The sequence below is a fragment of the Vulpes lagopus genome, chromosome 3 (genome assembly GCF_018345385.1).
Source record: "Vulpes lagopus strain Blue_001 chromosome 3, ASM1834538v1, whole genome shotgun sequence".
Taxonomy (NCBI): Eukaryota; Metazoa; Chordata; class Mammalia; order Carnivora; family Canidae; genus Vulpes; species Vulpes lagopus.
Window position 1 is genome coordinate 112538010 of NC_054826.1, and position 576716 is coordinate 113114725.

Here is a 576716-nt window from a genome sequence, read left to right on the forward strand (position 1 = left end):
CCTAAAATTGTCTGCTTCATCTGCTTTTTAAAAATTGAGTTCCAAAAGGATAGGGCCCTTGTTTGTCTTGCCTACTGTTGTGTCCCCAGCATCGGTACAAACCACAGAATGGGCTTCCAGTAAATATTTGTCCTGTGAGTGAATGTGTGTGGGGGAGGACAGATTATTTTGGAAAAAAAAGAAGGAAGAATTAATTCCTCTCCTAATCGTGACTCATTTTTTTTTTCGAGCCATCCTTGGCCTTTCCTCATTCAAAACATCCACGAAAACAGTGCAGTTCCAGAAACAGTTGGAATTGTTGATGCAACAATATTTTAAAATACCATTATTGGGAGCACAGCAGGGGCTTCTGTGCTCTTCTGTGGTCCTCTCGTTATGATCCCCCTCTGCAGACCATTTCGTGTCTTTGCCACATCCTCCTCTGTGCTTTCTCCATCCTCCCCACCTCAATTGTTTTCCAAGGATGGATGATGGACCCACTGTGAGCCAGGCGCTGCGTTACCTAGGCCCCCCCCTCCCCCTGCACAAGTTCTGTTTCTCCACCAAAGTGTTCCCTCCACTTGCTTTCCGGGGTCCACTGAGGCCTTGTGGCCACACGGTCGCCCAACTTCTGCCCCCTGGCGGCCATCCCGAGAGCAGCGCCCGAGAGCTTCCTGCCTCCCCGGGGTACCCCGTGGTCCGCTCCCGCCCGGGCCCGCAGTGCGCCGGCGCCTGGAAGGTTCGAAACAGTTGGGAGTTGGATCCACTCCAGCTTCGGCTCCGGGAGGCCCCCCTGAGCGGCCTGCCCCCCTGGGGCCATGAAGAAGGCCGCAAACAAGAACCGGAAAGGTAACGGGGCCGTGGGCAGAGGGGGCCGCCCTGGGACAAAGGCTCCATCATTTTGCCTCGCCTGTAAAATGGGCACATCACACGCTTGGCCTGGGAGGCGGCCGCTCTCCATCATCTGTTCACTTTACATACTACTTTACATACAGTAAGAGCCCCCTCCCCATTCTTAGTATAGCTTCGAGTTTTGACAAACGAATACCCACGTTAAACAGCCACCATCATGGCACGATCAAGATGTGGAACGATTCCCCACCCCCCCACCCCCGACCCCGTCCCCCAACCCCCCAATGACTGTGCTGCCCCTTTGCCGCCGGCCCGCACTTCAGAGCCTGACCCCGGTGCCCATCTGCTTCCCGCAGTCTGGCCCTTTTCACGGAGAATGTCATAAAAGTGAAATCCTTGGATCCACGGAGGCTTTTGAGCCTGCCTTCTTTCAGCCTTAGCCCCGGCGTCTTCTGAGACTGGGCTTCCTAGGTTGGTTTATCCCATGCACGTTTATTTAACTTGCAAGCTGAGGTTGGAACTCAGACCCTGCCTGGGAGGCCACTTCTCGGCATGTTCAGGAAGGCCAGGCTGGAGAGGGTATGACGGCTCCAAATCGCTCCTATAATCTGGTCAAGTTTCCAAAGGTGGTACCTTCTTTATATGGGGTTCCTTTATTTTCTAGAGAGGCTCTGTGGTTTGCGGGAGAGTGAGGTTGAAGATGAGCAAGAACGCTTGCCTAGAGGGAAGAGCCATGAACCCTCCCCAGACCTCCACACCTGGGGGTAGGGACTGGGGGACCCCTCCCTCAGCAGTGGGGGAGGACTCCAGGGGCCCTCAGAGCACCACCTTCAGGTGGATTTGGCGAAGGTTCTTGCCAAGTAGCAGTTTGTCACTTGGCCTTAAGGAAAGGTGTGCTGAAAGTGAATGTCCCCCAGAAGTTTCCTGTGTTCTGAAAATGAGTCTTCTGAGAAGCTTCCTCTTGGGAAAATAACTTGTTTTACACCACCCCACAGTCCTTGAAACTTTCCTTGTGACAATTGGTTCTGTAGAAAACATGTTTCGACACCCTTCCACCACCACCCATTGTCCCAGATTTTCCTGCCAAATGATCTTTTCCTACTATTTCCACCGTCATTGCCATGGCATGCTTGGGTGATTACAGCAACACTGATTTCCCACTTCCAAACTGGACCCCACAATCCATGCTCCACACAGAAGCCAGAGGGTGGGTTTTGTTTTGGTTTGGTTTTAAGAAAATGCAAATCTTACTGTGTCCTGCTCAAATTGCTCCTAAGCTTTTCCAGTGAGGTAAGCCAATGAAGCAGCCCAGGTTGGCTCTGCCTTTGCTCCTGATGCCTCCACCACAAGTCTCTATGTTCTTTCTTGTCCCAGAGCCTTGATCCCATGTGATCCCTCCCACCCTCCTTTGTCTAAACATTTCCTGTTGGTCTTTTGGACCTCAATTCAAATTTGACTACCTTCCCTACAGGATACCCGGTCCTTGTGTCAACTCCCCTCAGAGCTCTCTGTACTTCCTAGCATGTGTTACAGTTGGTTACTCAACATACATTTACATGACTGATGCCTATCTGTCTCTTCCACAAAGCTGGAAGATCCATAAGGGCAAGAAACTGCTCTTTCCTAGCACACTGCCTCCTTCAAAAAAAAAAATCATCAAGTGGACAATTGATAACGGACAGTGATTAAGCACTCGGCAGGTGCTAGGCGCTGTGCAAAGCCCTTGAGTGGTCTCGTTTACACTCCCAACAAGCCTGCAAGCTAGACACATGTTGTCTTCACTTTACTGATGGGGAGACTGAGGAATAGAGAGGTTGAGGAACAGCCCCAGGCATCTGGCTTTAGGATCCCCCTGGTAACTGTCATGCTGTCGTCTAGGTGACTGGAATGAAATGTCTCCCTCTTTTTTATTAGACAAACAAATCGACTTCAAGGTCAAGTCATCTGTACACAAGTTGAGCAAAACTCAGCAGACCAAACTCACCGTTGGGAACCTGGGCCTGGGCCTGATCATCATCCAACATGGGCCCTACCTCCAGATCACCCACCTCATCAGGAAGGGGGCTGCGGCCAGGGACGGAAAACTCAAGCCAGGTGACTGTGGTCTCCCCTGCCTCCCTCCTCTGCCTTTGAGGAGGCTCCAGTTAACAGGTTTCCATGTAACCGTAACAGTGATGCTGATGTTGTTTGGCAGCCGATTTCTGTGGGCCAGCCAGTTGCTATCACTTCTTTGGCTCTTGCTGTTGTGTGTTTTTATTCATTGAATGCTTACAAGAAGTCTCTAGGTAGGAGCCTTTATCATCCCCCTTTCACGGGGGACAAAACTGAGGCTCAGCGCGATTGAGTTCTTGCCCAGGTTCACCCCACATGCAGAGGCACAGTGGCGCTCCAGAGTTTGAGGCTCTCTGTGGAGAAACCCTTCTTTAAAAGGCAGTATCATTCATTGTTACCATTCAGATGCATGAATTCAGAATTATTCAGACCCTCCTGACAATCCCTGAGCTAGGTTCTGCAGTAAACCACCTTATAGATAACGAATTAGGTATTAATAACTTGCCCATGGTCACACCAGGGATCAGGGGCTGGACCCTCTCTGTTAGACTTCGGAGCCCAAGGGCTTTATCCACACCTCTCTGCTTCTCTTGTCCTTGGTGAATTTTCCATTCAGCGTAAGACATGTTTTCTGGTGTCTGCTCCAGTTTAGCAAGTCAGGGAGACGCAATGGGCTGGAAGGGTGCTAAGAGGGAAGAACCATCCAGTTTCAGTTGGGCCTGAATTCATGCCCAGGCGCTGCCACTTTGTAGTTCTGTGACCTTGGGCAAAGTCATGTAATCTTCCAGGTGTATCCTAAATCTCTAATTTAGGATAATACCACCTTCATCAGAGGGGACAAGGATTTGGAGAGATAATCTTTATGAAAGTGCTTTGAAAACTATAGTTCTCTGGGAATACTGGCAATCATTTCTCTGAGGCTGTTCGAGTTTCCAGACTTGTGTCTTTTTTTTTTTTTTTTTAAATAAAAAATGATTGTGGTACAGGAGCCCCCATGGATTAAGCCGCTGGTTTGTAACTCTCGTTACCTATTAGAATCATCTGGGAGTTTATAAAACTGAGATGGTTAGTGCCCATCTCCCCAGAGGTTCTGATCCAATTGATCCGGGGCCAGGGATGGTTTCAAAGCCCCTTCTGTGATTCTAAGTGCAGGTCAGGTTAGAAGCAGTGGATTAAAGATGAAAATAATTAAATGATGCCATTATGAAAGTTTACCTCACCTTAAAATCCAAAACATTTTTCTCCAAATGTCACTACCTGGTGCCGGGGCACGAAGTGCCAGAAAGAGAGTTCTGGACTTTCCAGACCAAAAAAAGTCCAGGAGAGGTTGTGTCAGCTTTTCTGCTTGTTCTCCTCAGCTTCTCTGGGGTCAGGCGACAGATGCTAGTTGATAGCCAGAGTGCACACTGGCTGGACTGAGACAGGAGAGTGTATTTATGCACAGAAAGTAGGCAGGACCTCATGGTGTGGTCATGGGCTCTGTGAGGTCAGAGGCAGTCTTTAATTCGTCTTTTAAAGCCAGGACTTAACCTACAGTGCTTGCACAGTTGCTATGTCTGCTTAATAAACAAATAATGAGTATTTGTCGCAGCCATTGTGCAAGGAGTTTCCGCACCTATGATCTCATTCAATCTTTGCACCACTCCTGGAAGGGAGGTAAACTAAGCCAGAGGGTTAGAGAGATGAAGGAACAGGGTTGACACACAGAGCTGGGACTCAAGTCCATGGCCCCTGACTGGAAGTAAAATTTCAGTACCAGAGAGAGTCCAGAGTCCCAAATCTCTTCAGGATAGGTCAATCACTTCTCTTCAGGGGCTTGGTTTCAAAGACCCGAATTCAGTGCTTTTGACATTGATGGAGAATTTCAGAGGTGACAGTCCCACAAGCCTGCCATTTCTTTGACCCTATGACCTCCCGTTCCCATATTTGTTATTCAGGTGCTTCACATTTTTCTTTTCTGGTGTTTCAAAATAGGGTTTCAACTTGATTTCCTAGTTTAGTGTTAGTGTATTCTAGCTAAACTTTAAATTCCTTTTGCCCAGTATGGCTTTAAACAGCCCCTGGGGGGCACCTGGGTGTCTCACAGTCAGTTGAGCATCTGCCTTGGGCTCAGGTTGTGATCCCCGGGTCCTGGGATCGAGTCCTACATCAGGCTCCCCAAAGGGAGCCTGCTTCTCCCTCTGCCTATGTCTCTGCCTCTCTGTCTGGGTCTCTCATGAATGAATAAATCTTTAAAAAAAACAGACTCTGACACCTAGAATCTTAAGAAATTATTATAGCTTTGAAGGCAAACACAGGTCGCTCACTGGCCACATTCAGTAAGTGTTTCCTGAATGCCTACAGTGTGCAGGGGTCCTGCGAGGCACAGAGGTATACAGGTGAGCCAAACAGATACGGTCTCTAACCACAGGGAGCTTATGGAACTCACAGCCTCATCGGGAGAGATGAAGAAGAAACAAAATCTATTTTTTGGTAGTGGATTGGCTTCCATAAATTTGATTTAATATAGGTAATGGAGACAATGTTTATAATAATGTAGTTCCTAAAGCCCATTAAAAGAGGAAAAAAAAGTGTAATGAGGTTGGTGTTCATAAATAGCAGATTGGCATTTCTTTATGAAGGGCAATGTTAATATCTATTGCCGGAGTAATCACATTCATACAATGACATGTTTGGTTTACAGCCAGGATGGTCAGGGAATGAAGCTGTTTATTTTCTGCCCTCTTGATAAAAAAACACCCTTTAACAACGTAATTAAGCAGAATGCCAAACCATAGCTTTTAGCTATAAACACCCCTTTTAACATTAGGCACCTAAGCTCATCCAGTGAGGGGTTTTTGTTGTTGGTGGTTGTGTTGTTTTTTTGCCATTGTAATTAACCTCCATAGGATGAACAGCTATTTCAGACTGCACACTCCGCAGGTAGCTGGGAGAAGCTGGTCTCATTTTGAAGTTAGCTGCAGATACTTGGCTGGTTTTACCCTCTTACTTTCTAAGACCCAAGCAGGTTTTCTCCACTCTTCTAAGTATTCATTTTCTTTACTACTTTGAAACTGAAGTTTCTGATAGGATCTAGCACTATGGGAGTTTGTCCTTGGCATTCCCTGGAGGCTTCCTCTGAGATTAGCATAATTCTCAACTACACCACAGTGGGATGTGGTATCAGAGAAGGTACTTCATCCTCTTTTCTCCTTGGAGGTTAGGCTTCAGCTCTCTTGGAATAGGGGTGTTTGAGGGGGTCCTGGCTTCCCTGGAGCAGAGAGATGAACACACCCTTTGGGACTTCATTGGAGTCCCTTCATCCAGTGTTAGCTGTAAAGCCTCCATCACCATTTGGCAGGCTGTTAGTTCTAGTGAGATCTAGCTAAGACTTTACCCAATGTGAGCCCTTAAAAAGTAATTTCTTTGTATCCCTTCCTCTCTTGCTGCGCGTCCTTGTAGTCAGGATTATTTGGTGCCAGCAATAGAAAACAGTTTTTATTAAGGCACTGAATTTAGAACACTCAGTCTGACAGAACTGCCAGAAAGGCTGGAGAACCAGGCTTGGAAAATGATGAGAACAAAGGACCACGCATAACCACCCCTGGAAGCCGGGTTGCTCCTGTCATCCCTCTTCATCGCCTTGCCTGCTTGGGGTTCAGGGACCCAGGTGGGAGTGTCCAGTGGCTGGATCTCTTTACGTGTCCCTGCTGTGCCTGCTGGCGGTAGAGATGTGGGCACAAATGAGTATCATCCACTTTGGGGGTCCAGGGGCTTGCTGTCAAGGTGTGGTTTCCATCACACTTGCAGGGGTTTCAGAAGCTCCACACTTGACCATCACACTTCTCTCCAGGTCCAGTAATGCCCCAGAGTGGGCCGCCTAGCTGTCAAATCCCTTTAACCAACATACTCTCTGTGTAGACATCATAAGCTTAATTATTATTATTATTTTTTCGTAAGCTTAATTAAAGCATGCTGAATGTCCAGTGTTTTTCATGCAGAATTATTTGCTCAACTAATACTGTGCAAGACAGAAAATTAAAATCAAAATCTTGAATCTTAATACCAGAGGAGGACACTGGATATTGCCAGGCAGGTAGAATAAAAACTAGGTCATTTATATGCTTAGTATAAGTGTTTTTTTTTTCTTTGATAGTAATAGCTATTCATTTTACCTGAAACAAACACATTTTTAGAATCTTAAAGGATGGTTCAGATTATAATTTTTTTTTTTAAGATTCTATTTATTTATTCAGGAGAGACATACAGAGAGAGGCAGAAACATAGGCAGCGGGAGAAGCAGGATCCCTGCTGGGAGCCTGACACAGGACTTGGTCCCAGGACCCCAGGATCCTGCCCTGAGCTGAAGGCAGATGCTCAAGCACTGAGCCACCCAGGTGTCCCGATCATTTTTATTAAATAAAGGCTGAAGCCTGGTTTGGGTTCATAATGAACCAACAATATGAAGCCTAAAGATGAAATAATTCACAGTAAAGCCAGAAGTGGTATGAACCAACTGACCCATTATCTTAATTTTACGGATAATTTTCTCCTTCTTTAGGTGATGTTCTGATTAGTGTTGGCCATGCCAATGTGTTAGGATATACTCTTCGAGAATTTTTAAAACTTTTGCAACACATCACCATAGGCACAGTGCTACAAATCAAGATTTACCGAGATTTTATCGACATACCCCCAGAATGGAAAGAAATCTATGATTTAATCCCTGAGACCAAATTCCCAGTAATACGGTAAGTAGTTTATTTTAGGAAATCTTTTATTATGCTAGTACCCCAGGGTCTGTGAAGCACTGGGTCTTGGTTTCATGTGAGAATGATCAGTTGGCCCAGGGGAGAAGGGATAGGTGAAACCAGCACAATAATTTGGTGGGTTCTAAATCCCTCTGGAAAAGTACACTCTACAGGACCTAATGTAAGGCAGATTAATGAAAGTGAGAGCCTTGAACCTGGAGCTATAAAAAAGAGAACGATTCAGGGGAGGAGCTCTGCCTCCAAAATCTACCTGCAATGTGTCCCCTTGTCCAGAGTCAGCTTTAAACACCTGCTGTGAATCCCACTCCTTCATTTGTCTCCCACACATTCAACTTTTTTCTAGCTAGAGTCTTCTCGATAACATGTAAGCCTTTTTTAGGCTTCTGCCACCTTCACAAACCCCACCTTGACTCGGCTGCCCTCTTCCTGCCCCCTAGGACAGGAAGACACAGTCCTGTTTGTTTGACTTCAGACATGTGGAAAGAACTGTAGCAGACATGGGCCATTTCCCCAGATGATTTCTCAGGTGCTCTGCCCCCCACCGCCTCTGTGTAGGCCTCTTAGCAGGGCCACTCATAGCCCTCATATTCCTGATTCCAGTGGATCCTTCTCAAGTCTTCATTGTACTTGGCTCCCGAGCAGCATTTGACACTGTACAACTCCCACCCCCTCTCCTGTTGAAACACCATTTTCCCAAGGCTTCTGCCTTGGAGTTCCCCAGGGCTGAATCTTTGGCTCCCTTCTCTCAGTCTCCTGGGCGATCCCTTACTTAGGCCTGTGGTTTCTATCACTCTCCAAATATGAGTGATTTTCAGTTTGTATGATCTTCAAACCTTGTACACTTAAACCCTTCATCTTCCACTTGATAGCTCCATTTGGGTGCAACACAAATCCCTCACACTCATTATGCCAAGAAATCAAAGCCAGCTCAATGCTGATCTCCCAGTGGTCCTATCTTACTGGAGGAGCATTTGCCTTGTTGAAGAAGTCAGAAATTTAGGGATTGTGCTAGATTTCTCCATCTCCCTTGTTTCCGCCCAAAATAATCACAAAGACTTGTCATTTTACCTTCTAGTTGTCTCTCACCTTTGTCCATTATCTCTGGCCACTACCATCACCCCAGTCAGGGCCACCATTTGGTTTCTACCATCTACTCCTGTCCTCTCTTCATTCTCTACACAGAACAATTCTTTTACAATGCAAATCTGATTGACGTGTTCCTGATTAAAACACTGTCTGGTCCACCCATCATATGCTTTCACAGTAACCTGTGTATCTCCTTCACAGCATTTATCCTAATTTCAGTGAAGTAATCTGTATAATCCATTGTTTACTATGTTGCCCTGGGAGAACGTAGACTGTAAGGCAAGGAGTAAGTGTGTGGTTATGCTAAATCTGCCACAGGACTTTCACATGGTTTCCCTTATTCAGAATGAATGAAAAAATCTGGATTTGAAGCTCAGGCTAATCACTTGAGGTCTGAGAGCATATTTATCTGGAGCTCAGGTATACCAGAGACTCTTCTGAGAATGAGATGTGTGAGGAAGTTCTCTTGAATATGAGATCATTTTCCTTTAATGATGAGTTCGGTGCTCTGATGCCAAAAGTGGTCCTTAATAATTTGACAGGATTTCTGAGTACTAGTCACTACAGCTTTGTATCTTTGGTTATTGGGATGGGCTCAAGGAAATCTGGCTAGGGACTTTACTAAGGACTAAAAAAAAAATGGCCCACATTGCATAGATGTTACTTCAGATATTCCAACTTGTGGTCCAAGGGGCTGATATGGCCAACAGATGTGCTTTGCTAGTCTCCCAGAGCATTTTAAAAAGCCAGAATAGCAGTGACTTGTATAGAGAAAGGCAGATCCGTGGGGGCTTTTCTGGGGGCCAATGTTCTTATTTCTCAACCTGGGGATGTGGCTACCAAAGTGTTTATATATTTTTTCATTAAACTACTTTTATATTGTTCTGTATATTTCAAACGTTTTAAAATGAAAAATATTTGAATTAGTTGCCAAATTTACACATCTAAGATTTCACGGAAAGAATCTGCTTCTCTGGTGTCTCCCGAAAAATCAGAAGATGGGCTTGCATCCCCACATGGTGACAGTGGGCTAGAGCTGTCCCCTTAGAACAGGCACAGACTGGGGACAAGGTTTTCCCCCAATAACCAAACTACTCATGATTTAGCTAAAAATTATTAATGATAACATTGCTTACAATGTGGTAGACCCTGCTTCCAAGCATTATACCACTTAATCCTCAGGCTAATGCTTTTTATTATCCTGATTATAGATAGGAAAACCAAAGCCAAGAGAGGTGCAAGTAAACTTGACAGAGGTCCCAGGGCTAAGTGCAGCTAGGCCTGTCTCTAGAACAGCAATGTTCAAAAAGAACTGTGGTGGTGTCAATGTTCTCTATTTGATCTGTCGCATGTGGTAGCCACTCTCAAGCACCTGTAATGTGAGGAATTGCAACTGAGGAATTTTAAATTTTATTCAAGTTTAACTATTTAAATTCAGCAGCACAGCTGGAGGACCTTGTGCTGGAGAGTGCAGCTCTCAGGCCTGAGTTGTTAATCATTTGTTTATAGAATGAATGTTTCTTAGCATTTGTTCAGAGTCTGAGATTCAAAATATTAAAATCTAAGAATGGCAGACTGACCAATCAAAAGCAAAGAAGAAACAGAATAGCACAACTCAAGAATGAGGCTAAAGCCCACAGACTTAGGACCAATACCAAACACTTTCTGACATCCTTAATTAAACAAAGCATTTTATATATCTAAGGCACTTTGGTAATTTATAGGGATGGGGCAGGGAAGGAACAAAAAGGGAAAGAGAAGGCTTATTACACAAAGCTGTTATGACCTTTTTCAGAAGCAAATGGCACTGTGAACATTGGAGAATATTGCACATAATAATCTGGACAGGCCTAGTGGTATAAAAACTGTTTCCAACCAACTCTGACCTCTGCTGGCTTGTGGCTTTATAATCTTACTTCAGTTGAAAAAGAACATAGCTCTACTACTTGTTCCTTATAGTTACCTAATACAGAGTTAACAAAGGATATTCTTTGCAGTCTGGAAAAAAAAGTAACTTGGATTTTTTTCCCCCATTCTTGTGCTGTTCAGGAAGTCCTGTGCATGTTTGAAAGCAAACTGTTCTAGTCCTGAGAAAATCCACATTTTAAGACTAGTGGCTCTCAGTGAAAATGACTCAGTTACTAATTGTTACCAGAAGAGATAAGCTTTAGGAAAACCTGTTCCAATTCTTGGAAGCAAATAGAACAGTCAGAACTGCAAGAATATTAGTGATAACGCAAGCCAGTCTGAAAGGCTGGTGAGGGGGGATTGTGGGGGAAGAAAACTATTTCCTATTTCCCTGTAGCAGGACAGATGTCCCAGAGGGCCATAATCACAAAGACCAGGATGAGGGGGAGCAGGAAACAGCACTTTGTTCAGGCTCAGGAACTGCAGGCATTAGAAACGTCAAGCACTGCCCAAGTTTCAACAATCGAGAAAGCCAGTAGCTGGAGATATGAGGGTGATCTGGCTTGCCAGGCAGGCGTCACCTTCCTTCCTCATTGCTCATGTGCATCCCTTCTGAAGCTGTGTACTTGGTCAAAGAGGACAATTGTTCTTTTGTCAAGGGTGTACAATTAGCTGCGCTCCTCTGTTGGAACCTCCAAATGAGCTCTCAAGAAAGCCAACAGTTGGGGCAAGTTATATGGGCAGCCCCGGTGACACAGCAGTTTGGTGCCGCCTGCAGCCTGGGGTGTGATCCTGGGGACCCGGAATCGAGTCCCACATCGGGCTCCCTGCATGGAGCCTGCTTCTCCCTCTGCCTGTGTCTCTGCCTCTTTCTCTGTGTCTATGAATAAATAAATAAAATCTTTAGAAAAAAATAAAAAATCTTTAAAAACATTTGGTCAGCAACAGAGAAGTGGAATAGTGAATGAGACACATCTGGGTGCAGAGGGTGTTGTATAAATCTGTTTGTAAACCCCAGAGAGAGGCAAATGATGCTTAGGGGAAAAAAGAAGACTCAAAGATTTCTCAATGACTAGTGTGTTGAAGATCTTAGAGGCCCATTGGTTTCCGAATACTCTGAAAATGGGTAATATCCTGCTATTGCTGACTCAATGTGACCCATAAGAGAGCTCTGTGGAGGAGATGGCCAGGTTGACCTGTCCTTCTGGAGGGAAATTAACCTACACTTTAAGGCCTGCTAATATTCTGGTCAGTAGTCTGGCTTAAGTCAGTACAAAGCAATATAAAATAAGTAACTTAAGGCAGAATTTGATTTACACTTAGGAATGGAAACAAATGTAAAGGTATCTTTAAAGAGAAAAATGTCAACAACACAGAAAGTGCTAAAGCTAAATTACATCCTTTTAAGAAGCAAAGCCGCTTATAAGACATCTTGTTAGGGGATAATGTTTAAACAATTAAAAATCCATTTCTTTCACTATTTTTTTCATTTTAGCACAACGAAAACTAAGCAGTCAAAAGATGACTCCTTCACAAGCAGTGATGAAAATGAAGATGTAGTCTCAGATAAAAAACTGAAGTATTATAAATATTCACAGTCCACTGGGCACCAGTCTGCAAGGAGACCAGTGTCTATCTCCAGAGAATGGCATGGATATAAAAAGAAGAACCACACCATTAGTGTAGGAAAAGACATTAAATGTGATGTGATGATTCACAGAGATCTTAAGAAAGAAGTGAGAGCCCCTTCTCCATACTGGACAATGGTGAAGCGAGACAATGAAAGTTCCTCCTCCTCCACGGCTTCCTCCACCTCAGATGCATTTTGGCTGGAAGACTATGCCCACGTTGAAAAGGGCAAGGGTCAACCTGTATTGAAAGTTGCTTAGGAGCAGTTTGTAAATTGGTGATCTTGAAAACACCCAATTTTTGTGCATTGCTATGTACAGGTTTGCTATACTTAACAGGAATATGTGCAGACTTACCACTTCTTTCACAAGTGCATTGTAATGCCTTCAGAGACCTTCTTCAATGATATCCAAACACTTCCCTGGGGTCGGACAGGCCTCACTGCCTTTTCTCAAAAGAGCAACATCATTCACATCATTAACACACTCCCTTTGGAGAAGAATGTCTCATCTTTTACAAAATGCAGCAGAAGAGTCCAGGACCAGAATGTCTGAACATAGAAAGAATTTCACTTTTTAAGGTAAGTATCACATTTTTATTTAGATATTTAGTTGCTCTTGTTTTGCAAACTTCAAATGCCCTATTTATAATAAATAAGTGATACATTTTCTGGCTAGTTGTTCATGTAATAATTTTTCCCCCTTAGCCCTAAGAAATAGAATAGAAACAAACAAGGGAGAGGGAGAAGATAAGGAGAAAGACAAAACTGTCACACAGTGAAGATAAAACTGACATAAAATAAGGCAGTGGAAATACAGAATATGATTAATAGGGAATTTAAATTCTTCAGAAATAACTCTATTGCGAAAAAGACAGAAAAGGGGTAAAACCCAGACTGCTTAATAGTTCTGATCCAAAAGGATAGATTTTAAAAGGATAATTATTGATGGCTTATCTTTAAAAGCCATCAATAATTACCTTGATTTTAATAGTTTCTGATGTTTCTGGGCTCTATTGTTATACTCCTGTTCTCTGTTACAGCATCTAAGACAAAGATCTCAGCGTATAATAAATACTTTATTAGCCAATTGCAAAGATGCAAGAAAAACATTTAAACAGAATGTTTTATTGACTTTAAGTCAGCTGGGAACAAAAACCTGTATTTATGTTCTAAGACATTTCATCTCATTGGGAAAAAAAAGATAAATGTTATATTAAGAGATTTTTGACTTTCATGTGTTTTCTGCTCTGGGTTGAGAAAACGTTCAGCTCTTCTCTGAAAGATGTGTTTCAGTATTACAACTCATCAACAAAAGGTGTATGGCCCAAATTTCCGCTTGCTGCCATGGACTTCCGGCCAGAAACAAACTTCTTTGCAGCCTTTAAAAAAAAAAAAAAAAGAAAAAAAAGAAAAATGAATGGAGATAAGGGGATGTATTATCTAGTAGACAAACTTATTCTTCTGTTATTTCAAGAGTGTATGGGCAGGGCATCCTGAACTAGCAATTCTGGACTAAGCTCTTGTGAGGGTCAGTGCATTATTCTAATTTGTGACTTTGTAAGAAAACAAAGCTCAGCTGTTCCTTTGAATGTTCCCTCCTATGGGTGACTGAGAAAGTGTGGTGCTCCAGATATGAGGAGAGCTATTAAAAAGGGGAAAGGGAAAATCTCACTGATGTTGCAAAATAGGGCAGAGTTGGCCTCAGGCCGGGCAGTACTTTCCTGTTTCTGTATTACCATGGCAAATAGTCTTGAGTCAATAAAAATACACCGTTAACATAAAAGTTACTGTGTTCTTTATGCCACTATTTCAAGGACAGAGGCTGGTTGTTTAGGTTGGATGTACTGCCACAAGTAGCAGCCCCCACATTATCTCAGTTTTTTCATGGGGAGACGGTGGGGTAGTGGCAGCCAGGGCTGGGACTCACATGATGATCATATACAAGAGGAAGAGAATCATTTGGAAGAGTATGAAAATGATGAACTTAGGGGCCAAGTGAAATCAAGTCAAGGTTGCTACCTTAAAATAACCTGTTTCTTTTTTCTATCCCCGCTGCCCCTACATAAGGTAGAGCTGTTCATGAGAAGATGGCTGAGACCTCTAACAACGCCAAAGGAGTCGACATTTTTAATATAGGAAGAAACTGGGAAAACCCACTGATTTTGGATTTATTCTGTAGTTTACATATTTGTTAGGCACCGTAAAGAATACAAAAAGGTATAAGACGTAGTCCTTGCCCTCAAAACAACTCAATCTCATAATTATATATGTGAAGAAAAAAAAAGCAATAGCAGGAGAATGTCTTCGGTTGAGAAGACAAATGGAAATCTTGAGATGCTGGATGGTGCAGGACTGTCATAATAAAGTTTATTTCGTGGGAAGGAGAAAGAAACGCCAAATTCAACTATTAGGTTGAATCACATGAAATGGCCAATATTCAACTCTTCCTGACCTCTAAGAATTTTAAATGGTTTACTCTGGTACTTTTAGTTGAATGAGGAAGACACACACCCTGAGTTGACAAGGAAGCCATCTATGGAAGTGATGGTAATGAGCCCTCCCGCCTCTGAGCCAGGCAGAGAGGCACCAAACAGTAGGACAGTGACATATATGGCCCAAAGGAGCTTATGCATTCTTTCCAAAATTGGATCATTAAGGTCAAATTATTTGATGTTAAATCATAAGTTTTCATTTGCTTACATTTACAATATCAGCGTCAGCTACGGAATCAATCTGCTGAAGGACCGTGGCTGGCGGCGTGTACGACCCAGCAACCAGCGCCTGGGACCCGACTTCATCCAGGAACCCCTCAGAAGACTCCACTGACATTAGGTAGGCAGCTTTCAGCTTGTTCCTGTTCAGTAAAAGGTATGTAACTAAGGCAAAAGCCAGTTTTATAACAGCAAGGAGATTTTAAAGTATGTTCTCAAACCAAATAAAATATGTTCTCAAACTCAAAGATGTTTTCATGAATACACAAATTAATAGCTTTGAAATCTTCCAGGCCTAAAGCCCTCCCTTCTGTGTCTTCAGTTCATCAATTATGTTATTATTTGATTATTTAGAAAGCTGTCAATATAAGATTATACTGGAAACCCAACAGACTGCCTTTTGATTTTACACTAGAACTTAAAGACTTTTATTTAATTTTTATTTCTTTAAAGACTATTTTATTTTTTTTTTTTTTTTTTTTTTTTTTTTTTTTTTTAAATTTTTTTTATTTATTTATGATAGTCACAGAGGGAGAGAGAGAGGCAGAGATACAGGCAGAGGAAGAAGCGGGCTCCATGCACCGGGAGCCCGATGTGGGATTCGATCCCGGGTCTCCAGGATCGCGCCCTGGGCCAAAGGCAGGCGCCAAACCGCTGCGCCACCCAGGGATCCCAAGACTATTTTAATGTGAAGTTTTGATTAATGAAGTAAACTCTTGCCTCCTAATACTTTTCTGGTGATGATTTTAGACATTTCTATTAAGCAGAATATCTATGTGGGGTCTTAAGGCACTGTCCACTTGTAGAATATTACAAGTGTGTGCTGATTCTCAATCTATCTGCATCCCCCGAGGCCCACTGCTACACTGAGATTTGTCTCAGTGAGGATGGGGCGTGATTGAGAAGGCAAGTGGGGAAGGACAGTAGAGGTCTTATGGTCTTTGCTGCTTAAATATGAGCACAAAGCATGAATTTGAAATAAAAATCCAATTCATAATTCTCTCAGAAACTGGTGTTCAGAAAGGCACTCAAGTAACTTAATAAACTACCCTCGTCTGGAACTCTGTAGCAAGACTTCCATTTACACATAAGCACAATTTAATGCAGCAGTTTTGCCACATTGTCAGCTTAATTAAAATAAGACTTTACCTCTTTTTTTTTTCCTACCCAAGAGAGGGCGCGGGGCAGAGGAAGGAGAGAATCTCCAGTAGGCCCCACGCCCAGTGAGGAGTCCAATGCAGGGTTTGATCTCATGACACTGAGATCATGACCTGAGGTGAAACCAAGAGTTGGACGCTTAACAGACTAAGCACCCCCAGGGGCCCCAAAGATTTTACCTCTTCACTCTAGGTGACAATCTGATCACCAGAGGGGCGGTGGGTGGGGGTGAAACAGGTGATGGGGACTAAGGGGTGAAACAGGTGATGGGGACTAAGGAGTGCACCTGCTGTGATGAGCACAGGATGACCTATGGAGGTGTTGAATCACTATACTGTACACCTGAAACTAACATAACACTGTATGTTAACTAACTGGAGTTTAAATAGAAACTTAAAATATTTCTTTACTACCATAAACTTTATCAAGAGATTATCAGTTTGTTCCTTCAGCAATGACACCTTACTTTCTTTCCTTTCCTATAGGAAGACTCATAAGAACCTTACAAGAAAAAGTATCAACCCCATCAAAACGGCAGAAAAGAAACATATCTTGATACTAGTAGCTGAAATTCCATTTTCTACATGTTGCCATACCTTATAAAAACTACACTAAGCTACGCTTATGGAAATACATTTTCTTAAATAAATTAGAATTGAAACCAATTTTTAAGTAAATCTAGGGTTTCGATTTATTCTCATTGTGTTTTGTTTCTGGTGCAATCATGAAGAACAGCATCCTATTAACCAACCTTGGTCCCATGTACATAATATTTAATAAGCTACTGTGAAATTTTTTAGTGTGTTCAGTCTAACAGAAGTAATAATGCTAATGGGAACAGAAATGACCAATAAGTTGTCCCCTCCTGGGTAGTAATCTGCTCTGTCATACTTCCTTTGTGGACAGTACTAAAGGGGATCATGAAGATAGTCTGAGTTTCATGATTCACATTTTGAACTGTCCTAAATGGATGAAGTCAAGTTTAAGTGTTTTAAACTGACATATGAAAAGGCAAGCTTGGTCCAAAGTATGCCTCTTGTTAGAGCAACTCCCCGAACTAACCAAGTGAGGTTTTGCTGGCACTCCCAGTTGCTGGAATTCCCATAGTGGGAATTTAAAAATCATCAAATAGGAGACAGATATTTCAATCTTTTAATCAGACACAGTGATCATCCTTTATCCATGTTGAATACCATCCAAGACCTACAGTGGATGCGTGAAGCCATGCTTAGTACCAAGCCCTATATGTACTATGTTTCTCCTACATACCTATATTTCACTTAGGCACAGGGAAAGATTAACAATAACTATTAATAAAATAGAACAATTTTAACAATATAATAAAAGTTATGTGAATATGGTCTACCTCTCTCATTTAAAAATATCTTATTGTCCTGTACTCACCTTTCTTGTGATGATATGAGATGATCAAATGCCTATGTGATGAGATGAAGTGAGATGAGGGACATAGATGTGCTGTGACATAGTGTTCAGCTACTAGTGACCTTCTGACAATAAGTCAGGAGGAGGATCACCTGCTTTCAGACCATGGTTGATTGCAGGTAACTGTGGAAAGCGAAACCATGGATAAGGGAGGACTACTGTATCTTTTTTGGGTCTATCAAATCAGTAAAGAGGTAAAAAAAAAAAAATTGCCAATGATTATGGCACAACAGGTACTCTCATATACTGGTGGTGTGATTATAAACTGGTACAACCTTTTTATGCTGGGACTTTGAAATACAAAAATAAAAATATTATACACACACACACATATATTTGAACAGACTTTCATTATAATATTTATAATTCTTGACCCAGTTGGGAATATATACCAAGAATGTGGTATGAAATACAAAAATGTTTTAAAGCCAAAAATATCTTTTATAGTAGGCAATGTCCAACAAGTATATTTTGATACACCTATTGCTATTGTTTATAATACATTTTTAGTAATCTGAATAAGTGGAAACATTATGATTTAAAAAAAAGAGGAATCATTGGTAAGGAATGAAAGATCGTTTTTGACTTATTTCCAAATTTCAAATTTCTACCATAAACATGCTTATATACTTATAGGATATAAGTATATATAATAATAGTAACAATTACGTTTAGAAATCATAAAATGGTCAAGAAAATAAGCAAAATGTTGAAAATTATATCTCTAGGTGGTATAAGATGTGGGTGTGTTTCCCTTTTAAATACTCTTCTGTATCTTTCAATGCTTTTGTGTGTATGTCACAACAGAAAATACAACTTTCAAGGGGACCTGGGTGGCTCAGTCAAGTGTCTGCTTTTGGCTCAGGTCATGATCTCAAGGTCCTGGGATAGAGCCCCAACTCAGGAAGGAGTCTGCTTCTCTCTCTCCCTCTGCCCCTCGCCACTGCTTGTTCTCTCTTGAATAAATAAAATCTTAGAAAAAAAAACCCTTTCAAATAGGCGAAACACAAAAAACAGTTAATACTGAAACATACTTGGCAACCTGGACATCTACACTGGAAAGGTTTCCTTGAGCAACTGTTTTTACTTGATTATAGGCAGCCTTGATAACCTAGGATAGATAAAAGAAAGCTGGTCATTTTTGATCAGTGCCAGTCTTCCTGAAGCAATCAAATGCTTTTCTACTGAGGCAAAAACACAAGGTGGAAGGTTAGTTCCATAGAAACAGCACTTGGAATTCTTGCCACTATGTGTTCTTTATTTTTCCAGTGGTCCATAAAGCAGCTGTTTGTACAAATTTATAGTATCCAAGTAGCCAAGCTTTTTAGAAAAGTGGCAGAGAATGCCAAGATGGTTTAGGAAAAGCAAACACAGAAATTCATAATTGCCCTTAAAGAATAAACACTTTTTAAAATTTCCCCAGACTTTCATCATGCAATTAATACTGCTATCCCTTACTATTCACTAAGAAGAAGGTAGTAATTCATACATGGCTGATTTGTAAAGCTTGTCCATGTCTGGGATGCCAGAGTCAAGGAGGAAGCAAGTTCAGTAATGTGGGTGGGCATTTGGCAAATATTTGTTGAATAAATTCATAAATCCATTCAATAATTTTCTCCAACCCAACTTTGGCACCATCCTGGGTCACTGACCTACCCCTAATCACTTAAATTCTAGGACCTCCATTTCCAGTGCATTTTAGCTACCCATTTCCATAGCCACACCCGACCTGTATATAACCTAAATTTGCCCTCCCTGTGAAATCATCAATTCCAAGACCCCTGGCCTAAGTCTTTAATCACACTGTCCTTGTTCTTCCACCTCATCATGATCTTTAATTCCTTGGTGTGTCCACTTTTTATCAGACACTTTGGCTTCTCTATCTGGCCAAGATCCAAGATTCACTCCTTCAGTCCCTCTCGCCAGTGTGCCCCACTCCTTTTCCATATGCCCATGCTTCTGACCTGCCCACTTTGCATGCTTCCAATCTTGGATTAACCCTACAACCTGTCTCCTCCATTTCTCCATTGGGAATACCACTGAAGAAAAACTATGAAATGACTAATACATGACAATATGTGTAATAAGTAACTGCAGTACAAATTTGTGGTCTCTCACCTCTCTCACCAGGAGACATTTACATGTCTGTCGATCCCCACTCTGTGTGTATCCAGCCATTCACTTGTCCCAAATCCCATTATTTTCTTTACACTCTCCTGCCTTCTCTTACTCTCAAGATCTGACTTAGCCTCCTCACTGGGATGTACTTTTGCATCTTTCCAACATCTCCCAAACATCAGCGTTTGTGTCCAAGGCTACAATGTCCACTTGTATACTCTGTATCCCACCTGTTTGCACTTTTTCAGACCTGATCCATTTAAAATTTCCTAGCTACTACACCTGCTCCCATCTTTCTTTCCGTTAGGTATGAATTCTCTCCCAACTTAATTTCTCAGTGTAGGCTCTCCTAAAACTACCACCCAGTAAGTCTGAGCTCCACTTGCCTATGCCAACCTCACATTTCTTTCTTCTCATTCATTCCTTAACACTTCTAAACACCCTGGTAAAAACTCTATTACCAATGATGTCCTGGTTTATTATTAACTATTGGGGCTCTCTGTGGTAACTAAATGGACATTAATCCAGATTGGATCAAAATGGTGTTAACTGTTCTCTCTTTTCTGGCCTCCAAAAATTTCAGTTTCTCTTCTTTTTCTTTCTGTTTTTTGGTCCATTTTCATTAGTCACTTGGTGGAACGCCCTAGAACTAGAGCTTTGGTTTTCTTCTCCTACAATCTTTCACATACTATCCTGACTTCAGCACAATTTCTGTACTGACAACTCTGGCCTTGATATCACTGGGGTTCTCAATGAGATGTCCCAGAAACAACTCAATGCCACCCGTCAAAACAGAACCAAAATACCAAGGAGACACTTCCTCCCTTTTCCCTGAAAGCAGAAGTATACATTTGTAAGTTCCTTGCACAGCAGACACACTCTAATGAGATCCACTATATACAGAGCTCCAGTAAGTCATGGCTTTCAAACACTCCCTATTTTTACTAGAAAAATGTTAATGGAGGAAAGACACTTTTGAGAGATAGTGAGTTTGCAACTTACATCTCCAGCTGCAGCAGCCTGTGAGATAGTGTAAATCCCAAAGAGGCCGGAATCAGAGTAACTAGCGTTAAAAGCAGAAACCTGAAATATAATGAAATTTTACTGCATGTCACTTTATCAGGTAAAAGGACACAATTTTCCAAAGAGACGAAAATTTGGGACCTTCAGAGTATAAGCAAGAGAAACTAGTATTTCACATAACCAGCTATGTCAGACTGAAGTGTTTCATATACAGGTTACTTTTGTTTTGTTTTAAAGATTTTATTTATTCATGAGAGAGAGAGAGAGAGAGAGAGAGAGAGAGAGAGAGAGGCAGAGACACAGGCAGAGGGAGAAGCAGACTCCATGCAGGTTGCCTGATGTAGGACTCAATCCCTGGACTCCAGGATCAATCACATCTTAAGCTGAATGCAGACGCTCAACCGCTGAGCCACCCAGGGGTCCCCAGGTTACTTCTTTTGAAACCATAATGGTTTTAACTTTTTTCATTTAAATATTTATTAAACAGATTGCTTGCTTCACTTTCTGAGTATTTTCTAACCTTTGATGATTAAAGGTTAATGTAAATATTACTTTGTGACAATTATTATGGCTGAATGGTACAGACTGTGGGCTTTGGCATTAAACAAACCTGCTTTCTTCCCTCTGCTACTGCTGGTGACTTTTCTATTTTTTATTTTTTTTTTATTTATTTTTTATTTTTTTATTTTTATTTTTTTCTATTTTTTATTTTTTAACCAGTTCACGTACACTTCTACACAAAGTTAAAGGGTTGGGGGGAAATGTCTGCTTAGTGGATGTTATTCAGGTATCCAAGGCAGCCACAGGTCTCTGGATAGCAGGGGTACTCCTGCCTGCAGTCTGAGCAGAGTGTTAAGCTCTGGTAGGTGATCACAAATGCTTAGTATCATGTTTCCCAGTGTTTATGAGGATGATTTACATAAAGATCACCTGATCTGTTATTAAAAATACAGACTTTCAAATTCCTCTAACAGATTTACTCACTCAGATCCCTATAGATGCAAACTGGAAAAGCCACATTTCAAAAATAATTCTAGGTGATTCTTATGCATGTTAAAATTTGAGAACCACTAGCTCAGCCCATATAGAGCACAAGAAGAAATGTTCTTTAATGTTTTGAAGTTTAATTACCATTTTGAGACTCTCTTGTTCATACCTCAAATTTCTGGCCAAATGCTAAAGTAGGAATTTCTGTTAAATTACATCACTGGGATTAAACTCCATCCACCCAGAAGCATCATTAATATTCAATGGTGAAGACTAGCATGAAGAGAACAGAGCAGACCATGAACCAGAAGAGAGAAAATGTAGAGGGAATTTAAAAAGCAGCAGCTAAATTTAATGTAAGACTAATTTAAGGTAATGGTTTTCAAACTGTGCTCCAGGAGGGAACTCCATGGTTCTGTACAGAAGGTTCCAAGGCTTTCAATGTTAAGTAAACATTAAAAATTTATTTAAAAGTGAAAATTTTTATGCTCAGCATTGCAGTTGGGAAACTGTATGGGATAAAAAAGGTTCCTCTACTTAGAAAAAGAAAAAAGTTTGAAAACTATTATGTAAGAGAGAAAAACTCTCTCAAGGCCTGATATACAGGAGAACCATTTTAGATTTCTAAGTCAACATGACCATATATAATAAACTTTCCTCAAACCAAAAGCCTGATTTATGGCCTGCCACATATCACTGTACATCTGCTTTGTGAATGAGTAGCCTAAAGGAAACTATGTTGTCCTTAAGATACCGATCAGTGCTCATACCCCCTGCACTTCTTTATAGTAAAACTCATGATTCCTGCCCAGATGCTATTCTATGATCTTTTAAGGTTTTACGAGATATAAAAAGTATATGATTCTGTAGAAACTGTTCATTCTACAGAGCACTTTCTTCCCTGTGAAGAACATGTTTCCTGGGCAGGTGTCCTGACTTGTGCTCCAATAAAACTTTCTTACCTTCAGAGATTCTAAAAGGTCTGTTCGTCTTGTGTTGACAATATTAAACAGAGGAATGAAAAGTGAGGTGATTTTAATTCTACTCAAGTGTCCAATGGTCAAAGGCTACCTACTTGTGCCATGTACTGTTGTAAAATCGTGAACAATATTAAATCCTATAATTTAGTATATTTGTTGCCCTTTAAAGGCTTATCATTGAAGGCCATGTGGGGTATTACATTGGCCAAACAATGGTCATTCATTAAATTAGTAACTGTTTGCTGACATTTTACATTCTCTTGATTTGAATATCATTATTTTGAAAGTTTTTCTGTCATAAAAAGTGTGTTCTAGAGTAACATGGCTTTTTGTTACAATTTCTTTTTTAATCTCAAACTGGAGGGATGAGTCTGTAAACAGTTTTTCGTGTATGATATACATCTGGTGGGAAAACATGAAGAGCAATGAAAGTCATTTAGTAGGGGTGCCTGGAAGGCTCAGTGGTTGAGTGTCTGCCTTTGGCTCAGGTCATGATCCTGAGGTCCTGGGATCGAGTCCCGCATCAGGTTCCCCACATGGAGCCCATTTCTCCCTCTGCCTGTGTGTCTCTGTCTCTCTCTCTCACGAATAAACAAATAAAATCTTAAAAAAAAAAAAATTCATGAAGTAGCCACAAGAACACAAGACGACAGAAGAAAACTTAGAAAATAGACTAATTACAATATAGGAAAATATTTAATATCTAAAATTTTGTTCTAAAGGGAACTGAAGTATGAAGTTTCTAATTTTTAAGCATTTCCTTCTTTCTATATTAGAATAATTGAAAAGAGAGGAAGTTTTCTATTAGACCCTATCTCTTCAATTTTACAAAGATTTTCTTTGTTCTTACCTTAGATTTTAAGAGCAGGACTACATCATACACAGTAAGCCTTTAAAAACAAAAAGGAGAGATGTTGACTACTCAGACTCACATCAAATGGCTGGTGAACTCCCTTGGCAACAGCCTGGTATAGGGAACTGGTGGGATTGCTGCCCCTCTTGACGTGTGGTCCAGCACCAAGGACATACTGGAGAACACTAAATGCATTTGCTTCTGTACTTCCTATGGCAGCACCTTCTGCTACAAGAGCCGCATGAACAAGACTGTCTCCATTCTGCTCTCGGATTTCACCTGGTACCACATAAGGAGAGAGTAAAGAATAAAGGGGCTTTGTCATCACTTGTTTTATTCTTTCATATTCTCTATGATGAAGTATAACCCACTAAGATTAAGATTTTCTGTGGCCTGGTGCTCTCAGCATGCCATCCTGTTCTCCCCATAACACACACATGAAACATATTTAATACACAACACCCAAACAATCTAATCTTTCCCTTCTACACTGAGTCTGTTTGGTGGTAAGTAATCAGGCCTATCCCACTCCATTATGCTATTCTGAAGGGGAACGTCCTTCTGATAAATCAGCTCTAACAGAACAAAATGCTTACCTCCACGGTATCTGGCCTTTGCACCAGGTAAACCAAGCCCGCCCCTCATGTTGAGAAACTGTTCCGCAACTTGCTTTAGAACAGGGTGACCCACACCTATTTCAATAGAAACAAAACCAAGCCAGAACCATAGTTTTTAAAATACAGTTATAACATATAGGTTTTAAAAATATGTGATTATACAATTCAAGTTATTACAGAAATAGTAAAGAAAACAAGAGCCCCCCCCACAGTGCTACTCTCCCAGAGAGTCCACTTACAGTTTACTAATACATATTCATCTAGCACTTTTTTCTACATATATACTCCTCATTTTCTTTTCCTTTTAAAATGGTGTTATTCTATTCATATCGCTTCTAACTTGTTTTTGGTAATTTATATCTGAGTGAGTGGTCTACAGCAAAACATTTAATGGCTATAAAGAATTCCTTAATATGGATGTACTATCATTTATTTAATCAATCCCTTCTAGATGGACATTAGCATGTTTCCAATCATTGACTATTAAAACAGTATTGCATTGTGCATCAAAGAACACTTTTTTAATATTTAAAATCAATTAATTGACATAGTGTATTAGTTTCAGAGGTAGAGTTTAGTGATTCATCAGTTGCATATACCACCCAGTGCTCATTATACCATGTGCCCTCCTTAATGTCCATCATCCAGTAACCTCATCCCCAATCCCTACTTCCCCTCCAGCGACCCTGTTTCCTATAGTTAAGAGTCTCTCATGGTTTGTCTTAAATTCCACCTATGAATGAAATCATAATATTTGTCTTTCTCTGACTTATTTCATTAGCATAATGCCCTCTAGTTCCATTCACGCTGTTGCCAACAACAAAATTTCATTTTTTTAATGGCTGAGTAATAATATTCCATACACACACACACACATATGTATGTAGGTGTATGTGTATATATATATATATATATATATACCATCAAACAACACTATCAAGAAATGGAGCCAAAGAATGGGGAAAAAAATGTCTGCAAATGATATAACTGATAAAGATTTAATATCCAAGATATATATAAAAAAACTCTTACAACTCAAAAATAAGGACAACCCAATTCAAAAATAGGCAAAGGACTTGAATAGACATTTCTTCAAAGAAGATATACAAATGCCCAAAAAGTGAAGATGTTCAATGGTATTAATTATTAGGGAGATGCACATCAAAACCACAAGGAGATACCGCTTCATAGACACTAGGATGTCATCAAAAAGACTGATAAAAGTACTGGTGAAGAAGTGGAGATAATGGAACTCTTGTGCATTGTCAGTGGGGTTCAAAATGGTTCAACTGCCTTGGAAACAGTCTGGCAGTTCCACAAATGGTTAACAGTTACCATAGATCCTGGCAATTTTACTTCTAATAATATACCCCAAAGAATTAAAAACAGGTGTTTTACCTAAAACTTATACACCAATGTTTATATTTACAATAGCCAAAAGGTGAAAACAACTCAAATGCCCAAGTGACAGACTGATGAACAAAAGGTGATAATGGACTATTTTTGCCAGGAAAGGGTACTTTGCCAAGGAACATTGGTACTTGCTACAGTATGGATGTACTTGCAAACATTATGTTAAGTGAAAGAAGTCGGCTATAGGGTGCCTGGGTGGCTTATATGGTTAACGGTCTGCCTTTGGCTCAGGCCATGATCTCACAGTCCTGGAATTGAGTCCCGAGTTGGGCTTCCTGCTCCATGGGAAGTTTGCTTCTCTCTCTCCCTCTGCCTCTTGCCCTGCTTGTGCTCCCTCTCTAATGAATAAAAAAGAAATCTTTAAAAAGTCGGCTATAAAAGGCCATACACTGTACGACTCCATTTACATTAACTATCCAGACAAGCCAACTGTACAGAGACAATAAGCAGATCAGTGGTCACCAGAGGCAAGGAGGAGGTGGAGTAAGGAGTGACTACAGTGAAGGCAGAGTTTTTCTTGGGGGGGGGGGGGGGGAGGGTATGATGAAAATATTCTGAAATTAGTGGTAATAGTTACAGCACTCTGAATATAATAAAGCTCAAGGAACTGTATACTTTAAAAAGGTGGATTTTATGGTATTTGAATTAATACCTCAATTAAGCCGTTATTTACAAAATGAATGAACCAAAAAACAACACTGTAAATAATACCTTTGTGCAACTGTTTTGTAAACTTGACCAACTGCTTTGTATGAAAAATGCTTAAAAGTAAAATTGCTGGGTCTAAAAATATAAATATTTAAAACTTTAATATATTTAAATAGACGTCCAAAAATGTACCAGTTTATACTCCTGACAATTTTTGAGTGCTTAATTTCTCCATATCCTGGTTAATACTGGGCAGCATCAATCTTTTAATTTTTGCCAATTTCACTATTAGCAAGGCTATGTTTTACAACAATTGGCTACACACACATTTTCCCCATGATTTGTCTGTTCATGCCTCTTGTCTATTTTCAATTAAGTTATACTTCTTTAAAACATAAACAAAAAACTTGTAAAAGCACTTTGCTTAGAGAAATTTGCCCTTTGTCATAGATTTTTCAAATACTGTAATGAACTCAAAGCCATTTTTTGCTTTGTTTTTGTTTTCTGGATTTTCTGAAATGAACATGTCCCTTTTATGATAAAAGCTGTAAACTTACAGTTAAATGTTGGATGCTGCTTTTACTAAAACAAAAGAACCTACCCATTAAAATCCTATCATACAGTCCATACCTGACATAAACAGAGGACCGAGTTATCGAATTTGGTTTAATTCTGTGCTCATGTAATTACAGATTAAAAGACTACTCTTAAAGAAAGAGAAGGACGTGAAGCAATTCCCAACTTACCAAGTCCAATCAAAGCCATTCTTGCACTTGTGAAATGGTTCTGAACATAGTAATGCAACTGAGGAAGTTAAGAACATTTGTGAGGTTATATTGGTCTAAATACAAAAAGCTGTAAAAAATTAAAACTGCAGGTCAAAAGAAAATAAATACTCAGGCTTAAAAGTTGCTATAGTGAACTACTGACTACCTGGTGTTGAATTACACTGCTTTTTTTTTAAACTATTGCTTAAAAGAACTAGAACTTAATGTGGTAATGGTTACATGGCTGTGAATATAGTGAAAACTACTGAATTGTGCACTTTATTTTTTTTAAGGCTTTATTTATTTTAGAGAGAGATCAAGAGAGCACATGCATGGGCACGAGTGGGGGAAGGGGCCGAGGGAGAAAGAATCTCAAGCAGACTCCATGCCCAGTGTGGAGCTGACACGGGACTCTTGATCTCACAACCCTCACACCATGATCTGAGCCAAAACCAAGAGTCAGACACATAACCAAATGAGCCACCCGGGCGCTCCTGAATTGTACATTTTAAGTAGGTGAATTGTATGGTACATTAATTTTACCTCAATAAAGCTGCACTGAAAATAAGGAATTTAAAAAACATTAGAGCACACACTGGTTTAAACTTGAAAAAAATGAGGCTAAGTTTATCATTTTTATTATAATGTGATTTTAGCAGATGTGCATCAGATTTCTTTATACAGATACAGATAGTTAATAGTACTATTAACGTTCTACAGTAGAGCTAAAACCGGTTCTCAATAGGAACACTGTTGCTTCCAAGGGAGTGAAAACTGGCTTTCAGGAGCAAAAAACCATTTTATTCCTTTAAATATAAAACACAAACACATAGTTAAATGTATATATGTAAACCTAGATAGGCCGTGTATCTGATATTAAAAATTCACTGTGAGTCAAGAATAGAAAAAATTGGCTAAAAAATGTTCCTTGGAAATGGGTCATAATGTTGAGAATCCCTTAGGCTAAGGTAACGTGCCGGAATCAAGTTACCAGAATCTGTGCCCTAGAGTGAATGGTGCCTACATCTTGGGAGTCACCTTGGAATCATATTCTTTTCTTTTTTCTACTGAATGCCACCATCGCTCAAGGTATTTTAGCACCAATTTCTTTAGAACTTCCCTTAGACTAAGGACACATTTAAATATGCTAATAACTTTGAAATAACCATGGTTAACATCTTGGTATTTGTTCAGGATAAACACACATGCAAGTGCGTGCACACATTAACACCCCCCCCCCACACCTTATTTTTAAAAAGTTGAGGTCCTATGGTATATCCTATTCATAAATTCCATTTTCTACACTTGATCTTAGCCAAAAGGCCAAGAAGCGATGATAAATTCCATTTTCTAACTTGACAATATGCTATGGAATTTTCCCATACCAATATTTTTGAATGGCTGTATAGCATTCCATTCCATTTCATAGATACTTAATAAGTTGCTTAACTAGTCCTCTAAATTTGGATATTTAACTTGTGTCTAATTTTTCACAATTATAAACATGCTACAGTAGATATCCCTGTGGATAAATGTTTTGCATGTACACTCTTTCCAGTTATAAATTTTTAAAAGTGCTATATGGGGTGCCTGGGTGGCTCGGTTAAGGTCTGCCTTTAGCTTAGGTCATGATCCTGGGGCCCGGGGATCAAGTCCCATATCAGGCTCCTTGCTCAGTGGGAAGTCTGGTTCTCCCTTCTCTCTCTACTCCTCCCCTGCTTGTGTTCTCTCTCATGTGTGTACTCTTTGTCAAATAAATAATAAAATATTGGGTGCCTAGGTGGCTTAGTTAGTTAAGCATCTACCTTTGGCTTGGGTCATGGTCTTAGGGTCCTGGGATTGAGTCCCACATCAGGCTCCCTACTCAGCAGGGAGTCTGTTTCTTCCTCTGCCTCTGCCCCTTCCCCCCCTCAGCTCATAAGCACTCATGTGCGCACTCTCTCAACTGGATAAAATCTTAAGAAAAATTAAAAAATAAACAAATCTTAAAAACAAAAACAAAAACGTGTCATATGAATGGTAGGCATTAAACTGCTGATTAGTAAGTGTAGTTTTCCAACAGGGAAATAAGAGTAAAGAGAGACGATACACAGTTCAGTTTTCTCTAGTGGCTAACCAGAAATGAAATGAGAATAAAACCTAACTTCCGAGCTGTATATATTTTGCAAATATTGATAGTTCCCAATTTTTCTTTTAATGTCTTTTGATAAAAAAATTTTTCCAAGGTCATAGGAGTAGAAAATTAAGATTATATACATGTATCTACACTTGCAGGTTTCACATTCTGGAAGTGAAGTTTTACATTATATATATAGCTGTGACATGTGACAAATCTGTCCTGGCAGCAAAGTAAGGCCAATGTGCTGGATGAGGCAAATGAGCTACCAAGCAGGCTGATGATGGATGGGAGGTGATGTGGGTTTATTCCTAACTGCATATTCAGAGGAGTTACAGGAAGACTTCTGGTCACAAGATTATGAAATTTAACATTTAAATACTGTTTAAATAAGATAAATACACACAGAAAAAGGTCCTGAAAAAGGCATTCACATTCAGTGCCTTTAGGTATGTGAGAGGTTTTCCTTTTTTGCTTGTTTTTATTTTCTGGATTTTCTGAAATGAACATGTCCCTTTTATGATAAAAGCTGTGAAAATTGTTCAGATAAAATTTTATTTAAAAAGCCAAGCTGAGGGGATCCCTGGGTGGCTCAGCAGTTTGGCGCCTGCCTTTGGCCCAGGGCACAATCCTGGAGTCCCGGGATCGAGTCCTGCGTCGGGCTCCCAGCATGGAGCCTGCTTCTCTCTCTGCCTCTCTCTCTCTCTCTACGTCTATCATAAATAAATAAATAAATCTTAGGGAAAAAAAAATAAAGCCAAGCTGATAAAAATAATAAAGCCAGCAGGTGAGTCTTTAAAATTTGAAGATAAAAAGAAACGTTAACAAATAAACCTGAAATGGCAGATGGATGTTCAATTTCATGTGAAAATAAGCACATTTGAAAATGTAATGTGTTTTATCAGTACCTCATCTGGTGTCACTTTTCCAATCCTGTAGTCAGGGCAATACAGGGAATTAGCCAAGGCATTTCGGTAAGCTGCAGCATGCAAATTTTCAAGGACATCTGTAAAATAAGTAAAGAAGCATTTGTAGGAACATAATTCAAATAAGAATAATGTTTTTAGAACCTAGAAAGCACCTAGTCTATACAATTTTGGTCACCTTATGGCATTCAAGTGTTAAGAGGGCTTGAAATTTAAAACTCTGGCAGGCGAATGTGCTGAGAAAAATAGGAAATTACTTGACAGCAGCTTCTACACACCAGGGCTCGCCTACCACTACAAAGTATAATGGCCTGGGTTTCAGCAAGTCTGACTCTAGTTGTAGCCCTGCCTGATGTGCCATGTGACCTTGGATAAGTCATTTACCTGAATGTTACTTCTAGGCTAAGTAATGAGTTGTCAGGTTAAGATACACGCCAGTGCCAGTGTTAAGTCGAGTTGTCCTCACTGCTGCACTGTCCCTGTCCCTGCCTTCCTACTTCAGTCATGCCTTTGACTGGGGTATGTCCCTTTATTTACTCACTAACTGGGTAATCTCCCATGCCAGGCCCTGCTAGGTGCTGGAAATAGAGAAATGAAGGAGACAAAATGCCTGCCCTCAAAATGCCTAGAGGGAACACTGAAATAAAGCATTATGGGTGTGATGCCAGCAGATCAAAAGAGCATCAGGGATGCAAGGGAAAAGCAGTGGGGATTGGAAAGGAGTAGAAGAAGTAAAATCTGGGCATGAGTCTTTACAGAATGAGTAGGTGTTTACTAGGGGAATGATGAGAGAGGGGCATTTCAGGCAGAGAAGAGAAAACAGACAGTAGCATAAAGCACAACAATGGATTCAAAGGGAACTGCAGCTAGAAGGGAACAAGGCAGAGCAAGAGGCAAGAAAGAAAGGCCAGGGCCAGACTGTGAAAGCGAACATATAGGTTACATGAAGGACAAGAAGAAGCCTTGAAAGGATATTCATGTCAGAAGGATTGCTGCAATGGGATGTGGTAGATGGACTAAAGAGGCAGATGTGGCAGACACCAGTCAGGAGACAGTAGTAACTGTGCAGGCAGAAAGGATGAGGGCTGGACCCTCACTGCTAACAGCAGGGAAGAAGCCACTGTTGACACATAAGTCATTTTTTCTGCAATTTTAAGAAAGATCATACTCCTTTGTAAAACAGGGTATCACTGTGAAATAGATTAGCTAACCTAAATCAAGCTCTCATTTGTTGCAAACACTTGAGCAAATCCCATCCCATGCTAGGCCCTGGCAGCCAGTCACCTGTTTCGACCCGAGTGGCCCACCTGCACACTTCTGCTCCTGCCAGAAGTTGTAGGACTTGCAAGAATCAGTGGTACTTATTTACTAGTTTGTTTTGGTGATTATACTTGTCAAGATCATATGAATACCAGAAAGTCCTTATTTTTTAAAAAGTTAAATTGTTTGCTTTGGAAAGATCCAGTAAAGGTAAGTGGCTAAATAATAATACCAGCAGTAGCAGCAGCCCTGAACTGTTGCAGGATTTGCCGTAAACAAACTATTGAAAAAAACACTGTATTCTTCTTTCTTTTTTCTTTTTCAAAGATTTTATTAATTTATTCATGAGAGACACATAGAGAGAAGCAAAGACATAGGCAGAGGGAGAAAAGGCTCCCTGTGGAAACAGTGTATTCTTCAAAACAGGGATTCTATACATATACCAAAGATGAAAAATAATCAAGAATATCAACGTTTAGAAACACACGAAAAGATACGTTAAGATATTAGACAAATTTTTGGAAAAGGCATTTTTAAACCCAAGCAGAGAAGAAATTCAATAGCAATTTCTTTCCTCCACAAATTGATCTTCCCTAAAACCCATTATCTTAGAACAACTGAAGCAGGGTCAGAAAATGTACTTACAAGCCTGTGGGTTCTGAAAAGCCACAGCTTTGTCAATCCTTAGCTGAGACTGAAGGGCAGCCACTTCCCAACGACGAAATTCTGGTGATGTGGTGACATTGAGCAGGAACTCCATTAGAATATCACTACAGAAGATATCAAGATGAGAGTTTTGAGCCAAAAATTTAAAACCAACGTCCATGCTCTGTAAATGTAATGTTCTCATATATTAAGTTTGGACTTATGGTAAGCACAATGTTCTACAGTTTGTGATTAAGAGCCTAAAACCAAAATCAGAGGTCATAAAATGCCACATTAAAAAGAGACAAGAACTGAGTGGCTAAGTGTTTCTTTAAAAGCAGATGTCCTCAACACATGCAGGTACTTACACATCATCCCGCAGGCATTCCACAGTGTAGGCCATATTTTCCCTGGTTGAAGTCACACTGCATCAGAAATAAATTACAGTGATTTATCTAAATCAGAAGAATAAGCTCTCCTTACATCTTTGCTACATCAACCAATTCCTTTGGAAAAATTATTTTGAGGTATAAAAATACACATATTCATCAGCTAAAATATAAAATATTTAAGAAAATATTTTCAAGGAAGGAAATCTTGACATGTTATACATAGATGCACCTTGAAGACATTCTGCTAAGTGAAATAAGTCAGTCTTGGAAGAACAAACACTGTGATTCCACTTTCAGGAGGAACCTAGAGAAGTCAACATCATAGAACATAGAATGGTCATTGTAGGAGGTTGTGGGAAGAGAGTGGGAATTTACTGCTTATTATTTATAAAGATTTTACTTTTTCATTTGACAGAGAGAACATAAGCAGGGGGAGCAGCAGAGGGAGAAGGAGAAGCAGGCTCCTTGCTGAGCAGGGAGCCCAATGTGGGGGCTTGATCCCAGGACCCTGAGATCATGACCTGAGCTTAAGGTGGATACCTAACTGACTGAGCCACCCAGGTGCCCCAGGAGTTACTGTTTAATAGCTAGAGAGTTTCAGTTCGGGAACATAACATTCTGGAGATGGATGGTAGTAGAATTTCTTAAAGTCACTTCACACCAAAGACCTGTATATTTAAAGCAGTAAATTTAAAGTATATTTTACCACAACTTAAAAAAAATGGCAATTAAAGCTGAAGATCTCTTTGTACCCTTCTCCTGCTAACCTCCATCCCCTCTTCCCACTCTAGAGACAACCAATTGTAATAAGCACTGTGTATTGTTTAAAAAAAAGTAATAAATGCCTCCTGCCTTAAAAATATCTCATTGTTCCACAAAACATTTCATTGGAATGATCTAGCTTATCCCTTAATTGCTGTGTACTACTAGTCTTGTCATATCACTAGATCATACTTTATTTATCCCATTTCCCTGAAGATAGCATTTAGATTGTTTCCAGTCTTTAAAAAAAAAAAAAAAGATATCTTTGTACAGGTGGATTAAAAACAGAAGTTGTAAGATATGCTCCTTTTCAATATTACTAGATTTTCCTTAATTCTTTTCTAAGTAGTTTTATCAATTTATTCCACTAATTGTAGAAGACAGTCTCCCTCTTCCTTAACACCGCCAACACAGTATATAAATCTGATAGGTTATGGCATCAGACTGTGATTACAGGTAAATATCAGTGCTTCTGGCTTCCTCCTCTGGGAAGAGCCTGTTTCCATCCTTTGTCTATCCATTTTCTATTTACTTGTCTTCTCTTAACATATAGTTCTTTATTTTTCCTCTTTCTGTTATGTTGCAAACATTTACTACCAGTTACTTGAATTTTCACTTTAAGGCATAAAGATGTTTTAATTTTGATGTGGTAAAATTCATTAGCCTTCTCCTGCTTGTGTCTGTTTAACAAATCCTTCATGCCTTGATAATAGAGAAAAAAATCCCTTATGATTGAATACTTTCTAGTGTTTTCACTATTTATTTCCTGTTACTTATTTTAAACAAACCTTAATTTACCACCAACTGCTTCAATTCCACGGGTTATCTTGAAAGATGAAGCTCCTTTTGTAGTCTAGAAAAAAAAGGAACAACTGTACTTTCAGTAATTTTTTAATGCCAAGTTTGCAAACATCACGCTATATCACAATTTAATGTCTAATTATGATTAGATTCAAAAAGAACTTTACCTTAACAGCGGATCCTTTTTTCAGCTTTAAGAATTATAAAGTGAAGTTTGCCAAGAAGCACACAATAGTTTCTCTTTTCCATAGGACCAAGATACCATAGCATTTCTGAACAGAGTGAGGTAGTAAAGATGCTTACCAAACTGGATGCAAGACGAAGCAAATGAGAGGTTCCTAAGTGGTTGGAGTCCTCGTATCTACTGCCTGCTTTAATAAACAAACCAATTCTTGATGCAGGAGCATAGTTTTCCAGAGAAGCAATCACTAAGCCATTTGGTAATTTGGTAAACTGTATTTAAAATAAAGTGAGATGTGATCAACGCTTTTATATTTCCAAAGATGCTAAGATGTATATGGGTTCCAGTGAGTAACTCAGTGGGACTAACCTCAAGGTCCTGAGGATGTAAAGGCACTCCTGCAGGGGCAGCTGTGGCTTTCACTTTGGGAGCAACTTTCAGGGAATAAAATCTCTAAACACAGAAAAAACAGGTTATATACATTTCTCTCAATGTCTTATATTCTGGCGTGCCCAAGCAGCAGAAGGTATTCAGTGATAAAATATCTTCATGGGAGGATTTAGCTTATTATTTCCCAACCACTTTTAAATCTCTATTTGTGATTTGTAGAGGCTAAAGGTATATCTAATCCGGTATTTACTTTTTAAAGTGTAAAAAACTACTGTATTTTCTCCCTTCCTCCACCTTTTAAAAGATTTTATTTATTTATTTGACAGAAAGAGAGGAAGAGAGAGCATAAGCAGGGGGAGCAGCAGGCAGAGGGAGAAGCTGACCCCTGCTGAGTGGACCACCTCGATCCCAGTAACCTGGGATCATGACCCTGACTCGCTGACCCTGACTGAGCCATCCCCAGGTGCCCCTTTCCCTTTTAACTATCTAACTAAAGGTTCAGGTGGTTCTTTCTGGCTCTAGCGCTTTGGAATTTTTTGAAAAAGTTTGGGACTGCCATTCCCTTTCATAGATTTTAGCTTTACTGTTTCCCTTATCTGCCCAGAGTCTCATTTTAGTCTACTTTTCAAGTGAAATGCCTTCATCTCTGTAATCATTTCAGTAACCTTTAAAAAAGACATAGTATACCAAGGAAACTTCCTCCAAGCCCCCAATATCTTCCAAAGTATCTTGATTCTCTTGGGTGGTACGGTAAGACCACACAACAAAGGATTTTACTTCTTTGACTAATACAAATTTACGTCATCCGGAATTAACCATAGCTGCAGATTCTCAGTTCATTATATGCAGCCACTGGAAAGGTAAAAAAGGTCCTCTTAAATTCTGGATAATGGATCCAAGATGTGCAACTTTATTGGCTTTTGGTAATGATACACAATGCTACAGAATTCATCCTAAGGTTCATGAAGTTATTAAGCAGAGATGTTTTCCCAAAATCAAGTGAACATGCTGGAGTTTCCTGAGGATTCCCTAAGATCAGGGGCTGCAATGCCCCTACTCTGTGATGTCCTGGAGGGCATTTTGTTATATACTCAACATCAGTGCTGTGCTAAGTTGGTTCCTAGTTTTCACTTGTTATTAGTACTTTTTAACAATAAATTACAATTAGCTTTTTTTTAACCATCAATTTCGTCTCCTGGGTGTGGTATAGTTAATCCTACTTGTGATTTGCCTTTTGATTTTCTAAAAGTAAAGTTTAAGATACGTGAGCATAGCTGTTCAAATATGAATAATAGTCTATAGTTCCACTACCAAGGGAGATTTAGGGCTTTCACCTCAAGAAATAGTGACACTTTGATTATGTACTGCCTATAATTTGTCCCATTCAAATCAGATGCAAAGAATTACTCCCATAATTGTTATACAATCACTAGATAACTCTAATAGCAAAATATGTACAAATTTATTATGTCAAATGAGGGATACAATTATAAACACTAATTGCTTTCAAGTTTACTGCTATTTTTTTAATTGGTCCTCTCCAACTGTTACCTTGGACTTTTTTAATCTACTGTAAAGTGGGGATGGATGGAATGGGTATTTTGGGGGTCTTTTGTCAGTCTAACTGGGCTGCTCTCAGCGCTGTTAATCATTGGTTTGTCTAGGTGTGCCCAGATGTGTAATTTAGGCTATATTATAGTTTAAATCACAACCATTTGTATAATCTACAGTGTATATGTATTTAAACGTTAGGCACAGGGAAACTCCATTCCCTGTTCTTCTACACCTCCGTCTAGGTTACTGGTCACCTACTAAGGCAGATGCTATCAGCATTTTGGGCTAGGTTAATGTTTTGGTTGTGTGCGTGTGGGAGGGATGGACGCGCTTGTGTACGTAGACTATTTAACAGTACCTCTGGACTCTAGATGCCAGCTGCGCTCCTCCACAGGTTGTTACAACCAAAATGTAAGGGGCAGCCCGGGTGGCTCAGCGGTTTGGCACCTGCCTTCAGCCCACGGCCTTGTCATGGAGACCCGGGATCGAGTCCCACATCAGTCTCCCTGCATACAGCCTGCTTCTCCCTCTGCCTGTGTCTCTGCCTGTCTCTCTCTCATGAATAAATAAATAAAATCTTGAAAAAAAAAAAGCAAGCAGATATTGCTAACTATCCCCTGGGGGCAAAACTGACCCAGCTGAGATTTTTAAAAGTGTTTCTCACTTCCACTCCGGATAAGCAGCGCTCCACACCGGTAGCAAACTGACATTTGAGGAGTTTCCCCCCAATGACAGCTATGTTTGGCTTGGCCTTGGAGAAGGAGTCTTAAGCAGCTCCCGAGGACAGACCAAGAGCCCCTTCTAGAAGTCTCTAATAGGACATCAAGAAAGATGCGTTATCCGGTTCGGGCACCATAACAAGGTGTAGAACTTATGCATAAGCTCACACAGGCATTAGCTCATTTCTTCCTTAGGATTTCGCTCATAAGCCCACCTAGCCGTTGGGGAGACTGACACTCGGTAATACACTAAGAGCAGAGGCCAGAGCTGAAGGGTAACGGTGGAGGGCTAGCTCGACGCCGGCCTCCTGCCCCCGAGGACTCGCGGCTTCCTCCTCGGGCACCCAAGCGCAGCAGTGACCTTCAGCGGTCTCTCCACCGAGTCGCTTCACTTCCGTTCTCAAGCCCTTTCACTTTTCCCTTCAGGTTTTCCGGCGTTCGGTCTCTTCTGCTCGTGGCACGAGATGGGCCTCGAGCGCCCGACCCTCACCCAGCTTGCAGACCCCTGGGCCCGCAGAGTTCAGCTGAAGGGCAGGCGGGAGCCTCAGGCCCCGGAACTCTACAACAGGCACCTCCGGTCCGTATCACCTTGCTGACAAACTGCTCCCCCAACCTTTCCCCATGCCCGCCGGCTGTGCTCACCGAGAGGGACCCGGCTCTCCTCAGCAGCTTCATAGCTCAAGATTGCTCTGCTCCACAGGACCCGCCGGCTTGAAGGGAAAGCAAGATGGTGGCCGAGGACAGGAGTTTCCCAGTTTCCCCCGCGCGCCCTTTCCCACGCCTTCGACGTGAAGAGGACTCTCTATGCCGCCCGCGCTCTACTGCTCCCTGGCCCAACCTCCGGGCCAGTCCAATTCCTCCGAGACGCAGTATAGGCCGACGCAAAGTTTTTAAGGTAAATACTCAGATTACTTATGTTCCCACTTTTTGGATCCTCGTCCTTGCTCGGATATCCACTCTGTGATCTTGCTCTGACTACGTGTAGGACAGCCTATCATTATTCCCACCCCCGCCCCTTTGGATTCTCCCGATCCGGACTGTCCAATGAGGAAGTCCCTTTTCCTCGATTCCACCTGTTGTATCCAGGCTCCTGCCCGCCGGAGCGCCTGCGCAGGCCTTACCCCCCCGCCCCCCACCTCCCGCAGCGCGAGTATCTCAGCTTTCTGACCCCTCCTGCGCGTGCGCCCCGCGCCTTCCCCGCCAAGCGCGTTCTTGCCGCGCCCAGACCCCGGCGCTTGCAGCCTTGGGTCTGGGTTTGGGGTCTGATCCCTGTCAGCTCCCCGCAGTGCTCCCCGCCCCCTCAGTCCTTGTGGATGCCTGGGGATCTCTCAGCCTTTAATCCTCCACACCCCCACCCTACACCCTACACCCTTGGCCTCTCACTGTAACTGTCCGCCTTTCTACTTCCCTGTTCTCTTTTTCCTGCAACAGGTTCTCTTCTTGTGAGGCCCTCCTGCGCCCTACCCTCTTCATCCCTTTCCACCGACTAGCATGACCCATCCTTGATTAATGTATGCTCTTAAGATTATTCCCTACATAAGGGAAGGGAGAAGAAATGTGTGGGAAATATCAGAAAGGGAGACAGAACATAAAGACTCCTAACTCTGGGAAACGAACTAGGGGTGGTGGAAGGGGAGGAGGGCGGGGGGTGGGGGTGATTGGGTGACGGGCACTCAGGGGGGCACTTGATGGGATGAGCACTGGGTGTTATTCTATATGTTGGCAAATTGAACACCAATAAAAAATAAATTTATTATTTTAAAAAAAGATTATTCCCTACCTATGCTTCGGAGATTGAATTTGTGTGTGTGTGTGTGTGTGTGTGTGTGTTCTTTCGTTTAAATTTTTAGTCTTTGGATTCCGGAGGACATGGTGTTTCTCATCCCTAAAATGAATGGAATGGAAATAAACTAACAAACGAGGGGGAAAAAAAGCAAGGGTCATGAGTGGGTTAACGATATCAAAGACTGGAAGTTGGAACGCAGACGGAAGTTTTCATTTGTTGACAAATGAAAACAAGAGAAATCGACTGTTACCATGTAAGTAACAGGGGATACGCTAGATCTGGGTGCAGATTTTCTCAGTGGAGTCCTGGAGAGGCCCAGGGCTTGGAGCTGGCATGTGATTTGGAGATCTTAAAAATATAGGGGGAAATATGTACATATTTAAACATACATATAAAATTTATATGTTGAAATTTATATGTGTAATTTAAACATACATATAAAATTTAACAGTGTCTAGAACAGTTGTGCCAGTTGGGTAGGGTACAGAACCCACATGGCTCTATGTGTAAGAATCTTCAGGCAATTAGAAAAGCCTGCAATGCCTAAAACCAGAGGATGCTTTTTGAAAAAAGGGGCCCTTAGGGGGGCAGGAACACTTTGAAATGAAAAAATGTAATTGCTTAAAAGAAACAAGACCTAGAAGACAAAATGGAGGCACTCTCTAAGAATACAGAAAAAAGAAAAATATGGGAGAAAATAAACTAATGCAGGAGATCTCACATTTGAATAATAGTAAATACAGGAGAGAACAGGGGAAGATAGAGGGGAGCAATTAGTAAATAATTGAAAACATTTTCTTAAAGCCCCAAAAGACTTGAGATCGTTGAGTAACAGGAGGAATATAACAAGGCTTACACCAAGACTTCTCCTCATGAAATGTATGAACCCTTGAGGGACGGGGAGACCTGGGTATGTTCATGTTTGGGTTGGGAACTATTTACCTATAAAGGAATGCTAATCAGCAACCCTGGATGTTAGGAGACTGTGGAAAAATATACCACTTAGAGTAGAATTCTATAAGCAGACATTCTGTCCTTCCAGTGTGAAGTAAAAAACATTTTCAGCCAGGCAATCACTCAGAAACTTTACTACTCACTCTTGCTTAGAAAGTTACTTGTAGTTTCACTCTACCAAAAAGAGAACCACCAAGAAATAGGAAGATGCAGTGTACCAGAAAAAGTAGAACCCAGGAGCATAATAAGATGGAATACCAGGATGATGATGTAGAGAATATTTAGAAATCTGCCCAAATCTGTGTTCATAATTGAAATGGAATTAAAATAGTTTTCTTGAATTATTCTTATCCAGTGTTGGTATCAAAGTTTATATGATTGTTGGGATCAAAGTTATATGATCTCATAAAATAAAATGAGTTTGATAAATTTTGCAGTTTTGTATTTTCAGGAACAACTTACAGAGATTCCTTGAAAGGAGGGAAAAAACTCACCTGGGCTTTTTTTTTTTTTTGAGCGTCAGATGGGATGAGGTGTTTTCTTTTTTTTTTTTAATTGGAGTTTGAGAGGGATCCCTGGGTGGCTCAGCGGTTTAGCACCTGCCTTTGGCCCAGGGCGCGATCCTGGAGTCCCGGGATCAAGTCCCATGTCGGGCTCCCGGCATGGAGCCTGCTTCTCCCTATGCCTGTGTCTCTGCCTCTCTCTTTCTCTTTCTCTCTCTGTGTCTATCATGAATAAATAAATAAATCTTAAAAAATAATTAGGGTTCGATTTGCCAACATTTAACACCCAGTGCTCAACCTATCAAATGTCCCCATCAGTGCCCATCACCCAGTCACCCCATCCCCTCCCCTTCCACTACCCCTTGTTCGTTTCAGATGGGATGAGTTTTGATTAACATTATCATTTTTAAAAAGTAGTTATTAATAAGTTTAAGTTTTCTACTTTTTCTTGGGCCTATTATGTCTACACATAATCAAAAATTGTATGAGACAAATTAAATTTGGTCCCAAACTCAGATTAACCAGAATGGCTGATATGGTGGCATACTCAGGGAGAAATTTGCCAGAAGCCATTCTGGTGTGGAAACAAGGGGCAGATGTTATTGGGAGACAATTCTTCATGGGTCTCTTGCATTTCTGCATGACTGTGTTGCCTTGTAGAATTAGAAATTAAAGAACTGGCACAAATATAATCTCTGAATACTGGTGTTGCTGTAACAAACCCCTGTGTCTTTGACCCAAGACCCAATGTCCTCTGATAGTATTTGTAAAACTGTGGAAAGCCAACTTGATAACCTTCAATTAGGGTAAAATCGCAGTTCAGCTCTGCACAACAGGTCACTTAATCTCTAAAGCTAACAAATTTTCTTCTTTGGGGGATTAACCTGTGTATACACACGTGCACACACACACCACATAAAGACACAGAGGTTGAAAAGAAGTCCCTCTGTGTATCTAAGTGCAGGCAGCAATCTAAGAAAGACACTGGTCACTAGTTGGAATTGAATCTCATAGCAGTTTTATTTCTTGAATGCCTTCTGTTTTATCAATATTAGCAATGGTCAGGAAGATTTGCTCCAGTGTTATCCGGCTGACAGAGTAGTCTTCTAGATTGAATAGGGCTTTAGCTTCCTCCAAAATACTAAACACCTTTAACAGAAAAAAGATGGTATTACTATTGTAATATCCCCAGTGACTCTTTTCCCCACCCAGTCATTCCCCAACTCCTGCCAGGCTTTTTCTCAAGGATAAAAAGACATGGAAGGGGGAAACTAGAAAGCAGAAGGAACAGGTGGCTGAAAAATAAAGAGGAGGCAGTTTTCCATCCTCAATTTCTTGATAGTATGGAATAATAGAATATAGGGTCAAAAGTCTCAAACTACAGGGCCTTTGAAAAGTAACTTAAAGGTTCTCCTTTGTCATTGTCAGGATCCCATTCTACATACTTGAATTTCAATGCCTCCTTCTGTCAGTCCTCTATTATACATGATGCTAGAAGTGTATGATTTCTATAATCACCTTTCCCCAGCAGATTTCCTGTTTTGGAATGTAGTAGCAAATAATCCCTTGGTGCTCCTGGTTTATAATGTAACCTAGGAAAGGAAAGTAACAGAAGGGCCGCATATTTGGTAAGAGTTTTACACAATTCCCAAATAAATACCACTTCAATTGTCCATACCAATTGCAGAGAGAATATATGTTAATACAAAGGACAGCATAATCCCAAAGCCCATTCTCTTTTAGTATATGTCACTTTGTTAAATATTTCAATAATTTTCGTGTGAAATATGGTCTTAATTGCCACAAGCTAAAAAATAGTTTGTAAAAATTACAGAGGGTCAAACAATCATGGCAAGCTCAGACACTTACTTTGCCAAACCTGACTTACATAAATCATAGTTTCATTGTCCTGAAACTGCTCATAAAATTTGGGTGCAGTTTCTTTCTCCAGGTGTGTGTGTATGGGTGTGTGTGTGTGTGTTTAGGGTAAGATCCTTATACTGTTCTTTTTTTTTTTAATTTATTTATTCGTGAGAGAGATAGAAAGAGAGAGAGGCAGAGACACAGGAGGAGAGAGAAGCAGGCTCCACGCCGGGAGCCCGGCGCTGAGCCCGACGCTGAGCCCGACGCTGAGCCGGAGGCGGGACTCGATTCCGGAACCCGATCCCGGGACTCCAGGATCATGCCCTGGGCCAAAGGCAGGCGCTAAACCGCTGCGCCACCCAGGGATCCCACATATGTGTTTTATTATGATGATTTTTTTTCTTTCCTTTAGGATGAAGATTACCTAGTTGTAAGAATAGTGTAAGGATCTGGGGATCCCTGGGTGGCGCAGCGGTTTAGTGCCTGCTTTTGGCCCAGGGCGCGATCCTGGAGACCCGGGATCGAATCCCACATTGGGCTCCCGGTGCATGGAGCCTGCTTCTCCCTCTGCCTGTGTCTCTGCCTCTCTCTCTCTCTCTGTGACTATCATACATAAATAAATGAAAATTAAAAAAAAATAAAACACGTATGTGAAGACATTCACTGGAGAAATGGGATATTACAGCTTTTGAAAATACAGTAGTAATACTGTAGCCATTCCTGATTGATAGAATGCACTTGTATGCATTATCACACAATTGAAGATTATTGCAAATGGAATTAATTGAGATTAAAATATTTAAAAAGTACATGTCAATAATACTGGTTTTATCTTGTAATGAGTCCCTAAATAACCTCCACAAGGTAAAATGTTAAAAAGCTCTTCAAATTGGGGAATACATCAAACATATAAACTATGTAACATGTATGGAACATAAATGTACAGCTCAGTGGATTATAATAAAGTTAACAAACATGTAAGTGGAACCCAGCACTCACTCCAACAGTCAGTTATGTGCTACTATTAAGACTCTCTTCCTCCCTATGGTAAGCATTTATTTTCCTATTCTTTATGGTTTTATTGTCTAAGTATGGAATCCAAAATGCTATAGTTTGATTTTGCCTGTTTTGTACTTCATATGAGTGCAATTATACAGTCTGTATTATTTTTATCTGGCTCTTTCACTCATATTTTTAAGATTCATCAGTGCTGCTATGTATAACTGTACTTCATTTGTTTTCATTACTATAAAGCTGACAGTGTATGACTATACCTCTCTTGTTGGTGGATATATGGTATGGTATCCAGCCTCCTAAATGGCCTCAAATGATCCCTACTTCCTATTAATCACAAAATTGTCTAGTCCTCTCCTCAAAGAATAGGGCTGACATATTTTCACTGCAGAAACAACAGAGTGTGACTTCTGAGGCTGATTCATAAAAGACATTGTGGTTTCTATTTTGCTCTCTTTAGGATCAGTTGATATAGAGGAAGTCAGACACTATGTTGTAAGGAGGACAGTCAAGAGGTCCTGTGGAAGGAGAGAAGCATGTGGTGAGGAACTGTCAAAAGCCATATATGCAAGTCATCTTGGAAGAAGATCGTCCAGCTTCAGTGAACCTTCAGATGATTGAAGCCCCAGTCAACAGCTTTACCCCATTTTCATGAAAGACCATGAGCGAGAACTACCCAGTTAAGCCATTCCTAAATTTCTAACTCACAGAAGTGAGTGTTTATTTTTTAGACTACTAGTTTTTTTGGTAATTTGTTATGCAGCAAGAGAAAATATAGCTTCCAGTTTGAGGCTATTACATATAATTAAAAAAAAATACTCTCTCCCTACCTCATGGTGCTTCTATGAAATCATTTTCCTAGGAGTGGAACTCTTGGGGTAGGGGTTTGAGATTCACTAGCATTAGTAGATACTGCCAACATTTTTCAAGTATTTTTTTTTTCCAGGCAGCCACGTTTGAGAGTACACCTTATCCATATCTGTAACAACTCTTGGTATGGTCAATTTTTAAATTTGTAGCCTTTCTTATGGGTGCTCAGTGATATCTAATTGCAAGTTTAAATTTGTATTTCCCAAATGCCTGGGTGGCTCAGTCGGTTAAACGTCTGCCTTTGGCTCGGGTCATAATCCCCAGGTCCTCAGATGGAGCCCCACATCAGGCTTCCTGCTCAGCAGGGGTCATAATCCCCAGGTCCTCAGATGAAGCCCCACATCAGGCTTCCTGCTCAGCAGGGAGTCTGCCTCTCACACTCCCTCTGCCCACCCCCGACTTGTACTCTCTCTCTCTCTCTCTCTCTCTTGCTCATTCTCTCTCTCAAATAAATGAAATCTTTAAATTTGTAATTCCCAGATAACTAATGATGTTCAGCACCTTCTATATGTTTGCTATTTTGGTTACTTTTTAATTTTATGTTATTAATTAATTAATTAATTTTTAAATATTTTATTTATTCATTCATGAGAGACACACACACACAAAGAGAGAGAGATAGAGAGAGAGGCAGAGACACAGGCAGAGGGAGAAGCAGGCTCCACGCAGGGAGCCTGACATGGGACTCGAACCGGGGTCTCCAGGATCAGGTCCTGGGCTGAAGCTGGCGCTAAACCGCTGAGCCACCTGGGCTGCCCTTGGTTACTTTTTTAAATAGAAAATTGCTCTATCCAAACCTTGACTATTTCTAGAGTCCCTAGCTATTTAATATCAATGTAAAAATATTTAATATCCAAACCATCCTTTCTCTTCCCTTGGCTGTGTCCAGCATAACTGCCGATTGTACATGAGTCTTGTTGCTGTCAGTGGTTTTTGCCTACCTGTTTGTATTCCAGGTTTTTTGGGAGATACTCTATCACTTAATTTTTGTTATAGATATTATAGATGTTTACCACGGTGTTTCACTTTTGTCATTCTATTTGTGTGTATGTATGTTATGTCTATATACATTTACAATAGCCAAGATATGGAAGGAACTTAAGTGTTCACTGGTAGATGAATGGATAAAGAAGATGAGATATACATATATCTATGTATCTATATCTATACACACAATGGAATATTACATAGCCATAAAAATGATGAGATCTTGCTGTTTGTAACAACATGGTTAAATCTGGAGAGTATTATGATAAGTGAAATAAGGAGGATGGAGAAAAATACCATGTGATTTCACTTTTATGTGGAATCTAAAAAACAAAACAAATGAACAATTTGGGTTAGAATCAGACCTGTAGATATGGAGAAAAAAATCGATGGCTGCCAGAAGGAAGGGGGTGATGGGACAGGCAAAATGGGTAAAGGGGAGTGGTAGATACAGGCTTCCAGTTATGGAATGAATAAATCACAGGGATAAAATGTACAGCATTGGGACTATAGCTAATGTTATGGTAACAGCCTTGTATGATCACAGATGGCTCTGCTTGTAGTGAGCATTGCATAAAGTACAGAGATGTTGAATCACTATGTTATATAACTGATAATAATGTAACAATGTGTCTAAAATGTACTCAAATAAGATTAGACATACATACAGCAAAGTGAATAATGATGAAAATACTACATATAAAACTTTTGGAATGCAGCTAAAACTATCTAAGAGGCAACTTTATGTTTCATATTATAAAAGAGGAAAGATTAAAAATTAGTAAGTTAATTATATAATTAAGAAGTTAGAAAGGGGGAACCCCAGGTGGCAGAGCGGTTTAAACGCCTGCCTTTGGCCCGGGGCGCAATCCTGGAGACCCAGGATTGAATCCCACGTCGGACTCCTGGTGCATGGAGCCTGCTTCTCCCTCTGCCTATGTCTCTGCGCCTCTCTCTCTCTCTGTGTGACTATCATAAATAAATTAAAAAAAAAAAAAAAAAAAGAAGTTAGAAAGGGAATAACAATAAATCCAAATAAAATAGAAGGAAGGAGATAATATAGTTAAGAGGAGTTAAAAATACTAATATGGGATGCCTGGGGGGCTCAGCAGATGAGCATCTGCCTTCGGCTCAGGGTGTGATCCTGGAGTTCCTGGCTCCCTGCATGGAGCCTGCTTCTCCCTCTGCCTATGTCTCTGCCTCTCTCTTTCTGTGTCCCTCATGAATAAATAAATAAAATCTTAAAAACCACTAATAGGAATGAATAGTGCTTTTTAAAAAACAACCTTGTACATATTTTTTAGTGAACATATGTACTCATTCCTACTGTGTATTTCAGAAATAGAGAGTATACTTCACAATTCATTTTATAAGAGCAACATAACTTTGATCCTAAAATAAGACTTTACAAATTATAAGGGAAAATTACAGAATGATATCTGAGCATAGATGAAAATATAATTATCAAATACTAGGGTATTAAATCTAGCAGTATATAAAAGAATACATTAGAGCTATGTGAGATTTATTCTGGGAATACAAGGTTGGCATACACTAAAAAATCAACAAAAAACTCAATAATTAGAAGGCAAATAACCCAGTTAAAAATGGGCAAAAGATTTAAACATACATACCTCACCAAAATATATTTCTTTTTTTTTTTAATTTTTATTTATTTATGATAGTCACAGAGAGAGAGAGAGAGAGAGAGAGAGAGAGAGAGAGAGAGAGGCAGAGACACAGGCAGAGGGAGAAGCAGGCTCCATGCACCGGGAGCCTGATGTGGGACTCGATCCCGGGTCCCCAGGATCGCGCCCTGGGCCAAAGGCAGGCGCCAAACCGCTGCGCCACCCAGGGATCCCCAAAATATATTTCTTTTTTTTTCCCAAAATATATTTCTATATGTATATGTATATATAAATACAGATGGCAAATAAGCTTATGAAAGATGCTCAAAATCCTTTGTCATTAGGGAATTAAACAAAAACAATGATGAGCTATCACTACATACCCATCAGAATAGCTAAAATCCAAAACACCTAACAAATACTGGCAAGGATGTGGATCAATGGGAGCGCTCATTCATTACTGATGGGAATGCAAAATTGTACAGCCATTTTATTTTTTGTTAATATTATTTTTCATTATTAAAAAAGTTTTAATTTTAATTACACTTACAGCCATTAAAAAACAATTTAGCAGTTTCTTTTCTTTTTTAAAAGGTTTTACTTCTTTATTTGAGAGCATGAGTAGGGGGAGGGGCAGAGAGAGAGGAGAAGCAGGCTCCCCACTGAGCAGGGAGCCTGCCAATGCAGGGCTCCATCCCAAGACCTATGAGATAACATCCTGAGCCAAAGGTAGACACTTAACTCACTGACCTACCCAGGTGGCCCCCTTGGCAGTTTCTTATAAAACTAAACATACTCTTACATTTGATCTAGCCATCCTAGTCTAGGTATTTACCCAAATGAGATGAAAACTTAGGTTCAAGCAAAAACCAACAGATGAGTGTTCATAGCAGTTTATCATTAAAAAGTGGAAATTACCAAGGTGTCCTTTCCTAGGTGACTGGATAAAGAAACTGTAGGCCATCTATACAATGGAATGGTATTCAGTGATAAAAAGAAATGGGCTATCAAACCATAAAAGACATGGAGGAACCATAATACATGGCATAAATGAAAGAAGCTGGTCTACAAAGTCTACATGTGTGATTCTAACTACTGAACACTCTGGAAAAGGCAAAACTTTAGAGACAGTAAAAAGATCAGGGGCTGCCATAGGTTACTGAGGAGAGAAGGGATAAATAAGTGGAACGCTGAGGCTTCTAGGACAGTGAAACTATTCTAAATGATACTTTAGTGGTGGATTCATGACATGCATTTGTCAAAACCCATAGGACTGTATGACACAGAGAATGAAATGAACTCTAACGTAAACTATGGGCTTCAGTTAATAATGTATCAGTATTCTAACTATGTTACCTAAGACACAAAATCCATTAACAATTTGTTATCAGTGTGGTCTTACCGGAAATTCTTAACTGTACATTTGTTTCAACAAGTTTTTTTTGTTTTGTTTTGTTTCAACAAATTTTATTTATTTTTATTTTTTTAAAGATTTTATTTTTTATTCATGAGATACACACACACACACACACACACACACACACACACACACAGAGAGGCAGGCACAGACACAGGCAGAGGGAGAAGCAGGCTCCATGCAGGGAGCCTGACATGGGACTTGATCCTGGTCCCCCAGGATCACACCCTGGGCTCAAGACGGCGCTAAACCGCTGAGCCACCCGGGCTACCCCAAGTTTTATTTTTTAAATGATAAATTGTCTTAGTCTAAGTTACTGCATTTTTATAATAAAGTAATGAATGGCACAGCTAGTGCAAGCAAACTTAAACCCAATTCAACTACCAGCTGAAAAAATACTTTGGCTCTTCAGGAGAAAAATGAGCAAAGCAAAAAAAACCTGTTTCATTTAATAGTTCTGAAACCTAACACCTGGTATGGATATTGGTTACTATAGGAATGTACTTTTAAATTTAACCATTAACTAAGCATCTTTTCTTTATGATAGCGTCTACCTTCTGCTTCCCTAGAAAGGATGAATTTATATCATTTGACAAGCCTATTTCAAGTTTTTTTGTTGTTGTTGTTATTGTTTGTTGCTTGTTTTTACCTTTGCAGCCTAAAATAAAAATGTCAAGTATAGGGGCACGTGGGTGGTTCAGTCAGTTAAACATCTGCCTTCAGCTCAGGTCATGATCCTGACTCCTGGGATTGAGCCGTGCATTGGGCACCCTGCTTAGCAGGGAACCTGCTTGTCCCTCTCCCTCAGTCTACACCCCATGCTGCCAGTCTCTCAAATAAATAAGTAAATAAAATCTTTTAAAAAATATCATATCAATGTAGGTTCTTCACTTGTAACCAATGTACCACACTAATGCAAGAATGCAAGGGAAAACTGTGTGAGGGATGGGATGCCTGGGTGGCTCAGTGATTGAGCACCTGCCTTCCGCCCAGGGCGTTATTCTGGAGTCCAGGGATCGAGTTCTGCATTGCGCTTCCTGAAGGGAGCTTGCTTCTCCCTCCGCCTATGTCTCTACCTCTCTCTCTGTGTCTCTTATGAATAAATAAATAAAATCTTAAAAAAAAAAAAAGAAATTGTGTGAGGGAGAACAGAGTGCATGTGAAAACTCATTTATCAATTTATCTGTAAACTTCAAACTGTTCTAAAAAGTAATGTCTATTAATTTAAAAAAAGTGAAGATGCACCATCCTAAAAATAGCCATAGCTATTTTACCACATTAACAGAAAAAAGGCAAAGATTATAAAATCATTTTCATAGATGTGAGCAAATCATAAGATAGAATTCAACATCCATTAATAATTAAGGTTCACAGTAAACTTGAAAGGAACTTCTTCAATCTACTTTATTCACTTTTGGTAATCTCTAATGGTTCTTTTTTCATTGTGGTAAAACATGCATTGTAACATCATTTAAGCCATTTTTAATTGTATAACTCAGTGGCATTAGTTACATTCATAATACTGTGTTCTCACCATCATCTATACCAAAACCTTTTCATCATCTGCAACATAATTTCTATACTCATTAAACAATAATTTCCCTTTACCTCAACCTCTATTCTTTCTGTCTCTATGAGGTACCTCATATATAGGTGTTATCATACAGTATTTGTCCTTCTGTGTCTGGCTTATTTCAGCAAGTGTAGTATTTTCAAAGTACAACTATGTGATAGCATATATTAAAATTTTTTTTGTTTGTTTTTTTGTTTTGTTTTTTTTTGTTTTTTTTTTGTATTTTTTTTTATTTTTTTATTTTTTATTTTTTATTTTTATTTATTTATTTATTTTTTTTAATGATAGTCACAGAGAGAGAGAGAGAGAGAGAGGCAGAGACACAGGCGGAGGGAGAAGCAGGCTCCATGCACCGGGAGCCCGATGTGGGATTCGATCCCGGGTCTCCAGGATCGCGCCCTGGGCCAAAGGCAGGCGCCAAACCGCTGCGCCACCCAGGGATCCCCATGTATTTTTTTTTAATTAACATTTATTGGTGTTCAATTTACCAACATACAGAAAAACACCCAGTGCTCATCCCGTCAAGTGTCCACCTCAGTGCCCGTCACCCATTCCCCTCCAACACCCGCCCTCCTCCCCTTCCACCACCCCTAGTTCATTTCCCCGAGTTAGGAGTCTTTATGTTCTGTCTCCCTTCCTGATATTTCCCAACATTTCTTCTCCCTTCCTTTATATTCCCTTTCACTATTATTCATATTCCCCAAATGAATGAGAACATACACTGTTTGTCCTTCTCCGATTGACTTATTTCACTCAGCATAATACCCTCCAGTTCCATCCACGTTGAAGCAAATGGTGGGTATTTGTCGTTTCTAATTGCTGAGTAATATTCCATTGTATACATAAACCACATCTTCTTTATCCATTCATCTTTCGATGGACACCGAGGCTCCTTCCACAGTTTGGCTATTGTGGCCATTGCTGCTAGAAACATCGGGGTGCAGGTGTCCCGACGTTTCATTGCATCTGAATCTTTGGGGTAAATCCCCAACAGTGCAATTGCTGGGTCGTAGGGCAGGTCTATTTTTAACTCTTTGAGGAACCTCCACACAGTTTTCCAGAGTGGCTGCACCAGTTCACATTCCCACCAACAGTGTAAGAGGGTTCCCTTTTCTCCGCATCCTCTCCAACATTTATTTCCTGCCTTGTTAATTTTCCGCATTCTCACTGGTGTGAGGTGGTATCTCATTGTGGTTTTGATTTGTATTTCCCTGATGGCAAGTGATGCAGAGCATTTTCTCATGTGCTTGTTGGCCATGTCCATGTCTTCCTCTGTGAGATTTCTCTTCATGTCTTTTGCCCATTTCATGATTGGATTGTTTGTTTCTTTGGTGTTGAGTTTAATAAGTTCTTTATAGATTTTGGAAACTAGCCCTTTATCTGATATGTCATTTGCAAATATCTTCTCCCATTCTGTAGGTTGTCTTTTAGTTTTGTTGACTGTATCCTTTGCTGTGCAAAAGCTTCTTATCTTGATGAAGTCCCAATAGTTCATTTTTGCTTTTGTTTCTTTTGCCTTTGTGGATGTATCTTGCAAGAAGTTACTGTGGCCAAGTTCAAAAAGGGTGTTGCCTGTGTTCTCCTCTAGGATTTTGATGGAATCTTGTCTCACATTTAGATCTCTCATCCATTTTGAGTTTATCTTTGTGTATGGTGAAAGAGAGTGGTCCAGTTTCATTCTTCTGCATGTGGATGTCCAATTTTCCCAGCACCATTTATTGAAGAGACTGTCTTTCTTCCAATGGATAGTCTTTCCTCCTTTATCGAATATTAGATGACCGTACATTTCAGGGTCCACTTCTGGGTTCTCTATTCTGTTCCATTGATCTATGTGTCTGTTTTTGTGCCAGTACCACACTGTCTTGATGACCACAGCTTTGTAGTACAACCTGAAATCTGGCATTGTGATGCCCCCAGCTATGGTTTTCTTTTTTAAAATTCCCCTGGCTATTCGGGGTCTTTTCTGATTCCACACAAATCTTAAAATAATTTGTTCTAACTCTCTGAAGAAAGTCCATGGTATTTTGATAGGGATTGCATTAAACGTGTAAATTGTCCTGGGTAACATTGACATTTTCACAATATTAATTCTGCCAATCCATGAGCATGGAATATTTTTCCATCTCTTTGTGTCTTCCTCAATTTCTTTCAGAAGTGTTCTATAGTTTTTAGGGTATAGATCCTTTACCTCTTTGGTTAGGTTTATTCCTAGGTATCTTATGCTTTTGGGTGCAATTGTAAATGGGATTGACTCCTTAATTTCTCTTTCTTCAGTCTCATTGTTAGTGTATAGAAATGCCATTGATTTCTGGGCATTGATTTTGTTTCCTGCCACGCTACCAAATTGCTGTATGAGTTCTAGCAATCTTGGGGTGGAGGCTTTTGGGTTTTCTATGTAGAGTATCATGTCATCGGCGAAGAGGGAGAGTTTGACTTCTTCTTTGCCAATTTGAATGCCTTTAATGTCTTTTTGTTGTCTGATTGCTGAGGCGAGGACTTCCAGAACGATGTTGAACAGCAGTGGTGAGAGTGGACATCCCTGTCTTGTTCCTGATCTTAGGGGAAAGGCTCCCAGTGCTTCCCCATTGAGAATGATATTTGCTGTGGGCTTTTCGTAGATGGCTTTTAAGATGTCGAGGAAAGTTCCCTCTATCCCAACACTCTGAAGGGTTTTGATCAGGAATGGATGCTGTATTTTGTCAAATGCTTTCTCTGCATCTAATGAGAGTATCATATGGTTCTTGGTTTTTCTCTTGCTGATATGATGAATCACATTGATGGTTTTACGAGTGTTGAACCAGCCTTGTGTCCCAGGGATAAATCCTACTTGGTCATGGTGAATAATTTTCTTAATGTGTTGTTGGATCCTATTGGCTAGTATCTTGTTGAGAATTTTTGCATCCATGTTCATCAGGGATATTGGTCTGTAATTCTCCTTTTTGGTGGGGTCTTTGTCGGGTTTCGGAAGTAAGGTGATGCTGGCCTCATAGAACGAATTTGGAAGTACTCCATCTCTTTCTATCTTTCCAAAAAGCTTTAGTAGAATAGGTATGATTTCTTCTTTAAACGTTTGATAGAATTCCCCTGGGAAGCCATCTGGCCCTGGACTCTTGTGTCTTGGGAGGTTTTTGATGACTGCTTCAATTTCCTCCCTGGTTATTGGCCTGTTCAGGTTTTCTATATCTTCCTGCTCCAGTTTTGGTAGTTTGTGGCTTTCCAGGAATGCGTCCATTTCTTCTAGATTTCCTAATTTACTGGCGTACAGCTGTTCATAATATGTTTTTAAAATCCTTTGTATTTCCTTGGTGTTGGTAGTGATGTCCCCTTTCTCATTCATGATTTTATTAATTTGAGTCTTCTCTCTCTTCTTTTTAATAAGGTTGGCTAATGGTTTATCTATCTTATTAATTCTTTCAAAGAACCAACTCCTGGTTCTGTTGATCTGTTCCACAGTTCTTTTGGTCTCGATATCATTGAGTTCTGCTCGAATTTTAATTAACTGTCTTCTTCTGCTGGGGGTGGGGTCTATTTGTTGCTTTTTCTCTAGTTCCTTTATGTGTAAGGTGAGCTTTTGAATTTGAGATCTTTCCAGTTTTTGAATGGATGCTTGTATTGCGATGTATTTCCCCCTCAGGACTGCTTTTGCTGCATCCCAAAGATTTTGAACGGTTGTATCTTCATTCTCATTAGTTTCCATGAATCTTTTTAATTCTTCCTTAATTTCCTGGTTTCCCTTTTCATCTTTTAGCAGGATGGTCCTTAACCTCCACGTGTTTGTGGTCCTTCCATACTTCTTGTTGTGATTAAGTTCTAATTTCAAGGCATTATGGTCTGAGAATATACAGGGGACTATCCCGATCTTTTGGTATCGGTTCAGACCCGATTTGTGACCCAGTATGTGGTCTATTCTGGAGAAAGTTCCATGTGCACTTGAGAAGAATGTGTATTCAGTTGAGTTTGGATGTAGAGTTCTGTAGATATCTGTGAAATCCATCTGGTCCAGTGTATCATTTAAAGCTCTCGTTTCTTTGGAGATGTTGTGCTTAGAAGACCTATCCAGGGTAGAAAGAGCTAGATTGAAGTCACCAAGTATAAGTGTATTATTATCAAGGTATTTCTTGAGTTTGGTTATTAATTGGTTTAAATATTTGGCAGCTCCCACATTCGGGGCATATATATTGAGGATTGTTAAGTCCTCTTGTTGGATAGATCCTTTGAGTGTGAGATAGTGTCCCTCTTCATCTCTCACTATAGTCTTTGGGGTAAATTTTAATTTATCTGATATAAGGATGGCAACCCCTGCTTTCTTTTGAGGACCATTTGAATGGTAAATGGTTCTCCAACCTTTTATTTTCAGGTTGTAGGTGTCCTTCTGTCTAAAATGAGTCTCTTGTAGACAGCAAATAGATGGGTCCTGCTTTTTTATCCAGTCTGAAACCCTGTGCCTTTTGATGGGGTCATTAAGCCCGTTCACGTTCAGAGTTACTATTGATAGATATGAGTTTAGTGTCATCATATCTCTTCAGTCCTTGTTTTTGTGGATTGTTCCACTGAACTTCTTCTTAAAGGGGAATTTTAAGAGTCCCCCTTAAAATTTCTTGCAGAGCTGGTTTGGAGGTTACATATTCTTTCAGTTCCTGCCTGTCTTGGAAGCTCTTTATCTCCTTCCATTTTGAATGAAAGCCTTGCTGGGTAAAGTATTCTTGGTTGCATGTTCTTCTCATTTAGGACCCTGAATATATCCTGCCAGCCCTTTCTGGCCTGCCAGGTCTCTGTGGAGAGGTCTGCTGTTACCCTAATATTCCTCCCCATAAAAGTCAGGGACTTTTTTTCTCTTGCTGCTTTAAGGATCTTCTCCTTATCTTTGGAATTTGCAAGCTTCACTATTAAATGTCGAGGTGTTGAACGGTTTTTGTTGATTTTAGGGGGGGATCTCTCTATTTCCTGGATCTGAATGCCTGTTTCCCTTCCCAGATTAGGAAAGTTTTCAGCTAGGATTTGTTCAAATACATATTCTGGCCCTCTGTCCCTTTTCGGCGCCCTCAGGAACCCAATTAAACGTAGGTTTTTCTTCCTCAGGCTGTCATTTATTTCCCTTCATCTATCCTCATGATTTTTTAATTGCTTGTCTCTTTTTTCCTCAGTTTCCCTCTTTGCCATCAACTTGTCTTCTATGTCACTCACTCGTTCTTCCACCTCGTTAACCCTTGTCGTTAGGACTTCTAGCTTGGATTGCATCTCATTTAATTGATTTTTAATTTCTGCCTGATTGGATCTAAATTCTGCAGTCATGAAGTCTCTTGAGTCCTTTATGGTTTTTTCTAGAGCCACCAGTAGCTGTAAAATAGTGCTTCTGAATTGGCTTTCTGACATTGAATTGTAATCCATATTTTGTAACTCTGTGGGAGAGTGGGCTGTTTCTGATTCTTTTTTTTGAGGTGAGGTTTTCCTTCTAGTCATTTTGCTCAGTGCAGAGTGGCCAAAAACAAGTTGTATTGGGAAAAGGAGAAAAAGAGAGAGAAGGAAAGAAAAGAGAAAAAGAAAAAAGAGAAAGAAGAAAAAGAAGGGGAAAAAGAGAAGAAAAAGAAAGAAAAAGAAAGAAAGGAGAAAAAAGAAAAAAAAGGGGGGGTGGGGGAAGCAATCAGAAATCAAGAAGACAGAGAGGAAAAAAAAGCACAAAACAAAAAACAAACAAACAAACAAAAAAAAAACAAAAAACAAAACAAAACAAAAAACACGGGGGAGTATCTTCCGATTCTGTGTACTTTAAGTCCCTTGACTTCCCTTGGAACTGGTCCGTGTCGCTGGTGTTCTGGGGGAGGGGCCTGCTGTACTGGTTCTCAGGTGTTAGCACTTGGGGGAGCTGCTCTGCCCCCTGCCTGGTGCAGGGCTTAGTGGGGGTGTTCACCCCATGAGGCCCCGGGAGGAAGCCACAGTGGCGGGGGAAGCTCTGGGACCCTGGAGTCAGCTCCCGCAGTAGCTCCGGGGCTCTCCGTCTGCAGGGCCTGGAGGCTCCGGGGCGGGGCTGCTGATCTGCTCAGTTCCAGGCAGGAGCGTCCTTGCTGTCCTGGGCCCTCCCGGCCTCTGCCTGTCCCTGGGGGAGGCCGGATCCTGGGCTGTGTCCCGGCGCCCTGTGCTCCGGGGCCTGCGCTGTTGGATTCGCGCTCCCGCCCCGCAGCCCCCTCCGCGGAGCCGCCGCCCGAGCCCCTCCGAGCTGCTCCGGGTCCCGCCGAGCGCTGCAGCCCTTTGGGAGCTCGGCGCATCTCCCGGGGCGCAGTTCCTCTGTTACTGTCCCAGGGAGCCCGAGAGCGTCCCCGCCTTTCTGGGGATCCTGCTCCAATTCCCCGGGAGGCCTGTCCCCCGGGAAGGTCGGTGCAGCTCCTGCTCCTCCGGGACGGGGCTCTCCTGTCCTGGGGACACTCGCCCCGGCCTCAGCCCGGCTCCTCACGGGGCCCCTCCCCTTGGAGGCCTTTTGTTCCTTTATTTCTTTTTCCCCGTCTTCCTACCTTGATAGAAGCGCGAACTCTTCTCACTGTAGCGTTCCAGCTGGTCTCTCTTTAAATCTCAGGCCGAATTCGTAGATTTTCAGGACGATTGGATGGTTTTCTAGGTAATTTGTTGAGGACAGGTGACTTGGGGACCCTACTCTGCCGCCATCTTGCCCCTCCCCCTATATTAAAATTTCATTCCTTTATGTGGGTGAATTTTGCATATGTATCAAATTTTATTTACCCATTCATCTTTTTTTAAAAGATTTTATTTATTTGAGAGAGAATGAGAAAGAGGGGTGAGGGAGAAGCAGACTCCCTACTGAGCAGGGAGCAGGACGCAGGGCTCAATCCCAGGACCCTAGGATCTGAGCCAAAGGCAGACACTAAATCAACACAGCCATCCAGGCGCCCCTACCCATTCATCTTTGATGAACATTTGGGTATTTTCCACCTTTTGACTACTGTGAAAAATGCCGTTATGGACATTGGTGTACCAACATTTGCTCAAGTCCCTGCTTTCAATTATTTCTGGAATCTACCTATGAGTGGAATTCCTAGATCATATGATAATTCTGTTTAGCTTTTTGAAGAACTCCCAAACTGTTTTCCACAGTGGTTTGACCATTTTACATTTCCACTATAATGCATAAGAATTCCAGTTTCTCTATATCCTCACCAACACTTATTTTTCCTCTTTGATTATAGCCAACTTAGTAGATGTGAAGCAGTATCTCATTGTGGTTTTGGTTCACATTTCCATAATGACTGGTGATGTTGAGCATCTTTCATGTGTTTATTGGCCATTAGTATATCTTCTTTGAAGAAATGTCTACTGAAGTCCTTTACCCATTTTTGAATTTTGTTTTTGTTTCTTTACTGAGCTGTAGGAGATCTTTATATATTCTGGATATTAATCTCTGGTCAGATACATTACCTGCAAGTATTTTATCCCATTCTGTAGGTTGTCTCAACTTTGATAGTGTTCTTTGGTACACAAAAGTTCTTAATTTTGATGAAGTCCAATTTATCTATTTTTCTTTGTTGTTGCTTGTGCTTTGGGCTCATATCAATGAAGTCATCACCAAACTCAATGTCATGAAAATTTCTCTCAATATTTTCATGTAAGAATTTTATAGTTTTAGCTTTTATGATTAGGTTTTCAATCCATTTTGAGTTAATTTTTACATATGATATAAAGTAAATGTTCAACTTCATTCTTTTGCATGTGAATATCCAATTTTGCCAACACCTTTCTCTTTTTTTTTGTATTTTTTTTTATTGGAGTTCATTTTGCCAACATGTAGTATAACACCCAGTGCTCATCTCATCAAGTGCCCCCCTCAGTGCCCGGCACCCATTCACCCCCACCCCCCGCCCTTCTCCCCTTCCACCACCCCTAGTTCATTTCCCAGAGTTAGGAGTCTTTTTTTTATTTATTTATTTATTTATTATAGTCACAGAGAGAGAGAGAGAGAGAGGCAGAGACACAGGCAGAGGGAGAAGCAGGCTCCATGCACCGGGAGCCCGACGTGGGATTCGATCCGGGGTCTCCGGGATCACGCCCTGGGCCAAAGGCAGGCGCCAAACCGCTGCGCCACCCAGGGATCCCGAGTTAGGAGTCTTTATGTTCTGTCTCCCCTTCTGATATTCCACACATTTCTTCTCCCTTCCCTTATATTCCCTTTCACTATTATTTATATTCCCCAAATGAATGAGAACATACACTGTTTGTCCTTCTCCGATTGACTTACTTCACTTAGCATAATACCTTCCAGTTCCATCCACGTTGAAGCAAATGGTGGGTATTTGTCGTTTCTAATGGCTGAGTAATATTCCATTGTATACATAAACCACATCTTCTTTATCCATTCATCTTTCGATGGACACCAAGGCTCCTTCCACAGTTTGGCGATTGTGGACATTGCTGCTAGAAACATCGGGGTGCAGGTGTCCCGGCGTTTCATTGCATCTGAATCTTTGGGGTAAATCCCCAACAGTGCAATTGCTGGGTCGTAGGCCAGGTCTATTTTTCACTCTTTGAGGAACCTCCACACAGTTTTCCAGAGTGGCTGCACCAGTTCACATTCCCACCAACAGTGTAAGAGGGTTCCCTTTTCTCCGCATCCTCTCCAACATTTGTGGTTTCCTGCCTTGTTAGTTTTCCGCATTCTCACTGGTGTGAGGTGGTATCTCATTGTGGTTTTGATTTGTATTTCCCTGATGGCAAGTGATGCGGAGCATTTTCTCATGTGCGTGTTGGCCATGTCTATGTCTTCCTCTACAGTAACACATTTTGAATTAATCTTTGTGAAGTTAGATATGTGTTTAGATTCATTTTTTTTGCATGTGGATATCCAGTTATTATAATATCATTTGTTGAAAAGACTATCTTTGCTGCACTGAATAGCTTTTACTTCTTTGTCAAAGATCACTTGGTTTCAAATATCTGGGCTCTTTATTCTGTTCCATTAATCTATTTGTCTGTTTTTTTCCCCAATGCCACAATGCCTTGATTGCAGAACCTTTACATTAAGTCTTGGAGTCAGGTACTGCCAGTCCTCCAACTTCTTCTTTTTCTTTTTTGTCATTTTAAAAATTTATTTATTTATTTATTCATGAGAGAGAGAGAGAGAGAGAGAGAGAGAGGCAGAGATGTAGGCAGAGGGAGAAGCAGGCTCCATGCAGGGAGTCTGACGTGGGACTCCATCCTGGGTCTCCAGGATCATGCCCTGGGCAGAAGGTGATGCTAAACCGCCGAGCCACCTGGGCTGCCCTTTTTCAATATTCTGTTGGCTATTTTGGAACTTTTGCCTCTCCATATAAACTTTAGAATCAGTTTATTGATATCCACAAAACTACTTATCCTCTCAATGACCAATACATTTATTTAGTTCTTCTTCATCTTCCTTTATTACAGTTTTGTAGTTTGCGTCATATAAATCTTCTACAAATTTGTTATATTTATACCTATGTATATCATTTTGGGAGGTGCTAATATATATGGTACTGTGTTCTTTTTCTTTTTCTTTTTTTAAGATTTTATTTATTTATTCACAAAAGACACACACAGAGAGGCAGAGACACCGGCAGAGGGAGAAGCAGGCTCCTTGTAGGGAGCCTGATGTGGGACTCGATCCTGGGACCCTGGGATCACGAACCGAGCCAAAGGCAGACGCTCAACCCCTGAGCTACTCTGGGGGCCCCGGTACTGTGTTTTCAATTTAAAATTCTTCTTGTTCAGGGATCCTTGGGTGGCGCAGCGGTTTAGCGCCTGCCTTTGGCTCAGGGCGTGATCCGGAAGACACGGGATCAAGTCCCACGTTGGGCTCCTGGTGCATGGAGCCTGCTTCTCCCTCTGCCTGTGTCTCTGCCTCTCTCTCTCTCTCTCTCTCTCTCTGTGACTATCATAAATAAAAAAAATTCTTTTTGTTCATTGGTGGTTTACAAGAAAGTCATTGACTTTTGCATATTAAACTTATATTCTGCAGCCTTGTTTTAAGCACTTACTAATTACCAGAGTTTCTGGTTCATTCTTTCGATTTTTCTAACATGTCAATCATATCTTCAGTGGAAAAAAAGGCCCAAAACAAACCACATTCCTTCCTTCCTAATCTGTATATATTTAATTTCCTTTTTTTCTTTTATTGCATTAGCTGGGATCTCAAGTGCAATGTTGAAGAGCAGTGATTAGATGGGGCATCTTTCCTTATATCTGGCCTTAGTAGGAAAATTTCAAGTTTCTCATATTTAAGTATGTTGATAGTCGTAGGTTTTTGTAGACATTCTTTATCACATTAAGGACATTCCTCTCTGTTACTATACTGCAAGTGGGTGTTAGAGTTTGTCAAGTGCTTTTTCTACAGCTTTTGATAAAATCACGTGATTTTTCTTCTTTAGCCTGTTGATGTATTGGATTTTTTTTTTTTTTTTTTAAGATTTTATATATTGGGATCCCTGGGTGGCGCAGCGGTTTGGCGCTTGCCTTTGGCCCAGGGCGTGATCCTGGAGACTCGGGATCGAATCCCACGTCAGGCTCCCGGTGCATGGAGCCTGCTTCTCCCTCTGCCTGTGTCTCTGCCTCTCTCTCTCACTGTGTGCCTATCATAAATAAATTAAATTAAATTTAAAAAAAATAAAAAAGATTAAAAAAAAGGATTTTATATATTTATTCACAAGACACACACACACACACACACAGAGAGAGAGAGAGAGAGAGAGAGAGAGAAGAGAGAGAGAGAGAGAGAGGCAGAGACACAGGCAGAGGGAGAAGCGGACTCCATGCAGGGAGCCCGACGTCGGACTTGATCCCAGGTCTCCAGGATCACGCCCTGGGCCAAAGGCGGTGCTAAACCGCTGAGCCACCGGGGCTGCCCGGATGTGTTGGATTATATTAATTCTGTTTTGAATGTCGAATCAGCCTGTATACATGGAATGTATACATGGAATAAATAATACTTGACTGCGTTATATTTCTCTTTCTGCCTTTCTTCCTTCCTTTCTTTGTCTTTCTTCCTTTCTTTGTCTTTCTTTCTTTCTTTCTTTCTTTCTTTCTTTCTTTCTTTCTTTCTTTCTTTCTTTTTTTTTCTTTTTTTTATTTTTTTTCTTTTTTTTTTAATTAATTTTTATTGGTGTTCAATTTACCAACATACAGAAAAACACCCAGTGCTCATCCCATCAAGTGTCCACCTCAGTGCCCGTCACCCCTTCCCCTCCAACACCCGCCCTCCTCCCCTTCCACCACCCCTAGTTCGTTTCCCCGAGTTAGGAGTCTTTATGTTCTGTCTCCCTTCCTGATATTTCCCAACATTTCTTCTCCCTTCCTTTATATTCCCTTTCACCATTATTCATATTCCCCAAATGAATGAGAACATACACTGTTTGTCCCTCTCCGATTGACTTATTTCACTCAGCATAATACCCTCCAGTTACATCCACGTTGAAGCAAATGGTGGGTATTTGTCGTTTCTAATTGCTGAGTAATATTCCATTGTATACATAAACCACATCTTCTTTATCCATTCATCTTTCGATGGACACCGAGGCTCCTTCCACAGTTTGGCTATTGTGGACATTGCTGATAGAAACATCGGGGTGCAGGTGTCCCGACGTTTCATTGCATCTGAATCTTTGGGGTAAATCCCCAACAGTGCAATTGCTGGGTCGTAGGGCAGGTCTATTTTTAACTCTTTGAGGAACCTCCACACAGTTTTCCAGAGTGGCTGCACCAGTTCACATTCCCACCAACAGTGTAAGAGGGTTCCGTTTTCTCCACATCCTCTCCAACATTTGTGGTTTCCTGCCTTGTTAATTTTCCCCATTCTCACTGGAGTGAGGTGGTATCTCATTGTGGTTTTGATTTGTATTTCCCTGATGGCAAGTGATGCAGAGCATTTTCTCATGTGCATGTTGGCCATGTCCATGTCTTCCTCTGTGAGATTTCTCTTCATGTCTTTTGCCCATTTCATGATTGGATTGTTTGTTTCTTTGGTGTTGAGTTTAATAAGTTCTTTATAGATTTTGGAAACTAGCCCTTTATCTGATATGTCATTTGCAAATATCTTCTCCCATTCTGTAGGTTGTCTTTTAGTTTTGTTGACTGTATCCTTTGCTGTGCAAAAGCTTCTTATCTTGATGAAGTCCCAATAGTTCATTTTTCCTTTTGTTTCTTTTGCCTTTGTGGATGTATCTTGGAAAAAGTTACTGTGGCCAAGTTCAAAAAGGGTGTTGCCTGTGTTCTCCTCTAGGATTTTGATGGAATCTTGTCTCACATTTAGATCTTTCATCCATTTTGAGTTTATCTTTGTGTATGGTGAAAGAGAGTGGTCCAGTTTCATTCTTCTGCATGTGGATGTCCAATTTTCCCAGCACCATTTATTGAAGAGACTGTCTTTCTTCCAATGGATAGTCTTTCCTCCTTTATCGAATATTAGATGACCGTACATTTCAGGGTCCACTTCTGGGTTCTCTATTCTGTTCCATTGATCTATGTGTCTGTTTTTGTGTCAGTACCACACTGTCTTGATGACCACAGCTTTGTAGTACAACCTGAAATCTGGCATTGTGATGCCCCCAGATATGGTTTTCTTTTTTAAAATTCCCCTGGCTATTCGGGGTCTTTTCTGATTCCACACAAATCTTAAAATAATTTGTTCTAACTCTCTGAAGAAAGTCCATGGTATTTTGATAGGGATTGCATTAAACGTATAAATTGCCCTGGGTAACATTGACATTTTCACAATATTAATTCTGCCAATCCATGAGCATGGAATATTTTTCCATCTCTTTGTGTCTTCCTCAATTTCTTTCAGAAGTGTTCTATAGTTTTTAGGGTATAGATCTTTTACCTCTTTGGTTAGGTTTATTCCTAGGTATCTTATGCTTTTGGGTGCAATTGTAAATGGGATTGACTCCTTAATTTCTCTTTCTTCAGTCTCATTGTTAGTGTATAGAAATGCCATTGATTTCTGGGCATTGATTTTGTATCCTGCCACGCTACCAAATTGCTGTATGAGTTCTAGCAATCTTGGGGTGGAGGCTTTTGGGTTTTCTATGTAGAGTATCATGTCATCGGTGAAGAGGGAGAGTTTGACTTCTTCTTTGCCAATTTGAATGCCTTTAATGTCTTTTTGTTGTCTGATTGCTGAGGCGAGGACTTCCAGAACGATGTTGAACAGCAGTGGTGAGAGTGGACATCCCTGTCTTGTTCCTGATCTTAGGGGAAAGGCTCCCAGTGCTTCCCCATTGAGAATGATATTTGCTGTGGGCTTTTCGTAGATGGCTTTTAAGATGTCGAGGAAAGTTCCCTCTATCCCAACACTCTGAAGGGTTTTGATCAGGAATGGATGCTGTATTTTGTCAAATGTTTTCTCTGCATCTAATGAGAGTATCATATGGTTCTTGGTTTTTCTCTTGCTGATATGATGAATCACATTGATGGTTTTACGAGTGTTGAACCAGCCTTGTGTCCCAGGGATAAATCCTACTTGGTCATGGTGAATAATTTTCTTAATGTGTTGTTGGATCCTATTGGCTAGTATCTTGTTGAGAATTTTTGCATCCATGTTCATCAGGGATATTGGTCTGTAATTCTCCTTTTTGGTGGGGTCTTTGTCTGGTTTCGGAATTAAGGTGATGCTGGCCTCATAGAACGAATTTGGAAGCACTCCATCTCTTTCTATCTTTCCAAACAGCTTTAGTAGAATAGGTATGATTTCTTCTTTAAACGTTTGATAGAATTCCCCTGGGAAGCCATCTGGCCCTGGACTCTTGTGTCTTGGGAGGTTTTTGATGACTGCTTCAATTTCCTCCCTGGTTATTGGCCTGTTCAGGTTTTCTATTTCTTCCTGCTCCAGTTTTGGTAGTTTGTGGCTTTCCAGGAATGCGTCCATTTCTTCTAGATTGCCTAATTTACTGGCGTACAGCTGTTCATAATATGTTTTTAAAATCGTTTGTATTTCCTTGGTGTTGGTAGTGATCTCTCCTTTCTCATTCATGATTTTATTAATTTGAGTCTTCTCTCTCTTCTTTTTAATAAGGTTGGCTAATGGTTTATCTATCTTATTAATTCGTTCAAAGAACCAACTCCTGGTTCTGTTGATCTGTTCCACAGTTCTTTTGGTCTCGATATCATTGAGTTCTGCTCGAATTTTAATTAACTGTCTTCTTCTGCTGGGGGTGGGGTCTATTTGTTGCTTTTTCTCTAGTTCCTTTATGTGTAAGGTGAGCTTTTGAATTTGAGATCTTTCCAGTTTTTGAATGGATGCTTGTATTGCGATGTATTTCCCCCTCAGGACTGCTTTTGCTGCATCCCAAAGATTTTGAACGGTTGTATCTTCATTCTCATTAGTTTCCATGAATCTTTTTAATTCTTCCTTAATTTCCTGGTTGACCTTTTCATCTTTTAGCAGGATGGTCCTTAACCTCCATGTGTTTGTGGTCCTTCCATATTTCTTGTTGTGATTAAGTTCTAATTTCAAGGCATTATGGTCTGAGAATATACAAGGGACTATCCCGATCTTTTGGTATCGGTTCAGACCCGATTTGTGACCCAGTATGTGGTCTATTCTGGAGAAAGTTCCATGTGCACTTGAGAAGAATGTGTATTCAGTTGAGTTTGGATGTAAAGTTCTGTAGATATCTGTGAAATCCATCTGGTCCAGTGTATCATTTAAAGCTCTCGTGTCTTTGGAGATGTTGTGCTTAGAAGACCTATCCAGGGTAGAAAGAGCTAGATTGAAGTCACCAAGTATAAGTGTATTATTATCAAGGTATTTCTTGAGTTTGGTTATTAATTGGTTTAAATATTTGGCAGCTCCCACATTCGGGGCATATATATTGAGGATTGTTAAGTCCTCTTGTTGGATAGATCCTTTGAGTATGAGATAGTGTCCCTCTTCATCTCTCACTATAGTCTTTGGGGTAAATTTTAATTTATCTGATATAAGGATGGCAACCCCTGCTTTCTTTTGAGGACCATTTGAATGGTAAATGGTTCTCCAACCTTTTATTTTCAGGTTGTAGGTGTCCTTCTGTCTAAAATGAGTCTCTTGTAGACAGCAAATAGATGGGTCCTGCTTTTTTATCCAGTCTGAAACCCTGCGCCTTTTGATGGGGTCATTAAGCCCGTTCACATTCAGAGTTACTATTGATAGATATGAGTTTAGTGTCATCATATCTATTCAGTCCTTGTTTTTGTGGATTGTTCCACTGAACTTCTTTTTAAAGGGGAATTTTAAGAGTCCCCCTTAAAATTTCTTGCAGAGCTGGTTTGGAGGTTACATATTCTTTCAGTTCCTGCCTGTCTTGGAAGCTCTTTATCTCTCCTTCCATTTTGAATGAAAGCCTTGCTGGGTAAAGTATTCTTGGTTGCATGTTCTTTTCATTTAGGACCCTGAATATATCCTGCCAGCCCTTTCTGGCCTGCCAGGTCTCTGTGGAGAGGTCTGCTGTTACCCTAATATTCCTCCCCATAAAAGTCAGGGACTTTTTTTCTCTTGCTGCTTTAAGGATCTTCTCCTTATCTTTGGAATTTGCAAGCTTCACTATTAAATGTCGAGGTGTTGAACGGTTTTTGTTGATTTTAGGGGGGGATCTCTCTATTTCCTGGATCTGAATGCCTGTTTCCCTTCCCAGATTCGGAAAGTTTTCAGCTAGGATTTGTTCAAATACATATTCTGGCCCTCTGTCGCTTTCGGCGCCCTCAGGAACCCCAATTAAACGTAGGTTTTTCTTCCTCAGGCTATCATTTATTTCCCTTAATCTATCCTCATGGTCTTTTAATTGCCTGTCTCTTTTTTCCTCAGTTTCCCTCTTTGCCATCAACTTGTCTTCTATGTCACTCACTCGTTCTTCCACCTCGTCAAGCCTCGTCGTTAGGACTTCTAGCTTGGATTGCATCTCATTTAATTGATTTTTAATTTCTGCCTGATTGGATCTAAATTCTGCAGTCATGAAGTCTCTTGAGTCCTTTATGGTTTTTTCTAGAGCCACCAGTAGCTGTATAATAGTGCTTCTGAATTGGCTTTCTGACATTGAATTGTAATCCATATTTTGTAACTCTGTGGGAGAGTGGGCTGTTTCTGATTCTTTTTTTTGAGGTGAGGTTTTCCTTCTAGTCATTTTGCTCAGTGCAGAGTGGCCAAAAACAAGTTGTATTGGGAAAAGGAGAAAAAGAGAGAGAAGGAAAGAAAAGAGAAAAAGAAAAAAGAGAAAGAAGAAAAAAAAGGGGTGGGGGGAAGAGAAGAAAAAGAAAGAAAAAGAAAGAAAGGAGAAAAAAGAAAAAAAAGGGGGGGTGGGGGAAGCAATCAGAAATCAAGAAGAAAGAGAGAAAAAAAAAGCACAAAACAAAACAAAACAAAAAACAAAAACAAAAACAAAAAAAAAAGAAAAAAAAAACCACGGGGAATATCTTCCGATTCTGTGTACTTTAAGTCCCTTGACTTCCCTTGGAACTGGTCCGTGTCACTGGTCTTCTGGGGGAGGGGCCTGCTGTGCTGATTCTCAGGTGTTAGCACTTGGGGGAGCTGCTCTGCCCCTGCCTGGTGCAGGGCTCAGTGGGGGGTGTTTACCCTGTGAGGCCCCGGGAGGAACAACCGCAGTTGCGGGGGCAGCTCTGGGACCCTGGATTCAGCCCCCGCAGTAGCTCCGGAGCTCTCCGTCTGCAGGGCCTGGAGGCTCCGCGGTGGGGCCGCTGATCTGCTCAGTTCCAGGCAGGAGCGTCCTTGCTGTCCTGGGCCCTCCCGGCCTCTGCCTGTCCTTGGGGGGAGGCCGGATCCTGGGCTGTGTCCCGGCGCCCTGTGCTCCGGAGCCTGCGCTGTTGGATTCGCGCTCCTGGCGGTGCAGCCCCCTCCGCGGAGCCGCCGCCCGAGCCCCTCCGAGCTGCTCCCGGAGCCGTGCAGCCCCTTCGCGGAGCTTCTTCCTCTGCCCGAGCCGCCGCTGCTGAGCTGTTCCCGGAGCCCCGCAGCCCCCTCCGCGGAGCCACCGCCTGAGCCCCTCCGAGCTGCTCCGGGTCCCGCTGAGCGCTGCAGCCCTTAGGGAGCTCGGCGCATCTCCCGGGGCGCAGTTCCTCTGTTACTGTCCCAGGGAGCCCGAGGGCATCCCCGCCTTTCTGGGGATCCTGCTCCAATTCCCCGGGAGCCCCTTTCCGCGGGGAAGGTCGGTGCAGCTCCTGCTCCTCCGGGACGGGGCTCTCCTGTCCTGGGGACACTCGCCCCGGCCTCAGCCCGGCTCCTCGCAGGGCCCCTCCCCCTTGGCGGCCTTTTGTGTCTTTATTTCTTTTTCCCCGTCTTCCTACCTTGATAGAGGCGCGAACTCTTCTCACTGCAGCGTTCCAGCTGGTCTCTCTTTAAATCTCTGGCCGAATTCGTAGATTTTCAGGATGATTGGATGGTTTTCTAGGTAATTTGTTGAGGACCAGGTGACCTGGAGACCCTACTCTGCCGCCATCTTGCCCCTCCCCCCCTCTTTCTTTCTTTCTTTCTTTCTTTCTTTCTTTCTTTCTTTCTTTCTTTCTTTCACTCCCCAGCATGGAACCCAATATAGGTCATTAACTCTTTATCCTGAGATCAAGACCTGAGTTGAGATCAAGAGTCAGATGCTTGACCAAACCCCACAGGCACCCTTGTCTGATCTTGGTATTAAGATAATGCTGAGGGGCACCTGGGTGGCTCAGTTGATTAAGCATCTGCCTTTGGCTCAGGTCATGATCTTGGGGTCCTGGTATTGATCCCTGTGTTGGGTTCTCTGCTCAGTGGGGAGTCTGCTTCTCCCTTGCCCTTTGCCCCTCCCCCTCAGCCTGTGTGCTCTCTCTCTCTCAAATAAATAAATCTTAAAAACAAAAAAAAGGTTAGAACATATTCCCCTTGCTTCTATCCACTGAAAGGTATGGTAGAGAATGGGTATATATTTTTTTCTTTTAATGTTTGGTAGAATTCACCAGTGAATCCATCTGAGCCTAGTGCTTTCTGTTTGGGAAGTTCAATTAGTGAGGCAATTTCAGGCAATAGATAAGGTCCTATTCTGATTATTTTTGTGTGAGTTTTGGCAGATTGTGTCTTTCAATTGATCCATTTCATTTAGATTATCAAATTTATGGACATAGAATAGTTCATAGTATTGCTTGATTATTCTTTTAATGTCTATGGGATCTGTAGTGATGTGCCCTATTTCATTTCTGATATTAGTAATTCATGTATTTTCTCTTTCTTAGACATTTATAGATAGACATTTATGGACTATATTTGTACTTTCAAGAATAAGGTGTTGCAAACAAAGACAATTTTACTTCTTACTTCCTACTTTGTATGTCTTTAATTTTTTTTCTTACCTGATTTATCTGGCTAGGACTTCTGGTACTATGTTTAATAGGAGTGATGGGAGTAGACATCCTTGTCTTAATCATGATCATAAATGAAAAGCTTTTGACCTCTCACTGTTGAGTATGATGTTATTTCTGAGATTATTACATATTGTCTTTATTATGTTGAAGTACATTCTTACTATAACCAATTTGTTGAGAGTTTTTGTCATAAATGGATGTTGAATTTTGTCATGCCTTCTTTTTTGAGGGCATTGGTTGAGATGATCCTATGATTTTATCTTTCATTCTATGAATATGATGTATTCTACATTCGATATGTTGAGCCATCCTTGCATCATAGGAGTAAGTCCCACTTGATCATGATGCATGATCCTTTTAATATTCTGTTTAATTCTGTTTGCTAGTATATACTTTTGTTTTTCTTTAAGTTCCAGTTAGTTAACATACAGTGTAATATTAGTTTCAGGTGTATAATATAGTGATTCAACACTTCCATACAACACCCAGTGCTCATCACACAAGTGTACTCCTTAATCCTTAATCCCCATCTTCTGTTTACCCCCAACCCTCCACCCACTTCTCTATGGTAATCATCAGTTTGCTCTCTATAGTTAAGAGTCTTTCTCTTGGCTTGCCTCTCTCTCTTTCTCCTTTGCTAATTTCTTTTGTTTCTTAAATTCCACATTTGAATGAAATTATATGGCATCTGTCTTTCTCTGACTGATTTTGCTTAGCATAATACTCTCTAGCTCCAACCATGTTGCCAGTGGCAAGATTTCATTCTTTTTTTTTTATGGCTGAGTAATATTCCTCTGTGTGTGTGTGTGTGTGTGTGTGTGTGTGTGTGTGTGTGTGTGACAACTTCTTTATCCACTCACCATTTGAAGGACACTTGGGCTGTTTCCATAGTTTGGCTATTGTAGATAATGCTGCTATAAACAACTGTGAGAGAAGGAAAAGCAAAGCTGGAGGCATAACAATTCTGGACCTCACATTATATTACAAAGCTTTGTGATCAAAATGGTATGGTACTGGCACAAAAATAGATACATGGATCAATAGAACATATTAGAAAACCTAGAAACAAACCCATAACTATATGGTCAATTAATCTCTAACAAAGCAGAAAAGACTCTTCAATGGGAAAAAGACAGTCTCTTCAACAAATGGTGTTGGGAAAACTGGACCACTTTCTTAGACCAGACAGAAAGATAAATCCAAAATGGTTTAATGACCTTAATGTGAAACAGGAAACCATAAAAATCCTAGAGGAGAACACAGGCAATAACCTCTTTGACAATGGCCATGGCAATTTCTTTCTAGATATGCCTCCTGAGGCAAGGGAAACAAAAGCAAAAACTACTAGAACTTCATCAAAACAAAAAAAGTTCTGCACACCAAAGGAAACAATCAACTAAACTAAAAGGCAACCTATGGAATGGCAGAAGGTATTTGTAAATGACATATCTGATAAAGGGTTAGTATCCAAAATATATTAAGAACATATAGAACTCAAAAAAAAAAAAAAAGAACTTATAGAACTCATCACACCTGAAACCGAATAATCCAATAAAAAATAGATGTGAATAGACATTTTCCCAAAGACATACAAACAGCCAAGACACACATGAAAAGGTGTTCAATATAAGTTTCATCAGGGAAATTAAAATCAAAACTATAATGAGATATCACCTCACTCCTGTCAGAAAGGCTAAAATCAACAACATAAGAAACAACAGATGTTGGTGAGGATGGGGATGGGGATAAAAGGGAACACTCTTGACTGCTGGTGGGAATGCAAACTGGTACAGACACTCTGGAAAATGCCATGGAAATTCCCCAAAAAGTTGAAAACAGAACTAGCCTATGATCCAGCAATTGGACTACTAGGTATTTGCTCAAAGTATAAACAAATACTAAAAAGGACATATGCACACCTCAATGTTTACTCGTATTTTGTTGAGAAGTTTTGCATCCATATTCACCAAAAATATTGGCCTGTATTTTTCTTTTCTTATAGTGTCCTTATTTGGCTTTGGTATTAGGATAATTCTGGTCCTGTAAAACGAATTTGGGAGTGTTCCCTCCTCTTCAAATTTTTGGGAAATTTTGAAAAGCATTGGGGTTAATTCTTTATGTGGTATAATTCATCTGTGGAACCATCTGGAGTTGGGATTTTCTTTCTTGGGAGGGTTTTTCATTCTGCTTCATTCTCCTTACTCATTTTTAGTCTGTTCAGGTTTCTATTTCTTCATTATTCAGTCTTTGTAGCCTGTATGTTTCTAGGGATGTATTCATCTAGTCATCCAATTTGTTCACATAGAATTGTTTCTAGTAGTCACTTATGATCCTTCACATTTGTGAAGGATCCATCAGTTGTCATGTCTCTACTTTCATTTCTGATTTTTTAGTACTTTCTCTTTTTTTCTTAGTCTAGGTACATGTTTGTCAATTTTGTCTATTTTTTTTAAGCAGATCTTAATTTCACTCATTTTTCTGCTGTGTTTCTGGTTGCCATCATTTGTTTCTTTTCTGAACTTTGTTATGTCCTTCCTTCTGGTAACTTTGTGTTTACTTTTTCCTTCTTTTTCTAGTTCCTTGAAGTGTAAAGTTAGGTTGTTTATTTAAAATTTTAATTTTTTTCTTTTTTTTAAAAAAAAGATTTGTATTTATTTATTCATGAGAGACAGAGGCAGAGCAAGCAGAGGGAGAAACAGGCTCCCCACAAGGAGCCTCATGTGGGACTTGACCCAGACCCTGGGATCATGCTTTGTGATCATGGTATCTCCCCTGCCAGGTAAGTATCTGGGATCATGCTTGGAACTGAAGGCAGACACTCAACCACTCAGTCACCTAGGCACCCCTATTTTTTTTCTTTTTTTTTAAATTTTATTTATTTATTTATTTATTTTTATTTTTTTTTCCCTATTTTTTTTCTTAATGTAGGCTTTTGTTGCTATAAATTTCCCTCTTAGAATTATTTTGCTGCATCCTATAAGTTTTGGTATGCTCAGTTTCCATTTTAATTTGGTGCCAGATATTTTTTAAGTTTCCCTTTTTATTTCTCTTTTGACCCACTAGTTGTTCAGGAATGTATTAATTTCTGCATACTTGTAAATTTTCCCCTACTTCTCATGTTATTGATTTCTTGTTTCATATCATTGTTGTTAGAAAAGATAATTGGTTTATTATTATTATTTTTTAATTTGGTAAGGCTTGTTTGGGGGCTCATACAGGTTATATCCTGGAGAATGTTCCATGTGTGTTTGAGAAGAATGTGTTATGTTGTTTTAGATTTATTTGGTCTATTGTGTCATTAATGTTTGCTGTTACCTTATTGATTTTCTGTCTGGATGATCTAATCATTGTTCAAATTATGGTTTTGAAGTCTTTTTACTATTTTATTGTTGCCCTTTTCTTCCTACAGACCTGTTAGTATTTGCTTAATATATTTAAGTACCCTAATATTTGGTGTGTATATAATTGTTATATCATCTCGATAAAATTGACTCCTTTATCGTTATATGAACTTCTTTGTCATTTGATACAATTTTTGACTTAAAGTTCATTTTATCTGATATGAATATAGCAATTCTGATCTCTTGGTTCTATTTGCATAGGGTATCTTTATCCATCCCTTTACTTTGAGCCTAGTCTTTACATTTGAAATAGCAGTCACCTCCTCCAGTCTTTTCTGACTGCCTTCATATCCTTAGCATGTTAATTATAATTGTTTTCAGTTACTGGTCTGGTCTGATAATTCCAACATCCTTGCCATGTCCGATTCTAATGCTTGTTCTGTCTCTTCAAATTGTGGGGTTTTTTTTCTTTCCTTTTAATATGCTTTGTAATTTTTTCTTGATAGCCAGACTTCTTGGGGAAAAGGAACTAGTGTAATTAGGCTGTTAGTAATCTGGTGGTGTGGTGTGGGGGAGGGGAAGTGTTCTATAGTCTGTGTATCTCTCACTCTTTAGTGAGCCTATGCCTCTGGATTGTAAAGTTCACAAGAGTTTCTTAGCTTTTTTCTCCCCTCTTATGTGGGACAAGATGGCTGAAGTTGGGTATTTCCCTTCTCCAAGGTCAGTTAAGCTCTGATAATACCCTACCCAGTTAGGGTTAGGTTAACTAGTTTTGTCCTGTGGGCAGGTCTTGTTATAAAGAAAAGAGTTGTCTGATATATTTCAAAGTGATTCCTCTTCTCTTCTCCCTGCTGGAAGCATGCAGGGTTTTTTTCCCTCTGATTACTGTAATAATCTGCTTGTAGATATCCCCCATGATTTCTTACCTGGAATCTTTACCTCTCAGAATTGTCCACACAGCACACTCAGCAATTCAATTACAGATCAGGGTTTCCGATCCTGGCCCTGGTTACCACTGTGGTTTCTGCTTGTAAGTCTCTGCTCAGGTAAGCCAGGACTACCTGTATTTGCCTGTCTCTCCAATCTTGGTTGCAGTGGTTTGCCCTGTTTCATCATCTCTCTTTCAGATTCTAGAAGAGTTTGTTGATATTTCAGTTTGTTCAGCTTTTTACTTGTTATGACAGAGTCGCAATTTCCAACCTTTTTACATGCTGGACTGGAAACAAGAGCGTCTGTTCAGTTTTGAAGGTCCTTGCTTACTATGGGAATCTTAGGTTAAGCTACCCAACCTTGCAGTGAGTCCAAAGTTTCGCCTATCTCAGTACTGGCATTGGAACTTGCTTCAGGAAAATTAGCTTTTGCATTTTTAAATTACTATCAAGTTTCAGCTTGATGATTTTTTTCTGTACAGTTTTCCTTTTTTGAATTGTTGTAATGTTCTTTGTGAGTCTAAGTAAATCATTAAAAAACAATTTTACTTTATGTTTCCAGTATGTATTTTTATTTAATAGAAGACCTTTTCTGAGAGTATAATCTACCGTTCTATAAAAAGAGCAACTGTTTTCTTTTTTTCTCCTTTTCTGAACAATCTGGATAATGTACCTAAAAATTATCCAGAAAAGGAGAAAGAAAGAAATATGACATTTGGAAAACAGCATATGTGAGATACTTTGTGGTTAATTCCATATCTTCAGCATTGCATGCAATAAATGCTCCATCAATCTTATGAATGAATGACTAAATGAATATTCAACTGCCTAAAAGACATATTTATCTGAATATTTAGGTATAATTAATATGGTCAATTCTGAGTTAATGATCTTTCCCCCTTAGTGGTTTCTCCCTTTAATTGAACATGCACTCATGTGTATATGTATCCATTTCCTATCATATCCTCCTCTCTATTCTTACTGTGACTTCCTTAGTGCAGTCCAATACCATTCGCTGCTTTATCATCATTATAGACTCCATGTTTTTAATCTTGTATCTTGACCATCTGGCTACCACACTGATGATAGAGTGATCATTCAAGTTGGAGACTCAAGAAGTCAAAATTCTTAAAGGGCTTACCATGTCTCTGCTTAATGATTAGAATAACGTAGTGGGAATAGAGGTAAATATAGAGCTGGCTATAAATGACTCTACCATGAGTACAGAGAAGTACTTACTGAATTTAGCCACAAAAGCAGAATTATTGATTTTTATGTTACACATCCAGGTTATTTTCTTGAAGCAGTAAAGGAAGTTTATTGTTCTAGTTTACATTTCATAAACATTGCCTGTCTCAGGGACCAAGGAAAGGCAGAAGATACATGGTCAGGGGGAAACCTTAAAGAATTATCAAGAGAGAGTGCCTAAGTGGCTCAGTCAGTTAAGTGTCTTCTCAGGTTGTCATCCCAGAGTCCTGAGATCCTGTCCTGCATTGGACTCCCTGCTGGTGGGGAGTCTGCTTCTTCCTCTCCCTCTACCCCTCCTCTCTGCTTGTGTGTGCTCTCTTTCTCTTACACATGCACACACTCTCTCAAATAAATAAATAAATAAATAAAGTCTTAAAAAAGAGTTATCAAAGTTAAAAAGGTTACTTAATCTCAATAACTTAATTCTAGATGAATACATATTAACAGGTCTGTCTTACTGGTTGATTCCTATAATAGACTGGTTAGAGCCTCTGCTATTTTGAGAAAGTTTCTTGGCATTATCATGGATAATATCTCAGAGAAATTATTCCAAAGGAGCTTGGTATAAAGCTCAGTAAAAATAACTCCTAGGAGGGGCGTCTGGGTGGCTCAGCCATTGAGTATCTGCCTTTGGCTCAGGTCGTGATCCTGGAGTCCTGGGATTGAGTCCAGCATTGGGATCCCAAGAGGGAGCCTGCTCCTCCCTCTGCCTGTGTCTCTGCCTCTCTCTGTGTGTGTCTCTCATGAATAAATAAATAAAATCTTTAAAAAAGTAACTCATAGGAAAAGGATATGAGGATATGAAGCAGAACGAAGTAAAAATTTAACACAAGGCAGCCCTGCCCACATTACCTGGGAAAGTTGTTGCTATGAATTCTTTGAACTTCTCTAGTTTACTTTTATTGTTTTCAAACTTAATCTTTGCTGTCAGACTGTATGCATTACCAAATTTGTTCTTGAGGTGCTGAGGGCTGCCCAGGCACTTGAACTTCCCCTTTACCATAATGGCCAATCTGGTACAGAGGGCCTCACATTCTTCCATGCTAGGGGGACAAAGGAGGTATGGTTAAAGAGATTCCCTTTCAGCAGGCAAATTCCGTATATCAAAACTGAGCTAGAATTATAAAGTAACAGTTGTAGTAGGAAAGCTTGATAATGCAGATGATCACTATTAAGACCATATCTGGAAAGAGGAGATCTTAAAATTCAAAGCAGTTGATTCCTAAATAATAATAGGAACACAGCTCCTTAACTTCCTATCTTCTGTTATTTCTGGATTACTGGATTCAGCTGAGGATTCTTGGCATCAATCAAGAATCAGCCTCTACTCACAGTCCCTCCTACATAGCTCATGTACTTAGACAAGTTCACTGACTTATACTCTTGGTTCCACCTAATTCCCTCCTATACTCTTCTGACTCTCAACCAAGCTTCCCAATGGGTCATACCTGTGGGAAGTTATGATGATAGCTTTGCTTCTACACATCCATGTAATGGTGTTCCACAGCAGGCGCCTGGCTACTGGGTCTAAGCCAGTAGACGGCTCATCCAGAAAGACAACTGAAGAATCTCCCATTAGGGCAATAGCAGTATTCAGTCTACGTCTGTTTCCTTCACTTTATTGACAAAGAAGGAGAAAGTAGATGAAAAAGAAGATAAAGGTACACATGTCATTAATTCATAGGAATTAGGTCATTTATACAGAATGCTGATTTGATATGACTCACAAAGCAGTAGGCCCAAGTCCAGATGCATGTATCAATTCATTTTCACTGAAATAATTTTTTTCTTGGTAATTTATTACAGCATGATTATTGGTAAAATATTTTTGTTTTGGGGAGGTAAAAACCTTAAAGAAATAGGGATGAAGGTACTTTTCTTTTAATAAATTAATTTTTTATTGGTGTTCAATTTACCAACATACAGAATAACACCCAGTGCTCATCCCATCAAGTGTCCCCCTCAGTGTACTTTTTTTTTTAAATGAAGCTCAGAGTCTACAGCTCACATCTGCAAAAGGTTAATTTCATGTAAGTGGGATCTGCCTTATTCCTGACATCTGAACGCTGACAGGACATTAGACTATCTCACAGTCATTACCTCTGTGTGACAGATGGATTGGGTTGAGTTTGCAGGCTTTCATTCTAAATAGTAGAAACACAAGTAGGCAGCTTAATTGCAACAGCATAATGTCTGACCTGTATATGTAGACAAAATCATCAGCATTTGCTTCCAGTTGCACTGCATACAAAAAGGTTTCCACATACTTGGAAATGTCTGGCTCAGGGACCCCTCTCAGTCTGGCATACATGATCAGTACTTCCTGACCTGTCATGTGGTTCAGCACGGGGTCATCTTGAGGACAGTAGCCAATTCTTGACCTAATCTGAATCAAGAGAGTAATCATTAGGATAGACCTAAGTCAACTATTCCACTGAGCATATAGTTTACATGAATAAGATAGAAAACCTGGTTTTCTAGCCCATGTTACTAAGAAGGTTTGATACCCAAAGAGCTCCCAACAAGGATTATCTCTTTTCCAGGTAGAATCCACTGTAGTAAGATGGAATACTAACATCTCTAACTGGAATTTTAAACACATATCCATTGTGCCCTGCTATGTACCCAAGACAGAATTTTGTTAGAGGAAATTGCCTATTTAAATATCATTGGGAAGAACTCTTCTATTGAATCAATTAAAATAATATATAGGATTTTATTTCTAATAATGGTCAAGTTGTTTCGATTAAGAAGTATATGATATATATCATACATGTATCTTTATATGCATAAAATACAAAATAAACAAGTCAGACAATACCAAACTAAAAAGCTTTTGCACAGCAATGGAAACTATCAATAAAATGAAAGGGCAACCTATTGAATATTTGCAAATGATGTGTTTGATAAGGGGTTAATATCCAAACTACATAAGGAACTTAACACAATTCAATAGCAAACAAGCAATCTTATTAAAAAATGAGTCTGAACAGCAACATTTTTCCAAAGAAGATGTTCATGAAACAGAAACAGAAACATGAAACATGAAACATGAAAAGGTGCTCAATATTACTAATAATCAGTGAAATACAAACAGAAACCACAATGATTTATCACCTCACACCTGTTAGAATAGCTATTATCAAAAAAACAAAAAGATAACAAATGCTGGTGAGGATGTGGAGAAAAGGGAAGCCTGTGCATGGCTGGTGGAAATGTATATTGGTACAGCCAGTAGAGAAAAGAGTTTGAAGTTTCCTCAAAAGATTAAACATTGAACTACCATATGATCCATTAGTTCTACTTCTGGGCATTTATCTGAAGGAAACGCAAACACTAACTCAAAAAGATAACCGCATAATAAAAAAGGTATCTGCTGTTCATTGCAGCATTATTTATCATAGCCAAGACATGGAAACATGAATTCAATGATGGTTGAATGTATAAAGAAATATTATATGTATATGTTGTATATTTATACAATGAAATATTATTCAGCCATAAAAATACAGAAATCCTGACATTTGTGACAACATTGATGGCTCTTTAGGGCATTATGCTATATGAAATAAGTCAGACAGAGAGACACAGTATGATCTCACTTATATGTAAACTTTATTTTTGTTTTAAGTATATTGTTATTTTATATTGTTCAGTTTTAATTTTTCTAGGATCTGAACATTTAGATATCATTGTTCTTATCTACTCTTTAAAAGTTTATGGAATAGCCTCTATGAAGCCATCTGGTACTTTATCTTATTTCATTGAAGAGTGAATCTTTGACAAGTTTATTTCTGTAAAAATTTTGAAAGTTTCAGTTTTCTGTTTATTTCTTCTGACATCAGTTTTAATAATTTGTAGTTAGAAAGTTATGAGTTCCATTAAATTTTAAATTTTATTGGGGTGACTGGGTAGTTCAGTTGGTCAAGTGTTTGACTCTTGGTTTTGGCTTGGGCTATGATCTCAGGGTCATGGGCTCAAGCCCTGCATCAGATTCTGTGCTTGGTGTGGAGTCTGCTTGTCCCTCACCTTCCGCTCCTCCACACATCTGCTCTCTTAAATAAAATGTTAAATAAAATCCTTTTTAAAAATTTAAATTTTATTTGCATGGAATTCAAGTACTTTGTGTTTCTTATTTCTTTTTAAAAAGGTTTTACTTAAGTTCCAGTTAGTTAACATACAGTGTAATATTAGTTTCAGATGTATACTATAATTTCAAGTGATTCAACACTTCCATACATTACCCACTGCTCATCATAACAAGTGCACTCCTTAATCCCCATCACCCATTCCCCTATCTACCTCTCCTCTGGTAACCATCAATCTGTTATTTATAGTTAAAGAGTCTGTCTCTCGGTTTGCCTTTCTTTTTTCCCTACTATTCTTTTTTTTTTGTTTCTTAAATTCCATATATGGGTGAAATCATATGGTATTTGCTTTTCTCTGACTGACTTATTTTGCTTAGCATAATACTCTGTAGCTCCATCCATTTTGTTGCAAATGGCAAGATTTTATTCTTTATGGCTGAATAATATTCCATTGTGTACATATACCATATCTTTATCCGTTCATCATTTGATGGACACTTGGGCTGTTTCCATGACTTGGTTATTGTAGATAATGCTGCTAAGACATCACTGATTGTTAGAGAAATACAAATCAAAACTGCAATGAGATATCACCTTACACCTGTCAGAATGGCTACAATCAACAATACAAGAGACAATGGGTATTGGTGAGGATGTGGAGAAAAGGGAATCCTCTTGCACTGCTGGTGGGAATACAAACTGGTGCAGTCACTGAAAAACAGTATGGAGGTTCATCAAAAAATTAAAAATAAAACTACCCTACAATCCAGCAATTGCACCACTATGTATTTACCAAAAGAATAGAAAAATACTATTTTAAAAGGATAAATACATTCCAATGTTTATAGCAGCATTATCTTATCATTTCTTTGAAATATATTTATATCTCCTTTTTAGGGGCAGGTTTTTCCATTTCTTTATTTTAACAAAGTTCTAGTTGTCTTAATTGTTGGTTAGCTGGCTTTATATTTTTAATTATTAATGTATGCACTTGTCTACATTTTTATATGTTTTCCTTCCATTCATTTTAAAAAATATTTTTCTTTTTTATTGAAATGAGTGTATAATGTATATGTATATTATTCACCCAATAGTTAGTTATTGCATCTCATAGTTTCTTATATATAAGGTTTTCATTATTTTCTAGAAATTTTTGTAATTTGTGGGGCACCTGGGTGACTCACCTTCAGCTCAGTTTGGGATTGAGCCCTACATCAGGCTCCCTGTTTAGTGAGGGGCATCCTTCTCCATCCCCCCTCATTGTGCTCTCTCCTGCTCTCTCTCTTTTTAAAAAATAATTTATTTATTTTTTCATTAGAGACACACAGAGAGAGGCAGAGACATAGGCAGAGAGAGAAGCAGGCTCCCCATGGGCAGCCTGATGCGGGACTCAATCCAAGGACCCCAGGATTTTATTTATTTATTTGAGAGAGACAGTAAGAGCGTGAGCAGTGGGAAGAGGGAGATGGAGAGGGAGAGAGAGAGAGACAAGCAGACGCCAAGCAGAGCAGGGAGTCTGATATGGGACTCAATCCCAGAACTTCAGGATCAAGACCTAAGCTGAAGACAGATGCTTAACTGACAGAGTCACCCAGGTGCCCCTTTAAACCTAATATTTTTGACTACAGGTGTGTTTTTAGTGATCTTTGGCTAATGAGTTTTACTATAACAATGACTTAGAATCAAGTGCCCATCAAAGAGAAAGAGTGATATATTTACTTACTTAAAAGTTTTTGCAAGATGAAAACAGTATGAGCTAAGTCACGAAGCAAACATGAAATATATTTGAAACTCATGTTGCAGAAAATGATAATATATGAAGAACTCAAGGAAATTAATAAAAGTGTCAATAATTTAAAGATGTGTAAAGATTATAGATAGACATTCATAGGAAAGGAAATGCAAATAACTTTTAAACATATAAAAAGTTGGAGTGAATTCAACAAGATGGTGGAATAGGAAGCTCCTCAATTTCTCTCTTGATGGATGCACCAAATAAACAGATGCCTATGGCTCAATTCCTTTTGAGAGAAATACAGAAAAAATTAAGAGACTCCTACATATTGGGTAAGAAAATGCCCACATCAAAATGGGTAGGAAAAGCTGAGACACACTCGTTCTGTAAACCCTGCTGTTAGCATACTGCCTTAACAATTAGAAGGGAATCCCAACTCCCAACTTCTCCTTGAGGAGTGAAAGCTTTGGCCACACATCTTTTTTTTTTTTTAAACTGAAGCCTGAAGAATGGAGAGAAGTTAGCCAATTAAGATAGAGGAAGTCATTGTGAGCTTAGTAAGTGTAGTTGCTAAGTTGGAAGTCTCACCCTATAACAAGTAAATATTTTTGTTTGTTTTAAGTTTATTTTTTAGTAATTTGTACACCCAGTGTGGGGCTCAAACTCACAACCTAGAGACCAAGAGTCACATGCTCCACCTACTGAGCCAGATAGGTGTCCAGAACCCTTAACTTCTGTGGCTGCCATCTAAGGGACCAGATCCCAAATTACCCAGCTCAGAGCTACGTAGCTTGGCATTTATTTGTCCTTAGGACCACAGAAAGCAAAGATGTATTTTATTTTATTTAAAAAAGTTTATTTTATTTTCGTTTTTATTTTAATTTCAGTTAACATACAGTGTTATATTAATTTCAGGTGTACAATATAGTAATTCAACGGTTCCATACATTACCTTGTGCTCATCAGGACAAGTGTACACTTTAATCCCCATCACCTATTTAACCCAACTCCCCCATCCACCTCTCCTCTGGTAACCATAAGATTGTTCTCTATAATTCAGAGTCAAGGAGGTGATTTTAAACAAGCATGTAATCATTTGCTGTGACTATACCATCAGGTTCAGTGCAGAAGGAAAAGGTGAAAACATCCAGTTCCCATATTCTCCTTATAATGGTTAGATTGAATACTTTCCTAAATGCAGATGGAGAGTTGTGCTTCCATTTAGTCTGAATTTGGGAGCTTATAGAACATATAATTAGTTGTTTTTCAGAAGCCTGGATTAGCATGTAGGAATTTCCTGTACCTTCTCTCTATGGCATCCTCCAATGATAAAACCAAGTTTCTAGCTTCTCTGTGAAAGGAGTTTGTCCACATATATAGCACCCTGTGCTACTGGCTCTTGTGGGACTGGCTCCTAACTCATCTAACTCTGGGAGCTAATGTTTCTCAGCATTTGCTCGTCCCCCAGGACCATAGAGAACAAGCACAAGCACTCCAGGCAGCTATTCCCACTGGCTAGGGACAAAGAGAACACAAAGAGAACAGGCAAAAGCACCTAGCTATGTTTCTCCCTAAAAGGGCTTAGACTGTGTATCTAACATTACAACTTTCCCAGCTGCAGTCCAAAGGTTACACTTCTAATTATCTTGCATCTAGGAGCTGATGGGCAGGCACTTTGTAGTACTTCAGCAGCCGGAATGTGTGTTTACCTTTCCTTTGCCTTGAAAGCACTGATGAAACTTGACATAACCTAATTTCCCAGGGGCCACTAAGAAAGATGGCAGTTTGGACAAGCACAAAGGTTTGAGAGGCACCTGTATCTCCAGCTGGGCTGATTGGCAAGGGTTATCTCCTACTAGCTTCTACAAGGCCACTCTGTTAAGACTAGGAGAGATGGTTTCTACGTAAAGTATAGAAACCAATTCAAAAAGCTAAGGGAAATGAAGGAACAGAGAAATAAAAGAACAAAGAATAAGTTAAATCTCCAGAAAATGACCCTAATGGGATGGAGATAAATGATTTATTTACCTGACAGAGAATTCAAAATAATGGTCATAAAGATGCTCACTGAGGTAAAGGAGAGAAGTGCATGAACAAAGTGAGAATTTCAATAAAGAGAAAATATTAAAAAGTATGAAACATAAATCATAGAGGTGAAGATTATGATAACTGGATTGAAAATTCAATAGCAGGGATCAACATCAGACCAAATGAGGTGGAATATAAGATAAGTGAACTCAAAGACAAGCCAGTGGAAATCATCTAGAGAAGAAAAAAAGAATTAAAAAGAGGGATGACACTTTAAGGGGCTTAATGGGATACCGGTAAGTCTACGAATATTCGCACTATGGGAGTCTCAGAAAGCAAAGAAAGACAGAAGGAGCAGAAAGTTTATTCAAAGTAGTGGCCAGCTTTCCATGCTGTCCAGAGAAGAGATACTGTCATAACTTAAAGGAAAACTTTCATCATGTCTGGAGACCTTGATGTCTTGTAAATGAAGAAGAAAGGTATGGGACCAACCTTGAGTTCCAAATGGAACAGCACTTCTTCTTCTTTTTTTTTTTTAATATATTACTAAATTTTATTCCTAGTATTTTGTGAAGAATTTTTGCATCTGCATGTGTGAAAGATGTTGGTCTTTGGCTTTCTTTCTTTCTTTCTTTCTTTCTTTCTTTCTTTCTTTCTTTCTTCTTTCTTTCTTTCTTTCTTTCTTTCTTTCTTTCTTCTCTTTACTTTCTTTCTTTCTTTTGCCTTTGTTTTTGTTATTTTGATTTTTTGTTTGCTTATTGAGATATAATTGACATAGAACATCTCTTCTACAAAAGGAAAAGTGATAGCATCCGTATCAAAAATCTGAAGAGAACCTGAGAAGTTTCTGCTAGTAGCTCATGCCATTGCTGACACTGAAAACTTGGCCGATGTGTGTCTTATCCTCCAGGAATATTGCCCAGCAAACTGTGTTGAAGTTTGCTACTGTCACTGAGAGCTTTCCCCTAAGGTCAGGAACACAACAGGGATGTCCACTTTCACTACTGTTGTTCAACATAGAAGTTCTAGCCTCAGCAATCAGATAACAAAAAGAAATAAAAGGCATCTAAATTGTCAAGGAAGAAAGCAAACTCTCAGTCTTTGCAGATGACATGATACTCTATGTGGAAAACCCAAAAATTCCATTGAAAAATTGCTAGATCTCTATAGCAAAGAGGCAGGATATAGAATCAATGACAGAAATCAGTTGCATTTCTTTTTTTTTCAGTTGCATTTCTATACACTAACAATGAGACAGAAAAAAGAGAAATTAAGGAACCGATCCCACTTACAATTGCATCAAAAACCATAAGGTACCTAGGAATAAACTTAACCAAAGAAGTAAAGGATCTGTACTCTAAAAACTATAGAACACTTATGAAAGAAATTGAAGAAGACACAAAGAAATGGAAAAACATTCCATGCTCATGGATTGGAGCATGGATTCCATGCTCATGGATATTGTCAAAATGTCTATTTTACCCAAGGCAACCTACACATTCAGTGCAATCTCTATCACAATACTATGAATATTTTTTCACAGAGCTGGAACAAACAACCCTAAAATTCATATGGAACCAGAAAAGACCAAAGGGCTATTGAAAAAGAAAACCAAAGCTGGAGGCATTACAATTCTGGACTTTAAGCTGTATTACAAAGCTCCAATCATCAAGACAGTATGGTACAGGCACAAAAATAGATGCATAGATCAGTAGAACAGGGGATCCCGGGGTGGTGCAGTGGTTTAGTGCCTGCCTTTGGCCCAGGGCCTGATCCTGGAGACCCAGGATTGAATCCCACGTCAGGCTCCCGGTGCATGGAGCCTGCTTCTCCCTCTGCCTGTGTCTCTGCCTCTCTCTCTGTGTGACTATCATAAATAAATAAAAAATTAAAAAAAAAAAAGGATCAGTAGAACAGGATAGAGAACTCAGAAATGGGACTCTCAACTCTCTGGTTAACTAATCTTTGACAAATCAGGAAAGAATATCCAATGGAGAAAAGAGTTTCTTCAACAAATGGTGTTGGGGGACGCGTAGGTGTCTCAGCGGTTAAGTGCCCGCTTTCAGCTTAGGGCATGATCCTGGAGTCCTGAGATGGAGTCCCACATCAGGTTCCCTGTATGAAGCCTGCTTCTCCCTCTGCCTATGTCTCTGCCTCTCTCTCTGTCTGTGTCTCTCATGAATAAATAAAATCTTTAAAAAATGGTGTTGGAAAAATTGGACAGTCACTTGGAGAAGAATGAAACTGGACCACTTTCTTATACCACATGCTAAAATAAACTCAAAATGGCTGCAAGACCTCAATGTGAGACAGAAATCCATCAAAAGCCCAGAGGAGAACACAGGCAGCAACTCTATGACTTTAGCCACAGCACCTTTTTACTAGGCATGTCTTCAAAGGCAAGGAAGGCAAGGGAAACAAAAGCAAAAAATGAACTATTGGGACCTCATCAAGACAAAAAGCTTTTGCATAGCAAAGGAAACATTCAACAAAACTAAAAGACAACCTACAGAAAGGGAGAAGATATTTGCAAATGATAGATAAAGGGATAATATCCAAAATCTATAAAGAACTTATTAAACTCAGGGACACCTAGGTGGCTCAGTGGTTGCATATCTGCCTTCAGCTCAGGGTGTGATCCTGGAGACCCAGGGTTGAGTCCTGCATTGGGCTCCCTGCGAGAAGCCTGATTCTCCCTCTGCCGATGTCTCTGCCTCTCTATGTCTATCATAAATAAATAAAAATCTTAAAAAAAAGAAATTATCAGTTGAGTTTGGATGTAAAGTTCTGTAGATATCTGTGAAATCCATCTGGTCCAGTGTATCATTTAAAGCTCTCGTTTCTTTGGAGATGTTGTGTTTAGAAGACCTATCGAGTGTAGAAAGTGCTAGACTGAAGTCACCAAGTATAAGTGTATTATTATGTATGTCTTAATTTTGGTTATTAATTGATTGATATATTTGGCAGCTCCCATATATATTGATATATGGGCATATATATTGATGATTGTTAAGTCATCTTGTTGGATAGATCCTTTATGATATAGTGTCCCTCTTCATCTCTCACTACAGTCTTCAGGGTAAATTTTAGTTTATCTGATATAAGGATGGCTACCCCTGCTTTCTTTTGAGGACCATTTGAATGGTAAATGGTTCTCCAACCTTTTATTTTCAGGCTGTAGGTGTCCTTCTGTCTAAAATGAGTCTCTTGTAGACAGAAAATAGATGGGTCCTGCTTTTTTTATCCAGTCTGACACCCTGCGCCATTTGATGGGGTCATTAAGCCCATTCATATTCAGAGTTACTATTGAAAGATATGAGTTTAGTGTTGGGTGGGGGTGAATGGGTGATGGGCACTGAGGGGGGCACTTGACGGGATGAGCACTGGTTGTTATTCTGTATGTTGGCAAATTGAACACCAATAAAAAATAAATTTATTATTAAAAAAAAGAAATTATCAAACTCAACATCACTCATCAGGGAAATACAAATCAAAACCATAATGAGATACCGCCTCACGCCAGTCAGAATGGCTAACATTAACAACTCAGGAAACAATAGATGTTGATGAAGATGTGGAGAAAGGGGAACCCTCTTACACTGTTGGTGGGAATGCATACTGTTGCACCCAGTCAGAAAACAGTATGAAGTTTCCTCAGAAAGTTAAAAATAGAACTACCTTACAACCCAGAAATTGCACTACTAAGTATTTATCTAAAGTGAATAGAAGGGGCACCTGCACCCTAATGTTTATAGTAGCTATGTCCACAATAGCCAAAATATGGAAGAAGCCCAGATGCCCATCGACAGATAAATGGATAAAGAAGATGTAGTATGTATATGTATATATAAAAGAGCTACAAAACTGACAGGTAAGTTTACAAAGTGGCAATAGTAAATCCTCTATCAGTAATGATTTTAAATGTAAATGAACTAAATCCCCCCCAAAAGACACAGAGTAGCTGAATGCATAAATTACCAGAATCCAACTGTTGTTATCTACAATACACTCACATTAGATTCAAAGACACAAATAGGCTGGAAGTGAAGGAGTGGAAAAAGATATTCCATGTAAAAGGTATCAAAATATAGCAGGAATGGTAATACCAATCAGACAAAATAAACTTTAAAGCAAAAACTATCTCTGGAAGCATGGAAGGTCATTACACAATGGTTAAAGGTTCAAATCAACAGGAATATAAAACAATTGTAAATATACATGCACCCAACATCAGAATACCTAAGTATATAAAACAAATATTAATGGAGAAATTGATAACAGACTCAGGGCAAGATGGTGGAAGAATAGGGGTCCTCACTCTCCTGGTCCCACCAACTTACCTATATAACTTTCAAATCATCCTGAACACCTATGATTTACCTGAGATTTAAAGAGAGAACAGATGGAATGCTATAGAGAGAAGGGTTTTTGCTTTTAGCAAGAATCATCTAGGGTGGAATTTACTTAGGTCATGGTCGATATTTTTTATTAAGCCCGCTCATACAGCCACTCTTCACTGAGCAAAATGATAGAAGGAAGAACTCACCACAAAAGAAAGAATCAGAAACAGTACTCTCTGTCACAGACTTACACAAATTGTATTACAATATGATGTCAGAAAGCCAATTCAGAAGCACAATTACAAAGCTACTGGTGGCTCTGGAAAAAAGCATAAAGGATTCAAGAGACTTCATGACTGCAGAATTTAGATCTAATCAGGTCAAAATTAAAAATCAATTAAATGAAATGCAATCCAAACTGGAGGTCCTAATGACGAGGGTAATGAGGTGGAAGGAAGAGTGAGCGATGTAGAAGACAAGTTGATGACAAGGAAGGAAGCTGAGGAAAAAGGAGAAAAACAATTGAAAGACAATGAGGATACTAAATGAGAAGAACATGCAGCCAAGAATACTTTACCCAGCAAGGCTCTCATTCTGAATAGAAGGAGAGATAAAGAGCTTCTAAGATAGGTAAAAACTGAAAGAATATGTGACCACCAAATCATCTCTTCAAGAAATGTTAAGGGGGACCCTCTAAAAGAAAGAGGAAGTCCCAAAAAATAATGCACAAAAACAAGGACTGAATAGGTATTATGATGACACTAAATTCATATCTTTCAATAGTTATCTGAATGCGACTGGGCTAAATGATCCCATCTAAAGACGCAGGATAGGGACTGGATAAAAAAGCAAGACCCATCTATTTGCTGTCTACAAGAGACTCATTTTGGAACTAAGGACACCTCCAGACTGAAAATGAAAGGTTGGAGAACCATTTACCATTCAAATGGTCCTCAAAAGAAAGCTGGGGTAGCAATACTCATATCAGATAAATTAAAGTTTATCCCAAAGACTGTAGTAAGAGATGAAGAGGGACATTATATCATACTTAAAGGGTGTATCCAACAAGAGGACCTAACAATCATGAATATTTATGCCCCTAATGTGGGAGCTGCCAAGTATATCAGTTAATAACCAAAGTAAAGACATACTTAGATAATAATACACTAATAGTAGGAGACTTCAACATGGCATTTTATGCAAATGACAGATCTTCCAAGCACAACATCACCAAAGAAACAAGGACTTTAAATGATATACTGGACCAGATGGATTTCACAGATATACACAGAACTTTCCAGCCCAACGCAACGGAATACACATTTTTCTCAGGTGCACATGGAACCTTCTCCAGAATAGACCACATACTGTGTCACAAATCAGGTCTTAATACCAAAGATTGGGATTGTTCCCTGCATATTTTCAAAGCACAGTGCTTTGAAACTAGAACTCAATCACAAGAAGAAATTGGGAAGAAACTGAAACACGTGGAGGTTAAAGAGCATCCTACTAAAAGACAAATGGATCAACCAGGAAATTAGAGAAGAATCAAAAAGATTCATGGAAACTAATGAGAATGAAGATACAATCGTTCAAAATCTTTGGGATACAGAGAAAGCAGTCCTAAGAGGGAAATACATCGCAATACAAGCATTCCTCAAAAAATTGGAAAAAACTCAAATACACAAGCTAACCTCACACCTAAAGGAACTGGAGAAAGAACAGCAAGTAAAACCTACACCAGGCAGAGGAGAGATAATAAAGATTGGAGCAGAACACAATGAAATAGGGACCAGAAGAACTGTAGAACAGATCAACAAAATCAGGAGTTGGTTCTTTGAAAGAATTAATAAGATAAACCATTAGCCAGCCTTATTAAAAAGAAAAAAGACTCAAACTAATGAAATCATGAATGAGAAAAGGAGAGACCACAACCGATATCAAGGAAATACAAACGATTTAAAAAATGTATTATGAGCAGCTATATGCCAATAAATTAGGCAATCTAGAAGAAATGGATGCATTTCTGGAAAACCACAAACCACCAAAACTGGAACAGGAAGAAATAGAAAACCTGAACAGGCCAATAACCAGGGAGGAAATTGAAACAGTCATCCAAAACCTCCCAAGATACTAAAGTCCAGGGCCAGACCAGATGGCTTCCCAGGGGAATTCTATTAAACATTTAAAGAAGAAATAATACCTATTCTACTAAAGCTGTTCCGAAGGATAGAAATGAATGCAATACTTCCAAACTCATTTTATGAGGCCAGCATCACCTTAATTCCAAAACCAGACAAAGACTCCATCAGAAAGGAGAATTATATATCAATATCCCTGATGAACACAGATGCAAAAATTCTCAACAAGATACTAGCCAATAGGATCCAACAATACATTAAGAAGATTATTCACCATGACCAAGTGGGCTTTATCCCCGGGATGCAAGGCTGGTTCAACACTCATAAACATCAACATCATAGATCATATCAACAAGAGAAAAAATAAGAACCATAGGATCCTCTCAATATGTGCAGAGAAAGCATTTGACAAAATACAGCATCCATTCCTGATCAAAACATTTCAGAGTTTTGGGATAGAGGGAACTTTCCTCGACATCTTAAAAGCCATCTACAAAAAGCCCACAGTATCATTCTCAATGGGGAAGCACTGGGAGCTTTTCCCCTAAGATCAGGAACAAGACAGGGATGTCCACTCTCACTACTGCTATTCATCATAGTACTAGAAGTCCTAGCCTCAGCAATCAGGCAACAAAAAGAAATAAAAGGCATTCAAATTGGCAAAGAAGTCAAACTCTCCCTCTTTGCAGATGACATGATACTGTACATAGAAAACCCAAAAGACTCCACCCCAAGATTGCTAGAACTCATACAGCAATGTGGCAATGTGGCAGGATACAAAATCAATGCCCAGAAATTCAGTGGCATTTCTATACACTAACAATGAGACTGAAGAAAGAGAAATTAAGGAGTCAATCCCATTTACAATTGCACCCAAAAGCATAAGATACCTAGGAATAAACCTAACCGAAGAGGTAAAGGATCAATACCCTGAAAACTACAGAACACTTCTGAAAGAAATTGAGGAAGACACAAGGAGATGGAAAAATATTCCATGCTCGTGGATTGGAAGAATTAATATTGTGAAAATGTCTGTGCTACCCAGGGCAATTTACACAGTCAATGCAATCCCTACCAAAATACCATGGACTTTTCTTCAGAGAGTTGGAACAAGTAATCTTAAGATTTGTGTGGAATCAGAAAAGACTCCAAATAGCCAGGGGAATATTGAAAAAGAAAACCAGGGCAGCCCAGGTGGCTCAGTGGTTTAGCATTGCCTTCAGCCTAGGGTGTGATCCTGGAGTCCCAGGATTGAATCCCGCATCGGGTTCCCTTCATGGAGCCTGCTTCTCTCTCTCCCTCTGCCTGTGTCTCTGTGTCTCTCATGAATAAATAAATAAAATCTTTAAAAAAGAAAACCAGAGCCAGGGCATCACAATGCCATATTTCAAGTTGTACTACAAAGCTCTGATCATCAAGACAGTGTGGTGCTGGCACAAAAACAGACACAGATCAATGAACATGATAGAGAACCCAGAAATGGGCCATCAACTCTATGGTCAACTAATATTTGACAAAGCAGGGAAGACTATCTACTGTAAAAAGGACAGTCTCTTCAATAAATGGTGCTGGGATTATTGGACAGCCATGTGCAGCAGAATGAAACTGCACCATTCTCTTACACCATACACAAAGATAAACTCAAAATGGATGAAAGATCTAAATTTGAGACAAGAATCTATCAAAATCCTAGGGGAAAACACAGGCAACACCTTTTTTTTTTTTAAAGATTTATTTTTTTAAATTTTTATTTATTTATGATAGTCACAGAGAGAGAGAGAGAGAGAGAGAGAGGCAGAGACACAGGCAGAGGGAGAAGCAGGCTCCATGCTCCGGGAGCCCGAAGTGGGACTCGATCCCGGGTCTCCAGGATCGCACCCCGGGCCAAAGGCAGGCGCCAAACCGCTGCGCCACCCAGGGATCCCGGCAACACCCTTTTTGAACTTAGCCACAGCAACTTCTTGCAAGATACATCTATGAAGGCAAGGGAAACAAAAGCAAAAATGAACTATGGGACCTAATCAAGATAAAAAGCTTCTGCACAGCAAAAGAAACAGTCAACAAGACTAAAAGGCAACGTACAGAATGAGAGAAGACATTTGCAAATGACATATCAGTAAAAGGGCTAGTATCCAAGATCTATAAAGAACTTATTAAACTCAACACCCAAGAAACAAACAATCCAATCATAAAATGGGCAAAAGGCATGAATGAAAATTTAGTCAAAGAAGACATACACATGGCCAATAAGCACATGATAAAATGCTCTGCGTCACTTGCCATCCGGGAAATACAAACCAAAACCACAATGAGATGCCACCTCACACCAGTGACAATGGTGAAAATTAACAAGATAGGAAACAACGAATGTTGGAGAGGATATAGAGAAAGGGGAACCCTTTTGCACTGTTGATGGGAATGTGAACTGGTACAGCCCCTCTGGAAAACAGTGTGGAGGTTCCTCAAAGAGTTAAAAATAGAGCTACTCTATGAATTGCACCACTGGGTATTTACCCGAAGGATTCAGATGCAGTGAAACACCAGGACACCTGCCCCCCCAATGTTTATAGCAGCAATGTCCACAATAGCCAAACTGTGGAAGGAGCTTCGATGTCCATTGTCAGATGACTGGATAAAGAATATGTGATATATATTTATATATACACAATGGAATATTACTCAGCCATTAGAAAGGAGAAATACCCACCATTTCCTTCGATGTGGATGGAACTGTAGGCTATTATGCTGAGTGAAGTAAGTCAATCGGAGAAGGACAATCATCATGTGGTTTCACTCATATGGGGAATATAAGAAATGTGAAAAGGATTATAAGGGAAAGAGGGAAATGAGTGGGAAATATCAGAGAGGGTGACAAAACATGAGAGACTCCTAACTGGGAAACAAACAAAGGGTAGTGGAAGGGGAGATGGGCGGAGGGATGGGGTGGCTGGGTGACAGCACTGAGTGGGAACTTGATGGGATGGGCACTGGGTGTTATGCTATATGTTGGTAAATCGAACTTCAATATATATATATATATATATTATATATATATATATATCTGTGTGCAGCTCCAAACTGGGAAGGAGATGCTAATTAAAGTGAAGACGCTGATCAGAAAGGAGATTGAGATTGACATTGAACCCACAGACAAGGTGGAGCGAATCAAGGAGCGTGTGGAGGAGAAAGAGGGAATCCCCCAGAGCAGCAGTGGCTCATCTACAGTGGAAAACAGATGAATGATGAGAAGACAGCAGCTGATTACAAGATCTTAGATGGTTCAGTCCTCCACCTGGTGTCGGCTCTGAGAGGAGGAGGTAGGTGGTCTTAGGCAGTGATGGGCCCTCCCTCCATTTTACCTCCTTACCCTGTCGCTCATAATGAGGCACCATATATCCTCTCACTCTGTGGCATACCAGAGCCACTGCCCCCTCTCCTGGATGCCCAGTCTTGTTTGGTGGGAGACCGTGAGGACCCCAGGATGCAGTGTTCTTGGCCCAAAGGGCCCTTGCTGGCTATTGGGTTTTAGTTTGCAGTCCTGTGTGCTTCCCTCTCTTACAGCCATGTCCCTAGTTGTCAATAAAATATTTCCTGACCTCCTGGAAAAAAAATATATATTGTGCATATATATGTTTATATAAAGAAAGTTCCTCAAAAAACTGAAAATAGAGCCACTATATGATCCTGCAATCCCTCTTTTGGTGATAATACCCAAAGAAAGGATGCCTGGGCGGCTCAGAAGTGGAATGACTGCCTTTGGCTCAGGTTGTGATGCTGTGGTTCTGGGACCCAGTCCCACATCAGGCTCCCTCCAGGGAGCCTGCTTCTCCCTCTGCCTATGTCTCTGCCTTTCTCTGTGTTTCTCATAAATAAAATCTTAAAAGAAAATACCCAAAGGAAATGAAATCAGTACCTCTAAGAGATATCTGTATTCCCATGGTCATTACAATCTTATTTGCAATAGATAAAATATGGAAGTGACCTAAGAAACTGTCAATAGATGAATGGATAAAGAAAATGTGATGTATATATATATATATATACACATACAATGTAATATTATGCATCCTTAAAAAAGGAGATTCTGGGATCCCCGGGTGGCTCAGTGGTTTAGTGCCCCCCTTTGGCCCAGGGTGTGATCCTGGAGTCTTGGGATCAAGTCCCGCATCAGGCTCCCTGCATGGAGTCTGCTTCTCCCTTTGCCTGTGCCTCTGCCTCCCTCTCTGTGTCTCTCATGAATAAATAAATAAAATCTTAAAAAAAGGAGATTCTGACATTTGCATCAACTTCAATGAACTTGGAGACTGTTAGGTTGAATAAAATAAACCATAGAAAGAAAAAAAAAAAAACCCTGCATGATCTCATTTTTATGTGGAAGCTAGAAAATACAGAAAAACAGAGTTGAATGGCAATTACCAGGGATGGGAGGCAGAGGAAGAGTGTTGGTGTTCGGTAAAGGCTACAAAGTTGCAAAGATGTAGGATAAATAAGTATGGAGATACAATATACAGCATAAAGACAAGATGCCATTAAAAAAAATCTACCAGACTGGTAGATTGATACAAGAGTTGTTCATATACTCTATTGTGATTGGTTCAGGGATATAGGCATTTGTAAAAATTGCTTGTTTAGTACATATTTATATAACCATATATGGAAAGCACTTTGGCAAGATTCAAAAGATTGTGTTTATTTTTTTTAATAAATTAATTTTTATTGGTGTTCAATTTACCAACATACAGAATAACACCCAGTGCTCATCCTGTTCAAGTGTCCCCCTCAGTGCCCGTCACCCATTCCCCCCCACCCCCTCCCTCCTCCCCTTCCACCACCCCTAGTTCGTTTCCCAGAGTTAGGAGTCTGTGTTTAGTATGCTACATTTTGTGTAAAAGAATGGAAGATAGATCATTATATTTTATTGACTATGCATAAAATATATGTAGTGTGATAAAAGTGGTTATCTTTTTCTGTGGGAAAAAATAAAGGAAAGGTGGGTAGGAGAGGGAATTAGACTTGTATAATAATATTTTTTATGATTATAAAATAATCATATTTTATATGATTATTATATTTTTTATGATTTATTTGAATGAATGCCTTTTTTTATCCTAGAGCTCCTATTGCTACATATTTTAAACTTCTTAGTGCTTCCCCCCATTCATATAAACATGTTCTAGTTACTATAAATTATGATTCTTTGTCATTTCCTAAAATGCTGGGTGTCACTCTTTTTCCTCTTTTGACAGCTGCCTTTCTTCTGTTTTGTTCACATTCATTATTTCCCCACCCTCACCTGTCTGTGTGTCAACCCACTGCTTCAGCTTTCAATGAATACTATTGAGGTCTATTTTGCTTCACATTTCTGTTTCATTTTCTTCTTGACACTTTCTCTTCATGTGGATTGTGTAATAAAACTTTATCCATATTTTCCTCCTATCTCACTAGTTCTGTCCAATTTTTCTTCAGTTATTCTCTATCATAGAAATGTTGATAATCCTCAGGATTCAGCCCCCATCTCCCTTGTCATTATTATCCATACTCCCAATAGATTATCCATCCAGTTCAAATTTCACTTGTGCTTTGATGAATCGCAAATTTATATCTCTGTATCAGTTCATAGATTCCAATGGCATCTTGGCTGTTCTCCCATTTGAATGTGTCACAGATATCTTACACTTGACATATCCTCTTCCAAACAGACTCATCTCTTGTGTTTAGTTATTGGTAAGTAACTTTCACCTATTCATTGACTCATGATAAAAACACAGGCAATATCTTAAGATCGTTTATTTTCCTTAGAAGTTACATCCAAAAGGAGTCCAAACGCTGTCAATTTGACTTTCTTAGTATCTTTCACAACTACTTTTTCTAATAATTGTTTCATACCAAATTCTTATGTCATAGCGGGTTAAGTGAAATAGCCACTCTTTTTGTTTCTAGTTTGTCCCATTAAAGATAATCATACTTTATTTCAGCCAGAAAGAATATTTGCCTTTTCTCAAACTCAATTATGTTATCATGACTATTGCTGTGTCTGGATTCTGTTACTTTTGAGGAAAGAATATATAATATTATATATTATATAATATATAATAATATATATATATTCCAGCTTCCCTTTTAGGTCCCCCACCCACTTGCCCAGTTGCCTCCTTCTTTAGGGTACCAACTCAGTAATTAGGAGCAGAAATACCTTTCTGATATTTTTGGTGATGTTAAAGCCATCAATCAACACAGCTCCAGACGTTGTGGTCTCCTCTCCAGTCAATATTTTGAATGTGGTGGTTTTCCCAGCTCCATTTAATCCAAGTAATCCAAAGCACTCGGATTTCTGGACTACAAGGGAGATATTTCTTATAGCCTTTACAACTGGACACTTATAATAAATCTGAGAAAATAAGACAAAAGACCCCACAATGTACTGGAGCACTGGTTATGGGCCTACCACAATCATAACCTCAAACCCCTGTAGTGCTCTTCCCCTCTCACTTTCTATTTTACCAGATATATCCAGATCCCAAAGAACTCCAATAGATTAGGAGTACTACTAATAAATTCTTGTGATGTTGATTACTGAATGACTTTACCTTTGTAAGTTCTTTCAGAACCAGTGGGGTATTCTTTAACTTGGGAGGCAGTGCCAGGGCTCTGTTTTCTTCATTTTTTATATCTTCATCCTCATAGTCGTTGATTACTTGACAGGACACTGTAGACTATATTAAGACAAAAGTCACAGATATGAATTCACTTTAGGTATCTAGTTTAAACTGAGTGACCATTTCAAAGCTGACCTGAGGAAGAAATATCAAAGACATCAGAAAATGTTTAATTTCCAAGAGCCCAATTTCCTAAACTCTCATGTGTAAGTTTATTCTTGACTTGCTTAGATTTGGAAATTAGAGACATGAGCATATTTTTATACAGCTATGAGTAAGCACTATGTTCTTGCCAATAACATGGGCACTTCATGGAAAACAAAAGCCACACTTGTACTTGTTGTCTAGTGTGATTTGTTCCAAATAAAATATGTTGAAGACACCATTAGGTCCACGTTAAAAAAAGAATGATTTTTTTCTCTTTTGAAGGAAATACCCTCTATAGGTGAAGTCAGAGCTTGAAGAATAAATTAGGATTTATTGAAAGATTGAAGGTAGGATGGGGATGGAAGAAAGCTGCCATCAGCAGTGGGAGCTTGGTGAGAGATAAGTAGGATTGAAACAAGACATATTTTGTGAATAGTAATTTGTACTGTTTGAGCACAACTTTTTAACTGTCTAGTTTTGCATCAAGCACTCATTTAACAGTACTTCATTTCTGAGGAATGGAGCAGAAGAATGTAGTTAGCTCAGTAAACATGCTAGTCAGAAGAGTGAGAAGAGAGCTGCTTTAAGATTTTTTTTTCTTTTCCATTCTAAAAATTGGATGCATAGCAGCTGTAAGAGTGAACAACTTTGTCCTGATTTCAATATTAGGGGGAAAACATTCACTCTTTTGTCATTATGTTCACTGTAGACTATATAAGTAGAGGCCACTTATTAGGTTGAAATGTTTCCTTTCTTTCCTTAGCAGTCTTTTAAAAAATCACAAATGTTGAATGCTTTTTTTTTTTTTTGCAACAATTGGTGTTAAGATGTGGTTTTTCTTCTTGAGGTTATTAACATTGTGAGTAACAAATTTTCAAATATTAAACTAGCTTTATATTTATGGAATAAGCTCCACTTGTTCATAGTGTATTATTCCTTCCATATATTCTTGGGTTCGGTTTATGAATATTTTGTTGAGAACTTGTGTGTCTGTGTTCATGAGGGATATTGGTTTCTTGTAATTTCTCCATTTTGGTATAGGATGATGGTTTCACAAAATGAATTGGAAAATGTTCCCATTTTTACTTTCTGGGAGAAGTAATGCAGAATTGATGCTATTTCTTTAAAATTTGGTAGAATTCATAAGTGAAATTATATAGGCTTAGCATTTTCTTTTTTGGAGGCTTTATATATGCACATGTCTTTAATTGAAATAAAACTAGTTTCTTTATTCTTGAGTGAGTTTTGATAGTTTGTGTCTTTCTGTTCTGTTTCATAGAAGGTGACAAATTTATGAGATAGACTGGATTTCAATTTCTGTGGTATCCATAGTGGTAGCTCTTCATTTGTCCTCATACTGGTAGTATGTTTCTATTTCATGATTACTCTGGCTATTGGCTTATCAATTACAATCATTTTTTAAATTAGTTTTTGGTTGCATTCATTAATTTATCTCAATTGCTTTTCTGTTTGCAATTTTATTTCTTTTATTTTTATTTACTTTTGCCTGCTCTGAGTCTATTTTACTCTTTTTATCCTAATTTATTGAGGTGGAAGTTTCAGTCATTAACCTGGGACCTTCTTTTTTCTTCTAAAGTTTCAGAGGTGGAATTTAGTCATACATCAGTTGCATATAATGCCCAGTACTCATTCCAAGTGCCCACCTTAATGCCATCACCCAATTATTCTCCCCCCCTCACTTCCCCTCCAGTAATCCTCAGTTTATTTCATAGAGTTTAGCGACTCTTATGGTTTGCCTTCCTCTCAGAATGGCTAAAATTAAAGACTCAAGAAACAACAGATGTTGGCAAGGATGCAGAGAAAGGGGAACCCTCTTACACTGTTGGTGGGAATGCAAACTGGTACAGCCAGTCTGGAAGAATTACTTTTTATACAGCTATGAGTAAGCACTATGGTGCTTACTCTTACACTGTTGGTGGGAATGCAAACTGGTACAGCCAGTCTGGAAGACAGTATGGAGATTCTTCAGAAAGTTAAAAATAGAGCTACCTTATGACCTAGCAATTGAACTACTAGGTACTTATCCAAAGGATACAAACATGTATTGGTTTGTATCGGTGCATGTTTTGAAGCGGTACTTGCACCTCAATGCTTATACCAGCAATGTCCACAATAGCTAAAATATGGAAGGAGCCCAGATGCCCACTGACAGATGAATGGATAAAGAATATGTGAGATATATATATATATATATCTCACATATTCTTTATATATATATAATGGAATATTATTCAGCCATCAAAAAGAATGAAATCTTGCCATTCGCAATGATGTGAATGGAATAGAGGTTATTATGCTAAGTGAAGCAAGTCAAAGAAAGACAAAAATAAAAAAAATAAAAAAGAAAGACAAAAATACCGTATGATTTCACTTGTATGTGGAATTTAAGAAACAAAATGGATGAACATAGGGAAAGGGAAGGAAAAATAAAATGGGACTTTTTTTCAATAATAATGTAAACCATTTAATACTATAAATTTCCCTTAAAACACTGCTTTAGGCACATCCCACAAATTTGGTATGTTTTGGTTTCATTTTCATTCAGTTCAAAATATTTCTTAATTTCCTCTTTGATGGAGGGTTCCAGAGATGTATGTTGTTTAATTTCCCAGTGCTTATAGATGTTCTCCTGTTATATTTTTATCATTCATTTGTAGCTTAATTTCAAGATAATCAGAAAACACTGCATTATTTCTTTAAAAATTGTGAATGGTATTTTGGGTGAAGTTTCCATGTGAAATACTCTTATTAGGGGAAGTGTTCTATAAATATCATCTAGATCTAGTTGGTAGTGTCTTATAGTTCTTCACTGACTTTGTCTTTGTTTTCTACTGATTAGTGAGGGACTATTTGACTATTGACTATTTGACTATTCACCAAAAGCTGTGAATAGGCACACGTTGTTTTGCAGGGGAGACTTCCATATTTTCTTCACCTGAGAAGGGAGTGTGACTTCTTAACAGAGAGAAGTATGCCACTTCAGTAGACTCTTTGTGTTCAGGGGAATCTGGAAATTTAAGATTTTTGGGTCATTAACTCAGATGTTCCTATTCTATGTGTCAGGGTTCCATCCTTTTCTAATAAGAGCTGTGATCTTGGGCAGCCCCAGTGGCTCAGCGGTTTAGCACCGCCTTCAGCCCAGGGTGTGATCCTGGAAACGCGGGATCGAGTCCCATGTCGGGCTCCCTGCAGGGAGCCTACTTCTCCCTCTGCCTGTGTCTCTGCCTCTCACTCTCTATGTCTCTCACGAATAAGTAAATAAAATCTTAAAAAAAGAAATCCGCAGTATTATTAAAAAAAAAAAAGAAAAAAAAGAGCTGTGATCTTGGCATAGCAGATCTGCCTTGGTTGAATTTGACCTTCCTGGAACTCATCAAATCTGAAAATTGGACCTTGAGCCTAAGTACTCACTTTTCTTTGCTTTTCCACTGAAGGAAAATAGAGCTCTCTTACTAATAACTCTCTGCCTTTTATAGAGTAAGGAGTTTAGCAACAGTCTCACAATTCCATTGTTCTAATGGTTGCTATTTTCCCCCATATTTCTTGATTCCTTGATATATCTATCAATTAGTGCATTCTCTTCCTGACATATCATCCCAATTCAGTACTGGTGAAAATTTTAACAACTGGAACATTACTTTGTGTCAGAGGAAATCCGTGTTTCCTTTTCCATCAGTAACATGGCCCTCATTGACAGTGGGGAATCATCTAGTCCTAAAACTCTATCTTATTATATTCTTACTTATTAGAACTATCCTGGTATTAACCTGCAGGTAGAGTTCCCTTGGGGTCAAAACCTGTGTAAAGGAGAGGAAGGAATCAGGAATAGGTAAAGAGAGGAATCAGGCCAAAGGACATCCTCAGTTGACCCCCTAGGAGGAAGCGTGAAGTTGTTTGAGAGGCATTGAGATGACCAAACATTTTACTCTTGTATCTGTAAGTGATTGGATGCAGGCCATCTGGGAAGAAGTGTCACCTTGGAAGACAAGAATTTTTGTAGATGAAGCAATCCATAAAGATAATGACAATTGAAAATTATCTGAAGATAGTGCTCCCAAAAGCTGGGGGCATCAACTTCTTCCCTGAAGGGGGATCTGGGCTAAGAACCCTATGATCATTTCACCAGATGCAGAAAAAGCATTTGACAAAATATAACATTCATTCATGATAAAAGTAGGGTTATAGAAAACATACGTCAACATAATAAAGGCCATCTATGGAGAAAACCCACAGCTAATATCATCATCTATGTGGTAAAACTGAGAGCTTTTCCTCTATGGTCAGAAACAAGACAGGATGTCCACTCTCATCACTGTTTTATTTTTTTTTTAAAGATTTTATTTATTTATTCATGAGAGACACACAGAGAGAGGCAGAGACAGGCAGAAGGAGAAGCAGGCTCCCTGTGGGTAGCCCGATGCGGGACTTAATCCTGGAACCCCGGGATCACACCCTGAGTCAAAGGCAGATGCTCAACCACTGAGCCACCCAGGCATTTTAAAATGGTTTTTAGAAAAGATTTTATTTATTTATCTGAGAGAGAGCGAGAGAGCAGGAGCAGGGGAGAGTGGCAGAGGGAGAGGGAGAAGCAGACTCACTCCTGAGCAGGGAGCCTGACATGGGGCTTGATTCAAGGACCCTGGGATCATGATCTGAGCCAAAGACAGATGCTTAACTGACTCAGCCACCCAGGCACCCCTAATCACTGTTATTTAACATGGTACTGGCAGTCCTAGCCATGGCAATCAGACAACAAAAAGAAATAAAAGGCATCCAAATTGGCGAGAAAGAAGCCAAACTTTCTCTATTTGCAGACAACATAATCCTCAATGTAGAATGTGGAAAGACACCACACACACACACACACACACACACACACACACACGAATGTAGAACTGATAGATGAATTCAGTAAAGTTGCAGGATATAAAAATCAACATATAGAAATCTGTTATGTTGCTATATACCAATAATGAAGCAGTATAAAAAGAAATTAAAGAATCAATCTCATTTAGGATTGCCCAAAAAACAATAAGATACTTAGAAATAAACCTAACCAAAGAAGTAAAAGATCTGTACTCTAAAAACCATAAAACACTGATGAAAGTAATTGAAAATGACACAAAGAAATGGAAAGACATTCCATGCTCATGGATTGGAAGAACAAATATTCTTCATAAAAAGTCTATATTACCCAAAGCAATCTACACATTAAATGCAATCCCTATCTAAATACCAACAGCATTTTTTTTTTGCAGAGCTAGGACAAATAATCCTAAAATTTAAATGGAACCACAAAGGACCCTGAATAGCCAAAGCAACCTTGAGAAAGCAAAGCACGAGAGCCTGGGTAGCTCAGTTGGTTAAATGTCTGCCTTCGGCTCAGGTCATGATCCCAGGGTGCTGGGATTGAGCACTTGCATCGGGCTTCCTAGTCAGCTGGGAGCCAGCTTCCACCTCTCCTCTCCTCTTGTGCTCTCTGTTGCTATCTCTGTCTATCTCAAATAAACAAATAAAATCTTTAAAAAAAAGCAAAAACAAAGCAAAGCGAAGCTGGAAGCTTCAAGTTACATTACAAAGCTGAAGTGATCAAAACAGTATGGTGCTAGCACAAAAATAGATACTAGATCAATGAAGCAGAATAGAAAACTCAAAAATGAACCCACAACTATATGGTCAATTAATCTTTAAAAAAAAGCAGGAAAGAATATCCAATGGGAAAAAGACAGTCTCTTCAACAAATAGTGTTCAGAAAACTGGACAGCAACATGCAAAAGAATGAAACTGGACCACTTTCTTACACCATTCAGAAAAATAAATTTGAAATGGATTAAAGACCTAAAGGTGAGATAGGAAATCATAAAAATCCTAGGGGAGAATACAGGAGAATACAGGCAGTAACCTCTTTGACATAGCAACTTCCTTCTAGATGTTTCTCCCGAGGAAAAGAAACAAAAGCAGAAATAAGCTATTGGGACTTCATCAAAATAAAAAGCTTCTGCACAGTGAAGGAAACAATCAACAAAACTAAAAGAAAACCTATGGAGTGAGAGAAGATATTTGAAAATTATATCTATATCTATATGTCTATGTATCTATATCTATCTATATGCATGTATGTATGTATGTATGTATGTATGTATCTATCTATCTATCTATCTATCTATCTATCTATCTATCTACTATCTATAGAGAGAGAGAGAGAGAGAAAGTAGTGCAAGCCCAATGCAGAGCTTGATCCCATGACCTGAGATCATGGGATCATGATCCCAAAACTAAGAGTCAAACATTCAAGAAACTGAGCCACACAGGTGCTCCTGGAGAGATAATCTTAAGCAGTCTGCAAGCTTAGCATGGAGCCTTACACTGGGCTCAATCTCAGACATGAAATCATGACCTGAGCTGAAATCAAGAGTTGGATGCTTACTTGACTGAGTCACCCAGGTGTCCCACAAATGACATATCTGATGAAGGATTAGCATCCAAAATAAATAAAGAACTTATAAAAGTCAATACTCAAAAATGAATGATCCAGTTAAAAAATGGACAGAAGACATGAATAAACATTTTCCCAAAGAGGATATCCATATGGCCCACAGACACATGAAAAGATGCTCAACATTACTGATTATCAGGGAAACACAAATCAAAACTACAATGAAATGTCATTTGACACTGTCAGAATGGCTTGAATCAGAAACACAAGAAATAACAGGTGTTGGTGAGGAAGTGGAGAAAGGGGAACCCTCTAGCACTGTTGGTGGGAATGCAAACTGTGCAGTCACTCTGGAAAATAGGACCTTTTAATTCTCATAGATAATTGTGATTTTTTTCTCATCCTAATTAAAATTCCAAGTAGTGGAAGAGACCATATGGTCTCAAGATATCTTTCCTTGTGAAATAGTAAGGATATGCAGACTCAGAGAAATTTATGGCCAAGATCTAGAGCCACCCCTGAATAGCACCCAGGGACAGAATTCAGATGAATGAAATTACAGAGAGACAGATATAGTGGTTCCTGCATCAAGAGGTTCAAGTATAGACTGGAAGGAATTCAGTAATTGAATGGATGGACCATTAAAAGAATTTTTAAAATCCTAAGCAAAACCCTGAGCTTATGTGAAATCTTGAGAGCTATATAAAGAAGTAATGAACAATCTGACTGGTAGAAGCCATGAAGCCCTACAATACTACATAGTTTTTTGTTTTCTATAAAATAAATAAAGATTTATTTATTCATTTAAGGGGGAGAGAGAGGGAGAATCTCAAGCTGACTCCCTGCTAACTGCAGAGCCCAACATGGGGGCTCAATCCAACCCTGAGATCATGACCTGAGCTGAAATCAAGAGTCAGACACTTAACCAGCTGAGCAACCTAGGCACTCTACTACATAGTGTTTAAAAAGTCAATTCCATATTTATAGCTAAATACAACTCAGACTGTAGGTGCAAAAAGCAGTGCTTTCTATCATAGTCAATCCAGTTAAAATGAGAGACTTATGATTCAAATTAGTTCCAGTTAGATCTTGAGATAATTGTGTGCTATTTTATTTATCAAGTAATAGAGATAGGAATATGTATATTCATACATTTTGGCCTAATAGTGAGATTTCTTTGAGTTGTATCTAAAGTCTATGTTAGTCACTTACCTTCTTGCCTTTTGTGAATATGTTGTGGACATTAGATATAATTTTATGAAAGACAAAGTTTTCCAGGCTCCAGGATGTAGCCTCCAGACACAAAAGCAAAAGTAGATAAAATAAGCCCAAGATAGCCAATGCAATCAAAAATTTTGCAATCCCATGTTTTCCAAAATTATAGACACTGTTCTCGATAACTGAGAATGATAAAAGAGATAGCCTTACTTTAAAAACTGATGCAAAGTCTAAGATGACACCAAATTTAAGAAATATAGAATCAAATGAATTTTAAATTCGATTTAAAGAAGTATAGAATATGGAAAATAATTATTTTAATATTTTATTCATTTCTGCTATCTTTCTGGATATCTATAGTTTTTATAATAGTTTTTCTGCCAGTGATTTTTTCCTCTAGTTTTTACCAGTTTGGATGGGAGATAATATTACAACATACTCAATGAATTTTAAAGGCTGAGCCTCCATAAATACAATGCTTAGTAATGAAGAAAACAAATAAATTAAAGGTATTTATGGCATACCTAACGATTATTGTAGGCCATGTCAAATAATTAAAGTCCTTTAAAGTGAGAAAAACTTTTATTCTATAAATAGGTAAAAGTTTTAAGTAGGAAAAGAATATAACGGCAATAATCATAAGGAAGAAAACAACAAACAGTTGAAATGGACAGTGGCTTATAGTTTTTGGGTTTACTACAGAGAAAATTAACTAATACCAACAGCTAAATTCTAGATATGCAAATAACAGACATCTCTGAGATGTGAGATACATCACCGTCTTTTCATCAGAATTGTATTTTCTGATGTGCCAATATGCAAAAATGCAATGTTTTGTTGTAACAAAATACACATAAAATTGACCTTTTTAAAGTGTACAATTCAGTGGCAATACATTCATAATGTTCTGCAAACTTACCACTACCTAGATACATAACATTTTAATTACCCCAAAAGAAAACCCAGTATCTATGAACCAGTCATTTTAATCCCCCTTCCTCTAGCCACTGGTAACCACTAATCTACTGTCTCTATGAATTTGCCTACTTTGGACATTTTATATAAATGGAATCATACACTAAGTGGCCTTTTGTGTCTCTTTCACTTAGCATAATGTTTTGAAGGCTCATCAATGTTGTAACATGGGTCTGTAATAAATTTCTCTTTATTGTTGAATATTATTCCATTGTATGGATATACTACATTTTGTTATCCACTTAGCAGTGGATGAACATCTGGATTATTTCCATTTCTGGGAAAAAACTTTTATGAATAATGCTGCTATGAGCATTTGTGTGCAAGTTCTTGTTTAAATACTTATTTTCAATTCTTTTGGATATATATTCAGGAGTGCAATTGTTGGGTCATATGGTAATTCTATGTTTAGAGTTATCAAACTTTTTCAAAGCAGCTGCAACATTTTACATTCATACCAGCAATCTATGAGGGTAAGAATTTCTCTACATTCTCATCAAACCTTTAATACTTTTCATATTTTGACTATAGCCATCCAAATAGGTGTGACGTGATATCTCATTGTGCATTTTTTATGGAATATATTTGACATGTAACATTGTGTAAATTTAAGGTGTTTAACATGCTTCTTTAAAAAATTTATATATTGTAACATGATTGCCAATGTAGCGATATTGATCACATTACATATTTATAGTACAATATTATTATCTGTATTCATTATACTGTGTATTAGAGATCTATGGCTTACTTAGTACTCATTACAAGTTTGTGACCTTAAACACCATCACTCTTAGCATCTGTCCTCCATCCCCAAGTAACCAACATTTTGTCCTGTGTTTTTTACAGGTTTAAGTTTTTTAGATTCTGCATTTAAGTGATACTACTATACAGTACTTGTTTCTGACTAACATTGTTTAGCATAATGTGCTTGTTTCACCCATGTTGTCTCAAATGGTAGAGTATCTTCTATTTCCATGGCTTAATAACATTCTGCTGTGTTTATGTACCATATTTTTTTTATCCTTCATTCACTGATGGGCATTTGGGTTGTTTCCATATCTTGGCTATTGTGAATAATGCTGTGATATATGCACAGGAGTGAATATATCTTTTCAAAATCCTGTTTTCATTTCCTTTGGGCATCTACCTAGAACTGGAATTGCTGGATCATATGGTAGATATATTTTTAGGTTTTTGAGGCACCTCCACATTGTTTTCCATAATAGTTGGGCTGATTTACATTCCCACCAACAACGTATAAAAGTTCCCTTTCTACCATATCCTTCCCAGAACCTGTCATTTCTTATCTTCTTGGTGACAGCCTTTCTAATAGGCATGAAGTGATAATTTCATTGCAATTTTGATGTCCATTTCTCTGATGATTATTGAAGTGAAGTATCTACTCAAGTGCCTGTTGGCCATCTTTTTGGCTATTTTTTTTATTGGAGTTCAATTTGCCAACATATAGTATAACACCCAGTGCTCATCCTGTCAAGTGCCCCCCTCAGTGCCCCTTACAAGTCAACCCCATCCCCCCTCCCACCTCCCCTTCCACTACCCCTTGTTTGTTTCCCAGAGTTAGGAGTCTCTCATGTGATTTTTCCCACTCATTTTCTCTCCTTTCCCCTATAATCCCTTTCACTATTTTTTTATATTCCCCATATGAGTGAAACCATATAATATTTGTCCTTCTCTGATTGACTTACTTCACTCATTATAATACCCTCCAGTTCCATCCACGTCAAAGCAAATGGTATTTCTCCTTTCTAATGGCTGAGTTATATTCCATTGTGTACATAGACCACATCTTCTTCATCCATTCATCTTTTGATGGACACCGAGGCTCCTTCCACAGTTTGGCTATTGTGGACATTCCTGCTATAAACATTGGGGTGCAGGTGCTTTTCACTGCATCTGTATCTTTGGGATAAAACCGAGCAGTGCAATTGCTGGGTTGAAGGGTAGCTCTATTTTTAACTCTTTGAGGAACGTCCACACTGTTTTCCAGAGTGGCTGTACCAGTTCACATTCCCATCAACAGTGCAAGAGGGTTCCCCTTTCTCCACATCTTCTCCAAAATTCATTGTTTCCTATCTTGTTAATTTTCACCATTGTCATTGGTGTGAGGTGGCATCTCATTGTGGTTTTGGTTTGTATTTCCCTGATGGCAAGTGATGCAGAGCATTTTCTCATGTGCTTGTTGGCCATGCCTATGCCTTCCTCTGTGAAATTTTTGTTCTTTTGTCCATTTCATGATTGGATTGTTTGTTTCTTGGGTGTTGAGTTTAATAAGTTCTTTAGAGATCTTGGATACTAGCCCTTTATCTGATAATGTCTTCTCCCATTCAGTACATTGCCTTTTAGTTTTGATGACTATTTCTTTAGCTGTTCAGAAGCTTTTTATCTTGGTTGTATTACAAAGCTGTGGTCATCAAGACAGTGTGGTACTGGCACAAAAACAGACACATAGATCAATGGAACAGAATAGAGAACAGACACATAGATCAATGGAACAGAATAGAGAACCCAGAAGTGGACCCTGAACTTTATGGTCAACTAATATTCGATAAAGGAGGAAAGACTATCCATTGGAAGAAAGTCTCTTCAACAAATGGTGTTGGGAAAATGGGACATCCACATGCAGAAGAATGAAACTAGACCACTCTCTTTCACCATACACAAAGATAAACTCAAAATGGATGAAAGATCTAAATGTGAGACAAGATTCCATCAAAATCCTAGAGGAGAACACAGGCAACACCCTTTTTGAACTTGGCCACAATAACTTATTGCAAGATACATCCACGAAGGCAAAAGAAACAAAAGCAAAAATGAACTATTGGGACTTCATCAAGATAAGAAGCTTTTGCACAGCAAAGGATACAGTCAACAAAACTAAAAGACAACCTACAGAATGGGAGAAGATATTTGCAAATAACATATCAGATAAAGGGCTAGTTTCCAAAATCTATAAAGAACTTATTAAACTCAACACCAAAGAAACAAACAATCCAATCATGAAATGGGCAAAAGACATGAAGAGAAATCTCACAGAGGAAGACATAGACATGGCCAACATGCACATGAGAAAATGCTCTGCATCACTTGCCATCAGGGAAATACAAATCAAAACCACAATGAGATACCACCTCACACCAGTGAGAATGGGGAAAATTAACAAGGCAGGAAACAACAAATGTTGGAGAGGATGCAGAGAAAAGGGAACCCTCTTACACTGTTGGTGGGAATGTGAACTGGTGCAGCCACTCTGGAAAACTGTGTGGAGGTTCCTCAAAGAGTTAAAAATAGACCTGGCCTACGACCCAGCAATTGCACTGTTGGGGATTTACCCCAAAGATTCAGATGCAATGAAACGCCGGGACACCTGCACCCCGATGTTTCTAGCAGCAATGTCCACAATCGCCAAACTGTGGAAGGAGCCTCGGTGTCCATCGAAAGATGAATGGATAAAGAAGATGTGGTTTATGTATACAATGGAATATTACTCAGCCATTAGAAACGACAAATACCCACCATTTGCTTCAACGTGGATGGAACTGGAAGGTAATATGCTGAGTGAAGTAAGTCAATCGGAGAAGGACAAACAGTGTATGTTCTCATTCATTTGGGGAATATAAATAATAGTGAAAGGGAAAATAAGGGAAGAGAGAAGAAATGTGTGGGAAATATCAGAAAGGGAGACAGAACATAAAGACTCCTAACTCTGGGAAATGAACTAGGCGTGTTGGAAGGGGAGGAGGGCAGGGTTGGGGGTGAATGGGTGACGGGCACTGAGGGGGACACTTGATGGGATGAGTACTGGGTGTTATTCTGTATGTTGGTAAATTTAACACCAATAAAAATTAATTTATTTAAAAAAAAGAAGTTTTTTACCTTTTTAAAAAATTTTTTATTTATTTATGATAGTCACAGAGAGAGAGAGAGAGAGGCAGAGACACAGGCAGAGGGCTAAGCAGGCTCCATGCACCAGGAGCCCGATGTGGGATTCGATCCCAGGTCTCCAGGATCGCGCCCTGGCCAAAGGCAGGCGCCAAACTGCTACGCCACCCAGGGATCCCAGAAGCTTTTTATCTTGATTAAATCCCAATAGTTCATTTTTGCTTTTGTTTCCCTTGCCTTCATAGATGTATCTTGCAAGAAGTTGCCGTGGCCAAGTTCAAAAAGGGTGTTGCCTGTATGTTCCTCTAGGATTTTGATGGATTCTTGTCTCATTTAGATCTTTCATCCATTTTGAGTTTATCTTTGTGTATGGTGTAAGAGAATGGTTCAGTCTCATTCCACTGCATGTGGCTGTCCAATAATCCCAGCATCATTTATTGAAGAGACTGTCTTTTTTCCAGTAGATAGTCTTCCCTGCTTTGTTGAATATTAGTTGACCATAGAGTTGATGGCCCATTTCTGGGTTCTCTATCCTGTTCATTGATCTATGTGTCTGTTTTTGTGCCAGTACCACACTGTCTTGATGAGTACAGCTTTGTAGTACAAAAATTTGAATTTTGAAATTTGGCTCTGGTTTTCTTTTTCAATATTTCCCTGGCTATTTGGAGTCTTTTCTGATTCCACACAAATCTTAAGATTATTTGTTCCAACTCTCTGAAGAAAAGTCCATGGTATTTTGGTACGGATTGCATTGACCGTGTAAATTGCTCTGGGTAGCATAGACATTTTCACAATATTAATTCTTCCAATCCATGAGCATGGAATATTTTTCCATCTCCTTGTGTCTTCCTCAATTTCTTTCAGAAGTGTTCTGTAGTTTTCAGGGTATTGATCCTTTACCTCTTCGGTTAGGTTTATTCCTAGGTATCTTATGCTTTTGGGTGCAATTGTAAATGGGATTGACTCCTTAATTTCTCTTTCTTCAGTCTCATTGTTAGTGTATAGAAATGCCACTGAATTTCTGGGCATTGATTTTGTATCCTGCCACATTGCCACATTGCTGTATGAGTTCTAGCAATCTTGGGGTGGAGTCTTTTGGGTTTTCTATGTACAGTATCATGTCATCTGCAAAGAGGGAGAGTTTGACTTCTTCTTTGCCAATTTGAATGCCTTTTATTTCTTTTTGTTGCCTGATTGCTGAGGCTAGGACTTCTAGTACTATGTTGAATAGCAGTGGTGAGAGTGGACATCCCTGTCGTGTTCCTGATCTTAGGGGAAAAACTTTCAATATTTCCCCTATTGAGAATGATATTTGCTGTGGGCTTTTTGTAGATGGCTCTTAAGATGCTGAGGAATGTTCCCTCTATCCCTACACTCTGAGGAGTTTTGATCAGGAATGGATTCTGTATTTTGTCAAATGCTTTCTCTCCATCTATTGAGAGGATCATATAGTTCTTTTTTCTCTTGTTGATGTGAATTGTAAAATTTGAAAATTCCAAAGATAACGTGAAAATCCTTACAGCAGCAAGAGACAAGAGATTCCTAACTTATTTGAGGAGAAATATTAGATTAACAGCAGACCTCTCCACAGAGACCTGGTAGGCCAGAAAGAGCTGGCATGATATAATCAGGGCACTAAATGAGAAGAACATGAAGCCAAGAATAGTTTATCCAGCAAGGCTCTCATTCAGAATAGAAAGAGAGATAAAGAGCTTCCAAGATAGGTAGAAACTGAAAGAATATGTGACCACCAAACCAGCTCTTCAAGAAATATTACAGGGGACCCTCTAAAAGAAAGAGGAAGCCCCAAAAAATAATGCACAAAAACAAGGACTGAATAGGTATTATGATGACACTAAATTCATATCTTTCAATAGTTACTCTGAACGTGAGTGGGCTAAATGATCCCATTTAAAGATGCAGGATATGGGACTGGATAAAAAAGCAAGACCCATCTATTTGCTGTCTACAAGAGACTCATTTGGACCTAAGGACAACTCCAGCCTGAAAATGAAAGGTTGGAGAATCATTTACCATTCAAATGGTCCTCAAAAGAAAGCTGGGGTAGCAATCTTCATATCAGATAAATAAAAGTTTATTCCAAATACTGTAGTAAGAGATGAAGAGGGACATTATATCATACTTAAAGGGTGTATCCAACAAGAGGACCTAACAATCATGAATATTTATGCCCCTAATGTGGGAGCTGCCAAGTATATCAATCAATTAATAACCAAAGTAAAGACATACTTAGTTAATAATACACTAATAGTAGGAGACTTCAACATGGCATTTTATGCAAATGACAGATCTTCTAAGCAACATCTGCAAAGAAACATGGGCTTTAAGTGATACATTGGACCAGATGGATTTCACAGATATACACAGAACTTTCCAGCCCAACGCAACTGAATACACATTCTTCTCAAGTGCACATGGAACTTTCTCCACAATAGACCACTATTGGGTCAAAAATCAGGTCTTAACCAATACCAAAGATTGGAATTGTTTCCTGCATATTTTCAGACCACAATGCTTTGAAACTAAACTCAATCACAAGAAGAAATTTGGAAGAAACTCAAACATATGAAGGTTAAAGAGAACCCTGCTAAAAGATGAATGGGTCAACCAGGAAATTAGAGAAGAATTAAAAAGATTCATGGAAGCCAATGATAATGAAGATACAATCATTCAAAATCTTTGGAACACAGCAAAAGCAGTCCTGAGAGGGAAATATGCCTGTTGGCCATTTTGATGTCTTTTTTACAAAGATGTTTCTTTAATTTTTCTGTTTTTAAATTGGATTGTTCGTTTTTATTTTAAGTTGACTGCATTCTTTATGTATTTTGAATATTAACTTCTTATGGTTTGCAAAAATTTTCTTCCATTTTCTGGTTTGTGTTTCTCATTTTGTAATATAGTTTTATAGTATAATGGCACAATGCTGTGACCATATGCAATAATACTAAGTAAAGCAAAAGCAGGAGCAAATTATGAAAACAATATTTGAAATGAACAAAAGAGAAATTTTAAAACTTAAATTTAAACTAAAATCTTTTTTTAAATAATAAATTTATTTTTTATTGGTGTTCAGTTTGCCAACATACAGAATAACACCCAGTGCTCATCCTGTCCAGTCCCCCCCTCAGTGCCCGTCACCCAGTCACCTCCACCCCCCACCCTCCTCCCCTTCCCCCAACCCTAGTTCGTTTCCCAGAGCTAGGAGTCTTCATGTTCTATCTCCCTTTCTGAAATTTCCTACCCATTTCTTCTCCCTTCCCTTCTATTCCCTTTCACTATTATTTATATTCCCCAAATGAATGGGACCATATAATGTTTGTCCTTCTCCAATTGACTTATTTCACTCAGCATAATACCCTCCAGTTCAATTACATATAAAGAACCTAACTAGATATATACCTTTGTGAGACTTTAAGAAGAAAAAGATGAGGCAGATATTTGGTTAGAAATTTGAAAAAGCAAAAAAAAAAAAAAAAAAAAAAAAGAAATTTGAAAAAGCACAAGAAAGTTAAAAATATTGCAACTAACAAAATAAGATTTAAAAGAGTTAAAAGAATAAAAACAAAGGCTGATTCTTGAAAATGCTGTATATTTATATAAGCTTTTGGTAAGAAAGAAAATAAAAAATAAGGGATCCCCCTCCCTGCAAATATGCTATATTAGGAAGGAGAAAGTAGATACGACTTATAATTATGGAAGAGAATAAAATAATTATATTCAGCTTTATGTCAGTGACTAGAAATCAGATTTTTTTCAAAAATTATGTTTTATACCAACTTTTTAAAGAGAAAATACAGATTAAAAAATTCTAGTTAGTTATCACACAGTGTAATATTTTTTTCAGGTGTACAATATTGTGATTCAGCACTTCCATATAACATCCAGTGCTCATCACAACAATTGTACTCCTTAATCTTCATCATCTATTTCACCAGTCTCCCATCACCTCCCCTCTGGTAACCATCACTTTGTTCTCTATAGTTAATACTATGCTTCTTGCCCCTGAGAGCCTGAGGGTTCCACTGCCCCTCCTGGCATCCTGTCCGAGGTTCCTCAAAGAGTTAAAAATAGACCTGCCCTATGACCCAGCAATTGCACTGCTGGGGATTTACCTCAAAGATATAGATGCAGTGAAACACCGGGACACCTGCACCCCAATGTTTATAGTGGCAATGTCCACAATAGCCGAACTGTGGAAGGAGCCTTGGTGTCCATTAAGATGAATGGATAAAGAAGATGTAGTATATGTATACAATGGAATGTTATTCAGCCATTAGAAATGACAAATACCCACTATTTGCTTCAACATGGAGAGACCTAGAGGGTATTATGCTGAGTGAAATAAGTCAATCGGAGAAGGATAAACATTATATGGTCTCATTCATTTGGGGAATATAAAAATTAGTAAAAGGGAATAAAGGGAAAGGAGAGAAAATGAGTGAAAATATCAGTGAGGGTGACAAAACACGAGAGACACCTAACTCTGGGAATTGAACAAGGGGTAGTGGAAGAAGAAGTGGGCGGGGGGTCGGGGTGACTGGGTGATGGGCAATGAGGGGGGCACTTGGTGTTATGCTATATGCTGACAAATTGAACTCCAATAAAAAAAATTAAAAAAAATTAAAAAAAATACTATGCTTCTTGGTTTGCTTCCCTCTATCCACCCCCCATTGTCTTTTGTTTTGTTTCTTAAATTCGACATATGCACGAAATGATGTGGTTTCTGCCTTTCTCTGGCTGACTTATTTTGCTTAGCATAATACTCTATAGCTCCAACCATGTCACTGAAAATTGGCAAGATTTCATTCATTTTTAAAAATTTTTTAAAATTTTTAAAAAAATTTTTTGATTTTTTAAAATTAAAAAAAAATTTTTTTGATTTCATTCATTTTGATGTCTGATCCATGTCACTGCAAATGGCAAGATTTCATTCTTTTTTATTGTGTGTATATATATATATATATATACACATATATTTTATATATATACAATAAAAAATATATTTTGATATATACATCTTCTTTATCCATTCATCAGTTGATGGACATTTGGGCTCTTTCCATAATTTCCCTATTGTAGATAATGCTGTTATAAACATCGAGGTGCATGCATCCCTTCAAATCAGTATTTTTATATTTTTTTGGTAAATACCTAGTAGTGCCATTGCTGGATTATAGGGTAGTTCTATTTAACTTTTTTTTTTTTTTTTTTTTTTTTGAGGAACCTCCTTATTATTCTCGAGAGTGGCTGCACTAGTTTGCATTCCCACCACATCACCCTTGCCAACACCTCTTGATTCTTGCCTGGTTGATTTTAGCCATTCTTTTTTTTTTTTTTTTTAAAGATTTTATTTATTTATTCATGAGAGAGAGAGAGAGAGAGAGAGAGAAAGAGAGAGAGAGAGAGAGGCAGAGACACAGGCAGAGGGAGAAGCAGGCTCCCTGCAGGAAGCCCAATGTGGGACTCGATCCCAGGTCTCCAGGATCACGTCCTGGGCCGAAGGTGCCGCTAAACCGCTGACCCACCCAGGTTGCCCGGTTTTAGCCATTCTGACAGGTGTGAGGTGATATTTCATTGTGGTTTTATGTTTTTCTTATGATCAGTAATATTGAGTATCTTTTCATGTGTCTGTTGGCCATCTGGATGTCCTCTTCAGAAAAATGTCTATTCATATCTTGTCTATTTTTAAATGGATCATTCATTTTTTTGGGGGTGCTGAGTTTTATAATTTCTTTATATATTTGTGATACTAACCCTTTATCAGATTTGTCATTTGTAAATATCTTCTCCCACTCCTTAGGTTTTCTTTTAGTTTTGTTGATTGCTTTGCTATGCAGAAGCTTTCTTTTTCTTTTCCCTTCATTTCTTTTTAAAGTAGGATTAAATGCAGAGCTTGAACTTATGACCCTGAGATCAGGATCTGAGCTGAGATCAAGAGTCAGACGCTTAGCCTACTGAGCTACCCAGGCACCCCTGTGCAGAAGCTTTTTATTTTAATGAAGTCCCAATAATTTATTTTTTGCTTATATTTCCCTTGCCTTAGGAGACATATTTTGAAGGAAGTTGCTTTGGCTGATGCTAAGGAGATTACTGCCTGTGTTCTCCCCTAGGATTTTATGATTTCAGGTCTCACATTTAGATCTTTAACCCTTTTTGAATTTACCTTTGTGTCTGGTGTAAGAAAGTGGTCTACTTTCATTCTTATGCATGTTGCTGTCCAGTTTTCCCAACACCATTTGTTGAAGAGACTTTTTCCCATTGGATAGTATTTCCTGTTTTCTTGGAGATTATTTGACCATATAGTTGGAGATTAATTGACCAGAATAATTTTTAAAAGAAAAATATAAATTACCATACTCATGTGGATTGAATTATGGAAAGAATAGACCAATAACTGAAGAAATTGTTAAAGAGCTCCCAGGAAAAAATATAGCAAATTTAAACAGCTTCACAAGCTTAGCTCTATCAAGAATCAAAAAATTTCTATATTATCTGAAAATTTTCAGAGTTCCCACTTCCAAATGGTCAGTTGAGCACACACATTTCCTTCCTTCCTTTCCTAAAATCTCTTTCAAATGTCATTAGAGCTATACAAAGAAGTATAAATCCATAATAACGTGGAGAATGGAAGTGGGGGAAATAGATAACTTGAAATTTTGTTGACTTTTTGTAAGAGGGAAAGATGTCTGGGTGGTGGTGATGCATAAACCAAAGAAGAAAAAAATCGTGGCCCTCAGAGACAAAATCCTAGAGAAGTTCTAAATGAAATATTGCCTGTTGTGGTCTTGTGAAACAGTATTTATGGTATTTAATAAAAGTGCTGTACAGCTTTATTTCTATCTTAGACATACAAACCTCCATTCTGTTCTTTAAACACATATGGTCCTTTAATTTGAGGCATTTGTTCTTACTCTTCCATCAGTCTGAAATATCATTCCTCCAGCTCTACACTGGCTAGTTGAATCTCATCATTTTAGCCATCAGATCCAATACTACTCTGCAGAGATGTTCTCTATAAATGTTCTATCTGAGGTGGCCCAAGTTTATCTTTTTTTTTTTTTAAATAAAGATTTTATTTGAGAGAGCATGCACAAGAGAAAGTGAGCGTGAGCGGGGGGCGGGGGAGGAAGACAGGGGGAAGGTAAGAGGTAGAGGGAGAAGCAGACTCCCCAATAAGCAGGGACCCCGATATGGAGCTTAATCACAGGACCCCAGGATCATGACCTTAGCTGAAGGCAGATGCTTAACTGAGTGATCCACCCAGGTCCCCCTGTTACTCTTATACTTCATTTATTCCTCTTATTGTTTTATTTCTACATGCAACCATTGTTTTTATTTACTAACCTTTTAATTTTTCCCCCACCTGTCCCAACCCTTAGAATAAAAGCCCTGTGAAACCAGGGATCTGTCTTCTTCAGTATTAGTACACAAGGTATAGCAAATAGTAAGAGTTCAAGAAAGAGAAAACAGAAGAAATGGAGGAAAAGTGATAAATGAAATTATAGATTTTTTCCCCCTAGCACTTGATGACTAGAGCCTTTGAGTTGAAATAGCCATCAAATGATAAGTAGAATTAAGGGGGGGAGTTATTGATGCCTGGACAGTTCATGGTACAATTTCACAAGAAAAAAGATAATGAGGGAAGCCTGGGTGGCTCAGCGGTTGAGCGCCTGCCTTTGGCCCAAGGCATGATCCTGGAGTCCCAGGATCAAGTCCCACATTGGGCCCTCTGCATGGAGTCTGCTTCTCCCTCTGCCTGTGTCTCTGCCGTTCTCTTTCTCTTTCTCTTTCTCTTTCTCTTTCTCTTTCTCTTTCTCTTTCTCTTTCTCTTTCTCTCTCTCCCTCTCTCTCTTTCTGTCTCTCATAAATAAAATCTTTAAAAAAAGATAATGATTTTCTGAAGATAGAAGTTTTCAAAGTCTATCTGTAGAGAAAATAAATTAGCATCAGAATCCTCTTAAGCAATATGGATTACCATCAGAAAATCAATTAACTTAATACACCATATTAAAAGAATAAAGCACAAAACCCCCATAAGATCTCAAAGACACAGAAAAAGCACTTGATCCAACTTATGACAAAAACTCTTAATAAACTAGGAATAGAATGGACCTTCCTCAAACTAATAAAGAGAATCTATGAAAAACCTACAGCTAAAAATCATACTTAATGATGAATGACTGATTAAGATTCCTCTTAAGACTGGGAACAAGGCAAGGATGTTTACTCCCATCACTACAATTCAACATTGTACTGGAAGTTTTAGTCAGTAAAATAAAATATAGAAAAAAATAAAAGAAACCTTGATTTTGAAAGGAAGAAGTAAGGGTATTCACAAACAACATAATCCTCCATATGGCAAAATCTTAAGGAATCCACAAGAAAACCACTAGAACTAATAAATGAGTTAATTAAATGCACAGGATATAAGACCAAAAAGTCATAGTATTTTAAGTATATACAAAAAATCATTTGGATTTCTATATACTAGCAGTGAGTAGAAGAAAATAAAATTGAGAAGACAATGTCAAGATTGCTTTGGGTATTTGGGATCTTTTGTGGTTTCATACAAATTTAGGATTATTTGTTCTACTTCTGTGAAAATGCTGGTGGTATTTTGATAGGGACTGCATTAAATGTGTATTTTGCTATGGGTAGTATGGACATTTAAACAATATTTGTTCTTCTAACTCATGAGTACGGAATGTCTTTCCATTTCTTTGTGTCTTCTTCAATTTCTTTCATCAGTGTTTTATAGTTTTCAGAGTACAAGTCTTTCACCTCTTTGGTTAGGTTTATTCCTATGTATTTTATTATTTTATTTTCTTTTTTGTGCAATTATAAATGAGATTGATTCCTTAATTTCTCTTTCTTCTGCTTCTTTATTGATCTATAGAAGTGCAATAGATTTCTATACATTGGTTTGTATCCTGCAAATTTTCTGAATTCATGTTATCAGTTCTAGCAGTTTTTTTTGTGTAATCTTTTGGGTTTTCTATATCCAGTATCATGTCATCTGCAAATAGTGAAAGCTTTGCTTCTTCCTTGCTTATTTGGATGTCTTTTAATTTCTTTTTGTTGTCTGATCTTGCAGCTAGGACTTCCAGCACTATGTTGGATAAGAGTGGACATCCTGTATAAGAATACTGATTTGAAGGGGCACATGCAATGTTGATAGTACCACTATCAACAATAGCCAAATTATGGAAAGAATTTATTTATTTATTTATTTTTTTTTTTTTTTAAATTTTTTTATTTATTTATGATAGTTACAGAGAGAGAGAGAGAGAGAGGCAGAGACATAGGCAGAGGGAGAAGCAGGCTCCATGCACCGGGAGCCTGATGTGGGATTCGATCCTGGGTCTCCAGGATCGCGCCCTGGGCCAAAGGCAAGCGCCAAACCACTGCGCCACCCAGGGATCCCTGGAAAGAATTTAAATGTCCATTGACTGATGAATGGATAAAGATGATGTGGGATAGATACATACATATGTACACACATATACATACACACATATGTCCATGTATACATATGTAACACACATATAGGTACACATATGTAGGCATGTATATGTGTGAATATATGCACACAATGAAATATTAGTCATCAAAAAGAATGATACCTTACCATTTGCAATAACATGGATGGAACTAGAGGGTATTATGCTAAACGAAATAAGGCAGTCAGAGAAAGACAAAAACCATATAATTTCACTCATATGTGGAATTTAGGAAACAAAACAGATGAACATAGGGGAAGGGAAAGAAAAATAAAGATAAAAACAGAGAGGGGGACAAATCATAAGAGACTTTTAATTAGAGAACAAATGGAGAATTGCTGGAAGGGAGGTGGGTGGGAGCATGAGCTAAATAAGTGATGGCAGGCACATGTTGTGATGAGAACTGGGTGTTATATCTAAGTTATCAGTCACTAAATTCTATTCCTGAAACTAACACTACACTATATGTTAACTTGAATTTAAATAAAATCTTAGAGGAAAAAAAAAAGTGGAATCCTTGTCTCTTCACCATAGAGGAAAAGTTCTGTTTTTCCCCATTGAGGATATTAGCTGTGGGTTTTTTATATATGGCCTTTATTATGTTGAGGTACACTCCCTCTAACCCTATTTTGTTGAGAGTTTTTTTTTTTTTTACCAAGAATGGATGTTGTACTTTGTTAAATGCTTTTTCTGCATCTAGTGAAATGATATGGTTCTTATCCTTTCTTTTATTAATATGGTGTATCATGTTGATTGATTTGCAAATATAGAACCACCCCTGCAACCCAGGAATAAATCCCATTTGATTGTGGTGAATGATTTTCCCCCCAAGTTTTTCTTTAAATTTAAATTCAGTTAACATAGAGTGAAATTGCACCACTAGTTATTTACACAAAGGATACAAAAATACTGATTCAAAGGGCTACATGTACCTGATGTACTTATACATTCAACTAATTCTGTTTATATGAAATATCCAGAAATATCAAACCTATAGAGGCAGTGGATGTCTGGGCTGGATGTGGTAATGAAGATTAAGCTGCCAACAGACCTAATGGATATTTTTTAGATGATGGAAATATTCTAACATTTATTTGTGGTAATGGTTGTACAGCTTTATAGATTCCTAAAGATTATAAATAAAATAAATTAATTAAAACTAGTGACCGTGGTATGTAGATAATAACTGAACAGAGCCATTTTTAAAAAGGAGAGGAATTTATAGTGAAAATATGATGCAAAGCTAAAATGTGGTATAGTTTTTCTTATTCAGAGATTGCAAAAAATATAATCCATTTGCTATTTCCAGATTAAGAGGTATATTTCAACCTGTACTGATTTAGGGAAATATGACTTAATTTTCTTTCTGTGGCAACATATAAATTATTTGGTTCCAGAATGAATTACACACACACACACATTCAGGGTAAATATGCTTGTTATTTCTCAATTTAAAAAATCAATTTGAAATATGAAATATGGAAGATTTAATAGAATGCCTTTATTTTTTTCCAATTTTGATCTGGCTGTGAATTTACCTTTCTTCACCTGTGTTACACTTAAAGCTTAGTGGCCCAGGGAACTAAATATTCAGTTTAAATAAGGACTTCAGTTTCCTCATTTATAAAACTGAGATAATAATAGCTAACTTTTAGGGTGTTGTGAAGGCTTAAAATTATGTACATAAAGTTTTTTCACATAGTATGATATACCAAGATCTGGTGGTGGTGACTTCATGAAATTTATCTTAGATTTTATTATGATGCTTCCCTCCCCGCTCCCCCACCTCCCAGTCTGTGAAAATAACTTTGGTACAGAAACATATTCAAAACAGCAAGCCTGACTATCTTCATTGGAGGAAGAACGGGTTTATCTTTCAGAATATAATGTTAAATGTGAACACCTGAAAGGAATAGGTTGTTTTTAAGGACCTAAGGAGCCTGAGATACTCACATGTCTTACTGCAGTTCACATATATCTTTGGAAATTGTCTTTTACACAGCTTTTTCATCTCATAGTCATTAAAGAATTTGCTGATACTCATTGCAAAGTTGTAGCTAGGAAGCATCACTAATACACTATCTATGAGGGTTCTGATGTAGTGAGGAAAATCAAGGTCTATGATGAAAAAGATGATAGATTAGCTTTAATTATCAGGAAATAATGAACTTCCTATAACAATAGAATTCCCCAAGATGTCTAAACATTCATCTGGTAAACCAGAGAATTATCGATCTAACAGATTATCCTTGAGGAAATATAGTTATTAAGTCACTAAACTCATTCCTCAATAGCTCATGGCATGGATTTGTCAATTACAGAGTTCAAGAGGAGACTTTTCCAAACAGTGCTTCCCTAGGATCTGATTCCTTCCCTTTGTATGTGTGGGTCTGCTATTAAACCCCCCACATCTTGGCTCTAGGTCTTTCTATTCTTCTCTGTTCCCCATATGGGCTACAAAATGGAAAATTATGGGATTCTGAATTTCACTTTATTGTTGGCCTCTGCATTCTTTTTTATTTTTAAAGATTTTATTTATTTGATACAGAGAGAGACTGAGAGCATAAGCAGGAAGAGTGGCAGGCAGAGGGAGAGGGAGAAGCAGGCAGGGAGCAGGGAGCCCCATGAGGGGCTCAATCTCAGGACCCTGGAATCATGACCTGAGCTGAAGGCAGACACTTACCCAACTGAGCCACTCAGGTGCCCCAGCCTCTGCATTCTGAAATTTCTTGCTAGATCAATGAGGTATTTGAAAAGTTTAAGCAACTTTTAATCGCCAATATTTATAGAAGCATAATCAACAATGGCCAAATTATAGAAAGAGCTCAAATGTCCATCGGCTGATGAAAGGATAAAGATGTGAGATACACACACACACATATACACAATGGAATATTATCCACCATAAAAAAGAATGAAATCTTGACATTTTCAACAACATGGATGGAGCTACAGTGTATTATGCTAAGTGAAATAAGTCAGAGAAAGACAAATACCATATGATTTTACTCGTGTGAAATTTAAAAAATGAAACAGATGAACATATGGGGAGAAAATATGAACATAGAGTGAGAAAAGAGGCAACCCATAAACAGACTCTTAACTATAGAGAACAAACTGAGGGTTGCTGGAAGGGAGGTGGGGGAGATGGGCTAAATGGGTGATGAATATTAAGGAGGGCACTTGTTGTGATGAGCACTGTATGTATGTGAGTGCTGATGCGATAAATCACTAAATTCTACACCTGAAATAAACAAATAGAAATGCTTGCAAAAAACCCCCCAACAATTTAAAATCCAATGTATATTATTGTTTTACATGGAAGGTCAATTCACAATTTTCATTCCTTCATCCCTCTGAACATGGAAATCTACACTGAATTTCTCATTGCCAAATCCAATAGCCTCTGTGTCATATTTCTTCTATTTGTCCCTTCAAATTAACACTCTACCTTTCTCCATTACATTTTCTGTCCTGGGAAGATTATCTGTATAAATGTAATCAGGGATTTCTTTGCTCCCTGACTTCTGGTTGATCAAGACCCATGGGAAATTCTGTCTAGGGAAGAGGGATGTTTTACTAATATGGTCACTTTGTGAAAATTTACCAAGCTGTGCATTTATGGCCTCTGCACTTTATGCAAATTATACTTCAATAAAAGGTAAAAATAAATACTCTTGAAGAGCTCTGTGTTGATTGTCTTCTGTAGGGTGAAGATGCTGCTAAGGTATGTTGCAATGGAATTTGGCTCCTTGGTATCAGTGGGAACAATGGGATCCTAGAATGGAGAAGCCAGGTGGCAGAACTTACCTATTAGAAACAAGGTAGGAAACAACAATCAACAAGGACAGAATGGTAATCAGAGTTATTTTTTTCAACTACAGGAATGGAATTGATTTTCTAAACTCAGTATCTCTTGCAGACAAATTTTATTTTACTTTAAACATATTTTATTTTTATTATTATTAGAGAGAGAGAGAGAAAGAAAGCACGAGTGTCAGCATGAGTAGAGAGAGGGGCAGAGGGACAAGCAGACTCTCCACTGAGCTGGGGTCCTGACTTGGGGGTCCATCCCAGGACCCTGGGATCATGACCTGAGTGGAAGGCAAGACATTTAACTGATTGAGCCACCCAGGAGCCCCAACAAATTTTATCTTAATCAAGAACTAAACCAACAGGTTCATGAAACCACACTCCAAGAGAAGAGTCTTCATAATTAGATACTGGAATTCAGAAAACTCATAGTATCTGGGTTTTAGATAAAAGCAAAATCAAGGTTGCTGCTTCAGTGTGCCCCTAGTGACAGGAAATACGGATTCTTCTAGTTTAAGACCATACACTATGGTCAGACAATAAAGTCTCAGAAATGAATATAATAGTGAAGATTAACATTACTACTTAACTATTATTTTCTGTTAGAAGAATCTGAGGAAGTTATAGTCTGGCTGCTTATAGGGAAAAGGATTCACTGAGAGAGAAGGGACAGAGAGCCTGCTCTAAGAAATGACCTTCAGTTCCACCTGGGGTCAGGGAAAATAAATGGACGTTAGTGCAAGAGTCCAATGGTTTAAGTTACTAGGAGAGGAAAATTTTAGGAAAGAAATACATGCAAGACTGAATGGGTAACATGATCAATTAATAGGGAGACCATGGTAGAATCTATAGGTAGTATAAAAGTGATTGATAATAGTATCATTATTGCAGGGAATGAGCATGAATGCATAACTCCGACTTCACTTTTAGGCTATTATTCAGGGGCTCAAACCTTTCCCCCATGGCATAATACTACTTTTTGCAGAGGTGGGCAAAAGAATAAAAAAGTTATTTCTAGTTCACACACTAAATTTTATTTTGTGGAAGGCCAAGGCATAAAGTTAGGGAATGAGTCTGGAAGCCTCTTTTGGTGGGATTCTGCAACTTGGGGCAGGTTGAATACAATTCAAAATTCATGTTTACAAGAAGTTAAAAAGGAATGTTCTAAAAACAAACAAATAGGGGCACCTGGGTGGCTCAGTGGGTAAGCCTCTGCTTTTGGCTTAGGTCGCGATCGAGTCCTGAGTCCCGCATCAGGGCTCCCCGCAGGGAGCCTGCTTCTCCCTCTGCCTATGTCTCTGCCTCTCTCTTTGCGTCTCTCATGAATAAATAAAATCTTCTTAAAAAGTATTAAACAAATCTTATCTGCGATAACCAATCACCAGCAGAGTCTGCCTCTCTTTAAATTTCATAATCAGGGATCCCTGGGTGGCGCAGCGGTTTAGCGCCTGCCTTTGGCCCAGGGCGCGATCCTGGAGACCCAGGATTGAATCCCACGTCGGGCTCCCGGTGCATGGAGCCTGCTCTCCCTCTGCCTATGTCTCTGCCTCTCTCTCTCTGTGTGGCTATCATAAATAAATAAATAAAAATTTAAAAAAAACTTAAAAAAAATAAATTTCATAATCAGAGAAGAAAGATGGGATCCTGCTAAAACCATGCCTGAAAGGAATAAACTGGTTTAATGATGATTACATTTATTGCATATTGTGTTTCCTTCTGTAAGAAAATTCTAATTAGGAAGTTCAAGATTATGTGCTTCATTAAATTAGAGAAGAGTCATACAGAAGACTTTCCACTTTCCACCAGTCTTCCCATCTTGCTCCAAAGTGCTAAAGATGGGTAAAAACTGAAGAGCCAAGTCTTGAGGTGGAGATGGGGGATCTTTCAAAGGAAATCAATGATTGCATACTTATAATCTCTTATTCTTCTAACTCTTTCTTTCATGAGGCTAGAGTGATACTGAGTCCAGAACCTTTAAAGGGCTTAAATTCTTTCTCTTTCTTCCTTTCTCTTCCCCATTTCCTCTCTTTCTCCTTCTCTCATTCAAACTCTTTCTCACATACTCATTTGATAAATATTTGCTGATTTTCAAAAAGCACAGGTTTTCAGATTATTATAAAGTAAATGCTTAACGATTAATATTTTTATCCTCAAGCTCTTTCATCCTCATTTATCTAACATATTTCCTAGAGAAAGGGAAAATTGTGTGAAGTTCTTACCATAGTGGTGTCTTATGATGTAAATGCTGATACTGAAAATAGTTGAAAAGTAGTTAAAGAGGGTGAGCTTGATGTAGGCAGCAGTACTACTAGAAAACAGGAAGCTTCCAAGATACATGAGAGGTACAGCAGACCAACCATACAGCATAAAGATCATCATTGTATCCAGAAAGTTGTAATTTGCAACAAATGCATCCATTCTGCAGTATGGGAACACTCCCTGAGACACAGAGTGCAGAGGTTAAGTGCAGGGTGAAGGACATTGTGCAATAAGAAGTCAAGCCAGAAAACTTATAAAATAGCAAGCCCTGCCTTTCATTAAAGCACAGAACTATTCATTACTTCAATCACTTTACCCATTAGAAATAAAGGCCTTAGTTTATCAACCTGAAGTAAACTACTTCTTCCCCAGTACCTCTTGCACAGAAAGGAACTTTATCTGTTTTGTTTTTTAAGATTTTCTTCATTTATTTGAGAGAGAGGGCGCACACAAGTGAGTGTGTGTGGGGTGTGGAGAGGCAGAGAGAGGGAGAAGTGGGCTCCCCACTGAGCAGGGAGTCCAAGGTGAGGCTCTATTCCAGGACCTAGGGAACATGACCTGAATTGAAGGCAGATGCTTAACTGACTGAGCTATGCAGGCACCCAAGAACTTTATCTCTTTTATCCATGTGCTTACCCCTAGAAACTATATAGCTTTACCTCTCCTCCCTCAAATATGCATCTAAAACAAAAGAAGTTGCAAAGTTCATTAATGAGCAAAATAATTACATTAAAAGATGTTATACCATCCTTGCTTGCTCTTTATACCACATCCTCAATGTCTAAAATTGGGTGTCCAAGTAAAAACTACGTCTGTTTTGCTGACCCAGCGAGCTTGGATTTGTGGTATGAAAGTGGTGGAATGGGAGTGGGATGGTGGTGCTGGTGGTGAATAGTAACAGGAAGTTTCACTTAAGCCACAATTATAAACTGTGTGATGCTGTCCAACTTCCAACCAGAGGATTCAGCATTGGGAATTAGTGCACAATTGCTTATCTATATGAGTAGAAGGGACATAGTGGGGAATAAAAATAAGGGACAAGTGACAAGTAATAGCCCTTATTTCTTTAGAGTAGTTTTTGGACCATGCATAATGCTGAGCAATCACATGGGAAGACAATTCAAGAGAGACTTTTCAAAGAAATATGTTCTCCCCAACTGAAAAAATATGAGGGAGAACATTTCTATAATGAGGTTTCCACAATATATTCTCTGGCATAATAAGCCAAAGTAGTTTCAAATTTCTTTACAAGTTTTATTTTGGGACACAAATCATTGAATAGGAATTTCCTGTGGATGACATTGTACAATAAACCTTCATGCAACATCAGTAACACTCACCAGTAGTAAGCAGCAGAAAATGGAGAAGTAGATGAGATCCCATAGAAAAGCAGAGAGCCAGTAAGTAAGTACAGAGACCCCACTCACAAATTGGATGTGCTTTTCCCTAGTTGTTCTCTCAGTCACTGTCTGAAGGCAAAAGGTACCAATCAAAACAGCCAGGCTGAAAGCCAAGCATATTACTATTTGTAATCCATTTGTAGGCCTACAGAGGATGAAATAAATGATGAAAGAAATTATGACATATAAGTAGAAAATGATTTTAGTAGCTATTTTCAAGTATATATGGCCAGCTAGCAAGGGAAATATTAAGGCTCAATTCTAGTAAAAGGAAAGTCATACATACATTATGTGAGAGTCATGAAGAGGGAGAGGTTGAGGCTTGTTGGCAACTTTAATGGAAGCATTGGGGCCAGAAAGTGACATAAAAAGAATGTTGTCTAACACTGCCAATGATGTTGCAGCTGAATGGTATGCCTCATTATTGAATAAAACAGTAAGTATTGTTCTGTTTTCCTCAACCTCAATGGAAAGTGCAGTAATGGAGAAGTCATGAAACTCTTTGTTTTCCATTAGATATTTTGTTACTTTACCTAAAATAAAGAGAGAAATTGGTCAGTGGGTTAACATGTAATAAATAACCTACTACTTAAGTTGGAGAGGAAAAACAAAAATATTTTTCCTTGTATCTTTTCTCTTTCCAGCCTCCCACAATGGTTATTTCAAATCTTTGTTTCTCCTCAAGAATTCCACTGCATCACTAATCCCTACAATAATCTCACATATAGTCTATAACTTGAAAAAAACAGTAAGTTACTAAGAATTTCTTGCTTTACTCTTGCCTAAAACAAGCATGGCTTATTCTTTTTTCAAAGTTATTTTGGTTATTCTAGGTAATTTGCATTTTAATACACATTTTAAAATTGGTTTGCCATTTCTCTAAAGTCTTCTGGTATTTTGATAAGAATTGCATTGAATCTATAGGATCACTTTAGAGAGAACTGCTATCCTAATATTATTCAGTCTGATTTAAAAAAAAAAGTTTTTGTGTATTTATTTGGGAGCGAGAGAAAGAGAATGAGCAGGGGTGGGCGGGCAGAGGGAGAAGTAGGCTCTCGGCTGAGCAGGGAGCCCAACATGGGGCTCAATCCCAGAATCCTGGGATCATGACCTGAACAAAAGGCAGATGCTTAACCAACTGAGCCACCTAGGCATTCCCCATCTTCTTTTCAATGCTACTATGAGTCACAGTAATTTGTGTTTTCCTCCTATAGGATTGTGTTCATTTCACCTAAGTTGGATTTATAAAATTCCAGTTTGGAAAGCTCTGCCTTTTTATTGGGGTGTTTACTCCATTTATATTTAATGTAATTATTGATTTGCTAGGACTTATATTGTCATTTTGCTATTTATTTTTAAAAAGATTTATTTACTTATTAGAGAGAGAGAGAGAGAGAGAGAGAGAGAACACAGAGGCAGAGGGAGAGGGTGAGGCAGACTCCTCACTGAGCAGGGAGCCCAATGCGGGGCTTGGTCCCAGGACCCTGGGATTATGACCTGAGCTGAAGGCAGATGCTCAACTGACTCAGCCACCTCTGCACTCTTGCTATTTATTTTCTATGTCTTATCTCCTTTTTTGTTCCAATCTCTACAACTGCCATTTTATGTTAAATGTATTTTGTATTATACCAATGAAATTCCTTTGTTGTTTTACTGTTTTTTTGATTTATTCATTTTTATTTTAAATTATTTTTTCATTTGTTTTTATTTAAATTCAATTTGCCAACATATAGTATAATACCCAGTGCTCATCCCATCAAGTGCCCTCCTCAATGCCCGTCACCCAGTAAAGTCTTTGTCTACAAAGATAAACTCAAAATGGATGAAAGATCTAAATGTGAGATAAGAATCCATCAAAATCCTAGAGGAGAACACTGGCAACACCTTTTTTGAACTCAGCCACAGTAACTTCTTGCAAGATAGATCCACGAAGGCAAAAGAAACAAAAGCAAAAATGAACTAAAACCAAAAATGAACTATTGGGACTTCATCAAGGTAAGAAGCTTTCGCACAGCAAAGGATACAGTCAACAAAACTAAAAGACAACCTACAGAATGGGAGAAGATATTTGCAAATGACGTATCAGATAAAGGGCTAGTTTCCAAGATCTATAAAGAACTTCTTTAACTCAACACCAAAGAAACAAACAATCCAATCATGAAATGGGCAAAAGACATGAAGAGAAATCTCACAGAGGCAGACATAGACATGGACAACATGCACATGAGAAAATGCTCTGCATCACTTGCCATCAGGGAAATACAAATCAAAACCACAATGAGATACCACCTCACACCAGTGAGAATGGGGAAAACTAACAAGGCAGGAAACCACAAATGTTGGAGAGGATGCGGAGAAAAGGGAACCCTCTTACACTGTTGGTGGGAATGTGAACTGGTGCAGCCACTCTGGAAAACTGTGTGGAGGTTCCTCAAAGAGTGAAAAATAGACCTGGCCTACGACCCAGCAATTGCACTGTTGGGGATTTACCCCAAAGATACAGATGCAATGAAACGCCGGGACACCTGCACCTGATGTTTCTAGCAGCAATGTCCACAATCGCCAAACTGTGGAAGGAGCCTCGGTGTCCATCGAAAGATGAATGGATAAAGAAGATGTGGTTTATGTATACAATGGAATATTACTCAGCCATTAGAAACGACAAATACCCACCATTTGCTTCAACGTGGATGGAACTGGAAGGTATTATGCTGAGTGAAGTAAGTCAATCGGAGAAGGACAGTGTATGTTCTCATTCATTTGGGGAATATAAATAATAGTGAAAGGGAATATAAGGGAAGGGAGAAGAAATGTGTGGAATATCAGAAGGGGAGACAGAACATATAGACTCCTAACTCTGGGAAATGAACTAGGGGTGGTGGAAGGGGAGGAGGGCGGGGGGTGGGGGTGAGTGGTTGACGGGCACTGAGGGGGGACACTAGACGGGATGAGCAGTGGGTGTTATTCTGTATGTTGGTAAATTGAACACCAGTAAAAAATAAATTTATTATTAAAAAAATAAAGTCTTTGTCTATTAAGTTCAACATCTGGCATCCCTCAAGGATATCTACTGGCTTCATCCTTCCCCCACAATGTTTGGGCCATATGGTTGTTTCTGTATTAGTTTTCTGGGATTTCCATAAGAAATAATTCTAGAGGCGAGAAATGCAAGTTAAGCTTGTCAGCAGGGTTTGTTTCTTCTGAAGGCCTTTTCTCTTTGGTTTGCAGATGGCTGTCTTCTCATTGTATCTTCACATGGTCTTTCCTCTGAGTATGAATGTGTCCTAATCTTTTCTTACAAGGATACCAGTCATATTGGATTAGGGGCAACCCTAATGACCTAAATAAGTTTTTTTTTCTTTTTTCTTTTTTTTTCTAAATAAGTTTTATACTTAATTACTTCTTTAAAGAAGTTATATCCCACCCAGGGACACCTGGGTGGCTCAGTGGTTAAGCATCTGCCTTCTGCTCAAGGTAGATCCTGGGGTGCCAGGATCGAGTCTTGCATCAGGCCCCCTGTTGGGAGCCTGCTTTTCCCCCTGCCTATGTCTCTTACTCTTTCTGTGTCTCTCATAAAATAAATAAATAAATAAATAAATAAATAAATAAGTAAATACCTTAAAAATTATATCCAAATATAGTCACATTCTGAGGTACTGGGGGTACGTCTTCATTAATGAATTTTGAAGGGATACAATTCAGCCAATAATTCCTTTTTCTGTTACTATTATTGTGGAAACTGAACATTTAAGATAAATAGTGTAACAACTTTGATATCTGAACTCACCTCTTCATCTCTTGCTTGCTGTTACTGCCTTTTAATTTTTTTTAACTTGTTGCTGTTCATTTGGTAGTGACTTAAATGGATTAATTCCGTAGATTCGGTATCTACATGTGCAGCCACTTTTTCTCTGAAAGGCTTAAAAAATTTTGGCTTTCATTTTTTTTTTAATTAACTTTTATTGGTGTTTAATTTACCAACATACAGAAAAACACCCAGTGCTCATCCCGTCAAGTGTCCACCTCAGTGCCCGTCACCCATTCCCCTCCAACACCCGCCCTCCTCCCCTTCCACCACCCCTAGTTCGTTTCCCCGAGTTAGGAGTCTTTATGTTCTGTCTCCCTTCCTGATATTTCCCAACATTTCTTTTCCCTTCCTTTATATTCCCTTTCACTATTATTCATATTCCCCAAATGAATGAGAACATACACTGTTTGTCCTTCTCCGATTGACTTATTTCACTCAGCATAATACCCTCCAGTTCCATCCACGTTGAAGCAAATGGTGGGTATTTGTCGTTTCTAATTGCTGAGTAATATTCCATTGTATACATAAACCACATCTTCTTTATCCATTCATCTTTCGATGGACACCGAGGCTCCTTCCACAGTTTGGCTATTGTGGCCATTGCTGATAGAAACATCGGGGTGCAGGTGTCCCGACGTTTCATTGCATCTGAATCTTTGGGGTAAATCCCCAACAGTGCAATTGCTGGGTCGTAGGGCAGGTCTATTTTTAACTCTTTGAGGAACCTCCACACAGTTTTCCAGAGTGGCTGCACCAGTTCACATTCCCACCAACAGTGTAAGAGGGTTCCCTTTTCTCCGCATCCTCTCCAACAATTGTTGTTTCCTGCCTTGTTAATTTTCCCCATTCTCACTGGTGTGAGGTGGTATCTCATTGTGGTTTTGATTTGTATTTCCCTGATGGCAAGTGATGCAGAGCATTTTCTCATGTGCATGTTGGCCATGTCCATGTCTTCCTCTGTGAGATTTCTCTTCATGTCTTTTGCCCATTTCATGATTGGATTGTTTGTTTCTTTGGTGTTGAGTTTAATAAGTTCTTTATAGATTTTGGAAACTAGCCCTTTATCTGATATGTCATTTGCAAATATCTTCTCCCATTCTGTAGGTTGTCTTTTAGTTTTGTTGACTGTATCCTTTGCTGTGCAAAAGCTTCTTATCTTGATGAAGTCCCAATAGTTCATTTTTGCTTTTGTTTCTTTTGCCTTCGTGGATGTATCTTGCAAGAAGTTACTGTGGCCAAGTTCAAAAAGGGTGTTGCCTGTGTTCTCCTCTAGGATTTTGATGGAATCTTGTCTCACATTTAGATCTCTCATCCATTTTGAGTTTATCTTTGTGTATGGTGAAAGAGAGTGGTCCAGTTTCATTCTTCTGCATGTGGATGTCCAATTTTCCCAGCACCATTTATTGAAGAGACTGTCTTTCTTCCAATGGATAGTCTTTCCTCCTTTATCGAATATTAGATGGCCGTACATTTCAGAGTCCACTTCTGGGTTCTCTATTCTGTTCCATTGATCTATGTGTCTGTTTTTGTGCCAGTACCACACTGTCTTGATGACCACAGCTTTGTAATACAACCTGAAATCTGGCATTGTGATGCCCCCAGCTAAGGTTTTCTTTTTTAAAATTCCCCCGGCTATTCGGGGTCTTTTCTGATTCCACACAAATCTTAAAATAATTTGTTCTAACTCTCTGAAGAAAGTCCATGGTATTTTGATAGGGATTGCATTAAACGTATAAATTGCCCTGGGTAACATTGACATTTTTACAATATTAATTCTGCCAATCCATGAGCATGGAATATTTTTCCATCTCTTTGTGTCTTCCTCAATTTCTTTCAGAAGTGTTCTATAGTTTTTAGGGTATAGATCTTTTACCTCTTTGGTTAGGTTTATTCCTAGGTATCTTATGCTTTTGGGTGCAATTGTAAATGGGATTGACTCCTTAATTTCTCTTTCTTCAGTCTCATTGTTAGTGTATAGAAATGCCATTGATTTCTGGGCATTGATTTTGTATCCTGCCACGCTACCAAATTGCTGTATGAGTTCTAGCAATCTGGGGGTGGAGGCTTTTGGGTTTTCTATGTAGAGTATCATGTCATCGGCGAAGAGGGAGAGTTTGACTTCTTCTTTGCCAATTTGAATGCCTTTAATGTCTTTTTGTTGTCTGATTGCTGAGGCGAGGACTTCCAGAACTATGTTGAACAGCAGTGGTGAGAGTGGACATCCCTGTCTTGTTCCTGATCTTAGGGGAAAGGCTCCCAGTGCTTCCCCATTGAGAATGATATTTGCTGTGGGCTTTTCGTAGATGGCTTTTAAGATGTCGAGGAAAGTTCCCTCTATCCCAACACTCTGAAGGGTTTTGATCAGGAATGGATGCTGTATTTTGTCAAATGCTTTCTCTGCATCTAATGAGAGTATCATATGGTTCTTGGTTTTTCTCTTGCTGATATGATGAATCACATTGATGGTTTTACGAGTGTTGAACCAGCCTTGTGTCCCAGGGATAAATCCTACTTGGTCATGGTGAATAATTTTCTTAATGTGTTGTTGGATCCTATTGGCTAGTATCTTGTTGAGAATTTTTGCATCCATGTTCATCAGGGATATTGGTCTGTAATTCTCCTTTTTGGTGGGGTCTTTGTCTGGTTTCGGAATTAAGGTGATGCTGGCCTCATAGAACGAATTTGGAAGTACTCCATCTCTTTCTATCTTTCCAAACAGCTTTAGTAGAATAGGTATGATTTCTTCTTTAAACGTTTGATAGAATTCCCCTGGGAAGCCATCTGGCCCTGGACTCTTGTGTCTTGGGAGGTTTTTGATGACTGCTTCAATTTCCTCCCTGGTTATTGGCCTGTTCAGGTTTTCTATTTCTTCCTGCTCCAGTTTTGGTAGTTTGTGGCTTTCCAGGAATGCGTCCATTTCTTCTAGATTTCCTAATTTATTGGCGTACAGCTGTTCATAATATGTTTTTAAAATCGTTTGTATTTCCTTGGTGTTGGTAGTGATGTCCCCTTTCTCATTCATGATTTTATTAATTTGAGTCTTCTCTCTCTTCTTTTTAATAAGGTTGGCTAATGGTTTATCTATCTTATTAATTCTTTCAAAGAACCAACTCCTGGTTCTGTTGATCTGTTCCACAGTTCTTTTGGTCTCGATATCATTGAGTTCTGCTCGAATTTTAATTAACTGTCTTCTTCTGCTGGGGGTGGGGTCTATTTGTTGCTTTTTCTCTAGTTCCTTTATGTGTAAGGTGAGCTTTTGTATTTGAGATCTTTCCTGTTTTTGAATGTATGCTTGTATTGCGATGTATTTCCCCCTCAGGACTGCTTTTGCTGCATCCCAAAGATTTTGAACGGTTGTATCTTCATTTTCATTAGTTTCCATGAATCTTTTTAATTCTTCCTTAATTTCCTGGTTGACCTTTTCATCTTTTAGCAGGATGGTCCTTAACCTCCACGTGTTTGTGGTCCTTCCATATTTCTTGTTGTGATTAAGTTCTAATTTCAAGGCATTATGGTCTGAGAATATACAGGGGACTATCCCGATCTTTTGGTATCGGTTCAGACCCGATTTGTGACCCAGTATGTGGTCTATTCTGGAGAAAGTTCCATGTGCACTTGAGAAGAATGTGTATTCAGTTGAGTTTGGATGTAAAGTTCTGTAGATATCTGTGAAATCCATCTGGTCCAGTGTATCATTTAAAGCTCTCGTTTCTTTGGAGATATTATGCTTAGAAGACCTATCCAGGGTAGAAAGAGCTAGATTGAAGTCACCAAGTATAAGTGTATTATTATCAAGGTATTTCTTGAGTTTGGTTATTAATTGGTTTAAATATTTGGCAGCTCCCACATTCGGGGCATATATATTGAGGAGTGTTAAGTCCTCTTGTTGGATAGATCCTTTGAGTATGAGATAGTGTCCCTCTTCATCTCTCACTATAGTCTTCGGGGTGAATTTTAATTTATCTGATATAAGGATGGCAACCCCTGCTTTCTTTTGAGGACCATTTGAATGGTAAATGGTTCTCCAACCTTTTATTTTCAGGTTGTAAGTGTCCTTCTGTCTAAAATGAGTCTCTTGTAGACAGCAAATAGATGGGTCCTGCTTTTTTATCCAGTCTAAAACCCTGCGCCTTTTGATGGGGTCATTAAGCCCGTTCACGTTCAGAGTTACTATTGATAGATATGAGTTTAGTGTCATCATATCTATTCAGTCCTTGTTTTTGTGGATTGTTCCACTGAACTTCTTCTTAAAGGGGAATTTTAAGAGTCCCCCTTAAAATTTCTTGCAGAGCTGGTTTGGAGGTTACATATTCTTTCAGTTCCTGCCTGTCTTGGAAGCTCTTTATCTCTCCTTCCATTTTGAATGAAAGCCTTGCGGGGTAAAGTATTCTTGGTTGCATGTTCTTTTCATTTAGGACCCTGAATATATCCTGCCAGCCCTTTCTGGCCTGCCAGGTCTCTGTGGAGAGGTCTGCTGTTACCCTAATATTCCTCCCCATAAAAGTCAGGGACTTTTTTTCTCTTGCTGCTTTAAGGATCTTCTCCTTATCTTTGGAATTTGCAAGCTTCACTATTAAATGTCGAGGTGTTGAACGGTTTTTGTTGATTTTAGGGGGGGATCTCTCTATTTCCTGGATCTGAATGCCTGTTTCCCTTCCCAGATTCGGAAAGTTTTCAGCTAGGATTTGTTCAAATACATATTCTGGCCCTCTGTCCCTTTCCGCGCCCTCGGGAACCCCAATTAAACGTAGGTTTTTCTTCCTCAGGCTATCATTTATTTCCCTTAATCTATCCTCATGGTCTTTTAATTGCCTGTCTCTTTTTTCCTCAGTTTCCCTCTTTGCCATCAACTTGTCTTCTATGTCACTCACTCGTTCTTCCACCTCGTCAAGCCTCGTCGTTAGGACTTCTAGCTTGGATTGCATCTCATTTAATTGATTTTTAATTTCTGCCTGATTAGATCTAAATTCTGCAGTCATGAAGTCTCTTGAGTCCTTTATGGTTTTTTCTAGAGCCACCAGTAGCTGTAAAATAGTGCTTCTGAATTGGCTTTCTGACATTGAATTGTAATCCATATTTTGTAACTCTGTGGGAGAGTGGGCTGTTTCTGATTCTTTTTTTTGAGGGGTTTTCCTTCTAGTCATTTTGCTCAGTGCAGAGTGGCCAAAAACAAGTTGTATTGGGAAAAGGAGAAAAAGAGAGAGAAGGAAAGAAAAGAGAAAAAGAAAAAAGAGAAAGAAGAAAAAAATAGGGGAAAAAGAGAAGAAAAAGAAAGAAAAAGAAAGAAAGGAGAAAAAAGAAAAAAGGGGGGGTGGGGGAAGCAATCAGAAATCAAGAAGAAAGAGAGAGAAAAAAAAAGCGCAAAACAAAACAAAAAAACAAAAAACAAAAAAAACCACGGGGGAGTATCTTCCGATTCTGTGTAGTTTAAGTCCCTTGACTTCCCTTGGAACTGGTCCGTCTCGCTGGTCTTCTGGGGGAGGGGCCTGCTGTGCTGATTCTCAGGTGTTGGCACTTGGGGGAGCTGCTCTGCCCCTGCCTGGTGCAGGGCTCGGTGGGGGTTGTTGACCCCGTGAGGCCCCGGGAGGAACCCACAGTGGCGGGGGCAGCTCTGGGACCCTGGATCCAGCCCCCGCAGTAGCTCCGGGGCTCTCCGTCTGCAGGGCCTGGGGGCTCCGGGGCGGGGCCGCTGATCTGCTCAGTTCCAGGCAGGAGCGTCCTTGCTGTCGTGGGCCCTCCCGGCCTCTGCCTGCCCCGGGGGGAGGCCGGATCCTGGGCTGTGTCCCGGCGCCCTGTGCTCCGGGGCCTGCGCTGTTGGATTCGCGCTCCCGGCGGTGCAGCCCCCTCCGCGGAGCCGCCGTCCGAGCCCCTCCGAGCTGTTCCCGAGCCCGGCAGCCCCCTCCGCGGAGCCGCCCCCGAGCCCCTCCGAGCTGCTCCGGGTCCCGCCGAGCGCTGCAGCCCTTAGGGAGCTCGGCGCACTCTCCGGGGCGCAGTTCCTCTGTTACTGTCCCAGGGAGCCCGAGGGCGTCCCCGCCTTTCTGGGGATCCTGCTCCAATTCCCGGGGAGCCCCTTTCCGCGGGGAAGGTCGGTGCAGCTCCTGCTCCTCCGGGACGGGGCTCTCCTGTCCTGGGGACACTCGCCCCGGCCTCAGCCTGGCTCCTCGCGGGGCCCCTCCCCCTTGGAGGCCTTTTGTTCCTTTATTTCTTTTTCCCCGTCTTCCTACCTTGATAGAAGCGCGAACTCTTCTCACTGTAGCGTTCCAGCTGGTCTCTCTTTAAATCTCAGGCCGAATTCGTAGGTTTTCAGGATGATTGGATGGTTTTCTAGGTAATTTGCTGAGGACAGGTGACCTGGAGACCCTACTCCTCCGCCATCTTGCCCCTCCCCTCTGCACATGCTTTTTTTTGTGATAAGAACATCTGAGATTTATTCTCTCATCAAATTTCAAATTTGCAATATATTATTAAATACAGTCATCATGCAGTACTTGTGGAAACCAAGAAGTCTCCCAAACTGACTCATAACGGAACGTTTGTATCCTTTGATAAACATTTCCTACTTTCTCCACCTCTTTGCACCTAATAACCACCATTCTATTCTTTATTACTGTGAATTCAACTTTTTTTAATAATAAATTTATTTTTTATTGGTGTTAAATTTGCCAACATTCAGAATAACACCTAGTGCTCATCCCGTCAAGTGCCCCCCTCAGTGCCCACCACCCAGTCACCCCACAGAGAAGTGAAATCATGCAGTATTTATCTTTCTCTGTCTCGCTTATTTCACTTAGCATAATGTCCTCCAGAGATCCCAGAAATAAACATACACTTATATGATCAACTAACCTACAATAAAAGAGGCAAGAATATACAATATTTTGTCTTTTCAGAATTGTTGGGAAGACTGGACAGCCATATACAAAAGAATGCAACTGGATCACTTTCTTATGCCATACATAAAAATAAACAAAATGGATAAAAAACCTAAATGTGAGACCTGAAACCATAAAATTCCTAAAATAAAAGAGGCAGTCATCCCTTGGACATTAGTCTTAGCAACATATTTGTGGATATATTTTCTGAGTCCAAGAAAAAGAAAGCAAAAATAAATTATTGGGACTAAACTAAAATAAAAGACTTCTGCACAGCAAAGGAAGCCATCAACACAAATGGCAATTTAGTGAATGGGAGAAGATATTTGCAAATGACATATCTAACAAGTGTTTAGTATTGAAAATACATAAAGGGGATCCCTGGGTGGCGCAGTGGTTTGGCGCTTGCTTTTGGCCCAGGGCGCGATCCTGGAGACCCGGTATCGAATCCCACATCAGGCTCCCGGTGCATGGAGCCTGCTTCTCCCTCTGCCTATGTCTCTGCCTCTCTCTCTCTCTCTCTGTGACTATCATAAATAAATAAAAAAATTAAAAAAAAAGAAAATACATAAAGAACTTATGTCACTCAATATGCATACACATATGCACACACACAAAATCAGATTAAAAAATAAATAGATTTGAGGGGAGGTGGGAGGGGGCATGGGTAACTGGGTGATGAGCATTAAGGAATGCACATGATGTGATGAGCACTGAGTGTTATATGCAACTGATAAATTATTGAATACTACATTTGTGATTAATGATGTACTATATGTTGGCTAATTGAGTTTAAAAATAGATAGATAGATAGATAGATAGATAGATAGATAGATAGATAGATGAATGGATAGATAGATAAACAGATGACCTGAATAGAGATTGTTTCAAAGAGCACATACAGATGGCCAACAGACACATGAAAAGATGCTCAACATTACTTATCATCAGGGAAATGCAAATCAAAATCATAAAGAGATGTCACCTCACACCTGTCAGAATGGCTAAAATAAAAAGACAAGAAACAATAAGTATTGGTGAGAGTGTAGAGGAAAGGAACCCTTGTGCACTGTTTGGTGGGAAGCTAGTGCAGCCACTGTGGAAAACCATATAGAGGTTTCTCAAAAAGTAAAAATAGAACTACCATATGATCCAGAAATTCCACTTTTTTGCAAAGAAAAAAAACCCACCAATTTGAAAAGATATATGCACCCCTAGGCTTATTGTAGCATTATTTACAAAAACCAATATAAAAGTAACCCAAGTGTTCACTGATAGTGCATAAATAAGATACGATGCACACACACACACACACACACACACACACACACACACACACTATAATATTACCCAAAATAAAAGGGTGAGATCTTGCATTTGCAACAATATGGATGGATCTAGAGAGTAAAATGCTAAGTAAAATAACCAGACAGAGAAAGATAAATACCATATGATTTCACTTATTTGGGGGATCTAAAAAACAAAATAAATGAACAAACAAACAAACACCCCAGCCTCTTAAATGCAGAGAACAAAATAGTGGTTGCCAGAGGGAAGGTAGGTGTGAGGATGGGTGAAATAAATGAAGGGGATTAAGAGGACAAAGTTCCAGTGATAAAATAAATATGTCATAGAGATGAAAAGTTCAGCATAAGGAATATAGTCAATAACATTGTAATAACATTGTATGGTGGTAGATGAGGGCTACACTTATTGTGGTAAGTATACAGAATATTTGAATTATTATGTTGTACACCTTAAACTAACATAACATTGTATGTCAGTTATACCACAATAATAAATTTTTAAAAAGGCATTATCAACAGAGTAAAAATGCAACAGAGACAAAATATTTGCATATCATGTGTCTGAGAAGGAATTAATATCAAGAATATATAGAAAATATTATAAAACACAACAATGATAAAGAAATGACCTGATTTAAAACATGGGCAAAGGAGAGAGGGGTCAGGAAGATGGAAGAGTAGGATGATCTTAAAGCTCATCTCATTTTATGGACACACCAAGGTAACAGCTACATCTGTGCAACTAACCATGGAAACAACTTGAAGATGGGCAGAAGAGACCTTCCACAGTTAATCATAGAGAGGAGGCCACATTGAAAAGTGTAGGAGGGGTGGAAACACTGTTGGGAAGCAAACCTCTGGAGAGACTAACCAAAAACAGGAGGGATACGAGAAGCACAGAGAAGTGAGAGGATCAGATTCTACACCAGGGATCTCAGGCCCTGGGGATCCACATGGTGAAGATGAGTCCCTATAAAATCTGGCTTTGAAAACCAGTAGGGTTTAACTTCAGGAGCTTTGAAAATTGGTGGGGCTTAATGCCAGGTAATTTAACTCTGGCAGAATAGGAGGGAAAATGGATACTGAGTCCTTAACCTTAAAGAGCCAGGATTTTTTTTTTTTAAATTTTTTTTTTATTTATGATAGTCACACACACACAGAGAGAGAGAGAGGCAGAGACACAGGCAGAGGGAGAAGCAGGCTCCATGCACCGGGAGCCTGATGTGGGATTCGATCCCGGGTCTCCAGGATCGTGCCCTGGGCCAAAGGCAGGCGCCAATCCGCTGCGCCACCCAGGGATTCCCAAGAGCCAGGATTTTAAATAACAGCCTGGGACACCGCAAAGAAGCAGCAGATTGAAAAGCACCCAGAGTATAGATGAAAAAGAGTTATTTGCTGATCTCAGAACATGCCCTGGAAGTGGGAGGAATCTTCAGGAGATTTCTTCAAGAAAAAATTCTTGGTGAACAACATTTTTCTTCCCCTCTGCAGCCTACATACCTAAACAATTGTGGGAACCAGGCTAATGCTCTTCATTTTTTTAAAAAAAGACTTTATTTATTTACTTACGAGAGACATAGAGAAAGAGAGGCAGAGATACAGGCAGAGAGAGAAGTAGGCTCCATGCAGGGAGCCTGATGTGGGACTCGATCCCGGGTCCCCAGGATCCCACCCTGGGCTGAAGGCGGTGCTAAACCACTGAGCCACCGGGGCTGCTCCTAATGCTCTTCATCTATCTTGGTAGTACCACACATCCCATTTCAGCATTTCTTGTGGATGTGCCCTGTCCAACCCACTCACCTCAGCAGATGTCCCTCCAAAGAGCATTTCCTGCCTCACCACTTTCTACAAGAAACCCCAACATGTAACAGCACCACCCTAAAGAAAGGGAGAAGATAACCCCATACACCAGCATGTCTCAAGTTCCAGTAGCAGAGCTATTTAGCTGGCCATGCAGGAAGAAAAACCTACCATGTGGTTTGTCTGCAGTTGTGGCAGGAAGACTAATTACAGATGTCTAGTCTGACTTCCAGCTCACCCACAAATGGAAGCCTTTGTTGGTCATACAGGAAGAAATATTGCATTTAGTGTGCTCAAAACTGTGGCAGAGAAGCTAACTGTGGACAAGTAGCCTGACTGCTAACCCAGCCCACCTAAGAAACTACTGCAGCCTCAGACAGGTCCCTCAATAGCATAGAGACCAAACTCCATCCAGTGTGCAAACAGCAAGTGAAGCAGGTCATTTCAACTGAGTGGACTGAAAGCAAAGGTGGCTTAGCCATAGCAGTAGGGCACACTTGGCCTACATAGGAGACCTGTGAAGTACCTGGTTCTAGAGACCAGGAAGCATTGAACCACAGGGCACCACAGGACCTTTTATTTTATTTATTTATTTATTTATTTATTTATTTATTTATTTATTTATTTATTTATGATAGTCACAGAGAGACAGAGAGAGAGGCAGAGACATAGGCAGAGGGAGAAGCAGGCTCCATGCACCGGGAGTCCGACATGGGATTTGATCCTGGGTCTCCAGGATGGCGCCCTGGGCCAAAGGCAGGCGCTAAACCTCTGCGCCACCCAGGGATCCCCACAGGACCTTTTCTATACAAAGCTGCTTCTTTTTTTTTTTTTTTAAGATTTAAAATACTTATTTATTTGACAGAGAGAGAGAGGGAGAGAGAGGGAGAGAGAGAGCAGGAGGAGTGACAGGCAGAGGGAGAAAGAGAAACAGGTTCCCTACTGAGCAGGGAGCCCAATGTGAATCTTCATCCCAGGACAACTGGTATCATGACTTAAGCCAAAGGCAGACACTTAACCAGCTAAGCCACCTAGGGGCCCACACAAGGCCACTTCTTTCAAAAGTAGATATAGCTGATCTCCCTAATGCATAGAAACAAGTACAGAGAGTTAAACAAAATGAGAAGATAGAGGAATATATTCCAAATGAAAGAATGAGATGAAATCACAGCAAAGGACTAAATAAAACTGAGATATGCAATATGCCTGGAAAAGGATTCAAAGTAATAGTTATAAAAATACTCACTGGACTTGAGAAAAGAGTTGATGAACTTAGGGGGAAATTCAACAAAGAGGGTTGCCTGGGTGGTTCAGCAGTTGAGCATCTGCCTTTGGCTCAGGGCATGATCCTGGAGTCTGGGGATTGAGTCCCACATCAGGGTCCCTGTGAGGAGCCTACTTCTCCCTCTGTTTGTGTCTCTGCCTCTCCCTCTGTGTCTCTCATGGATAACTAAATAAAATCTTAAAAAATAAATTCAACAAAGAGACTTATGTGTGAAAAAGAAAAGATGAATAATTCCATAACTGAAATAAAATATACACTAGCAAGAATCGACAGCAGGTTAGAGGATGCAAGAAGAGTGAATCAGTGAGATGGAAGATAGGGTCTTGGAGAGGAGTCAAGCAAACAGCAAAAAAGAAAAGGATAGAATAAAAATTAGAATAAGTTAAGGGGATTCTGGTGACATCATCAAGGATAATAACAATCATATCATAAGGATTCCAAAAGAAAAAGAGAGAAAGGGGGAAGAAAACTATTTGAAGAAATAATAGCTAAAAACTTCCCTAAGGAAGAGAGGAAACAGCTGGATCCAGGAGGTTCAGAGAGCCCCTAACAAGACTAACCCAAGCAGGTCTACATGAAGACACACAATAATTACAATGGTAAAAAGTAATGATAAAGAGAGAATTTTAAAAGTAGCAAGAAAAATTAAAAGTTATGGCCAAGGGATACCCCATAAGGGTATTGGCTGATTTTCAGCAGAAACTTTCAGGCCAGAAGAGTTGGTATGATATATTCAAAGTGCTATAAGGAAGAAAACCTGCAACCAAGAATACTTTACTTGGCAAGGTTATCATTCAGAAAAGGAGAGATAAAAAGTATCCTAGATAAAAAAAAGTTAAAAGTGTTCATCACCACTAAATAAGACAAGAAATGTTAAAGGGAATTCCTTGAGTGGAAAGAAAAAGCCATAACTAGAAGTAAGAAAATTATGAAAAGAAAAAATTTCATAGGTAAAAGAAAATATATAATAAAGGTAGTAGATCAATTACTTATAAAGCCAGTATGAAGGTTAAAACACAAAAGTAATAATTATACCTACAAAATCAGTCCAAGAGATACACAAAATATAAAGATGTCAAATATGACATTGTATAATAAAGACATAGAAGGGGAATAAAAATTTAGTGCTTTTTGAACATATTCAAACTTAAGCAACCATCAAATTAATATGGATTGTTACACACATAAGATGTTATATATGAATATAATGGTAATGGTAATTACAAATAAAAAACCTCTAATAGATAACACAAAAATAAAGAATGTGGAATCCAAACATAACACTAAAGAAAGCCATGAAATCATAAGGGAAGAGAACAAGAAGACAGACGAAGAGAACTCCAAAGAAAACAAAACAAAACAAAAAACCAATGAATAAAATGGCAATAAATACATACTTATCAATAACTACTTTAAATTAAATGGACTAAATGCTCCAATCAAAAGACAAAGGGTTATTGAATAGATAAAAACATAAACCCATCTATATGTTGCCTACAAGAGACTCACTTCAAACCTAAAGACACATACAAGCTGGAAGTGAAGAACTAGAAAAACATATAGCATGCAAGTGGAAGCAAAAAATAAAGCAGAAGAGCAGTACCTTTATCAGACATCATCGATTTTGAAATAGATTGTAGTAAAAGACAAAGAAGAGGGATAATGATAAAGGGAAATACCTAACGAGAATATAACAATTGTAAATATTACACACCTGGCAGTTTCGGGTCAAAACGGCAAGCAGACCCACTATAGTAGCATCAAGCTGGTGGCTGGATGGTATTTGAAAATAGTATTACAATGCTGCAGGGTTCAATAAACTTAGGTCAATGTAAGATGATACAATATATTAGAATGATGCTGTGAACAAGGACTTAAGTAGTCTTCCTGAGAACATTTATAATGACAGGATGTTTCACTTAAGAGATGACATGATACTCTATGTAGAAAACCTGAAAGATTCCACCAAAAAATTGCTAGAACGTATACATGAATTCAGCAAAGTTATAGGATATAAAGTCAATGGATGGAAATCTGTTGCATTTCTGTACACCAATAATGAAACACCAAAAAAAGAAATCAAGGAATCAATCCTGTTTACAATGGCACCAAAACTAATAAGATACCTAGGAATAAACCTAACCAAAGGAGTAAAAGATCGAGGGGCACCTTGGTGGCTCAGTGGTTGTGTCTGCCTTCAGCTCAGGTCATGACTGGGGTCCTGGGATTGAGTTACACATCAGACTCCCTATGGGGAGCCTGTTTCTCCCTCTACCTATGTTTCTGCCTCTTTCTCTGTGTCTGTCATGAATAAATAAATACAATCTTTAAAAGAACCCCAAGGCCCCCAAAGAAGTAAAAGATCTATACTGTGAAAACTATAGAACACTTATGAAAGAAATTGAAGAGGACACAAAGAAATGGATAAGCATTCCATACTCATGGGTTGGAAGAACAAACACTGTTAAAACACCTATACTACCCAAAGCAATCTACACATTTAATGCAATCCCTATCAAAATACCACCAGCATTTCTCATACAGTTGGAACAATCCCTAAAATTTGTATGGAAACACAAAAGAGCCCGAATACTTCAAATGACTGTGACAAAGAAAAACAAAACTGGGGCATCATGATTCCAGATTTCAAGCTTATTACAAAGCTGTATTCATTAACACAGTATGAAACTGGCACAAAGCAAAAACACAGATCAACGGAACAGAATAGAAAAAAACAGAAATGGACTCACAACTATATGGTCAACCAATCTTTGACAAAGTAGGAAAGAATATCCAATAGAAAAAAAAGACAGTCTTTTCAATTAATGGTATTGGGAAAACTGGAAAGCCACAAGGAGAAGAATGAAACTGGACTACTTTCTTATACCACACACACAAATTCAAATGGATAAAAGACCTAAATGTGAGACCTGAAGCCATCAAAATACTAGAAAAGAACACAGGTAGCAACCTCTTTGACCTTGGCTGTAGCTGAGGCAAAGGAAACAATAACAAAAATGAACTATTTGGACTTCATCAAGATAAATAGCTTCTGCACAGCCAAGGAAACAATCAATAAAACTAATAGGCAGCCTATGGAATGGGAAAATATATTTGCAAATGACGTATCTGATAAAGGGTTACCATCCAAAATATACAAAGAACTTATCAAACTCACCACCCAAAAAACAAATAATGCATTTAAGAAATGGGCAAAAGACATGAATAGACATTTTTCCAAAGAAGACATCTAAATGGCTAACAGACATGAAAAAATGCTCAACATCGTTCATCATCAAGAAAATGCAAATCAAAGCCATGATGAAATACCACCTCATACCTGTCAGAATGGCTAAAATTAACAATGCAAGGAACAACAGATGTTGGTGGGAATATAGAGAAAGGGAAACCCTCTTGCACTTTTGGTAGAAATGTAAACTGGTGTAGCCACTCTGGGCAATGCTATGGAGATTCCTCAAAAAGTTAAAAATAGGACTACCTTATGATCCAGCAATTGCACTACTAGGTATTTACCCAAATACAATATAGGCATATGAATCCCAATGTTCACAGCAGCATTATCAACAATAGCCAAACTATGGCAAGAGCCCAAATGTACATTGACTGGTGAATGGATAAAGAAGATGTGAAATATATATATATATGTATATATATGAATATTGAACATATATAATGGAATATTGCTCAGCCATAAAAAAGAATGAAACCTTGGCATTTGAAATAATGTGGATGGAGCTAGAGTGTATTATACGAAGCAAAATAAATCAGAGGAAGAAATACTGTATGATTTCACACATATGTGGAATTAAAAAAACAAAACAGATGAACATATGGAAGGGGGGGAAAAGGAAAAAGAGAGAGGGACACAAACCATAAGTGACTCTTAAGGATAGAGAACAAACTGTGAGGTGATAGAGGGAGGTGGGTGGGGGATGGGCTAGATGGGTTATATAGGCTTTAAAGATGGCACTTACAATAACCACTGGATATTGTAGGTAAGTGATGAATTACTGAATTCTATCCCAGAAACCAATATTGCACTGTATGTTAATTAATTAAAATTTATTATTATTTTTAGCTTTTTAAAGTTCATTTATTAGAGAGAGAGAGACAGTCAGACGGACAGACAGACACAGATAGCCTGGAAGAGCATGAGTGAGGAGGAAAGGGAGAAGCAGGTTCTCCACTGAGTAGGGGAGTCTGATGAGGGGCTTGATCCCAGCCAGGACTCTGAGCTGAAGGCAGATGCTTAACTGGCTGAGCGTCTCAGGTGCCCCTTAACTAACTAAAATTTAAATAAAAATTTGAAAGAAAAAAAATGGGCAGAAGCCCTGGATAGAGAGACAACTCAGATACTATGGTGTTGGTTTAAGGTTTTAACCTTTAATTCCCAGTGACAGGTAGAGCAACTACTGTGCAGATAATGGCTTTGAATAGTATTGATTCATTCATTTATTCATCCAAGAACTTTTTTGAGTGCCTATTATGTGACATTGTTTGTGGACCAAGTATAGTCAGTGAATAAAACTTTCCTGGTCCCTGTCCTTATAGAGCTTGTCCTAGTTATATTCACAAAGAAGGTTTCTTATTATAATTTTGCCCCCTCTGTAGCTTGCCTAGTGACAGACAAAAGAACATTTTATTGAATGGCTAAGAGGCAATTTCTTAGTATAAATTATGCGTATTATAATTTATCATAAATTAAGCAGCATTTTAATTTATATATATCAGTCTTCTGTAAACCTAATTCATGTGAATAAATTACCCCAAGTCAACTCTGAGATATTGACAATATTAAAACACTGAGTCTGAGAGAATGAAGTCTAGACCTAGCTCTGTCATAACCTTAGCATTTTGGACATTTTGTGAAAGGACATTTTTGTGAAATCTTTTGAAAGATAACCAACTTATTTTTGCCTAGGAACAGCCTGAATTCCCTGGACATTTTCAATTTGAAGTTTTTTACAGTGCAAGAAACAAAACAAACCATACCTAAGATTATGAAAACATGGTTAGGTTTAATATTTAAAGTTATTTCTAGTATAGACTTCAAGTTAGAACTAGAACTTTTCCTATGATGACACAGATATTAATTTTTTTCTTTTTGACTAACTCTTAAACTATCTACCACAAAAAAGACACATGCATCAAGACCAAAGCCTAAAATCTTTATGTATTCTCAGCTGACTATATGTGAATGCATTAGCAGAAAATATTAACATATTTGAAAAATCTGTACCTATGAGTACTTCATTCCAGTACAAATAAGATGGGTTTTGTTTTCCAACTATTGTAGCATTTTAGAGGTGGAAGTTTGTTGTTGTTGTTTTAAAGGTTATTATTACTCACTTAACAAAGACTTCTTCCATGGTAGTGATTGAAGCACCAAAGCTAGCAATGCCCAGCTCTTTTTGTTTCTTCTCCAAGTGATCAATCAGAGCTTCAAATCTGAAAGGAGAAGAAAGGAATGAATCAGCACTAATCTAGATGAGTTTATTTCTATTGTATGTTCCTCATATAAGATGGAATCTTACAATATTTATCCTTTTGTGTCTGGCTTATTTCACTTAGCAAAATTCCTTCTAGATTCATCTATGTTGTAGCATGTATAAGAATTTACTCATTTTTAAGGCTGAATAATAATCATTTTATGTATACACAACATGTGGCTTATCCATTTATTTGTCAATGGGACATTTGGGTCATTTTTTTGTTTTGGATTTTATGAATAATGTTATGAACATTGGTGTACAAATACCTGTTCAAGTTCCTACTTTATTTTGGGTATATACCTAGAAGTGGAATTGCTGCATCATATGATAATTCTATGTTTAACTTTTTAAAAAAGGATTTATTTGAGAGGGAAAGAGAAAAGTGAGTTGAGGGTGGTGGGGGGCGCAAAAGGAAAAGAAAAGCAGCAGACTCTCTGCTCAGTGGGGAGTCCTATGCGGGGCTCAACCATGACCTCATGATCATGAACTTAGCCAAAATTAAGAGTCAGTCGTTTATCTGACTTAGCTACCGAGGTGTCCCTCTATGTTTAACTTTTTAAGGAACTGTCATAGTGTTTTCCATAGCAAATGCACCATTTTACATTCCCAAAAGCAATGTACAGGGTTTCAATTTTTCCATATCCTTTCCTGTATTTGTTACTTCTTCTGTTTTTTATTTGCATTTCCCTAATGACTACTGATGTTGAGCATTTTTCCATATACTTATTGGCTATTTGTACATCTTTTTGAAGAACTGCTTATTCAATTCCTTTGTCCATTTCTGAATTAGGTTGTTTGGGTTTTCTGTTAGATGTATTTTTAATACTGTTTGATTCCGTAATAACTTCTAGTTAGCCGTGGAAAAAATGTTTAGTAGATATTCTTCACTGTAATACTTATTGTGAAACAAACAGAAATAAGGAAGAGATATTTACTTTTAGCAAATTTGTCCCCACTATAACTCCATCTTTGATACACGGTCTTTTGTTGTCCTAAAAAAATACAAATTAACTTTTTGTAAGTATAAAGAACAATAGCTAGTTGATAAAAGTTAATTTGTTCACATATTCCTATATCAAATGGAAAATTCCTACATCAAATTACAGTAATTATAAATCACCAAATAAAAAAATGGATTTAATGAAGTAGAAGCTGGAAACTGAGAAAGATTTATCAGCTAGGCAAGTTGTATGGAAGTTTTGCTGATTGTGGTGTAGTTACATCATGCATTGTAACAAATAATTTTACAAGGATAAAGTAACATTGTTTTATGTTCCTAAGATTCCCCAAACCCATTTACTTCTTAAAAAACATCTCTAATCCCCAATAAGGGACTATGAAAGCTTATGTGTGATTATCTTCAGAGATGGTGAACTCAAAACTCCCCTCCCCCAAATTTTCTCCATATTTTAGGCTAAATTCCATTTCCATCTAAGTTTACCTAATATTGATTGTTCTACTCTTACCTCAGTTCAATCTGACCCCTTTTCCTATGACAACACTTCACATTTTCCCTCTTCCTTTTGAATGCTCTCAGTAGGATCCCTCCTGTTGGAGATTATTGTATAGTAAGATTGTTCTTATGATGTATTTGATTGATTTTGCTAACAGTGTAATACTGGCCATATAAAACAAATTGGGGGATATTTCCTTTTTTTTGTTCCAAAAGTAGTTTTATTTTATATTTTTATAATAAATTTATTTTTTATTGGTGTTCAATTTACCAACATACAGAATAACACCCACTGCTCATCCCGTCAAGTGTCCCCCTCAGTGCCCGTCACCCACTCACCCCCACCCCCCGCCCACCTCCCCTTCCACGACCCCTAGTTCATTTCCCAGAGTTAGGAGTCTTTATGTTCTGTCTCCCTTCCTGATATTTCCCACAAATTTCTTCTCCCTTCCCTTATATTCCCTTTCACTATTATTTATATTCCCCAAATGAATATAATGTACCATATAATGTTTGTCCGTCTCCGATTGATTTACTTGACTCAGCATAATACCCTCCAGTTCCATCCACGTTGAAGCAAATGGTATTTGTCGTTTCTAATGGCTGAGTAATATTCCATTGTACACATAAACCACATCTTCTTTATCCATTCATCTTTCGATGGACACCGAGGCTCCTTCCACAGTTTGGCGATTGTGGACATTGCTGCTAGAAACATCAGGTGCAGGTGTCCCGGCGTTTCATTGCATCTGTATCTTTGGGGTAAATCCACAACAGTGCAATTGCTGGGTCGTAGGCCAGGTCTATTTTTAACTCTTTGAGGAACCTCCACACAGTTTTCCAGAGTGGCTGCACCAGTTCACATTCCCACCAACAGTGTAAGAGGGTTCCCTTTTCTCCGCATCCTCTCCAACATTTGTGGTTTCCTGCCTTGTTAGTTTTCCCCATTCTCACTGGTGTGAGGTGGTATCTCATTGTGGTTTTGATTTGTATTTCCCTGATGGCAAGTGATGCAGAGTATTTTCTCATGTGCATGTTGGCCATGTCCATGTCTTCCTCTGTGAGATTTCTCTTCATGTCTTTTGCCCATTTCATGATTGGATTGTTTGTTTCTTTGGTGTTGAGTTAAAGAAGTTCTTTATAGATCTTGGAAACTAGCCCTTTATCTGATACGTCATTTGCAAATATCTTTTCCCATTCTGTAGGTTGTCTTTTAGTTTTGTTGGCTGTATCCTTTGCTGTGCAAAAGCTTCTTATCTTGATGAAGTCCCAATAGTTCATTTTTGCTTTTGTTTCTTTTGCCTTCGTGGATGTATCTTTTTTTTTATTTTTTATTTTTTTTATTATTTTTATTTTTTTCGTGGATGTATCTTGCAAGAAGTTACTGTGGCCAAGTTCAAAAAGGGTGTTGCCTGTGTTCTCCTCTAGGATTTTGATGGAATCTTGTCTCAAATTTAGATCTTTCATCCATTTTGAGTTTATCTTTTTGTATGGTGAAAGAGAGTGGTCTAGTTTCATTCTTCTGCATGTGGATGTCCAATTTTCCCAGCACCATTTATTGAAGAGACTGTCTTTCTTCCAATGGATAGTCTTTCCTCCTTTATCGAATATTAGTTGACCATCAAGTTCGGGGTCCACTTCTGGGTTCTCTATTCTGTTCCATTGATCTATGTGTCTGTTTTTGTGCCAGTACCACACTGTCTTGATGACCACAGCTTTGTAGTACAACCTGAAATCTGGCATTGTGACGCCCCCAGCTATGGTTTTCTTTTTTAAAATTCCCCTGGCTATTCGGGGTCTTTTCTGATTCCACACAAATCTTAAAATAATTTGTTCTAACTCTCTGAAGAAAGTCCATGGTATTTTGATAGGGATTGCATTAAACGTGTAAATTGTCCTGGGTAACATTGACATTTTCACAATATTAATTCTGCCAATCCATGAGCATGGAATATTTTTCCATCTCTTTGTGTCTTCCTCAATTTCTTTCAGAAGTGTTCTATAGTTTTTAGGGTATAGATCCTTTACCTCTTTGGTTAGCTTTATTCCTAGGTATCATATGCTTTGGGTGCAATTGTAAATGGGATTGATGTCTTAATTTCTCTTTCTTCAGTCTCATTGTTAGTGTATAGAAATGCCGTTGATTTCTGGGCATTGAATTTGTATCCTGCCACGCTACCAAATTGCTGTATGAGTTCTAGCAATATTGGGGTGGAGGCTTTTGGGTTTTCTATGTAGAGTATCATGTCATCGGCGAAGAGGGAGAGTTTGACTTCTTCTTTGCCAATTTGAATGCCTTTAATGTCTTTTTGTTGTCTGATTTCTGAGGCTAGGACTTCCAATACTATGTTGAATAGCAGTGGTGAGAGTGGACATCCCTGTCTTGTTCCTGATCTTAGGGGAAAGGCTCCCAGTGCTTCCCCATTGAGAATGATATTTGCTGTGGGCTTTTCGTAGATGGCTTTTAAGATGTCGAGGAAAGTTCCCTCTATCCCAAAACTCTGAAATGCTTTGATCAGGAATGGATGCTGTATTTTGTCAAATGCTTTCTCTGCATCTAATGAGAGGATCATATGGTTCTTGGTTTTTCTCTTGCTGATATGATGAATCACATTGATGGTTTTACAAGTATTGAACCAGCCTTGTATCCGGGGATAAATCCTACTTGGTCATGGTGAATAATTTTCTTAATGTGTTGTTGGATCCTATCGGCTAGTATCTTGTTGAGAATTTTTGCATCCATGTTCATCAGGGATATTGGTCTGTAATTCTCCTTTTTGGTGGGGTCTTTGTCTGGTTTCGGAATTAAGGTGATGCTGGCCTCATAGAACGAATTTGGAAGTACTCCATCTCTTTCTATCTTTCCAAACAGCTTTAGTAGAATAGGTATGGTTTCTTCTTTAAACGTTTGATAGAATTCCCCTGGGAGGCCATCTGGCCCTGGACTTTTGTGTCTTGGGAGGTTTTTGATGACTGCTTCAATTTCCTCCCTGGTTATTGGCCTGTTTAGGTTTTCTATTTCTTCATGTTCCAGTTTTGGTAGTTTGTGGCTTTCCAGGAATGTGTCCATTTCTTCTAGATTGCCTAATTTATTGGCGTATAGCTGTTCATAATGTGTTTTTAAAATCGTTTGTATTTCCTTGGTGTTGGTGGTGATCTCTCCTTTCTTTTTCATGGTTTTATTGAGTCTTCTCTCTCTTCTTTTTAATAAGGCTGGCTAATGGTTTATCTATCTTATTAATTCTTTCAAAGAACCAACTTCTGGTTCTGTTGATCTGTTCCACAGTTCTTCTGGTCTCTATTTCATTGAGTTCTGCTCGAATCTTTATTAACTCTCTTCTTCAGTGGGGTGTAAGATCTATTTACTGTTTTTTCTCTAGCTCCTTTATGTGTAAGGTTAGCTTTTTTATTTGAGTTCTTTCCAGTTTTTGAATGGATGCTTGTATTGCAATGTATTTCCCCCTTAGGACTGCTTTTGCTGCATCCCAAAGATTTTGAACGGTTGTATCTTCATTCTCATTAGTTTCCATGAATCTTTTTAATTCTTCCTTAATTTCCTGGTTGACCCTTTCATCTTTTAGCAGGAATGTCCTTAACTTCCACATGTTTGAGGTTTCCAAACTTCTTGTGATTTAGTTCTAATTTCAAGGCATTATGGTCTGAGAATATGCAGGGATGATCCCGATCTTTTGGTATCGGTTCAGACCCAATTTGTGACCCAGTATGTGGTCTATTCTGGAGAAAGTTTCATGCGCACTTGAGAAGAATGTGTATTCAGTTGAGTTTGGATGTAGTGTTCTGTAGATACCTGTGAAATCCATCTGGTCCAGTGTATCATTTAAAGCTCTGGTTTCTTTGGAGATGTTGTGCTCAGAAGACCTATCGAGTATAGAAAGAGCTAGACTGAAGTCACCAAGTATAAGTGTATTATTATCTAAGTATGTCTTCACTTTGGTTTAATTGATTTAAATATTTGGCAGCTCCCACATTTGGGGCATATATATTGAGGATTGTTAAGTCCTCTTGTTGGATAGATCCTTTGAGTATGAGATAGTGTCCCTCTTCATCTCTCACTACAGTCTTCGGGGTAATTTTAGTTTATCTGATATAAGGATGACTACCCCTGCTTTCTTTTGAGGACCATTTGAATGGTAAATGGTTCTCCAACTTTTTATTTTCAGGCTGTAGGTGTCCTTCTGTCTAAAATGAGTCTCTTGTAGACAGCAAATAGATGGGTCCTGCTTTTTTATCCAGTCTGAAACCCTGCACCTTTTGATGGGGTCATTAAGCCCATTCACGTTCAGAGTTACTATTGAAAGATACCAGTTTAGTGTCATCATGATATCTATTCAGTCCTTGTTTTTGTGGATTGTTCCTCTGGACTTCTTCTTAAAGGGGAATTTTAAGAATCCTCCTTAAAATTTCTTGCAGAGCTGGTTTGGAGGTCACATATTCTTTCAGTTCCTACCTGTCTTGGAAGCTCTTTATCTCTCCTTCCATTCTGAATGAGAGCCTTGCTGGATAAAGTATTCTTGGTTGCATGTTTTTCTCATTTAGGACCCTGAATATATCCTGCCAGCCCTTTCTGGCCTGCCAGGTCTCTGTGGAGAGGTCTGCTGTTACCCTAATACTCCTCCCCATAAAAGTCAGGGATTTCTTGTCTCTTGCTGCTTTAAGGATCTTCTCTTTATCTTTGGAATTTGCAAGCTTAACTATTAAATGTCGAGGTGTTGAACGGTTTTTATTGATTTATGGTGGGGATCTCTCTATTTCCTGGATCTGAATGCCTGCTTCCCTTCCCAGATTAGGAAAGTTTTCTGCTATGATTTGTTCAAATACATATTCTGGACCTCTGTCCCTTTCGGCACCCTCAGGAACCCCAATTAAATGTAGGTTTTTCTTCCTCAGGCTGTCATTTATTTCCCTTAATCTATCTTCATGGCCTTTTAATTATTTGTCTCTTTTTTCCTCAGTTTCCCTCTTTGCCATCAACTTGTCTTGTATGTCACTCACTCGTTCTTCCACCTCGTTAACCCTCGTCGTTAGGACTTCTAGTTTGGATTGCATCTCATTCAATTGACTTTTAATTTCTGCCTGATTAGATCTAAATTCTGCAGTCATGAAGTGTCTTGAGTCCTTTATGCTTTTTTCTAGAGCCACCAGTAGCTGTATAACACTGCTTCTGAATTGGCTTTCTGACATTGAACTGTAATCCAGATATTGTAACTCTGCGGGAGAGAGGACTGTTTCTGATTCTTTCTTTTGATGTGAGGTCTTCCTTCTAGTCATTTTGCTCAGTGCAGAGTGGCCAGAAACAAGTTGTATTGGGAAAAGGAGAAAAAGAGAGGAGAGAAAGAAGGAAAGAAAAGAGAAAAAGAAAAAGGAAAAAAGGAAGAAAAAAAGAAAAAAAAAGAGAGGAGAAAGAAAAAGAAAGAAAAAAAAAGGGTGGGGGAAGCAAACAGAAATCAAAAAGCAAAAAATAAAATAAAAGAACAACAACAAAAAAACACGGTGAGTATCTTCTGTTTCTGTATCCTTTAATTAAGTCCCTTGACTTTCCCTGGAACTTGTCCGTCTAGTTGGTCTTCTGGGGGAGGGGCCTGTTGTGCTGGTTTTCAGGTGTTAGCACTTAGGGGAGCTTCTCTGCCCTCTGCCTGGTGCAGTGCTCAGTGGGGGTTGTTTACCCCGTGAGGCCCCAGGAGGAACAACCACAATGGCAGCGGCCAGCTCTGGAGCCTTGGGTTCAGCTCCCGCAGTAACTACAGAGCTCTCCGTCTGCAGGGCTTGGATGCTCCGGGGCGGGGCCGCTGATCTGCTCAGGTCCGGGCAAGAGCGTCCTTGCTGTCCTGGGCCCTCCCGGCCTCTGCCTGTCCCGGCGGGAGGCTGGATCCTGGGCTGTGTCCCCGGTGCCCTGTGCTCCGGGGCCTGCGCTGTTGGATTCACGTTCCTGGCCGCGCAGCCCCCTCCGCGGAGCCTCTGCCCGAGCCCCCTGAGCAGCTCCTGGGTCCAGCCTTGCGCGCTGCAGCCCTTTAGGGAGCTCGGCGCACTCTCCCCGGGGCGCAGGTGCCTGTTAGTGTCCCAGGGAGCCTGAGGGCATCCCCGCCCTCCTGGGGTCCTGCTCTAACTCCCTGCGAGCGCCTTTCCACCCGGGAAGATTGGTGCAGCTCCTGCGTCTCCAGGACGGTGTTTTCCTATCCTGTGGGCACTCGCCCCGGCCTTAGCCCGGCTCCTCGTGGGGCCCCTCCTCCTTGGATGCCTTTTGTTTCTTTATTTCTACCCCCCCTCCGTCTTCCTACCTTGATAGAAGCGCGAACTCTTCTCACTGTAGCATTCCAGCTGGTCTCTAAATCTCAGGCCAAATTCGTAGATTTTCAGGATTATTTGAAGGTTATCTAGGTAATTTGGTGGGGACAGGTGATTTGGAGACCCTACTCTTCCGCCATCTTGCCCCTCCATCGATATTTCCTTTTCTTATATCCCCCCCCCAAATTTAGGCAGATATGTATTTTTTCACTAAATATTAGGTAGAATTAATCAGTGAAGCCATATGGCTCTGGATTTTTCTCTGTAGGAATGTTTTAAAGTACAAATTCAATTTCTTTAATAAAGATCTGTTCACATTCTTTATTACTTCTTTTTTTCTAATTTATTTTTAATACAAGTATAATTGATATATAGTGTTGTATTAATTTCAGGTATACAGTATAATGATACAATTCTATACATGATTCGGTGTTCATCAAAATAAGTACTCTTAATCCCCTTTACCTATTTCATTCATCTCTCTCCCCATCTCCCATCTGGTAACCATCAGTTTGTTTGCTCTAGTTTGAGTCTATAGAGTCTGTCTCTTTTTCTTTGTTTCCTAAATTTCACATATGAGTGAAATCATATGGTATTTGTCTTTCTTTATTTCACTTAGCATTATACCTTCAAGTTTCATCCATGTTGTTGCAAATGGCAAGATCTTGTTTTTTTTTTTTTAAGAGTAGGTTCCATGCTGGACGAGAGGCTTGAACTCACAACCCTAAGATCAAGAGTTTCACACTCTACCACCTGAGCCAGCCAGGAATCCCAAGATTTCATTCTTTTTTTTGTGGCTGAGTAATATTCCTTTCCTTTCCTTTTTCCTTCCCTTTCCTTACCTTTTCTTTCTTTTTTCCTTTACACACACACCTCCTCCTTTATCCATTCATCTGTTGATGGACACTGGGTTGCTTCTATAACTTGATTCATAAATAATGCTGAAATTAACATAGAGATGCATATATCTTTTCCAATTAGCACTATTGTTTCTTTGGGTAAATACCCAGTGGTGGAATTATTGGGCCATATGGTAATTCTGTATTTAATTTTTTGAGGAACTTCTGTACTATTTTCCACAGTGGCTGTGTCTGCTTGCATTCCCACCAACAGTGTGTGATTATTCCTTTTGCTCTACATCTTGCCAACACCTGTTGTTTCTTGTGTTTTTAATTTTAGCCATTTGGGCAGGTGTCAGATGATATTTAATTTTGTTTTTGATTTGCATTTCCCTGATTATGGGTGATGTTGAACATCTTTTCACATGTCTTTTTTCCATCTTTAGGTTTTCTATGGAGAAACATCTGTTCATGTCTTCTACCCACTTTTAAATGGATCTTTTTTTTTTTTTGGCGTTGAATCATATAAGTTCCTCAGATATTTTGGATATCAACCCCTTATCAGATATGTCATTTTCAAATATCTTCTCATATTTGGTGGATTGTATTTTTGTCTTATTGTTTTATTCAGTGTGCAAAAGCTTTTTATTTTGGTATAGTACCAATAGTTTAATTTTGCTTTTTCCCCCCCTTTCCAAAAGAAATATACCTTAAAAAATTGTTTCTATGGCTGATGTCAAGGAGATTATTGCCTATGTTTTTTTCTAGAATTTTATGGTTTCAGGTTTCACATTTAGGTCTTTACCATATTTTGAGTTTATTCTATGTGTAGTATAATAAAGCAGTCCAGCTTCATTCTTTTGCATGGAACTGTCCAGTTTTCCCAGCACCATTTGTTGAAGGGATTTTTTTTTCCCATTGTATATTCTTGGCTCCTTTGTTGGAGATGAAAATTGACCTTATAAGCTGGATTTATTATTATTTATTTATTTATGGGCCCTCTACTGTGTTTCACTGATGTGTGTGTGAGTATACTTTTGTGTCAGTACCATACAGTAATGATCACTATAGCTTTGTAGTATATCTTGAAATCTAGGATTGTGATACTTCCAGTTTTGTTCTTTCAAAAGAATGATTTGACTATTCAGAGACTTCTGTGGTTCCATACAAATTTCAGGATTATTTGTTCTACTTTTAAAAATGCTAATGATATTTTGATGGGTATATTTTTTCTTGAGTCAGTTTTGGTACTTTTTATCTTTCAAGAATTTTTTTCCTCATTTCACCTAAAATATCAGATTTATTTGAATCAGGTTGTTTATAATGTCTTTATTCTTTTGACATGTTATCTGTAGAATATGTCATGATATATCCATATCACCTCATTCTTTCCAAATACAGTATCACTAGTTTTACTGAATGCATTGGTCATCTCAAAGAACACACAATTTCTTTAAAAATCTCAAGTTTACTTTTGTTAGACACATTCTATAGACTGGAATATAGGTATGTAAGGTTAGAAGTATTGTTTCTAAGTGTTTTTCTCTTTATTCTTTCAGTAAATACACAGGTATAAAGCATTTAGAAGTGTGCCCAGTACAAAGCAAATAAATGATTAAACAATCATTCCAAGTCTTGGAAATAACCAAGAATTCCTTGTCATTTTATTCTTTTCCTACTATAGTAAAATGTTCCATGAATTAAGTGGGTTATGGATGTTTTATTCTGGTTGGTTTTTACTCCCTCTCTTCCAATAGTTGGTTTACAATTACTTTGCTAGAGAAAAATAAATTCTGAGTAAATATATTCTTTCCTATCTTCATGATTTGCATTCTACATTGTGTTATGATCCACTCTCTATAGCTTAGAAATCCATGTCTAATGTGATGACATTAGTCTGTGTGACCATTAATTTCTGAGTCTTCCCTCTCCTCCATATCCAAAATATTTGGTAGGAACACATGATGAAATATTATGTTTGTAAATCCTTGTATTTCCTATTTAACTTGATATATTTATTAATCTTGGTCTCTTCTGATATCATTTATATACTTATGATATGGGATGGGCAGATGTTGTAGTAAAGTGTAATCACTTTCTCTAATGTGTTTCTCTCAGAGATACTCTGAATTTCCAGATTTATAATTACTACACTGTGTTAAAAGTACCCAACAAAATATTTCTTCTTTTTTAAATTTTTAAAAAAGATTCTATTTATTTGAGAGAGAATGAGTGGGAGTGAGAGACAGCACGAATGGGGGAGGGGCAGAGAGAGAGAGAGAGAGAGAGAGAGGGAGAAGCAGGCTCTTCGCTGAGCAGGGAGTCCGAAGTGAGGCTCCATCTTGGGACTACAGGAGCATGACCTGAGCTGAAGGCAGAGGTTTAACGAATAAGCCACCCAGGTGTTCCAAAATATCTGTCTTCTAACTGTGCTGAATTAAAGTTCATATAATGAATGTACAGTTGTAATTTCATTCATTTCCTTTATCCTCCTTCATGACTAGGATTAAAGTCCACCTCAGTTCTGTTCTATGCTCCTGCTTCTCAAGAAGTTTGATTTACTTCCTAAATAAATATAGCTCCCACAGGGAATTTTCTGTTTCATTCCTGTTCTGGGATATAATTACTTCTTTTCACTAATTAGAATCTTGGTTGCCTGAAGCCTTGTGTGTGAATTCTTTCATTCTACCAAAGAGCTCTGTATCAGATGGAAATGTAGAACAATGTCCTCTAAGTCTGTCATCTCTATTGTGTATAGCAGCCACCCTGCATATATGGAATATTTAGGTCATAATAATCTTAGACAAAAAGATGAAAATGGCACACTCCCTCAAGGCCAATGATGAGTAATCTTAGTTTCTATTTGTCTTACCTGAGATGAGAATCCCAGGTAGAATTATCATCCCTGTGTTTCCATTCTATATTTAATTTGCTAATTACTGAGGTCAACCTCCCTGATTTCTGTGTCCTTATCACTCTTGTTCCAAGAGTTGCCATTTAAGCTACTTTTATCTTTCATCATCTTAATATTTCCCTAGACCGACCTTACCATGCCATTGTCACTAGACTGCACACCTCCCTCAGAAAAAAAAATCAGTAGCAGGAAGATGGTGATGGAGTAGGATGCTTAGCTTGCCTCACCCCATGAACACAACTAGGTAACCATCAAATCATTTAAATTCCCCAGAAAATTACCTGAAGACCAACAGAACAAACATCATGACTAAAGGGAGAGAAGAGGCCACACCAAAGAAGGCAGGGTGTGCAGAAACATGGTTTAGGAGAAAAAGAGATTGTGGCTGCAGAAGGGAGGGAGTTGTGGTGGCAGATAAGGGGAGAGAGAGAGAGAGAGAGATAGAGATAGAGATAGAGAGAGAGAGAGAGAGAGGAGCATATGGTAATGCCATTGGCTTGGGTAATGAAAGGGGCTGATTCTGTGAATTCTTGCAACCAGGGGAGCTTAAAGCTTGGAGTTTTAAAGGATAGTGGGTTTGGCTGCAATAGGGCTCAAACAGGACTATATTGTTCCTGGAAGAAAGCAGGCAGACAACCTGGGGGAATGTAGTGTGAAAACAGTGATCTAAAGAGTGCCTGGAGTGGGGAGATTTTTTGCTCCTTGGAGCATGTCCCTGAGAGGCAACATTCAAAAAGACACCTTTCTGGGAACAAAAGAACTGGCTGGTGCCATTTCGCTTCCCCTCCCCTCCCCTCAGCATAAACTCAGAGCAATCTGTGGGAATCAGAGCGTAGCATGGACAATGGCTGCCTAATGTGCTTACACCAAACCCCACCCCCCATGCTCTGGTGGAACTGCCCTTCTCAGTCACACTTGCCTCAGTCCCAGCCCGTGGGCCTCTTCCCAGAAAATGAGAACAAACCCCTGTCCACACCATGTCTCCTGACCAGGAAGTTTTGCAGGGCCTCAGTTCTGGTGGAGGTGGTGATAGGCCTCATTTCATAAACAGACAAGAGCACACCCAGTTAAAACTCAACAGAGTTAGGCCAGGAACCAAACACTGCCACAGCCTCTGCAGATGACTGGCTTGAAGGATAGAGGATAGAGCAGCCAGAACATGACAACAGAGTGCATGCAGCACACACTAGAGATGCTCCCTGAAGTTCCAGGCCCTGGGCACTACATGACCTCTTCTTCATAAGGCCATTACTCTCAGGAGCAGGAGACATAACTGGCTTTTCTAACACACAGAAAAAGGCAGAGACTGAGACAAATGCCCAGACAGAAAAATGTTTCCCAGATGAAAGAACAAGATAAGGCCACAGCCAGAGATATATGCAAAGCAAATATAAGCATGATCCCTGTATAGAATTTAAAGCAACAATCTTAAGGATACTCACTAGGCTTGAGAAAATAATAGAAGACATCAGTGAGACCCTTACCACAGAGATAAAAGAGTTAAAAAAGAATCAACTAGAGGGATCCCTGGGTGGCGCAGCGGTTTGGCGCCTGCCTTTGGCCCAGGGCGCGATCCTGGAGACCCGGGATCGAGTCCCACGTCGGGCTCCCGGTGCATGGAGCCTGCTTCTCCCTCTGCCTGTGTCTCTGCCTCTCTCTCTCTCTCTCACACTGTGTGCCTATCATAAATAAATAAAAATTAAAAAAAAAATTAAAAAAAAAGAATCAACTAGAGATGAAAAGTGAAATCAATGAGATTAAAAACATACTTCATGCAATGAACAGAAGGCTGGAGGAAGCAGAGGAATGAATTACTGACATAGAAGACAAAGTAATGGAAAACAATGAAGCTGAACAAAGGATAGAAAGATGAATTATGTAAAGTAAGAATAGACTTAGGGAATTCAGTGACTCCATCAAATGTAATAACATCCACATTATAGGAGTCCCAGAAGAAATAGAGAGAGAAAAGGGGGCAGAAAATTTATTTCAAGAAATAATTGCTAAAAACTTCCCTAATCTGGGGATAGAAACAAACATCCAGATCCAGGAGGCACAGAGAACTCCCATCAAAATCAACAAAAGGAGGCCAACACCAAGACATACTGCAATTAAATTTACAAAATATAGAGATAAAAGAATCTTAAAAGCAGCAAGATCAAAGGAGTCATTAACTTACAAGGGAAAACCCATAAGATGGGCTGGAAATTTCTCAACAGAAACATGGCAAGCCAGAAGGGAGTAGCATGATATATTCAAAGTGCTGAATGGGAAAAATTGCAGCCAAGAATACTCTATTCAGCAAGGTTATCTTTCAGAATAAGAGAAATAAAGAGTTTCACAATCAAAAACTAAAGGAGTTTGTGACCACTAAGCCAGCTCTGTAGGAAATACTAAAGATGACTGAAAAGGAGAGACCAAAGTTGACAGTATAAAGTCAAGAAATACAAAACCTAAAAATAAGTATTTCAGTAAAAATCAGTCAAGAAACTTACACACAATAAGAACATAAACCTAATAAAATATATGTAAAAATGGGGGAAGAGTGGACAAAAGAATGAATTCAAATTTGAATGGCCATCAACTTAATATAAACGGCTATTTGCAGAAGATGTTATACACAAATGTAATGGCAACCATATATAAAAAGTGACTATAAATATACAAAGAATAAAGAGAAAAATCCAAATATATCACTTAAAAAATCAGCAAAACATGAAAGACAAGGAAGTATCAGAGAAAAATATCCAGAGACGACCACAGAAGTAATAAAATGGCAATAAATACGTATCTATCAATAATTACTTTGAATGTCAATGTACTAAATGCTCCAGTGAAAAGACATAGGATGTCAGAATGTATAAGAAAACAAGACCCATCTATATGCTGCCTACAAGAGACCCATTTTAGACCTCAATGGTCTAATTGATCAAACAAGAGGGAATGGAGAAACATTTATCATGCAAATAGATGTAAAAAAAGCCAGAATAACAATACTTATCAGATAAACTAGACCTTAAAACAGATTGTAATGAGAGACAAAGAAGCACACTATATAATCATAAAGGGGACAATCCTCAAAGAAGACATAACAATATAAATATTTATGTACCCAACATGGGAGCACCCAAGTATATAAAGAATTAATAATAAACATAAAGGAACTAATTAATAATAATACATTAACAGTAGGGGACTTTAACACTCCAATTATGTCAATGGATCTATCTAAACAGAAAATAACCAAGGAAACAATAGCATTGAATGACACATTGTACCAGACAGACTTAACAGATATATTCAGAACATTCCATCCTAAAACAGAATACTTATTTTTTTCAGGTGCACAGGGAAAATTCTCCAGAATAGATAACATATTAGGTCACAAAGCAGGCCTCAAGAAACACAAAAAGATTGAAACCATAAGATGGATATTTTCTACCACAACACTATGAAACTAGAAGTCAACCACAATAAAAAAAATCTGGAAAGAGCACAAGTACATAGAGGTTAAACAACATGCTACTAAATGATGAATGGGTAAATCATGAAATAAAATAAAAAATAAAAAATACATGGAAACAAACAAAAATGAAAACATGATGGTCTCCAAACTTTGGGATGCAGCAAAAGTGGTCCTAAGTTGGAAGTATACAGCAATACAGGTCTACCTCAAGAAACAAGAAAAATCTCAAATAAGCAATCTAACTGTACACCTAAAGGGGCTAGAAAAAGAACAACAAACCAAGCCTAAAGCTACCAGAAAAAAGAAAATAATAGAGATCAGACCAGAAATAAATGACATAGAAGCGAAAACAAAACAAAACAAAACAAAACCCAAACAAACAACAGAACAGACAAATGAAACCAGGTACTGGGTCTATGAAAAAATAAGATTGATAAACATCTAGCCAGACTTAACAAAAAGAAAAAAAGACTCAAAATCACAAATGAGAGGAGAAATAACACCACAGAGATACAATCTTTTTTTCATTAATCTATTAAATTTCATTTTTCACACTTTAATTTGTATTCCACTTAGTTAACAGTGTAATACTGGTTTCATGTGCAGAATTTAGTGATTCATCACTTACATACAACATCCAATGTTCAACATACAAGTGTACTCCTTAATACCCATCACTGCTTTAACCCATCCTCCTGTCCACCTCCCCTCCAGTAACCCTCAGTTTGTTCTCTATAGTTAAGAGTCTGTTTCTTGGTGTTATATGCAACTGATGAATTATTGAAAACTACATCTGAAACTAATGATGTACTATATGTTGGCAAATTGAATTTAAATTAAATAGTAAAAAAATGTTTCTTCGTTAGCCCCTCTTTTGTTTTTCCTCTATGTTTTTGTTTCTTAAAATTTGCAAATGAGTGAAACATATGGTATTTGTCTTTCTTTGATTTATTTCTATGACTGACTCAACATAATACTAACTCCATCCACATCATTGCAAGTGGCGATATTTCACTCTTCCTTTTTGGAAATATTATGTGGCATAGATATACACCACATTTTTTTTGTTTTGTTTTGGTTTTTAGAAAGCATCTTTCAACTAACAACATTCAAGAAGATGGAGGTGTTTTTGTTTTATGTTCAATTTATTTAATATATTGTGTTTTATTAGTTTCAAGAGTAGAACTTAGTGATTCATCAGTTGCATATAACATTCAGTGCTCATTACATCAAGTGCTCTCCTTAATATTCATTATCCATTTAACCCATCCTCTCACCCACCTCCCCTCCAGCAACCCTCAGTTTTGTTCCTATAGTAAGAATTTGCCTCTATTTTTTTTAAAGATTTTATTTATTCATGAGAGACACAGAAAGAGGAAGAGAGAGAGAGAGAGGCAGAGACAGAGACACAGGCAGAGGGAGAAGCAGGATCCACACAGGGAGCCTGATGCGGACTTGATCCTGGGACTCCAGGATCACACCCTGGGCCAAAGTCTGGCACTAAACCACTGAGCCACCCAGGGATCCCCGCCTCTCTCTGATTTTACCTTATTTAATTTTTCTTTCCCTTCCATTATGTTCATCTGTTTTATTTCTTAAATCATACGAAAGAAATCATATGGTATTTGTCTGACTTATATTGCTTAGCATAATAACTCCTAGTTCCATCTGTGCCATTGCCAATAGCAAGATTTCATTCTTTTTTTTTTTTTTAAGATTTATTTATTTATTTATGATAGACATAGAGAGAGAGAGAGAGAGGCAGAGACACAGGAGGAGGGAGAAGCAGGCTCCATGCCAGGAGCCCCATGCGGAACTCGATCCCGGAACTCCAGGATCATGCCCTGGGCCAACGGCAGGCGCCAAAGCACTGAGCCACCCAGGGATCCCCGATTTCATTCTTTTTGATGGCTGGGTAATATTCCAGTGTGTGTGTGTGTGTACACTACTTTTTCTTTATCCATTTACCTGTCAATGAACATCTAGACTTTTGATATTTTAGCTATTGTGGACATTGATGTTGCTATAAACATTGGGGTGCACGTGATCCTTTGAATCACTATGCTTCTGTCCTTTGGATAAATGCCCATTAATGCAATTGCTGGTTGTAGGGTAGCTCTATTTTTAACTTTTTTGAGGAACTTCCATACTGGTTTCCAGAGTGGCTGCACCTGTTTGCATTCCACAACAGTGCAAGAGGGTTCCCTTTTCTCCACATCTTCACCAACACCTGTTGTTTCTTGTGTATGGATTTTGACCATTTTGACCAGTGTGAGGTGGTATCTCATTATAGTTTTGATTTGTATTTCCCTGATGCTGAGTGAGTGTTGAGTATTTTTTCATGCATCTGTTAGCTACCTGGATGTCTTCCTTGGAGAAAGGTCGGGTCATGTCTTCTGCCCATTTCTTGACTGGATTTGTTTTTTGGTTGCTGAGTTTGGTTAAGTTCTTTATAGGTTTTGGACCTAGTCCTTTATATTTCATTTGTGAATATCTTCTCCCATTTCGTAGGTTGCCTTTTTATTATTTACTGTTTATTTTTTTCAATGCTTTATTTAAATTCAATTTGCCAACACATAGTGTAACACCCAGTGCTCATCTTGTCTTGTGCCCTCCTTAATGCCTGTCATCTAGTTACCCTATCCCCCCATCAACCTTCCCTTCTGCAACCCTTTGTTTCCCAGAGTTAGAGCTGCTTGTGGCTTAATTTTTCGCTAATTTCCCCCGTTCCCTTCCCTTATGGCTCCTTTCACTAGTTCTTATATTCCACATATGAGTGAAACCATATGATAATTGTCTTTCTCTGATTGACTCATTTAACTTAGCATTAATACCCTTCAGTTCCATCCATGTCAATGTAAATGGTAGGTATTTATCTTTCTGATGGCTGAGTAATATTCCCTTGTGTATCTATTATCTATCTATCTATCTATCTATCTATCTATCTATCTATCCATCATCTATCCATCTATATCTATACAGATATTTATATTTATTATATTTATCCACTCATCTGTCAAAGGACATTGTGGCTTTTTCCACCTGTAGGTTGCCTTTTAGTGTTGTTGATGGTATCCTTTGCTGTGCAGAAGCTTTTTATCTTGATGAAGTCCCAATAGTTCATTTTTGTTTTTGTTTCCCTTACGTTTGGAAATGTGTCTAGCAAGAAGTTGCTGTGACCAAGGTCAAAGAGGTTGCTGCCTCTTTGCCTGTTATCCTGTAGGATTTTGATGGTTTCCTGCCTAACTTTTAGATCTTTCATCTATTTTGGGTCTACTTTGGTGTATGGTGTAAGAAAGAGGTCCAGTTTTATTCTTCTGTATATGGCTGTCCAATTTTCCCCATAACATTTGTTGAAGAAACTGTCTTTTCCACTGGATATTCTTTCCTGCTTTGCAGATTAGTTGACTAGAGAGTTGAGAGTCCTCTTCTAAGTTGTCTATTCTGTTCCATTGATCTATGCGTTTTTGCCAGTACCATACTGTGATGACTGGAGCTTTGTAATACAGCTTGAAGTCTGGAACTGTGATGCCTCCAGCATTGGTTTTCTTTTTCAACATTCCTTTGGCTATTTGGAGTCTTTTGTGATTCCACAAATTTTAGGGTTTGTTCTAGCTCTGTGAAAAATTCTGGTGTTATTTTGATAGGGATTGCATTGAATGTGTAGACTGCTTTGAGTACCATAAATATTTTAACAATATCTGTTATTCCAGGGGTTCCTGGGTGGCTTAGTGAGTTAAGTATCTGCCTTCATCTCAGGTCATGACCCCAGGGTCCTGGTATTAAGTCTTATTTGGGCTCCTTGCTCAGTGGGTGCCTGCTTCTCCCTCTCCGCCTGCTGCTCCACCAGCTTGTGCTCTGTCAAATAACAAATAAAATCTCAAAAAAAAGAGAAATGCAACAGATTTTTATATGTTGACTTTATATCCTGCAACATTGGTGAATTCATGTATCAGTTCTGGGAAATTTTTTGTGGAGTCTTTTGAGGTTTCTACATAGAGTACCATATCATCTGTGGAGAGTGAAATTTGACTCCTTCCTTGACAATATGGATGCCTTTTATTTCTTTTTGTTGGGCTGCTTGAGGCTAGGACTATCAGTACTATGTTGAACAACAGCAGTGGAAATAGACATCCTTGTTCTTGAACTTAGGGGAAAAGCTCTCAGGTTTTCCCCATTGAGGAAGATATTTGCTGTAGTTTTTTTTTTTTTCTTTTTGTATATGGTTTCTATGATGTTAAGGTATGGTCCATCTATCCCTACTTTGTTCAGAGGGTTTGTATCAAGAAAAGATACAGTATTTTGTTAAATGTTTTTTCTGCATGTATTGAGAGGATGATACAGTTTTTCTCCTTTCTTTTACTAGTGTGGTGTATCATATTGATTTGCAGATGTTGAACCACCCTTCAGGCCACAAATACTACTTGGAATAATCCTTTCAGTGTATTGTTGGATACTATTAGATAGTATCCTTGTAGAATTTTTGGTCCATGTTCATCAGGAATGGGGTCTGTGATTCCCTTTTTGGTAGGGTCTTTGGTTTGGGGATCAAAGTAAGGCCAGCCTTGTAGAATGAGCTTGGAATTTTTCCTTCCAGTTCTATTTTTTGGAATAATTTCAGAGAACAGATATTAGTTCTTCTTTAAATGTTTGGCAGAATTCTCCTGGGAAGCCATCTGGCCCTGGACTCTTGTTCATTGGGAGTTTCTTGATTACTGATTGAATTTCTATGCCAGTTATGGGTCTGTTCAGATTTTCTATTCTTCCTATTTCAGTGTTTTGTTTATATGTTTTAAAGAAGGCATCCCTTTCTTCCAGATTGCCTAATTTATTGGCATATAATTGCTCATAATATTCTCTTATAATTGTATTTCTTTGGTGTTCATTGTGATCTCTCTACATTCATTCATGATTTTTTTAAATTAATTTTTATTGGTGTTCAATTTACCAACATACAGAAAAACACCCAGTGCTCATCCCGTCAAGTGTCCACCTCAGTGCCCGTCAACCCTTCCCCTCCAACACCCGCCCTCCTCCCCTTCCACCACCCCTAGTTCGTTTCCCCGAGTTAGGAGTCTTTATGTTCTGTCTCCCTTCCTGATATTTCCCAACATTTCTTTTCCCTTCCTTTATATTCCCTTTCACTATTATTTATATTCCCCAAATGAATGAGTACACTGTTTGTCCTTCTCCGATTGACTTATTTCACTCAGCATAATACCCTCCAGTTCCATCCACGTCGAAGCAAATGGTGGGTATTTGTCGTTTCTAATTGCTGAGTAATATTCCATTGTATACATAAACCACATCTTCTTTATCCATTCATCTTTCGATGGACACCGAGGTTCCTTCCACAGTTTGGCTATTGTGGCCATTGCTAATAGAAACATCGGGGTGCAGGTGTCCCGACGTTTCATTGCATCTGAATCTTTGGGGTAAATCCCCAACAGTGCAATTGCTGGGTCGTAGGGCAGGTCTATTTTTAACTCTTTGAGGAACCTCCACACAGTTTTCCAGAGTGGCTGCACCAGTTCACATTCCCACCAACAGTGTAAGAGGGTTCCCTTTTCTCCGCATCCTCTCCAACAATTGTTGTTTCCTGCCTTGTTAATTTTCCCCATTCTCACTGGTGTGAGGTGGTATCTCATTGTGGTTTTGATTTGTATTTCCCTGATGGCAAGTGATGCAGAGCATTTTCTCATGTGCATGTTGGCCATGTCCATGTCTTCCTCTGTGAGATTTCTCATGTCTTTTGCCCATTTCATGATTGGATTGTTTGCTTCTTTGGTGTTGAGTTTAATAAGTTCTTTATAGATTTTGGAAACTAGCCCTTTATCTGATATGTCATTTGCAAATATCTTCTCCCATTCTGTAGGTTGTCTTTTAGTTTTGTTGACTGTATCCTTTGCTGTGCAAAAGCTTCTTATCTTGATGAAGTCCCAATAGTTCATTTTTGCTTTTGTTTCTTTTGCCTTTGTGGATGTATCTTGCAAGAAGTTACTGTGGCCGAGCTCAAAAAGGGTGTTGCCTGTGTTCTCTTCTATGATTTTGATGGACTCTTGTCTCACATTTAGATCTCTCATCCATTTTGAGTTTATCTTTGTGTATGGTGAAAGAGAGTGGTCCAGTTTCATTCTTCTGCATGTGGATGTCCAATTTTCCCAGCACCATTTATTTAGTCCTTTCTCTTTTCTTTTTGGTAAGTCTGGCTAGAGGTTTATCAATCTTATTAGTTCTTTCAAAGAACCAGCTCCTACTTTTATCAATCTGTTCTCTATTTTTAAATTTCTACACCATTGATTTCTTCTCTAATCTTTATTATTTCTCTTTTCCTATTGGATTTAGGCTTTATTTTCTATTCTTTTTCCAGCTCCTTAGGTGTCGGTTAGGTTGTGTGTTTGAGACTTTTCTTGCTTCTTGAGGAAGGCCTGTATTTCTATATACTCTTAATATACTACTGTATTTCTATATATGCCTTTGCTGCATCCCAAAGATTTTAACTGTCATGTTTTCATTTTCATTTCCTCCCATATACTTTTAAAATTCTCCTTTAATTTCCTGATTGACTCACTCATTCTTTAGTAGGATGTTCTTTAACCTTAAGTATTTGTGGTTCTTACAAATTTCTTCTTGTGGTTTAGTTCAAATTTCATAGGATTGTGGTCTGAAAATATATATGGTATAATCTCAATCAAGTTGTACCAATTGAGACCTGATTTGTCACCCAGTATGTGATCTATTCTAGAAAATTTTCCATGTGCACTTGAAAAGAATGTGTATTCTTCTTTTTAGGATGAAAGGTTCTGAATATATCTATTAAGTCCATCTGGCCCAGTGAGTCATTCAAAGCTCTTGTTTCTTTGTTGATCTTCTACTTAGATATCTGTCCATTTCTGTGAGTGGGGTGTTAAAATCCTCTATTATTTTACTATTATAAGTTTTTAAATGTTTATTAATTGACATATATTTGGGTGCTCCCAAGTTAGGGGCATAAATATTTACAATTGTTAGATCTTCTTGTTGGATAGGACCCTTTATAATAATATGTTCTTCATCTCTTATTACATTCTTTGGTTTAAAATCTAGGTTTTCTGATATAAGGATGGGTACTCCATCTTCCTTTTCATGTCCATTAGCATGATAAATCATTCTTCATCCCCTCACTTTCAATCTGGAGGTATCTTTGTATCTAAAATGAGTCTCTTGTAAGTAGCATATTGATAAGTCTTGTTTTTTTAATCCATAGATACTCTAATATGCCTTTTGACTGGAACATTTAATCTATTTACATTCAGAATAATTATTGAAAGATATTAATTTAGTGCTATTGTATTACCTGTAAAGTCATTGCTCCTGTAGATTGTTCCTTTCTAGTCTTTGTTATTTTTGGTCTCTCGCTTTAATATTTTGTTTTAAATATACAATGTATGAAATATTTTATTATATAAATATATAAAACTATATAAAATATTAATAAATGTTAATTAAATACATATTAAAGATATTTATATTAAATATCTCTTAATACTTCCTGAAGGATTTAGTGTTCACAAATTCCTTTAAGTTTTTGTCTTGGAAACTCTCTCTCTCCTTCTGTTTTGAATGACAGCCTTGTTGGATAAAGTATTCTTGGCTTCATATTTTCCCCATTAAGCATGATGACTATATCATACCAGTCCTTTCTGGCCTGCCAGGTTTCTGTGGACAGGTTTGCTGCCAGCCTTATCTATCTACCCTTGTAGGTTTAGGGCCTCACTTCCAAGCTACTTTCAGGATTTTCTCTTTATCTTGTAATTTGCAACTTTCACTATAATATGTTGAGGTGTTCATCTATTTTTGTTGATTTTTAAAAATGATTTCACTTATTTATTCATGAGACACACACACACATACACACACAGAGGCAGAGACACAGGCAGAGGGAGAAGCAGGCTCCATGCAGGGAGCCCGATGTGGGACTTGATCCCAGGTCTCCAGGATTGGGCCTGGGTGGAAGGCAGTGCTAAAACGCTGAGCCACCTGGGCTGCCCTATTTTTTTTTTAAGGGTAGTTCTCTGTGTCTCCTGAACTTAAATGTGTGTTTCTTTACCCAGATTAGGGAAGCTCTCAAATATAATTTGGTCAAATAAACCTTCTCCTATTTCCCACTCTTCATCTTCTAGTACTCCTATAATATGGATATTACTTTGCTTTATGGAATTGCTGGGTTCCCTAAGTCTACCTTTGTGATATAATAGTTTTCTTTCCTTCTTCTTTTTAGTTTCCTTATTTTCCATAATTTTGTTTTCTAGGTTACTGATTCACTCTTCTGTTTTGTTCAGCCTGGTTATTTTGGTCTTCACTTGGAACTGATTCTCAATAGTAGCATTTTTAATTTCAGCCTGACTAGATTTTAGTTCTTTTATCACTCTAGTAAGGGATTCTCTAGTGTCTTCTATGTTTTCAACCTCAGCCAGTATCTTTATATTTGTTTTATTTTATATATATATTTTACAATTTTTACAAATATTTTGTTTATTTTAATGAAGCTGGTATAGACAATGTCCATTTAAAATCCATATCCCAGGCCAAAAAGTACAAATAAAATAAAAAGAGCAATGTTCTATTGAATACACTTCTGCATGAATAGCTTTATTAACTGCTAATGAAAATTAGAACTTTTATGGGATCTTCTGACAAGACTTTTTATCTTAAAATGCTTTCTCTTCAGTGAAGCCATCTTTGGAATTAGTCATTTACTCTCACTATCTCTGTCTTCTCTACTCCAGCCTGATATTTCTCTTCTTTTGGTCCAGATCCTCAAATTTTAAAAGAAGCTTAAAGTTAAGGAATGGTCATTTTCCCATTTTCCCACTTTCTCATTTTCAGTTCTCTGAAAAACTTCCATCTCCCACTGAAAGTCACAATCCAGTAGTGTGCTAGAACTTCAGGGCCAATTGGAAAGTCATCACGAACACCTGTATTGGTCAATCTTATCACAAGCCTGAAAATGCACAGTCCTGGAAAAGGTGGCCTCTCTGTGTACACATGTAATTTTTAAAAAGGAAAGGGCAATATGAAAGGGGCTGAGGTTTGGTCACCAAAAATCAGCACAATGAAAACAAGTGATAATCAATAATGGGCACTAGAATTCAAATTGCCAGATGTTTTAAAGAGATGGGGTGCCAGTTTTCAATTGTTTTGAACACATTACAAAAGAACTATTTTTAAAAATAAAAAAGGATTGAGGGTAAAGAAAAAATAAAAAGAATATCTAAACCGTTGAATGTCCCCCTGTTTGTTCCTGATAAACTTCAACCACATCTTCTTCCTCCATTCCCAGTTCTTTTGGAGTGTGATTATCAGCAATTCTCTGACCTTCAAAGAGAAACCTGAGTGAATTCACTGGAACTCCCTGTCTTTGACAGTATGATTCTTTGAGTTTCTTGAGATGTGTTGTCATTTTCACTTTGAATAAGTCAATCTCACTGCTATCCTGCCCAATGACTTTCAGTTTAATGTATTCTCCTTCCTTCTTATCCCCCAAGTCCTCAGTTGAAGGTTTGCCTCCTGGTCAGACATGGTGACAGTGGCTTATCCAGGGTTTCCACAAAGCAGCGGCCTCGGGTAGGCAGAACCTTGCTTCAGGGTTTACAAATTCGTCTCTTCCCCACAGCACAACACCGTGACTCTATAATTGTTTTAAATTCTAGTTCAGACATCTTATATCCATATTGATTAAATCCTTGGCTGTACTACCTCCTGTTCTTTCTTTTGGGGTGAATTTCTCCATTTTGTCTAATAATTTTGTCTAGAAAACAAGAAAAAAACAGTAACAAACAAAAAGAAACTAGATCCTGTGTGTGTTTTGGTCTGTTAAAAGAAACTAGATCCCAAAAGAAAGAGGTACACACACACACACACACACATATATACATACATACACACATACATATATATACACACATATAAATTTAATGAAAGGAAACAAAATATAAAAATATATAAAGTATATATAAAAATACAAATTAAAAAGAGAAAAAGAGGGATCCCTGGGTGGCGCAGCGGTTTGGCGCCTGCCTTTGGCCCAGGGCGCAATCCTGGAGACCCGGGATCGAATCCCACGTCGGGCTCCCGGTGCATGGAGCCTGCTTCTCCCTCTGCCTGTGTCTCTGCCTCTCTCTCTCTCTCTGTGACTATCATAAATAAATAAAAATTAAAAAAAAAAAAAAAAAAAAAAAAAAAAAAAAGAGAAAAAGAATTTAAAAAATAATATAACAAAAAATACGAAAGGCTAAGGAATAAAAATACAAAGAATGCTATATACTTTTTTCCCCAAGAGCTGAAGCTTTGCAGACCTCCATGATCAGTAGACTTTGCGTGAGTTGTTTGTGCTGATCTTCTGGGAGAGGTGCCTGTTGCACTGATTCTCAGGTGGACTTGCCTTAATGGAAATGGGCCTCCAGTTTTCAGGGAGGCAGGGATTGGTGTAAGGGGTTCAAGACTCCACTAGGAGGCGCTGTTTTGCATAATGAAGGCTTTCATCAATTGATGGGTGGGATGAATGTGGCTGTGCCCTGTTCTCTAGCCCTGGAGCTGAAAATTCACACCCCTCACTCTTACGTGGGCCCCTCACTCTTACGTGGGCCTTCACAGAAAAGCAGTCAATCACTCCCCATCCTCTCAGCTTCCATCAGAACTCTGTGTTCACCAGCCTATGATGGAGGATTTACCTCAGGCATGTGAGATCCAAAACCCCAAATTTTAATAACTTCTGGAGTGCGGACCCATACTGTTCATCCTGGGGTGGTGCGTTTCACCACGCTTCTACCTTTTGCTGGACTCAGCCCAGGAAAGCAGTCACACAAATGCACAGTGGTTTTCAGTTTATGGCAACACATAGGAGAAAGCCAACACTTAGATGCACTGTTCTCAGCTGGCTTCCATGCTCCTATGCCTGGGAACTCTGTCACACTCAAACACCACCTGTTCTTCTTGCCACCCCAGGGAACCTCAGACAATGTTGTCACACCTGGGATTCCATCCTGCTTCACCACCTGAGCACCTTTGGCCAGGCATATTCCTCACTGTAGCAGACTTCTGTTAAGTTCCAATTCTGCACTCCACTGTTTATAATACTTTGTGATAGCATCCTTAAGCAGGCTCCCTCCCCTCCACTGTATTCTCAGGTGTATCACACTGGATTCAAGTCTCTGCAACTCCTACCTTCCAGAGGGTGGTTGCTTTTCGACTTGTAGACTTGTAGAAATTGTTTTCTCTGATCTCCAATTGGTTCCTCAGGTGTTCAGAATGATTTGATAACTTATCTAGTTGGCTTCAAGGGACAAGACAAACTTAGAGTTCCCCTACTCCTCCGCCATCTTAACTCCTCTCACCACATTTTCTTTATCCATTCATCTGTTAATGGATATTGGGCTGTTTCCATAATTTGGCTATTGTTGACAGTGCTGCTATAAACATGGGGGGTGCATGCATCCTTTGGAATTAATGTTTTGTATTCTTTGCATATGTAGAATTTAAGAAACAAACAATGAGAAAAAAGTGAGGGAGGCAAACCAAGAAACAGACCCTTAACTATAGAGAGCAAACTGATGGTTACCAGAGTGGATGTGGTTAAAGGGATGGGTTAAAAAGGTGATGGAGTTTAAGGAGTGCACTTGTGATAAGCACTGGGTATAAGTGCTGAATACTATATGCCTGAAACTAATATTATACTGCAGGTTAATTAACTATAATTTAAATAAACAAAAAATTCAAGTAAGCCTTTTGTGAACTTGAACGTATGAGGCAATCCTCTCGTTCAATGAGAGAAATCTTCAGTTGTGAATTTCTCAAATCTAGTCAGCATCTGACAGTTGTAACTGGACACTGGCTTGTTGGTAAATTACTGCTCACCTTGCTAAACATAGAAAATTAAAAATGATTTCTGGTCACCCAAACCATTCATGTAGAACTTTGACCCTTTACCTGTGTGTATATTCTTTGGGTAGAATAAATGATAATTCAGCTCCAGTAAAATTTTCCACAGTGGCATCTGGAATATGAGAATGAATTATTTCTGAGATCTTTTCAACATCACAATGTGATTCCTTTTCCATGACTATGTGATATCCAGCACCTGAGAGAAATCATTTAAAAGACCACATGAAGCATTTTCAGACTTTTTAATCTCCTTGTAAATCCAAACCTGGCTTTTCATCTTTCAAGTTACCTAGGTCCACAAAGAAGACATGGAATGTCACAAGATACTTTGTTATGACTCAAGGAAGGCTCATGCCTTAAACTTCCAAATGTGGTTCCAAGAACCAAGGTATTGAATAAACATAACTCCTATAATTTTCTTAGTGAACAATAATAGCTTAGTGTATATAATCAGAAATAGTATACATATGAAGAAAGGCCCCTTTAATCTGGCTACTTATCACTCTTGAAACTGTAATCTTAAAAAATATTCATTTATTGTTACTGGTTGTCCAGTGTGTATCAGGCATTAACTAGGCCCTGAGGATTGATCAGTGAACAAAGCATGCAAAAGTTCTGCCTTCTTAAGAGCTACTTTCTAGTAAAAGGACACAGATACTAATAAAGAGGAGTAAGTTAAAATATATACTATGTTAGGAAAAAATAAAGCAGAAAAGGGCTATATTAAGTGTTGAAAGAAAGTTGTTAAATTTTAGACAGAGATCCATGAAAAGCCTGAGAATATGATTTCTGACTAGTGATTTCAAAGAAATTAGAGAACTATTACATTTAGTGTTTTCCCTGTTATACAGAGAAATTGTTTTCTGGAATTGGAGAAAACCATCATTATTTTAAATATGCATTACAAATGGTCATTGTATTTGCATTTATGTTTCTATTTAAGATTAAAAATGTGACTAATAGGTTTTTAAGTATATATATCTCTTAGAAGATAATCTGGTTTATCTACTTGGTTTATAGTGTGGAAGACACTATTACATTTTACAAAGAGGCAACTATATCCTGAGAATAAAGTGATTTACCCACTATTTATTAGCTATCGGAACCAGTTTACTTAAAAATTGGTATGTAGGGCAGCCCCGGTGACGCAGCGGTTTAGCGCTGCCTGCAGCCCAGGGCGTGATCCTGGAGACCCTGGATTGAGTCCTGCGTTGGGCTCTCTGCATGGAGCCTGCTTCTCCCTCTGCCTGTGTCTCTGCCTCTCTCTCTCTGCATCTCTATGAATAAATAAATAAATAAATCTTTAAAAAAAATAAAAATAAATAAAAATTGGTATGTAAATTGTTTTTATTTCTCAGGAATGATGACACAATTGTGCTCTTAAAACTGAATAGAAAATGCCTCCTTTAGCAGAGAAGTGAGGTTGTTAAGTGAGAGTTGAATGCTAATACCAACATGGAATTTCCTATGCCATTAAAGAAGCAAACAAAAATCTCAGGCTTTTGATTAAGATGTAAGAAGCAATTTAAGTATATTTAAAGTTTAGCATATAAGAAGGGACTGGAACATCCCAAAGTATTATATCTTTTAAAATACCTAGTTGTGGGATCCCTGGGTGGCGCAGCGGTTTGGCGCCTGCCTTTGGCCCAGGGCGCGATCCTGGAGACCCGGGATCGAATCCCACATCAGGCTCCCGGCGCATGGAGCCTGCTTCTCCCTCTGCCTGTGTCTCTGCCTCTCTCTCTTTCTCTCTGTATGACTATCATAAATAAATAAAATAAAATAAAAAAAATAAAAAAAAAAATAAAATACCTAGTTGTGTATTATGTACTATTTTATCAGAAATTAGTAACAGTAGTGAATGCTATTAGAAATTAGAAATAATTTATCAAAAGCATAGCTGTTTAAATGGCATGCCTCATAACCTAGCACAATTAGTTTAGATAAATCTAATTTTGGATTACAAGTCAACTGTACAAACTCAAACCTCTAAGGCGATCATAAACTTTGAAATACCTAAATGGGAATATAAATATGACTTTAGATCATTTTTTTATTTATCTAGGGCCCAGTTTTACATTCTATAAAATGAGGTGGTTGTTTTGAATATTAAATATGATATGTAAAGTGGATACCATAATAACTAGTATAGAGTAAATAATGTGAGTTGAATGAATTCATATACTGAATAAATGAATGATGAAGCAGTTCATCTTTATCTACATTTATGTTTATACCCAATTTTGAATTACTATTACTATAATTTTAGTCCATGATAATTAACTGTTTGATGTTTCAGTTTTATCTCCTAAAAAAGTCCTATACTTATCAAAGTCAATGACTATATTATTCTACTTGTATGGTATCCTTACTGCCAATTATCATATTTTAGAGTTATCTCACCATATGAGATTTAAAACTTGTTTGGCAAATGAGAAATTAGTCCTTTCCTCTCCTCATCAACCAATTAATTACTCAACACATAAATCTATTTGGACACAACTGTATTCTAGGGACAAAGAAAACTGTCAGTAGGTGTAAAGTGGGAGAAATAAGGATGGCCTTTGTAGGTTGATAAAAGTATTTTGTGAGTCTTAATGTATGTCTTAGAGAACAAACAATAAATATATATAAGGAATATCTAAATTGCAAAGGGCCTTAAAAACCAATTAGAATCACTGAAATCTAATTAGTAGGACAGAGGGAGTCACTGATGTTTTGGCTATACTGACAATATATCATTAAAATCATGTTAGAAGAATATCACTAAGACATCAATATCACAAGAATGAGCAAAGGGATAGAGAACCATATGTTTGTTTCAGGAAGACAGAAGAGCCACAGCACTGCAGGGTCCCCCTGACCATGATGGCAATGCGGTCACCCAGGAGATCAGCTTCATCCATGTAATGAGTGGTCAATAAGATGGTACGATTCTGTTTATACTGCTGAAGGAGCTCCCAGGTGGCTCTCCTTGAGACTGGGTCCATACCAGATGATGGTTCATCAAGTAACACTACCTAAAAACCAGAAGAATTCTATGACATTCTAGGCTACTGGTGTCATAATTGCTCTTTGACAGGAACACACTTAAGCTAAGATACAAAATCTAGACTAAACATAGTGAAAAAACCCTAGAGAAAAAAAAAATAATCCCAAACCATGTTATGACAATTGAGCCAAAAAAGGCAAATTCCTTCTATCATTGGCAGAATTCCTTTAAGATTCATATCAACTCTCAGGTTTTTGTCAGCTGAGTTTTCTAGATTAGTTGGAAGGAACCCATGGTTAATGCCTCCTCAACCCCCTCTTTTCTCTCTCTTTTCTTTAATACCTGGGAGCCCCCCATAAGTGCTATGATGATGGAAAGTTTGCGCTTCATTCCTCCACTCAGTGCCTTTGAAAGTGTATCACGCTTTTCTAGCAGGTTAAAAGTAGACAGCATATGGTCAATTTCCATAGAATACATGTTTTGATATATTCTTTTAACCTAAAAAGAGGAGGCAGAATTTACATGATGCATCCAACTTTATCCTTGTAAAGTGTTTAGATCATAGCTTTCTTTGTACATCTATGTAGATAAATGAAATTTCTTTCCAGTGTAAAAAATACCTTATCCCATCTCTTTTCTCACATCAGCTACATAGTGTCTTCTTCACATTGCCTCCCTTTAAAGGAGAGCTCCTAAGGAAAGAGTTTATTCTCAGATTTATAGACATCTGGAACTCAGGAATGGAAGGAGAAAAGAAACATCTCTATTTTCTAGGCATGATGGAGTAAACCACCCCCTCTTCATTTCCCACTGAACTCAATTATTAAACCTGGAGAACTATAAAAAGTAAACATCAGAAGTTGGAACAGAATACCATATTTTGAAGTACCACTGACCCAGCATTGGGTTTACCATTTTCCCCCTTGTGTATACTGTTAGCCTGAACACAAAGTAATCCAAAGCATGGTAATGCAGATACAATTGAGATTGAGGAGAAATTCTTTAGTTCTGGTTTGAGGAATGGAAAAGAAAAAAAAAAAAAAACTCCTAAAGCTCTGAGAGAGTGTGGGAGGTGGGAGGGCCAATTCCTTTTTATTTTATTTTTTTTTAAATAAAAAAGGAACCCATTAGGAGTCTTGCTCCAACCCATTAAGGAGCCTGTGGCAGTGATAGTGGCAAGAACAGAAAGGAAAGGGAATCCTGTAAAAGCCAAAATTCTGAGGGAAAGGAATCTTCTCACTTGAGTAGAGCCATGGCTCCAACAGGAGAGGGTCAAACCCAGTTGCTTTTTACCACCCTGTCAGCTACTTGATTGTGGCACAATCATAAAAGTGGGCAATTTCTTTCTTTCTTTCTTTCTTTCTTTCTTTCTTTCTTTCTTTCTTTCTTTCTTTCTTTCTTCTTTCTTTCTTTCTTTCTTTCTTTTCTTTCTTTCTTTTTCTCTTTCTTTTTTTTTTTTAAAGTGGGCAGTTTCTGCTAGAGGACTGAGAAAGGAATTTTCAGCAACTAGAAAATACTGGAGAGATAACAGGAGAGAGGAGCAGGAAAGTATGACTGTAAAGTTATTTATGAACTCATGTTTACCCCATCATTTATATATATATATGGATCTAATCCTAATTAGCATACCAAACTTTAAGAATTATGCTAATTAGTAAACCTCTACCCATATGTGAATTACTGAGTAACATACAAGGGAGAGCCTGGAATATCACTGCAAAGACTTTGAAGCTGACACTAAAACCATAGTCCACAGATAAGATATAAACAAGATGAAGTCTCATGATTTACTTTTGAAAACATCCAGGATAAAAACAAAAATTACCTGGCACACAAAGAATCACAAAAATCTCAACTCATTTAGGAAAAGACAATCAGCAGATATCAATGTCAGGATGGCACAGATGCTGGAATTAAACTAGAAAGTATCAACAAAATAAAGAAGAAGTTAGTGGAAATCTTAAAACTAAAAAATTTCAATAACCAAAATAAAAGGCTCATTAGATAATAGAATAGAAATTACAGAGTAAAGGGTCAGTGAACTTGAAGGTTGATCAATAAAAATTATCCGGATTCAGACCTGAGATTTATAGAGAGAACAGCCAGAAAACTACAGAGAGAAGGGCTGTCGCTTCTAGCAAGGTAGGAAGACAGAAAAAAATAAAAAAGAATCAAGTGGGAGAGGGGCACCGTGAGGAGCCGGGCTAAAGCTTCGCGGCAAAAGTCTCTGGGACAGGAAAGCCCAGCCCTGGAGAAGCCAGAACTTTAAGAATCTGCACCAATTCTTCCCCGATGGAAAAGCAGTTAGCAGGGAAGTCTAGCAGAACTGCAGGAGGAGCTGTGGAGCCTTCAGGTTCCTGGAGTCACTAAAAGAGGAAGTGCACCTGGGAGAGAGCGTACCACAAACTGTGGGTCAATCTCAGTAGAGGTTTGGCACACGCACCTGGCGGGGCACCTGGGAGAAGCCAGTTGGTCAGGCGTGTGGCTCCGCACAGAGGTGTCTGCACCCTGCTGCCCTCGGTGCCGAGGCCCTGGGAGCACAATTCCAGCAGCACAGGGCCCTGGATCCCAGGGCGCCAGGGAACACAGCCCATGATCCTGCACTCCCCCCGGGACACGTGGTAGCAGGGAGGGCACAGGACAGCAAGGACTCTCCTGCCACCGGGTGCCCCCAAGCTGTGCAGATCAGTGCCCCCGTGCCACCCCTGCCCCAGTCCAGGAGCATCTAGGGGAGCTGGAGCTGGAGGCCTGGCCAAGCTGGAGGCCTGGCCGCTGTCAGTGTTGTCCCTCCTTGTTTCACGGTGTGCGTGGGAGAGGCGGGGTCACCAGGAAGCAGGGGTCTCACAGGATAAACAGCTCCCACTAAGCCCGGCACCCTGCAGCAGGTGGTGGTGCGGGCATCTCCCCCAGGTACACACACCTGAGAATCAGCACAGCAGACCCCTCCCTCAAAAGAACAGCTGGAATAACAGGGGAAGAGCAAAATCTTGACCAAGCAGTGCTGGAAAGCTCCAGGGGAAGTTGAGGGATTTACAGTATATAGAACTAGAGGATACCCCTCCTTCCACTCCCCCTTTTTCCATTACAATTCGTTTTTATATCAGACTAAAAATTTCCAACTTTTTTCTCTTTTCCCACCTTAACTACAATATTTTTACCACCTCTTCATTTCTAAGTTTTTTCGTTTTTGAGTTTCATATTTCTACAATTACAGGTCTTAGATATATTTTCCACTTCCAGATTCCCTTCAACATATCCAACTTAATTTTGGGAGATATACAAGATATGTTTTTTTTTTTTAAATTTTGTTTTCTCTGCCTCACTTTGTTCTACAATGGTGTAAGTTAATACCTTCTAAAACATGACCAGCATATACTCAGAACCAAGTGCTACACTGTGCTGATTCATTCTGTGAGATTATATTCTCTCTTCATTCCCATTCTGTCCCCCTCTTTTATCTCATTTATGCTTTTGTGGTCAATGTTGGGGATCTCTATAAGTATTCCAGTTTATATAAATTTGGGACTGAGCACCTTCTAACATACAGAACTTAATATACTCAGAACCAAGAGGATCACCCTCTAGGACCCCTCAGGTAGACTACATTCTCCCTCCACTATAACTTCATCACCACTACCATCTCCCAGTTCCCCCTCCCCCCCTTTTTTCTTTTTTCTTCTCATTTTTTTTCTTTTTAAAAAAGATTTTATTTATTTATTCATGACACACACACACACACACACACACACACACACACACAGAGGCAGAGACACAGGCAGAGGGCAAAGCAGGCTCCATGCAGGGATCCTGATGTGGGACTCGATCCCGGGTCTCCAGGATCATGCCCTGGGCTGAAGGCAGTGCTAAACTGCTGAGCCACCTGGGCTGCCCTTTTTTCCTCTTTACTTTTGTTTTTTTCTATCTTTTTCTCTTTTTTGGGATTCTTGGCCTTTTATTTTTTTACTAAAATAGGTTAGAGATAGAATTTAGGATAACAATTATAAAGTACTAGCTGGGCTTCAAAAAAGCATAAAAGACACTGGAGAATATCTTAGTGCAGAAATGAGATGTAATCAGGCCGAAATTAAAAACAGTCTAATTGAAATGCAATCTAAATTGGATGCTCTAAAAAAAAAAATAAATAAATAAATTGGATGCTCTAACAGTGAGGGTAAATGAGGCAGAAGAGAGACTAGTGACATAGAAGACAAGTCTATGGAAAGGAAAGAGGGAATGAGACAAAAACAAATAATAGCCCATGAGGAAAGCCTTTGAGAAACCAGTGATGCCATGAAAAGAATACATGTCAGAATTATTGGAGTGCCTAAGGATGAAGAGATAGAGAGAGAGTAAGAGAGAGAGAGAGAGAGAGAGAGAGAGGGAGAGAGCACACACCGGAAGGTGTACTTGAGCAAATTATAGCTGAATTTCTCTAATCTGGGGAAGGAAATAGGCATTCATATCCAAGACGTAGAGAAGACCCCTCCCAAAATTGATAAAAATAGATGAACATCCTGACATATAATAAAAACGCTTACAAATTTCAGAGATAAAGAGAAAATCCTGAAAGCAGCTTGAGACAAGAGATTCCTAACATATAGAGGGAAAACATTGGATTGACTGGAGACCTCTCCACATATATCTGGCAGGCCAGAAAGTGGCTGGCAAGATATATTCAGGGTACTAAATGAGAAAAATATGCAGCCAAGAATACTTTATCCAGCAAGGCTGTCATTCAGAATGGAAGGAGAGAGAAAGAGCTTCCAAGACAGAAACTGAAAGAGTATGTGATCACTAAGCCAGCCCTGTAAGAAATATTAAGGGGAGAGGGAGTTCGAGAGTAACATAGACCAGAAAGAAACAGAGACAATATACAGAAACAGGGATTTTACAGGTAATACAATGGCACTAAATTCATACCTTTCAATAATTACTCTGAAAGTAAATGGGCTAAATGCTCCAATCAAAAGACACAAGGTATCAGATTGGACAAAAAAGCAAGACCTATCCATATGCTGTCTACAAGAGACTCATTTCAGACCTCAAGACACCTCCAGACTGAAAATGACAAGGTAGAGAGCCATTTACCATGCAAATGGACCTCAAAAGGAAGCTAGGGTAGCAATCCTCATATTAGAAAAATTAGATCTTAAACCAAAGAGTACAGTAAGAAATCATACTATCATACTTAAATGGTCTAGCCAACAAGAAGATCTAACAGATATAAATATTTACGCTCCTAATTTGGGAACAGCCAATTATATCAACCAATTAATACCTAAGTAAAGAAACACACAGGTAATAATACATTAATGGTAGGGGATTTTAATACCCCACTCACAGCAATGGACAGACTATCTAAGCAGAAGATCAAAGAATGAATGACACACTGGACCAGATGGACTTCACAGAAATATTCAGAACATTCCATCCTAAAGCAACAGAATATATATTCTTCTCGAGTGCACATGGAACTTTCTCCAGAAAAGATCATGTAGTAGGTCACAAATCAGATCTTAACTGATACCAAAAGATTGGGATTATTCCCTGTATATTTTCAGACTACAATGCCCCTCCCTCTGCTCATACTTGTGCTCTCTCTCTGAAATAAATAAAATTAAAAAAAAATAAAACACAGAAACAAAAATGAATAGAATGGAAATGAAGAATAGAAAAATATATGACTATAGTAGGATATTTTAGAAATACTCTTCACTTAGTAATAGAACTATTAGACAGGCATCAGCAACTATACAGAAAACTAAATAAGATCAAGTTACTGAATCTAATTGATGTTTACAGAAAGTTCCAACAAAACAGTAGGAAACATATTCTTCTCAAGTGCAAACGGAATAGTAACCAAAATAAACCATATCCTCAGTCATAAAACCTCAGCAATTTTAAAACATTTATAATTACACAAAATATGATCTCTGACCAAAATAGCACTAAGCATAACAGAAAGAAAGCAAGGCACCTTTCCATCACTTGTACCTTAAGGATCATACTCATAAATGATCTATGAGTCACAGATTAAGTCTCAAGGAATGTAAAAAACATTTTGAACTGAATAAAAATGAAAATATAATAAATTGTATCAAAATCTGTGGGGTGCAACAAAGGAGTGCCTAGAGGAAAAATCATAACAATAAATGCTTATGCTAGAAAGAGAATGCAGATTGTCTTAGAAGCTACATGGGCAAACCAAAAAACAGACTCTTAAATATGTATAAAGAACAAACAGATGGTTACTAGAGTGGGGGCGAGTGGGAGATATGGCTGAAACAGGTGAAGGAGATTAAGAATACACATATTGTGATGAGCACTACCCTACTATACAGAATTGTTGAATCACTATATTGTACACCTGAAACCAACAGAAAACTGTATTTTTAACTATACCAGAACTAAAATAAAATTTAAAAAACAAAGAAAGGCACTTCCTCATACTAATAAATGGTATTTGCAAGAAAAAATTTTAATGATGAAAATAGAATGCTATACCCCGAGATAAGAAACAAATCAAGGATGCCCACAACATCATGCTGTTACTAGCCAGTGTGGCATGAAGTAAATAAATAAACAAATAGCAAACATATTGGCACAAAGACCCTATACCTATTCTTCTATGATATAATTGTCTACCCACAAAACCAAGGAATCTACAAAAAAACACTCCTAAGTCCATTAAGTGAGCTCAGTAAGGTCAAAGAATAAGCGGTCAACATATAAATATCAATCATTTTTCCATGTACAAAAAATGAACAACTGGAAATCAAAAAGCTTTTTAAAGCCTCCCAAAATGAAAGAAATTATAAGACTTATATATTGAAAACTAAAAATGGTGATTATATCAAACAATTTAATAGAGATATCATGATCAAGGATTTGAAATCTCTCAACATGATAACAATATTGACTTTCTCCAAAGTGCTATACAGATTTAATGTAATATCAATCAAAATCACAGTAGAACTTTTGTAGACACATAAGAGATAATACGCAAATTTATTTGGAAGAGCCAAACAGCTATAATAGCTAAAACACTTGAAAAAGAATGTAGTTGGATGAGTAATTGCACTGCTGGGGATTTGCCCCAAAGATATAGATGCAATGAAACGCCAGGACACCTGCACCCCGATGTTTCTAGCAGCAATGTCCACAATAGCCAAACTGTGGAAGGAGCCTTGGTGTCCATCGAAAGATGAATGGATAAAGAAGATGTGGTTTATGTATACAATGGAATATTACTCAGCCATTAGAAATGACAAATACCCACCATTTGCTTTGATGTGGATGGAACTGGAGGGTATTATGCTGAGTGAAATAAGTCAATCGGAGAAGGACAAACATTATATGGTCTCATTCATTTGGGGAATATAGATAATAGTGAAAGGGAATAGAGGGGAAGAGAGGAGAAATGGGTGGGAAATATCAGAAAGGGAGACAGAACATGGAAGACTCCTAGCTCTAGGAAACGAACTAGGGGTGGTGGAAGGGGAGGAGGGCGGGGGGTGGGGGGGCCTGGGTGGCGGGCACTGAGGGGGGACACTAGACGGGATGAGCACTGGGTGTTATTCTGTATGTTGGCAAATTGAACACCAATAAAAAATAAATTTATTATTAAAAAAATATAGTGTATAGACTGTTACAGGTCATTAGCATATTTGAAGCTTACTAAATGTGCAAAATGTTAATTGCATGGGGCCAATACCATGTAGCCATATTAATAGCCAGATGCTATGATTAAAAAAATAAAAAATTAAAAAAAGAAAAAGAATATAGTTGGATGAATAGCACTTTCCTATATTAAACTTACTATAAAGCTATACAAATCAGGGCAGTGTGGATCAATAGCACATAAAAGAAACTCTTGAGTTAATAAGGCCACAGAAATATGACCATTTGATCCTTGACACTGTAAAAAGCAATTCAAAGATGAAAGAACAGTATTTTCAAAAATGGCTTTAGAACAACTGACCATCTATATGCAAAACAATGAACCTAGATCTACATTTTATAACTTTAAGCAAGTGGACTGCAGATGGACCATAGATCTGAGTATAACATAAAACTACAAAAATTTAGAAGAAAATACAGAATAAATCTTCATGCCTTGGGGTTAGGCACAGAGTTCTAGAAAAGATGGCAAAGGCAGGATCCTTTAAGAAAAATGTGATAAAAAATGTGATAGACTGGATTTCAGTATTAAAAACTTTTGGTCTATAAAAAGCATTGCCAAGAAAATGAAAAGACAAACTACAGAAATAGGAAAAATATTTGCAAAGCACATAGCCAACCAAGGATATATATATCCAGAATATATAAAGAACTCTCCAAAATTTAATAACAAAATGAAAAATCCTATTTTAAGAATGGACAAAGGGCCTGAACAAATATTTCATCAAAGAGGGTATAAAAATAGGAAATAAGTACATGAAAGATGTTCAACACCATTAGCCATTCATGAAATTCAAATTAAAACCAGGATTATATACAACTACATATCTATTAGAATGGTTAGAATGTTAAGAAGGGATGCCTGTGTTGCTCAGTTGGTTAACCATCTAATTCTTGATTTCAGCTCTGATCATGATCTCAGGGTCATGAGACTGAGCTACATGTCAAGCTCCACAGAGTATGGAGTCTGCTTGAGATTCTCTCCCTCTCCATCTGCCCCTCTCCCTGCTTTTGCTCTCTCACCCTTAAAAAAATGTTAAAAAATATTACAATACCAAATTCTGGCAAGGATATGGAGCAACTGGAATTCTCGGCCATATAGATGGCTGGTGGGGGGTGCAAAATGGTACAGTCACTCTAGAAAGAAGTTTGGAAGTTACTTTAAAAACACTTATAATATAGTCCAGCAATCTCATTCTGAGAGAAATGAAAAATTATATTTATACACAAAAAACTCTACCTGAAATTCAGAACAGCTTTATTCATACTCATACTGTAAACAACCCAAATATCCTTTAATTGGTGTACTATATTACATCTAAACATGAAGTACGGGTGTTATTCTATATGTTGGCAAATTGAACACCAATAAAAAGTGAATTTATTAAAAAATAAACATGAAGTACTACTTAGCAATTAAAAGAAACATACTACTAATCATACATTAGTATGGATAGATCTCAAAGGCATTATGCTCTGTGTCAGTAGCTAATTTTTTTTTTTTTAGTAGCTAATTTTTTAAGGTTACATAATATAGGATTCCATTTATGATGGTATTCTCAATAAGACATTAGTGATTAAGGATAGACCAGTGGTTACCAGGGTGGAGATAGGGATGACTTACAAAGGAATAGCACGAAGGGAGTGTTTTGGGGTGATAAAACTACTCTGTGGTGCTAGCTGAATGTGTTAAATTTCATATATCTATATATCAAAAGAAAAAAATAAATTTACTGTGTAGTTTAAAAATATTTTTGACTCACCAGAGAAGAAAAATAGGTGTTCTGAGATTGTCATGTCATTAAATAACAAGTCTTGCTGTGGGCAGAAGCCCAGATTTTTTCGAATCTCCATTATGTTCTTTGAGATGTCAAATCCATGAATATAGACCTCTTCTCTGGTAGGAGGGTAACGACCTACAAGTAATCAGAAGACATAAAAGAAGCTGAGCTTTGGTGAGAGAGCATGATAAGATAATGCAAATTATTATCTTAAATCCAGCCTGCTTATGGATTACTCAAAAGAATTAGCACTATCTCCTACAGTATACTTATCTTGATGAGCACTGAGTAATATATGGAATTGCTAAGTCACTATATTGTACAGCTGAAACTTATATAACACTGTATGTTAACTACACTGGAATTAAGATTAAAAAAGGAGTGCCCTGGGGCACCTGGGTGGCTCAGTGGTTGAGCGTCTGCCTTTGGTTCAGGTCATGATCCCAGGGTCCTGAGCCTGCTTCTCCATCTGCCTATGTCTCTGCCTCTGTGTCTCTCGTGAATGAATGAATGAACAAACAAGTATCTAATAAAAATAAAAAAGGAATACACTTTTTGTGATGAGCACTGAGTGATTATAGAGTTGCTGAATTATAACCTAGAAAAACTGTCTTTCAAAAATGAAGGATCGACCAGACAAACAAAAGTTGAGAGAGTTCATTACTAAGAGAACTCCATTAACAAGAGATGTTAGAGTTCTTCAAGGTGAAACATAAGGATGCTAAATGGTAACATGAAAGCATATTAACTCATGGCAAAGGTAAATACATAGACAAATACAGAATACTGTAATACTTTGGTGAGTATATAATACATGTAATAGTAGTAAGTAAATCACTCTTAATTTTAGTATAAAATTAAAAGACAAAAGTATTAAAATATAAGTATAAAAATGTTGATCAACATACAACATAAAAAGATGTAAATTGTGACATTAATATAAAATGTGTTTATGTGGAAAAAATAATATTGTAGAGTTCTATTTTTAATGGAAGGTCATTGTTTTCAGTTTAAATAGAATATTATAACTATAAAATATTTTATATAACTTCCACAAGGTAAACATAAAGGATATACTTACATAATAAACACAAAAGACAAAGAAAAGTGAATCAAAGCCTGTAAACATATATAATATATATAACATATATACTATATGTAATATGAATATGATATATAAATATTTTATATATATATGTAAAAAAGAAAAGTAGATGGCAAAAGAAGTGTAAGAAAGACAATTTTCAAAATGACAGCGGTAGGCCCTTCTCTATCAATAATGACTTTAAATGAAAAGACCTAAAAAAAAATAGAGTGGCTGAATGGATTAACTAATAATACCTAACTATACGTTCTTTACAAGGAACTTTAGATTTAAGGACACAAAGAGGCAGAAAGTGAAGGCATGAAAAAAAGATATTCAATGTAAATGGTAACCAAAGAGAGCAGGGGTGGCTATACTTCTATCAGACAAAATAAATATCTCATGAGAGAGAGAGAAAATTATTATATAATGATTATATCATATGACAAAAAATTAAAGTTACAGAAAGATATAACAATTATAAATATATGTGCCCAACATCAGAGCACCTGCCTACATATATAAAGCAAACCTTAGCAGAACTACAGGGAAGAATACATAACAATATTATATTACATGGAGACTTCAATATCACATTTTCAATAATGGATAGAACATCTACACAGACTATCAACAACAAAACAGCAGAACTGAACAATACTTGAGACAAAATGGACCTAATAAGTATTCCACTTAGCAGCAGAAAACATACATTCTTTTCAAGTGCACATAAAATATAATATTCTCTAGGATATATCATGTTAGGTCACAAAGTTAAGTCATCATAAATTTAAGATTGAAATGATATTAAGTATCTTTTCAAACCACAATGGAAGGAAACTAAAAAGCAAAAGAATGACAATTTAAAAACTCATTAATGTGGAAATTAAAGATCACATTCCTGAAAAACTAATGGTTTGAAGAAGGAAGAAAAAGGGAAATTAGAAAATATTTTGAGGAGCACCTGAGTGGCTCAGTCAGTTAAGCATCTGCCTTTGGCTCAGCTCGTGATCCCAGGGTCCTGGGATTGAGCCCCATGTGGGGCTCTCTGCTCAGTAGGAAGCCTGCTTCTCCCTTTCCCTCTGCTCCTTCCCCTATTTGTGCTTTCTCTCTCTCTCTCTGTCAAATAGATAAATAAAACATTAATTAAAAATCTTTGTGTATGGTGTAAGAGAATGGTCTAGTTTCATTCTGCACATGGCTGTCCAATTTTCCCAGCACCATTTATTGAAGAGATGGTCCTTTTTCCAGTGGATAGTCTTTCCTGTTTGTTGACTATTAGTTGACCAGAGAGTTGAGAGCCCATTTTTGGGTTCTCTATTCTGTTCACCATACACAAAGATAAATTCAAAATGGATGAAAGATCTAAATGTGAGACAAGAATCCATCCAAATCCTAGAGGAGAACACAGGCAACACCCTTTTTGAACTTGGCCACAGCAACTTCTTGCAAGATACATCTGTGAAGGCAAGGGAAACAAAAGCAAAAATGAACTATTGGGACTTAAGATAAAAAGCTTCTGCACAGCAAAAGAAACAGTCAATAAAACTAAAAGACAGCCTACAGAATGGGAGAAGATATTTGCACATGACATATCAGACAAAGGGCTAGTATCCCAGATCTATAAAGAACTTATTCAACTCAACACCCAAGAAACAAACAATCCAATCATGAAATGGGCAAAAGACATGAACAGAAATTTCACCAAAGAAGACATACACATGGCCAAGAAGCACATGAGAAAATGCTCCGCATCACTTGCCATCAGGGAAATACAAATCAAAACCACAATGAGATGCTACCTCACACGGGTGAGAATGGTGAAAATTAACAAGACAGGAAACAACAAATGTTGGAGAGGATGTGGAGAAAGGGGAACCCTCTTGCACTGTTGGTAGGAATGTGAACTGGTACAGCCGCTCTGGAAAACTGTGTGGAGGTTCCTCAGAGTTAGAAACAGAGCTACCCTTCGACCCAGCAATTGCACTGCTGGGGATTTACGCCAAAGATACAGATGCAGTGAAAGACTGAGACACCTGCACCCAATGTTTCTAGCAGCAATGTCCACAATAGCCAAACTGTGGAAGGAGACTCAATGCCCATCGACAGAGGAATGGATAAAGAAGCTGTGGTCTATATATACAATGGAATATTACTCAGCCATTAGAAACGACAAATACCCACCATTTGCTTCGACGTGGATGGAACTGGAGGGTATTATGCTGAGTGAAGTAAGTCAATCGGAGGAGGACAATCATTATATGGTTTCACTCATATGAGGAATACAAAAAATAGCAAAAGGGATCATAAGGGAAAGGAGAGAAAATGAGTGGAAAAAGTCAGAGAGGGTGACAAAACATGAGACTCCTAACTCTGGGAAACGAACAAGGAGTAGTGGAAAGGAGGTGGGCGGGGGTAACTTGGTGACAGGCACTGAGGGGGGCACTTGATGGGATGGGCACTGGGTGTTATACTATATGTTGGCAAATCTAACTCCAATAAAAAATATATAAAAAATTTTAAAAAATATTTGGGATAAATGAAAATGAAAATGAGACTAGAAAAATAGAGATTAAAAAAGGAATAGGAAAAAAATCACTGAAAGTAAGGTTGGTTTTCAAAGACAAATATAATTGACAAACCTAAACTAGAATAAAAAAAGTGAGAAGAGTCAAAGCCAGAAAAGACATTACAACTGATGTCACAAAAATAAAAAAGTTCATAAGAAACTACTCTGAACAATTACATGCTAACAAATTAGATAAAATTGCATGTTTCTAGGAATTTACTCATTTCTTCTAGGTTATGAAATTTTCTAATATACAGTTGTTCACAGTATTTTCTTATGACCCTTTGTTTCTGTGGCATAGGCTGTAACATTCCAGCTCTCATTTTTATTTTAATTATTTGAATTTTTTCAATTTTGTTGATATTTTAAAAAACCAACTCCTAAGTCTTATTTTTCCATTCTCTACTTTATCTTCACTGTAATCTTTATTATATTCTTCCTCCCACTATCTTTGGGTTTAGTTTGTTAGTCATTTTCTAGTTTCTTAAAGTATACCGTTAGGTTGTTAATATCAGAGTTTTCTTTTTTTTTTTTTTTAGAGTTTTCTTTTTTAATGTGAGTGTTCACAATGATAGAATTCTATCTTTGCACTGCTTTTTAAAGTTTGTATGTTTTTTAAAAAAGATGTTATTTATTTATTTATTCATGAGATACACACAGAGAGAGGCAGAGACATAGGCAAAGGGAGAAGCAAGCTCCTTGTGGGGAGCCTGATGTGAGACTCGATCCCATGACCCTGGGATCATGCCCTGAGCTGAAGGCAATGCTCAACCATTGAGCCACCCAGGTGTCCCAAGATTTGTATGTTTCCATTTTAAATTTTCTCAAGATACTTTCTAATTTGTGATTCCTCCTTTGACACATTGGTTACTTAAGGGTGTGTTGTTTAATTTCCACATATTTGTGCATTTTCCAGTTTTCCTTCTCCTCTTGACTTATAGTTTCATTCTATTGTAACTTGGAAAGGATACTTTCTATAATTTCATTCTTTGAAAACTTGTTAAGGTTTGTTTTTTGAACAAATGTGATCTCTCCTGGAGGAGGAACCATGTCTTCTTCTTCTTCTTCTTTTTTTTTTTTAAGATTTTATTTATTTATTCACGAGAGAGACACAGAGAGAAAGAGAGAGGGAGAGAGGCAGAGACACAGGCAGAGGGAGAAGCAGGCTCCATGCAGGGAGCCTAACGTGGTACGTGATCCTGGAGTCCCAGGATCACGCCCCAGGCTGAAGGCGGTGCTAAACTGCTGAGCCACCCAGGGATCCCCCTTTACCATGTCTTCTTAAGAATGCAAATTCTGCTGTTATTGAGTTTAGTACATGTCTGTCAGGTCCAATTGTTGTTAAAGATCTCTATTTCCTTAAAGAGTTTTTGTCAAGTTGTATCCATTATTCAAAGTGGAGTATTAAAGTCTCCTACTATTATTGTGCTACTGTCTATTTCTCTATTTATCCAATATTCATTTATCCAATATTTGTTTCATTTTTTAAGAACTCTGATATTTGGTAAATATACATTTATACTTTTATATTTGCCTGTTGAGTTGATATCTTTTTTCCCCTTTGCAATAGTGTTTGATTTGGTAAGTCATTTAGGCTCTCTTCGCTTTTCTTCACGCTTTTAAAAAAGATTTATTTATCTGATAGAGAGAGAGTGTGCACACAAGGGGAGGTGCAGAGGGAGAATCAGACTGACTCCCCACTGAGCCGGGAGCCTGATGTGGGGCTCAGTCCCAGGACCCTGGGATCATGACCTGAGCTGAAGGCAGACACTTTACTGAGCCACCCAGGTGCACTGGCTTTTCTTCATTCTTTTTTCTTTTCACTCTTATAACTTCATAATTGCAAATAACCTATCTTCAAGTTTGCTAATTCATTTTCCTGTCTGATCAGCTCTGCTGTTGAAACCCTCTAATTTTTCAAGTTAGTTATTATATTTTTCATATCCAGAATTTGTTTGGGTTTTTAAAAAATTACTTCTACCTCTGTTAGTATTTTTTTCTGTTAGTATATTAATGATTCATCATTTTCCTTTTTTTTTTTTTTATATGCGTTCCCTTTTAAATCACTGAACATCTTAAAATGACTTTTTGTCAGGTAATTCAGAGATTTGTTTTTCTTAAGGGCCACATTCTGGGGCTTTATTTTGTTCTTTTGATTAGGGCAGGTTTCCTTGTTTGTTTGGTTGGTTGTTTTTTTTTTTTTTGTATGCCTTGTTATGTTTTGTTGAGATTTGGGCATTTAAAAAAACAGACATCTCTCATAGTCTTTATGGACTAGCTTCATGCATGGGAAGTCCTTCACCAAAAACATTTTCAGATGAGTCTTTGGGGGTCATGCATATTCTCTCATTCTATTGTATATGGCTGCTTTACACTACCCTAATTTCCTCAGGCAGCTTGGAGATCATGTTTCTTTTGTAGTTTCTCTGCCTGTATCCTTGGCACCTGAATGGGGAACTGCAGATTTCCTGCTGCTTTAAAATACTCTAAGATGCTACAGCATTTGCCTCTGTTTTTCTAGGACTTCCAACCTGGCGTCTATACCATGTTGCCACTACCATTAGTGCTCCATTAGACAAGACAGAAACCAGTCCTTTGGGCAGCCCCTAGACAAGCCAGAACATTGCATACAAGTTCTAGTCTTTCCTTTCTGTCCCACGGGAGGAGCTTGGAATTGGGACATTTCCTCCTGATTGTGCCATGCCATGTTGGGGGAAGGGTTGGGGTGAGAAAATGCCATAAACTTTCTACCCTTTTTGGTATTGGCCATGCATTCATTTGCAAGCTGCAACATCCAAAATGATTTTTGGAGTTTTTAAATAAGTATTTTTGTCTGTATATTGTTGCTAACTTAGTGTCTCAGTGGGGATGAAGGCCTGGAGCTTCCAAGTCCACCATATTGCTGAATGTCACTCTTACCTCCTGTTTCTAAGTTGCCTCTACCTTCCTTTAGTCTTATTTAATTGCTGTAGGTCTTTGTGTATTTCCAGAGTTCTGGCAAAATTAGTTCTGACATTTTGTGCTTGTTTATTTATCTTGTCTATGAAGGGACCAGAACTTGGAACTACCACCTCTGACAATTTGCTCCCAATGGTTGTTTCTGATCTCCATCTTGGTGTATGAATAGGATTTCAATAGGTGGAGAGGTAGTCCAGGCACTCCCATTGAGAAAAAGGAGCACATGCAGATGGAAAAGTGCATTGTATGTGTTCTGAGATAACACGCAGAAGATGGGGTGTGTTCCAAGATAATTTATGTAAAGCATATCAACTATACATAATCCATATATTATCATGAAGCTAATAACTCAAATCATAATCTTGTGATACTAGCTAGGTAGTCATATTGCTTAGAAGGCTTTTAACTGAGACTTAAGACAAAATCAGTTCAAATATATAAAACAGCAGATAATGTGGGTAGTATCTACCTTCCTGAGCTAGTTTGAGCATTATTTCAGTTTCAAAGGAGAAGCTATTATATCACAACTACTAAGCTCAGCTCTGCTCCAGCCTTGAGAACTTACGCTAACCTCACACACAACTAGGGATTCACTATCCTAATTGTCCCTAGTATTCCTTGTCCATTCTTCATTTCTGGTGAATGCAGTGTGTCTAATATACATAAAATATTCTTCCATGGCTTCACATTGCAGTCAGCATAAATTCTAATCTTCATAGGATGGTTTCCCCCAAACCTTTCATGATTTGACCTTTTGAAGATTCCTCTAGTTTTATCTTTTGCTATTATTCAAATTCCACCTCTGATCTAGTCAGTTCCCTGCTTTCAAGTCTCCTAGTCTTTGCTTATAATTCATTCACAGGCCTTCATACATCCTATTTGTCTCAGATTTGATGACACGGTCCTTTTTCTTACCCTCAAAATAGGTTATGTGCCATTCTCTTAGTTGAATAGCACCCCACATATAACATCTCCTTTCTGACTTATGATGTTAAGTTTCAAGTTTCTTTTCTATATCTCCACCAGTATACAAAATTGAGTGTAACAATGCTGTAATCACCACTGTATTACCAATTCCTATGAAAAATTATATAAATATTTTTACTGAATAAATGAATGTATTACATTACTAAGAGCACTCTGGTTGTAAATAGTTAAAGTGTAATAAAAATTGCCACACTGAAACGACAATACACACAATATCACACAGTGCTGATTGATTTGAAGTCTTAGAAGGAAGCTGACTTCTGCTGTAAACAGCTGAATACGTACCTGTGAGAAGAGACAAGATTGTGGTTTTTCCTGCCCCATTTTGCCCTAGAAGAATAGTGATTTGCCCCTTAAATAAATTCAAGGACATGTTGTTTACTACTACTTTGTCACCAAATTCCTGTGAGATAAAAGAAAGAATAACTTGGTATCTATCACCATCATTTATGAAAGACAAAACATTCATATACTCTATCCTTAGAAGAAACAACATTATAAAACAGGTGAAGGTAGAAAGTACAGGTTTCCAGTTATCCAATAACAAGTCACAGGGATGAAAGGTACAGCACAGAGAATATGGTCAATGGTACTGTAATAGAACTGTAGGGTGACAGATAGTAGCTATGCTGGTGGTGGGCACAGTATAACATACAGACTTGTTGAATCACTATGTTGTCCACCTGAAACTAATGTAATGCTATGTGTAAATGATATGTCAACAAAAAAAATTTAAAAAAAGGAGAAACATACTATGTAACTTGTGAAAAAAGATAATGTCAACAAGGAACAAAATTTGTAGGTGCACTGAGTTTGTACATTAGGCAAAATAGGTGTGAAGACACAGTGGGATCCATATTTGGTAAGGAAAACAGAGACCTCTCTACATTCTATGTATGAAGAGTATAATATAGTAATTATGGGGTTATTTAATTGTAGTAAGAGCTAGGAAATCTCATAAAAGTTGTAATCAATGATCAGAAAAATTGATGCTATGATTTTAGCTAGAAGTTTGGTGATTCATAATAACATGCCTGGTAATTCTTGAGATTCTAAGGAGGAGTTGGAAAAATCAAATATGGCCCATTATATGTTTTTGTATGGCCAATGAACTAAGAATGGTTTTTTATACTCTTCAAGGCTTATTAAAAAAGAATAGACACTGTATGTGGCCCATGGAGCCTAAAATTTTTATCTAATCTTTATAGGACATATAAGACAATGCTTCTAAAAGGTTTCTTGAAAACTCCTACTGTTTCATTCTGAAATTAGAAAGCCCTTGGTTCCCAAGAACTCACCTAGATAAATCTAAAATCTGCTTATGTGTCTGTCTGTAAGTGCCTCCTACTGGCAAATCCTAACTAGAAACCAAATAGAGGAGGGAATTTGAGGGAATATAGTTAATGGGTTTTCTTTTGCAATGCAGGAGAAATCATAGAAAAGTTGGTAGAATGTTGCCAAACTGACAAGAGAAAATACAGAATAGTACATCTACAAACTATCCCTAGGCATGGGTTTTTCAACAGTAGCACTACTGACACTTTGTTTTGGAGGGGTTTCCTGTGCCTCAGTAGCATGTTTAGCAGCTTCTCTGGCCGCTACCTTCTAGATGCCATTAGCACTCTTCACCTCTCTCTATCTTAGTTGTGACAATTAAAATATCTCCACATGTTGTCAGATGTTCTCTGAGGGGACACAATCACCCCTAGTTGAAAACAACTGCCCTAGAGAAATAAATTTTCTCCCATGCTGATAATACTACAATCTGCTTCATCACTATGTCTCCCCAAAGCTATAGCTCTGCATTTTCAAAAGTCTACCAGAAACATAAATTTAAATACTTATAAAAATCTCAAATTCAATATATCTAAAACTCTGCTCATCATCATCCCATGAAAATATGCTTCTCAGCTGTACTCCCTGTTAGAAAATGATTCCAATATTCACTTAGATGTACAAAACAGAAATATACATTTAATCCTGCACTTCTAATTGTTACTAACTACTATATGCAATAAGTCACCAAGTTCAATTAGTTAATTTAGGCCAGGGGTGACCATTCTTTATTCAATAACTATTTACTAAATTATCAAGCATTGTGTTATATGATAGAGTTATATCTAGGAATCAGTTATGCATAGCCCCACCTCAATGAAGCCTTTGTAAAGGAAGTTAAGAAAAAAAGTATAGGAATGTAGTAATAGTTATAGATTATGATCAACATTATGAATAAAACAAAGAGCCTAAAAAATGAGAGGTGTGATAGTATTACGTGTAAAACAAATGTTTATAATGGACATTAGGTAACTAATGATAGTGATTCCTAAGAGTTGGAAAACAAGGTCGGCCCTACAATTACCCCAGCTTACCTAGATAGTGTCAAGGCCATGGAACGGAGACAGTAACTCAGGCACAGTCAAGCAACCTACTGGAGTTGAAGATAGGGAGCTCAGAGTCTACTGAGGTGAAAGTAACCTGGAGTACTAAGGTGAGACTTCCTAGAGTATTCTGGTAAGAACTGATCAACATAAGCATGCGAGGAAACTACAAAGAACCATTTAAAAGTGAGAGGGAACAGCTGCTGGCATTCATCTAGGGCCAGAAAGGGTGCTTATTCCCTAGCCAGACTAGAAAATTTCAAGATTCATAGGGCATTAGGTAGATTACAAGAAGGGGCTGACTGAATCAATAGTGGAGAATAATTATCTGTGGACTAAGCAATGCAGTAATGAAAGTATCAAACTATTTCAGAGTAACTTAATTCTTCTGAAATCAAAGATCAAGAGTTTTCATAGAAAATAAAAATACCCAGAACCCGAAAAATTTGAAGAAGTAGGAAAATTTGACCTGTAATGAAAATATAAATCAATTAAAATCAGCCCCAGACTGACACACATGTTAAAATAAGGAAACACATTAAAATGATTATTATAAGTGTATGTCATATTTTGAAAAAGCTATGATATGGAAGATATTTTAAAAACAGCTCATGGCAATGAAAACTAATTTCTAAAATGAAAATACACTTGATGAAATATTGACAAATGCAGGTTAGACACTGCAAAAGAAAAAAGAAAAAAGTAGTTAAAGATATAGCAGTAGAACAGCAAAGGAAACAGTCAACAAAACTAAAAGGCAACTTACGAAATGGGAGAAGATATTTGCAAATGAAATACCAGGTAAAGGGTAGTATCCAAGATCTATAAAAAACTTATCAAACTCCACACCCAAAAAACAATCCAGTAAAGAAATGGGCAGAAGACACTAAGAGACATTTCTCCAAAGAAGACCTACATATGGCCAACATGCACATGAAAAAATGCTATCACTTGGCATCAAGGAAATACAAATCAAAACCACAATGAAATACCACCTCACACCAGTCAGAATGGCTAAAATTAATAAGACAGGAAAAAACAAATATTGGAGAGGATGTGGAAAAAGGGGAACTTTCTTATATTGTTGGTGTAAGCTGGTACAGCCACTCTGGAAAAGTAGTATGGAGGCTCCTCAAGAAGTTAAAAATAGAGCGACCCTATGACTCAGCAATTGCACCACTAGGTATTTACCCCAAAGATACAGACGTAGTGAAATAATGGAACATCTGCACCCCAATGTTCACAGCAGCAATGTCCACAATAGCCAAATTGTGGAAAGAGCCAAGATGTCCATCAACAGACGAATGGACAAAGAAGATATGGTAATATATACAATGGAATGTTACTCAACCATCAGAAAGGATGAACACTTACTATTTAAATTGATGTGGATGGAACTGGAGGGTGTTATGCTGAGTGAAGTAAGTCAATCAGAGAAAAACAATTACCATATGATTTGTGGAATATAAGAGACATTGCAGAGGATCATAGGGTAAGGGAGGGAAAACAGAATGGGAAGTCATCAGAGAGGGAGAAAAACCATGTTTACTATAGGAAACAAATTAAGGGTGGACAGAGGGGAAGTAGGTGGGGGGGGTGGGATAATTTGGTGATAGGCATAAGGAGGGCATGTGATGTGATGAGCACTGGGTGTTATATGCCACCAATAAATCACTGCACACTACATCTGAAACTAAGTATTTACTTTATGTCAGCTAACTGAATTTTTAAAAAGATATAGAGGTAGAAACAATTAAAAACAAACAAACAAACAAACAAACAAACAAAGGATAAAGCCTCAGGAAAGATGTTGCTACAGCCATGCCAGAGACCTTATTGCCAGTGGTATTTTCTAGAAAAAAAAAGTTTATTTTGGAGAGAGACTGAGCACAGTTCACGAGCTGGGTAGGGGGAGGGCTAGAGGGAGAGAGAGAGAGAGAATCTTAAGCAGGCTCCATGGAGCCTGACCAGGGGCTCAATCTCACAATTCTGAGATCATGACCTGAGCTGAAACCAAGAGGTGGACACTTAACCGAATGAGCCACCCAGGTGCCCCTTCTCTGGGATTTTTGTAGTTTCCTGTCTTACATTTAAGTCTCCAATGCATTTTGAGTTTATTTTTGTGTATGGTGTAAGACAGTGGTCCAGTTTCATTCTTTTGCATATAGCTGACCAGTTTTCCTGACACCATTTGTTAAAGATTGTTTTTTCCTATTGGGTATTCTTTTTTTTCTCTTTAAAGATTTATTTGAGAGAAAGAGACAACAACAGAGATAGTGAGAAAGAGCACAAGCAGGGAGAAGAGGGAGAAGCAGGCCTCCTGCTGAGCATGGAGCCTCAGGTGGGGCTCAATCCCAGGACCCTAGTAACATGACCTGAGCCAAAGGCAGATGCTCAACTGACTGAGCCACCCAGGTGTTCCCTCCCTCCCCCATTGGATATTCCTTCCTGCTTTGTCAAAGATTAACTGACCATATAGTTGTGGGTTCATTTCTGGGTTTTCTATTCTGTTCTATTGAACTACGTATCTATTTTCATGCCAGTACTGTACTGTTTGATCACTACAGCTTTGTAATATAGCTTAAAGTCTGGATTATATTCTCTGATATTTTAATTATTGTGTACCATGGTACAGACCTTCTTGAGTTCATCTTGTTTGGAATTCTTTGTTTCTTGAACTTGAGTCTGTGTTTCTTTCCCCTGGTTAGGAAAGTTTTCAGTTATTATTTCTTCAAATAAGTGTTTTACCTCTATGTTTTTCTCTTCTTCTGGGATCTCTATATAATGTGAGTGTTTGTTCACTTGATGTTGTCCAAGAGATACCTTAACTGATCTTCATTTAAAACAATTCTTTTTGCTGTTTAGCTTGGGTGCTTTCCATTACCGTCTTCCTGATCACCGATCCATGCATCTGTTAATCTACTGTTGATTCTCTCTAGCATAGTTTTGATTTCAGTTTTTGTAGTCTCCCCCCTGAGTGGCTCTTTTTTATGTTTTCTATGTCAGCTACTTCTTCTAAACTTAAAGGAATGGTCTTTATCTTGCTTGTTATTTTCTATGTGTTCTCTCTCTTGTTTGCAGAAGCTGTTCAGGCAGTTCTCAGTTCTTCGGGTGGAAATGCTCGATAAATAGGTATAGATTTGTTGTGTCTGTGGAGAAGACGAGTTCAGGATCTACCTACATCACCATCTTGGATTGGAACTCAGCTTCTTGTATGTTAAAACTTCAATAGAATGGTTTAAAAAACAAATGGGTATTGCCTAGCTGATATTGCTTTTTTCAAATATGATAAATTATAGAAACATCCAGAAAACTGTTTGAATTTACTATCTGAATTGGAATAAAACTGATACCTTGTAAGTTGTTGTGCTATTACAATAAAATAGAATTCAACAACAACAAAAAAGTGGTGTGTGGCTACCATAACATTAGTAAAAGTACGTTTAAGAGAAGAACATTGCCAAGGATAAAGTGTATCATTATATAATGATAAAGAGATCAACTTTTCAAGAACACATAATTTTCCTAAACGTTTGTGCACCCAATAACAGAGCGAAAAATATAAGGCCAAAGAGCTACAGAGAAAAATAGGAAAAATGTGGTTATTTTTAAGGACTTCAATACTTTTCTCTCAATAATTGTTAGAATGTGTAGAATCATTAAAGGATATAGAATACTTTATAAGGGCAGTCCCGGTGGTGCAGCGGTTTAGCGCCGCCTGCAGTGGGGGGGGGGGGTGATCCTGGAGACCCCGGATCGAGTCCCACATTGGGCTTCCTGCATGGAGCCTGCTTCTCCCTCTGCCTGTGTCTCTGCCTCTCTCTTGCTCTCTCTGAATGAATAAATAAATAAATCTTAAAAAAAAGAATACTTAATAAATTACCAACTAACTTAACTAACATTTAGGTATTACTCTAAGAACCAATAGCAGATTACACATTATTTTCAAGTATGTATATAACATGTATTTAGACAGATGACTGAGCTATAAAACAAGGATCAATAAATCTAAAGGATTCATGTCATACAAAGTATCTTCTCTTACCAGAATCAGAATTAGATTAGAAATTAGTACCAGAAAGATCTCTGGAAAATCCCCAAGTAACTGCAAACTAAATAATACAAATTGTACAAAAGCTCTTCTGGAAAAGTAAAGAGGAAATACTTCCCAACGTGTTCTATGAGGTTAGCATTATTCCAATATCAAAACTAGAAAAATGCCTTACAAAAAATGAAAGCAACAGATCAATATTCATCATTAACCTAAGTGAAAACATTCTCAACAAATTTAAGAAAAGTAATTCCATAAAAATAGATGATAGAGTTTTACTTTCGGGAAATCAGCATGAAGAACTCCACAGACACACTCCCCAGTGAAACAAGAAAAGCTGTGAAAATTAAAAAACAAAACAATAATCACATAAAATATTTAGGAGTTGTCCTAAGGGCATGCAGCAAATGAAAAAACATTTATTTAAAAAATTCTACTACAACTTGGTAAATAACAGACTTACTGTTTTTAATATCCTACTCAAGTTTGTCATTCTAGGAATTATTCTAGTTTCCTCCTCTTCCTTCAATGTCCACTATCCCCCAGTATTCTCAGTTCTGTTGGAAATCTTTTAGATCTGTCCGTTTCTCTTATGTACACTTTCACAACCCTTATCCAAGTCTTATCAAAAATACCATCCAGTCTTCTTTTTCCCACTTTTCTTCTCAAGTCCCCATTCTTCAAAACCTTGTTTTCCATATTGTAGTCAAAATGATCATTAAAACACATACATAATACTCCTCCAGTGCTTTAAACCAATCAATGGCTTCCCAATGAAACCATTTACTATCATTCTTTTACCTCTAAATATATTGGTTTTCTTTTTGTTCCTCAAACACATGAACATCTTTCTCACCTCAGGGTCTTTGAATTTGCTATTTGTCTACTTATGGTATTCTTCTCTTACTTAGCTTTTCAAATAATTAGCTCTCATTCTTCAGGTTTCAGCTCAAAGGTCATCTCTTTGGAGAGATTTCCTTTTAACTACATTTAGTGTCATCCCCTCCACTCACACTCAAATGTTATTATTGTATCGTCAAGTTTATTTTCTTCACAGAATTTATTACAAAATTCAAATATCACTTGTTCTAAGCCTATCAGAAAAGAGTAGAAGCAAGCATGATGAATGGAGTAAATACTATGCTGTAAGGATATATCTATATTTATATGTTCTATGAATGTCTCTCTTAAATTAGAACTATATTGATTATGACTCTTAATTAAGCATCTTAAGTGTTTTCTAGAAATGGCCAGTTATAAACCCAGGGTATAGTACATGGCTTTCAGTTTTAGCAGGAGAAAGAGACCTTTGAAACAAATACCTTGTGTAAATGTTTGATCTGGATACCTGCCACCAAACTAGTAGGTTCAGCCTCAAAATGCTTGTTTGGAGTTTGTCCACAATTTTTCACTTCTTTTTTCTCTCTAATTTTTGTTTCACCAAGCCAGTATGAGCGCTACAAAGAAAGCCAAAATGAAATTACCAAAATGAACTTTCAGAACCAAAGCATTCCATCTGAACAGATCTATAATGAATAAAGTGACTGACTTAGTAATCAAAATCTGCCTACAGGGGTACCTGGGTGGCTCAGTGGTTAAGCATCTGCCTTCGGCTCAGGGCATGATCCCAGGGTCCTAGGATCAAGTCCCATATCGGGCTCCCTATGGGGATCCTGCTTCTCCCTATGTCTCTGTCTCTCTCTCTTACGTCTATCATGAACAAGTAAATAAAATCTTTAAAGAAAAAACCTGCCTACAAAGAAAAGTCCAGGGCCAGATGTCTTCACTGGTACCTAACATTTAAACAATAGCAACAATTATTCTCCAAGCTGTCCAAAAAGCTTAAGAGAGAGGAACATTCTCCAAGCTGTCCAAAAAGCTTAAGAGAGAGGAACTCAGCATTACTTGAAAAGCAAATGCCAAAGTTAGGCAAAGATATCACAAGGAAAGAAACCACAGGCCAATATCCCTTTTAATACAGATTTAAAAATCTTCAAAAAATACTCATAAATTAAACCTAATAGCATATCAAAAGGAATATTCATCATAACAAAGTGGGAGTTATCCCAGGAATGCAGGGTACTCCAACATACAATAACCAATCAATGAAATATATCACATTAACAGAGCCAATGGGAAAGAAAACATACAATTATTTCAACTGATGCAAATAAAGCCTCTGACAAAGTGTCTCATGATAAAGACAATTGGAAAACTAGGAATAGTTTCCTGAAATTCATTAGGGAATTTGTGAAAAAACCCACAGCTAATATCAGACTCAAGAGTGAAAGACTTAAAGCTTTTCTTCTAAAATCAGGGATAAGACAAGGATACCTGCTTTCATTCTTGCTATTCACCACTGTCCTGGGATATTAGCCAGAACAATAAGGCAAGAAAAAGAAATAAAAGACATTCAAATTGGAAAAAGAGAGGAAAACTGTATTTGAAGATATCACGATACTACAATTTAAGGTGCCCAGAGAATCCTCCCCTACACACACTATGAGAGCTAACAGACAAATTCAGCAAAGATGCAGGGTACAAGATCAATATGTATACACCAGTTGTGTTTGTGTATACCAGCTATGAACAATCCAAAAAGAAAACTCTAACAGTTCTATTTACAATAGCATCCAAAAGAGTAAAATACTTAGGAATAAAATTAACCAGAATGGCGAATGACACACACTGAGACTATAAAACCTCAATGAAAGAATTTAATGAAGACAATAAATGGAAAGTTAAAAGAGAAAAAGATAGTTCATGGACTGAAAGACAATTTTTAGGGGAGGGGTGATTCTGAGATCATCACTGTGATCTCTGCACTGATTCCCAGAGCTCCCTGCATCACTGGGTTCCAAGGATAAACAGTGCAGACATACTCTTTTCTGGCTGCCTTCCTTTCCTGTCTCATTTTACCTTTCTCTGACCCTTCCAAATAAATTCCAAACCCTGTGAAAGAAAACATATTTAATATGGCAATACTACTTAAAGTAATCAACAGATTCACAGTAATTCCTATAAATATTCACTTTTACAGATATAGAAAAACTGATTCTCAAGTTCTTTTGGAACTTCCAGGGCTCCATAATAGCCAAAACAATCTTGAAAAAGAAGAGAAAAGCTGGATGACTTACACTTTCAGATTTCAAAATCTATTATAAAACTATAGTAACCAAACAGTGTGGTACTGACATAAGGACAGACATATGGGCCAATGGAATAAAATTGAGGATCCAAAAATAAAACTATACATCTATGGCCAACTGATTTTCAACAGGGGTGTTAAGACCACTCAATGGATAAAGAACAGTCTTCTCAAAGAATGGTTTTAGGACAAAAGGATATCCACAACCAAAAGAATAAAGTTGAATCCTTACTTCATACTATATAAACATCAACTTAAAATTGATCAGTGATTTATTTTATTTATTTATTTATTTTTTTAAATTTTTATTTATTTATGATAGTCACAGAGAGAGAGAGAGGCAGAGACACAGGCAGAGGAAGAAGCAGGCTCCATGTACCGGAGCCTGATGTGGGATTCAATCCGGGGTCTCCAGGATCACGCCCTGGGCCAAAGGCAGGCGCCAAACCGCTGCGCCACCCAGGGATCCCTGATCAGTGATTTAAATTTAACAGATAAAACCATCAAATTCTTTTTTTTAACCATCAAATTCCTAGAAGAAAACACAAGGGTAAATTTTGATGACTTTGGATTTGGCAATACCTCCTTAGATGTGACACAAAATTCACAACCGATAAAACGATTTTTAAATTGGTTTTAATCAAAGTCAAAAATTATTGTCCATGAAAGAGTACTAAGAAGAGAGTGAGAAGAAAATCCACAGAATTAAAGAAAATATATATAAATCATGTATCTGATAAGGCTCTACTGTCCAGAATATATAAAAAGATAACCCAGTTAAAAAAAGTCACAGACCTTGAATAGACATTTCTGTAAGTAACATGTTCAATGGCCAAAAAGCAAGCCCATGAAAATATCTCAAAATGATTAGTCATTAGTGAAATGCTAATCAAAACCACGAGATACCACTTTATCCCACAAGAATGGTTATAATAAAGGGAAAAGAGAATAACAAGGGTTTGTGAGGCTGTGGAGAAATTGGAACCCTAGTACATTGGTTGTGGGAAAGTACAAATGGTGCGGCTATTGCAGAAAATAGTTTAGTGGTTCCTGAAAACATGAAACAAAGAATTATCCTAAGTACTAGCAATTATACTCCTATGTATATTCCCAAAAGAACTGAAACAGGTATTCAAGCAAATACTTAAAGACAAATATTCACAGCAGCACTATTCAAACATCTAAAAGATGCCCTACATTTCTAACTACAGGTTGATAAAGGAATTGTTCTATATACATACAATGGAATATTATTCAGCAACCCAAGAGTGAGGTGCTGACATATATTAATGTAAACTTAAAAAACATTATATTAAGTGAAAGAAGCCTGACCCAAATGGTCACACATTTCATAATTCTATTTATATGAAACATCCAGGATATGAGTTCATAGAAAAAGAAAGCTGATTAGTGATTGCTACAGTCTTGGGTAAGGAAAAATGGGATGTGATTTCTTAATGGGTATACAATTTTATTTTTGGGTAATAAAAATATTTTGGAACTAGATATGTGCAAGTACATTGTAAATGTACTAAATTCCACTGCTCTTTTCACTTCAAAGTGGTTAATTTTAACTTACATGACTTTCATCTTAATTAAAAATTTTAATGTGAAAAAAGAAAAGAGGTACTACAAAAACTTGAAAACACTCTGGCATGGTTTACTATGTGGCTCTTGTATACCTTCAGCAATTGATGTTTGCAGCAAAATTATGTATGATTTATATCTCTAGGATTTAGAAGCAAAAATCGTTTTGAAATGTTAGTGTTCATGGTTTGTCTCCCTCTCTAATTTTTCCCACGCAGTTCCCCTCAAACCATGAGAGACTCCTAACTCTGGGAAACAAACAAAGGGTTGCGGAAGGGGAACTGGGTGGGGGATGGGGTAACTGGGTGACAGGTACTGAGGGTACTTGATGGAATAGCACTGGGTGTTATACTATATGCTGGCAAATTGAATTTAAATTTAAAAAAATGTAAATAAAATAAAAGACAAGGTATAAATGGGAAAAAAAAGAAATGTTAGTGTTCAGAAGTAAGGACAAAATGGAATTACTCAACAATGAAGTTACAGCCACTGCATTTTATCACACTCAGAATACTATTTTTGTATTACATATTATTCAATAATGGCAAGAGTATAGAGGGCAAGATGCAGAAATTCTCCTACTGTATGTAAACTGGTCTAATCCTTGAAAGGAAACAGGTGGTAAGAACACAGATATGGAAAATACCCAATCCTTTACTCACTAGGATCTAAGAAATCATCATATATTATTTAGCTGGGAACAACTTTTGCAGACTTTCATATTTCTTTATTCTCCAATCTAATCTACTATGTACCATGTGGCTGAAGAAGAGTTCTATTACTCATAGTTCTTAATGTATGGTGTCTTATCCACGGATTGTACATTTGGACATGTGGAGGGCTTTAAGAGATCAAGAAATGGCTAGCATTTTCATATGGCTGGTATACACAAAAAAATGATTCTACCAGACCTTTTGATTGGACTATAAATATTATTTGAAATAGGTTCATAAGGACTATGGCTTTCTCCAGTAACACCAGCATTAGTACTCACCAAAAGAAAAAAGTACCATGGTTGGGGCACACCACACTGCCCTGGAAAGATGGTTTCCATATACCAGGTCACAAGGCCATATAAGAAAGCATCAAGTAAAAGCATTAACAAAATATAGCCAAATATGAGGTTATCCTCAAGGTTGACTGGTCTCCAAATGTTATCCCATCTAACACCAATTTCTGAAACAAAAAGGAGATACTATAGATGACTCTGTGAAATAGCAAAGAAAAAAGATTGATAGTTTAAATCCTGTCACTGTAAATAACCTACGTGTTAATACCTTTATTATTTACGTCATCTAAGAAAATGATGAAATATGTAATAACAATGGGTTCTTCCCACCTAACTTCACAATCTACAAAAATAAATAAGAATTACTAAGACGAGGTCAGTGAATGAAACAAAAATAATGAAAAAAGCGAGCCTATTAGATCCTATTTTTCTATCCCCTCATCCTAAATTCACATTTAAACTACCGTCAGAATACACAAATCTGGAAAAATATTCAATAGCACTAGAGATGAATGCTGACTACAAAGCAGAAGAGAAAGATGTTTTGCTTAAATAGAGTTCTGGGACACCTGGTGGCTCAGTTGGTTAAGTGTCTCAACTCTTGATTTTGGCCCAGGTCATGATCTCAGGGTCATGAGATAGAGCACTGCGTCAGGCTCTGTGCCCAATGATGAGCCTGCCTGAGATTCTCTTTCTCTCTCTTTCTGCTCCTCTTCCTCTGCTCACACATGTGTGCACTCTCTTAAAGAAAGAGACGAAGAAAGAAAGAAAGAAAGAAAGAAAGAAAGAAAGAAAGAAAGAAAGAAAGAAAGAAGAAAGAAAAGTTCTGATAGAAGAGAAAAATAAAGTCATCAAAAAAAGGTAATCCTTTGTTCTATTTCTTCTATTTCTGGACAGAGTGTAGCAAAACTAAAAAGCATGGGGGCTTGCAGTGAACTCCAAAAAAGACATTTCATGAATATGGTCAATGAAACTTGTCTTTTCTTCAGCTTCAGCCTCCCTTTCCTATAGACCAGCACCATAAGAAGGATATTCATCAGCACTGCATCTTTGAAAAAGCTATAAAAAGGTAACCATTTAAGAAAAAAATATTTAGTAGTATTAAAAATCATCAAAATGAAAGCAATTTTGAGAGGCAGTGAACAGAAAATTAGAAACGACAACAAAAGAGGTAGAATGCAAGTTTTATGAAGTCTGCTGTACCGTGAGAAATCCTCCTACCTATATAGGAATAATACAGAAAAGAAACAATAACTAAATACAATAAACTAATCCAATAAAAAATAATTCAATTAGAAAACCAAAATGTATACATCCTATTGCAGATTAAGCCAATGAAAACCCCACATCTAGATAAATTCTAGTGAAATTTTTATTGTTTCATATACAAAGAAAGAATAATGCAAGTATCCATATAGAAATCATATGTATATTCTTCTGACTGGCACAGGATTTTGTTCACAGGTGAAAAAATTAAGTCCTCAATCATCTTCATTAATCAATAAGTGCAATGAAATTCCCACTAAATCCCAGTAAGATTTTTCATAAATTTTGACAAAGTCATCCTAAAGTTCAAGTAGAAAGCAAAGTGACAAGAATAAAGAACAAGGTCAGGGGCAGCCCGGGTGGCTCAGTGGTTTACCGCCACCTTCAGCCCGGGGCGTGATCCTGGAGACCCGGGATCAAGTCCCACGTCGGGCTCCCTGCATGGAGCCTGCTTCTCCCTCTCCCTATGTCTCTGCTTCTCTCTGTGTCTCTCATGAATAAATAAATAAAGTCTTTTTTTTTTTTAAAGAACAAGGTCTGTAGATAAGACTAACAGAGGCTTCTTGTGGAGAGATGGGAACTTCTAATTTTTCACTCCTTTGATTTTTTTTTTTAGTTCACATAACTGTCTTTAACAATAAATAAACAAATCTAGGGATAAATAATTTGTATAAGATTTTCTTACTTCCTTACCCACTGTCCCACCCATGCTGCCTCAATTCCACCTTTCAAGAATCAAACAGCAAAGGCAAGATTTGCATGGCAAACACTTACGTTTTAATTCCAATTTGAGCAGACGACTAATTCCCAGTGCCAATGCAACATTTGAGCTGAGACAGACAGTCACTTTCTGGGTGAGGGTCATGTGTCCATAGTGTTTAATAATGGTATTAAATGGAAAGAAAGTGGCAAAATATAGGAGACTTCCAGCAGAAGCAGCCAAATGGACTGCAAATAAGGAAATTATAAGGTCAGTTTAAAGCTTGTGCAAAATAATGAATAACTTTTTCTACTACAGTATAGGGTAGTAAGCTCTATGAGGGAAGGATATTTGTCTTTCTTTTTCACCCTTCTATCACTGATGTCCGGCACACAGTATATACTCCCTGAATATGTGTTAAAAATGAATTAACAGTTAATGTGTAGAATATTTAGTCATTTAAACAAAGATTTACTCATGAGCACTTGGCTTGAGAAATTATAAATGTATACCATTATTATTTATTATTAATTATTAATAATTATTAGTGTTCCCAGAGTTTGAAGTATTGGGTAGACTATAAAGTTCTTTATGAAGTTTTAAACACATGCTTCCAATCAAAATCATGATGCCTAAAATAAAGAATAGTTGAATAAATAGATAATAACTACTGAGAGTTAGATGTGGTTATGTCCATAAGCATGGGATCTATAGACTAGAAAAAGAATTCTTGTTAGGATTATCATTGAGACGACATAAAATCAGCACCAAGGAAGAAAGTAAAAACACTCAAATCATGGTCAACTAATCTTCAATAAAGTAGGGATGAACATCCAATGGAAAAAAGTCTTTTCAACAAATGGTGCTGGGAACACTAGACAGCCACATGCAGAAGAATGAAACTGGACCACTTTCTTATGCCATACACAAAAATAAATTCAAAATGGATGAAAGACCTCAATGTGAGACAGGAAACTATAAAAATCCTGGAGGAAAACACAGCCAGTAACCTCTTCCATCTTGGCCGTAGTACCTTCTTACTAGACATGTTGCTGGAGGAAGGGAAACAAAAGCAAAAATGAACTTTTGGGACTTCAAGATAAAAAGCTTCTGCATGTTGAAGGAAACAATCAATTAAAACTAAAAGGCAACCTATGGAATGGGAGAAGATATTTGCAAATGACATTATCTGATAAAGGGTTAGCATCCAAAATTGACGGGATGAGCACTGGGTGTTATTCTGTATGTTGGTAAAATGAACACCAATAAAAAATTAATTTATTAAAAAAATAAAAAAATAAAGACCTTATCAAACCCAACACCCAAAAAACAAATAATCCAGTTAAGAAATGGGCAAAAGACAAAAATAGACCTTTTTCCAAAGAAGACACCCAGATGGCCAACAGACACATAAAAAGATGCTCAACATCACTTAGCTTCAGGGAAATACAAATCAAAGCTATGATGAGATACCACCTCACATCTGTCAGAATGGCTAAAATTAACGACAATGGAAACAACAGATATTGGCAAGTATATGGAGAAAGGGGGAACCCTTTTACACTGGGATTGCAAACTGGTACAGCCACTCTGGACAAAAGTATGAAGGTTCCTAAAAAGTTAAAAATAAAACTATCCTAAAACCCAGCAATTGCACTCCTAGGCATTTACCTAAAGGATGCAAAAATACTGATTCGAAGGGACTCATGCACCCTGATGTTTATATAGCAGCATTATCAACAATATATAGTGGAATATTACTTAGCTATCAAAAAGAATGAAATCTTGCTATATACAATGACATGGATGGAACTACTAAATGAAACAAGTCAGAGAGAGACAAATACCATATGACTTCACTCATGTGTGGAATTAAGAAACAAAACAGATGAACATGGGCGAAAGGGGAAAGAAAAAGAGAGGGAGGTAAACCATAAGAGACTCTTAACTACAGAGAACAAATGAGGGTTGATGGAGGGAGGTGGGGGGATTGGCTAAATGGTTGGTGGGTATTAAGGAGGGCAGTTGCTGTAATGAGCATGGGGTGTTATGTGGAAGTGATGACTCACCAAATTCCACTCCTGAAACCATTATTATACTATATGCTAACTAACTAGAATTTAAATAAAATCTTGAAACAAAAAATAAATAAGACAAACTTAAAAAGACACTCATATTAAATTACAATGATATAAACTATCTTTTTCTTTCTTTCAATCACTTTATTGAGATATTACTGACATATAAAGAGCTGTACATGCTTAATGTAAACAATTTGATGAGTTTGGAGGTAGGTATGTACACCTTGTGAATACATCACAATCTATGCTATAAACATACCTATCACCTCCCAAAGTTTCCATCTGCTCTCTTTTTCTCTCCCTCTGTCCTCCTCATTATTTCTTTTTTTTGATGTGAATACTTAACATAAAAGGTACCTCTTAGCAAGCTTTTTAAGTGTACAGTACTGTACTGTTAACTACAGGCACTATGTTGTAGATGTTTAAGGCACTTATTCATCTTGCATAATGAAACTCTAACGCTATTACCCTTTGACTAATACCTCCTTGCTTCCCTTTTCCCCAACTTCCTGGCAACCACCATTCTAGGCTGTGTGTGTGTGTGTGTGTGTGTGTGTGTGTGTGTATGTATATATCATATAGTATTGTTTTCCTGTATCTTGCTTGTTTCACTTAACAATGGCCTCTAGGTTTCTGTTTTTACAAATGGCAGAATCTCCTTCTTTTATAAGGCAGAAAAAAACCTCTTTGTATTATATACCACGTTTTTTTAAACCATTCATCTGACGAAGGACATTTAGGTTGCTTCCATGTCTTGGCCATTGTGAATAATGTTATAGTGAATATGACAGTGATTGTTTGTTTGTTTATTTATTTATTTATCTTTTTAATTGATCTTTTTATTTTTTCATAATGATAAGGGTACCATTCCCTATTTCCCCCATCTCTCTATTCACCTCCTCTTTGGTCATATTCAGTTTGCTCTCCATAAATAAGAGTATGTTTCTTGGTTTATCTCCCTCTTTTTCCTTTTTCTCATTTGTTTTGTTTCTTAAATTCACATATGAGTGAAATCATATGGCATATGTCTTTCTCTGACTTACTTATTTTTAGCATAATACTCTCTAGCTTCATCCACATCTTGTAAATGGCAGGACTTCATTCTTTTTTATGGCTGAATAATATTCTGTTGTATATTCATACACCACACCTTCTCTATTTGTTTATCAACTGATGGACATCTGAGCTGCTTCCACATTTTGGCTATTGTAAATAATGCTATGAACATAGGGGTGCATGTATCCTTTTGAATTAGTGTTTTTGTATTTTGGGATAGACACCCCCAGTACTGTGATTACTGAATCGCAGGGTAGTTTTTTAACTTTTTGAAGGGATGGGTGAAACAAGTGAAGGGGATTAAGAGCACACTCATTGTGATGAGCACTGAGTAATGTACAAAATTGTTGAATCACTATATTGTATACTTGAAACTAATATATTTAACACTGTATATTAATTACAGTGTTTTTAATTATTAAACAATTAATTAATTAATAATTATTAACACTGTATATTAATTACAGTTACAGAATTTAATAAACACCCCAAAAATCTGTTACAGGGTGAGTTTTAGACTTACCTTTATTGAAGAATGTGCTAACCATAAATGCAAAGAATATTGAAGCAATGGCATAACACATAAGAAAGACAAAGATGAAACTACTGTCACTGAAGCGAAAGATTGGCTCACTGAAAATCTACAAGAAAACAATTATGACATCATGTAAGGTACACCATAAATACTATCACATAACCATAAGAGAAGAAAGAGAAAATGATACCCCTAATGAGATAGATCACTACTCAGTGATTGAAACTCAAAGAGATGGAAAATTAACTAAGTAATTTATTTTTTACATAAAGGTTTATGTTTTTTCTCAGATATACAGCAGCCTCTGACTTTCCACAGCAGAAATAGTTAGGGTAAGGCTGCAATCAACTAGAAGATGTCTAACACAGAAGCTATTAAACACATGTAGCTAACAAACACTTAAAATGTAGCAAGTGTGACTTAATTTTTTTCATTTATTTCTCTTTAGATTAAAAAATGAAGGCAGCGTTTAATACAGATCAAGTATTTCTGATGAAAATATAGTATATGAATTCAGATATGCTGTAAATATAAAACATACACTAGAGTGCATGTTTTATACACAGTACAAAAAGGATCAGGGGTGCCTGGTGGCTCAGTTGGTTAAGCATCTGCCTTTGACTTGGGTCACGATCCTGGCATCACTGCTTAGTGGCGAGTCTGTTTCTCCCTCTGCCCCTTCACTCTGCTCATGTTCTCCCTCTCTTTCTCTCAAATAAATAAAAATAAATAAAATAAGATAAAATAAAATAAAAATAATGTAAAACTCTTTATTTTAAAATTGGTTCTAAAAAATAAAATAAAATTGGTTCTATGTTCAATTAATAATTTGTTCATATTAGGCTAAATTTAAAATATCATTAACATAATTTCACCTGTTCTTTATAGTTTTAAAATTTTCTACTGGCCACTAAAAAACCTTCCAGTATTACATATATGACTTGTGGTATTTCTACTGGACAGCATGAAATTAGATACTTGCCTTGGCAGAGAATAAAACACATATCAAAGAGATAATAATGATATAAAAAAAGAAGAATGTGAAGAAATAGGCAGCCCAGATGATCCAGTTTTGAAGTCCAATTATAAGCTGGTACTCCTATAGGAAAATCAACACAAGTCAAATATTACATGTATCAAAAATTCATACCACTTACATACATTTTTTCTACTTAAATTCCCATGAAAAACTATGTAAATGGTTAATATCATCTCCATGTTATGAATGAGAAAAATCACGGCTCAGAAACTGTGCTGTTCAATATTATGCATTTAGGGCAATGCTGGCATTAAAATATTTCTCCTGAGTTCAGAGATCTTTCTTCATTACTACACCTAGTATTAGACCAAAAAGGAAAACATCTAAAATTAACCTTCAAAATCTTACGTCCTCTTTTTCTATTATACTCTACTTCTGGGAGTATGAGAGAGATGTGTCTATTTTTTTTTTTTTAATCCAATTGTACGTTAGAAGTCGATTATACTTCTTAGGCTTGTTCCTTGTAGACAATGTGTCTTTTTCCTCACTCTGGTTGCTTTCAAGATTTTCTTTTTGGTCTTTAATTCTCAACAGTTTGAATATGCTTTGTGTGTGTATGTGTATGCGTGTGTGTGGTATTTTTTCCTGCTTTGTGTTCCTTGAGCTTCTTAGATCTGTAATTTTGATGTCTATCATTAATTTTGAAAAATTCTCTGCCATTATTCCTTTGGCTCTATTCTCTTATCTCATTTTTTTGGGGGGGGGAATTTAAATTATGTATGCGTTATGCTATTTGATATTGTCCTACACTTCTTGAATACTTTATTCTGGGTTTTTACATTTTGTTTTGTCTTTGCATTTCAGTTCATATAACTTCAACTGTCTTATATTCAATTCTGTGATTCTTTCCTCAAGTCTAGTGATGAGCCCGTCAAAAGCATTTTTCATTTTTGTTAGCATGTCTAGATATTTTATGTCTAGATATTCTATTTTGACTCCTTATAGTATTGATCTCTCTGATAACTTTACCTATCTGATCTTGTATGTTACCTACTGTGCAGAGGAGTTCAAAAAGCAGGCCCAAGACTACTATTCTTAGAAATACATGTAATGAAAAAAAAAAAAGAAATACATGTAATGAGCACTGGGTGTTATATGCAATTGATGAATCACTAAACTCTCTATCTGAAAATGATAATACTCTATATGTTAATTAATTGAATTTACATAAAACAGCAAATTAATTTAAAAAATAAAGGCATGTTTGCAAGTTGGCCCTTGGCTGGTGTATGGTATCTTGGCTAGTAAACTGTTCCCTACACTGATACAAAACTTTCCCTAAATACAAATCAAAACCACCATGAGATACCACCTCACACCAGTGAGAATGGGGAACATTAACAAGGCAGGAAACCACAAATGTTGGAGAGGATGCAGAGAAAAGGAATCCTCTTACACTGTTGGTGGGAATGTGAACTGGTGCAGCCACTCTGGAAAACTGTATGGAGGTTCCTCAAAGAGTTAAAAATAGACCTGCCCTACGACCCAGCAATTGCATTGTTGGGGATTTACCCCAAAGATACAGATGCAACAAAACGCCGGGACACCTGCACCCCGATGTTTCTAGCAGCAATGTCCACAATCGCCAAACTGTGGAAGGAGCCTCGGTGTCCATCGAAAGATGAATGGATAAAGAAGATGTGGTTTATGTATACAATGGAATATTACTCAGCCATTAGAAATGACAAATACCCACCATTCGCTTCAACGTGGAGGGAACTGGAGGGTATTATGCTGAGTGAAATAAGTCAATCGGAGAAGGACAAACATTATATGGTCTCATTCATTTGGGGAATATAAATAATAGTGAAAGGGAATATAAGGGAAGGGAGAAGAAATGTGTGGGAAATATCAGAAAGGGAGACAGAACATAAAGACTCCTAACTCTGGGAAATGAACTAGGGGTGGTGGAAGGGGAGGAGGGTGGGGGGTGGGGGTGAATGGGTGACGGGCACTGAGGGGGGCACTTGACGGGAAGAGCACTGGGTGTTATTCTGTATGTTGGCAAATTGAACACCCATAAAAAATAAATTTATTATAAAAACAAAAAAACAAAAAAAAAACCCACAAAACTTTCCCTAAATGATAAGGGTAAGTGACTGTGCTAAAACTGTTTGTACAAACACTATGGTTTATGCTGAATATCTGCTTTCCAGGAGTGTGGAATTTTGGTATATGATAGGCAAATGGTGTCTACCTAACCAGCCCCCTTCAAAACATGAGGTGCTAAATCTGATGACTTCCCTGGCCACAAACATCACAAACATACTGCTGGATTTTCATTGCTGGGGCAAGAGTGGTCTCTGCGTGGCCCCTTGTGAGGTTAATTGAAGAAGCCTGCAGGTGAATTCCTCCAGGTTTTGCCTGTGTCATATCCTGTTATGAGCCAGCTATGTTTATTTCCTAGCTGTGAGCATATAATTAATGCTTAATTAAGTCCCATGAGTCCTTCTATAGACTTTCAGAAATTAGGGGCTGTCTTGAGGATACTGGACACATCTACCTTTCCCTTAGTGCCTTTAAATGATTAATTATAGTAATTTAAAATTCCTTATCTGGTATTTCCAACATCTATGTCATACCTGTGTCAGGTTCTGATAATTGATTTGCCTCTTTAGACTATGCTTTCTCTTAATTTTTGGTATGTTTAATAATTTTTTGTTGAAACCCACACATGTTATCTAGGGTAATAGATATCAAGGTGAAGGCCTAAGATGTAGGGTTTTATGTTAATTTAGCCAGGAGTTGCGCTGTCCTTGAAATTAACTCTTATTCTTGTTACTTCAATTTCTCTAGTGACACATTCTATCTCCTTGCATTCCTTCAGATTTTCTCTTCCTGCTGCTTCCAAGAGAAAAGTTTCTCTCTGAAATTCTGCCAGCTTGAAAAACTGATAAGTGGCATCAATATTCATTCTCCTTGTTTTATATTTCCTGCTACTGGGATGTAAATTATGTATGTGTTATGCTATTTGATATTGTCCTACACTTTTTGAATACTTTATTCTGGGTTTATACATTTTGTAAAATGTAAAACATTACACAAAGCATATTCAAACTGTTGAGAATTAAAGACCAAAAAGAAAATCTTGAAAGCAACCAGAGTGGGGAAAAATACACATTGTCTACAAGGAACAAGCATAAGAAGTATAATCGACTTCTAATGTACAATTGGATTAAAAAAATAGACACATCTCTCTTATACTCCTGGAAGTAGAGTATAATAGAAAAGAGAACTTAAGATTTTTTCCTTTTTGGTCCAATACTAGGTGTAGTAATGAAGAAAGATACCTGAACTCACCAATGATAAATATGTAGAAATAATCCAACTCTCCATACAAAAGAGCCCCACAGGCGTAAAAACATCTTCACAGAAACAGACAAACACAGGGGTGAAAAGAGAGGCAAACCAAAAAACAGACTCTTATTTATAGAGAACAAAATGAGGGTTGCTGGAGGGGAGGTGGATGGGAGGATGGGTTAAATGGGTGATGTGTATTAAAGAGGGCACTTGTGATGAGCACCAAGGGTTGTATGTAAGTGATGAAACTCTAAATTCTACTCCTGAAACTAATAGCACATTATATGTTAACTGACTAGAACTTAAATAATAACTTGAACAAAAAAAGAAAATAATTGAATTACCTTCAATCTTTTTTCCCTTTCCCAGACAATGTATCGCATGATGGAAAGTACAGTTGGAGAGAACATAAGTATGAACATCAAAGGGAGGAAGGAACTAATGATAAAAATTAATTCATCATGAGAATAAGCTGGGTGTGGAAATCTCCTTATAAAGATACTGGTACTATCAAACATGTTCCGGCTAGCATTGCTCTCATGATACAGCATGATGGCTTTGTCTAGGGCATGCTGTACAGCCAGGAACCCTTCTCTGATGTACCCTGTATATAAAACAAACATGGTCAAGTAAAACAGACTAAGGAACTGCTCGGATATATAAATAACAAGGCAATTCAATTAAGTCATAGCTCATCACCTACAGAACCCAAATTTCCTCCTATATTAAGGCTAATTGCACAAAATTACCCTGAGAACATATAGTTTTTATATGGAAGCAAGGGATACTTCTTCAGCTGAATCTGAATCACATCTTCCCAAAATTAAATACACTTTATGACAGTGGTAGGCTTGTTAATGCAATCTACATTGACAAAAATAATGCAGATTAAATATTAGAGAGATGAAGACTTGGAAATGTAAATAACAGAAATGAAGCTCAGAATCACATTTAAATTCTACAGAGTAATGCAGAATAGCCCTTAAAAATTGTTTCACTGAAACCAAGTCAACCATATAACTAAAAGGCAACTTAGAGTTTAATCTTTTTTTTTAAAGATTTTATTTATTTATTTATAAGAGACACACAGAGAAAGGCAGAGACACAGGCAGAGGGAGAAGCAAGCTCCCCGCTAGGAGCCAGATGCAGGATTGATCCCAGGACCTCGGGATCATGCCCTTAGGCATGAACATTTGAAGGCAAATGTTCAACCACTGAGCCACCCAGGTGTCCCAGGTTTATTTTGTTTTTATCATTTTTTAAAACTGAAACTAGGATTATTAATTTTGAACTTATCTATTTTTCTAATATGAACATTTAAAACTATAAGCTTCTTTCTAAACATGGCTTTAGCTATATCCCCCCAGTTTTGCTCCTAAATATTTTTTTTATAAATTTATTTTTTATTGGTGTTCAATTTGCCAACATATAGAATAACACCCAGTGCTCATCCTGTCAAGTGCCCACCTCAGTGCCCGTCACCCAGTCACCCCCACGCTCCCAAATCTTAAAGTTATGTTTTCTTTATTATTCAATTTAAAATATTTTCTACTTTCTTTATGACTTCTTTGACTCATGGATTATTTAGAAATGGTTGTTCAATGCCCACATATTTTTCTAATTATCTAATGTTTCCAATTATCTCATTGTTATCAGTCCCTAATTCCACTGTCATCAGAGAACACACTCTATATGATTTCAGTCTTTTTAATTTCAATGAGATTTATTTTATAACTCAGCCTGAGAGTTGTCTTGGTGAAAATGCCTTGTGCACTTAAAAAGAATGTGTATTCTAACACCGTTGAGTAATTGCTCAATCAATTCAGGGAAACATTTGAAAATGTTATTCGTATCATTTACTTCTTTACAATTTTTTTTGTTTAGATATTCTGTCAACTGATGAGAGAAGGATATTAATATCTCCATCAACAACGGTAGTATTGCCCAATTCTCCCTTTAGTTCTGTCAATTTTTGCTTCATGTATTTTGAAGCTGTTATTAGATGCATACATATTTATAATTGTTATATCCTTCTGATCAACTGGCCCTTTGTCTTGAAATCTGTTTTATTGGATATGTGTATATCTGCTCCAGTCATTTTATGGGTATTGTCTTTAATCACATTTAAGATTCTTTTTCTACACATATTTTTTTTCTGCCCTCTTCTCTTTTATCTGTCAGGGACTCTATACATATGTTAAAACTTTTGGTGTTGCTCCACATTTCACTGAAACTCCATTTTTTAATTTTTTGTTTTTCAAATTGAATACATTTTATTTTTTTATTTTTTTATTTTTTCATTTTATTTTTTTTAAAAGATTTTATTGATTTATTCATGAGAGACACAGAGAGAGAGAGGCAGAGACACTGGCAGAGGGAGAAACAGGCTTCACACAGGGAGCCCGGTGTGGGACTCAATTCCGGGTCTCCAGGATCACGCCCTAGGCAGAAGGTGGCACTAAACCGCTGAGCCACCAGGGCTGCCCTGAATACATTTTATTGTTCCAAGTTCATTTATTCTTTCTTCTGTCATCTTCACTTCACTATTAAATCTGTCCTATATTTTCCAATTCTAGACTCTGTGTTTTATTCCTTTTTTTATGGTTTCTAATTCTCTGCTGAGACTTACCACTTCTTCCATTGTGTTATAACAGCCACCTTAAAACAAATTCTTATTTGCTAGTTCCATAATCTGAATTATCTTGGAATCTCAGTTGGATATTAAGACACAGTACACAAAACCACTGTAATAGTAATATGATATTGGTTTAAGAGTAGACAGACTAGGGGTGCCTGGGTGGTTCAGCACCTGCCTTTACCTCAGGTCATGATCTCAAGGTCCTGGGATCAAGCCCATATTGGGCTCCCTACTCAGTGAGGAGTCTGCTTCTTCTTCCTTCCTCCCCACTCCTACTCTCTTGTTATGTCTGTTGCTGTCTGTCTCTGTCTCTCGCAAATAAGTAAAAAAATAAAAAAATCTAAAAAGAAAAGCGTAGTTAGACTAGTAGGAAAAGAAGAGAAAATTTTAGGACAGATTATTTTAAATAGTTTTGGGAAAACTGTTTTCCTCTCTGCAGTAAAAAATGATATTGAATCTAGCCCAAACTACACACAAATGTTAACTCCTTCCTCATGGATTAACAACCAAGTCATAGAAGGAAAAACCATAAAGAGGAAATAGTAGAAGGATATTTTTGAATTTATGAGTAGAGATGGAGATGGACTTCTTAAATGAAAGTCCAGAAAAAGACCATGTGGCCCCCAAACAATAAATTACATCAAATTAAAGATTTCTGCACAATAAAGGACAGCATAGATAAAACCAAAAGTTGGAAAAAGATACTTGCAAAATTTAGAACCAACAATGTATCTGAAAATACATCAAACTCCTGAATAAATATAAATCTTTAAATAGATATATAAATAAAATGTGTGTTACATTATTTGAAACTGTGTTCTGTGGAAGGATTGTTGTTTCAAATTTTAAAATATCATAAAGGTTCATCTGTGGTAATATAACTGAAAGGTTAAGCATAGTTTTCTATTCCTCCCTTGATTCACATAATAGATTACCTCAATTTTCTACTCACTTCCTTGCCAATCCTAAGTTCTTAGTCTTTGTACCCGTGTCTTCCTTTGTTTACCAAGGATTCAGTCCTTCATCCTCCCTTCTCTAACATTCCCCCCAAATAATGTGGTATTAAGGAAATATAAGGGTATATATTACCTGTTCTCAAGTAATATGCTATTTGAAGTTGAGAAGTGAAATGACAAAAATAAAATCCCAACATCTGAAAAATTCATTTTCTGAAATATCTTGATCAATTATGTAAATTATTATTATTTTATTTATTTTTATTGGAGTTCAATTTGCCAACATATAGCATAACACCCAGTGCTCATCCCATCAAGTGCCCCCCTCAGTGCCCATCACCCAGTCACCCCCACCCCCCACCCACCTCCCTTTCTATCACCCCTTGTTCGTTTCCCAGAGTTAGGAGTCTCTCATGTTCTGTCTCCCTTTCTGATATTTCCCACTCATTTTTTTCTTTCCCCTTTATTCCCTTTCACTATTATTTATATTCCCCAAATGAATGAGACCATATAATATTTGTCCTTCTCCGATTGACTTATTTCACTCAGCATAATACCCTCCAGTTCCATCCACGTTGAAGCAAATGGTGGGTAGTTGTCGTTTCTAATGGCCGAGTAATATTCCATTGTATACATATACCACATCTTCTTTATCCATTCATCTTTCAATGGACAGATTAGATGTCCCAGATTAGGAAAGTTTTCAGCTATGATTTGTTCAAATACATATTCTGGACCTCTGTCCCTTTTGGCGCCCTCAGGAACCCCAATTAAACGTAGATTTTTCTTTCTGAGGCTGTTATTTAATTCCCTTAATCTATGCTCATGATCTTTTGTTTTTCTCTTTTTTTCTCAGTTTCCCTCTTTGCCATCAACTTGTCCTCTATGTCAGTCACTCGTTCTTCTACCTTGTTAACCCTCATTGTTAGGACCTCTAGTTTGGATTGCACCTCATTTAATTGATTTTTAATTTCTGCCTGATTAGATCTAAATTCTGCAGTCATGAAGTCTCGAGTCCTTTATGCTTTTTTCTAGAGCCACCAGTAGCTTTATAATTGTGCTTCTGAATTGGCTTTCTGACATTGAATTGTAATCCAAATTTTGTAACTCTGTGGGAGAGAGGACCATTTCTGATTCTTTCTTTTGAGGTGAGTTTTTCCTTCTAGTCATTTTGCTCAGTGCAGAGTGGCCAAAAACAAGTTGTATTGGGAATAGGAAAAAAAGAGAGAAGAGAAAGAAGAAAAGAAGAAGAAAAAAGAGAGAAGAGAAGAAAAAAGGGGGGGGGAAGCAAACAAAACAAAAAGAAGGGGGAGTATCCTCTGATTCTATATACTGTAAATCCCTCGACTTCATCTGGAACTTTCCAGTGCTGCTTGGTCAATAACTTGCTTTTCCCCTGCCCGTCTAGCTGGTCTTCTGGCGGAGGGGCCTGCTGTGCTGATTCTCAGGTGTGAGCACCTGGGGCAGCTACTCAGCCCCCTGCCTAGTGCACGGCTCAGTGGGAGTTGTTTATCCTGTTTAACAGCTTTTTATCCTGTTTATCCTGTGAGGCCATTGTGAGGCTCAGTGCCGGTTGTTTATCCTGCGAGGCCCCAGGAGGAACAACAACAGTGGCTGCAGCCAGCTCTTCAGCCCTAGAGTCTGCTCCCGCAGTACTATGGCAGCTCCCAGTCCACCTCCCAGTCTGCAGGGGCCTGGATGCTCCGGGGGCGGGGGCACCGATCTGCACAGCTTGGGGCCACCCAGTGGCAGGAGCATCCTTGCTGTCCTGTGCCCTCCTGGCCTCTCCTGTCCCAGGGAGCACTGGATCCTGGTCTGCGTCCCCCGGCGCCCTGAGCTCCCGGGCCTGTGCTGCTGGAATCACGCTCCCAGGCTGCGCAGCCCCCTCTGTGCAGAGCCGCCTCCCAGCTGCTCCTGGCCCAGCTGGTGGGTGCTTCCCTGCGCACTGCAGCCCTTTAGGGAGCTCAGCCACGGTGTGTGGCGCGCTCTCCCCCAGGGTGCTGGTCCTCTGTTAGTGCCTCTGGGAGTCTGAAGGCATCCCCGCCCCTCCTGGGCTCCTGCTCCAACTCCCTGCAAGCACCTTTCCCCGGGGGGTTAATTGGTGAAGTTCCTGCTTCTCTGGCGGGGGCTTTCCTGTCCTGGGGGCACTCGCAGTTGGGCCTTAGCCTGCTCCTCGTGGGGCCCCTCCCACTTGGATGCCTTTTATTTATTTATTTTTCGTCTTCCTACCTTGATAGAAGCGCGAACTCTTCTCACTATAGCATTCCAGCTGTTCTCTCTTTAAATCTCAAGCCGAATTCGTAGGTTTTCAGGATGATTTGAAAGTTATCTAGGTAGTTTGGTGGAGACAGGTGACTTGGGGACCCTACTATTCTGCCATCTTGCCCCCTCTATCTAAATGATTATTATACAATTTGGAAACATAGGCCACAGTCTTATTTGTTCAGCAACAGTATACAACAAAAATCAAAGATAAACTATGAGTGCTATCACTTGGAGATATGCATCCACTACCATATTAAATCATTTCTTCTATTCATGCTAAATATTATTTGGCTGTGTCTCTCATAACTTCCAGGAAAAAATTTCATACTGCTTTACCTACACACCAGGTCCTTAAAGACCTTTTTGCTTCCTGCTTGATTTCTAACAGCTTCATATGCATTCTCTATTCTAGCTATATAAATAAGGAAAGCAAACAAACAAAAGGCCCACGTGGTTCCCTGAATGTGGCATCCTGTCCCATATGTGTTCATGATTTACTTCCACTGCCTGGAATAATCCCCACTCATCCCCAACTAACTAAATACACATATGTGTAGATTCAGCTTAATCCTTAAGCTTAAATTCCTTCTTAGTAGACTTTGTCAAGATTATTTTTAATGACCGTCTAATAGGTTCATCTATTGTTTTACCGATTTTATGCTGTTCCCAACTTTTGTTCCTTCTGCTAGAATGTGCATAGCTTTTTTCTTCTATTAAATATTTGCTAAAGATAAAAATCTCAATAGTTGGTAAATCCAAATTCCACACTAAGGGTTTTTCATGTAAGATAATTTTCAAAATAAAAATCTGAATTAAAAATTACCATCACAATTTTAAAACTTTTAGATCAAATCATTAAAATTACACACACACACACACACACACACACAAGAATAGTCAAGTAATATCGATAAATGAAGGTGTTTGTATATGGAAAGCAAAACACTAAATCACAACTAATGTATAGGATTAAAACTAGTTTTGATAAAATATAAATTTAACTTAAAAAATTACAAGAACATATACATATACATGGGTATATACATCTATAAAATACACATATAGCCACATGTATAGATTATATGCAACTGAGATAATAAAATAAGCATGTTTAATTATTTGCTCACCAGGACCTCCTCCATCATCATAATTTACGTTCCTGGGTCCTACAGTGGGATAAGCAGGAAAGAGTAGGGATGTCTGCCAGCCTGTCCTGTCTGGCGACATCAAAGTTCTCTGTATCCTAACAAAACGCAGATGATACTCTACCTAGAAGTAGTGATAGGAAACAAATCATGCTTAAATCCATATAAAACTGAACAACACATTTAAAAAAAAGATAAATTAAGTCCAGATGGGAAAACATGTAGTTTCAAAGATGAGACTCATCTGATGTACAATGATTCTGAACACCTGGAAATGATAGTGACTGAAGGCACAGCCTAAGTCCTCTGATCATAACAAGATCTAAAGTCCTCTAAGAATATAGATAGTTCACAAAAAAGGAGATACATATATGGCTCATATGAAAAGCTTTTCCATGTCCTACAATGAAATAAATGCAAATTAAAATTACAGATACATGTCTTACCCATTATACTGGAGAAATCTAGAGTTTAACAACATGCTCTGTCAGTGAAGCTGTGGATAGGCACTTTAATACACTGGTTGTAGAATGCAAAATGGCACAACTATAATGGAGAACCCAGCAATGTTTAATAAAACTACATATGCATTTTTGGTTTGATTCAGCAATCTACTTCCAGGAACAGACTTGGAAAATCCACCTTCAACCATATAAAGGAGACATGCACAAGTTTGTTGTAACATTATTTGTCGTAGGAATATATGGGAATCAACCAAATTGCTCAGACACGGGAGATGGCACAAATTGCAGAATCTGTACACAAGAGAGACATACATATATGTTCAAGCTACAGTCAGAAAACAGAAATCACACTGATCATACTAGGTAACTAAAAAGGAAAGGAATTCTAAGGTATCAGGTAGCCACAGCAGGAAGCAGCCACCAGCCCTATAACTAAGGAAGTAAAAGCAAGGGTTTGGAATTATTAAAAATTATAAGCTTAGAGGAGAGATCCTGTGGGGCTGAAAACCAAACCTCCAAGAAAGTGGCACTGGTCAACTAGTGTTCTGTCTTACTGCTTAAAAAAGGGTCTTTGGGACTGGGATATACACTTCTGAGGAGGAGCTCCAGTTGTCCAGTCTTTCAGAGGGGGTGATGAGGCTGCTTTTAAAAAGTGTCAGGTAATCTGCAAACTGCATTTGGCTGCTTCCAGTGGAAAAAAGTACTACTGCCAAAATAAAGAAGTGATGCTGGAAGGTCTTTTATAGCAATTAAAGCAGACCAAAAGCCAACAGGGAAGCTCAAGTTTCTTCTCCCTTCAATCCCTGTCTCTAAAGTTTGCCTCTAGTGCCCTTTATTAGTATTATATGGAGATGACTAAAAAGCAGAAATGTACCTACAGCATCAAAGAGTAGAGTGAAGTAGGTCTACGGCTCAAAAAGAAACTTAAACTCACAAATAAATGATCAATTAATCTTTGACAAAGCAAGAAAGAATATCCAATGGAAAAAAGACAGTCTCTTTGACAAATGGGAAACAAATGGGGTTGGGAAAACTGGATAGCCACATGCAGAAGAATGAAACCAGACCACTTTCTTACACCATACACAAAAATAAGTTCAAAATGTATGAAAGACCTCAATGTGAGACAGGATACCACCAAAATCCTTGAGGAGAACACAGGCAACAACCTCTTCACCTTGGCTATAGCAACTTCTTGCTAGACACGTCACTGGAGGCAAGGGAAACAAAACAAAAGTGAACTATTTGGGTTTCATCAAGATAAAAGCTTCTGCAGAGCAAAGGAAATACTTACATACAACACCCAGTGGTCATCATCATAACAAGTGCTCTCCTTAATACCTATCATCCATCTAGCACATTGCCCACCCATCTCCCTCCATCAACACTGTTTGTCCTTAAGAAATCTTGTATGGCTTGTTTCCCTTTCTCCTTTGCTCCCCTCCTTCCCATATGTTCACCTGTTTTCTTAAATTCCACATATGAGTGAGATCATATGGTATTTGTCTTTCTCTGATGGATTTATTTCACCTAGCATAACATTCTGGCTTCATCCATGTCATTGCAAATGGGAAGATTCATTCTTCTTGAAAGCTGAGCAATATTCCATCATGCGCATGCATGTGTGTGTGTATAGATATAGATACCCATCTATATCTATATCTGTATCTAGATCTATCCATATATCACATCACTTTATCATTTCATCTGTTGATGGACACTTGGGCTCTCTCCATAGTATAAACATCAAGGTGCATGTATCCTTTGAATATTTATTTTTGTATCCTTTGGGTAAATACCTAGTAGCTCAATTACTAAATTACAGGGATGAAGGTAATGAAGCAAAACATAACTCACAACTAATGGTATAGGATTAAAAATAGTTTTGATAAAATATAATTTAACCTAAAAAATTACAAGAACATATACATATACATGGGTATATACCATCTATAAATACACATATAGCCACATGTATAGATTATATGCAACTGAGATATTAAAATAAGCATGTTTAATTATTTGCTCACCAGGACCTCCTCCATCATCATAATTTACGTTCCTGGGTCCTACAGTGGGATAAGCAGGAAAGAGTAGGATGTCTGCCAGCCTGTCCTGTCTGGCGACATCAAAGTTCTCTGTATCCTAACAAAACGCAGATGATACTCTACCTAGAAGTAGTGATAGGAAACAAATCATGCTTAAATCCATATAAAACTGAACAACACATTTAAAAAAAGATAAATTAAGTCCAGATGGGAAAACATGTAGTTTCAAAGATGAGACTCATCTGATGTACAATGATTCTGAACACCTGGAAATGATAGTGACTGAAGGCACAGCCTAAGTCCTCTGATCATAACAAGATCTAAAGTCCTCTAAGAATATAGATAGTTCACAAAAAAGGAGATACATATATGGCTCATATGAAAAGCTTTTCCATGTCCTACAATGAAATAAATGCAAATTAAAATTACAGATACATGTCTTACCCATTATACTGGAGAAATCTAGAGTTTAACAACATGCTCTGTCAGTGAAGCTGTGGATAGGCACTTTAATACACTGGTTGTAGAATGCAAAATGGCACAACTATAATGGAGAACCCAGCAATGTTTAATAAAACTACATATGCATTTTTGGTTTGATTCAGCAATCTACTTCCAGGAACAGACTTGGAAAATCCACCTTCAACCATATAAAGGAGACATGCACAAGTTTGTTGTAACATTATTTGTCGTAGGAATATATGGGAATCAACCAAATTGCTCAGACACGGGAGATGGCACAAATTGCAGAATCTGTACACAAGAGAGACATACATATATGTTCAAGCTACAGTCAGAAAACAGAAATCACACTGATCATACTAGGTAACTAAAAAGGAAAGGAATTCTAAGGTATCAGGTAGCCACAGCAGGAAGCAGCCACCAGCCCTATAACTAAGGAAGTAAAAGCAAGGGTTTGGAATTATTAAAAATTATAAGCTTAGAGGAGAGATCCTGTGGGGCTGAAAACCAAACCTCCAAGAAAGTGGCACTGGTCAACTAGTGTTCTGTCTTACTGCTTAAAAAAGGGTCTTTGGGACTGGGATATACACTTCTGAGGAGGAGCTCCAGTTGTCCAGTCTTTCAGAGGGGGTGATGAGGCTGCTTTTAAAAAGTGTCAGGTAATCTGCAAACTGCATTTGGCTGCTTCCAGTGGAAAAAAGTACTACTGCCAAAATAAAGAAGTGATGCTGGAAGGTCTTTTATAGCAATTAAAGCAGACCAAAAGCCAACAGGGAAGCTCAAGTTTCTTCTCCCTTCAATCCCTGTCTCTAAAGTTTGCCTCTAGTGCCCTTTATTAGTATTATATGGAGATGACTAAAAAGCAGAAATGTACCTACAGCATCAAAGAGTAGAGTGAAGTAGGTCTACGGCTCAAAAAGAAACTTAAACTCACAAATAAATGATCAATTAATCTTTGACAAAGCAAGAAAGAATATCCAATGGAAAAAAGACAGTCTCTTTGACAAATGGGAAACAAATGGGGTTGGGAAAACTGGATAGCCACATGCAGAAGAATGAAACCAGACCACTTTCTTACACCATACACAAAAATAAGTTCAAAATGTATGAAAGACCTCAATGTGAGACAGGATACCACCAAAATCCTTGAGGAGAACACAGGCAACAACCTCTTCACCTTGGCTATAGCAACTTCTTGCTAGACACGTCACTGGAGGCAAGGGAAACAAAACAAAAGTGAACTATTTGGGTTTCATCAAGATAAAAGCTTCTGCAGAGCAAAGGAAATACTTACATACAACACCCAGTGGTCATCATCATAACAAGTGCTCTCCTTAATACCTATCATCCATCTAGCACATTGCCCACCCATCTCCCTCCATCAACACTGTTTGTCCTTAAGAAATCTTGTATGGCTTGTTTCCCTTTCTCCTTTGCTCCCCTCCTTCCCATATGTTCACCTGTTTTCTTAAATTCCACATATGAGTGAGATCATATGGTATTTGTCTTTCTCTGATGGATTTATTTCACCTAGCATAACATTCTGGCTTCATCCATGTCATTGCAAATGGGAAGATTCATTCTTCTTGAAAGCTGAGCAATATTCCATCATGCGCATGCATGTGTGTGTGTATAGATATAGATACCCATCTATATCTATATCTGTATCTAGATCTATCCATATATCACATCACTTTATCATTTCATCTGTTGATGGACACTTGGGCTCTCTCCATAGTATAAACATCAAGGTGCATGTATCCTTTGAATATTTATTTTTGTATCCTTTGGGTAAATACCTAGTAGCTCAATTACTAAATTACAGGGTAGTTTTATTTTTAGCATTTTGAGGAATCTCCTCTGATTTCCTGGTTGACCCTTTCATCTTTTTTTAAAATTTTTATTTATTTATGATAGCCACACACACACACACACACACACACACACACACACAGAGAGAGAGAGAGAGAGAGAGAGAGAGAGAGAGAGAAGCAGAGACATAGGCAGAGGGAGAAGCAGGCTCCATGCACCAGGAGCCCGATGTGGGACTCCATCCTGGATCTCTAGGATCGCGTCCTGGGCCAAAGGCAGGTGCTAAACCGCTGCGCCACCCAGGGATCCCCCCTTTCATCTTTTAGCAGGATGCTCTTTAACCTCCACTTGTTTGAATTTCTTCCAAATTTCTTCTTGTGATTGAGTTCTATTTTCAAAGCATCATGGTCTGAAAATATGCAGGGGACAATCCTACTCTTTTGGTATCCGTTAAGACCTGATTTGTGACCCAGTATGTGGTCTATTCTGGAGAAAGTTCCATGTGCACCTGAGAAGAATGTGTATTCAGTTGTGTTTGGATGGAAAGTTCTGTAAATATCTATGAAATCCATCGGTCCAGTGTATCATTTAAAGCTCTTGTTTCTTCGGAAATGTTATGCTTGTAAGATCTGTCATTTGCAGAAAGCGCCGTGTTGAAGTTTCCCAGTATTAGTGTATTATTATCGAAGTATGTCTTTACTTTGGTTATTAATTGATTGGTATACTTGGCAGCTCCCACATTCGGGGCATAAATATTCATTATTGTTAGGTCCTCTTGTTGGATAGATCCTATAAGTATGATATAGTGTCCCTCTTCATCTCTTACTACAGTCTTTGGGATAAAATTTAATTTATCTGATATGAGAATGGCTACCTCTGCTTTCTTTTGAGGACCATTTGAATGGTAAATGGTTCTCCAACCTTTCATTTTCAGGCTGTAGGTGCCCTTAGGTCTAAAATGAGTCTCTTGTAGACAGCAAATAGATGGGCCTTGCTTTTTTATCCAGTCTGAAACTCTGCATCTTTTGATGAGATCATTAAGCCCATTCACATTCAGAGTTACTATTGAAAGATACGAATTTAGTGTCATCATAATACCTATTCAGTCCCTGTTTTTGTGGATTATTTCTTTGGGCATCCTCTTTCTTTAATAGAGTCCCCCTTAATATTTCTTGCAGAGCTGGTTTGGTGGTCACATTCTTTCAGTTTCTGCCTATCTTGGAAGCTCTTTATCTCTCCTTTTTTTTTTTTTTTAAATCTCTCCTTCTATTCTGAATGACAGCCTTTCTGGATAGAGTATTCTTGGCTGCAGGTTCTTCTCATTTAGGACCCTGAATATATCCTGCCAGCCCTTTCTAGGCTGCCAGGTCACTGTGGAGAGGTCTTCTTTTAACCTAATACTTCTCCCCATATAAGTTAGGGATTTTTTTTGGTCTTCTGCTGCTTTAAGGATCTTCTCTTTATCTTTGGAATTTGTAAGTTTCACTATGAAATGTCGGGGGTGTTGAATGGGTTTTATTGATTTTGGGGGGGGATCTATCTCCTGGATCTGAATGCCTGTTTCCCTCCCCAAGTTAGGGAAGTTCTCAGCTATCATTTGTTCAAATACACTTTCTGGTCCTCTGTCCCTTTCAGCGCCCTCTGGAACCCCAATTAAACATAGATTTTTCCTTCTGAGGCTGTCATTTATTTCCCTTAACCTATCCTCACGATCTTTTAATTGTTTTTCTTTTTTCCTCAGCTTCCTTCCTTGCCATCAACTTATCTTCTATGTCACTCACTCTTTCTTCTACCTCATTAACCCTCATTGTTAGGACCTCCAGTTTGGATTGTATCTCATTTAATTGATTTTTAATTTTGGCCTGATTAGATCTAAATTCTGCAGTCATGAAGTCTCTTGAATCCTTTATGCTTTTTTCTAGAGCTACCAGTAGCTTTATAATTGTGATTCTCATTTGGCTTTCTGACAATTGTAATCCAAATTCTGTAACTCTGTGGCAGAGAGTACTGTTTCTGATTCTTTTTTGTTGTTGTGAGTTCTTCCTTCTAGTCATTTTTCTCAGTGAAGAGTGGCTAAAAACAAGTTGTACTGGAAAAAGGAATGGAAAAAAGAGAAAAAAGGGGGGAAACAAAGAACAAAAAACAAAAACAAAACAGAAACAAAACAAAACAAAAACAAGGAAGGGTATCCTCTGATTCTATATACTGTAAGTCCCTCGACTTCCCCTGGAGCTTTCCAGCGCTGCTCGGTCAAGAACTGCTCTTCCCGTCCTTCCAGCTGGTCTTCTGGGGGAGGGGCCTGCTGTGCTGATTCTCAGGTGTGTGCATCTGGGGGAGCTGCCTTGCTTCCTACCAGGTGCACGCTCAGTGGGAGCTGTTTGTGAGGCCCCTGTTCCTTGTTGGCCCTGCTCTGCCCCAGGCACAAGGTGACACAGCAAGGAACAAGACTGGCAGAGGCCAGCTCTCCAGCCCTGGATTCAGTTCCGGCAGTAACTACTGCAGTCTCCCAGTCCACAGGGGCCTGGATGCTCTGGGGGCATGGGCGTTGATCTGCACAGCTTGGGGGCGCCTGGCGGCAGGAGCATCCTCGCTGTCCTGTGTCCTCCTGGCCTCCGCCTGTCCCAACGGGAGCTGCCGGATCCTGGGCTGTGTTCCCCGGCGCCCTGGGCTACGGGGCATGCACTGCTGGAATCACGCTCCTGTGGCTGCGCAGCCCCCTCTGCGAGGAGCCGCAGCCTGAGCTGCTCTTGGGGCCCCACCAGGCGCATGCTCCAGCCCTTTAGGGAGCTTGGCCTGGGGCGTGGCGTGCTCTTCCCCGGGGCACACTACTTCTGTTAGTGACCCCCGGGACCTGGGGTCTCCACTGCCCCTCCTGGGATCCTGCCCGAGTTCCCTGGAAGCACTTTTACATCTGGAAAGATTGGTAAAGTCCCTGCTTCTCTGGGACTGGGCTTTTCCTGAGCTTTCCTGTCCTGGAGACACTTGCCACCCAGCCTTAGCCTGGCTCCTTGAGGATATCCAGTATCCCCCACTGGATACTTATTTATTTATTTTTCTGTCTTCCTACCTTGATAGAAGTGCGAACTCTTCTCACTATAGCATTCCAGCTGTGCTCTCTTTAAATCTCGGACCGAATTTGTAGGTTTTCAGGATGATTTGAAAATTATCTAGGTAAGTTGGTGGGGACAGGTGACTTTGGGATCCTACCATCTTCCCCTGCCATCTTCTGCCATCTTGCCCTGCCCCCTCTACTTATGTCTTCTGTCCATTTCTTAACTGGGTTATTTGTTTTTTGGGTGTTGAGTTTGGTAAGTCCTATGTAGATTTTGGATACTAACCCTTTGTCAGATGTGTTGTTTGCAAATATCTTCTCCCATTCTGTAGGCTTCCTTTTAATTTTTTACAATCATTTCCTTTCCTGTATAAAATATGTGGATATTCTTTCCCAGTTTTTTTCTTTTAATAATAAGTTTATTTTTTATTGGTGTTCAATTTGCCAACATACAGAATAACACCCCAGTGCTCATTCCGTCAAGTGCCCCCCTCAGTTCCCGCCACCCAGTCACCCCCACCCCCTGCTCTCCTCCCCTTCCACCACCCCTAGTTCGTTTCCCAGAGTTAGGAGTCTTCATGTTCTGTATCCCTTTCTGATATTTCCTACCCATTTCTTCTCCCTTCCCCTCTATTCCCTTTCACTATTATTTATATTCCCCAAATGAATGAGAACATATAATGTTTGTCCTTCTCCGATTGACTTATTTCACTCAGCATAATACCCTCTCCAGTTCCATCCACATCGAAGCAAATGGTGGGTATTTGTCATTTCTAATGGCTGAGTAATATTCCATTGTATACATAAACCACATCTTCTTTATCCATTCATCTTTCGATGGACACCGAGGCTCCTTCCACAGTTTGGCTATTGTGGACATTGCTGCTAGAAACATTGGGGTGCAGGTGTCCTGGCATTTCGTTGCATCTGTAACTTTGGGGTAAATCCCCAACAGTGCAATTGCTAGGTCGTAGGGCAGATCTATTTTTAACTCTTTGAGGAACCTCCACACAGTTTTCCAGAGTGGCTGCACCAGTTCACATTCCCACCAACAGTGTAAAAGGGTTCCCTTTTCTCCGCATCCTCTCCAACATTTGTGGTTTCCTGCCTTGTTAATGTTCCCCATTCTCACTGGTGTGAGGTTTCTTTTCCACTTTGTTGAAGATTAGTTAACCATATAGTTGTGGGCCCATTTCTGGGTTCACTAGTCTGCTTCATTGGTCTATGTATCTGTTTTTATGCCAGTACAATATTGTTTTGATGATTATAGCTTTGTAATATAGCTTGAGAATCCAGAATCATGATGCCTCCAGTTTTTTCTTTTTTTACATCACTTTAGCTATTGGGGTCTTTTTCTAGTTCCATGCAAATTTTTAGGACTGTTTGTGCTAGCTCTGTGAAAAATGCTAGTGGTATTTTGATAGGGATTGCACTGAATGTGTAGATTGCTTTGGGTAGCACTGACATTTTAACAATAAGTGCCCTTCCAATCCATGAGCATGGAATGCTTTTCCATTTCTTTCTCTTCAATTTGTCATAAGTATTCTATAGTTTTCAGAATACAGATCTTTTACTTCTTTGGTTAGATTTATTCCTAGGTATCTTATTGTTTTTGGTGTAATTGCAAACAGGATCAATTCCTTTATTTTCTGCTGCTTTGTTATTGGTGTATAGAAATGAAACAGATTTCTGCACATTGATTTTGTATCCTGCACTATGCTGAATTCATGTATGAATTCTAGCAATTTTTTGGTGGAGTCTTTCAGGTTTTCTATATGGAACATCATGTCTGCAAATAGTAATACAGAGTTTGACTCCTTTGCTGATTTGGATGCCTTTTATTTCTTTTTGTTGTTTGATTGCTGAGGCTAAGACTTCCAGTACTATATTAAATAGTAATGGTGAGAGTGGACATCCTTGTCTTGTTCTTGACCATAGGGAAAATGCTCTCAGTTTTCTCCCAGAATATTAGCTGTAGTTCTTTTGTGTATGGCCTTTATGATGTTGAGGTATGTTCCATCTATCCCTAAAGGATGCTATATTTCTCAAACGCTTTTTTTTTGCATCTATTGAGAGGATCATTTGGTTCTTATCATTTCTTCTATTAATATGGTGTATTGTGTTGATTGATTTGCAAATGTTGAACCAGCCCTGCAGACCAGGAACAAATCCCACTTGATTATGGTGAGTAATTCTTTTAATGTACTGTTGAATTCAATTTGCTAGAATTTTATTGAGAATTTTTGCATCCATGTTCATCAGGGATGTTGGCCTCTAATTCTCCTTCTTAGCGTATTTATCTAGTTTTGGAATCTAGGTAATTCTGGCTTCTTAGAATGAGTTTGGAAGTTTTCCTTCCATTTCTATTGTTTGGAACAGTTTGAAGAAAATAGGTACTCACTCTTCCTTAAATGTCTGTAGAATTCTCCTGGAAATCCATCCAGCCCTGGACTTTTATTTGTTAGGAGATTTTTGGTTACTTATTTAATTTCTTTGCTGGTTATGGGTCTATTAAAACTTTCTATTTCTTCCTGTTTCAGTTTTGGTAGTTTGTAGGTTTCTAGGAATTTGTCCATTTCTTCCAGGTTGTCTAGTTTGTTGGCATATATTTTTTCACAGTATTCTCTCGTAATTTTTTATTTCTGTGTTTATCTCTTTTATTTGTGATTTTATCAATTTGAGTCCTTTCTCTTTTCTTCTAGACAAGTCTGGTTAGCAGTTTATCAATTTTATTAATTCTTTTGAAGAACCAGCTAATTAGTTTCACTACTTCGTTCTACTGTTTTTTTTTTTTTGTTGTTGTTGTTGTTGTTTATGTAGCACTTACTTATGCTCTTATCTTTATTATTTCCCTTCTGCTGGCATTAGGCTTTATTACTGTTCCTTTTCTAGCTCCTTTAAATGTAAGGTTAGGTTATGTATTGAGACTTTTCTTGATTCTTGAGGTAGGCCTGCAATATACATCTCCCTTAGGACTGCCTTTGCTGCATCTGAATGATCTTGAACTATTGTGTTTTCATTTGCTTCCATGTATTTTTTGAATTCTTCTTTAATTTTCTGGTTAACCTATTCATTCTTCAGTAATCTCCATGTGTTTGTGATCTTTCCAAATTTTTTCTGTTGTTGACTTCCAGTTTTATAGTGCTGTGGTTGAAATTAATCCTGGTATGATCTCCATCTTTTTGTACCAGTTGAGGGCTGAACTGTGACTTAGTATGTAATCTATTCTGGAGAATGTTTCATGTGCACTTGAAAAGAAGTGTACTCTACTGCTTTAGGATAAAATACTCTGAATAAATGTTAAGTCCATCTGGTCCAGTGTGTAATTCAAAGCCATTGTTTCCTTGTTGAGTTTCTGCTTTGTTTCTTTGTTTGTTTGTTTTAAGATTTTATTTATTTATTCATGAGACAGAGCCAGAGAGAGAGACAGAGAGAGACATAGAGACATAGGCAGAGGAAGAAGCAGGCTCCATGCAGGGAGCCCTACACGGGACTTGATCCCGGGTCACCAGGATCAGGCCCTGGGCTGCAGGCAGGCGCCAAACCACTGAGCCACCCGGGCCGCCCTGATTTTCTGCTTTGATTATCTGTCCACTGTTATGAGTGGGGAGTTAAAGTCCCTACAATTATTATATTATTATCAATAAATTTTTAAATGTTTATTATATATTTGGATGTCTCCAAGTTGGGGGCACAAATATTTAAAATTGTTATATCTTCTTAATGAACAGATTTCTTAATGCCCTTCTTCATGTCTTGAGTCTTTGGCTTAAAATCTAGCTTTTCTGATAAAAGTATGGCTATTCTTGGTTCTTTAGGTCTAAAATAAGTCTCTTGTTATGGTTGATATTTTTGACTCTGCTACTGTTCATACAGCCATTCTGCACTGGAAAAAATGACCAGAAGGAAGAATTCACCACAAAAGAAAGAACCAGAAGTAATAATCTCTGCCACAGATCTAATGGATATAGATTTAAGTAGCATGTCAGAGGTACAATTCAGGGGTACAATTATAAAGTTACTGGTAGCTCTTGAAAAAAGCATAAAAGATTCTCTTACTGCAGAACCGAGATATAATCAGGCCAAAATTAAAAATGCCTTAACTGGGGATCCCTGGGTGGCGCAGCGGTTTGGCGCCTGCCTTTGGCCCAGGGCGCGATCCTGAGGACCCGGGATCGAATCCCACGTCGGGCTCCCGGTGCATGGAGCCTGCTTCTGCCTCTGCCTGTGTCTCTTCCTCTCTCTCTCTCTGTGACTATCATAAATAAATAAAATTAAAAAAAAAATGCCTTAACTAAGATGCAGTCTAAACAGGATGTTCTGACAGCTAGGGTTAATGAGGCAGAAGAGAGAGTGAATGACATAGAAGACAAGTTGACATAAAGGAAGGAAGCTGAGGAAAAGACAGAAAAACAACTAAGAACCAATGAGGAGAAACTCTGGGAATTAAGTGATAGTTTGAGAAAGAATAATAATCATCTTATTGGGATTCTGAGGGTATGCAGAGACAGAGAGGATCAGAAAGTATTTTGAACAAATAATAGCTGAGAACTTCCCTAATCTGGCGAAGGAAACAGGCATTCATAACCAGGAGATAGAAAAGTCAAAATCAACAAAAACTGATCAACATCCCTAAATATAATAATGAAGCTTGCAAATTTCAGAGATAAAGAGAATATCTTAAAAGCAGCTTGAGAAAAGAGAGTCCTAATCTATATGGGGAGAAATATCAGATTAACAGCAGACCTATTCACAGAGACCTGGCAGACCAGAAAGGCTGGCATGATATATTTAGGATACTAAATGAGAAAAACATGCAGCCAAGAATACTTTATCCAGCAAAGCTGTCATTCAGAATAGGAGAGATAAAGAGCTTCCAAGATAGGCAGAAACTGAAAGAATATGTGACTACCAAACCAGCTCTGCAAGAAAGATCAAGGGGGCCCTGTAAAAGAAAGAGGAAGCCCAAAGAAATAATCCACAAACAGAGACTAAATAGGAATTACAATGACACTAAATTCATATCTTTCAATAGTTACTCTGAATGTGAATGGGCTAAATGATCCAGTCAAAAGACACAGGGTATCAGACTGAATAAATAGGCAAGACCCATCTATATGCTGTCCAGAAGAAACTCATTTCAGACCTTAGGACACCTTCAGACTGAAAATGAGGGGGCAGAGAAACATTTACCATGCAAATGGTCTTCAAAAGAAAACTGGGGTAGCAATCGTCATATTTGATAAATTAGATTTTAAACCAGACTCTAAAAAGAGATGAAGAGGGACACTGTATCATACTAAAGGCTCTATCCAACAAGAAGACCTATCAATCATGAATATATATGTCCCTAATGTGTGGGAGCAGCCAATTATATCAACCAGTTAATAACCAAAGTAAAGAGAAACATGGAGGGCAGCCCTGGTGTCTCAGCGGTTTAGCGCCACCTTCAGCCCAGGGCGTGATCCTGGAGACCCGGGATCGCGTCCCATGTCAGGCTCCCTACATGGTGCCTGGTTCTCCCTCTGCCTGTGTTTTGGCCTCTCTCCCCCTGTGTCTCTCATGAATAAATAAATAAAATCTTTTTTTTAAAAAAGAGACACATGGATAATAAGACATTTTTAGTAGGAGACTTCAACATGGCACCACAGCAAAGGACAGATATTCTAAGCAGAAGATCAGCAAAGTAAGGAGGGCACTGAATGACACACAGAATCAAATGGATTTCACAAATATATACAGATCATTCCATCCTAATGCAACAGAATACACATTCTTCTCAAGGGCACATGGAACTTTCTCCAGAATAGACAACAAACTAGGTCACAAATCAGGTCTCACCTGATACCAAAATACTGGGATAATTCCTTGCATATTTTCAGACCACAGTGTTTTGAAACTTGAACTCAAGGAGGGCAGGGCAATTCAAAAAAAAAAAAGGAGGGCAGGGCAAGATAGCAGAAGAATGGGAGTCCTCAACAAACCTGGTCCCACCAACTTATCTAGATAACTTTCAAAACATTCTGAACATCTATGAATTTGACCTGAGATTTAAAGACAGAACAGTTGGAACACTACCAAGAGAAAAGTTTTCGCTTCTAACAAGGTAGGAAGGCAGAAAAAAAAAAAAAAAAGAAAGAAAGAATCAAGTGGGGGAGGGGCACTGTGAGTAGCAGGGCTAAAGCAGAGCTGCGAAAGCCTCTGGGAAGGAAAGTCCAGCCCTTGAGAAGTGGGAACTTTAAAAATCTACACTGGATTTTTCCCAGATGGAAAAGTACTTAGCAGAGAAATCGGGCAAAATCCCAGAATGGGCAGTGAAGCCTTAAGATTTCCTGGTCACTATTAGAAGAGGGGGCCTGGAGGGAAGGTTACTGCAAACTGTGGTATGATATCAGTAAAAGGCTGGAGTGTGACAGCCTTCCAGGGCATTTGGGAGAAAGCCAGTTGGTTGGGCGGGCCAGATCTGGACAGAGGTGACTGTATTCCTATCTCTTCAGAGAGGTGGCCCCTGGGAGCACAGTTCCAGCAGCATAGGGCCCTGGATCCCAGGGCGCCCAAGCAGACAAATCTGGTGATACTGCATTCCCCTTGGGATAAAAGGAACTGGGAAGGGCACAGCACAGAGAGGACTCTCCTGCTGCTAGGTGCCCCCAAGCTGTACAGATCACCTCACCTGCACCAGCCTGGTATCATCTAGGCCAGCGTGGGCTGGGAGACTGCATTAGTTACTCGCCATGGAGCTGACTCCAGAGCTGGAAACCTGGCTGCCACCATTGTTTTTTTTTCCTCCTTGTTTCACCATGTGCCTTGGAGAGGCCGGCTGCCAGGGAACAGGGGCCTCACAGGATAAACAGCTCCCATAGAGCCCAGCACCTAGCAAGGTGGGTCATCTCTGCCTAGGCACAGACACATGAGAATCAGCACAGCAGACCCCTCCCCCAGAAGACCAGCTGGATGAACAGGGGAAGAGCAAGTTCTTGACCAAAAGCACTGGAAAACTCCAGGACCAAGGGAAAATCGAGGGAATATAGTATATACAACTAGAGTGCCCCCCTCTTTTAAAATATTTTTTCTCCTTTTTCCATTACAACTGTTTTTTTATACCAGACTAAAAATTTCCAATATGTTTTCTTTTCCCACCTTAACTACAATATTTTACCAGCTCTTCATTTTTAATTTTTTTCATTTTTGACTTTCATATTTCTACAATTAAATGTCTTAGATACATTTTTTACTTCTGGATTCCCTTCAACATATTAAATTCAATTTTGGGAGATATATGAGATATGGGTTTTTGTTTTGTGTTTTTTGTTTTCTCTGCCTCATTTTGTTCTACAATGGCAGAAGTTAATACCACAAATTTCTTCTTGTGATTGAGTTCTTCTTCTAAAACATGACCAGCATATACCCAGAACCAAGTGGAATACTGTGATGCTTCATTCTGTGGATCTTCATTCTGTGGATTATATTCTCTCTTCATTCCCATTCTTCCCCTCTCCTTTATCTCATTTATGTTTTGGTGGCCAATGTTGGAGCTTTCTATAAGTATTGCTGGTTTATATAAATTTGGGATTGAGCATCTTCTAATATAGAGAACAAAATATACTCAGAACCAAGAGGATCACCCTCTACGACCCCTCAGGTAGACTACATTCTCTCTCCACTACCATCTCTTACCATCACCATCTCCCAGATCCCTTCCCCTTTTTGTCTTTTTTCTCTTTTTCTGCTTTACTTTCTTTTTCTTTTATTCTTTTTCTTTTTCCACTTCTTTGGGGTTTTTGGCCTTTTATTTTTTACTACTTTGTTTTAAAATTTGTTTACCATTTTAGTGGTCCTTTTGTTTTATTTTCTTCTGATCTTCTTTTTAATTTTATGGTTTCTAACCTTGTCAGAATCATCTAGGGTGAAATTTACTTAGATTGCGGTGGATATTTTTGACTCAGCCTGCTCACACAACCATACTGCACTGAACAAAATGACTAGAAGAAACAATTCACCACAAAAGAAAGAAACAGTACTCTCTGCCACAGAGTTACAGAATATGGATTTCAATTCGATGTCAGAGTCAATTCAGAAGCACAATTATAAAGCTACTGATGGCTCTGGAAAAAAGCATAAAGGACTCTAGAGACTTCGTTACTGCAGAATTTAGATCTGATCAGGCCAAAATTAAAAATAAATTGAATGACATGCAATCCAAATTGGATGTCCTAACTGCTAGGGTTAATGAGGTAGAAGAAAGAGTGAGTGACATACAAGACAAGATGATGGTAAGGAAGGGAGCTGAGAAAAAAAAAAAAAAAAAAAGGAAAAACAAGAGACCATGAAGAAAAGGGTAAGGGAAATAAATGATAGCCTGAGAAGGAACAATCTGTATAACTGGGGTTCCAGAAGACACTGAGAAGGAGAGAGGGCCACAAAGGATATTTGAACAAATCATAGCTGAGAATTTCCCTAAATTGGGGAGGGAAACAGGAATTCACAATCAGGAGATAGAGAAGTCCCCCCCCCAAAAAAAAAACATTCAACACCTTGACATTTAATAGTGAAACTCTAAAATTCCAAAGATAAATAGAAGATCCTTAAAGCAGCGAGAAACAAGAGATTCTTAACTTATATGGGGAGAATTATCAGATTAACAGTAGACCTCTCCACAGAGACCTGGCAGGCCAGAAAGGGCTGGCAGGATATATTCAGGGTACCATTGAGAAGAACATGCAGCCAAGAATACTTTATCCAGCAAGGCTCTCATTCAAATAGAAGGAGAGATAAAGAGCTTCCAAGATAGGCAGAAACTGAAAGAATATGTGACCACCAAACCAGCTCTGCAGGAGATATTAAAGGGGACCCTGTAAAAGAGAGGAAGCCCAAAGAAATAATCCACAAAACAGGGACTAAATAGGAATTACAACGACACTAAATTCATATCTTTCAATAATTACTCTGAATGTGAAAGGGCTAAATGATCCCATCGAAAGACAGAGGGTATCGGACTGGATAAAAAAGCAAGACCCATCTATTTGCTGTCTACAAGAGACTCATTTTAGACCTAAGAGATGAAGAGGGAAACTATATCATATTTAAAGAATCTATCCAACAAGAGGACCTAACAATCATGAATATTTATGCCCCGAATGTAGGAGCTGCCAAGTATATCAATCAATTAATAACCAAAGTAAAGACATACTTAGATAATAATATACTAATATAATATAGATAATAATATACTAATACTAATACTAATATACTAATATACTAATACTAATACTATACTAATACTAATAATATACTAATACAACACAGCGTTTTCTGCAAATGACAGATTTTCTAAGCACAACATCACCAAAGAAACAAGAGCTTTAAATGATACACTGGACCAGCTGGATTTCACAGATATTTACAGAACTTTCCATTGAAACACAACTGAATACACATTCTTCTCAAGTGCACATGGATCTTTCTTCAGAATAGACCCCATCTGGGTCACAAATCAGGCCTTAACTGATACCAAAAGATTGGGATTATCCCCTGCATATTTTCAGATCATAATGCTTTGAAACTTGAACTCACTCACAAGAAGAAATTTGGAAGAATCAAACATGTGGAGGTTAAAGAGCATCCTGCTAAAAGATGAAAGGGTCAACCAGGAAATTGGAGAAGAATTTAAAAGACTAATGGAAACTAATGAGAATGAAGATACAACCACTCAAAATCTTTGGGATACAGCAAAACAGTCCTGAGAGGGAAATACATCACAATACAAGCATCGCCCCCCAAATTGGAAAAAACTCAAAATGCAGAAGCTTACCTTGCACCTAAAGGAACTGGAGAAAGAACAGAAAATAAAACCTACACCCAGGGGATCCCTGGGTGGCTCAGCGGTTTAGCGCCTGCCTTTGGCCCAGGGCGTGATCCTGGAGTCCGGGGATCGAGTCCCACGTCGGGCTCCCGGCATGGAGCCTGCTTCTCTTTCCTCCTGTGTCTCTGCCTCTCTCTCTCTCTCTCTCTCCCTCTCTCTATGTCTATCATAAACAAATAAATCTAAAAAAAACTCTTTAAAAAAAACCTACACCCAGCAGGAGAGTTAGTAAAGATTCGAGCAGAACACAATGAAATAGAGACCAGAAGAACTGTAGAACAGATCAACAAAACCAGGAGTTGGTTCTTTGAAAGAATCAATAAGATAGATAAACCATTAGCCAGCCTTCTTAAAAACAAAATAGAAAAGAATAAAATCACGAATGAAAAAGGAGATCACCACCAATACCAAGGAAATACAAATGATTTTAAGAACATATTATAAGTAGCTATACGTCAATAACTTAGGCAATCTAGAAGAAATGGATGCATTTCTGGAAAACCACAAATGACCAAAACTGGAACAGGAAGAAATAGAAAACCTGAACAGGCCAATAACCAGGGAGGAAATTGAAGCAGTCATCAAAAACCTCCCAAGACAAAAGTCCAGGGCCAGATGGCTTCCCAGGGGGAATTCTTTGAAACATTTAAAGAAGAAACAATACCTATTCTACTAAAGCTGTTCCAAAAGATAGAAAGAGATGGAATACTTCCCAACTCATTCTATGAGGCCAGCATCACCTTAATTCCAAAACCAGATAAAGACCCCACCAAAAAGGCGAATTACAGACCAATATCCCTGATGAACACAGATGCAAAAATTCTCAACAAGATACTAGCCAATAGGATCCAACAGTACATTAAGAAGATTATTCACCACGACTAAGTGGCATTTATCCCCGGGATGCAAGGGTGGTTCAACACTTGTAAAGCAATCAATGTGATAGATCATATCAACAAGAGAAAAAACGAGAACAATATGATCCTCTCAATAGATGCAGAGAAAGCATTTGATGGAATATAATATCCATTCCTGATCAAAATGCTGAAGAGTGTAGGGATAGAAGGAACATTCCTCAGCATCTTAAGAACCATTTACAAAAAGCCCACAGAAAATATCATTCTCAATGGGGAAACACTGGGAGCCTTTTCCCTAAGATCAGGAACATGACAGGGATGTCCACTCTCACCACTGCCATTCAACATAGTAGTAGAAGTCCTAGCCTCCCTCAGCAATCAGGCAACAAAAAGAAATAAAAGGCATTCAAACTGGCAAAGAAGTCAAACTCTCCTTCTTTGCAGATGACATGATACTGTACATAGAAAACCCAAAAGACTCCACCCCAAGATTGCTAGAACTCATACAGCAATTCGGCAATGCGGTAGGATACAAAATCAATGCCCAGAAATCAGTGGCATTTCTATACACTAACAATGGGACGGAAGAAAGAGAAATTAAAGACTCAATCCATTTACAATTGCACCCAAAAGCAGAAGATACCTAGGAATAAACCTAACCAACGAGGTAAAGGATCTATACCCTAAAAACTACAGAAAACTTCTGAAAGAAACTGAGGAAGACACAAAGAGAAAAATACTCCATGCTCATGGATTGGAAGAATTAATATTGTGAAAATGTCAATGCTACCCAGGGCAATTTACATATTTAATGCAATCCCTATCAAAATACCATGGACTTTCTTCAGAGAGTTGGAACAAATAATCTTAAGATTTGTGTGGAATCAGAAAAGACCCTGAATAGCCAGGGGGAATATTGAAAAAGAAAGCCATAGCTGGGGGCACCACAATGCCAGATTTCAGGTTGTACGACAAAGCTGTGATCATCAAGACAGTGTGGTACTGGCACAAAAACAGACACATAGATCAATGAACAGACTAGAGAACCCAGAAATGGGCCCTCAACTCTATGCTCAACTAATATTTGACAAAGCACGAAAGATTATCCACTGGAAAAAGAACAGTCTCTTCAATAATTGGTGCTGGGAAAATTGGACAGCCACATGCAGAAGAATGAAACTAGGCCAATCGCTTACACCATACACAAAGATAAACTCAAAATGGTTGAAAGATCTAAATGTGAGAAAAGAATCCATCAAAGTCCGAGAGAGAACACAGGCAACACCCTTTTTGAACTTAGCCACAGCAACTTCTTGCAAGATACATCTATGAAGACAAGGGAAACAGAAGCAAAAGTGAACTATTGGGACTTCATTAAGATAAACAGTTTCTGCACAGCAAAGGAAACAGTCAACAAAACTAAAAGACAACCTACAGAATGGGAGAAGATATTTGCAAATGACATGTCAGATAAAGGGCTAGTATCCAAGATCTATAAAGAACTTACTGAACTCAACAGCAAAGAAACAAACAATCCAATCATGAAATAGGCAGAAGACATGAACAGACATTTCACCAAAGACGACCTACACATGGCCAACAAGCAAATGAAAAAAATGCTCCACACTGCTTGCCATCAGGGAAACACAAATCAAAACCACAGTGAGATACCACTTTACTCCTATGAGAATGGCTAAAATTAACAAGACAGGAAACAACAAATGTTGGTGAGGATGTGGATAAGGGGAACCCTCTTGCACTGTTGGTGGGAATGAAAGCTGGTACAGCCACTCTGGAAAACAGTGTGGAGTTTCCTTAAAGAGTTAAAAATAGAGCTACGCTATGATCCAGCAATTGCACTACTGGGTATTTACCCCAAAGATACAGCTATAGTAAAATGCCAGGACACCTGCACCCCAATGTTCACAGCAGCAATGTTCAAAATAGTCAAACTGTGGAATGAGCCATTATGTCCTTTGACAGATGAATGGACAAAGAAGATGTAAGATACACACACACACACAATGGAATATTACTCAGCCATCAGAAAGGACGAATAGCCCCCATTTACTTTGACATTGATGGTACTGGAGATTATTATGCTGAGTGAAATAAGTCAATCAGAGAAAGATAATTATCAAATGGTCTCAATCATATATGGAATATAAGAAATAGTGAAAGGGACCATAAGGAAAAAAGGAAATGGAATGGGGAAAAATTAAAGAGAGGAAGACAAATCATGAGAAACTCCTAACTCTGGGAAACAAAGAGTTATAAAAGGAGAGGTGGGTATGGGGATGTGGTAAATGGGTGATGGGCATTAAGGAAGGCGAATGATGAATTGAGCACTGGGTATTATACTGTATGTTGGCAAATTGAATTTAAATAAAATATTTAAAAAATTGGGGATCCCTGGGTGGCTTAGCGGTTTGGCGCCTGCCTTTGGCCCTCGGCGCGATCCTGGAGTCCCGCGATTGAGTCCTGCGTCGGGCTCCCAGCATGGAGCCTGCTTCTCCCTCTGCCTGTGTCTCTGCCCCCCTATCTCTTTCTCTCTATCATGAATGAATAAATTTTAAAAAATCTTTAAAAAATTAAAAAAATGAGTCCCTGGTATGCAGCATATAGGCAGATCTTGTGTGTGTGTTTTTTTTTTTAAGATTTTATTTATTTATTTATTTGTGAGAGACAGAGACATAGGCAGAGGGAGAAGCAGGCTCCTCATCCTCTGTTCTGTTCATTCTACTATCCTGATGGTTGTGTATCTACCTTTGGTTCAAGGCATGATTCCAGAGTATCACATTTGAGTCCTGCATTGGGTTCCCAATGGGGAGCCTGCTTCTCTATGTCTCTGCCTCTCTCTGTGTGTCTCTCATGAAGAAATAAATAAAACCTTTAAAATAACAACAACAACAAAACCTTCTGTCCCCTTTTACTTCTCTTCATCTTCTGAGACTACTATGATACAAATGTTGCTATTTTTAAATAAGTCTCTGAGTTGCCTAAGTCTACCTTTGTCAAGGTCCATTACCCTTCTTTCCCTCTTCTTTCAGCTTTATTATTTTCCAGAATTTTATCTTCTATATCATTGATTCACTCCTCTGTTTTATCCATCGTTTTTTTAAAAAAATATTTTATTTACTTGAAAGGGCGAGCGAGAGAGAAAGAGCAAGCAAGGGGAGGTGCAGAGGGAGAAGAAGTGGGCTTTCCTCTGAGCAGGAAGCCCAATGTGGAGCTTAATCCTGGCACTCCAGGATCATGACCTGAGCGAGCTGAAGGCAGATGCTTGACCAACTGAGCCACCCAGTGCCTTCTCTTCTCATTTTTATGGCCTCCACTTGGGATTGCATCTTGGTTATAGCATTTGTAACTTTGGCTTGACTAGATTTTAGCTCTTATATCTCTGCGGTAAGGGATTCCATAGCATCTTCTATGCTTTTTTAAAAAAGCCCAGCTACTATCCTTATACTCGTTTAAATTCTAGTTCAGACTTCTTACTTATATCTATATTGATTAAGTTCCTTGCCATGAGTCCTACTCCTGTTCTTTCTTTTGGAGTGAATTTCTTTGTCTCATCATTTTGTCCAGAAAAGAAAAGAAGAAAAAGAAACAACAACAACAAAATAGATCCTGGGTGTATTTTTAGTCTGCTTGTTAAAAGAATCTAGGTCCCAACACAGGGAAGTAAAATTAAATACAATTCAGGTAAAAAAAAAAAAAAAATATATATATATATATATAGAAAAACTTGAAAAAATAAGAAAATAAGTGAAATAACTATAATTAAAAAAATTAAAGTACAAAAGAGGCTAGATACTATTTTCCCCTAGAGTTGAAGCTTTGCATCCCGCTATGATCAGTAAACTTTGTGTGAGCTAGTTGTTTGTGCTTGTTTTCTGGGGTAAGGGCCTGTTGCATGGATGCTCACTCAGGTGGACCTACCCTAGAAGAAATGTGCCTCCAGGTCACAAGGAGGCAGGGCTTGGTATACGCAGTTCTGGATTCCACTAGATGGCGCTGTTTTGCTCCCTGAAGATTTTTCAGCGCTGATGAGTAGGATAAATATGGCAAAGCCCCACTTCCTAGCCTCAGAGCTGAAAGTTTGCACTTTCCACTTTTCAGTGAGCCCTCACAGAAGAGCAATCAATCACTCTCATCTTCCTGGTTTCCATCAGATCCCTGCCTTCACCCTTCCTGTGTCAGAGCTTTTCTTTTTCTTTCTTTTTTTTTTTTTTGTTTATCTCAGGAACATGACTGAGTTTCAAAACCAAATTTTAGGGACTTCTGTGGCATGGACCTTCACTGTTCCTTTTGGGGGAGAACTTGCCACACTTTTGCTGCCTGCTGGCCTATCCCAGGAAAGTGGTCGCAGGATCATGACTGTCCAGTGGTTCACAGTTTATGGCAACACAGAATAGAAAGCTGGCACCTAGACTCGCTGTTCTCAGCTGGCTTTCATGCTCCTAATGCCTGGGAACAATGCAGCACTTAGTTGCCACTCTTTCTTATGACTCAGGGGATCCTCAGACCAAGGTGTCACACCTGGCCTTCCACCCTATTTGCCACCCGTGCACCTTTAAGCTAGGCATGTCCCCCCTAGTAGCAGACTTCTAAAAGCTCCAATTTTGCATTTCACTGGTTGTAATACTTTCTTCCGTACCACTGTATCCACAGCTCTCTCTCCCTGAATTCAAGTCTCCATACCTCCTTTGTACCAAAAGGTGGTGGCTTTTCTACTTGTAGTCTTTTGGGGGGATGGGGTGACTGGGTGACAGGCACTGAGGGGGGCACCTGACGGGATGAGCATTGGTGTTATGCTGTATGTTGGCAAATCAAACTCCAATAAAAAAACATACAAAAAAGAAAGATTTGCAGTTTTTGTTCTCTCAAATCTCTACGTGCTTTCCTGGGTGTTCAGAGTTATTTGATAACTATCTAACTGTATTAGAGGGACAAGACAAGCTGCGAATGCCCTAATTCTCCTACATCTTAACTCTTCCTACTCATGAACTTGGGCTGTCTTCACGTTTACTTAAGTCTTCTGTAATTTCTTTCAACAGTGCTTTGTAGTTTTCAAAGCATACTTCTTGCACCTTTTTCACTATTCTTCAGTATCATATCCTCTGTTCTGTCCATTCTACTATCCAGCCATTCAACTAGCTTTTATGTTATTGTATTTTTAAGTTTATAATTCTTGTTTATAACTTCTATGTCTTTGCTAAGATTTTCTATTTTTTTCATTTCAAGACAACTTTTAGTTGTTTTTGAAACTTTTTTTTTATGGTGGCTCCTTTGAAATCTTTGTTATATCAAATTCCAACTTCTGATTCATCTCAGTGTTTGTGTTAGTTGATTGTCCTTACTCATCATATTGTGTTTTTTTTCAAAACAAGCAAGCAAAGGGAAAAAAATAAGAAAGAGAGATAGAGAGATAGAAATTAAGAAACAGACTTCTAATTATAGAGAACAAACTGATGGTTACCAGAGGGGAGGTGAGTAGGGGGATGGGTGAAATAGGTGAAGGAGATTAAAGAAAGCATTTGTCCTGATGAGCACTGAATAATGTCTGGAATTAATGAATCACTATATTGTACACCTGAAAGTAATATAGCACTGTATGTTAACTAACTGGAATTAAAATAAAACCTTTGAAAAAAAAACATAGAAAAAGAACTAAAACATTGGCTGCTTTAAAATAGAAAAATCTAATCATCAAAAGAAAATCTGATCACAAAAAAACTGAAAGAAAAGCCACAAACTCGAAAAATATACAATACATATGAAAGACAAGAGATTCCTATGTAGCATATACAAAGAAATTGTCAATTAATATGAAAAATAAATTTTTTCCATAGAAAATTGGGGGGAAAAAGAAAATTGGGGGGAAAGACCAAATATATACCTCACTAAAGAATGATTCATCACTTTAAACATGGACAGACATATGCTAATCTCATTAGAAACCAAGGAATTGGAAATTGAAGCCAAAGTTACATACCACTTCACACCTGTGGAATTAGCTAATTCACACCCATGGAATTAGTGAATATAAACATCTGAAAATATTAAATTTGATAATGAGAACTCTCAGACACCGTTGCTGGGAGTCTGAATTGGTATCATCAGTTCAGAAAACAATTTGGCATTATGTAATAAATTTTAAGATGTGACCATGCCCCAGATATTTTATGTCCAAACATACATCCAGGGTACCTAACCTTCATAGTAGCACTGTTTCGCTGGCAAAATAGAAAAAAAAAATCTGTAAAAAATGTAAAGTGCCCAGTAGCAGAAATGGTAAGTAAATTGTGATCTCTTTGAATAATGTAATACGATTCTGTAAATAAATCAGAACTCCCCCCAGAATTGTGATTTTTCTTGGATCTTTGTGTGACAGATAATTTTCCATTTTACCCTATTCATTTTGTCAGTTATACTAGGAGATAGGATCCTACTGAAATCTTTTATTACATCAGGCAGTGAGCCTATTTCAGTTTATCATAAGTAGTAGCCGGAACCTAGTACAAATATTTGAGGAAACAAGCAGAATCAATTAGTAATGAGAATGAAACTTGAAATGGCACTTAACACACTTTGAGCCAACGCATACTGTTGAACCTAAATCCATTATCAGCATATGGATAATTCTGATTTAGTAAATGGAAGGAAGTTGGTACAGAAGCATAGAGTCATGGAAGGATGGGACATACGGAAAGAATATATAGTATCCTACCAGTGGTTTTAATAATTTTGCCTTTTACTTAACCTGCATCTGCATTACAAACATAGAGTTTGGCTCCATGTAGATATTATAGGTGATTATTTATTTCTATCACCACCAGGATAGAATGTCTAACAAGATCTGCTAATCAGACACCAGTTCAAAGACACCAGACACCAGTTTCTCCTTCCCATGGGCTATGCTCTAATCAGATCCTTTTTCAGCGCCTATGGATGTCCTAGTTCTGAATCAATGTGGCTGAAGCTTAGAGTTTTTTCTAGTGATTTATGAAAGGACTTATATCTGTGCTTCATTTGAAGAAAGAGGACTTTTTTTCCATGCTTGATTCCTTGTTAGTGAAAATGCATGTGTTCTGTAGCTTGTTTCACCACTCTTTGTAGATCTAGAAGCAATGCCTAAGTAGTCAAAGATTCCCATGAGTCTAAGGCCTTCTGTGTACAGTTCTTTCCTTATCATAGTGTAACAGTTAATTAGCAGCACAGAAATTAGTTACTCAGATCCGGATTCACATTCTTGCTCTATCGTATACTAGTAGTTTGATCTTGGGAACATTGGTTGCTTCATCCATAAAATAGGGTTAGTAATAGCAAAGTCATTAAAATTCTAGAAATTGTTAGCAAAACTACTAGAAAACTGTGTATTTAGAAAACTCTAAATAAAATGTTCTCACCTGAAGTGGCAGAGGGTCACTGCTGCTTTTGAAGTTACAGTCAAAAATGATGGCAGCCAGTACTTTATGAGATCCATAGTCATATTCAATGTACCTCTCAAACTCTATTTCTGAAGCAAACCCTCGAACTGTAAAAAGAATAAATTGTTCATTACAATAGAAAAAATTTATATTCCACTGAAGGGGAGATACATGGGTAAAAGCTTATCCCAATATTATAAATTTAAAAACAGTGTTTTCCAAGTATCACAACTACTTAATGGTTATTGAGGGTTCAAAACAATGTTAAGTATAAAACTTCACTCTAGGGGATTCCTGGGTGGCGCAGTGGTTTAGCGCCTTGCCTTTGGCCCAGGGTGCAATCCTGGAGACCCGGAATCGAATCCCACGTCAGGCTCCCGGTGCGTGGAGCCTGCTTCTCCCTCTGCCTATGTCTCTGCCTCTCTCTCTCTCTCTGTGTGACCATCATAAATAAATAAAAATTAAAAAAAAAAGGGATCCCTGGGTGGCGCAGTGATTTGGCGCCTGCCTTTGGCCCAGGGCGCGATCCTGGAGACCCGGGATTGAATCCCACGTCAGGCTCCCGGTTCATGGAGCCTGCTTCTCCCTCTGCCTGTGTCTCTGCCTCTCTCTCTCTCTCTCTGTGACTATCATAAATAAATAAAAATTTAAAAAAAAAATTAAAAAAAAACTTCACTCTAGTTTTAAATAATAATCATTATAAAATATATATGAAAAAAAATATATATATATATGAAGACAAGTCATTAGTCATAAGGGAAATGCAAATCAAAATCACAATGAGATACCAATTCATAGTTATAATAAAAAAGATGATAACAAGTGCTGGTGAGAATATGGAAAAACTGGAACCTTCATGCATTGCTGACCAGAATATAAAATAGAACAACTTTAGATAACAACTTTTGGTAGTTCCTCAAAAAGTTAAACATAGTTACCACATGACATATTCATTCCATTCTTAGGTATATACTCAAAAGAAATGAAAACACATGTCTACATATACCTTAGAGATGAATGCTCATAACAGTATTATTTGTAAGCCAAAAGGTGGATTTAGCCCAACTGTCTGCCAAATGATAAAGGATATACCAAGTGAACACAGTATATTCATATAATGGGCTATTACTTGACAATTAAAAGAAATGAAGTGTTGATACAAACTACAACATAGATGAACTTGAAAACATGCTAAGTGAAAAAAGCCAGTCACAAATGATCCCAACTTCCAGGTATATAAAATTTATATGAAGAGTTTATATATAGGGGCGCCTGGGTGGCTCAGTGGTTGAGTGTCTGCCTTCCACTCAGGGCATGATCCCGGGGTCCTAGGATCAAGTCCTGCATTGGGTTCCCTGCAGGGAGCCTGCTTCTCTTTCTGCCAGTGTCTCTGCCTCTCTCTGTCTTTCATGAATAAATAAATCTTAAAAAAAAGAAAGGTTTATATATAAACCATTGACAGTAAAGGTTTATGATATGCAAATCTATAGAGACAGAAAGTAGATTAGTGTTTTCCTAATCTTGGTGGGATGGGAAATTGTAGAGTCATGGCTAAAAGTTATAGGATTTATTTTTGGTCATGAAAATGCTCTAAAATTGATTGTGGTAATGGATATGCAACTCTGAATATACAAGAGTCACTGAATCGTATGCTTTAAATGAGTGAATATGTGGTATGTGGCTTAGATCTCAACAAGCTGTTTAACAGTTCTTTTCTTTTTTTATTTAGTAGGCTCCACACCAATGTGGGGCTTAAATTCACAACCCTGAGATCAAGAGTCACAGGCTCTATCTGCCAACTGAGCCAGCCAGGAGCCCACAAAAAGATATCTCAAAACAAGATAAATCAGGAGGTAGAGATCACTTCAAACTGTGCTTAAAAAAAAACTGACTCATTTGACTGTAGCTGTATAGAGATAACAGAGGAAGGAGTGAAGATAAATTAATAGACATTACCTACCTGAACAAGAGACAGAAAAAAAATGGGAAAAAATTTGAATAGATCCTCAATGACTTCTGGGACAATACAACTTTGAGAAATAATTGTTAAAAGCTCCCCAAATTTGGTGAAAGATAGAAACTACAGATTCAAAATGCTCAGAGAACCCCCTAACAGAATAAACCAAAAGAAATCCACACTTGGGACATAATCATAGTTTTAACAAAGACAGAAAATATCTTGAAAACAGCCAGAGAGAAGTGATATGTTACCTATAAAAAAACAAGGATTCAAATGCAGATTCTTTGCAAAAACCAAAGAGGTCAAAAGAGGTCAGAGAAACTGGCAAATACTTTTTAAATGCTGAAAGGACCAACTCAAAATTTTATATCAAATGAAAATAGTCTTCAAGAATGAAGATGAATTAAAAACATTCATAGATGAAGGAAACAAAGAGAACTCATTGCCAGTAGACCTGCTCTAAAAAATTGTTAAAGTTCTTCAGAAAGAAGGAAAAATGACAGAAGGAGGAAACTTGGAACTTCAAGAATGAAGTTACAAGCAAGAGCTATGGTAGATATCTGGGTAAATAGCTTTAAGTTCTTTAAAATATGTGTGTAAATTATAACACTTTCTGGTATAGTTTTCAACTTATATAGATGTGAAAACTACAACCTAAAGAGAGAACTATAAAGGGACCTATACACTGGTAAACATTTGCCATTAAAATAAAATAGCAAAAATTCTAAGTTGTGAAAAATTATGCATGCATATTTTAACCCCAACAGCAGCCACTAATAAAACTATACATCAGAAGTCCAATTTTTCATTTTTTCTTTCATGAATGATGCCTAAGAATTCTTCAACTAACTCTACAAAGTTACAAAGATTTTCTCCTATGTTCTTGCGTAAATGTTTTATCATTTTACTTATAGATCTGCGATCCATTTTGATGTATTCTTTTAATCTAAGGTGTGAAATTTCATTGTTTTGGCTACTGATGTTCAAGTGTTTAGCACTATTTGTTGAAAAGATTATCTTTCTACTATTGTAAAAAATATTTTGGCATATTTGTATAGTTCTCTGTGTTCTCCACAGGTATAATTTGTTTTATTGCACTTTGCAGAAACTGTTTTATAAAATTTGAAGGATTGGGGCAACACTGAGTCAAGCAAATCTACTCATACCATTTTTCCAACCGTATTTGCTCATTTCATGTCTATATGTCACATTTTGGTAATTCTTGCAGTATTTCAAACCTTCATATCATTATTTGTATGGTGATATGTGATCAGTGATTATGAATTGCTGATGCTCAGATAATGGTTAGCAATTTTAGCAATAAAGTATTTTTAAATTAAGGCATGCATAGCTTTTGTAGACATAAGGCTACTGCATACTTAATAGCCTACAGTATAGCATAAACATAACTTTTATACACACTGGGAAACCAAAAAATTCATTTGACTAGTTTTACTGTGATATTTGCTTTACTGCAGTGGTCTAAAACTGAACCTGCAATATCTCCCTGTGGTATGCCTGTATTGTTTCAATGATCTATGAATCTATCCCTCCACCAATATCCCACTGTCTTCACAACTATAGTTATATTGCAAGTTTTAAAATTGGGACAAGCAATTTCTCTAATTTTATTCTTTTTTAAAACACTGATTTACTCCATTGAAAACCAACTTAATAAGTTTTATAGAAAACCTTAATTTATAACCTTTTACACTGATGTTCAGATTCCTCTTCATACTCTCCGTGATCTCACTTACAACATCAATATTAGAAGGCACATAAATCAATTCCCAATCTTCAGGATTTTTGAGGAAAGGTGGCAAAGTATTGATGGGCTGGGAAGTATAATTGTAAGGTCCGACAATGTTTATAGAAGTAAGTTTACGGAATAGCAAAATCATCACTGGAAACACCAGTACTGTTAAGATTTCCAATATTAAAGTAAAGACCTGCCTCCTCTAGAAAAGAAACAAAAAGGTAATGTTGGTTAATTCAAAAATACACATTCAATGCATATGGATAGCTCTAGGATATTAAACTCCTGACAAGTTTACTCTGGAGCAACCAAGTGTTTCCTAGACTATCTTGTACCCACCCTTACCTCCTCCCCTCCCAACTTGCTTATAGGTCATACTGTACTACTGATTAAGTCAGTTTTATACATTAGGAAAAGCAACCTATAGCTCTGGAATTGACTTTTTCAAAAAGTATGTATGGACGGACACATCCACAACTCTGAACTGAAAAACAAAGCTATTTATGAACATTTTACATGGATGCCTTCACCTACCTTTAAGGTAAAGTTTTTCCAGAGGAGCACTGCAAATTGGTTGAATGTCAATAAATCCATTCTTCTACAATTTAACTCCAGGGGTATGTGAAAGGTTTTATATTATCTAATAATGTGAACATCAAACAAATAACAGAATTATTTCTTTCTCCTAATTTCATTCTTAATCATCCTCAAATATTGGTAGCATATTTGAAATAGGAAAATAATAGTTTCTATTTTTATATTAGTTTACTTAATATCTGATGAGATTCTAATATGTTTAAAATATAAGTAAGATGTGGTTCCATTTCTCCAAATAGTTATATGTCAGTGGGTATTAGGGCTGAATCCTAATTCTTTCACAGAATGATGGTGAGAATGGTTTCATAATGATATATTTATCCAAATAAAACATATGTACACACAAGAAAAATATTCATAAGTACACTTAATATAACTATTTGTAATATAAAAAACCTAAAAACAACCCAAAAGTCAACACTGGAATGGAAACTGTAGTATATTCATACAACAGAATACTGAAAATCAATGACAGGGATGAACTACAATTACACACAGTATAAAAAAATATCCCAACATAGTACTGACCCATAAAAATCAAGTCCAAGAGGAGTATGTTCATTAGGATCTCACTTAGCTGAAGTTCAAAAGGTAAAACTCCAGCACATAGTGATTAAGAATACATTCACAGGGGGTGCTTGGGTGGCTCAGTCAATTGAACATTCAGCTCTTGGTTTTGATTCAGGTCATAATCTCAGGATCTTGAGATGGAGACCCAGGAAGTTAGATTGAGATTCTTTCTCTCCCTCTCCCTCACCCTTCCTCCTGCTTGTTCACTCTTTATTTCTAATAAACACATAAATCTTAAAAAAGGGAATACATTCATAGGAAGTATACTGAAGCAAGGAAAGGATTATTCCAAATATCAGAATACTTACAGACTGTTTGGAGAGAGGCTAATACGATAAGTGGCTCTAAATCCTAGAGATGTTCTTATTTAATACTGTAAAAAGATGAGTAGGAATTTCTTTATTATATATTTTATATTGCTTATATAAATAGTCTTATATATGTTATATATTGTACAATAAAGAAAACTTGAAAATACATAATTTTTTAGAGATATTATTTATTTTGTTTATTTGAGAGAGCAGAGCAAGACCATGAGCGGTGGGGAAAGGGAGAGGGAGAGGGAGAAGCAGATTGCCCGCTCAGCAAGCATGGGGCTCAATCCCAGGACCCAGTCATGACCTAAGTCAAAGGCAGACGCTTAACCAACTGAGCCACCCAGGCACCCCTACACAGTGTTTTTATATCCAATTTCATTCATAATTTATGAACTGAGAGTCACACCTGCTTCCTAAAACAATACTGAAAATACACAATAAAATATGGGAAATGTGAGTAAAGACAGCTCAAAAATACAGAAAGAAAAGCTAATTCATTATATTAGCTCGTGGTAGGTTTATTAGAACTGGCAGAACTCAATTAGGAACCAAAAGAATAAATTAGATTTCAATAAACAGAGAAAATGATGAGAAGAAAGGCAAGATAGCATAAAACTATAAGGTATGTTCAGAGAATGGCTGAGGCTTTTTTTTTTTTCCAGCTTTCTGGAAGAAAATGTCTTGAAATCACTAAAATACACAGTATTTTATGGATTTTTTTCCCTGAATATATCTATAATACAAAAATATGAATTTTATAAATTGAACAATTATTAAGATAAGGTGCACATAAAGTCCTTGCATGGAATACATATATAGCACTATAACTGAAACTACATATTATGTACAATATATTTATTTCTACATGTATATATAAAGTTTTAAACTTCCTATATGCTGAAGATGTAATCTCCATCTTATGATTGTCCCTACGTGGCTATCACGGCACCAGGCTCCCAGTGGACTCCCAGAAACCTAACTTCTGGGTCTACTCTAGCACCAGCCAGCTCCCATAGCAGGAGATTCCTAGTCCATCCTGATGCCAGCCAGTTTCACAGCACCATGCACCTGGTGGGATCCTGTAAACCCAGGCTCCTAGATAACCCCAATGCTGGCCAATTCTATGATCATGGTGGCTCCTATGGCTCCAATCAGTTCCTTATAAACCCAGGTTCCAGGTGGGCACCTGTGACCTCAGGCTACCAGCTTACTCCAGCACCAGACTGGCCTCTGTGGACCTAAATCACATCCTAGTTCCCAGAGATTTGGGTTTCTTGTTTATCCCATCACCAGACCAGCTCCCATGGACCCAGGTACCCGGCCCACCCCAGGGCCATATCAATCCCCACAGACTCAACCTCCATGTTGCACTCTGAGGTTATAGACAGACCCCTATGGTCAAGATTTCCAGGTCACCCTACTGTCCAGCCAGTACCTATGGCTCCAGTCTCCAGGCTGGCTTCCGTGAAACCAGGCTTCGGACCTGTTTCAGTACCAGACCAGTCCCCATGGACCTGTCACTAGGCTCACCACAGTGGTCCAGGGTGCTGGATGGCTCCAGGATCTAGTTTTACCCACATGGACTCAGGTCCCACGTCTGTTACCAAAGATTCAAGTGCCAAGCCTGCCCCCATAGAACTAGGTACCAGGCAGGTTCCCATGTATCCAAATACCAGGCTTTTACAACTGCTGACCTAGACACCAGATCAGCCTACCCCATTTGTGGACTGCCCATTTGTGGACACCACCAGATGACCCACCCAGAAACTCCGGACTGGCTAACTGGTGAAGGGTTTTGCCTGACAAAGCAGGTCTGTAAAGACTGGAAGAAGTACCTACTTCCTAAAATGTCAGACACAGATACAAGGCCACAAGGATTATGAATAATCAAGGAAACATAACAACACCAAAGGAAAATAAAACTCCAATGACTAACTAAAAATAGGCGGTCTATCCCAAGTGTCTGACAAAGAATTCAAAATAATGCTCTTAAATTCAGTGAACTACAATAAACACACATATACGATTAAGAAAACAACACATAAACAAAATAAAAAGTTACATAAAAAAGTAAAAACTACTACCCCACATCCCACCCCCAAAATCTCAGAGTTGAAGAACATAATGACTGAAGAATTCAATAGAAAGCTTCAACAGCAAACTCAATCAAAAAGAAGGAAGAATTAGTATAAAAGAAGTGAGGTCAATGCACTGTCAGAATAGAGATGGCAGTGAAGGAAGATTCTGAATTCACCCCCTTCCACAGACATACCAAATCTACAGCTATATATGGGTAATTTCTCTCTGAAAAAACTCAGAAACTAGATGAACTGCTTTTCATAACAAAGGATATAAGGACCACATTGAAAGGGGTAAAGAATCAGAAACAAGGACTCACAAAAAACTCCATTCTGGCATGGCAATATACATAGGGAAGGATATCATCAGATAGGTGTTTCTCTCAGAGGAGCAAGGAGTTGGTACCCTACATTGGGCATCCTGACCCCTGGGATCTGCATTGGAGATATGAGCTCTCAGAATGTCTGGCTTGGAAAACCAATGGGACTGACATCCAGGGGTCCTGAAGTGCTGTAAGAAACAGGTTCCCTCCTGGAGTGCTTGCATATGGTCTCACTGGCCCTGAGACCCAGTGAAAGAATAGTAGTATGAAAAATCCCTAGACAAAATGTGAAAGAGATTCATTTTCATATCAAGTGGCATCAGCTGGAGGGGCAGGGGAGAGTTGAGATGTACCCTAGAGACAGAGGCACAGGCAGATGCCATTGCCTCACTCTCCACATAGCCTGCTAGCACAGGTAGGTGAGCTTGGACACAGCATCCCCAACCACCTTGCTGGGGTGGGGGAGGGTGAGCAGTCACAGCACTTGCTGAGGCCAGACAGTACCTGCAGCACTCCTCCATTGCATGGGTGATGCAGGCAAACACAAACAGTCAGAGTTCTCTCTCCCAGCTAAAGTCTGCAAGCAGGGTAGCTGCAACATTCCCCTTCACTCTGGCTGGGATTGGTGAGTACACGCAGTTATGGTATCGTCCCACTCCCAACTTAAAGCCAGCATGCATACAAAGATAAGGCACTCTTCAGTTGCACTGATGAAGCCCGTGGGCACATGTAGCCAACACATTTTCCTGCTGCCTTTCTGAAACCAGAAAGTATGTCCTACCCTAGATGATCTCCAGCTGCCATGCTAAAGTCAGCAGGAGCATGCAATCCACAAGGAGTCACCCCTCAGTTGCCTGGCCCTGGTGGCCAAGAGGGCCCTGGTGTTCCAGAGCTCCATGGAAAGACAGTTCTTTGTAGATCACCATTCCCAGGGCACTGCACAGAAAGCAGACTGAAACACAACCCTAGTCGTCCTGCAAAACAGGTTTATTTACTTAATCTGGAATTTCAATCTGAGAGACAGACTTCAGGTTTCATACACTAAGAGGCTAAGTATAGGTGGTCCCGGGGAATGTAAGCAGGGAGAACACCATTCTTGTGCATTCCCTTATCCTTTTCACAGCTCAGTGAGATTTACCAGAAAGAAGCTTATACACTCATTGGAATCTCAATTTTTACAACTGTGGCTCAGGGGTATGATACTTCCTGATCTCCTGGTCTGGAGGCCAGCAGAGATTATTACTGTGGTCCCACAGAACTGTACATATTTGTATACTTTAAAAGCTGCTGCCTAGACTTGGCTTCCAATCAGCCTCAAAGTAGGTGCTAAATGAGACTTCTTCTCTTGAATCATGGATGGTCTTGGCATACCTTAATCAAAGGCATATCAAGAATAAATCAAGTGGTTTAGATAATCATAAATATTTGAGAGATCCAGGTCAAAGTTGGAGGATGAGGATCATTACATAAAGAAAGCCACTCCTTCAGTAGCTGTTTCACCTAATACATAGTAAAGTTAGTGGACTGATCACTTATAAAAGCTATTCAAGAAGGTTAAAAGACAAATGTAGTAAAGTTAATGAAAACTACAATAGTTAAGAGACACAAATATAAGATATAAAAAGTGACAAAAATAAAGCAGGAAAAGAGTAAAAAATGTAGAGTTTTGGAATGTGTTCAAATTTAAGTTGCTAACAAATTAAAATAGATTGTTATACACAGGATGACATTTTTGACCCAGCAACCACAAAACAAAACCTTAGAGTAAGAAAATGAAAAAGGAATCTAAACACTAAAAAAAAAAAAAAAAAAAAGTCCTTGAACTGTAAGAAAAGAGATAAAGAGAAGAAGGAAAGAACAGAGAGAAACCAGAAAACAATTAGCAAAATGGCAACAAGTACATACCTACCAATAATTACTTTAAAATAAATGGGCTAAATTCTCCAATCAAAAGACACAGAATGGTTGACTGTATTAAAAGAGAGAGAGAGAGAGAGAGAGAGAGAGAGAGAGAGACATGTATGCCTATATACTGCCTACAAGTGGCTCACTTAAGGATAGACAATAAAAGTGAAGGGATGGGAAAAGATATTTCATGTAAATGGACACAAAAAGAAAGCAGATGTAGCTATCCTTATATTAGTCAAAATCGATTTTAAGGGCACCTGACTGGCTCAGTTGGTAGAGCATATGACTCTTGATCTTGGGGTTATGAGTTCAAACCCCACAATGGATGTGGAGTCTACTTAAAAAAATAAATCATTAAAAAAACCAGACTTTAAAATGAAGACTATAATAAAAGACAGTGAGGGACAGTATATAATGATAAAAGTCAATCCATCAAGGAAAGAAAACATTTATAAATATATATACACCCAACATCAGAGCATCAAAATATATAAAGCAAATATTAACAGATTTAAAGGAGAAAAATGACAGCAATATGGATTTTAGCACCTCACGTATAGGTCATTCAGACATAAAACTCATAAGGAAACACCTTAACACATTACATCAAATATTATATATATAAATAATATTCCATCCAAAAGCAGCAGAATACACATTCTTCTCAGGTGCACATGGAATACTCTCTAGAATAGATCACAAGTTAAACTACAAAAACAGTCTCAATAAATTAAAGTGAAATCATATCAAGCATCTTTTTTAACACCATGGTATAAAACTAAAATCAATTACGAGAGAGAAATGAGAAAAATACAAATAAGGGAGATTAAACAACATATTACTCATCAACAGCTAGTTTAGAGAAGAAATCAAAGGAGAAATTAAAAAAAATACCCAGAGGACAAATGAAAACAGAATTATAATACACCAAAACCTATGATATGAAGTAAAAGTGGTTTTAAAGGGAAGTTCATAGTAATATAGGCCTATCTCAAGAAATAAGAGATATCTTAAATAAACATGCCAATTTTACAACTAAATGAACTTCAAAAAAAGAATAAACAAAGATCAAAATTACAACAAAGGAGATAAGGATTATAATTGAAATAAATGAAAGACTAAAAAGACAATTGCAAAGATCAATGAAACTAAGAGCTAGCTCTTTGAAAGGATAAAATTGACAAAACCTTTAGCTAGACTCACCAAGAAAAAGAGAGGGTGCAGATAAAATCATAAATGAAATAAGAAAATTTACAACTGATACCACAGAAATACAAAGGATCATAACCAGTATGGAAAATTATATACCAATAAACTGAACAACCCAGAAAAAGTAAGCTCCTAGAAACTTACAATCTTCCAAGACTGAACTATGAATAGATAAGTCTGAATAGACCAATTATTATAAAAAGATTGAATTAGTAATAAAAAACCTCCTAACAAACAAAACTCCAGAAATAGATTCACTGGTGAATTCTAACAAACTATGAAAGAAGAATTAATACTTATCCTTTTCAAACTCTTCCAAAGAACTGAAGGAGCACTTTCAAACTTATTTAAAAAGACCTTCATTACTCTGTATCAAAACGAGACAAGCACATCACAAAAAAGAGAAAATTAAAGGCTAATATCCCAGATAAACATAGATATAAAAATCCTGAACAAAATATTAGCAAACCAAATTCAGTAATACATTAAAAGGATCAAATACCATGATCAAGTGGGATTTATTCTAGGGATGCAAGGATGGTTCAACATCTGCAAATCAATCAATGTGATATAACATATTAACAAAATAAAGATAAAAATGATATGATCATCCCAATAGATGCAGAAAAACACCTAAGAAAATGTAACAATCATTTATGCTAAAAAAAATCTCAACAAAATGAAAACAGAGGGAACATACCTCAACATAATAAAGGCCATATATGACTAATCCACAGCTAATATCATACTAATTGTGAAAAGCTAAAAGATCAGGAACAAAACAAGGATACTCACTATACCCACTTTTATTCAGCATAGCATTGGAAACCACAGCAATCACACAAGAAAAGTAAATAAAAGGAATTTAAATTTGAAAGAAAGAAAACTGTCACATTTTGCAGATGATATGGTGCCACATATTTAAAAAACCCTGAAGACTCCACTAAAACAGAATGAATTCAGTAAAGCTGCAGGACACAAAATAAATATATAAAAATCTGTTGCATTTCTATACATTGACAATAAACAAAGAGAGAAATCATGAAAATAATCCCATTTACAACTGCATCAAATAGAATAAAATACCTTAGAATAAATTTAACCGAGGAGGTGGAAGACCAGTACTGAACACTATAATACATTGATTAATTGAAAAAATACAGTGCAAAAGCTTCTTATCTTGATGAAGTCCCAATAGTTCATTTTTGCTTTTGTTTCTCTTGCCTTCATGGATGTCTTGCAAGAAGTTACTGTGGCCAAGTTCAAAAAGGGTGTTGCCTGTGTTCTCCTCTAGGATTTTGATGGAATCTTGTCTCACATTAAGATCTTTCATCCATTTTGAGTTTATCTTTGTGTATGGTGCAAGAGAGTGGTCTAGTTTCATTCTTCTGCATGTGGATGTCCAATTTTCCCAGCACCATTTATTGAATAGACTGCCTTTCTTCCAGTGGATAGTCTTCCCTCCTTTGTCGAATATTAGTTGACCATAGAGTTGAGGGTCCACTTCCGGAGTCTCTATTCTGTTCCATTGATCTATGTGTCTGTTTTTCTGCCAGTACCACACTGTCTTGATGACCACAGCTTTGTAGTACAACCTGAAATCTGGCATTGTGATGCCCCCAGCTATGGTTTTCTTTTTTAATATCCCCTGGCTATTCGGGGTCTTTTCTGATTCCACACAAATCTTAAGATGATTTTTTTCCAACTCTCTGACGAAAGTCCATGGTATTTTGATAGGGATGGCATTAAATGTGTAAATTGCCCTGGGTAACATTGACATTTCTACAATTTTAATTCTTCCAATCCATGAGCATGGAATATTTTTCCATCTCTTAGTATCTTCCTCAATTTATTTCAGAAGTGTTCTGTAGTTTTTAGGGTATAGACCTTTACCTCTTTGGTTAGGTTTATTCCTAGGTGTCTTATGCTTTTGGGTACAATTGTAAATGGGATTGATCCCTTAATTTCTCTTTCTTCAGTCTCATTGTTAGTGTAGAGAAATGTCACTGATTTCTGCTGATTAAAGTCTTAAAGAGAACCCCCCCTCCACAGAAGCAGTTCCTAGAACAAAACCACAGCAAAACAAATATTCATAAGAAAGATAATCATTCAGAACACTGGAAATAGTAAGATAAAATGGAAACAATCCCTTCAATGAAATCCTATTCATTTGCTTCAAGGAGGAGGATAAAAAACTGTACTTTCATGGGAGGATAATATATCACATAAGGGGAAAAGATGAAAAACATTTTATATAATATACTTTTTTTGTAAAAATATGTAAGAAAAATGGCAGAATATACTCCAATGTGTTGACAGTATTTGTCTTTCAAGAGTGACATATAGGAGATTCACACATTCTATAATTTGTTATGTTGATAAGATTTGAATTCTATACAACCCACCTGTATCATTTTTTCAATTACTTCTTCACACGTTGGGGGTTAGAAATCTGTGAAGAATTACCTGAAGAACTGACTGCCCCAAGGCCTTTTTCCTCTTGCTCCCATAGTGGGTAATATTTTGAAATACTAACTATAAGTTTGCACCTAAGTACAATTTTAGTATCCCCCATTCAACTTTTTTTCTTTTTGTCTCAAAAAAGAGAGAGAAATACCTGAGCCTAAAAGGACAAAGTCTAGTTCTTATCATTTGTCCTTTCTAGGTAACACAAATGAATTGAAATGTGCACAAAGAGGAAAAGGCTTCATTATATCCTGTCATCCCACCTCCTTCACCATCTCCAAGACAGATCTGGGAGAATTTTCCAGCTGAAGAAGTCCGACTCCACAGAGCCAGACAAGGAACGGGTTCACTCATGATATACTGGCCCTGAAATACTAGATGCACTCCCGCTCCTGTCCCCGCAAACCTGGATGCAACACTAGGGTGGGAAAGAAAGGGGGAGGTAGTAGGAGAGCCATGAACCTAGGGGTCTAAAAAATTTAGGCAACCTATTGATGTTTGGGCTCTAAAAAAACCAATTAAACAGGATTACTGAAAATGAAGCCATTACACTGCTTATAGAGGAGATTTACAGTGACTACACTTCCTGTTCTGAAAAGCACCAAGCCGTACTGAATGAAACACAGCAGCTTTCTTAATTCTGCCAAAACAGAGGTATCTTTCCTTTTAAATCTTCTGCCTACTTTGCATAAAATGACGTGACCAAGATGGCCTGAATGTTCCTGAGCTGGACTAATGTTTAGACAGGCTCCCCCTGGCTCTAGGTCCTGATCACCCTTTTCTCTGGGCATCTGCTTTAGAAAACTTGTAATTACACATCCTTTCTCTATTTTTTATATAAATTTATTTTTTACTGGTGTTCAATTTGCCAACATATAGAGTAACACCCAGTGCTCATCCCAAGTGCCCCCCTCAGTGCCCATCGCCCAGTAACCCCCCCGCCCACCTCCCCTTCTACCCCCCCCTTGTTCATTTCCAAGAGTTACAAGTCTGTCATGTTCTGTCTCCCTTTCTGATATTTCCCACTCATTTTTTCTCCTTTCCCCTTTATTCCCTTCCACTATTTTGTATACTGCCCAAATGAATGAGATAATATGTTTGTCCTTCTCCGATTGACTTATTTCACTCGGCATAATACCCTCCAGTTCCATCCACACCGAAGCAGATGGTGGGTATTTGTCGTTTCTAATGGCTGAGTAATATTCCATTGTATACATTTACCACATCTTCTTTATCCATTCATCTTTTGATGGACACTGAGGCTCCTTCCACAGTTTAGCTATTGTGGACATGGCTGCTATAAACATTGGGTGCACTCCTGGCGTTTCATTGCATCTGTATCTTTGGAGTATATCCCCAGCAGTGCAATTGCTGGGTCGTAGGGCAGATCTATTTTTAACTCTTTGAGGAACCTCCACACAGTTTTCCAGAGTGGCTGCACCAGTTCACATTCCCACCAACAGTGCAGGAGGGTTCCCTTTTCTCCACATCCTCTCCAACACTTGTGGTTTCCTGCCTTGTTAATTTTCCCCATTCTCACTGGTGTGAGGTGGTATCTCATTGTGGTTTTGATTTGTATTTCCCTGATGGCAAGTGATGCGGAGCATTTTCTCATGTGCTTGTTGGTCCTTTCTCTGTTTAAAACATAAGTAGCTCTTTTTCCAAGCCTCTTTCCTCTTTTGTAATGCCAAACTGTCTTTTGCAGGGACCCGGGAGCCATCCTTTGAAATGTAATCCTCAAGGAAGATAGCACCCCTATTCCCAGTCTCTGTGGGAGGGCAGGCACTAGCTTCTTTTTTTTTTTTTTTTTTTTTTTCAGGCACTAGCTTCTAACAGGCACCAACCAGCAAGCACACATGGCCTGATTGCAGAACCACGGGAGCAAACTTCAGCAAGTTACTCAATGTGTTCTACAGGTCCACCTCCCCTCTACAGTCCTCCAGCACACTGCCATTGTCTCACTCAGCCCTCACACACCTTCCCATCCTTTGTTTCAGCAGAACTGAGCTCAGACTGACCTCCTTGCATGGAGTCTTCCTTGCCTGTTTAACATAGTTCAGTGCAATTCTTGCTTTGGCAGACGAAAACTAAGACATGTGAGCTTCCAGCATCACTTAACTTCCATGTTCCTTTCCTGTATTTATTGGACCGTTACTGTGTTCCGTCAGTTGAAATATTCTAATCACCTCAGAAATGGGTACAAGCAGTGTCCAGTTTCTTTTAGATGAGGAAACAAGATCGGTGAAATCAAACAATTTATTTACCTTGGGTCATTGCTGTAACCTGAACGTCCGTGTCCTCCTTGCCTCCCCAGGTCTGTATGTTGAAATCCTAGCCCCATTAGGTCATGAGGATGGAGCCCTGATGAATGCCATTAATGCCCTTATGACACAGGCCCCAGGGAGCTCCCTTGCTCCCTCCATCATGTGAAGGACACAGTGAGAAGAGGCCTGTCTGTGAATCAGAAATCAGGCTCTCACCACACATGGGACCTGTATGAAGCTTTGAGACTTCCCAGCCTCAGGAAGTTACTCAGTGTGTCCTACTGTGAGAAACACATCTTGTTTTTAAGTACCCCAGTCCTGTGCTGACTGGGGCAGTCACACAGCACATAAGTTCTGGACTCAGCAGGCGGAGACCCACATGTGCCTCCAGAGCCCTGCCTTTCAAGTACTTGCAACAGTCAAAATAAAATTTTGTTTATTTTGCTCTGGTTAGGGACACCTGGGGGCTCAGTCTGTTAAGGGTCTGCCTTCTGCTCAGGTCATGATCCTGGAGTCCCAGGATGGAGCCCCACCTCCAGCTCCCTGTTCAGCGGGGAGCCAGCTTCCCCCTCTCCCTTCGCTCCCCTGGGCTTCAGGCTCTTAGCTTCTCTGTTTGGGGGTCCAGAGAAGTATCTCTTACTTCCTGTGCTTGCTTTGGTGTCTTTGACGCGGAGGGCACTTTCTCCTCCCTGGGAAGCCCTGGATGCATGCCCCAGAGCAGGGGGACCCGGACAGGCAGAGGACGGGAGTGAGGTCCTGTGAGGATGGAGGGCCAACACTGGGGTGTGGTGGCCCCTGACATTAACATTCGATAGTGGGGTGCAAGTCATACTACAGTATGTGTGTTACATACAGGGGGCTGGGGTGTCGTTTTGGAGCGCAGCAGGGAGCGCTGTGGAGGGCTCCCGCGTATTTGGGGCTTGGGGGGTTTCGGGCTCTGCACTCAAGAATGAGGCTGGCGGGTCGGCCTCCGGGGGAGTCTGGGGAGCACCCCTGCCTCCCCGGGGAATCTGGGGAGAAGACGCCAGGCGGGGAGGCCCCACACTCACCGCTCAGGGCTCCAAACCACCAGGGCCACAGCTCCTCCTCCACCCCCACCTCTGAGGGACATGCGCCCTCCCCGCCACAGCGCCTCCTCCCAACGCCCTCCCCAACCGCCCAGCTGAGAGTTCTCGCGAGGCTCTGGTCTCCCGCCTCGGCCCCTGCCTCGCGCATGCGCGCACACGCCCAGGCCCAGGCCGCCCCTTCCGCCCTGCGGCCGTCGCGGCACGCGTCTCCGCACCCTCCGTGCCCCGGACCCTCTCAGAGCGTGAGGCCTCATTAAACTCTTCTCTCGCGCCCTGCCTGAGGCACCCAAACCCCGAGGGCCCTACCTCGTGGCCGTTCGCCCGCTTCCGGGCTCTTGGCCCCTGCCCCGCGCCGAGCGACCCCGTCATCCTCCGCCTGTCCGGGCTCCCTCGTCCCTCAAGGTGCCTGATCACCCTCGCAGGCCGGTAGCTGGCGGCGGGAAGTGGGAGGAGATTCAGTGGCCACTGCCCTCTACGGTCTGTGGGGGTCAACAGATAACTGGCAGAGGTGCAGGCACAGGAGCCCGCCACCCTGCTCTGGGGCCACTCAAAGCCCCGGACGCGGGGCGACCCGTGTGTCGCTCCGCAGCCTGCGCCGCCTCCTGCCTGGGCCTGGGCGGCCTCCGCCCGTGGCTGCTCAGCGCGTGGAGACCCCTGTGCGTCCTCCGCGCGCTCCCCTGATCCGCCGCCCACTCACTGGGCCTCGCTGTGGGACCTGGGCCACGAGGTAGGGCCCTCGGGGTCTGGGTGCCTCAGGCAGGGCGCGAGAGAAAAGTTTAATGAGGCCTCACGCACTGAGAGAGGGTACAGGGCACCCACAGATTGGTCGATGGTTGCTTCTTTGCAGGACCCCACCCCAATACCCACCTGCACTGTAGCGTAATGGTTGGGAGCCCAGGTTCTGAATTCTATCAGAGGGCGCTTCTCTTCCCTACTGGACCAGGTATCAGGTTCTGGCCTCTCAGCGCCGAATGGATCTGGGCTCTTGAACTGTCAAGCTTTGTCAGGAGAGGGTGCTGGAATAGTTCTAAGGACGTACAGAGAAAACTCCCTGTTCAATGTGCTGTGTGGTTTTCAGGCTCTTAAAGGGTACACTGCGGATGTTCCTGCTTGCTTACCCCTCACCCTTCTGTGTCTCCCATGTGCGGTGAGGATAATAATTGCTGCACTATCTCTTTAGAGGTTTGCAGTAGGATTAGAGGATGCAATGCATGGAGAGTGCTTAGTAGAGGAACTGACATATAGTTTGTTTGTTTGTTTGTTTGTTTTTTTGAAGGTAAGCGGTGGTTTGGAAGGCATGGAGAGACTACCAGACTAAAGGAATTTCAAAAGGAGTCATTAACGATGTCAACTGTAAGACTAGAAGTAGGTAATAGCTTAATAAAATGAGTTCCCTCTATCACGTTTTAAAGGTGGCCAGCCTGGTAAACAAATTTTGCAGTTACTGAAATCACCAGTGATGTATGGCATGTATGGAGTGGAACCCATAGAAAGTTAAACCTAAAAACAATAAAACACAGAATAGCTTCTGGGTATCATTTTATTACTCACAAAATCCAATTGAGAATGCAAAAACTTTGAACAAACATTTCAAAATAGAGCAGCTTCATGAACTCTTTCTGTTTTGCAACTGGACAACAGTTATCCCTACTTGTCTGCTCATCTGCCCATGAATCTTGAGAGTGATCAGATTTCTCAAGTGGCTGATGGGAGACTCCATGTGCCCGGACAAGACCTGAAAAACTGCACTCTGTCTCCCTCTCTCCTTCATTTCTTCTTCTTCTTTCCTTCTTAATCATATGTGGGGAGAGAAGAGGAAAGAAAACACACTATTTTAGAGAATTGCTTTGCTTAATGTTTTTGGACTCTAAATGTCTTGGTACAAAGATTCTTTTGCAGGGCAGCCCCGGTGGCCCAGCAGTTTAGCGCGGCCTTCAGCTCTGGTTCTGATCCTGGAGACCCAGGATTGAGTCCCATATCAGGCTCCCTGCACGGTGCCTGCTTCTCCCTCTGCCTGTGTGTGTGTGTGTGTGTGTGTGTGTCTCTGTCATGAATAAATAAATCTTTTTTTTTTTTTTAAAGATTCTTTTGCAAATGAAGAATCCTGGTTTGAGTCTTGGAAATTACAACCCAACTTACTGCTACTTCTTCAACTTTGATAGTGATTTTAATTAGATCCTTTTTGGTATGAAATTGTGTGTGTATCCATGGGAAAGATGATTTGATACAGTCTTAATGTTCCTCTTAACCATAACTCAAGTACTGAAACATAATCGTCTTGCTCTGCAAGCTGACCCATTTGACAGCACCACCATTTCTGGATGTTTCTGTTTAAATAATCAGAATGCTCAGAAAGAAGTCCTTTTCCAACCTTGATTAATGGCACTCTTAAATTTTTAGGAAAACAAACAGCAATTTCACCAAATGTCTTTAGATTTGCATGTGCTGGATACATAGGCCACAAATGTAAATCTACAAAGGAGTGACATATGTTCTCCTTTGGGGAGCTCTTTATTATGTAAATCTATTTACACCAAGATATACATACCCATAGTTATGCCCTTCTGTGTATAGACAGAGTCCTAAGGTCACTGGTTGGGAGTGAATCTCATGGTACCTTTTCATTATAATCACCTTCTGTGTTCTCTGGGTTAGCAAAGTTCAGGAAAACTTGTTCCAGTGTTATCTGACTGATGGAATAATCTTCTAAATGGAATTGCTCTTTAGCTTCCTCCAAAATACCAAACACCTTTAGCAACAACAGCAATAAAAATGTGCAGTTACCACTGCAGTCATTCCCACCAGTGCCCAACCCAGATGAGCCTCTCCTTGCACTTAATCCAAGTCCTGCCAAGTTAATGTTGGAGGACAAAAGGGGGAGATGAAAAAATGATTGAAAACTTAATTGAGAATCTGCAAGGAAGCAGTTCTCTGTCCCCATTCTCTTGAAGGATTCAGACTAATAATGGGATTTAAGGAACAAATCAATTAAACTCTAGGGTTTTTTTTTTTTAAAAAATAACATACTTTAGTTTACTCTTCTGCTCCTCTCCCATTACACATACCGGGATATCAAATATTCTCCCCATCATTAGTGCTTTTTTAACATGAAATGTTAGAAAGGAATGGTTTCTACATTTACCTTTCCCCAGCTACTGTCCTTGCTGGGAATGTAGTAGGTAAGGATCCCTTGGTTTTCCTGCTTTAATACACTACCTAAGAAATGAAAGACAAGATAGATGAATAATCTTGCAGATATTTTAAATTTACAAAATATTGCTGCATCAACAATTATTCACAATAGAGGGTGAATAGACATTGTCAATACAAAAAGGGACATGGTCAAATAACCCATCCTCTTTGGTATACATGACATGGTCAATTCCTTTTGGATTCATTCCTGATGAAAGTCTTACTACTGTGGAGTTCATAGCAATTATTGAGGGCAGGCTTTCAGGCACAATAAAATTGTCAGCTCACATGCCCCATGTGAAAATCCTGAGCTTTCTGAAATTCTTAATGTTACAATAAGATTATATTTCTGAAAATAGTGCTGAGAATATGAGCTGGCCAGATTTTCACTCTGGTTGTATGGTTATGTATGCATGTGCAGTGTACTTGGTGGGGGAAGAGAAAAGGACAAGGCCTCCTTGCTGTTTTTATGATTACATGAACTGTGAAAGAGGAAATCATACATACAAATTACCAAAGTCAGGCTGTGTGTTCTGGTTTTGTTTACTGGTGGATAAGAACCTACCAGTGGAATAAGAGGGAAGAGGGTGGTATCCACTTCTAATTAGAACAAACAAATGTGTTTACATTCATCAATGCACATTTGTAGGTTGCAAATTGGGTTAACTGTGGTCAAAATGTTTTAAGGTAAAAAAAATGTTTATAAGGGTGAGCAGATTTTCTTAATGTGAATTTTAATGCGTGTATTGTCTCCACGATCACATAAAGCTTTTTTGTGTGTAAAATATTTGAAACATGGAGTTTAGTAAATTATTCAAAACAAACACTGGTGAAATCATCCCATTTAAGCCAAGTAATAGGAACCCAAACACTCCCATGTCCCACTTCTCAGCCTCTCTCCTCCATAAAAAATGACCAATGCCTTCATTGTTATTGTGGACATTTCCTTTTCAGAGATGTTTTTACGTATGTGTATACTTCTAAAAATTGAGGTAGAGTTTTTCTACATAAGGGTCAAACCTTTATGTGAATGGAATCTGGTATTTTTCTTTCTGCTTCTTTTACTCAATGTTTGTGAGATTCATTCATGCAGTTACATATAGCTGTAATTCATTTTATTCTCTAAATAGTAATCTAGCATATGAATATTCTACAGTTTTTTTTCCATTAGGCTATTGAGAGACATATAAGTTGTCTTGTGACAACTTATGTTGTTAACTTAAATATTATTTTATTTATCTCCTTTTTTTTTATCTGGGTAGAATTTATTTATTTTTTTAAAAGTTTATTTTTTATTGGTGTTCAATTTGCCAACATATAGAATAACACCCAGTGCTCATCCCATCAAGTGCCCCACTCAGTGCCTGTCACCCACAAGTATTTAAAATATAGCTGTAGGTAGAATTGTTGGACTATTGCTTTTAAAAAAGGTCCAGTTTCACCTTTGAGATATAGTGAGTTAGACTGTCACTTCCACTGTTCTTTTTTTTTTTTTTAAGATTTTATTTATTTATTCATGAGAGACACAGAGAGGCAGAGACAGAGGCAGAGGGAGAAGCAGGCTCCATGCAGGGAGCCTGATGCAGGACTCGATCCCGAGACTCCAGGATCACACCCTGGGCCTAAGGCAGGTGCTAAACTGCTGAGCCACCCAGGGATCCCCACTCCCACTGTTACTACAAGAAAGCCAGACAAATTGAAAATTAATACAATTCTTGAACCTATCAGTTTTCTGATAGGGGAAACTCAGGGCAAATAGCTAACCCATATCTGTACATCTACAGGGAAGATCAGGACCATAGTATTTGCTTGTAAAGGCAGACACTGCCAGATGACATAAGCTGAACTGAGAAATATAATAAACTGCTAAAGATCAAGTGTGGGATAGCAAGAGAATTATGAAGCCCATTTAAAAAATCTTTAACCTCTTGGGATGTCTGGGTGGTTCAGCGGTTGAGTGTCTGACTTTGGGTCAGGGCATGATCCCAGTTCGGGGGTCAAGTCCCACATCAGGCTCCCTGTGAGGAGCCTGCTTCTCCCTCTGCCTATGTCTCTGACTCTCTCTGTGTCTCTCATGAATAAATAAAATCTTAAAAAAAAAATCTTTGACCTCTCTGATTTAGATTTTTTAGTAGTGCTCGCTTCTTATACACACTAGAGAACTGAATTTTGCTTGTGAGCCAAGCTGAGATTTTTTTTCATTTAATGAAGGACTTAATATATTTATGTATATTGAAAGGAATGTTTCATTATAGTCCTCCTATATAAATTTTCAAGTTATATGTTCATATATACAAGATAAATGCATAAATATAAATACAAATGTAAATATACAAAATATGTCTCTGTATGTATTTCACTTTGTGGTTAGTTCTTTTTTTCTGTTATATTTGTGATACAGTATATATTTTTGTTCTGATGGTTAACTTCATTCCAACATCTTTTCCTAATACTCATAAATTGTCCCTTCTTTTTATTCAGTGCTCACCAATAGTTCCTATTCAGAAATTTCTCTAATCATTTCTCAGTCAATGTGAAATTTTTGTCTACATAATCTTCAGGGAGAGCCATTGGGAACAATATCCCCTGAATACCTATTTGTTTATAACTCTTTTTGAATTTTATTCTTGAAGATCATTTTGGCTGTATATGAAAACTATGGCTTACATTTTTCTTACCATAAAATGTTTTGTCACAAAGCCTAAAATCAATCTAATTTTCTTTCCCTTACAAATTTTCCTTCTTTCCCTTGCTTTTTAAAAAAATTCTAAGATTCAAAGGTCATCCCCTTTTATTATTAAAATACAATAGTTATATTGAAATATTCCTTGGTGTGATGATATTGAGTCAATTTTTCAAGTTGTCCTTTCAGTAAGCAGGTTTGTCTCAGGAAATTTTCTTGAGTCACAGTTTTTTAGTATTCATTCTAATCTATGGCTTTGCTTTTCTCCTTTTGGATTAATTTCATAGTTGTGTTGGATTGTCCTTACCTCTCCTCTGTGCTTACATTTTTTTGAATGCTTATCTATGTTTCTGTTTAAAGGTTTTCTGTTTTTCTCCTTTCCAGTCTCCATTTCCCTTGTGCTTTTTCTGTGGTTTATTTACTTTTGATGGTTAAGTATTTCTGAAATGTTTAACTTAAAATACCCTCTCCAATGAGGTCAGCTGTCTTTGCACATCACCCTGTTGTTTAGCCACCAAATCTCTTTGTCCTTTCAATTGCAGTTTAGGATTTTCTTACATACCATCCATCTCCTTCTTAATTTTTTAGGCTCATGTTGAAACATTAGATAATAGTTTCATTTGCTTTGTGGCCTTATAGCTCTGCTCCTCTTTCAACGTCTGTAGGTATTTTTTTTTTTAAGATTTTATTTAATTATTCATGAGAGGCAGACAGAGAGAGAGACAGAAACACAGGCAGAGGGAGAAGCAGGCTCCATGCATACATGCAGGGAGCCTGACATGAGACTGGATCTCGGGTCTCCAGGATCATGACCTGGGCTGAAGGTGGGGCTAAACCACTGAGCCACCGGGGCTGACCGGTATTTTCTTTTATCCTCTTTTACTTATATTTTTCTGTGGGATTCAATTATAACATTTTCAGTGATTTATCTTTAAATGAGATTAATTTTCGTATAGCTTTAGGAGATTCCTATATAGAAGGTGAGATGGGAGATGAAGTCTTTCTTAGCTTTAGGGTTGCTCCTGTAGGATTCCTTCTTTGAGTCTTCTGGGATGTATCAAGTAATATGGCCTACCTAATACCTTCCTCTGGTACTTCCTCATATCTGCATCCTACACACTGTAAGTTTAAATTTGAGATCCTTTCCTCCAGAGAGGATCTCTGTTTGGTCCTGCTTGGAATCTGAGGATGCTCCTGACTATCCACTTGAGGGTCCCCCCTTTACATGGCAGTCTCAGCATGAGCTTCCAAACCCTGAAGAAGGTCCAGAGCTTCATCACTGATCTCAGTGCTACAATGGCATTTACTTCCACAATTAGCTTTGTCTAACTGCTCACCATTTTCTTTTTTTGTTTTTTTCTTTTTTTTTCTTGTTTTCTGCTGTTAAATTTTTTTCTCTTTTGTGTGTAAGCCAATTATTGCATTAAAGATGTATTTGTTTTAATTTTTACCATTTTCTAGTTTCATTTTTACCAGGAGTACTTTTCAGAATATATACTCTTCCATGTTGTAGAAATAGAATCATATTTACATTTAAAATTTTTTTTTATTATTATTTATTTATGATAGTCACAGAGAGAGAGAGAGAGGCAGAGACGCAGGCAGAGGGAGAAGCAGGCTCCATGCACCGGGAGCCCGATGTGGGATTCGATCCCGGGTCTCCAGGATCGCGCCCTGGGCCAAAGGCAGGCGCCGAACCACTGCGCCACCCAGGGATCCCCATCTTTACATTTTAAAAAAGGAACACAAGGTCACTTGAATTTCCTTGGGTTTATGTAGAATTATTTACTCTAAATATCTGATTATTGTGGTAAATCCTCTTTAAAGTATACATTCTAGATGACTTTTGCTTGCGATATATTTATTCTATTTAAAAATCAACATTTAAGTGTAGGTTCCATGGCAGTTCCTTCTTGATGCTGTCATATTTGAATAGGTATTTGCTCCAGAATGATGTGAGGAAGAATGGGGCAACAACTACCTGACAGTTGAGAATGTGTCTCGAACCCACATTCCCATTAAACCTCTGTGTCCACATCCTCAAGGACAGGTCTTGGGTCAGTATTTAGTGTCCTTCCTTCAAGCAGAGCTGGGAGAGCACACAGTAAGTGAGGATTTTTGGTCATGGCTTCTCTTTGTGGTAATTTAGACACCACATGGAATAGAAGTCTGATAGAGTAAGTACTCAAAAATATGTTCTGAATGAATACATTAGATGAGTATTGCACTTCTTAATGCATGCGTCATAGGAATATCACAATCACTATGACCAACACTGAGGTAATTATTTTCCCATATATCTGTTCTCCAATCTGCTCTTCCATTCATTTCTTATCTAGTTTCTGATCTCTGTTCCTACTGCGTAATCAATCATGCTATTTTCCATTGCCTGGAAGATAAACTCCTTAGCCTGATACGTGAGAACTTCATTATATTTTGCTCAGCCTAACAAAATGAAAAGTAAGATGAAAAATCAGCATTATTAAAATCTTTGCCATGCTTCTGCTTTATGTTTAGGAAAGAGAGGTAAAAGACAGAAAGAAATAGTTGCCATCTCTGGTATTATACACCATGTAGGCAGAGAGGTGCTTGTTGAATTTAGCTGCAGAAGCAGAACTAGTTTTGAGAGAAGAGAAAAACTTAGTGGTTCTTGTTTGCATTTCTATACCATATCCTGGCTGTGACATCAAAAGACTAGGGATACATGCTTAGGTGGAGAAGAAGCCTTAAAACTTTGCATAGGTAATATGTGAAAATAATTGAGAATTGTACTAAAAAATATAACTTTAGCAATATAATTTATATTGACAGCACAAATCCAAAGCTGCCTTAATTAAAACGATACGAGGACTAAGTGAGAACCTTTTTGTATGTATGCTTTCGCTTTTGTTATATATGCCTTATTATGCTAAGAACCTATAGAAAGAAGGATTCTCAAAAGGAATTCAGTATGGAAGATCAATAAATACCTATAACCCTCAGGAAATAGTTATTGAAGACATAAAACATATGGATGGTGAAATTAAAAAAACACATGACTTAATACATCCCTATAAATGTTAGCTCAATTTAATTTACCTGGGAATGTTAGTGTGATGAAATATTTTAAATCCTCCAGTTTATCCTGTACATCGTTCTTGACCTTGACCTTCAGGATGTAAATGTTGCCAAACTTGTTTTTGAGGTGCTGAGGGCTGCCTAGGCACAGGAACTTTCCCTGCACCATGATGGCCAGCCTGGTACAGAAGGCATCACATTCCTCCATTCTAGCAAAACATGATAACATAAAAAGTTCTGTTTTGGAGGACAGTCTATAATTCAAACGGAGCCAGGATTTTGTGACTCTGTTTTCTTTCTTTTTTTTTATTTATAAATTTATTTTTTATTGGTGTTCAATTTGCCAACATATAGAATAACACCCAGTGCTCATCCCATCAAGTGCCCCCCTCAGTGCCTGTCACCCAGTGTGACTCTGTTTTCAATGTGAAATGGAATTTGCTAATCACAGAGATCATAGTTGGAAAGTGAAAAATTTTCAAACAATTAGTAGTAGAGTACAAATCCCCAAACACAACATCTCCTGAAGTTCCTGCTCTTTCCCCACTCTTAATTATTTAACTCAATTGAGGATTTTTGGTCATCCCATTCATTAGGATTAAGGAGGAACTCACATACCTAAGCATATTTATTCTCATTTCTCATTTATACCCACTACAATACTTGCAAATCCTCATTCAAGCCTCCAAATGAGCCACACCTGTGGGAAGTTATAATGATGGCTTTGCCACTTTCACGCGTCCGTGTCACAGCATCCCAGAGCAGGCGTCGGGCTTCAGGGTCCATGCCAGCTGATGGCTCATCCAGCAAAATGACTGAGGACTTTCCCATTAGAGCAATAGCAGTGCTCAGCCTGCGTTTGGTTCCTCCACTTTATGGTCATAGAAGGAGAGAAAATTTAGGGGAAAGAAGTTATACAAACATATCATCAAACATGTAACATGGAATTCCACAATGCTGGTTAGTTGTACTTCAATAAGTTAGCAGGCCCAGTACAGGTGTATATATCAATTGATTTTCATTTGAAATGTAGATGAGTGACTTTTATGTAACTGATTTTAGAAGTACATTGTCAGTGGCATTTATTTACTTGTGCTTAGGGTACCATAATTTCCCAAGTATATAAATCTACTATAATTCAAAGAGCATAGATTCCTCCTTTCTTGGGAGACAAAGAGTCTAATGGACACTAGAACGAATAATGTAATCCCTTTTGATATTTAGAGGCTATAGTTTAAGTAGGAGCTTTAGTTTAATCTCTGCAAAGGAAAGACACGGAACGACATTGATCTGTTTTATTACTATTATCTAAAACCTAACAACCCATGATACAGTTTTACAATTAGATAATTGTGTGACAGAGGGACTTAACCTGGAGTTGTGCGTATTTATTTCAAACACCAGAAACATAGGGAAGCATCTCAACATTAACAGCAGCATCAAAAAAAAAAAAAACAAAAAAAACAGCAGCATCAAAAAGATCATCATAATGAAATGACTCACCTATAGGTTCCAATAAGCTTGTCAGCATGAGGTTCCAGTTGCATTGAACTCAACCATCTATTCACATACAGCTGAATCTGGGGCTCAGAAACCCCCCATGATCTGGCATACATGATCATTATTTCCCGGCCAGTCATGTATTCCAGCAATGCATCAGACTGAGGACAATAGCCAACTCTTGACTTCACCTGATAATGAGAATTGTCTTAATAAGGACTCAAGTCCTCTATCCCGCTGAGCATCCCTGGATAAGATAGAAGACCACAGTCCTCCAGGCCATGTCTCTAAGAGTCCTACCAAGGATCTTTCTTTTCTAAAGGCTACACAATGATAGCTGCTGGATCTATTGTAAAATGCTGCAATGACAGGTTCCTCAACTTGGCTTTAATGATCTTAAGAATGAAAGATTAAAATAAAATCCCAGAGTCCACAGAATTTGGAGGACTATTAGAATATGAGATTCTGCACTCATTAATAAGAAACTCTAAAGGGCATGACCACCATGGAAATTTTTGCATTGCACAACCTGTGCAGCCGCGTGTAGATCTTGTTTCACAGTAAGGCTGAACCAGAAGCAAAACCTTTCCCCACTCCCACAAACAGAAGAATGCAATGAGTGTTGCTTTGCCAATAACCAAACCTTTTATGGATTTGCTTTCAGATGCACATAGATGAGAGAAAAAGATAACATTATTTTATTAAAATTCATTAAAATTAAAAATAATTAAAATTATTCTAAATAATTAAAATTCATACCTTTTTCTTTGAGATTTTATTAATTAATTTACAATAATCTCAGACCATTTACACCCCTAGTCTCTTGGCAGAAATCAAAACAAACCCTTTCTTCTATTCTAGATATAAAATTATTCTCCCATATAATTTTGAAAGTAAATGAGCTGCATATAACTATAACTCAGTGAACAAAGAAAAAAGATACCATGAATGCCATCAGTAGAAACAATACTCACCTGAAACATAATTGAAGTGACTTCAGATATTGGGATTATCAGATCAGATACACAAGTGAGTGTGCTTATTATGTTCAAATAAATTTTAAAAACTCAAAAACGTATTCATGAGAAAAAATGAAGCTGGAGGTATCACAATTCCAGATTCCAAGCTGTACTACAAAGCTGTAGTAATCAAAATAGTATGGTACTGGCACAAATATAAACACATATATCAATGCAACAGGATAGAAAGCCCATAATTATATGGTCAGTTAATCTTTGACAAAAGAGGCAAGAATATGCAATGGGACAAAAACAGTCTCCAGTCTATTCAACAAATGGTTGGGCAATGAGATACCACCTCACACCAGTGAGAATGGGGAAAATTAACAAGGCAGGAAACAACAAATGTTGGAGAGGATGCAGAGAAAAGGGAACCCTCTTACACTGTTGGTGGGAATGTGAACTGGTGCAGCCACTCTGGAAAACTGTGTGGAGGTTCCTCAAAGAGTTAAAAATAGACCTGCCCTACGACCCAGCAGTTGCACTGTTGGGGATTTACCCCAAAGACTCAGATGCAATGAAACGCCGGGACACCTTCACCCCGATGTTTCTAGCAGCAATGTCCACAATAGCCAAACTGTGGAAGGAGCCTCGGTGTCCATCGAAAGATGAATGGATAAAGAAGATGTGGTTTATGTATACAATGGAATATTACTCAGCCATTAGAAACGACAAATACCCACCATTTGCTTCAACATGGATGGAACTGGAGGGTATTATGCTGAGTGAAATAAGTCAATCGGAGAGGGACAAACAGTGTATGTTCTCATTCATTTGGGGAATATAAATAATAGTGAAAGGGAGTATAAGGGAAGGGAGAAGAAATGTGTGGGAAATATCAGAAAGGGAGACAGAACATAAAGACTCCTAACTCTGGGAAACGAACTAGGGGTGGTGGAAGGGGAGGAGGGTGGGGGGTGGGGGGGAATGGGTGACGGGCACTGAGGGGGACACTTGACGGGATGAGCACTGGGTGTTTTTCTGTATGTTGGTAAATTGTACACCAATAAAAATTAATTTATTAAAAAGAAAAAAAAACAAATGGTGTTGGGAAAACTGGGCATCCACATGTAAAAGAATGAAACTCGACTACTTCCTTTCACCATACACAAAAATTTTAAAAAAATGGATTAAAGACTTAATGTGAGACGTGAAACAATAAAAATCCTAGAAGAGAACACAGGCAGTAATTCCTCTGCTTTGGCCATAGAATATTTTTCTAGATATGTCTCTTGAGACGGGAAATAAAAGCAAAAATAAGCTATTTTGCTTTTATTTTCAAAATTGAAAGCTTCTGCACAATGAAGGAAACATCAACAAAACTAAAAGACTGCCTACTGAATGGGAGAAAATATTTGCAAATGACATATACAATAAAGATTTAGTATCCAAAATATGTAAAGAACTTATAAAACTCAACACCCCAAAACCAAATAATCCAATTTAAAAATGGGTAGAAGACATGAACAGGCATTTCTTCAAAGAAAACAGCTAAAAGACACACGAAAAGATGCTCAATATCACTTATTATCAGGGAAATGTAAATCAAAACTACAGTAAGATATCACCTCATACCTGTCAGGATGGCTTAAAATCAACAACACAAGAAACAACAGGTGTTGGTGAGGGTGTGGAGAAAGGAAAACCTCCTGCACTGTTGGTAGGATTGAAAACTGTTATAGTCACTCTGGGAAACAGTATGGAGGTTCCTCAAAAAATTAAAAGTAGAACTACCCTATTATTCAGTTAATTCTACTACTACTAGTACAGTTATTTATAGAAAAACATTATTCAAATGGATAAATGCACCCCAATATTCATTGTAGCATTCTTTACAATAGCCAAATTATGGAAGCAGCCCAAGTGTCCATTGATTTATGAATATATATATATAAAGATTACTCAACCATAAAAAGAATGAAATCTTGCCATTTGCAAAAACATGGATGGATCTAGAGAGTATAATGCTAAGTGAAATAAGTCACAGAAAAACAAATACCATATGATTTCACTCCATTTGCAGAAGTTAAGAAACAAACAGACAAAGGGGAAAAGAAGGAGAGAGACAAACCAAGAAACAGACTCTTAACTATAGAGGACAAACTGATGATTATCAGAGGGGAGGTGGGTGGAGGATGAGTGAAATAGGTGATAGAGGTGAGAAGTACACTTATCATGATGAGCACTGAGTAATGTATGGAATTGTTGAATCACTATATTGTTCACCTGAAACTAATATTATATTGTATGCTGGAATTAAAATTAAATTCCATACTGGAATTAAAATTAAAAATATCTTTATGAAAAAGAAAAGTATAAAGGCACCTGGATATTTTGGGAATGAACTATATATAATGTCTAAATATTAAAAATGAGTAAGTAAGTAAATAAATAAATAAAGCATATTACAAGCTTTGTGGATGCATTTGATAGCAATTTAATGACAATGGAAGAAATTATCCTGGAGATTAGGTAATATGAAAGTATCTAGGATGCAGCACAAAAATTAAAAATGGGGAAGTGAGAAAATGAGAGATATGGATAGACTGGAACTATCTGGATAGCTGAAGTTGCAGGAGAGAAAGAAAGAACAGGAGAAATATTTGAAGAAATCATAAGTTAAAATGACCCAGAACTAATTAAAGACACCAACTGATTAATTGAGGTATGTCAACACATTCCAAGAAGGACAAAATTTTAAAATACTCAGATCTAAATATTTCATAATGAAGCATATATATAACAAAGAGAAAAATTTAAAAGGTAACTACAGAGAAAAGAAATATTATCTATAAAGGAGTACCAGACTGAGCTAATTTCTCAAAAGTAGTGATGGAAACTAGATGATAGTGAAACAACAGATGAATTTGCTAAAGAAAAATAATGGCAAACCTTAAATTCTATACACAATGAAAATATCTTTTTGCCAATTAGGGTAAATAAGAGGCATTTACAGGTAAAAACAAAACATGAATAAGAAAGTTTGCCTGTGAGTTTCAGATTGAGAATCTGCAACTACCATTTCTATTCCATGCTGAGGAGAGGTTCTAGCCATTGCAATAAGGCAAAGGAAAAAAGCATATGATTAGAAAGGAAAATAAGCCCTTGTTATCTGCAGCAGTCATGATTTAAAAGTAAAAATTCCAACATAATTTCTAGATAAATATTAGAATTAAGAGAATTTGGTAATTTTGTTGATTAGAAGTTCAATATTTAAAAATCAATTGCACTCAGTGTGTCTGGGTGGCTCGGTTGGTTAAGCATTGGGCTCTTGATTTGGGCTGAGGTCATGAATCTCAGGGTCCTGGGATCCAGGCCCACATCTGGCTCTATGTTCTGTGTGGAGTCTGCTTCTGTCCCCCTCTCTCTGCCCCTCCCTCTGCTCACACACACACACTCTCTAAAATAAATAAGTAAATCATTTTTAAAAATGATACTCTATATACTCAATAGACCATCAGCAAATAATAAAATGTAAAATCAATTAATTTAATATGAAAACAATATGTATAGAAATAAATTGCACAGTCTTATTGTTTCTTGATCTTATATCCAAACAAGCTGAACTCTAGTAGTGTATTATCTCTGTAAAACTTTAAAACCATTAGTTTGAGAGATTTAATGAGACCCAATACATAGAAACATATATTCACTATAAATATATCAATATTCTGGAATCCCACTTAAAATCCCAGCATTTTTATGTAAAAATAAGCTAATTCCTCAATTCATCTATAATTTAAATTTTTTAATCAAAAAATTAATCTGAGAGAGAGTGAGCATGAGCAGGGAGAGGGGCAGAGAGAGAGGGAGAGAGAAAATTCTCAAGCAAAGTCCCCACTGAGCATAGAGCCCGATACAGGGCTCTATCCTAGGATCCTGAAGTCAAATCTCGGTCAAAATCAAGAGTTGGATGCTTAACTTACTGATCCACTCAGGGGGCCCCTCAGCAGAAACTTTTTTTAAAAAAAATTTTTTTATTTATTTATGATAGTCACACACAGAGAGAGAGAGGGGCAGAGACATAGGCAGAGGGAGAAGCAGGCTCCATGCACTGGGAGCCCGACGTGGGATTCGATCCCGGGTCTCCAGGATCACGCCCCGGGCCAAAGGCAGGCGCTAAACCGCTGTGCCACCCAGGGATCCCTCAGCAGAAACTTTTGAGGCTGGAAGGTGGTGGAATGATACATTTAAAGTGGAAAAAAAACATCATCCAAGAATTCTATACCAACAAAACTATCCTTCAAAAATAAGGAGAAATAAATTCCTCAATAAATAAAAGATGAGGGAGATTTTTACCATCAGATCCACCCTACAGTAAATGCTAAAAACAATCCTTTACATTGAAATTAAAGGATACTAGGAAGTAAATTGAAGCCATGTGAAGAGATAAAGATCTCTGATAAAGCAAAGGACAGTGGCACATATAAAAACTAGAATTATTATAATTTTGATTAATGACTTTATTATATACAGTATTGAAAAGGCAAATGCATAAAATAATATTTAATGGTACACAAAGTATAAAGATGTAATTTGTGACAACAGTGACCAAGTGTAGACATGGGAACAGAGGTGTATAGAAGTAGAGTTTTGTGCATGATTGAATTTCAGTTGCTATCAATTCAAAAGAGATTGTTACAACTTTAGGATGTTAGATGAAATCCCAATGGTAATCACAAAGAAAATATCTGTATTTCTTTTGTACACAAAAAGAAATAAATTGTACCAAAACATGAAACTACCAAAAAAAAAAAAAAAATCAACTAAACACAATGTAAGGCAGTAACAGAGGAAATTAGGGACAAAAAACGTAGATAGGAGATATAGAAAACAAGAAATGGCAAAAGTCTTTCTCTATTAGTAATTACATTATTTTTTTTAAAAGATTGTATTTATCTATTAGAGAGACAGAGCACAAGTTGGGGGGAGGAGCAAAAAGAGAGGGAGAAGCAGACTCCCCTGGGGAGCGGTGAGCCCAACACAGAGCTCGATCTCAGGACCTAGGATCATGACCTCAGCAGACAAAGGCAGACACCTAACAGAGTCACTCTGGTGCACCTCAATCAGTAATTACTTTAAATGTAAATGGATTTAATTCCCCAATCAAAAGGCATATATTGGCAAAATGAATTAAAAACAAACAAACAAACGTGATCCAAATATATACTATCTAGTCAGAGACTCACTTGTGTTTAAGGACACAAATAGGTTAAGAGTTAAAAAGGACAGGAAAAAAATTTCATGCAAATAGTGCCTGAAAAAGCTGGATGGCTATAATATTATCAGACAAAATAGACCTAAAGTCAATAACTATGACAGGGACAAATACAATATTATATATCAATTAAAGGATTGATTTACCATGAAGATATAACAGTTATACACATCTATGCTCCAAATATCAGAACTCCAATGTATATAAAGAAAACAACAATAGACTTGAAGGGAGATAAACAACTAAAAATATGAGTTGGAGACTTCAATACCCCATTTTTACTTATTTTCTTTAAATTTTATTATTGAAATGGAGTTGACATACAACATTAGTTTACAATATCATGATTCAATTCTGGTATTATGCAATGCTCACCATGATAAGTGTAGTTGCCATCTGTCACTAAACAATGTAATTAGAATATTATTGACTATATCCCCTTTTGCTGTATTTATCATCCCCATGGCTTATTTATTTTATAATTGGAAGTTTGTACCTCTTAATCCCCTTCACCTATCCCCTTCCTTCTTGGAAACTCCCAGTTCGTTCTGTGTATCTAGAATCTGTTTCTGTTTTTGTTTGTTTGCTTTTTAGAATCCACCTATAAGTAAAATCACATGGTATTTGTCTTTTTTCTGTCTGACTTCTTTCACTTAGCGTAATACCATCTCGGTCCACCATGTTGTTGAAAATAGCAAGGTACCATTCTTTATTATGGCTAAGTGATATTTCATTGTATATACCACATCTTTTTTATCCCTTCATCTATCAGTGGACACTTAGGCTGCTTCCGTATCTTGGCTACTGTAAATAATTCTGCAATAAACATAGGGGTGCATATATCTTTTTGAATTAGCATTTTTCTTTTCTTTCTTTTTTTGCATTTTTATTTTCTTTGGGTAAATACATAATAGTGAAATTTATAGATTGTTTGATATTTATATTTTTAATTTTTTGAAGTACTTTCATACTGCCTGCTGGGAATTTTAGAATCTCTGACCCCAAGAACCATCTGGAAGAACCCATTCACCTCCTATCATCATGCTTCACTTCTTCCTCTATTTCATTTTTTTCCCTTCTAGTATAAATGTGGTCAATCTGTTTAATGTATAAAATATCTCCTATCTCAGTCTCACAGCTTAGGGTGAATTCTAATGCTTCCCTTTGCTTCAAAGCCAACTTTATTCAAAGTTTAACCCAAATTCTTAGCTTCACCTCTGTTACTAGTATACTGTTCATCCTAGAGCATGCAGGCTCCCACAACCCCATCTTCCTGATGTCATAATGATAATGTCCTATGAATTAAAGAAGAAAGAAATGCACCATTTAGGCTCCCATTACTACCACTCAACTGACCACAGTACAATAGTTCTTGCTAACAGCATCAGTGAAATTCTAGTTGCTAAATCCAATATATACTATTTAGGCTTTGAAAATCCACTTGAGATTTCCTAGAAGCTGACGCCACTAACCATTTTTTTCTTCTTGAATTTTTCTTCCTACTTAGTTTTTCCCAAGGTTATGCAGTCTCTCCCAGGTTGCATGTGCACACAATGACTGGTTGGTTCAGGTATACAAAAGACAGGTACCTTGCCTTGATTTGGGACCACTCTGGAAGGCCATCCTGCTCCAGAACTTTAAGGTACATGAAGACCTCAGTTACAAGTGAATTGCATTTATAAGTGAAACGCTTCTTCTGCCCAGTCTTTCCTTCCTTACAGCACCTTGTCTGGCATATGTTAGATGTACTGTGAGACAACTTGCCTTTTACTCTAGTGGTTTCAAAGAACACAAAAGATAATCTTGTCTTAAATTCTTGTTGCCTATCTCCTCAAAAGCTTATGTCTCTCCCCAGAACCTACTGAGTCAACAGTATCAATATCAATGTCAATGTCTATCATGATTGCCATTTATTATCTTCAACATCTGCCTGTTACCTGTACCCCCAAGGCACCAAGCTTCTCATATCTTAGATTGCAATAGTGTCTTACCTTTTGGAGGCTTTTAGTGATGCTAAAGTGCTCAATGAACACATCCCCAGTGGTAACAGTCTCTTCTCCAGTCAAAATTTTGAAGGTAGTGGTTTTTCCAGCTCCATTGAATCCAAGCAATCCAAAGCACTCTCCCCTTTGAATTGTAACAGAGATATTTTTCACAGCCAGAACAACTGGATACTTAAAATATATCTAAAAAAAATCCAGAAAACACAATGTAGCAAAGAGTATTTGAAGATCAAATAAATAAATACCTCAGACTGCTATGGCCACTATTTTAGAAAGTTTCACAAGAATTCTTCTATTTCACTGGAAAAATACATATAGATTCTGAAGAACCACAGTTAATGGACACCAATGACAAGTTCTTAGGGATAAATAAAGCCAGTATATTGGCCAGTGAATGATGTTACCTTTGTGAGTTCCTTAATAAGCACTGCGGAATCCAGTTCCTTCTGAGGCTGCCCCAGGATTCTCTGTCTTTCATTTTGTACATCTTCATCATCAGATTCTCCAGATAGTTCCTTGGACACTTTTCTCTATATTTTCAAAACAAGAATCATTAAAGTGAATGCTCTTTAGGTGTCTGGTCTACAGTGGGTGGTTTCATGAAAGCTAAACTGCGGAATAATCTCAAAGACATTAAAAAAGAATATTCTAGTCATTCCATGAAGTATTTGAATATCACCTCAGCATCATGTAGAGCTTGACTGAATTTTGAATAATAAATAGTTCATTAAAAGAATGATGGTAGAGATCAAGGGGGAAGAAAAAGTCATTCGACATAGTAGAAAGTTTGTGAATTAACATGCTACAATGTGTACTTTAAATCTTTAAAAGATGGAATTTATTTTTTAAAGTTTTTTAAAAAATTCCAGTTACCATACACTGTAATATTAATTTCAGATGTACAATATAGTGATTCAATACTTCCATTCAACACTTGCTGCTCATCACAAGTGCACATCCCTATCACTCATTCCCCCACCTCCCCTCTGATAACCATCAGTTTGTTCTCTATAGTTCAGAGTCTGTTTCTTGGTTTGTCTCTTTCTCTACACCCCCATTCATCAGTTTGTTCTTTAAATTTCACATATGAGCGAAATCATATGCTATTTGCTTAAAAGACAGAGTCTAAAACATTCAGGGAAATAGCTTTTGTCACTTGGATCTTGTGAAGGAAATCATCCCAAGAGCTTAGGGAAAACTCTAAAAAACAGTCATGAATACTTAATCATAAATAACTTTTTTAAAGATCAATAAGGAATAGAAGCCAAGAAAATCAGCAAGGCTTAACTAGATTTTTCCTAAGAAACTCATTGGCTTATACTTTCAAGATAAATATTACAAGATAATATTGTTCTTTATTACTCTTAATTAGACCAAATAGCTTTGGGAAACTGATCTCAAGATGGCAGAACAGAAATTTGGCATAATTTTGAAGACTGTTTTGTCTAATCAATTCAGAACACATTGGTTTTTATTTCCACAAATTAAAATATTTGGATTCCATAGTGTGTGGTTTTTCTAGAATCGGATGCCTCAGGAAACACTGCAGCTACAGCTGAGATCAATCAAATGTGATTTATCACAATTAAAGTACGTTAAACACTGAAAGGCTAAAGAATAACTTTCTTTTATGAGGAAAAGGGAAAAATGAGTAGGACTTCATCTTGAAGTACTTTAACACTACCAGAATGGCAATGTGAAGAGATCTGTGGACCTGTGCCCTAGTGAAAGTGGTAAAATCATCTAAATAATAATTGTGTAAAGGCTTTGGAAATTATCCTATGGGTATATAGCAAATGAAGAGGCATTTATTCAATAAATATACTAAGCTTGGTAAAAATAGTGAAATCCCGTGACATTGGATCATAACTCACTCCTTCTCTCTCTTCTTGCTGCTCAGAAAAGAACTTCACTTCAAGCAGGTGCAGCCAAGAATACAAAGCTCCCTTTTCCCTACCCTTTACAACTGAGGGCTCAGGTAAATTCTTGGGGGGAGAAAGAATGTAAGCATTTCACATTTTGCAGAGGCAAAGTTCTGGGTGACTGTAATTGAGAATTTGGGGTTCCCTTCTCCCACCTATTCTCTATACAGAAAGTGGAGGATCATCTACCTTGGGTGTAGTATGATATATTGAACTCGAGTTCATTCTTGGGATGAAGTCTTCATGCTGAGAGGGATAAGCTAAGAAGAGTAGAATTTACTGTTTCCCAATGAGCACCCAGCTTTTGAAATAGTGTTATCACTCAAGAAAGAAGCACACCACCATCTCTGCCCTCAACTTTGGAGTGAGGCCCAGAAATTTTACCCAAGGTTAGAGTTAGACTGTAAAACAGAGAGCTCATATGTTCTCCTCTATAGAATTATCCTTATTTGAAACAGTATAGGGAAGTTCAAGCCTAAAGATTGTCTCAAAACAATGGAAGTTTTTATTTAAAACAGTTACGAAATGACTGGTAGCTTCATTGGAGATATAAATAGGCTAGCTACCTTTATTAGAAAGAACCAGGGAAAGACATAGCTATGAAGAGCCCTCCTGGGGTGAAACTAATCTTTAACACTAACCTCAAACTATTTCTGCAAAGAAGTTCATATTTAATGGTTACCTCAATGGAGCAACTTATGTGTTAGGACATTGATGACAGAAATACAAAAACCGCCAGCTGTTAGTAGAGCTTAACAGTTGGGTTGGACATGGAAAGAGACAAAAAGAGACCTTCAGACCACGTCATTCCATGCTCATGCCTCCATGTCCAGGTCTGCATCCTCTGAAGAACAATATCAGAGGCTTCACACTACAAGGAAAATAGATTTCACAGAAACATCCCAGCCAGTTAAATAAACTAGCAAACAAGAAAAGTTCCCTGGGAAAGGGTGATACCCACAGAACCAATATGTATTTAATATATCCAGAGTTTAGCAAAAAATTATGATAAAGAAGAAACAGGAAACTGTGTTCCATACAAAGGAAAAAGATCTAGGAATAGGAACTACCTTTGAAAATGACCAGATGTCAGATGTAATAAACAAAGACTTCAAAGTAGTCATAACTATTTTCAAATTAAAGGAAACCATGTTTTAAGGAGTACAGGGAAGTATGATGATAGTGTTTTACCAACTAAAGATTACCAATAACAAGATAGAAATTATAAAAGAAAGAATTCAATGAAAGTTCAGGAGTTGAAAAGTATAAAATGAAAAACTCACTAGAAGAACTCAATAATAAATTTGAACTGGCAGGAAAAAATAATTAGAAAAGTAAATAGATACAAAGGGAGTATTAAACCTGAAGAATGGAGAGAAAAACAATCAAGAAAAATGAACAAAGCCTCAGAGAAATGTGAGATACCACTTAGGGCATCAATATATGCATAATGAGAATGTCAAATGGAAAAGAGAAGCATAAAAATATTAAAAGAAATGGTGGAACTTCCCAAGTTTCATGAAAAACATTAATTTACACATCCATAGCTTAGTGAATACCAAGTATGATAAACACAAATAGATCTGTACATAGACATAGAAAAAATGCTGACTGCCAAAAGCAAGGAGAAAATCTTAAATCAGCAAGAGGTAAACACTTTTCACTTATAAGAGATTTTCTAACAAGAGTAACACCTGACTTTTTATAAAAAACAGTGGAGAGTTATATCAGCAAGATGATGGATTAGGTAGGCTCAGTGCTTGCCTCAGCCCCCCACCAAGGCAATGATTTAACAAATATTCACAGAGAAAATAACCCTGGGAGAGCTCTGGAGTACAATTAAGAGGCTGCAGCAACCTGGTGGAGTAAAAAATCCAGGCATGGCCATATAGAAGAGTAGAGAATGCATTTTACCCACATCAACCCATTCCTCAGCTTAGCACACCTTGGTACCAAGAAGAATCTCTTTGTTCACAACCTCCCTCCTTGAGAGAAAAGTAGAGCAAGAAGGTCCCAGCAGCCATTGTTATTAGTAACAGCAGCCCTTACTACTGCTAAGAGACACTAAAGCCTTCAGTGTCAAAGATGTTTGCAGTCTTCAATAATGCTAAACTCAGCTGATGGAACAGTCCAGAGCTTATGCCACTATTCACCCCAACACCCTGAGCCAGAGATACTGCTGTACCCCACTGAAATCAGAACCAGAGATGCCATACCCCACCCACCTGGTGCCCTCACACTCACACATAGGTAAAGATCTTTCCCCACCTAAGTCAGTCTATAAAGTTTAGAAGAGGTGACTGTTCCTAAATGCACAGACATATATACAAGGCTACAAGGAACACACGCAAAAAAAATAAAGGAACAACAACAAAAATTTGAACACAAAATATGACACCACTAAAGGAACACAATGAACTTCATGTAACTTATCCCAAAGAAATGTAGATTTAAAAATTACCTGACAAAATAATTCAAAATAATTGTTTTAAAGAAGTTCAGTGAGCTATAAGAGAACACAAATAGACAATTTAATGAAATTAGGAAACAACATGAATAAAGGAGTTCAAAAGGAGATAAAATCATAAGAAAGAGAACTAATAAATGAATTCAGTGAAGTTTCAGTTTACAAAATCAGTGTTTAAAAACCCATTGCATTTCTACACACAATAATGATCTATCAGAAAGAAAAATTAAGAAAACAATCCCATTTATAATTGTGTCAGAAAGAATAAAATACCTTGGAATAAATTTAACCATGAAGGTGAAATTCTTGTACACTGAGAACTAAAAGACAATGAAAGAAATTGAAAAAGACTTGAATAATGGAAAATATTATGTGCACATGGTTTGGAAAAGTTTACATTGCTAAAACCAAGAGGCTCAATCTAATCAATTAGTAGCAGAGATGCATTTGAATCATAAAAATACTGCTAATCTAAAAAAAGACATGAAACGAAAAAATAAAGTATAGATGTGAAAGAAAATAAATAGCAAGTTGATAAATTTAAACCCAACCATATAACAAATTACATTAAGAATAAAGTCTAAAAAAAAGAATAGTCTAAATTCGATTAAAATATAGAGATTGTCAGATTGAATAAAAAACAAAACAAAATGAACTATGCTATCTATAAGGAACTCATATCAAATATAGTAATATACAGAGGTTGAAGGTCAAATGACAAAAAACACATCATGCAAATTACATGAAAAAATTGGCAGAGTAATATCAGACAAAGTATATTACGGAACAAGGAATATCAACAGAAATTTTTTTAAATGGCAGTTACATAATGATAAAGGGTCAATTCATCAAGAGGACATAAAAATATTAAGTGCAGGTGCACCTAAAATTTAGACTCTAAACAAATAAGGCCCAACCCCCCCCAAAAAAAAAGAAAAAAGAAAAAGAGGAGAAATAGACAAATTCATTGCCATCCATCCTTAGAGTCTTTAACGCTAATCTCTTGAAAACTGGCACAACAGGTTAATGAAAAAAGAAACAGTAAAATGTAGAAAAGTTGAACAACATTATTAAACAACTTTATCTAGTTCACAGTTAAAAAACACTGCATACAATAGGAGCAGAATATGCATTCTTTCAAGTAAAGGAACATTTGCCAAGATAGGGCATGTTCTGGGCCATGAAACAAGTTTTCATAGATTTATGAAGACAGAAGAATATGTACTCCAGCAACAAATATCTGTAAAATTTTGAAATAGTTAGAAATTAAACAACACACTTTAAAAATACCTCATGCACCAAGAAAGGAATCACAAAAGATATTAGGAAATGTTTTGAAGAGAATGAAAACATGGTATGTCAAAATTTATGAGATGCACCTAAAGCAGTGATAGGGAGATATTTATATCATCAAATATTTATATTAAAAAGAATAGTCTTGAAAAGGAAAAAGTCTCATTGATCCAACTTCTACTGGAAAAAAACAGAAATAAAAATAAAAGAATACAAGTAAATCTCTAATAAGCAGAAAGAGATAATAATGGCATGAGCTAATACAGTGATGTTGGAAATAGAAATAATAGAAGGAAAAAATCAATGAACCCAAAAGTGGGTTATGTAAAATATCTATAAAATTCAATAAATTTTAGCTTAACTGATCAATAAAAAAAATTACTAATGTGAAGAATGAATAATGGGACATTACCATAGATACTCTGAACCTCAGAAGACTAAGAGCTCCTTGCAAAGGAAAATTCCTGATATGATGGAAATATTGTATATTTCGATTATGGTGAGATTGTAATGGTTTCACAACTGTAAATATTTGTCAAAATTCAAAGATGGTAAAACTTAGATGACTAACTTTGAAATGAAAGAAATCATGTCCCAGAGAAAAAGAATATTGAAATGCATAATATGATATATGTTGGTGAAGTTACAAAAACTTATGGGCAAAGGAAGAAAAAAAAACATACTGCCATACAGTCAGGGAAAAAAAGGTAGGCACTCAACCGCTAAGCCACTCAGGCATCCCATAAAATATAATCTTTATTCATAAACATAAACTGAGGCAAAAACATCCATGCTATTTACAGGCAACTATAAGAACTATAAATGTTATAAGAATTCAATCATGGGAGACCTGTACTTGGAATTCTATAAAACATTGATGAAAAAATTAAAGATGACACAAAAAATTGAAAAGACATTCCATGCCCATTATTTGGAAGAACAAATATTGTTAAAGTGTCTATAGTACCCAGAGCAATCTATGATGCTTACTGTAATTCCTATCAAATAACAACAAATTTTTTTTCACAGAACTAGAACAAATAATCCAAATATTTGTACAGTACCACAAAGACCCTGAGTAGTCAAAACAATCTTCAAAATAAAACAAAACTGGATATCACAGTTACAGACTTCATGTTACATTACAAAGCTTGACTAATTAAAACGATATGGTACTGGCACAAAAACAGACACATAGATTGACAGAACAAAATAGAAAACCCCAAAATAAACCCACAGTTACATGGTCAATGAATCTTCAATAAAGGAGGAAACAGGATGCTGGTGATAAATGGGCCATGGAGGAAGTGTCAACAAATATGAAAAAGCAAATCCATCCATTACTATACAGACAGTCCATCTGAACTATTCAGCCAATGGAATATTACTCAACCATAAAAAAATGGAATCTTGCCATTTGCAACAATATGGATGGAGCTAGAGAGAATAATGCTAAGTATACTAAGTCAGAGAAAGATAAATACCATATGATTTCACTTATATGTGGAATTTGAGAAACAAAACAAAAAAAGAGAAAGAGACAAACCAAGAAACTTTCTCTTACCTATAGAGAAAAAACTGGTGCTTACCAGAAAGGAGGTGGGTGGGGGGAATGAGAAAAATAAGTGAAGGCAATTAAGAGTAAACTTACCATGATGAGCACTGAGTGAGGCATGGAATATTTGAGTCACTATATTGTATACCTGAAACTAATATAACACTGTATTTAACTATACTGGGATTAAAATTAAAAACTTAATAAAAATAAATAAGATACAAACATATGTACAGGAAAAATGCAGTAAAATGAATTGCTAGATATTCATCACTTTATCAAACAGCAATAAAATGAACAAGTACTTGGAAAAAAAAAGAATAAAATTATGGGAGATGACACTGCCATTCCCCGACCTAGCCTAAGTAAACAATTGTGTCTTGATTTATGTTGGATGCTGATGCAGTTTGGAGTGGAGAAGTTAAGGAGAAAGTTGTGCTGCTTTAAGACTGAGTATAAGAAGTCTGCTTCAATTCTGCCTTCCAAATCTCATGTGGACTTCTTTCCTTACCAACTCTAAACTGGGATAATACAGGGAAGGGGATTCCAGCAAATAAGGTTCTGGCTTAGCCAAATTGGCATCATGCCTTGGTAGATCACAGTCAAACTGATGGAAACCAAAGATAATGATAAACTTTTAAAAACAGCAAAAAACAAAACAAAACAAAACAAAAAAGCAATGCAATACGCACAAGAGAAAACAATTTGAGTGATTGGTGTCTTTTCATTTGAATTAAAAGAAGCCAGAAGATAACCAAATGACATGGTAGAGTGCCAAGAAAAAACCCAACTATCAACCTAGGCTTCTAAAGAAAGCAAAATACACTCCAAGAATGAAGATAAATAAAGACATTTTCAGATAAAAGAAGACTAACATAGTCCTTCTCTAACTAAAATAAATTGTTAAATAAGTTTTCAGTGTAAAGGAAAATCATAACAGAGGGAAACTCATATGTTCAGGAAAGAATGAATAGCAACAGAGATGCTAAATACTAGGTAAGTATAAAATCATTTCCCCTATTGGTTACTTTGAAATGCATAATGTACTAAAGCAAAATATAGTATTATTTTTCATGGTTAATAACATAATGACATATAGAGATGTAAGACACACACCAACTATAGCATTAAAAACAGTGAAGGATAGAAATGGACATTTATGCTTTCACAATTACTACATTTCACAATATGAAATAGACTATGAAAAATTAACTATATATTTTGTAAACCCTGCATTGACCACTAAAAATAAATATAGAAGTAAAGCTAGAGTAAATTGAAAAATTAAAATAGAGTTCCAGAGGCGCCTGGGTGGCTCAATTCATTAAGCTTCTGCCTTGGGCTCAGGTCAAGATTCCAGGGTCCTGGGATCAAGACCCAGTCAGGCTCCTGCTCAGCAGGGAGTCTGCTTCTCCCTCTGCTTTTCCCTCTCATTCATCTTGCTTTTTTTCTCTCTCTCTTCCTCTCAAATAAATGAATAAAATCTTTTAAAAAATGAAATAGAATTCCAAATATATTCAATTAATCCAAATTAAGGCAGAAATGGGAAAGCAGAGAGACAAAAACCTGAAGGGGCAAACAGAAGACAAATAATATATGTGGTCGATAGAAATACAAATTTATCAATGAAGGACTAACTGCTCAAATTGAAAAGTCAGAGATTATTAGAATAGACAAAAAGTTAGGACCCAATCACATGCTGTTTACAGCAAGCCACTTTAAATGTAAAGACAGAATTTTGAAAATAAATGTATGTGAAATGACATACCATGAAATAGTACATACAAGAGTGAAGGTGCCACATTAATTTCACAGGAAATAGACTTTAAGACAAAGAATATTAGCAGAGATATATGTCATTATCAGCAATACTCTAATTCAATTAATCAGAAAGACATGTAATAATATTTATTAGCTTAGTGATATTCAAAATGTATTTTTAAAATATGACAGAATTAAAGGGAGAAATAAACCTACAACCAGGATTGGAGATTTTACACTCTTTTCTCAGCAATTGAAAGATAAATCTAACAAAAATATCAGTTAGAAACTAGGTAATATAAACAATCCAATCAACCATCATAACCTAATTGATATTTATAGAACATTACAACTAACATGCAAAATACACATTTATTTCACATAAACACATCACCAAGATTGATCATATGCTGAGCCATATAGCAATTATCAATTAATTTAAAAGGATTTACTATAGAGTATGTTTTTTTGATCACAAAGGAATTAAACTAGAAATCAATAACAATTAATATATCTAGAAACTTCCCAAATATTTTGAAATTTATTTATAGACTTTTAAGTAATCCATACATCAAAAAAAGAAATCATATAGGAAATTTTAAAAATTCTTAAACATTTGAATAATAGTGAAAATATAAGACATCAAATTTTTTTCAGGGTACAGCTAGAGAACTATTCACAGGGAAGTATTTTGCTTTCAATTTTTATATTATTAAAGAAGAAAGACCTAAAACCTGTAGTTTCAGTCTTTCCATAAAGAAACTAGGAGGCAAGTAACCCAAAAGCAAGTAGCAAGAAGAACAAATTTTAAATAAAGACCAAAAATATCAGTGAAAGAGAGAACAGCCAACAAGAAATGAAATTAGTAAACACAAAATTTGGTTCCTTGAAATAATCAATAAAAACAAATGCAATTTATTGAAGGTAAATTAAACTCGATAAATTTTATTTTAAAAAATATATTTCTGGGGCACCTGGGTGGCTCACTTAGTTGAGCAGCCAACAGTTTGAGCCAACAGTTTGAGCTCAGCAGGGAGTGTGCTTCACTCTTCCTCTGCTCCCTCCCCACCTCATTTTCTCTTTCTAAAATAAATAAATCTTTAAAAAATCATATATATATATATATATATATATATATATATATATATATATATGAGCCTTAAGATGTGAACCCTAGGGATCCCTGGGTGGCGCAGCGGTTTGGCGCCTGCCTTTGGCCCAGGGCGCGATCCTGGAGACCCGGGATCGAATCCCACGTCGGGCTCCCGGTGCGTGGAGCCTGCTTCTCCCTCTGCCTGTGTCTCTGCCTCTCTCTCTCTCTCTGTATGACTATCATAAATAAATAATAAAAAAAATATTAAAAAAAAAAAAGATGTGAACCCTAGATTCTAGTGAACCCTAGATTTTTCTTTTACCAGTACCTAAGATAGTCATATATAGATAAATGCTTTTCAGGCTTAATGTTCCATTTGCTTGGAGTTTTTTATTTTATTTTTTTTTAAGATTTTTATTTAGTTATTTACTTGAGAGAGAGTGTGAGTGAGAGTGAGCAAGTGAGGGGAGGAGCAAGAGCCACCCAGGTACCACCCTCTACCCTTCCCACCTTCTTAAAAAGATTTTGTTTGGAATCATCCTTTTTTTTTGCATCTAGTATTAGAATTTTTATTGATAAGTCATGACATTTTTCTGATTTACACTTTGTCTAAATTGTAAAATAATCATAAATAGCAATGATAATAGAAACTAGAATACAAACAAAACAGGTTGTTTTTAGAAGTAGATGTGCATTAGGTTCTCAGAATGAGTATAATTTTTTTAATAAATTAATTTTTTATTGGTGTTCAATTTACCAACATACAGAATAACACCCAGTGTTCATCCCGTCAAGTGTCCCCCTCAGTGCCCGTCACCCATTCACCCCCCCGCCCCGCCCTCCTCCCCTTCCACCACCCCTAGTTCATTTCTCAGAGTTAGGAGTCTTTATGTTCTGTCTCCCTTTCTGATATTTCCCACACATTTCTTCTCCCTTCCCTTATATTCTCTTTCACTATTATTTATATTCCCCAAATGAATGAGAACATACACTGTTTGTCCTTCTCTGATTGACTTACTTCAAGAATGAGTATAATTGATAATAAAATCTTAAGGCTCATGCTTAATTACTCACCTTCTTGAATGTCTTATAGATACCAAAGTAAACATATTGACTGAAAAATGTTCTTAGCTTCCACAAGGTAGTGTCCAAAAAGAAAAGGAAGAGAAGGTAAATAAAGCCTATGATACTCATTATAATCATGTACTTTCCAATCATTTTCTCTTCCAAAGAATAAACATTCTTTGCAATATCTGAGAATGGCAGAGTGAGAGAAAGAGAAGGAGATTAAGAGAGAGAGAGAAAGAGAGAGATCTTAATACAGAACACTGACACCATGAACAAGGCCTAAGAAAACAATAAATAAGGAATAAAGAGGGGAATGAAGTATTAGGCTAAATTGAGAAAAGTAAACTATTTGAAGTGTGAAAAGTGATTATCCTACTACACAAATATCATTTCAACAATGAATTTTGAAGGCTAATTTCATGATTATAATATATAGTAATCAAGTAAGCATATTAATATTAATATATTTATTGATATGGCTATTAACTATTGCATGTTATGAAAAATCTGCCCCAAATCCTTTTAGAAGTGTGAAATCTTAAATTGATAATTAGAAGAAAATATTGAAGTGCAAATACTCTTGCAAAAGATAACACTTTGCTTTTAAAAGGTAAAAATGACCATTAGTGATACTTCTTGAACTTTCTTGAGAAGTTGAGTGAAAAAGTATAGAATTTTGTTATAAGATAATTATATACTTTTCTTCCTTTTAAAAATTTATCTTTTGAGTGGTTTTAAATTTACAGAAAAATTACAGACACTATAGAGAATTCCAAATATTCTGCATTGCTCCTTAATTATTAACAGCATACATTGGTATGGCACATGTTATAATAATGAATAAACATTATCTTTTTTTAAAAAAGATTTTATTTATTCATTCATGAGAGACACACACAGAGAGAGGCAGAGATATAAGCAGAGGGAGAAGCAGGCTCTCTGTGGGGAGGTGGGTAGGGTGGGGAGAGGAGCCTGATGAGGGACTTAATCCCAGGACCCCGAGATCATGACCTGAGCCAAAGGCAGATGCTTAACCACTGAGCCACCCAGGTGCCCCAATAAATATTATCATTAACAAATATCAAATATTACCATTAATTAAAGTCCCTGATTTATTCAGGTTTCCTTTTTAAAAATGTAATGTTCTTTTTTGTTGGTTTTTCTGTGAACCAGTCTAGAATCTTATATTATATGTTGTGGTTGGTTGCATTTCCTGAAGTACCTCTTAACTGTGACAGTTTCTCAGATTTTCCTTATCTTTTATAACATTGACAGTTTTGAGGAGTACTGGTCAGGTATTTTGTAGGACTTTGCTCAACTGGGATATGTCTCATGCTTTCCTCTTTTTTCTTCTTTATGATTAGACTGAGATTATGGGTTTTGAGAAGATCACAGAGATAAAGTAAGATTTTTATTTCAAAAACAACAACAACAACAACAAAAGGTACACACTACCAGTGTGACTTATCACTGTTAATATTGACCTTGATCACTCGGTTGATTTCTAATTAAGTTAACTCTATGGTTTTTAAAATATATATATATATATATATATATATATTTTTTTTTTACTTCTAGTATGTTTATTCATCTGGCCTCATCTGATTTCAAGAGACATTTGCCTAGAAAGTGTGAATATCTTGAGAGAGTCTTAAGATAATTTTTTAAAATAATTACATAAGTTGATTTTTGACTTCCTGCCAAATATGTGCTAACTCTCTTTTTTTTTTTTTAAGATTTTATTTATTTATTCATAGAGACACAGCTAGAGAGAGAGAGAGGCAGAGACACAGGCAGAGGGAGAAGCAGGCTCCATGCAGGGAGCCCGACGCGGGACTCGATCCCGGGTCTCCAGGATCACACCCCGGGCTGCAGGCGGCGCTAAACCGCTGCGCCACCGGGGCTGCCCTGTGCTAACTCTCTTAGTGAAAGATTTATATCAAGTAACAAAAATCTTTCCACATGAGAAATTTATTAATAAAAGAGATCATCACATTGTTTCTTTTTTTTAAATTAATTTTTATTGGTGTTCAATTTACCAACATACAGAAAAACACCCAGTGCTCATCCCGTCAAGTGTCCACCTCAGTGCCCGTCACCCCTTCCCCTCCAACACCCGCCCTCCTCCCCTTCCACCACCCCTAGTTCGTTTCCCCGAGTTAGGAGTCTTTATGTTCTGTCTCCCTTCCTGATATTTCCCAACATTTCTTCTCCCTTCCTTTATATTCCCTTTCACCATTATTCATATTCCCCAAATGAATGAGAACATACACTGTTTGTCCCTCTCCGATTGACTTATTTCACTCAGCATAATACCCTCCAGTTCCATCCACGTTGAAGCAAATGGTGGGTATTTGTCGTTTCTAATGGCTGAGTAATATTCCATTGTATACATAAACCACATCTTCTTTATCCATTCATCTTTCGATGGACACCGAGGCTCCTTCCACAGTTTGGCTATTGTGGCCATTGCTGATAGAAACATCGGGGTGCAGGTGTCCCGACGTTTCATTGCATCTGAATCTTTGGGGTAAATCCCCAACAGTGCAATTGCTGGGTCGTAGGGCAGGTCTATTTTTAACTCTTTGAGGAACCTCCACACAGTTTTCCAGAGTGGCTGCACCAGTTCACATTCCCACCAACAGTGTAAGAGGGTTCCCTTTTCTCCGCATCCTCTCCAACATTTGTTGTTTCCTGCCTTGTTAATTTTCCCCATTCTCACTGGTGTGAGGTGGTATCTCATTGTGGTTTTGATTTGTATTTCCCTGATGGCAAGTGATGCGGAGCATTTTCTCATGTGCATGTTGGCCATGTCCATGTCTTCCTCTGTGAGATTTCTCTTCATGTCTTTTGCCCATTTCATGATTGGATTGTTTGTTTATTTGGTGTTGAGTTTAATAAGTTCTTTATAGATTTTGGAAACTAGCCCTTTATCTGATATGTCATTTGCAAATATCTTCTCCCATTCTGTAGGTTGTCTTTTAGTTTTGTTGACTGTATCCTTTGCTGTGCAAAAGCTTCTTATCTTGATGAAGTCCCAATAGTTCATTTTTGCTTTTGTTTCTTTTGCCTTTGTGGATGTATCTTGCAAGAAGTTACTGTGGCCAAGTTCAAAAAGGGTGTTGCCTGTGTTCTCCTCTAGGATTTTGATGGAATCTTGTCTCACATTTAGATCTTTCATCCATTTTGAGTTTATCTTTGTGTATGGTGAAAGAGAGTGGTCCAGTTTCATTCTTCTGCATGTGGATGTCCAATTTTCCCAGCACCATTTATTGAAGAGACTGTCTTTCTTCCAATGGATAGTCTTTCCTCCTTTATCGAATATTAGATGACCGTACATTTCAGGGTCCACTTCTGGGTTCTCTATTCTGTTCCATTGATCTATGTGTCTGTTTTTGTGCCAGTACCACACTGTCTTGATGACCACAGCTTTGTAGTACAACCTGAAATCTGGCATTGTGATGCCCCCAGATATGGTTTTCTTTTTTAAAATTCCCCTGGCTATTCGGGGTCTTTTCTGATTCCACACAAATCTTAAAATAATTTGTTCTAACTCTCTGAAGAAAGTCCATGGTATTTTGATAGGGATTGCATTAAACGTGTAAATTGCCCTGGGTAACATTGACATTTTTACAATATTAATTCTGCCAATCCATGAGCATGGAATATTTTTCCATCTCTTTGTGTCTTCCTCAATTTCTTTCAGAAGTGTTCTATAGTTTTTAGGGTATAGATCTTTTGCCTCTTTGGTTAGGTTTATTTCTAGGTATCTTATGCTTTTGGGTGCAATTGTAAATGGGATTGACTCCTTAAGTTCTCTTTCTTCAGTCTCATTGTTAGTGTATAGAAATGCCATTGATTTCTGGGCATTGATTTTGTATCCTGCCACGCTACCAAATTGCTGTATGAGTTCTAGCAATCTTGGGGTGGAGTCTTTTGGGTTTTCTATGTAGAGTATCATGTCATCGGCGAAGAGGGAGAGTTTGACTTCTTCTTTGCCAATTTGAACGCCTTTAATGTCTTTTTGTTGTCTGATTGCTGAGGCGAGGACTTCCAGAACGATGTTGAACAGCAGTGGTGAGAGTGGACATCCCTGTCTTGTTCCTGATCTTAGTGGAAAGGCTCCCAGTGCTTCCCCATTGAGAATGATATTTGCTGTGGGCTTTTCGTAAATGGCTTTTAAGATGTCGAGGAAAGTTCCCTCTATCCCAACACTCTGAAGGGTTTTGATCAGGAATGGATGCTGTATTTTGTCAAATGCTTTCTCTGCATCTAATGAGAGTATCATATGGTTCTTGGTTTTTCTCTTGCTGATATGATGAATCACATTGATGGTTTTACAAGTGTTGAACCAGCCTTGTGTCCCAGGGATAAATCCTACTTGGTCATGGTGAATAATTTTCTTAATGTGTTGTTGGATCCTATTGGCTAGTATCTTGTTGAGAATTTTTGCATCCATGTTCATCAGGGATATTGGTCTGTAATTCTCCTTTTTGGTGGGGTCTTTGTCTGGTTTCGGAATTAAGGTGATGCTGGCCTCATAGAACGAATTTGGAAGTACTCCATCTCTTTCTATCTTTCCAAACAGCTTTAGTAGAATAGGTATGATTTCTTCTTTAAACGTTTGATAGAATTCCCCTGGGAAGCCATCTGGCCCTGGACTCTTGTGTCTTGGGAGGTTTTTGATGACTGCTTCAATTTCCTCCCTGGTTATTGGCCTGTTCAGGTTTTCTATTTCTTCCTGCTCTAGTTTTGGTAGTTTGTGGCTTTCCAGGAATGCGTCCATTTCTTCTAGATTGCCTAATTTATTGGCGTACAGCTGTTCATAATATGTTTTTAAAATCGTTTGTATTTCCTTGGTGTTGGTAGTGATCTCTCCTTTCTCATTCATGATTTTATTAATTTGAGTCTTCTCTCTCTTCTTTTTAATAAGGTTGGCTAATGGTTTATCTATCTTATTAATTCTTTCAAAGAACCAACTCCTGGTTCTGTTGATCTGTTCCACAGTTCTTTTGGTCTCGATATCATTGAGTTCTGCTCGAATTTTAATTAACTCTCTTCTTCTGCTGGGGGTGGGGTCTATTTGTTGCTTTTTCTCTAGTTCCTTTATGTGTAAGGTGAGCTTTTGAATTTGAGATCTTTCCAGTTTTTGAATGGATGCTTGTATTGCGATGTATTTCCCCCTCAGGACTGCTTTTGCTGCATCCCAAAGATTTTGAACGGTTGTATCTTCATTCTCATTAGTTTCCATGAATCTTTTTAATTCTTCCTTAATTTCCTGGTTGACCTTTTCATCTTTTAGCAGGATGGTCCTTAACCTCCATGTGTTTGTGGTCCTTCCATACTTCTTGTTGTGCTTAAGTTCTAATTTCAAGGCATTATGGTCTGAGAATATACAAGGGACTATCCCGATCTTTTGGTATCGGTTCAGACCCGATTTGTGTTCCAGTATGTGGTCTATTCTGGAGAAAGTTCCATGTGCACTTGAGAAGAATGTGTATTCAGTTGAGTTTGGATGTAAAGTTCTGTAGATATCTGTGAAATCCATCTGGTCCAGTGTATCATTTAAAGCTCTCGTTTCTTTGGAGATGTTGTGCTTAGAAGACCTATCCAGGGTAGAAAGAGCTAGATTGAAGTCACCAAGTATAAGTGTATTATTATCTAAGTATTTCTTTTTTTTTTTTAATCTAAGTATTTCTTGATATTGGTTATTAATTGGTTTAAATATTTGGCAGCTCCCACATTCGGGGCATATATATTGAGGATTGTTAAGTCCTCTTGTTGGATAGATCCTTTGAGTATGAGATAGTGTCCCTCTTCATCTCTCACTATAGTCTTTGGGGTAAATTTTAATTTATCTGATATACGATGGCAACCCCTGCTTTCTTTTGAGGACCATTTGAATGGTAAATGGTTCTCCAACCTTTTATTTTCAGGTTGTAGGTGTCCTTCTGTCTAAAATGCGTCTCTTGTAGACAGCAAATAGATGGGTCCTGCTTTTTTATCCAGTCTGAAACCCTGCGCCTTTTGATGGGGTCATTAAGCCCGTTCACCTTCAGAGTTACTATTGATAGATATGAGTTTAGTGTCATCATATCTATTCAGTCCTTGTTTTTGTGGATTGTTCCACTGAACTTCTTCTTAAAGGGGAATTTTAAGAGCCCCCTTAAAATTTCTTGCAGAGCTGGTTTGGAGGTTACATATTCTTTCAGTTCCTGCCTGTCTTGGAAGCTCTTTATCTCTCCTTCCATTTTGAATGAAAGCCTTGCTGGATAAAGTATTCTTGGTTGCATGTTCTTTTCATTTAGGACCCTGAATATATCCTGCCAGCCCTTTCTGGCCTGCCAGGTCTCTGTGGAGAGGTCTGCTGTTACCCTAATATTCCTCCCCATAAAAGTCAGGGACTTTTTTTCTCTTGCTGCTTTAAGGATCTTCTCCTTATCTTTGGAATTTGCAAGCTTCACTATTAAATGTCGAGGTGTCGAACGGTTTTTGTTGATTTTAGGGGGGGATCTCTCTATTTCCTGGATCTGAATGCCTGTTTCCCTTCCCAGATTAGGAAAGTTTTCAGCTAGGATTTGTTCAAATACATATTCTGGCCCTCTGGCCCTTTCGGCGCCCTCAGGAACCCCAATTAAACGTAGGTTTTTCTTCCTCAGGCTGTCATTTATTTCCCTTAATCTATCCTCATGATCTTTTAATTGCTTGTCTCTTTTTTCCTCAGTTTCCCTCTTTGCCATCAACTTGTCTTCTAAGTCACTCACTCGTTCTTCCACCTCGTTAACCCTCGTCATTAGGACTTCTAGCTTGGATTGCATCTCATTTAATTGATTTTTAATTTCTGCCTGATTGGATCTAAATTCTGCAGTCATGAAGTCTCTTGAGTCCTTTATGGTTTTTTTCTAGAGCCACCAGTAGCTGTAAAATAGTGCTTCTGAATTGGCTTTCTGACATTGAATTGTAATCCATATTTTGTAACTCTGTGGGAGAGTGGGCTGTTTCTGATTCTTTTTTTTGAGGTGAGGTTTTCCTTCTAGTCATTTTGCTCAGTGGAGAGTGGCCAAAAACAAGTTGTATTGGGAAAAGGAGAAAAAGAGAGGGAAGGAAAGAAAAGAGAAAAAGAAAAAAGAGAAAGAAGAAAAAAAAGGGGGGGGGAAGAGAAGAAAAAGAAAGAAAAAGAAAGAAAGGAGAAAAAAGAAAAAAAAAGGGTGGGGTGGGGTGGGGGAAGCAATCAGAAATCAAGAAGAAAGAAAAAAAAAGCACAAAACAAAACAAAACAAAAAACACGGGGGAGTATCTTCCGATTCTGTGTACTTTAAGTCCCTTGACTTCCCTTGGAACTGGTCCGTCTCGCTGGTCTTCTGGGGGAGGGGCCTGCTGTGCTGATTCTCAGGTGTTAGCACTTGGGGGAGCTGCTCTGCCCCTGCCTGTGCAGGGCTCAGTGGGGGTGTTTACCCCGTGAGGCCCCGGGAGGAAGCCACAGTGGCGGGGGAAGCTCTGGGACCCTGGAGTCAGCTCCGGCAGTAACTCCGGGTCTCTCTGTCTGCAGGGCTCGGGGGCTCCCAGGCGGGGCCGCTGATCTGCTCAGTTCCAGGCAGGAGCGTCCTTGCTGTCCTGGGCCCTCCCGGCCTCTGCCTGTCCCGGGGGAGGCCGGATCCTGGGCTGTGTCCCGGCGCCCTGTGCTCCGGGGCTTGCGCTGTTGGATTCGCGCTCCCGGCCGCAGCCCCCTCCGCGGAGCCGCAGCCCGAGCCCCTCCGAGCTGTTCCCGGAGCCGCGCCGCCCCCTCCGCGGAGCCGCAGGCCGAGTCACTCCCAGCTGCTCCCGGAGCCGCGCAGCCCCCTCCGCGGAGCCGCCGCCTGAGCCCCTCTGAGCTGCTCCGGGTCCCGCTGAGCGCTGCAGCCCTTAGGGAGCTCGGCGCATCTCCCGGGGCGCAGTTCCTCTGTTACTGTCCCCGGGAGCCCGAGGGCATCCCCGCCTTTCTGGGGATCCTGCTCCAATTCCCCGGGAGGCCTTTCCGCGGGAAGGTTGGTGCAGCTCCTGCTCCTCCGGGACGGGGCTCTCCTGTCCTGGGGACACTCGCCCCGGCCTCAGCCCGGCTCCTCGCGGGGCCCCTCCCCTTGGAGGCCTTTTGTTCCTTTATTTCTTTTTCCCCGTCTTCCTACCTTGATAGAAGCGCGAACTCTTCTCACTGGAGCGTTCCAGATGGTCTCTCTTTAAATCTCAGGCCGAATTCGTAGATTTTCAGGATGATTGGATGGTTTTCTGGGTAATTTGTTGAGGACAGATGACTTGGAGACCCTACTCTGCCGCCATCTTGCCTGTTTCCCATCACATTGTTTCTCTAAAATATTTTTTTTGTATTTGCTATTTTTATTTTTGTTTTCTTGACATGCTAGCTTTGTATGAATGTTGGCTATCCCTGTTGTGAATTGTGAATTTTCATGAACCATCAAAACAATAATTTTATGCAGTGGTGATGATGAGTTTGGGTTGATTACTTGGTTGCTTAGCTTATGAAAGGATTTCTATTGGCAGAGTGAAACATAATTCCTTTAATAAATGTCCTTCTGGTGCTGGTGGTAGTGATGTGGTAGTAATGTGGGTACAGTTTTCTGATTCCCTGGTAACTTTTTGTTTTATAGTACCATTCATTATTACTATATTTTCCTTCTTTTTACATATCATTAACCTTCTAAGGGATAATTCTGTCTTCTAAGTTGTTCTTCTCAGAAGTGGTGCCTTCCCAAGATGAGAATTTTACAAAAGTGATGAGAGATCAACTCACAGATGCAAGAATTCAGAGAATCTAACCAAGGAAAATACAAACTTTCCAAACACCACTGAAATCCATCCTAATAATGAAAAGAAGACAGGATAACAATAAATGATTTAAGAACCCATCTTATGATATTAGAAAATTAGTTGTTCAAAATGGAAAATGTGGAAGAAAAATTTAAAAACCCAAGAGATTAATAATTTAAGAAACAAACATGTGATATGAAGAATCAATAAACGTGAAAGCTTGTTTTTTGAAAAGACTAATATGATTGATAAGCTTTTGGTAAGATTTATCAATAAAAATATGTAAGTGGAAAAAATTCAGAATATTGTAAATGAATATGCTAAGTTCGATAGAATTCATAGATTTTAAAAATACCATAAGATATCATAAACAAATTTATGCCAATGATTTTGAAAATTTAGGTAGAATGAAATGATTCTACAAAACTCTATCAGTTCCTCTCCCCAAATTATTAAAGAGGACACCCAAATAGTTTTATCTTTATTAAGGAAACATGATCAATAATCTCCATGCACATTCAGTTTATTATTTAATTTTTTATGCAAAATAAGCTTATGTAATTTGACAGAATATGTAATTCAGTAAAACAAAGAAGAAAAATCATTTGCCCATCTGAGCAGGAGCGTAAGTAAAACTGAACAGTTATTTATGATTAAAAAAAAAGTTTACTAAACACAGGATGGTGGCAGAGAAACTCCCTTAACCCAGGAAACTAAGTTCCCTTTGAATCTCAGTTCTGGCTCATAAAAGCTGTGTGAAATAGGGCACATAGTTTCAGTGAAGATGTTCTCTCTGAAGCTGGAATGAAACTAGATGTCTGCTATCACCACTTTGATTAAATCCAAACTATTTGTCCTTGACAAAGCAGTATGTAGTGTCCTTATTGGCAGCCTGCTTAAAATGTACCTGTTGAAAATAAGAAATCATCTACTCACAAATTATTAAAGTTAATAAAATAAATAATTTAGCAAGTTCAGTATACAAAACGATCTCTTTCAACTTTCTTTGTATCAGCAAGAAACAAAAAAATGACACTTCAAAAAGTGATACTATTTATAATAGCATCAAAAGATATGTAGGAATAAAGTTAGTAACATATCTGTAATACTTGTAAACAATTAGTATTAAATTAGTAAATTAGTATTAAATGAAAATGAAGAAGTCCTAAGTAAATAGATGGATGGCTAGAACTCAATAAGCAAAGGCATATACCAAGCCACAGAGTGTAAAAACAAAATTGTAAAGATATTAAATCTTTCAAAATTTTTTTTACAGAATTAAAGCAATGTCAGTAAAATTCCTACTAGATTTGTTTTTTTTTGTGTGTGTGTTAAAGAAAAGGTAATCCCTAAATATATACAGAATTGCAAAATAAATGTCAAGACATAGCCAGTTCCAATTTCAAAACTTACTACCAAAGCTAAAGTAATCAAGATGGGGGTGGTACTGAAACAAGGACATACAGATCAATTAAATACAAGTGAGAGTTCAGAAATAGACCCATACTTCTGAGGTTAACCTGTTTCAACAAGAGTGCTAAGTTAATTAAGTGGGGAAATGGAGTAGTCTGGAGTAGTCTTTTAAACAAATGGTGCTGGAATAACTGGATATCCATACACAAAAGAATCAAACTAGAACCCCGTCTCACACCATATACAGAAATCAACTTATAAGAGAATCAACAATCTAAATATAAAGGCTATGACAATAAATCTCTAGGGGGAAACATTGGGTAAATCTCTTTGACCTCTGATTAAGCAATGATTTTTCTTTGACACCTAAGCTGTACAAACAACCAAAGAAACAATGGGTAAGCTGGACTTCATCAAAATGAAACACTACTGTGTATCAAAGGACACAAGTAAGAAAGTGAGAATACAGCCCTGGGAGAAAATATTTACAAGCCTATCAAAGAAGGGTCTGTTTTCCAGAACACATAAAGACAAATAACCCGATTTCAAATGGGCAAAGTACTTGAATAGACATTTCTATGAAGAAGGTATACAAATGAACAATGGGTACATGAAAAGATGCTCAACATCACTGGTAACAGTAGAGAAATGCAAATTGAAACAACAATGTGATATAACTTCATACTTACTAGAAAGGCTATATAATTTTTAAAAAATGGAAAATAACAATTGTTGGAGAAGATATGGAGGAACTGGAACCCTTCTACATTGCTGTGCAAAATAGTCCTTGCTTCTATGGAGACTTGATAATACCTGATTTCCATGTCAGTAGATTTTACCAGAAATATTTCTCTTCTATTTTTTTCCACCTCACCTCATCTCCTAAAGTTTATTGTCATACAGTTTATAGTTCTGAACACTGAGCTTCCCTTTGAGGCCATTGACTACTCTTCTAGGTAATATCTGGCTTACTAAGTATTCCTTCTCACTCTGCCCACTCTCACCAAGATAAGATATTTTCAAAATTAGCTAATAAATGATACAATACCATCACGGGGATTTCTAAAGTTAAAATGAATGTTTACCCTTTCAACAAACCTCAGTACTGTTTGCCTTTCTCTTTACTTCTTTTCTGGCTCTTTTTTCTGTTGTACAGCACTTTATCATTCAAATCACCACATTTATTTATTTATTTATTTATTTATTTATTTATTTATTTAGCAGTTGAGTTCCTCTATATGTGGATACTGTATTAGATATTGGAGAATGGATGTCATCCATTCCTTCAAATAAATTTTGGGTGGATGAGTATGAGTGATTACCAGTAGTGGAGGTGGTGGGAGGTAACAAAAGTAATTGTAATACAAATACTTCCCCTGGAGGTTCTTTTCCAAAGATGAAATGCATTTTGCAATGAGGAAACACAAGCTGTGAATCCCAGTTCTACACCATAAACGTTGTTTGGCATAAGCCATCTTCCTCAACAGGAGTATAAAAACTGAGAACTTGAGGTTATGAAGATTTAAAATAATGTAATTACATACTATGTGGTTGATTGTTAGTAGCTCTTATATCTGACAGCTACTCTAAACTTACCTTAGCTTTGCTTTTGAGGTTTTATTATATTTACAAAGTTTTTCTCCCAGTCTTACAAAATGATTTATGTACTGAACATGTGTCTTGACTCTCCTTTGGAATAAGGGCTGACTTCCCACATATCTCATGCGCTAAGCCCAAGACTAATTTCTTAAGCTTAGGAACCCCACGGATACTGTGAAAATGAACAAAGGGAAGCCTCACTAAAGTGGAGTCAGGAGGACAGCAGGGGTAACTCTCACACCCTACCACTCTGTCAATGACAAGAAGTATCAATCATAGATCCAAAAGAAGAATCCTCAAAGGCAAGAATCATAAATTACAGACCCCAACAACAGTAACAAAAATGTACATTATGTCTCCTATAAGAAATTGATGACCCCTGCATTTTGGCCAATGAGAAACAGTCATCACCCTGAACTCTTGTTTCTCTCTGATGGACTTGTTTAAACAATTCCTCTTAAATAATGTTCCTCTCTAAAATAATGTTTGTGAGACTTGCCTATGGTTTGCTGTCACTTGCTTGTTCTATATTGCAGTTCTCTGCCATTCCCCAATTCACCCATTTTTTTTTTTTTGCTGGAAAAATTAGCAGTTTTATGTTTAAGGTTAATAATACTTACTTTCTGTACTACAGTTTAGGTAGACAGGAGGTTTATTTCCAGAGCACCATTTCTTAATCTGGTAGAAAGTAAAATAGTCATTGATACACTTCGCAAGGTTGTAATTGGGAAAGAACAGTAATGAGTTAAGTATGAAGTCTCTGGTGGCTCTGGAGATCCTATGTTGAACTTCTAAAAAAGATGATAAGATTAGATTTCATTATATGAAATGAACTACCCTGAAAAGAATAAATCCCCAGGGATGATCCAACAAAGCTCAGGAATTAAAAAACAGATGATTATATTCAAGAACACTAATTATTTCCCAATAAGTTTGTTAACTGACATCCAGTGACATACTTTGTGTTGATAATTGCGGAGTTCTGAAAAGTCTGTTTGGTGAAGTGGGTGTGCATGTGATAAGACTTCCTGGCACCTGATAAGGAGAGGAAACCACCACTATTTTTTTTTTTTTTTTACATTTCTAATCCCAATTGATCAAGTAAGGAAATAAAGAGAAGTTGGAGATATAGCCTAGAATTCAACAGTAGAGAACAGATAGGGAAATTATGACATCTTTGAGAGGAGAAAAATCTTCAAGGGAACCAGCTGATAGATAACTACTATAGAGATAGTTAATGCTCCAGAATGTATTTACTATGAACAGTTATTAGAGACTAAGTTCCTGGAGATATCCTTAATTTATGAATTGATATTATGGAATTTTTATCATGAATTCAGTTTTTTAGAAAGAAGATAAAAGGCTAGCTTAAACAGAAACTTCATGGAAGATACTGTGGGCAAAAAGATAGCCAAGAAGTGAAACTTCAAGTGTCCAAGTCATGGTGATTCTATTCATTGTAGATTTTAAATTGATAAAGACACAAATTGTTGATCCAAGTTAAAAAATTCAGGATATTGGCTAATTGAACAGATGCCAAGTTCCTTGCAACTTATTAACTGGAAAATTAAGGTCAACAGATGCTGTCAATAACCTTAAGTCAAAGTTACCTTTGATGCTTGCTTACCTTCAAGAACACTTGCTTTCATCTATTTGTTGGCCTCTGCCAATTCCATAATTTCCTTTCAGTTCATTATTTTTGGCACAGTATCACTCGTGATGTTTGTTCTGCTCCTCAAAAGTGAAAGTCTCTTTTGACTTTCTAATTGCCAAATCTACTGGCTTCCTTTTTGTTCTCATCCTACTCCACATTACTCTTTGCAACATAATCCTCCCAAAAAAGTCTTTCAAAAACTTTCTAAAACAGTAATTTATTCCTATTCTTACTCTTAAACAACAATTACTCTCTAGTCCCCTAAATGATCATTTCATTTTAGATTAGGGCTCACAGACTCAAATGAGTCTCCCTCACAACACAAAGTATTCTTTAAACAAGTGTACAAAAATATACAAACACTTGCTTTCCATGCTTTGGGTATTCCTTTGAGAGAATGAGTGCTAAGGCATATCTGTTAACAAGTTTTTTCATCTGCTATGCAGAAGCTTAACTCTTACACATGTGAAATATTCATTCTCAAAGGAAGTTACAGGCTATTCTTTTGTGGCCAATGAAGGGCTAAGGGAACAAGGCAGGAGCCAGTGTTTATGGTGCAACAGAAAGGGAGGATGTGGGAAATTATTCAGGCCAGCTGAAATGCACATTGGAGGGTGAATTAACAACTGCATTTACAATGGCCATTTTAGTAACTATCTCTCCAAATCTCAAAATCAGAGAAGGAAAATGAGAAAATACACATTCAAGAGTACTGTAGAAAACAGTCCTGGAAGGGAGGGAAGCTGGCTTAGATAATTATATGGACATCAGATGCATATAGAGATTTTCTTCCTGGAAAATCTTGTTAGGTTGCTCACAATCTTGTGACTTTTCATTTAATTAGGGAAAAAAAGCCACACTGCAAAGCCTTCCTTGAACAAAACTGTCAGCCTCTCCCAAGACCTCAAGGTTCCTCTCCATTCTTCCTTCTCTTCATCTCACTACAAACTGCCATAACATCAAGGGAAAACACTTTTAAAGATAATAATGGCTTCATATAGTTGAGATAGAATTTATTCTAACTTTCTGAGGACTGCTCTTCTAAAATGAAAGCTGCTTTTTTTTTGTTCTCTCTGTCTGACAGGTGAGTCTCAGGAAAAATGTTCCTAAAATTCCCCATATCTGTTGCAAAACAAATTATTTAAGTCATGCCATGGAGTTACTAGAGGTGGGGATAGAGCGGAGGAAACTTGTCAAAGGACTTGTAGGTCAGGTTCAGTCCCATCAGTTCAGCATGAAGATCCCAGCTCTAACAAGGCGCCCAGAATATCATAGGCACTCAAATGTTATGAACCTATGTCAAGTACAGGATTTTCCCAAAACCTAAAACTTAATTGTCTATTAATATCCTTAGTTCACTCCTACTTATTTATTTACTGCTGCTTTCTGGGGAAAGAGAAATTTTGTAAAGTCCTTACCCTTACCAAATTGCAATGTGGCATCTATGAGGGTACTGAAAATGCCTGAAAGGTAGTTGAATAGGACAAGTTTGATGTAGGCAGAAGTACTTTTAGTAAACAAGAAGCTCAGCAGATACATGAGGGGAATGGCAGACCAGCCATACAGCATGAAGATCAGCATTGTGTCCAGAAAATGGTAATCTGTGATGTAAATATCCAATTGGCAGAATTTAAATGCTCCCTGAAACACAGAGAGCATAGAGATAAAGGCAAGTAAAAAATAATACAAGCCAGAATGTTTAGAGAAGGAGATAGCAAGTCTTATCACTATTTAGCATGGACATATTCATTAATTGAATCAATTAGCCTCTAAAAAAAAGCTCCAGCTTAGGAGCATAAAGGTAGGAATACTCCTACCTCTACTTCACCAAAGGACAGTCCAATGAGCAAACCACCACAATTCCCTTAATTTTTTTCTACCGGGAATTGTTTTTAGCTTATTTATTTTTATTAAAATTAAAAAAAATAAGTTCAATTAGCCAACATATAGTACATATCATCTAACTGATGTACAAACTGATATCATCAGTTTCAGATATAGTGTTCAATAATTTATCAGTTGTGTATAACACCCAGTGATGGAATATTTTTTTAATTAATAGTCAGTATACTTTCCCCTAATAATCCTAATAACTCTCACCTTTCCCAGAAAGTAGGTTATTTCTGTAGAAAGCCTATTTCTCTAAAGATTTTTTCTTATCTCTGGTTATACCTTATCTATCATACCTTTGAACTGGGTCCCCTACTCACATCACATTGACCCAAGGAACTCTGGGGTTTCCTTCTTATATTTTTCTAATTGAAATTTAAAAACAGACACTGAAGCATAAACTTAGAGGGACTTAAATTGAATGAATGATGATGGTGGAGATAAATCTGTAGTTGTTAAAGCAAATTTCTAGAAATCAGTATCTCACTAGTAAATACAGTTTCTCTACAAATGTCAGGGTTGTCTCTTTGGGCAGTTACATAATTATATAGCAGGACAACCAAGAAGCAAATAACACAGGTAAGCTAAGAATTGTTATGCAATTGTGATGTCCTTGGTTGTGATAGCAGTAGCAAAAGAAGACTGGTAGATCTTAGTTGAATTCAATACCTATAGTTGGTTTGTTTCTGAATAAGCATACTGTAAACCTAAACTGAATAAATAGAGTGAAGTACCCAAATACAAGTCATATGATCTAACAATCCCTGTGTTTGAATGCTTAAAATCCTTGAAAGCCACAGATCAAAACTTATTTCAAAGAAAAGTCAAATTCCTACTTGGATAAATGATATATTCTGTTCTTGGACAAGAAGACTGTGAATATGCAGGTTCTATGAAAATTGATCTATAAATAAACATGCAAACAAAGTTTCAAGTAAATATTTTTTTAAAGAATATTTTTGTTTATTTGAGAGAGAGGGTGAGAGAAAGAGAGAGAGAGAGAGAATGAGTAGGGGTAGAGGGAGAGGGACAAGCAGACTTCCTGCTGAGCAGGGAGTCTGGTGTGGGGCTTGACCCCAGGACTCTGGGATCATGAGATCATGACCTGAGCCAAAGGCAGATGCCCAACCAACTGAGCCACTGAGGTGCCCCTATATTTGTTATTAATTTTTTTATAACATGGTGCTGTAACATTGGGTGCATAAATATTTGCAAGTGTTAGATCTTCTTGTTGGATTGTCCCCTTTACTATGATAGAGACCTTCTTCATCTCATTACAGTCTTTGGTTTAGTGTCTAGTTTTTCAGATATAAGTATTGCTACTCCAGCTTTCTTTTGACATCTATTTGCATGAAAAATGTTTCTAGATCCCTTCACTTTCAATATGTAGGTGTCTTTAGGTCTAAAACAAGTCTCTTGTAGGCAGCATATAGATAGCCCTTTTTAAAAAAAATTCATTCTGACACTCGGGGTCTTTTGATTGGAGCATTTAGTCCATTTACATTCAGAGTAATTGTTGATAGATATGTATTTTTTGCTATTTTATTATTTTCTGTTGTTTCTGGAGATTTTCTTTGGTCCTTTCTTTCCTTCACCATTTTTGGTCTTTTCTTTCCACTCAAAGCATCCTCTTTAATATTTCTGGCAGGGGCAGTTTAGTGGGCACAAACTTCTTTAGTTTCTGCTTGTCTGGGAAACTTTTTATCTTTCCTTCTATTCTTAATGATAGCCTTGCTGGATAGACTATTCTTGGCTGCAGAGATTCCCCATCAGTATGTTGAATATATCATGCTACTTCCTTATGGCTTGCCATGATTCTGTTGAAAGATTTGCTAGCTTTATGTGTTTTTCCTTGTATGTTAAGAACTTCTTTTGTCTTTCTGCTTTTAAGATTTTTCTTTATCACTCTATTTTGCAAATTTAATTACAATATATCTTGGTATTGGAATGCTTTTGCTGATTTTGATGGGAGTTCTCTGTGCTTCCTGGATTTGGATGTCTGTTTCCTTCCCCAGATTAGGGAAATTTTCAGCTATTATTTTGTCACATAAATTTTCTACCCCCGTTTCTTTCTCTTCTTCTTCTGGGACTCCTATAATACAAACGTTTTAATGTTTGATGGAGTCACTGAGTTCCCTAAGTCTATTTTCATGTTCCATAATTCTTTCTTTCTTTTTGTTCATTTAATATTCTGTATTACTAATTCATTTCACTGCTTCTTCTAGCCTACTGTTCATTACATCAAGCCTGTTTCCAATCCCAGTTACTGCATTCTTCATTTCTTTTTTAATACTTCTATTTGGTAAGGGTATCCTTGATGTCTTCCATTCTTTTGCAAGCCCAGCAAATATCCTTATGATTGTTGCTTTAAATTCTCCATCAGGCATGTTACTTACATCTGTTTCCCTTCAATTTCTTGCTGTGGTCTCATCTTGTTTCATTTGGGATGAATTCCTCCATCTTGGCATTTTGTCTAAATCATTACCTTCTTCTTTGTGTTATAAAAGCCTGTTGTTTCCTGCTCCTGAGAGTAAATGGCTTTATGAAGAAGAGATCATGTAGTGCCCAGAGCCTGGTGTTCAACGTCTCTGGTGTGAACTGTGTGTGCCCTGCTGTTGTGTTTTGTGTGCACCATCCTTCAGGCCAGTTGTCTGCAGAAGCTCTCCTTGTCTGCAGTGGGTAATGTTTGGTTCTTGGTCAGAATGTGATGAGTTTTAAGTAGGTGTGCTTTAGTCTGCTTATAAATGAAACCTGATACCAGTTCCACAAGAACTGAAACCCAGCAGAACTCTTTGATTGGGAGTTGTGGTATGGTCAGAGGTTTCTGCTGTCATATGGGGAAGGTGCTCACTGTACTAAGACTGAGGCATGCTTGACTGAGAAGGGCAGTCCCACCAGAGCGCAGGGGCTTGGGACTTGTTGTAAGCAAGTTAGGCAGCCTGTGGGGGCAACTCTGCCCTGCTTCCTGAAGGTGGCTGTGTGTATATGATGAGGGGCAGGGGAGTGAAATAGTGACAGCCAGCTCCTTTGTCTCCAGGAGAGGTGTCTCTGTGAATCCTGCCTCTCAGGGAACTACTCAAGAAGAGTATCACCCCCCGTGCTGTCTGCCTCTGGATCGTTTGCCTGCCTTCTTTCCAGGAGCAGTGTAGTGTCTTCCAGGCTCTATCCCTGTCAAGCCTGCTGATCTTTAAAACTCTAGGCTTTAGAGATGTGATATGGGCAGGGGTTTGTGCTGGTCGCTGGGGGAGAAACCCACCATGCTGGACTGAGGCAAGCTTGACTGAGAAGGAAGGGCAGTCCCACAAGAGCCCATTGGGTGGGACTTTGTGTCAGCAAGTTAGCCAGTGGGTATCAGCCCTGCACTGCTTCCCACAGGTGGCTCAGTGTTTTTCCTAAGAGGTGGGGAGGGAAGTAATGCCAGCCACCTCCTTTGTCCCTGGAGAGGTATCTCCATGAAGGTTGCTTCTCAGGGAGGTGTTCAGGGAGGTGCTCCATGAAGAGCAAATACTGTCACCCTTGTGTATCCCAAGCATTCTTCAGACTGCTGTTTTCACCCATTCATGTGCTCCCACATTTGCCTGCCTTCTCTCCAGGAGCAGGGCAGTGACTTCAGAGCTCTATCCTAGCCCAACCTACAGACCTTTTAAAACTCCAGGCTGTAAGCCCAGATGGTTGCAAGAACTCACAAAAATAATCCACCCCTCCCCCTCTTGTTTTCCCAGCAATGGCATTGGAGAAATGTTCTTCTTGTGCATTCCTGTGTGCTGTACTCTCTCTCACTCTTGTTTGTGACTATAGCTCCCTCCTATCCACAGTACCAGTGACCTGCCCCTACCATGTCTCCACACTTCTACCTTCTATGATGTAGCCTCTGCTCTCCCTTTAGTTGTGGAGTTTGTTCTATCAGTCTTCAGGTTGATTTTCTGAGTACTTCGAATTATTTGATAGTTATCTAGTTGTGTTCTTGGGAGCAGATGAGCTTAGCACCCTCCTCTCCCGCTGCCATCTTCTCTTAGAGTTGTTTTTTCTAAGGTCTCTCTCTTTGGTTTGCAAATGGCCACCTTTTGGCTGTGTCCTCAGATGACCTTTACTATGTGCATGAACACTTATGTCTTTTTGTATGTTCAAATATCCTCTTCTTAAAAAGGATACCAGTCAGATTGGATTAGGTCCTACCCTAACTATTTCATTCTAACTTAGTCACCTCTTTGAAGGCCCTATCTCCAAATACAGTTATGATTTGAGTTACATAATTAGAAAATAGGAATTTTCCAAGGGATATGGAAGGAAAATGAGGCCTCAAGAAAGTGTATCTAACACTTACCAGTAGTAAGCAGCAGGTAATGAAGAAGATGATGAAATCCCACAGTAGAGCAGAAAGCCAGTACACAGGGATGTAAACCCCACTCAAAAATTGGATGTGCTTTGCCTTAGTGACTTGTTCAGTCACTGTCAGGAGACAAAAGCCACTGATCAGAAGAGTCATGCCAAAATGTAGATTTAAGGCCACCTGGAGTCCATCTGCCAATCTATAGAAGAAGGAACAAAAGTAGATATATCAGGAAACCAATACAGCAGATAACATAAATTTCTATCAATAACTTTTTAATCATGTAAATGTAATCATATAGGTATCAAATTTAAGTGCATCTTAAATTAGGGGCACCTGGGTGGCTCAGTCAGTTAAGCATCTGCCTTCATGATCTCAGGAATCCTGGGATCTAGCCCTCTGTCCGGCTGCCTGTTCAGTAGGGAGTCTGCTTCTCCCTCTCACATGACCTTCCCCCTTGCTCCTGCTCTTGCTCACTATCACTTTCTCAAATAAATAAATACATAATCTTTTAAAAATGTCAAATTTTAATTAAAAGAATAACATACGTTCCACTTTGTTTTTTAGGCTTAGAGTAAGGCTGAGGTTTATTGAAGACTGTTATGGAAGCATTAGAGCCAGCAACTGTCATGAAAAGAATGTTGTCTAATATTGCCAAGGCCAGAGATGGTGAATGATATGCTTGATTGTTGAAAAGAGCAGTAAGAATTATTTTATTTGTCTTCACCTCAATGGAAAATGCAACAATGCATAAGTGAATACAATCTTCATTTTCCATTAAGTATTTCAGTAGGTCACCTAAGATAACGAAATAATGTTGGTCAGTTTATCCACAAAAGAGATCATCTACAAAGTTATGTTGGGGAAAGAAACAAATAATTTATTTGGTTCTCATCCCTTTCAATTTTCTTATAATGATTAATTCAAACGTTTGTCATTCTCCTCACGCACTCTACACTATTATTAAATTCCAAGCTCTCTCATTTCATAGCCTATGATCTGGATTCCTACTTCACTGAGAAAACACAGGCAACTTGGTATAGATTTTCTTGACTTATCTTAGATTCATAAGTACTTCCACTTACAGATTTTATTGCTTAAAGCAGAAAATTTTTCTCTGTGAAAATAAAAAAGCTGGATTAAAAAAAATCACCTCTTTGAAGGTATTCGATACCAAAAAAAGCAATCAACATATGGGGGATAAACCCTTAGAAGGAATGGAAATGTGCTGAATTGAGCCAAACATTCTATAACCTTTTTTCCTTTAAAGCATTTTAGATTTATAATTGATGGAATGCATTGGTAAATACTCAAACCTTCAGTGGGGCTCCTAAAGGGCTATACCCTAAGAGTAAGAGTGAGTAAGATATAGATGAGTTCTTACAAAAATTTTAACCCAATATTAAGTTACTTAAATCCTCAGTTAGATTTATATCTTCCCTTAATCTCATTGCCTTTCAGGAGTTAAATCTCCTCTGGAGCAGATAATCTCAAGTAAAGTATATATAATTTTCATATACAATATTTGGCATTCAATTAAATAAATCACTAGATATACTAAAAAACAGAACCAAGAAAAAGCACAGATAATAGAAACAGATCCATATATAAACTAGATATTAGAGACAGAATATTTTCCAGAGAACTGGAGTCCATAGGAAGAATCAAATACTTGTTAGAATTGATAAAGCACATAAATTACAATCAACATATAACTCATAAATCAATGTATAACTCATGGACACTAATGAGGAATAGACCGGAAACTGGAAGACAGTTTGATTAGAAAATACCCAGCTAAAAGCACAGTAAGAAAGAGAATGGGGAACAAAGATAAAACATAAATTAGCAATATTAGAAATGATACAGGGGAAATCACTACAGATCCCACAGCCATCAAAAGGGTCTTAAAGGAATACTCTGAACAATTCTACAAACATAATTCGACAATTTAGATGAAATAGAACACTTCCTCAAAACATGCAAACCATCACAATTCTCCCAATATGTCATTTGAATAATTATAACTGTTAAGGAAATTAACCTCATAAGTTAAAAATTCCTCCCAAAAGAAATCTCCAGGTCTAGATGTTTCTCCAGAGAGCTTTATAAAATATTTAAGGAAGAATCAACACTATACACAATATTTTTCAGAAAATACAGGAGGAGGGAATGTTTTTGAATTCATTTTTTCAAGTATTACTCTGATAGAAAAATGATAAAAGTACCAAGAAAAAGGAAAATTACAGACCAACATCTTTCACAAATATAACACCTCTTAACAAAGTATTAGCAAATAAAATTCAGCAATATATGAAAAGAATTACAACCATGGTCAAGTGGGGTGTCTTCCAGGGATTCAAGGCTGGTTTTATATTTCAAACTCTACCAATGTTACTCAGCATGTTTTAGGCTGAAAAATCATTAATAATCATATCAATCTATGCAGAAAAAAACACATGACAAAACTCCTAATCATTCATGAGAAAACTGAATAAAAGATATAGTGATAGGGGTGGGGCAAGATGCTGGAGGAGTAGGGTCCCCAAGTCACCTCTCCCCACCAGTTTACCTAGCTAAATTTAAAATCATCCTGAAAACCTACGAATTCGACCTGAGATTTAAAGAGAGAACAGCTGGGGGATCCCTGGGTGGCTCAGCGGTTTAGCACCTGCCTTTGGCCCAGGGCGCGATCCTGGAGTCCTGGGATCCAGTCCCACGTCGGGCTCCTGCAGGGAGCCTGTTTCTCCCTCCTCCTGTGTCTCTGCCTCTCTCTCTATGTCTATCATAAATAAATAAATCTTAAGAGAGAGAGAGAGAGAGAGAGAGAGAGAATAGCTGGAACGCTACAGAGAGGAGTTTGCACTTCTAACAAGGTAGGAAGGCGATAAAAAAAATTTTTTTTAAATCAAGTGGGCGGGGGGCACCGAGAGGAGCTGGGCTAAAGCTGGTGGCCAGAGCCTCCAGGACAGAAAGCACAACCCCGGAGAAGCAGGAACTTTTAAAATCTGCACCGATTCTTCCCGGAAGCAGAGGTGCTCAGCAGGGAAACCGGCCAGAACCGCAGAAGCACTGGAGCCTCCAGGTTGCCGGGGTCACTAACAGAGGAGGTGCACCCTGGGGAAGAGCGTGGCACAGACTGTGGGCCGGGTGCGATAAAGGGCTGGAGCGAGCCAGGCGGGGCCTCAGGAGAAGCTCAGGTGGCGGCTCCAGGCGGAGGGGGCTGCGCCCTGCTGCCTTCAGGAGCCGGAGCCCCAGGAGCACGATTCCACCAGCACAGGCCTCGGATCCCAGGGGGCCGGAGGACACAGCCCAGGATCCTGTGCCCCACCCTGGGATAGGAGGGGAGGGCACAGGACAGCGAGGACTCTCCTGCTGCTGGGCACCCCTAATATGTGCAGATCAGCGCCCCCCATCCCTGGGAGCATCCAGACCTGTGAGGACTGGGAGACTGCGGTAGTTACTAAGGAAGCTGACTCCAGAGCTAGAAGGCTGGCCACCGCCAGTGTGGTGTTCCTCCTGGTGTCACTCTGTGCCAGGGATGGAGTGGGGGCCACCAGGGAACAGGTGCCTCACGGGACAAACAGCTCCCACTGAGCTGTGAACACACCTGAGAATCAGCACAGCAGGCCCCTCCCACAGAAGACCAGTTGGAAGGACAGGGGAAGAGCAAGTTCTTGGCTGAGCAGCACTGGAAACCTCCAGGGGAAGTCGAGGGATTTACAGTACATAGAACCGGAGGATACCCACATCTTGTTTTTTTTTTTTCTTCCTTTTTTCAGTACAACTCGTTTTTAGCCACTCTGCCCTGAGCAAAATGACTAGCAAGAAGAACTCACCACAAAAGAAAGAATCAGAAACTACTCTCTGCTACAGAGCTACAGAACTTGGATTACAATTCGATGTCAGAAAGCCAATTCAGAAGCACAATTATAAAGCTACTGGTGGCTCTGGAAAAAAGCATAAAGGATTCAAGAGACTTCATGACTGCAGAATTTAGATCTAATCAGGTGGAAATTAAAAATCAATTAAATGAGAGGCAATCCAAACTGGAAGTCCTAACGACGAGGTAGAACGAGTGAGTGACATAGAAGACAAGTTGATGGCAAGGAAGGAAGCTGAGGAAAAAAGAGAAAAACAATGAAAAGACCATGAGGATAGGTTAAGGGAAATAAATGACAGCCTCAGAAGGAAAAATCTATGTTTAATTGGGGTTCCAGAGGGTGCTGAAAGGGACAGAGGACCAGAAAGCATATTTGAACAAATCATAGCTGAGAACTTCCCTAATTTGGGGAGGGAAACAGGCATTCAGATCTAGGAGACAGAGAGATCCCCCCCCAAAATCAATAAAAACCATTCAACACCTCACATTTAATAGTGAAACTTGCAAATTCCAAAGGTAAAGAGAAAATTCTTAAAGCAGCGAGAGATACATGATCCCTAGCTTATATGGGGAGAAATATTAGATTAACATCAGACCTCTCCACAGAGACCTGGAAGGCCAGAAAGGGCTGGCAGGATATGTTCAGGGTCCTATGAGAAGAACATGCAGCCAAGAATACTTTACCCAGCAAGGCTGTCATTCAGAATAGGAGAGATGAAGAGCTTCCAAGATAGGCAGAAACTGAAAGAATATCTGACCACCAAACCAGCTCTGCAAGAAATATTAAGGGGGACTCTGTAAAAGAAAGAGGATGCCCAAAGGAATAATCCACAAAAACAGGGACTGAATAGGTATTATGATGACACTAAATTCATATCTTTAAATAGTAACTCTGAACATGAATGGGCTTAATGATCTCATCAAAAGACGCAGGGTTTCAGACTGGATAAAAAAGCAAGACATCTATTTGCTTTCTACAAGAGACTCATTTTAGACATAAGGACACCTACAGCCTGAAAATGAAAGGTTGGAGAACCATTTACCACTCAAATTGTCCTCAAAAAGAAAGGGGTAGGAATCCTCATATCAGATAAAGTTTATCCCAAAGACTGTAGTAAGAGATGAAGAGGGACATTATATCATACTTAAAAGGTCTATCCATTAAGAGGACCTAACAATCATGATATTTATGCCCCGAATGTGGGAGCTGCCAAGTATATCAATTAATAACCAATATAAAGACATACTTAGATAATAATACACTAATAGTAGGAGACTTCAACACAGCACTTTCTGCAAATGACAGATATTCTAAGCATAACATCTCCAAAGAAACAAGGGCCTTAAATGATACACTGGACCAGATATACACTTTCACAGATATTTACAGAACTTTCCATCCAAACGCAACTGAATACACATTCTTCTCAAGTGCACATGGAACTTTCTCCAGAGCAGACCACATACTAGGTCACAAATCAGATGTTAACCAGTACCAAAAGATTGGGATTGTCAAAAACCAAGTGGGTGGGGCGGAATGAAAATTTCTTCAATGGATGAATGGTTAAGTAAACTGTGTTACAACCCCATGATGGAATAGTCCATAGCAATGATGGAATGAATAATGGATAGACATGATACCAGATGTTGAGTGAAATGCCAATCCCAGAAGTGTACATATTATATGATTCCATTTTTATGTCATTCTTAAAATGATTAAACTATATAAGTGATTCTTGTGGTGAACAAAATGTTCTGTACTAATGTCAATATCCTGCTGGAGATATTGTGGTATAGTTTTGCAAGATGTTGCCATTGTTATGTAAGATCACTCAGTATTATTTTTCACAACAGTAAGTTGACAATTATCTCACAATAAAAAGCTGAAGTGTCAAATTCAGTGTTAATGGTTCTTATTCTCCTCCACTTCTAAAGAGAAAACAAAATCTACTTTAGTTCTCTTCAGATATATTTCAAATCTCTTTTCTCCTTCTTTCACAGCCTTAACCTCTCTTGCCTAGATTATCACAATTCTATTCCAGTTGACTTCATTGACATTGGATCTGTCCCCTTTGGAATCATTCCCTCACATTTAATTCAATTTAGTAAGACTATGTTTAATTATACACTCATTGATTGTATGCCAGAATTTAGGTTAGGATCTAGAAATATAAAAGAAGTTGTGGCCTCTCCCTAATTAGTTTGAGAGACGCATGAAAAATGTGTTATTGTAATTCTGTGAGGTAAATTCCAAAAAAAAGAGGTATTCATCTAAATTGTGGATGAAGAGAATATGTATACTTCTGTTTGGGAGGGCGGTGGTATTTTTCAGTTATTATAAGTTCATATCCTTTCTAAAGCACAGACCCATTCATTTTATGGCTTTGCTTAAAAAGTTAGCAGGGATTTCCCTGTATTAAATGCATGTACTATTTGAGAAGAAACCTAGAGATGAGAAATTACCTAGAAATCTATTTCCTCCCTAGTAAATATTTTATTTTTTTCCTTAAGATGTATTTATTTGAGGAGAGAGACTGCATGAGTGGGAAAGGCAGATAGAGAGGGAGAGAGATTCCCAGACACACTCCACACTGAGTATGGAGCCTGACATGGGGCTCATTGCACAACCACGATTACAAACTGAGCTGAAACCAAGTGTCGGATGCTCAACCCACAGTGCCACACAGTTGCTACCCAAAACATTTTCTTGTAGTTTGGGGAAAAGAGAGAGCAAGTAACAAAGGATTTCTTGCTCTATCTTTATCCTAAAAAATTCAGTTAAAAATGGCATACAGGTTAGAATAGAGAGAACTCATATAAAATTAGAATTCACTTATACAAGGTTCTGTGGCTAAAATAATGAGAGCACAACTTAGAAAAGTACATGTAAATTTCAATTTATTATTTTTTATACTAAATTTATTTTTTATTGGTGTTCAATTTGCCAACTTACAGAATAACACCCACTGCTCATCCCAAAAGTGCCCCCCTCAGTGCCCGTCACCCATTCACCCCCACTCCCCGCCGTCCTCCCTTCCACCACCCCTAGTTCGTTTCCCAGAGTTAGGAGTCTTTATGTTCTGTCTCCCTTTCTCATATTTCCCACAAACTTCTTCTCCCTTCCCTTATATTCCCTTTCACTATTATTTATATTCCCCAAATGAATGAGAACATATAACGTTTGTCCTTCTCCGATTGACTTACTTCACTCAGCATAATACCCTCCAGTTCCATCCACGTCGAAGCAAATGGTGGGTATTTGTCGTTTCTAATTGCTGAGTAATATTCCATTGTATACATAAACCACATCTTCTTTATCCATTCATCTTTCGATGGACACCGAGGCTCCTTCCACAGTTTGGCTATTGTGGACATTGCTGCTAGAAACATCAGGGTGCAGGTGTCCTGGCCTTTCATTTCATCTGTATCTTTGGGGTAAATCCCCAACAGTGCAATTGCTGGGTAGTAGGGCAGGTCTATTTTTAACTCTTTGAGGAACCTCCACACAGTTTTCCAGAGTGGCTGCACCAGTTCACATTCCCACCAACAGTGTAAGAGGGTTCCCTTTTCTCCGCATCCTCTCCAACATTTGTGGTTTCCTGCCTTGTTAATTTTCCCCATTCTCACTGGTGTGAGGTGGTATCTCATTGTGGTTTTGATTTGTATTTCCCTGATGGCAAGTGATGCAGAGCATTTTCTCATGTACATGTGGGCCATGTCTATGTCTTCCTCAGTGAGATTTCTCTTCATGTCTTTTGCCCATTTCATGATTGGGTTGTTTGTTTCTTTGGTGTTGAGTTTAAGAAGTCTTTATAGATCTTGCATACTAGCCCTTTATCTGATACATCATTTGTAAATAACTTCTCCCATTCTGTAGGTTGTCTTTTAGTTTTGTTCGCTGTATCCTTTGCTGTGCAAAAGCTTCTTATCTTGATGAAGTCCCAATAGTTCATTTTTGCTTTTGTTTCTTTTGCCTTTGTGGATGTATCTTGCAAGAAGTTACTGTGGCCAAGTTCAAAAAGGGTGTTGCCTGTGTCGTCTCTAGGATTTTGATGGAATCTGGTCTCACATTTATTTATTTATTTATTTTTTATTTATTTTTTTTTTTTACTTTTATTGGTGTTTAATTTACCAACATACAGAAAAACACCCAGTGCTCATCCCGTCAAGTGTCCACCTCAGTGCCCGTCACCCATTCCCCTCCAACACCCGCCCTCCTCCCCTTCCACCACCCCTAGTTCGTTTCCCCGAGTTAGGAGTCTTTATGTTCTGTCTCCCTTCCTGATATTTCCCAACATTTCTTTTCCCTTCCTTTATATTCCCTTTCACTATTATTCATATTCCCCAAATGAATGAGAACATACACTGTTTGTCCTTCTCCGATTGACTTATTTCACTCAGCATAATACCCTCCAGTTCCATCCACGTTGAAGCAAATGGTGGGTATTTGTCGTTTCTAATTGCTGAGTAATATTCCATTGTATACATAAACCACATCTTCTTTATCCATTCATCTTTCGATGGACACCGAGGCTCCTTCCACAGTTTGGCTATTGTGGCCATTGCTGATAGAAACATCGGGGTGCAGGTGTCCCGACGTTTCATTGCATCTGAATCTTTGGGGTAAATCCCCAACAGTGCAATTGCTGGGTCGTAGGGCAGGTCTATTTTTAACTCTTTGAGGAACCTCCACACAGTTTTCCAGAGTGGCTGCACCAGTTCACATTCCCACCAACAGTGTAAGAGGGTTCCCTTTTCTCCGCATCCTCTCCAACATTTGTTGTTTCCTGCCTTGTTAATTTTCCCCATTCTCACTGGTGTGAGGTGGTATCTCATTGTGGTTTTGATTTGTATTTCCCTGATGGCAAGTGATGCAGAGCATTTTCTCATGTGCATGTTGGCCATGTCCATGTCTTCCTCTGTGAGATTTCTCTTCATGTCTTTTGCCCATTTCATGATTGGATTGTTTGTTTCTTTGGTGTTGAGTTTAATAAGTTCTTTATAGATTTTGGAAACTAGCCCTTTATCTGATATGTCATTTGCAAATATCTTCTCCCATTCTGTAGGTTGTCTTTTAGTTTTGTTGACTGTATCCTTTGCTGTGCAAAAGCTTCTTATCTTGATGAAGTCCCAATAGTTCATTTTTGCTTTTGTTTCTTTTGCCTTCGTGGATGTATCTTGCAAGAAGTTACTGTGGCCAAGTTCAAAAAGGGTGTTGCCTGTGTTCTCCTCTAGGATTTTGATGGAATCTTGTCTCACATTTAGATCTCTCATCCATTTTGAGTTTATCTTTGTGTATGGTGAAAGAGAGTGGTCCAGTTTCATTCTTCTGCATGTGGATGTCCAATTTTCCCAGCACCATTTATTGAAGAGACTGTCTTTCTTCCAATGGATAGTCTTTCCTCCTTTATCGAATATTAGATGGCCGTACATTTCAGGGTCCACTTCTGGGTTCTCTATTCTGTTCCATTGATCTATGTGTCTGTTTTTGTGCCAGTACCACACTGTCTTGATGACCACAGCTTTGTAATACAACCTGAAATCTGGCATTGTGATGCCCCCAGCTAAGGTTTTCTTTTTTAAAATTCCCCTGGCTATTCGGGGTCTTTTCTGATTCCACACAAATCTTAAAATAATTTGTTCTAACTCTCTGAAGAAAGTCCATGGTATTTTGATAGGGATTGCATTAAACGTATAAATTGCCCTGGGTAACATTGACATTTTTACAATATTAATTCTGCCAATCCATGAGCATGGAATATTTTTCCATCTCTTTGTGTCTTCCTCAATTTCTTTCAGAAGTGTTCTATAGTTTTTAGGGTATAGATATTTTACCTCTTTGGTTAGGTTTATTCCTAGGTATCTTATGCTTTTGGGTGCAATTGTAAATGGGATTGACTCCTTAATTTCTCTTTCTTCAGTCTCATTGTTAGTGTATAGAAATGCCATTGATTTCTGGGCATTGATTTTGTATCCTGCCACACTACCAAATTGCTGTATGAGTTCTAGCAATCTGGGGGTGGAGGCTTTTGGGTTTTCTATGTAGAGTATCATGTCATTGGCGAAGAGGGAGAGTTTGACTTCTTCTTTGCCAATTTGAATGCCTTTAATGTCTTTTTGTTGTCTGATTGCTGAGGCGAGGACTTCCAGAACTATGTTGAACAGCAGTGGTGAGAGTGGACATCCCTGTCTTGTTCCTGATCTTAGGGGAAAGGCTCCCAGTGCTTCCCCATTGAGAATGATATTTGCTGTGGGCTTTTCGTAGATGGCTTTTAAGATGTCGAGGAAAGTTCCCTCTATCCCAACACTCTGAAGGGTTTTGATCAGGAATGGATGCTGTATTTTGTCAAATGCTTTCTCTGCATCCAATGAGAGGATCATATGGTTCTTGGTTTTTCTCTTGCTGATATGATGAATCACATTGATGGTTTTACGAGTGTTGAACCAGCCTTGTGTCCCAGGGATAAATCCTACTTGGTCATGGTGAATAATTTTCTTAATGTGTTGTTGGATCCTATTGGCTAGTATCTTGTTGAGAATTTTTGCATCCATGTTCATCAGGGATATTGGTCTGTAATTCTCCTTTTTGGTGGGGTCTTTGTCTGGTTTCGGAATTAAGGTGATGCTGGCCTCATAGAACGAATTTGGAAGTACTCCATCTCTTTCTATCTTTCCAAACAGCTTTAGTAGAATAGGTATGATTTCTTCTTTAAACGTTTGATAGAATTCCCCTGGGAAGCCATCTGGCCCTGGACTCTTGTTTCCTGGGAGGTTTTTGATGACTGCTTCAATTTCCTCCCTGGTTACTGGCCTGTTCAGGTTTTCTATTTCTTCCTGCTCCAGTTTTGGTAGTTTGTGGCTTTCCAGGAATGCGTCCATTTCTTCTAGATTTCCTAATTTATTGGCGTACAGCTGTTCATAATATGTTTTTAAAATCGTTTGTATTTCCTTGGTGTTGGTAGTGATGTCCCCTTTCTCATTCATGATTTTATTAATTTGAGTCTTCTCTCTCTTCTTTTTAATAAGGTTGGCTAATGGTTTATCTATCTTATTAATTCTTTCAAAGAACCAACTCCTGGTTCTGTTGATCTGTTCCACAGTTCTTTTGGTCTCGATATCATTGAGTTCTGCTCGAATTTTAATTAACTCTCTTCTTCTGCTGGGGGTGGGGTCTATTTGTTGCTTTTTCTCTAGTTCCTTTATGTGTAAGGTGAGCTTTTGTATTTGAGATCTTTCCTGTTTTTGAATGTATGCTTGTATTGCGATGTATTTCTCCCTCAGGACTGCTTTTGCTGCATCCCAAAGATTTTGAACGGTTGTATCTTCATTTTCATTAGTTTCCATGAATCTTTTTAAATCTTCCTTAATTTCCTGGTTGACCTTTTCATCTTTTAGCAGGATGGTCCTTAACCTCCACGTGTTTGTGGTCCTTCCATATTTCTTGTTGTGATTAAGTTCTAATTTCAAGGCATTATGGTCTGAGAATATACAGGGGACTATCCCGATCTTTTGGTATCGGTTCAGACCCGATTTGTGACCCAGTATGTGGTCTATTCTGGAGAAAGTTCCATGTGCACTTGAGAAGAATGTGTATTCAGTTGAGTTTGGATGTAAAGTTCTGTAGATATCTGTGAAATCCATCTGGTCCAGTGTATCATTTAAAGCTCTCGTTTCTTTGGAGATATTATGCTTAGAAGACCTATCCAGGGTAGAAAGAGCTAGATTGAAGTCACCAAGTATAAGTGTATTATTATCAAGGTATTTCTTGAGTTTGGTTATTAATTGGTTTAAATATTTGGCAGCTCCCACATTCGGGGCATATATATTGAGGAGTGTTAAGTCCTCTTGTTGGATAGATCCTTTGAGTATGAGATAGTGTCCCTCTTCATCTCTCACTATAGTCTTCGGGGTAAATTTTAATTTATCTGATATAAGGATGGCAACCCCTGCTTTCTTTTGAGGACCATTTGAATGGTAAATGGTTCTCCAACCTTTTATTTTCAGGTTGTAGGTGTCCTTCTGTCTATAATGAGTCTCTTGTAGACAGCAAATAGATGGGTCCTGCTTTTTTATCCAGTCTGAAACCCTGCGCCTTTTGATGGGGTCATTAAGCCCGTTCACATTCAGAGTTACTATTGACAGATATGAGTTTAGTGTCATCATATCTATTCAGTCCTTGTTCTTGTGGATTGTTCCACTGAACTTCTTCTTAAAGGGGAATTTTAAGAGTCCCCCTTAAAATTTCTTGCAGAGCTGGTTTGGAGGTTACATATTCTTTCAGTTCCTGCCTGTCTTGGAAGCTCTTTATCTCTCCTTCCATTTTGAATGAAAGCCTTGCGGGGTAAAGTATTCTTGGTTGCATGTTCTTTTCATTTAGGACCCTGAATATATCCTGCCAGCCCTTTCTGGCCTGCCAGGTCTCTGTGGAGAGGTCTGCTGTTACCCTAATATTCCTCCCCATAAAAGTCAGGGACTTTTTTTCTCTTGCTGCTTTAAGGATCTTCTCCTTATCTTTGGAATTTGCAAGCTTCACTATTAAGTGTCGAGGTGTTGAACGGTTTTTGTTGATTTTAGGGGGGGATCTCTCTATTTCCTGGATCTGAATGCCTGTTTCCCTTCCCAGATTAGGAAAGTTTTCAGCTAGGATTTGTTCAAATACATATTCTGGCCCTCTGTCCCTTTCCGCGCCCTCGGGAACCCCAATTAAACGTAGGTTTTTCTTCCTCAGGCTATCATTTATTTCCCTTAATCTATCCTCATGGTCTTTTAATTGCCTGTCTCTTTTTTCCTCAGTTTCCCTCTTTGCCATCAACTTGTCTTCTATGTCACTCACTCGTTCTTCCACCTCGTCAAGCCTCGTCGTTAGGACTTCTAGCTTGGATTGCATCTCATTTAATTGATTTTTAATTTCTGCCTGATTAGATCTAAATTCTGCAGTCATGAAGTCTCTTGAGTCCTTTATGGTTTTTTCTAGAGCCACCAGTAGCTGTAAAATAGTGCTTCTGAATTGGCTTTCTGACATTGAATTGTAATCCATATTTTGTAACTCTGTGGGAGAGTGGGCTGTTTCTGATTCTTTTTTTTGAGGGGTTTTCCTTCTAGTCATTTTGCTCAGTGCAGAGTGGCCAAAAACAAGTTGTATTGGGAAAAGGAGAAAAAGAGAGAGAAGGAAAGAAAAGAGAAAAAGAAAAAAGAGAAAGAAGAAAAAAATAGGGGAAAAAGAGAAGAAAAAGAAAGAAAAAGAAAGAAAGGAGAAAAAAGAAAAAAGGGGGGGTGGGGGAAGCAATCAGAAATCAAGAAGAAAGAGAGAAAAAAAAAGCGCAAAACAAAACAAAACAAAAAAAAAAAAAAAAAAAGAAAAAAACAAAAAACAAAAAAAACCACGGGGGAGTATCTTCCGATTCTGTGTAGTTTAAGTCCCTTGACTTCCCTTGGAACTGGTCCGTCTCGCTGGTCTTCTGGGGGAGGGGCCTGCTGTGCTGATTCTCAGGTGTTGGCACTTGGGGGAGCTGCTCTGCCCCTGCCTGGTGCAGGGCTCGGTGGGGGTTGTTGACCCCGTGAGGCCCCGGGAGGAAGCCACAGTGGCGGGGGCAGCTCTGGGACCCTGGATCCAGCCCCCGCAGTAGCTCCGGGGCTCTCCGTCTGCAGGGCCTGGGGGCTCCGGGGCGGGGCCGCTGATCTGCTCAGTTCCAGGCAGGAGCGTCCTTGCTGTCCTGGGCCCTCCCGGCCTCTGCCTGTCCCGGGGGAGGCCGGATCCTGGGCTGTGTCCCGGCGCCCTGTGCTCCGGGGCCTGCGCTGTTGGATTCGCGCTCCCGGCGGTGCAGCCCCCTCCGCGGAGCCGCCGCCCGAGCCTCTCCGAGCTGTTCCCGGAGCCGCGCAGCCCCCTCCGCGCGGAGCTTCTTCCTCTGCGCGAGCCGCCGCCGCTGAGCTGTTCCCGGAGCCGCGCAGCCCCCTCCGCGGAGCCGCAGCCCGAGCCCCTCTGAGCTGTTCCCGGAGCCGCGCAGCCCCCTCCGCGGAGCCGCCGCCCGAGCCCCTCCGAGCTGCTCCGGGTCCCGCCGAGCGCTGCAGCCCTTAGGGAGCTCGGCGCACTCTCCGGGGCGCGGTTCCTCTGTTACTGTCCCAGGGAGCCCGAGGGCGTCCCCGCCTTTCTGGGGATCCTGCTCCAATTCCCGGGGAGCCCCTTTCCGCGGGGAAGGTCGGTGCAGCTCCTGCTCCTCCGGGCCGGGGCTCTCCTGTCCTGGGGACACTCGCCCCGGCCTCAGCCCGGCTCCTCGCGGGGCCCCTCCCCCTTGGAGGCCTTTTGTTCCTTTATTTCTTTTTCCCCGTCTTCCTACCTTGATAGAAGCGCGAACTCTTCTCACTGTAGCGTTCCAGCTGGTCTCCCTTTAAATCTCAGGCCGAATTCGTAGGTTTTCAGGATGATTGGATGGTTTTCTAGGTAATTTGCTGAGGACAGGTGACCTGGAGACCCTACTCCTCCGCCATCTTGCCCCTCCCTGGTCTCACATTTAGATCTCTCATCCATTTTGAGTTTATCTTTGTGTATGGTGAAAGAGAGTGGTCTAGTTTCATTCATCTGCATGCGGATATCCAATTTTCCAGGACCATTTATTGAAAAGACTGTCTTTCTTCCAATGGATAGTCTTTCCTCCTTTATCGAATACTGGTTGACCATAAAGTTCAGGGTCCACTTCTGGGTTCTCTATTCTGTTCCATTGATCTGTGTGTCTGTTTTTGTGCCAGTACCACACTGTCTTGATGACCACAGCTTTGTAGTACAACCTGAAATCTGGCATTGTGATGCCCCCAGCTATGGTTTTCTTTTTTAAAATTCCCCTGGCTATTCGGGGTCTTTTCTGATTCCACACAAATCTTAAAATAATTTGTTCTAACTTTCGGAAGAAAGTCCATGGTATTTTGATAGGGATTGCATTAAACGTGTAAATTGCCCTGGGTAACATTGACATTTTCACAATATTAATTCTGCCAATCCATGAGCATGGAATATTTTTCCATCTCCTTGTGTCTTCCTCAATTTCTTTCAGAAGTGTTCTATAGTTTTAAGGGTATAGACCCTTTACCTCTTTGGTTAGGTTTATTTCTAGGTATCTTATGCTTTTGGGTGCAAGTGTAAATGGGATTGACTCCTTAATTTCTCTTTCTTCAGTCTCATTGTTAGTGTATAGAAATGCCACTGATTTCTGGGCATTGATTTTGTATCCTGCCACACTACCAAATTGCTGTATGAGTTCTAGCAATCATGGGGTGGAGGCTTTTGGGTTTTCTATGTAGAGTATCATGTCATCGGTGAAGAGGGAGAGTTTGACTTCTTTGTCAATTTGAATGCCTTTAAAATCTTTTTGTTGTCTGATTGCTGAGGCTTGGATTTCCAATACTATGTTGAATAGCAGTGGTGAGAGTGGACATCCCTGTCTTGTTCCTGATCTTAGTGGAAAGGCTCCCAGTGCTTCCCCATTGAGAATGATATTTGCTGTGGGCTTTTCGTAGATGGCTTTTAAGATGTTGAGGAATGTTCCCTCTATCCCTATACTCTGAAGAGTTTTGATCAGGAATGGATGCTGTATTTTGTCAAATGCTTTCTCTGCCTCTAATGAGAGGATCATATGATTCTTGGTTTTTCTCTTGCTGATATGATGAATCACATTGATTGTTTTACGACTGTTGAACCAGCCTGAGTCCCAGGGAGAAATCCTACTTGGTCATGGTGAATAATTTTCTTAATGTGCTATTGGATCCGATTGGCTAGTATCTTGTTGAGAATTTTTGCATCCATGTTCATCAGGGATATTGGTCTGTAATTCTCCTTTTTGGTGGGGTCTTTGGTTTGGAATTAAGGTGATGCTAGCCTCTTAGAACGAATTTGGAAGTACTCCATCTCTTTCTATCTTTCCAAACAACTTTAGTAGAATAGGTATGGTTTCTTCCTTAAACGTTTGATAGAATTCCCCTGGGAAGCCATCTGGCCCTGGACTCTTGTGTCTTGGGAGGTTTTTGATGACTGCTTCAATTTCCTCCCTGGTTATTGGCCTGTTCAGGTTTTCTATTTCTTCCAGTTCCAGTTTTGGTAGTTTGTGTCTTTCCAGGAATGCGTCCATTTCTTCTAGATTGCCTAATTTATTGGCGTATAGCAGGTCATAATATGTTTTTAAAATCGTTTGTATTTCCTTGCTGTTGGTGGTGATCTCTCCTTTTTCATGGTTTTATTAATTTGAGTCTTCTCTCTTCTTTTTAATAAGGATGGCTAATGGTTTATCTATATTTTTAATTCTTTCAAAGAACCAACTCCTGGTTCTGTTGATCTGTTCCACAGTTCTCCTGGTCTTGATTTCTTTGAGCTCTGCTCGAATTTTAATTAACTCTCTTTTTCTGCTGGGTGTAGGGTCCATCTGCTGTTTTTTCTCTAGCTCCTTTGTGTGTAAGGTTAGCTTTTGTATTTGAGTTCTTTCCAGTTTTTGAATGGATGCTTGTATTGCGATATATTACCCCCTCAGGACTGCTTTTGCTGCATCCCAAAGATTTTGAACGGTTGTATCTTCATTCTCATTAGTTTCCATGAATCTTTTTAATTCTTCCTTAATTTCCTGGTTTCCCTTTCATCTTTTAGCAGGAATGTCCTTAACCTCCACGTGTTTGAGGTCCTTCCAAACTTCTTGTTGTGATTTAGTTCTAATTTCAAGGCATTATGGTCTGAGAATATGCAGGGGACGATCCCAATCTTTTGGTATCGGTTCAGACCCGATTTGTGACCCAGTATGTGGTCTATTCTGGAGAAAGTTCCATGTGCACTTGAGAAGAATGTGTATTCAGTTGAGTTTGGATGTAAAGTTCTGTAGATATCTGTGAAATCCATCTGGTCCAGTGTATCATCTAAAGCTCTCGTTTCTTTGGAGATGTTGTGCTTAGAAGACCTATCGAGGGTAGAAAGAGCTAGATTGAAGTCACCAAGTATAAGTGTATTATTATCTAAGTATTTTTGATATTGGTTATTAATTGGTTTAAATATTTGGCAGCTCCCACATTCGGGTCATATATATTGAAGATTGTTAAGTCCTCTTGTTGGATAGATCCTCTAAATATGAGATAGTGTCCCTCTTCATCTCTCACTACAGTCTTCGGGGTAAATTTTAGTTTATCTGATATGAGGATGGCTACCCCTGCTTTCTTTTGAGGACCATTTGAATGGTAAATGGTTCTCCAACCTTTTATTTTCAGGCTGTAGGTGTCCTTCTGTCTAAAATGAGTCTCTTGTAGAAAGTAAATAGATGAGTCTTGCTTTTTTATCCAGTCTAAAACCCTGTGCCTTTTGATGGGGTCATTAAGCCCATTCACGTTCAGAGTTACTATTGAAAGATATGAGTTTAGTGTCATCATGATGTCTATTCAGTACTGGTTTTTGTGGATTGTTCCACTGAACTTATTAAAGGCGATTTTAAGAGTCCCCCTTAAGATTTCTTGCAGAGCTGGTTTGGAGGTCACATATTCTTTCAGTTCCTGCCTGTCTTGGAAGCTCTTTATCTCTCCTTCCATTTTGAATGAGAGCCTTGCTGGATAAAGTATTCTTGGTTGCATGTTCTTCTTATTTAGGACCCTGAATATATCCTGCCAGTCCTTTCTGGCCTTCCAGGTCTCTGTGGAGAGGTCTACTGTTACCCTAATAGTCCTCCCCATAAAAGTCACGGATTTCTTGTCTCTTGCTGCTTTAAGGATCTTCTCTTTGTCTTTGGAATTTGCAAACTTAACTATTAAATGTAGAGTTGTTGAACGGTTTTTATTGATTTTAGGGGGGGATCTCTCTATTTCCTGGATCTGAATGCCTGTTTCCCTTCCCAGATTAGGAAGGTTTTCAGCTAGGATTTGTTCAAATACATATTCTGGACCTCTGTCCCTTTTGGCGCCCTCGGGAACACCAATTAAACGTAGGTTTTCCTTCCTCAGGCTGTCATTTATTTCCCTTAATCTATCCTCATGGTCTTTTATTTTTTTATTATTATTATTTTTTTAATATATATGGTATTTTGTGATGTTATATAGGTAGGCAGCTTCTAATCTTTTTTTAAATTTTTTATTTATTTATGATAGTCACACACACACACACACACACACACACACACACAGAGAGAGAGAGAGAGAGAGAGAGAAAGGCAGAGACACAGGCAGAGGGAGAAGCAGGCTCCATGCACTGGGAGCCCGACATGGGATTCGATCCCGGGTCTCCAGGATCGCGCCCTGGGCCAAAGGCAGGCGGCAAACTGCTGTGCCACCCAGGGATCCCCCTCATGGTCTTTTAATTGTTTGTCTCTTTTTTCCTCAGTTTTCCTCTTTGCCATCAACTTGTCTTCTTTGTCACTCACTCGTTCTTCCACCTCGTTAACCCTCGTCGTTAGGACCTCTGGTTTGGATTGCATCTCATTCAATTGATTTTTTATTTCTGCCTGATTCGATCTAAATTCTGCAGTCATGAAGTCTCTTGAGTCCTTCATAGTTTTTTCTAGAGCCACCAGTAGCTTTATAAATAGTGCTTCTGAATTGGCTTTCTGACATTGAATTGTATTCCAGATTTTGTAACTCTCTGGGAGAGAGGACTGTTTCTGATTCTTTCTTTTGAGGTGAGGTTTTCCTTCTAGTCATTTTGCTCAGTGCAGAGTGTTCAAAAACAAGTTGTAATGGGAGAAGGAGAAAAATAGAGTAGGGAAAGAAGGAAAGAAAAGAGAAAAAGAAAAAAGAAAAAAGGAAGAAAGAAAGAAAAAAGAGAAGAAAAAGAAAGAAAAGAAAAAAGGGTGGGGGAAGCAAACAGAAATCAAAAAGCAAAATCAAAAAGCAAAAACAAAAACAAAACAAAACAAAACAAAAAAAACACGGTGGAGTATCTTCTGATTCTGTATACTTTAATCCCTTGACTTCCCCTGGAACTTGTCCGTCTAGCTGGTCTTCTGCAGGAGGGGCTTGTTGTGCTGATTTTCAGGTGTTAGCACTTGGGGGAGCTGCTCTGCCTGGTGCAGGGCTCAGTGGGGGTTGTTTACCCCGTGAGGCCCCAGGAGGAACAGCCACAGTGGCGGGAGCAGCTCTGGAAACCTGGATTCAGCCCCCGCAGTAACTCCGGGGCTCTCCATCTGCAGGGCCTGGGGGCTCCGGGGCGGGGCCGCTGATCTGCTCAGCTCCAGGCAGGAGCGTCCTTGCTGTCCTGGGCCCTCCCGGTCTCTGCCTGCCCCGGGGGGAGGCCGGATCCTGGGCTGTGTCCCGGTGCCCTGTGCTTTGGCGCCTGCGCTGTTGGATTCGCGCTCCCGGCCAGCAGCCCCCTCCGCGGAGCCGCCGCCCGAGCCCCTTCCGAGCTGCTCCCGGAGCCGCGCAGCCCCCTCCGCGCGGAGCTTCTTCCTCTGCCCGAGCCGCCGCCACCCAGCTGCTCCCGGAGCTGCGCAGCCCCCTCCGCGGAGCTTCTTCCTCTGCCCGAGCCGCCCCCCTCTCCGAGCTGCTCCCGGAGCCGCGCAGCCCCCTCCGCGGAGCTTCTTCCTCTGCCCGAGCCGCCCCCCCACCAGCTGCTCCCGGAGCCCCGCAGCCCCCTCCGCGGAGCCGCAGCCCGAGCCCCTCCGAGCTGCTCCGGGTCCCGCCGTGCGCGCTGCAGCCCTTAGGGAGCTCGGCGCACTCTCCCCGGGGCGCAGGTGTCTGTTAGTGTCCCAGGGAGCCTGAGGGCATCCCCGCCCTCCTGCGTCCTGCTCTAACTCCCTGCGGGCCCCTTTCCGCCCGGGAAGGTTGGTGCAGCTCCTGCTTCTCTAGGACGGGGCTCTCCTGTCCTGGGGACACTCGCCCCGGCCTCAGCCTGGCTCCTCGCTGGGCCCCTCCCCCTTGGAGGCCTTTTGTTTCTTTCTTTTTCCCCGTCTTCCTACCTTGATAGAAGTGCGAACTCTTCTCACTGTAGCGTTTCAGCTGTTCTCTCTTTAAATCTCAAGCCGAATTCGTAGATATTCAGGATGATTTGTAGGTTATCTAGGTAATTTGGTGGGGACAGGTGATTTGGGGACCCTACTCTTCCACCATCTTGCCCCTCCTAACTCCATGTAAATTTTTTAAAACAAAGTGGGAGTAGTTAAGCCTAAATATTATGGCTAGATAATTTCTAGCTAATGAACCAAGCAGTAAGAATTGAAAATGGCTATCAGTGTGGCTACTGTATTATTCTCTTGTATTTTTAGTTTCATCATCAATATAACAATGAATAATATTCAGTTAATCATTTTACCTTTTTAATGTAAGTAGTATACTGCATTTTAAAAAATGATTTTATTCTTTATCCTCTGCCCTTATATGTGACTTCGGTTAACAAATGCTTACCTAATATTTGCAGTGGAGGAATAACAGGGACAATTATTTGTAGTCAGTCAATCTATTACTTGTAGGTTGTGATCAATATTATAAGGAACAATCAACATTTCTGAAATGTATTTTCACAACAGAAACTCAGTAAGAGAAAAAAAATAACCACACAGGCTTGCCAATACTGCAATATTTTTGCTAACTCAAAAGAATACTGTTCACCAGGCAGCAGTTAAAGAAAAAAAAAACACATTATCTGGGAGGATACTCCAGATACTTCCTCCTCATTTAACTGATGTCAGTAATAAAAATATCTGCTAAATCTGGGTGATTGCCCAGATTAAATGATATACAGGTAAAATGCTTAGCTAGGTTCTTGCCATAAACAAGTGCTCAGTAAATGTAAATTATTATTACTACTACAGTAAGTGTATTCAGAGGAGCTAGCACATTAAGTCTTTAGTTGTACTGTAGCCAAGTATATAGTTAAGACCTTCTTTGCAAATCAAACAACCAGATATTCATCTAAGAGCAGTGTTTTTTACTTAATGAATCTTACCTTGCACTTCCTTAATTGTGTGTTTGTCAGACTCTAGTATACTTCTAAAATGTTTTAGGAAAATCAGGGCCAAACTAGAATTTCCAGAAATAGATAAAGGCACAATTGTTCTACCATATTGATCCAAATTCATTTCTCTGGCCTTTTCATTAATATTATATGAAAGCTTATCAGCTTCTGAGAGAAAAATAAAGGAACCTAGAAGTGCCAGCATCTGTAGCAAAATCAGTTTCCAATTCCTCCAACTGAACATCGCCCTCTTTATGAACATGGCCCAGAACTGCTGGTGGTAGAGGGAATACTAAAGAAGGAAGAAAGAAACAATATTACCATATCATGGACCTAAACAGATCATTCATGATGAAATTCATTAAGATGAATGAACACTCTGGAATTTTATGGGAGAAGACACATAACATTTATCTAAATAAATACTGAGAATAGAATTTAAGCACAGTATAATACTACATGAGAGTATGACCAGTCTTTTCTTTATAAGGCAAGAGTCAACAGACTATGACCTGTTTTTGTAAAAAATTAGGTCCAAATTTTCCTGGAACACAGCTATATCCATTAATTTCTGTATTGTCTATGTTTGCTACTGTGCTACAAGGACAGTTAGAGCAATTCCAAGAGAGACCTTGTGGCCAACTTCACCTTACATATCTATTATTCCTTTATATAAGTTTGCTGATCTCTGTTGTATTAAATACAGTGTTCAAGGTCTGGCTTTTCATATAATACACTTAAAATCTCAATAAGATGATTTTCTCCAGTCAAGAAAATCAGGCGTCTATATAGGAGGAAGAAATAATTAGGATTAGAGGGAAAGAAATGCTAGGCATCTCAGAGGGACTTCATATGGTGAGGACTGCACCGATTAGGGAAATATCTCTTATGTAGTATCAATTCCTATCTCAAAAACTTATAATACTGGGCATGTTTGATTGTTAAAAATCATGCTCTTTTCGGTTCACTCCAGCTTCAGTGAAAGAAAGAAAGAAAACTCAAATTTCTGGGTTAGCAATTTGAAAAATAAAAAAGAATTCTAAGAGAAAAAAGAACTGAGGAATAGCAATGGTGAGAATGACAGCTGAGATTTTTACCTAGACCTCATTTCTTCTGCATTGGGAAATTAATTAGGTTGTGGTAGAAACTGCTCCCTTTCTGGTAGGGTGCAGTGGTTATTTGTATACTTATTTTATAAGTATAAAAGAAAATGTACCTCTTGTGCCCTCGTCAAATAAATATACATCAGGTTTCTTAGCAAAGGTGCTTACCCCAGCATTAAACATAATAGCATGGTTTTCATTCATGGAGGAATAATCTGCTCTCTTATTGTTTGACATACTCCTATTCTGGTTCTTAATTGAGACTTCACTCATCACAGAGAGAGGTAGAGTTTGGGTAGCTTGGATATCTGTTTGTGAATCTTCCATATTACTGACTCTACATAAAAAAAAAATGGTGCAAAGCATTTAATTTAACTCTACCCCATAATATTTTTTTGGAGAATGTAAGTTACAACATTCAACTCAGAAGGCTCCTTGATTTGCTTACTGACTTGGCAGAGGCATTATATGGAGGCAACAGGGTAACTCTGGTAGAGGAGTGGTTCCCAAACACCACTTACAGGACTGCTGACAAAATTAGGGCAAGGTATTGAATGTTTCATTAGTTGAACTCATTCAAATTAAAGATTAATGTCTAATTCATACTTTGAGTAAGTCAAATATCTGTTATTTTTTAAAATGAGTTTTTTTCAGTGTTGTTATTGTAAAAAAAAAAAATCATATCAGTTCCCTCCTCTCCACATTGCTTAAATTTCTAATGTGTGACTGAGTTTGGTGGGTTTATAAAAGGGACCAAGATGTGGTCCTTCCTCCCCAATGGCTTTTATTTTCCCTTGCTCACCTAAAAAAGACTTCTTCCATGGTAGTAACAGAGGCACCAAAGCTAGCAATGCCTAACTCATACCGTCTCTTTTCCAGATCAGTAAACAGAGCTTCAAAGCTAGAATTAGAATAAAATAAGAAGGGTGAAGGGAAAGGAGAAGGGGAAGAGTAAATGTTAGTATCAAATTAGAAGATTTTTATTTTTATATATTTTTGTTCTGAACTGATTTCCCCTCAGCAGTGGGGAAATGTAGCTCATTCTTCACTTCAATACTTATAATAGAAACTAGTAAACTGCTGTGGCATATGTGGCCCACTCCACTTAATTTCTGAAAATACATAATGTTGGTCTTCTAATAAACTACAGAGACTCTATATATGCTAAAAACTCTAGCTAGCTCACGTAAATTAACTTGTCAACTACATACACATGCTATGGTTATTATTAAGTAAGTTTTTAAATAAAAATTTATTCAAATTAATAGGGGGGAAAAAGCCACTCACATAGACAGTGAAGTAATTGCAGTAGGAATGGGAGATATACAGAGAACCAAGTGATTCAATAGTCAAGAAAAGCCATAGAAATTGAGCCAGATGCAATGTAGAGACATTGAGACTTTTAAAGAATAGTTTTCCTGGTAAGATTTTACAGTACTTCATATTTAAAAGATGATCTTTTCCAAAAACCTCCTGGTTTCAAAACCATCAAATACTTTCTCAATGAGGAACATATAAACTGTGCACATTTAGTGACGGAGGAACTCAAAATTCCCTCTAGGGAAGATCTATCAAAATTTTCTCCATATTCAAACTTAAATTGTTTTCCATTCAATTCGATCTAGTTTTGCACATTGGTTACATACCTACACTATTAATTATATAGAACAAGTAGAATCTACCCACATGACAGCCCTTAACATGTTTCAACTCCATTTCCTCTGGTGCTTCTTTATTCCCAATGCTTGGCTTTCCAACTAGGATTTACACATTTTCTCCTTTTTCTTTAATTTTAGTTAAGAAATTAATATGTGTGCATCATATAAAACTTAGACATGAATGTCTAAAAATATAAACATCATCATAATATCGTGCCCCATAGATGCCCACTGTAAATACACTAATATGGTGGCATATTTATTTATTTTTGTTTCCTTTGGTTTTATTAAACGTGACAAAATTAAACTGTATGATGATTTAAAATGCACAAATATAGCACTAAGTGGAGATAAATGTCCATTAACAACTTAATGAATAAATTCCAGTATATTATGAAAGAATAAGATCTAAGTAAAGTGTAGATTTCTCTTCAGTTATCTTAAAAATTAGAAGTCCTAAAAGTCCTACCATAAACAGTTGACTAAAGATGCAGGTAAATAAAGAAAATAAGATTCAAAACATTATTATGATAGGATTTCATTTTTATAAAACTAATTATTATTATTGTATCCATGTTAATATATGTATGTGATGTGCAGTATATTGTACTCATGTCAGTATAATGCATGTAATAATCTTGAGAAATACACACAGAAATTTTCCCAGTGATTATTCCTATAGGGAATGATTATGGGAGACTTTCACTTTCTAATTCATATGCTTCAGAACTAAATAAGTTTCTTTTTTTTTTTTTTTTTTTTTTTTTTTTTTTGGGTTAAATAAGTTTCTTGATTTTGTCATCATGCAATTACATGTCGATTAACACACTCTAGGCTCCTTAGTGATATTCAGTAAAGAACAAAAAAAGTAATAAATAAAAGATTATCATATGAGCCAATCATAATATGAAAAACATATTTTTCTAATTACATGTTTTATTATATGGAATACAAAAAGTATATATTTAACAAATATAAATATCAGATACATTATATATATTCTATATATTATAGTAGACAGGAACACAAAAAATATTAAAAAGAAAAAATTGAACACCTTGAGTACATTTGATTTCCCATGTTTGTTATTTATTATATATAATATATAATACATATAAATATATATTTAATAAATTTATAGATATTATAAAGACAATATATAGTCTACTTAAGAAAATACAGAAAAAAATGTGACCAGCTAGAGTATACCACTGTTAACATTTGATGTACTTACTGCTATCCATTACAAAATTTTTTATCATTACATATACTTTTAAATAAGTAGGTTTTTTTAACTGAGGCATAACAAAGGATACTTGTAAATGAATTTTCACAAATGTACATACCTGGATAACCATCTAGATAAGATAGAGAACATTTCCAGAATCCCAAAAGGGGATTCTAACAGATCCTTTCTTACTCAATAACTTCCTCCTCTGTGCCTGCATAGGCATGTGCATGCACACACATACACCTATGCATCTTATGGTGATTTTATTATTTTATTATTTATTTATTTATTTATTTATTTATTTATTTATTTATAGAGTTCAATTTGCCAACATATAGCATATCACCCAGTGCTCATCCTGTCTTTTTTTAATTTTCAATAAATTAATTTTTAATTGGTGTTCAATTTACCAACGTACAGAATAACACCCAGTGCTCCTCGCGTCAAGTGTCCCCCTCAGTACCCGTCACCCAGTCACTCCCACCCCCCGCGCTCCTCCCCTTCCACCACCCCTAGTTCGTTTCCCAGAGTTAGGAGTTTTTATGTTCTGTCTCCCTTTCTGATATTTCCCGCACATTTCTTCTCCCTTCCCTTATATTCCCTTTCACTATTATTTATATTCCCCAAATGAATGAGAACATATGTTTGTCCTTCTCTGATTGACTTACTTCATTCAGCATGATACCCTCAAGTTCCATCCACGTTGAAGCAAATGGTGGGTATTTGTCATTTCTAATGACTAATATTCCATTGTATACATAAACAACATCTTCTTTATCCATTCATCTTTCGATGGACACCGAGGCTCCTTCCACAGTTTGGCTATTGTGGACATTGCTGCTAGAAACATCGGGGTGAAGGTGTCCCGGCGTTTCATTGCATCTGTATCTTTGGGGTAAATCCCCAACAGTGCAATTGCTGGGTGTAGGGCAGGTCTATTTTTAACTCTTTGAGGAACCTCCACACAGTTTTCCAGAGTAGCTGCACCAGTTCACACTCCCACCAACAGTGTAAGAGGGTTCCCTTTTCTCTGCATCCTCTCCAACATTTGTGGTTTCCTGCCTTGTTAATGTTCCCCATTCTCACTGGTGTGAGGTGGTATCTCATTGTGGTTTTGATTTGTATTTCCCTGATGGCAAGTGATGCAGAGTATTTTTTCATGTACATGTTGGCCATGTCTATGCCTTCCTCTGTGAGATTTCTCTTCATGTCTTTTGCCCATTTCATGATTGGATTGTTTGTTTCCTTGGTGTTGAGTTTAAGAAGTTCTTTATAGATCTTGCATACTAGCCCTTTATCTGATACATCATTTGCAAATATCTTCTCCCATTCTGTAGGTTGTCTTTTAGTTTTGTTGACTGTAACCTTTGCTGTGCAAAAGCTTCTTATCTTGATGAAGTCCCAATAGTTCATTTTTGCTTTTGTTTCTTTTGCCTTCGTGGATGTATCTTGCAAGAAGTTACTGTGGCCAAGTTCAAAAAGGGTGTTGCCTGTGTTCTCCTCTAGGATTTTGATGGAATCTGGTCTCACATTTAGATCTTTCATCCATTTTGAGTTTATCTTTGTGTATGGTGAAAGAGAGTGGTCTAGTTTCATTCTTCTGCATGTGGATGTCCAATTTTCCCAACACCATTTATTGAAGAGACTGTCTTTCTTCCAATGGATAGTCTTTCCTCCTTTATCGAATATTAGTTGACCATAAAGTTCAGGGTCCACTTCTGGGTTCTCTATTCTGTTCCATTGATCTATGTGTCTGTTTCTGTGCCAGTACCACACTGTCTTGATGACCACAGCTTTGTAGTACAACCTGAAATCTGGCATTGTGATGCCCCCAGATATGTTTTTTTTTAAATTCCCCTGGCAGGGTATCCCTGGGTGGCGCAGCAGTTTAGCGCCTGCCTTTGGCCCAGGGCGCGATCCTGGAGACCCGGGATCGAGTCCCACATTGGGCTCCCGGTGCATGGAGCCTGCTTCTCCCTCTGCCTATGTCTCTGCCTCTCTCTCTCTCTCTCTCTCTCTCTCTCTCTCTCTCTCTCTCTCTGTGACTATCATAAATAAATAAAAAAATAAAATAAAATTCCCCTGGCTATTCAGGGTCCTTTCTGATTCCACACAAATCTTAAAATAATTTGTTCTAACTCTCTGAAGAAAGTCCATGGTATTTTGATAGGGATTGCATTAAACGTGTAAATTGCCCTGGGTAACATTGACATTTTCACAATATTAATTCTGCCAATCCATGAGCATGGAATATTTTTCCATTTCTTGTGTCTTCCTCAATTTCTTTCAGAAGTGTTCTATAGTTTTTAGGGTATAGATCCTTTACCTCTTTGGTTAGGTTTATTCCTAGGTATCTTATGCTTTTGGGTGCAATTGTAAATGGGATTGACTCCTTAATTTCTCTTCTTTAGTCTCATTGTTAGTGTATAGAAATGCCATTGATTTCTGGCCATTGATTTTGTATCCTGCCACACTACCAAATTGCTGTATGAGTTCTAGCAATCTTGGGGTGGAGGCTTTTGGGTTTTCTATGTAGAGTATCATGTCATCGGCGAAGAGGGAGAGTTTGACTTCTTCTTTGCCAATTTGTATGCCTTTAATGTCTTTTTGTTGTCTGATTGCTGAGGCTTGGACTTCCAATACTATGTTGAATAGCAGTGGTGAGAGTGGACATCCCTGTCTTGTTCCTGATCTTAGTGGAAAGTCTCCCAGTGCTTCCCCATTGAGAATGATATTTGCTGTGGGCTTTTCGTAGATGGCTTTTAAGATGTTGAGGAATGTTCCCTCTATCCCTATACTCTGAAGAGTTTTGATCAGGAATGGATGCTGTATTTTGTCAAATGCTTTCTCTGCCTCTAATGAGAGGATCATATGATTCTTGGTTTTTCTCTTGCTGATATGATGAATCACATTGATGGTTTTACAAGTGTTGAACCAGCCTTGTGTCCTGCAGATAAATCCTACTTGGTCATTGTGAATAATTTTCTTAATATGTTGTTGGATCCTATTGACTAGTATCTTGTTGAGAATTTTTGCATCCATGTTCATCAGGGATATTGGTCTGTAATTCTCCTTTTTGTTGGGGTCTTTGTTTGGTTTTGGAATTAATGTGATGCTGGCCTCATAGAACGAATTTGGAAGTACGCCATCTCTTTCTATTTTCCCAAACAACTTTAGTAGAATAGGTATGGTTTATTCTTTAAACGATTGATAGAATTCCCCTGGGAAGCCATCTGGCCCTGGACTCTTGTGTCTTGGGAGGTTTTTGATGACTGCTTCAATTTCCTTCCTGGTTATTGGCCTGTTCAGGTTTTCTATTTCTTCCTGTTCCAGTTTTGGTAGTTTGTGTCTTTCCAGGAATGCGTCCAATTCTTCTAGAGTGCCTAATTTATTGGCGTATAGCAGTTCATAGTATCGTTTTAAAATCGTTTGTATTTCCTTGGTGTTGGTGGTGATCTCTCCTTTCTCATTCATGATTTTATTAATTTGAGTCTTCTCTCTCTTCTTTTTAATAAGGTTGGCTAATGGTTTGTCTATGTTATTAATTCTTTCAAAGAACCAACTCCTGGTTCTGTTGATCTGTTCCACAGTTCTTTTGGTCTCGATTTCGTTGAGTTCTGCTCGAATTTTAATTAACTCTCTTCTTCTACTGGGCATAGGGTCCATCTGCTGTTTTTTCTCTAGCTCCTTTATGTGTAAGGTTAGCTTTTGTATTTGAGTTCTTTCCAGTTTTTGAATGGATGCTTGTATTGCGATATATTACCCCCTCAGGACTGCTTTTGCTGCATCCCAAAGATTTTGAACGGTTGTATCTTCATTCTCATTAGTTTCCATGAATCTTTTTAATTCTTCCTTAATTTCCTGGTTTCCCTTTCATCTTTTAGCAGGAATGTCCTTAACCTCCACGTGTTTGAGGTCCTTCCAAACTTCTTGTTGTGATTTAGTTCTAATTTCAAGGCATTATGGTCTGAGAATATGCAGGGGACGATCCCAATCTTTTGGTATCGGTTCAGACCCGATTTGTGACCCAGTATGTGGTCTATTCTGGAGAAAGTTCCATGTGCACTTGAGAAGAATGTGTATTCAGTTGAGTTTGGATGTAAAGTTCTGTAGATATCTGTGAAATCCATCTGGTCCAGTGTATCATCTAAAGCTCTCGTTTCTTTGGAGATGTTGTGCTTAGAAGACCTATCGAGGGTAGAAAGAGCTAGATTGAAGTCACCAAGTATAAGTGTATTATTATCTAAGTATTTTTGATATTGGTTATTAATTGGTTTAAATATTTGGCAGCTCCCACATTCGGGTCATATATATTGAAGATTGTTAAGTCCTCTTGTTGGATAGATCCTCTAAATATGAGATAGTGTCCCTCTTCATCTCTCACTACAGTCTTCGGGGTAAATTTTAGTTTATCTGATATGAGGATGGCTACCCCTGCTTTCTTTTGAGGACCATTTGAATGGTAAATGGTTCTCCAACCTTTTATTTTCAGGCTGTAGGTGTCCTTCTGTCTAAAATGAGTCTCTTGTAGACAGCAAATAGATGGGTCCTGCTTTTTTATCCAGTGTGAAACCCTGTGCCTTTTAATGGGGTCATTAAGCCCGTTCACGTTCAGAGTTACTATTGACAGATATGAGTTTAGTGTCATCATGATGTCTCTTCAGTCCTTGTTTTTGTGGATTGTTCCACTGAACTTCTTCTTAAAGGGGAATTTTAAGAGCCCCCCTTTATTTTTTTTAAATTTATTTATGATATTCATAGAGAGAGAGAGAGAGGCAGAGACACAGGCAGAGGGAGAAGCAGGCTCCATGCACCGGAAGCCTGACGTGGGACTCGATCCTGGGTCTCCAGGATCGCGCCCTGTGCCAAAGGCAGGCGCCAAACCGCTGCACCACCCAGGGATCCCTAGAGCCCCCCTTTAAATTTCTTGCAGAGCTGGTTTGGAGGTCACATATTCTTTCAGTTCCTGCCTGTCTTGGAAGCTCTTTATCTCTCCTTCCATTTTGAATGAGAGCCTTGCTGGATAAAGTATTCTTGGTTGCATGTTCTTCTCATTTAGGACCCTGAATATATCCTGCCAGCCCTTTCTGGCCTGCCAGGTCTCTGTGGAGAGGTCTGCTGTTACCCTAATAGTCCTCCCCATAAAAGTCACGGATTTCTTGTCTCTTGCTGCTTTAAGGATCTTCTCTTTATCTTTGGAATTTGCAAGCTTAACTATTAAATTCGAAGTGTTGAACGTTTTTTATGATTTTAGGGGGGGATCTCTGTTTCCTGGATATGAATGCCTGGTTCCCTTCCCAGATTAGGAAAGTTTTCAGCCATGATTTGTTCAAATACATATTCTGGACTTCTGTCCCTTTCGTCGCCCTCGGGAACCCCAATTAAACGTAGGTTTTTCTTCCTCAGGCTGTCGTTGATTTCCCTTAATCTGTCTTCATGTTCTTTTAATTGTGTGTCTCTTTTTTCCTCAGTTTCCCTCTTTGCCATCAACTTGTCTTCTATGTCACTCACTCGTTCTTCCACCTCGTTAACCCTCGTCGTTAGGACCTCTAGTTTGGATTGCATCTCATTCAATTGATTTTTAATTTCTGCCTGATTGGATCTAAATTCTGCAGTCATGAAGTCTCTTGAGTCCTTTATGGTTTTTTCTAGAGCCACCAGTAGCTGTATAATAGTGCTTCTGAATTGGCTTTCTGACATTGAATTGTAATCCAGATTTTGTAATTCTTGATAGAGGCACGAACTCTTCTCACTGTAGCATTTCAGCTGTTCTCTCTTTAAATCTCAGGCCGAATTCGTAGATTTTCAGGATGATTTGAAGGTTATCTAGGTAATTTGGTGGGACAGGTGATTTGGGGACCCTACTCTTCTGCCATCTTGCCCCTTCTCCTCATCCCATCTTTATTATTTTAAAAGAGTTTACTTTTAAGTAATCTCTACACCTAATGTGGTGCTCGAACTAACAACCCTGAGATCAAGAATTACATGCTCCACTGACTGAGCCAGCCAGGCATTCCTCTTATAGAGATAATTTTAATTTTAGAATTCTATATCTAATTTTTTTCTTTTTTCTCTTTAAAATTTTATTTGTTTATGTAGGATAGACACACAGAGGGAGAGGGAAAGACAGGCAGAGGGAGAAGAAGGTTCCATGCAGGGAGCCTGATGTGGGACTCAATCCCAGGACTCCAGGATCACTCCCTGAGCTGGAGGCAGAAGCTCAACCGCTGAGCCACCCAAATATCCCTAAAATTTTTTTTTCTTTTCTTGAACTTCATATAAATTGAATTCTACTTCCTGGGTAAAAAGTACTTCCTGGATAGTTTTTTTACCCAATGTTTCAATGTCTGAGGTTCATTCATGTTATATATACCACTAGTTTATTCTTTTTAGTTGCTATATATTCTTCTATTTTCCTGTTGTCCATTTTGGTGGCTTTGGTTTGGAGCTATTATGAATAGTGTCTACAAATACAAACACTCTTTCACATCTCTTCTGATGGATACATATTTTCAAGGTATATACTAGGAATAATTGCTGGGTCATAGGATAATCACATATTTAGCTTAGTAAAAATGGCCACTCGTTTTCCAAAGCAGTTTTACCATTTTATGCTTCTACCAGCAATGAGTCCATTTACCATGTTTATATGCTATAGTCTGTGCAGTTTTAGACATTTTTGTGGGTGTGTAGTTGTAATATACTGTTTAGTCTCTTTATTTTTTGCAGTTTTCCTCAGAATTCTGGGAAGAATTCTTGGCATAGTGTTCTCTTTCAGTGCTTCCCTTTTCTTCCATAATCATTAGTCAGATTTTTATTAGCTAATCAGGAATTTCACGTCATTTATCTCATTTTCCCTCTTCCAAACTGGTCTAGATTCAATGTCCTCTTTAATTTGATTGAGACTATATAAAACACAATTTCTAAAGTTTCCCATTTTTGGAAATTATATGTTGGCCTGTGCCTAAATCTACCAAGATCCTTCCTTCTTTCCTGCCATGAAGTTCACCGTGATGTGGTAATTTCCCATAAAATATCTTTCTTTTCCTTCAACCAACATTTTCTTGATTATCAGAAATTAGATTTAGTGTTAGTTTTTTAATTTCCACCATCTAAGAGGTAATTGTTGGCAACAAACCTCGAGACCAGTCAGGAGATCTGCTTTGAGGCAAATGAAGTATTTGTTGCATGTCTATACTTGAATTACTCTCTTTACTATGTTATTTTGCTTAAACTTTGCACCAGGAATAACACATTTCCTCCTTTTAGCTTGTAGGAGTTAACAAAATGTTTTATCTTCATTGTCACACACCAGTTTCTCTTTACATTTATAGCCTCTAATTCTTGAATTTTTAAGCATATAAATATTCCCTGATATGTCGCACTATTCTGATACCTCTCTTATGTCTCTGTTCCTTTGGAAGGCTGCATATCATTCCACTGCCACATTATTCTAAACTTAAGCTTCATTCCAAAAGTCTCAGCATTGTTTTATAGCAAGTAACAATACTGTTTTAAATTTTAAATTTAAAACCAGTACTTCCCTTGTGAGATACATTCAATGAATCAGAATACAGTATGTGCAATTACAATTCTTCTTTTCTTCTTCATTATTTATTCAGATTCATAAAAAAATCCATACTAGAACAATTATTTTGCAAAGTCAGTGTTCAGGAGATCCCTGGGTGGCTCAATGCCTGCCATTGGCTCAGGGCGTGACCTGGAGTCCTGGAATCGAGTTCCACATCCGGCTTCCTGCATGGAGCCTGCTTCTCCCTCTGCCTGTGTGTGTCTCTGCCTCTCTCTCTCTCTGTGTGTGTCTCTCATGAATAAATAAATAAATAAATAAATAAATAAAATCTTTAAAAAAAGTCAGTGTTCAATTACCATTAGCTATGAAAATCTTAGCTGCAATGAAGATCACTAAGAATTCAACCATCATTTCATTTTTTCATATTATATTCTAAAAAAAAAAGATCCATAGGTATCTTTCTCTTAAAGAGAAAGTATCTCTGCTTTTTTCCCCCATTTTTAGTTTAAAGATTTTTTTTATGATATACAGAGAGAGAGAGAGAGAGAGAGAGAGAGAGAGAGAAAGGCAGAAACAGGCAAAGGGAGAAGCAAGCCCCATGCTGGAGCCCCGCGTGGGACTCAACCCCGGGGATCCGGGACCCTAAGATTGAGCCCTGGGCCAAAGGCAGGTGCCAAACCGCCACCCAGGGATTCCTCCATTTTTAGTTTAAAATATCTCTTTAATAGGGATGCCTTGGTGGCTCAGTGAAGCGTCCTACTCTTGATCTCAACTTAGGTTTTGATTTCAAGGTCATGAGTTCAAACCCCGTGTTGGGCTCCGTGCTGGGTGTGAAGTCTACTGTAAAAAAAAAAAAAAAAAAGAAAGAAAAAGAAAAAAAGAAACAAAAAAGAAAGAAAAGCCCTTCCTGATAGAAAAACACATTCTTTCCTAATTTTATGACTTTCAAGTGAGTCCATAATTCTATGGCTCAGCAATCTACAATTAGTTGTTCACCTCTTGGATCTTCTTCTCTTTTCTGTTCTCTAAGTCCAAATACCTAATAAGAATATATGATAAATATCTTCTGCTTCCAAATATAAAGATATGATAAAATATGAAGAAGGTACTATAACTGTGAATATGAAGATATGATAAAAGATATCATTTGCTTAAGAATACTTTCATTTGGGATCCCTGGGTGGTGCAGCGGTTTGGCGCCTGCCTTTGGCCGGGGGCGCGATCCTGGAGACCCGGGATCGAATCCCACATCGGGCTCCCGGTGCATGGAGCCTGCTTCTCCCTCTGCCTGTGTCTCTGCCTCTCTCTCTCTCTGTGACTATCATAAGTAAATAAAAAATTAAAAAAAGGAATACTTTCATTTCCTGTTTTAGACATTCTTTGAGAATGTCTTTAGTATCCATATGAATGAGGATAGGCAGAGTGTGATAAGTTTAAGCAAGTGCTTTACTCTTTTGTCTCCTTCAGAGAGACTCTGCAGCTTCACATGTATCACAATTATCATAATGGGCAAAAGCACTCATCTGGTTCCCAACTTTTTTGAATGAGTCAACTACCATGTATCTCTGAGGATACATATCTAGAATTTTATTTCTAATTCTCTATGATATTTAATTCTCTCATTCCAGGTTATGGCTAGAATCTTGGTTCCATTCTGCTGCCTGATCACACTATTCTATGTTGCTGCTTCTCAAGAACTTTTAGAATTACTAAATAAACAATGTTGACATGATGCAGTTCCTTTTCCTTCTTTTCTCTTTTTTGACATATTTCTCTTTTTACTAGAAAAGGGAGCATTTAAGTTCTTCACATTTTTCTGGAATATAACAACTGGCTTGACTTTTGGAAATACTACAGCAACTATTCATTTGTACAATACAAGAAGATAAAAATATCATACTCTGAATGTCACTGATAAGTATACTTAGTTTCCATTTTCCTTTATCAGGATAGTTATCTCAGGTAGAATTATTATTCTTTGTGACTACCTCTGATGAAAAACTTGGCTGGCAAGTGCAGTCAAACTGCCTATTTACTCTTAGTTCCTGTCACCTTGGCTTCAAGAGCCACCACTAAAATCATTTTCATCTCATTATATTTCCATTCACTCCACTCACCAATTTTGACTCTACCAAAACATATCATTAGTTATAACCAATTAAGACCAGGAAGCTATAGCCAAATGTAGCATCCTTCTTTTCAGTGCAAGTGAGCAATAATGATTACTGGTTATCTAAACATCAATAATTTTGTATTCTCTGGACTCATACCTGTGTGTGTACTCTTTGGGTAGAATAAAAGATACTTCATTACTAACATTCTTCTCCAAAGTGGCTGTTGGTATATAATATTGAAGCAATTTGAAGATTTCTTCAACATTACAGTGAGCTTCCTTCACCATAACAATGTGGTATCCCACACCTGAGAAAATCCATTTAGAAGAACAAATAAAAACAATTTTGTATTTCCAATATTCTTGTGAGACAATTCATGGCTTTCCATAGTTTCTAGAAGAAGATAAGGCATGTTAATCATAAAAGTCTAAGGCGTCTAATAAATTCCTCTTTTGTAATTTCATTAATTTTCTTAGGCACTGATAGAACAGAGATGGGGGAAAAAAGCTCTGTTAAATGGAGATCTATATAATTTACCTGACAGAGAATTTAAAATTATATCATAAAGATATTCACCAGGGTCAGTATACCAATGCAGCAACAAAGTGAGAATTTCAACAAAGAAACGGGAAGCTTAAGAAGTATCAAAAATAAGTCACAGAGCTGAAAATACAGTAACTAAATTGAAAATTTCATTAGAGGAGTTTGGAAGTGGACTGCATAAAGTAGACAAAAGGATAGGTGATCTCAAAGTCAAGTAATTGGAAATTATTCACTCAGAGAAACAAAAAGAAAAAAGAATGAAAAAGTGTAAATAAAGCCCAAGAGACTTATGTTATGGGACATCACTAAGTAGAATAATATATACAGTATGGGAGTCCCGTTAGGGGGCAGCGGGGGAGGGGAGAGAGAGAAAGTGAGAGAGAGAGAGAGACAGAGAGAGAGAGAGAAGGAATAAGAGGAGGAACTATAGGTTTATTTAAAGAAATAATGGCTGAAAATTTCTCAACCAAGGAAAGGAAATGGGTATTCAGAGTTACAAATGCAAAGGATTTATACAAGATCAATCCAAAGATACCTACAATAAGACACATTATAATCAAATGGTAAAAAGTCAAAGACAAAGAGAAGATTTTGAAAGCAGCAAGAGAAAAATAAGTTGTCACATACAAGGTAATTCTCATTAGACCATTAGTTGATTTTTCAGCAGAAATCTTGAAGCCTAGAAGAGAATGATGAGATACATTCCAAGTGCTGAAAGAAAATTACCAACTAGGAATACTCTATTTGGCAAAACTGTCCTTCAAAAATGAAGGAGAAAGACTTTATTAGACAAACAAAAGCTGAGAGAATTCATTACTTAGATTTGCATTATAAGAAATGCCAAAGGGAGTTCTACAAATTGAAAAGGATGGCTAAAAAAAAATCCATCCAGGATGGATGCTAACCAGTAATACAAAATCATATGAAAGTATAAATCTCATAGATAAGGGTAAATATACAAATATAGAATAATGTATATTGCAATGATGGTGGATAAGTTACTTTTAATTCTATAAAAGTTAAAAGATAGAAGTATTAAAAAACTGTAACTAAATGTGTTATATTGTTACTAAAAAGTATAACTAAAAATGAGACATACAATACATAATACAAATATGTATATAAATATGATATCAGGGGATCCCTGGGTGGGCAGTGGTTTGACGCCTGCCTTCGGCCCAGGGCGCGATCCTGGAGACCCGGGATCGAGTCCCATGTCGGGCTCCCGGTGGATGGAGCCTGCTTCTCCCTCTGCCTGTGTCTCTGCCTCTCTCTCTCTCTGACTATCATAAATAAAATAAAAAATAATAATAAAATAAAATAAATATGATATCACTAACTAAAGTGTTATGGAGGAAGTAAATAGCTTTTTTTTTTTAAAAAGATTTTATTTATTTATTCATAGAGACAGAGAGAGAGAGGCAGAGACACAGGCAGAGGGAGAAGCAGGCTCCATGCAGAGAGCCCAACGCGGGATTCGATCCAGGTCTCCAGGATCATGCCCTGGGCCGCAGGCCGCGCTAAACTGCTGCGCCACCGGGGCTGCTCGAAAATAGCTTTTTAAAAATTTTTTTTGAAAACAGCTTTTTATATGCAATAGAGATTATCAGCTTATAATATACTGTTATATGTGTTCCATGATAATACAAATATGTCTAGAAATTACACAAAAGAAAAAATTGAAGCATATCAATACAAAAAATCAGTAAAATGGAAATAAAAACAGCAAGAGAGGAGAAGAGGGACGCAAGAACTACAAAACAAACAGAACACAATTAACAAAAGTAGGTATTTCCTTATCAAGCTACTCTATGTTAAATATAAACGGATTAAATTCTCCAATCAAAAGAACAACTGAAGATATTTTTTTTTAAATGTTAAGACCCACTCCTCTAAGAAAATACCAGGTAAAAGCTTCTTGACACTGGTATTAGCAATGATGTTTTTTGGATATGAAACCAAAAGGACATGAAAGGAAATTAAACAAAATAGACAAGGGTGACTACAAAACTAAAAAGATTCTGGGGACATGTGGGTGGCTCACCCACATGGTTTTGGCTCAGGTCAGGATTTCATGGTCATGGGATTCAGCCCTAAGTAAGGCTCCACTCTCAGTGGAGAGTCCGCTTGAAGATTCTCTCCCTCTACACCCCCATTCACTTACTCTCTCTCTCTGTCTCCCATTCTCTAAAATAAATTAGTAAATCTTAAAACAAGTTTAAAAATTCTGAATGGCAAAAGAAACAATCAACAAAATAGAAAGGCAACCTAGAGAATAAAAGAAAATGTTTGTAAACCAAAAATTCCTAGGAGAAAACAAAGGCAGCAATCTCTTTGACATTGACTGTAGAAGCCTTCTTCTATATAGGTCTCCCCTGGCAAGGAAAACAAAGCAAAATTAAGCTATTGAGACTACATCAAAACTAGCTTTTGCACAATGAAGGAAATCATCAGCAAAACAAAAAGCACACTGAATGGGAAAAGATATTTGCAAATTATATCCAACAAGGCATTAATATCCACAACATACAAAAATATTATACAACTCTATACCAAAACCCAAATAATCAAATTTAAAAACAGGCAGAAGATATGAGATGGCCAAAGGTATCTCCAAAGAAGACATACAGATGGCCAACTGACATATGAAAAGATGTTCAACATCATTCATCATCAGGGAAATACAAATCAGAACCACAAGAAGATATCTCTCACACCTGTCAAAATGGCTAAAACCAGTAATACAAGAAGCAACAGGTGATAGTGAAGATATGAAGAACCCTTGCACTGTTGGTGGAAATGGAAACTGGTGTAGCCACTGTGGAAAACAGTGAGGAGGTTCCTCAAAAAATTAAAAGTAGAACTACTATATGATCCAGTAATTTCACTATCAGGTATTTACTCAAAGAACACAAACACATCAATTCAAAAAGATATATGCATCCCATGTCTATTGCAGCATTATTTACTACAGCCAAGCTATGGAAGCAACCCAAGTGTCTACCCATTGATGAACAAATAAAGAAAATGTGGTTAATATATACAGTGGGATATTACTTAGCCATCAAAAATGAAATTTTGCCATTTGTGATAACATGGATAGACCTAGAGGGTGTCACACTAAGTGAAATAAATCAAAGACAAATACCAAAGAATTTCACTTACATGTAGAATATAAAGAACAAACAAATAGACAAAACAGACTCAAATATATGAGAAATAAACTATCATTCACCAAAAATAGAAGGGGTTGGAGGTCGGGGAAATTGGTGAAGGGGATTAAGAGGGATGAACTTCTGGTTACAAAATAAATAAATAATGAGGATATAATATACAGCATAGGGAATACAGTCAATAATATTGTAATAACTTTGTATGATTACAGATGGTAACTAGACTAATCATAGGGATCATTTTGTAATGTATAAAATACCAAATTACTATGATATACACATGAAAATAATAGGACATTGTATGTCAATTATACTTCCATATTAAAAATAAATAAATAAACTATGACCATTACTTCAAAGAGCTCATATTTGAGCTCCAAAAAAAAAAAAAGACAGAGGAAATCATAGAAATTTTGGGGAGACAAACAAAAAATTATGGAAATTATATTAGAATATTACTAAGACATCAATATCCATGAAGATTATGTTTGAAGAATATTAAGATATCAATATCCAAAAAATAATCAAAGGGATAGAGACCATATATTCTTTTCAGGAAAACTGAAGAGCCACAGCAGCGCAGGGATCCCTTGACCATGATAGCTATGCGATCACCCAGGATGTCAGCTTCATCCATATAATGGGTGGTCAATAAGATGGTACGATTCTCTTTATACTCCTGAAGGACATCCCAGGTGGCTCTCCTTGAGGCTGGGTCCATGCCAGATGTTGGCTCATCAAGTATCACCACCTAAAGACCAGAAGAACAATTCCGTAACTATTAAACATTATGTACTAGTGTCCCTAAGGTGTCTTACCACTTATGGGGCTTACTCTTGTTTTGCTTTTTCAGTCACTTGTTCAATTAAGCTAAGATAATAAATTTAGACTAAAACTGAAAATAATTCCAAACCTGTGACAAATTTACTATAAGCATTTGGTAATGTGAATTCCATATGGGATTTCACTTGTAAGGTTCCTTTTATAGTGTTAGACCCGTATCAGCTCTCAAGTTTCTGTTGGCTGATTTAGTGGGGGTTTTTTTGTTTGTTTGTTTGTTTTTTACCTTGGAGCCCCCTATAAGTGCTATGATCATGGAGAGTCTGCGCTTCATGCCTCCACTCAGTGAATGTGAAAATGCATTATGCTTATCTAGAAGGTTAAAAGCAGCCAGCATATGATCAGTTTCCATAAGACGTGTCTTTTGAGGTATTCCTTTTACCTGGAAAGAGAAGCCAGAGCTTATGTGGTGCTTCCCGCTTTATCCTTAGAAACACTTTATACAAGGCTTTTTTTAAAAATATGATCTCCATAGTGTCTTCTTCCCTTTGTCTATCTTTACATGTAAAGGAGACTTTGTCAAAAATCAGTTTTTAAACTTTCTAAGAATAATAATATTGATAGTTGGTAATCTATCTGAAGTACATCAATAGAGTGGGAAAAAGGAACATATCTTTTTTGGCTTACCACACAATAGAAGTAAAGATGTTCTGACACGGTCAAATAATCAAACAACAAGTTTTGTTGGGGACACACGCCCAAGCTTTTCCTGATATGGACCATCTGCTGTGAGATGTTATATCCATTAATATAGGCCTCTCCACTGGTAGCAGGATAGAGACCTAGGGATTAAGCAGAAGACATAATAATACCTTAACTTTCATGAGGGAACATGACAATAAACTGCTCACTAAAACCTTAAATTTGAAATCTATGAGGATTGTTCATTAGAATTAGCAATATTTCTCAGAAGAAAATTCCAAAAACTATCAATTTTTTAAAACTATCTAATTTCTTTTTCTGAGTGAAATAAGTCAATCAGAGAAGGACAAACATTATATGGTCTCATTCATTTGGGGAATATAATAGTGAAATATTATGAAATAGTATTTCATAATGGGGAATGAAATAGTGAAAGGGAATAGAAGGGAAGGGAGAAGAAATGGGTAGGAAATATCAGAAAGGGAGACAGAACATAAAGACTCCTAACTCTGGGAAACAAACTAGGGGTGGTGGAAGGGGAGGAGGGCAGGGGGTGGGGATGAATGGGTGATGGGCACTGAGGGGGGCACTTGATGTGATGAGCACTGGGTGTTATTCTGTATGTTGGCAAATTGAACACCAATAAAAAATAAATTTATTATTAAAAAAATTAAACTATCAATTGTTATATTGGAGGTGATGAGATTAAAAATACTTAATTTTTAAGTTTTTGATTAACTCATGTTCTAATATTCAATGAGTATGAATGGGTACAAATAACTCAGGTATCTAAACACTAAAGAGTTTATTATATTAGAACTTAACAGCATTGCATCAACTATTTGACAACACTTATTATGTTATGATTGTACACTTCACTAGATTATGCTAAACTCTTTTAAAACTTGAAAACCCAGATAATAAAACTGTTATCCATGAAGAATTTAAATTCTAGTCAGGGGAGTTAAGACACAGTAATAATAGTTTCAAAATATTGATATAGTTTTTATCCACAGCTCTCATAATTATTGGTTAAGTTTAAAGAAGAAAATATCACTTTAAATCCAGGAACTCATAAATCCTACTTTATACTTACTGTGGTAAGCATTTATATTGTACAGAATTGTGAAATCACTATGAAATTAATATAATATTGTATGAAACTAACATGGTATGTCAACTATACTTCATTATTTTTAAAAAAGAAAACATGACCAAGAGGATAAATGTGTTCAAAGATATCCATCCAACATGATGTCCCAAATTATCTCTGTTGTGCTACGGTCTCCTCCATCATCATATTTGTTCCAGACGTTTTCATTTTTAACAATGTAATCTAATTTTAGATGCATTGAAATGCGATTGTTTAGCTGATCATCCCCATCCACTACTTCCATAGAGGACTTTTCATTTCTCATTTTAGTGATTTGAATCACTGTTTTTTTTTTTCTGGGTCAGTACAGCTAAAAGTTTGTCACTTTTATTGATCTTTTCAAAGAACTAAACTTTGGTTTCATTAATTCCCTTATTTCCTTCTTTCTTCTTGCTTTGGATTTAGCTGGCTATTATTTTTTAAATATCTTACGGTGGGCAGATTGTTTATTAGAGGACTTTTAAATGTAGGAAATTATAGCTATAAATTTCCCTCTAAGCACTGGTTTAGCTGCATCTTATTAGTTTTTTAAATTAATTTTTATTGGTGTTCAATTTACCAACATACAGAAAAACACCCAGTGCTCATCCCGTCAAGTGTCCGCCTCAGTGCCCGTCACCCATTCCCCTCCAACACCCGCCCTCCTCCCCTTCCACCACCCCTAGTTCGTTTCCCAGAGTTAGGAGCATCTTATTAGTTTTGTGCATTATGTCATTTTTTAATTTATTTTTTTATTATTTTTTATAAATTAATTTTTATTGGTGTTCAATTTACCAACATACAGAAAAACACCCAGTGCTCATCCCGTCAAGTGTCCCCCTCAGTGCCCGTCACCCATTCCCCCCCACTCCCCGCCCTCCTCCCCTTCAACCACCCCTAGTTCATTTCCCAGAGTTAGGAGTCTTTATGTTCTGTCTCCCTTCCTGATATTTCCCAACATTTCTTTTCCCTTCCTTTATATTCCCTTTCACTATTATTTATATTCCCCAAATGAATGAGAACATACTCTGTTTGTCCTTCTCCGATTGACTTACTTCACTCAGCATAATACCCTCCACTTCCATCCACGTTGAAGCAAATGGTGGGTATTTGTCGTTTCTAATTGCTCAGTAATATTCCATTGTATACATAAACCACATCTTCTTTATCCATTCATCTTTCGATGGACACCGAGGCTCCTTCCACAGTTTGGCGATTGTGGACATTGCTGCTAGAAACATCGGGGTGAAGGTGTCCCGGCGTTTCATTGCATCTGTATCTTTGGGGTAAATCCCCAAGAGTGCAATTGCTGGGTCGAAGGCCAGGTCTATTTTTAACTCTTTGAGGAACCTCCACACAGTTTTCCAGAGTGGCTGCACCAGTTCACACTCCCACCAACAGTGTAAGAGGGTTCCCTTTTCTCTGCATCCTCTCCAACATTTGTTGTTTCCTGCCTTGTTAATTTTCCCCATTCTCACTGGTGTGAGGTGATATCTCATTGTGGTTTTGATTTGTATTTCCCTGATGGCAAGTGATGCAGAGCATTTTCTCATGTGCATGTTGGCCATGTCCATGTCTTCCTCTGTGAGATTTCTCTTCATGTCTTTTGCCCATTTCATGATTGGATTGTTTCCTTGGTGTTGAGTTTAAGAAGTTCTTTATAGGTCAATCGGAGAAGGACAAACAGTGTATGTTCTCATTCATTTGGGGAATATGAATAATAGTGAAAGGGAATATAAAGGAAGGGAAAAGAAATGTTGGGAAATATCAGGAAGGGAGACAGAACATAAAGACTCCTAACTCGGGGAAACGAACTAGGGGTGGTGGAAGGGGAGGAGGGCGGGTGTTGGAGGGGAATGGGTGACGGGCACTGAGGTGGACACTTGACGGGATGAGCACTGGGTGTTTTTCTGTATGTTGGTAAATTAAACCAATAAAAGTTAATAAAAAAAAAAAAGAAGTTCTTTATAGATTTTGGAAACTAACCCTTTATCTGATATGTCATTTGCAAATATCTTCTCCCATTCTGTAGGTTGTCTTTTAGTTTTGTTGACTGTATCCTTTGATGTGCAAAAGCTTCTTATCTTGATGAAGTCCCAATAGTTCATTTTGCTTTTGTTTCTTTTGCCTTTGTGGATGTATCTTGCAAGAAGTTACTGTGGCCAAGTTCAAAAAGGGTGTTGCCTGTGTTCTCCTTTAGGATTTTGATAGACTCTTGTCTCACATTTAGATCTCTCATCCATTTTGAGTTTATCTTTGTGTATGGTGAAAGAGAGTGGTCCAGTTTCATTCTTCTGCATGTGGATGTCCAATTTTCCCAACACCATTTATTGAAGAGACTGTCTTTCTTCCAATGGATAGTCTTTCCTCCTTTATTGAATATTAGTTGACATACACTTCAGGGTCCACTTCTGGGTTCTATATTCTGTTCCATTGATTTATGTGTCTGTTTTTGTGCCAGTACCACACTGTCTTGATGACCACAGCTTTGTAGTACAACCTGAAATCTGGCATTGTGATGCCCCCAGCTACGGTTTTCTTTTTTAAAATTCCCCTGGCTATTCGGGGTCTTTTCTGATTCCACACAAATCTTAAAATAATTTGTTCTAACTCTCTGAAGAAAGTCCATGGTATTTTGATAGGGATTGCATTAAACGTGTAAATTGCCCTGGGTAACATTGACATTTTCACAATATTAATTCTGCCAATCCATGAGCATGGAATATTTTCCCATCTCTTTGTGTCTTCCTCAATTTCTTTCAGAAGTGTTCTATAGTTTTTAGGGTATAGATCCTTTACCTCTTTGGTTAGGTTTATTCCTAGGTATCTTATGCTTTTGGGTGCAATTGTAAATGGGATTGACTCCTTAATTTCTCTTTCTTCAGTCTCATTGTTAGTGTATAGAAATGCCATTGATTTCTGGGCATTGATTTTGTATCCTGCCACGCTACCAAATTGCTGTATGAGTTCTAGCAATCTTGGGGTGGAGGCTTTTGGGTTTTCTTTTTTTTTTAATAAATTAATTTTTATTGGTGTTCAATTTACCAACATACAGAAAAACACCCAGTGCTCATCCTGTCAAGTGTCACCCTCAGTGCCCGTCACCCATTCCCCCCCACCCCCGGCCCTCCTCCCCTTCCACCACCCCTAGTTCATTTCCCAGAGTTAGGAGTCTTTATGTTCTGTCTCCCTTCCTGATATTTCCCACACATTTCTTCTCCCTTCCCTTATATTCCCTTTCACTATTATTTATATTGCCCTTTTGGGTTTTCTGTGTAGAGTATCATGTCATCAGTGAAGAGGGAGAGTTTGACTTCTTCTTTGCCAATTTGAATGCCTTTAATGTCTTTTTGTTGTCTGATTGCTGAGGCGAGGACTTCCAATACTGTGTTGAATAGCAGTGGTGAGAGTGGACATCCCTGTCTTGTTCCTGATCTTAGGGGAAAGGCTCTCAGTGCTTCCCCATTGAGAATGATATTTGCTGTGGGCTTTTCGTAGATGGCTTTTAAGATGTCAAGGAAAGTTCCCTGTATCCCAACACTCTGAAGTCTTTTGATCAGGAATGGATGCTGTATTTTGTCAAATGCTTTCTCTGCATCTAATGAGAGGATCATATGGTTCTTGGTTTTTCTCTTGCTGATATGATGAATCACATTGATGGTTTTACAAGTGTTGAATCAGCCTTGTGTCCCAGGGATAAATCCTACTTGGTCATGGTGAATAATTTTCTTAATGTGCTGTTGGATCCTATTGGCTACTATCTTGTTGAGAATTTTTACATCCATGTTCATCAGGGATATTGGTCTGTAATTCTCCTTTTTGGTGGGGTCTTTGTCTGGTTTCGGAATTAATGTGATGCTGGCCTCATAGAATGGATTTGGAAGTACTCCATCTCTTTCTATCCTTCCAAACACCTTTAGGAGAATAGGTATGATTTCTTCTTAAACGTTTGATAGAATTCCCCTGGGAAGCCATCTGGCCCTGGACTCTTGTGTCTTGGGAGGTTTTTGATGACTGCTTCAATTTCCTCCCTGGTTATTGGCCTGTTCAGGTTTTCTATTTCTTCCTGTTCCAGTTTTGGTAGTTTGTGGCTTTCCAGGAATGCGTCCATTTCTTCTAGATTTCCTAATTTATTGGCGTATAGCTGTTCATAATATGTTTTTAAAATCGTTTGTATTTCCTTGCTGTTGGTGGTGATCTCTCCTTTCTCATTCATGATTTTATTAATTTGAGTCTTCTCTCTCTTCTTTTTAATAAGGTTGGCTAATGGTTTATCTATCTTCTTAATTCTTTCAAAGAACCAACTCCTGGTTCTGTTGTTCTGTTCCACAGTTCTTTTGGTCTCGATTTCGTTGAGTTCTGCTCGAATTTTAATTAACTCTCTTCTTCTGCTGGGGGTGGGGTCCATTTGCTGCTTTTTCTCTAGTTCCTTTATGTGTAAGGTTAGCTTTTGTATTTGAGTTCTTTCCAGTTTTTGAATGGATGCTTGTATTGCGATATATTTCCCCCTCAGGACTGCTTTTGCTGCATCCCAAAGATTTTGAATGGTTGTATCTTCATTCTCATTAGTTTCCATGAATCTTTTTAATTCCTCCTTAATTTCCTGGTTGACCTTTGCATCTTTTAGCAGGATGGTCCTTAACCTCCACGTGTTTGAGGTCCTTCCAAACTTCTTGTTGTGATTTAGTTCTAATTTCTTTTTTTTCTTTTTTTTTTATTTACATCTGACAATCTGCCTTTTATATGGATAGTTTAATTTACTAACAATATTATTATTATTATGGGTGCATGTATGTCGGCCATTTTGCTTTTTTTGTTTTCAATGCCTCATGTCATTTTTATTACTCTATTTCTTTTTTTTTTTACTCTATTTCTTTTTTTTTTTTTAATTTTTATTTATTTATGATAGTCACAGAGAGATAGAGAGAGAGGCAGAGACACAGGCAAAGGGAGAAGCAGGCTCCATGCAGAGAACTCGATGTGGGACTTGATCCTGGGACTCCAGGATCAGGCCCTGGGGCGAACGCCGCACTAAGCCGCTGAGCCACCCGCGCTGCCCTGGATCTTATTTTTTTATACATCTGACAATCTGCCTTTTATATGGATAGTTTAATTTACTAACAATATTATTATTATTATGGGTGCATGTATGTCGGCCATTTTGCTTTTTTTGTTTTCAATGCCTCATGTCATTTTTATTACTCTATTTCTTTTTTTTTTAAGCCTCGTCGTTAGGACTTCTAGCTTGGATTGCATATCATTAATTGATTTTTAATTTCTGCCTGATTGGATCTAAATTCTGCAGTCATGAAGTCTCTTGAGTCCTTTATGGTTTTTTCTAGAGCCACCAGTAGCTGTATAATAGTGTTTCTGAATTGGCTTTCTGACATTGAATTGTAATCCAGATTTTGTAACTCTGTGGGAGAGAGGACTGTTTCTGATTCTTTTTTTTGAGGTGAGGTTTTCCTTCTAGTCATTTTGCTCAGTGCAGAGTGGGCAGAAACAAGTTGTATTAGGAAAAGGAGAAAAAGAGAGAGAAGGAAAGAAAAGAGAAAAAGAAAAAAGAGAAAGAAGGAAAAAAAGGGAAAAAAGAGAAGAAAAAAGAAAGAAAAAGAAAGAAAGGAGAAAAAAGGGGTGGGGTGGGGTGGAGGAAGCAATCAGAAATCAAAAAGAAAGAAAGAAAAAAAACACAAAACAAAACAAAACAAAAAAACAACAAAAAAAAAACACGTGGGAGCATCTTCTGATTCTGTGTACTTTAAGTCCCTTGACTTCCTCTGGAACTCGTCCGTCTACCTGGTCTTCTGGGGGAGGGGCCTGCTGTGCTGAGTCTCAGGTGTTAGCACTTAGGGGAGCTGCTCTGCCCCTGCCTGGTGCTGGGCTCAGCGGGGGTTGTTCACCCCGTGAGGCCCCAGGGAACGGCCACAGTGGGGCGGCAGCTCTGGAAATCTGGAGTCAGCTCCCGCAGAACTCTGGGGCTCTCCGTCTGCAGGGCCTGGGGGCTCCGGGGCAGGGCCGCTGATCTGCTCAGCTCCAGGCAGGAGCGTCCTTGCTGTCCTGGGCCCTCCCGGTCTCTGCCTGTCCCGGGGGGAGGCCGGATCCTGGGCTGTGTCCCGGCGCCCTGTGCTCCGGGGCCTGCGCTGTTGGATTCGTGCTCCCGGCCGCGAAGCCCCCTCCGCGGAGCCGCCGCCCGAGCCCCTCCGAGCTGCTCCGGGTCCCGCCGTGCGCGCTGCAGCCCTTAGGGAGCTCGGCGCACTCTCCCCGGGGAGCAGGTGCCTGTTAGTGTCCCAGGGAGCCTGAGGGCATCCCCGCCCTCCTGGGTCCTGCTCTAACTCCCTGCGGGCCCCTTTCCGCCCGGGAAGGTTGGTGCAGCTCCTGCTCCTCCGGGACGGGGCTCTCCTGTCCTGGGGACACTCGCCTTGGCCTCAGCCTGGCTCCTCGCGCGGCCCCTCCCCCTTGGAGGCCTTTTGTTTCTTTATTTCTTTTTCCCTCTTCCTACCTTGATAGATGCGCGAACTCTTCTCACTGTAGCATTCCAGCTGGTCTCTCTTTAAATCTCAGGCCGAATTCGTAGATTTTCAGGATGATTTGAAGGTTATCTAGGTAATTTGGTGGGGACAGGTGATTTGGGGACCCTACTCCTCCGCCGTCTTGCCCCTCCTCGCATTATGTCATTTTTATTCATGTCAAAATATTTCCTAATTTTCTTTGTGATTTCTTCTTTCACCATTGGGATTTAGAAGTATGTGGTTTAATTTCCACAAGTATATGAATTTCTGAAGTTTTTTCCTATTGCAAATTTATAATTTCACTCCACTGTAATTAGAAACTACACTTTGTGTGATTTGAATCTTTTAAATTCATTCAGGTTTTTTTTTCTTTTTTTGTGGCCTAATGTAGTCTATCCTAGAGAATATTCTACATTGGTAGAGAAGAACATATTTTGCTGTTTTGGATGAGATGTGTATAGATACTTATGAGATCTATTTTGTAATATTTTTCAAGTCATCTATTTACCTGTTAATATTCTGCCTTGTTCTATCTTTCATTGAAAGTGGGATACTGAAATCTACAATTATTACTTTTCCACTTGTGTATTTCTGCCTTCAATTCTGACAGTTTTTGCTCCATATATTTGGGAACTTTGTTGTTAAGTGCATATATATTTATAATTGTTAAAACTTCATGGTAAATTGACCCCTTTATCATTATAAAATATATTATTTCTAGCAACACTTTGTTTTAAAGTCTATTTTGTCTGATATTTGCATAGCTACTGGAGTTTTACTTTGGTTACATTTTGTGTATTTTTTTCCATCATTTCACTTTCAAAATATTTGTATCTTTGAATATAAAACATATCTTCCCTAACTCTAGGAAACAAACAAGGGGTAGTGAAAGGGTGGTGGATAGGGGGTTGGGGTGACTAGGTGACGGGCACTGAGGGGGGCACTTGACGGGATGACCACTGGGTGTTACGCTATATGTTGGCAAATTGAACTCCAGTAAAAAAAAAATTAAAAAAAACATATCTTCTGTACACAGCATAGAGTTGGATCTTTTTTTTTAAGATTTTATTTATTCATGAGACAGAGAGAGAGAGAGAGGGGCAGAGACACAGGCAAAGGGAGAAGCAGGCTCCATGCAGGGAGCCCAACGTGGGACTTGATCCCGGGACTCCAGGATCAGGCCCTGGGGCGAACGCCGCACTAAGCCGCTGAGCCACCCGCGCTGCCCTGGATCTTATTTTTTTATACATCTGACAATCTGCCTTTTATATGGATAGTTTAATTTACTAACAATATTATTATTATTATGGGTGCATGTATGTCGGCCATTTTGCTTTTTTTGTTTTCAATGCCTCATGTCATTTTTATTACTCTATTTCTTTTTTTTTTTTTACTCTATTTCTTTTTTATTGCTTTCTTTCACAATGATTATTTTCTAACTTAACATTTAAATTCCTTTAATGATTTTTTCACTGTATATATATTTTTAGTTATTCTCTTAGTGGGTGCTCTGAGGCTTACTACTATACAATTTACCATAATCAACTTCAGATTTATACTAAATTCTAGAAAACTGATATAATTTTGTTCTAGATTATTTCTTCTCTATTTTTGTGCTGGTATTGTTATACACATTTCATTTACATGTGTTACCACAATAGTATATTGTCATAATTAATACTTATAGAATTTTATGCGTATTACAGAAGTGGAGAAAGGAGAGCAAGCATGTATTTACAGTTTGTTAAATTTACTTATAATTTAGCATTTTTGGTTTTCTTCATTTGTTCCTATGGATTTATGTTTCCACCTTGCATTATTTCCTTACTCTATTACAACTTTGTTCCCATCCTCCTCTTTTATGCTATTATTGTCAAATTTATTATTTTTCTGTATTGCAGGCCCAACATCACAATTATCTAAATATATTTTTAAAGATTTTATTTATTTATTCATGAGAGAAACGGGGGGGGGGGAGAGCACAGGCAGAGGGACAAGCAGGCTCCATGCAGAGAACTCGATGTGGGACTTGATCCTGGGACTCCAGGATCACACCCTGGGCCAAAGGCAGGCGCGAAACTGCTGAGCCACCCAGGTGTCCCTATCTCAATATTTTTTATAAAATTTCTTTTGTAATTTGTTAAAAGGAAAAGTAGTATGTATTAATACTATCTTTTATAATTATATAATTAACTTTATTGATGTCATCTTTGTTATTTATGTGTGTGTGTGTGTGTGTGTGTGTGTGTGTGTATGTGCAAGTGTTCAGATTTCTGTCTCAGCTTCCTTGCTTTTAGCCCAAAGAGTTTTTAAAGGCAGGTCTGTTAGGAATGAATTCTGTCAGGTTTGTTTATCTGGGAATGTGTGATTTCATGTTAATTTCTGATACTTAGAGATGAGATTTTCAGCTGATAATTTCTTCTTTCAGCTCTTGGCTTAAAAAAATTTTTTTTGTAACTGTAAGTTTGTACCTCTTAATCCTCATCACTGATTTTGCCTATACCCCACCTACCTTCTCTCTGGCAACCATCACTTTGTTTTCTGTATTTAGAGTATTTCCTTGTTTCTTGCGAGTCTACATATGAATGAAATTATGAAGTATTTGCCTTTCTCTGTCTGACTTATTTCACTTGGCACAATACCCTCTAGTTACATTCATGTTGTCACAAATGATAAGATCTCATTCTTTTTCATGGCTAAGTAATGATCATATATATATATATATACACACACACACACACACACACCACATGCATATATATACATATGCATATATATCATATACATAAAAATATACAACATATATATATACACACTACATCTATATATGTACATATATATACACATTTACACAGATATATATATACTACATCTTCCTGTGGTATCTATATTTGCCATATATATTATATATAATGTAAATATATCATATACATACGACACACACACACACACATATATATATATGTACTTATATCACATCTTCCTTATCTATTCATGTATCGATGGACACTTGGGTTGCTTCTATTTCTTTGTTGTAAATACTGCTGCAATAAACGTAGAGGTACTTGTTATCTTTTTGAATTACTGTTTTCATTTTCTTTGGGTAAAAATCCCTTCGTGAAATTACTGGATCATATGGTTATTTCTGTTTTTAATTCTTTCCTTAATATTTTCCTTAAAGGAAAATCCATACTATTTTCCACAGTGGCTGCACCAATTTACATTCCCACCAACAGTGCATGAGGATTCCCTTTCTTCCACATTATTTCCAACACTTACTATTTCTTGTCCTTTTGACACTATCCTGACTAGTGTGAAGTGATACCTAATTGGAGTTTTGATTTGCATTTACCTGATGAGGGCTGATGTACATCTTTTTATGTGTCTACTGGCCATCTCTATGTCTTTGGAAAATGTATATTCAGGTCCTCTGCCCATTTTTTAATCAGACTGTTTCCTTTTTTTTGGTGTTGAGTTCTATGAGTTCTTTATATATTCTGGATATTAACCCCTTATTGGATATATCATTTGCAAATATATTCTCCCATTCAGGCTGTCTTCCTTTCATGTTTTGCTGATTTTTTTAGGGATATATATATATCGATTTTTTCTCTTTATTCTTTGCACATTAGTAGTTTTTGATATATGGTGAACATTAAGTTTATAAGTAGCTTCTTCTGCATATAGCAATCTATATTAAATTGATAATTATTTAAATTTGAACCCATTCTTTTTTCCACCCCTCCCCATGTTTTAGGTATATGTTGTTATTTTTTTAAAAATATTTTATCTATTTATTCATGAGAGACACACAGAGAGAGGCAGAGACACAGGTAGAGGGAGAAGCAGGCTCCATGCAGGGAGCCCGATGTGGGACTCGATCCTGGGTCTCCAGGATCAGGCCCTGGGCTAAAATAAACCACTGTGCCACCCGGGCTGCCCTGTTGTTATTTTTTATATTGTTTTATTTGTGAGTTCCTTGACTGATTTTTTTATAGAAATATTCATTTTTACTGATTTTGTGTTTCCTACCTTTATATTGTCATTATTGGTCTTTCCTTTCCACTCAAAGAGTCCTCTTTTATATTTCTTGCAAGGCTGGTTTAGTGGTCATGAACTCCTTTAGTTTCTGTTTCTTTGGGAATCTCTTCATCCCTCCTTCTATTCTGAATGATAACCTTCCTGGAGAGAAGTATTCTATCTTGGCTGCAGATTTTTCTGTCAGCAATTTTAATATATTATGCCACTCCCTCCTTGTTTGCAAATTTTCTTCTGAAAAATCTCCTGCTAGTCTTATGGGTTTTCTTTTGCAAGTTACAGTTTCCTTTTGTCTTGCTGCTTTTAAATTTTTTCTTCATCACTATATTTTGCCAATTTAATTACAATATGTCTTACTGTGGATCTGCTTTTGTTGATTTTGATGGGGGTTCTCCGTGCCTCTTGGATCTGGATATTTGTTTCCTTCCGCAGACAGGGATGTTTTTAGATACTATTTCTTCAAATAAATTATCTGTCTCCTTCTCTTGTTCTTCTGGGACTCCTATAACACGAATGTTATTACATTTGATGGAGTCAGAGTTCACTAAGTCTATTCTCATTTTGCAGAATTTTTTGTTCTCTCTTCTGTTTAGCTTGATTACTTCCACTACTTTGCCTTCTAGGTCACTAATTCATTCCTCTACTTCTCCCACCTGCAATTTATTCCAACAAGCATGTTTCTCATCTATGTTTATTGAGCACTTTATCTCTGTTATGTTGTTCCTTATTTCTGTGTTAAAGGGTCTTGTTCATGTCTTCCACTCATTTTTCAGTTCCAGTGAGTATCCTTATGATTATTGCTTTAAATTCTCTATCAGGCACATTACTCGTATCTGTTTCACTTAGATCTCTGACTGTGGCCTTGTCCTGTTTTTACATTTGGAATAAATTTCTCTGTCTCTTCATTTTGTTTGCCTCTCTATGTCTGTTTCTGTGTTTTAGGAAAGTCAGCTATGTCTTCTGATCTTGAAAGTAGTGACTTTATGAAGAGGTCCTGAAGTGCCTTGCAGCGCAGCACCCCTGTTCATCAGAGCTTGGCACTTTAAAAGAGTACTGTTTATGTCTTGCTGTTGTGCCTGAGCCACTTTCCTTTCAGTGAAGTTGTCTGCAGTGACTCTTTGCCCTCTGATCTCTGTGGTATTAGTAGGATCTAGGCAGGCCAGCTCTGAAGGGGTGTAGCTGCCAGGGGAACTTGGGAATGAGGTGACAATGTTAGCAAATTTGCACTGGGCCACTAGCCTTATGCTGGATCCCCTTAAGTCCTGCAGTGGCTGGGAGCAAGAGACTGGGCTTGGCACACAAGGATGTCTGGGTGTAACAAAGCAAATTGCAGGGCGCACAATAGCAGGACAGGGTGCATATGTGACTTTAACAAAATTTGTCCTGAGCCCAGGACTGAAGCTAGCAGGTTTAAAGTGGACAAGATCTCAGGAGAACTCAGGGCATTGTGCAACTACTAGGTTAGGTAGTAAGTGTATGTGCAGTTCTGCTGCCTCAAATGGCCCTATGTTTATGCTGGGGCCAGGGGACTCGGGGGTGGGAGTGAGGAAGGGAGAAAGGGTGCCTGCCAGCACTTTCAGTTTTGGAGAGGTCCTTCAACACGTTCTGAAATCAGTATAAACAGATTTGTCTCCCATTTGCCCCTAGCACTTTATAAACTGCTGTTTTTATGTTGCCTCTCTGTGCAGGCTTCTGTCTTCAAGGGCAGTGACCCAGCTATCACTGGCCCTCTCTGCTTGCCTTGTATTGAATCAGCTGACTTTTAAAGCTCCAGGCTCCAAGTTCTACTGGTTTTACAAATTCAAAGAATTATGCTCCTCTGGTTTTCAAAGCCAAAAGTTATGGGGATTAGTCTTCTCCATGTGAGCTCTCTGGTGCAAAGATCCATTTCTCTGCCCTATCCATGGACAACTCCCTCCCTCCCTCCTGCAGGCAGCCTCCCTCTACCTTTCTGATCTTCCTAATCTTTCAGATGCAGTTTCTTGTCTATATTTAGTTGTGGAGTTTGTTCTGCCAGTCTTTGGATCACTCTCCAGTTTATTTACTTGGATGTGGATGATACCTAGTTACAAACGTGGCATGGGGTGAGCTCAGGGTCTTCCTACTCTGCTGTCTTCCCAAACTCCCCTGCATATTAATTTTGCATTCTGTAATTTAATAGAATTCATTTATCCTAATAGTTTTTTGGTGGTGTCTCTAGAGTTTTCTATATATATTATCTACAAATACTGATAGTTTTAAGTCTTCCTTTCCAATTTAAATGCCTTTTATTTCTTTTTCTTGTCTAACTGCTGTGGCTAGGACCTTCTTCTATTATGTTGAATAGAAGTGGTGCCTGGGTGGCTCAGTTGGTAAGGTGTCTGCCCTCAGCTCAGGTTGTGATCCCAGGGTCCTGGAGTTGAGCCTCACACCCTGCTTCTCCCCCTTCCTCTGCCTGCCACTCCCCATGCCTGTCCTCTCTCTCTCTCTCTCTCTCTCAAATAAACAAACATAAACAAAATCATTAAAAAAAGTGGTGAGACTAGACATCCTTTTTTTGTTCCTGATCTTAGAAGATTTCAGCTTTCTGCCATTATGATGTTAACTGTAGGTTTGTCATATATGACATTAATCATAATGAAATATGTTCCCTCCAAACACACTTTGTTGAGAATTTTTAATCAAGAATGGATGTTGTGTTTTGTCAAATGCTTTACTCTGCATCTACTAAGATGAATGTATGGTAGATGCTACTGTAATGTAGCATGCTGGTTGATTTGCCAATATTGAACCACTCTTGCATCTGTGGCATAAATCCAACATGATGATAATGAATCCTTTTTTTAAAGATTTTATTTATTTATGAGAGAGAGAGAGAGAGAGACTGGCAGACACAGGCAGAGGGAGAAGCAGGCTCCATTCAGGGAGCCCAATGTGGGACTTGATCCTGGGACTCCAGGATCACCCCCTGAGCCGAAGGCAGACGCTCAACCATTGAGCTACCCAGGCATCTCCATAATGAATCCTTTTAATGTATTGTTGAATTTGGTTTGCTAACATAACATCTCTCTCATTCTCAAGAGAGAGAATTTGTTTATTTGAGAGAGAATTACATATATTATCATTGGCCATAGAAACATTGGCCTGTAGTTTTATTTTTGTATTTTGATTTGGTATCAGAGTAATAGCTGGCCTTCTCGAATGAATTTGGAAGTTTTCCTTTCTCTTCTATTTTTTGGAATGCTTCAAGAAGAATGAACATTAACTTCTCTTTAAGGGTTTGATAAAATTCACCTGTGAAGACATCTGTTCCTGGACTTTGGTCACTGGGAGCTTTTTCATTGCTGATTAAATTTTATTATTAGTAACTGATCATTTCAAATTTTCAACACTTTATTAAATATAATCCCATTGCCTTTTGGCCTCCATTATTTCTAATGAGAAGTCAGCTTTTGGACCTACCACAGTGTAACTGAATGTGACAAATTATTTTTGGCTTCCTGATTTCAATATTTTCTCCTTAATAATTTTTTACTATAATATTTCTCAGTGATGATATTTTCACATTTATTGTATTTGAGGTCTGTGGAGCTTCTCAAATGTGTAGATTACTGTTTTCAGCCTTTATTTTGTAGAATACTTTTTTTGGCTTTGTTCTCTTTCTCCTCTCCTGCATCCTTATTACATATATGCTGCTGCATTTAAAGTTATCAAAAATTCCTATGGAACTGTTAATTTTCTTTAATTCTTTTTCTTTTGTTTTATTCACATTTTATAATCTTTATCAATCTATCTTCAAGTTCCCTGGTGTTCTCTTGTGACAATTCACAAAAATCTACTGCTAAGCCCCTTTAATGAATTTTTCACTTTGGTTATTATACTTTCCAACTCCATAATTCCCACTTGGTTCCTCTTTTTATAATATATATCTTTTTATTGATATTTTCTATTGATATTGTTTTCATACATTCCATTATTTCTTTAATCATGGTTTCCTTTAGTTCTTTTGAGCATATTCATAGTGGTTACTTTGTAAAATCTTTTTTTTTTTTTAATTTTTTTTTTGTTGTTGTTTTTTATTTATGATAGTCACAGAGAGAGAGAGAGGCAGAGACACAGGCAGAGGGAGAAGCAGGCTCCATGCACCGGGAGCCTGATGTGGGATTCGATCCCGGGTCTCCAGGATCGTGCCCTGGGCCAGAGGCAGGCGCCAAACCGCTGCACCACCCAGGGATCCCTGTAAAATCTTTTTAAAACCTGTTATCTGGTATCTTTCACATGAAATGATTTTCAATTTGAAAAGAAAGTAGATTACTGAACAATTTTATGTATCACTGAACTAAGTTGTAATTATCAAAAGAATACACAAAAGTCTTGTAGGCTTGATTTACAGTATCTATGTGAGGAAACTCTGAACAGATATATACCCTTACCTGAGAGAATAGATAGAGTAGTGGATTTCCCTGCCCCATTGTGTCCTAGAAGAACAGTGATCTGCCCCATATATAAATTCAAAGACAAGTCTTTTAAAGCTATCTTGGTAGTATTTTGTACTTGGAATTCCTGTTGAGGAAAACACACAAATATTGATTTTATCAATCAGTATCACTTGGAAGAACAAGCACTCATATCAACTATCTAAATAAGAAACCATACCATACCAAAAAATAAATAAATAAAAATATAAAAGTAAAAAAAAAAAAAAAAGGAAAAGAAACCATACCATATGATCAATCCCATGAGGAAAAATATTCAAATTTAAGAAGGATGAAAATGTGACTAGAAAAAATATTTGAAGGCAGAACATGAGTTTTAAAATTTCACAGTAAATCTATAAACATCCCCTCAGTAATAAGTACTTATGCTTTGATTCAATTAATATCTTAATGCCATAATCTTCTTCCATCCATGCATTTGTCCTGGTTTGGAGAGCTGCCAATAGAAGACTTGGATAGAATGTAGATGTTTTATAGGTATCTCAAATCTCTTATGTATAGTTTAGCAGTGCTTCTGCTTAAGATGCAAAAATATGGAGGGGCACCCGGGTGACTCAGTTAGTTAAATATCCAACTCTTGGTTTAGGGTCTCTTAGTCATGAGATCAAGCCCTGTGTTGATCTTTGCTTCAGATTCTCTCTCCCTCTCCTTCCTGCTCACACACTATCTCTCTCAGCTACATACATACATACATACATACATACATAAATATCTTTTTAAAAGATGCAAAAAGGGGTGCCTGGGTAGCTCAGTTGGTTAAGCATCTGCCTGTGACTCAGGTCATGGATCCTGGGGTCCTGGGACTGAGCCTCACTTTGGGCTTTTGCTTAGTGCGGAGCCCACTTCTCATTCTCCCTCTGACCTTCCTGCTGCTTGTGCTCTCTCTGTCAAATAAATAAAGTCTTTTAAAAAGATACAAAATTATGGAAAGAACATCATTCTCACTCTAGAAAACAAGAAACTTTCTTAAATACTCTAAAAATCATAAATTTTCTTGAACTCATCAGGGAAGTGATATTTCTAGGCAATTAGCTTTAAATTTAAGAAAAGATAGATGACTTCAAGGAGTGATGATATATAAGCATTTGCTTATCTGGAAGAGACACAGGCACTATGTAATTAGTAAAATGGCTTGGGTAAAATTTTTAATGAAAATGAAGTAAAAATACTTTAAGAAACACAGTATCCAAATCAAAAAGTTGAGATTAAAGCCCATTTCATTTATTTTCAAACAGATATTCCTTTCAAAATAATCTGTTGATGGTGAGTAAAGCAAAACATCTTGTGTAACAAAAAAGCTATTTCTCTTTTACCCTAAATGGCAATAAATGTTTTCTCCCTAGGTTTTTTCCTTATTCTCTCTTCTCCCTAGACCAAAGTGCCAGGCTCATGAACTGCTTAAGTAGAGACTGCACAGAGGATGAAGACAAAATACAGTTCAGTAATTCTAAGGCCTCAGGTGATCCCATGAAAAGCTGTTAGGCAAGAAAGGCTATTTAAAGGCTATTGAAATCCCTCCTTAGATAAATGTCTAAAGTTTTATGTCTAAAAAGAAACTTTCACTTTAAAACCAACTAACCAAGCAAATCTCAAATTCTCCCTCAGTATCTTCAATATCCATAAATTGCTCCACCAACCATCCATTGCTCAAGGCACAAAACCAACTACATTAGCTTCCTCCTTTTCCTTCAATTTTACACCCAACCAGAGAGCAAATATTTTCAGCTTTAACCCCAGATATATTCTGAATCTCTATACCTCTATCTCCACAAGACTAGTCCATGCTGCCATCACATCTTACCCAAGCTATTACAAAAGCCTCCAATTTGTTTTCTTTCTTCCACTCATAATCCTCACAGTAGCCAGAGTGTTCTCATAGAAAAATAAATCAGATCATGTCTCTCTACTTAATAAAGGTCAGTATCAGTCAATGTACAGTTGGGCTCTTTTCATAATTTGGCTGTAAACATTGGGGTGCATGTATCCCTTCAAGTTAGTATTTTTGTATTCTTTGGGTAAATACCTAATTATGCAATTGGTAGATCATAGGGTAGTTCTATTTTTAACTTTCAAAGAAATCTCTATACTGTTTTCCAGCATGGTCACACTCATTCGCATTCCCACCAACAGTGTAAGAGTGTTCCTCTTTCTCCACATCCTCTAACACTTGTTGTTTCCTGTGTTAATTTTAGCCATTCTGACTGGTGTGAGGCAATGACGTGGATGGAGCTAGAGTTTTATGCTAAGTGAAGTGAGTCAGTCAGAGAAAGACAAATACCATATGATTTTGCTGATAAGTGGAATTTAAGAAACAAATGAATATGGGGGGAGGCAGGATAAAAGAGGCAAACCAAGAAACAAACTCAACTATAGAGTAAAACATGGTCACAGGAGGGGAGGTGGGTAGGAGGATGGGTTAAATGAGTGATGGGTATTAAGGAGATCATTTGTTCTGATGAACACTGGGTGTTGTATGTTCAGTGATGAGTCATTAAATTCTATGCCTGAAACTAATAATACACTGTATGTTAACTAACTGGAATTTAAATAAAAATCTGGGGGGAAAAGAATAAAGGCCTATAATTATTGCCCAATATTGTCTGTTGGTCTCTTAGCATAAAAGGTTTAAAGTCCCTTGGCAGTAAGCAGTTCGTGATTCAAAGGAACTCTTGGTGTACCTTCCTCTTAGGGATCAGAGGCCATGGCTGCAATGACAGAAAGTACCAACTGCTCAAGTGGATCACTAGAATACTAGTACCTAAGACCACTCCTGCTTGTACCCCTTGGTTTCCAACCATGTCTCTACCTCTTGGGGACACAGTACCACATAATGTCCTTTCCTTTATCGTGATACTCCATCTGAAGGATGGTGACTCATTTCCACAGATTACCATCTTTATGCCTCAAATATGCCTTCAGCAGGCTATTTCATCACTCCCTTCAGATGGGAGTTTCTGGATGTACATTATAGACCAGTGCAGCTCACTGTTGTGAGCTCACTGCAGTATCTCCTTTGCTGGAAAGTGGAATTCTTTGTGATGTGACAGTAGGTGAAATCCCATACTGGTGAACCAAACAATCAATAAGCTCTGGGATGGTTATCTTGATTGAGGCTCTACAGGCAAAAATGTGTCTAGAGTAAATGCTGATTCCTGTAAGATGAAACGAAGACACTTTCAATGTGAAAGAGGTCCTACGTACTTATCTAGACATCAAGTAGATGTCTCATCTCCTTGTGGATGATCCTCAGAACTAAGCTTTGTTGAGGAGATGCTATAAATGTGGCAATAAGAATAGTAAGATTTACTTAGGGACTGAGAGCCAGTATTTCAGTTTTTCTTCTACTCCTGCCACTACAGATTTCTATTCCTGTACCATTTTTATGATCACTGATGGCAGAGGCTGGCTAATGTCACCTGAGTAAATTTGTCTACATGGTTATTTAATACCTCTTCTGTGATACTTGGTTTTTGGTGGATGTTAACATGCATTACAGAGGTCTTCCCGCTTTGTTTTCATTCCTATAGTTCCACTCATGTACCTCTACTCTAGAATTTCTTGTCCCTAATCTTCCAGTCTTTCTCACTATATGCCCCTAATTTGCCAGATCATTCACCACTGCCTAGTTCAGTGTTTTGGGGCCAATCCTGTGACATAAAGTGGAGGACCAGGTGACCAGTTTGAAGTTCTGTCCTTTAGGAAGATTTCTTCTCCTTTTGTCTTTCAAGTTTATTCCTATTTGGGGCTCCAGTGCAGCTGCTAATCATTTGTGACCTTTACTCATGTACCAAGTTGAGCTACCCGTGAAGCAAACTAGGAACTTTCCCTTTGTGTGAGTTGGTTAATATAAGACCTCAGTACAACCACGTGTGTGAGCTGAGGGAAAAGTACTGAAGCAATAGTCATGGATGACATGAAGATTTAGATTCCCTGCTCACAAAGCTTGCTGATATCCACTAATTTGGCTCATGTTCAATCTTTGATATACCGCTTTCATCTTAGGATGGGTAACTGCTGGTCTTGCCTGTCTTTACTGATATGGTGGTTCCACTTATGATGGAACTCAGCTCCTGATGGCCATTTCTGGACACAGTGACTTGGTATCCCATGATCAGGTGCTTCATCTCTACCAAGGCCCAACAGCATACAAGAACTGTTTTTGACATGAGAGACACCTAACTCTGGGAAATGAACAAGGGGTAGTGAAAGGGGAGGTGGGCGGGGGATTGGGTGACTGGGTGATGGGCACTGAGGGGGGTACTTGGCGGGATGAGCACTGGATGTTATGCTATATGTTGGCAAATTGAACTCCAATAAAAAAGATTTTAAAAATTAAGGAAAAAGGAAAACAGCAATGATTTTCCTCAGAATCATACTTCTCATCACAAGAGGTCTTTAATCTCTACATCCTGTTTTCCCAGTGATGCTTTTTGGGGACCTAGGCTGCATGTGTTTGTTAAAATGAGTGACACCAAGAGAGAGGTTTCTAGGGATCTAGGAACAGCTGCCCCATGGATTCAATGGGAGACCATGGAGCTGTGGTCTGAACCTTAAGAGGGAAAAGACACAGGGTGGGCAAAGAATGCCAAAGAGAGCAAGCAGGCCGCATGAGGGGAGAGGGTGACCAATTCCAAGGTTTTAAGGTCAGGACAAGAGTACAGCATCCTCACTCAGGGCCAGCCATGGTGGTCTGTACAATAATACAGGCACATGTCTGAGATAGGGTGGGTTCTGTTGAGTCTAATAAACCAAATATCCTGAAAAAAAAAAAGAACTGTTTTTGAAAAATATAATTCTCTGCTTCAATTGCTGATGGCATGGCCTTGATCCATAACCTTAGATGTCTGCATTGTTATTCTTCCACTGAAGTTTACCATAAAATCTACATGATATACTTTCTCAGTATGATGCCGACAAATACCATAAAGTCTGTTGGGTTGGGATGAACAACAGCAAGAGTGCTACTACTACAGCCTTGATCTGCTGTAGTATCCTTTCCTGCTCCAAACTCCACTCAAAGTTGGCAGCTTTTTGTGCCACTTGGTATGGGGTAAAAACAGTATTCTCAGGTATAGAGTACATTGGTTTCAAAACCTGAAGTGGCCAGCAGGCACTATCTTCCTTTTGGTAGAAGGTATAAAATACATAAAATTATCCTTCAGAAAGAATTGCTGACAGATAGCAGATCACTAACTCCTAAAAATTTTACCAATGTAGTAAGCCCCTGAACCTTTATAGGCTTTATCTGTCTCTTCCTTAGAATACATGTCTAACCAAGGCCTCCAACATACTTGTTATTTCTTGCTTATCCGATCTGATCACCAATATAGAGGGCCAGACTGATGCTCTGCAAGATATATAGCTAATACAGGTCCCTTCAGAGTCTATTAGGACAAAGAGCTGAGGAGCCTATAACCCTGGACAAATAAATATATACTGTGGTTGTCCATTCAAATAAATAAAAAAAAATCAGATCCCCATTTTCCCCATAGGAAAAATGAATTTGCCAAATCATAGCCCTATACCATGTTCTCAGGCTGTGTTAATTTACCACAAGTGAATTACCACATATTACACAAAAGCTGCAAATAGGTGAAGTTATTTGTTTGAATATGTGGTAGATCCACTGTCACTCTGCAGGTTTGCAAGGACCAGAGTGGAGAGTTAGATGGGATTAAGGGGAACTACTACTCATGCTGCTTTCATCTCTGCCACTTTCCCATAAATGTGATATTGCCTTTGATTTACCACCTTGGCCAGTGGGGGTATACAGTTTCAAAGGATTCCACCTGGCTTTTCCAGTAGGACAGCTTTTCCCCAGAGGCCAAGGAGTCAACATAAGGGGTTATACCAACTATTGGGTATGTCATTTCTAATTATTTGTATGGCAACTACAGAAATGTCCACTAGGTGGTAATGTAGTTCCAGTGTACCTACTTGAAGTCATCAGAAGCTAAGATTACCTTTATTACCTAGCTTGAACGTAGCCTTGCTCTAACAATAGGATCATGAAGATACTTTGGATCTCCAAGTATGGTTACCTGAATAAATTGCAGGACTTCGGTAATCATTATCACAAACATTTACTGCAGTGCTGCTGAGCACTTCTACCTAGCCAATCCAGACCCTCCTTCAAGTCAATGAGTGAATTCTGAAAAACGGGAAACTGTAGAGGAGACCCTGAATTTATATAGATCAGGTGCTGTCTTAGCTCCTGATGATCCAACTTTTATTTCTTCTGGTAGTGTTGGTTGGTCAATATCCTCACTGGCTATCCTCCTATCTTACCTCAAGAGAGCTATTTCTGCTAACCATCATTTGTGGGCCAGGTGTTCCAGACTGCCACACTATACTTGACATAGTGTATTATTAGAAAAATTGTTCCTGCCTGTGTCACCACCAACCCTCTATTTGGTTGGACTCACATTACCTCCACTGCTACAAGTGAGTTCATTTCTGTTAAGGTATCTCCTACTGCCAGCCCTTATCAGTGATGCTGGTATTCCTCTCACTAGTATATTCCTTATTGCTTTGACCAGGCCTACTGCAGAACCATGTTCATGTAATAGATTAGCTGGATGTGACTGGTTAAGTGTCTTTCTGAGGCTGCAATCAAGTGACAACCCGGGCTAAAGTCATCTGAAGACTTGACCAAGATCAGGGTATCCATTTCCAAGTAGACCTACTCAAGTTCATTCTGATTGTATAGGGAAGAAGACTCGGTTCTTGTCCATATGAGCAGCTTGAATGATATGGTGCTATCTTCAGAGCAAGTAATTCACAGTCAAGGCAAAAGCCATAATGACTTCTATGATCCAGTCCTCGAAGACCTGTACTTCTCTTGCACAGTATTATACAGGTTACAAGGTAGGTGTATTTACTGCAGAAGGGGACTGCACAAAAATGTGAGTATCAGTGAGGATCCCTGGGACCATGATGAAGGCTGCCAACAACCATAGTCTATCCTCTGTCTCCAATGATTGATTTTGTTCTCTCATAAAAAGACCTTCATCTGCTCTCAGTGCTATAAAAGTCTCAACTTTTATAGCATCATCTCAAAGTCCAGGGTCTAGTCATCTAAATCAGGTCCAGGTGTCTATGAGCCTCCTGTCATCTAGTTTCTGGAGATTAACTCTTAGAGTACAATTACCCTAGAAATGAAGATCTGTGATCCAAGGAGACTTGAAATCTATCATTTTCCACTCTCCCCACAAACCCAACACAGAGTACTGGGATATGCATAACTTAACCACTACACATACTCTCCGTCTCACTCTAAGTAGAAGACAAGAAACATAAAGCAGTCAAATGAAATTCTGAAATCTACTATTTGACATTGTTGGTAGTTCTTTGATAAGGACTGAAGACCAGAGAATGATTCTCCAAGGCTCTTGGCTCCACTTTCTATTCTCTTGACTCTGACTTCTCAATCATCCTTCCTTTGCCATGAAAAGCATCCTATGGCTGCAGCTGAGTTTTTCCTAGCCTGCTTTCTGTTTGTAGAAGTTTGGCAGTTCAGAGTCCTCTATTCATTTTTTACTATTTCAAATCTTTTAAATAGAAGCTAGGGGTATTTCCTGTAGCACAAATTTATTTAAAATTTGTTCACTAAAGCCACAAAAGCCACTTCTACACACAGAGTTGAGACAATCCTTCTTTACCTTTGGCTTCTGTTGAGGTTCCTGACAAGTAATGCTTTGTTACTGTTCCTACTGTTTGATTGTATAGTACCCTGAGGTGCCACCTTGGATATTTCTCCATCTAAAACAAGAGTTTTACTCAATATTTTTAGTTTTGATTAGAGTTGACACAAAACTTTACATTAGCCTCAGGTATACATACAACTTAGTAATTTGACAAGTTAACACATCATGCTGTGTTTACCACAAGTACAGCTACCATCTGTTTCATTATATCATTATTACAAAATCATTGGCTATATTCTTTATGCTTTGCTTTTTATTCCCCTGACATACCCATGCCATAACTGAAGGCCCGTATCTTCCTCTCCTCTTCAACCATTTTCCCCAAACTTCCATCATCCTACCCTTTAGAACCACCATTTCTCTGTATTGATAGTTCTGGTTCTGCTTTTAGTTTGTTCATTATTTAGCCTTGACTTATGAGTGGAATCACATGATATTTGTCTTTCTCCATCTGACTTATTCCATGTAGTATAATACACTCTAGGTCCATCCATCTTGTGTCAAATGGCACAATCTCACTCTTTCTTCTGACTGTGTAATATTCTATTATGTATATAGACCACATTTTCCCTTATCCATTCATCAGTTGGTGGGCATTTAGGTTGCTTCCACATTTTGGCTATGGTAAATAATGTTGCAACAAACATTGAGGTATATGCATCTCTTCGAGTTAGCTCATTTTTCCTAGGCAAACACCCAATAGTGGAATTATTGGATCATGTAGTAATTCTACTTTTAATTTTTTGAGGAACCCCCATACCATTTTCCACAGTGGCTGTACCAATTTATATTCCCACATGACAATTCCTTCTTCTGCATATCCCTGCCAACACTTGTTTCTTGTGTTTTTGATTTTACCCATTCTGACAGGTGTGAAGTGGTATCTCATTGTGGTTTTGATTTGCATTTCCCTGATTATGAGTGATGCTGAGCATCCCTCCATGTGTCTTTTGGCCATCTATGGAAAAACGTATATTCAGGTCCTCTGCCCATTTTTAAAATCAGATTGTTTATTTTTCTTTCTTTCTTTCTTTCTTTCTTTCTTTCTTTCTTTCTTTCTTTCTTCTTTCTTTTTTTTTTTTTGGTGTTGGGCTGTATAAGTTTTTTTTTTTTTTTACATATTTTGGATATTAACCCCTTAATAGATATTTCATTTGCAAGTATATTCTTCCATTCAGTAGGCTGTTTTGTTTTGTTGATTTATATACACATCTCCAAAATTAGCTGAATTTGGAGGGAGGTCTTTGGGTTTCCTGAGGCTGAATTTGCAGGGAGGGCTCTGGGTTTCCTAAGGCTTCCTTAAGAGTTCAAACTAAGCTTAGGTAGACCTTTGAGAGGCAATGCCAGCCAATGTACAGTTTACTTGAATACTACATGCCTACCATTGGTGGAGATAAATTAAGAGATTCAAAAGTCCTTCCTTGATGAACTGCTTGACAGAGGAGAGATTACATAACAGATAAATGCAAAACATTTGTGAACAGAAATTAATGTTCATATACTCAAATTATTCATCTCCAATAGACTCTACTTTTTAAAATGAGAGCATTTGTGGAAGATACCATATAGTTTATAGAAAATCTGAATCTATTCTGGAGGAAGGAGAAAGATGTGACTTCTTATCATATATTGAAAAAATTTAATTTTGATCTTTCTCAAAGGAAGTAAACAGGATGGCCATGACTTTTTATTAGTATGTGATCTTTTTCTTGGCATTTCTGGTAATAATCACTTACAATGAACTATAAACTAAATTTCAGTCCCAACAAGAAAAAATATTGTGAAGCAATACCTTGTACAAATGTTTGATTTGGATACCTGCCACCAAATTAGTAGGTTCTGCTTCAAAATACTTGCTTTCATTTGTTTCATAAAATTGCCTTGTTTCCTTTTTTCTCTCTGGTGTTTCCCCAAACCAGTGAGAGCGCTAAAAAAAGGGAGGTAATAAAAGCGAAATCACTGCAATGGTATTGAAAAATGATGCTTTAGAAAATACTCTAGCCTGTTACTTTTTGTCTCGAGATGGATTGCTAAAAATTTCTTGGGATTAAATTTTGTAGCTAATTGGCTTAATTTGAATCCCCAACGCATAAAAGCAAACTATCCTACTAAAACCAAAACTGTCCAGGAGAGGGACAAAAGAGAATTGCTCTAAAACGAGGTCCTAGCAAAAAGTATTGTATCATTCTTTGTCATATCTTCTCTTAGCAATATATAAGTCAATGAGAATAAGAGAAAAGACTGAGAAGGGAGGGCAAGTTACACATGATTCTCAAAATGCTATGGCTCTGACTCTAAAACATCAGTGCTAAACAAGGATATAAAGCAGGTGGTGAGTGCCCAGATAGGGGACATAACTAAACCTCTTATTTTTACCACCCAAAGATCCATGCTATATTAATTTCTGTATACCTGAGTTCAATCGTTTATGAAATATTTGCCAATAAAATATGACAGATTACTCAGAATTTGTAAAGTTTGGGGCTATAGGCCAGGATCTACAGATTATTTACAGTTATATGTACTGGGTGCTTTAAAGTATATCAGGAAAAGGCCAGTGAATGGCCAGAGTAATTAAAAATGATTCTTTCAGGGCACCCTGCCTTTCGTTTAGGTCATGATTCCAGTGTCCTGGGATCGAGTTCCACATTGGGCTCCCTGTGGGGGGCCTGCTTCTCCCTCTGCCTATGTCTCTGCCTCTCTGTGTCTCTCATGAATAAATAAATTAAATCTTTTGACAAAATAAAATGATTCCTTCACTTGATCTATTGATTCAGTTATAGATAGTGGAAAATCAATTCATGATGGCTTTTATAGAAATTGTAATACATATTCATAAGGGCTGTGGCCTCTCTCAGTAACAGAAGTATTAGAACTCACCAGCAAGAAAAAGTTCCATGGCTTGGGTATACCATACTCCCCTGGAAAGACAGCTTCTATATACCAGGCCACAAGGCCATATAAGAAAGCATCAAATAAAAACATCCCCAGCACATGGATAAAGTCAAAGTCCTCCATTTTGGGTGGTGAGATGATGTTACTCCACTTAATTCCAATTTCTAAGAGATAACAGTTGACATTTAATTTAGGTGCCATTTAACACTAAAACAGTTATTCATCTGTATCATAATTAAAGAGTGAAGAAGAAAGGTGTTAATATTTTATAGAGATTCCTATTACAGTCAGTTGCTTTCTTATACCATTAGAATTTAGGACATCTGAGCAAGTAATCATGTAAGATGCTTCCTAGCATGCCACAAAGAATCAGTTATGAGTGAAACAAAACCAAAATACACTAAGTCAGGAATATAAACTTAGAGAAAAATAAGCAAACCTATGGGTTAAGACACTGTCTCCTCTCTGTCCACCCCTCTTCATGCTAAATGTTCACTGAAAATATAATTTTAGAAAACCAAAATCATTGAAATGCAGGAATAAATGCTATCTATCTACAGGAGAGAAGACTAGAGGACTTTTTGCATAGATGGTGCACTGATGAAAAAAGGAAGACAAAAAGTTATTAAAAGCAGACCTGTTTTGCTTCCTCTCCTAGCAATAAACAGCAGCCAGGAACTCCGAATGGAGTAGGGAAAGGCACTAACAGACTTGAGTAAATTTATAGAGAGAATGTGGAAGCATTCATGTACTACAGATGGTGGTAGGAAGTAATATAATTTTTTGAAGCACAGTTTGACAATATTAATCAATTTTAAAACTGTGAATATCTTATGAGAATATGGCCAAATTTACAAGGTAAATACTCACTCTCCATTTCTGCCTTGACTAGGAATTTAGTTCCCAGTGCCATTGCAATATTTGAGCTGAGACAAGAAGCTAGCTTCTGGGTGAATGTCATTTGTCCAAAGTTTGTAGAGATTGTGGCAAATGGAAAGTAGGTAGCAAAATAAATGAAACCTCCAACAGAAACAGCAAAATGTGCTGGAAATAAGAAAGAAAGAAATCATAAGGTCAATTTAAGGAACATGCAAACACCTAAACTACAAATATCTTTGTGTTACTGAGTGTAATAAAATAAGCACAGTGAGAACAGAAATTGGTTTTATTCACCATTTGAGTACCATTATACAATGTGTGGCACTTAGTAGGTGCTCAAAAGCATTTTTTGAATAAACAAAAGGCTGAAATTAAACATCTCAGTAACTAATTTTTCTGGAATTTATCATTCTATAATGTAGTAACCATGAATGTTATAACTCTTAGTGGAAAGTTTACATATTCATTATCATTCAGCACAAAAAATTACAAATGTAAATACTATTATTGACATAATCAGAAAATATCTAGATTGTATTTCCAGATACTATGAGATTCAGTCTATGTCATGATACTAGGTCACTAACAGAGGAGGTGTGCCCCAGGGGAGAGCACGCCACACACTGTGGGCCGAGCTCCCTAAGGGCTGGAGCGTGCCGGGTGGGGCCATGGGAGCACTCCAGCGGCTCAGGAGGCAGACCCGGGTGGAGGGGGCTGCATGGCCCTAGGAACGCAATTCCAGCAGCACAGGTCCCACAGCCCAAGGCACCAGGGGACACAGCCCAGGATCCAGTGCTCCCTCCAGGACAGGCAGAGGCTGGGAGGAAACAGGGCAGCAAAGACACTCCTGCTGCCGCCCCGCCCCCGCCCCAGCTATGCATATCAGCAGCTTCCGCCCTCGGAGCATCCAGGTCCCTGCAGAATGAGGGCATGCGATAGTGACTGCAGGAGCTGACTCTAGGGCTGGAGAGCTGGCCACTGCCACTGCTGTTGTTCCTCCTGGTGTCACCTTGTGTCTGGGACTGAGTAGGCGCCAGGGAGCAGGGGCCTCACAGAATAAACAGCTCCCACTGAACCGTGTGCACCTGACAGGGGCGGGGCAGCTTCCCCAGGTGCACACACCTGATAATCAGCATAGTAGACCCCTCCCCCAGAAGACCTGCTGGAAGGACAGGGGAAGAGCAAGTTCTTTTTTTAATTTTTTTTTTTAAGTTCTTTTTTTTAAAAAAATTTTATTTATTTATGATAGTCACACACACACACACACACACACACACACAGAGAGAGAGAGAGAGAGAGGCAGAGACATAGGCAGAGGGAGAAGCAGGCTCCATGCACTGGGAGCCTGATGTGGGATTCGATCCCCGGTCTCCAGGATCTCGCCCTGGGCCAAAGGCAGGCGCTAAACTGGTGCGCCACCCAGGAATCTCGAAGAGCAAGTTCTTTTTTTTTTTTTTTTTTATTTTTTATTTTTTTCGAAGAGCAAGTTCTTAACCAAGCAGCGCTGTAAACCTCCAGGGGAAGTTGAGGGACTTACAGTATATAGAATCAGAGGACACGCCCTCCTTGTTTTTTTGTTTCCACCCTTTTATCCCCTTTTTCCTTCCTTTTTCCAGTACAACTTGTTTTCAGCCACTCTGCATTGAGCAAAATGACTAGAAGGAAGAACTCACTACAAAAGAAATAATCAGAAACAGTACTCTCTCCCACAGAGTTACAGAATTTGGATTACAATTCAATGTCAGAAAGCCAATCCAGAAGCACAATTATAAAGCTACTAGTGGCTCTGGAAAAAAGCATAAAGGATTCAAGAGACTTTATGACTGCAGAATTTAGATCTAATCAGGCAGAAATTAAAAATCAATTAATGGGATGCAATCCAAACTGGAGCTCCTAACGATGATGGTTAATGAGGTAGAAGAACAAGTGATTGACATAGAAGACAAGTTGATGGCAAAGTGAAAGGAGGAAAAAATGAGTGGGAAATATCAGAAATGGAGACAGAACATGAGAGACTCCTAACTCTGGGAAACGAACTAGGGGTGGTAGAAGGGGAGGACTGGCAAATTGAACACCAATAAAAAATAAATTTATAAAAAAAATTAAAGGCTTAATGTAAAAAAAAAAAACAGACCAAGAACCATATGATCCTCTCAATAGATGCAGAGAAAGCATTTGACAAAATACAGCATCCAATCCTGATCAAAACTCTTCAGACTGTAGGGTTAGAGAGAACATTCTTCAGCATCTAAAAAGCCATCTACAAAAAGCCCACAGCAAATATCATTCTCAGTGGGGAAACACTGGGAGCCTTTCCCCTAACATCAGGAACATGACAGGGATGTCCACTCTCACCACTGCTATTCAACATAGTACTAGAAGTCCTAGCTTGAACAATCAGGCAGCAAAAAGAAATAAAGGCATTCAAATTGGCAAAGGAGAAGTCACACTCTCCCTCTTTGCAGATGACATGATACCGTACATAGAAAACCCAAAAGACTCCACCCCAAGATTGCTAGAACTCATACAGCAATTCAGCAGTGTGGCAGGATACAAAATCAATGCCCAGAAATCAGTGGCATTTCTATATACTAACAATGAGACTAAAGAAGAGAAATTAAGGAGTCAATCCCATTTACAATTGCACCCAAAAGGATAAGATACCTAGGAATAAACCTAACCAAAGACATAAAGGATCTATACCCTAAAAACTATAGAACACTTCTGAAAGAAATTGAGGAAGACACAAAGAGATGGAAAAATATTCCATGCTCATGGATTGGCAGAATTAATATTGTGAAAATGTCAATGTTACCCAGGGCAATTTACACGTTTAATGCAATCCTTATCAAAATACCATGGACTTTCTTCAGAGAGTTGGAACAAATAACCTTAAGATATGTGTGGAATCAGAAAAGACCCCAAATAGCCAGGGGAATATTGAAAAAGACAACCAGAGCTGGGGGAATCCCAATGCCAGATATCAAGTTGTACTACAAAGCTGTGATCATCAAGGCAGTGTGGTACTGGCACAAAACCAGACACATAGATCAATGGAACAGAATAGAGAATCCAGAAGTGGGCCCTCAACTCTATGGTCAACTAATATTCGATAAAGGAGGAAAGACTATCCATTGGAAAAAAGATAGTCTCTTCAATAAATGGTGTTGGGAAAATTGGACAGCCACGTGCAGAAGAATGAAACTGGACCATTCTTTTACATCATACACAAAGATAAACTCAAAATGGATGAAAGATCTAAATGTGAGACAAGATTCCATCAAAATCCTAGAGGAGAACACAGGCAACACCCTTTTTGAACTTGGCCACAACAACTCTTGCAAGATACATCCATAAAGGCAAGGGAATCAAAAGCAAAAATGAATTATTGGGACTTCATCAAGATAAAAATCTTCTGCACAGCAAAAGAGACAGTCAACAAAACTAAAAGACAACCTACAGAATGGGAGAAGATATTTGCAAATGACCTATCTGATAAAGGGCTAGTATGCAAGATCTATAAAGAACTTATTAAACTCAAAGGCAAAGGAACAAACAATCCAATCATGAAATGGACAAAAGACATGAACAGAAATTTCACAGAGGAAGACATAGACATGGCCAACAAGCACATGAGAAAATGCTCTGCATCACTGGCCATCAGGGAAATACAAATCAAAACCACAATGAGATACCACCTTATACCAGTGAGAATGGTGAAAATTAACAAGACAGGAAACAACAAATGGTGAGGATGTGGATAAAGGGGAACTGTTGGTGGGAATGTGAACTGGTGCAGCCACTCTGGAAAACTGTGTGGAGGTTCCTCAAAGAGGAAAAATAGGACTAAAAATCTAAAAACAGAACTGCCCTATGACCCAGCAATTGCACTGCTGGGGATTTACCCCAAAGATATAGATGCAATGAAACGCCGGGACACCTGCACCCCAATGTTTATAGCAGCAATGTCCACAATAGCCAAACTGTGGAAGGAGCCTGGTGTCCATTGAAAGATGAATGGATAAAGATGTGGTCTATGTATACAATGGAATATTACTCAGACATTAGAAACGACAAATACCTACCATTTGCTTCAACGTGGATGGAACTGGAGGGTATTATGCTGAGTGAGTGAAATAAATTGGGGAAGGACAAACATTATATGGTATCATTCATTTGGGGAATATAAAAATTAGTGAAAGGGAAACAAGGGGAAAGGAGAGAAATGAGTGAAAATATCAGTGAGGGTGACAAAACATGAGAGACACCTAACTTTGGGAAACAAACAAGGGCTAGTGGAAAGGGAGGTGGGCGGGGGGTTGGCATGACTGGGTGATGGGCACTGAAGGGGGCACTTAGCAGGGTGAGCACTGGGTGTTATGCTATATGTTGGCAAATTGAACTCCAATAAAACAATTAACCCAAATGGATGAAACACCTAAATGTGAGACAGGAATCCATCAGAGTCCTAGAAGGAAACACAGGCGGCAACATCATTCAGCTCCTTCACAGCAACTTCTTGCTAAATTCGTCTCCAAAGGCAAGGGAAACAAAAGCAAAAGTGAACTACTGGAACTTCATTAGGATAAAAAGCTTTTGCACAGCAAAGGAAACAATCAGCAAAATTAAAAGGAAACCTATAGAAGGGGAGAATATATTTGCAAATGAAATATCAGATAAAGGGCCAGTATCCAAAATCTATAAAGAACTTCTCAAACCCAAAATCCAAAAAGATCCAGTTTAGAAATAGGCAGACTACATGAAAAGACATTTCTGCAAAGAAGACAATCTCCATTGAGTCACTAATTATCTTTCCAGGAGTTTTACACTCACCTTTATTGAAGAACGTGCTGACCATAAAGCTGAAGAATATTGTGGCGATGGCAAAACATAGCAAAAAGATGAAGATAAGAGATGGATCACTGTACTGGATGATTGGCGCAGGATCTATCTAACAAAACAAACAGGAAGCCAGTTAGCCACACTCTAAATGTCATCACAGCAAAACAAGAGAAATAAAACATCTTTAAATATTTTAATAGTACTAGTGAAACTAATGACAAACCTCAGGGATATATATGAGTAAACAATTCATTAATTACAAATAGTCCATACATCTAGACTTAAAGTTTATTTTGCTGAAAGACTAAGTAGCCCCTGAGTTTCCAGAGTGGAGTCAACAACAAGCAAGTGTTCACTTCCTGACAACTTGAATCCATTAAGTCCACACCATATATCTGTTTTCCTCTCAAAGTTTAGCTATAGCATACTACAGTGAATTAGACACTTGCCTTGACAAAGAAAATCATGCACATCAAAAGGATGATAACTGAATATAAAGAGAGGAATGTGAAGAAATAGGCAGCCCAGAGCATCCAATTATTTAGTCCTATCATGAGTAGGTACTCCTGTGAGAGAGTTAACACAAACCAAACATCATATAAAACAATATAATTATACAAAATTCATTTACAAAGATTATCTAATTTATTTCCACCACAACCAAAATTGGTTAAATAAGAAATATTATCATGTCTAATTTATAGAGGAGGAGATCAATGACTTGATTAAAATTATTCAGCTAGCGTGTGGCAGTCTGTGATGCTTATAAGCCCAGAGATGACTCTCGCCAATAATTTACCTGATACTGTTCAGGCATGAAAAATGCTTAAATAAAACTATAAACTGCTTAGATTAATATCCCCTTTCTATTTATTATGCTTTCTTCAAGAGGGTATTAAAAATGAAAATATATTTTAATTCAATTACAAAAGATAGAAGCAAATACCAAAAATATGATAAAAATAAGGAAGGATATTTAGTTTTAGCAATAATCTTTATGGATTATATTCTTTAAAGAAATATTTGGTATTTCAAATGTTAACAAAAGAGCATTCAAAAAGTTTAGGTAAGAATATAATGTAGAAGACCAGTAATAAGATTCAAATGGGTGGCATGAGTCTTCACAGGCTTTTAAAAATATTTCTATTGAGGTGCCTGGGTAGCTAAGTCAATTAAACATCTGTCTTCAGCTCAGATCACGATCCCAGGGTCCTGGGATGGAGTCCCATGTCGGGCTTTCTGCTCAGAGCAGAGTGTACTTCTCCCTCTTGCTTTCCCTTTGTGCTCTCCCTCTCTCTCTCAAATAAATAAATAAAATATTTTTAAAAAGACATTAAAATATTTCTATTTAATTTTACTGTAACTTTAAGCTCTTTGAGATTAGGGGGCAAAGACTATATCTGCCTATTTGTATCTGCCTCGCCCATACAAAGAGTTTAACAAATGTTTGTTGAATGAATGAATGAATGTTAGGATCTTTAGGACTTGCATAGTTTCCAAAGTTCTTAAAAATGGGCACAGGCCCACTTTATTATGCACAGGGGACAGAAATAGGGATAAATGGGCCCTTTTAAGTTTCCTAGCAATCAATGCTACAACCAGACTTTCTTAGTAAGTCTTATTAACCAATAAAAATGACAAAGTATATTTAACAAAAGAAATGCAAGACTTCTGGGGTGCCTGGGTGGCTCAGTCAGTTTGGTGACCAACTCTTAGTTTCAGCTCAAGTCATGATCTTGGGGTCCTAAGATCAAGCTCTGCATCCAGCTCTCCACTCAACGAGAAGTCTGCTTTAGTATTCTCTCTCTCTCTGCCTCTCCCTCTGCTCTCTCTCAAAATAAATAAATCTTTTTTAAAAAGTAGTGCAAGACTTCTACACTGAAAACTAAAACACTGTTGAAAGAAATTATAAGAAATATAACTAGGAAAGATACCCCATTTACAACCTGTTAATTCAACATACTATTGGAAGTCCTAGCCACAGCAATTGGGCAAGAAAAGAAATAATGGATGCAAGTCAGATTTATTTGCATATGATATGATATTATTCATAGAAAATTCTAACAGTTCCAATAAAAAATTCTTAGAACTAATCAACATATTCAGTAAAGTTGGAAGATACAAAATCAAAATACAAAAATGTATTGAATTTATATTCATTAATAAAGAACTATTAGAAAGAGAAATTTTTAAAAATCCTATTTACAAATGCATAAAAAAATAAGATACTTGGGAATAAATTTAACCAAGGAAGTGAAAGACCTGTACACTGAAAACTGTAAGATAGATATTGAATAAAGAAATCAAAGACAACATGAATAGATATATACTGTGCTTGTGGATTGGAAAAATTAATATCGACAAAATGTCAACACTACCCAAAGCAATAGACAGATTCAATGCAATTCCCATTAAATTCCAATGTTATTTTTCACAGAAATAGAACAAATAGTCCTAAAATTTGTAGGGAACCACAAAGGACCGCAAATAGGCAAAACCATCTTCAGAAAGAAGAAAAAGCTGGAGTCATTCCAATTCCTGATTTCAAACTATATTACAAAGCTATAGTAATCAAAACAGTACAGTACCATCATTAAAATAGACAATAAAGCAATGCAACAGAATAGAGAACACAGAGATAAACTGACACATTTATGGCCAATTCATTTATGACAAGTCAAAAATATACAATGGGAAAAGGACAATTTCTTCCATAAATGATGGAAGGGAAAATGGATAGCTGTATATAAAAGAATGAAATCATACATACACAAAAAACACTCAAAATGGATTAAGGACTTTAATTTAAGACCTGAAATAAAACCAGGAGGAAACATAGGTGGTAAATGCTTTCAGATTGGTCTTGGTGATGATTTTATGGATCTAATTTCAAAAGCACAGGAAAAAAAAAGCAAAAATAAACAAAGGGGATTATATCAAAACAAAAATCTCCAGAACAAAGGAACCCATCAACACAATAAAAGTCTGAATGGGAGAAAATATTTGCAAATCACATATTTGGTAAGAGGTTAATATCCAAAATATATACAGAACTCCTACAACTCAATAGCAAATATCAATCTGTTTCAAAAATGGGCAATGGAACTGAATAGACATTTTTCCAAAGACATGCTGATGGTCATCAGGTACATGAAAAGGGGCCCAACATAAGTTAGAATCAGAGAAATACAAATCAAAACCACAATGAGATATCATTTCACACCTTTTAGAATGGCTATTATCAAAAAGACAAGAAATTTAAAAAATGTTGGTAAGGATGTGGAGAAAAGGGAACCCTTGTACACTGCTAATGGGAATGTAAATTGTAAATTGGTGCAGCCACTAAGGAAAAAAGTATAGAGGTTCCTCAAATAATTAAAGATTTAAATTACCATACAATCCAGCAATTCCAGTTATGGGTACTTATCTAAAGAGAACAGCACTAATTTGAAAGGATATGTGTACCTATATATACACTACAGCATTAGTCACAATAGTCAAGACATGGAAGCAACCTAAGTGTCCACTGATGGATGGATAAAGCAGATGTGGCATATATGTATGTATGTGTGTACACACACACACACACACACACACACACACACAAGAATACTATTCAGCCATAAAAAATGTCATTTGCAACATCAGACCTTGAGGGCATTATGCTAAATAAAATAACTCAGAGAAGGCAATTACTGTATGGTTTCAATTAAATGTGGAATACAAACAAACAAAACCTTCAAGCTCATAGATACAGAGAAGATTGGTGATTGCCAAAGATGGAAAAGGGGGAATGGGCTAAATGGGTGAAGGGGCCCGAAAGGTACAAACTTTCCATTATAAGATTAAAAAGTCATGGGGACTTAATGGACAGCATAATGACTATGGTTAATAATGCTACACTGCATATCTGAAAGTTGCTTAGAGAGTAGATCTTAAAAGTCCTCATCACAAGAAAAAAATTATTTTGTAACTATAGTTTGACAGATGTTAACTAGACTTATGGTGATCACTTCACAATGTATACAAATATTGAATCATATTACACACCTGAAACTAATAAAATGTTACATGTCAGTTATACTCCAATAAAAAGTCAATGAAATCACAAGTGAATTATATGAAAATATCAACAAAATTGACAAGTTTTTGGCCAGACTCTAAAAAAATGAGAGAAGACTCAAATTACTAAAACCAAAACACTAGTTCTGGTTTTGCAGAAATAAAAATAATCTATTAAAGCATACTATGAGCAACTGTATGCCAAAAAAATGAGATAGCCTATATAAAATGGACAAATTCCAAGAAACACACAGTCTCCCAAGACTGAATCTTGAAGAAAGAAAATATGAAGAGCTCACTAATCAAAAACTTCCAACAAAGAACATTCCTGGACCAGAAGGCTGTACTGGTGAATTCTATCAAATATTTCAAAGAGGCAGCTGGGTGGTTCAGTCAGTTAAGCATCCAACTCCTGGTTTTGGCTCAGGTCATAATCTCAGGGTTGTGAGATTGAGCTACTAAGTCAGGCTTTACACTGGGCATGTAGCATGCTCAATATTCTCTCTCCCTCCCTTCTACCACTCCCTGCCTCACCCCTCTCTTCTCCCTTTCTTGTGTGCATGTGTGTATGCAAAAATAAAGCAAAATAAAACCCAAATTTTTCAAAAAGAATAAACAATAATCCTTTCTCAAACTCTTCCAAAAACTTGAAGAGGAGGGAACTCATAAGTCCAGGAGTCAGATACACAAGAAAAGAAACTACAGACCATTATCCTTTATGAATACTGACTCAAAAATTTTCAACAAAATAGTACCAAACCAAATTCAGCAGCATATTGAAAGGATTATATATCATGATCACATATGACCTATTCTTGGAATGCAAGGAGGGTTTAACATACAAAGTTAATCAATATAGTACACCACATTCAGAGAAAACACATGATCATCTCGATTGATGCAGAAATTCAAAACTGATAAAACAGTCAACAAACTAGAAATAGACGGGCATTTCTTCAACTAACAGAGGTCATTTATTATTTATTTATTGAAGATTTTTTAATTTATTTATTCATGAGAGACACAGAGAGAGAGAGAGAGGCAGAGACACAGGCAAAGGGAGAAGCAGGCCCCATGCGGGGAGCCCGAGGTGGGACTCGATCCTGATCCCGGGTCTCCAGGATCACGCCCCAGGCCAAAGGTGGCGCTAAACCACTGAGCCACTAGGGCTGCCCAACAGAGGTCATTTAAAAAAATAACAGCTAACATCATACTCTTTTTACCTGAGATCAAGGGAAAAGTAATGATGCTAGCTTTTACTGCTTCTATTCAACACAGTATTAGAAGTTCTAACCAGAGCAATTAGGAAAAAAATATATTAAAGGCATCCAAATTGGAAAGGAAGAAGTAAAAGTATCTCTGTTTGCAGTATGAGACAATCTTACATGCAAACCAGATTCCATGCCTAAAAATGTCAGTATTGGGATCCCTGGGTGGCGCAGCGGTTTGGCGCCTGCCTTTGGCCCAGGGCGCGATCCTGGAGACCCGGGATCGAATCCCACATCAGGCTCCCGGTGCATGGAGCCTGCTTCTCCCTCTGCCTGTATCTCTGCCTCTCTCTCTGTGTGTGTGTGACTATCATAAATAATAAAAAAAATAAAAATAAAAAAAAATAAAAAAAAAAATAAAAATGTCAGTATTAATAAGTGACTCATCAAAGTAGGAGAATACAAAGTCAACACACAAAAATCAGTTGAACTTCTATACCAATGAGCAATCTAAAATGGAAATTAGGAAAACAATTCCATTTACAATAGCATCAAAAAGAATAAAATACTTAGGAATAAACTTAACCGAGGAGGAGAAAGATTTATACAATTAAAACAATGAGAAGTAAAAGATTTCTACATTTTTGAGGCCGATACACTTCCAGAAAATAAGAAAATATTAGAAAATTAGATAAAATTAGGGAAAAAATGGTGAAATAAAGAGCAAACAGAAATTTCATACATTGCTAATGGAAGTGGAAATTGTTAAAACTTTATTGGCAAACTTTGGGACTATAAAGTTAAATATGCCTACTCTAACATTCAGGAAAAAATGTATGATATATTAATAGAAGCATTATTTATAATACCCAAACTCCAAACACTAAAGGAAAATAGGTAAATTGTGACAGTTATACTATGGAATCTTAAACTGAGTTATACTTATGTAACTCAATGAATATAAATGAACTACAGGTACAAATTCAGCTGAGAGAATGACACAGACACAACATAATACAGCACCATGATTCCATTTATCAAGTACAGGATAGACAGAACTAACTCATAATATTATAAATCAGGTCAGTGTATACTTTGGGGGAAATGTTTTGAGGGGAACACAACAGACTTCTAGAGTGTTGGTTTTATTTCTTATGGGGTCATGATAAAATGGGCATACTATATGATAACCCATTCAACTTTACTACAACGTCTGAATGTCAGTGTCTCTTCAAAATTCCTAAATTGAAAACCTAGTTCCCAATGTGATAGCACTTTGAGGTGGGGCACCTGAAAGATAATTAGGTGATGAGGACTGAGCCCTCATGAATCGGATTAGTGCCCTCATAAAGGAGACCCCAGAGAGCTTGCATTTCTTCTGTCAAATGAGGAGATGGTGATGCAGTGCCATCTGTGAATCACAGAGTGGATTCTCCATCAGACATTTTGAATCTGCTGGCACCTTGATCTTAGATTTTCCAGATTCCAGAACTAAAAGAAATAAATTTTTATGGTTTATAAGCCATATATATTTTGATATTTTTGTTGGAGTAGCCTGAATGGATTAAAACACATACACTCATGACTTGTACTCTTTTCTGTGTGTATGTAGCTATACTTCAATGAAATTTTTTAAAAAATGAAATATAAATATTTTAAGTCATAACATGACATTTCTATATCATCTTCTGGGGACTCAAAGGAAGGAAGTGTTAAATTATAATAGAGAATTAAAGAGAGATAGTCAATAAGGAGATGGCAGCTAGAACACCTGAGACAAGTAAGTTAACTGTGTTTCACCAATCAGAAAACAGAGAGGAAAGCATTACAGTCAGAGGAAACATAAACATAAAGGAAGTTTCAAAAAAGGCCATTCATTTTGGCTGGGAGGAAAGGTATTGTTTTCTTGTTCTCAGTGAAAAACAATTCTGGAAGGGACTATAAGAGGTCATTAAAAATTTTTTTTTCAGCAATCAGAAATTGGTTTAAAAATCACAATTTTTTTAAGATTCTACATATAAGTGAAATCATATGGTAACTGTCTTTTCTCTGACTTATATCACTGAGCATAATACCCTTTGTGTCTATCCATGCTGTCGCAAATGGAAAGATCTCACTTTTTATGGCTGAGTAATATTCCATTGTATCTATATAAAGCATCTTCTTTATTCATTCTTCTATAGCTGGACAACAAACAAATGAACAAAAACAAAGACACCCATAAATACAGAGAACTGATGGTTGCCAGAGAGGAGAGTGGAAGGATGAGAAAATGGGTGAAGAGGAGTTGCTGGGAGGTACAGGTTTCCAGTTATCACATGAGTAAGTAAGGGGAAAGACAGGTACAGCATAGGGAATATAGTCGATGGTACTGTAATAGCATTTCATGGTGACAGATGGTAGTCACACTTGTTCTGGGCAGATGTAAATCTGCCCAATCACTATGCTATACAGCTGAAACTAATAGAACCCTGTGTATCAACAATACTGCCATGAAGGGAGATTGATTCAGGCAAGATGGCGGAGGAGTAGGGTCCTCACCTCACCTGGCCCCACCAACTTACCTAGATAACTTTCAAACAATCCTGAAAACTTATGAATTCGACCTGAGATTTAAAGAAAGAATAGCCAGAGAGCTACAGAGAGAAGGGTTTTCACTTCTAACAAGGTAGGAAGATGGGAAAAAATGAAATAAAAATGAATCAAGTTGGGGAGGGGCACCGCCAGGAGCCCAGCTAAGGCCAGGCGGTGAGAGCCTCCAGGACAGGAAACCCCAGACCCGGAGAAGCAAGAACTTTTAAAACTCTGCGCTGGATTCTTCCCAGACAGAAAAGTGCTCAGCAGGGAAACTGGGCAGAACTGCAGGAGGGGCAGTGGAGCCTCCAGTCTCTTGGAGTCACTAATAGAGGAAGTGCACCAGGGGAAAGCGCACCACGAACCGAGGGCTGTCCTTGGTAAAGGTCTGGCATGAGCACTCGGCACCGGGGAGAACCCAGTCGGTTAGGCGGGCAGCTCTGGACAGAGGTGTCTCGGCAGCCGCAACCCCGGAAGCATGATTCCAGCACTGCAGAGCCCTGGATCCCAAGGCGCCGAGCCAGCGGACACAGCCCATGATCCTGCACTCCCCCCAGGACAGGCGGAGATGGGGAGGGCATGAGACAGCGAGGACTTTCCTGCTGCTGGGCGCCCCCGAGCTGTGCAGATCAGAGCCCCCCTGCCGGCCCGGGAGCATCTACGCCATTGCAGACTGGGAGACTGCGTTAGTTACTGTGGGAAGCTGACTCCAGAGCTGGAGACCTGGCCGCCACCATTGTGGTTGCTCCTCCTTGTTTCACCCTCTGCCTGGGAGAGATGGGACCGCCAGGGAGCAGGGGCCTCCAAGGTAAACAGCTCCCACTGAGCCCAGCACCCAGCGGGGGTGGGGCATCTCCTCCAAGCACACATACCTGAGAATCAGCACGGCAGACCCTCCCCGAGAAGACCAGCTGGAAGAACAGGGGAAGAGCATATCCTTGACCAAGCAGCGCTGGAAAGCTCCAGAGGAAGTCAGGGATTTACAGTATATAGAACCAAAGGATACCCCTCCATTTTTTTCCTTTTACCAGTACAATTAATTTTTATATCAGACTATAAATTTCCAACATTTTTTCTCTTTTCCCACCCTAACTACAATCTTTTACCACTCTTAATTTTTAAGTTACTTCCTTTTTGACTTTCATATTTCTCTAATTACATGTCTTAGATATATTTTTTACTTCAGAATTCCCTTCAACATACTCAACTTGTTTTTGGGAGATATACAAGATATGTTTTTGTTTTGTTTTGTTTTCTGTTCTTTGTTTTCTCTGCCTCATTTTGTTCTACAATGGCAGAAGTTAATACGTTCTAAAACATGACCAGCATGCACCCAGAACCAAGTGGTATACCATGCTGGTTCACTCTGTGAGATTATATTCTCTCTTCATTCCCAGTCTGCCCCTGTTTTATCTCATTTATGTTTTTGTGGACAATGCTGGGGCTCTCTACAAGTATTTCTTGTTTATATAAATTTGGGACTGGTCATCTTCTAACATACAGAACTTAATATACTCAGAACCAAGAGGATCGTATTCTAGGATCCTCAGGTAGACTACATTCTCCCTCCACTACAACTTTGTCACCAGCACCATCTCCGAGTCCCCCTCCTTTTTTTTTTCTTCTCCTTTTTTTTCTTTTTTTTTTTTCCTCTTTACCTTTGCTTTTTCTCTCTTTTTCTTCTTCTTCTTTGGGATTCTTGGGCTTTTATTTTTTACTACATTGTTTTAAAATTTGTTTTTCTCTTTAGTGGTCCTCTTGTTTAATTTCTTTCTGATCTTTCTTTTCAATTGCAGGTCTCTGACCTCATCACAATCATCAGGGGTGAAATTTACCTAGGTCGTGGTTGATATTCTTGACTCAACCACTCACACAGGCACTCTGCACTGAGCAAAATGACTAAAAGGAGGAACTCACCCCCCCCCAAAATAATAAGAAACAGTACTCTCTGCCACAGATTTACAGAATTTGGATTACAATTCGATGTCAGAAAGCCAATTCAGAAACAAAATTTTAAGCTACTGGTGGCTCTGGATAAAAGCATAAAGGATTCAAGAGACTTCATGACTGCAGAATTTAGATCTAATAGGCTAAAATTAAAAATCAATTAAATGAGATGCAATCCAAACTAGAGATCCTAAACAAAAGGGTTAATTGGGTGGAAGAAAAGTGAGTGACACAGAAGACAAGTTGATGGAAACCAAGGAAGCAGAGGAAAAAACAGAAAAACAATTAAAAGACCATGAGGAAAGGTTAAAGGAAATAAATGATAGCCTCAGAGGAAGCCTCTACGTATAATTGGGGTTCCAGAAATCACCATGAGGGCCAGAGGGCCAGAAAACATATTTGAACAAATCATAGCTGAGAACTTCCCTAATTTGGGAAGGGAAACAGGCATTCAAATCCAGGAGATAGAGAGTACCCACCCCCATAATCAATAAAAACCATTCAACACCTCGACATTTAATAGTGAAGCTTGCAAAATCCAAAGATAAAGAAAAAATCCTTAAAGCAATGAGAGACAAGAGATCCCTAACTTATATGGAAAGAAGTATTAGGTTAACAGCAGACCTCTCCACAGAGACCTGGTAGGCCAAAAAGGGCTGGCAGGATATATTCAGGGTCCTAAATTAGAAGAATATGCAGCCAAGAATATTCTATCCACCAAGGCTCTCATTCAGAATAGAAGGAGAGATAAAGAGCTTCCAGATAGGCAGAAACTGAAAGAATATGTGACCACCAAACCAGCTCTGCAAGAAATATTAAGGGGGACCCTGTAAAAGAAAGAGGAGGCCCAAAGAAATAATCCACAAAAACAGGGACTGAATAGGTATTACGAAGACGGTAAATTCATATCTTTCAATAGTTACTCTGAATGTGAATGGGCTAAGTGATCCCATCAAAAGATGAAGGGTATTGGACTGGATTAAAAAGCAAGACCCATCTATTTGCTGTCTATAAGAGACTCTTTTAGACATGAGGACATCTACAGCCTGAAAATGAAAGACTGGAGAACGATTTACCATTCAAATCGTCCTCAAAGGAAGTTGGGGTAGCAATCCTCATATCAGATAAATTAAAGTTTATCCTAAAGACTGTAGTAAGAAATGAAAAGGAAAACTATATCATATTTAAAGGGTCTATCCAACAAGAGAACCTAACAATCATGATATTTATGCCCCTAATGGGGGAGCTGCCAAGCATATCAATAACCACAGTAAAGACATATTTAGATAATAAAACACTAATAGTAGACTTCAACACGTCACTTTCTGCAAATGACAGAACTTCTAAACACAACATCTCCAAAGAAACAAGGGCCTTAAATGATGCAGGACCAGACAGATCTCACAGATGTATACAGAACTTTGCATCAAAATACAACTGAACACACATTCTTCTCAAGTTCAAATGGAACTTTCTCCAGAATACACCACATACTGAGTCACAAATCAGGTCTTAACCAATGCCAAAAGATTGGGATTGTCCCCTGCATATTTTCAGACCATAATGCTTTGAAAACTTAATCACAAGAAGAAATTTGGAAGAAACTCAAACAGATGGAGGTTAAAGAGCATCCTACTAAAAGATGAATGGGTCAGCCAGGGAATTAGAGAAGAATTAAAAAGATTCATGAAAACTAATGAGAATGAAGATCTTTGGGATACAGCAAACACAGTCCTAAGAAGGAAATACATCACAATACAAGCATCCCTCAAAAAATTGGAAAAAAAACTCAAATACACAAGCTAACCTCACACCTAAAGGAACTGGAGAAAGAACAGCAAGTAAAACCTACACAAAGCAGAAGAAGAACTGTTAATAAGAAGAACTTCTGTTAAAGAAGAAGAACTTTATCTTTTAATAAAGATTCGAGCAGAACTCAGTGAAATAGAGACCAGAAGAACTGTAGAACAGATCATCAAAACTGAGAGTTGGTTCTTTGAAAGAATTGATAGATAAACCATTAGCCAGCCTTTTTAAAAACAAAAAACACTCAAGTTAATAAAATCATGAATGAAAGAGGTAATATTACAACCAATACCAAGGAAATACAAACAATTTAAAAAATATATATTATGAGCAGATATACAGCAATAACTTAGGGAATCTAGAAGAAATGGACACATTTTTTGAAAACCGCAAGCTACCAAAAGTGGAACAGGAAGAAATAAAAAACCTCAATGGGCTAATAACCAGGGAGGAAATTGAAGCAGTCATCAAAAACCTCCCAAGACACAAAAGTCCAGAGCCAGATGGCTTCCCAGGGGAATTCTATCAAATGTTTAAAGAAGAAACAATACCTATTATAATAAAGATGTTCCGAAGGATAGAAGGGGATGGAACACTTCCAAACTCATTTTATGAGACAAAGACCCGACCAAAAAGGAGAATTAAATACCAATATCCCTGATGAACACAGATGCAAAATTCTCAACAAGATACTAGGCAACAGGATCCAACAGTACATTAAGAAGATTATTCACCATGATCAACTGGGATTTATCCCCAGGATCCAAGAGTGGTTAAACACTCTTAAAACAAAGTGATAGATCACATCAACAAGAGAAAAAACAAGAACTATATGATCCTCTCAATAGATGCAGAGAAAGTAATTGACAAAATATAGCATCTCTTCCTGATCAAAACTCTTCAGAGTGTAGGGATAGAGGGAACATTCCTCAGCATCTTAAGAACAATCTACAAAAAGCCCACAGTAAATATCATTCTCAGTGGGGAAACACTGGGAGCCTTTCCCCTAAGACCAGGAACATGACAGGGATGTCCACTCTCACCACTGTTGTTCAACATAGTACTAGAAGTCCTAGCCTCAGCAATCAGGCAACAAAAAGAAATAAAAGGCATTCAAATTGGCAAAGAAGAACTCAAACTCTCCCTCTTTGCAGATGACATGATACTGTACTTAGAAAACCCAAAAGACGGGGATCCCTGGGTGGCGCAGCGGTTTGGCGCCTGCCTTTGGCCCAGGGCGCGATCCTGGAGACCCGGAATCGAATCCCACGTCGGGCTCCCGGTGCATGGAGCCTGTTTCTCCCTCTGCCTATGTCTCTGCCTCTCTCTCTCTCTCTCTCTGTGTGACTATCGTAAATAAATGAAAAATTAAAAAATATATTTAAAAAAAGAAAAAAAAAAAAAGAAAACCCAAAAGACTCCACCCCAAGATTGCTAGAACTCATACAGCAATTCAGCAATGTGGCAGGATACAAAATCAATGCCCAGAAATCAGTGGCATTTCTATACACTAACAATGAGACTGAAGAAAGAGAAATTAAGGAGTCAATCCCATTTACAATTTCACCCAAAAGCATAAGATACCTAGGAATAAACCTAACCAAAGACATAAAGGATCTATACCCTAAAAACTATAGAACACTTCTGAAAGAAATTGAGGAAGACATAAAGAGATGGGAAAATAGTCCATGCTCATGAATTGGAAGAATTATTATCGTGAAAATGTCTATGCTACCCAGGGCAATTTACACGTTCAATGCAATCCTTATCAAAATACCATGGACTTTCTTCAGAGAGTTGGAACAGATAATCTTAAGATTAGTGTGGAATCAGAATAGCCAGGAGAATATTGAAAAAGAAAACCATAGCTGGGGGCATCACAATGCCGGGTTTCAAGTTGTACTACAAAGCTGTGGTCATCAAGACAGTGTGGTACTGGCACAAAAACAGACACACAGATCAATGGAACAGAATAGAGAATCCAGAAATGGACCCTCAACTCTATAGTCAACTAATATTTGACAAAGCAGGAAAGTCTATCCACTGGAAAAAGGACAGTCTCTTCAATAAATGGTGCTGGGAAAATTGGACAGCCACATGCAGAAGAATGAAACTGGATCATTCTCTTACACCATACACAAAGATAAACTCAAAATGGATGAAAGATCTAAATGTGAGACAAGATTCCATCAAAATCCTAGAGGAGAACACAGGCAACACCCTTTTTGAACTTAGCCACATTAATTTATTGCAAGATACATATATGAAAGCAAGGGAAACAAAAGCAAAAATGAATTATTGGCACTTAATCAAGGTAAAAAGCTTCTGCGCAGCAAAAGAAACAGTCAAGAAAACTAAAAGACAACCTACAGAATGGGAGAAGATATTTGAAAATGACATTAGAAAAAGGGCTAATATCCAAGATCTATAAAGAACTTATCAAACTCAACAACAAAGAGACAATCCAATCATGAAATGGGTGAAAGACATGAACAGACATTTCACCAAAGAAGACCTACACATGGGATCCCTGGGTGGCGCAGCGGTTTGGCGCCTGCCTTTGGCCCAGGGCGTGATCCTGGAGACCCAGGATTGAATCCCACGTCGGGCTCCCGGTGCATGGAGCCTGCTTCTCCCTCTGCCTGTGTCTCTGCCTTTCTCTCTCTCTCTCTGTGTGACTATCATAAATAAAAATTAAAAAAAAAAAGAAGACCTACACATGGCCAACAAGCACATGAGAAGATGCTCTCATCACTTGCCACCAGGGAAATAGAAATCAAAACCTCAATGAGATACCACCTCACACCAGTGATAATGGGGAAAATTAACAATACTGGAAACAACAAATGTTGGAGAGGATGTGGAGAAAGGGGAACCCTCCTGCACTGTTGGTGGGAATGTGAACTGGTGCAGCCACTCTGGAAAACTCTGTGGAGGTTCATCAAAGAGTTAAAAATAGAGCTACCTTACAACCCAGCGATTGCACTGCTGGGGATTTACCCCAAAGATACAGATGCAGTGAAACGGCAGGACACCCACACCCCAATGTCTATAGCAGCAATGTTCACAATAGCCAAACTGTGGAAGAAGCCTCGGTGTCCATCAATAGATGAATGGGTAAAGGAGATGTAGTATATGTATACAATGAATATTACTCCCTCATTAGAAATGATGAATACCCACCATTTGCTTTGATGTGGATGGAACTAGAAGGTATTATGCTGAGTAAGTAAGTCAATCAGAGATGGAAAACCATTATATGGTTTCATTCATATGGGGACTATAAAAAATAGTGAAAGGGATTATACAGGAAAGGAGAGAAAATGAGTGGGAAATATCAGAGAGGGTGACAGAACATGAGAGACTCCTTAACTCAGAACGAACAAGTGATAGTGTAAGGTGAGTTGGGCAGGGGGATGGGGTGACTGGGTGACGGGCACTGAGGGGGCCACTTAATGGGATGAGCATTGGGAGTTACACTATATGTTGGAAATCAAACTCCAATAAAAAATATACCCCCCAAAACAATACTGCTATAAAAAAACTTCTTAAATCGCGGATCACAAAATCTTGGAATTGATTTGTATCCAAATTCATCTAGACATAATTCCACAAGATTATTTCTTTGTAGCTCTCTTTATTCCAGAGATGTTTGAGGGCAACTGGCATTTAAATTATCTCTATAAACAACAATTATAACAAGATGAAGAGTAGGTAGGGGACAAATATATGAAAATGTATATGCTTAAGTGGATTTTATTCAGCAGAGAGCAAAGATACATTCATCCTTAAAATTTGTTTATAGTCATTTGTGTTACAGGACAATTACTCTAGCAACAATGTACAAGGTTAATTCAGAGGACAGCTGAGGGGTGGGGAGACTTGTGACAAGAGCCTTGAGTGAGAAGAGATGGATGGTAAGAAACAACGTAGGACTGATCTGTGAAGTGGTGTGGTCACTAAGAAAGGGAAGAGAGAAAATGACATGGTTCACGATTACACAAGGAAACTAGTGAAATGGAGAGATGGTTGATGTTAACAGCCACATCTAATAGCTATTGAGGGATTACTAGGTGCCTGGAAATGTACCAAACATTCAACATGTGTTTCCTCCTTGACACTTCACAATCTCAGGCCTAGGTGCTTTGATAGTGATGATTTTTTACATAATACCTAGCTTAATATCATGACCACCTTGCAAATTAGTAATTGTACTCAACTTATATCTGACAAAAAAAGCTAGAAAAGTTATATGACATTTCAAAGTCAACAAATAATAGACATAGAATTCAAATTTATGATTTATAAAGTTCCTGAAACAAATTAAGCAATAAATCAATTATATATATATAAGTATATAAATCATCTCTCCCTCTATATATATTTAACATATATTATATATTAATTATAAATATGTAATATATATTTAACATATATATAACATTAATAATTGGTTAAACGACTATATTTTGAACTGCAAAGCGTCTGGCCATAAAACAACTTGGTCTCTACCCAGACACGGAAATTCTGAAGGGGACTATAAGAGGACATTTAGAGAAAAAAAAATCAGAAATTAGAAAAACTAATCACAGAATTACAGAATCTTTTTTATATTTTTTTATTTTTTATTTTTATAATAAATTTATTTTTTATTGGTGTTCAACTTACCAACATACAGAATAACACCCAGTGCTCAATTTTGAAATTTACTTGTATCTAAATTCATCAAGACAATTCCACAAGCCCAGTGGATTATTTTTTTGCAACTCACCTATTTCAGAGAGATTTGAGAGCATTTGGCATTTAAATTCTATTTGTAATAATCTTGTAATCTTCTAGAGATAAAACTGAAGAATTTCAATAAAAACAAAATTTGAGAAAATTTCCAAAAGAAATAAGTGCTTACTTTCTGACTGCTACTGAAACATAACCATCTACCAGCGCTGAGAGTGTAAAAATAATCCAAGCCTCCACAAAAATTTATGCTACAGACCCAACTTTTTCTACAGAAGTTCTATTTACCACAAGAAAAGTAGAATTACCTTCAATCTGTTTTCCTTTTCCCACACAATAGCCTGAGTGAGGGTAAGATGATTCATAGAGAAGATAAATAAGAGTACTAAAGGGATGAAAATACCAAAAAAGGTAAAGAAGTAATCATGAGAATATGCTGGATATGGAAATCTCTGAACAAAGACAGTGACGTCTTGAAATAGCTTTCGTGTAGCCGTGTGGTTATAGTATTTCATGATGGCCCGATCCAAGGCATGCTGCATAACCAGGAACCCTTCAGTGATATACCCTAAACGAGAAAACAAGGATTGCTAAGTACAACAGAACAAGAAATAGCTGAACTGAACAAAGAGAAAGGTAACTAAAGTATATCAAAAACAAACAACAAAGTTAATTCTTGTAAAGAGGCCCTTGTTATAAGCTAAATTTTACAGAGCAGCTGTTATGTTTCCCAATGCAAATACATAATAAATACTTTTTTATTATTAAAATTTTTTTTTTACCTGAGTATAGTTGACATATAATGTCACATTAGTTTCAGGTGTACAATGTAGTGATTCAACATGTTTACACCTTATGCCATGCTTACCACAAGTGTAGATACCATTTGTCACCATACAATGCTATTACAATACAATTGACTATATTCCTTATGCTGTGCCTTTTATTCCCATGACGTATTTATTCCTTAACTGGAAGCCTGTATCTCCCATTCCCCTTCACCCACTCTGCCCATCCCCTCCTCCTCTCTAGCAATCATCAGTTTTTCTCTGTATTTATAGGTCTGATTCTGCTTTTTATTTATTCATTTGTGTTTTTTTAAGATTCTTTTTAAAAGGATCCTAATTCCCAGCTTCTTAGAAAGTAAAATATTGTATGAAATTACAGAGCTGCTTTCTGCAATTGAATAAACTATTGCATAGGTAAAGACTTTAATTTGGTACCTTTGACATTTGAAAACTTAAGTGAAGTTCATACCGAGTTATATGAGCTGATGTCCACTAAAGCAGAACTGCTCAATGTGGTCCTTGGATCTGTGGCATTATGTAAATAGTTTCTGTTACATACATTTAGTATAAAAATGAGCAAACACCTAAAAACTTTTATCAAAGTCTGGCATTGCCATGTCATTTAAAAACAATTTTCTGCTCATCTATATAAGTTCTTTATTGATTTTGAATGGAATCTGTATTACATTTTCTCCCCTCTGGATCTTGGCTTACTGTTCAATAGGGTCTTTCACATAAGCAGAAATATTTACTTTTGGGATCCCTGGGTGGCTCAGGGGCTTAGCGCCTGCCTTTGGCCCAGGGTGTGATCCTGGAGTCCCAGGATCGAGTCCCACATCAGGAGCCTGCATCTCCCTCTGCCTGTGACTTCAACCTCCTCTCTCTCCCTCTCTCATGAATAAATAAAATCTTTTTTTTAAAGAAATATTTACTTTTAATGAAGTTCAATTTGTCGGTTTCTTCCTTTTATAGCAATACTTTTTCTGTCTTAATGAATCACTACTGGCCCCAAATTCATGAAGATATTCTCATAAATTTTGTTGTGGAAGCATTTTTTACATTTAGGTTTATGATCATTTTGTTAATTAACTTTGTTAATTAACTAATTTTGTATAGATATGAGTTGGTGATCAAGATTCACTCTTTCCAACTAAATACCATGCTATTCCATCACAATTTGTTCAAATAGATTTCCTTTCCCCAGTGAATCATATTGGAGCCTTCACGGAAAAATCAAATGACTGTATGTACATGAGTCTCTTTCCAGACACTCCATTCTTTTTATTGATGTATTTGTTCATCCTTACACCTAATATAGCAATGTCTTAATTATGTAGATTTATAATAAGTCTTGAATGTTCTTTAACATTGGCATTCCTTTCCAAGAAAGATTTTTTTTTTTTACTGATCTAGACCCTTTGTATTTCCATATAAATTTTATAATGAGCTTGCCAATTTTTTTTTTTAAAAAGACTGCTAGGATTCTATCACTATATTGCTAACATAGATCAAACTAGGGAGAAGCTGCCTTCTAACAATTTTGAATCACCCAACCAATGAGATTTAGGTGTTTCATCATTTGTTAAGGTCTTTTAAATTTTTCTCTCAGAAACGTTTTGTTGTTTTTGGTGTAGATTTATAATTTATTTTTGTATACTGTCTTTCTATCTTGGGTATTTGCTAAATTTACATATTATATGTAGTACTTTTTTGTGGACATCTTCAGAATCACCTGCTTAACATGATTCCGTCAACTTCATATAATTTCACTCCCTCCTTTCCAAAATCTATACCTTTTATTTCATTTCTTTTTTCTAATATTTTAGGACTTCTAGTAATATGCTGAAAAGAATTGATGACAGCAAACATCTTTACTTCATTTTTGATTATTAGGGGAAATGTGCAATATTTCACCAGGAAGATACAAATTTCTAACACATGTACTTTATCAGATTCAGAAACTTCACTTTTATTGCTACTTTGGCTTGGAGAGTTTTTTAAATATATTTTTTATTTTGGAAAAAAATGTAGTCTTACAGAAAAGTTGCAAAAATAATACAGAGTCCTATATACCATGCATTCTCAACAGCTATAGCTTCAAGCTGGCCATAGCACATAAAAGAGATCTGTAGTATGTCTGTGGCAATAAACTTTAATGAAGGGAATGTACTTAGGGAAAAAATGTCTAAAATGATTCCCTAGAAGGGCAATAATGAAAAAAGGATTGAGAAATATTGTTAATATCCTGCACCCAGCTTCCCAAATATTACATCTTATATTACCATGGTACATTTGTGAAAACTAAGAAATTGAATTGGTACAATTTCTAATTTATAGAAACTTTGTTTGGATTTCACCAGTTTTTCCCTAGTGCCATTTTTTCTTTCTGTTCCCATCCAGGATTCTACATTGCATTTAGTTGTCATGTCTCCATAGTCTCCTCTGACCTATGAAACTTTCTCATCCTTTCTTGATTTTCATGACCTTGTCATGAGTTTTTGAGAATCTTAGGCATGTACTTTGGAGAATGTCCTACAGCTATAGCTTTGTACAATGTTTGTACCATGTTTTTCCACTAATAGACTAGAGTTAAAAGTTTTGGAGAAGGATACCACAGAGCTAAAATGCCCTCTTTATCACATTATACCACATTATATCATTTTGATGTCATTACATGAAAATACTCATAAAATTGTTTTAAATTCCTTGTCTGCTAATTTCAGTATCTGGCTTATCTGTCCATTTATTTATATTGACTTTTTTCTTTTAATTTTAGGTAACATTTTCCTATTCCTTTGCATATCCTATAATTTTGGATCTTGTGCCAGAAATTGTTATGAAAGGAACAGTGGACACTTAACTGTATAATGTTTGTTCTATTTTCTTAAAGACGCTAGCTCTTTCCTTTGTCATAGAGCCAAAGGGAAGAGCCGATCATTTAAATTCCAAGAGTTTAGTTGAGTCGAACTTGGGCCTCAAAATTAAGTTCACTTCTGTTTTCAAATGGTACCTTTTACCTCTCTGACCAATTTTCCTTTCTACTGTGCCATGGATGATGGACATGTGTACTTTGTTAGGGTCTCATGTAGGACAAGCTTGGGCTATAGTTTCACTAACAGAGCTCTGGTTTACTTTGGGATTCAGTTTCATCTGGTTTCCACAATACAAATGCTGTCGAATTGCACAAATTCTGCTTCCTAGTTTACCTCCACTGCTGGCAGCTGAATAAACATCCCAAAGTTAGGGGACAGCTGAAACACTCACTCTGCCAGCCCACACCACTGGGAAATGCACAGCTGCTTTTTCCTGATCTCTACAAAGTATATCTATGTTCAGCCCAATTCATGCCCAGGTTAGGTCCTTGCTCCCAGGTACAGAGCCACAGAAGCTCTTTACCTAAAAAGGGCCTGTTCCTCTCTGGAATTCAGTTCATCAAAGCTTCCTTGCATTCAAAATTCTAAAATGCCACCATGATATATAATTTGTATTTTATTGTTTTTCATTCTCAATGTTTTATAAAAGTACTAGTTTACAATGACTTGAAAATTAAAAAAACAAAGCAAAACAAACAAACAAACAAACAAACAAACAAACAAATACCCAGGACCTTCACCAGAGGAGCACTACCTTAAAGAACATTTATTTTCATTGGGACAAGGTCAACTTCCAAGCACAGGCTCCCCATACAGCTATCCATGGAAGCCTATAGTCTGCCCCAATATTCCTTCAGAGAGAAGTATTGATAAGACTTTAATTCAAGATAATTTATTTATTTCTCAAAGTCCCTTACTGACTGTAGAAGAGCATGAATGTTTTTAGTGAGGGCACAGATAATCATGTATACATAAATTAAATGTATTTTTAATTGTTCTTGGTAACACACCAAGTTCAGTGTTGATTCCATACATACTGCATTTAATTTACAACTGCAATACTTATGGGTTATTTAGCCCTTAGCACACTTTACATAATCTCTGTGCAAGCCCAGGTACTTTACCTGTGGAATTGATGTAATCAAACCTGTCTCACAGTACTTTGGAATAAGAGTTAAGGACTCAAAAATTTTAGCTGTTCCTATGCCAGGGTGGGGAAGAACATGCAGTAAAAATATCTATTATATGAATAAAAATTGTTTTCCTGTTTAGAACTACTGTATAAATTAAGAAATTAAGGTTATATTAAGGAAAAGAGTTTATAGAGACAAGCAAGTAATTCAACAAAAATAGGGATTAGATCCTTTAATCAACTAGTCTATTAACATTTTTAATTTTTATTTCATGCTATATAAATATTTAAGTGTGCTTGTATACACACACATGCATTATCAGCTTCAAGTACAGAGGGCTGAATTAATCAACTCCTCAATTCATGACCCAACAAATGGTTCATGACCCTTAATCTACTTTATTTATTTTCTTATATTCCTATTTTCCTTGCCCCTCTTTCCTACCCATTGGCAACATTTCTAATATGTTTGATGAGTATTTTTGTGTTTCTGTATTTTCTTCTAAATTTCCCACTGGTTTTTCATTTGCATATACTTTATGTTAATGAAATTATATAATAAACTATTAGCTTAGTTCCCTGCAAGATGCTGCTACATCTAGTCCAGTCTTCTTAATCCACTGCTCTGATGCTGCCTCCTACTCCTTGCCACCACAACCAGCATTTGCCAGGAGCTTTCTTATGGATCCACAAAAAAAGTTTAGGGTTTCTACCCAAGAACATATTGTTAATTTGGCTACTACTATGGTCTGAATGTCCATGTTCCACAAAATCCACATGTTGAAATCCTAACCCCTAAAAGGTAATGGGGGCCTGTGAGTGGTGCTAAAATCATGAGAGTGCAGCTCTCATAAATGGAATTAGGACCTTACAAAAGAGGCTCCAGAGACCTCTCTAGCATCACCAAATGAGGACATAGTTTGAAAGCACAGGCTAGGAACCAGGAAGAGGGCCCTTACCAGAGAATAACCATGCTGGTGCCTTGATCTTGGACTTCACAGTCTCCAGAAGTGAGAAATAAATTTCTGTTGCTCATAAGCTACCCAGTGTGTGGTATGTATTTTGTTATAGCCACCCAAACAAACTAATAAAGCTGCCACTGACAGACTGCCCCCCACCCAGAATGGCTATATCAGCTTATTCAGCCTCCCTCCTGCAGTGCATTTATATATCCCTGGCAGCTCTTAGCATTATCCAACTTTCTAAGTTTTTCACCAGTCTAACCCTTATAAAGTAATAATCCAGGCAAATTTCATAATGTATTATATACATGGGAAAAGACTTAAGATTCCTTTTTAAATTCTATATAAAACAATTTAAACACCTAACAGAGTAAATGTTGTCATAGCTCTGTCAAATTAAATTTTATACTTTTGTTATTCTTTTAGCATATTTAAGTTGTAGGTTATTTCAAATTTCTATGATTTATGATAAATTGGTTATAGCTTGTTTTTCTTATTGTGTGATTTTTCTCAAGGTAAATGGGCATTATTGTTAATAAAAGCAAAGCTTCGTTTTAATGATAGTCTGCATAATAAATTTTAAATTGCTATAGTTATATTAAAAACTATTCATCAACCCAAAAGCATAGTATACAGTTATAATGGATCAGACTCTGTCAGTATCTGGAAATATATATGTTAGTCATTGAAATAAAAATTTCACAAGTGAACCTACATGAAAATATAAGGTATACACTGACCAGGAAAAGATAAAAATACACTGTTCCAATGTATAGAAATTTTACACAAGTTTTGGAACACTGAAAATTTTAAATAAAGAAATCACCAGCAGCACAGCAAGTTAAAAATTAACTTTAATTTTCATCACCAGGTTGAAGAAATACAGGTATAAATATGTGATGGCTCTTACCATAAGACTAGGATATTAAAATAAGAATGACTAAAGATCTGCTCACCAGGTGGCCCCCCATTTGAATTACGTTCACTTCTGGGTCCCAAAGAAGGAAAAGTTGGAAAGAGAACACCTGTTTCCCAGCCTCCAGTTCGGAAGAAACTCACATACTTGTTCCTCTGAAAACCACTAAAACGCAGAGAATACTTTACCTATAAAGAGCAAAAAGAAATCTGTAAATGCAAAAAATAATTAAGCAAGAATGAGAAACAAAAGGAAGTTAAAGAAAAATTGCACGTGTGATTCTGAGGCAGACTGTCAAGCACTAAGTAGATTCTGAACAACAGCCAATGGAGCAGACTTGTTGTGTGGCTACTGTGGGGCTGCAGTAAGCAAACACAGTGGCAACTTGCACACCATTGCCAATATTTTTCCCCCCAAATAGATAGCTGGCATGCATACTGAAATGAAACATACCAAAAGGTATTGCTAATTTCTCTTTCCATTATGTCAGTCAAGTATTCCAAGAGGAAAATTTCTTCCTCTCCGAAAAGTGATTGTAACATAAGAAAGAATCCCACATGAGGAAAGAGGAGAAATGTGATAAAGTATAAATATGAAATACTGCATAATTTCATTATTAAATAAAAAGATAATACTAATTCTAGAGAACTAAGTAAACTTCAAGGTAAATCATGCTGGGCCTAAGTAGATTTACAAGACAGCAAATGGTCTAGCAGCTGCCTAGAGCCAGGGGTCAGACAGAGAAATCAGTAATATCAAGAGGGGCAGGCAGAGGTCATAAACTAGGTAAATATTAGTATGCTTAGTTATCAAGACAAAAGCTTTAGTCACTTATTGCATGTTCAAGGATTAAGAAGCATCGCCTGTTCCTCAAGGAGCTCAAATTCTAGTTGAGACAACATATATATTCACATCATAGCAAATTCAGTGATAGTAATATGTACAGGGCATTTATGGGAGTATGAAAGATCAAAGGGGTGGGTGTGGTTAGGAGAGCCACTGTACAGTGAGTCATAGTAACAATATTAAAGGTAAGAGTGAGCCAAGTGACAAGGCAGTAGAGAGGTTGTACAAGGCACAATAGGTGAAGTTTGAAACTATCAAAAACATGTTGACCAGGCTCTATATATACACTGATGAGCCTACATCAGCATCACTTACACTGAATCAGTAACTTGAGGGAATTATATATATGTCAAAGGAGGGAGGGAGTGATGGGACTGAATGGAAAGATACCTACAACTCTACTTATGACACAGTGGTTTTCCTTACTTCTTCATTCCATTGACAACCATCTGTATCTTAAGTGTAGAATTATCGCTTCAAGCAATCATCTGTACCATATTCTGGTTATTTCCTTCAACACCAAGGATGCCAAGTTCAAAGCACAGTTTTCGTCTCACTTTCTTGGAAGTTGTTATCAGAATCTTCCTCAGAGTCTGCCTATATCCTAATTCTGATTCTGCTTGGCTAACCTTAGCACTGTTTTCTAGATTTAGATTTTGGAGAAAAATGATGAGATTCAGCCAAAAGTAAGAGGAACCTTTTCATGTTGTGTTACATGCTTTAATACCTCAGGTCTTTTGACCTGTGAAATGTGCATTTACTTCACTATCATGCACAGAGCTGGAGACAGCTGCCTTATTAGATACAGTGGTAAAGATCAACGTCTCCTATGCTTCTGATTTATAAGAACTAAACCTAGTATGTGGTGAATTTAATTCTTTCCTCATCAACATAAAGCTCTGGCTATATAGATGCACAGACACAGAGATTAGCTAGATTTGGATTTAAATCTCTGCTCTACAGGCAGCCTGGGTAGCTCAGCAGTTTAGTGCCGCCTTCAGCCCAGGGTGTGATCCTGGAGACCTGGGATCGAATCCCACGTCAGGCTCCCTGCATGGAGCCTGCTTCTCCCTCTGCCTGTGTCTCTGCCTCTCTCTCTCTGTGTGTCTCTCATGAATAAATAAAATCTTAAGAAAAAAAATCTCTGCTCTACTATGTACAAGCAGCATGGTTTTGGGTAAGCTGCAGTCTCCTGACTTAATGAATGAAATAATTATGCCTCTACTTGATTAAGCCTCAGAAACTGGAAGTACACTTACGAGGTTCTACATAAAAACCTTCTTACCTTAAATGGCAGGGGATCATTACTACTTTGGAACTTGTGGTCAAAAATAATACCAACCAACACTTTTTTAGAGTTATTCTCTTGCTTAACATACTCTTCAAAATTCCTTTCTGAAGAAAAGCCTTGAACTGTAGAGAGAAAAAATCGAATGTGAATGCCCACATAAAGGCAAAGTATCTGACTGCCTTTTCTATCTATAGGATGGGGAAATGATTTACATGGGTGAAAGTCTATCAAAATATAAATGATAAAACATTGTTGCTCAAACATTGGCATAACAAAAATGGATATTAGGAGTACATAAAATGTTTAAGAGTTTTAAAACTTTTATCACAAGTTTAAAATATAATTATTATAATAACTGCATATTGAAATAAAGTAAGGAAGAGGGATATTTCCAATGTGTTTTCAAAGTTCCACCTTGGAAGGAAATAACAAAATTGATCCATGCAATCTATTCAAAGTCCTAGAAGATGGGAATCTTTAATATATGAATAAAAAATCCTCAGAAGTTGAAGAATGAAACAACTTCACAAGTTTAATATTTGAGGTGATTATGTGTCATAATCATTATTTTTTCTATAGTTGGGAAATCCCAACTATGCTGCACTTTTCTCAGGGTGGGCACAGCTGGGATATTACAGCAGGGACAAAGCTGTAAGTAGGATTTCAGGGACTGGAATCAGATTTGCACCTACACAAAATGAGCAGAAGCAAGAGGAAACAAAGTCCTCAAGAGAATTCAAATGATTAAAGCTGGAAAAACAAAGTCTACATTAAACATAACAAAACAAAACAACATAGGAACACAGCTGGGAATAGAACCTAATATTGAAAGTACGCTGTGAACGAAGTGAAGTGTGTACAAGCAGGTAGTCAGGCACACTTTGGGGCGGGTAACCCCAACTTCTGCATCTGAGCATGGTGTCATCCATGCCACCCATGCATCCTTTATGTCTCAGGAAACCTCCCAATCTCTTTCCCTTAACCACTAAATGTTGTGGGAAATCCCCATGACGCTTTGTAATTGCCACGCCGTGGTGGTAAGCTTCAAGGAAGGTATTTACTACTCAAGCAGGAGTATGAGAGATAAAGGGAGGGAAAGATTTGTGAGGACTTTATGAGGCTAAAACATGTGTTTGCTTAGATTGCTCAGAAAATGGAACTGCAGGGAAGTTTATTATTTATTTATTTCATTTATTATCTGGGGTGACTTTATTTTTCCCCAGCTTTATTGAAGTTCATGACATATAAAAATTGTGTGTATTTAAGGTGCAAAACATGATGGTTTGATGTATGTGTACACTATAAAATGACTGCCACAGTCAAGCTAATTAATGTATCCATGACCACACAGTTACCACTTATTTTACTTTTAAAATTATCTGCCCAGAGTTATTGAGGTATCACTCACAAATTAAAAGTATACATATGTAGGTTGTATAACATGATTTTAAGGTACACAACATGTTTTAATATATGCATATATTATGAAATGATTACCAAAATCAGGTTAATTAACACATCTATCACCTTACATAGTTACCATCTTTTTTATTTGAGAACACTACAAGATCTAGTCTCTGAATAAATTTCATATACAGTATTGTTAACTATAGTCACCATGTACATTAGATTGCCAGGACTTATTTGTCTTTATAACTGAAAGTTCATACAACTTGACCAATAATTCCCCATTTTCCCCACCCATCCCCAGCTCCAGAAACCATGAAACTATGGTTCTTTTTTTTCTGAAACCATGATTCTACTCTCTGCTTCTGTGAGCTCAACATTTTTAGATAACACATATAAGTGAGGTTATACAGCATCTTTCTGTGTCCAGCTTATTTCACTTAGCATGATGTCCTCCAAACATACGTATTGTTACAAATGACAGGATATGACTGAATAATCACATTTTCTCTATGTGTCCATCTGTTGATGGACACTTTGGTTGCTACTATATGTTGGTTAATTGTAAATAATGCTACAATGAACAACTACAAAGCTGCAAACCTTGAAAAAGGGAGAAGCACAGGATAAGTGCTATATTCACCCTGATATTTTGCCTGAAAGTGTTTGTAGAAAGCTGCAGACTTACTGAGCTGAAGAAAAAAGGTGAGAGTTTGGGCTGCCAAAATGGCTAGAACTTGAAAAGTTCCAGAGAGAAGAAAACAGCAGAGAAGTGGAAAATTGACTTGTAAGTCAACCCCTAGTCACCAGCCAACTCCTTAACTGATGATGCCTAGGTTCAAGCCATGAAACCAAGAAAATAACAGCAGGTGGCAGGCTACACTGCTAAGCAGGGATTTCAGTAGGTGGACAACATTGAATATAGAGAATAGAGTTCAAGCCCCACAAAGGTAGTGGAACCTTCATAAATACTCCAGCTTTGCAACTGACACACTAGAAGAGCCACACCCTAGAACAAGGGGTAAGCTGCAGGAGTAAAGACAAAACTAAAATACAGTCCTTATGAAGAAGCTCAAAACCAGACTTTGATGGAATCAAGTCACTCTGTCAGTATTCTAACAACTATCCAAAAGAAAACTTAAGCCTCTTTGGATACACATAAGCTCATGCTTATGCTGTGTGCCTCCATGTTCCTCTGGTACACCATCATATAGCACTGGGGTTATACTTACCCAGGTTTAAGAAGCACAATGAGAAACGAGGAACACAGTATCATAGAATTGGATAATAACCTAAAAGAATATAAATTGATCATATAATTTTTAAATATTACTACTTGTTTTAGTCTCTAGGAAAAAACACTTTATATGAATTAAACTCTCAAGTTTAACAAAATCTATAATAGTATACCTAGGAAGTTACTATCTGGTAATAAGGATATATCCTACAATCTTTAGTTGGCAGATAAATGCCCAATTAAAAGGTTATACATGTGTCTTCACTGAAACTCAATTTAATAATACATTTTTTTTAAAAAAAACTTCTATTTCTAACCTGAGAAATTATACTGTAAATCCCTTTTCACAAGTTCAACGATACCCTTCACCACAACACTTTTGGAAGGCACAAAAGCCAGTTCCCATGCACCAGGAAAAATCATGGGCACTTCAAGGAATGCAGGCAACTCATCAACAGGCTGAAGAGAGTAATTGAAAGGCCCATAGTTCCTTATAATCAAAAGCTTGCGTGTTAACAAAAGTGTACCAGCAAATAGTAATGTTAGGACGAATTCCGTAAATAATGCCATCAATCGTCGTCTCTAGGAGATGGAAACAAAAAGATTATGTTAATTGTCCTATGAGTCCATTAACTCTGCAAACGCTTAATTGTTTTATATTAACAACACTTCTTAAGAGAAGATATATAGATAACAAAAAAGAACAGCTTCACTCTATAATAGCAGTAATTTCCTGGACCATCTTTTCATTCCTTTCTACATGTCATTCTGCTATTATTTCACTCTGTAAGGACTCTTCATATTTGGAAGAGATAACCCCAGCCATAGAATTGAGAAGAATATAACAATATAAATTGAAATGCAGGGATCAGGCTGTAAGACATTTTCCACTGTGGTCTCTTAGCTGTTGCAAAAAATCTTATAGATAGCTCAACTTACTTTTAAAATAAAATTCTTCCACAGAAGAGCCATAAATTTGTAAAACCATGAGAAATCCATTCTTCAGCTCTATGGAGGGAGTAAAGATTTTACAAAAATAAATTAAGTTTATAACAAAATGTAAATTTTAGACAAGTAATTTACTTAAATTTGAATTGTTTCATTTTCCAATCAAGCCTAAGGGATGACAAAAAGAAACAATAAGCATTTGAAATATTTGAGATTTTTATCCCTATATCCTTACTTGGTATTCCTGAGTTTCTAGTATATATAAAACTTCAAGCACAAAACAAAGATCAGTAAGTTATTGATGCAAGTTTCCAGGTAAATCTGACCTTTTCCAATTATTATCAAAATACTAATTTAAAAAATAATACAAAAAAAATAATTACCATCAGCAAAAAGACAAAATGGTATAGAAAATGACATCACAGCTATAAGCTCAAAATGCCACTCAACAATTAGCAAGATTGAAAGTACCTCCATTAATAACATTGCTAGTGGGAACAGATTCATTCTTATATTTCACAAATACATGCTGAACATTTATTAAGTGACATATTAAGTGTAGGTGTATAATAGGAAACATAACAAATAAAACCCTTCCTTCACGGTATGAGCCGCATTGTAGGCTATTAATAATCCAGAATCTGAAGTGGACTATCTATCAATTCCCAGCTCTACCACTGTCTGTGTGATCTTGAAAACTTGACTTAAATTCTTGCAGCTACCAGGGAGAGAGCTAAAATTCAGGGCCAGAAAGGGGAGACATTATTTTCAAACCTCACCTTATAAATAATGATGAATATGGAGGAGATTGGCCTTCCCAGGAATTGCAGCCCAATTTCAAATTTCAATCTTTGATACCAGATGAAGGTATCCTATATTGCAAATGCCTACAGGTGACTGATATAAGAAAATAAATCCTCTCAGGAAAAAAATAACATCCTGGGGAGACAGCTATTCCTATTTTCTGCATATAATTATCTGGCAGTCCTTACACTTGGGGTGGAATTAGCAGGAGCAAAATTTAAAATAACTACCCTTACCATTTCAAGGCAAAAAGCAAAAGAAGATTTAGAAATTCCACAGAAGGGCATAAGATTAGGATTTCAAAGGATGGAGGAAGAAGGGCGTCTAGACCTAAGCATAAAAGCTAAACTATAAAATACAAAAAAATAGATAGGAGACTATCTTTGTGGCCTTGTAGCACATAGAAATTTCCTAAAGTGATTGAAAAAGTTACAAACTATAAAAAGGGGCTTCATCAAAATATAAAATTACTGTTCATCAAAAAATACCATCATGAGGGTAGCCTGGGTGGCTCAGCGGTTAAGTGCCGCCTTCAGCCCAGAGCATGATCCTGGAGACTGGGGATTGAGTCCCACGTCGGGTTCCCTGCATGGAGCTTGCTTCTCCCTCTGCCTGTGTCTCTGCCTCTCGTTCTCTCTCTCCCTCTCTCTCTCTCTCTCTCTGTCTCTCATGAATGGATAAATAAAAACAATTGAGATGATGTATGTGTTAACTAAATTTATTGTTTTAGTTGTGTTAGCTAAATTTATTGTGTGTAAATTGTCACACCGTACATCTTAAACTTAATTCAATGTTTTAAGTCAATTATATATATTAAATCTGGAGAGGGGAAGAAGTACATATTGACAAAAAGCACAGAAAATTGATTTTAAAATGGACCAAAGTCCTTAACATACAGCTCACCATAGAAGGCATAAAGATGCCACACAAGCATATGAAAAATATGCTCCATATCATATATTATTCAGTAAATGTAAAATTAAGAAACGAGGTACCACTACACATCTATCAGAATGGCCCAAATCCATTAACCCTAATGACACCAAATGTGGCCAGTATATAGAGCAACAGAAACTCTCATTCATTGCTGGTGGGAATGCAAAACATGTAGCCACTTTGGAATGGAAGAGAGTTGCAGTTTTCTACAAAACTAAATATACTCTTACCATACAGTCCAGCAATTACAGTCCTTGGTATTTATATAAAGGAGTTGAAAACTTATGTCCATACAAAAACCTGCACAGGGATGCTTACAACAGCTTTACTTAGAATTTCCAAAACTTATAAGCAACGAGGATATCTTTTAGTAGATAAATGGATAATTATATTATAATATATCCAGAAAACAGAATATTATTCAGTGCTAAAAAGAAATGAGGTATAAAGCTATGGAAAGACATGGAAAAACCTTACATGCATAATGCTAAGTGAAAGAGGCCAATCTGGAAAGGCTACATACTATATGATTCCAACTATATGACACTCAATAAAAAGTAACATCATACATATATAGTATAAAAAGATCAGTGGTTCCCAGGGCTTGGGGGTAGAGGGAAAAGGAATGAATATATGGAGCCTGGAGGATTTTTAGGGCAGTGAAGCTACTCTGTATAGAGACTATAATGATGGATACATGTAATTATATATTTGTCCAACCCCACAGAATGTATAACAACAAAAGTGAACCCCAATGTAAACCATGGACTTTGGATAATAATTATGTGTAGGTGTAGATTTACTAATTTTAACAAACATCATACCCTGGTGAGGGAATGGTATAAGGAAAGCTACACACGCGTGCAGGTTGTGGGTATATGGAAAATCAATACACCTTTCCTCAATTTTGCCATGAACCTAAAACTGCTCTTAAAAAAGTAAAATAGGGATCCCTGGGTGGTGCAACGGTTTGGCGCCTGCCTTTGGCCCAGGGCGCGATCCTGGAGACCCGGGATCGAATCCCACATCAGGCTCCCGGTGCATGGAGCCTGCTTCTTCCTCAGCCTGTGTCTCTGCCTCTCTCTCTCTCTCTCTCTGTGACTATCATAAATAAATTTAAAAAAAAATAAAAAATAAAAAAGTAAAATATTAACAAAAAGCACAGGAGAAACTTCTCAACATCATAAGTCATCAGTACAAATAAAACAAACTGAGATACCTCAAAATACACACAAAAATAACTGACAACACATAATATTGGAGAAGATGCAAAGCAAAAGTCTCATCATCAATTACCAGTGGGAATACAAAATGATACAAACACTTTGGAAAGCCTTAGCAGTTTCTTTTTTAAAATTATTATTTTTTTAAAGGTTTTATTCATGAGAGACCAAGAGAGAGAAGCAGAGACATAGGCAGAGAGAGAAGCAGGCTCCCTGCAAGGAGCCTGATGCGGGACTTGATCCCAGACCCTAGGATCACGGCCTGAGCTGAAGGCAGACGCTCAACCTCTGAGCCACCCAGGCACCCTCTTTTAAAATTTTTTAAAAAGATTTTATTTATTCATGAGACACACACACACACACACACACACACACAGAGAGAGAGAGAGAAATAGAGAGAGAGTGGCAGAGACACAGGCAGAGGGAGAAGCAGGCTCCATGCAGGGAGCCTGATGTGGAACTTGATCCCCAGTCTCCAGGATCAGGCCCTGGGTTGAAGGTGGTGCTAAACCGCTGACCCACCTGGGCTGCCCATATTATTTATTTTTAAATTACAGTACAATTAACATACAGTGTTATATTAGTTTCAGGTATACAATATAGTGATTCAGGATTCTATACATTATGCAGTGCTCATTATGGTAAGTGTACTCTTAATCTCTGTTGTCTATTTCACCCTTCTCCCCAGTCACCTCCCCTCTGGCAACCACCAGTTTGTTGCCTATAGTTAAGTCTCTTTTAGTTTGGTCTTTTTTGTTGTTGTTCATTTGTTTTGCTTTTTAAATTCCACATATGAGTGAGATCATATGGTATTTGTCTTTCTCTGACTTATTTCACCTAGCATTATATTCTCTAGCTTTTTCCATGTCATTGCAAATGGCCAGATTTCATTCTTTTTTTAAAAATTTTTATTTATTTATGATAGTCACAGAGAGAGAGAGAGAGAGAGAGAGAGAGAGGCAGAGACATAGGCAGAGGGAGAAGCAGGCTCCATGCACCGGGAGCCCGACATGAGATTCGATCCCGGGTCTCAAGGATCGCGCCCTGGGCCAAATGCAGGCGCTAAACCGCTGTGCCACCCAGGGATCCCAGATTTCATTCTTTTTTATGTCTAAGTAATATACCATCATATATATAAAGATGAGATATATCACATCTAGAAGATATATATCTCTATATCTACGTATATCTCTCTCTATATATATATCTTACATCTTCTTTATCCGTTTATCTATCAATGGACACTTGGACTGCTCCCATAAGCTGGCTATGGTAAATAAGCTGCAATCAACACAATGTGAATATATCTTTTTAAATTAAAGTTTTCATTTTCTTTGAGTAAATACCAGTAGTATAATTACTGGATTATTCTGGTAATTACATTTTTATTTTTTAAGTGTTTCTTTAAATTCCAGTTAGTTAACATACTAACATATCCAGTGTGATATTAATTTCAGGTGTATAATATAGTGATTCAACAATTGTATACAAACAACCAGTACTCATCACAACTGCTCTCCTTCTCCATCACCCATTTAACCCATTCCCCTCCCCTCCAGTAACCCTGTTTGTTCTCTATAGTCCGTTTCTTGGTTTGCTTCTGTTTTCCCCTTTGCTTATTTGTGTTGTTTCTTAAATTTCACACAGGAGAGCCACTAGGTGGCTCAGTCAGTTGAGCACCTGACTCTAGGTTTCAGCTTGGGTCATGATCTTAGGATCCTAAGATCCAGCCCCGCATCAGGTTCAGTGCAGAGTGTGTTTATCCTTCTCTTTCTGCTCCTCCCCCTGTGCTCTCTCTTTCAAATAGATATATTTGTCTTTCTCTGACTGACTTATTTCACTTAGCGCAATACTCTCTAGCTCCATCCGTATCATTGCTAATGGCTAGATTTCATTCTTTATGGCTGAGTAATATTCCAGGATATATTTATCTCCATATATATGGATGGATATATATTATATATCACTTCTTCATTATACATTCATCAGTTGTTGAACATTTGGGTTCTTTCTATTTTGGCTATTATATATAATGCTTCTATAAACATTGGGGTGCAATGTACCTCTCTGAATTAGTGCTCTTATATCATTTGAGTAAATACTTAGTAGTGCAATTGATGAATCAAAGGATAGTTCTATTTTTAACTTTTTGAGGCACCTCCATATTGTTTTCCAGGGTGGCTGAACCAGTTTACACTCCCACCAACAGTGGGAGTGTTCCCCTTTCTCCACATCCTCACCAATACCTATTGTTTCTTGTGTTACTGATTTTAGCCATTCTAAGTGTGAGGTGTTATCTTCACTGTAGTTTTAGTGATGTGAGCATCTTCTCATGGGTCTGTTGGCAAGCAGGATGTCTTCTCTGGGGAAATGTTTGCTCATGTGTTCTGCCCATTTTTCAATTGGATGATTTGTTTTTCAGGTGTTAAGTTGTATCAGTTCTTTATATATTTTGGATACTAACCTTTTACTGGATTTGTCATTTGCAAATATCCACTCCCATACCATAATTACCTTTTAGTTTTGTTGATTGTTTCCTTCACTGTGCAGAAGCTTTATCTTTTGATGTAGTCCCAATAGTTTATTTTTGCTTTTATTTTGCCTCAGGAGACATATCTAGAAAAATGTTGTGGTAGCTGATGTCAGAGACTTTACTGCCTGCGCTCTCTTCAAGAATTTTTATGGTTTCAAGTCTCACATTTAGGTCTTTAAACCATTTCAAATTTATTTTTGTGATGGTGAAAGACTGTGTTCCAGTTTCATTCTTTCACATGTAGCTGACCAGTGCTTCCAATACTATTTGTTGAAGAAACTTTTTCCCATCGGATAGTCTTCTCTCCTTTGTCAAAGATTAATACATGATATATGGGTGGGTTTATTTTTGGGTTTTCTATTTGTTCTATTGATCCACGTGTTTATTTTTGTGTCAGTACCACACTGTTTCATGATAGCGTTGCAATATAACTTGAAGTCCAGGATTCTGGTATCTCTAGCCTTGCTTTTCTTTGTCAAAACTGCTGTGGCTAAATGGACTCTTTTGTGTTTCTTTTTTTTTAAATAATAAATTTATTTTTTATTGGTGTTCAATTTGCCAACATACAAAATAACACCCAGTGTTCATCCAGTCAAGTGCCCCCCTCAGTGCCGTCACCCATTCCCCCCCACCACCATCCTCCCCTTCCACCACCCTGAGTTCATTTCCCAGAGTTAGGAGTCTTTACGTTCTGTCTCCCTTTCTGAATATTTCCTACACATTTCTTCTCCCTTCCCTTCTATTCTCTTTCACTATTATTTATATTTCCCAAATAAATGAGACCATATGTTTGTCCTTCTCCGATTGACTTATTTCACTCAGCATAATACCCTCCAGTTCCATCCACGTTGAAGCAAATGGTGGGTATTTGTCATTTTTAATGGCTGAGTAATATTCCATTGTATACATAAACCACATCTTCCTTATCGATTAATCTTTATCCATTCATCTTTCGATGGACACCGAGGCTCCTTCCACAGTTTGGCTATTGTGGACACTGCTACTATAAACATCGGGGTGCAGGTGTCCGGGCATTTCACTGCATCTGTATCTTTGGGGTAAATCCCCAACAGTGCAATTGCTGGGTCGTAGGGCAGGTCTATTTTTAACTCTTTGAGGGACCTCCACACAGTTTTCCAGAGTGGCTGCACCAGTTCACATTCCCACCAACAGGGTAAGAGGGTTCCCTTTTCTCTGCATCCTATCCAAATTTGTGGTTTCCTGCCTTGTTAATTTTCCCCATTCTCACTGGTGTGAGGTGGTATCTCATTGTGGTTTTTTTTTTTTTCATTTTTTTTTTCATTGTGGTTTTGATTTCTATTTACCGGATGGCAAGTGATGCAGAGCATTTTCTCATGTGCGTGTTGGCCATGTGTATGTCTTCTTCTGTGAGATTTCTGTTCATGTCTTTTGCCCATTTCATGATTGTATTGTTTGTTTCTTTGGTGTTGAGTTTATTAAGTTCTTTATATATCTTGGAAACTAGCCCTTTATCTGATACGTCATTTGTAAATATCTTCTCCCATTCTGTAGGTTGTCTTTTAGTTTTGTTGACTGTATCCTTTGCTGTGCAAAAGCTTCTTATCTTGGTGAAGTCCCAATACTTCATTTTTGCTTTTGTTTCTTTTGCCTCATCGCTTCTCGGCTTTTTGGTTAAGATCAAGTGTTTCTTTTGCCTTCGTGGATGTATCTTGCAAGAAGTTACTATGGCCGAGTTCAAAAAGGGTGTTGCCTGTGTTCTCCTCTAGGATTTTGATGGAATCTTGTCTCACATTTAGATCTTTCATTCATTTTGAGTTTATCTTTGTGTATGGTGAAAGAGAGTGGTCTATTTTCATTCTTCTGCATGCGTATGTCCAATTTTCCCAGCACCATTTATTGAAGAGACTGTCTTCCTTCCAATGCATAGTCTTTACTCCTTTATCAAATATTAGTTGACCATAAAGTTGAGGGTCCACTTCTGGATTCTCTATTCTGTTCCATTGATCTATGTGTCTGTTTTTGTGCCAGTACCACACTGCCTTGATGACCACAGCTTTGTAGAACAACCTGAAATCTGGCATTGTGATGCCCCCAGCTATGGATTTCTTTTTTAAAATTCCCCTGGCTATTCAGGATCTTTTCTGATTCCACACAAATATTAAAATAATTTGTTTTAACTCTCTGAAGAAAGTCCATGGTATTTTGATAGGGATTGCATTAAACGTGTAAATTGTCCTGGGTAACATTGACATTTTCACAATATTAATTCTGCCAATCCATGAGCATGGAATATTTTTCCATCTCTTTGTGTCTTCCTCAATTTCTTTCAGAAGTGTTCTATAGTTTTTATGGTATAGAACCTTTACCTCTTTGGTTAGGTTTATTCCTAGGTATCTTATCCTTTTGGGTGCAATTGTAATGGGATTGACTCCTTAATTTCTCTTTCTTCAGTCTCATTGTTAGTGTATAGAAATGCCACTGACTTCTGGGCATTGATTTTGTATCCTGCCACGCTGCCAAATTGCTATATGAGTTCTAGCAATATTGGGGTGGAGGCTTTTGGGTTTTTTTATGTAGAGTATCATGTCATTGGCGAAGAGGGCGAGTTTGACTTCTTCTTTGCCAATTTGAATGCCTTTTATGTCTTTTTGTTGTCTGATTGCTGAGGCTAGGACTTCCAGTACTATGTTGAATAGCGGTGGTGAGAGTGGACATCCCTGTCTTGTTCTTGATCTTAGGGGAAAGAGTCCCAGTGCTTCTACATTGAGAATGATATTTGCTGTGGGCTTTTCGTAAATGGCTTTTAAAATGTTGAGGAATGTTCCCTCTATCCCTACACTCTGAAGAGTTTTGATCAGGAATGGATGCTGTATTTTGTTAAATGGTTTCTCTGCATCTAGAGAGGATCATATGGTTCTTGGTTTTTCTCTTGCTGATATGATGAATCACATTGATTGTTTTACGAGTGTTGAACCAGCCTTGTGTCCTGGGGATAAATCCTACTTGGTCATGGTGAATAATTTTATTAACGTACTGTTGGATCCTATTGGCTAATATCTTGTTGAGAATTCTTGCATCCATGTTCATCAGGGATATTGGTCTATAATTCTCCTTCCTTTTTGGTGGGGTCTTTGGTTTTGGAATTAAGGTGAAGCTAGCCTCATAGAACGAATTTGGAAGTACTCCATCTCTTTCTATCTTTCCAAACAGCTTTAGTAGAATAGGTACGGTTTCTTCTTTAAACTTTTTTTTTTTTCTTCTTTAAACTTTTGATAGAAATCCCCTGGGAAGCCATCTGGCCCTGGACTCTTGTGTCTTGGGAGGTTTTTGATGACTGCTTCAATTTCCTCCCTGGTTATTGGCCTGTTCAGGTTTTCTATTTCTTCCTGTTCCAGTTTTGGTAGTTTGTGGCTTTCCAGAAATGTGTCCATTTCTTCTAGATTGCCCAATTTATTGGCATATAGCTGTTCATAATATTTAAAATCGGTTATATTTCCTTGGTGATGGTAGTGATCTCTCCTTTCTCATTCATGATTTTATTAATTTGAGTCTTCTCTCTCTTCTTTTTAATAAGGCTGGATAATGGTTTATCTTATTATTCTTTCAAAGAACCAACTCCTGGTTTTGTTGATCTGTTCCACAGTTCTTATGGTCTCAATTTCATTGAGTTCTGCTCAAATCTTTATTAACTCTCTTCTTCTGCTGGGTGTAGGATCTATTTGCTGCTTTTTCTCTAGCTCCTTTAGGTGTAAGGTGAGCTTTTGTATTTGAGTTCTTTCCAGTTTTTGAATGGATGCTTGTATTGTGATGTGTTTCACCCTCAGGACTGCTTTTGCTGCATCCCAAAGATTTTGAATGGTTGTATCTTCATTCTCATTAGTTTCCATGAATTTTTAAAATTCTTCCTTAATTTCCTGGTTGACCCTTTAATCTTTTAGCAGGATGGTCCTTAACCTCGACGTGTTTTAAGTCCTTCCAAACTTCTTGTTGTGATTTAGTTCTAATTTCAAGGCATTATGGTCTGAGAATATGCAGGGGATGATCCCAATCTTTTGGTATCAGTTCAGACCCAATTTGTAACCCTGCATGTGGTCCATTCTGGAAAAAGTTCCATGTGCACTTGAGGAGAATGTGTACTCAGTTGCATTTGGATGTAAAGTTCTGTAGATATCTGTGAAATCTATCTGGTCCAGTGTATCATTAAAGCTCTCGTTTCTTTGGAGATGTTGTGTTTAGAAGACTTATCGAGTGTAGAAAGTACTAGATTGAAGTCACCAAGTATAAGTGTATTATTATCTAAGTATGTCTTAATTTGGTTATTAATTGATTGATCTATTTGGCAGCTCCCACATTCGGGGCATATATATATATATATTTAATTTTCATTTATGATAGTCACACACAGAGAGAGAGAGAGAGAGAGAGAGAGAGAGAGAGAGAGAGAGGCATAGACACAGGCAGAGGGAGAAGCAGGCTCCATGCACTGGGAGCCCGACGTGGGACTCGATCCCGGGTCTCCAGGATCGCGCCCTGGGCCAAAGGCAGGCACCAAACCGCTGCGCCACCCAGGGATCCCATAAGCTGGCTATGGTAAATAAGCTGCAATCAACACAATGTGAATATATCTTTTTAAATTAAAGTTTTCATTTTCTTTGAGTAAATACCAGTAGTATAATTACTGGATTATTCTGGTAATTACATTTTTATTTTTTAAGTGTTTCTTTAAATTCCAGTTAGTTAACATACTAACATATCCAGTGTGATATTAATTTCAGGTGTATAATATAGTGATTCAACAATTGTATACAAACAACCAGTACTCATCACAACTGCTCTCCTTCTCCATCACCCATTTAACCCATTCCCCTCCCCTCCAGTAACCCTGTTTGTTCTCTATAGTCCGTTTCTTGGTTTGCTTCTGTTTTCCCCTTTGCTTATTTGTGTTGTTTCTTAAATTTCACACAGGAGAGCCACTAGGTGGCTCAGTCAGTTGAGCACCTGACTCTAGGTTTCAGCTTGGGTCATGATCTTAGGATCCTAAGATCCAGCCCCGCATCAGGTTCAGTGCAGAGTGTGTTTATCCTTCTCTTTCTGCTCCTCCCCCTGTGCTCTCTCTTTCAAATAGATATATTTGTCTTTCTCTGACTGACTTATTTCACTTAGCGCAATACTCTCTAGCTCCATCCGTATCATTGCTAATGGCTAGATTTCATTCTTTATGGCTGAGTAATATTCCAGGATATATTTATCTCCATATATATGGATGGATATATATTATATATCACTTCTTCATTATACATTCATCAGTTGTTGAACATTTGGGTTCTTTCTATTTTGGCTATTATATATAATGCTTCTATAAACATTGGGGTGCAATGTACCTCTCTGAATTAGTGCTCTTATATCATTTGAGTAAATACTTAGTAGTGCAATTGATGAATCAAAGGATAGTTCTATTTTTAACTTTTTGAGGCACCTCCATATTGTTTTCCAGGGTGGCTGAACCAGTTTACACTCCCACCAACAGTGGGAGTGTTCCCCTTTCTCCACATCCTCACCAATACCTATTGTTTCTTGTGTTACTGATTTTAGCCATTCTAAGTGTGAGGTGTTATCTTCACTGTAGTTTTAGTGATGTGAGCATCTTCTCATGGGTCTGTTGGCAAGCAGGATGTCTTCTCTGGGGAAATGTTTGCTCATGTGTTCTGCCCATTTTTCAATTGGATGATTTGTTTTTCAGGTGTTAAGTTGTATCAGTTCTTTATATATTTTGGATACTAACCTTTTACTGGATTTGTCATTTGCAAATATCCACTCCCATACCATAATTACCTTTTAGTTTTGTTGATTGTTTCCTTCACTGTGCAGAAGCTTTATCTTTTGATGTAGTCCCAATAGTTTATTTTTGCTTTTATTTTGCCTCAGGAGACATATCTAGAAAAATGTTGTGGTAGCTGATGTCAGAGACTTTACTGCCTGCGCTCTCTTCAAGAATTTTTATGGTTTCAAGTCTCACATTTAGGTCTTTAAACCATTTCAAATTTATTTTTGTGATGGTGAAAGACTGTGTTCCAGTTTCATTCTTTCACATGTAGCTGACCAGTGCTTCCAATACTATTTGTTGAAGAAACTTTTTCCCATCGGATAGTCTTCTCTCCTTTGTCAAAGATTAATACATGATATATGGGTGGGTTTATTTTTGGGTTTTCTATTTGTTCTATTGATCCACGTGTTTATTTTTGTGTCAGTACCACACTGTTTCATGATAGCGTTGCAATATAACTTGAAGTCCAGGATTCTGGTATCTCTAGCCTTGCTTTTCTTTGTCAAAACTGCTGTGGCTAAATGGACTCTTTTGTGTTTCTTTTTTTTTAAATAATAAATTTATTTTTTATTGGTGTTCAATTTGCCAACATACAAAATAACACCCAGTGTTCATCCAGTCAAGTGCCCCCCTCAGTGCCGTCACCCATTCCCCCCCACCACCATCCTCCCCTTCCACCACCCTGAGTTCATTTCCCAGAGTTAGGAGTCTTTACGTTCTGTCTCCCTTTCTGAATATTTCCTACACATTTCTTCTCCCTTCCCTTCTATTCTCTTTCACTATTATTTATATTTCCCAAATAAATGAGACCATATGTTTGTCCTTCTCCGATTGACTTATTTCACTCAGCATAATACCCTCCAGTTCCATCCACGTTGAAGCAAATGGTGGGTATTTGTCATTTTTAATGGCTGAGTAATATTCCATTGTATACATAAACCACATCTTCCTTATCGATTAATCTTTATCCATTCATCTTTCGATGGACACCGAGGCTCCTTCCACAGTTTGGCTATTGTGGACACTGCTACTATAAACATCGGGGTGCAGGTGTCCGGGCATTTCACTGCATCTGTATCTTTGGGGTAAATCCCCAACAGTGCAATTGCTGGGTCGTAGGGCAGGTCTATTTTTAACTCTTTGAGGGACCTCCACACAGTTTTCCAGAGTGGCTGCACCAGTTCACATTCCCACCAACAGGGTAAGAGGGTTCCCTTTTCTCTGCATCCTATCCAAATTTGTGGTTTCCTGCCTTGTTAATTTTCCCCATTCTCACTGGTGTGAGGTGGTATCTCATTGTGGTTTTTTTTTTTTTCATTTTTTTTTTCATTGTGGTTTTGATTTCTATTTACCGGATGGCAAGTGATGCAGAGCATTTTCTCATGTGCGTGTTGGCCATGTGTATGTCTTCTTCTGTGAGATTTCTGTTCATGTCTTTTGCCCATTTCATGATTGTATTGTTTGTTTCTTTGGTGTTGAGTTTATTAAGTTCTTTATATATCTTGGAAACTAGCCCTTTATCTGATACGTCATTTGTAAATATCTTCTCCCATTCTGTAGGTTGTCTTTTAGTTTTGTTGACTGTATCCTTTGCTGTGCAAAAGCTTCTTATCTTGGTGAAGTCCCAATACTTCATTTTTGCTTTTGTTTCTTTTGCCTCATCGCTTCTCGGCTTTTTGGTTAAGATCAAGTGTTTCTTTTGCCTTCGTGGATGTATCTTGCAAGAAGTTACTATGGCCGAGTTCAAAAAGGGTGTTGCCTGTGTTCTCCTCTAGGATTTTGATGGAATCTTGTCTCACATTTAGATCTTTCATTCATTTTGAGTTTATCTTTGTGTATGGTGAAAGAGAGTGGTCTATTTTCATTCTTCTGCATGCGTATGTCCAATTTTCCCAGCACCATTTATTGAAGAGACTGTCTTCCTTCCAATGCATAGTCTTTACTCCTTTATCAAATATTAGTTGACCATAAAGTTGAGGGTCCACTTCTGGATTCTCTATTCTGTTCCATTGATCTATGTGTCTGTTTTTGTGCCAGTACCACACTGCCTTGATGACCACAGCTTTGTAGAACAACCTGAAATCTGGCATTGTGATGCCCCCAGCTATGGATTTCTTTTTTAAAATTCCCCTGGCTATTCAGGATCTTTTCTGATTCCACACAAATATTAAAATAATTTGTTTTAACTCTCTGAAGAAAGTCCATGGTATTTTGATAGGGATTGCATTAAACGTGTAAATTGTCCTGGGTAACATTGACATTTTCACAATATTAATTCTGCCAATCCATGAGCATGGAATATTTTTCCATCTCTTTGTGTCTTCCTCAATTTCTTTCAGAAGTGTTCTATAGTTTTTATGGTATAGAACCTTTACCTCTTTGGTTAGGTTTATTCCTAGGTATCTTATCCTTTTGGGTGCAATTGTAATGGGATTGACTCCTTAATTTCTCTTTCTTCAGTCTCATTGTTAGTGTATAGAAATGCCACTGACTTCTGGGCATTGATTTTGTATCCTGCCACGCTGCCAAATTGCTATATGAGTTCTAGCAATATTGGGGTGGAGGCTTTTGGGTTTTTTTTATGTAGAGTATCATGTCATTGGCGAAGAGGGCGAGTTTGACTTCTTCTTTGCCAATTTGAATGCCTTTTATGTCTTTTTGTTGTCTGATTGCTGAGGCTAGGACTTCCAGTACTATGTTGAATAGCGGTGGTGAGAGTGGACATCCCTGTCTTGTTCTTGATCTTAGGGGAAAGAGTCCCAGTGCTTCTACATTGAGAATGATATTTGCTGTGGGCTTTTCGTAAATGGCTTTTAAAATGTTGAGGAATGTTCCCTCTATCCCTACACTCTGAAGAGTTTTGATCAGGAATGGATGCTGTATTTTGTTAAATGGTTTCTCTGCATCTAGAGAGGATCATATGGTTCTTGGTTTTTCTCTTGCTGATATGATGAATCACATTGATTGTTTTACGAGTGTTGAACCAGCCTTGTGTCCTGGGGATAAATCCTACTTGGTCATGGTGAATAATTTTATTAACGTACTGTTGGATCCTATTGGCTAATATCTTGTTGAGAATTCTTGCATCCATGTTCATCAGGGATATTGGTCTATAATTCTCCTTCCTTTTTGGTGGGGTCTTTGGTTTTGGAATTAAGGTGAAGCTAGCCTCATAGAACGAATTTGGAAGTACTCCATCTCTTTCTATCTTTCCAAACAGCTTTAGTAGAATAGGTACGGTTTCTTCTTTAAACTTTTTTTTTTTTCTTCTTTAAACTTTTGATAGAAATCCCCTGGGAAGCCATCTGGCCCTGGACTCTTGTGTCTTGGGAGGTTTTTGATGACTGCTTCAATTTCCTCCCTGGTTATTGGCCTGTTCAGGTTTTCTATTTCTTCCTGTTCCAGTTTTGGTAGTTTGTGGCTTTCCAGAAATGTGTCCATTTCTTCTAGATTGCCCAATTTATTGGCATATAGCTGTTCATAATATTTAAAATCGGTTATATTTCCTTGGTGATGGTAGTGATCTCTCCTTTCTCATTCATGATTTTATTAATTTGAGTCTTCTCTCTCTTCTTTTTAATAAGGCTGGATAATGGTTTATCTTATTATTCTTTCAAAGAACCAACTCCTGGTTTTGTTGATCTGTTCCACAGTTCTTATGGTCTCAATTTCATTGAGTTCTGCTCAAATCTTTATTAACTCTCTTCTTCTGCTGGGTGTAGGATCTATTTGCTGCTTTTTCTCTAGCTCCTTTAGGTGTAAGGTGAGCTTTTGTATTTGAGTTCTTTCCAGTTTTTGAATGGATGCTTGTATTGTGATGTGTTTCACCCTCAGGACTGCTTTTGCTGCATCCCAAAGATTTTGAATGGTTGTATCTTCATTCTCATTAGTTTCCATGAATTTTTAAAATTCTTCCTTAATTTCCTGGTTGACCCTTTAATCTTTTAGCAGGATGGTCCTTAACCTCGACGTGTTTTAAGTCCTTCCAAACTTCTTGTTGTGATTTAGTTCTAATTTCAAGGCATTATGGTCTGAGAATATGCAGGGGATGATCCCAATCTTTTGGTATCAGTTCAGACCCAATTTGTAACCCTGCATGTGGTCCATTCTGGAAAAAGTTCCATGTGCACTTGAGGAGAATGTGTACTCAGTTGCATTTGGATGTAAAGTTCTGTAGATATCTGTGAAATCTATCTGGTCCAGTGTATCATTAAAGCTCTCGTTTCTTTGGAGATGTTGTGTTTAGAAGACTTATCGAGTGTAGAAAGTACTAGATTGAAGTCACCAAGTATAAGTGTATTATTATCTAAGTATGTCTTAATTTGGTTATTAATTGATTGATCTATTTGGCAGCTCCCACATTCGGGGCATATATATATATATATTTAATTTTCATTTATGATAGTCACACACAGAGAGAGAGAGAGAGAGAGAGAGAGAGAGAGAGAGAGAGAGAGGCATAGACACAGGCAGAGGGAGAAGCAGGCTCCATGCACTGGGAGCCCGACGTGGGACTCGATCCCGGGTCTCCAGGATCGCGCCCTGGGCCAAAGGCAGGCACCAAACCGCTGCGCCACCCAGGGATCCCTCGGGCATATATATTGACGATTGTTAAGTCCTCTTGTTGGATAGATCCTTTAGTATGATATAGTGTCCCTCTTCATCTCTCACTACAGTCTTCGGGTAAATTTTAGTTTATCTGATATAAGGATGGCTACCCCTGCTTTCTTTTGAGGACCATTTGAATGGTAAATGGTTCTCCAACCTTTTATTTTCAGGCTGTAGGTGTCCTTCTGTCTAAAATGAGTCTCTTGTAGACAACAAATAGATGGGTCCTGCTTTTTCATCCAGTCTGAAACCCGGCGACTTTTCATGGGGTCATTAAGCCCATTCACGTTCAGAGTTACTATTGAAAGATACGAATTTAGTGTCATCATGATATTTATTCAGTCCTTGTTTTTGTGGATTGTTCCACTGAACTTCTTAAAGGGGAATTTTAAGAGTCCCCCTTAAAATTTCTTGCAGAGCTGGTTTGGAGGTCACATATTCTTTCAGTTCCTGCCTGTCTTGGAAGCTCTTTATCTCTCCTTCCATTCTGAATGAGAGCCTTTCTGGATAAAGTATTCTTGGTTGCATGTTTTTCTCATTTAGAACCCTGAATATATCCTGCCAGCCCTTTCTGGCCTGCCAGGTCTCTGTGGAGAGGTCTGCTGTTACCCTAATACTCCTCCCCATAAAAGTCAGGGATTTCTTGTCTCTTGCTGCTTTAAGGATCTTCTCTTTATCTTTGGAATTTGCAAGCTTCACAATTAAATGGCGAGGTGTTGAACGGTTTTTATTGATTTTAGGGGGGGGGGATCTATTTCCTGGATCTGAATGCCTGTTTCCCTTCCCAGATTAGGAAAGTTTTCAGCTATGATTTGTTCAAATACATATTCTGGACCTCTGTCCCTTTCGGCACTCTTGGGAACCCCAATTAAACATAGGTTTTTCTTTCTCAGGCTATCATTTATTTCCCTTAATCTATCCTCATGGTCTTTTGTTTGTCTCTTTTTTCCTCAGTTTCCCTATTTGCCATGAACTTGTCTTCTAGGTCACTCACTCGTTCTTCCACCTCGTTAACCCTCGTCGTTAGGACCTCTAGTTTGGATTGCATCTCATTCAATTGATTTTTAATTTCTGCCTGATTAGATCTAAATTCTGTAGTCATGAAGTCTCTTGAGTCCTTCATACTTTTTTCTAGAGCCACCTGTAGCTTTATAATAGTGCTTCTGAATTGGCTTTCTGACATTGAATTGTAATCCAAATTTTATAACTCTGTGGGAGAGAGGACTGTTTCTGATTCTTTCTTTTGAGGTGAGGTTTTCCTTCTAGTCATTTTGCTCAGTGCAGTGTGGCCAAAAACAAGTTGTATTGGGAAAAGGAGAAAAAGAGAGGAGAGAAAGAAGTAAAGAAAAGAGAAAAAAAAAAGAAAAAAGAAAAAAGGAAGAAAAAGAGATGAAAAAGAAAAAGAGAAAGAAAAAAAGGGTGGGGAAGCAAACAGAAATCAAAAAGCAAAAACAAACAAACAAAAAACACGGTGGAGTATCTTCTGATTCTGTATACTTTAAGGCCCTTGACCACCCCCCCTCCCCCCCCCCCCCCGCCCGGAACTTGTCTGTCTAGCTGGTGTTCTGGGGAGGGGGCCTGTTGTGCTGATTTTCAGGTGTTAGCACTTGGGGGAGCTGCTCTGCCTGGTGCAGGGCTGCCTGGTGCGGGGCTCAGTGGGGGTTGTTTACCCTGTGAGGCCCCAGGAGGAACCACCACAGTGGCGATGGCCAGCTCTGGAGCCCTGGATTCAGCTCCTGCAGTAACCAGGGAGCTCTCAGTCTGCAGAGGCCTGGATGCTCCGGGGGTGGGGCCGCTGATCTGCTCTGCTTCGGCAGGAGCGTCCTTGCTGTCCTGGGCCCTCCTGGCCTCTGCCTGTCCGGGGGGAAGTCGGATCCTGGGCTGTGTCCCCGGCGCCCTGTGCTCCCGGGCCTGCGCTGTTGGATTTGAGCTCCCGGAGCCGCGCAGCCCCCTCCATGGAGCCGCCGCCTGAGCCCCTCCGAGCTGCTCCCGGGTCCAGCCCTGCGCGCTGCAGCCCTTTTGGGAGCTCGGCACACTCTCCCCGGGGCACAGGTGTCTGTTACTGTCCCAGGGAGCCTGAGGGCATCCCCGCCCTCCTGGGTCCTGCTCTAACTGCCTGTGAGCCTCTTTCTGTCCAGGAAGGTTGGTGCAGCTCCTGCTTCTCCGGGACGGGGCTCTCCTATCCTGGGGGCACTTGCCCCGGCCTTAGCCCGGATCCTCGCGGGGCCGCTCCCCCTTGGATGCCTTTGGTTCATTTCTTTTTTCCCTCTTCCTTACCTTGGTAGAAGCGTGAACTCTTCTCACTGTAGCATTCCAGCTGTTCTCTCTTTAAATCTCAGGCCGAATTCGTAGATTTTCAGGATGATTTGAAGGTTATCTAGGTAATTTGGTGGGGACAGGTGACTTGGGGACCCTACTCTTTCGCCATCTTTCCCCTCCCTCTCTTTTGTGTTTCTATACAAATTTCAGTCTTTTTTGATCCAGTTCTATAAAAAATGCTTGGTATTTTCATGGGGATTATACTAAATCTTAGATTGCTTTGGGTAGTATGGATTAAAAATATAAAATATATTTGTTCTTTCAATTTCATTCCATGAGTGTGGAATGTCTTTCAAAATCTTTTTGTTGTCTTCTATTTCTTTCATCAGTGTTTTATAATTTTCAGAGTCCAGGTCTTTTGCTTCCTTGGCTAGGTTTATTCCTAGGTATCTAGGTATACATCTAGTTTAATTTGTCGACAAAATTGATAAACATCTAACCAGACTTACCAAAAAGACAAGAAAAGGGGCCCAAATAAATAAATTACAAATAAGAGAGAAATAAAATCTGACATACTGAAATACAATGGATTATAAGAAAATACTAAGAAAAATATATGTCAACAAACTGGACAACCTAGAAGAAATGGATAAATACCTAAAAACATATAACCTCCCAAATTGAATCAAGAATAGAAAATGCAAACAAACTAATTACCAGCAATGAACGTGAATGTGTCACAAAAAAAAACTCCCAACAATTTATAACTGCACAAAAAAACAAAGTACCTCTTCGTCCAAGAACTTTTTTTCTTGGTATTATAGTGATTAATATTTTTAAATACTACCCACAACTTTTGCTTCAGTAGTGTTTCATCTCCCCTCCCCATTCAATCTTTTTTTTTTTTTTTTTTTTTTTGGTGGGAGAAATCTCAAGGACTACAGCGTAACACCTAAGTCTAAAGAGACAGAGACAAGTTCTTTCTCTTTATCCTTTCTAGTGTAAAACAACAGATATGAAATTATGCATAAAGATGAAAAGCAAAGTTCCCTGTGTCCTGTCATCCCACCTCCTTTACTGTCCCCCAGATAAATATGGGAGAATCCTAGTGCAGAAGAAGTCTGACTCCAAAAGAGCCTAGTGAGGAAACCACCTTATCCTCAATATCCTGGTCCTTGTTAAAAACAGTACGAGATCAGCCTTGAAAATTCCCTAAGCAGACAAAACCAGTTTAAACATACAAGGCTTAATTTAGCTAGGCTAACTCAACCTCACTCACTTCTTGCTTGTGACACTGGAAACCATAAGTAAAACTTAAAACTGTTTCCAAAAATTGTTATGAAATAAACACTAATTGTTCCCTATCATTTACAAATATTCTGATACCATAATCAATCTCTGCGAAGAATGAACAGTCACTGCCTTCTCACAGTATAAGCTGCTTTACAGTAATATATTCAATCATTCTGTTCTGCTTTGAGGGCTCATGGTTCATGAACTGTCTTTTTGGGTTGTGCACAAAACTTTTAGTAATTACTACTTCAGTGATTCACTAGTTTTACATCTACTATTTCTGAACTGTTGACATCCTGAATTATTAACTGTTGACACTCCTGTCCCCCCAAACCTGGATGCAACACTAGGGTGGGAAAGAAAGGGGGAGGGAGTAGAAAAGCCATGAACCTAGGGTATAAACAATTTTAAGGCAAAGGCAACCTACTGATGTGTGGAGTCTAAAAAAACAAACAGGGTTACTGAAAATGAAGCCATTACACGGCTTACAGATGAGATTTATAGTCATTACACATCCTGTTCTGAAAAGCACCAAGCTGTTCTGAATGAAACACAGCAACTTTCTTAATTCTGCCAAAACGGAGGTATCGTTCCTTTTAAATCTTCTGCCTACTTTGCATAAAATGACGTGACCAAGATGGCCTGAATGTTCCTGAGCTGGACTAATGTTTAGACAGGCTCCCCCTGGCTCTAGGTCCTGATCACCCTTTTCTCTGGGCATCTGCTTTAGAAAACTTGTAATTACACATCCTTTCTCTATTTTTTATATAAATTTATTTTTTACTGGTGTTCAATTTGCCAACATATAGAGTAACACCCAGTGCTCATCCCAAGTGCCCCCCTCAGTGCCCATCGCCCAGTAACCCCCCCGCCCACCTCCCCTTCTACCCGCCCCCTGTTCATTTCCAAGAGTTACAAGTCTGTCATGTTCTGTCTCCCTTTCTGATATTTCCCACTCATTTTTTCTCCTTTCCCCTTTATTCCCTTCCACTATTTTGTATACTGCCCAAATGAATGAGATAATATGTTTGTCCTTCTCCGATTGACTTATTTCACTCAGCATAATACCCTCCAGTTCCATCCACACCGAAGCAGATGGTGGGTATTTGTCGTTTCTAATGGCTGAGTAATATTCCATTGTATACATTTACCACATCTTCTTTATCCATTCATCTTTTGATGGACACTGAGGCTCCTTCCACAGTTTAGCTATTGTGGACATGGCTGCTATAAACATTGGGTGCACTCCTGGCGTTTCATTGCATCTGTATCTTTGGAGTATATCCCCAGCAGTGCAATTGCTGGGTCGTAGGGCAGATCTATTTTTAACTCTTTGAGGAACCTCCACACAGTTTTCCAGAGTGGCTGCACCAGTTCACATTCCCACCAACAGTGCAGGAGGGTTCCCTTTTCTCCACATCCTCTCCAACATTTGTGGTTTCCTGCCTTGTTAATTTTCCCCATTCTCACTGGTGTGAGGTGGTATCTCATTGTGGTTTTGATTTGTATTTCCCTGATGGCAAGTGATGCGGAGCATTTTCTCATGTGCTTGTTGGTCCTTTCTCTGTTTAAAACATAAGTAGCTCTTTTTCCAAGCCTCTTTCCTCTTTTGTAATGCCAAACTGTCTTTTGCAGGGACCCGGGAGCCATCCTTTGAAATGTAATCCTCAAGGAAGATAGCACCCCTATTCCCAGTCTCTGTGGGAGGGCAGGCACTAGCTTCTTTTTTTTTTTTTTTTTTTTTCAGGCACTAGCTTCTAACAGGCACCAACCAGCAAGCACACATGGCCTGATTGCAGAACCACGGGAGCAAACTTCAGCAAGTTACTCAATGTGTTCTACAGGTCCACCTCCCCTCTACAGTCCTCCAGCACACTGCCATTGTCTCACTCAGCCCTCACACACCTTCCCATCCTTTGTTTCAGCAGAACTGAGCTCAGACTGACCTCCTTGCATGGAGTCTTCCTTGCCTGTTTAACATAGTTCAGTGCAATTCTTGCTTTGGCAGACGAAAACTAAGACATGTGAGCTTCCAGCATCACTTAACTTCCATGTTCCTTTCCTGTATTTATTGGACCGTTACTGTGTTCCGTCAGTTGAAATATTCTAATCACCTCAGAAATGGGTACAAGCAGTGTCCAGTTTCTTTTAGATGAGGAAACAAGATCGGTGAAATCAAACAATTTATTTACCTTGGGTCATTGCTGTAACCTGAACGTCCGTGTCCTCCTTGCCTCCCCAGGTCTGTATGTTGAAATCCTAGCCCCATTAGGTCATGAGGATGGAGCCCTGATGAATGCCATTAATGCCCTTATGACACAGGCCCCAGGGAGCTCCCTTGCTCCCTCCATCATGTGAAGGACACAGTGAGAAGAGGCCTGTCTGTGAATCAGAAATCAGGCTCTCACCACACATGGGACCTGTATGAAGCTTTGAGACTTCCCAGCCTCAGGAAGTTACTCAGTGTGTCCTACTGTGAGAAACACATCTTGTTTTTAAGTACCCCAGTCCTGTGCTGACTGGGGCAGTCACACAGCACATAAGTTCTGGACTCAGCAGGCGGAGACCCACATGTGCCTCCAGAGCCCTGCCTTTCAAGTACTTGCAACAGTCAAAATAAAATTTTGTTTATTTTGCTCTGGTTAGGGACACCTGGGGGCTCAGTCTGTTAAGGGTCTGCCTTCTGCTCAGGTCATGATCCTGGAGTCCCAGGATGGAGCCCCACCTCCAGCTCCCTGTTCAGCGGGGAGCCAGCTTCCCCCTCTCCCTTCGCTCCCCTGGGCTTCAGGCTCTTAGCTTCTCTGTTTGGGGGTCCAGAGAAGTATCTCTTACTTCCTGTGCTTGCTTTGGTGTCTTTGACGCGGAGGGCACTTTCTCCTCCCTGGGAAGCCCTGGATGCATGCCCCAGAGCAGGGGGACCCGGACAGGCAGAGGACGGGAGTGAGGTCCTGTGAGGATGGAGGGCCAACACTGGGGTGTGGTGGCCCCTGACATTAACATTCGATAGTGGGGTGCAAGTCATACTACAGTATGTGTGTTACATACAGGGGGCTGGGGTGTCGTTTTGGAGCGCAGCAGGGAGCGCTGTGGAGGGCTCCCGCGTATTTGGGGCTTGGGGGGTTTCGGGCTCTGCACTCAAGAATGAGGCTGGCGGGTCGGCCTCCGGGGGAGTCTGGGGAGCACCCCTGCCTCCCCGGGGAATCTGGGGAGAAGACGCCAGGCGGGGAGGCCCCACACTCACCGCTCAGGGCTCCAAACCACCAGGGCCACAGCTCCTCCTCCACCCCCACCTCTGAGGGACACGCGCCCTCCCCGCCACAGCGCCTCCTCCCAACGCCCTCCCCAACCGCCCAGCTGAGAGTTCTCGCGAGGCTCTGGTCTCTCACCTCGGCCCCTGCCTCGCGCATGCGCGCACACGCCCAGGCCCAGGCCGCCCCTTCCGCCCTGCGGCCGTCGCGGCACGCGTCTCCGCACCCTCCGTGCCCCGGACCCTCTCAGAGCGTGAGGCCTCATTAAACTCTTCTCTCGCGCCCTGCCTGAGGCACCCAAACCCCGAGGGCCCTACCTCGTGGCCGTTCGCCCGCTTCCGGGCTCTTGGCCCCTGCCCCGCGCCGAGCGACCCCGTCATCCTCCGCCTGTCCGGGCTCCCTCGTCCCTCAAGGTGCCTGATCACCCTCGCAGGCCGGTAGCTGGCGGCGGGAAGTGGGAGGAGATTCAGTGGCCACTGCCCTCTACGGTCTGTGGGGGTCAACAGATAACTGGCAGAGGTGCAGGCACAGGAGCCCGCCACCCTGCTCTGGGGCCACTCAAAGCCCCGGACGCGGGGCGACCCGTGTGTCGCTCCGCAGCCTGCGCCGCCTCCTGCCTGGGCCTGGGCGGCCTCCGCCCGTGGCTGCTCAGCGCGTGGAGACCCCTGTGCGTCCTCCGCGCGCTCCCCTGATCCGCCGCCCACTCACTGGGCCTCGCTGTGGGACCTGGGCCACGAGGTAGGGCCCTCGGGGTCTGGGTGCCTCAGGCAGGGCGCGAGAGAAAAGTTTAATGAGGCCTCACGCACTGAGAGAGGGTACAGGGCACCCACAGATTGGTCGATGGTTGCTTCTTTGCAGGACCCCACCCCAATACCCACCTGCACTGTAGCGTAATGGTTGGGAGCCCAGGTTCTGAATTCTATCAGAGGGCGCTTCTCTTCCCTACTGGACCAGGTATCAGGTTCTGGCCTCTCAGCGCCGAATGGATCTGGGCTCTTGAACTGTCAGTTTTTCGTGTTTTTTGTTTTTTGTTTTTTAAGATTTTATTTATTTATTCATGAGAGATAAAGGGGAAGAAGCAGGCTCCTTGCAGGAAACCCAATGGGGGACTCGATTCCTGGACCTGGATAAGGCCTTGAGCCATGGCATATGCTCAACTGCTGAGCCAGTCAGGGGGCCCCTTGAACTGTCAGGTTAAGGCTTTGTCAGGAGAGGGTGCTAAAGAGTAGCTGTAAGGATGTACAGAGAGAGAACTCCCACTCCATATGCTGTGTAGTTGTCAGGCTGTTAATGGGTACACTGAGGGATGTTCCTGCTTGGTTTTTACCCCCCACCTGTGCAAACTTAGCATTCCTCTAGCAACGAGTATATTTTATTTATTTTATTTTTAGATTGTGTTTATTTATGAGAGACACTGAGAGGCAGAGACATAGGCAGAGGGAGAAGCAGGCTTTCTTCCCGGAAACCCGATGTGGGACTTGATCCCAGGACCCAGGACCCCGGGATCACCACCTAAGCCAAAGGCAGATGCCCAACCACTGAGCCACCCAGGTGCCCCTGTTCCTGCTTGCTTGCTAGGTGCTCCTGTGTAAATCCCTTAACCCCTCTGAGCCTCCATGTCCAATGAGGAAAATAGAATGATTACCTCACCCTGAGGTTTGTAGTAGGATTAAATGATGCAATGCATGTAAAGAGCTTAGCAGGGGAAGTGACACTTGTTTTGTTTCTTGCTTGAAGGTAAGAGGTGGGTTGCAAATAGGGAGGGCCAGTGAAAAAGACCACCTGACTGAAGGAATTATTTTAAAGAATCATTAATAAAGCCAACTGGCGATGAGATGAAACTAAATAAAAATAATAATATTAAATACAATTAATAAAATGATTTCCTCTCTCTTTTTAGAAATGGACAGCCTGGGAAACAAATTTTGCAATTACTGACATCACATGCCAGAGATCTATGGGTAGTTTTGGTTGGAACCCATGGAAAGTTGTATTACACCTAAAAACAGTAAGACAGAAAATATCACTTTATTACCCACAATATCCAATTGAGGATATAAAAACCACCACCCCTAAACCACCCCAAAATACAACAGCTTCAGTAACTTTCCATTTTGTAATTTCAGGAGGATCATCCTCCCATGAATCTAGAGAAGTGATTAGATTTCTCATGTTTATTATGAGACTCCATGTGCCTAAACAATCAGAAGAACTTTGTCTCCCTTTATATCTTATTTTTCTTTCATTCCTTCTTAATCAGAGAGTTGGGCAAGAGTGAAAAGTAAATACGCTATTTTTAAATAATGTTTTTGCTTCCTTTCTTGTACTCTAAATGTTCTTGGTGCAAAGATTCTCTTACAAATGTAGAATCTTGGTTTGAATTTTGGAAATAATCCAAATTATCCCCATAAATTTTGATACTGATTTCAATTAGACTTTTTTTGTTACAAAATTGGTGTGTGTATATGGGTGTGTGGGTGTGCATATATATCTATGGGAAAGAGGATTTACCCCCAGGCTTTATGATCCTCTTATGTATAATTCAGCTGCTAAAACATAAAGGTTTTACTCTTCAGGGTCTCCCATCTGACAGCTCCCTCATTTCTGGATGTTTCTGTCCAAACATTCAAAATACTCAGGAATAGATCCTTGTCCCCACCTTGATAAATGCTGCTCCTTCATGTTTCTAGCATAGAAAATGGAAATTTTACCAAATGTCTTTAGATTTGCACAAGCAATCCATGTAAGTCTACAAAGAATTGACATATGGTCCCCTTTGGGGGAGTCTTTATTACATAAATATATGTATATATACAGATATACACACAGAAATGCCCCTCCATGTATCCAGGTGTAGAGAGTACTGAAGAAGACAGCATAGTGTCACTAGTTAGAAGTGAAACTCATTGCACCTTTTTCTCATTAAACTTCTATGTTTTCTTGTTTAGCAAAGGTCATGAAGACTTCTTCCAGTGTTATCTGACTGATGGAATAGTCTTCTAAATGGAATTTCTTGTTAGCCTCCTCCAAAATACCAAACACCTTTAATAATGATAGCAATAAAATGTACAGTTACCACTGCAGCCATCCCCTCCAGTGCCCAACCCAGATGAGCCTCTCCACCACTTCCTCCAAGTCCTACCAAGTTATTGTTTAATGACAAAAAGCACAGAAGGGGGAGATGAGAAAAAGAAATGATCATTAAGAATCTGCAAGGAAGCAGTTCTCTGGCTCCATTTTCTTCAGGGGGACAAAAAAAAATCTAGAGGTGGAAATTTGAAGCAATTAAACTCTAGGAACAATTGAAAAGTAACCTAAAGTCTCTGCTCCTTCTATAACATTAGGCTCCCATTCCACACTATAGTCCCAAACACTTCCTACCATTAGTGCTTTCTTAGCATGTAATATTAGAAAAGCATAGTTGCTACAATCACCTTTCCCCAGCCATTGTCCTTGCTGGGAATGTAGTAGTTAAGGATCCCTTGGTTCTCATGTTTTAATTCACTACCTAGGAAAGGACAGATAGATGAATAATCTTATACATTCCATTTTAAAGTTCTAAAATATTCCTACATCAACTTAATTATACACAGTAGAGGGTGAATAAATTTGGCAAATAAAAGAGGAACATCATCCAAAAGCCCACGTCTTTCGTATATATGTGATATGGTTAATTCTTTCATCAGGCTTTAGTCACGCACACAAAAAAATGTTAGTTCATATACACAGTTTAAAAAACTTGAGCCTCTACAATGCTATTGTTACTACAAACCAAGTCTTGATAATATGAACTGGCAGGATTTTCTTTCTGGTTGTGTGATTATGTATGCATGTACAGTGTATTTGCTGGGGACTAGAGCAGGACAAGGCTTACTATTCACATGCCATATGAAAGAGGAAATCACACATATAAATCTGCAAAGTCAGGCTGTGTGTTCTTATTTCTTTTACAGGTGAATAAGAATCCACTAGTGGAATGAGGGAAGGAGTGGGGTACCCATTTCAAATTCAGAACAAACAGATGTGCTTATAGGAGGCTCCCTTGCATGACACCTTTCTCTTGCTGCTTTCAAAATTCTGTTTTGTTTCTGACATTTGGGAAATGTATTACAATGTGTTTTTCAGTTAACTTTTTTCTACTTCAACTATTTGGGGTCCTTTGGGCCTCACAAATAATGTATATCCATATCCTCCTCAAGTTTGGAAAGTATTGTCATTCTTGCCGTAAGTAGACTTTCTGTTCCCTTTTAATTCCCATAATGCATATATTTCCATTACAATGTCCCATAAATCCTGTGGGCTTTTTTTTTTTTTTCCTATCATTTTGGGTTTTTTTTTTTCATCTCTGAATCACTTCAAATGATGTATCTCATAGTTCCTGATTATTTCATTTGCTTGGTTGAGTTTGCTGTTGAAGCTCTCTATTGAATTCTTCAGTTCAATCATTGCATTTTTCAGCTCTAGGATTTCTGTTTGTTTGATGGTGTGTATTCTTGTATTTTTCATTTTGTTCATGTATTGTACAACTAATTATGTTTTAGTTGTGTGTTCTTGTAGTTTGATAAACCTCTTTTTTTAAAAAAAAGATTTTTATTTATTCATGAGAGACACACAGAGAGAGGCAGAGACACAAGCAGAAGGAGAAACAGGCTCCCTATAGGGAGCCCGATGTGGGACTCCATCCCAAGACCCCAGGATCACAACGCAAGCTGAAGGCAGATGCTCAACCACTGAGCCACCCAGGTGTCCCTCGCTAAATAAACCTCTTTAAAAGGATTATTCTAAATTCTTTGTCAGATAGTTAAGAAACCTCTCTTTAGGGTCAGTTATTGGAGATTTATTAGTTTCTTTTGGTGGTATCATGTTTACCTGATTCTCTGTCATCCTTGATTCTTTGTGTTTGTACTCGCACATTTGAGTAAGTAGTCTCCTAGACCTTATAGGTTCACTTCATCAGGGACAGACCTTCATCCATCAGCTTGAGGTAATGGACTATTTATGTGGTTGCTTCCATGAGCAGTCAGTGCTTGTTATCAGGGCCTTGGTTTGGGTGGGTCCAATGCTTGTGCTCTAAAGTAGGGGGAAGAGGAGAGGCTGTCTGGTCAGATAGGGCCAATGGCTCAGCTCCACAGCTGGGCAGAGCTATTGGCTGGAATCTCTGACAAGACACTGATGAAAGTGAGGCTGTAGGATGGGCTCCTTGGCTTCCTGGGTTCTCTGGCCAGACTTCCTAGTTGGGCAGCAGTTGGTCAGGACTTTGCATTTGCTTCTCCAGCAAGCAGGGCTGTAAAATAGGTTTCACACCTGGCACAGCTTGTTGGCTGGGGACCCAAATCAGGAAGAAGTACCCTCTGGCTCCCAGAGGCCAGACATAGCACCAGCTCAGCTCTGCAGATGGGTGTAGCCACTGACTAGAATCTCTGCTCCAATGCCAGTACAAATAGGAATGTGATCTGCTAAAATCTGAGTGCTGGTTGCTTTAAGTACCACCCACCTTCTTGTCCTATGTGATTCCCTGTGGTAAATATCCTGTGATCTCTGTAAGGTGAGACTCAAGTGGGCCTACCAGAAATTGTCCAGCAATACTGGAGAACCTAATATTCACCTTTGGCTCTCTTTTTCCCACTGAAGAAAACATAGGCCTAGGTGGGCCCTCTCAATGTGCCAGCCTGGGGAAAAGGATGATACAGTCAGTATGTAGCTGCTCCTCTTATCCTTCTAGTGTGATCCTTCTCAGTCTCTATTGTCCAGGAGGCTGCTTTAAGCTCACTCCCAGATTTTGGAATTTTCACAGTTGTGTCTCATCTATGGATAGTTGCTAGTTGTTGTTCTTGTGACTGGGGCTGAAGTCAAGAATGACCTATATTGTCATCTTGATGACATTACTCAATATTATAAGTTTCTAAGTTTCATTCATGTTGTTTCATATAGTACTAATTCACTCATTTTTCCTTTCTGTACAGTAATCTGGTATATGATTATTTCATAATTTATTTCCATTCACTTATTCTCCATGGGGTGCTTTTAGTGTCTGAATATTGTGACTATCACTAATTTAAAGGTTATTTTACTTATCTCGTGGGATAAGTAGATGCAAAGATCTAAGGTATACTTGAAGGTGGAATTTTTTTGGGTCATTGCTCTTTTTATAATTGGTTGTACCAATTTTGGTTTCACTTCAGAGGTGTGAAAAGTTGGAAACAGTGTACCCCTGCACTTCAAACAAGAAAAAGTTGGACAAATTGCAGATTAATGGCTTTTCTTTAACTCATCAGTTCTGTGATTAGGCAAACAATGGGCAAACAACTAACAATATGTGGGGAGAGACAGGCACCCGCAGGGAAAAACAGGATGAAAGAATTTGCTTTTACAAGGCAGGCATTGATGGATGCCATAGAGTAATAAGATTTTGCTAAAATTTTAACATATTGCTAAAAGTTGTGTATTACAGCTAACATAAAATCATGGAGACCATTCTTTTGTTTTAACCTCTCTTAATTCAGTTTGTTGTAGTAGTTTTTTTTTTTTTTATATACAGCAGAGTTGGAATTTGCTTGTTAGCCAATCTGAAAAAATATTTTTTATTTAGTTCGAGTTAAGCCTTTTTATTAGTTGATTGATTGATAGTTCCAATATGTTCTGTAGCAGGCCTCCTACACTGTTCTATAATTACATGGAAATGCATAGATCTGTACGCATAGACATGTATGCAATAGACATGCATAAATGTATGCATAGACATGCATAAATAAACACACATATTCCCATATGTGGTTGGTTCTACTTCCTGTTATATTTGTAATATACCAAAGGTTTGTGTTTTTGTTCTAATGAATAACTCCTTATTAATATCTTTATGTTAGTATCCATAATCCCATCTTTTTGAGATAATGTCTGGTCCCCTTTATGAACAACATTTTCTGTGCTAGTGATCTCTTAGTTCCCTCTGCCAACATGTAATTTAAAGCAATATTCTATCATGTACAGCTGATACCTTATATTTAATAATCATATTTAACTTACCAAATGTTTTTGCCTTCTTCCCTTGTTTTTGATAATTGTATTATACATGCATTTATAAAATACATATCAATTATGTGGTATTTTATCACACAAATACCCTTCATTTAGCCCTTACATTTATTCAACGTCCACAATTAGTTCTTATGCAGAAGCTTCTCCAACCATTTCTTAGTTGATCTGAAATTTTTTGTTTGTATATTCTTCAGAAAAGACTGATGGGAATAATATTCCCTGAGTTCTTATGTGTTCATGGCTGTGACTTTTAGTCTTGAAAGTCATTTTGGTTGGAGGAGAAAACCTTGCTTGCTTTTTTCTTTCATTGAGTATCTTAAATATCTTTTTTAATTCATTTTTTTTAAATTTTTATTTATTTATGATAGTCACAGAGAGAGAGAGAGAGGAGCAGAGACACAGGCAGAGGGAGAAGCAGGCTCCATGCACCGGGAGCCTGATGTGGGATTCGATCCCGGATCTCCAGGATCGCGCCCTGGGCCAAAGGCAGGCGCCAAACCGCTGCGCCACTCAGGGATCCCGAGTATCTTAAATATCTTACGTGCTCTCCTAGCATAAAATTTTCTTGTAATAAAGTCTGTGCTCAATCTGATTTCATTTCCTTTATATATGACTTGTCTTTCTGTCTGAAAATCCAAAGGTCCCTCCTTAATTTATTATTAAAGTGCAATAGTTATATTAGACTATTCATTGGCATTAATGATTTGAGATCAGTTTTTTTGGGGGGAGCCTTATTGACTTTTCAATTAGGTTTTATTTTATTTTAAGAAATTTTCTTGGTAGTATTTAATATTTATTCTATCCTGTGACATTTTTTTCTTTGTAGAATATTTTTATGATTGTGTTTATTAATATTCCCTTCTTTCTTGCTTTCCTTCGAATGCTTTTTTTTGTTATGTAGTATGTAATAGTTTATTTATTTATTTATTTATTTATTTATTTATTTATTTTTGTATACTTTTTTTTGGAGTTCAATTTGCCAACATATAGCATAACACCCAGTGCTCATCCCATCAAGTGCCCCCCTCAGTGCCCGTCACCCAGTCACCCCAACCCCCTGCCCACCTCCCTTTCCACCACCCCTTGTTCGTTGTTTATATTTTTGTTTGATGTTTTCCTCTTTTCCTCCATTCCAATATCCATTTCCCTTATACTTCCTATACTATTTGTTCCTGGTACTTAATTGTTTCTGAATTGTTTACTTTATTTATTTTTAAAGATTTTATATATTTGAGAGAGAGACACAGCACGAGTTGGGTTGGGCGCAGAGAGAGAATGGGAGATGCAGACTCACTGAACAGGGATCCCAGTGGAGAACTCCATCCCAGGACCCTGAGATCATAACCTGAGCCAAAGGCAGACACTTAACTGACTGAGCCATGCAGGTACCCCTGAATTGTTTACTTTAAAAAATGCTGTTAGTTGTCTTTCCATATCTCTTTGTTGTCTAGTCACCTAATTTCTTAGTCCTTCCTAAGATTTAGTATTTTCTGCCATGCAATCACTTACTCTAAATATTTCTCGTTCCTCTGGTAGCCCCCACATAGAAGTGGATATTCCAGCTGTCTTTCCATATAATATTTATTTCAACTTTTTAAAGGCCAATATTTATATATGGGTTCCACATCAGTTCCTTTTTAATTCAGTCATATTTGAACAGCTATTTGCTCAAAATAATGTCAGGAAGAATGTACTTCTGTTGGTGGGTTGGTTTGTTTGTTTTCTGTGAAACTTCTATACATATTTTTTATTGGAGTTCAATTTGCCAACATATAGCATAACACCCAGTGCTCATCCCGCCCAGTGCCCCCTCAGTGCCCATCACCCAGTCACCCCAAACCCTTGCCCACCTCCCTTTCCACTACCCCTTGTTCATTTCCCAGAGTTAGGTGTCTCTCATGTTTTGTCACCCTCACTGATATTTTCACTCATTTTTTTTCTGTGAAAACTTCTTAACACAACTAGGCACAAGAATTTTTTAAGAATAAACATTAAAAAGGATCTCAGGGTACCTGGTGGCTCAGTTTGTTAAGCATCCAACTCATGATTTTGGCTCTGGTTATGATCTCAGAGTTGTGAGACTGAGCCCTGCATTGGGCTCCACGCTCAGCATTGGGGCCCCCTTAAGATTCTCTCTCTCTCCCTCTACCCCTCCCCACCTGAATTATGCACTTCCCCCTCTAAAAATAAAAAAAAATTAAAAATCTAAAAAAATTAAAATGATCTCAATATGGAAGATAATAAATTTCAAGAACTTAGAAGAAATAGTTATTGGAGACCTATGCCATTTGGGGGGTGAAAACAACTAAATATTATTTAACCCATGTCTAACAAAGTTAACCTAACCAACCTAATTTACCTGGGAAAACTGTTGCAATGTACTTTTTAAAATCCTCTAAAGTTTTTTCATCTGTATCCCTCTTGAACTTAGCCTTCAGGGTGTAAACATTGCCAAACTTGTTCTTGAGGTGCTGAGGGCTGCCCAGGCACATGAATTTTCCCTTCACCATGATGGCCAGCCTGGTACAGAGAGCATCACATTCCTCCATACTAGCAAAACAAGACACCAGAATGATGTAAGGCTGAAAAGATCTCCACTGCAAGACATTCTGTAGCTCAAATTTCCAGTATTTTATGACTCTTTTTAAAACAGAAAGTTGCATTTGCCCATCATCAACATCATGGAAAGTGAAGATACTTTCAAGTTCAAAGAAGTTGAGGATCAAATTCTCAAATGGAACAGATCCTAAACTTTCTGCCCTCTCCTCTCAGTGAGAATTCTTGGTTATTCCATTCATTAGGATCAAGAGGAGTTCATATTTAGAAAAGTTTACTGTCCAATATTACAAGCCCCAAATAATACCTCTCATAGCCATGAAAACACTTCCAACCCTTAAACAAGCCTCGCAATAAACCACACCTGTGAGAGGTAATGATGATGACTTTGTCACTTTCACGTGCCCTTGTTACTCTGTTCCAGAGCAGGCGCCGGGCCTCTGGGTCCATGCCAGTTGATGGCTCATCCAGGAAGATGACTGAGGGCTTTCCCATTAGGGCAATGGCATTACTCAGTCTACGTTTGTTTCCTCCACTTTATGGTCAAGGAAGGAGACAGAAAACAGAAGCAGAGATTAAGTTACATTATAGTAATTTAATACATCAAACATCTATTTAATACATATCATCTTTTACAGAAAATAGTTTGCCTATTTCCAAAATGCTGAGTCAGAGAACAAAGATACTAAAAATGCTGATTACATGCAGCTCAATCCAGGCACCAGATCTAAAACCACATGTATAAATCAAATCATTTTCATTTGAAACATAGAAACATGTTTCATTTGAAACATTTTGCTTACAAAATCAATTTTAGCTATGTTATCAGTGAAATTTATATTTTTTTCTTGAGATTCCTAGGTACACAAACTACATAGAGGCCACATCAATACAAAGAATCTTACATTTGTCTTTATTTGAGACACACAGAACTATAGAGGTAGAAAAATAGTCTCGTTGCAATTCAATAGCTACAGTTCTGATAGCACCAGGATTTTGAGTTCCATCCCTGCAAAGGGAAGATGTAATACTGTCTAGGTTTGCTTTACTGCTGGCATCTAAACATTGTCAGGGCATTAGATTGCTTCCCAGTAACTGCCACTGTTTGGAACTCTGGTTAAACTGTGGGCACCCATTCCAAAAAGCAGAAACATAGGAGATTCATCAATACTGTCTGCAATGAGAACACCAGTATAATATCTCACCTGTAAGTGTAAATAAACTTGTCAGCATAGGGTTCCAGATTCAGTGATTGCAACAATTTATTCACATATTGTGTAATCTGGGTCTCAGGAACTCCCCACAACCTGGCATACATGACCATTAGTTCCCGAGCAGTCATGTAATCCAGCAAAGCATCGAACTGTGGACAATAGCCAATTTTTGACCTTACCTGAAATAGAATAACAATGGGCACAGTTCAACTATCTTACTGAACATATAGTAAATATGGATAACGTAGGAGACCTGTAGTTCTCCAGCTCATTCCTCTAAAGGTTAGAATCCACAGAGTTTTTCTAAAGAATTTCTCCTCCAGTGACTATAGAATCATTGTGTCTGGAGAGTATTATCAGGTATTGGAACCACAAGTGTGCAAAAGTATGGACTTTTCTATGATGTTATCTCCCTATATATGGCCATAGTCATCTATTACATAAATGGAAAAATAATTTTAAAATAGCAGTGCACCTATTTACATAAGTATATTCACCTGATGAAGCAGAATGAAATAGAGTTTAGCCTACCACTGGCTCAACCTTTACTCATAGTAAGCCTAGAGGAAATTCTGATGACCATAAAAAGTAAAAGAGATCTAAATCACTAGTCTGACACACACTGTTAATAACTGGATGGATATTTTTGAAATTTGGGATCTTGGGCAGCCTGGGTGGCTCAGCAGTTTAGCGCCACCTTCAGCCCAGGGTGTGATCCTGGAGACCCAGGAGAGTCCCACGTTAGGCTCCTTGCATGGAGCCTGCTTCTCCCTCTGCCTGTGTTTCTGCCTCTCTATCTCTGTGTCTCTCATGAATAAATAAATAAAATCTTTAAAAAAATAAAATAAAGAAATTTGGGACCTTATTTTCTCTTATAAGACTTCATTGGTTTGGTCTCAAGGGATGCTAGGATATCATAGCCCAAGATTGTCACAGAAGGAGAGGCTAGAAAATAATATTTAGGTTCAGCTCAGTGACATCCTATTTTTGGTAGTGGTAGATAGATGGGCAATAACTGGAGTCTTCCATAGCTCTTTTATATGCAATATGACTTTATGACCATCATTTAAAATGTAGGTAAGTAAGAAATAAAAGGCATCCAAATTGGTGAGGAAAAAAAATGTAGGTAAGTAGAATTGGGATCCCAGCTTTTATTTCAGTCATTTATTGATGATAAAGGAAGACAACATATTATAAAATTTTTATAATATTCAGACAAAATATCTGACTAAAACCTAAGTTAAAATCAACAATAAAAACAATGAATATTTTAAAAATATCTGAACTTTATACACTTTAAAACAAATTTTTTAAGACTACATTTTTAATTCAGGTGTTGAGAACTCAATACATCTTGCAAAATATTTTGAACAACAAATATTTTGATGCAGTGAGAGGCCATTTTAAACAATGAAAAGGTAATAGTTAAATAAATAATCAGTTAACTCATAACAATATAAAAAAACCCCACAGATTTAGCAGATTCTGGGAAGATGGTAGAGTAGGAAGCACCAACTTATCTCCCCATCTAGACAACAGTTACACTGGCAGAATCTGACTAGTAAAATATCTGGGAGCTCTGGAGTCTATTGAAAGCTTGGAAATTCCAAGCAAAGATTTGTAAATTGTGGTTAATTTTAATCAATTTCAGCTTTTAGTGCACTAGCACCTACCATCTTCTATTCCTAGCACTATGGTAGCATCTGTTCACATATTCCTGGAGCAACTTGTATAGAACTAGGGGAAGTCAGCTGGACTAAAGGTATAAGGTATCTTGTCCTCTAAATATTTGGCACCTGTACTCTGATTGCTTATTGATGCTTCCTTCACAAACAGGAAAGTAGAGTCCATTCAAAGGAAGTCAATAGACAATAGACAGTATCCCTGAGGAGAACCTGACAATAGACCTGTTGCACAAAGATTTTAAAAGACTTTCTTAAAGATGATCAAACAACTAAAGGAAGGTATGTGGAGAAAGTAAAACAAAAAGATGTATAAACATAATGGAAATTATCAGTAAAGAGGTAGGAAATCTAAAAAGAAACTAAAAGAAATTCTTTTACCATTAAGTACATTAACTGAAGTGAAAAATTCACTGGGGGGATTCAAAGGCAATTTTGAGTAGCCAGAAGAAAGGAAAAGGAGACCAAAAGTATAATGGAAATTACTGAGCCAATGAAACAGAAAGAAAAAGGGTTAAAGAAAAGTGGATAAAGCCATGAAACCTGTGGAACACTATCAAGTGGATGAATATGCATTGTTAGGGACTCAAAAGAAGAGACAGGGACAGAGAGATTTCTTCTTCTAGTTGAAGAAATGATGACTAAAAACTTCCCAAATTCAATGAAAGATGTGCATATGAATAATCAAGAAGCCAAATGAACTCCAAACAAGATGAATTCAAAGGGACGCACACCAAGATGCATTAAAATCAAACTTTCCAAAACCAAAGATAAAGAGAGAATTTTGAAAGATGTAAAGAAAAGGCATGTCACATACAAGGGATTATCAATAAAATCATAAACATATTTCTCATTAGAGACCTCATAGGTAGGTCAGAAAGTAGTGGGCCAAAATAGTCAAAGTGCTAAGTTTTTGCTAAGTGCAAAAGTTAAGAGAGTTCATTAATACTAGATCTACTCTGCAAGAAATGCTAAAGGGAGACCTACAAAATGAAATAAAAGGACACTAGAGTATAACTCAAAGCAGTATGAAGAAATAAATATCTCAATTAAGGAGTTTATATATGGGCAATTATTATTAATAAAAGCAAATATTATTGTAACAAAAGTTTGTAATTTGTCTTTTCTACATGATTTAAGAAAACAATACACTTTCTAAAATTACTAGTCAAAAAAAAAACAAATAAAATTACTAGTCTAAAGGTTACATGTTATTGCAATTTTGTTTTTTAGGCCATATTTTCTACATAATTGAAGAGACTAATACATTTAAAATAATTATTAAAAAATAAAATAATTATTTGTTCATGTTTTTGGTCATAAAGATGTAATTTTGTGACATCAACAAACAAAAGGAGTAGGGACAGAATCAGGGAAATACAAATCAAAACCACAATGAGATACCACCTCACACCAGTGAGAATGGGGAAAATTAACAAAGCAGGAAACCACAAATGTTGGAGAGGATGTGGAGAAAGGGGAACCCTCCTGCACTGTTGGTGGGAATGTGAACTGGTTCAGCCCCTCTGGAAAACTGTGTGGAGGTTCCTCAAAGAGTTAAAAATAGACCTGCCCTATGACCCAGCAGTTGCACTGTTGGGGATTTACCCCAAAGATACAGATGCAGTGAAACGCCGGGACACCTGCACCCGATGTTTATAGCAGCAATGTCCACAATCGCCAAACTGTGGAAGGAGCCTCGGTGTCCATCGAAAGATGAATGGATAAAGAAGATGTGGTTTATGTATACAATGGAATATTACTCAGCAATTAGAAACGACAAATACCCACCATTTGCTTCAACGTGGATGGAACTGGAGGGTATTATGCTGAGTGAAGTAAGTCAATCGGAGAAGGACAAACAGTGTATGGTCTCATTCATTTGGGGAATATAAAAATAGTGAAAGGGAATAAAGGGGAAAGGAGAAAAAATGAGTGGGAAATATCAGAAAGGGAGACAGAACATGACAGACTCCTAACTCTGGGAAACGAACTAGGGTGGTGGAAGGGGAAGTGGGCGGGGGATGGGGGTGACTGGGTGACGGGCACTGAGGTGGGCACTTGACGGCACAAGCACTGGGTGTTATTCTATATGTTGGCAAATTGAACATCAATAAAAAATAAATTTATGAATTAAAAAAATAAATAAATTGAAAAAAAGGAGTAGGGACAGAGCTATAAAGGAGCAGGATTTGTGTTATTGAAGTTATCCTGGTATAAATGCAAATTAGAGTGTTACAAATTTAAGATGTTAAATATAATCACCATGGTAACTGAAGTAAACAGGTACAGAAGATGGACAAATGGATATGAAAAAGGAATTTAAACATTTCACTGAAAAAAATCAACTAAATGCAAAAACAGACCACAAATGCAGGAAATAAGGGAAAAAACAGCAATACCACATATAGAAAACAGAGAGCAAAGTGAAAGAAGTGAGTCCTTTCCTATTAGAAATTACTTTAAATGGCTAGGAGGGGCAAGATGGTGGAAGAGTAGGGTCCCCAAATCACCTGTCCCCAACAAATTACCTAGGTAACCTTCAAATCATCCTGAAAATCTACGAATTTGGCCTGATATTAAAGGGGGACCAGATGGAATGCTACAGTGAGAAGAGTTCGCGCTTCTATCAAGGTAGGAAGAGGGAAAATGAAATAAAGACACAAAAGGCCTCCAAGGGGGAGGGGCCCCGCGAGGAGCCGGGCTGAGGCCGGGGCGAGTGTCCCCAGGACAGGAGAGCCCCGTCCCGGAGGAGCAGGAGCTGCACCAACCTTCCCGGCGGAAAGGGGCTCGCAGGAAGGTGGAGCAGGACCCAGGAGGGCGGGGATGCCCTCGGGCTCCCTGGGACACTAACAGGCACCTGCTCCCCGGGAGAGTGCGCCGAGCTCCCTAAGGGCTGCAGCGCGCACGGCGGGACCCGGAGCAGCTCGGAGGGGTTCGGGCTGCGGCTCCGCGGAGGGGGCTGAGGGGCGGGAGCGCGAATCCAACAGCGCAGGCCCCGGAGCACAGGGCGCCGGGACACAGCCCAGATCCGGCATCCCCCCGGACAGGCAGAGGCGGGGAGGGCCCAGGACAGCAAGGACGCTCCTGCCTGGAGCTGAGCAGATCAGCGGCCCCGCCCCGGAGCCCCCAGGCCCTGCAGACAGAGAGCCCCGGAGTTACTGCAGGTTTCCAGAGTTTCCCCCAGCCACTGTGGCTGTTCCTCCTGGGGCCTCACGGGGTGAACAACCCCCACTGAGCCCTGCACCAGGCAGGGGGCAGAGCAGCTCCCCCAAGTGCTAACACCTGAAAATCAGCACAGCAGGCTCCTCCCCCAGAAGACCAGCTAGAGGGACCAGTTCCAGAGGAAGTCAAGGGACTTAAAGTATACAGAATCAGAAGATACTCCCCCATGTTTTTTGTTCTTTTTGTTTTGTTTTGTGTTTTTCTTTCTTTCTTTCTTTTTGATTTCTGATTGCTTCCCCCACGCCCCTTTTTTCTCCTTTCTTTCTTTTTCTTCTCTTTTTTCCCTTTTCTTCTTCTTTCTCTTTTTTCTTTTTCTCTTTTCTTTCCTTCTCTCTCTTTTTCTCCTTTTCCCAATACAACTTGTTTTTGGCCACTCTGCACTGAGCAAAATGACTAGAAGGAAAACCTCACCTCAAAAAAAAAAAAAAAAAATCAGAAACAGTCCTCTCTCCCACAGAGCTACAAAATCTGGATTACAATTCAATGTCAGAAAGCCAATTCAGAAGCACTATTATACAGCTACTGGTGGCTCTAGAAAAAAAAACCATAAAGGACTCAAGAGACTTCATGACTGCAGAATTTAGATCCAATCAGGCAGAAATTAAAAATCAATTAAATGAGATGCAATCCAAGCTAGAAGTCCTAACGACGAGGCTTAACGAGGTGGAAGAACGAGTGAGTGACATAGAAGACAAGTTGATGGCAAAGAGGGAAACTGAGGAAAAAAGAGACAGACAATTAAAAGACCATGAAGACAGATTAAGGGAAATAAACTACAGCTTGAGAAAGAAAAACCTATGTTTAATTGGTGTTCCCGAGGGCGCCGAAGGGGACAGAGGGCCAGAATATGTATTTGAACAAATCCTAGCTGAAAATTTCCGAATCTGGGAAGGGAAACAGGCATTCAGATCCAGGAAATAGAGAGATCCCCCCCTAAAATCAATAAAAACCATTCAACCTCGACATTTAATAGTGACGCTTGTAAATTCCAAAGATAAGGAGAAGATCCTTAAAGCAGCAAGAGAAAAAAAGTCCCTGACTTTTATGGGGAGGAATATTAGGGTAACAGCAGACCTCTCCACAGAGACCTGGCAGGCCAGAAAGGGCTGGCAGGATATATTCAGGGTCCTAAATGAGAAAAACATGCAACCAAGAATACTTTATCCAGCAAGGCTCTCATTCAAAATGGAAGGAGAAATAAAGAGCTTCCAAGACAGGCAGGAACTGAAAGAATATGTGACCTCCAAACCAGCTCTGCAAGAAATTTTAAGGGGGACGCTTAAATTCCCCTTTAAGAAGTTCAGTGGAACAATCCACAGAAACAAGGACTGAACAGGTATCATGATGACACTAAACTCATATCTGTCAATAGTAACTCTGAATGTGAATGGGCTTAATGACCCCATCAAAAGGCGCAGGGTTTCAGACTGGATAAAAAAGCAGGACCCATCTATTTGTTGTCTACAAGAGACTCATTTTAGACAGAAGGACACCTAAAACCAGAAAATAAAAGGTTGGAGAACCATTTACCATTCAAATGGTCCTCAAAAGAAAGCAGGGGTAGCCATCCTCATATCAGATAAACTAAAATTTACACCGAAGACTATAGTGAGAGATGAAAAGGGACACTATCTCATACTCAAAGGATATATCCAATAAGAGGACTTAACAATCCTCAATATATATGCCCCGAATGTGGGAGCTGCCAAATATTTAAACCAATTAATAACCAAACTGAAGAAATACTTAGATAATAATACACTTACACTTGGTGACTTCAATCTAGCTCTTTCTACCCTCAATAGGTCTTCTAAGCACAACATATCCAAAGAAACGAGAGCTTTAAATGATACACTGGACCAGATGGATTTCACAGATATCTACAGAACTTTACATCCAAACTCAACTGAATACACATTCTTCTCAAGTGCACATGGAACTTTCTCCAGAATAGACCACATACTGGGTCACAAATCGGGTCTGAACCGATACCAAAAGATCGGGATAGTCCCCTGTATATTCTCAGACCATAATGCCTTGAAATTAGAACTTAATCACAACAAGAAGTTTGGAAGGACTTAAAACACGTGGAGGTTAAGGACCATCCTGCTAAAAGATGAAAAGGTCAACCAGGAAATTAAGGAAGAATTAAAAAGATTCATGGAAACTAATGAGAATGAAGATACAACCGTTCAAAATCTTTGGGATGCAGCAAAAGCAGTCCTGAGGGGGAAATACATCGCAATATAAGCATCCATTCAAAAACTGGAAAGAACTCAAATACAAAAGCTCACCTTACACATAAAGGAGCTAGAGAAAAAGCAGCAAATAAACCCCACCCCCAGCAGAAGAAGAGAGTTAATTAAAATTCGAGCAGAACTAAATGAAATCGAGACCAAAAGAACTGTGGAACAGATCAACAGAACCAGGAGTTGGTTCTTTGAAAGAATTAATAAGATAGATAAACCATTAGCCAACCTTATTAAAAAGAAGAGAGAGAAGACTCAAATTAATAAAATCATGAATGAGAAAGGAGAGATCCCTACCAACACCAAAGAAATACAAACGATTTTAAAAACATATTATGAACAGCTCTACGCCAATAAATTAGGCAATCTAGAAGAAATGGACACAGTCCTGGAAAGCCACAAACTACCAAAACTGGAGCAGGAAGAAATAGAAAACCTGAACAGGCCAATAACCAGGGAGGAAATTGAAGCAGTCATCAAAAACCTCTAAGACACAAGAGTCCAGGGCCAGATGGCTTCCCAGGGGAATTCTATCAAACGTTTAAAGAAGAAATCATACCCATTCTACTAAAGCTGTTTGGAAAGATAGAAAGAAATGGAGTACTTCCAAATTTGTTCTATGAGGCCAGCATCACCTTAATTCTGAAACCAGACAAAGACCCCACCAAAAAGGAGAATTACAGACCAATATCCCTGATGAACATGGATGCAAAAATTCTCAACAAGATACTAACCAATAGGATCCAACAACACATTAAGAAAATTATTCACCATGACCAAGTAGGGTTTCATGCAAATGGTAACCAAAAGGGCAAGCTAACTATACTAATATCAGCCTAAATAGACTTTAAGAAATATAAGAGACAAGGAAGGACATTATATATTAGTAGACATTTCAATGCAGCAAGAAAATACAATTATGAATATCTATGCATCTAATAACATATAAAATATATGGTGTGAAATTGATAGAATTGAAGGGACAAATAGTTCTACAATAATAGTTGGATACCTCAATACCCACTTTTAGTGATTGATAGAAAAATCAGACAAAAGATAAGTAAATTGAGGACTTAAAAACACAACTAGCCAGATTTATCAAACATACAGAACACTACACGCAATAAAAGCATATACATTCTTTTCAAATGCACATGGGACATTTTCCAAGATGGAACACGTTAGGCTATAAATTGTCTCCATGGATTTAAAAAGAGATATCATACCAAATACTTTTCAACCACAATGGGAAGAAGTTAAAATGGATTACAAAAATAAAACTAGAAAAATGACAAATTTGTGGAAATTGAACAATACCCTTTTAAACAAGGGATCAAAGAAGAAATTACAAAGAATGTTAGAAAATTCTTAGAGATAAGTGAAAATGAAAACATACCAAAACCTATATGGCTTAGTGAAAGCATTGCTTAAGGGGCAAATTACAGCTTTAAACACACTAAAAAATAATATCTGAAATCTACAATCTAACTTTACAACTCAAAGAAACAAAAGGAAAAAAAAAAACTAAACACAAAACTACCAGAAGACAGGAAATAATAGAGCGGAGCAGAGACAAATGAAACAGAGAAGAGAAAAACAATAGAAAACATCAATGAAACCAAAAGTTGGTTCTTTGAAAAGATCAACAAAATTGACAAATCCCCAGCTAACCAGACTAAAGGGAGGCGGGCAGGGAAAGGCAAGGTCAAATGCTTAACAGCACTGGATTTGGCAATGATTTCTTAAATATGACACCAAAGGCAAACGAAAGAAAAAATAGACAAATTGGACTTCATGAAAATTTAAAAATGTTGTGCGTCAAAAAATACTATCAACTAGGAAAAAATGCAACCCACAGAATAAGAGAAAGACTGCAAATTATATATCCCGTAAGAGATTAATATCTGGGATTTATAGAGAACACCTAAAATTCAACAACAAAAACAACATCCTGATTCAAACATGGGTAAAGGATTTGAATGGGCATTTCCTGAAAGAATATAAACAAATGGCAAATAAGCAAGAAAAGATGCAAATCAAAACTACAATGAAATACCATTTTGCATTCATCATGAGACATTTTCTCAGTACCTTTTGAAATGAGAGTGTAATTTTAACCTTTCATTCTATTAATGTAGATCACATTTATTAATTTATATTTGTTGAACTATCCTTGCATCTCTAGGATGAATCCCACTCTATATGGTAGTACGATGCTTGTATTGCTCTGTTAAATTTAGTTTGCTAGTATTTTGTTGAGAATATTCACATCTATATTCATCAGTGATACCATCCTGTAGTTTCCTAGTTTCCTTTGATTGTAGTGTCCTTATCAGGGTTTTAGTATGAGAGTAATGTTGAATTTATAAAATGACTATGAAAGTGTTCCCTTCAATTTTGGAAGGAAGAAATGGAATTAATTTTTTTAAAGGTTTAGTAGAATTCACCTCTGAAATAATCTGGCCTGAGGTTTTTTTGTTTTTTTTTTTTTTAGGAGGTTTGATTACTGTTACAATTTCCTTAGTCACTATTGATCTGTTCCAATTTTATGTAGTCAGAAGTGGGATTTCTAGATCATATGATAATTCTATCTTGGGGGGCACTGCCATAGAGTTTTACACATTAGCTATACCATGTGACAATTTTACCAAAGTGCACAAGGGTTCCCGTTTCTTCACATCCTAGACAACACTGTTTTTGATAGTAGACCATTTCTCTTTTTTTTGCATATTTTTTTATTAGAGTTCAATTTGCCAACATACAGCATAACACCCAGTGCTCATCCCGTCAAGTGCCCCCCCTCAGTGTCTGACACCCATTCATCCCAATCCCCCGCCCACCTCCCTTTCCACGACTCCTTGTTTGTGTCCCAGAGTTAGGTGTCACTCATGTTACATTATCCTCACTATTATTTCCCACTCATTTTCTCTCCTTTCCACTTTATTCCCTTTCACTATTTTTTATATTCTCCAAATGAATGAGACCATATAATGTTTGTCCTTCTCTGATTGACTTACTTCACTCAGCATAATATTATTCAGTTCCATCCACGTTGAAGCAAATGGTGGGTATTTGTTGTTCGTAATGGCTGAGTAATATTCCATTGTATACATAAACCACATCTTCTTTATCCATTCATCTTTCCATGGACACCAAGGCTCCTGCCACACTTTGGCTACTGTGGACATTGCTGCTATAAACATTGGGGTGCATGTGTCCTGCCGTTTCACTGCATCTGTATCTTTGGGGTAAATCCCCAGCAGTGCAATTGCTGGGTCATAGGGCAGGTCTATTTTTAACTCTGATAAACTCCCAACAGTTTTCCAGAGTGGCTGTACCAGTTCACATTCCCACCAACAGTGCAAGAGGGTTCCCCTTTCTCCACATCCTCTCCAACATTTGTTTGTTTCCGGCCTTGTTAATTTTCCGCATTCTCACTGGTGTGAGGTGGTATCTCATTGTGGTTTTGTTTTTCCCCGATGGCCAGTGATGTGGAGCATTTTCTCATGTGCTTGTTGGCCATGTCTAGGTCTTCCTCTGTGAGATTTCTGTTCATGTCTTTGTCCATTTTATGATTGGATTGTTTGTTTTTTAGCTGTTGAGTTTAATAAGTTCTTTATAGGGCAGCCCCAGTGGCCCAACGGTTTGGTGCCACCTTTGGCCTGAGGTGTGATGCTGGAGACCGGGGATCTAGTCCCATGTCAGGCTCCCTGCAAGGAGCCTGCTTCTTCCTCTGCCTGTGTCTCTGCCTCACTCTCTCTGTCATGAATAAATAAATAAATCTTAAAAAAATAACTTCTTTATATATCTTGGATACTAGCCTTTTATCTGATATGCCATTTGCAAATATCTTTACCCATTCTATAGGCTGTCTTTTACTTTTGTGACTGTTTCCTTTGCTGTGCAGAAGCATTATATCTTAAGTCCTAATAATTCATTTTTGCTTTTGTTCCCCTTGTCTTCATAGATGTATCTTGCAAGAAGTTGCTGTGGGGCCAAGTTCAAAAAGGGTGTTGCCTGTGTTCTCCTCTAGGATTCTGATGGATTCTTGTCTCACATTTAGATCTTTCATCCATGTTAAGTTTACCTTTGAGTATGGTATAAGAGAATGGTCCAGTTTCATTCTTCTGCACGTGTCTGTCCAAGTTTCCCAGCACCATTTATTGAAGAGACTGTCTTTTTTCCAGTGGATAGTCTTTCCTGCTTTGTCGAATATTAGTTGACCGGAGAGTAGAGGGGCCATTTCTCGATTCTCTATTCTGTTCCACTGATCTATGTGTCTCTTTCTGTGTCAGTACCACACTGCCTTGATGATCACAGCTTTGTAGTATAACCTGAAATCTGGCATTGTAATGCCCTCAGCTCAGGTTTTCTTTTTCAATATTCTCCTGGGTATTCAAGATATTTTCTGATTCCACAAAAATCTTAAGACAATTTGTTCCAACTATCTGAACAAAGTCCATGGTACTTTGATAGGGATTACATTGAACGTGTAAATTGCCCTGGGTAACATTGACATTTTCACAATATTAATTCTGCCAATCCATGAGCATGGAATATTTTTCCATCTCTTTGTGTCTTCCTCAATTTCTTTCAGAAGTGTTCTGAGTTTTTAGGGTATAGATCTTTTACCTCTTTGGTTAGGTTTATTCCTAGGTATCTTATCCTTTTGCGTGCAATTATAAATGGGATTGACTCCTTAATTTCTCTTTCTCCAGTCTCATTGTTAGTGTATAGAAATGCCACTGACTTCTGAGCATTGATTTTGTATCCTGCCACACTGTCAAATTGCTGTATGAGTTCTAGCAATCTTGGGATGGAGGCTTTTGGGTTTTCTATGTAGAGTATCATGTCATCTGCAAAGAGGGAAAGTTTGACCTCTTCTTTGCCAATTTGAATGCCTTTTCTTTTCGTTGCCTGATTGCTGAGGCTAGGACTTCTAGTACTATGTTGAATAGCGGTGGTGAGAGTAGAAATCCCTGTTGTGTTCCTGATGTTAGGGGAAAGGCTCCCAGTGTTTCCCCACTGAGAATGATATTTGCTGTGGGTTTTTTGTAGATGGTTTTTAAGATGCTAAAGAATGTTCCCTCTATCCCTACATCTTGTGTTGATCAAGAATGGATGCTGTATTTTGTCAAATGCTTTCTCTGCATCTATTGAGAGGATCCTGTGGTTCTTGTTTTTTCTCTTGTTGATAATGATCAATCACATTGATTGCTTTATGAGTGTTGAACCAGCCTTGCATTCCAGGAATAAATCCCACTTGGTCATGGCGAATATCCTTCTTATTTATTTATTTATTTATGATAGTCACACAGAGAGAGAAAGAGAGGCAGAGACACAGGCAGAGGGAGAAGCAGGCTCCATGAACCGGGAGCCCGACATGGGATTTGATCCCGGGTCTCCAGGATCGCGCCCTGGGCCAAAGGCAGGCGCCAAACCGCTGCATCCCAAGAGCCTTCTTAATGTACGGTTGGATCCTGTTGGCTAGTATCTTGTTGAGAATTTTTCGTCCATGTTCATCAGGGATATTGGTCCATAATTCTCCTTTTTGGTGGGTCTTTGTCTGGTTTTGGAATTAAGGTGATGCTGGCCTCATAGAACGAGTTTGGAAGTATTCCATCTCTTTCTATCTTTCTGAACAGCTTTAGTAGAATAGGTATGATTTCTTCTTTAAACGTTTGATAGAATTTCCTTGGAAAGCCATCTGGCCCTGGACTTTTTGTGTCTTGGGAGGTTTTTGATGACTGCTTCAATTTCCTTCCTGGTTATCAGTCTGTTCAGGTTTTCTATTTCTTTCTGTTCCACTTTTGGTGGTTTGTGGTTTTTCAGAAATGCATCCATTTCTTCTAGATTGCCTAAGTTATTGGGGTATTGCTGCTTATAATATGTTTTTGAAATAATTTGTATTTCCTTGATATTGGTGGTGATCTCTCCTTTTTAATTCATGATTTTATTAAGTTGAGTCTTTTTTGTTTTTAAGAAGGCTGGCTAATGGTTTATCTATCTTCTTAATTCTTTCAAAGAACCAACTCCTGGTTTTGTTGATCTGTTCTACAGTTCTTCTGGTCTCTATTTCATTGAATTCTGCTCAATCTTTATTAACTGTCTTCTGCTGGGTGTAGGTTTTATGTGCTGTTCTTTCTCCAGTTCCTTTAGGTGCAAGGTTAGCTTGTGTATTTGAGTTTTTTCCTATTTTTTCAGGGATGCTTGTATTGCGATGTATTTCCCTTTCAGGACTACTTTTGCTGTGTCCCAAAGATATTAAACAATTGTATCTTCATTCTCATTAGTTTCCATGAATCTTTTTAATTCGTCTCTAATATCCTAGTTGACCCTTTCATCTTTTAGCAGGATGCTATTCAACCTCCACATGTTTGATTTTCTTCCAAATTTCTTCTTGTGATTGAGTTCTATTTCAAAGCATTATGGTCTGAAAATATACAGGGGACAATCCCAAAATTTTGGTATTGGTTAAGACCTGATTTGTGACCCAGTGTGTGTTGTATTCTGGAGAAAGTTTCATGTGCACTTGAGAAGAATGTGTATTCAGGTGCGTTTCAATGGTAAGTTCTGTAAATATCTGTGAAATCCATCTGGTCCAGTGCATCATTTAAAACCAGTTTCTTTGTAGATGTTGTGCTTAAAATATCTGTCATTTGCAGAAAGTGCCTTGTTGAAGTCTCCTGGTGTCTGTATGTCTGTATGTCTGTATGTCTGAACTTTGGTCATTGATATATGTGGCAGCTCCCACATTACTGGCATAAATATTCATGATTGTTAGGTTCTCTTGTTGGATAGATCTTCTAAGTATGATATCGTGTCCCTCTTCATCTCTTACTACAGTGTTTGGATAAACTTTAATTTATCTGATATAAGGATGGCTACCCCTGTTTTCTTTTGAGGACCGTTTGAATGATCAATGGTTCTCCAACCTTTCATTTTCAGGCTCTTGGTGTCCTTATGTCTAAAATGAGTCTCTAGTAGACAGCAAATAGATGGGTCTTGCTTTTTTATCCAATCTGAAACCCTGTGTCTTTTGATGGGATCATTAAGCCCATTCATGTTCAGAGTTACTATTGAAAGATATGAATTGAGTGTCATCATGATACCTATTCAGTCCCTGTTTTTGTGGATTATTTCTTTGGGCTTCCTCTTTCTTTTACAGAGTCCCCCTTAATATTTCTTGCAGAGCTGGTTTGGTGGTCACATATTCTTTCAGCTTCTGCCTATCTTGGAAGCTCTTTATCTCTCCTTCTATTCTGAATGACAGCCTTGCTGGATAAAGTATTCTTGACTGCATGTTCTTCTCATTTAGAACACTGAATATATCCTGCCTGCCCTTTCTGGCCTTCCAGGTCTCTGTAGAGAGGTCTGCTGTTAATGTAATAATTCTCCCCATATTAGTTAGGGATCGCTTGTCTCTTGCTGCTTTAAGGATTTTCTCTTTATCTTTGGAATTTGCAAGTGTCAAAGTGTTGCACGGTTTTTATTGATTTGGGGGGGGGGGGAATCTCTCTATCTCCTGAATCTGAATGCCTGTTTCCCCTCCCCAAATTAGGGAAGTTCTCAGCTATGATATGTTCAAATACACTTTCTGGTTCTCTGTCTCTTTCAGCGCCCTCTGGAACCCCAATTAAATGTAGACTTTTCCTTCTGAGGCTGTTATTTATTTATTTATTTATTTATTTATTTATTTTCCTTAACCTTCCCTCATGGTCTTTTAATTGTTTTTCTCTTTTACCTCAGCTTCCTTCCTTGCCACCAACTTCTCTTCTATGTCCAACTCACTTGTTCTTCTACCTCATTAGCCCTCATTGTTAGGACCTCCAGGTTGAATTGCATCTCATTTAATTGATTTTCAATTTCGGCCTGATTAGATCTAAATTTTGCAGTCATGATGTCTCTTGAATCCTTTATGATTTTTTCCAGAGCCACTGGCAACTTTATAATTGTGCTTCTGAGTTGGCCCTTTTCTGACATCAAATTGTAATCCAAATTCTGTAACTCTGTGGCAGAGAGTACTGTTTCTGATTTTTTCTTTTGTGGTGAGTTCTTCTTTGTAGTCATTTTGCTCAGTGCAGAGTGGCTAAAAACAAGTTGTACTGGAAAAAGGAATTTATTTATTTTTTTTTTTAAACTTTTTTTGTTTTATTTATTTATGATAGGCACACAGTGAGAGAGAGAGAGGCAGAGACACAGGCAGAGGGAGAAGCAGGCTCCATGCACCGGGAGCCCGACATGGGATTCGATCCCGGGTCTCCAGGATCGCGCCCTGGGCCAAAGGCAGGCGCCAAACCGCTGCGCCACCCAGGGATCCCTGGAAAAAGGAATTTAAAAAGAGAGAAAAAAGGGAAAACAAAGAACAAAAAAACAAAAACAAAACACACAAGGAGGGGTATCCTCTGATTCTATATACTTTAAGTCCCTCAACTTCCCCTGGAACTTTCCAGCATTGCTCGGTAAAGAACTTGCTCTTCCCCTGTCCTTCCAGCCTGTCTTCTGGGGGAGGGGCCTGCTGTGCTGATTCTCAGGGGTGTGCACCTGGGGGAGCTGCCCCGCCCCTGCTGGGTGCATGGCTCAGTGGGAGCTGTTTTTTTTTTTTTTAATGAGAGAGAGAGAGAGAGAGAGAGAGAGAGAGAGAGAGAGAGAGAGGCAGAGACACAGGCAGAGGGAGATGCAGGCTCCATGCACCGGGAGCCCGATGTGGGATTTGATCCCGGGTCTCCAGGATCGTGCCCTGGGCCAAAGGTAGGCGCCAAACCGCTGCGCCACCCAGGGATCCTCAGTGGGAGCTGTTTATCCTGTGAGGCCTCTGCTCCCTGCTGGCCCTGCTCAGTCCCAGGCACAAGGTGACGCCAGGAGGAACAACATTGGTGGCGGCCAGCTCTCCAGCTCTGGAGTCAGCTCCCTCAGTCACTACGGCAGCTCCCAGTGTACACGGGCCTGGATGCTCTGGGGGGGGGGGCACTGATCTGCACAGCTCGGAGGCGCCCAGCGGCAGCAGTGTCCTCGCTGTCCTTTGTCCTCCCGGCCTCCGCTTGTCCCAAGGGGACCGCCGGATCCTGGGCTGTGTCCACTTGTGCCCTGGTCTCTGGGGCCTGTGCTGCTGTAATGGGCTCCTGGCCGCACAGCCCCCTCCTCACTCACCAAGCTGCCACCTGAGCCACTGCCTGAGCTGCTCCCAGGGCCCCGGGGCAGGAGCTCCAGCCCCTTAGGGAGCTCAGCCTGCTGTGTGTGGCATGCTTCCTTGGGGCACAGGTCCTCTGTTAGTGACCCTGGGAGCCTGAGGGCATCACTGCCGGTCCTGGGATCCTGCCCCAGCTCCCTGCGAGTGCCTTTCCATCCGGGAAGATTGGTGCAGCTCCTGCTTCTCTAGGCCTGGGCTTTCCTGTCCTGGAGGCCCTCCCCACTGGACCTTAGCCCAGCTCCTTGCAGGCCCCTCCCCTTTGAATGCGTTTTATTTATTTATTTATTTATTTATTTATTTATTTATTTATTTATTTATTTTTCCATCTTCCTACCTTGATAGAAGCGCTAACTCTTCTCACTGTAGCATTCCAGCTGTTCTCTTTAAATCTCAGGCCGAATTTTTAGGTTTTCAGGATGATTTGAAAGTTACCTAGGTAAGTTGGTGGGGACAGGTGACTTGGGGACACTACTCCTCCGCCATCTTGCCCCGCCCCCAATCTGTGTGCAAACTTTTGTGTGGATTTCTATTTTCAAGTTTTTTCAGTAATGACTAAGGGTTCAGTTGCTGGTTTATATCATATGAGTATGTTTAGTTTTGTAGAAAACCACCAAACTGTTTCAGAAAGTGTCTGCACCACTTTCTATTTGCACCAGAAATGATTGCTCCATAACCTATTCACCATTTGTTTTTGTTAGTTTTTCTGGTTTTGGCCATTGATACGGTGTTATCTTAATTTCATGGTTGTTATAATTTGCATTTCCCTGAGGACATATGATGTGAAACTTCTTTTCATGATCCTTATGATCCTTTTATTTTCCGAGGCAACGTTTTAATGTTGCCTCTTTCATTTCTGATTTTTTAAAAGATTTATTTATTTGAGAAAGAGATGGAGAGAGCGCATGGGGGTGGGGGGCAGATGGGCAGCAGCAGAAGGAGAGAGAGAATCCAGAGGCCGACTCCCTGCTGAGCTTGAAGCCCAACATAGGGCTGAATTCCAGAACACTGAGATCATGACCTGAGCCAAAACCTAGAGTTAGCTGCTTGACCAACTGAACCATCCAGAAGCCTCTCATTTCTGAATTTATTTTTTGAGTCTTCTCTTTTTATTTTTTTTTAATTAGTCTAGCTAGGGATTTGTAAATTTTGTTTATTTTTTCAAAAAGCCAATCAGTTTTATTAATTTTTTTCTCTTGTTTTTCTATTTCCTATTTGTTTATTTCTGCTCTAATCTTTATTATTTCCTTTTTTTTTCTAACTTTGGGTTTAGTTTGTTCTTTTTCGTGTTCCTTGAGATGTACAGTTGGGTTATTTGATATTTTTATTTTTTTATCTGGTATTTGATATTTTTAATGTAGACAGCATATAGTGCCATAAACTCTCAAGTTTTGGTATGCTTTGTTTTCATCTTCATTTGTATTGAGCTATTTTTTAAATGCTCCTTTATTTATTTTTAATTTATTTTTTTAAATTCCAGGATAGTTAACATAGTGTTATATTAGTTTCAGGTGTATAGTATAATGATTCAACAATTCTATACATGATTTAGCACTTAAAATGTACTCTTAATCCCTTTGACCTGTTTCACTTATTGTCCCCCACTCCTTACCTCTAAGGGATAACCACTAGCTTGTTCTCTATATTTTAAAGTCTGTTTTTTAAAATATTTCATTTATTTATTCATGCGAAACACAGAGAGAGAGGCAGAGATATAGGAAGAGGGAGATTCAGGCTCTCTGTGGTGGAGCCTGATGCAGGACTCAGTCCGAGGATCCCAGGATCACGACTTGAGCCAAACGTAGATGCTTGACCACTGAGCCACCCAGGCACCCCTAGAGTCTGTTTTTATTTTTTCTTTGACCCAGTGTTTGCTCAAGAGTGTGTTCTACAGTTTCCACATTATTTGAGGTTTCTCAATTTTATGCTGTTATTAAAATCTAGTTTTATTCATTGGGTCAAAAAAAGATGCTTGATATATTGATCTTTTTAAAAATTGTTAAGCTTGTTTTGTGACCTAAAATTTCATCCAAATATATTCCTCATGTGCTTGAAAATATTGTATATTCTGGTGGGTTAAAAGTTCTGTATGTCACTTTGCTCCATTTGATATATAGTGCTGGTCAAATTTACTCTTTATTCATATTCTGTCTGGATGTTCTATCCATTACTGAGGTTTCCTATTATTATTGTATCAGTTTCTCCTTTCAGATCTGTTGATATTTGTTCATATACTTAGGTGTTCTGATGTTGATATAAATATTTACAATAGTTATATCCCCCTATTGAGTTGACACTTTTTATCATTAGTGTCTCCTAATGGTTTTAATTAGTTTACTTTGTCTGCTTTAAGTATAGTCACCCCTGCTTTCTTTTGCTTACCATTTGCATGAAATATGTTTCCAAAACTTCTCTTTCAGCCAGTGTATACCCTTGAATTTAAAATGAGGTTTTTGAAGACACAACACAGTTGTATCTTAATTATTTATCCATTCAGCCTGTTTCTTTTCTTGTGAAGAGTTTAGTCTATTTAGACTTACTGATAGAGAAGGATTAATTATGGCCACTTTGTTGATTGCTTTCTGTTTAACAGTTCTTTTGTCCCTCTTTTTCTGTCTTGCTATATTCCTTTGTGCATCATCGTTTTTGCTTTTTTGATTGACTGACTGATAGGGGTTAATTCCTTTTCTTTAATGTAACTTCTTAGATATTTTCTTTGAGGTTACCAAGGGGCTTACACAAAATGTTTTATAAGTCTCTTATAAGCTCTTTTTTAACAACTTAAGTTCTCTGCTTTTCCTTCTTTTACCTCCACATTATATGCTATTTATGTCACAATTTATATCTGTTTATATTATATTACATATCCCTTAACATAATTTAGTTATAGTTGTTTAAATATTTTTTTCATTTAACTTTTATACTACAATTAAAAGAAATTTGCCCACCACTAATACTGTAAGCCATTTCTGGTTTTGTCTATATACTTACCTTTACCAATGAGCTTCTTATTTTGTTATGCTTTCATATTGTTGGTTGTCTAGTGTCCTTTCATTTAACTTGAAAAACTCCTTTGAGCATTTTTAAAAGATTGCTCTAGTGGTGATAAACTCCCTCAGGTTTTGTTTGTCTGAGAAGTCTTTATCTCCTCTATATTCTTGAAATACACATTTGCTGGGGAGAGTACTCTTGGTTGGCAGGTTTTGTCTTTCAGCACTTTGACTATATCCATCCCACTCACTTCTAGTCTTCAAAGTTTCTGCTGAACAATTCTCTGATCATGAGTGGGGGTTTTCTTGTATGTAACAAGTCACTTTTCTCTTGCTTCTTACAAAATTCTCTTTGTCTTTAACTTTATATAATTTGATTACATGTCTCAGTGTGGGTTTCTTTGGATGCACTTTTTTTTTTTTTTTTTTTTTACTGCTTTGGTCTTCTCAATCTGATGCCTATGTACTTCCTCAGTTTTGCAGTTTTTATCCATGTTTTCTTTGAATAAGCTTTCTTTTCTGCTCCTTTCTCTCTCTTCCTTCTCAGACTTCCATAATACATATATTGGTCCTCCTGATGGTTTCCCTATTTTCCTTATGCTATCTTCACTCTTTTTCATTCCTTTTCCTTTTTCTGTGATCAGAAGATTTCCACTGACCTGTCTTTGAGGTTTCTTACCCTTTCTTCTGCTTGATGTAGTCCACTGTTGAATTCTTCTACTTAATTTTTCAGTTCAGTTGTTGGATTATTCAGATCTATGATTTCTGTTTGGTACTTTTGTGCATTTTCTCTTTGTTGAAATTCTCATTTTGTTCTTGCATTGCTTTCCTGAACTTGGTTAACATACTTATGATCATTACTTTGAATTCTCTGTCAGATAAATCACCTATCTCATTAGGGTCTTTTTCTGGAGACTTACCTTGTTCTTTTGTTTAGAATATATTTCACTGTCTCTTCATTTTTTCCTGACTCATATATTGTTTTATGCACATTAAATAAAAAAGCCAACTCTCCCAGTCTAGACAGGTTGGCCTCATGTAGGAGAAATCACCTAGCCAGAGATTCTTCAAACCTCTTAAAACTTTGTGCTTGCCCAATCGTCATTTACATTAGTGACCCTAGGAGATTAAAATACCATTAGTGCCCTGAAATCTGAGGAAGTGCCCACAAGCCCATTCAGGCTCCCAGAGGATTACTAATTGCTTGCCCCATTAGCTCTAAGATGCAGATTAATTTGAAGTCCAACTCTTGTTGGGATGTTAGATATGTAGTCTATCCCTTCAAGCAAGAAACTGGGATCCAGGTATGTTGGTCTACTTGCTTTGTGCTGAGCCATGGGGAATGGCCACTGAGAGTGCTTATATACCTGTTGAAACTGCCTTTTTTTCTCTGCAGCCCTGGAAGACTTCTGAATGCCACATCCTATCAGCCTCCAGAGCTAGGAGATTTGGGACCAGTCCTTTGGGTGGAAGCCATAAAAACTGAGGAGCTACATTGTATGGTTTAAACCTCTCAGTCCTCATGGAGAAGCTGGAATTGGGGATTCTCTCCTGAATGAAAGGCACTGTGTTGTGGGTGGGGTTGACAGTGCGAATGTGTCCCAGCTTATCCTACCCCTTTTGATTTGAGTGTTTCCTCAATAGTATGATGTATAGGAATCTCCCAATTCATTTCTGAATTTCCCTCAGAGGCAACTGATCCCTGGGTAACTGTTTATTCAGTGTATCCATGGAAGGAGGGAAAGTCAGGCCTCTTATTGCACCATCTTGCTCTCCAATAGTTTCTAAAAATGGTAAAGACATGCTTGTTTTATATTCTCAGAATAAGGCTATTCTTATTATCCTACCACCTCCCCTCAAAAATTTATTTCTCTCTCTGAAATCCATTGGCTGAGTCAACAGTATCAATATCAATATGTGCCATGATTCCTACCTATCACTTTCCACTACTTGCCTCTTAGTTCTCCCCCAAGGAATCATGCTACTCACAACCCAGATAGTAATAGTGTCTTACCTCTAGGAGATTGCTGGTGATACTTAAGTTCTCAATGAACACATCTCCAGAGGTAGCAGTCTCCTCTCCAGTCAATATTTCAAAGGTAGTAGTTTTTCCAGCTCCATTTAATCCAAGCAATCCAAAGCATTCCTTCTTTCGGATTCCAAGGGAGATATTTCTGACAGCCAAAACAGCTGGATATGTAAAATATATCTTAAAAAAAAACACAGAAAGCACAATACAGCAAAGGATATTTATAGATTAAATACAAAAAATACATTAGACCCCTATGGATTACTATGGAGCTCAGACAGCTTCACAGAAACTCTTCTACTCTATTGGAGTAATACACATAGATTCATAAGACCACAATGAATCCTTGATGCTAATGGCATGCTCTTTAATAGGGATGAAATCATGGTAAGTTGGCATTATATAATATTACCTTTGTGAGTTCCTTAATAAGTACTGTGAAATTCAACAATTCCTGAGGCTGCTCCAGGATTCTGTTTCTTTCATGTTGTACATCATCATCTTCAGATTCCCCAGATAATTCTTTGGACACTCTATCCTATATTTTCAAAGACAGCATCATAGAGATGGATAGATACCCTTTAGACATCTGGTCTAGATAACTGGTTGGCTTCAGGAAGACTTAACTGGGAGGTAATCTCAAATATGTCATAACAGAAAGTTCAAATCATCCCCAAAAGATTTCCTACATACATATCACTTTAGCTGTCATGTATAAACTTATCCTCTATTTCCAAAGTTAAAAAATTATACTCCTATTCAAGAGCAAGTAGCTTGTTCTTATCAAAATAGATACTTCATCAAAAACTGGAACCACAACACTACACATTTTAAAGAAACATTATTTAATAATGCATATTTTATAAGATACAAATAGAGCTAAGACTAGGGAAGATATTAACTCTTTCTGTTCCGAGGAGTGGAATCCAGCAACCATTTCATATAGTAAATACATTAATTTTAAAAAATATGAGTTAATCAGGAGATTTATGATGGAGAGGGGAGAAAAAGTTCAGGGAATTCCACATAGTGGAAAGAATATAAAAGAATACTCTAAGACTTTTCCATCACTCTTTTTTGATTTTAAACTTTGTTTTGAAAACATTTTTATTTATAGACAAGAACAGGATAGTTCCAGCATGCATTTTTAGCCTTCTAATGTTAACACCTGATATAGTCATGGCACACTGATCAAAATAAAGAAATTAACATTGGTTCTATTCTAGGAATTACAGATTTTACTGTAGTTCAGTGCAAAATATGTTGAATAATTTTAATGCCACTTTGGGTCTAAATTATTAAAGCATAACATATATGCAGACAAGATATAAATCATAAGTCTGCATCTTATTAACTTTTTACAAGGTGAACATATTTATGTAATCACTCCTGATAAAGAAAACAGAGCATCACCTCAACAGTAACTAGGATCCTGACTTGTAACTCTAAATATTATATATTAGTTTTGTCTGTTTTTGAAATTTATATATAAATGGAATTCTACTTTAAATTTTTAAATTAAGTTTATTTTAATTCCAGTATAGTTAACATACAGTGTTATATTAGTTTTATGTGCATAATATAGTGATTCAACAATTCTATATATGACTCTGTGCTCATCACTATAAGTGTACTCTTAATCCCCTCCACCTATTTCACCCGCCCCACCACTGATCTCCCCTCCAATGACCAATCAGTTTGTTCTCTATAGTTAAAGGTCTGTTTCTTGGTCTGTCTGACTCACTCACCCAGTCCGTCAGGCTGTTAGCCCAGGCTCTGTACAATATTTATTCTTTCTCTTAATGGAATTCTACTTTATATATTTTTGTGTCTGGCTTCTTTGAGGCAATACTATATTTGTGTTATTATTTCATGCTGTTGCATATGAATTATAGCTTGTTTCTTCTCATTGCTATATTCTCTTGTGAGAATAGACCATTTTTAATCCATTATATGAATGATAGACAAATGGTCTGCTTCTTTCTCTTCTTTTGAAGGGGCCTATTATAAATAATGGTGTGTGAACATTCTTGTAAATGTCTTTTGGTGAACATGAGTGTGCATTTCTGTTGGATTTATACTTAGAAGGGGAGCTTCTGGGTCTCAGTGTGCTCATTTTCATATGCATATGAAGATAACACTTTAGAAGTAATGCCAGACCGTTTTCTAAAGGGTTATCAATTTATATTCCCAACACTAGTGCTTTGAGACTTCCAGTTGTTCTGTAACCTGAACTTTGCTCCAGACAAGCTGAATAGCTCCTTGAATGTTTTCCACCTCATCTGTGCATAAGTGACCTCTATGCCTTGGAATCACTTTCTTAAGTGTCACCCAATACCCAGAGCTTAGTTTAGTGACACCTGGATGCACTTCCAACATTTTGAGCTTCTGTTTATTAAACCACATATTTCTTTGGCTTGTATTTGTCTGAGCTCTGATTTGGTCCCTGTCCTAAAACGCCTTCTCTGGCATCTCGACAGAAGTCTTTCACCTCTCTTTCAAGTCTGTGGATCTGTTTGTTCCTCCTGGATCTCTCTCAGGAATCTGAGTTCTGTCCAACTTCTAGTGTGATACCAGGTACACAGTAGGTGCCAGAGGCATATCTTCAGAATATATAACAACCTCAGCCTTGGGTGTTAGACTTTGCTGGTTCTAACCAACTGTTTGCTTGCTTACTTGGTCTGACCCTCTAGTTCCTGAGCTTTGACTACCCATTGAAAAATTCTCTACATAATCTTGCAGATTAATGGTTCAGCTGAATAGAAGATACTCATAAGATCTGGACACCAGTTGCTGGCTCCACTGATTATACCAGGGCTGGGCCTTTGTTTCTTCCTCTCTTCTTGAGGCACTTCTTGGATACTCCCTGCCTTTCCTGTCCCTGTTAGTGCTATCATTCAGACCTGTACTGGGAAATGTGAAGACCATATTGGCATGGTAAGAATTTGGACTGAGGTCTAAGCCTATGGGAGAGTCATGCAATTTCATCTATTTTGGTAACAGAAAGGCTCCTTTTGATTAAAATATTCTTTCTTCTGAAAACACTTCAGACAGTGGTTTGCAAAGTGTGAAGGAGCAGCAGAAGCATCAATTGAGAATGTATTACATTTCCAAGTTCAGGTCCACAAAATTAGCAACTCACGGAACAGAGAATAACAACTTGTATTTTAAGAAGACTTCCAGGAGATTCTGATAAATACTAGATTTAGAGAGCAACTACTATAAGGCCTTACTGTTTTTTTTTTTTGCCTTACTGTTTTTTTTTTTATTGGAGGTCGATTTGCCAACATACAGTATTACACCCAGTGCTCATCCCATCAAGTACCCCCCTCAGTGCCCATCACCCAGTCACGGCATGCCCTTGCCCACTTCCCTTCCACCACCCCTAGTTCGTTTCCCAGAATTAGGTGTCCCTCATGTTATGTCACCCTCACTGATATTTCCCATTCATGTTCTCTCCTTTCCCCATTTATTCCCTTTCACTATTTTTTTTATTCCCCAAATGAATGAAACCATATAATGTTTGTCCTTCTCTGATTGACTTCCTTCACTCAGCATAATATCCTCCAGTTCCATCCACGTTGAAGCAAATGTTGGTTATTTATCATTCCTAATGGCTGAGTAATATTTCATTGTATATATATACCACATCTTCTTTATCCATTCATCTTTCTGTGGACACCAAGGCTCCTTCCACAGTTTGGTTATTGTGGACATTGCTGCTGTAAACATTGGGGTGCAGATGTCCTGCCGTTTCACTGCATCTGTATTTTTGGAGTAAATCCCCAGCAGTGCAATTGCTGGGTCATAGGGCAGATCTATCTTTAACTCTTTGAGGAACCTCCACACAGTTTTCCAAAGTGGCTGCACCAGTTCACATTACCACCAAAAGTACAAGAGGGTTCCCCTTTCTCCACACCCTCTCCAACATTTGTTTTTCCTGTCTTGTTAATTTTCCCCATTCTCACTGGTGTGAGGTGGTATCTCATTGTGGCTTTGATTTGTATTTCCCTGATGCGAGTGATGCAGAGCATTTTCTCATGTGCTTGTTGGCCATGTCTGGGTCTTCTTTGGTGAAATTTCTGTTCATGTCTTATGTCCATTTCATGATTGGATTGTTTGTTTCTTTGGTGTTGAGTTTAATAAGTTCTTTATTTGATAGGTCATTTGCAAATATCTTTTCCCATTCTGTAGGTTGTCTTGTTTTGTTGACTGTTTCTTTGGCTGTGCAGAAGCTTTTGATCTTGATGAAGTCCCAATAATTCATTTTTGCTTTTGTTCACCATGCCTTCATAGATGTATCCTGCAAGAACTTGCCGTGGCCAAGTTCAAAAAGGGTGTTGCCTGTGTTCTCTAGGATTTTGATGGATTCCTGTATCACACTTAGATCTTTCATCCATTTTGAGTTTATCTTTGTGTATGGTGTTTAAGAATGGTCCAGTTTCATTCTTCTGCACATGGCTGTCCAATTTTCCCAGCACCATTTATTGAAGAGATTGTCCTTTTCCAGTGGATAGTCTTTTCTGCTTTGTCGAATATTAGTTGACCATAGAGTTGAGGGCCCATTTCTGGATTCTCTATTCTGTTCCATTGATCTATGTGTCTGTTTTTGTGCCAGTACCACACTGCCTTGATGATCACAGCTTTTTAGTACAACTTGAAATTTGGCATTGTGATGCCCCCAGCACTGGTTGTCTTTCTCAATATGCCCCTGGCTATTTGGGGTCTTTTCTGATTCCACACATACCTTAAGGTTATTTTTTCCAACTCTCTGAAGAAAGTCCATGGTATTTTGATAGGGATTGCATTAAATGTGTAAATTGCCCTGGGTAACATTGACATTTTCACAATATTAATTCTTCTAATCCATGAGAATGGAATATTTTTTCATCTCTTTGTGTCTTCCTCAATTTCTTTCAGAAGTGTTTTGTAGTTTTTAGGGTATAGATCCTTTACCTCTTTGGTTAGGTTTATTCTTAATTATTATTCCTAAGTATTCCATCCCTTTCTATCTTTCAGAACAGCTTTAGTAGAATAAGTATGGTTTCTTCTTTAAACATTTGAAAGAATTCCTCTGGGAAGCCATCTGGCCCTGGACTTTTGTGTCTTGGGAGGTTTCTGATGACTGCTTCAATATCCTCCCTGGTTATCGGCCTGTTCAAGTTTTCTATTTCTTCCTGTTCCACTTTTGATAGTTTGTGGTTTTGCAGAAATGCGTCCATTTCTTCTATATTGCCTAAGTTATTGGTATATAGCTGCTCATAATATGTTTTTGAAATCATATTTCCTTGATATATATATATATACATATACATATATATATATATATATACACACACACATATATACATATATCCTTTCCTTCTTCTCTCCTTTTTCATTCGTGATTTTATTGAGTCTTTTCTCTTTTGTTTTTAAGAAGGCTGGCTAATGGTTTATCTATCTTATTAATTCTTTCAAAGAACCAACTCCTGGTTTTTTTTTTTTTTTATCTGTTCTACAGTTCTTCTGGTCTCTATTTCATTGAGTTCTGCTCAAATCTTTATTAACTGTCTTCTGTTGGGTGTAGGTTTTATTTGCTGCTCTTTCTCCAGTTCCTTTAGATGCAAGGTTAGTTTGTGTATTTGAGTTTTTCCTATTTTTTGAGGGATGCTTGTTGCGATGTATTTCCCTTTCTTTTCTTTTTTTTAAATGTTTTTATTTATTTATTTTTTAAGATTTTATTTGTTAATTAATGAGAGAGAGAGAGAGAGAGAGAGAGAGAGGCAGAGACACAGGCAGAGAGAGAAGCAGGCTCCATGCAGGGAGCCTGCTGTGGGATTTGATCCAGAGTCTCCGGGATCACGCCCTGGGCAGAAGGTAGGCACTTAACTGCTGAGCCACCCAGGGATCCCCGTATTTCCCTTTCAGGACTACTTTTGCTATATCCCAAAGATTTTGAACGGTTGTATCTTCATTCTCATTAGTTTCCATGAATCTTTTTAATTCTTCTCTAATTTCCTGGTTGACCCTTTCATCTTTTAGCAGGATGCTCTTTAACCTCCAGTGTTTAAATTTCTTTGAAATTTCTTCTTGTGATTGAGTTATAGTTTCAAAGCATTATGGTCTGAAAATATACAGGGGACAATCCCAAAATTTTGGTATTGGTTAAGACCTGATTTGTGACCCAGTATGTGGTGTATTCTGGAGAAAGTTCCACATGCACTTGAGAAGAATGTGTATTCAGTAGCGTTTCAATGGAAAGTTCTGTAAATATCTGTGAAATCCATCTGGTCCAGTGTATCATTTAAAGCTCCTGTTTCTTTAAAAAAATAAAAATAAAACATAAAGCTCCTGTTTCGTTGTATATATTGTGCTTAGAATATCTGTCATTTGCAGAAAGTGCCATGTTGAAATCTCCCAGAATTAGTATATTATTATCTAAGTATGTCTTTACTTTGGTTATTAATTGACTGATATACTTGGCAACTCCGACATTAGGAGCATAAATATTCATGATTGTTAGGTCCTCTTGTTGGATAGATCCTTTAAGTATGATATAGTGTCCCTCTTCATCTCTTACTACAGTCTTTGGGATAAACTTTAATTTATCTGATATAAGGATGGCTACCCCTGCTTTATTTTGAGGACAATTTGAATGGTAAATGGTTCTCCAACATTGCATTTTCAGGTTGTAGGTGTCCTTATGTCTAAAATGAGTCTCTTATAGACAGCAAATAGATGGGTCTTGCTTTTTTATCCAATCTGAAACCCTGTGTCTTTTGATGGGATCATTAAGCCCATTGACATTCAAAGTTCCTATTGAAAGATATGAATTTGGTGTCATCATAATTCCTATTCAGTCCCTGTTTTTGTGGATTATTTCTTTGGGCTTCCTCTTTCTTTTACAGAGTCCCCCTTAATATTTCTTGCAGAGCTGGTTTGGTGGTCACATATTCTTTCAGCTTCTGCCTATCTTGGAAGCTCTTTATCTCTCCTTCTATTCTGAATGACAGCCTTGCTGGATAAAGTATTCTTGGCTGCAGGTTCTTCTCCTTTAAGACCCTGAATATATCCTGCCTGCCCTTTCTGGCCTTCCAGGTCTCTGTAGAGAGGTCTGCTGTTAATGTAATATTTCTCCCCATATTAGTTAGGGATCACTTGTCTCTTGCTGCTTTAAGGATTTTCTCTTTATCTTTGGAATTTGCAAGTTTCTATTCAATGTCGAGGTGTTGGACAGTTTTTCTTGATTTTAGGGGTGGAAATCTCTCCATCTCCTGGATCTGAATGCCTGTTTCCCTCCCCAAATTAGGGAAGTTCTCAGCTATTATTTGTTCAAATATGCTTTCTGGTCCTCTGTCCCTTTCAGCACCCTCTGGAACTGCAGTTAAAGGTAGATTTTTCTTCTGAGGCTGTCGTTTATTTCCCTTAACCTTTCCTCATGGTCTTTTAACTGTTTTTCTCTTTTTTCCTCAGCTTCCTTCCTTGCCATCAACTTGTCTTCTATTTCACCTTTTTTTCTACCTGATTAACCCTCGTCATTAGGACCTCCAGTTTACATTGCATCTCATTTAATTGATTTTTAATTTTGGCCTGATTAGATCTAAATTCTGCAGTCATTATGTCTCTTGAATCCTTTATACTTTTTCTAGAGCCACCAGTAGCTTTATAATTGTGCTTCTGAATTGGCTTTCTGACATCAAATTTTAATGCAGATTCTGTAACTCTGTGGCAGAATAATGTTTTTGATTCTTTCTTTTGTGGGAGTTCTTTCTAGTCATTTTGCTCAGTGCAGAGTGGCTAAAAACAAGTTGTACTAGAAAAACGAAAGAAAAAAAGGAAAAAAGAGGAGAGGTATCCTCTCGTTCTATATACTGTAAATCTCTCGACTTCCTTTGGAGCTTCCTAGCGCTGCTCCGTAAAGAACTTGCTCTTCCCCTGTCCTTCCAGCTGGTCTTCTGGGGGAGGGGCTGCTGTGCTGATTCTCAAGTGTGTGCACCTGGGTGAGGTGCTCCACCCCCTGCCAGGTGCACTGCTCAGTGGGAGCCATTTATCCTGTGAGGCCCCTGTTACCTGATGGCCCCGCTCCATCCCAGGCACAAGGTGACATCTGGAGGAACAACACCACTGGCGTCAGCCAGCTCTCCAGCTCTGGAGAAAGCTCCCGCAGTAACTACGCAGTCTTCCAGTCCACACAGGCCTGGATGCTCCAGGCGTGGCAGGCGCTGATCTGCATAGCTTGGGGGCGCCCAGCAGCAGGAGAGTCCTTGCTGTCCTGTGCTTTCGCCACCTGTCCCAGGGGGAGCACAAGATCCTCGGCTGTGTCCACTGGGTGCCCTGGGATCTGGGGCCTGTGCATGTGGAATCACAGTCCTGGGGCCCCGGCTCCCAAAGGCAGCAGGGCGCAGCCCCCTCTGCCCAGAGCCGCCGCCTCAGCTGCTCCCAAGGCCCTGCGGCCAGCGCTCCAGCCCTTTACCGCACTCGGCCCACAGTCTGTGCCCCACTCTCCCCAGGGGCACACTTCCTCTGTTAGTGACCCCAGGAACCTGGAGACTCCCTGCTCCTCCTGTTCCATTTCCCTGCTAAGCCCCTTTCCTTCCGGGAAGAATTCAGTGTGGATTTTTAAAGTTCCAGCTTCTACAGGACTGGGCTTTCCTGTCCTGGAGGCTTTCACCGTCTGGCCTTTCACGGCTCCTCCTGGGGGCCTCCCCCCCACTCCATTCATTCTTTTTTTTTTTTCCCCCCCGGTTCCCTACTTTGTTAGAAGTGCAAACTCTTCTCTCTGTCATATTCCAGCTGTTCTCTCTTTAAACCTCAGGTCAAATTCATAGGTTTTTGGGATGATTTGAAAGTTATCTAGTTAGGTTGGTGGGGACAGGTGACTTGGGGACCCTAGTCCTCCGCCATCTTGCCCCTCCCCCACATAGAGCCTTACTATTAAATGTGCATTCTCTGTGCTTGCAGAATCAAGAAGGCTTGGGAGTTTGTTAAAACTATCCAGGGGCCAAATTAGAATGAATGAGCACTTTGGGGAAGGAATGGCCCTCTGATACAACAGATATTCAAAGGAAAGCTTACTATTATAATCAAACTATAAAATATATCATGTTTGACTGATTATGTTTTGAAAGCACAAAGTTCAAATTACAGTGATGATCTCTGATTCACATGGATCTCAGTCAACATTGATTTATATTCCTATATTCAATAATGGAGTTACACATGTATAGAGTCATGTTTTTTGATCTTAGAGTTATCTCTAAGATCCATACTCAGCTACTTACCTTATTAAATTTCTTGTAAATGCCAAAGAAAATATAGCGATACACAAAGGTTCTCACTTTCCATGAGGTGGTCTCCAAAAGGAAAATCAAAAGGAAGAAAATAAATCCCGTGACAGCCATTGCAATTAAGTATCTTCCTATTGCATCATCTTCTAAACTATATACATTCATCTCAGTTACTAATGTCAACAATAAAGAAAAAAGATAATTAAATTAAGTTAAAAAAATCAATGAATTTAATTCTCATTAAAATTAAATTAAATTAATTAAAAATTAATTCAATGAGAAAACTCTAAGAAGTCAACAAACTGGAAGTAGTATAGAATCAAATAGAGTGGTTATCAAATAAGCACAAAATTACTATATTCAATGGTATGTTAAACTTTATAAGTCATGGAAAATATCTTCAAGATCCTTTAAGATACTTTAATTCCATGAATTTTATCTTGCTATAGTTCTAGGCATCCATTATCAATATGGTACTAGACAGCCAGAACCACTGGGTTCATGCCTGCTCACACTAGAGTACTGGGTAGCAGCAGAGGTTCTCCTTGCTCCCAAATATGTTTTCCTTTGAAAATACTTCAGAGAATGGTTCTGAAAGTGTGGAGCAGTGGCAGTGGAATCACCTGGAATGTGCTACATATGCAAATACTCTTACCTGCAAGGGAATACTAATATTTCAACTAAGTTGGAAGTGCTCAAAAGCTGACACTTTTTCTATGACTTATGAGAAAAAATTAATAATTACAAGGTTCTAAATTCATGATTAGAAAAACAGTAGGCTCATCAGGAAGGTGAAGATGATCAATTCAACCTTTTTCACTGTTAAAAAACTTTTTATTAACATATTATCTACATATATTGAAATTCACAAGTGTAGGACTCAATGAATTTTTACAAATTGAAAATACCTATGTAGGCAGCAATATATTTTGTTTTAAAATTCAACCATATTCTATTTTATCTTATTTTTTTACTGTTATCACCTTGTATACTTTTATAGGGATAGCTGTAGGCATTATATTATGCTAGTTATCACAGTCATGGTGTCTTTCTTTTACCAGTTTTTAGTGAAGGATAGAAAACTTTCTATGATTTACATCTCCTTAATTTCCCCATTTCTAATTGTCTTAGGTATTTCCTCTACATACATTGAGAACATTATTAGACAATGCTATTATTTTTACTTTAACTGCCAAACTCAGGAAAACTCAAGAGAAGAAAGTATATTGTATTCATTCATATTTTTACTCTCCATTATTCCTTCTGCTTTCTTGATGTTCCAAAATTCCTCTTTTATCATTTCATTTGTGTTTATAGAACTTTTGTTAGCTATTCTTTTAGAGTTTCTACTGGTTACAAATTCCTGTAGATTTCCTTCATTTAAAAATGTCATTTCCCCTTCATTCCTGAAGGATATAGAATTTTCTATGTATATAGAATTTTGAGTTGACAGCGTTTTTATTTCAGCACTTGAAAATCATGCTGTGCTACTTGCGCTGGTCTTCATGGCTTCTGATGAGAAACCTACAAATTAGGAGAATTGTTTCTCCTTTGTAGATAATGTGTTATTTTTCTGTATCTGCTTTCAAGATGTTTTTCTTATCCTTATTTCAAAGTTCGATGATGATGTCTCTTGGCATGACTTCTTTGGTTCTAACCTATTTGAAGTTTATTCAGCTTTTTGAATCTGTAAGTTTATATTTTTTATTTTATTATGTTTCTTTGAGATATAACTGATATATTAGTTTTGAGTATATAACATAATGATTTGATATTTGTAGGGTTTTTTCTTGTGATGAGAACTTTGAAGATATACTCTTTTAGTAAGTTGTAAACATATATATATATATATATAATACAGTATTATTAACTATAGTCATCATGCTGTATATTACATCTCCATCACTTATTTTATAACTGGTAGTTTGTACCTTTTGTACCCCTTCATCCATTTCACCCATCCCAATCCCCTGTCTCTGGCAACCATTAATCTATTCTCTAGGAGTTCAGTTTTTCTTTTTAGATTCCACATATAGGTGAGATCATATGTTATTTGTCTTTCTATGACTAATTTCACTTAGCATAATGCCCTCAAAGCCTATCCATGCTGTTCCCAATGGCAAGAATTCCTTCTTTATGCCCCAAAAATATTCCATTGTGTATGTAAACATATATGCATATATACATAAATGTATGTTTTCTTATCCATTCATCTATATGGAGATTCTTTCCCATCAGAAAATGCAATATGCATATAAGTTGTGAATCTTAGCTCTAACTTGTACAAGTTGTGTGACAGAGTAAGTTATTCAATTTTGTATAAACTTTAGTTTCCTCAAAGTGAGAATAACAACATATAACTTGATGGTTATTGTGAGGATTCAAAATAATATAGGTAGAGCTATTTACATCCAATAAGTAATCAACCAGTAGTATCTGATGAGGGGAGTCCCAAATACTCACTTGCTTTACTACAATTTACGAAGGCAGGAATTTTTGCTGATGAACACACTATCTTTGTCTCTTGGTTATCATAATATTTGCTGATGCTCATCCCAAAGTTATGTATGGGTATCACCATCATTGAATTAAGTAGAAGGCTTTCAGAAGGTTTTTGGCCTATGATTAAGAAGATAACATTAACATGCTTTATACAAAATGAATTGCATCAGGAAACAAAATCTTCCCAAATTAAACTGAGAAAATTATGAAGCCATATTATTATCTTCACAATACTCTCATTTCTGGCCACTAAGTATATGATAATGTCTTGTAACATAGTTTATGTTGATAATAACAGCACTGGAAAATCCTTTTGGCAGAGTTCATACCCATATAACCTGTCTTCTGCCAACTGATGTGAACAGGAAATGCATACTGATTTCTCATTCTTCTGATCTTATATGATGAATATAGAAACAAGTTGTGGTAGGAAATTTAGCCTATGACCACAGTGGCAAAGATATATATATATATATATATATATATATATATATCAGTTGAAAGGAGATACATCTTCAGAGAACCAAGCTAAAGCTCACTTAGGTTTCTCTAAATATTAATGTGTATAATAGTTGATGAATAAACATGAAGAGATATAAAACATGATTATGGGTTAAGGTTGTGAATGGTCATTGTAGGACTTTGAGACTGAGCTCAGATTATTGGTAGCAAAGATAAAATGATACATCTGAGAAAAAAAACATATTTGTAAGACACTTTGACAGAAGAGAGGTGACCAGTCAATGATAACAGAGAATGAGTGAAGTTCCTAAGATATAAATTTTCTAAGTGGTAAAGTCATATCAAGCCTGCCCCAAAGAGGGTAACAATTGGCATATATGCATATAATCTAGTATCCAGAAAGAATAATTCTGACCATTGGTTGGCCACTTGAGTAGATGCCAAAAATAACAAGGAGCTAGTGTTTAACTAAATGTTTAACTATAATTAAAGTATTTTAGCCTCTCTCCAAAGAATACATAAATACCCTCTTTCTTTTAGGAGTAGAGGAAGATCTTCCTACATAAAGTAACTTCCTAAGAAAAGTAATATGATTCCTTAGCTAACAAACTGTTGAAGGATCCCATATGAATGGGGTGTGAAGGGATATAAAAACAGAAAAAATGTGTTGTAAATGTATGGATAATATTTAAAAATACTTATCTTCTAGTTCAGCATGTGTGTGAACCAATAAGAGTAGAATACCAATCAGCCAAACTGGATACAATCATAAAGAGTGTGGCCACCTTGTATGTAATGGAATACTGACCCTTTCTGTAGGTTCTAGAGAAAAGCAGAATTACTATCTGCTGTTACGGTTTGCCTCTCTATACATTCTCCATATCTCGGATAGCAGTGTCTTGATTTTCAAATCATCTCTGAATAAGGAGTCTAATTTCTTTTCTAATCTCACATCCTTTATTTTAATCTATTACTACATTGATCAGGACCTTAGGTGTAATGTTGATTTTAAAGGGAATGTTTTAAATAATATAGAATTGTGTATGATATTCATAAATGCTTTTTGTCAAGTTATGGAAGTTTCTTCCTAGTTATTAAAAAATGCTATAATGGGGCACCTGGGTGGCTCAGTCAGTTAAGCTACTGCCTTCACTCAGGTCATGGTCCCAGTGTCCTGGGATCAAGCCCTGCATATCAGGCTTCCTGCTCAGGGGGGTATCTGCTTCTTCCTCTCCCTCTTTCTCTGCCTTTGCCCCCAGCTTGTGCTCTCGCTAACTCTCTCTCTCCCAAATAAATAAATAAAATCTTTCTTAAAATGCTATAATGAATTGTTGGTTGTTTTTGAGTGATTTTTTCATATACCAAGGTTTTCATCCATTAATGTATTAATGTTCTGAATTACATTAATTGACTTTCTGAGTCTCTTATTACTCCACTAAGTCTACCCTGCATATAGAAAAAAAAATCCAATTTGGTCATAATGAATAACCTTTTCTATACTTTGCTGAATTCAGTTTGCAATATTCTGTTCAGAATTTTTGTATCAAGGGGCATCTAAGGTGGCTCCGTGAGTCTGACTCTTGATTTCAGCTTACATCATGATCTCATGGGTTGTGGCATCAGGCCCCAAATTGGGATCCACACTCAGCAGGGAATCTACTTGAGATTTTTTTCCTCTCTGCTCCTCCCCACAATTGGTTACTCTCTCAAATCTTTTTTATTTTTTATTTTTTTTTATTTTTTATTTTTTTTTATTAATTTTATTTATTTATGATAGGCACACAGTGAGAGAGAGAGAAGCAGAGACACAGGCAGAGGGAGAAGCAGGCTCCATGCACCGGGAGCCCGACGTGGGACTCGATCCCCGGCCCCCAGGATCGCGCCCCGGGCCAAAGGCAGGCGCCAAACCGCTGCGCCACCCAGGGATCCCCTCAAATCTTTTTTAAAAAGAATTTTTGCATCTATATTTAAGAATCACATTAGTTTGATATTTTCCTTTTTTCTATTCTTTTCTACAATGTCAAAGTCATACTAACTTCATAGAATGAGAGGCTGTTTTTTGCCTGCTGTTCTCTAGAAGGGTTTCTATGAGATTAGAATTCTATTTTATTGCAAGTTTCATAAAACTTACTAATACAGCAATATGGGCCTTATGTTTTCTTTGTAGAAAGATTTAAATTCTTGAATGGCTTATAAGACCATTTACAGTTTCAAATTCTTGAAGAACAAGTTGGGAAGTTATTTTCTATACAACTCTAATTATTCTAAATATTCAAATGTATTACCTTAAAATTATTTATCATATCATCTTGTCTTCCTAATGCCTGCAGCATCTATGTCTTCACTTTATTCCTAATACTTCTTATTTTGACCTTTCCTTTTTTTACTTTATCATTTTACCAGAACTGGGCCAGTATGATAATCTTTCCAAGAACCCATCTTTGGTGATTTTGGTATTCTCTTGTATTTTTGCTTGCTATTTCTTTAGCTTCTACTTTTATCCTTATTTTTTCTTGGATTTATTCTGTTGGATAAGTTATATATAGACTTGAATTTTTCTTTGACTAGTTACTTTTAAGTGCATTTTTTTAAATTTCAAATGTACAGTTCTGTTAGTTTTTACTAACTTCATGAAGTGAGTTGGGAAATATTCCCTCTTTCTCGATTTTCAAAAAGATTTTGCACAATATTGTTTTTTTTCTCTTAAAAGTTTATAAGAAGGTACCAGTGAAATGATCTAGGCATAGAATTTTTCTCTGGGGAATATTTTGGTAACAACTTAATTGCCTTTATATATAGGGAGTGTGATAAAATAAAAAATATATTTGGTGTTTCTCCTCAGAGCTCCTAAAATTCTTGGAATTTAGTAAGTGCTGCGTGTCTTTTGTTATTCTTAAGGAATCTTTTTGGACCATACCTGAGATTATGTTAATGCGCTGTCTCACACTGAGGCCCCTAGATAGCTTCAGAATAAGAGCTGCTGCCAGAAAAACCAACCAGGTGTTTAGGGAGCTGGTACCTTCAGTCCCAGCTCCAGACCTATGGGAGGGGGAAAGGGACTAGAGACTTAGTTTAATTTTCTGCCCAAGATTTTACCAATCATGCCAACATAATTCATTAACTCAGAAGATGAACATAATCAGTATGGTGAGAGGGTGTCAGCCCAGAGAGGACATAAACACCCTGTATACTGCTCCACCTGATATCTTGGTATATGCATCTCTTCCATTTGAATATTCCTGAGTTAGATGCTTTATGATAAAAGTGTAATCACAAATATAACATTTTCCTGAGTTTTGTGAATCATTGAAGTGAATTAATGAACCTGAAGAGGTGGGAACCCTCATATTTGTAACCAGGTGAGACAGAAGTGCAGGCACCCTGGGGAACCAGTACTTCCAGCTGGAACCTGAAGCAAGGCAAGTCTTTTGGGACTAACTCTTTAACCTGTGGAGTCTGTGCTAATTATAATAGGTAGTGTCAGAATTAAATTGTAGGACACCCATTTGATGTCAGAAAATTGGTGTTGAAAACCAATTTTCAACCAGTGATAGGCGATCACTGAGATTTTAGTGTCCATCAAAGAATTTTGCCATTTCATCTAAGTTGACTTTGTTGGCATAAAGTGCTATGTGATAACCTCTCTTTTTAATGCTTCGAGGATCTGTAATAATGTTCCCTCTTTCATTCCCAGTTTTAGGAATGTGTACTTTCTCTTCCTTTTCTTGGTCAGTCTCACTAGGGGTTTATCAATTTTATTAATTTTGTGAGAGGACTTCTTGGCCTTCTCTCCTTAAAAAACCACTTAAAGCTAAACATTTATCGAAAGTTGATATGCTAAATTTTAATTATCATTATGTTCAAGTAATTTTCAAATTTCAGTTGTGATTTTATTTGATGAATATGTTATTTGAAGTGTCTGCCTTTTAATTTATATTTAATGTAATTATTGATATGGCTTGCTCTATTTTTATTTTGCTATTTGTTTTTGGTTTATCCCACTGCTCGTTCATATATTCCTTCTTTGTTAACTTTATTGGGGGATTAATTGAATAGCCTTCAGTGTGGTTTTCTTTGTGTTTATCCTGCTTGAGGTACACTGAGCATCTTGAATCTTTAGTTTTATATCTTTTACAAAACTTTGGAAATTCTAATTCATATGTCTCAAATATATTTTTATGCTCCATTCTTTCACTTTTCTATTACATATATGGTAAGCCTTTCAATATTGGCCACAGAGGTTACTGAAGCTATATACATATTTTTTCAATATCTTTTTCACTTTTATTCTGATTTTATAATCTCAATTGATCATCTTTCAAAGTATTTGTATCTTTCTTACTGGCTGCTAAATCCATCCAATATTTTTAATTTTATAATTTATGTATTTTATAGTTTCTATATTTCTACTAAAATTTCCTATCATTCATTAATAGAATAATTTCCATGGGCATTGTAATAGCTGCTTTAAAATCCTTATCTCCTAATAATGATATTTATATCATTTAATAATCTGCATTTCATTGATTTCCTTTTCAATTATGATTCACATTTTCCTTTCTTTACACATCTAATAATTCTGATTGGATTCTGGACATTTTGACTTTTATGTTGTCAAGACTTTGGATTCTTTCATTTTCCTCTGAAAAATTTGCTTTAGCAAGCAGTTAACTTGATAGCAATCAAACTCTGTTTCCCCTGCAGTAAGCAGCAAGTGGAAAATCAGTTCAGTTGCTTTATCCTCAGTCTGCTTATATTTCTCCTCTGGAAATATTCCATAAAGAGATTTTGGAGTGAACCTCTGTGGTCCCCTCTTCTTTATTTTAATTTAGAGAATGCTGCAGCAATCTCAAATTATGTGTTCTGATTCTTAAACTAAGATTGCAGGTTTCTATCAGAGTTTAGCTATCCCACACCTCCAAACTATGCCTTTTCCTTAGGGAAAAAGTGACAGAAATGAAAAACTCACACAATGCTTTTTCAAATGTGAACTCCCTTCCAGTTTCTGCCTATCTTCAGTCAAAATAAAGTACCTTCAAATTTTTTAAAAAATTGTCAATAGTTTATAGTTGTTATGTGTGAGAGGACTGGTCTAAGTTCCTCCAGCATTACAAATAGAAGAGTATCAGTACAGTTTTGTAGTCTTGGATAGCCCAAATGTTGCACATCATCATCCTCACATTTACTCCTGGATATGTGAGTTTTAGTCATTATCTTCTTAACCAATTAGATGGCTATTTTCTTAAGTTTCATTTTCTAAGTAAAATATATTTTTTGTATATATATCAATTGTATACACTAACCTTGCAAAATTCACTCATTAACTCTTATAGGTTATCTATGATTATTTTATTTTACTTTTTTTTTAAAGAGAGAGAGAGAGAGAGACTATGAATAGGGGGAGAAGGGGAGAAAGAGAATCTTAAGTGGGATCCACACTGAGCATGGAGCCCAACACAGGGCTTGATCTCATGATCCTGAGACCATGACCTTAGCCAAAATCAAGAGTCAGATGCTCAACTGAATGAGTCATCCAGGTGCCCCATATCTGTGTACATAGTAAATAGTTCTACTTCTTCTTTTTCCAATACTTATACCTTAATTATTTTTTTGCCTATTGTGTGGTTAAAACCTTCACCACAATGTGGAATATAGAAATGATAGACAGCATCCTTGACTCATCCACAAACTCAAGTATAAATCTTTAGAGAATCTTATATTTAAAAAACTTATAATGAATAGAACTAGATATTAATTTTTTTATACAAGACCAGTATAATGTTGATATCAAAATCTAAGAATATTATAAGAAAGAAAATTATTGGCTAACCTGTCTCATGGACATTAATAGAAAACTCCTCTATAAACTATCAACAACCTGGATCTAGAAATTTATTATAATCAAGGATAATACAAGCAAGTTTTGTTATTAAAGGAATATAAAATTGGTTTAACATAAAAAAAATCACTGAGTATCACCACATTAAAATAAAGCAGAAGAACCATATGATCATCTCACTAATGAAAAAGGAAAAAAGTATTTGTTAAAATTCAACACCTGTGCATTTAAAAACAAATAAACAAACTTGGAAATGAAAGATATATCCTGAATCTAATATATTTACAAAAAAACCAATGGTATATAGTTGTTCAGATATCCTTTTTATTGTAGTGAAATATGTATAACATTTATTATTATGGCTACTTGTAAGTGTACAATTCAGTGACAATATAGTCACAGTATTGTGTAATTATCACTACTATCTATACTCAAAACATTTTTCATATTGAAAATGTTTTTTTTTATATATATATTCAAACTTCAATTAAAAAATATATATCAAAACTTCTTCATTCTCCCCAACAAAACCTATGCCCACTAAACAATAATTCTGTTTTCCTACCACTAGACCCTGGTAATTTCTATTCTACTTCTATCTATATGGATTTGCCTACTGTAAGTGCCTCATATAAATGGAAATACACAATATTTGTCCTATGTCTGGTTTATTTCATTCAGAATAATATTTTCAAGTTCCATTCATGATGTGGCATATATAAAAATTATATACCATTTTGTGGCTGAATAATATTCCATTGTGTATATATACATATATATATATATAACACATTTTGTTTGTCCATTCATCTATTCATAGACAATTGGTATCCACCATTTAGCTATTGTGAATAAAACTGCCATGAATATTGGTATACAAAATATCTTTTCAAGTCCTTGATTTAAATTATCTTGGATATATACCTAAGAGTGGAGTTCCTGGGTCATGTGGTAGTTCCATGTTTAACATTTTGAAAAAATGCCAAATTCTTTTGCACAGTAGTGTCACCATTTTACATTCCCACTAGCAATGCACAAGGTTTCTATTTTCTCCACATCCTTGGCAAAACATGTTATTTTTTGTTGTTTTGCTTTTAAATAATCACCCTCGTAGTGGATGTGAAGTGCTAACTCATTGCTTTTATTTGCATTTTCCTAATGACTAATGATGTTGAGCATCTCTTCATATTTTTGTTGACCATTTGTATATCTTTGGAGAAAAGCCTATTAAATTTATGTATATTTGTCTTTTTGCTGTTGATTCCATGTATTTTCTAGATACTAGATCTTTATTAGGTGTATGATTTTCAAAAATATTGTTTTTTAGGTTTCTTTTCACTTTGATACTGTCCTTTGATAAAAGCTAATTTTGATGATATCCAACTTATATACTAAAAGAAGAATTGTACTTCCAGTGTTTTATCTAAGAATCCATTGCCTAATCCCTAATCCAGGGTCATAAAGATTTACCCGTTTTCCTCCAAGAGCTTTATGATTTCAGCTCTTATATAGGACATTGGTGCATATTAGTTAATTTTTGTTTATGGTGTAAGGCTTGTTGAAAATTAGTCCTTTCCCCCACTGAATTGCTTAAAATCAATTTACTATATATATATGTGAGCATTTAGTTCTGGGCACTCCACTCTATTTCATTTTTCTGTTTGTATGTCCTTATACCAGTACTACATTTATTTATTATATTTTTAGTAAGTTTTGAAGTCAGAAAGTGTGAGACCCCAACTTTATTCTTCTTTTTCTGGATTGTTTTGGTCATCCTGGGCTCATTGCCATTCTTTATAAATTTAGGATTGGCTTTTTTATTTCTGGAAAAAAAAAAGCTGGTAGACTTTTATAAGGGATGGTGTTGAAATGTAGATTGCTTTTGGTAGTATTCTGTTTTATCATGAAAGCATGTTGAATTTTGTCAAATACGTTTTCTGAATCATCAGTTGGGATGATCATGTGGGATTTTTTTGGTCCCAATATTTTAATATTTTCAACATTAATTTTCTTCTGTTAAACATTCTTGCATTTCTGGAAAATTCCACTTGGTCAAGGTATAATCCTTTTAATTGATGTTGGATTTGGTTTACCATTTTGTTGAGAACTCTTGCATGTATATTCATAAGGGATACCCATTTCTAATTTTTTCTTGTGATATCTCTATCTAGCTTTGTTATAGAGTAATGCTAGCTTATAAAATGAGTTAAAGAGTATTCCCTCTTCTTCTGTTTTTGGAAGAGTTTTTAGAATAATTCATGATAATTCTTCTTCAAAAGGTTGGTGAAACTAACCTCTGACGCCATCTGATCCTGGACTTCTCTTTGCTGGATTTTCCAGTACTCCTTCAATCTCTTTATTTGTCAGAGATCTACTGAGATTTTCTGCTCTTTTTGAGTCAGTTTTGATAAGTTTTTGTGTTCCTATGATTTTGTCCATTTCATCTCAGTTATCTAATTTTTGGTGAACACTTGTTCATAGTTTTATCTTTTAAAAAATATTTTCTGTGTAGTATTTATTAAGATCACAAAATAAATTCTAATCCCAGAAATTACTAAAAACAAAATATCACTTTCAAGTTGTAAACACCTATTCTTTTTTGTAGTAATATATATAAAGAAATGTTAGGGCAGCCCCGGTGGTGCAGCGGTTTAGCACCGCCTGCAGCCCGGGGCGAGATCCTGGAGACCCTGGATGGAGTCCCACGTCAGGCTCTCTGCATGGTGCCTGCTTCTCCTTCTGCCTGGGTCTCTGCCTCTCTCTCTCTCTGTGTCTCTATGAATAAATAAATAAAATCTTAAAAAATGTTAATATGTGGGTATTAATATGGAAATTGAGAATAACAAATATATTGATAGAAAAATATACAGTTCTTCCTTAGGGAATTTATATCTCTATTATTTATTATATTCAAAAATATACTAACAATCTGCATTTTTTCTATTTTTTAATGAAAACTGAATATAGTTGACACACAATATTACATTAGTTTCAAGTGTACCACATTGTGATTTTGCAAGTTTATTATACATTATGCTATGCTCACCATAAATGTAGCTACCATCTGCTACCATGCAATGCTATTACAACACCACTGACTATATTCCCTATGTTGTACTTTTTATCCTGGTAACTTACTAATTTCATAATTGGAAGCTTATAGCTCCCACTTCCCTTCCCTCATTTTGCCCACTAAAAAAACCCAAAAATACAATTATATTGACTTTTCTTTTTTAAAAGTTTTTTAAAAAAGATTTTATTCATTTACTCATGAGAGACACACAGAGAGAGGCAGAGACACAGGCAGAGGGAGAAGCAGGCTCCATGCAGGAAGCCTGGTGTGGGACTTGATCACAGGTCTCCAAGATCAGGCCCTGGACTGAAGGCAGGCACCAAACCACTAAGCCACCCAGGATCCCCCTTTTTAAAAAGTTTTTACTCCAGTTAGTTAACATACAGTGTAATATTAATTTCAGGTGTACAATATAGTGATTCAACATTCCCATACAATACCTGGTGCTTATCACAAGTGCACTCTGTAATCCCCATCATCTATTTAACCTATCCCCACCCAACCACCTCCCCTCTGGTAACCATTAGTTTCTTCTCTATAGAATAACACTGATTTTTATATTTGCAAAGGTAGCTACCTTTACTGGAGATCTTTATTCCTTAATATGGCTTCAAGTTATTGTCTAATGTCATTTCATTACATCCCTTTAAAATTTCTGGTAAGGCAGAGTGAGTGGTAATGGACTTCCTTGGCTTTTTCTTTCTTCTTCTTCTTTTTTTTTTCCTCTTCCCTCCCCCTCCCCTCTTCCTTCCTTTCCTCCTTCTTCCTCCACCTCCTTCTTCTAAATCTGGGAAGGTCTTACTTTCTTCTACATTTTTAAAGAACCATTTTTCTGGATATATAATTCTTCACTGACACTTTTTTTTTTCAGCACTTTAAGCATGTTATTCCACTGCCTTCTCATCTCCATTGTTTTAAATGGGAAAGTATTATTAATTTTATTGAGAATTCCTTGTCCTTGATGAGTTGATTCTCTATTACTGTTTGTAAGATCCTCTCTTTGATCTTACAGATTGATTATAATGTATCTTCATGAAGATCTCTGAATCTATCCTTTTTGGAGTTCACTGAACTTCTTGGGTTTGTAGATTTGTGTATTTCATCAAATTTGTGCATTTAGGGCTATTATTTCTTAAGATATTCTGACTCCTTTTCTCTCTCTCTCTCCTCTTTCTGGGAATGCTATAATGTATATACTGGTTTATGCCAGACTCACTAATTTCAGTTGTCTTATCTCCAAGTTCAGTGGATCTGTTTTCTGTCTGCTGAAATCTTTTGACCCCCTCCAGTGATTTTTTTTCATTTCAGTTATTGTGCGTTCAGTGTCTGTTTGGTTCTCCATTTGTGTTTGGTTCCTTTTTAAATAGCCTTTATCTCTTTATTGTTAATTTCTATCTGGTGAGACATCATTCTCATGGTTACCTTTAGCTTTTTTTGGTATGTTGTTTCTCTAAAGTACTCTAAAATCAGTTTTCCTTGTTCCCTGTGGTTTGCAGTTCTTGAGTATTATTATTGTTGTTGAAGGCTATAGCAATCTATGTGTCGAATTACTCTCCCAAACACTTTTGCAAAGATTATATTCCTTCTTCTGAGTGGTCCCTGAGGTCTCTGTTCCTTAGCTTATTTGATAGATTTCTTTGAATGTCTGGATCTAAAACGAAACAAAACTCTGCCAATCTTTGAAGGCTTTCTCTGTGCTGAAGCCCTCTTCCAACACTTAGGCAAACTTGTGCCAAGCCTAGGAATGAACCCGAGTTAAAAGCTTATGGTCTTCACAGAACATTTGTGAGCAAGCATCTTGCTCATGGTACAAGTGTGTCTATCTAAAAAATTCACCTATATACAGGAGTGCTTTTGAATGCCCTAATTTAAAATAGACTCTCTCTCTGACTTTCTGTCCCTGGCCTTAACACGGTCTTTTTTATGCCTAAACTGTAATTTTTCCCTCAGGTATGCAAGATTACTTTATATCCACCTTACTTTTTTTACCAAAACCCATTGATTTTTGTGCCTGGTGAGTTCTGAGTTAGGTTAACAGAGATGAATGATATCATTTCTTCAGGCAACTCTAAGAAATGAGAACAAATTTACACGTGATTTGTGTAGAAGGTTTGCTCTGCACCCTCTGGAATTAGGAAGGTCCCACACTGGGAGCACGGAGGGGTCTTCAAGATTGCTGTCAAGAGGTGGTCTGGCAAGTGCATATAAAAATGTCAACTTTTCCTACTGGTTATTTTTCTTCATTCAGAATTTACTTGGTTATTGTAAACCCTTAACCATTTTCCAGAGTTCTGATGGTGTTGGTTCTGACAATTTCTGATTTTTCTTTAATGCTCAGTAAAAGGATAGTTGGAGCTGCTAACTCAGCCATTTCCTGAGGTCACTTTCGACAGGCCTATCTTGTTTTTTTGTGCTTAATTTTATTGCACTTTGTAGATAGTGCAGTTTTTATAAATTGAAGGTTTGTGTCAAGTCTATCAGTGCCATTTTTCTAATAACATTTGCTCACCTCATGTCTGTGCCTTATTCTGGTAATTCTTACAATATTTCAAACTTTTCCATTATTATTATATTTGTCATGGTGATCTATGACCACTGATTATGACTTGAAAGAAAGCCCAGGTTAAGTTAGTATTTTTATCAATCAACTATTTTTAAGTTAAGATATATATGTTGTTTTTTAGACATAACACTATTGGACACTTAACAGTATACAGTGTAGTATTCAACTGCAGTGTAGATGCTCAGCTGCAACTTTGTACCCTTTGACCAACATTTTCCCATTTTCTCCACCTCCCCCTACTGTAACCACTGTTCTACTCTCTGCTTCTATGTATTTGACTTTTTAAAATTCCACATATAAGTGAGATCATGTATCTTAATTATTTAATTTCTACAAGTTTGTGAGACAGGTAGTATTACTCTGTGTTATAGATGAAGATGCTCTAATCAGGAGATGAGTCATGTCCAAGATGTAAGAATGAGGAGTGGCTTAGCTAAGTTAAGTCTTCTGTCTGTAGGTCGTGGCCTCTTCAAAAATTCTTAATGCAAATGAGGATTTTGAAAAGCAACAATGAGTCTAACAAAGATTTTGGCAAAATATTTCCAAGTCTTCTCTATACCTACAACATTGTTTCTGCAGAGGTTGTTGTAAAGAAAAAAAAAATACAACCTCTAGGAAATCCTTCCATAAGACCACCTGCATTTCCACCTGACTTATCTATCCCAATGTGACATTTAAGAAAAGCTCTGTTAAATTTCATGGGGGGAAATGCTCCTATTTTTCCCAAAGACTATCTCTTAATCTCCTTTCACTTTAAGCACATTTATAATAAGGCTCTAATCATGAGGATACTGAATTTATAATGACTAATGATTATTTTGCAATTTTGGTGTCTTTAAATTATGTGCATAGCTCTCCTTAAAGAATATTACCTAGCAACCCCTTGTTTCTGAAAAACAAAACAAAACAAAACAAAACCCAAATAACACTATTAACAGCACTATTCTTTCTTAAAAAAAACACACACACAAGATTTTATTTATTTGACAGAGAAAGAGAACACATGTGGAGTGGCAGACAGAGGGAGAGGGAGTAGCAGTCTGATCCCAGGAACTCAGAATCAAAACCTGAGCCGAAGGCAGATGCTTAACTGACTGTGCCACCCAGATGCCCCATCACTATTCTTCCAACAAAAGTGAATAGAGATTACCCTAAACCAACCATCTTAGAATTACTTCTTGGAGAACACCAAATTCCTAGAGGAGGTGAGACTTAGTATCCGTTTCATAATTGCTTTATGTGACATGCTGTGACATACAGACATGCTGAGTAACAGGTCTGACATTTCAATCAGTATCAAATCTTTTAAGGGACTTTGGAATGTAGGACTGCCTGGAATGAGACATGTAAATTTTCTGTACTTCAGATCAGAGGTGATGGTGTCCTGAAGAATAATTACATTGTAAAAGACTGAAATATTGATTGAGATTGACTTTTTATTATGATAGAAATAAATAAGAAACCAATCACAAAAATATAGGAAGTCATCAAATATTTGGTAATGCATGAGTCAAAGTAGAATTACAAGAGAGCCACAATAGCCAAACTGTGGAAGGAGCCTCGGTGTCCATCGAAAGATGAATGGATAAAGAAGATGTGGTTTATGTATACAATGGAATATTACTCAGCAATTAGAAACGACAAATACCCACCATTTGCTTCAACGTGGATGGAACTGGAGGGTATTATGCTGAGTGAAATAAGTCAATCGGAGAAGGACAAACAGTGTATGTTCTCATTCATTTGGGGAATATGAATAATAGTGAAAGGGAATATAAAGGAAGGGAAAAGAAATGTTGGGAAATATCAGGAAGGGAGACAGAACATAAAGACTCCTAACTCGGGGAAACGAACTAGGGGTGGTGGAAGGGGAGGAGGGCGGGTGTTGGAGGGGAATGGGTGACGGGCACTGAGGTGGACACTTGACGGGATGAGCACTGGGTGTTTTTCTGTATGTTGGTAAATTAAACACCAATAAAAGTTAATAAAAAAAATAAAATAAAATTTATAGATAATTTATAACTTCCAAAAAAAAAAAAAAGAATTACAAGAGAAATTTAAAATAGTTCTAACTCAATGATAATGAAAATAAAATACATCAAAAAATTTTAGATGCAACTACAACAGTTCTTATTATAAACTTAATAGCTTAAGGGGCTGGGTGAAGAGGGGCTAAATGAGTGATGGGTATTTTTTTATAGCGATTTTATTTATTTATTCATGAGAGACAAAGAGAGGGGCAGAGACAGCTCCCAGTGGGGAGCCCGATGTAGGACTCGATCCCAGAACCTCAAGATCTCACTTGAGTCAAAGACAGGTGATCAACCACCAAGCCACCCATGTGCCCTAGTGATGGGTATTAAGGAGGGCACTTGTGATGAGCACTGGATGTTGTATTAAGTGATGAATCACAGAATTCCACTCACAAAACCAATGTTATGCTATTTATTCATTATCTAGAATTAAATAAAAACTTAACAATAGAAAAGAAATTTTATATCTTAAATGGCTCTAGATTCCAAAGAAGGCTTAAAATCATGTAATATTTGACTTTACAAATAAGTACATAAGTTAAATCCAAAGTAAATAGAAATAAAGAAAAATAAATATAAGAACAGAAATCCCCACAATAGGACACAAAAAATAAATATTAATAAAACCAAAAGGTAGCTCTTTAAAAGGATTAAAATATTGGTAAAAATCCTGACAAAGACTGATGAGAGGGAAAGGTTGGGAGAGAGTAAGTGAATACAGCAATATCAGCAATGGATGAGCAGATGTGAATGCTTATCTACAGACCTGAAGGGATCACAAGAGAATGTTAGGAACAACTTAATGCCAATAGTTTCAGAAATGTAGATGAAATGCAAAACTTCCTTGAAAAGAAAACTTTTCAAAAATTTTACAAGGTATGAGAAATTTTAATAGATCTATATTATAGACAAATTAAATTTATGATTAACAACAAAACTACACACACACACACACACACACAAATCTCTAAGCTCTGAGGATTTCACTGATGAGCCCTATCTAATATTATAAAAAGGAAAAATATCCATTTTACAAAAAATTCTGACTTTAGGCCTACCATTTCAAGTAATGAATTTCTGGCAGCAATTCAAATAAGCAAAGAAATAAATTCTCTTCTAAGATCTCCAGAAAGGGATGGAGCCTTGCAGATAGCTTGGTTTTAGCCCAATGAGCCCTTTGATAGATTTATGATCTATAGACCTGTAGGATAATATATTTGTATAATCTACTATGTTTGCAGCAATTTACTACCACAGTAATAGAAAACTAACACAGAGACTAATTGACAGCAATGTGACTAACTCAGTAAATGAGCACCAGAGTATAAATCCTTCTACATGTTTCTTAGTCTACTATTCAGCGATCAGTTCTTCCTCATGTGGCTTAATATTGCTCATTGAAGAGGTGTGCAAGGAGTACTAAAATAGGTTTCCAGGCAGCCTGGGTGGCTCAGCGGTTTAGTGCTGCCTTCAGCAAAGGGCGTGATCCTAGAGACCCAGGATCGAGTCCCACATCAGGCTCTCTGCATGGAGCCTGCTTCTTCCTCTACCTGTGTCTCTGCCTCTGCCTCTGTGTGTGTGTGTGTGTGTGTGTGATGAATAAATAAATAAAATATTTTTAAAATAAATAAATAAATAAAATAGGTTTCTAACTCACTCAGGGAATTTTTTCATGGGAGGGCAAGGCCTAATGTCAGTTAATGGGTTAGGAGCCTATTCCTCTCAGTCTCTGCAAGACCTAGTATGGCTGAATTACTTAAAACAGATCTAGTTAATATTTACAGGGTCATTTAATAAAGGAGAGGCAGCATCTATATTCCAAGAAACTGCTCTTTGCCATCATTGCCAGTGTAGTCAATGTCTCCATAATCTCAAAGTCAAAGGAGGAAAAAATGAAAGAATAACTATTGTACAGAGCCTGAACTTACAGCCTGAAGGACAGGGTTAGTGAAAATGTTAGTGTCTTAATTGTTTGCACTGTACCCAACATAATGCCTATAATATTTGTGGCACTTATTAAAGGTTATTAACTTACAAGTAGTGTAAGTTTTCCCTGGAAACCCAGAACCAAACAACTTTGTAATGTTCTTATCTTCAAGGCCATATTTCTTTTTTATGCCACTAGAAAGGGGAAATGGTGTGATATCCTCACCTGATATTTCAGTTACTATTACATTCAATATTACGCTGAAAACTCCTGCACAGTACTGTAACATGACGAGCTTGATGTAGGCACTGGTATGACTAGAAAAAAGGAAACTTATCAGGTATGTGAAGGGAATGACAGCCCAGCCAAACAGCATGAAGATGACCAATGTATCCAGAAAGCGGTAATTCTTGGTCAGTGCATCCAATCCAGATAATAGGAATACCACCTGAGAGAGAGAGAGAGAGAGAGAGAGAGAGAGAGAGTAAACAAGTCAAGTCAAAGTAGAAAAACTATGCAATGCCTAAGAATTCAATCTAATCACTTAGAAAAGAGAAATAATATTCCTTTGTTAGAACACATAAGTATTGATTAATCAAATAATTTTGTCCATGAGTATGGCTATGAGGTTCTTCTACTTCTCCCTCAGGTGAGCATATAACCTCTACTTGCCTTTCTACTTGTTTTCATATACTTGAAACGGTTCCATTATGTTCTCCTTGAAGAAGATCAAAGTATATTCTTTCTTCCCCTTCCTCTAAGCCCAAATAAGGCAATTCTCAGTATTTCCAGAAATGAGATAACCTAATAGAAAAACTTTTTTTCCCCAAGATTTCCATTCTGGCAGCTCTAAGCTGTGCTAAGGACCTACCCTCCATGGCCTTCCATTTTTATATTCTTCCTGTTGACTATACTCTGTTTTCCTACTCCTTTTCCCATCTCAGTCACTCAGTTGAGAAGCACACAGGGAAACTCAAAGTTAGAGGGGATTTAAGTAAAAGAATAGAAAACTCATAGAGCTATTACAGAAAATAAATTTCCAGAAATCTACATCACACAAGTTGTCAACTGGTTTCTCCAAATATTCCAGAATTATTTATTTTGAGCTATTAAATGATTATGTAGCAAGATCCTTGAAAAGTGGATGGTAGAGGTAAGCTAAGGATAGCTACGGGTGATTGAAAGCAGGGTACCAGTGGTAGTAGAAAAAGCAACAAAAAAATGAACATAACATAGATGAAAGTATTTAGGTATTATGGGCATGGTACATTGCTTCTGTCATCACAGACTTTCAGTCTCAAGAGAAATGCAATGCATGTAATTACTTACTTAGGTAGAATTTCAGGTGACCTACGTATTTTTGTTGTTGTTGAAAGACAATGTTTAGGGATTTCACTAATTGTAAAATGTACATTTTTTTAAATGTACATTTTTGAGTAGAAAGACTCAACATTGTAAAAATGTAGATATTTCCCAAATCAGTCTACAAACAAAAATATCAATGAGATATTTAGCTGAATGATTTTAAACTTTATTTTGAAATCTAACACATTAAAAAAAAACCACAAAATACAGATGAACAGATCATTTAATTATTAAAAAACAAACACTGCTGTGAAATCACCAAAGAGAGAAAGGAGGGGCAAGATGGCAGAAGAGTAGGGTCCCCAAATCACCTGTCCCCAAAAAATTGCCTAGATAACCTTCAAATCATCCTGAATATCTACGAATTCGGCCTGAGATTTAAAGAGAGACCAGCTGGAATGCTGCAGTGAGAAGAGTTCACGCTTCTATCTAGGTAGGAAGACGGGAAAAAGAAATAAAGAAAATAAAGAAAATAAATAAAGGTACAAAAGGCCTCCGAGGGGGAGGGGCCCCGCGAGGAGCCGGGCTGAGGCCGGGGCGAGTGTCCCCAGGACAGGAGAGCCCCGTCCCGGACAAGCAGGAGCTGCACCAACCTTCCCGGGCGGAAAGGGGCCCGCAGGGAGTTAGAGCAGGACCCAGGAGGGCGGGGATGCCCTCGGGCTCCCTGGGACACTAACAGGCACCTGCGCCCCGGGAGAGTGCGCCGAGCTCCCTAAGGGCTGCAGCGCTCGGCGGGACCCGGAGCAGCTCGGAGGGGCTCGGGCGGCGGCTCCGCGGAGGGGGCTGCGGGGCGGGAGCGCGAATCCACAGCGCAGGCCCCGGAGCACAGGGCGCCGGGACACAGCCCAGGATCCGGCCTCCCCCGGGACAGGCAGGAGCCGGGAGGGCCCAGGACAGCAAGGACGCTCCTGCCCGGACCTGAGCAGATCAGCGGCCCCGCCCCAGGAGCATCCAGGCCCTGCAGACGGAGAGCCCCGGAGTTACTGCAGGAGCTGAATCCAGGGCTCTTGAGCTGGCCTCCGCCACTGTGGTTGTTCCTCCTGGGGCCTCACGGGGTAAACAACCCCCACTGAGCCCCGCACCAGGCAGGGGGCAGAGCAGCAAACCCAAGTGCTAACACCTGAAAATTAGCACAACAGGCCCCTCCCCCAGAAGACCAGCGAGACGGACAAGTGCCAGGGGAAGTCAAGGGACTTAAAGTATATAGAATCAGAAGATACTCTCCCATGGTTTTTTTTTTTTCCTTTTTACTTTCTGTTTGCTTCCCCCGCCCTTTTTTCCCTTTCTTTCTTTCTCTTTTTCTTCTTTTTCTTTTTTCTTCCTTTTTTCTTTTTTCTTCCTTTTTTCTTTTTTCTTTTTCTCTTTTCTTTCCTTCTTTCTCTCCTCTCTATTTCTCCTTTTCCCAATACAACTTGTTTTTGGCCACGCTGCACTGAGCAAAATGACTAGAAGGAAAACCTCACCTCAAAAGAAAGAATCAGAAACAGTCCTCTCTTCCACAGAGTTACAAACTCTGTCGATTCAATGTCAGAAAGCCAATTCAGAAGCACTATTATAAAGCTACTGCTGGCTCTAGAAAAAAGCATAAAAGACTCAAGAGACTTCATGACTGCAGAATTTAGATCTAATCAGGCAGAAATTAAATATCAATTGAATGAGATGCAATCCAAACTAGAAGTCCTAGCGACAAGGGTTAATGAGGTGGAAGAACGAGTGAGTGACATAGAAGACAAGTTGATGGCAAAGAGGGAAATTGAGGAAAAAAGAGACAAACAATTAAAAGACCATGAGGATAGATTAAGGGAAATAAATGACAGCCTGAGGAAGAAAAACCTATGTTTAATTGGTGTTCCCAAGGGCGCCGAAAAGGACAGAGGGCCAGAATATGTATTTGAACAAATCATAGCTGAAAACTTTCCTAATCTGGGAAGGGAAACAGGCATTCAGATCCAGGAAATAGAGAGATCCCCCCCCTAAAATAAAAAAAAACCATTCAACACCTCGACATTTAATAGTGAAGCTTGCAAATTCCAAAGATAAAGAGAAGATCCTTAAAGCAGCAAGAGACAAGAAATCCCTGACTTTTATGGGGAGGAGTATTAGGGTAACAGCAGACCTCTCCACAGAGACCTGGCAGGCCAGAAAGGGCTGGCAGGATATATTCAGGGTCCTAAATGAGAAAAACATGCAACCAAGAATACTTTATCCAGCAAGGCTCTCTTCAGAATGGAAGAAGAGATAAAGAGCTTCCAAGACAGGCAGGAACTGAAAAAATATGTGACCTCCAAACCAGCTCTGCAAGAAATTATAAGGGGGACTCTTAAAATTCCCCTTTAAGTAGAAGTCCAGTGGAACAATCCACAAAAACAAGGACTGAATAGATATCATGATGACACTAAACTCATATCTGTCAATAGTAACTCTGAACATGAACGGGCTTAATGACCCCATCAAAAGGCGCAGGGTTTCAGACTGGATAAAAAAGCAGGACCCATCTATTTGTTGTCTACAAGAGACTCATTTTAGACAGAAGGACACCTACAACCTGAAAATAAAAGGTTGGAGAACCATTTACCATTCAAATGGTCCTCAAAAGAAAGCAGGGGTAGCCATCCTTATATCAGATAAACTAAAATTTACGCTGAAGACTGTAGTGAGAGATGAAGAGGGACACTATATCATACTTAAAGGATCTATCCAACAAGAGGAATTAACAATCATCAATATATATGCCCCGAATGTGGGAGCTGCCAAATATATCAATCAATTAATAACCAAATTAAGACATACTTAGATAATAATACATTTATACTTGATGACTTCAATCTAGCGCTTTCTACCCTCGATAGGTCTTCCACACACAACATCTCCAAAGAAACGAGAGCTTTAAATGATGCCCTGGACCAGTTGGATTTCACAGATATCTACAGAACTTTACATCCAAACACAACTGAATACGCATTCTTCTCAAGTGCGCGTGGAACTTCTCCAGAATAGACCACATGCTGAGTCACAAATCAGGTCTGAACCGGTACCAATATATTGGGATCGTCCCCTACATGTTCTCAGATCATAATGTCTTGAAATTAGAACTAAATCACAACAAGAAGTTTGGAAGAACTTCAAACACATGGAGGTTAAGGACCATCCTGCTAAAAAATGAAAGGGTCAACCAGGAAATTAAGGAAGAATTAAAAAGATTCATGGAAACTAATGACAATGAAGATACAACCGTTCAAAATCCTTGGGATGCAGCAAAAGCAGTCCTGAGGGTGAAATACATTGCAATACAAGCATCCATTCAAAAACTGGAAAGAACTCAAATACAAAAGCTAACCTTACACGTAAAGGAGCTAGAGAAAAAACAGCAAATAGATCCTACACTCAGCAGAAGAATAGAGTTAAAAAAGATTCGAGCAGAACTCAACGAAATAGACACCAGAAGAACTGTGGAACAGATCAACAGAACCAGGAGTTGGTTCTTTGAAAAAAATAATAAGATAGATAACCCATTAGCCAGGCTTATTAAAAAGAAGAGAGAGAAGACTCAAATTAATAAAATCACGAAAGAAAAGGAGAGATCACTACCAACACCAAGGAAATACAAAGGATTTAAAAAACACATTATGAACAGCTATACACCAATAAATTAGGCAATCTAGAAGAAATGGACGCAGTCCTGGAAAGCCACAAACTACCAAAACTGGAACAGGAAGAAATAGAAAACCTGAACAGGCCAATAACCAGGGAGGTAATTGAAGCAGTCATCAAAAACCTTCCAACACAAAAGTCCAGGGCCAGATGGCTTCCCAGGGGAATTCTATCAAACGTTTAAAGAAGAAGCCATACCTATTCTACTAAAGCTGTTTGGAAAGATAGAAAGAGATGGAGTACTTCCAAATTCGTTCTATGAGGCCAGCATCACCTTAATTCCAAAACCAGACAAAGACCCCACCAAAAAGGAGAATTCTAGACCAATATCCATGATGAACATGGATGCAAAAATTCTCAACAAGATACTAGGCAATAGGATCCAACAGTATATTGATAAAATTATTCACCATGACCAAGTAGGATTTATTCCCAGGACACAAGGCTGGTTCAATACTTGTAAAACAATCAATGTGGTTCATCATATCAGCAAGAGAAAAACCAAGAACCATATGATACTCTCATTAGATGCAGAGAAAGCATTTGACAAAATACAGCATCCATTCCTGATCAAAACTCTTCAGAGTGTAGGGATAGAGGGAACATTCCTCAACATCTTAAAAGGCATCTACGAAAAGCCCACAGCAAATATTATTCTCAATGCGGAAGCACTGAGATCAGGAACAAGACAGGGATGTCCACTCTCACCACTGCTATTCAGCATAGTATTGGAAGTCCTTGCCTCAGCAATCAGACAACAAAAGGACATTAAGGGCATTCAAATTGGCAAAGAAGGAGTCAAACTCTCCCTCTTCGCCGATGACATGATACTCTACATAGAAAACCCAAAGCCTCCACCCCAATATTGCTAGAACTCATACAGCAATTTGGCAGCGTGGCAGGATACAAAATCAATGCCCAGAAGTCAGTGGCATTTCTATACACTAACAATGAGACTGAAGAAAGAGAAATTAAGGAGTCAATCCCATTTACAATTGCACCCAAAAGCATAAGGTACCTAGGAATAAACCTAACCAAAGAGGTAAAGGATCTATACCCTAAAAACTATAGAACACTTCTGAAAGAAATTGAGGACGACACAAAGAGATGGAAAAATATTCCATGCTCATGGATTGGCAGAATCAATATTGTGAAAATGTCAATGTTACCCAGGGCAATTTACACGTTTAATGCAATTCCTATCAAAATACCATGGACTTTCTTCAGAGAGTTAGAACAAATTATTTTAAGATTTGTGTGGAATCAGAAAATACCCCAAATATCCAGGGGAATTTTAAAAAAGAAAACCATATCTGGGGGCATCACAATGCCAGATTTCAGATTGTACTACAAAGCTGTGGTCATCAAGACAGTGTGGTACTGGCACAAAAACAGACACATAGATCAATGGAACAGAATAGAGAATCCAGAAGTGGACCCTCAACTTTATGGTCAACTAATATTTGATAAAGGAGTAAAGACTATCCACTGGAAGAAAGACAGTCTCTTCAATAAATGGTGCTGGGAAAATTGGACATCCGCATGCAGATGAATGAAAATAGACCACTCTCTTTCACCATACACAAAGATAAACTCAAAATGGATGAAAGATCTAAATGTGAGACAAGATTCCATCAAAATCCTAGAGGAGAACACTGGCAACACCCTTTTTGAACTCAGCCACAGTAACTTCTTGCAAGATACATCCATGAAGGCAAAAGAAACAAAAGCAAAAATGAACTATTGGTACTTCATCAAGATAAGAAGATTTTGCACAGCAAAGGATACAGTCAACAAAACTAAAAGACAAGAAGAATGGAAGAAGATATTTGCAAATGACATATCAGATAAAGGGCTAGTTTCCAAGATCTATAAAGAACTTATTCAACTCAACACCAAAGAAACAAACAACCCAATCATGAAATGGGCAAAAGACATGAAGAGAAATCTCACAGAGGAAGACATAGACATGGCCAACACACACATGAGAAAATGCTCTGCATCACTTGCCATCCGGTAAATAGAAATCAAAACCAGAATGAGATACCACCTCACCCCAGTGAGAATGGGGAAAATTAACAAGGCAGGAAACCACACATGTTGGAGAGGATGCGGAGAAAAGGGAACCCTCTTACACTGTTGGTGGGAATGTGAACTGGTACAGCCACTGTGGAAAACTTTGTGGTGGTTCCTCAAAGAGTTAAAAATAGACTTGCCCTGGGATCCCTGGGTGGCGCTGCAGTTTGGCGCCTACCTTTGGCCCAGGGCGCAATCCTGGAGACCCAGGATCGAATCCCACGTCGGGCTCCCGGTGCATGGAGCCTGCTTCTCCCTCTGCCTGTGTCTCTGCCTCTCTCTCTCTCTCTCTGTGTGTGACTATCATAAATAAATAAAAATTTGAAAAAAAAAATAGACTTGCCCTATGACCCAGCAATTGCACTGTGGGGTTTTATCCCAAAGATACAGATGCAATGAAACGCTGGGACACCTGCACCCCGATGTTTATAGCCGCAATGTCCAGAATAGCCAAGCTGTGGAAGGAGCCTCGGTGTCCATCGAAAGATGAATGGATAAAGAAGATGTGGTTTATGTATACAATGGAATATTACTCAGCCATTAGAAATGACAAATACCCACCATTTGCTTCAACATGGATGGAACTGGAGGGTATTATGCTGAGTGAAGTGAGTCAATCGGAGAAGGACAAACATTTTATGTTCTCATTCATTTGGGGAATATAAATAATAGTGAAAAGGAACAGAAGGGAAGGGAGAAGAAATGGGTAGGAAATATCAGAAAGAGAGACATAACATAAAGACTCCTAACTCTGGGAAACGAACTAGGGGTGGTGGAAGGGGTGGAGGGCGGGGGGTGGGGGTGAATGGGTGACGGGTACTGAGGGGGGCACTTGACGGGATGAGCACTGGGTGTTATTCTGTATGTTGGCAAATTGAACGCCAGTGAAAAATCAATTATTAAGAAAATGAAAAAAAAAGAAATCACCAAGGATCCCAATACCACTTAAAGTACATCTCCCTCCTTGTGAACGTAAACACTATCCTGACCTTTATAATTACTTTCCTTCTTTTCTTTAAAGTTTTAACAAAAACATCTCTAAACAGTACTTGTATTTTCAACTATACATAAATGTAATTATATAGTATGACTTTCTTCATACCTGCCTTCTTTGGCAACATTGTATTTGTGAAATCTATCCCTACTGTTGCCCAGTGTGGTAGTTCATTTTCATTGCTGTTTTGTATTCCAGTGTATTTTTTATCACTTTTATTCATCTGTTATATTTGATTAATATTTGAGTTGTTTGCCATGTTTATTGTTTATTATTATGAATAACATTCCTAATTTTCTTCTACATGTTTCTTGCACATATATATGCATCATATATATATATATACACACACACACACATATATATATTAATAAACCTTCAAAGTTTTAGAAGAAAATGCCAAATTGCTTACCAAAGTAACCGGACCAACTTATGTTCTCATCAATAGTAATTGCAGTTTCCACTGCATTCAATTTTTATACATATTTGGTATTTTAGCTTTCTAGATTTTAGCTATTCTGGTAGGTTTGTATCACACTATGTGTTTGTTTCCTATTGTTCTCATCAATAGTAATTGCAGTTTCCACTGCATTAAATTTTTATACATATTTGGTATTTTAAAAAATCTAGAAAGATTTTAGCTATTCTGGTAGGTTTTTATCACTCTATGTGTTTGTTTCCTATTGCTGCTGTAACAAATTCACAAGTTAGTGGCTAAAACAACACAATTTTATCTAATAGTTTTGGAAGGGTTCTCACTAGACTAAGATAAAAATGTCTGCAAGACTGTATTCCTTCTGGAGGCTCCAGGAGAAATCCATGTTGTTGCCTTTTCAGGCTTTAAGAGGCTGTCTGCCTTACTGAGCTGAGGGCAGTTTCCTTTATCTTCAAAGCCAGAAGCTTAGTATTTTGGAAGCTCTTATCTCCAATGTGATGGTATCTGGAGGTGTGGCCTTTGGGATGTAATCCGGTTAAGATGAGGTCATGAGGGTGGGGCCCCATGATGGGATAGTGTCCTTATAATAAGATGAAAACTTGCTCTTGCACTTTCACTCTCCCTCTCCTTCTTTCCTTCTCTCTGTTTCTGCCATGTATGGACAGTGTGAGAAAAGAGTCATCTGCAAACCATGAAGAGCCCTCATTGGGAAACCAAATCAAATGCATCCTTGATCTTGGACTTCCTAGACTTTGCAACCATGAGGAAATAATTTTCTATTATTTAATCCACCATATCTATTTTGTTATAGCAGTCAGAGCTAAGAAGCTGGCTTTTATATTTCCTTTCTTGGAGACCTTTACATCATTTGAGTTACTGTCCAGCATTCTTTCATTTCAATCTGAAGGAATCCATTAGCATTTCTTGTGGGGTAGGTTTAATGGTAATTCATTTCCTCAGCTTATTTAAGACAGTTGTTTTAAAGTCTTTGTCTAGCAGCTCCAATCTTTGTATTTTTCTTAGATTGATTGATTTGACACAGAGAGAAAATGCACAAGCAGGGGGAGAGGGAGAGGGAGAAGAAGGCTCCCTAGTGAGCAGGGAGCCCAATGCAGTGCTCCAGCCCAGGATCCTGGGATCATGAAGGCAGATGAAGGCTGATGCTTAACCGACTGAGCCACCCAGGTGCCCCCTGTTTGTACTTCTTCAGGAATGGTTGCTGTCATTTTATCTTCTTCCTTTGAACAGACTATGCTTTCCTGTTTATTTGTATGCCTTGTGATGTTGTAGAAACTTGAGTAAAATATCAGCCACTCTTCCAATCTGCAGACTGACTCTGTGTCAGAGCAGTTCATCAGTAATTAGTGGGGTTTGTTCTGAGACTAGGGATCACTCCTATCCCATTAAGATCAAAGTCTCTCATATCTTTATGAGTATGTACACCATCTTGGCCTGTATATTGCTTTCTCAATTCCCTCCCCTATAAATAGAGCTGCTTTGAAATGTGTTTATTCCCCAGGGCCTTATATCAGGCTCTCCTTCAAGCCTTAGTCTATATTATAGTCTTGATTCATAATTTCTTCCTTCAGGCATCTTCAGGTCTGGGGTACCCCGGCAGGTTCACAACCAATGGATACCACTGCTCTTCCCTATTTAAAATCCAAGTTAGACAAAAAGAGAGCAGTCCTTCTTGCAAGCCTCTCGATATGTTAGAATGTTGGAAATAAAGAAGATCTGTTCTACTTCTTCCACTTCAGGGGAGAGCTGGCAACTGGACTGCCATATCCTCCAGACCAAGATTGTGCTACACTAGGGATAGGTTGAATTAAGGGCTCATGAAAATGCTATGAAATTTCCTATCATTTTGAATGTGACATTTTCTTGTTTGGGCATTTTCTTGGTTGCTATAGACCTATGATTGTTTTCCAGAGTTCCTATAAAGTTATAATAAACTGGCTGAGTTTCTGCTTTTTTTCTCCATGGGCAGGGGTGGGGGGCAAAGGACTTGGGACTTCATAGTATGCCATCTTATTGACAACATTTATCTTTATGTTTTTGGTAAGTATTTTCCCGAAAATTAATGCAGTTGAATGCTTTTCCATATCTATAGATCATGTGTCTATCTTCTTTTATGATACATCAGTTCTGACCTCTTTCTCTTTTTTTCTGTTTCTCTGTTTTATTCTTACTGCTAGAGAATTACACTTAGAATATGATCCAGAGGGGATCCCTGGGTGGCACATTGGTTTGGCGCCTGCCTTTGGCCCAGGGCGCGATCCTGGAGACCCGGGATCGAGTCCCACGTCGGGCTCCCAGTGCATGGAGCCTGCTTCTCCCTCTGCCTATGTCTCTGCCTCTCTCTCTCTCTCTGTGACTATCATAAATAAATAAAAATTTAAAAAAAATAATATGATCCAGATGTGAAGTTATTCATAAGAACATTAAAAGAACTATGGTTGAATATGTCTGAGAAAATAAAAAGGTGGAGAGCATAGGTTTACAGATGAATAACTTCATGAGATAAATTTTGGAAAGTAATTAACTGTAAGCTTTATATCTGAGGAATACAAATATGAAATGAAGAACTTACTAGATAGGTTTTATTTTATATTGTTTTTTAACAACATCTGTTGTTTCCTGACTTGTTAATTTTAGCCATTATGACCGTTGAGGTGGTATCTTATAGTGGTTTTGATTTGCATTTCCCTGATGCTGAGTGATGTTGAGCATTTTTTCTTTTTGTTTTTATTTTTTTTTAAAGATTTATTTATTTATAACAGACATAGAGAGAGAGAGAAAGAGGCAGAGACACAGGCAGAGGGAGAAGCAGGCTCCATGCCGGGAGCCCGACGTGGGACTCGATCCCGGGTCTCCAGGATTATGCCCTGGGCCAAAGGCAGGCGCTAAACCACTGAGCCACCCAGGGATCCCTGTTGAGCATTTGTTCATGTGTCTGCTGACCATTTGTATGTCTTCAGGTCTTCTGCCCATTTCTTGATTGGATTATTTACTCTTTGGGTGTTGAGTTTGGTAAGTTCTTTATAGATTTTGGGTAGTAGACCTTTATCTGATACAACATTTGCAAATATCTTCTCCCATTCTGTGGTTGTCTTTTGGTTTTATTGACTGTTTTCTTTGCTGTGCAAAAGCTTTTTATCTTGATGAAGTCCCAATAATTTGTTTTTGCCTTTATTCCCCTTGCCTTTGGAAATCTGTCTAGTAAGAAGCTGCTGTCCAAGAAATGCACAGTGGAAAAAAAAAGGAAAATAAACAGAATAGTATTTGAGACATCTGTGACACAGTGAAAAGAGACAATACACATGAAAACAAAATCAGAGAACAAAAGGAGGACAATGATACAGAGGGAAGTAAAAGACTGGCCAAGAAATTTATAAAACTGGTAACAGATACCAACTTTCAAATTCAGGAAGCTTTGAATATACCAAGCAGGGTAAAAACAACAACAACAAAAAAAAACCTAAGCACAATACAGTAAGAATGCTAAAAAATCTACCTCAAAGGAAAAATAGTAAAAGAAAACAGTGCAAAAAAGACACAATACTTTTCAAGGAATTTTAAGAAGTCTGATAGCTGACTCCTTGTAAAAAATGATGAAAATAAGCCATGACAATGGAATGACATCCCTAAAGTGCAGGAGGTGGGGGGGAACAGAAAAAATATTCTTCAAGGGATAAAAAAAAAAAAGAAATAATTTCCAAACAGTCTGCAAGATATTTTCTTGCCATTAAATCTTTCCTAAAAGAAATACCATAGCAAGTTCTTCAGGAAGAGAAAAATGATCTCAGATAAAACTACAGAAGAGAATAAAAAGCAATGGGAAAAACTATGAACGAATACAACTAAATATTTACTGTAACAAAAAAATAGTAGCTTTTGGATGATAAATGTGTAATATTAAAATGCCTTATAACAATAATGTAAAAATCTGGAGATTATTATTGGAATGACAAGATCTTATCACTATCAGGGAGGTGGTAAGAGCAGTAACTTGCAGTAATTAATCATACATGCATGTTAGGGGCACCTGGGTGGCTCAGTCAGTTGAGCATCTGCCTTCAGCTCAGGTCATTGTCCCAGGGTCCTGGGATTGAGCCCCACGATAGGCTCCCTGGTCAGCAGGGAGTCTGCTTCTCCCTCTTCCTCTGCCCCCCACCTCACTCATGTTCTATCTCTCTTGCTTGCTCTCTCGTTCTCAAGCAAACAAAATCTTTTTAAAAACACCCAAATGTGCATGCTAATTTTTAGAATGGTCACTGAAAGAATATTTAACACAAATTCAATAGAGGGCAGAAGAAAAAGGGGAAGCAGGAAATAAAACAATTCAAATAAGAAAAGAATAAACCCAAACATATTAGTATTTCTTTGGATACTTTAATTATAAGGCCAGATCGTTAGCCTGGAAAAAAACTAACACAACTATATACTGTTTATGAAAATTTTTTTTAAAAAATATGAAGAATCAGAAAATCTAAATGCAAAAGGATGAAAATACATTTACCAAGGAAACAATAATCAAAGTACCTATGCTATTTCTAGAAAAAAGCATATTTTAAGGCTAGATGCATCATTAGGGATAAAAGACAGAAATAACATTGTGATACAAGGGCTTAATCCATCAGGAAAATACAATTATAAATATGCATGCATCCATGAATATATAAACTGTAGGTATAAAGTAAACTATATGAAGCAAAGCTTCAAACTGTATCAAAATTTTACAGAAAAGAAAAATAAGCAACATATCAGTAACAACAGAGATGAGTAACTCTCCAATAAAAACAGGAGACACGTTAACAAGTACACATAAAATATTTACCAAAATTGATCACATGCTGGATCATAAAATATGACTCAATGTATTTAAAATGAACAAAACCATTCAAAGTATATTCTCTGAGCAAAGTTCTATTAATCTATGAATACATTTTAAAACTGTTATAAATCAAATTATACATTTCTAGTAAACATCATGGTTCAAAAGTATTTTAGAAATTAGGAAATGTTTGGGATGCCTGGATAGCTCAGCAGTTAAGCATCTGCCTTTGGCTCAGGGTGTGATCCTGGAGTTCCTGGATCAAGTCCCGCATTGGGCTCCCTGCATGGAGCCTGCTTCTCCCTCTGCCTATGTCTCTACCTCTCTCTCTCTCTCTCTCTCTCTCTCTCTCTCTCTCTCTGTGTGTGTGTGTGTGTGTGTGTCTCATGAATAGATAAATAAAATCTTTTAAAAAAAGAAATTAGGAAATGTTTGTGAATTAGCAATAATGAAGATCAAACCTGTGGGATGCAGCTGAAGTGATGAGATAATGTAAAGCTCTGGAGTTTTGGTTTGTGTGCACAGTGTGGCTCTCCCAGTTAGTTCCTGTGACAACACTAATGATTAGTGACCCTCACAATGTTAGTGGTTTGCCCTTACTCTGTTAAGTGGCTGTCCAGTAAGCTGTGAGAAGAGAACAGCACTGAGCACCTTGTCTATAGTAGTGCATAGAGCAGCAGAGAGAGTGTCATGTTGTTCTTTCTACTCTGGAGCTCTCTGTATTCATGAAATGCTTCTATCCTCTGATCTCTTTTATCTATCCTAATCTGTATAGAATCAGAGCTCTTCCTCAGAACCAAAAGCTACAACCTTCCAACCCTAGAGCACCATGGACAATGACTATAAGTTTTCTAATGGCATGGAAGCCAGTGAAACTGGCCTCTGAACCCTATATCTCATTTAAAACAAATGGGTTTGCTTTCACTTTCACAGCAGTGAAGGATGGCCAAAGAGATACCAGATGTAGAAAAGATAAGGAAAGTGACAAGTGTAAACTGAACAAATAATCTCCTAAATCCTATTAATTATTCAAATATTCAAATGCTCGCACAAATGCACAAAATTTGAATGGTCCATGGCACAAAATTCAAAAATCTCTTGAGGCAATCAGATCACTAGAGTCAGGAGAAAATTACTTACAAAAAAATTTGTCAGGAAGCCCGGGTGGCTCAGTGGTTTAGTGCCGCCTTCAGCCCAGGGCATGATCCTGGAGATCTGGGATCAAGTCCTGCATCAGGCTTCTTGCATGGAGCCTGTTTCTCCCTCTGCCTGTGTCTCTGCCTCTCTCTCTCTCTCTGTGTGTGTGTGTGTGTGTCTCATGAATAAATTTTAAAAATCTTTAAAAAAAAATTTGCCAGGACGCCTGGGTGGCCCAGCAGTTTAGCGTCTGCCTTCAATCCAGGGCGTGATCCTGGAGTCCCGGGATCAAGTCCCACATCAGGCTCCCTGCATGGAGCCTGCTTCTCCCTCTGCCTATGTCTCTGCCTCTCTCTCTCTCTGTGTCTCTCATGAATAAATACATAAAATCTTTTTAAAAAATTAAAATTAAAAAATTGACTTTGTTTACTATGGGACTGCTATTGGTAGTATGACAGGCTGTATTTTTCCATAATTACAGATGCCTTGGGCCAATATGTATTAGAGAGCAAGCAGGTCCAGAAGGTAGCTTAAGAAATACATTTCTGTTTCTTCAAATAAGAATATTTATGTTTTAGAAAATAAATGTAAAGGAAAAGATTTTCACTGAGGCATATTCCACAATATACTCCCTGACATAATGAGCCAAAGTATATTTTTATCTTTCTTGAGAGATTTAGATATAGGACAATATTAGCTGAGGAGAATCTTCTGGAATGTACCAGAGAATAAAACTCCTCAAAAGACTTTGTCTAATACTCACCATTAGTAAGCAGCAGGCAATGAAGAAGATGAGGAAGTCCCAGAGCAGAGCCGAGAGCCAGAAATTAGTGGCAGAGACTCCACTCACAAACTGGATGTGCTTTGCCTTAGTGATTCTCTCAGTCACCGTCAGAAGACAAAAGCCACTGACAAAAATACTCACGCCAAAAAACAAATTCAAGGCTACCTGTACTCCTGTTAATTTTCTACAAAGGAATGAATTTAAAAAAAGACACATTGATAAGACAACTAAGTGGAAAATACTAGTTTCTAAAAATAACTTGTTATTTATTATATATTATTTATTTTATTATTCTATTAACTTTTAAAATTAACCTTTTTTAAAGAATGTGTTCAGATAAGGAAGAAGGACTATATTTAATGTACCAAGCTCAATTCCAATAAAAAAGCATACGTACCTTTTCTCAAGTTTTTTAGAAGCAGCATTTAGAGGCTGAGGTTTGTTAGAGACTGTAATTGATGCATTGGGACCAGAAAGTGCCATAAAAATAATATTGTCTAATACTGTCAGGGATAGTGGTGGTGAGTGGTATGCCTGGTTGTTGAACCAAATGGTAACCTCAGTTTGACCTCTAGTAGGCTGAAAGGAAAGTGCAATAATGCATGAGTAAATGCATTCTTGACTTTGCCCCAAGTATTCCGTTAGGTCACCTGGAATGAGAAAACAATAATGACCATGGGCTCAGCATGCAATACAGATCACTTAGTATCTGGTAGAACCCACTAATTTTACTTGTCCAATATTTTTTCTATTTCCAGTGTCTCACAACATCTCTGGCAGACACATCTTGATCATTCAACTCAAGAACTCTATTCTAATAATCTACACAAACCTCGCACCTTTTAGCTTAGTTTCACTTAGAAAATATAGTCCACCAGGAAATACAAATCAAAACCACAATGAGATACTACCTCACATGGGTCAGAATAGCTGTTGATGAGAATGTGGAGTACGGTTAACCCTTGTGCACTGTTGGTGGCAATGTAAACTGGTGCAGCCACTGTGGAAATAGTATGGAGGTTCCTCAAAACATTTAAAATAGAAATACCATATGATCCAGTGATTCTACTATTGGGTGTTGACCCAAAGAAAACAAAAACACTAATTTGAAAATATATAAGCACTCCATGTGTACTGCAGCATTATTTATAATAGCCAAATTATGAAAGCAACTCGACTCCAGTGATAGATAAATGGATAAAGAATGGATATATATACACACATATATACATATATATGTTATATATATACACACACACATTACTCAGCCATGAGAAAAGAAATCTTGCCATTTGAAACATTACTATTGATATATCTGTGACACATAGTCTTTTTATTTTTGTATAAACAACATAATATAGCAGAAAAGGAACCACATTATTAATCAGGGAAATCATTTCTCCCTCTTCTCTCCTCTGTCATTTCTAAACAACTACATGGTCTTTGACTAATAAATGTTCATCTAGTGCTCCTGTCATGGAGGAGAAAAAGGCATATGTGATTTAATGACAGCTTTTATGCCACTCAGCCTATGTGTATGCTGCAAAATCAGGATAAAGATAGAATAATCAACATTTCTCAATGGATTTTCATTTTTCACAATGGAATCTAAAGGATAAAAGAGAAACGATCTGCCAAACTACACAGCTCTATGCTAACCTAAACCAAAACTGTCAACTACTCAGCAGCTAAAGGAAATACAAAGGAAACACATGAAAGGCAATGATCAGCCTTGAAAGACGGACAGACTTGCTCCTTATAGATGTGATTTATGGTAGTGAGTGGGTTAATACTGCAGACTCCCACCAGGCAGTCCTAAAATCTAGTCCCTACTCTAATACATACCAGATGCATTTTTTTGACAACTTAGTTAAGATCTCCAAGCCTCAAGCTAGTATGATTGTTACAGAAATGTAGATAACTGAAATATTTAGAAAAGTTCCTGCCAAAAGTAGTGTTCAGTACATGTAATCAATTATTATTATTGTCTTCCAAATAAGTAAGTTCAGAGTAGCCTGCCCATAACATCTTCAACCTAACCTGTTTTAAAATATGGGTAATCTAGAGACTTGTGCATAGCCTTTCAGGATTTGGTACCATGATACCACATTGTAAGCCTGGTTTTATGTGAGGTTTTGTGCTAAATTTTACAAAACAAAATATTTTAGTACTTAAAATCATTCCCTAGAAGGTGTAGCAAATAGCTGGCAGATGGCTACAAAGTGCCTCCATTGATAATGAACTTTTGTGGCCAATCTCCTTGAGGGATAATTCTTATTTCTGATTTGGCTGCCTTTATGAGATTGGTGACAGTCAAGAAAGAAAAGAGCAATTGCTAAATATTCATTAGGACTCTTCTTTGTCAGTGATACAAGCAGGTTTTCAACAATTACCAGTCTTTTTCTTTCTGAAAGAACATTACCTTTCACTTCCTGAAGTTTTTGTTTCTTTGCCTTTAGTAAGATCTCAAGATTTTTTGTTAAATTCCGAGTAAAATCAGAATCAACAGCCATTGATAAAGGCACAATGGTTTGACCATATTGTTCCAAATCCATTTCCCTGGCAGGTTCAATTCTAGTTCTTATAATTTCTATTCCTTTCATCAGAAAATAAACGATGCCCAGAAATCCCAGTATCTGCATCAATATCAAACTCCAGTTGCGCCAAGAGAACATAGCCCTCTTTATGAACATGGCATAGAACTGCTGGCAGTTAAGAGACCACTGACAAGAAGAGAGAAAGATGCCATTACAATGGTTACAAGCCTTAATGAAATTCATTAATATTATTTTTCTGAATCTTATGGTAGAAGATGTACACATTCTATAAATATATCCTTGAGTAGAACACAGCCATGGTTAACACACAGGTAACAAGCAAAACTTCTTTTTGGGGGAATATGTTGAGGCTTGGCTTCTAATTATACTGAAAACCTCAAAAGGATGATTTTTTATCACAAACACAGTCATGGCATCTCTGAGCAGAACAACATGACGTCAGGCTTCATCAATATTAAATCATGATCCTTTACCCCTATCTCTATTTGACAAATGAAGCATTTCCATAATGTGCATATGTAATAAGTTTCCACTGCTAGGTGTTCATCCATGTGATAGTGGATAGCCAGGAAACAAAAAATGAATTTATTTTTAAACTTCAATAATAGGGGATCCCTGGGTGGCTCAGCAGTTTAGCGCCTGCCTTTGGCCCAGGGCCTGATCCTGGAGTCCTGGGATCAAGTCCCACATCGGGCTCCCTGCATGGAGCCTGCTTCTCCCTCTGCCTGTGTCTCTGCAGAGACCTCTCTCTCTCTATGTCTATCATGAATAAATAAATAAAATCTTTAAAAATAAATAAACTGCAATAATATACTCCAGTACTTTTTCTTCCAACTTCTAAATTTAAAGTAATATGCCTAATTGTTAATTTGAAAAATGTTACTAAATATGTTATTTTCTTTTTTTTCAGGCTCTTTGGCTCATCTATAGTTGATTATATATTTTTTTCAGATTAACAACAAAACCTGTTACTTTTTTTAAGATTTTATTTATTTATTCATGAGAGACGCAGAAAGACAGAGGCAGACACACAGGCAGAGGGAGAAGCAGGCTCTATGCAGCGAGTCTGATGTGGGACTCAATCCTGGAAACCAGGATCATGCCCTGGGCCGAAGGCAGGCACTAAACTGCTGAGCCACCCAGGGATCCCCACAAAACCTGTTCCTTTAAATGTAAAGACCTCCTCTGAAAAGGTGTCTGAATGTTGAAGAAAAGCATATAGAGTATATATATTACTTGGGTATGTAATCTATAGCTTAACCATATGTTCACCCTGTATTTCCCAACATTTTGGACACCCCATAATTTATCATGAAAAAAATATTCCTAATTAATCAACCAATATTATCTGAATGAAACAATCAGCATTTGGATGTTGTCATTAACCAAAAATAAGATAAAGTTTAGAAGGAAAATTTTTTCTCATATTGTATTCAAAGTAGAAAAATGTGGTTTCTGACTTTAAGAAGACATGTTATTAGATACATTTCTAGAGTGAAAGGATATGCAAATGCAAGAATCAACTTTTCTAGACTGGTCTGCAAATGTTCTTTCATCTGGATTCCCACAAGATCGGGAAGGGTGATACCTCAGAAGAAATGCACAAGCAAGGAGAGGAGAAAAATCACATTTCTAAGTAACTGAATCATGCCAAACATTCTGCAATTCACATTACTAGTATAAACACATAAACAGTCTCATGGAGAATGAAATTGGAGCACAAATATGTTAAATGTCTTGGTCAAAGTCAAATAAGCCAGTAAATGATAGAATAGGAATTCCAGTTCTATCTGGTTCAATAAATGGTGCTGGGAAAATTGGACATCCACATGCAGAAGAATGAAACTAGACCACTCTCTTTCACCATACACAAGGATAAACTCAAAATGGATGAAAGATCTAAATGTGAGACAAGATTCCATCAAAATCCTAGAGGAGAACACAGGCAACACCCTTTTTGAACTCGGCCACAGTAACTTCTTGCAAGATACATCCATGAAGGCAAAAGAAACAAAAGCAAAAATGAACTATTGGGACTTCATCAAGATAAGAAGATTTTGCACAGCAAAGGATACAGTCAACAAAACTAAAAGACAACTTACAGAATGAAAGAAGATATTTGCAAATGTCATATCAGATAAAGGGCTAGTTTCCAAGATCTATAAAGAACTTATTCAACTCAACACCAAAGAAACAAACAACCCAGTCATGAAATGGGCAAAAGACATGAAGAGAAATCTCACAGAGGAAGACCTAGACATGGCCAACATGCACATGAGAAAATGCTCTGCATCACTTGCCATCAGGGAAATACAAATCAAAACCACAATGAGATACCGCCTCACACCAGTGAGAATGGGGAAAATTAACAAGGCAGGAAACCACAAATGTTGGAGAGGATGTGGAGAAAGGGGAACCCTGTTGCACTGTTGGTGGGAATGTGAACTGGTGCAGCCACTCTGGAAAACCTTGTGGTGGTTCCTCAAAGAGTTAAAAATAGACCTGCCCTATGACCCAGCAATTGCACTGTGGGGATTTACCCCAAAGATACAGATGCAATGAAATGCCAGGACACCTGCATCCCAATGTTTATAGCAGCAATGTCCACAATAGCCAAGCTGTGGAAGGAGCCTCGTGTCCATCGAAAGATGAATGGATAAAGAAGATGTGGTTTATGTATACAGGAATATTACTCAGCCATTAGAAATGACAAATACCCACCATTTGCTTCAACATGGATGGAACTAGAGGGTAGTTGCATAATTGCAACTTAGCATAATTGCTGAGTGAAATAAGTCAATCGGAGAAGGACAAACATTGTATGTTCTCATTCATTTGGGGAATATAAATAATAGTGAAAGGGAATAGAAAGAAAGGAAGAAGAAATGGGTGGGAAATATCAGAAAAGGAGACAGAACATGAGGACTCCTAACTCTGGGAAACGAACTAGGGGTGGTGGAAGGGGCGGAGAGTGAGGGGTGGGGGTGAATGGGTGACGGGTACTGAGGGGGGCACTTGACGGGATGAGCACTGGGTGTTATTCTGTATGTTGGCAAATTGAACACCAATAAAAAATAAATATATTATTTTAAAAAAATCAACAAAAAAAACTCACAAAAAAACAAAAAACAGGGAAACAGGCAAGATGGCGGCAGAGCAGGGTCTCCAAATCATCTGTCCTCAACAAATTACCTAGAAAACCATCCAATCATCCTGAAAATCTACGAATTCGGCCTGAGATTTAAAGAGAGACCATCTGGAACGCTACAGTGAGAAGAGTTCGCGCTTCTATCAAGGTAGGAAGACGGGGAAAAAGAAAAAAAGGAACAAAAGGCCTCCAAGGGGAGGGGCCCCGCGAGGAGCCGGGCTGAGGCCGGGGCGAGTGTCCCCAGGACAGGAGAGCCCCGTCCCGGAGGAGCAGGAGCTGCACCAACCTTCCCCGCGGAAAGGGCTCCCCGGGGAATTGGAGCAGGATCCCCAGAAAGGCGGGGACGCCCTGGGGCTCCATGGGACAGTAACAGAGGAACTGCGCCCAGGGAGATGCGCCGAGCTCCCTAAGGGCTGCAGCGCTCAGCGGGACCCGGAGCAGCTCGGAGGCGCTCGGGCGGCGGCTCCGCGGAGGGGGCTGCGGGGCTCCGGGAGCAGCTTGGAGTGACTAGGCCTGCGGCTCCGCGGAGGGGGCTGCGGGGCTCCGGGAACAGCTCAGAGGCGGCGGCTCGGGCGGAGGAAGAAGCTCCGCGCGGAGGGGGCGGCGCGGATCCGGGAACAGCTCGGAGGGGCTCGGGCGGCGGCTCCGCGGAGGGGGCTGCGGCCGGGACCGCGAATCCAACAGCGCAGGCTCCGGAGCACAGGGCGCCGGGACACAGCCCAGGATCCGGCCTCCCCCGGGACAGGCAGAGGCCGGGAGGGCCCAGGACAGCAAGGACGCTCCTGCCTGGAACTGAGCAGATCAGCGGCCCCGCCCGGGAGCCCCCGGACCCTGCAGACGGAGAGCCCCGGAGTTACTGCCGGAGCTGACTCCAGGGTCCCAGAGCTTCCCCCGCCACTGTGGCTTCCTCCCGGGGCCTCACGGGGTAAACACCCGCACTGAGCCCTGCACCAGGCAGGGGCAGAGCAGCTTCCCCAAGTGCTAACACCTGAGAATCAGCACAGCAGGCCCCTCCCCCAGAAGACCAGCGAGACGGACCAGTTCCAAGGGAAGTCAAGGGACTTAAAGTATACAGAATCGGAAGATACTCCCCCGTGTTTGTTTGTTTGTTTGTTTGTTTGTTTTGTTTTGTTTTGTGCTTTTTTTTCTTAATTTCTTCTTGATTTCTGATTGCTTCCCCCACCCCACCCCACCCTTTTTTTTTCTTTTTTCTCCTTTCTTTCTTTTTCTTTCTTTTTCTTCTCTTCCCCCCCTTTTTTTTCTTCTTTCTCTTTTTTCTTTTTCTCTTTTCCTTCCTTCTCTCTCTTTTTCTCCTTTTCCCAATACAACTTGTTTTTGGCCACTCTGCACTGAGCAAAATGACTAGAAGCAAAACCTCACCTCAAAAAAAAGAATCAGAAACAGCCCACTCTCCCACAGAGTTACAAAATATGGATTACAATTCAATGTCAGAAAGCCAATTCAGAAGCACTATTTTACAGCTACTGGTGGCTCTAGAAAAAAACCATAAAGGACTCAAGAGACTTCATGACTGCAGAATTTAGATCCAATCAGGCAGAAATTAAAAATCAATTAAATGAGATGCAATCCAAGCTAGAAGTCCTAATGACGAGGGTTAACGAGGTGGAAGAACGAGTGAGTGACATAGAAGACAAGTTGATGGCAAAGAGGGAAACTGAGGAAAAAAGAGACAAGCAATTAAAAGATCATGAGGATAGATTAAGGGAAATAAATGACAGCCTGAGGAAGAAAAACCTACGTTTAATTGGGGTTCCTGAGGGCACCGAAAGGGACAGAGGGCCAGAATATGTATTTGAACAAATCCTAGCTGAAAACTTTCCTAATCTGGGAAGGGAAACAGGCATTCAGATCCAGGAAATAGAGAGATCCCCCCCTAAAATCAACAAAAACCGTTCGACACCTCGACATTTAATAGTGAAGCTTGCAAATTCCAAAGATAAGGAGAAGATCCTTAAAGCAGCAAGAGAAAAAAAGTCCCTGACTTTTATGGGGAGGAATATTAGGGTAACAGCAGACCTCTCCACAGAGACCTGGCAGGCCAGAAAGGGCTGGCAGGATATATTCAGGGTCCTAAATGAAAAGAACATGCAACCAAGAATACTTTATCCAGCAAGGCTTTCATTCAAAATGGAAGGAGAGATAAAGAGCTTCCAAGACAGGCAGGAACTGAAAGAATATGTAACCTCCAAACCAGCTCTGCAAGAAATTTTAAGGGGGACTCTTAAAATTCCCCTTTAAGAAGAAGTTCAGTGGAACAATCCACAAAAACAAGGACTGAATAGATATGATGACACTAAACTCATATCTATCAATAGTAACTCTGAACATGAACGGGCTTAATGACCCCATCAAAAGGCGCAGGGTTTCAGACTGGATAAAAAAGCAGGACCCATCTATTTGCTGTCTACAAGAGACTCATTTTAGACAGAAGGACACCTACAACCTGAAAATAAAAGGTTGGAGAACCATTTACCATTCAAATGGTCCTCAAAAGAAAGCAGGGGTTGCCATCCTTATATCAGATAAATTAAAATTTACCCCAAAGACTATAGTGAGAGATGAAGAGGGACACTATCTCATACTCAAAGGATCTATCCAACAAGAGGACTTAACAATCCTCAATATATATGCCCCGAATGTGGGAGCTGCCAAATATTTAAACCAATTAATAACCAAACTCAAGAAATACCTTGATAATAATACACTTATACTTGGTGACTTCAATCTAGCTCTTTCTACCCTGGATAGGTCTTCTAAGCACAACATCTCCAAAGAAACGAGAGCTTTAAATGATACACTGGACCAGATGGATTTCACAGATATCTACAGAACTTTACATCCAAACTCAACTGAATACACATTCTTCTCGAGTGCACATGGAACTTTCTCCAGAATAGACCACATACTGGGTCACAAATCGGGTCTGAACCGATACCAAAAGATCGGGATAGTCCCTTGTATATTCTCAGACCATAATGCCTTGAAATTAGAACTTAATCACAACAAGAAGTATGGAAGGACCACAAACACGTGGAGGTTAAGGACCATCCTGCTAAAAGATGAAAAGGTCAACCAGGAAATTAAGGAAGAATTAAAAAGATTCATGGAAACTAATGAGAATGAAGATACAACCGTTCAAAATCTTTGGGATGCAGCAAAAGCAGTCCTGAGGGTGAAATACATCGCAATACAAGCATCCATTCAAAAACTGGAAAGATCTCAAATTCAAAAGCTCACCTTACACATAAAGGAACTAGAGAAAAAGCAACAAATAGACCCCACCCCCAGCAGAAGAAGACAGTTAATTAAAATTCGAGCAGAACTCAATGATATCGAGACCAAAAGAACTGTGGAACAGATCAACAGAACCAGGAGTTGGTTCTTTGAAAGAATTAATAAGATAGATAAACCATTAGCCAACCTTATTAAAAAGAAGAGAGAGAAGACTCAAATTAATAAAATCATGAATGAGAAAGGAGAGATCACTACCAACACCAAGGAAATACAAACGATTTTAAAAACATATTATGAACAGCTGTACGCCAATAAATTAGGCAATCTAGAAGAAATGGACGCATTCCTGGAAAGCCACAAACTACCAAAACTGGAGCAGGAAGAAATAGAAAACCTGAACAGGCCAATAACCAGGGAGGAAATTGAAGCAGTCATCAAAAACCTCCCAAGACACAAGAGTCCAGGGCCAGATGGCTTCCCAGGGGAATTCTATCAAACGTTTAAAGAAGAAATCATACCTATTCTACTAAAGCTGTTTGGAAAGATAGAACTAGATGGAGTACTTCCAAATTCGTTCTATGAGGCCAGCATCACCTTAATTCCGAAACCAGACAAAGACCCCACCAAAAAGGAGAATTACAGACCAATATCCCTGATGAACATGGATGCAAAAATTCTCAACAAGATACTAGCCAATAGGATCCAACAACACATTAAGAAAATTATTCACCATGACCAAGTAGGATTTATCCCTGGGACACAAGGCTGGTTCAACACTCGTAAAACCATCAATGTGATTCATCATATCAGCAAGAGAAAAACCAAGAACCATATGATACTCTCATTAGATGCAGAGAAAGCATTTGACAAAATACAGCATCCATTCCTGATCAAAACCCTTCAGAGTGTTGGGATAGAGGGAACTTTCCTCGACATCTTAAAAGCCATTTACGAAAAGCCCACAGCAAATATCATTCTCAATGGGGAAACACTGGGAGCCTTTCCCCTAAGATCAGGAACAAGACAGGGATGTCCACTCTCACCACTGCTGTTCAACATCGTTCTGGAAGTCCTCGCCTCAGCAATCAGACAACAAAAAGACATTAAAGGCATTCAAATTGGCAAAGAAGAAGTCAAACTCTCCCTCTTCGCCGATGACATGATACTCTACATAGAAAACCCAAAAGACTCCACCCCAAGATTGCTAGAACTCATACAGAAATTTGGTAGTGTGGCAGGATACAAAATCAATGCCCAGAAATCAATGGCATTTCTATACACTAACAATAAGACTGAAGAAAGAGAAATTAAGGAGTCAATCCCATTTACAATTGCACCCAAAAGCATAAGATACCTAGGAATAAACCTAACCAAAGAGGTAAAAGATCTATACCCTAAAAACTATAGAACACTTCTGAAAGAAATTGAGGAAGACACAAAGAGATGGAAAAATATTCCATGCTCATGGATTGGCAGAATTAATATTGTAAAAATGTCAATGTTACCCAGGGCAATTTATACGTTTAATGCAATCCCTATCAAAATACCATGGACTTTCTTCAGAGAGTTAGAACAAATTATTTTAAGATTTGTGTGGAATCAGAAAAGACCCCGAATAGCCAGGGGAATTTTAAAAAAGAAAACCATATCTGGGGGCATCACAATGCCAGATTTCAGGTTGTACTACAAAGCTGTGGTCATCAAGACAGTGTGGTACTGGCACAAAAACAGACACATAGATCAATGGAACAGAATAGAGAACCCAGAAGTGGACCCTGAAATGTACGGTCATCTAATATTCGATAAAGGAGGAAAGACTATCCATTGGAAGAAAGACAGTCTCTTCAATAAATGGTGCTGGGAAAATTGGACATCCACATGCAGAAGAATGAAACTGGACCACTCTCTTTCACCATACACAAAGATAAACTCAAAATGGATGAAAGATCTAAATGTGAGACAAGATTCCATCAAAATCCTAGAGGAGAACACAGGCAACACCCTTTTTGAACTTGGCCACAGTAACTTCTTGCAAGATACATCCACAAAGGCAAAAGAAACAAAAGCAAAAATGAACTATTGGGACTTCATCAAGATAAGAAGCTTTTGCACAGCAAAGGATACAGTCAACAAAACTAAAAGACAACCTATAGAATGGGAGAAGATATTTGCAAATGACGCATCAGATAAAGGGCTAGTTTCCAAAATCTATAAAGAACTTATTAAACTCAACACCAAAGAAACGAACAATCCAATCATGAAATGGGCAAAAGACATGACGAGAAATCTCACAGAGGAAGACATGGACATGGCCAACATGCATATGAGAAAATGCTCTGCATCACTTGCCATCAGGGAAATACAAATCAAAACCACAATGAGATACCACCTCACACCAGTGAGAATGGGGAAAATTAACAAGGCAGGAAACCACACATGTTGGAGAAGATGCGGAGAAAAGGGAACCCTCTTACACTGTTGGTGGGAATGTGAACTGGTGCAGCCACTCTGGAAAACTGTGTGGAGGTTCCTCAAAGAGTTAAAAATAGACCTGGCCTACGACCCAGCAATTGCACTGTTGGGGATTTACCCCAAAGATTCAGATGCAATGAAACGTCGGGACACCTGCACCCTGATGTTTCTATCAGCAATGGCCACAATAGCCAAACTGTGGAAGGAGCCTCGGTGTCCATCGAAAGATGAATGGATAAAGAAGATGTGGTTTATGTATACAATGGAATATTACTCAGCAATTAGAAACGACAAATACCCACCATTTGCTTCAACGTGGATGGAACTGGAGGGTATTATGCTGAGTGAAATAAGTCAATCGGAGAGGGACAAACAGTATATGTTCTCATTCATTTGGGGAATATGAATAATGGTGAAAGGGAATATAAAGGAAGGGAGAAGAAATGTTGGGAAATATCAGGAAGGGAGACAGAACATAAAGACTCCTAACTCGGGGAAACGAACTAGGGGTGGTGGAAGGGGAGGAGGGCGGGTGTTGGAGGGGAAGGGGTGACGGGCACTGAGGTGGACACTTGACGGGATGAGCACCTGGTGTTTTTCTGTATGTTGGTAAATTGAACACCAATAAAAATTAATTTAAAAAAAACAAAAATAAAAAAAAACAAAAAACAAAATTCCATACTCTGGTTATACAACACCCACTCTGCTTCATGACTGGCCTGTAAACCCCTCAGTAAAGGCACGCTTATGGGCAACTCTGAGAAATGTTAATCATCTCAGAATCCCTGGTCTTCATTAGAGAAACGGTAGGGCATAGACAATCGGAACAACGAAAGAAATTCTTGGGAATCCATTGAATTTTCCCATGCTAATAAGAGAACAGTTGGGGAACAGTCCATTAGGAAGTGCTAAGGCCTTCCAATGCATAAATTTAAATGGCTTTTTTTTTAATGGCTTTTATGTGTGTAAATAGCGATAACTTTTGCTCTGGCCCTTTTTCAACTCTGAACAAACTAACCATTTTAAAAACTGAGATAAGTGACTCTTAGAAATAACAATAGTGATAGTAAAATCTGATTTTTAACTATCATATTTTACTGTTGAATTAGAAAGTTAATTGGATTGCTTTATAGACTCTTCCTTACTTGGCCTTCCCTGGCTAAGAACTCCAAAGTCTCCTAGAATTCAAAGATTAGGATAAAATTTATCTTTTTTATCCCATCCAAACATATACCACCAGCATTACATTCTTAGTGAAGATGCTCACCCCGGTATTAAACATAATATTAGAGTGTTCACTTGAGGTTGGAGAGTATGATCTCTCAAAACTTCTGGGCACATTCATATTCTGGTTCATATTTTCTCTTCTGTTTTTGTCCTTTAGGGACAGGGTCTGGAAAGCTTCATTATTCTCTGTACTGACCCTACACATAAGAAAACATTCATTTTAACAAGAACAGCAGTTTTATTGCAAGGTTTTCAGAGTTGGTGTCAAAAAGTTAAAAAAAAACAAGCACAGTTATCTAATATTAATATTGGAAAAAATAAACTGAACTTAATTAAGTTAAAGGTGTAACAGTATCTTTTTTAGAAAGGAAGGTGTTAAATTTCTTTTATTTTAAGGAAGTATATTAATTCTAGCAGGGTTTTTATTTTTATAATGTTTCTAAGCATATGCCAGTTTAATAGATTTGTTTTTCAATTTTCTGCTCCAGGCAATCTAAATATCTGTAATGGTTTACAGAGCAAAAGAGCACATAATTCAGTTGTACTCCAAGAGTACACAACTCCACGGGAGAAAAAGATATTTTTATTTTATTTTATTATTTTTTAAAGATTTATTTACTTATTTATGATAGACATAGAGAGAGAGAGGCAGAGGCACAGGAGGAAGGAAAAGCAGGCTCTATGCTGGAAGCCTGACGTGGGACTTGATCCCGGGACTCCAGGATCGCGCCCTGGGCCAAAGGCAGGTGCCAAACCGCTGAGCCACCCAGGGAGCCCCTGTTTAATTTTAATATACAAAAGAAAGTGCTTAACAGAATCATAATAATCATACTATCATGGGAAATCTGATGTCCACCCACAAGTGCTCTGAAACCTGTGATGAAATCTCATAATTTGAGAGAGAAATTTTTCACTCTAAGCCAATGAGCCAACAAGACTTTGACACCTTTTTTAACCAGGATCAAAAGAAAAAGAAAAGGCATCAAATACTGATTTAGTCTGACAACAATGTTTTAAATTCAAGGTAGTATTTGTGCTATGTCTGGTCACTGTGATGCTACAGTAATAGAAACCACTGAATAGATACTACAGTAACAGAAACCAAGAAGTATGGTTTCTTCCTTGACTTTTTTCTCTAACTTCTTTATTAGGGTTTTATTAATTTGTATATAATTAAGACATATTCAATGGGAAAAGTTTTGAAAATTACAACTAAAAGAAAACATACTCAAGATCTTATGACTCAGACATACACAAATGACATTTTTCTATATCTACATATGCATGAGCATGATTGTATGTATACATATACATAAAATGCAAAATTTGAATCATGCTCTAATACTACAATGTTACATAACTCGCTTCTAAAATTATTTACATTCATTTTAGGTGCTGGGAAAATTGAAGAGTCACATGAAGAAAAATGAAACTGAACCACTTTTTTGCACCAATACACAAAAATAAACTTAAAATGGATGAAAGACCTAAATGTGAGACCTGAACCCATCAAAATCCTAGAGGAGAACACAGGCAGCAACCTTTCTGACTTCTTACTAGACATGTCTCCAAAGGCAAGGGAAACAAAGGCAAAAATGACCTATTGGGAATTCATTAGGATAAAAAGCTTTTGCACAGCAAAGGAAACAGTAAACAAAACTAAAAGGCAACCTACAGAATGGGAGAAGATATTTGCAAATGACTTCCCAGATACAGGGTTAGTATCCAAAACCAATAAAGAATTTATCAAACTCAACACCCCCCAAAAAAAATTCAGTCAAAAAACTGGCAGACATGAACAGACATTTCTGCAAAGAAGACACAAATGGCCAACAGACACATGAAAAGATGCTCAACGTCACTCAGCATCAGGGAAATACAAATCAAAGCCATAATGAGATACCAGCTCACACCTGTCAGAATGGCTAAAATTAACACAGGAAACAACAGATATTGGCAGGATGCAGAGAAAGGGGAACCCTCTGACACTGTTGATAGGAATGCAAACTGGTGTACCCACTCTAGAGAACAGTATGGAGTTTCCTCAAAAAGTTAAAAATAAAACTACCCAATGAGCCAGCAATTGCACTACTAGGTATTTATCTAAAGGATAGAAACATGTGATCTGAAGGGGTACCTGCAGCCCAATATTTATAGCAGCAATGTCCACAATAGCCAAGATATGGAAAAAGCCCAGATATCTGTCAACAGATGAGTGGATAAAGAAGATATGAGATACACACACACACACACACACACACACACACACACACACACACACAATTGAATATTAGTCATCAAAAAGAATGAAATCTTGCCATTCGCCATGGTGTGGATGGATTTAGAGGGTATTATGCGAAGCGAAATAAGTCAGTCAGAGAAAGACAAATATGATTTCATTTATATGTGAAATTTAAGAAACAAAACAGATGAACACAGAGGAAGGGAAAGAAAAATAAGATGAAAACAGGAGGGAGGCAAACCACATGAGATTCTTAACTCTAGGAAACAAATTGGATTGCAGGAAGGGAGCTATGGGGGGTAAGGGATAATTGGGTGATGGACATTAAGAAGAGCACTTGATGTAATAAGCACTGGGTGTTATATGCAACTGATGAATCACTAAATTCTACCCCAGAAACTAATAATATATCATATGCTAACTAAATTAAATTTAAAATAAAAATTTTTATATAAATAAAATTATTTGTATTTACTTTAGTATCTATATACTTCTAATGACTATTGAATTTCATCTTACTGTACAGATGTGCCAGTTAATTGGCCAATTTAGATTGCTTTAACTTTTTGTTATTACAAACAATGCCATGATGAACACTATTCCACATTTATCACTATGCACAAAGAACAGAATTGCAGATGTAGAATACTCACATTTTAAAACATTTAAAACTTGTCTCTCTTGTCAATTGCCCTTCAGAAAGAGGCCATTTCAAGTTTATAACATCTTCCTATTTTACCACATATTGACCAAAACATTTTTTTTTACATTTGGCTATTTTATCATTCCTTTGAATTAATTTGACCATTTGTGGTTATTCTTTTGTGAATTAATTTTCTATCACTTGTCTAATTTCATATGGTATTTTCATATTTTTCTTTTGGATTTAGAAGAGATTCCTATTATAATTAATCTGTGTCATTTATCATTTGTTTCTTAATTTTGTTGGAGTATTCTCTGATACAGAAATATTTAGATTTTACTTAGCCAAACATTTTTCTTTAAAGTTTCTTACAAAAAAAGGACAAATGTAAGAAAACATCTATTTCCTCAACTCAGAAAATTTAACATTTTGTTAGTTTGGGCCAATTTTTAAGATATATTACAAATAAATTTAAATCACCTCTGAACAAGATTGTCAATCCCCTTTTCTTCCTACCATCAAGTCAACTATGATGTTTGGTGTGTAATCCTCTAGATACTTTTTAAATAAACTTTTAACAATAGAATAGCTTTAGATTTACAGAAAAGTAGCAAAGATAATACAGAAATCCTGTATACTCCTCATGCAGTTTCCCTATTGTTAACATCCTTCATTACCATGGTACATTTATCACAACTAAGAAACCAACATGGACAAATTGCTATTAATTAAACTCCACTTTTTATTCACATTTCACTAGTTTTTCCACTAAAGTCCATTTTCTGTTCCAGGATCCTACAAAGCACATGTTATATTTAGTCATTATATCTCTTTAGGCTCCTCTGGTTGGTGACAGTTTTTAACACCTTCATTGTGTTTCATAACCTTGGACATTGTGATGAGGTGTTTTGTATAATGTTCCTCAGTTTGGGTTTGTCTTGTTTTTCTCATGGTTAGAATGGGGTTATGGCTTTTTGGGAAGAATATTGCAAAGATGAAGTACTCTCTTCCTCTCATTATATCAGGGCAAGGGGAGTATACGATATTAACATGACATATCACTGCAATGAAACTATTACTTTGATCACCTGGCCAAGATAGTAGTACATGAGTCCATACTGATAACAGAACTGAATGAATAAATGGAAAAGGGAGACAAATCTTCCTTGTAGAATTCCAGATAATGATATAGATACTATTCCCTCCACAAAGTGTATGTATGCAATCCTTCCTCCCCTTGAGTATGATCTGTGTCTAATGACATGTTTCTGAAGAATAGAGTACAAAATAGGGATAAAAGGTAATTTTACAGTAGAGCAATTAGATATATTTTAATATTACTATACACACATATGCATCCATAAATGTGTATAGTTTTGTTTTATGAGTTTAATGTTTTATGTAAATGGTATATTTAACAGTCCTACAAATTTCTTTTTTCCTCTCAAAGATTACACATTTTACATCTCTCCATGTTGACATTTGTACAAAGAGAAATTTAGTTCATTCTTTCCAATTGATATGTGTTGTATTTCATTACATAGGTATCATATTTTATTATTACACTGTATTATTTATTCCAGTAGTTTGCTATTACACACTTCAATGAACATCTCTGTGTCTATCTTCTAGGCAATTATGTGAGATTTCTCTAGAGTGTATATATAACAGTGGAATTTCTAGATTGTGGAAGGTAGATATTTTTAACTCACTGGATGTTGCCATGTATTCACCAATGCAGTAGAACCAGCTTACTGTATAATTGGCAGGTTTGAGAGTTCTTTCCTTTTCATCAGCACAATACTGGATATGCACTGCCAAAGTGATTTTGTCCATTCTAAGTTCTTTTTATTAAGAAATTTTAGAATTGGCTGATCAATTCTTAAAAAAACTTCTTCTGGGATGCTGGTTGATAGGGCTGGAATTGATCTGGATGGAAACCATAGATCAATGTGGGGAGAATATGGTTTTTGGTACTACTGTTCTTCATTTTTTTCTTTTGTTTTTTAAGATTTTGTTTTTAAGTAATCTCTACACCCAACATGGGGCTCAATCTCAAAATCCCGAGATCAAGAGTCATGTGCTCCACTGATAAGCCAGCCAGGTAGCCTGGTTTTTGGTGCAATTGTAATTGGGGTTGAGTCCTTGATTTCTCTTCCTGCTGCTTCATTATTGGTATAGAAATGCAACAGATTTCTGTATGTTGATATTGTAACCTGCAACTTTGCTGAATTCATGTATCAGTTCTAGCAATTTTTTGGTGGAGTCTTTTGGGTTTTCTACATAGAGTATCATGTCATCAGTGAGTAAAGTTTGACTTCTTCCTTGCTGATAGGGATGCCTTTCATCTTTTTGTTATCTGGCGAGGCTACAACATCTAATACTAAGTTAAACACTAATGGTGAGAACGGACATCCCTGTTTTGTTCCTGACCATAGAGGAAAAGCTCTCAGCTTTTCCCCACTGAGGATTATATCAGCAGTGGGTTTTTTATATAAGGTTGTTAAGATATTGAGGTATGTTCCCTCTATGTTCAAGATTTTTGTCAAGAATGAGCACCCAGTGCTCATGGATGGAATGGATGCTGTATTTTGTCAAATGCTTTTTCTGAATCTTTTGAGAGGATCTTATCCTTTCCTTTATTAATGTGGTGTATCATGTTAATTGACTTGTGAGTATTAAACCACCTCTGCAGCCCAGGAATATATATCACTTGATTGAGGTGAATAATTCTTTTAAATTCAATTTGCTAGTATCTTGTTGATAATTTTTATATCCATGTTCATCAGGGACACTGGCCTGTAATTCCCCTTTTTAGTGGGGTCTTTGGTTTTTGGAATCAAAGTAATGCTTGCCTCAGAGAATGAGTCTGGAAGTTTTCTTTTCATTTCTATTTTTTGTAACAGTTTGAGAGGAATAGGTATTAACTCTTCTTTAAGTTTCTGGGAGAATTCCCCTGGGAAATCATCCATCCCCAGAGGTTTTTTTTTTTTCTAAAGATTTTATTTATTTGTGAGAGACAGAGAGAGAGAGAGAGAGAGAGAGAGAAAGAGAGAGACAGAGAGAGAGGCAGAGATACAGGCAGAGGGAGAAGCAGGCTCCATGCAGGGAGCCTGATGTGGGACTCGATGCCGGGACTCCAGGATCAGGCCCTGGGCTGAAGGCAGGCGCTAAACCGCTGAGCCACCGGGCTGCCCTTTTTTTTTTTAAAAGATTTTATTTAGGGTTGCCTTAGAGGCTCAGTTGGTTGAGCATCTACCTTTGGCTCAGGCCCTGATCTCAGAGTCCTGGGATGGAGCTCCGAATCAGGCTCCCTGCTCCACAGGGAGTTTGCCTCCCCATCTGCCTCCATCTCTCTCTGTCTCTCATGAATAAATAAATAAAATCTTTAAAAAAATATTTTACTTATTTATCTGACAGAGAGAGAGACAGAGAGAGAGAGAGAGACAGAGAGAGAGAGAGAGCACAAGCAGGCAAAGTGCCAGGCAGAGGGAGGGAGAGATTTAGGCTCCCTGCAGAGCAGGGAACCCGACATAGTGCTCAATCCCAGGACCTTGAGATCACCACCAAAGCCAAAGGCAGGTGCTTAACTGACTGAGCCCCTGTTGGGAAATTTTTGATTACTGATTCCATTTATTTGCTGGTTATGGGTCTGTTCAAATTTTCTTTTTTTTTTTTAATTTTTTTATTGGAGTTCAATTTGCCAACATATAGCATAACACCCAGTGCTCATCCCACCAAGTGCTCGCCTCAGTGCCCGTCACCAAGTCACCCCAACCCCCCGCCCACTTCCCCTTCCACTACCCCTTGTTCATTTCCCAGAGTTAGGTGTCTCTCATGTTTTGTAACCCTCACTGATATTTTCACTCATTTTCTCTCCTTTCCCTTTATTCCCTTTCACTAATTTTTATATTTCCCAAATGAATGAGACCATATAATGTTTGTCAAATTTTCTATTTCTTCCTGTTTCGGTTTTGGTAGTTTGTAGGTTTCTAGGAATTTATCCAATTCTTCCAGATTGCCCAGTTTGTTGACACATAATTTTTCATAATAATCTCTTATAATTGTTTGTACTTCTATGGTATTGGTTATGACTCTCCCCTTTCATTCTTGATTTTATTTGGGTTCTTTCTCTTTTCTTTTTGATAAGTCTAGCTAGGGGTTTCTCAATTTTATTAATTCTTTCAAGGAATCAGCTCTTAGTTTTATGGATCTGTTCTACTGGAATTTTTATTTGTTTCTGTATCACTTAGGTCTCCTACGTTCTTTATTATTTTCCTTTTTCTGCTGGTTTTAGGCTTTATTTGCTGTTCCTTTTCTAGCTTTTTTAGGTGTAAGGTTAGATTGTGTATTTGAGACTTTTCTTGATTCTTGAGAATATCTATTGCAATATACCTCCCTTAATCACTACTCCATAAAGCAGTGAGACTGATAAGATTGTTTCTAAGCCTGAGAGAATGAAGTCTAGAACAGTCCAGAGAATCAGAAAAGACTTTTTGTGAGGTCTTTTTACTTATAACTAGTTGGCCTTACTTAGCAGTATCCTGGAATCCCTGGACACGTTCTCTTTGAGCTTTCACACAGTGTAAGGTAATCTCAGACCATAAACTATTGACAATTTAAGTAGGTTACAAAGACATGATTAGATTCAAGATTTTAAAGTCATCCCCAGTAAAATCTCCACTTTAGATACTGGATCACATAAATTCTCTTTGCTCTAGGACATTCCTAACCCTGACTCCCAAAAGGTGCAGGCACCCAAACACAAACCCTGAAGTTTCATAAATAACCTTCTTACCCAATATTCCTCTACGCTGGATATTTAGTACTTGGGTTTAGTTATTTTATGCAGTTCCATAGCCACATGATCTGCAGGGAAGATCCTGCTTCCCCAGCTCACTGAACTGCTGTTCTCACCCTAATCACGTGACTCACAGCAGCCTGAGCCCATTAGAGGAGCAAGGGACAAGCACTAGTCTGTTGGCATTCATAGAAGATTATCATCTCTAACAGTCTAATACTATTTCTTCAATTACTCCATCCCCATACAGTGAAATCTGATTATAGAGCAAGAGATTTTTCCTCTCTCCTGCCCCTCCAAGCATCATTACTTACTTAAGGAAAACTTCTTCCATGGTAGTGATCGAGACACCAAAGCTACCAATACCCAGTTTTTCTTGACTTTTTTCCAGATCAGTAAGTAGGCCTGTAAACCTAGAAGGAGAAGAAGAGAGAAAGCTACCACCAAACAGATTACTTTCATATAAATATTTCTTGTTCCGAATTAATTTCCTTCAGCAGTGGTAAAAATGTAGCCCATCCTTCACTACAATGCTTGTTACAGTTCCCATGGTTCTGATGAAAGAGAAATGTGGAATATATGAAGGGAAAAAAAACTACTAAACTGCTATCATAAATTCCTTCCTGGTTTTCTGATAAAATTATCAACTTTCTCTACATATTAACATTCATCTCTAATTAATATTTAATTTACTTAACATATGCTGTAGCTCTTATAAAATACTAAATCAAAAAGGAAAAATGTTTTCAAATTAATAAGAAGCAGAAGATACTCAACAAAGAAAATGAAGTATGAATAATAGAATGTAGGAGCTAGAAGAGAATTGTTTCCTCACATAACCAGGTAAGTTTTGTGCCATCTCAGGAAGATGTGATACTGTGCCATCAAGGTTTCTGAAAAATAGTTTTTCTGAGATTTATGTTTCTCTACTTTAGAAGATCATCTGCTCCAGAAACCTATTCAGCTGTTGAACCTATGTACTATGTTCTCTCTAAGGAGTGAATATGATCACAAAAAGGAGACCAAAACTCTCCATTTTGGAAAGTTCTATCAAAATTTTCTCTGTTTTTCGAGCCAAAATTAGATTCAATTTACTGTCTCATAATTAGTGGGAAAAGTAAGTTTTAGAATACTACTGACATGTTTATCAAGATAATTTGTACACATGTTTATCAATATATGCATGGCAAAATCTTATAATTTTTTTAAAAAAATTATGAACCACTTTAGTGAGGCATGATTGACATATGTACATACATACAAGCTGCACATATGCAATATACACCATCAAGGCCTCCCCATATTTTCTCCTATCTCATTCATTCATTCATTCATTCATCCATTCATTTTTGTAGTAAGAACATAACATAAGATCTACCCTCGTGGCAAATTTTAAGTATACAACATAATATTCTTAATTACAGGCACTATGCTGTATAGTAGATCTCCAGAACTTAAAGTTCTTGCAAAAACTGAAGCTATGGACCCTTGACAATCACCTCCCCACTTTCCTCTCCCCACAGCTCCTGGAACCCATGATTCTATTCCCTACTTCTGTGAGCTTGACTATTTTTTATTCCAAATATAAGAGAAATCATACAGTATTTGTCTTTCTGTGTCTGGTTTATATCACTTAGCATAATGTCTTTAGATCTATCCATCCATATTGTCACAATGGCATTTCCTTTTTCTTTAAATATGAATAATATTTCATGATATGCATATACCAATTTTCTTTATTCATCCACAGATGGACATTTAGGTTGTTTCCATATTTTGATTATTGTGAATAATGCTGCAATAAACATGACAGAGCAAGTGTGTCTCTTTGAGATCCTGATTTTAATTCTTTTTCACAAACATCTGGGGGATTGCTGAATCATATTGTAGCTCATAATCATATGGTATAGCTGAATAATCATGTGGATAGCTAAATCATATGGTAGCTAGTAATTTTTTTTGAAGAATCTCCATACTATTTTCTGCATAAAAAATCTTAAGTAATATAAAAACAAACTCAAATTTTAAGAGTAATTTTTTCTATGGAGAAGGATTATATGATCCTTTGACTTTTTAATTCATTCATTGCTATAATGAGAAACTTTAGTAATATTGTGTTTTTGTGTATAATGTTGGTTAAACAGCAGACTCTGGCCTCTTAAGGGCTGGATAAATCAGAAAAAAACAAAAATTTATAATGAATCATCAAAAATTATTATTATTATCCTTTTACTGATTAAAAAAGTAGCAAATACAGAAAATGTGGATAACATAAATATTTAAAGAAGAAAATAAAAATAGTCTTACTACCTAGAAAAAAACACCACTCTTACTAATGTGATATACTACTTTGATTCTATTGTTTTATTTCCATATTTTTCATACTGGTATCCTACATTATAGGATTCTATATCCAGCTTTTACATGTAATGTAACGAGTGTTTTTCTATGAAAATATAAATTCCAAAGATTAATTTATATTCCATTGTATGAATGTTCTGTAATTGAATGAATTTTGGGGGGGGAATTTAGGTATTTCTAGATGTTTCCTTAGAAAACAATTATATCCTGGAATTGTTGGGTCAAAGTATATGAATATTTTTAAGAGTTTCTCACTACTAGTATCTAAAGAGGAAATTTCACAAAATCATTATCAATGCTTACCAAAATAATTTTAAACATTTTTCTTCCTTTAAAAGCAAAAAAAATTATAATAAAATCTAGCTTAAATTTGCTCTTCTATTATTCCTAGTGATTCAGAAGAATTTTCTATATAAATGGGAAATTTCTGTATCTTTTAATGAAAATGGCTTCTCACTCAAATACTAATTTTCTTGATATGAAAATAATGTTTAACTCTAAAACACTTAGAAACTATAGATAAAAAATGTACAAAATAGGAGGATGACAGAGGAAGAGGATCCTGAACTCATCTCATTCCACATACACACCAAGGCAACAACTGTTAACTCTGAAAGCAACCTAAAGACTGGCAGCACAAATCTTCCACAGCTAAAGACAGAGAGAGAAGACCACATCAAGAAGGGTAGGAGAAGCAAAGATGCAGTCAGGAGCCAAGAAGATCAGACCTTAAACAGACATCCCTGGCACTAGGAACCCACACTGGAAAGATAAGTCCTCATAACATCTGGCTTTGAAAATCAGTGGGGCTTGATTCCAGAAGCTTTAAAAATCATCAAGGTTACCTCCTGCAGAACTAGAGGGCAATAGGAAACTGAGCCCCTATTCTTATAGAGCCAGCACACTAAATAACTTGGCCAGAGACACAGCACAGATGCAGGAGCTTGAAAAGTACCATGAGTATATGTGAAGCTTGATTGACTAATTTTAGGACATATGTCGGAGGTGGGGGGGCAGGGATCTGCAGATTTCTCCAGGAACAAAAGTGCTTACAGGCATCATTTTTCCTGCCTTCTCTCAACCTAGATAGGCAGATTGCTTATAAGCCAGTTCTAATACTCTTTATCTACTTTCTAGAATTACAAGATCCAGCCCAGCAATTCCCCACAGACCAACACCATTTAACCCAACTGCCTCAGTAGGTGCTCCTTCAAAGTGACTCCTGCCCTGCACACCAGCACACTCACAGTGCCAACTGCCAGGTTTCTTAGCTGGCTGCTCAGGGAACAAGCATTGCCCTGGAGTGTTCCTGTAGATGTCACAGTGGCTAACTGCAGACAGCCTGGCTAGCCATGCCCATGAGCAAAATGAGCTACAGCTGGACCTCTCACAGCATAGAGAGAAAACCCTGCCCTGTGCACCAGCAGCAGGCAAGGCAGGCTGTGGCAGGCACAGGACTGAGGGCCAGCCCCACTTACCAACATGCCTACAGCAATCATAACTCTGCCACAATGGGAAAGAGCATACAGCCCATACAGGGGACACCCCTGGTATGCTTAATTCTGGTGACCAGGGAAGATGCACTACAGGGCACCACAGTATGCTTTTATACAAGGACACTTCTTTCAAGACCAGGAGATGTAGCTGATCTGCCTAATACATGGAAACAAACAGAAAGAGCCAGACAAAATGACACAGAGGAATATGTCCCAAATAAAAGAGCAAGCCAAAAATCACAGCAAAAGAGCTACATGAAATGGAAATAGACAATAAGCCTGCTAAACAATTCAAAGTAATGTTCATAAAGGTACTTGTTGCACTTGAGAAAATAGTGAAATTCAGTGAAAACTTCAACAAAGAGATAGATAATATTAAAAAGAACCAGTCAGAACTAAAGAATTTAATAACTGAAATGAAAAATATACTAGAATTAATGAACATCAGATTATATGGTGCAAAAGGATGAATGGATCAATAACCTTGAGGACAGAGTAATGGAAAACAACCAAGATGAACAGCAAAAAGAAAAAAAAATAAAAATGAGAAAAGACTAAGGGACCTCTGTGACATCAAGCATAGTAACATTTGCATTATAGGGATCCCAGAAAGAGAAGGTGGGGGAAGAAAACATATTTGAAGAAATAGTAGCTAAAATTTTATCTAATCTAGCTAAGGTCCAGGAAGCACAGTGAGCCCCAAATAAGATGAAGCCTAGAAGGTCCACACCAAGACATAATAATTAAAATGGCAAAAAAATAATGATAATCTTAAAAACAGTAAGAGAAAAGTTCCATAAAAGGGAAACCCCAAAGTTACATTTTAAAAGGGAAACCCCAAATGGTAACCAGCTGATTTTTCAGCAGAAACTTTGTATGACAGAATAAAGTGGCATGATATACTCAAAGTTATGAAAGGAAAAAAGCTACAACCAAGAATACTCTACCCAGGAAGGGTACCATTCAGAATTGAAGAAAAAAAAAAAAAAGAGTTTCCCAGATAAACAAAAGTTAAAATGAGTTCATCATCATTATACTAACCTAACAAGATGCTAAAGGTATTTGTTTAAGTGAAAAAAAAAGGCAATTATTACCTGTTAGAAAATTATGAAAGGAAAAACACCTCATTGGTAAAAGTGCACATACAGTAAATGTAGTAGATTAATGGCTTATAATGCCAATATGGAGGTTAAATCACAAAAGTAGTGAAACCAATTATATCTACAAAAATTAGTCAAGAGATACACAAAATAAAGAGATGAAAATATGACATCATATACATAAAACATGCAAGAGAGAGAAATAAAGAATCAAAGAAAAGAAACTGAGTGCTAAAAAAAAGAAAGTGAAGGGATGGAAAAAGATATTCCAATGCAACAATAGTCATATCTGTGCACTTTTCCCTCCATGCTCCAACCACACTGTCCTTTGTCTAGGCTCTCAAATGTGACATGTCCTTTTTTTCCAATATTTTTTTCCTCCAAAAATTGTTTTTAACCCAGTTCCTCTCTTACCTTAATTTTATTCATCATTTGGATACTGGGCTTATATGCTGCTCACTTTTCCTGATAATTCCAATATAAGAGCACCTTATACTTCCATAAGTAACCTTTTATAATTGTGACTCATCAATGATTATTTAACCCATTCATCAAATATTTAGGTAGTGCCAACTATGTGCTAAGCAATGTTCTCAGTCCAGGAGACAGAGAAGTGAACAAAACTAAGTCCTTGATATCACATTTTAGTGTGAGACATAAGACAATACAATAAAAAAATAAATGAATAATATGATGTCAGGCAGTTTATCAACTTTTCCTCTCTTCCATCCAAAGTAATGGGTACTATTCATGCCTGTATCCCTTGCACAACATAGAACTATATAAATTTTAAATTCTTAAAAATTTGGAAACTTTATTCTTCATTATCCTAGTTAAGATTAAAGAGAACACTGTGGGGACACCTGGTGCAGTCAAACATCTGCCTTTGGTGCAGGTCATGATCCCTGGGTCCTGGGATCAAGCCCCACATCAGGCTCTCTGCTGGGCAAAGATCCTGCTTCTCCCTCTCCCTCTCCGGGCCACTCTGCCTACTTGTGCTCTCGCTTCCTCTCTCTCTCTCTCTCCCCGCCGCAAATAAATAAATAAAAATCTTTTAAAAATATTCCATCAAAAAAATAAAAATAAAAATATTCCATCATTAGGATGAAGCACAGTTTATTCACTTACTGAGGACGTCTTACTTGCTTACAAGTCTTGGCAATTATGAATAAAGCTTCTATAAATATCCACGTGCAGGTTTTTTTTTTGTGTACGTAAGTTTTTAACTACTTTAAATATACATATACTGCTGAATTGAATGGTTAAGAGTATGTTTAGTTTTGTAGGAAATCGCCAAATTATCTTCCAAAGTGGCTGTGCCATTTTGCATTCTGCCAAGCAATGAATGAATGAGAGTCCCTGTTGATCCACATTCTCATCAGCATTTGGTGTTGTCGGTGTTCTGGATTTGGGCCATTATAATCAATGTGTGGTGATATCTAATTATTGTTTTAGTTTGCATTTACCTGATATGAAATGGGCATCTTTTCATATGCTCATCTTCCACCCATCTTCTTTGGTGAGGCATCTATTAAAGTCTTTGACCCATTTTTAGGGGTGACTAAGTGGTTCATTCAGTTAAGCATCAGACTCAGTTTCACCTCAGATTATGTATGATTGCATGGGTCACAAGACTGAGCTCTGCATTGGGCTCTGCACTCAGCACATGGTCTGCTTGGGATTCGCTCTCCCTCTCTCTGCCCCTCCCCTCTGCATGCTCTCTTTCTCTCTCTAAAATAAATAAATATTTAAAAACAAGTCTTCAACCCATTTTTAAATTGGGTTGTATGTTTTCTTATTGTTGTGTTCTAAGAATATTTTGGATAACAATCCTTTATCAGATGTGTGTCTGCAAATATTTTTCCCCATCCATGGGTTGCCTTCTAATTCTCTAGATATTGCCCATCACAGAGCACAGTTTTTCATTTTAATAAAGCCCAGATTTTCAATTATTTCTTTTAGAGATCATGCTATTAGTGTTGTATCTAAGAACTCATTGCCATACCAATGGGCATCTCAGCTTTCTCCTAGATTATCTTCTAGCAGTTATATAGTTTTTCATTTTACATCTAGACCTATGATCCATTTTGAGTTAATTTTCCTGTAAGGTGTAAGATATGTGTCTACGTTAATTTATTTTGCATATGGATGTCCAGTGATTCTAGCACCACTTGTTGAAAAGGCTCTTTTTTCTCCATTGCTTCTTTGACAAAGATGAGTTGACTATATTTATATTGGTTATTTCTGGACTTGCTGTTCTGTTCCACTGATCTACTTTTCTATTCTTTGACTAATATCACACTGTCATGATTACGGCAGATTTATACCAAGTCTTGAAACTGGTTAGTGTCAGTCCTCCAACATTTTTCTCCTTCAATACTGTGTTGCTTATTTAGGGTCTTTTGCCTCTCCGTATAAACTTTAGAATCAATTTGTCTATATCCACCAAATAACTTATTGGGATTTTTATGAGGATTACATTAGGGGTGTCTGAGTGGCTCAGTTGGTTGAGAGTCTGAGTCTTGATCTCAGTCCAGGTCTTGATCTCAGGAACATGAGTTTAAGCCCCATGTTGGGCTCTGCACTGGGACTGGAGCCTACTTAAAAAAAAAAAAAAAGATTGTGGGACACCTGAGTGGCTCAATGGTTGAGTGTCTGCCTTTGGCTCAGGATGTGATTCCAGATGGGGGGATTGAGTCCCACATCAGGACCCCTGTGGGGAGCCTGCTTCTCACTCTCTCTGTGTCTCTCATGAATAAATAAATAAAATCTTTTAAATAAAATAAAATAAAATAAAATAAAATAAAAATTAAAAAAGATTATATTGAATCTATAGATCAAGCTGGGAAGAACTGACATCTAACAATATTAGTCTTCCTATACATAAACATAAAATATCTAATTTATTTAGTTTTTTAATTTCATTCATCCAAGTTTGGTAGAACTTGCCTATATTTGGTATTTGGTAGGTTTATACCTAACCATTTAATTTTTTGGATGTACTAAATTTTGGAAGTGTGTTTATAATTTCAAATTAGATTTGTTCATTGCCAACATATAGGAAAGTGATTTACTTTTGCATACTAACTTTGTATATTGCTTCTTTGCTATAATCACTTATTAATTCCAGGAGGGTTTTTTTGTCAATTCTTTCAGATATTCTGTATAAGATGATTGTGTCATCTGTAAACAAAGGTAGTTTTATTTCTTCCTTCCCAATCTATATAACATTTCCTTGTCTTTTCTTATTACATTAGCTAGGACCTTCAACATGATGTGGGAAAGCAGTGGAGAGAGATTTCCTTGCCTTTGTCCTGATATTAATGGGAAAGCTTTGAGTTTCTCACCACTGTGTATGATGTTAGCTACAGGCTTTTTGTAGATACTCCTTAGCCAGTTGAAGACATTCCCCTCTATCTTCTTTTGAGAATGCGAACAAGCTTGTTTTATGTTGTAAGGGAATATGAAGCTAGTTAATTACATCTTGCAAGAAGATGAAATTGGAACAGTCTGTGGAAGTTTATGAGTCTCCTCTTCCCTTAGTTAACATACACACTCCAAATACAATTATTATTCCTTGCTTCCTTTGACAACTAATTTGGTTAATGGTTGTGGGCAAACTGCCTTTTTCCTCTGGTTTCTAGAGTTTCTTCCTCCAGGAGCTGCTGTTATATAGGCTACTATTTCTCTTATTATCTTAGTAACTCACTTGATTTCACTCAGCAAGAAGAAAATTTGTGCTAATAACTTACCATATCTTAGTCATTACTTAACAACAGGCATTCAGAAATAGAAATAATATATCAAGACAAGCCCAAATTAAACCTAACTTGCATGATACCCCTCTACAAATAATGAAATCCTCAGGAAGTAAATATTTTTATAAGATAAAAATTTAATAAAATTGACAAATGGATATATAATAACAGGGCTAAAGAATTATACAGGACTGTATTAGAAATTTTAAAGATGCTAAAGTACATATAACATATTACCATCATTTGATTAATCTTCTTCTTCAAAGATTATGTAGCATATCTCTCTGTCTCTTCCTTTTTATCATTTGGAACAATTTCATGCCTTCCTTTAGTTATTTCACCAACCCAGCTGAGCTCTAGTTCAAAAGCTTTATCTTTAACTTCATTATGTACTATGTAAATTATTTTTGCAACTTATTTAACAACATCACAGTGGGTCATTTTTTTCATCTGAAGCTTTTCTATTCATCTTTTGCAGCTTACCTGGCTTTGCCAATGGCACAGCCCCAATAACCATATGACACTCCTGATGTAGGGCTGTGCATCATCACTCACACTGTAAGACTTTAACATGAAACCACAGCCAAAAGGTCTAAAAGCACTGTAGAGTATATATACATGTATATACATGGCCACTCTTGTTGAAAGACATTTTAATGGAAAGTTATAGCCAAAATCAGATCTAAAGTTGGAAGCTTCTTTTGCAATGATTGCTAAAGAACGAGCATCTGCCAACAAACCTGCTAGTGCCATTCCAAATGCCAATCAACATTAAAAAGTTGTTTGTTGGAACTGTCTTTGTAAAGTTTAGAAAGGACTAACTTTTCTACCCCCAAAACAATGCCATCTTTACATCTGATTCCAATAGCTATACTATCATTTTCCACAGCCTTCACTGCAAATACAACTTGAAAAACTCTTCCATTAGGACAGACTGTAGAGGCTGATAGGTCATACTCTGCCTTGACTGCTCATCATGCTAGACTTGTGGGACTTAAGGTGCTTCAAGGCCTAAAGCACACTGTAGCCACAGTCTCATAGCGGGCTCTCTCACTGATTTGCCTTGGAAAGTAAATTTTTGACTATTACTTGTCAAGTGGCAACTAGAAAGAATCTAATTGCCAAGCTCAAGGAAACCTGGAAAAGTAATAGTTATTTCTGGTAATCCAAAACCATTTATCTAAAATTTTCTGGATCTTTACCTGTCCGTGTGCTTTTTGGGTAGAATAAATGATAATTCAGCTGCAACGTTGGTCTCCAGTCTGGCATCAGGTACATGTTGTTCAACGAGTTGAGTAATTTGTTCAACATCACAATGAGGTTCCTTCACTATAATTATGTGGTATCCCACACCTGAAAACATTCATTTAAAAGTCAAAAAATTTTAAATGTAATCTTAACACTCCCAACCCCCCAAAACAAGCTCTTGTCTGTTAAAAATTTCATTTTTTAAGAGGAATCATGATTGTGCTTAGGAACAAATGATTTTCAAATCATCTTCAACTCATTCCGATTAGTTCCTGTCTTTAATCTTTGGGATAAATAGGTTTCATATTCTTACCAGAATTCAAACTTGTAAAGTTTTATTGTTTTATGTTTTCTTTGGATTTTCTTCCTTCCGTCATTCTTTAAATACTTAACGCTTACTCACCACCTTTTAGACACATGTCAAAAGTGGAAACTTTACCTTCATCATATTAATGAATGAAAACTGCAAAATTTCACCTTATTGTACTAGGAAGTCTTTACTTGGTCACACAAAAACAGGCTATGTGGACTTGTGACACTAAGTCTTTCTGATCTGTTCAGGGTTTTATATACATACACATGTTCATGTGCATGTTTGTCCACACATCTGTGTATGGATACACACATACATGCTCATCTTTCTGGTCTTGTTGCTCTTATTCTTATTTTATCATTCATCACTTTAAGTTGGCTTACTGTTATATCCTAAAATGGTGCTTCTGAATCCAATATTTCTAACTTCTTCTTATATGTACATTTGCATATCTAATGAAAACCACTCTTGTTTTCAATGCCTTCCATTTCCTACCCCTGACCATCAAACTTAATTTCTTATTGATCCTCCCAAAAAACCTTCTGATCCAGGCTGACTTCCTCATTGTTCCGGGAGTAAAAAAAAGTCCCATTTTTATCCTCTTGCTCTTACTTACTTATTCATTTTCCTAAAAGATTTTGTTCTTTTCTCCATTGCCTTTATAAAGCCTGTAACTGAAGGCATTCTATGGATAATCAATATACCTGAGCAATACTTTTGTGTCTACAACTAACCTACTATGGATTTTCATATCCTCGTCTGTAAGTGCAAAATAATTCAATAATATTAGTCTCTCTCTTTCTGACGTTCACAAAATTGACAGTTTAAGACCCTACATCCTCTTTGATGGGGAAGTGGTAACATATGAGAGTACCAAGCATGGGCCTTGGTGCCAGAGGGACCCAGGTCCACTCCCATTGTTCTGCTTCATAAAAATGGTGATGTTATAAAGATTAGATGAGATAATATGTGTAAACATGAATATAACTCACCTGTAATAAATGTGAGTTGAATGAATGAATTCACGTACTGAATTCATGATTAATAGAATGACAGAATGTTTAACTATTCTCATTAATTTGTCTCCTCCTCATTCTGAAATCCTGATATACTCACAGCTTTGAGACACGTTATTTCAGAAACAATTATATAAGCTTTGTATTGTTCACTTTCAATGTACTAGTCTTACTGACTAACCAAACTATATATTTATCAGAGTCAAGACAATTTTATTCCACAGTTTGGTCATTTCCTGTTCAATAAACTCTTGTTGGTCAACCACCACATCTCAGGAATATTCATGAAAATAAACTGGAAAGCATTTAACTCATTACACTGGGAATTTGATACTGATTTGATTGAAAAGGGTCAGAAATATCTAGTCATTGATTTTTTTCCTCTCCAAGCCACGAATCTATGTGCTAAACCCTCAAAAGCATTACTTTACTTCTCCAACAAATTAACACTTCAGTAGAAGCCACATGAAAGAAATAAACATGACTTTTGTGGGGTCAACAAACAATATTTTCCAAGTCAGAATATACTTAAGTAATAATGAGAAGTAATTAACTAGATAGGAAATGTCTAAGTTACAAAAAACCAATTTAAATAGTTTAGACCTAACATAATTAAGGACACAGGAAGTTTTTGAGGACTTGTGTAGAGGGAAATAATAATAACAACCATGTTTGAATAATATTATTAAGCCATTAGCATCCAAAAAACGATCAAAGGGAGAGAGACCATATATCCTTTTAAGGAAAATTGAAGAGCCACAGCAGTGCAGGGATCCCTTGACCATGATGGCTATGCGGTCACCCAGAACATCAGCCTCATCCATGTGGTGGGTGGTCAGTAAGATGGTCCGATCATGTTTATACTGCTGAAGGACATTCCAGGTGAATCTCCTTGAGACTGGGTCCATGCCAGATGTTGGCTCATCAAGTATCACCACCTAAAAACCAGAAGAACAATTCCATGATTTATGCTGTCCCCCTTATGGGATAACTTACTATTTATGGGGGCATATTTAAGTTAAGATACATAATCTACACTACATTTTATTAAGAACTCTGCAAAATAGTAATTTCTCTTTTTTAAAAGATTTTATTTATTTATTCATGAGAGATACAGAGAGAGGAGGAGGGGCAGAGACAAAGGCAGAGGGTGAGGCAGGCTCCATGCAGGGAGCCCGATGCGGGACTTGATCCCAGGGCTCCAGGATCACACCCCCAGCGTAAGGCAGGTGCCAAACCACTGAGCCATCCAGGGATCCCCAGTAATTTCAAGCTCCATAACCACATTACAGCACCTGGTCAAAAGTGGGAATCCCCTCTGATTACCATTTGGGAAGTTCCTTTTAGAAAGTTAGATTGATATCAGCTTTTAGGTTTGTGTCAGGTGAGTTTCATATACCATCTGAAGCAGGGATTCGCGTTAACCATTCTTTACCTTGGAGCCTCCTATAAGTGCTATAATTATGGAGAGTTTGCGCTTCATTCCTCCACTCAGTGACTTTGCAATTGCATCGTGCTTTTCCAGCAGGCCAAAAGAAGTCAGCATTTTATTAACTTCTGTGGGCCGTATCTCTGGAGGTACTCCTTTTATCTACAAAGAGAAGCCAGAGTTTACATGGTACTTCCACCTTTATACTTAAAATATATCTTACATCAAAACTTCTCTTACACAACTATTTATATATGAGACAATTCTTCCTTTCACCTTCCTTTATGGTAAAAGAACAATGCCAAAAAAGATTCCACTAAATTAGGGTAAAGATGTTGTTCCTTGTTCATACTGCCTGAAGCATATGAAGAGTGGGGGGAAAGAACATCTCTTTGACTCACCACACAGTAGAAATAAAGATGTTCTGATACTGTCAACTCTGCAAACAATATGTCATCCTGGGGGCAAAATCCCAAGTTATTCCTGACGTGAATCATGTCTTTTGAGATATCATATCCATTAATATACACCTTTCCACTTGTTGGAAGAGTCAAACCTGGAATTAAGCCGAGGACATGACAGAAGCTTAGCTTCTATGAGAGAACCTAACAACACACTGTCCATTAGCATCTAAACTTCAGTCTACTTGAAGATTACTAAAAAAAGTTATCAGAGCCTTCTACAGAAGTAGTAGTCTTAAATATAAATGGGTTACTTTCTGATGATGAGGAAAGAAATAATTTTTCCCTTTATTTTTTGTCTATATATTCTAGTTTTTGGTGAATATGAAATAATATGAATTACTTGAGTGCTACAAAATGCTTTGAAGAATTTGCTGTTCTAATATTCTAGTACTGTTGTCTGCCATTTGATAACATATATGAGCCATATTATGATCTGAGCACTGCATTATAAACACAATGGCTGATTTTTTCAAATGAAAAATTCAGAACACAGGACCCTAACCCTCTAGAAGTTAAAATTTTGTTGGAAGAGAAAATGTTATCACATATAGTGGCCTTAAAATATTTGCATAACATTTATGCAAAGATGGCAACTGGGCCATTTTTCTGCTGAAAAAGTTGATAACATTCTAAATAGTTACAACACTCCTTAAGTTCGACCTCTGTGCCCAGCTGGTTGAGCTGGACTCTTGGTTTCAGCTTAGATCTGATCTCAGGAACATGGGATCACTGCTCTCCCTGCTTAGGGTGGAGTCTGCTTGTGTTTCCCTCTCCCTCCCCAAAGCTCTCTTTCTAAAGTAAATAAATCTTTATAAAAATAATTCCACTTTAAAAAAATACACTCTGAGGGGTGCCTAGGTGGTTCAGTCAGTTAAATATCCAAAATCAAGTTGACTTTGGCTCAGGTCATGATCTTGGGATCATGAGACCGAGCCCTGCATGGGGCTCTGTGCTCAGCATATACTCTGCTTGAGATATCATTCCTCCCTCTGCCCCACTCTACAAAAATTACAAAAAAAAATTAAAAGCACTCTGGAAAGGAAAAATGTATTCAAGATTGTCCATTACATTTAGGGTAATTAAATGTTTCCCTTTACTCTTGTTGCCAGGCCTTCTAACCCATTTAACATTTGTCCCAGATTTTTCATTTTTAACAAAGTATCATCATTAATGATACTAACATAAGTTGGGGCAGGTGCTGGATTGGAATACCTCTAACTTGGTATATCTGACTTCTGGCATATTTGCCTAGTGGTATGTGAGAAGTATGTACAATAAGTAAGAGTTATCACACTTTAATGCATGGGTCTGAAAGAGGAACAGTAACAATGTTCTTGATACAACGTTACTAACACATCCATTTAAAGACAATTATATGAATAATAGTGAAAGGGAATATAAAGGAAGGGAAAAGAAATGTTGGGAAATATCAGGAAGGGAGACAGAACATAAAGACTCCTAACTCGGGGAAATGAACTAGGGGTGGTGGAAGGGGAGGAGGGCGGGTGTTGGAGGGGAATGGGTGACGGGCACTGAGGTGGACACTTGACGGGATGAGCACTGGGTGTTTTTCTGTATGTTGGTAAATTGAACACCAATAAATGTTAATTAAAAAAAAATAAAGACAATTATACAGGCACTCCCTGATACACTAAAGTGGGATAAAATGACCGAGGCTATAAAGAGTGAACTTTTTAGCGGTGGGAAAAGTACTCAGTAGTACTGCCCTTCCTGGACATTTGGTATATAGGCCAGTTGTGCCTGTGAATTGTATCACCAGGAACCGTGGCAGGTTGGATAAGTGGGAAAATTGGGTAAGGTCTACTTAAAGTTTTGTGAGAAATTGTGGGAAAGCAGTCCTCACCTCGACCATACAGAGAACAGGTTAGATGTTTTCCTTTGGTACCTTTGTAATTTATCATTTTATATAATTATGCAATTGATTTATCTTGTCATTTGGTGAGTCAAGGGTCTCCAAGATTGCCCCCAGTGTTGATAAGCCAGAAATACTCACAGAATTCAGCATATAGTTCTACTCGTGGCTAAGGTTTATCATAGCAAAAGGATTCAAAGCAAAAGCAGCAGAAAATATAGGCATGTATAGCAAAGTCTAGGGGAAATCAGGTGCACACATCCAGTGGAGTCCCACAGGACACCCTTAATTCTTCCAGCAACAAGTATTTTTTTATATTTGAGAGAGAGACAGAGAGAGAGAGAGAGAGAGAGAGAGAACAAGCAAGAGGAGCAGCAGAGAGGGAGAGAGAAACAGGGTCCCCCACTGAGCAGGACCCTGGGATCATGACCTGAGCCAAAAGCAGACACTTAACTCACTGAGCCACCCAGATGCCCTCCAGCAACAAGTTTCAGTAAGTCATGGGAAATGTTCTTTATCAGTGAAGGCCATCAGAGGCCCAGCATTAAGGGGTTGGTCATATTGGAAGGTACCCTCCGCTTAGGACATACCAAAATTTTAGACCCCCAAAGGAGAGCTGATGTTCAGCATAAACTACATGGTCTGCATAAGCAGTTTAGGTACAGTGAGCTACTTTTATTAGGGAATGTGGGAACACTCTCAAAATCCAAGTTCTCAGATGCTAGCCAAAGCCCAACCCTGTAAGCATGCCTTTCTAAAGAGGGCAGTCTCTTTCCTGCACATTTAGCAATGCTTTTTATTGCACAATCCTTTCTGGAGTAAGCTAAGATAAAAAGATAAGACTAATGAAAAGTTAAATGCTTAATGTCCATTTCTCTAGAAAGCTGGGACTAAAGATTAATTCACATACAAGTTTATCAATATACATTACCCATAGAAGTCCAATGGATACCACTGACCACATGAAAGCCAGTGAAAAATTAATCTGCTTTAAAAAATCATACTTGTTTTACTAAAATTGACCCAACGAGAGCGATTTAAAAATTACAGCTGCTGAAGGTGTGTTTACATATTCCTTCATGAGGCATGACTTTCTATCTAGAAATTAAAATACCAATTTAAATTAGCTTCAGTCATTTTATTCCAAACTTTCTCATGATGGAATAGCTATAAATGTTCAGGCCCATGAGCAGAAGAAACTTTTAAAGCAATTATATAATGCCTTTTATTTATCAGTGTCATCAAATGATTCAAATAAAAAAAGTAATATTGGTTCCATTTGGTTCATCCAACTAATTAATGGAATCAAAACAAAGTTTTTGAAAGTTCTTCTGCTGAAGATGAAATACCTAACATTTATTATGAATGCTATAATAAATTCAGTTATTCAATTATTCAATTCTATATTCTTAACTCTTTGAGGAACCTCCACACAGTTTTCCAGAGTGGCTGTACCAGTTCACATTCCCACCAACAGTGCAACAGGGTTCCCCTTTCTCCACATCCTCTCCAACATTTGTCGTTTCCTGTCTTGTTAATTTCCCCATTCTCACTGGGGTGAGGTGGTATCTCATTGTGGTTTTGATTTGTATCTCCCTGATGGCAAGTGATGCAGAGCATTTTCTCATTTTCTCATGTGCATGTTGGCCATGTCTGTGTCTTCCTCTGTGAGATTTCTGTTCATGTCTTTTGCCCATTTCATGATTGGATTGTTTGTTTCTTTGGTGTTGAGTTTAATAAGTTCTTTATAGATCTTGGATACTAACCCTTTATCTGATGTGTCATTTGCAAATATCTTCTCCCATTCCGTAGGTTGTCTTTTAGTTTTGTTGACTGTTTCTTTTGCTGTGCAGAAGCTTTTTATCCTGATTAAGTCCCAATAGTTCATTTTTCCTTTTGTTTCCTATGCCTTCATAGGTGTGTCTTGCAAGAACTGTGGCCAAGTTCAAAAAGGGGGTTGCCTGTGTTCTCCTCCAGGATTTTGATGGATTCTTGTCTCACATTTAGATCTTTCAACCATTTTGAGTTTATCTTTGTGTATGGTGTAAGAGAATGGTCTAGTTTCATTCTTCTGCACATGGCTGTCCAATTTTCCCAGCACCATTTATTGAAGAGACTGTCCTTTTTCCAGTGGATAGTCTTTCCTGCTTTGTCGAATATTAGTTGACCATAGAGTTGAGTGCCTATTTCTGGGTTCTCTATTTAAAAATAGAGCTACCTTGGGATGCCTGTGTGGCTCAGCAGTTGGGTATCTCCCTTTGGCTCAGGTGTGATCCTGGATTCCCAGGACTGAGTCCCACATCGGGCTCCCTGCATGGCTGCCTCTCCTCCCTCTGCCTGTGTCTCTGCCTTTCTCTCTGTGTCTCTTATGAATAAACAAATTTTAAAAATCTTTAAAAAATAAAAATAAAGCTACCCTACAACTCAGCAACTGCACTACTGGGTATTTATCCCAAAGATACAGATATAGTGAAACACCAGGACACTTGTACCCCAATGTTTATAGCAGCAATATCCACAATAGCCAAACAATGGAAGGAGCCACAATGTCCTTCGACAGATGAACGGATAAAGAAAATGTGATATATATATATATATATATATATATATAATCATGGAATATTACTCAACCATCAGAAAGGATGAATACCCACTATTTGCTTTGACGTGGATGGAACTGGAGGGTATTGTGCTAAGTAAAATAAGTCAATTGGAGAAGGAAAATCATCATATGGTTTTACTCATACGTGGAATTTAAGAAATAGTGAAAGGGATTATAAGGGAAAGGAGGGGAACTGAGTGGGGACAATTAGAGAGGGAGACAAACCATGAGAGACTTCTAACTCTGGGAAATGAACAAAGGGTTGCAGAAGGGGAGGTGGGGAAGGGGTTGGGGTAACTGGGTGACAGGCACTAAGGAGGGCACTTGATGGGATGAGCACTGGGTGTTATACTATATGTTGGTAAATCTAACTTCAATAAAAACACATTTAAAAAATAATAAAGCTAAAAATTTTAAAAAATAAAATTCAATATTCAAAAATAAATAAATCTGCCTTTGCTATTGTGATATTCATGCAAATCTTGGTATAATAAAGCAATGTGGAAAACCAAAAACTAAGGAACAGAAATCTACTTGGGATGGATTATGGTACTCACATAATTCATAACTGTTTCTAAAATTTAAACATTCTACCAATAGAAATAAATGCCATAGCTTTCAAAATTTTAAATATTTAAATCTATAAATTTAGTAAAAAAACATTTTTGAAAAAAATTCTGGAAAATAGGGTTAAAGACAAAATGCTAAAGAAAAAGATACTTTAGCACCACAGTAAGTACTTTTTTCCTTTACTGCCCACCACCAGTCCAATTCTTAAAATTTGAGCCTTAAAGAACTAGTTTGTAAATTAAATCAAAGTGTCCTATGATATCATTTAACTTGTTGTTAAACTGTCCTTGGGGAAGTACAGACACTGGACTTACTAGAGAGAGAATTTAAATAATTTGCCTTAACATATGCCAAGAGAACTCACAGAAACCATAGAACTAAAAAGAATTAGGCAAATTGTTATAAAGTTAAGATGTTAATTGTAATCCATAGGGCAACCATTAAAAAATTTATACAGAAAAAGAAACACAAGGAAATCAAACAGTACACCGAAGGAAAAAAATTAATCACAAAATAAGCAATTCAGGAATGGAGAAATATCAGAATATAAAAGATGTACAAAAACAAAAATGGCAAAAAGTCCTTCCTTTTCAGTAATTATTTTAAATGGAACTAGATTAACTCTCAAATGAATGGCAGATTTGGCAAAATAGAAAGTGATCCACCTATATGATTTCTAACAGACTCACTTTAGACATAAGTGGCAAATGACAACATGAAATTCTGTGCAAAGAGAATACAAAATAGAACTGGGTAGATATATAAGACATATTGACATATTGTATGACATATAAGACATACAAAAGACATATTGAGACAAAATTGTTATAAAAGACAAAGAAGGTTAGTAACCCATGAAGAAATTAAATTACAACAATGGTAAACATATATGTACCTCACAAAGGGAACCAAATATATGAGCAAAATATAATGGAATTGACGGGAGAAATAAACAGATCCACAATAATATAGTTGTAGACTTTAATATCCCATTTTCAACAATGAGAGAAAACTAGAGATCTGATCAGTTAGGGAACAGAAGACTTAATGCTTTAAACCAGCTAAACCTAAACCACACATATAGAACACTGCCCAGTCACAGCAGAAAACATATTCTTCTCAAATGCCCATGGGCTCTTCAAGATAGATAGTATGTTAGGCTACAAAACAAGTCTTAAATTTAAAATGATTGAAGTGATACAAAGTATCTTCTCCAATCACAATGGAATGAAAATAAAAGTCAACAATAGAAAAAAAACTGGAAAATTCATAAGTATGCAAAAATTAAACAACACTCTCAAAGAAGAATTTACAAGTGAAATTAGAAAATGCACTGGGACTAGCAAAAATGTAAATACAGTATGACATAACTTATTGAATGCAGGGAAATCAGGTCTCAGAGAAAAATTTATCTTTGCAGACACTTGCATTGAAATCAAATAACCAAATTCTGCCTTAAGGAACTAGAAATGTTGATGAAGTCCCAATAGTTCATTTTTGCTTTTGTTTCTTTTGCCTTCGTGGATGTATCTTGCAAGAAGTTACTGTGGCCAAGTTCAAAAAGGGTGTTGCTTGTGTTCTCCTCTAGGATTTTGATGGATTCTTGTCTCACATTTAGATCTTTCATCCATTTTGAGTTTATCTTTGTGTATGGTGAAAGAGAGTGGTCCAGTTTCAATCTTCTGCATGTGGATGTCCAAGTTTCCCAGCACCATTTATTGAAGAGACTGTCTTCCTTCCAATGGATAGTCTTTCTCCTTTGTCGAATATTAGTTCACCATAAAGTTGAGGGTCCACTTCTGGATTCTCTATTCTGTTCCATTGATCTATGTGTCTGTTTTTGTGCCAGTACCACACTGTCTTGATGATCACAGCTTTGTAGTACAACCTGAAATCTGGCATTGTGATGCCCCCAGATATGGTTTTCTTTTTTAAAATTCTCCTGGCTATTCGGGGTCTTTACTGATTCCACACAAATCTTAAAATAATTTGTTCTAACTCTCGGAAGAAAGTCCATGGTATTTTGATAGGGATTGCATTGAACGTGTAAATTGCCCTGGGTAACATTGACATTTTCACAATATTAATTCTGCCAATCCATGAGCATGGAATATTTTTCCATCTCTTTGTGTCTTCCTCAATTTCTTTCAGAAGTGTTCTATAGTTTTTAGGGTATATATCCTTTACCTCTTTGGTTAGGTTTATTCCTAGGTATCTTATGCTTTTGGGTGCAATTGTAAATGGGATTGACTCCTTAATTTCTCTTTCTTCAGTCTCATTGTTAGTGTATAGAAATGTCACTGACTTCTGGGCACTGATGTTGTATCCTGCCACATTGCTGAATTGCTGTATGAATTCTAGCAATCTTGGGGTGGAGTCTTTTGGGCTTTCTATGTACAGTATCATGTTATCTGTAAAGAGGAAGAGTTTGACCTCTTTGCCAATTTGAATGCCTTTTGTTTCTGAGGCTAGGACTTCTAATACTATGTTGAATAGCAGTGGTAAGAGTGGATCCCTAATATCCTGATCTGAGGGGAAAGGTTCCCAGTGTTTCCCCACTGAGAATGATATTTGCTGTGGGCTTTTTGTAGATAGCTTTTAAGATGCCGAGGAATGTTCCCTCTAACCCTACACTGAACACTTTTGATCAGTAATGGATGTTGTATTTTGTCAAATGCTTTCTCTGTATCTATTGAGAGGATCCTATGGTTCTTGTTTTTTCTCTTGTTGATAAGATCAATCACACTGATTGCTTTATGAGTGCTGAACCAGCCTTGCATCCCAGGGATAAATCCCAAATGGTCATGGTGAATAATCTTCTGAATGTATTCTTGGATCCTATTGGCTAGTATCTTGTTGAGAATTTTTGCATCTGTGTTCATCAGGGTTATTGGTCTATAATTCTTTTTGGTGGAGTCTTTGTCTGGTTTTGGAATTAAGGTGATGCTGGCCTCATAGAACGACTTTGGAAGTATTCCATCTCTTTCTATCTTTCCAAACAGCTTTAGTAGAATAGGTATGGTTTCTTCTTTAAATGTTTGATAGAATTCCCCAGGGAAGCCATCTGGCCGTGGACTTTTGTGTCTTGGGAGGTTTTTGATGACTGCTTCAATTTCCTTCCTGGCTATTGGCCTGTTCGGGTTTTCTATTTCTTCCTGTTACAGTTTTGGTAGTTTGTGGTTTTCCAGAAATGTGTCCATTTCTTCTAGATTGCCTAATTTATTGGCGTAGAGCTGCTCATAATATGTTTTTAAAATCATTTGTATTTCCTTGGTATTGGTGGTGATATCTCCTTTTACATTTATGATTTTATTAATTTGAGTCTTTTCTCTTTTGTCTTTAATAAGGCTGGCTAATGGTTTATCTATCTTCTTAATTCTTTCAAAGAACCAACTCCTGGTTTTGTTGATCTGTTCTACAGTTCTTCTGGTCTCTATTTCATTGAGTTTTGCTTGAATCTTTATTAATGGTCTTCTGCTGGGTGTAGGTTTTATTTGCTGTTCTTTCTCCAGTTCCTTTAGGCGCAAGGTTAGCTTGTGTATTTGTGTTTTTTTCCAATTTTTTGAGGGATGCTTGTGTTGTGATGTATTTCCCTCTTAAGACTGTTTTTGCTGTATCCCAAAGATTTCGAATAGTTATATCTTCATTTTCATTAGTTTCCATGAATCTTTTTTAAAATTTATTTTATATTGGTGTTCAATTTGCCAACATATAGAATAACATGCAGTGCTCATCCCGTCAAGTGCCCCCCTCAGTGCCCGCCATCCATTCACCCCCAACCCCCGCCCTCCTCCCCTTCCACCACCCCTAGTTCGTTTCCCAGAGTTAGGAGTCTTTACGTTCTGTCTCCCTTTCTGATATTTCCTACCCATTTCTTCTCCCTTCCCTTCTATTCCCTTTCACTATTATTTATATTCCCCAAATAAATGAGAACATATAATGTTTGTCCTTCTCTGATTGACTTATTTCACTCAGCATAATACCCTCCAGGTCCATTCACGTCGAAGCAAATGGTAGGTATTTGTCGTTTCTAATGGCTGAGTAATATTCCATTGTATACATAAATCACATCTTCTTTATCCATTCATCTTTCAATGGACACCGAGGCTCCTTCCACAGTTTAATTCTTGTCTAATATTTGGTTGTGGTTGACCCTTTCATCTTTTAGCAGGATGGTGCTTTACCTCCCCATGTTTGAATTTCTTCCAAATTTCTTCCTGTGATTTAGTTCTAGTTTCAAAGCATTTTGGACTGAAAATACGCAGGGGACAATCCCAATCTTTTGGTATCAGTTAAGACCTGATTTGTGACCCAGTATGTGTTCTATTCTGGAGAAAGTTCATGTGCACTTGAGAAGAATGTGTATTCAGTTGCATTTGGATGGAAAGTTCTGTAAATATCTGTGAAATCCATCTGGTCTAGTGTAACATTTAAAGTTCTTCTTTCTTTGGAGATGTTATGCTTAGCAGATCTGTCATTTGCAGAAAACGCCGTGTTGAAGTCTCCCAGTAGAAATATAATTAAGTATGTCTTAACTTTGGTTATTAATTGATTGATATACTTGGCAACTCCCACATTAGGGGCATAAATATTCATGATTGTTAGGTCCTCTTGTTGGATAGACGTTTTAAGTATAATATAGTGTCCCTCTTCATCTCTTACTACAGTCTTGGGGACAAACTTTAATTTATCTGATATGAGGGTTTGTACCCCTGCTTCCATTTGAGAACCAGTTGAATGGTAAATGGTTCTCCAACCTTTCATTTTCAGGCAGTAGGTGCCTTTATGTCTAAATGAGTCTCTTGTAGACAGCAAATATGTGGGTCTTAATTTTTTATCCAGTCTGAAACCCTGTGTCCTTCTGATGGGATCATTAAGCCCATTCATGTTCAGAGTTATTATTGAAAGATATGAATTTAGTGTCATCATGATACCCATTCAGTCCTTGTTTTTGTGGATTGTTTCCTGGGACTTCCTTTTTCTTTTGCAGGATCCCCCTTAATATTTCTTGTAGAGCTGGTTTGGTGGTCACATATTATTTCAGCTTCTGCCTATCTTGGAAGCTCTGTATCTCTTCTTCTATTCTGAATGACAGCCTTGCTGGATAAAGTATTCTTGGCTGCAGGTTCTTCTCATTTAGGACCCTGAACATATTCTGCCAGCCCTTTCTGGCCTGCCAGGTCTCTGTGGAGAGGTCTGCTGTTATCCTAATACTTCTCCCCATAAAGGTTATGGATTTCTTGTTGCTGCTTTAAGAATCTTCTCTTTATCTTTGGAATTTGCAAGTTTCATGTTAAATTTTGAGATGTTGAACGTTTTTTTTATTTATTTTAGGGGGTGATCTCTCTATCTCCTGGATCTGAATGCCTGCTTCCCTCCCCAAATTAGGGAAGTTCTCAGCTACGATTTGTTCAAATATGTTTTCTGGTCCTCTGTCCCTTTCGGCATCCTCTGGAATCCCAATTAAACATAAATTTTTCCTTCTAAGGCTGTCATTTATTTCCCTTAACCTTTCCTAATGATCTTTTTTCTCTTTTATCCTCATCTTCCTTCCTTGCCATCAACTTGCCTTCTATGTCACTCACTATTTCTTCTACCTCATTAACTCTCGTCATTAGGACCTCCAGTTTGGATTGCATCTCATTCAATTGATTTTCAATTTCGGCATGATTAGATCTAAATTCTGCAGTTATGAAGTCTCTTGAATCCTTTATGCTTTCCAGAGCCCAGTAGCTTTATAATTGTGCTTCTGAATTGGCTTTCTGACATTGAATTGTAATGCAGATTCTGTAACTCTATAGCAGAGAATACTGTTTCTGATTCTTTGTTTTGTGGTGAGTTCTTCTTGCTAGTCATTTTGATCAGTGCAGAGTGGCTAAAAACAAGTTGTACTTGGTAGAAGTGCAAGTTCTCTCTGTGGCATTCCAGCTGTTCTCTCTTTATTTTTTTTAAAGATTTATTTATTCATGACAGAGAGAGAGAGAGACAGAGAGAAAGAGAGAGAGACAGGCAGGCAGAGGGAGAATCAGGTTCTGTGTGGGGAGCCAGACATGGGACTCAATCCTGGGTCTCCAGGATCACACCCTGGGCTGAAGGTGGTGCTAAACTGCTGGGCCACTGGGGCTGCCCTGTTCTCTCTTTAAATATCAGGTAGAATTTGTAGGTTTTCAGGATGATTTGAAAGTTATCTAGGGAAATTGGTGGGGACAGGTGACTTGGGAACCCCACTCCTCTGCCATCTTGCCCCGCACCCCCTAAATACTAATTTTTAAACTTTATAATGATTTGCACCTTGGGAACAGTGAATTAATCAGAAACTGTGTATATCACTTAAATAAGAATGATATCAATGTCAGGAGGGTACACAGAAGTTTCAGAACTTGAAGCACAGTATCTGTGACTAGGGTGACCATGAAAACTTACCTGTGAGAATCGACATGGTGGTAGTCTTTCCTGCCCCATTAGGTCCAAGAAGAACAGTGATTTGCCCCTCATATACATTGAAAGATAAGTTTTTTACTGCTAAGATGGTATTCCTCTCCGTTGTGAATTCCTGTGAAAACAACAAATGCTAACTTTAAAACTATTATTTTTTTAAAGATTTATTTATTCATGATAGAGAGAGAGAGAGAGAGAGAGAGAGAGAGGCAGAGACACAGGACAAGGGAGAAGCAGGCTCCATGCCGGGAGCCCAACGTGGGACTTGATCCTGGGCCTCCAGGACCACATCCTGGGCTGAAGGTGGTGCTAAACCACTGAGCCACCCGGGCTGCCCCCAGCTTCTGTCTTGAAGCTGATAATGCCACAGTCGGCTACAATCAGTGTCCTCCTGCTAAGTTCCAGAACTTCATGCTGGATACCCATTATAATAGGTGTCCTTGAGGCACTCCAAACACTACTCATTAGCACATCTGAAAATGTATTCCTCATGCCATATTCCTCACCACAACCCACACAGATGTATAAAGACAGAAACCTGAGACTAACCTACCTTAGATATTTCTCTCTGCCTCATCTACTGAGATTCATCAGTCATTAATCATGCTCACCAATCCACTTACTCAACAAATATTTATTGAGGGCCTTTACTATGTGGCATATACATTGTGTAAGGTACTATGAATACATTAATGAACGAGACCAACACAACTCCTGCTCTCATGAGAGAAAAATGCCAGTAGGAGAAACAGATTTTAAAAATCTGCTCCTGATGCGGCACCGCGCCCTGAGCATGGAGAACAGCCAGCTCATGGAGCAGCTGCGGCTGCTGGTGTGCGAGAGGGCCACCCTGCTGCGCCAGTTACCTGCTGCTGGGGCCTCGCTCGGAAGCGCGCCGCCACCCGCTCTGGCCAGCCCCAGGACCCTCCCCTGCTGATTTGGACTGTGTCCTGAGCCCCAGCTATAGGGCAGGCCCCTGTTACAAACTGGTCAGACCACGCACAGCCCTGCCCTGCCGACTGCAAGGCCTCCATCTGCCCAGAGACCTACGCTGCCACTTCACCACCGACCACCACATTCCAGCGACAGAACACAGCCTTTGAAAATAAGGACCAACCTAGAAGATGCCTGAGTTGGCTCTATGTCCTTGGACATTGATTTGGACAGCTCACCAGCCCCTGAAGGGGCCAGTCTTTCAACCTGGTTAGTTCCCTGCCTACTCCCAGAGTCCTCCCCTTCCCCACCAGATTGCTGCAGGGGCCTAGTGTGCCTGGCAGCCAAATTGTTGACATTTCTTTTCTCCTATGCACCAGTTTTGCACAGCTGTCCTTTTTCTTTCAAAACTGCAGCAGTCCCAACAGATGTGTGCATTTGGACAGAAATACTAAAAACAAAACAAAAACAAACAAAAACAGGCACTCAGCCCAGCTCCTCAATACCACCTGGAAAAAAGCAATTACGTTCTTTTCAATAAATATCAAGCACTACAAAAAAAAAAAAAAAAAAAACCTAGGAGTTCCCCCCCCCCTTTTTTTTTTTTTAAAGGTCACCGGGCTTTTTATTGCAGTTAAAGCAGACTCGGACAGGATGGTCCCAGCCTCGGGAGGGGACGGCCCGTCGGTCATGGGAGCACTCGTCACAGAAGCCCTGTCCGCAGGCCCGGCAGTGGTGCTTGGAAAGCTTGATGCTGAACTCCTTCCGGCAGTTGTGGCAGTGCAGGATCTCGTGGTCGGGCACCCAGTATGCCGGCCTGGCCGCATCCTTCACCAGCCCTAGTGGTATGTCAATGGCTGTCACCACGGCTCCCAAAGTGCTCTGCACAGCCTCTCCCACCTTCCGAGCGATCAGCGTCCCGCCTTCATCGTCAGCCTGGGCCTCGGTCACATCTAACTGGACATTCCTGGCTTCATAGCAGTTGTCACACACCCTCACGGGCGCAGGGCCCCAGCCGCGCTCGGGCACTGGCCGGGTCTTGGATGAACAGCTGTCACAGAAGCCCTCCCCGCAGGCCCGGCAGTGATGCTTGGTGTCGTTATCTTTAAAGGATGTAGCGCATTTGTTACAGCTCAGGATCTGGGAGTTGGGCCTCCAGTAGGCAGGGGCAATCTGGTCTGTCAGCCAGGAAGTCACAGCCTTGGTGGGCCCCAGGCTAAGCTCAGACACCGACTGGGCCATGAAGTTCATCCCATCCAAGAGGCGCTGGGCAGCATTGTTGTTATCCTTCAGAAATCCATCGGTTCCAGGCCACACATGCACGATCTCCTGCATCGATCTCCACACATGCGATCACATGCCGCATCCCTGGGTGGCTCAGTGGTTTAGCACCTGACTTTGGCTCAGAGCATGATCCTGGAGTCCCAGGATCGAGTCCAGGGACCGAGTCCTGCATCAGACTCCCTGTATGGAGCCTGCTTCTCCCTCTGCCTGTGTCTCTGCCTCTGTGTGTGTGTGTGTGTGTGTGTGTGTGTCTCATGAATAAATAAAATCTTTTTAAAAAATTGCCTGTATTCTTTTTGAGGATTCTTATGGATTCTTCCTTCATATTTAGGTTTTTCATCTATTTTGAGTTTATATTTATGTATGGTGTAAGAAAGTGCTCCAGTTTCAGTCTTCTGCATGTAGCTGTCCAATTTCCCCAATACCATCTGTTGAAGAAACTGTCTTTTTTCCATTGGATATCCTTTCCTACTTTGTCAAAGATTAGTTGGCCATCGAGTTAAGGGTAGATTTCTGGACTCTCTATTCGGCTCCATTGTTCTATGTGTCTGTTTTTGTACCAGCATCATACTGTCTTAATGACTATAGCTTTGTAATATAGCATGAAGTTTGGAATTGTGATGCCTCCAACTTTGGTTTTCTTTTCCAACATTACTTTGGCTATTCAAAGTCTTTTCTGGTTCCATACAAATTTTAGGGTTGTATGTTTCAGCTCTGTGAAAAATACTGATAGTATTTTGATAGGGATTGCATTGAATGTGTAGGTTGCTCTGGGTTGTACATTGTAACAATATTTGTTCTTCCAATATGTGAGCATAGAATGCTTTTCCATTTTTTGTATCTTCCTCAATTTCTTTCATAAGTGTTCTATAGTTTTTAGAGTACTGATCCTTTACTTCTTTGGTTTATTCCAAGGTATCTTATATTTTTTGGCACATTGTAAGTGAGATCAATTCCTTGATTTCTTTCTTCTGCCTCATTGTTAGTGTATGGAAATGCAACGGACTTCTGTGCATTAATCTTATTTATATCCTGCCACTTTGCTGAATTTATTTATCTATTCTAGCAATTTTTGTGGGGAATCTTTTGGGTTTTCTGCAGAGTACCATGTCATCAATGAAGATTAAGAGTTTGGCTTCTTCTTTGACAATTTAAATGCCTTTTATTTCTTTTTGTTGTCTGATTGCTGAGGTTAGGACTTCCACTACTATGTTGAAAACAGTGGTGAGAGTAGACATACCTGTCATGTTCCTGATCTCAGGAGAAAAGCTCTCAGTTTTTCCCCATTGAGGATGATATTCACTGTGGGTTTTTCATATAGGGATTTTATGATACTGAGGTATGTACCTTCTATACCTATACTTCCGAGATTTTTTATCAAGAAAGAATGCTGTATTTTGTCAAATTCTTTCTCTGTATCTATTGAGAATATCACATATTTCTTGTCCTTTCTTTTACTAATGTGATGCACCACATTGATTAACCAGCAGATTTTAGAAAAATCTGGCAGCCCAGGAATAAATCCCACTTGGTCATGGTAAATAATCCTTTTAATATACCACTGGATCCCATTGGCTAGTATCTTGTTGAGAATTTTTGCATCCATGTTCATTAGCAATATTGGTATGTAATTCTTTGTTTTTTGGTTCATTTTATTTTTATTTTTTTAAAATAATAAATGGTATGTAATTCTTTTGGTGTGGTCTTTGACTGGTTTTGGGATCAAGGTAATGCTAGACTCACAGAATGAGTTTGGAAGTTTTCCTTCCATTTCTATTTTTTGAAACAGCTTCAGAAGAACCAGTATTAATTTTCTTCTTTAAATGTTTGGTAGAATTCCACTAGGAGGTCACCTGGTCCTGGACTCTTGTTTGTTGAGTGATTTTTTGTTTGTTTGTTTGTTTACTGATTCAATTTCTTTGCTGGTTATGAGTCCATTCAGGTTTTCTGTTTTCTTCCTGTTTCAGTTTGGTAGTTTATATGTTTCTAGGAATGCCTCCATTTCTTCCAGATTACCCAATTTGTTGACATATAATTGCTCATAAAATTCTAATTGTATTTATTTGTTGTTAATTGTGATCTCTCCTCTTTCACTCATGATTTTATTAATTTGGGTTCTTTCTCTTTTTTTAAGATATTATTTGAAAGAGAGAGGTCACAAGCAGGGAGTTACGGCAGAGGGAGAAGGCAAATCCCTGCTGAGCAAGGGAGGCTGATACAGGACTCGATCTAGGACCCTGGGGTCATGACCTGAGCCGAAGGCTGCCACTTAACCAACTGGGGATCATGACCTGAGTTGAAGGTAGACACTTAAACAACTGAGCTACCCAGGCACCCTCTCTTTTCTTTTTCATTTAAGTCTGGCAAAGGGTTTATTAATCTTATTAATTCTGTCAAAGAACCAGCTCTTAGATTCATTGATATGTTCTACTTTTTTTTTTATTTCTGTATCAATTGATTTCTGCTCTAATCTTTATTATTTCTCTTCTCCTGCTGGATTTAAGCTTTATTTGCCATTGTTTCTTCAGCTATTTTGGGTGTAAGGTTAGCCTGTATATTTGAGACTTTTCGTTTCTTGAGAAAGGCCTGTATTGCAATATACTTCCCTCTCAGGACCACCTTTGCTCCATTCCAAAGGTCCTGAACTGCCCCAATTCCATTTTCATTTGTTTCCACGTATTTTATTTATTTATAAAATAAATTCTTTTATTTTCTGGTTGGCCCATTCTTTCTTTAGCAGGATGCTCTTTAACCTCCATGTATCTATGTTCTTCCAAAGTTTCTCTTGTGATTGAGTTCAAATTTTAAAGCACTGAAATTTATGGTCTGGAAATATGCATGGTATAATCTCAGTCTTTTGGTACTGGTTGAGACCTGATTTGTGATCCAGTATGTGATCTATTCTGGAGAATATTTCATGTGCACTTGAGAACAATGTGTATTCTGCTGCTTTAGGGTGAAATGCTCTGAACAGAAAACTAAAGTTTATCCCAAAGACTGTAGTAAGAGATGAAGAGGGACACTATATCATACTTAAAGGATCTATCCAACAAGAGGACTTAACAATCATCAATATATATGCCCCAAATGTAGGAGCTGTCAAGTATATCAATAAATTAATAACCAAAGTTAAGACATACTTAGATAATAATACACTTATACTTGGTGACTTCAATGTACTGCTTTCTACAATCAACAGGTCTCTAGGCACAACATCTCCAAAGAAACAAGAGCTTAAATGTTACACTAGACCAGATGGATTTCACATATATTTACAGAACTTTCCATCCAAATGCAACTGAATACACATTCTTCTCAAGTGCACATGAACTTTCTCCAGAATAGACCACATACTGGGTCACAAATGAGGTCTTAACTGATACCAAAAGATTGGGATTGTTCCCTGTGTATTTTCAGACCATAATGCTTTGAAGTTAGAACTAAATCACAAGAAGAAGTTTGGAAGGATTTCAAACACGTGGAGGTTAAGGACCATCCTGCTAAAAGATGAAAGGGTCAACCAGGAAATTAGAGAAGACTTAAAAAGATTCATGGAAACTAATGAGAGGAAGATACAACCATTCAAAATCTTTGGGATACAGCAAAAGCAGTCCTGAGGGGGAAATATATGGTAATACAAGCATCCATTCAAAAACTGGAAAGAACTTAAATACAAAAGCTAACCTTGCACCTAAAGGAGCTGGAGAAAAAATAGCAAATAGATCCTACACCCAGTAGAAGAAGAGAGTTAATAAAGATTCGAGCAGAACTCAATGAAATAGAGACCAGAAGAACTGTGGTACAGATCAACAAAACCAGGAGTTGGTTCTTTGAAAGAGTTAATAAGATGGATAGCCAGCCTTATTAAAAAGAAAGGAGAAAAGACTCAAATTAATAAAATCCTGAATGAGAAAGGAAAGATCACTACCAACACCAAGTAAATACAAATGATTTTAAAAAACGTATTATGAACAGCTATATACCAATAAATTTGGCAATCTAGAAGAAATGGACACATTTCTGGAAAACCACAAACTACCAAAACTGGAACATGAAGAAAGAGAAAACCTGAACAGACCAATAACCAGGAAGGAAATTGAAGCAGTCATCAAAAACCTCCCAAGACACAAAAGTCCACGGCCAGATGGCTTCTCTGGGGAATTCTATCAAACATTTAAAGAAGAAACCATACCTATTCTACTAAAGCTGTTCGGAAAAATAGAAAAGGATGGAATACTTCCAAAGTCGTTCTATGAGGCCAGCATCACCTTAATTCCAAGACCAGACAAAAACCCACCAAAAAAGAGAATTATGGACCAATATCCCTGATGAACATAGATGCAAAAATTCTCAACAAGATACTAGCCAATAGGATCCAAGAATACATTTAGAAGATTATTCACCATGACCAAGTGGGACTTATCCCCAGGATGCAAAGCTGCTTCAACACCCATAAAACAATCAATGTGACTGATCATATCAGCAAGAGAAAAACCAAGAACCATAGGATCCTCTCAATAGATGCAGAGAAAGCATTTGACAAAACACAGCATCCATTCCTGATCAAAACTCTTGGGAGTGTAGGGATAGAGGGAACATTCCTCAGCATCTTAAAAGCCATTTATGAAAATCCCACAGCAAATATCATTCTCAATGGGGAAGCACTGGGAGCCTTTCCCCTAAGATCAGGAACAAGACAGAGATGTCCTCTCACCAATGCTATTCAACATAGTACTAGAAGTCCTAGCCTCAGCAATCAGACAACAAAGAGAAATAAAAGGGATTCAGAGTGGCAAAGAAGTCAAACTCTCCCTCTATGCAGATGACATGAAACCGTACATAGAAAACTCAAGACTCCACCCCAAGATTGCTAGAACGCTACAGCAATTTGGCATGTGGCAGGATACAAAATCAATGCCCAGAAGTCAGTGGCATTTCTATACTCTAACAATGAGACTGAAGAAAGAGAAATTAAGGAGTCAATCCCATTTACAATTGCATCCAAAAGCATAAGATACCTAGGAATAAACCTAACCAAAGAGGTGAAGGATCTATACCCTAAAAACTATAGAACACTTCTTTTTTTTAATTTTTATTTATATATGATAGCCACACATAGAGAGAGAGAGAGAGAGAGAGAGAGAGAGAGGCAGAGACACAGGCAGAGGGAGAAGCAGGCTCCATACACTCGGAGCCCGATGTGGGACTCGATCCTGGGTCTCCAGGATTGCGCCCTGGGCCAAAGGCAGGCGCCAAACTGCTGCACCACCCAGGTATCCCTATAGAACACTTCTGAAAGAAATTGAGGAAGACACAAAGAGATGGAAAAATATTCCTTGCTCATGGTTTGGAAGAATTAATATTGTGAAAATGTCAATGTTACGCAGGGCAATTTACATGTTTAATGCAATCCCTATCAAAATACCATGGATTTTCTCCAGGGAGTTGAAACAAATTATCTTAAGATTTGTGACAGGCACTGAGGGGGCACTTGATAGGATGAGCACTGGGTGTTATTCTGTATGTTGGCAAATTGAACACCAATAAAAAATACATTTATTATATAAAAAAAAAAGATTTGTGTGGAATCAAAAAAGACCCTGAATAGCCAAGGGAATACTAAAAAAGAAAACCATGGCTAGGAGCATCACAATGCCAGATTTCAGGTTGCGCTACAAAGCTGTGATCATCAAGACAGTGTGGCACTGGCAGAAAAACAGACACATAGATCAATGGAACATAATAGAGAATCCAGGAATGGACCCTCAACTTTACGGTCAACTAATATTTGACAAAGGAGGAAAGACTATCCACTGGAAGAAAGACAGTCTCTTCAATAAATGGTGCTGGGAAACTTGGACAGCAATGTGCAGAAGAATGAAAATTGACCATTCTCTTACACCATACACAAAGATAAACTCAAAATGGTTGAAAGATCTAAATGTGAGACAAGATTCCATCAACAACCTAGAGGAGAACACAGGCAACACCCTTTTTGAACTCTGCCACAGTAACTTCTTGCAAGATACATCCACGAAGGCAAGAGAAACAAAAGCAAAAATGAACTATTGGGACTTCATCAAGATAAGAAACTTTTTCACAGCAAAAGATACAGTCAACAAAACTAAAAGACAATCTATAGAATGGGAGAAGATATTTGCAAATGACCTATCAGATAAAGGGCTAGTATCTAAGATCTATAAAGAACTTATTAAACTCAACACCAAAGAAACAAACAACTCAATCATGAAATGGACAAAAGACATGAACAGAAATCTCACAGAGGAAGACATAGACATGGCCAACACGCACATGAGAAAATGCTCCACATGACTTGCCATCAGGGAAATACAAATCAAAACCACAATTAGATCCCACCTCACACCAGTGAGAATGGGGAAAATTAACAAGGCAGGGAACAACAAATGTTGGAAAGGATGTGGAGAAAGGGGAACCCTCTTGCACTCTTGGTGGGAATGTGAACTGGTGCAGCCACTCTGGAAAACTGTGTGGAGGTTCCTCAAGGAGTTAAAAATAGATCTGCTCTACGACCTAGCAATTGCCCTGCTGGGGATTTACCTCAAAGATACAGATGGAATGAAACGCCGGGACACCTGCACCCGATGTTTATAGCAGCAATGTCCACAATAGCCAAACTGTGGAAGGAGCCTCTGTGTCCATCAAAAGATGAATGGATAAAGAAGATATATATATATATATATATATATATATATATATATATATATATACACAATGGAATATTACTCGGCCATTAGAAACGACAAATACCCACCATTTGCTTCAACATGGGTGGAACTGGAAGGTATTATGCTGAGTGAAGTTAGTCAATCAGAGAAGGACAAACATTATATGGTCTCATTCATTTGGGGAATATAAAAAATAGTGAAAGGGAATAAAGGGGAAAGGAGAGAAAATGAGTGGGAAATATAAGAGAGGGAGACAGAACATGATAGACTCCTAACTCTGGGAAATGAACTAGGGGTGGTGGAAGGGGAGGTGGGCAGGGGGTGGGGGTGACTGGGTGATGGGCACTGAGGGGGGCACTTGATGGGATGAGCACTGGGTGTTATTCTATATGTTGGCAAATTGAACACCAATAAAAAAAATAAATTAAAAGAAAAGATGCAATGACAAAAAAAGATGCAACTACATATCATCTATAAGAAATCTACTTAAAAGACATAGATTAAAATTAAAAGTATGGAGAAGGATATATCGTGGTACAAAAATTACTAATATGGAGTAGCTATATTAATTTCAGACAAAATAGATTTCAGAACAAGGAAAACTATCAGGGATAAGGAGAGGCATTTTCAGATGATGTCAGCAAGATGTCAGAATAAAAGGTCCTCAGCTCTAGCTCTCCCCCACACATAAACAGATTTAGCAACTACTCATGAAGAAGAATGGCACTGTGAGATTTCTGGAGCCCAGGGGTAAGGTTATAGCACCCTGGTAGAGCATAGAAACTGAGGGAAAGAGAAGCAGTTTTGCTCTGCCCACATTGCTTTTCCTCCAAGCCAACATAGAAAAGCATCAATAAAGATCCCTTCAAGCCCACAATTTCTCCAGTGGCAAAAAGAGAGAAAGAGGCAGACATCCAACTTCCCCAGATTTCTGTCTTTCCCACTTGTGTCTTGCCTTACATGGAATGCCAGGGGAACTAACACAGCTAGACCACCAGAAAGAGCTGGGACCAAGGTGGTGGCACTAGTGTATCTCAGTGGTAGTTCCACAGTGGTAGTTCCATCAGACATCCCTGCCCAGTCACATGTCTCCACTGATAGATCCTCCTGAATACCAAGGCCCACCAGCTGATCCTGTGAAACAGAGCCCCTCCCAGCAATCATGTGGGAATGCGGAGACCAGGCCCCCTTCCATGACCAAAAAGCCCCACTAGCCAGCCCCACTAGACTATAGTCCCACTAGACTGCAGAGCACCAGCAACAGGCCCTGTCTAACAATATACTCTGCAGCTATCATACAATGGCACACTCTATGGGCTCCAATAGTAAGCCACATTTGCCCATGAGTCCCACAAGCTGGCCCACCCAGTATCCAGTTTAGGCGGACCGATAAATGTCTTTTCTTGCCAAAGGCAGTTTGTAAAGAATGGAAGAGATATCTTAAATGTGCAAGATACCAAGGCAAAGTTACAGGGATCATGAAAGATTAAGGAAACATGACACCACTAAGGGAAACTAATAAAGCTCCAGTAACTAAGCCTAAAGAAACAGATTATAAACTGCCTGACAAAAATTCAAAATAATCATACAAAAGAAAAAAGCTTAGTGAACTAAGAACTCAGGTAGACAACTAAACAAAAATACATAAACAAATGAGAAGTTCAAAAAGAGAGAAGCCATGAGAAAACAAAAATCCTACAGCTGAAGAATACAATGACTGAATTGGAAAAAGAATTAAATAGAAAGCTTCAATGACAGACTCAATCAAGCTGAAGAGAGACTTAGTGAACTCAAATACAGGTCATTTGGAATTATCCAGTCAGAGGAACAAAAAGAAAAATGAAAAATAGGGAAGAAATACTATGGGACATATAAGATAACATGAAAAGAAATGACATATTCATTAAGAGCCACAAAAGTAAGAACAGATAGAGGAGTCAGAAAGGTTATTTGAAGAAAATATGGCTGAAAATTTCCCAGATCTGGGGATAGAAATGAACATCTAGATTCATAAAGCTTAAAAATGCCCAAATAGGTTGAACCAAAGAGGTCTACATAAAGCCACATTATGATTACATTGTCAAAGGTTAAAGACAAAGAGAATTTTCAAAGCTCCAAAAGCAAACTAAGTCATCATGTACAAGGTAACCCATATAAGACTATCAGTGGATTTCCTATCTGGCCAGGAGACAATAGGATGATATATTCCAAGCACCAAGGAAAAAACTGCGAACCAACAATACTTAGTAAAACCGTCCTTGAAAAACAAAGGAGAAGTAAAGACTTTCTCTGTTAAAACAAAAGCTGAGCAGGTTTATGACCATTAGACCTGCCTTACAAGAGGTGATAAAGGAAATTTTCCTTTTGAGATGAGTTGATGTTAAAGAACCACACAAAAGCATATGAAAATACAAATCTCATCAGTAAAAGTAAATATACAGACAAACATAGAATATAATAATACCATAATAGTGGTGTATAATCACTTTGAAATGGTATTAAACAGACACAAAATGAGTTAAGAGTAACTATGGTTGCAAAATTTGTTAGTGGATACACAATACAGAAAGAAGTAAATACTGACATTAATAAAGTGTCGAGAGGGAATAAAAGTGTAGAACTGTTGGATGCAATTAAGATTAAGGTGTTATCAGCTTAAAATAGATGTCATAATTATAAGATTCAATACAGCTTCAGGGTAATGACAAAAAAAATGTGTAATAGGCACATAAAAGAAAAGAGAAAAATCAAAGCATAACAGCACCAAAAAATCATCAAACCAAAAAAAAAAAAAAAAGCAAAGGAAGAGAGGACAAGACAATCATAAAACAGTTGGAAAACAATTGACAAAGTGGCAATAGTAAAACCTGACTTATCAGTAGTTACTTTAAATGTAAATGGATTAAATTCACCAATCAAAAGACCTAGAATGACTGAATGTACTTTAAAAAAAAAGACCCAACCAAATGCTGTCTATAAAAGATTTACATATATTTAAGCATACACACGGGTTAAAAGTGAAGGGATGGAAAAATATGTCGTGCAAATGGTAACCAAAAGAAAGAAGTGGCTATACTTCTATCAAATAAATTAGACGTTAAGTCAAAAAGTTACAAAAATCAAAGAAGATGATTATATAATGGTAGAAGAATCAATTCAACCAGAGACACTGCAATTTTAAGTATACATGTAACCAACATCAAGCCATCTAAATATATAAAGCAAATATCAACATATCTGAAGGAAGAAATAGGCAGCAAAATAGTCATAACAGTAAGAGACATCAATAGCCCACTTTCTTTTTTAAAAAAGATTTTAAAATTTTATTTTAGAGAGAGAGAGAGAGAGCAAGAGCAGAAGAAGGAGCAGAGGGAGAAGCAGAAGCAGACTCCTTGGTGAGGAGAGAGCCCAATGCACCGTTGGGTCCCAAGACCTGGGATCATGACCTGAACCGAAACAGACATTTAACTGACCAAGCCACCCAGGTGCCCTAATAGCCCACTCTCAATAATGGATAGATCATCCAAACAGAAAATCAATAAGACAACAGCAGTCTTAAACATACCAAACATCTAACAGAGATATAGAGAAAACTCTACACAACAGAATACTTGTTCTTTTCAAGTGCATGTGAAATATTCTTTAGGATAGATCACACACTGGGTCTCACAGTAAGTCTTAAATTTAAGAGGATTGAAATGATTTTACAGATCTTTTCTGACTATAATAAAATAAAACTAAAAGTCAATAAAAAGGGGAAATTGGAAAAATACACAAATACATGAAAAGTGAATAAAACATTCTTAAACAACCATTAGGTCAAAGAAGAAATCAAAACAGGAAATTAGAAAATAGCTCAAGACAAATGAAAACAAAAACAACATACCAAGAAAAAGCTGTACTAAGAACAAATTTATAGAAATAAAGGCCTACATAGGGGTACTTAATTGATCCAAATTAACTAATACATCCAGGAACAACTCCTCACCAAATACTTGGACAAAGAAGAATTCAGCCAAATGTATAACTGGTGGAACAAGTAAAACCACAACTGTGAACATAAATTATGTACACATCAAATCATCATCACAGTTCCAACTAGACATTAGTTCTTATACTGGAAGTACTGTAAAAGACATCGCTATTGTAAGACAAAGCTGGGTTCCATTCTGAAGAAAGGATAAAGAAGCCCATGAATTTGTACTTTATTTGCATATCTGTCATTTTTACTTTGTCAATTAATATGCTGAATACAACTTTTATTAACATCTTATGGTAGGAGGGTAGGGCCATGGCCAGTGAAAACATTTACTATACACTATAAATTAACTTTCAGATGCATTAGGAAAAAGAGATTTATAAGAGTACCTTGTATAGATTTTGAATCCTGATACCAACCACCAAGTCAACAGGTTCATCTTCAAAATAATCACTTTTAATCGCATCAGTAATTTGCCTTTCTTCCTTCTTAATGCTTAAAGCTTTATTAAACCAGTAGGATTTCTAAGAAAAGACCAAAACCATAATTATCATGATGTCACTGAAAAATTAAATCTTCTTAACACTTTAGTTCATTTCACTTTGGTTTCAAGATGGGTTGAAGCACATATATTGAAACAAAATTTGGAAGCAAACTGCCTAGAATGTGAACTTCTATGCAATAAACACAAAACGTGTTATTTAAAAATCTCACTTTCCAAGGGGCACCTGGATGGCTCAGTCAGTTAAATGTCTGCCTTCAGCTCAAGTCATGATCCTGGGGTCCTGGGATTGAGCCCTGCATCAGGCTTCCTGCTCAGTGGGGAGTCTGCTTCTCCCTCTACCCCTCCCCCTGACTTGTGCCCTCTCTCTTTCAAATAAACAAATAAATACAATCTTTAAAATAAAATAAAATCTCACTGTCAAGAAGAAAGACAAAAGAAAATATACTTTAAAATGGCTCAGTGAGGGGCACCTGGGTGGCTCAGTGGTTGAGTGTCTGCCTTTGGCTCAGGTGGTGATCCCAGGGTCCTGAGATTAAGCCCCACATCAGGCTCCCCATGGGGAGCCTGCTTCTCCCTCTACCTGTGTCTCTGCTTCTCTGTGTCTCTCATTAATAAATAAATAAATAAAATTTAAAAATAAATAAATACATAAAATGACTCCACGAAAAGTATTTGATTACTCTAAGTCAGGTCTCTTTATTTGGATATGCAGTATACAGACCAGCCCCTGGAGATTCCTAACACGTTTTCAATGAGTCTATGAGTTCAAAATTCTTCTTCATAAAAATACTTTAAAAAATACATTATTTGCCTTTCTATGACATTGATATTGTGTCTACTATCAGATTTTGTGTCTCCTGGAATTGAATGCCTTGAATATGATTTTTTAAATATTCTGTGTGGTGAAATGGGAAATATGAATAAAGCATTTCTATAGAAAATGGAAATATAACGGGAGCTCTGAGAAAAATTACTGTGTCATTGTTTGAGTCATGAACTAGCCTCTTTTTTCATGGAATATCACTTTTCTCTGAAAGAATGAGAAACAAGTATTACAGTTCTTCAGACTTAGATATGTAGCAGACATTTTCTTGAAAATTAATAAAGAGATGTTAACATTTCAAGGAAAAGAACAATATATGCTGCTAAAAATAAAATTTGAACATTTAAGTGAAAATTAGAATTTTGAAAAACTGATATCCACTGTTGTGACAAATTTCCAATTCTTAAAAACTATCATGATGACATCATGTTGACGGTAATAAATGTGATGCTTTGATAATGGATGATGAAATGTGTCATCACTTGGAAATGTGTCATCACTTGGAAGGTATGTTAACAGTGAAACAATATTTTTCAAATAACCAAAATATGATCTTATAAATTTAAGCATGGTTAAAGATCTATTCAAATCACAAGATACATCAATGAATATTATTATAAAATAGAATAAGAAATGTTTGTTAATGTGTTTTCAGATTCCAAACTTCAACTAACTGCTAGAAAATTATTAGTTGACTTTTGGTGAAGTACCAAAGAATACCCAAATATGTTTAAAAGGCTACTTAAATACTCCTTTTTTCAACTACATATCTGCACGAGGCTGTATTTTCTCCATATATTTTAGGTGAAACAACATAATGCAAAAGATTGAATGCAGAGCCAGATATATACTCTCCAATGAAAATCTAGTTAACTTCTATTAGGCTTATATAAAAGATACTTGAAAAATATAAAACAAGCTACTTTACTCACTAATATGTTTAAAAATTGAAAAATAGCTATTTTTCACCAAAATGTTGATTTCAACATGTCATAGGTTTACTAGTAATATATTTAAATAAGTTGATAAATATTTTTTAAATTTCTCAGTTTCAGAAGAGGAGGCAAGATGGCAGAAGAGTAGGGGTCCTTTTTCCATCTGGCCTCCCAAACTTACCTAGATAACTTTCAAACCATCCTGAATACCTATGAATTCAACCTGAGATGTAAAGAGAGAATAGTTGGAATGCTACAGAGAGAAAAGTGACCACTTCTTATGAGGTAGGAGTGTGGAGAAGAGAAATGGAGAGGATATATTGGAAGATAAATAGCAGAGGAGGGAGCCTTGGGAAGCCGCTGCAGGAAAGTGGTACAGCGCACAATCAAGAACTTTAGAAATCTTCTCTTGAAAGTGTCTTCCCTGCCTAAAAAGTGCTCAGTGGGGAAATAGGGCAGAATCACAGGAGGGGAAGTGACGTCTCAATATTCCCAGTGACATAGTAAGGATACGGGCACCCAGGAGAAAGCTCAACTTGTGCCATAAACCACAAATCTTGGTTGGATCATGGTAAAGGACTAGAATGCAGCAACCCTCCTGGAGCATCTGAGAGAGGTGGTCCAGGTGCACACTCCAGCAGCTGAGCTCTCTGCCCCAGAGCCCTTCAGCGGACAGAAGCAGGCTATCCCCCATTCCCTCCAGAACAGGCAAAACCAGGGAGGACACAAAATGGCAAAAGCTCTCCTGCTACTAGGCACCCTTCAATTTGTACGAATCAGTGTCCCCACACCTGCCCCCAGAGGATCTAAACCAGTGTGCACTCAGAGACTGCAGGCTGGTACATGTGGGGAGCTCTTGGCTCTGGGACTGGAGATCTAGCCTCAGTCATTTTTTTTCTCCTTTCACCTTGGAGAGGTGCAGACTCTAGGGAACAAAGGTCTCACAGGACTAACAACTCACATGAGCCCAGCACCTGGCAAGGGGTGGAGCATCTCCACCGAGGCACAGACACCTGAGAATCAGTGCAGCAGCCCCCTCCCCCAGAATAACAGCTGGAAGAACAAGGGAAGACCAAGTTTACTGACCAAGCAGCACTGGAAAGCTCTGGGACTGAGAGAAAATAGTATATATAACTCAAGGTTTTTTCCTTATGATTCATTATCTATCAGGTTAAAAAAATTCCAATATATTTTCTTTTTTCCTGCCTTAACTACAATATTTTATCAATTATTCATTTTTAAGTTTTTTCCTTTTCAACTTTCATATTTTTACAATTATATGTCATATGTAATATTCTTCATTTTTGGATTCCATTCAACATATTCAATTTAATTTTTGTAGATATATAAATTATAGGGTTTTTTTGTCTTGTTTTGTTTTATAATTTTGGAATTTAGTACCTTCTAACAAATGGACCAAAATACACTCAGAAACAAGTGGGGCACCATGTTGGTCTACTCTGTGAGATTATATTCTCTCTTCCTTCCCATTCCACCTCCCTCTTTTGCCTTCTTGTTCTTATTTCTGTGGTTGCTGTTGTTTCTCTATATAAGTTTTTCTGGTATATATGAATTTGGAATTTAGCACCTTCTAACATACAGACAAAATACACTCATAACCAAGAGGATCACCTTCTTGGTCCACTCTGTGAGACAACATTCTCTCTCCTCCTACACTTCTTCCTCACCTTTTTATTTCTTAAGTTTTACTATTTTTTAAATTTGTTTTTCACTTTCATGGTCTTTTTTTCTCTCTTTTCTTTTTCTTTTACTGTCTAGTCCCTGACCTCTTCAGATTTGTCTAGGGTGTATTTTACTTAGGTTGTGATTGATATTTTTGACTCCACTTGCTCATATAACCATTCTGCACTGGACAAAATAACTAGAAGGAAGAATTCACCACAAAGAAGAAAGGACAAGAAGTAATACTCCCTCCCACAGATCTAATGGATATGGATTTAAGTAGCACGTCAGAGATACAATTCAGGGGTACAATTATAAAAGTATTAGTGGCTCTTGAAAAAAGCATAAAAGACTCTAGAGATTCTCTTACTGCAGAGTTGAGATCTAATCAGGCCAAAATTAAAAATACCTTAACTGAGATGCAGTCTAAGCTGGATGCTGTAACTGCTAGGGTTAAGAGAGACTGACATAGAAGAGAAGTTGATGGAAAGGAAGGAAGCTGAGGGAAAAAGAGAAAAACAACTGAGAACTCATGAGAAGGAGAGGCTTTGGGAAGTAAGTGATAGTTTGAGAAGGAATAATATTTGTCTTATTGGAATTCCAGAAGATATGGAGAGAGAGAGGGTGACAAAGTATATTTGAATAAATCATAGCTGAGAACTTATCTAATCTGGGGAAGGGAACAATCATTCATATCCAAGAGATAGAGAGAACCTCTCGCCCCAAAAAACATCAGTCAACACCCTAACATATAATAGTGAAGCTTGCAAATTTCAGAGATAAAGCGAAAAATCTTAAAAGCAGCTCAAGACAAGAGATTACTAATTTATACAGGGAGAAATACCAGATCAAAGGCAGACCTATCCACAGAGACCTGGCAGGCCAGAAAGGGCTGGCATGATATATTCAGGGTAGTAACCAGAAAAACATGCAGCTAAGAATACCTTATCCAGTAAGGCTGTCATTCAGAATACAAGGAGAGATAAAGAGCTTCCAAGAAAGACAGAAACTGAAAGAATGTGTGACCACCAAAACGGCTCTGCAAGAAATATTAAGGGAGACCCTGAAAATAAAGGAGGGAGCCCAAAGAAACAATCTACAGAAACAGAGACTGTATAGGTAATACTATGACACTAAATTCGTATCTTTCAATAGCTACTCTGAATGTGAATGGGCTGAATGATCCAATCAAAAGATACAGGGTATCAGACTGAATAAAAAAGCAAGATCCATCTATATGTTGCCTACAAGAGACTCATTTTAGACCTAAGGACACCTCCAGACTGAAAATGAGGGGGTGGAGAACCATTTACATGCAAATGGCCCTCAAAAGAAAGCTGGAGTAGCAATCCCCATATCAGATAAATTAGATTTTAAACTAAAGATGATAATAAGAGATGAAGAAGGGTACTCTATCATATTTAAAAGGTCTATCCAACAAGAAGACCTAACAATTATGAATATTTATGCCCCTAATATGGGAGCTGCTAAGTCTATCAATCAATTAATAACCAAAGTAAAGAGATACATCAATAATTATCAATTAATAGTAGGAGACTTCAATATGGTGCTCTCAGCAACGGACAGCTTTCTGAACGGAACATCATCAAAGAAACAAGGGCCTTGAATGACACATTGGACCAAATGGATTTCACAGATATATACAGAACATTCCATCCTAATACAACAAAATACACATTCTTCTCAAGTGTATGTGGAACTTTCTCCAGACTAGACCACATACTGGGTCACAAATCAGGTCTTATCCCATACCAAAAGACTGAGATTATTCCCTGCATATTTCCAGACCACAATGCTTGGAAACTAGAACTCAATCACAAGAAGAAAATTGGAAGGAACTCAAGCACTTGGAGGTTTAAGAGCATACCACTAAAAGATCAATGGGTCAACCAGGAAATCAGAGAAGAATTAAAAAGAAACATGGCAACTAAAGCAAATGAAAGCACAACTGTTCAAAATCTTTGGGATATAGCAAAAGCAGTCCTAAGAGTGAAATGCATTGCAATAAAAGCCTCCCTCAAAAAATTGGAAAATTCTCAAATACAGAAGCCCATGTTGCATCTAAAGGAACTGAAGAAAGAACAGCAAATAAAGCCTGAGCCAAGCATTAGAAGAGAGATAACAAATATTAGAGCAGAACTCAATGAAACAGAGACTAGAATAATTGTAGAATAGATCAACGAAATCAGGAGCTGGTTCTTTGAAAGAATTACTAAGCTAGATAAACCTTTACCCAGACTTACTAAAAAGAAAAGAGGAAAGACTCAAATTAATAAAATCATGAATGAAAGAGGAGAGATCACAACCAATAGCAAGGAAATACAAACGATTTAAAAAATGTATGAGTAGGGATCCCTGGGTGGCGCAGCGGTTTGGCGCCTGCCTTTGGCCCAGGGCGCGATCCTGGAGACCCGGGATCGAATCCCACGTCGGGCTCCCGGTGCATGGAGCCTGCTTCTCCCTCTGCCTGTGTCTCTGCCTGTCTCTCTCTCTCTCTCTCTCTCTCTCTCTCTCTCTCTCTGTGTGTGTGTGTGTGTGTGACTATCATAAAAAAAAAAAATGTATGAGTAACTAAACCCCCTAAAATTAGGCAACCTGGACGAAATGGATGCATTGCTCAAAACATACAAATTGCCAAAACTGAAACAGGAAGAAAAAGAAAACCTGAACAGGCCAATAACCAGTGAGGAAATTGAAGTATTCATCAAAACTTCCCAAGAAGCAGAAGTCCAGGGCCAGATGTCTTCCCAGGGGAATTCTACCAAACATTTAAAGAAGAAATAACATGTATTCTACTAAAGCTGTTTCAAAGGATACAAATGGAGGGAATATGTCTACACTCATTTTATGAGGCCAGCATTACATTGATCCCAAAATGAGACCAAAAGGATAATTATAGACCAATATCCCTGATGAACATGGATGTAAAAATTCTTGATAAGATACTAGCCAATAGGATCTAACAGTACATTAAGAGGATTATTCACCATGTCCAAGTGGGATTTATCCCTGGGATGCAAGAGTGGTTCAACATTCAGAAAACAATCAATGTGACAGATCACATCAATAAAAGACAAAAAAACCATATGATCCTCTCAATAGATGCAGAGAAAGCATTTGACAAAATACAACATCCATTCCTGATTAAAACTCTTCAGAGTGTAGGGATCCAGGGAACATTTCTCAATATAATAAAAGCTATTTATGGAAAGCCCACAGCAAATATCATTCTCAATGAGGAAAAACTGAAAGCCTTTTCCCTGAGATCAGGAACAAGACAAGGATGTCCACTCTCGCCACTGTTTTTCAACATAGTACTAGAAGTCCCAGCCTCAGCAATCAGACAACAAAAGAAATAAAAGGCATTCAAATTGGCAAAGAAGGAGTCAAACTCTCACTTTTCAGAGATAACATGATAATGTATATAGAAAACCCAAAGACTCCATATCAAGATTTCTAGAACTCATACAGCAATTCAGCAATGTGGAAGGATACAAGATCAACGCACAGAAATCAGTGGCATTTGTATACACTAACAATGAGACTGAAGAAAGAGAAATTAAGGAATCAATCCCACTTACAAATGCACCCAAAACAATAAGATACCTTGGAATAAACTTACCCAAAAAGGTAAAGA

The 576716-nt window shown here is 38.2% G+C and overlaps 5 protein-coding genes and 3 pseudogenes across 6 annotated transcripts; 2 read left to right on the forward strand and 6 right to left on the reverse strand.

Moving 5' to 3' along the window:
• Window positions 1–797: 797 nt before the first annotated feature.
• On the forward strand, window positions 798–12972 carry PDZD9 (PDZ domain containing 9). Of its 2 annotated transcripts, XM_041749361.1 has the most exons (4): window positions 798–828; window positions 2746–2925; window positions 7424–7613; window positions 12124–12972. In XM_041749361.1, exons 1-4 carry the CDS (start codon window positions 798–800, stop codon window positions 12515–12517), a joined length of 795 nt encoding a protein of 264 aa, XP_041605295.1. In that variant the 3' UTR covers window positions 12518–12972. The 2 variants fall into 2 exon arrangements, with proteins under 2 accessions (XP_041605295.1, XP_041605296.1); XM_041749362.1 differs by lacking the exon at window positions 2746–2925.
• Window positions 12973–13315: 343 nt separating this feature from the next.
• LOC121487529 (cytochrome b-c1 complex subunit 2, mitochondrial) lies at window positions 13316–37519 on the reverse strand. Its single transcript, XM_041749360.1, has 14 exons — window positions 37365–37519; window positions 34429–34512; window positions 34182–34331; window positions 33866–33930; window positions 32292–32348; window positions 31924–32048; window positions 30001–30098; window positions 26956–27013; window positions 24128–24223; window positions 23611–23810; window positions 20691–20771; window positions 18605–18681; window positions 14959–15112; window positions 13316–13637 (listed from the first exon to the last, which is right to left on the reverse strand). Exons 1-14 carry the CDS (start codon window positions 37395–37397, stop codon window positions 13554–13556), a joined length of 1362 nt encoding a protein of 453 aa, XP_041605294.1. The 5' UTR covers window positions 37398–37519; the 3' UTR covers window positions 13316–13553.
• Window positions 37520–90567: 53048 nt separating this feature from the next.
• Window positions 90568–91097, forward strand: LOC121488153 (annotated as a pseudogene).
• Window positions 91098–93651: 2554 nt separating this feature from the next.
• On the reverse strand, window positions 93652–265056 carry LOC121487083 (phospholipid-transporting ATPase ABCA3-like). The gene is made up of 27 exons (XM_041748529.1): window positions 263900–265056; window positions 251709–251773; window positions 250768–250873; window positions 250183–250435; window positions 246497–246624; window positions 220513–220654; window positions 213871–214130; window positions 210176–210286; window positions 209176–209293; window positions 205590–205763; window positions 203535–203716; window positions 199128–199262; window positions 191662–191779; window positions 183761–183913; window positions 177949–177950; window positions 174660–174815; window positions 174135–174345; window positions 171371–171521; window positions 144286–144384; window positions 142450–142511; window positions 124130–124376; window positions 123784–123988; window positions 122404–122623; window positions 118325–118489; window positions 101967–102154; window positions 94082–94207; window positions 93652–93882 (listed from the first exon to the last, which is right to left on the reverse strand). Exons 3-27 carry the CDS (start codon window positions 250825–250827, stop codon window positions 93652–93654), a joined length of 3897 nt encoding a protein of 1298 aa, XP_041604463.1. The 5' UTR covers window positions 250828–250873; window positions 251709–251773; window positions 263900–265056.
• LOC121487834 lies at window positions 167884–169301 on the reverse strand (annotated as a pseudogene).
• Window positions 265057–265604: 548 nt separating the features above from the next.
• On the reverse strand, window positions 265605–412852 carry LOC121487833 (phospholipid-transporting ATPase ABCA3-like). Its single transcript, XM_041749871.1, has 29 exons — window positions 412743–412852; window positions 409776–409903; window positions 407685–407832; window positions 401282–401541; window positions 385092–385208; window positions 384634–384751; window positions 379792–379965; window positions 378907–379085; window positions 377819–377953; window positions 368258–368387; window positions 352152–352306; window positions 351751–351906; window positions 351225–351435; window positions 347125–347275; window positions 335237–335335; window positions 334603–334771; window positions 333323–333623; window positions 313100–313349; window positions 312542–312750; window positions 307756–307968; window positions 305298–305468; window positions 292870–293048; window positions 282109–282234; window positions 281693–281887; window positions 273468–273655; window positions 272665–272835; window positions 271986–272173; window positions 266175–266248; window positions 265605–265781 (listed from the first exon to the last, which is right to left on the reverse strand). Exons 1-29 carry the CDS (start codon window positions 412846–412848, stop codon window positions 265641–265643), a joined length of 4842 nt encoding a protein of 1613 aa, XP_041605805.1. The 5' UTR covers window positions 412849–412852; the 3' UTR covers window positions 265605–265640.
• Window positions 412853–540470: 127618 nt separating this feature from the next.
• On the reverse strand, window positions 540471–541295 carry LOC121486376 (annotated as a pseudogene).
• A 16453-nt stretch (window positions 541296–557748) lies between these two features.
• LOC121486377 (zinc finger FYVE domain-containing protein 1-like) lies at window positions 557749–558477 on the reverse strand. Its single transcript, XM_041747235.1, has one exon. It carries the CDS (start codon window positions 558475–558477, stop codon window positions 557749–557751), a length of 729 nt encoding a protein of 242 aa, XP_041603169.1.
• Between the last annotated feature and the right edge of the window lie 18239 nt (window positions 558478–576716).

Bases quoted from the DNA above. Each gene is read 5' to 3' on its own strand.
- LOC121487529 (XM_041749360.1), bottom strand. From the start codon at position 37,397: ATGAAGCTGCTGAGGAGAGCCGGGTCCCTCTCG. The intron at 32,349-33,865 runs GTTTGTTTAAAA...TTTCTGATGCAG, and splicing joins GCAGTTGGTGGTAAATTAAG to TGTGACTTCAACCAGGGAAA. The intron at 24,224-26,955 runs GTAAGTTGGGAA...CTATTGAAATAG, and splicing joins AATGGCTTTGATTGGACTTG to GTGTGGGTCACCCTGTTCTA.
- LOC121486377 (XM_041747235.1), bottom strand. From the start codon at position 558,477: ATGCAGGAGATCGTGCATGTGTGGCCTGGAACCGATGGATTTCTGAAG.
- PDZD9 (XM_041749361.1), top strand. From the start codon at position 798: ATGAAGAAGGCCGCAAACAAGAACCGGAAAG. The intron at 829-2,745 runs GTAACGGGGCCG...CTTTTTTATTAG, and splicing joins CGCAAACAAGAACCGGAAAG to ACAAACAAATCGACTTCAAG. The intron at 2,926-7,423 runs GTGACTGTGGTC...CTCCTTCTTTAG, and splicing joins GGACGGAAAACTCAAGCCAG to GTGATGTTCTGATTAGTGTT.
- LOC121487083 (XM_041748529.1), bottom strand. From the start codon at position 250,827: ATGGATTTATTGACATTCAACCAATTTGCAGTGCTCCTCTGGAAAAAC. The intron at 220,655-246,496 runs GTGAGAACATTT...CACTACTTCTAG, and splicing joins GTGACCCTCTGCCACTTCAG to GTAGAGTATCATCTGCGTTT. The intron at 210,287-213,870 runs GTAATTCAATTA...ATTTTCCTATAG, and splicing joins AAAGGGAAAAAAGATTGAAG to GAGTACCAGCTTATAATTGG.
- LOC121487833 (XM_041749871.1), bottom strand. From the start codon at position 412,848: ATGATTTTTCCTGGTGCATGGGAACTGGCTTTTGTGCCTTCCAAAAGT. The intron at 379,086-379,791 runs GTGAGTATTTAC...GTTATCTCTTAG, and splicing joins AGTCAAGGCAGAAATGGAGA to AAATTGGAATTAAGTGGAGT. The intron at 347,276-351,224 runs GTCTCTATCCCT...GGATTTTCTCAG, and splicing joins TTTCCTGAAAAGAATATATG to GTGTGGGATACCACATTGTT.